At 52.9% G+C, this 456,550-nt stretch overlaps 15 protein-coding genes and 3 long non-coding RNA genes across 46 annotated transcripts; 11 read left to right on the forward strand and 7 right to left on the reverse strand.

Annotated features, from left to right (window-relative positions):
• The first annotated feature begins 60,778 nt into the window (after positions 1–60,778).
• On the forward strand, positions 60,779–85,063 carry CD5 (CD5 molecule). Its single transcript, XM_066254020.1, has 11 exons — positions 60,779–60,895; positions 71,833–71,871; positions 74,810–75,115; positions 75,536–75,598; positions 75,868–76,200; positions 79,278–79,571; positions 80,194–80,319; positions 80,991–81,044; positions 81,954–82,076; positions 82,580–82,671; positions 84,385–85,063. Exons 1-10 carry the CDS (start codon positions 60,844–60,846, stop codon positions 82,666–82,668), a joined length of 1,479 nt encoding a protein of 492 aa, XP_066110117.1. The 5' UTR covers positions 60,779–60,843; the 3' UTR covers positions 82,669–82,671; positions 84,385–85,063.
• Positions 85,064–87,702: 2,639 nt separating this feature from the next.
• On the reverse strand, positions 87,703–113,145 carry VPS37C (VPS37C subunit of ESCRT-I). Of its 7 annotated transcripts, XM_066251641.1 has the most exons (7): positions 112,855–113,145; positions 103,756–103,853; positions 97,444–97,732; positions 94,770–94,868; positions 91,458–91,629; positions 90,631–90,713; positions 87,703–89,969 (listed from the first exon to the last, which is right to left on the reverse strand). In XM_066251641.1, the coding sequence occupies exons 4-7, from the start codon at positions 94,860–94,862 to the stop codon at positions 89,238–89,240; spliced, it is 1,080 nt and encodes a 359-aa protein (XP_066107738.1). In that variant the 5' UTR covers positions 94,863–94,868; positions 97,444–97,732; positions 103,756–103,853; positions 112,855–113,145; the 3' UTR covers positions 87,703–89,237. The 7 variants fall into 7 exon arrangements, with proteins under 7 accessions (XP_066107738.1, XP_066107740.1, XP_066107739.1 ...); XM_066251643.1 differs by lacking the exon at positions 103,756–103,853 and having other exon boundaries at positions 97,444–97,548; XM_066251642.1 differs by lacking the exon at positions 103,756–103,853.
• Positions 113,146–115,550: 2,405 nt separating this feature from the next.
• Positions 115,551–119,259, reverse strand: LOC136320877 (uncharacterized). The gene is made up of 3 exons (XR_010728378.1): positions 119,131–119,259; positions 116,794–116,844; positions 115,551–115,688 (listed from the first exon to the last, which is right to left on the reverse strand). It is a non-coding gene; the product is annotated as an uncharacterized lncRNA (long non-coding RNA).
• A 5,162-nt stretch (positions 119,260–124,421) lies between these two features.
• Positions 124,422–132,687, forward strand: LOC136320878 (pepsin F-like). The gene is made up of 9 exons (XM_066254021.1): positions 124,422–124,474; positions 125,565–125,718; positions 126,540–126,657; positions 127,304–127,422; positions 128,599–128,798; positions 128,993–129,109; positions 130,391–130,535; positions 130,625–130,723; positions 131,920–132,687. The coding sequence occupies exons 1-9, from the start codon at positions 124,422–124,424 to the stop codon at positions 132,064–132,066; spliced, it is 1,152 nt and encodes a 383-aa protein (XP_066110118.1). The 3' UTR covers positions 132,067–132,687.
• A 15,117-nt stretch (positions 132,688–147,804) lies between these two features.
• On the forward strand, positions 147,805–156,029 carry LOC136320879 (pepsin A). Its single transcript, XM_066254022.1, has 9 exons — positions 147,805–147,904; positions 149,024–149,180; positions 149,656–149,773; positions 150,301–150,419; positions 151,591–151,790; positions 153,343–153,459; positions 154,373–154,517; positions 154,610–154,708; positions 155,705–156,029. The coding sequence occupies exons 1-9, from the start codon at positions 147,852–147,854 to the stop codon at positions 155,852–155,854; spliced, it is 1,158 nt and encodes a 385-aa protein (XP_066110119.1). The 5' UTR covers positions 147,805–147,851; the 3' UTR covers positions 155,855–156,029.
• A 6,152-nt stretch (positions 156,030–162,181) lies between these two features.
• On the reverse strand, positions 162,182–189,710 carry VWCE (von Willebrand factor C and EGF domains). 2 transcript variants are annotated; one of them, XM_066251649.1, is made up of 20 exons: positions 189,370–189,710; positions 186,598–186,692; positions 186,389–186,478; positions 185,927–186,055; positions 183,621–183,737; positions 182,004–182,120; positions 180,729–180,857; positions 179,537–179,979; positions 179,368–179,461; positions 178,350–178,432; positions 175,964–176,051; positions 174,498–174,583; positions 173,074–173,191; positions 172,533–172,598; positions 170,799–170,891; positions 168,777–168,859; positions 167,636–167,726; positions 167,470–167,552; positions 167,060–167,150; positions 162,182–163,122 (listed from the first exon to the last, which is right to left on the reverse strand). In XM_066251649.1, exons 1-20 carry the CDS (start codon positions 189,477–189,479, stop codon positions 162,536–162,538), a joined length of 2,793 nt encoding a protein of 930 aa, XP_066107746.1. In that variant the 5' UTR covers positions 189,480–189,710; the 3' UTR covers positions 162,182–162,535. The 2 variants fall into 2 exon arrangements, with proteins under 2 accessions (XP_066107746.1, XP_066107745.1); XM_066251648.1 differs by having other exon boundaries at positions 170,799–170,895; positions 172,513–172,598.
• LOC136318783 (uncharacterized) lies at positions 167,758–169,819 on the forward strand. Of its 3 annotated transcripts, none has more exons than XR_010728123.1 (3): positions 167,758–168,534; positions 168,689–168,878; positions 169,653–169,819. It is a non-coding gene; the product is annotated as an uncharacterized lncRNA (long non-coding RNA). The 3 variants fall into 3 exon arrangements; XR_010728121.1 differs by having other exon boundaries at positions 167,768–168,534; positions 169,656–169,815; XR_010728122.1 differs by having other exon boundaries at positions 167,772–168,534; positions 168,710–168,878; positions 169,656–169,813.
• On the forward strand, positions 189,708–194,688 carry LOC136318784 (uncharacterized). 2 transcript variants are annotated; one of them, XR_010728124.1, is made up of 2 exons: positions 189,708–190,095; positions 191,892–194,688. It is a non-coding gene; the product is annotated as an uncharacterized lncRNA (long non-coding RNA). The 2 variants fall into 2 exon arrangements; XR_010728125.1 differs by having other exon boundaries at positions 189,708–189,992.
• DDB1 (damage specific DNA binding protein 1) lies at positions 194,038–222,870 on the reverse strand. The gene is made up of 27 exons (XM_066251647.1): positions 222,658–222,870; positions 221,336–221,484; positions 220,203–220,319; positions 219,621–219,842; positions 216,582–216,696; positions 215,544–215,641; positions 214,444–214,602; positions 213,773–213,856; positions 212,725–212,841; positions 211,646–211,748; positions 208,258–208,333; positions 208,057–208,165; positions 206,527–206,705; positions 206,272–206,435; positions 206,086–206,193; positions 205,722–205,929; positions 204,879–204,974; positions 204,668–204,779; positions 203,595–203,718; positions 203,069–203,233; positions 202,299–202,393; positions 198,357–198,527; positions 197,945–198,054; positions 197,519–197,688; positions 197,204–197,306; positions 195,343–195,466; positions 194,038–194,805 (listed from the first exon to the last, which is right to left on the reverse strand). The coding sequence occupies exons 1-27, from the start codon at positions 222,716–222,718 to the stop codon at positions 194,722–194,724; spliced, it is 3,423 nt and encodes a 1,140-aa protein (XP_066107744.1). The 5' UTR covers positions 222,719–222,870; the 3' UTR covers positions 194,038–194,721.
• Positions 222,871–222,944: 74 nt separating this feature from the next.
• On the forward strand, positions 222,945–237,558 carry TKFC (triokinase and FMN cyclase). Of its 3 annotated transcripts, none has more exons than XM_066251652.1 (18): positions 222,945–223,044; positions 224,597–224,712; positions 228,410–228,599; positions 229,605–229,715; positions 229,812–229,993; positions 232,480–232,558; positions 232,806–232,895; positions 233,490–233,524; positions 233,601–233,685; positions 233,780–233,869; positions 234,409–234,525; positions 234,850–234,969; positions 235,129–235,266; positions 236,030–236,136; positions 236,235–236,338; positions 236,473–236,506; positions 236,609–236,698; positions 237,009–237,558. In XM_066251652.1, exons 2-18 carry the CDS (start codon positions 224,710–224,712, stop codon positions 237,168–237,170), a joined length of 1,737 nt encoding a protein of 578 aa, XP_066107749.1. In that variant the 5' UTR covers positions 222,945–223,044; positions 224,597–224,709; the 3' UTR covers positions 237,171–237,558. The 3 variants fall into 3 exon arrangements, with proteins under 3 accessions (XP_066107749.1, XP_066107747.1, XP_066107748.1); XM_066251650.1 differs by having other exon boundaries at positions 223,007–223,286; XM_066251651.1 differs by lacking the exon at positions 222,945–223,044 and having other exon boundaries at positions 224,535–224,712.
• Positions 237,559–239,320: 1,762 nt separating this feature from the next.
• Positions 239,321–249,779, reverse strand: CYB561A3 (cytochrome b561 family member A3). Of its 5 annotated transcripts, none has more exons than XM_066251656.1 (9): positions 249,645–249,779; positions 246,461–246,595; positions 246,158–246,313; positions 245,768–245,875; positions 243,801–243,996; positions 242,472–242,680; positions 241,792–241,946; positions 240,781–240,937; positions 239,321–240,166 (listed from the first exon to the last, which is right to left on the reverse strand). In XM_066251656.1, exons 5-9 carry the CDS (start codon positions 243,982–243,984, stop codon positions 240,143–240,145), a joined length of 729 nt encoding a protein of 242 aa, XP_066107753.1. In that variant the 5' UTR covers positions 243,985–243,996; positions 245,768–245,875; positions 246,158–246,313; positions 246,461–246,595; positions 249,645–249,779; the 3' UTR covers positions 239,321–240,142. The 5 variants fall into 5 exon arrangements, with proteins under 5 accessions (XP_066107753.1, XP_066107754.1, XP_066107750.1 ...); XM_066251657.1 differs by having other exon boundaries at positions 246,461–246,518; positions 249,645–249,778; XM_066251653.1 differs by lacking the exon at positions 246,461–246,595.
• Positions 249,780–250,183: 404 nt separating this feature from the next.
• On the forward strand, positions 250,184–255,454 carry TMEM138 (transmembrane protein 138). The gene is made up of 5 exons (XM_066251659.1): positions 250,184–250,319; positions 251,975–252,234; positions 253,235–253,406; positions 254,537–254,612; positions 254,875–255,454. Exons 2-5 carry the CDS (start codon positions 252,107–252,109, stop codon positions 254,985–254,987), a joined length of 489 nt encoding a protein of 162 aa, XP_066107756.1. The 5' UTR covers positions 250,184–250,319; positions 251,975–252,106; the 3' UTR covers positions 254,988–255,454.
• A 6,510-nt stretch (positions 255,455–261,964) lies between these two features.
• On the forward strand, positions 261,965–266,866 carry TMEM216 (transmembrane protein 216). Of its 3 annotated transcripts, none has more exons than XM_066254024.1 (5): positions 261,965–262,021; positions 262,574–262,675; positions 263,213–263,305; positions 265,812–266,013; positions 266,276–266,866. In XM_066254024.1, exons 3-5 carry the CDS (start codon positions 263,260–263,262, stop codon positions 266,289–266,291), a joined length of 264 nt encoding a protein of 87 aa, XP_066110121.1. In that variant the 5' UTR covers positions 261,965–262,021; positions 262,574–262,675; positions 263,213–263,259; the 3' UTR covers positions 266,292–266,866. The 3 variants fall into 3 exon arrangements, with proteins under 3 accessions (XP_066110121.1, XP_066110120.1, XP_066110122.1); XM_066254023.1 differs by having other exon boundaries at positions 261,967–262,007; XM_066254025.1 differs by lacking the exon at positions 261,965–262,021 and adding an exon at positions 262,057–262,179.
• A 3,456-nt stretch (positions 266,867–270,322) lies between these two features.
• CPSF7 (cleavage and polyadenylation specific factor 7) lies at positions 270,323–294,114 on the reverse strand. Of its 3 annotated transcripts, none has more exons than XM_066251660.1 (10): positions 293,990–294,114; positions 293,271–293,379; positions 285,636–285,854; positions 284,703–284,806; positions 284,259–284,431; positions 280,498–280,912; positions 279,890–280,008; positions 277,335–277,503; positions 276,721–276,888; positions 270,323–272,258 (listed from the first exon to the last, which is right to left on the reverse strand). In XM_066251660.1, exons 2-9 carry the CDS (start codon positions 293,322–293,324, stop codon positions 276,726–276,728), a joined length of 1,416 nt encoding a protein of 471 aa, XP_066107757.1. In that variant the 5' UTR covers positions 293,325–293,379; positions 293,990–294,114; the 3' UTR covers positions 270,323–272,258; positions 276,721–276,725. The 3 variants fall into 3 exon arrangements, with proteins under 3 accessions (XP_066107757.1, XP_066107759.1, XP_066107760.1); XM_066251662.1 differs by having other exon boundaries at positions 284,286–284,431; positions 293,990–294,113; XM_066251663.1 differs by having other exon boundaries at positions 293,917–294,064.
• A 13-nt stretch (positions 294,115–294,127) lies between these two features.
• On the forward strand, positions 294,128–307,480 carry SDHAF2 (succinate dehydrogenase complex assembly factor 2). Its single transcript, XM_066251664.1, has 4 exons — positions 294,128–294,259; positions 299,245–299,468; positions 299,544–299,653; positions 306,929–307,480. The coding sequence occupies exons 1-4, from the start codon at positions 294,224–294,226 to the stop codon at positions 307,057–307,059; spliced, it is 501 nt and encodes a 166-aa protein (XP_066107761.1). The 5' UTR covers positions 294,128–294,223; the 3' UTR covers positions 307,060–307,480.
• Positions 307,481–331,054: 23,574 nt separating this feature from the next.
• Positions 331,055–338,906, forward strand: SAXO4 (stabilizer of axonemal microtubules 4). The gene is made up of 14 exons (XM_066254026.1): positions 331,055–331,122; positions 331,590–331,725; positions 332,148–332,265; positions 332,500–332,653; positions 335,094–335,222; positions 335,801–335,864; positions 336,296–336,408; positions 336,810–336,869; positions 336,994–337,080; positions 337,391–337,504; positions 337,588–337,682; positions 337,918–338,082; positions 338,561–338,643; positions 338,824–338,906. The coding sequence occupies exons 2-13, from the start codon at positions 331,617–331,619 to the stop codon at positions 338,628–338,630; spliced, it is 1,278 nt and encodes a 425-aa protein (XP_066110123.1). The 5' UTR covers positions 331,055–331,122; positions 331,590–331,616; the 3' UTR covers positions 338,631–338,643; positions 338,824–338,906.
• A 13,442-nt stretch (positions 338,907–352,348) lies between these two features.
• LRRC10B (leucine rich repeat containing 10B) lies at positions 352,349–355,906 on the forward strand. The gene has a single exon (XM_066251665.1). It carries the CDS (start codon positions 353,886–353,888, stop codon positions 354,762–354,764), a length of 879 nt encoding a protein of 292 aa, XP_066107762.1. The 5' UTR covers positions 352,349–353,885; the 3' UTR covers positions 354,765–355,906.
• Positions 355,907–359,921: 4,015 nt separating this feature from the next.
• On the reverse strand, positions 359,922–422,043 carry SYT7 (synaptotagmin 7). 9 transcript variants are annotated; one of them, XM_066251667.1, is made up of 13 exons: positions 421,241–422,043; positions 397,444–397,547; positions 393,253–393,332; positions 388,619–388,750; positions 387,498–387,722; positions 383,417–383,785; positions 379,797–379,919; positions 374,789–374,924; positions 370,446–370,716; positions 367,213–367,382; positions 366,088–366,202; positions 365,372–365,571; positions 359,922–362,920 (listed from the first exon to the last, which is right to left on the reverse strand). In XM_066251667.1, the coding sequence occupies exons 1-13, from the start codon at positions 421,269–421,271 to the stop codon at positions 362,816–362,818; spliced, it is 2,061 nt and encodes a 686-aa protein (XP_066107764.1). In that variant the 5' UTR covers positions 421,272–422,043; the 3' UTR covers positions 359,922–362,815. The 9 variants fall into 9 exon arrangements, with proteins under 9 accessions (XP_066107764.1, XP_066107765.1, XP_066107766.1 ...); XM_066251668.1 differs by lacking the exon at positions 388,619–388,750 and having other exon boundaries at positions 421,241–421,999; XM_066251669.1 differs by lacking the exon at positions 387,498–387,722 and having other exon boundaries at positions 421,241–421,999.
• Between the last annotated feature and the right edge of the window lie 34,507 nt (positions 422,044–456,550).

Below are 456,550 nucleotides of genomic sequence, written 5' to 3' on the forward strand. Positions count from 1 at the left end.
GCAGTGACCGTGCTCCCCAATCTGCCCGGACCAGCCTGGCACAGTGGGGCTGGGTTCTGACCTAGGCCTCCAAAAGCCTCAGAAGCAGAGTAAGGCAAAGGATGTTATGATCAGAGCTGCCTAGCAAAGGAATTGATCTTGGGCCCAGGAGGAGCTGGAGACGAGACTGGCGGATGTGGAGGGGGCTGTGGATGTGGAGAGGGAAAGGCCGGAGGGCTCAGGCATTCTCCACCAGCTGAGACCCTGGGGTTTCAGCCCAGCTGCAGGGGCCAATGCCCAGCTTTGCCCTCGAGGTCAGGGATGGGGGTCCTCTGAGCCCTCCCGGAGCGGGTGGGGGCGAGAGGCAGAGGAGGCAAGGCTGTGCACCTTGCTCTGCGGGACTGAGCGGGGCCTGTCTGCTGTTCCCCTGTCCCGGGAGGGGAGAGAAGGCTGGCGCTGCGGGGCTGAGCGGGGCCTGTCTGCTGTTCCCCTGTCCCGGGAGGGGAGAGAAGGCTGGCGCTGCGGGGCTGAGCGGGGCCTGTCTGCTGTTCCCCTGTCCCGGGAGGGGAGAGAAGGCTGGCGCTGCGGGGCTGAGCGGGGCCTGTCTGCTGTTCCCCAGTCCCGGGAGGGGAGAGAAGGCTGGCACTATGGGACTGAGCGGGGCCTGTTTGCTGTTCCCCTGTCCCGGGAGGGGAGAGAAGGCTGGCGCTCCCCAGGGCAACCGTCACAGGATGTGGTTGTTGCTGTGCTGGGCCCCCCTCCCCAGGTGGAGGGGGATTCCTAGGGGAGGAGCCAGTGCTGAGGTGGGCGGGGACAGACTTCCAGGGTCGGTGGTGAAAGCCTTTTTTTGTCAGATAGCCTGGGTTCAAATCCCAGCTCTTCCCTGCCTGGCCATGTGGTCTCAGGCAAGTCACTCAACACCTCTGAGCCTTTGATATGAAGTTCATCTGTCCAGTGCACACAGCAGCAGTCGGCACCTCACAGGCGATGGTAAGAGTTGAAGTTTGGGCAATAAATGATCCCTCTGACTGGTAGCTTAATCAATAGCGGCGAGAGATCTCCTTAAAAGGAGGAAAGGGAAAAGAAGACAGCGTCTGTGCCAGAGGAAGTACGAGAGAGTGTCTCGTCCCCCTCGCGTTTGCCAGATAAGGACACTGCGGCCCGGCAGAGGAGAGGACTTGTTTAAGGTCCCTCAGAGAGTCGATTGCCAGGTCACAATTTGGCCTTACCCCAACCCCACCTTCGACGCCCAAGAAGACGGTGACACCCTGTTTTCTCCCAGAGCTCTCCCTCATTTCTCTCCAGAGCCCCTTCTTGTTCCCCACCAGCAGCCTGAGAGAAATGGAGCTTTTCTGAGACAGGTCTCCCTCGCCCCTTCCCGGCCCCTGGGCAGCCTGCAGGCACCAGGGTCACCCATGGCAGGAGACATCCCGAAGGCTGGTGTCCAGAACCTGCCAGGGCCGGTCTGCTGGGCTGGGTGATGGGGCTGCTCCCAGGGAAGGCCTCCCCTCGTGTTCGTGCCGTCGGAGGGAAGTCACGGACAATGAGGGGTGCTTTCAAGAGACCAGGGTTTATAAGGAGCTTCAAGGCTCTGAGAAAGGAAACACGACAATGCTAAATGGAGGTGGCAGCTGGACCCCAAGTTCAGAAACATCCCTACGGGGAGGGGCCGCATCTGAGAATCGAGACACTGCAGTAAGTTTACAGCTGGGCAAGCGCAGTGAGGGAACAATGCCCAGGGGATGTGCGGAGCCCAGCAGAGCTCCTGATCCAGCTGGGGAGAGGCCATCCGGGAAGGCTTCCTGGTGGAGGTGACGCCTGAGTGGGGTCATAAAGGATGAGGAGAAGTTAGCTATGGACGAGGAGGGGGAAGGGCAGTCCAAGTGGATAGAACGGCAGAAGCAAAGACAGAACAAGATGCCGAGTGGCTCATGAGGTCAAAGGTGGTCCAGTCTGAAGGAAAGGCTGGGGACAGTCAATTCTCAAACCATTTCCTAGGTGGGGAAATCGAGGCCCACAGAGGAGAAATGAAATGTCCAACTCACACAGCTAAAAAGCGTCAGGCCCTTTCTGGGTCCAGGCCAGTTAGTGAGTTATAAATGCTCACCCAGCCCTGTGAGGGACTCGCATTATCCCTGTGTTAGGGTCTCGGGAACCGAGGCTCGGGAAGATTCAGAGTTTCCCCAGGGCTGTCAGCTTGACAAGGTGGGCCGGGCCCTGCTGCTTCTCCACACAGCCCCACACTAAAGGTTTACAGGGTCCACACTGACGGCTCCTTCCCGTGCGTACTGATGACTGCCCGCTGGGAACATCACTCATGCTTCAGAACCACCATTGATTGGCCCCCTCCAGACATCTGGGAGAGCTGAGTGACGAGGCCAGGACTCCGGCAGGACTATCCCCCCCCCCCCCGGGGTCCTCAGTTCCTGTCTGCCCACGGGGCTGCAAGGACGGGGCTCTGCGGCCACTCCCAGGGGCTCAGGCTCAAGGCTCCGTGCCCCGGCAGAGCACTGCCCGCTGGTACCCCACCTTTTCCACTGGAAACCTCACCTCTGAGGCACATCTGCCAAGCCACCGCGCGGCTCCCCATCCCTCCTATCACCCCATCTGTGGTTTCCACTTCCGTCCCTCCCTAAGGCCCTCTCCACGGTCCTGGAGACGGGCAGAGGTGGCTGGAGCCCCGTGTGGCTGCTCGGGGGAGACCCCTCTTCGCCGTGGCCCCAGCGCCCCACCCCACCCCGTCCTGGCTTCATGAGGATGGGATGCAGGCTCCAGAACTCGGAGGAACAGGGGAGACCCGTCCAGGAAGGAGGAGTTTAAAGTCGCCTCAGTGGAAAGTTCATCTCCCACCACATCCTTCAGCTGTTTACCAGTTTGACGGGGTTCTGGCATCCTGACATGAAAAGAGGCTTACCCTTCACCAACATCGTCGAGGAAGGACCAAAATAGCAACAGAGGAAGACAAAGAAGAGAGAGAGACAAAGGGAGAGGAGAGAGAGAGCAATGAGACAGGGAGGGAAACGAGCAGAGGCCAAGCCGTGAGTGAGCCACAGGGGGAGAGAGGGGCCGCCTGGTCCCTTCCTCTGGGCGCCTGGGCGCCGGCCTGAGGCCCTTGCATGCGTAGCTCACTGAATCCTCACACCCTCAGGGCAGGAAGGTATCCTTATCTCTGTGGTCTTCCAGGTGAGCAGAGTGGAACCGAGAGAAGTCACAGTCAGGGGACTAGTTCAAAGACACCCAGCTAGGACCCTGGGAGCCAGACACACAGTAGGGCGCCACACAGCAGGCGGGAAGGAGGAAAGGAAGGAACTGAGAAAGTAGGAAGCTGGAGCCAGAAGGGGATGGAGGTCGAGGGGGGAAGGGGAGCCCCCCACCCAAGAAGATCCAGCCCCACCTGGCTGAAAGCAGGTGTCCCTTCCTGACTCCCATCCCCGAGGTGCACTACCCCTGGCCCACCAAGTGCAGAAAGAGGAGAGGGCGTCACCCGAGGGCCATGGGCTCTGCCGGAGATGCATTTCCCTTCTGAGCGACCCTGTTCAGAGCACCCTGCTGCCTGTGGGGTCTCCTGCCTTCCCCGCCACCGCTGAGCCAGGCCCCACTTGCCTCCCACAGCAGGGGTAGAAAATGATCCCCGTCTATGCACTCACAGACACAGCCCCCCGGAGGGCTGAGCCCATACCCCACTCCCCCTCCGGGAGTCTCCATCATTGCACAAATCGGGTTCCTGCTCCCCGCCCAGGGCCTCCACTCTGGGTGTGGCCATCCCTGACCCTGGGCCGCGCTCAGACTCCCTGCCTGACTCTGAGGAGGAGGTGCTAAAGTAACCGGGGTCCAGACGCGACGAGACCCTTTGTCTCATGACCATGGTGGTCATCCCCTTCCCCTGCACCCCACACCTGTGGCCCCTTCTATGCAGTGCCCTGGCCTCCCACTGTTTGCCCGTTTCCTGCCCTCGCTCTCATTCCTCTCACTTTTGTGGGCACCTGAAAAGTGCGTGGGCGCACGCTGCCCGCAGCAGGAGAGAGAGAGTCCCGACACATAGGGCTGTCCCTGCAGGACCACCTGACTCGTGCCCTCTCACCTCCTGGCAAGAACATCTCTTCCTGTGAGAAAGCCTTTCTGGGCTCTAAGGTCAGGACTACCATGGCCTTCTGTCCCCAGGCCGCCACCTGCGGCTAGTGCAGGGCCAGAGGTAGCCGGGTCACCCTGCACCTCCCACTAGGGGAGGCCCCTGGAGCGTGGGGTGACGGTCATTCGGGGGCAGAATAAAGGTGATTTAAACCGGTATTTTCCAAACCTCAGTTTTTGTTTCTTCTGTGGAGCATTTGTTCTCTTGCCTGCTTAATAGTTTTTCTTTCAATGGGTTTACATTTTCAAAAACTTAAATTTATTATAAAAGGAAACTTTAGCTATTTTACAAAATACAGTATCTGCAAGGTGCTTTTCAGAAATGCTAATATCATGAAACACAAAGACTCCAGAACCGTTTCAGGTTAAAGCAACTGAAGAGACACGGCAAAGTGTCATCTGGGGTTTCCTTTCGCTGTGAGGGACACTTGGGCCTGATGGTGACATGGGAATGAGGTCTGTGGATTAGATAACATATTGTGTCTGTGTTAACTCCCTGGTTTTGGTAAGTGTACTGTAGTTATGGGGGGAAAAAATCTTCTTTTAGGAAATGCACACTGAAGTAGTTAAGGGACAATCTATGTTTTTACTTTTCAATTACAGTGTACATTTAGTATTATTCTGTATTAGTTTCAGATGTAAAGGGACAATTTATTTTTAAATAGTTCAGAGAAAATAATCTGCGGATGGGTCTGTAGGTCTGAAGGTAAGGAAGAGTGAGACCGAGAGAGGGGCAAGAGAAAGAGAGAGAGAGGAAGAATAAAGCAGTAAACTGTTAACACTAGAGGAATCTGGATACATAGTATCCAGCAATCCTTTGTATTATTCTTGCAACTTTTCTCTAAGTCTGAAATTGTTTTAAAACACATTTAAAGGAGACTGACTTTATGCTGCTGTTATAACAGATCACTTGCTAAAAATGGAAGGTAATTCTAAATGAAAGGAACGCTGCTCCTCTTTTTGGATCCATTGGTTGTTAAGTCTGAGCCCAAGACCTGCCTGTTCATGGTTGTAGGTGGGACGGACAAGGGTGGGGAGACGTTAAGACGTCCTCACGCCAGCCTGAGATGTCCTTCTCCACGTCATGAGAAAGACTGACCCAGAATGGAAAAGGTGTCCCTTGTTCACTAGGGACGCATGATCCAATGACATGTAGAGCTTTTCCTACAGTTCCAAGCCCAGGGACATTCCTTTCATGACAGTTTAACGGGCACGCTCAGAGCCAGGCCCATTGTGTAGCACTGGCGCTGAGACAGGACAGGGTCCCTGCCCTCAGGAGGGTCACAAGCTGGGCAGGGACAATCATGGGTGGGATGGGAATGGGCGAGTGTCCAGGTAGAGCTCGCTTCTCCTAATTCCAACACTCCTGGGGTCCCTGGAGCCCAGAGGCTCAACCTCGGGGCTACCAGGTGCCCTGGGAGCAGGCACGCGGCAGGGGCAGCTTGGAGCTGGTGAAGACAAGAGAACCGCATCAGTGTGTGGGCAGCGAGATGTAGGACCGTCCCACCCAGGACGACTGGGCAGCCTGAGCCAGCTCAGTCTTCAAGTGTCAGTTCCGACGCCTCCTGGGACCCGTGTCATCCTGCTTCCTGCTCAGCCTCCAAGCGAGGCTTTCTCCCCGTTTTTCTTACGGCACAGTTCATTATTAAAAATCAGCTGTTGGTTCAGGATAGTTGTAGATTTGCAGAACAATTACACAGATAATACAAAGTTCTCCTACACCCCAGACTTGGTTTCCCTGTTGTTAACACCTTAGATTGGCAATAGCAAAGGTATCATGATTAATAAGCTGAAATGGGTACATTATTATCGACTAAAGTCCAGATACTATCCAGATCACTTTAAGTTTTACGTAACATCCTTTTTTTTTTTTTCTCCAGGAGCCCACCTTGAACACCACATGACATGCTGTCACCTTGTTTTCTTACTCTCCTCTTGGCTGTGACGTTTTCTCAGACTTTTCTGGTTTCTGACAGCCATGACAGTTTTGAGCCGTGTTGGTCGTGGCGTTGAGGATGGAGTACCAACATAAATTATTTGGAACTTTTCTGCCTGGGAGAATTGTCTCTTTTCCCCTATTTATTTATTCAACCATTTATCAGTAGCAGTATGGGTTGTGAGTTTTTATGATATTTTGGGTTATTATCCAGTACTAGTGGAGCGTTGGCCGGTGGGAGCGCTTCCCACAGGCTGCTGTGACCATTTCACAGAGCCTGTCATTGTGTGTGTGTGCGTGTGCGCGTGTGCGTGTGTGTGCGTGTGTGTGTGTGTGTGTGTTGAGCACTTCCTGACTTCCTGGAACTACAAGATGCTCCATGCTCAGCTGGTACTGCTCGTAGGAGCCCTGGCTCCTCTCTCGCTGGAGAATAATATGAGGAACGAAGATCTGGGCTCCAGGTGTGCCTGTGGCTACAGGCGTGGGGTTGTTTCTAGACCCCATCAGCTGACAGAGCAGGGAAATGTATGTAGGTGCCTGTGTGTAAATAACCTGTGTACACTACAAATCCATAAATACCTCCACACGTAGCCACCTGTATGTATATGAAGGTAAACTCTAGCCATAGTAACGCCTCTGGCTCTGAGCCAGCAGCACGTGGATCATTCTGGCTTTCTCGTGCTTATTTGTCACCTCCCAAGTCAGCACCGAGAAACCTGGCTCCCACCACCTGTGTACTTAACTCTTCGATTATATATATTATTTTTCCTTCTTATGTTTTTCATCAAGGTTATCCGTTCCTCAAGGGCAGAGCCTGAACTTGTTTCTATTTTTTCTGTCCTTAGCCCCTCCCCCAATCCTGGCAGAATGTCCCTAAGGTAAAACAATACAACTGACATATTATTAGGGAGGGTGGGAGGAGCAGCCCTCAGCTTTGCCCCCTCGGTGCTGACTCTGAATCGCCCACGTTGGCTGGTGAACGAGCGTTAGAACTCCTACTGCTCACCACCCACCTTCCTAGAGGCACTAGCGTGTGCCGTTACTTTGATGCTTTATAAAGCATTGTTCTGTCGAGACGAATGGGGACACAAAGGGGCCAGTTGCAGTGAGGAGAAGAGCAGGTCTCACTAATCTAATACAACTGAAGCCAAATGGAAACCACCTGCTTCCCTGCCCCCCAGCTCAGGGAAGCTGGCAGGAAAAGCTTTGAATTGGTCTGAGGTCCCCCTTGCCACTCTGCGGCACGATGTTTCCCTGTCGCAGGGAAGGGATGGCATGAAGAGGCTGTGCCTGGCTCTAGAGTCAGGTACAGAGGAGGTACAGGTGCCCCCGGAGAAAGAGACTGTCGCTTCTACACGGCATCGGAAGGCCTTTGGTTAATTTCTGTCTGTTTGAGATATAGTCTTGCTAGTTCCTTTGACGTGTGTTTCTATAAATAGGTTATGCCGCAACCTGAACATCTGTGTCCCAAAAAGATTTTTTTTTTTAGTTGTAAATGGTTGTCGCTGTCGTCCCTCATTTCTGCCCCAATTTAAAACAACAGAAAAGCTCCGCCTTGTTCCACCCCTGCTGTCCAGGCCCCAGCAGAGGCCCCAACGAACCCCCACAGGGCAGGCCCAGGTTCTCTGAAGGTCCCAGACACCCCCACCCCGTGTTCTCAGCTTGTTAGTGAACCCTGCACCGCAGGAAGCCCGGCCTTGCCGGAGGGGGCCAGAGGACCTCCTCACTCAGGCACAGAGCCCTGCGTGAGACATGAGTGACACCTCTGGACAAGAAAGTCCCTCTGTAGATGACTTTTTAATTAAGCAAGATGAAAAGGTGAAACAATTAGAAAGCCAGCCTTCGGGGCGCACCGTGGTGGGACATCAAAGAATTACGACAGCAGAGAGAGAGAATTCTCGTGCCCGGGGTTTAGAATGAATGGCTCCCCTCACACCTTCCTGTTGTTTTCGTGACATTTGCACACGAGTATCCTGCCCCAGTTCCAAGCCCCTCCTTCCCGTCCCTGCTCTGGGTCAGGCACTTTACGTAGCCGATTGCATTTCCTCCTAACAGCCTTATTTGTTCATCACTGTTCTCTTCTCTGCCCTATGATGGAAACACAGGAGCTTGGCAAACAGCAGGTGGCCAGGAGCAGACTGGAATTCAAACCCAGAGCGTGGGGTCCAAGGCCTGTGCTCTGCCAGACACCCCGGCCTCCCGTGAGTGGCCCTGGACCAGGGGAAAAACGCCCACGTGAAAACTAAATGCACCCTCGTGTGTCGCATGACAAGGTTATCAGCGCCATCACCGCCGCCGCCCCCTCCCCAGGCTCTTGATCAGTGGGATCTAAACCATCTTCGGTCTGAGAGGCTTCCTCGGGTGGGTGGAGTGGCCACAGACAGGCCTTTGGCAGCACCTATAAAGGCAAAGTGAGGTTGCCCAGGGCACCTTACCCATGGCAAGTCTGGCGCTCCCTTCCGGATACCCTGAGCCAGGGCGCGGTGGGCGGGATCTCAGACAACTTCCCGTCTCTGGTCGCCAGGTTTCCAAACCAGAAAAGGAGGGACATCGTGCGGATTGTTCCACAGCCACACAGGGCCTTCTTCCTGGAGGAGGAGCCAAGCCTCACGACCCCTGCAAAGCCCGGGACCATCTCCTCACTTTGCAGGTGAAAAGTCCCTGCTCGCGAGGGCTGCAGGACCTGGCCCGTGGCCACACTGTCCAGGTCAGAGTGAGACTCGAGTCCGGCCCCTGGGTCGGGTGTTTGGGCTTATCCCTCACACAGATCTCAAGACGGGAGCCTGGAGCCCAAATGTAATCAATGTACTGTGTGCTCTTTAAGGCCATTGCAATGTTTAAAAAAGATTTTTTTTTTTAATGAACAGCCAATATTTGAAAATCTGATTTCATATACAATCCCAGATTTCCAGTTTCTTTGGAGAAATTGGAAATGGTGGCAACCCCAAGCCTGAAACCTCAACAATTAGCTACAATTGACTAGGAGAGACAGCCCTCTAAGATGGCTCAGGGCTGCTTGTCACGAGGCCGGGACCTGTGGACCGTGGGTTGCCACCCCACCCGAGTCCTGCTGGCCTCTCCCTCTGTGAAAGCTGCCTTGGCCATGTTTGACCCGTGGGGAGCAGAGCATGGCTGGTTGCCTGGCAGGGGGATGCCGAGGAGAGGCAGAGGGGGACCCAGAACACCCAGCCTTCCCCTCCTTCTGTTCATTGTGCCTCCTCTGGCCCAGACCCCCGTGCACAACCCACCAGAATGGGGGGGGGCATGTTGTACTGCACCCGTCCGGGGAACCTGGAACATCAGGGCCTGCTAGGTGTGGCCTGTCCCTAGTGTGCCTGTAACTCAGGTGGCGTCCCCACCGCTCCCTGCCAGCTTCTCACGAGAGGGGATAAAAGCATACTTGCTGTGCCAGCCCTGTCACCTAGCTTGGCACCAGGGGTGGGGGAAGCTTAAGCTCAGTGCTGTTTCTAGTCTGTTTTGCGCTTGGTCTACCCTGAGGCATCTACGGGGCCCAGGAAGCTTGTGGGCTTGGAATGAACCAGGATTGGCCTCTGGGGAAGTTAGTGGGTGTTTGTATCTAGACAGATGGATTTGTACAAACCTTCATCTGTTCAGCACAAACACTGAAAAAAAGCACCATGCTGGGAAGAGCCCCTTCACCAGAATCACCACCACTGAGCTCCTGCTGCTTACTGGCACTTCATCTAGTTCAGTTAATGAGTTACCTCTTCAGGGGTCATTTTTAAAGGGGACTATTCCTGGGAGGTATCAGCCATTAACACCTGAGTATGAATTGCTGCCCTGTACTTCCACATTTTTTTTAAGCTGAAAGAGAACTCAGAGACCACTTTGCCCAAGCAGCACAACTCTTTTTTAGATGGGAGAGGTGAAATGATTTCTCCATGGTCAGAAGCACAGCTGGAACCATGGGGTCGAGGGCAGCAGTCGGCCAACTTTATCTGTAAATGGTCAGACGGTAAACATTTTCAGAATTGGCTGGCCACACAGTCTCTGTCAAAACTACTGCACTCTGCCTAGTACTGTGAACGCGGTTGTCGACAAGTACATAACCATTCGGTGAGGCTACGTTCCAATCAGACTATTTATGGATGCTAAAATTTGAATTTCGTAACATTTTTATGTGTCACAAAATAGTCTTCTTTTTGCTTTTTCCCAACCGTTAAGAAAATGTAAAAACCATTCTCAGTTTGTAGGCCATATATTGTAAAATCGAGCCCTGGGCCGGATTTAACCCAAGGACAGAGGTTGGCCTTCCCCAGTTTACTGGAATGGTTTCCAGAAAGTTGCATCGGACGCCCTCACATATTGTCAAGTTGTTTTCTAAAATGTTTCATCAAAAGTCTGATGAAGCAGGATGTGATTCATATTTTAGATTCAATGTCACATTTTAAATACCGACATTTTAAAAAGAAAACGGTTACATCATCCTTTCGAATAAGCCTGGTGGGATGGAACTTTGATATCCACCATCGTCTTTCGTTTTTCTTTTTTCTTCAAAATGTTTTTATTATGATTAAACACACACAACCCAAAACGTGCCATCTGAACCATCTTTAAGTATCGTTCAGTGGTATTAGATGCATTCATAACGTTGTGCAACCATCACCGCCATCCCTCTCCATAACTCTTTTCATCTTGTCAAACTGAAACCATACCCATTTAACAATGACTCCCCATTCCCCTGACCTCCCACTTCTGGAAACCACCATTCTGCTTTCTGTCTCTTCGATTTTGACTACTCTGAGTATCTCATAGAAGTGGAATCACACAGCACTTGTCTTTTTGTGGCTGGTTTATTTCAGCGTAGCGTACTGTCCTGGAGGCTCGTCATGTTGTTACAGGTGTCAGAGTTGCCTCTCTCTTCAAGGTTGGATCATGTTCTTCTATGTGGACTTAACCACATTCTTGTCATCCATTCACCCATCGGTGGGTTGCTTCCACGGTTTAGCTACTGTTAGTGCTGCTGTGGATGTGGGTATTGAAGGGTGACAGAGAATGCCATCCCAAAACATGCCACCTTGGCATATGAATTCCTTTGAGTTGAAGGCACTTCAGAAACAGCAAATACAAGAAAAACACTCTGGCCTTCCTTCTTTTTTCTTACAATCCAGGAGATCCAATTCCCATATGAAAACATTCTCTTTATGCCACAAGGGAAGTATCATTAAGGACCGGAAGTCGAGAGGGAGAGAACTCTGCAAACAGACCTTGTTAACATAGTGCTCATCTTCCTTTTACTGCCCAGATAGGTTGGTTACTTTTCCACCATTGCCTCCCTTTGTTCAGCCTGCTGTAAAAGCACAGAGGTCCCACCATTTTTTACGAGGTCCCACCTCGTAAGCCTTCGGTCCTTACGAGGGCTTCCGTGTCATAGAACACTTATGGAAATATGCGTGCGTTTCTCTTGTTCATCTGCCTCATGTCAGTTCAATCCTCAGGCCCAGCTGAAAACGCAAAGGAAGAGAAGGTAAACATCTGTCTCCCTTACAGTGTACACCCATCGCTTATTTTTAAAATATCCGAGTGAGCCATTCCCTAATAGTTAATAATTTTACAGCATTCCCTCTTCTTCTCGAACTCTTATTCTATTTCCTCTGTATACTAATATCCTGATATACTTTCATGTTTTTAAGTCTTAGAGTAATCATCCTATCATGCTTTGAAACAAAGATGTACAGAAATTAAAATATTAAAATTGGCCCTGGCCAGCTGGCTCAGTGGTAGAGCATTCGACCCGGCATATGGATGTCCAGGGTTCAATTCCAGGTCAGGGTACACAGGAGAGGTGACCATCTGCTTATCCTCCTCTCCTCCTTTTCTCTCTCTCTCTCTCTCTTTCCCTCACACAGCCATGGCTTGATTGATTGAGTGAATCAGCCCCAGGCGCTGAGGATGACTCCATGGAGCCTTCCCCTGAGGTGCTAAAAGTAGCTCATTGGGAGCATAGCCACAGATGGGCAGAGCATCGGCCCCAGACAGGGGTTGCCGGGAGGATCCCCGTCAAAGTGCATACAGGAGTTTGTCTTATCTCCCTTCCTCTCACTTTAAAAAAAAAATTAAAATTTTTCCATTGCCTGTGGTCATAAGGCTCTGATTTTTAAAAATTTCCCCCTAGATTATATTACAATGATTATAATTATTACTAGCAACAAATTAAAATAGCACAGATATTACAATTTTGTTTTGTTTTGTTTTGTTTTTGTATTTTTCTGAAGTTGGAAACGGGGAGGCAGTCAGACAGACTCCCGCATGCGCCCAACCGGGATCCACCTGGTATGCCCACCAGGGGGCGATGCTCTGCCCATCTGGGGCGTCACTCTGCTACAACCAGAGGCATTCTAGTGCCTGAGGCAGAGGCCACAGAGCCATCCTCAGCGCCCAGGCCAACTTTGCTCCAGTGGAGCCTTGGCTGTGGGAGGGGAAGAGAGAGACAGAGAGGAAGGAGGGGGAGGGGTGGAGAAGCAGATGGGCGCTTCTCCTGTGTGCCCTGGCCGGGAATCGAACCCGGGACTCTCGCACACCAGGCCAACGCTCTACCACTGAGCCAACCGGCTAGGGCCGGATATTACAATTTTGATAAATAATTATTAGCCACAAAAAAACTAAATTTTATAGGAAAAGTATCTTTATCTTAATGAGGTATTTTGATCATTACTCCCCCCCCCCCCCCATTTAGTTAAGGCATCTACGGATGGCTCTTATTTCTTGCTAAAACAAGATAGCCAAGGACATCCAGATGGTCCATTTTTATAGCTGTGTGCACTGCCTGGATGGGACTAGAAGGAATTTTTCAGAGTGATGTCACTCAATTCTATCAACTGCGTCCACGTGAGATGCCAAACATCACAAAGCAATCTAGCATCAAATTCCTTCCTAATTTTTAAGATTCTGTCAAAAATAAAAACTAGAGACCATCTGCCCTGCAAAATGAGTAGTTATCTATCCTAGAGTCATTTACTTCCTTGTCACCAGGGTCAACACTTCCAACGGTGCCCTAGTATTTTTTCCAACCAGAGGTGGGTAAGGACTTGATCGCTTTAGTAAAGTGGGTGAAGCGTGATTATGCGGGGGGGGGGGGGGGGCAGAAGGAGGTGGACTGGGGGGCAGGATCATGGACGGAAGAAAAGGGTCTGGAATCGATTCTGAGACTGCTTGAGCTCCTTCCCATCGGAAGACCACCAGCCTAGTGCGAAGAGGAAGAAAGGCAAGTCCTCCGTGTTGAGAATTGCCAAAGCTCTCAGCGTGAACTGCTGGGTCCAACCCCTGCACTAGCCGACCTGACAGAGCTCCACTGTGGCTGCCAGCGGCTCAGCCTCAGGCCACATCCTGGATGACCCAGCCCTTTGAGTTCCTGTCTGGAGAAGGTCAAGGCAGGTAAAAGAATTCCCCATTTCTTCCAGCCAACACCTGCGGAAACCCCTTGACCTCCCTTTCCGTAGAACATTTCTTTTAAAAACTGACCATTGTCAATCCTTTCTCCATTCCTCTGAGAAGCGTATGTATCTCCTGCAACTCAAACGCGTGTCTCTCAAGGACCCGGGAGCTGTCCTTTGAATGTCATCTTCTGGAAGGAGGGGCTCCTCACTCTCTCCATGGGGGGGGGGGGGTAGAGCCTTACCTGGATAAAAGCCAGTTCTCAGACACAGCTGGTCCATCACTGACCAGCTGTCTTACTTCCTTTTTATAATCTTTCACTTCCCTGACGCTGCCCAAGCCCCATCCACTGCCCTCATTCTCTGTTTAAACCACCCCGCCACTCCTATGCAGACAGAAGTTGAGCTCAGTGGTCCCTGAACTACTTCTCCTCCCTGGTACAGTAATTATCACTGAATAAAATCTGTCCACATCACCTTTGGCGCTCACTTTGGTGATCACTGACCGGGTACAAATCCCCTCCCGTGGCAGAACTACGGGTCCTTCCTTTGGACTGCTCACGGCACACACTAACACAACACCACGCACCCACCCAGCCAAGCTAAGACGGCGGGTCCCACCGGTCAGGCAGTGACCGCTGCCCCCAGGCAAGCCCCCTCTTAGGGGAGCCCTGTCCTCCTTGCCTGTTCTGGACAGGGAGAGACCAGACCCTGACATTTGGAACCTGGACAGAACCTTAAACACCCTCAAGGTCACAAAGTGCAAAGGTCACCTTGTACAGTGACAGTGGAAGCCCAGGACCTCAGATGACTTTCCTGAGGCCACGAAGCCAGTCAGAGGCCATGGCTCACATTTATTTCTAACCCTGATGACAGTAAGAGGCCCTGTGTGCCCTGACACATGAATGAATGCTCGCCTGACTGACAGAGGGTGATCCTAGGCCCTCGCTCTGCACACAGCAGCTCACTGTAGCCGACTGGAAAGCCGGCACAGGCCTCAGACACTGTTACTGGCGTGGAAGCCAACACCAAGCTGTATATGGTAAAAATGTAAGTTGACACTTCCTTTCTTTTGAATTGTGGTGGTGTCCCCACCCTTGTGGGGATATAAGGCTGTCTCGCGATAGATTCTGGAAGTCCTGTGACTTAGAACCCTCCATGGGGCCTGGCAGGTCTGGGGGGAAAAGCAGGAACATTTAGTGATAATCCTTCCAGGAGGGGCATGAACTACTTGACCCCAAGGAACCTGGTGGCAGCCTCGAGGTCCAGCCTTCGAGGTCTCTGCAGAGACAAGACCTAATTTGGTTCCCACAGGCCCTGGAGGAATGGTTACAAAAACTAAAGACAGTAGATTATAGAGACCTACCACTCTATTTAAAGCTAAAGAAAAAGAAGAAAGAAAGAAAGAAAGAAAGAAAGAAAGAAAGAAAGAAAGAAAGAAAGAAAGAGGAAATGCAAAAGGCAAACACCTTCATGCACAGTCAGAGATGGCAGCACCGTCAGGAATGGCGGATGGCAGCACCGTCAGGGATGGCAGCACCGTCAGGGATGGCGGCACAGTCAGGGATGGCGGCGCAGGGCAGGCTGCTGGGAAAGGCTTGGACATCTCTGTCGTACAGAGCCGCCTGTGGGCTGGGGGCTGGGTCCGGATACCTGTGATAAAATGGAACACATCCTGAAACGCTAGCAAAAGGAGCTTGGTACATGGGTGATGGCACGCTGATAAGCACACACCCCACAGGGGAGTGGTCCCTGGAGAATGTCGTGGAGCTAGATTTATTGGCTTGGAGAGATGATCTTAGCGTGTTATTCAGTTAAAAAAAATTTTAAATAGCATTTGCAGTGAGATACCATTTATGTTTTGTAACACACACACACACACACACACACACAAACACACACACAGTATCTGAAAAGGCGCACCGTGACCAGCTTCATGGGCTTAGGACCTGTGCATGCCCATCCCCCACCCCCGCCAGCCCCAGACGGGCCTTGGGCTTGTCTGGCTTCATACTTTGCTGCCACCACTTGAATTCTTCACTATGCAGCTAGCCCTGCATAGAACAAACTCACTTCTTTAAAAAAATCAACTTTATAGAGGTATCATTTACAAACAACAGAATGTCATTTTAAGTGGAGCGTTGAATGAGTTTTGACAAATGGACAACCACATAACCACCGCCACAATCAAGATATAGACCCTCTCCACCACCGGGAAAGTTCCCTCACGCCCTGCTCCGTGGGGCCCCTCATCCCAGCCCCAGGCCACCACGGACTGCTTTCTGTCACTATAGCTTCTTCTTGTCTGCTCCAGAATCCTATAAAGATGGCACTGTTGTTTCTGCTTCCTTCCCTCAGGGCCATATTCAGAGATTCATCCTGTGGTCGTGTTATTAGTTGTTGGTCCTTTTGTGTTGTTTTCAACTATGGATATACCACAGTTTGTCCCTTTACCTGTTGGTGGATAGTTGGGTGGTTTCCAGTCTGGGGCTGTTATGAGCGGCGCTGTTCTGAATATTCACGCACTGGATTATACGTGTCTGGATTTTCCGTGCTGGTTTCTCTGGTAAACACCTGAATGTGGAATTACTGCATTGTATGGTGCATGCTTAACTGTATAAGAAGCTGTCAAACCATGTCCCAAAGTGGTTGTATAGTGCTTATTGTCCCACCAGCTAAACTTAGTTTTAAACAACTTGTTAAAGTTTCAAATACTGTGTTCAGTATGCTCTTCCTCATCCTCCAGGGCAACGAGTCCGTTACAGAGTGTCCAAAAAGCCTGAAAACACTTGTGGAATAGCGACTATTTATTGTACTTTTTGCAGATTAACAGCTGGACCCACTGCTTCAAACTTAGAGGTATTTCAAATGAAGAAAACAGATTAGACAACGTAACTAACAGTAGTTTAAAGTAAGTTGATCTTATTTCCTGGGTTTTGGGGACACGTTGATGGGAAAATGCTGAGAGAGGTCACCTAGACTTTTTGGAATATATAATAATGATTGTGGTTTACTCTCTGGTATTTTTTGTAAAAAGTTTAGAAAATATGAACAAGAGTAAAAATACAGTTCAAAATCCTAATCACCAGAACATGTTTTGCTGGGAAGCTGTGTGAGTCTCATGATTTAATTGTACTTTTCATCTTATGTTGACTTCCTAAAATATGTCCTTACATATAAAAGCATTTCTTCCTCATGGTAAAAATGCAAAATATTGGTTGCAACACAGAACTAAGAGGCTGCTCAACTTTCTGAACTTATTCACGTCTGATCAGACCTTTAAATAGACACACATATGGGAACACTGTTTGCTTTTAAACACATATTGTTTAAAAATTCAGTGAGTTTCACATTCTACTTTTTCACCTAGTAATATGTCGTTAAATATTCTTAGGAAACAAAGTTTTTAGTAAATAGATTTACATGCCCTTATGTGTCATAAGGAAAAACGAGATGTCCAATATCTAGAGAAGCTGTTTAGTAACTTTCAGTGTGTGGACCAGATAGAATTTTGTGCAGTTTTCATAAATGATTCTTTTCTATAACCCCCAGCAAACTGTATAGTAAACAAACCTAGCAGTTGCCCATGATACTCTGGATGGTGGGATTGGATGGGAACTTTTTTCTTTCTAGTTTTAAAAAATAGTTTTTCACTATGAATGTGTATTTCTTTGATAACTTTTATAACCTATTTAAATGAGCAATTAACGGTTTTCAAAATTAATACAGCTTATTACAACAAACCTATACCCATTGAAAGAAAAAAAAAGCTAAACTTTACACAAAATGTATAGAAAAAAGTAAAAATAATCTAAATGTTTTACCACCCCGAAAGGGATCACCTCTTAACATTTTATTGTTCAGGAACAGACACACGCATATTTCTCTTCAATCTCATAAACATCCTTCTGCATCAATAAAAGTCCATTTTTAATGGCCTGCATTAAAATATTTCCTCCATACATCTTGTTGTATGGATCTACCATTATTTATTTAACCAATCCCTTATTGATTCACTTAATAATTAACATATCAGTAAGTGAGCAGGACCGGAAGCCAGTCTCCACGCTAGCTGTCATATCTATTGATAATTCACTATCCCTGTCTGAGCCGAGTTTTTCCCGTCGTAGGATGAGGACATAGGGGACATCAGATGGGCACTGAGATGCCTCCAGCTTATCTGTTGAGTGGCAGACAATTTTTCAAGAATACAAAGTGTTTGGTATAATTTAGAATAAATGACACAGCTAAGAATAGCGTTCCTCTCCAAAATAATACTATGAAAGCCTTCAAATAACTACCAGGCTTAAACAGTGCCTATTTCCTAACCAGGAGGGGACTAGAGGTGACTTCCAATGCCATCTGGGGCCATCCACACGTTGGAATGCAGCTCTGCCTTCCGGCAGGTCGCTGGGAGAGGAACAGCCATGCAGGCGCCTGCCTCTCACCCAGGCATCTGGTCCTCCTCTCTGCAGAATGTTCCCACACTACTGCTCTCTTTCCTGCATCCTTTCTTGAGCCTCAGACATGCACACTTTAGTACACCTTGAGTTCATGTCGCTCTGTAAGCAGATTTCTCAATAATCCACCTACAAGCAACAACATGGCTTCTTGCATATGTTCTTAAATCCCAGCTTTAAACAATGTCTGACTCCAGAAACCAGGCTTGGAAAGGTTCGTCCTCTAACAGGGAAGTCCCTGCTACATCAATACGTAACTCCTCTTTCACAGGCATTCATTTGTTTTGCCCCCAGAAAAATTGCTTCCATTGAATTGTGCTGTGGGCCAGACCTTCAGGCACTGAGGAATTTCACAAGAAACAGCTCCCCGACACTTGCTGTTGGTAGCTCCTAGAGGTGATGAGAATGTCTTCGCTTTGGCCACCAGGAAGCTCAACAGCAAACAGACAGGCCTTTCGGGATGCGGCGGCGCTTAGCCAAGCCTCCCACCAAACTCATCTTATTTTCTATCCTATTTTTCTGTCACCCAGATTTTTCTTATTATTATTTTTTATCCTGTTCCCTTTTATGCACTGCTGCCTCATCTCCTGGGTGGAATAAGGGGAATAAATAAATGTTAGAAGTCAGAGACAAAACAACGGACTGGTCCCCTGACTCCCAGCTCCTTCTCCACAGCTGATGACTGACTGGGTCACCTGTGGAGGAGGCATTACCTTGAAGAGGGGATTCGAGTCACCCCTGTCCCTGCCACTTAAAAGTAAAGCATACCACTGGCCCTTCGCACAGCACCTTCAACACATTCTGTTCTTAACTATCCAAACAGACCACAGGGTCTCCTTGCCCACCAGGTAAAGGCGACAGTCAGTACATTAAAATTGCCTGGGAAAGTCCATTTCCTGTGGATTCTAATTCTACCAGGTTCTAAGGTAATCAAGAATAAACAAAAGAAAGAAACAAAAACTCCCACGCTCTTGCAAAGACACACAAAAAAATTCGCCTCAGGTGCAGACCCGCACAGACTGCGTAAACATCATCTTCCTTCGGTCAGGAAGCTTCTGTGCTTGCCATCTGCCCTGCCCCTGCCACCTGGCACGTCCTCCCCTGGGTTAATCCACCAGGGAAGGCCCCAGTGAGCCCCTCCTCTCCCACGAAGACCGCCCGGCCCATCCGAGCCCTAGTGGGCACTCTCTTTCCCCCACTCCAGTTCCACCTGTGGCAAGAATTGCTTCCCATCCCCCATCCCTACCTGTAGACCAGGTGAGCCCTCCATTAGAGCCCAGGGGTGGCCTGTTCTTGAAACATTAGCCTGGTTTCAACTGAGATCACCGGAAGCTACCTGCCTGTAACTTAATTTCAGCCAAAACTGTCATTAAAACCCGGCCTTGGCAAAGGGGGATGGTAAATTCTCCATGCCCTAGTGTCTGTTAGAGAGAAATGCTCCCAAATACCGTGTGTGGGCCCTGGCCAGTTGGCTCAGTGGTAGAGCATCAACCTGGTGTGTGGAAGTCCTGGGTTTGATTCCCAGTCAGGGCACACAGGAGAAGTGCCCATCTGGTTCTTCACCCCCATCTCTCTCTTCCCCTCCTGCAGCCATGGCTCTACTGGAGCAAGTTGGCCCTGGGTGCTGAAGATGGCTCCATGGTCTCACCTCAGGCTCTACAATAGCTCGGTTTCCAAGCAACAGAGCAGTGGCCCAGATTGGCAGAGCATTGCCCCATAAGGGGCTTGCCAGGTGGATCCCGGTTGGGCACATGTGAGAGTCTGTTTCTCTGCCTCCTTGCTACTCACTTAAGAAAAAGAAAAGACTGTGTGTGCCCAGCAACACATGCATTTTGTCATTCCACCCACGTTGACGGCATGTGTACCTCCGACCTTGAGTTAGTCATTTGGCCTCCCTCAGCCTCTAATTTCTTCCCTGGGTTAAGTGGAGCTAATCATGGCGCCCACCTCACACCGAGAGGTGGCTGTTTACTTCCTTTCTGTGTCTTCATCCTGTCCTCTCCCTGGGTTGTGGTGATGCTAAAGTGAGCACGGGAGGCGCTTTGAGCAGGGCCTGCCCACTACACTACTGCTCGCTGCCAGCAGTGACCCAAGTATCATCACCAACACCATCGAGTTCCTGTGACAAGGTGATGAGCTCTGTGGGCGCTTCCAGCTGTGTGCCTGGCATACGGTAACTGCTCAGTAAGTCCTAGCTGTTGACGCTCTGTGGTTATTACTCCTTCTGGGTGTTCAGAGCCTTCCACCTCTGTTTCTCACACACTGTCGCAGCAGCATTCTGTTTTCTTTGTAAAACCAGCCACTGCAGTTTCAGAAAAGGAAAGAGGACCCTTTTCTATTCTTTTTTTATTTTGTAATGAAATGATGATGCTTTGTGATGGAAAAGTATCCCTTTAGGGTGATTTTCTTTGTTTTCCTTTATTAACTGAACTGACTGGTTTTGTTACCTAGGCTGAACCAAGTTTTACAGCAGAATGAATGAGACGCCCCTTGCAGGAGCCCCAATGCAAAGAGGAGCCGCCCACAACCCCTCTGCGCCCCCAGTGCCCTCTGTGCCCTGAGCCTGGCCCCTCTGGTCCTGCCCATGTGTCTCCGCTTCCCAACGTGGCCTCCTAGGTTTGGGCACATGCCCCATCATGTCACAGCCCCGGACTGTCTCGGGCTGCTCTCTTACCTCCTGGTTTATCGTTTGTAATGGCTGCTGAACCTGAGTGGATTTTTGTTCCTGCCTTTAGTCACATCTTAGGTGGCACATTGGTCTACAGTAGACATTTAAATCCACAGATCTTTCCCCTTGAAATTGTGTCCTTCAGATGAGCGTATATAAAACAAGACGTGTAAACACATTCTTCCCAATTTAAATGGAATGCACAGTTGAAAGAGATGAAGGTATTCCACTACAAACCACACCGTAAAAAATTGTTTTGAGTCGAAAACAATGAGCTCTGGTCTCCTCTGTTCTACCTAAAACATGGTCACACATTTATTTCCTTTGGTAAAGATACCATGACTTCTCATTTGTACAGATGTCTCCCTTCCCCACACCAGGAGGAGGATAAGAGGACTCTTATCAATGGAGAAGGCACCAACGTGACCGAGTCTGCAAAACAATCCTTATCTTCGATTAGTTTTCCTAGTGTATTTGTCTTCCCATAATTTACTTCTGCGGCCCTTGAACACTCCCCCCACTTCCTTCGTCTGGTCATCTTTTATTCATTTTCAGATTTTATTGATTGATTTTACAGAGGGAGGGAAGAGAAGTTTCGACACAGTGTTGCTTCACTTTAGTTGTTCACTGACTGCTTGCTGTATGTATGTGCCTTGACCGGGCAAGCCCAGGGTTTCAAACCCGCGACCTCAACGTTCCAGGTTGATGCTCTATCCCCTGCACCACCACAGGCCAAGCTGCTCAGCTACTCTTTCACAGCTTATCATCTTTGGTTAAAAGGGTATATAGGCTCCCAGGTTAATCTCTTCTTTGAATTTTTACTCCTTTGCATGTTCATATAAAATAAACGCTTTCTCCTATTAATCTGTCTTTTATCAGTTTGACTCACAGGCCCCAGACGATAAACCTCTCCCCGAGGCTGGACAGCCCAGCACTCACACATGACAACTTCGACCCCTCGCTGGGCCATACCTAACCCTGGGGTGGCCCGAGGAAGACCCTTGCTCCCACCTGGCCCTGCGTGCTTGGAGCAGACCTTCCAAAGCTGAGAGGACAGCCCAGCCCAGAGTTTGCCTCCTCCTGACCACAGGAAGCTGGCTAGGCAGTGGACCCGCAGCAGGGACTTCTCAGCCGTGGTCTGACTCCTGCACCCCCCATCTTCTCAGCCGTGGTCTGACTCCTGCACCCTGCCTGGAGGGGTTCCGTCCTGGGAGGCAGAGACCTGGGAAGTGGATGTCCCAGGGGCCATGCCGTGAATGACCAGTACTGTCTCCTTGACTCCATCAAAGGAAAACAGGGGCCAGAAACACCATCTTTCTGCCCTGAGTAGCTTGTGTCTGAATCTAGTTTCTCAGCTCCTGGGAGCTTTTGGAATTAACACCAAAGCGCTGCTCAGAGCACTCTCAGCCTTCCTGCCTGTTGGGGGTTGTGGGGCCAGGTCAAGCCCAAGCCACACATCACTGTCCTCCTTACCGCTGCAGGAAATTAGCCCTGTCTCTCGGGACGGGGGGGGGGGGGGGGGGGGGGGGGGGGGGGCACTACTCAATTGAAATTGATTTCCAGGTCGCAGCCACCTCAGGAGCAGGTGGCGGTGACTGCCCACCCACAGGCAGGCCAGAGAGGGAGGAGGGACTTTCAGAATCAAAAGGGTAAACAGCTGCCAGGCTTGCAGCTGAAGCCAGGGCTTTAGGGGACCATGAAGTGGATTTTGAGTTGGGCTGATGGGTTTGAATCCTGCTCTGACACTTCCTTTTTTTTTTTTTTACATTTATTTTATTGATTTTAGAAAGAGAGAGGAAAGGAGAGAGAGAGACAGAGACGACAGGAACATTGATCTGTTCCTGTATGTGCCCTGACTGGGGATCGAACCGGCAACCTCTGTGCTTCAGCATGATGCTCCAGCCAACCAAGCTATCCGGTCAGGGCTCTGACACTTTCTAATGGCTTAACCAGGGAACACACTGCCTCTGTAAGATGCAGACCGTAGCAACTCTTGTAACCGCAGAACCAGTTCAAACTGGCCCTATCTTGTTTCTAACAGGACTGGAATCAAAGTTTAAACTTCGGGCACACCGCTTACAAGTAACACTTGTGAACACCACCTGTAAGTAACACTTGTGAACCCTTAGCTCCTGCCCCACACCGAACCAAAAGACCAGAACTTGAACGCCAGAACCCTTTCAGATGCGACGGGTCCATTGTCCAGGAGAATCCGGTATTGAAACCCCTTACAATCCCACCTCGAACCCTGGATCGGGAGAAGGAGTTGAGCCTTGCTTCCTGTTTCCTTGCCAGTCAGTTTGCAAATAAAGCCTCCTCCCCCCCCCCCCCCCGCAACAGCCGGTGCCATGGTATCAGCTTCTCTGCCCACTGGGCAGCGACCCCCTGATAACAGTCAGCACTCAGTGTTTTCTGCTGTAGAGTGTCACAGTGACAGTATGCAGAGCTGGTGGCAAGACAGAAAATAACCCAAATGTGCATCCACCAGTGGCTGGATGAAGAAAAGTGGTCTATCTGTGCAGTGGAATGCCCCCTGCAGGAAAAGCCCGGACACCGCTGCAACCTGCATGAACCTCAAGGTCATTCCAAGTGACAGAAGCCAGACACAAGAGACCACACAGTGAATGCATCCATTTATATGAAATATCCAGAAAAGGCAAGACGGTGGAGCCAGGAAGCAGATGGCTGGTCGCCTGGAGCTGGCTTAGGAAAGGAGGGGACTTCCAGGGGGCCCGCAGGATCTTTCTGGGGTGATGGCACTGTCACAAAATGGCACTGTGGTGGTTGCACAGCTCTGTCAACTTGCTAAAGATGATTAAATTGTACAAATTTTTAAAAAGTAAATGTTATGATATATAAATAATCCTCCAGAAAAGCTGTTCTTAAAAGGTACCTGGTGAGTATAGTTGTAAGGATCAAATTCAGATACTGTGCACAAAAGGGTTTTGGAAACGGTGACGTGCTGTAGCCATGCCAGTCCTAATTCTTAATGAGGCCACGGCAGAGCTGGGTGTGACCCGCCCACAGACCCGGAATCAGCTCGAGGACTCGCTGGCCGGGCCTACCCTCTGTCACCTCCAGAGTGGAGATAGTGACAGTCCCCGGGCTGGTGGAAAGATGAAATGAGTTAGAGATGCATGTTGCTTGGTCGGCGCCTTGCAAACAGCCATGTGCTCGGTAACCGGCAGTTCTTGTCACCCCGTCCTTGTTCTTATTACTCTAGCAGCTCAGAGCAGGCCCCCCAAAACAGACAGGGCTGGAGACATGTCCCATTCATCACAGGGTCCCTTCTGCTGCTCACAGCCATTTGTCACAGTCCTTTGGGCTTCAGATTAGAGTTGATCATTAGCCCCGAACTTCCTCATGTCCACCGCACCAGACCAGAGCTCTGCCCATGGCGAGGGGTGGGGGGAGCTGCTTCTATCCCCCAAGAGCCCCAGCAGGCAGTCAGCAAGTCAGCAATGTAACAACACTGGCTGGTGCGGGTGTAGCCCTACATTGTCACTCTGCTTCACGGTCCAGGACACCAAGGCTCCAAGGGATGGGACACCTTGTCTTGCGTCTCACAGCTATAAGCAGCAGAGCAGCAAACTTGGTCTCTTCTGCCAAAGCCCAAGTACAAGTGTCCAGAGGACAGAGAATTAAGGGATGGAGTAAGGGGGCTGGGATGAAGCAGGGAGGGACAGTGCTCTGTCTACCCCCTGCCCCCACACACACTGGACTGCAGAAATTATTCACATAATAAGTGAAGCCCTCGTGAATATGCAAATCCCTGGGCCCACCCCCTAGACCAGTGGTTCTCAAAGTGTGTGCCAGGGAGCACTGGTGCGCCCTAGAAGATTTCTAGGTGCGCCCTATGGTATTCCAGAGAAATATGTGCCTGTCAGGAACCGAAAAACCAACAACAGGATTTTTGGAGTTTAGATTTTTGGGGGACAGAGGTGTGGGGAATTGGCTGTAAGCTGTCAGTCAGCCCAAACTCCCACCTCACTTGCCTGATTAGGTTGCAAATGTTCTTAAGCTGTGGTGCTGGATTGTTTACACTACCCCCCATGTTCCCCGGAAAGACTGGAGGCAAGTTTCTTCTATCCTTTGTTTGGTGTAAAGTTAAGATGATATGTATGGTGGGGGTTTTCTGCACTCAACACAATTAAGAGTAAAAAGAGAGGAATTCTTCAATGTATTGACAAGGAAATGAGAGATTGCCTTTCAAATATCTGTCCAAACATTGAAGAAATAGCTAGGACACATCAGGCTCATGTTTCTCATAAACACAAGAATGAAAAAACTTAACACATTTGTGCCGGGACCTGCTGAATTTACTAAATCTTTTTTTTTTTTTTTTTTCAGAAACAGAGAGAGGGAGAGAGTCAGAGAGAGGGATAGACAGGGATAGACAGGGACAGACAGGAATGGAGAGAGATGAGAAGCATCAATCATTAGTTTTTCATTGTGCATTGCAACACCTTAATTGTTCATTGATTGCTTTCTCATATGTGCCTTGACCGTGGGCCTTCAGCAGACCGAGTAAACCCTTGCTTGAGCCAGCAACCTTGGGCTCAAGCTGGTGAATTTTTGCTCAAACCAGATGAGCCCTCGCTCAAGCTGGCGACCTTGGGGTCTCGAACCCGGGTCTTCTGCATCCCAGTCCGACGCTTTATCCACTGCGCCACCACCCAGTCAGGCTGAATTTACTAAATCTTACTAAGAATATATCTATATATGTAAAAAGATAACATTTTTGTCATTTTTTTAACGCTTCTTTTTTACAAATTCTAAAAAGCATAACTCAAAAAGTGTAACATAAAAATGTTTTTTAATGTCAGAATAAACTTAATTTTGTCCTATTTATTTCATTCTTATTTATTTCATTTAATTACCATAAAAGCACACTTGGACTTTATATATATATTTTTTTCTTTAATTAATATAACATATTTCTCAAAAATTTGTATATAGTGAGCCTACAATTATTTGTAGGATTTTAAATGCGCCCCGACTTCAAAAAGTTTGAGAACCACTGCCTAGAGACCAACAGAAATAGAGAAACTCCATTCTAAAAAGTGTACTTAGGACACTCTTAAGAAGTTTGAGAACTACGCAAATAGAGAAAGACCCAGGTGTCTGAGTGGATCATTAATTTGCTGAGTCAGAGGTAATAAAAAATAATAATAAAATGAGAAGCTCTCTCCCCAACCCTCCAGCCTGACGCTGAGGTTTTCAAAGGCGCGCAGCTCCGACTCCACCAGGTGCACCGGGGAGCAGAAGCCTGGCGCCACCCCGCATGGCTCCCTGCGCTGCAGGCACACACCCACCTGTACAAGGAGGAAACTGAGCCCGGAGGGGGCAAGTCACGTGGCTGGCGGCTGACAGCGTTGGACCGCCACCCCGCATGGCTCCCTGCGCTGCAGGCACACACCCACCTGTACAAGGAGGAAACTGAGCCCGGAGGGGGCAAGTCACGTGGCCGGCGGCTGACTGAGTTGGACCGCCACCCCGCATGGCTCCCTGCGCTGCAGACACACACCCACCTGTACAAGGAGGAAACTGAGCCCGGAGGGGGCAAGTCACGTGGCTGGCGGCTGACAGCGTTGGACCGCCAATCTAGAGCCACGGAGCACACGAAGTCCGTCACCGCACTGCGCCTGCAAGCCTTGGTCATTGCAGACCCCAGGTCAGCATCGTGAAGACCCCAGAGATTCTTCTCCTAACCTAGTCAGTGCTCTGCTCCTCACACAGGTGACCAGACGTGGGGCGCAGAGCCAATACCAGCGCAGGCGCCCGACGAGAGTCATTTGTCAGCAGAGGGCTGCCCAGAGGCGCCGGCTGCACCCGCACGGCCCCTGACGGCACACCCAGTGCTCTCTAGCAGCACCCGTTTGCCCACAGTGAGAACAAGCAGCCCCAGGAACAAATGGGTCTGTTCACAATTTGTGGATCGAAGGCTAAGCTCGGAACACAATGAGTCCGCGGTCACCCCAGGACTCCTGACTGAATTCATCTAAGTTGCAGCCTGGATAGAGGGGTGTTTTTAAGCTTCCCAGGAAATTCTCAGCCACAGCTGAGCACCGCTGGGCCCTAAAGGGAGCCAGGCTGGACTTCAGGCTCCTCATAGCTTGGCCACATTCTGGGCACTTTTCCTTGGATTGCCTACAGAACGGCCTCAGACCCGCATGTCCCATGGGCCCCACGGCCCTGGCAAGCTCACCTGCTCTGAGCCTCCTTGCCCTCCGCCCCATCTCTACCCCGACAGACGGAGCAGTTCTTGGGAAAACACATCTTCGCAGATCCCAAAGTGTACCCCAGCTTCCCTGCCACCCTCCCACGCCAGCCACTCAACTCGAAACCCACCTCCTTGCTGAGACAAGTGAGAGTCACGAAGATCGCAGTGGGCCCTCTGAAGGCCCTCCCCCTCCACACTCCACTGAGCTCCCACACGTCCCAGGCCTGTGACTCCAGCAGTGCTGAGCACGTGGGCCAGCACTGGGCTTCACGTCCAAAACCAGGTCCTGCTATTACCCGTCGCCACCGAGCAGTGGTGGCGGCTGCTGTTATCTCAAATGTCTTAGAATGTGACATTCTCCCCAAGGGCCGAGGTTAACCTATCCCAGGAGCTAATTCATCATCGGCCCCAGGATATTAGCGATGTTGGTAGAGGTTGTGTGCTCAGTGGTTTCCATGCACTCTCTGGGTTAACCCTCGGGCCTAGGCCAGCAGCTGGTATTATTCCCTCTATTGTACAGATATGAAGACTGAGGCTCACAGAGGTTAGGTCATTTACGGGGGTAAGCGGCAGGATCTGGAGAGAACCCAGGTCAGACAGACACCAGAGCCGGTGCTCTTCCCAACACTGCTCAGTCTCTCCCAAGGTGTGGTTTGTTTCCCACCAGTTGAGCCATTGCCATCCTCATCACGTTAACCTTGAACCGGACAATCAAGGAGAGAGGGAGGGGGAGGGGAAGAGCCTCTTCCATTAACCCGGGAGAGTGACGCACACTGGCTGGACCGAGAGGACTTGGTGACTCTGCTGGGTACAGAGCCCAGCACACAGACCCCTCCCAGTCATTTTAGCTCTTGCCGACCCACGGTAGGTAGAGTGGAAGTGAGGTCACTCCATAAAGAGTTAGCACCTGTCAGCACATCCACACGGGTTTTTTGGTGCGCCACCTCTTGGGGAAGCAGCACGGTGGCAGTTGAAAGAACGCTAAATTTGGAGTTTTGATGACCTGGATTTGTATTCTGGCCATGCCTCCTAGCGGCGGTGTGAACATGAACCAGCTCTTTAGCCTTTGGGGTCTGTTGTGCACTTGCTGAAAGGGGAAAATAGTGAGGGGATCTAAGATCTTCCTCACAGAGTAGGTGGAAGTTACACACACTTCTTCCAGGGACCAAATCGAAATTTCAACTAACTTATAAAACAATCAGCTTGAATAACCAACTGAAGTCTAGTCTTATAACAAAGGGCATAACAGGGACCCTTGTCCTGCTCACCTCACAGATCGTTGTGGGCGCATTAAAACCCTACCTGTGCCTGACCTGTGGTGGCGCAGTGGATAAAGCGTCGACCTGGAAATGCTGAGGTTGCCGATTCGAAACCCTGGGCTTGCCTGCTCAAGGCACATACGGGAGTTGATGCTTCCAGCTCCTCCCCCCTTCTCTCTCTCTGTCTCTCCTCTCTCTATCTCTCCCTCTCCTCTCTCTAAAAAAAAAGAATAAATAAAAAATTTTAAAAATAAATTAAAAAAAAAAACCCTACCTGTGAGATCTTGTGTCACCATGTATGTACTGTCACTGTCAACCAGCCCTTCACTCTTACTAGTCTCTCTGCCACTGAAGTTAGTTCAACTGAATATCACATTGGACCTTTTATTTTGTGACAAGCACTATCTACTTACGACTTACACAAGTCGACTGCTTCCAGGAAGTATGATTCTTATTTGGAGTATTAAGTACTTTTCATAACAACTACCAACGAGATGAACAAATACGTCAATAGCTGGACCCTATCTACAGATGAAGCCAAGATTCTCACAGTCAGCAGAGCCAGTTCTTCGTTATTCGCGGTGCACAATCAGGGATGGATCCAGGTTTTACTGAGCTAAAGCTCATACCATTTGGGAGGTCCTCTTTAAAAAGGATCGAAGAGCAAACAAACAAAATCAGATAAAGGACGATGCAAGGCTCTGTGCAACTGTGCGGCCCTGAGGTTGGGACCTTCTCCAGCCTCGAGGTCAATCTGCCTGGCGTGTGGGGATGGGAGTAAGGGCGCCAGTGACAGCAACCACATCCCGCCCGCTCTGTCCCAGGACCCGTCTTCACACTGTCCCTTTAATCCTAAGCCACAATGCATAAGTTAAGATGAGGACTTGGGGCTCAGAGAGGTGGAGGACTTTATCCAACCACATTGTCCAGGAGGGACCAAGCCCAGTTGACTCCACTTCTCATATTCTTTCAGCCACATCACGCACCTCTTGAACATGTTATCCAATTGGTAATGATAAATGGAACACAAATTTGGAGCCAGTTTCAGGTCTACCCCATCCACACCCCACCCAACTCCCACCAGAACTCCTGAAAATCACAAACAGGCAGCCAGGACCCCACACAAAAAAAGTCCCGGGTCATAACAGTATTCGAGTAATGGAAAATGAGAAAATGGAAAAAAAAAACCTCCATCATTCCCAGCAAAGACTTGACCGCGCCCTCGCGAAGCTCCCCCTCGTTCCCACTGAGGCAGCTTCCGGCAAGGGCCTGTTTTGTGCAACCAGCGAGAAACAGAACTCGTGCTGATCTGAATGTCTTACCCCCACTCGCTTCTCTTATGATGACAGGCAGCTCAATCGAGTTTCACAGCATCCCCGAAACGTGCCAGAGTGGGCTGGGTGAGACTCTCAGGGCTCAAAGTCTATCATCACATCTTGGTTGTGACCACAGAGGGGTGTGTGTATGTGTTTAACATCAGTTCAAGGGCAGGAGAATTAGTCAGGGCTCAGAGGTTCAGGAACACTACTGTATGGAACCATAACATCACTGTCAGGCCGACAGCTCAGCCACCAACCTCGCTCGGGGCACAGAAAACTCCCAGGTACTTTACCAGACAAGATTAGCAGCGTGTACCCTGCAGGACACAGTCATTTGGCGCTCCAGGTTCTCAACCCATCGTAATAATGCTTTATGCTTTTGAAACCAAAAGATACATCCAGAAAAATCTCGATGACACACGGTGACTCACGCCAACAGCCCCCACCACCACCTTCAAGGGGCTCGTCCCTTTCATTGACACCGGAAGTGAAACTGGGTTGGTCAGTGTCTGTCCATTTCACTTCCTGTTTCCTCTTTCCATCACCAAGGCTGCTGCTGGGAGAGCGAGATGTCATACCAGGTTAGGGCCAGACAAGCCCACCGTGTTGTGCCTCCAGAAGGAGCACATCCCTGACCTCAACTGAAATATCCAACTCATCAGACCTCCAGCCCACCATGCATTCATCCTCTACACTTCATGAGCCTCGACACGGGCCTCGTCTGGCTGGGTGTCATTGGGAGCCGAGTATGGAAAGAAAGACAGAAGATACAGTTCCTCCTTTCGAGGTGGTCACGGTCCAGGGGTGACTGAGAAACCAACAATTAATACAGTGAGATGGGTGCTGGGATGTGGGTGCACATGTGCTGCATGTAGGATCAAGGGAGGGGGACAGTCTGTCCTCAGAGAGTCTGGGAAGGCTTCTCAGAGGAGGTGACATCCAAGAGTAGAAGGTTAGCTAACCCTGGCTTAGCTAACCTTCAATATGCCAAGCAAATTCTAACATTTACGATTCATTAACTCATGTAACCTTCCACATCACTCTTGGGGTAGGTGCTAATATTATTTTCACCTTATGGAGGAGGGATCTGAGTCACCAAGATGTTCTCTCATCTGGCCCAAAGTCACATAGCTAATGTGAGCACAGCATAAGCAAGGACCAGTTGACCTACCAAGACAACATAGGGATCAGGACGTGGGAAGTCGCAACAATGAAAGAACACGGCATTTACAGAGAACTGCCAGCATCTCGCGAGCATAGAGCACAAGCAAAGGTCAGCACAGAAATGCTTTGTAGGCGGCCAACATGGTACTTTTTTGAAAAAAGATAAACCAACACTTGGAAATTGGGAGGTTTTGTATAAAAACTCAGATTTCCCAGGTTGTGCTGAAAATCAGGATCTAGAAACACAGAGCCTATGTCCTTCTATGGCAACAATCAGGGTTGGGGTGGTTCTCTGTAGATGGCGTAGAGCTGCCTCTGCCCACAGTTCACTGCAGGCCCCACCACTCCCTGATGTCTCCCTTGTCTGGTCCAGTTATTTCACTGGTACTACCTGCTTGTTGTGTATGATGAGGAGGGGCCTGAAGAGCTTGGAATAAAGGGTTTTGGGGTCAGGGGACACAATGGTGATGTGACCAGATTTCTGTTGGACAGAGATCCCTGGCAGCTATCTGGAAGAAGAACTGCACAGAACATACACTCGGAGGTAGACACCGGTTAGGAGACCCAGCAATGTCCATGCAGGATCGAATGGGGGATGCTTTTGCAGAAAACCCTTTCTCTGTTTTTACCCTGGGTGCTCAGTATACGTCTCACTTAGAAAGCAGTCTACTTTCATACTTACTGAGGTCCATAGAAAACTGCCCGAATCACGTAGAGAGAGCCCAATGGGCAAATAAGGAGGCTGTTCTTGGGAATTAAGGTTAAGGCCTGGCAGCATTTAATAAGTTGATTCCACTTCAGGGTGAGAGAAAGCCAATTGCAGAGGCCAGGTCCATAGAGTGCTCAAGAGCCTCACTTCACTGCTAAGTCCCCTACACCCTCCTGCCCGCTCTGTTTCAACCTGAGGCAGCAGGTCACCCACCTCTGACAAAGGCCGGGTCAGTGCAGAGAAGGCCATCTCCCACAACGAGAAGAGATGGGGCCAAGGCCCACTGAACCACCAGTGAGATAGACAGGTTACGCCTCCATTTTATATATGCTCGATTCTGGAACAATGTCTGCAGACACGGCAACAGGCAAAGACAGGGGTCAAAGTTAGCAAACAGATTTTCGTTCACATACCAGACCTGACGGTAAGAAATGCTGTTTGTGCTAAGAATGACTCTGAACTGCATCTGAATTCAGCAGGAAAGAATGCCGTGATTGATTAGTGATGTCTGTTATGGGCACGGGAATCGCATGTGTCTCGTATATTTGCTACCAGGGTAGACAAAATATCTAGCCTCTTTCCATCTGGATTCACCCAGATGCTTGACTGTGTGGACCAGCCACAGCGGGTGAAGAGAGAAGATCCAGAGCCTTTTGGAGGAGCCCTTCTCCCCACAAAGATTCCAGTTTTAACATTTGTCGGGAGCCGATCATCAACTGCTGGCTGACAAGGTCACAGCAGGAGAAGACCCACAACTGCTGGCTGACAAGGTCACAGCAGAAGAAGACCCACAACTGCTGGCTGACAAGGTCACAGCAGAAGAAGATTAAAAACTGCTGATTGACAAAATCATAGCAGAGAAGACCAATGGCTGCGGGTTGACGAAGTCATCCAAAGGAGAAACACAACAATACTTCCCCCTTTGACTTTTTGAATTAATCTGGCCTTATATCCCCCCTTTTCTGGATGTGTGCTATTATTTATGGCACAGGGATAATAGTACCGTGCTTTCCCTGTAGATTCTTAGTAATTTCTTTGGAAATGAGACAGAGGGTGTGAGTTCCACAGAAAAGCCTGTAAGCCCCTTGAACTGGGCTCATAGACATAAGAGGCTGGCTATGATATCCCTCGTAAAGAGTTGAGTTTGTAGGAGAATTTCTTCTTATTAATCATGTTAGAAAGAATAGATTGTGACTTGTGAATGAGTAGGAGACAGTGGCTGTGCACAGAGCGCCTTTCGGCCTTCACTTAATTTAACATTTTTCCTCCCTAGCCTTTTCATGTGATAGAGTAAAGAAACATTCCTTTCTTCTTGCTTATTTGATCTGCAGATAGTGGTACACTCTGAGAAGAATAGAGTTAGAACTTAACTAGTGTTTAAATATAATAAATAAGTAATATTTGACTAGACAATAGTATCTTAGGTAAGGTATAGTAGAATGGCCCATTGTGTGGCCTAGGATGAGAGCTCAGTCGGCAAGAAAATGTTTTACTAAGAGAATTGTCTTTTGACTAAAGGCAGTTACTGGGCTTTCTCAGTGAGATGTTCGCATGAGTAAATACTTCCCAAGATTTTTTGATAATGAAAGGAATGTAGGGAAATCCATAGAAGTAATAACAATGTCTTATGTTGCTACTAGGCTATCTTGCAAGTGTACTCTGTATATCTTTGGGTGAAAGCTATTCTTAATGTTATGTCAATTTCTTTATAGGCAAGCCTTTTAGAATCTTGTGAGAAAAAGTAGGACACTGCATAAACTCAAAGCCATTTACCTGAGCAAGCGGTGGTCCATTGTTAGTCCTTAATGATTTCGTCTGCTAATCTCTCTCTGCCCCTTAACTCACAACAGCAGTAAAGTTAGTTAACTATTAGTACTAATACCTTAAAAGCTTTTACCGATGTTGTTATCACTATTCAAGTTATTTTGTACTTTGAATAATTTGCTACCTGGTTTGTAATTTATAGATATAAATTAACTGTTATCCAGAAACATGTAAACATAGTGAAACAGAAGCAATGATTAACACCATGTGATTGTAACTCAGTGTGCGTGTATAAAAAGGGAGCTATACTAGCATTTGGCAGAGATGCCTGGCAGTAAATGCTAACCGGAGAATAAAGAGAAAGAAAAGAATTCGGCTCTCTCACTCGATTTCGCCGACGCCGTCTCTTCCTGTGGGACCCCTGGATCCCCCCTGGGGCTGGACCCCGGCAAACATTCCCACCCAACGCTAACTTCATCGTCCCCATCTCTCGGTTTTCAATTGAAAGCACCCTGTCATCTTTTACGTTTCCACCCAGGAAGCAGCAACCACGCAACAGAAAAAAAGAAATCAAGATCCCATTTGCCTTGAAGGATTCATTTCGATACAACTTCACTCAAGAGCTAGCCGCTTCCTGATTTCACATTTCACCATCAAAGGCGAGGGCCAGGGCAGGGCTGGGGGCGCGGTCCCGTCAGCAGCGTGCCCGGCTGAGCGGTTCTGGGGCGGCAGTTGTGGACCCCAGCAGCCCGTCCCAACACTGTCCCACCGCTTGTCCCACCTTGCAGGCTCCCACAGCCAGCGGGGCAGTCGTGGACGGAAACCCTAAAAGAACCTGAAATGGGACAAAGCCAGGCTGTTTGTACAGATGAGAGAAGCAAAGCCCAGAGGGGGATGTGGCGTGGCTGTGGTCACACAGCAGGACTCCAGCGTCCAGCCTCCTCACTCGGGCTTCCGCACGTCACCTCTGCAGCATATATTGCTACAGAGGACTTAAAGTAGGGATGTCTCCACCCCTTTTCCAGGGTGAAGACTGAGGGGTCCCGCCAGGGGCTCAGGCAACCCCAGAAGCAGAATTGCAACCAGATGTTGGTGGTCTGCCCCGCCCTGAGGGAGGAGAGGACACGCTCTCCAGGGGGTGGGAGGGAGGAACAAGGACTGGGATCCAGGTCCTCCCAGACGTTTTCATGAGCAACTACTTTGTCCTGGGTGGATACTCCTAGTACGACCTAGAGGTGATCCACAAATATAGTGACCACATACTGTGTGGCTCGGATCCAGCCCTGGCTAATGACCATGGAAGGAAGAACAACAATTCATTTATTTATTGGACAGGCAGCAAACCCTGTGCCAGGCTCCTGGGGATTCAATGCCAAGAAAGACAAAGCATCCAGACCTTCACAAAACAAGTACGATATCCATACAATGAGATATGACACAATAAAACAAGCACAAACCACTGGAATGTTCTAGATCAGGCATGGCCAACATGCGGCCTATGGGCCGAATCTGGCCTGCGTAATGAGTTTATGCGGCCTGCGATTAAATTTTAAATATCCTCTGCACAACACATTGTGGAAATGAAATAAGTGGTACTTTTAAATCGTTATACCTAAACTATGATAAGTAACCATTGTACAACAATGAAAGTTAAAATCCCAGCTACTCAGAAGCGGAAGCGTCTTTGATTATTGGAAATAGAGATATTTAAGAAGATAGTGATACGCGGAAAAGAATTCCGTGTGTGACTAATCTCGGGTTAACTTCCAATAATTGGTCGAATGGATTCATGATACCTTTTTATTTTTTTTTAAATTTCATTATAAAGATTTTTTTGTTAATTTGTTGTACTAAATTACTTACATTTATTCATAAACAAATTACATAATTACATAAAACAAATTACATAAAAATTTTGTTTACTTAAATGAATCGTTTTTGTATTTAACATTTATTTTTTTTTGTATTTTTCTGAAGCTGGAAACGGGGAGAGACAGTCAGACAGACTCCCGCATGCGCCCGACTGGGATCCACCCGGTACGCCCACCAGGGGTGACACTCTGCCCACCAGGGGGCGATGCTCTGCCCCTCCGGGGCGTCGCTCTGCCGCGACCAGAGCCACCCTAGCGCCTGGGGCAGAGGCCAAGGAGCCATCCCCAGCGCCCGGGCCATCTTTGCTCCAATGGAGCCTTGGCTGTGGGAGGGGAAGAGAGAGACAGAGAGGAAGGCGGGGGGGGGGGGGGGGTGGAGAAGCAAATGGGCGCTTCTCCTATGTGCCCTGGCCGGGAATCGAACCCGGGTTCCCCGCACGCCAGGCCGACGCTCTACCGCTGAGCCAACGGGCCAGGGCCGTATTTAACATTTTTTAATTTTAATATTTCTTCTGGCCTGTGGAAAAAGTTTTCTTTCTAATCTGGCCTGGGGGCAAAAACTGTTGGCCATGCCTGTTCTAGATCTCAAGGTGGGTAGTGATGCCGTGTGTGTGTGTGTGTGTGTGTGTGTGTGTGTGTGTGTGTGTGTGTGTTTTATAACTCAACAAAAATTATTGTTTTAAGTCATTAGCAGTGTTTACACATCTGTTTCAGTGCTAACCTGCTTGATCAGAGGATAAAGGTCATAGTCAAAGGCCGTTTTGCCTGAGTCTGAATCCTTCTGGGGAAATATTGTACAAGACTGCAGGGATCTGCTAACCCATTTGAATTTCCGGGTCATCGCGGTGGCCAGCTGGCTGGTCAGCCCGGGGGACAGGTCTGCCAGTGGGAATGCCGGAGACACCAGGCTGCTCTCCTGGCCCATGCTGGGAGCCCACAAAGCATCGGCCATTTCACATCCCCGGCTCAAACAGAAGACCAGGGGGCGACTATAACCACCTGCAGCTAGACGGCCCCCCGCTGGGAACAGGCACACGCAAATCTCTGATCAATGACCCACAGGGTCCTGGAGGCACAGGGCACAGAGTGACCTAGTTTCTTTGGCGCGAGCTGGGGCTGGCGTTGATGGGCTCTGAAGCTCTTTCCTCTGCTTAGTGTGAGGTGGAGGGAGCTCAAAATAGCAACCCCCCCTCCCGCAACCCACACAGAAGCGACAGGTGACAGAAAGGCAGGCAGGAGAGGGGGTGGGGCGGGATGGCTGATAGGTGGAGAGAGGTGGACTCTGGGTACAAATGTCTGGCTGTCTTCTCTGAGGCACAACCGAGGGGCAGAGAAAGGCAGGGCAGTGACATCACATGGCCCTGCTGCCACCACCCACTGTTCCTCCCACTTCCACAGTGACAATGCCACTGTGTCCCCAGCCTGGACTTTTCCCATGGCCCCAGACTCATATCTCCCACTGCCGGCTGCCCACTCAGCATCTCCACTGAGATGTTCTATGACATCTCTAGCGTCACATGGTCAAAAGCCAACCCCTGAGAGTCCCCACCTCAAGACAGGGCCCCCTCATCTTTCCAGGTGTTCTGTGCAAGACCAGTGTCACCCAGACTCCTCCACATCCCACATGCAATCCAGCCAAATTTTATGCCGCTGCCACTGTGAGCATGTAGCGAGATTCCAACCCCTTCCGCTTTCTCTGTGGTGACCATCCTGGTCTGAGCCGCCATTACTCCTCAACTCCCAGCTGGTGCCCCTGCTTTCTGGCCCCGCTCCCGCTGGTGCTGCCCAGAGAGCAATCCTGTAAAGAGGCCGGTCACCTCTCCAATCTCACATCCCACATCCTATGACTCTACTCTGCTCACACTGCTTCTAGCTTACTGCCTTCCTGCCTCAGGGCCTTTGCACTGCCTGGTCCCTCTGCCTGGAAAGCTCTTCCCTCAGATATCCAGATGGCTCCCCCTTTGCCTTTGGTGGGCCCTTCCTTGACAGCCCTATTTAAAATTGCCATTTCTCTCTCCCAATTCCTCTGTGCAACTTTCATCACCATCCGATCCACGATACATTTTTATCTCCCTCTGGAGCCACAGCCTCGGGAGCGAAGTGCTTCCCCTCCTTCCTGGCTCCCTCAGTGCCACACTCAGAGCAGGATCACGGGCGTGCACTATGTCTCCAGCAGGTCCTTATGTCCCCTCAGAGGTGGGAACAAGGGACCCCTCGGTTCCCATGACTCTCCCCACTCCTCTCATTCAACCTGTAAGATGCCTCTTGCTTTCCCGGGCCCCGCATGTCCACGCTGCCTTTCACAGTCTGCTGTGACTGTCTCGATATGACCACGTGTGAGCCCGGAGCACTGTTCCAGCATCCCTGTCACACACCGAGGCCGGGAGACCCAGGCTAAGGCCAATGACAACGCGGCAGAGAAGGGAAAAGGACCACCCACACCGAGCCTGGCCCTCTGAGCAGCAAAGGGAGACACAGTGAGGACAGTTGACCCTGCTGGACAGAGGACAGAAAAACCAGCAAGGCTGTAGCCCCAGGGGAAGGCGAATCCGTCAGCAACTAGGAGCCTGGGGCTGGGCAGAGGAAGGCCGAGGGCTTGAGGGGGTGCACATGGGCCTGAGAGGACACCAAGGAGTTGGGGTGATCTCTCCCCAATCTAAATCAGGTCCTAATCCAAACACAGGAAGCAATCAATACCCTGGCGTTGAGGTGAACATCCCTGCGCCCCGTGACCCCACATCTGGAGATTTATTGGAAGGCAATCACTGGGGGAGCAGCCTCGTGACTATAAGGGACGCCCTCGGACCAGGAAGGACTGTTGGGAACCAGGGAAACCAGCCGAGCGTCCATGGTGGGAATGGGGTGAGTAAATCATGACTTCCGTGAACTCAACGACGGGGGAGCCACATGTCCTGACTCAGAACGACAACTCTGAGGTTAAGCATCAATCCATTTTATTTGTTAAAGAGGTGTGTATGTTGCACAGAAAAGCACTAGGAGGACGACACCAGAAACATCCACAGTGCTGGTCTCGAGCTAGTGAGCCTGTAAGTAACTGACTCTCTGTTTCGTTCCTCTCTACATCCTACTAATAATTTTACAGCCAGCACGGATCCATATTCGTAGTAAATAAAGCAGAAGGCTGTATCTATTTTAGAAAAGTGTGTTAAAAGCCCCCAGGGCTGTTTGTGCAGCCAGAGGCCGGCACCGCCCGCCCGTCTAGCCGGCTAAGCTGAGACCCTGGTACACGTGCTGGTTTCTCCTCCTCGTGGTGTCGGCCTCCCAGTGTCACTGAAGGGGGGGGGGGACTCAGAGGAGAACCACTTCCTGCAGAGCAGGCGGTGCTGGCAGCTCTGGGGGAGGGGAGTCGCCCACCCAAAGTGAAAACCAGAGGCTCCTTTAGCAACTACCACTCTGGGGCCCACTCCGATTCACGGGCAGTGGGCCTTCGGTGCGGCCAGGTGGGCCGCAGGCCGACCCAGCCACAGATGAGAGGTGCCCGGCAGCCTTACCAAGCTGCCCCCTGCTTTAGGGAACATGGTCTGAGGCAAGAGTGAGTCCAAGGTCACAGGCAGTGAAACCCCCGCTGGTCACCAGTGCCACCCCCATGACAGAGCCTGGATATGGGACCCCAGCCCTCTCCGAGAAACCCTCTTCCTCGGCAGCCTGGGAAGAGTTTACCAAATCCTTTCCTGCTAGGATACAGGCACTCACTAAGGTGGGGTCGGACTCCGTGAGTCTGACTGCGTTCTGTTCATCCTTGTTTGTAGGGTCCCCAGCTCAGGGCAGGTGCGGGGGCATCAGAGGGGCCGAGGCCAGCAAGCCTGGCGCTGGCAGGGAGACGGGCCGCCTGGTGAATCGAGGTGGCCGCGGGGAGCATGAGCAACGGGCTGTTAGGCCCACACCTCCCTGACCTTCCACCACCACACCGGGGCCAACTCAGTCACTATCCACTGTCACCATTGGCACATGTACCCTGACTGCGGTCACACTCAGCCAAAATTCCCAAAGACACAGAAGAGCCGGCTCTGGTGGCTCAGATCCCCGTGGGGGATGAGACAGCGCCCGCTCAGGCCGCCCTGCTGCAGGCCTAGAGAGAGGGGAGGCTTGCTCAAGTCGGAACCTGATCCGGGAGCAGAAGCCAGGGCCCCCAACCCCCTGGTTAGTGCACCTTAGGGAGTTTTTTAGAAAAAAGTCAGGGCTTCCCAAGAGGCCTGAATCAGCAGGATGTGGTATCAGCCCGCCCCATGGGGGGCAGTCCCTTCTCTCCACCTCCCACTGCTCACTTATCCATTTAATCCGCAGACCCTTGGACAACCCAGCGTGGAGTTGCGACTGCCCCCCACTCAGCAGAGTTGCGCCCTCAAACCCCAGAGGCCCCGAGGGAAATAGGACAAACTACAAGGCACCCACAGAGCCGCCTGGAGTTCTCCTGGTTCCAGCGCACTGTGTGACTTTGGGCAAGTCACTTCTCTTCTCATGATCCTGGTCTACACGATCAAGGGTCCATCCGACCTTAAGGAGCTGTGCGTGTCCAAGCCTGGACACATTCTTACTGTGTCGGAGGAAAACAACGGTCACAACTAGCTGGCTACCAACAAGGAGGGGCCGTTGTCTAGGAATTTAGATACTGGCACCGCTATTCATTTTGTTGACCTGAAATCTCGGGGGAGCCAGTGATCATTTGGGCTGCCTGCAAAGCATTCTCAAAGACGTTGTGGGCCTGGCCAGTGCTGCAGCAACCTCCGTCCACTGAGTTATTTTTGTCTTTCATCTACTTTTGTCCATAAATCTAGAACCCATCCACTGGGGGTCCTGGCTACCATTTCTCACACCTGTGCGTCTCCCCTTAGATGAAGAGCCCCTGGAGGGTCAGGATGTTGTCCTCCACATCTTTGTGGCCTGGAGTCCGGCGTGGTGGTTTAGCCCCGATAGTGACTCTTACTGTTGTTTTCAGTTATAGAGCCTGAAGGGAACTTCATATCTACTCCAACCTCCTCTCTTTACAAAAGGGGAAACTGAGGGCCTAGACCATAAATTTTATTTAATCTAACACCAGACCCTCAATGGGAAAATGCATTATTATATATAATCATGTTGATACTACTTCGAATCAACCCATGCATTCACTGAAACTTAAATCTAATAAGATTTTTCGAGGGGTAGGAGATTTGACAAATTTATTTGAAAATGAGTAAGAATAACTAAGAACAATTTCAGAAAGAAGAATAATGTCCTTCCATATATGAAGAGTATAGCTGAGTCTATGGATTTACAAACATTAAAACTGGGTGGGCCATTTGGGGACTAGAATGATTAATGAAAAAGAAGAGAAAATCTAGAACTCAGATTTATAAGGGAATTCAATAAAGTGATGGTGTTCTAACCAGTGAAGGGAAGTGTGAAGTTTTCAAATAGTGGTGTTAACGGCTCTTCTTTTGGAGAAAATAAAAGCTTTTTTAATAGAACCTTTCAAGATGATTTTAAGTAATTAATGCAAGTCACATCTCACACTTTCTAAGCAGGATATAAACACCAGGAGCCATAAACAGAACAAAAAAAGGTTGGTTAGAGCTCCGTCCCAAAGTGCAGAAAGAAAAAGAAGTTTGACTCCATAAAAACTTTAAACTTACGAATAGCGAAACACACGATAAAAGTAAGTCATCGCAAACAAAATGTCAGGCTAGCACAAAATATTTGCAGCAGGTGTAACAGACAAGAAAACAGGCGATGAATAGAAACAGATCACTAACCAGTGAAGAAACACAAAACGCATGCAAAACATGTAAAGTAAATGTTCAACTTTCCTGATAATTAAAGAAATTAAAATGTTCATACCTATTATTTGGATAAAAGTGAAAACTATCGGTAACATCCCGAATTGAGGAGGTGGGGGGAGGATCAGAAGGTTCCCCCCTTGAGAGTAACCATGCCCTCGATTCAGCTTTCTTAAAAGAACCACTTCGGTATTATCTTTCAAAATTTTACACGCTCACACACACAAAGCAACATTGCAGGGATCTGGAAATCCATCCTGAAGGGTGCTCGCCCCATGCACCTGCAGACATGCTTGCTGCCATCTCCTCTCGTTGCGGCCGGGGAGCGGAGGAATGCTGAAGGAGGGGTGCATAAAAGCAGGTCATGGCATGTTGCTATTTTGGATGACTGTGCAGATGTTAAAGAGACGGACATCAATTTGGGTGCACTGTCATGGAGACTTATTGGGAAGTGGAAAAGAAAAAGAAAACAGCTCTATGGCTGTAAGTACAATATGAGGCCATTTTGTAAGTAAGCAAATAAAATGAAGATCCAGACTGCACTCTTAGTCCTGACTTCATCTGGGGAACGGCCCGGTGGTGAATGGCAGAGAGCAGGGATGTTGGTGTTCTTTGAATATGTTTCTATGACACGTGTGATTTTGCACATTGTATACTGTGTGTGTGTTTGTGTATGTGTGTGTGTGACTAACAACAAAACAGTGTATCCTCACGGCTCCACACAAAGTCATCATTATTTTTTATTTGAGAGATGAGAAAACTGTCCTGGGATATATCATGTGCCAGAGCCCCTCACCTGCGCTGACTGCTGAAGAGAAATTCAGCCCCAGCCTGCCTGACTCTAAGCCAGGAGGACCCTTCCCCACCACAGCCCACCACCCTAATCCCAGAGTTTGACCGAGTGAATTATTAACTTGGCAGATGATGGCCGTGGGAACTAGAAGTGGCAGGTGCACGCGCTGTCTCTCCAAGTACTGTATTCAATAGTTCTGATCATCAAAGTACTGTAGTCAGCTGGGGAGGTATAGACATGTTAAGAGTCAGGGAGGAAAGTCCCAACCACACAGAGACAATTACTATTGTCAGGGCCCAAGACAGGCTGTCTTCCCTAAATATCCCACAATGGCATATTGATTACTTTGAATTAAAGTTACTTGATGATCACCTGGTGTCAAAAGGGCCCCTTGAGCCTCCCTGGGTCTCTCTGAATGCAGGAAATAACTGCCCTGTGTGTAAAAATGTGTCTCCAGGCACCTGGAAGACACTCCCAATGGCTAATGTGAACCCAGAGCCAGAGTTGACCTAATCAACTCTTACTGCCTCTCTTCTTGTTCACATGTACTGCTTTGTTAAAATTACTCATTAACAAATACCCCAAGCCTTGCTTGGATTCTTCTCTAATGAGGAACAACTTTCTTTGTCTTGTCAGTTCCTTACTAATCTATCGTTTCTTTGTGTAAAAAAAATCTAAAAAGGTGTCTAGCTCCACCATTTCCCTAAGCTTCGTTTTATGATCTGAGCATCACATTGTGATTCTCCTGGGAGCACAAATTACATCCGATTTTTCTCCTGTTAATGTAGCATGGTGGCGGTGTTATTCTTTTATCACTAGTCCCGCCGTTAGAACTAAAGGAAAACGAAGAAGGAAAATTCTCCCCCTCCCCGGCACTATTAATACCCTGAAATATTTCTTCCAAGATATTCACTGCATTTTTAAAATACCACATTGTTGGAATGATTTTGTATCTTTCCTTGAAAATGACATTGTATTAAAAAAAAGTCATTTTCTTTATGTTCTTAAAATATTCACAACCATCAAAATTTTAAAAGGTACCCGAGAAGCCACCAATGAACGCACAGCTAGTGGAACAACAAATGGATGCTTCCCTCTCTCTCCCTTCCTCTCTCTGTCTTTCTAAAATCAATCAGTAATAATAATAAATTATAAATAAATAAAAACAACCAATGTTTCCCGTAGTGGTATTTTATCTAGTCTTTCATGTCACCCTGCTTACCCACCTCCAACCCAACGTAACCCTCAGGCACCAAGTGTCCCCACCTGGGAAAAGACGTACTGAGCGCCTGTCCTACGCCAGGCACAGAGAGATGACTAAGACAGGCTGGATGTACCTCACACCACACAGCAAAATTAGTGCCGGTGGATTAAAGGGCAAAGGGGGAAAAAAATCACAGAAACATTCGATTAAAGTCGATGAGAGTATTTATCAAACGCCTGTGAGGGGGAGGACTTTCTAAGCCTCGAGCTGCTGGAGAAACCACAAGAGAAAAGATCACGAGATCTGGCGACCTAACGTTTTGATGCTCAGTAAACAATGTGAGCCAAAAAGTAAAGGTCAAGTTGCAAGCTGGGGAAAATATCTGCAACCAACACAACAAAAAGATTAATTGGGCTCATATATAAAGAGCACAGACAGATCAATACAAAATATCCACAGAGACTGCCATGCATAATCAAGGACAGACCTGGGCTATCCAATAGGTGGCCGCTAAGCCGCTGCCTGTTTACATTTCTATTTGAATTAGTTTATAATTCAAATGGAAACCTTATGTAAATTAAATCAAGATGAAATTTAAATAGAATTAAAAATTCATTTTCCCAGTCACGCTAGCCACATTTCAAGTGCTCAACAGCCACATTTCACTGGTACTATCCTGTTAGACAGTGTAGCTCTAGACCAGGGGTCTCAAACTCGCGGCCTGCGGGCTGCATGAGGCCCGCCGAACAATTTTGTGCGGCCCGCAGACTAATCCAAGAAGTTCAAAATATTTTGGATAAAATTAAGTAAGCCTAGGGGCCTACTTGTATTTTTCATTTCTCTAGCATCCTAGCTAGATATTAGCTTAGTTAACAGCAGTTGTGATGCGAACTACAGTTTCTGGTCGTTTTGTGACACTGAGTAAACTGCATGTACGATTATGCTTGTTGCACTGATTTTTTTTTTTGTTTTCAACTGCAGTGAGAAAAGTGTTGCGTAACAGTTGCCTTTTGTAGACCTAGTGCAGCCCGCCAAACGGCTGTGATCTTGCTCTGCGGCCCACATGCTGAGTTGAGTTTGAGACCCCTGCTCTAGACCATTCTATCATTCCAGAAAGTTTGATTGGAAAGTGCTCAGACAATTCATAAGACATACAGATGACTAACAAACACATTAACCCTTGGAGCAGTACGAATGTTCATGTACATCCTCGTGCCTCCTGACCATCCAGAGTACAATGGATTTATTTTTAAAATGTGTAAGGCAACATTTAAAGAAGGCAAATGTATGTTCTTCTTGTTTCCATAAATTGGTTATCAAACAAACATGATTTTAAGTTAATAAAACTGGAACTGGAACTACTTTCATTTTTTTAAAAAAAACAAAACAACTCACTCCCAGAGTCAGCGAGCATGAAAAAAACTCACTACTCAAAGGGTTAAAAACATCAACTTTGTTAGGAATAATAAAAGGAGTGCAAATTAAACCAAGGTGATAATACTTCATATTTGTCTAATTAGGAATAAAATGGACGCTGCTAACTGAAGAGTAGAGAGGCCCCAAGCATCTGTAAAATAATTTGGCAAGCGTGATTAAGAGCAATGAAAGCCCTTGGCTCAGGAATTCAGTTTCTGGGAATATAGCCTAAAAAAAAAAAAAAAAAAAAAAAAGTACAGAAACAGATTTAACACAAAATGTTATTTATTCCTGAGCTATTTATACATTCAGAAAGAGAACCCAGCCTGAAATCCCATCTGCGGAAGTGATTACACGCTCTACAGACCCTTTCCTCGACGGACTGATAAACCATCAACAAGAACGATGTTTTTCTATGAGGGTCACTTGACTTGGAAAATACCTGTAACATGAGATTATATTTTTTTTAAAAAAAAAATCATTCAAAACTGAACAGTTAGGGTAATATCAACCATAAAAATATGGGGACTATGTCTGCACAAAACGCTGTGAAATGTCAAAAATAAATATCAGGCGTGATGGGATGCCAGATGCCCTTCATGGAGTCCAGTAGTAATTTCTGAATCATTAACAATGGTCATTTGCTGCTTTTCCGTGTAGAACTAGAAAATGTCATAAGATTTCAGAGGAGAGGGGACCTCGTGGTGAAGAGCACAGACAGAGCTGGTGGTGGGGCCAGGGGACTCACCGACCTCAGACAAGCTCACCCCAGTCTCCCAGTCTGTAAAATTAACAACAGCTCCCGCCGCACAAGGTCGTGAGAAAATTCAGCGAGGCGGTGCCTGTGAAGTCTGAGTACGCAGCACACCGTCCACCAGGGCCGCCATATTTATTAACACTGTCTGTGCTTATTTACATTGGTGCGAGACAGGACTAGAACCAGAACCCTCTATAATATGCTCCCAGCTGTAGAAACAAGCTTTTAAAAATGTCCAAAAGATGCTTGACCTGTGATGGCGCAGTGGATAAAGCACCAACCTGGAATGCTCAGGTCTGGGGTTGGAAACCCTGGGCTTGCCTGGTCAAGGCACATAGGACAAGCAACTACTACAAGCCGATGCTTCCCGCTCTTCCCTGCCCTGCCCCCTCTTTGTAAAATCAATAAATAAAATCTTAATAATTAAAAAAAAAGTCCAAAAGGACAAGAAGAAGCTATACCAAACTGCTCGCCTGGGCCATCCCGGGGAGGTGAGTTATGAGATGTTTTCTTCTTTGCTTAAAGAAGCAAGAAAATGCCTTTCTCTTCTTCCAAATTTTCTCCTGTGAGCCAGCAACCTTTACAATAACAAAAGTGCTTTGAAAACAAACTGCAAAGCTGAAGTGAATAAATATGTTGAACCGGCTGTGCTAACGAGGTCAGATCTAACCTGCGCGGCGGAGGCACCCGAAGCCAAGGCCTTCGCGGGGAGGGAAGCTGAGGGGGGACGTGGGGAATGGGACTCTGGGGTTGTTTTCAGCTGTTTTCAACATATTTGATGTGTCTTCCCATCTTGGTACAAAGGGTTGAGAATGGTATTATTTCTTCTAATGAGAATAAAAGGCAGTTAAAAGGAAAGGAAGGCCCGAAAGGGGCCCAGGCCGCTGGGCTGGCTGGTGGGGACAGGGACAGGGACAGGGACAGGGAGGGGACAGGACAGGGACGGGGACAGGGAGGGGACAGGACAGGGACGGGGAAGGCTTCAGCTCCCCTTGTCCACCTCCAAACCCAGGCCCCATGCCGCTGCACACAGACAGGGGACTGTGGCGGGTTGCCTGGGCTGGAAAGTGGTACCTCTCTATTTTCTAAGCTTCTCGGAAAGCCTCTGACTTTTTTCAGCGTCAGAGCACCTAGGAAAGGGGCCTGCACTTCACAGTGCTGATAACAGAGCTATCACATCTCTGTCACGGGTCGTTTATTTTCCTCCGGAGAGCCTGGGAGTGCTGCCCCGCCTTACCCCCACGAGTCCACCCCAACTCTGGGCCTAGCCATCCCAACAGCTCCCAAACCCACAGCTCGGGGGCCACACACCTGGGAGGCGAAAATGAAAGGTTTGGCCCAGGAGGGCCAGGGCACCTACTTTACATTGGTGCAGGACGGGACCAGAACCAGAACCCTCTATCATATGCTCCCAGCTGTAGAAACAAGCTTTTTCTTGTTCCCCAGGGCCTCAGACAAAGCAGAAGAGGGCCCTTTGTCAACCAGAAATAGGGGACTGCTGGGGCTTGGTGTCAGAGCTGCTCAGCCTGCACACTTCTGAGGCGCTGAGTTTAGAATTTTGCTTGAAATGAGTGGGCTGTGGACGGGAGCCCGAGGTGATGCAGAGAACGGTGAAAACAGGAGGAGATAGCACCGTTTCGTGGGGCACAAAAGGGTCCTGGGGCGAGCCCACAGGACCACCGCCTGGTTATCTATCCACGCTGAGCCGTGGCCACACGTGGAGATGAGATCCCAGGCCTGCAGGGTCATGGTAAGCAGTTGATAAATCTCACATGCAGAGAAAAACACCATTAGATGGTAAGGAACTTGCTCCAGCCCCTTGTTCTCGTTGCCATGGCAACAGGGAAGGCTGTGAGCTGGAGGAATGATGGAATGAAAAGACTCAGGACCCAGAATCAGGAGTCCCAAATGCCGTGGTGGGTCTGTGCTGGCCACATGGGGTTCATTCCACCCTGGAGCCCCCCACAGCCAGCACTATGCCAGCGGCTCCTCATTGTGGGCCCCGGGAGCCAATGGAAACGCAAGCGAGCTGTAATATCTGGCAGAGCAATCGATTGCACACGGAGCCCAGCCATACAGACACAAAGCACAGAGCCCGGGCCCCCAAGCAGCGGTTTTCTAAGTGGAGAGAAGGTGCAGTCTATGCAGCAGAGCCTAGCAAGTTAACAAAGCACAAACCCACGCTGCCATGCTGCACGGCCCCAACCTGCACCGCAGGCTGGAGAGCCTTCTGAGGTGCGAGGGAGGCCGGGTCGCCCGGAACAAAGGGCAGGGTCTTCCCCCCAGAAAAATGCACAAATACACAACACATGACCTCAGACAGCTCATGGAGCACTGGGGTGCAAACCTGGGCCCGGACATCGGGCCCCCTGCCACGCCAAGGCTCGGAGCCTTAGATGACTTTCTGGGCCAGGGCAGACCCGCAGGAAGCAGAAACTGGGCTGGAGGTCCTGCAGCTCTCCCCCTCAACATCCGTCCTGGTCGCTGTCATTCTGGCTGCTCCCGGGACATTAAATATTTAACTATCCCAGGCCTGGCACAAATCCTACTATCTAGACTTGACCTGGAACTTCTTAACACAACCTGCGGCCACACCGGCTCTCCCGTCAGCAGAGCCTGGAGTAGAAGGGAGCTCTCAGGATTACAGAATTGGAGACTGTTTGCTTGTCTATCCAACTCTCCTGCCAGAGGGGGAAGTGGTAAGGGAGCTTAGAGGAGAAAAGAAAGCGGAGGGAGACAGGGTAGGCCGTACCCCATGGCAGAGTAGGAGCAGAGGAGGGCTTCCTGGGGGAGGAAGCCTTGGGCCAGGGCCTGGCTGAGGGTGAGAATGGGGGCAGGACAGGCTAAGGCTTCCTTCCTCCCTGACGCTCCTTCCCACGCCCCACCCAGACAGACCTCAGCCCTGGGCGCGCTGCCCCCACACCCAGCCCAGCCTCCCTTTCCGTGCCTGTCTCATCATGGGCCCAGGCAGAGGTGGGTTGAACGGCGGGCACACTGGGCGCGCGCCCTGGGCCCCAGCTTCTGAAGGGCCCCCCAAAACGCCAACTTTACACTTTTTTCTATTGACACCAAGTTTGGTTTTATATGTGCAATTTTAACTAAATTAATACTACATAATATTTTTTCTTTATTTAAAAATATGGTTAACATGTATTTTTATTTTCCCTGTCTCTCTCTTTTTTTATTTAAGGGGCCAGATATTTTCTTCTGCGCCTGGGGCCTCACCCAACCTTAATCCGCCTCTAGGCCTGGGCCAGCCCCACGTGTCCATCAGAACACCCTCACAGGGACACAGAGGCCAGGCAGCCCCCCACAGACACACACCATCTAGACAAGGGGCATCTCTGCCGCCCCTCCCTGGGTGCCGGTGCAGCGGCGGGGGTGGCTTATGTGTCACCGGCCCATTTTCCTTTGTAGCCTGGTGAAACCCTGGCAGAGGGGCCTTGTCACAGAACCAAGGGAACCGCACTTGAATGTCACAGTTTATGTGCTGGTTCCATCTGCTCTGACAGTTGGATGGTGCTTCTCACAGTCACACCTTCCCTTCTGCAGTATGGGGATGGGGTGTGTGTTGGTTGGCCTGCCCCAGCGCCATGTGCATGCCCGTTTGTGCTGCCCTCCTGAGCAGAGTTGGGGCGGGGGGGGTCCGTGCCAGGCGCCCCTCTCAGAGCTCTGTCTGCTTTGCCTCATTGTATCCATCCCAACAATCTAGGGAGGCGGGTATTATCACTGCTCCTGTCCTGCAGAGGTTCCTCAGCTGGTGAGTGGCAGAGCTTTTCAGATAATAGAAAGAGGTTCTAGATGCCCGTTTTAACCCCCCTCCCCACCAGGGAGGCTGTTCTAGAACCCGTCTGCCTGGGGTCCTGTGTGACACATCCCTCAGCCTTCCCACCCCGGCCCCAGCCTGCAAACGGTAGGATGCAGGAGCCCTGGACTCCCACCGGACCTGACCCTTCTGCTGTGTGTCCTGGGGAAGCCCCTATCATCTCTGTGCCTCTATGTCTTGTGTTTAGGCCCTAGAGCCTCAGTGTGGAACAGATCCTGAAAGCAGGCGTTTCCTAGTGGACAAGGCCCAGTGTAGCAAAGAGGGAGGTATCTTTTGGAGCAGAGAGTTGGGAGCCCTGGGTCCCTGTTGGTTTCTTAACTCACCCTGTGATTATGGGCGGGTCACTTCATTTCTCTGAAAAAGGGTAAATGTTATCTGGCTGCCTTCCTCCTGCGGTGGCTGTGAAATTGACTACAACAATGAATGTGAAAGTTCAGCTTACTGTGCAGACAACAGTCAGGGTTACAAACAATCAGGGAGACCACCGCCCTCCCCTGGTGGGAAGGGGGGGCACAGACCCTCTCCCTGTTTTGCAAATGAAATAAAGAGAGGCTCAGAGGAAGGCAGCTTCTCACTTCCAAAGCCAAGGATCAGCTTTGGCTTTAAATTCTTCTCAGAAGGCATGCAAATCCCCAGGCTCCAGGGTCTCCTTGGCCTGGGGAGCCCCTGGATTTACCAGGCAGCTGGAAGGAGGTGCTAAGAGCCAAGGACTTGGTATCAGAAGATCCTTCAGGTCCTGGTTCTGTTTCGTTTTCGCAATGGGGTATAGGAGTCACTTCCTTCCGCCTCAGTTTCCTTGTCTATAGCAGGGGGACAAGGCACCCCTCCCTTCAACTAAGGCTCCTGGGGCAGGGCGCGGGGTGGGGGGAGTGCTTTATAAAAGAGCAAGGCCTCAAAAGAAGCATTACGACCAATCGTCCAAACCACTCACCACCCAGACCACCTCAAGGTCGCTCTGCAATTAGGAAAGCACCCGTCTCTGTAGTTGTGGGTTTGTGTGATTCACACCCCTCCTTGGTTTCTAGCTCTTTAGAGAAAGTCCGGTTTACTCTGTGATGTGCAGGTATCTGTGGGTGGCAGCAGAGCTTCAAGGTTAAAAAATGAGGACTTGGCAAGAACCAGATGCCTATCAGGTCAGAACGGGTACACGACTTGTGGGATCGTCACGCAACCAAGTATTACACAGCAATGAAGAAAGAGAAGCTCTCCCTATGCACAACAAGTGCAAATCTCCCAAGTGTAAGGTTGAGTGAGAAAAAAAAGCCAGACACAAAAAAGTACAACCTGTGTGATACCATTTAGATAAAATGTAAAAATAGGCAATAGCCATCCGTGACGACAGCGGAGTCAGGAGAACACTGGAGCTCTACGTGTGTGATACACGCGCCTCTTTGTGTGTTCCCTGTGTTTAAACACAGTGTTTTTATAACTAAGCATCTGGGTGCCAGTCCCAGCTCCACCATATGCATGTTTGTGATCTCGGGCTAGTTACTCTCTCGGCCTTCATTCTCTCTTCTGCAAAACAGGAATAACAATGGCATCTGCCCCTAATAGTCCCAGATGTCAACTATTGAAACTCAGCCTTCATGATATTTACCTTATCCAAGTACCAGGTATTAATAACTTTCCTTTAAATCAACTCAGCAGTTTTACCTAAATAATCTAAAAATAAAACTTTTTTTTATAGTCTCATAAAACACGTTGTTTGGCATGTTAATTACCTACTTTTCGGTCAGGGGGCTCGGAACAGGCCTCCTTCCCCAAGATGTACTACTTTGGCTTGTGAATTGTTTTGAGACGAAGGTGATCGAGACCCTATGAGCTCACAAGAAATGTCTGTCTCTTCCTTAAAGGATTTAAATTGGGGCCATGCCCATAATAAGCGTTATCACCAGAAATAAGTTTTTATGACCTATCTATAGAGCAAGGCAAACTTCTAATAACTGAACATCTGCTCTTCTTCCTCTTTAAGGGTCAAGGTGCCTACACCCCCTTTTTAGCTCAGAATGCTGTAAATATCTCATTTTAGCTCTCTGTCTCTGAACTGCTCACTTATATGGGGTCTCTGACTCTCACATATATGCGGAGTCTCCATACATACATGTGTAATTAAATCCAGTCATTTTCTCTGGTTAATTTGTTTCATGTCTATTTAATTATTAGACCAGCCATAAGGACCTAGAAGCATAGAAAAAAGTGTCTTTCTCCCTTACACTAGTATATTAAATTAATATAAATTAAAACAAACACATAACCATTAAGATAAAGAAGTTCATCTGTAAGCCACCTCAAATCATTCAGTGATAATGGTATATTCATGTTGGAAGAAAACAAGATAATGAGTTACTCAGAGGGCCTGGTACTGCAAAGGGCCTTAGTAAATGGTCACATTATCACCATCATCATCACAAATCTCATTATCATCATCATCATTGACACCATCAGCACCATCATGATCGTTCTTGTTATCGACATCATCGCCAACCTCACTGCCACCATCCCACCACCATCATCACCACCATCCCACCACCATCACCATTACCACCACCATCACCACCACCATCACCACCATCTCACCACCATCACCACCATCATCCCACCACCATCATCACCACCACCATCCCACTATCATCACCACCATCCCTCCACCACCATCACCACCATCATCCCACCACCATCCCACCATCACCACCATCATCACCACCATCATCACCACCACCACCATCACCACCACCACCATCATCATCACCACCATCATCCCACCACCATCATCACCACCATCCCACCACCATCATCACCACTATCATCACCACCATCACCATCACCACCATCATTACCACCATCCCACCACCACCACCATCATCCCCATCATCACCACCATCACCATCACTACCATCATTACCACCATCCCACCACCATCACCACCACCACCACCATCATCCCACCACCATCCCACCACCATCCCACCACCATCCCACCACCACCATCACCGCCATCATCACCACCATCCCACCACCATCATCACCACCATCATCACCACCATCCCACCATCATCACCACCATCACCACCATCATCCCATCACCATCCCACCATCACCACCACCATCACCACCACCATCATCATCACTACCATCATCACCACCATCCCACCACCATCACCACCATCACCACCATCATCCCACCACTATCCCACCATCACCACCACCACCACCACCACCATCATCCCACCACCATCCCACCACCATCATCACCACCACCACCACCACCATCCCACCACCATCATCACCGCCATCATCACCGCCATCCCACCACCATCATCACCACCATAATCACCACCATCCCACCATCACCACCATCATCCCATCACCATCCCACCATCACCACCACCATCACCATCACCACCACCATCACCATCACCACCATCATTCCACCACTATCATCACCACCATCATCACCACCACCACCACCATCCCACCACCATCATCACCACCATCACCATCACCACCATCATCACCACCATCCCACCACCACCACCACCATCATCCCCATCATCACCACCACCACCATCACCACCACCATCACCACCACCATCACCATCACCACCATCATTCCACCACTATCATCACCACCATCATCACCACCACCACCACCATCATCACCACCATCATCACCACCATCACCTTCACCACATTCACCATCATGGTCATAACTATCACCATTGGTTTATCTCCACATACAGAGCCAACAAATACTTGCTTCTAGATCATCTCATAGAATCAACCAACCTGACCCTGCCCTCAGTAGGGTTTAAAGAATTAAGGTTACGACCTGATCAGTTGGTAGCGCAGTGGATAGAGCATCAAACTGGGATGTAGAGGATCCAGGTTTGAGACCCCGAGGTTGCTAGCTTAAGCACAGGCTCATCTGGTTTGAGCAAAGCTCACCAGCTTGGACCCAAGGTCACTGGCTCGAGCAAGGGGTTACTCGGTCTGCTGTAGCCCCACAGTCAAGGCACATATGAGAAAGCAATCAGTGAACAACTAAGGTGTCACAACAAAAAACTAATGATTGATGCTTCGCATCTCTCTCCGTTCCTGTCTGTCTGTCCCTATCTATCCTTCTCTCTGACTCTCTCTGTGTCTCTGTAAAAAAAAAAGAATTAAGGGCACGGAAGCTATTCAGACACATTGGGGCCTACTGGGAGGCACAGCCAGGCGAGGGCTCCCTGTGGGTACGAATGCGAGGAAGACTCTGGGCCGGCAGCTCCTGCCCTCCACACCAGACCAGAGCTGATGGTTTCCCAGATGTCTGTTGACCTGCTTCTCTGGCCACACAAAGCCCATCCCTCATCTCTCAGAACTTCAGTATCCTTGGTCTGCTGTAGCCCCCAATCAAGGCACATATGAGAAAGCAATCAATGAAGAACTAAGGTGCTGCAACAAAGAATTAATGCTTCTCATCTCTCTCCGTTCCTGTCTGTCTGTCCCTATCCGTCCCTCTCTCTGACTCTCTCCGTCTCTGTCACTAAAACATAAAATAAAATAAAAATAAACAGAGCCAGCGACCTCAGTCTTTAGAACCTCTTTCTTATGCTCCTTCTGGCAGCACATATACTAAAATAAGAACCCCCCATGAAGGCCAAAAAGTCCAGGTCACTAACAAACAGACATTATCTAGGAAAGCTCTGTGCATCAGCAAACCAACAAAGAGGTGCCTTAATTTCTCAAATTTGCCCTCTCGGGTGTGCCTGGGCCCTTCCCTCACTGACTGTCAGGGGTACCTGGCATGACCACTCATAGATTAAGAGAATTTTGACCCTGAAAGTGATCAAAAACCTATTTGGTCTGCTCCTTTTTAAGTTAATTCAGCCAATCAGCGTTCAGATGTACTAGAACTAGGTTGGAGTGACTCCAATAATTCTACTTAAAGAAAACAAAGATATGAAACAAAAGATGTTTGTGCAAAAATACTTATCACAGTTATGTTTAACAGAAAACAAAGAGAGAGAGAGAGAGAAAGAATAAAGAATGTCCTGTAGTAAAAATAAGTTAAACAAACAACAAACATCAGGACGTTTATATATTAGCTATTGTACACCCATTTTTAAAAAACATGTTATATAAGTCTATAGCATGAGAAGACACTCAAGATACAGTTTAAGAGAAAAAGCAAGATATATTGTATTTCCCCATGTATAAGACACACCTTTTTACAAAAATTTGGGGTTTAAAAACTGGGTGCATCTTATACAGTGGTTGTAGATTTTTTTACTTGCATTTCCTGCTTTTTTTGCACTTGTTTTTGTGCTCATTGTTAAAGACAATGATTCGTCATCAGACACGGATGAGGACAAGCTAATGGATGGGAATTTTGACAGTGATGAGGAGCTGTATGAATTTTATGATGAATAAAACTTGAGTTCAATAACTTTATGTAACACATTTTTTTTCAAATTTAGGGGCACCCCAAAATTAAGGTGCGTCTTATACATGGGAACATCTTATGCATGGGGAAATATAGTAAATACACACACACACACACACACACACACAAAGGCAGAGCCAAAGTTTATAGTTGTAAGTATGCAAAACAGAGTTTATTTTTGGATATTATTTGTTAGTTATTGTATTATTTCTATACAAACAACTGTAAACCTTCTTTTTCCCCATCCTGTATAGCTCTACATAGCTTATATATAAGTACATATATATATATCTTTTATATATAAAGCTATATAGCATATATATGCTACTAATTTTGAAACAGAGTGTAATTACATTAGAAACAGAAACAGAGAATGAAAACATATTCCCTACCATGTTCACAGTGGTCATGTTGGACGGCAAGATTGGGAGTGGTTTTATTCTCATTCTACTCGACTGTACCTGCTGATTTTTCTCAGTAAATATGCATTTTATTGTTAAGGGAAATCATATTATAAAAATGGTATATGTCACCTGACCTGTGGTGGCGTGGTGGTTAAAGCATTGACTTGGAATGCTGAGGTTGCCGGTTCAAAACCCTGGGCTTGCCCGGTCAAGGCACATACAATAAGCAATCAATGAAAAACTAAAGTGAAGCAACTATGACTTGATACTTCTTGTTCTCTCCCCTCCTCTCTCTGTAAAATCAATCAATAAATTTTTTTTTTTTAAAAATGGTATATGTCATATGTCATATACAAATAAATGCATAGATCTTTTTTAAAAAAAAAAAAAGAAAGGATTTTCTGCGGGTCCCTTTTACATTGTTTTATCATAAAATCATAATACACTATTTCTTTGGGGAAAATACCTAAATATAGAAGTATATAAAATCAAAACAAAAGCCCAACACAACCTCACTCTACCATCTCTACTAACGTCCATCCCCCACAATTCATTTGTTATCATTATTTTGGAGAATATTCTGCAGAACCTTTCTCTGTGAATGTAGCAACATTTTATCTGACTTTTTAACTCACTCGGGTGTTTAGTTAATGGAAAGAAAATCATGGTATGCAAACTGTCCTCAGGTTTTGTTTGTTTCACTGAGCAGAATGGCCACCTCTTCATGGCAGAACATTGTGACTACCCTCCTTCTTGAAGAGCGGAGTTGGGGTGGAAATGACTTCCTTTCTCACGGTCCCTGGGTGGCCTCAGGACCCTTGCCTATACTGCCTTGCATCTGGGAGTAGAGAACAGCTCTCTACAAGTAACACCATGCATGGGCTTTTTAAAAAAAAATGTGGCTCTTGCCATTTTGTCCTTCAAGAAAAGGCTGTATCAATTTTTTTTTAGCTTCTGGGACATAGTATTTTAAAAATAAGATCTCAAGTCTCAACTCCCAGATTGAGGAACCTCAGGGACATCTGGGGTAGCCCCTGTATTTCATAGATAAACTGAGGCCTGGTAGAGACACTCAACCTTAGGCACAGAGTTGGTGAGGGCCTAAGTCAGGACTGACCTCCACGTTCCCCAACTTCTAGACCCTTCTCACCTCTAGTAACATCGTGATTGCAATAATAGAACCCAGAAGCTTTTGCCCTCAGCCTGAAAAAACTAATCCCACTGTCAAAGTGGCAAACTCCTACTCACCCTTCCGGTCTCAGTCAGGATGTCACCCCTTCCAGGAAGCCTTCCTTGAATTTCCCAGAGGATGGATTAGACACACCTCCTGCAGGCTCCCTCCAATCCAGCCCCTCTCATGCACTGTCCCAGCTGCTTGAAGGGTGGTCTCCCAGTAGACTGGAAGCTTAGGGCCGAGGGGCAGGGGAAAGGAAGTGCTGGTCTGTCTGTGCCATATGCTCTTGTTGAAAGCCTCCCTATAGTTCATTCATTCGTTTGTCCTAGAAATAGCTTTGTGGCAGGTGCTGGGTGCTGGGGAGAATAGGCTTGGTTTGGATAACAAAAGAAAGAAACAAGAAAGAGGAGAGATTCCAACAGCACCAGGGACCTTAGAAATGCTGAGCCCCCAAGACAGCCTCTGCTCTGCCCGTTTTACAGGAGGGATCTGAGGCCCCAAGAGCCTTGGCTACAGGCTGAGGACAGCTAGGTCTGTGGCCCTCTAGGGCCCTGAAAGGGCAGCAGAGGCAGCACGTGGCGAGGAGAAAGAGAGGCTGTGCTGGGAAGGGGTGGCCTGCAGACCAGGAAACCTGGAGGGCCAGCCCAAACCTCACTGTCAATTAGCTGTGTGCCTTGGGGAATTCACCTAACCTCTCTGATCCTCAGTTACTTCATCTGAAAAAAGGGCTTGGTTAACACTTGTCCTACTCTATCTTGTAGGTGGCCTTATTTTCTCAGTCAAAACTTAGGCTCCATGGTTGAAGAAGTCCAATCTTACTTACAGAAGCAACGGAAGAGAAACCGTGAACGCTGAGTCCTTGAGATATGTGATTCACACACACCGCGGGGCCATGGCTGTGGGATGTGTGTTTCCCGAACACCCAGCATGGGAGCCTGCAGCCAGCCGGTGGGGGTGGGAGTGAGAGCACAGGTCAGTTCGTTCAAGGGCAGCTGCGGAGCCTCCATGCACAAACCTCCGGGAGGAGGCTGGGGTGGACCAGGCCTGAGCTGACCAGCCCTCACACTCAAGGGAGTATACTAAGGTTTACAAACCCTTTATGCCATTACCACGGAACCTTCCAGAAACTGCAATACAGGGATCTCTCCCAACCCCCATCTTATAGAGGAAGATAATCAGGCTGAGAAAGGGGAAATGACTTGCCCAAGGTCACGCCCCCACCCTAGTCAGAATGGGAAGCTGGCTCCCCGACCCCCAAACTCTATCTTCCCCACCCTGTAATGACCATCATAACACAGCTATGGTTACAGTTATAACTACTATCAGCCAGGACCGTGCTACACTCTGCACTGGTCACTCTGTCTGTTTTGTCTTCTGACCATCACAGTGTACAGATGAGTTCATGCATCTTGCGTGAGTCATTTACTCAAGATTCCAGCACAGGGACGTAAGGCCAGTGTTTTCTGATAGTACGATCCAGGCTCCCGGGAGCGGCCGGGAGAGGACAGGGAGGACAGGCCCTCCAGGGAGGCCCCTCTCCCGCCCGGGACTCAGGAAAACGGAGCACACTGAGCCACCCTACAGAGCCAGCGTGCCCTGTCCAGTGCCGCCTGCAATGCTCTGACCTCTCGTTCAAGAGAAAAAGTCAACCCTTCCAGGTCCCGGAACAGGGAAATCCCCCCACCCACTTTCCGTGCGTGGCTGGGGGTGAGGGGTAGGGCCCAGAACAAGGGGACTGGCCTCAGGATCATGCGACCCCACATTTTACAGGTAAGTCAGCTGAGGCCCTGAGAGGTCACATGGCAATTTGCGACAGAGATGGGACTCCAATGCAGGTGCCCACCTGGGCCAGCACCCTCCTCCACACCTGCCTGGCCCTCTGCTGCCCATTCAGATCCAGAACCCAGTTCTTACAGCCCTCTTGCCCCCTCCCCAGCCCCCCCACCAGTGATCAGACTGAGCAGGAGCAGAGCTGAGGAAGGGGGGAGGGGGAGTGCTTTCTGAGCTGGGATGGGAGTGCCCTCCCTCAGTGGGGCCCCTAGTCCAGGCTGTCAAGCACAGATTTTCTTTTTTTGTTTTGTTCTTTTTGTTTCTTTTGTTTGTTTTTGTTTTTGTTTTTTTACAGAGACAGAGAGAGAGTCAGAGAGAGGGATAGACAGGGACAGACAGACCAGAAGGGAGAGAGATGAGAAGCATCAATCATTAGTTTTTCGTTGCGACACCTTAGTTGTTCATTGATTGCTTTCTCATATGTGCCCCGACTGCAGGCCTTCAGCAGACTGAGTAACCCCTTGCTCAAGCCAGTGACCTTGTGTCCAAGCTGGTGAGCTTTTTGTTCAAACCAGATGAGCCCTCGCTCAAGCTGGCGGCCTTGAGGTCTTAAACCTGGGTCCTCTACATTCCAGTCCGATGCTCTATCCACTGCGCTACTGCCTGGTCAGGCTCAAGTACAGATTTTCAAGAATTTAGGTCTCTGAGTCATTCAACAAACAAATATTTGCAAGGCGCTTCCCAGCCATGTCAGAGCAGAGGTACCTCCTCTGGCCACCAGGCATCCCCCTGGTCTTTGGGGACCAGCCCATACATTTCTTCATTCATTCATCCAACAAACACTGCATCCCTACTAAGCACCAGTCACACTTCAGGGCCTCCTTGCTCCCCTCCTGTCACCCACTTCGTCCCTCCCAGTCCTAACTCCTCCACCTTTTCCCACTCAATCTTGTGGCCCCTCTGCCCTGGTGAAGAGGGCCAGTCCTGGGGGTGCTAGGGAGTCAAGCAGCCCTGGGCTGTCCCGACAGACGACAAACACAGACAGACACACTCGTGCACACACACTCCAAAGTGGTTACCTGGTGTGGCCAGGGCAGCAGGCAGGCGCCTCTCCCGCAGACGCCCGGGAGGTACTGACTCCCAGCCCTGGGGGCTGCTAACCCCCACCCTGCCCCCACCTTGGGCCTCCACCCCGGCCAGACGGCATGGAAAACCCAGCCCGGGCTCAGCTGACTTCCTCTTGTGTCATGGAAACTGAGGGTGATGAGGACAGGAAACTCCCGCCAGGGATGTAGGGTCTGAGCGGGGACAGTGGGCCTGGGCGCCCAGAGGGGAAAATAGAGGGTAACTAATGGGGGTGGGCTGCCAGGAGGGAGGGGCTCGAGGAGGCAGAGGAGGGAGTCTAGGGCACAGCGGCTGCAAGGGAGGGGGCGGCTTTGGGAGAGTCAGGACCCCTTCCACTGGGATGGGGGCAGACCCCCGCCCCAGAGGCCCGGAAAGCAGCAACCTGGGGCCCTGAGCTGTTCTCAATTTCCCAAGAACGAAGAACTAGAAAAGATTAGAAACCATAGCCTTGCCTGTGATGGTGACTCTGAGATCAAATAGAAAGCCCAGGGGTGTTTTGTTCGTGTTCTTTGCTTTTGGGAAGTGGCGCACGGAGGGTGGTGGCAGGGGTTGTGGAGTGGGAGAAACGTGGGTTCAAGCCTTAGCTTTTACCTCCAGAGGCCAACTGCGATCCTCTCTGAGCCTCAGTTTCCTCATCTGTGAACTGGAAAACTCCACCCACTTCCTACAGTGGTTGGGAAGGTGAAGAGGCCACACCACACCCCCGGCTCACAGAGGTGCTCACTAAAATCCTTCCTCCCTTTCAGACTGAAATTACGTAAACTGGTGTGGTAAACACGGCTGTGAAGGGCCGCTTAGTGCACATCGCTCGTGACAGCTCGTGTGACCAGTAAGAGCTTTCCAAACACCGAGTCTTCAGGAGAGAAATTATACAGAGGGAGGGGTGCTCGGAGTGTAAGCTGGGCGGGGACCATTCACCCTGTGTCCCTGGTGTTTGGCATGGGACAAAGATGTGTTGAGTGGATGAATGAACAAATGGACAAAAATCCTGGGATTTCCAGAGACACAAGAAAGGAAGCGTGGCTGGGAGGGCAGGGGGCGGGGCCAGTGAGGACTGGCTGCAGGCCGAGGTGGTATCACCTCTGAGGATGGGGAAAAGCACCTCCAAAGCCTGTGTGAGGTGTTGGTGTGGCCCCCAATTACAGCTACTATGAGGGTCCTCGCTCACCGACTCCAGGCCTCAGTTCTTTCCTCTGATGAGTTCATTCAAGTGCCTGAAGTCCTCCAGGCCTCCTATAGTGGAGACTGGGGAGTATTCAATGCTGGGGACCTAAGGAGAACCCCCCAACCCAACCTGGCAGGACCTGGAGCTCTTGGGGGGGGGGTAGGGGAAGGGGCAGTTAGAGGACTGGCTCTGACCCTCTGACACTTCACACTCGGCTCTCCTGTCCCCGTGCCTGCCTGGAGTGGCCCAGAATGTGAGCAGTGCCAAGGAGCCTGAGTCGGAGCCTCTGTCTACCCCGTCCAGGATGTGCCCCGGCTCCTGGAGGCTGGGGGCCTTCCCCGTCTACATTCCAGAAATCCGGCCACACTGGCCCTTTCTCACAGGCCAGAGGTTGATCCCAGCCCCTCTGGGAGCCATACAGGCACAGAGATCTCCCACCGACATAGAGATTACACACATGTTGACATGGAGGTCTCACTCATTGACACGGAGATCTCCCACCAACAGAGATCACACACGCAACCGCACACACGGACACAGCCCAGCACGGTGGGAGAGCCTCTCCCTGCCTCCTGAGGAAATACCACCAGTGGGGATCCGCCTCACACCCCCTCCGCACTCCCACCCCGTGAGGGGAGAGCGAGGGCATCCTTTGGGTTCTCATCACGGAGCCGGAGGCAGGAACTGCTGTTGTGCCCCCCACCTCCCACCTCTCCCCACCCTAGCTCAGCTCAGCACCACCGTCTCAGCGGGACCCCCGCCGCGGGGACTAGTCCTGGCCTCTCAGTCCCCTCAGCCTTGCCCTCGGGACCGGGCCACCTCCCTCCCAGGAGCCCTGCCCCAGTGTGGCGTGGTCGGGACACTGCCCCAATCCGGGGCACCATGGGCAGGAAGCTGGCAGAAGCCGGGCCCGCCATTCGAATGGAGGCAGGTGTTTTTACCGGGAGGAAGTTGACAGTTCAACTTCAAACACAGCAAGGACGACGACGCAGGCCTACCCTACAGCTCCCCAGTCCCGACCCTGCCCACGCCCGCCCGCCCCGCCCCTCCTCCCGAGAGGGAGCCGCGGGGGCCAGACAGCCTCACCCACGGCTGCTGAGCTCCCCGAGGCTGAGGCAGGAGGAGGCCGCGCCCATGGAGTCTCAGCCACCGCTGCTGGCCGCCCTGTGCCTGCTGGGGGTCATGGGTGAGTACCCCTTCTGGGGCATCTGCCCGGGTTTTAGGTGTAAGGAAGGAGATGCCAGTCCTTCCTTTGGTCTGACTCTGAGGCCCGCATGTCACCTCTCAGGAGCATCATGCAGGTCGGGGCCACCAGGATCCCCGTCTGAGCCCTCGGCTTCGCTCTTCGCTCTGCTCGTCCCTCCCCCAGCGCCCAAACTCTGCTTCTCTCCTGCCCTGTCGGGGCCTTACTGACCCTTATAGGCAGGATCCATGTTCAGTTAGTCGCTCAACCTAGAAATCAAGCTATCCAGCCCCCTCCGACGCGGGCTTCCCCTTGCGGCTTCCCCGGCCCCGGGAGTGTCCAGCCTCTCCGTGGAGGCCCAGGGACGGAACATCGCTGTCTCCGGGGCAGTTCTGCGGGTGCTCTGGGCAGAGAGGCTGAGACGGGGTGGGGACCGCCTCTGAGAATGCAGCTAAGCCGATGTCAAAGGTCCATACCTTAGTTCTTGGTCCCTCTGGTTCTGTCCCTGGGGCATGGGGTTCCAGCCAGACTGGGAGCTCACCCTAGGTCCAAGAGGAGGGGCTCCAGACCCCATCCCTGTGCCCCACGGGCCACTGTGGAAACCACCTGGGGCCTCCTGTTTGCTGAGGGGAAGGGGGCGATGAGGAAAGCTGGCGGTCCTCCATCCTCAGGGACTTGGGACACTGGCTCAGGACCAGAGCCCTGCTGCTGGGGCCACCACTGACTCTGGCCAGTGGGGAGGATCCTGAGCAGTTAGGGGGTTGGGAGCATGGCCATTCGGGCTGTGGCCTGAGCCGTGGGTTCTAAGCCCAGCCATGTGCACCCAGGATAGGTTCCCGAGCCTCTCCGGGCCTCTGTCACCCCGTTTATAAAATGCAGGGGGTGAATTCGATGAGATCTGACCACTCCTCAAGGGTTAGAAGGTGTGGTGAGGCAGAGAGGAGCCAGACTCCAGATGGGAACGGGTGGGGACAGGAAGGAGCCAGCACCTTCCCAGTCCAGAAGGAAAGGTCGCAGGAGGCATTGCCTGCCGAACCGGGACCCTCAGTCCCTCCTAGAGAAGCTGTGTGACTGTGTGTGTACGTAGGTATCTGTGCGAGAACTGTGTGTGTGTTCTCATTGGCAAGACATGCCTCCAAATGTCGTCTTACTGCCCCCCAAGCATGTGACAATGGGCCCGTGTGCACACATGTTTACACGACCATTCTATTGTAGAACTGCAAGAGGTACAAAATGTCTTCTGTCTCCAGGGGAAAGGTCTAGAAATGGGCCCCTGGCTGCCTTCCAGGACCCTCTTAAGGAGCTGCTGAGACCTCCTTGACCATGGGGTGTCCTAGGGCCCAGCCCTTAAATCCCCACCTACCTTTCACCTGAGGCCTCTGACCCTACTGGAGCAGGGGACAGCCAAGCTCCCATGGAATGGGGGGCTGAGGGTTCCGCTCCACGGCCCTCCCACCTGAGTCCCAGTGTGGGGCGCAGCCCCTAGCAGGACCACGCAGGCCCCTGGTGCAGAGGAGCCCAGAGTCAGGAAGACTCGTAGACAGTGCCTTTACCCCAGCACAACGGGGACCCCCTGGGACCCCGGGAGCACATGGTTCCCGGTGTGTGTGTGTGTGTGTGTGTGTGTGTGTGTGTGTGAGCGCACACGCACACGTGTGCACACGCACTGCTGGATGATAAATGTTCCCGTTGCTCAGTGGGTCACAACTTACAGAATACCTCGAAAGTCATTTTCTTCTATAAGCACCATAAAGCCTATAAAGTAGGCAGGCCCATTGTTCCCATTGCACAGCAATAAAAACTGACTCCACCCCGGTTCGATTCCCAGCCAGGGCACACAGGAGAAGCGCCCATTTGCTTCTCCACCCCTCTGCCGCGCTTTCCTCTCTGTCTCTCTCGTCCCCTCCCGCAGCCAAGGCTCCATTGGAGCAAAGATGGCCCGGGCGCTGGGGATGGCTCTGTGGCCTCTGCCCCAGGCGCTAGAGTGGCTCTGGTCGCAACATGGCGACGCCCAGGATGGGCAGAGCATCGCCCCCTGGTGGGCAGAGCTTCGCCCCTGGTGGGCGTGCCGGGTGGATCCCGGTCGGGCGTATGCGGGAGTCTGTCTGACTGTCTCTCCCTGTTTCCAGCTTCAGAAAAATGGAAAAAAAAAAAAAAAAAAAAAAAACTGACTCCAAAGAGACTAAGTGGGAAGCCCAGAGCACGCCAGCCAGTGAGCCGAAAAGCTGGCCCCAGGCCAGCACGCCTGTTCCCATGGAGGTCCCTCTGGGCCCTTCGCTAAGGGAAAGACCACCAAAGCCATCCCTATGACAAGAAAAATGGCTGCAAGACACAACTGCCACCAGCAGGTTTGCAGCCACCGAGGTCCAGGGACAAACCACACAGGCACCTCTTCAGCCATTCCAGAGGGGTCCTTCGCTATCACAGACCTGAGGGCGGGCGCTGCAGCCTCCTGGCTGGCCTTCTGGGTTGTGCCGGTGACTTAGGGACCTTGGGGCATGAAGATGCCCTTGGCATGGGTGGGGTGACCATGACCGGCATGGGTGGGGTGACTCTGACCGTGGCTTCCCACAGTGGCTCCGTCTGTCGCTGCCTTTAACCCTGACCTGCCTGGGGCTCACCTGCTGCCAGTGGGGCGGGGAGGCTGCCCTGAGCGCTCCGTGGTGGGGTTAGCCCCAGCCACCAGGGCTCCAACAGCCAGCACTGGGGTGTGGAAGGCTATGGACTCGGCAGTTTGAATTCCTGTCTGCCACTTGCCATCTGGGTGACCTTGGCCCTGTCTGGAAGCTTCAGTTTCCTCTTCTGCAATATGGGCATATAATAGTACCTACCTCATACAGGTTTCTAAGGATTCAAGGAATCCATGCTGTAGGGCGTTAGCGAGAATGTCGGCAAACGGTAGAGTGTTTCAGAAGCATTAATAATAATTATCATTATCGTTATTAATATCAGTAGTAGTATTATCAGAGTCGGCAGGAACCAGATGAGGTAAGACTTGGTGGGAAGGGGTCTGGCCTGATGCTGACCTCGTCAACAACCTCGCTGCTCCCCAGCCCTCTCGCACAGGCTATTCATTCATTCATTCACTCACCGACAAATATTTATTGAGCATCTACTATGTGTCCAGCCCCGTGCAAACACTGGGGATACAGCAGTGAATAAGAACAGAAGCCTCTTCCCGCATGGATCGGGCACTGTGTGCCAGGTGACAGAGGAGACCCGCTAAAGAACACAAGTAAAGCACCCAAAATATTTACAAATAGTACGATAAGTGCAACCAGGGAAACAGCAATGGTTCAGATTAGTGACCTAGGTCACTGAGGGGCAGTCCCGGTCCAAAGGGCTGAGTGTCCACAGTAGACGAGGGGGGCAGGGGCCTCAGCTGCGAGCAGGCCGCTCAGCCCACTGTCCTAGGCAGCACAGCTGAGGCCCTTGCTGGTTCTGGGCACAAAGGATCAGGCCCTAGCACACTCATCCCATTTCTCCTCGGCTACTCACAAATGACAAGGACACCTCTCTGACTCTCCGCCTTCTCATCTAGAAAAGGAGGGTAACGACTTTGCCGCCGTGAAAGATAATTGCAGTCATTAAATCTAACTCATTCGTTCACTCCTTCAGAGAGCAAGTATGTATCGAGCACCCACTGTGTGCCAGGCACCGGTCCAGGTGTGGGGATACACCCTGGTGACGGAGGAAAACCCTGCTCTGGCGGACCCGACGTGGTGGTGGGGTGTGCTGGGGAGACAGACAGGAGACAAGCCGGCCAGTGACTGCACGGGTGGGCTGAGAGTCAGAGTGCTGGGGGTAGGGGCTGGGGTGGGGGGGCGTGCTGGGGAGACAGACAGGAGACAAGCCGGCCAGTGACTGCACAGGTGGGCTGAGAGTCAGAGTGCTGGGGGTAGGGGCTGGGGTGGGGGGGCGTGCTGTGCCTGGGAGGATGCAGTAGGTCTCACAGAAGAAAATGTCTGAAAGAATACTGGAAGGGCGGGAGGGAGGGAGGGAGGGAGGGAGGGAGCACGCTGTGGCAGCCCGGGCGGGCTTCTGGCAGAAGGGGTGTCAGCACACAGGCAGAGGGGCCTCCCTGACGACTGGGCCTTTTTCTCTATTGAACTGAGCGGAGGCGAACGTGCTCTTCAGAGAGACAATAACTCACCTGTCCAGCTCCACAAGCCTTTATCTTGACCCCAGGGGGCCAGTTGCTTTGGGAATTCAGGATTTTTCAGATTGCAGAAAATATACTGTGCATGGGCTGTGTGCTCCTAACACGCCCGCCAACCAGGTCTCCAGCAGCGCCTCCTAACAAGATCACTTCTGCAGTGAAGCATGAATTCACACACTCAGAGGGACCCCCTAACAGCTACAAATGCCCTCCAACCAAGGACACAAGAAAGCCTTGGGCTTGAAGTTTGAATTGTAGATGAGGGATTGTGTCCACTTCCGGTATAACTGCTATTATTATGACTGCTATTATCACTGCTGCCATAGGCATCCTTATGTGCCCTGGGGCTGCACTCCAGGCTTCCACAGGCACCAAACGCTGCCTGCTCCCTGGGGCACAGCTGGGACAGATGTGGTGGGAACAGGATAGAAGACTAGCAGCAGCTGACAGAGACATCAAGGGTCTATCGTCTCCCGTTGAGAGTTTCAGAGTGAGCCCTCCCTTTTCTCGGCTTCAGTTTCCCCATCCGTACCACGGGGCAAGAAGGCTCTGGGGTCTACCCATGGTAGACTCCTATGGGGCCATGTCAAGTGCCGGTGGTGGGTTTTCTGCCCTGACTCTACCACCAGCAGGCTGTGTGACTTCAGGCAAGTCACTTAGCCTCTCTGAACCTCAGTTTCCTGATCTTAAAATGGGGGTGAGTCTGGTCCCTTCTACACAGGGCTGCAGATGGAAAGAATGAGCCCCTGTGTGTGACAGAGCTTCGGGACATGAGAAGCGCTGAACAAAAAAGGAAGGCATGTCACCATGACAGTGGAGACACAGGAATGGCATGAAACTCATGCAAATTCGATTAGACACACCAGGCCACCGGGGAGAGAGAGCAAGGAGCCAAATCGTGAAGGCCCGAAGGCCACTCTGCCTGTGGCCGGCTCGCTACATGCTCGTTGGCATCGGCCCTGGGTGAGAGAGATTAGAGGCCCGAGATGCTGTTCCTTCTGCAATTCCAGTCCTCAGGCTCTCCTGACCTGAGCCCAGCATGATTCTCTGCGGGTTTTCCACATGAAAAAAGCTAATCATAAAGCAATCACTTCATCTGGGGCTTGGCCAGAGAAGCAGAGTTGTGGCCCTTGTGACCTTTGTTTCTCTGGTGGAGATGCAGGTTGGATACAACTCCCTGACCAATGTCTGTCCAGGGCAAATGGGCTCTGGCCTTCCAAGGCGGGACCTCATCAGAGCAGGAGGGAAAGGGTGGGTAACCCAGAATGCCACCAACGGCCATCAGAGACACGGAGCTTGCTGTAAATCGATGAGAAGTTCATGGACTAGTAGGGAGAAATCACTGTTTATGGAAAAAATGGACCATCTGACTTCAAACCACACTAAATCAGGCCGCCGGTTTCCCTATCTGGGAAGCTGTGATGACAGCACCCTCATATGACACTGTTGGGGTCTTCCACGATAAACTCTCACCTGCCCTGGGGGTCTGCGTGAAATAAGAGTTCAATCAATATTCACTCTCACTCTTGTCATCATCGGTAATGTACCAGTCCTTCCTGCGATCCCGGTGCCTGCTGGACCCCCCATGTCCCAGCGTGTAGGGACTGTGAGGGCAGGCGTCCAGGGGTCCAAGCAGGACCTCTGAATGAGTCAGAGGCAGGTTGACCTGGGATTTGTACCTCCTGGCTCTCCTGAGCACGGTAAAGGGGGACCCATCCCAAGGGTCTGCAAACATCCACCTGCAATTCCAAACCCAAACAACACTTGCAGATTTCTGGCAAAGGGAGCGCTGCACATCCTGACCTGAATGAATAGGAGGCTATTTATATTCCTGATGTATCCTCCTTAATGTGGAAATTCATGCATTTTACTGCAGAGACCACCCGGTGTGTGAAGCCAGGCTCTCCAGATGCGGGGCACAGGAGGCTGTCTCAGGGACCATGGCCACTCCGAAGGGACAGGCCGCTGCCTGGGGCTGGGGGGACGCGGCTCCGGATGGCCAGAACAACCTATTTTTCAAAAACATCTGGATCTTTTTTGGAATTTATTTTATATAAAGCAAAACCAAACAAAATGCAACCTTTTAAAAAGTCCTCCCCGCCAAGTTTTTAACACTGTGCAGAGCAAGTGAACTCTAACCTAGTCTAATGGGGACTGCAGGATTGGCAAAGTGAGAGTCAGGGGAATGTTGAGGGAGAGAGGGGAAGGGGGGAGAGGAGGACGTATGTATAGGAGACATATGTTTGTGCGTGGGCGTCTGTATACACATATGTGTCTCAGAGCTGTTCTCAGGGATTCCTCTACTCCTCACCAAGACCTCATCGGAGCAGGCGGGTCAACATGATTAAATCCCTACGAATGCAGAAATGAGAAAGGGGGCTCAGAGAGAGTCAGGAGGCCCGTATCTCTGGCTTCCCGACCCTGAGCTTTGCCTGGATGTGATCCGTCTAAACCAGTGGTTCTCAACCTGTGGGTCGCAACCCCGGCGGGGGTCGAACGACCAAAACACAGGGGTCACCTAAAGCCAATTTCAGAGAAGGAAGGGGCCTTTGGAGCCTTCTTGTCCCCAGTGCCAGCTGCTGGGTGTTGCTGTGGATGGCGGGTTAGGAAATGGCATAACGCTCGTGCCTCCTGTCCCTCGTCTCAGAGGTCTCCAGGCTTCCGTCTGCAGGTTCTGCCGCAGCAGAGCCTCGGACCTCAGGCTGCAGGCAGGGGCGGCAGTGTAGGCTGTGGCAGGGAGGGGGTCAGAGAAACCCTGAGCACAGTCTACCAGATTCAGGGAAGGAAGATGTCGGTCTGACCCCTGGGCGATGCAGCTAAAACAAGCAGTGGACAGTCAGAGCCTGAACATCGCCCTGGACAGACTGAAAGACCAGGACACCTCCAAGCCAGGCACGCACCTCAGTGTCCAGCTCTGCCTACGCCCTGCCAGCTGCTCAGATACCTCAGGAACTAAGAGTTCTGGGTCGTCCTTGCCCGAGAGGAAGGGGAAGTTTTGTGGAATCTAGCTTCTTCGTTGTATAGGTGAGAAAACCAAGCTCAGAGAAGTTGAGTGACTTGCCAAGATCACACAGAACTTCCCGGGAAAGTCTTCTCCACGCCATGTTTCACAACATAGACAAGTTCATTCCCTCTCATCAGGTGTGCACAGCAGAAACACGCAGGACCTGGTGCAATACAGGGCCGGCTGCCGTGGCCTTCCCTCCAAAGGAGAGGGAGGCCGCTTGGCCCAGAGGTCAAAAACACAAATTCCGTTCCAGTTGGCCTGGCCCCAGCACTCACCGGCTGCTTGGGCTAGCTCATCGCTCTCAGTTTGCTCATCTATAAAATGGAGAATCGGAACAATAGCACCTACTTCGCAGAGCTGTGGTGAGGTTTGAGAGAGCTCGTGTTCATCTCCGAGAGCCCTGGAGAGTGCCAACTCCAGTGGAAATGAAGGTGCTGGAGGGGCAAGACAGGAAATGCCACTGAACCAGGGACAGCCGGGCATCCAGAGGGAGGCGGAGCCCAAGAACGCAGCGGCGCTTTTTCTCTACAGAGCATTGTCTTTTTTAGAATTTTCCTTGGTTGTCTAGCTTGTGTGGTCTTTCCCAAGCACGCGCTCTGAGCAGGACCCGGGCTGGTCTGTGTGAGATCTGCCAGGAGGGTCTGGCTAAGGGGCTTCAGGGTCTGGGGGCACCAGCATCTCCGTCGGGGTCAGGGTCTGGGTCGTGCCCGTCTCTGCGTCCCCAAACACGGCACTTCGGAGGCACAGCTGGGTAGCAAGAAGTAGAGAGCGTGGGTTTAAGAGGCAGGCTTATGGTTCAAGTCCAGGCCCCGCCAGTTGCTGGCAGTGGCACCCTGGATGGGGCACTTGCCCCTCCTAACATTAATTTTATGACCATACTCAACTCATGTGGTGAGGCCGTGTGGGACATTAACCATGACGTCTGAAATGAATGACCCCTGGGCCCAGTGTACAGCAGGTGCTCAGTAATGGTAGTGCTATTGATAATGAATGTTGACCGAGGTGACTTTGGGAATACAAGGGTCTCAAGTGGGAAAGGGAAGTGTGAGCCCTATGACCTGGCTGTCCAAGTGCCCTGGACAGGGAGTCCTCGCCCAGGAACTCTCCCTCGGCCGACACCGGCCCCTGGCCAGCCCGTCACAGCCAGCGACTCCCGCTGCGAGCACCGAACGCGCCAGGAAGGCACCGGCAAAGTCTTTTATGTAGATCATTTCATCTCCTTGCTACAAAGCTGGTCTCTTTCTTGTTCCCATGCTGGGGATGAGGAAACCGAGACTCAGAGGGGCTAAGAGGAGTGCTCCTCGGGGCCCAGGGGCAGGAAGTGGCAGGGCTGGTTCTCAGCCCCAGAGAAAGGTATCAGGGCCTGCAAACCTGCACGGCACCGAAGGGGGGGTCTTTGTGTCCCCTTTCCCCATACGTGCACTTCAAGCTGCCTCGGTCCTTGTAGCTCGGCCAAGGAAATGATGCCCTAAAGGTGGACAACCCCATTCCTGATGGGGAGCTGGGGCCAGAGGGAGGCAGGAGTGAGAGGTCAGGGGTGAGAGTGAGGGCAAGGCCAAGGCCTCCTGCCTCCTCTCTAGCCTCATGAGCTTGGGCATCTCCACCATGTCTTCCTGAGGCCGCCCTGCCCACTGCAGTAGATGAGATGATTGACAGGCGGTCCACACCTTCTGACCACTGCTCTGTGCCTGACACTCCCCCTACATGAGAAATACCTTCCCCTTCTGAGGGCCATGGCTCCCAGGGCAACCATGAAAGGCGCCTGCCAAGATGGCGGCAACGTCACAGGACCAGACGGCTTTATCACAGGGAGTCTTGGTTAGGACAAGAGGGTGAGCCCGTGAAAGTCTGCCCGTGAAATTCCACCACTGGTTCAGAATACTCAGGCAAGAGCGGGCATTTTAAAAAACACCTATTTTTATTTTCTTAACACTCAGCAACAATTTCTCAAAAACAACTTAAATATAGTCATGTACTTTTTTTCCTTAAGTGAAAAGGGGGGAGGTGGAGAGACAGACTCCCACATGCACCCCAACCTGGGATCCACCCAGCAAGCCCCCTACCAGGAGATGTTCTGCCCATCTGGGGCTGTTGCTCCATTGCTCGGCAACTGAGCTATTTTAGTGCCTGAGGTGAGGCCATAGAGCCATCCTCAGCACCCGGGCCCAACTTGCTCTAATAGAGTCATATCTGTGGGAAATGAAGAGAGAGAGAAGGGAGGGGGCAGGAATGGAGAAACAGATGGTTCTTTCTCCTGTGTGCCCTGACAGGGAATCAAACCTGGGACATCCATACCCCAGACCAGGGGTCTCCAAACTACGGCCCACGGGCCGCATGAGGCCCCCTGAGGCCATTTATCCAGCCCCCATCGCACTTCCTGAAGGGGTACCTCTTTCATTGGTGATCAGTGAGAGGAGCACATTGACCATCTCATTAGCCAAAAGCAGGGCCATAGTTCCCATTGAAATACTGGTCAGTTTGTTGATTTAAATTTACTTGTTCTTTATTTTAAATATTGTATTTGTTCCCATTTTGTTTTATTACTTTAAAATAAGATATGTGTGGTGTACCTAGGGATTTGTTCATAGTTTTTTTTTATAGTCCGGCCCTCCAACGGTCTGAGGGACAGTGAACTGGCCCCCTGTGTAAAAAGTTTGGGGACCCCTGCCCCAGACCAACGCTCTACCACTGAGCCAACCAGCGAGGGCCCAGTCATTTACTATATAAAGGAGGCGCCCTGTCCCAGTGCTGACTCCAGATCCCAATGGAGAAGAAGTCAGTCCAGGAGTCAGACAGCCAAAGCCCCTGTTCCACGAGTGATAATGCTGGGTGGCGAACCCGGAGGGTGGGCTCCGAGAGGACGCATGTGCTACTCCACCCCATCCCCACCCTGACCAAACCTCCAGGTCAACCACAGATCAGCCGGCCACAGGCTGCTCTGCTGGGAGACCCCCACCCCTTTCCCACAGTGGGACTGGGAGAAGGTGGAGCTCCCCAAGGGGCCCGCATCCCTATTGGCTGGGCCCAGGCAGGAGCTGTGCCAGAGGGAAGACCGGTTCCTGACGCGCAGGTTCACTGGGGCTGTGGTCTTGGCTTCCTTGCCAACTGGCTGCGCCATCTTGGGCAAGTCTCTGCCCATCCAAGTCTGGGTTTCAGTGTCCTCCTCTGGAAACCGGAAGCTATGAGAGATAAAATGCTGTCGTCTTGTCCTGCCGTGGGAATAGTAGGGAGTGGCAATCTTGTCTTGGAGTCCCTTGCTGGCTCATTTCCTGGTTCTGTAGACTTATGGAGTTCAAACTTTTTTTTTTTTAATTCAAAGCAACAAACAGGACGTTTTTATTTTGCAACCTAAGGCATAACAGGTGATCCTTATCCTCACAGTGCACAGTGCATTCCAACATCCTCTAGTCTGGTCCATTTCATTTTTTTTTTAAATCAGTGTTTTATATACTGATGGCACTGCCTTCATTGTGGTGGTGATTTCACTGATCTACATGCATCAACATCCATTGAATTGTGCACTAAAGGAAAAATCTCTCTTACTCCTGGTTCATTTAAAAAGTAAAGTTTTTAAAACAAGAAAATAAAAAGTGATGGTTGCAACCCACGAAACTGATGTCGTGACCCGCCCAGGGGTTACAACAGGGAGGACGGAAAGCCGGCCCCCGAAAGTGCCACAGTCGCAGGGCAGGTGGAGAGGCCGCCGTTCAGCCCGTGCGTGAAGGGAGCGGGAGGGACACTTCACTTCCTGACTTTGCTCTCTCCTTCCCACAGTCATTCCCTGCCTCGGAAGGTCCCACTGGGAGGACTCAGGTAAGGAAGAGCCACACGGAGGCCGAGGGGAGCGAGGGAAGTAAGGGGGAGCAGGGCTGTGGTGCTACCAGGCTATAAGGAGTCCTGACAATGAAGAAATCAGCACCTCCGCCACCCCAGCGAGAACGAGACAGCGAGAGCCCCTCTACACACACACACACACACACATACACACACACACTTAACATGCCCACCTGCACATCGATGCCCACGATGGCCATAAAGCACCACACGAATGCTAGTTCTCAGGATAATTATTATTATATCTCACTCACCATGCACAAAAAACATAAAGGCCCATAAATGCAGCTTGCAAAGTCCTGTTTCCTGTCCAGCCCTGCCAGATGTGCCCTGGTCAAAGACGTTCGCAGTTGAGGCAGCAGAGAGAGGGGCTACACCTGATTGCAGCGTGTGTTGAACTGCCCTGCCTTTGAGGTTGAACTTGAATCCTAGAGGCTAGTGCTTCCAAAGAGGGGTCCACAGAATGCACTGGACAAAGGGTGGGCATCATCGCGTCACCTGCTGGAGGTGGACAGTGTACACTGGGCTAGTAAAGGGTCTGAGAAGTCCTGCAGCAAAGAAACCACTCACCAGTTCCCAGATTCACGTCACCACAAATCTCTCTTTTTCACATTTTCTGAGATAATATCATGTTGAATGTATTTGGGGAGAAATGGGGCTGGGGGTATCTCACGAAGCCACCGCAGGAACAGAGGCGGCCACAGGGGCCTTGGCGGGCCCTAGACAAGGTTCTGGAACCCTGAAATGGAATTCTAGCTCCAAGTCCTAGCAAATCACTTGTCCTCTCTGAGCCCCAATTTCTCTACTTGTAAAATGAGGCGAATCTCTTCCCTGGTGAGGATTCAGTGAGTCAGCGTGCTGTGCCAGTATCAGGTGTGAGGACGACCCCCTCGGCCTCTAACTAGCCAAGTGACATGGGCCGGGCCAGCCCTGTGCTCTGGGCCCTGATTGCCCTCATCTGAGGGAAGAAAAAGGCAGTCTAACTAGCAATTCCTGACGAAAGAAACCAAAATCACTTGGAAGATCTTTTCACATTTAAAAAAAAAATCTTCTTGACTAGACAGAACAGTTGCATGGCTCTAACCCTTAAATATATAAAAGATCTACAGTAAAGAGTCTCCTTTTCATCTCTGTCCCCCATCCTAACACCGCAAGTAATAAACACATTTATTCATTTCTTGCATATCTTCCCAGAATCTCTTTAGGCAAAGCAAACATATTCTTTTTTTATTTTTCCCTCCACGGAGCTTTAGCAAATCACACAAGCTGTGTTCCTACAGGGATTCCTCCCAAGAGAAACAGGAACATATGCCCACAGAATGGCAAAGATCAGTGCATGAATGTTCACAGTAGCCAAACCTGGAAACAACCCAAGTGGCGAATGGGTACACAAAGTGTGGCGTACACAACCACACAATGGAGCTTGGCTACCGAAAAGCATGAACTACAGATAGGCACAGCAACGGAAGAAACCTCAAACGCTGTGCAAAACTGAACAACACAAACAAAAATGCTGGGTAATTCCACTTATATGACATTTTAGAGCAGGCAAAACGCATCTTTGGTGACAGAAAGCAGACCAGTGGTTTCCTGGGGCTGGATTCAGGGTCTTTCTGGGTGATGGAAATAGTCTATATTCAAAGAGTGGTGGTGATTACAGATGCGTACACACATTTATCAAATTCCATTGAACAAATACCCTTAAAATGAGTGCATTTCACTGTACATAAATTGTACCTTAATAAAACTGATTTTAAAAGTTAGAGAAAAAAAGCCTGACCAGACAGTGGCACAGTGGATAGAGTGTCGGCCTGGGACACAGAGGACCCAGGTTCAAAACCTCGAGGTCACTGGCTTGAGCACGGGTTTGCCAGCTTGAGCGCAGGGTCACTGGCTTGAGCATGGGATCATAGACATGACCCAGTTCACTGGCTTGAGCCATAAGGTCACTGGCTTAAGCCCAAGGTCTCTGACTTGAGCAAGAGGTCACTGGCTTGGCTGGAGCCCCCTGGTGAAGGCAGATATGAGAAAGCAATCAATGAACAACTAAGGTGCCACAACAAAGAATTGATGTTTCTCATCTTTCTCCCTTCCTGTTTGTCCCTATCTGTCCCTCTCTCTGTCTCTCTCACTAAATAAATAAATAAATAAATAAATAAATAAATAAATAAAGTTAGAGGACCTGGCCAGTCGGCTTAGCAGTACAGCGTCAGCCCAGCATGTGGAAGTTCCGGGTTCGATTCCCGGTCATAGCACACAGAAGCGCCCATCTGCTTCTCCACCCCTCCCCCTCTCCTTCCTCTCTGTCTCTCTCTTCTCCTCACGCAGCCAAGGTTCCACTGGAGCAAAATTGGCCCTGGCACTAAGGACAGCTCCATGGCCTCTGCCTCAGGCACTAGAATGGCTCCTGCCGCAATGGAGCAATGCCCCAGATGGGCAGAGCATCGCCCCCTGGTGGGCATGCCGGGTGGATCCCAGTAGGGCGCATGCGGGAGTCTATCTCACTGCCTCCCCGCTTCTCACTTCAGAAAAATACACAAAATAAAAATATAAAAGTTAGAGGAAATAAAACAGGCACCAGGCCTATCTCAGATCGATGGAGACAGAATTTCCAGGAGCGGGGCGATGTTGCTGCATTGTGGGTGCTGAGGACCCCTCGCCCACTGAGTTCCCCTGGGTTCTGAGCCCCATCCTCTGGGCCCTAGCTTCAGGGGGCCGAGTGAGTCAGGAGAGGCCCAGGCTGAGTTTCTGGGAAGTCCCTGCAGTGCCCCGAAGGAGGAGCTCACAGGAGCGAGGCAGACAGCCCGTGGGGCAGAAGGCAGCCTGGCTGGGTGTGGGAGCCCAGGCAGCGGCTGGGGGGAGAGGGAGTGAGCAGTCCTTCCAGCCTGACCCCCACCCCCACCTCTTTGACCCCTAGGGTTCCAGCTGAGACTAGGAGGCTCCTACTCAAAGTGCCAGGGTCAGCTGGAGGTCTACCTGTCTGGCATGTGGCGCACGGTGGACAGCCAGAGCTGGAGCCAAAGAACTAACAGCCGGGAGGGACTCAGGCAGGCCTCCCAGATCTGCAGGAAGCTGAGCTGCGGGAACGCCTTGATCTTCGATCACATCGCTCACTTCAACAGCCCTCAGAGCCACGCCACCTGCCTCGGCCAAGTGGGGTCCTTCTCCAACTGCAGCTTCACCACGGCCGGCCAGAGGGAGCCTCTGAGCCTGATCTGCCTAGGTGGGTCCTGCTGGCCTGGGCACCAGCCTGAGGAGGCTGCCCAGGGCCTGGCATCTGGGGCCTGAGCACGCAGGTGCAAGAGGGTCCCTGATTTGCAACTGTCCCCGTGTGGCACCTGTCTAATGGGATGGAAAAGGTTGAGGACCTGGTTCTGTCAACTGCTAATTTCATTGTCTCCTCTTAACCTCTGTTTTCCCAACTGTAAAATGGGCCAGTAACACCTACCTCACAGAAGGCTTAGAAACAGTGTGTGGGCATGGGGCTTCCTGCGGCAGGAGGTACTTACATCATGAGTTCCAGGTCTTCTCAACACTGCAGTTGCCCTCAGCCCTCCCCACACCCCCCATTCTTCTCTCTTCCTGGCTCTTTCTCCCTCCTGGGGTTCCTCGCCGCCCCCCTCACAAGAGTGTCTCTCTGCAGAGCCACAGAAGACAACCCCACCTCCCACAAGGCCACCACCCACAACCACTCCAGAACCTACAGGTAAGAGGATTCTGAGGCGCCCTGGGGGGAGGGTGTCCGATGAGCAATTAAGACCACAGGATGCCCAGTTACACGTGAATTTCAGGTAAACATGAAAAGTTTTAGTAGAAGTAGGTCCCATGAAATATTTGGGATGGCAGCACTTCCCAGGGCCATCGGCCAGTCATCCATTTGTCTGTGTGTTGGAGCCAAAGATCCAGGAGCAAGGAGGGCCCCCCCGACGGCCGTTGTCGCTCAGACACACACCCCTCTCCCTTCTCTCCCCCCAGCTCCTCCCCGGCTGCAGCTGGTGTCAGGGCCCCAGGGCCTTCGGTGCGCAGGCGTGGTGGAATTCTACAGGGGCAGCCTGGGTGGCACCATCAGGTACAAAGATGAGGACGGCTTGGAGATCCTGGGGCACCACATCTGTCAGGCCCTCCAGTGTGGCTCCTTCCTGAAGCCCCTGCGGGAAGACGAGGCAACCGGGATCCATGCCCCCGGGGGAAGCAGGCCCTTGCCCATCCGATGGAAGATCCAGAATGCGAGCCGGGACCCCCTGGAGCAGTGCTTCAGGAGGGCCCGGCCCGGGGAGGACGGCCGCCCTCTCGCCCTTGTCTGTGCTGGTGAGTGAGGCCGGGCCGGACCCACAGGGGTCCCTAGCTGGCCAGTCACCACGTGTTCCCAAAAACCTCTGCATGGAGCACAGGGCAAGGGTACTGTGGAGAGCCCGAAGGACGTGCAGGGCCGATGGTTGGCCTCTAAGCGGTAGGCAGGGTGGGGTGCAGAGGCTGCAGTCACACCTGGCACCTTGGGAATCTCTGCAAAGCAACTCGAACAAGCCCACATGCACCGAATGCCACACAGGAAGGTGGGATCAGCATGACTTCCGGGAGGAGGCAAGGTCTCCTCGTGGGTTTTTTTTTTTTTTTTTACTATTTTTATTACTTTATTTATTTATTCATTTTAGAGAGGAGAGGGAGAGACAGAGAGAGAGAGAAGAGAGACAGAGAGAGAGAAGGGAGGGAGGAGCTGGAAGCATCAACTCCCATATGTGCCTTGACCAGGCAAGCCCAGGGTTTCGAACCGGCGACCTCAGCATTTCCAGGTCGACGCTTTATCCACTGTGCCACCACAGGTCAGGCCTCCTCGTGGGTTTTGAGGGAGAGAAGCATGGTGGAGCAAAGCAGAGGAGGCTTCTAAGGATGGGGGTCGCGGTTTGTGTCAAGGACCAGAGCAGGATGGAGCAGCTGGCAGGTCAAGCTTTGCAGGAGGGAAAGTTCATAAATCCCAGAGACAGAAGGGGTAGCAGGGATGGTGAGAGTGGCCCTGGGGACGAACTCCCAGAGAGACACCAAGCAGGCCCCCAGAGGGACACCGAGCAGGCCCCCAGAGGGACACCGAGCAGGCCCCCAGAGAGACAGCGAGCATGCCCCCAGAGAGACACCGAGCAGGCCCCCAGAGAGACACCGAGCAGGGCCCCCAGAGAGACACCGAGCAGGCCCCCAGAGAGACACTGAGCAGGCCCCCAGAGAGACACCGAGCAGGCCCCCAGAGAGACAGCGAGCAGGCCCCCAGAGAGACAGCGAGCAGGCCCCCAGAGAGACACCGAGCAGGCCCCCAGAGAGACAGCGAGCAGGCCCCCAGAGAGACAGCGAGCAGGGCCCCCAGAGAGACACCGAGCAGGCCCCCAGAGAGACAGCGAGCAGGCCCCCAGAGAGACAACGAGCAGGCCCCCAGAGAGACACCGAGCATGCCCCCAGAGAGACACCGAGCAGGCCCCCAGAGAGACACCGAGCAGGCCCCCAGAGAGACAGCGAGCAGGCCCCCAGAGAGACACCGAGCAGGCCCCCAGAGAGACACCGAGCAGGGCCCCCAGAGAGACAGCAAGCAGGCCCCCAGAGAGACAACGAGCAGGCCCCCAGAGAGACAGCGAGCAGGCCCCCAGAGAGACACCGAGCAGGCCCCCAGAGAGACAGCGAGCAGGCCCCCAGAGAGACACTGAGCAGGCCCCCAGAGAGACACCGAGCAGGCCCCCAGAGGGACACCGAGCCCAGAGAGACAGCGAGCAGGCCCCCAGAGAGACAGCGAGCAGGGTCCCAGAGAGACAGCGAGCAGGCCCCCAGAGAGACACCGAGCAGGCCCCCAGAGAGACAGCGAGCAGGCCCCCAGAGAAACACCGAGCAGGCCCCCAGAGAGACAACGAGCAGGCCCCCAGAGAGATAACCCAGCAGGGCCCCAGAGAGACACCGAGCAGGCCCCCAGAGGGCCTCCCGCAGAGGCTGCCCAGCCACAGGCCAGCACCTTGAAGGGACCAGAGATGCTGGTATGATTGAGGGAAGGTGGCCGCAAACCAGGACAATGGAGAAACTGAGGGAAAGAGACTATATGGTTCGATATAAGGAAGAATAAGCCTCGCCTGCCTGGGAGGGAGGGGGCTTCCGCCAGAGGGAGGGTCCCGGTGGAGTCCAGCCTTTAGGAAGCCTTACGTCGCTGGGCCAGGGACGGTGCCAGGGCATTCCTTCCTTTCCACAGCAGCCCTCGAAGCGGGGGCCACTATTATCTCCACTCTCTGAACGAGGGAGGAAGTTGAGGCCCTGAGAGGCTCCAATTCTGGCCCAATGTCATAGAGCACTGGCTGAGATGTCCCCTCAGGCAGGGTCACTCCAGATCCTGTCGTGTAAGCCACGGTGGTCAGGGACCAGCAGTACAGATGTCATCACCGGCGGGGAGGGGCTGGTTAGGAATGCAGATTCTCAGGCCCCACTCCTGACCTACTGAATCAGGGTCTGAGTTTCCGCAGGGCCCAGGGATCTGTGGGCACAGAGCTAGGAAGCTTTGCCCTGGACCACTCCTGCAAGCAGGACAGCCCTCCCCATCGGCTGCCTGGGGTGAATGAGTGAGCGCTGCCTCCTCTAGGCAGAAGCAGCCTCCAAGGGTCTCAGCCTCCTGAGGGGAGAAGGGCTGGCTCTCAGCCTCAACCAGCCCTCCTGCACGCTGCAACCTGCAAACCACAACTAGGGGGCTGGCCTTTGACGTTTGTTCTGAACAGGAGATTTACTAGGGTTTCGAGAGGTGGATGTTGCTATGGAAACTGGCCAAAGCTGGTGAGATCATATCTCCCTCTAAACTGAGCAGTGGGGGCCTCAGTGATGGATCAGGCCCCACCCTGACTAGCAGAAATGTCAGTCTGCCCCTCAGGGCACAGGGACAGGGCAGCAGGATTCCTGGCTGCTGTCCCCCCTCTGAATTGCCAGGACTCAGAGCAGGAGGTGTTTCCCATCCCTGCGCCTCAGTTTTCCTTTGTGTAAAGACCTTCCAGCTCTCATGGAGCAGCAGGAGAATGAGAACGTTTCTAAGAGGAAAGAAAAGCACTTCCCACTGCTCTTCCCTTAGCGCCACCTGGGCGGGGGCCACTCCCTGTTGGCGGGTGCCACCTGCCAGCCTCTTCACTGAGTGCCCATGTCGTGCCGTCTCAGGACAGCTGCTGGCAGCTGACTGGGTGGGGCTGGGGGTGCCTGAAAGGATGCCAGGAGGAGGGAAGGACAGAAAGGAAGGTTGTCCCACATGATGCCTAACGCCCCGCGAGGTGGCCTCCACTCTGGCAACAGCCCAGGGCCCCAGTGGCCAGGTACATAGGCTCAGGATCCAGGGAGTTCCCTCCAAACCTGCCTCCTTATCTCCCATTACTTCCCCACCCCAGATTTCCAGCCCAAGGTGCAGAGCCGCCTGGTGGGGGGCAGCGACGTGTGTGCAGGCTCCGTGGAGGTGCGCCAGGGCAGGCAGTGGGAAACCCTCTGCTACAGCTCCGCGGCCAGGGGCGCAGCGCGGTGGCAGGAGGTGTGCCAGCAGCAGCGGTGCGGCAACGTCACCTCCTACCAGGTGCAGGACGTCAGCGAGAAGACCTCCCGGGGGCTCTCGTGCCCCTGGGAGAGGCTGTCCCAGTGCTACCAGCTCCAGGAGAAAACCAGCCACTGCAAGAGGGTGTTTGTCACGTGTGAGTGGGCCACAGCACAGCCCACAGTGGGGAGGGGCAGTTCTGGGTTTTCCGTCTAGCACCCAGTGAGCACGTTTCTGAAGAATAGGCCCCAGGAGCTGGACTGAGAGCCCCAGACCCCCAGAAGAGGATGGGGAGATGCAAATGGGGGGGAGGGGGCCAGAGACGGTAATGAACGAGAGTCCAAAAGAGGGGACTGACTGGCCATCACTGTCAGGCAGCTAATAAATGACGGAACACCATTCTATCCTCCACTTGGGCAGAAAGAGTAGAGATAGTACAGATGTGCTGCATTAATGGTCACCGAGTAACACATCAGAGAGAGGAGGGCTGGGTGGCGGCTATTGGTATATGATCACATATCAGGGCCGTATATGGTGGCAGAAAGTTAAATAGCTGATTATGAAAGTGACGAGTGATAGCTGATGGTCAGTTGTTAGATGACAAATGGTAGGTGGGTGAATGTGTAGCAGAGAATCCCAGGGATGGTGGAGAGACAACCAGATCACCGCCTCCCATTCTTGCTGGTGAACAAGTGGGAGGAGCCAGCCAGCACCTTCCCCGAGTGGACAGTTCTGTTCCAGACGGGGTGGGGCTGACCCGACTCCTCTGCCTCCCCCAGGCCAGGACCGAAAGCAGGCGGGCCTGGGCGCAGGCACCCTGATGAGCATCATCCTGGCCCTCGTGCTCCTGGCCGTGCTGCTGGTCATGTGTGGCCCTCTCGCTTACAAGAAGCTGGTGAAGAAATGTAGGTACAGGTGCCCTGAACCGCCTCCCTTTCGAGTCTGTGTGGGGAGATGAGGAGGGGTCCCGCCTCTGCTTTGCCAGCCAGCCAGCCCCACCCCTCTCCAGCCCACTGGCCTTTTTCTGCCCCAAATACCAGAACTAGGAAGTCAGGCACATTGTAGTTGCCGAGTCACCCACACATGGGGCCCGGCTGAGACCCACTCCTGGACAAAGGGAAGGTGTGGCCATTCGATGATGACGGGTCATCAGCAGGGCCTCTGACCTCAGGAAACATGTGTCCCAGGCCCAGTGCCACCACCTACCAGCTGTACATGATGGTGACTAAGCCACTTCTCTGAGCCTGTTTCCTCATCTACCAAATGGGCGATTACTCACCTAGGGAATAGAGCAGGTGGTTGTCCCTGTCTTGCAGAACTCGGGAGAACATTATTCAAAACAAGGCCCAGAGGCGGGAAGCGTTGGCTGGGTCCCTACCACTTTCCCAGGTCTTATTCTGGTTCAAAACAGTCATTTCTGCCGGAGAACCAGTCACCCCTAGCACAAGATGGGTGCAGTTTCCTCCCCAGCACTCCCCCCTTTCAGCTGCATCTGTATCTCCTCCCATGCCCCCGCCAGCCCTTTCCCCTGTGCCCACGCATATGCTCACATCAGCCTTTCCTGTCTGTCACCCAGTCCGCCAGAAGAAGCAGCGCCAGTGGATTGGCCCGACGGCAATGAACCAGAACAGTAAGTGTCCCGGAGGCAGGGTCCTCCCCCAGCTCCAGCCAGTGTCCCTCAGAGCAGAAAGGAAGCCATGGAGGCAGGGTTGAGGCCCACTGCTGACCACAGACGGAGCCAGTGACTGCCCGAGCACTCTGATCTGCACCGGGCTTGTCTAAGGTGCGACTGTGCCAACAGGTGTTACGAGGCGGTGCTCAGGAAGGAGGACCCATGAGCAAACAGATTTGGATATCCATGAGTTCGCCAAGGCTGGACACGGGTCTTTATTTCAGCACTTACCAGAACTCTAATGGGCGTTTTTGCATTGTTCATCTCCAGAGCGGGGATGCATGGAGAAGGGCTGTTCAGGCTAGTTTCATCCTACAATGTCCTCATCCTGGAATGACTGTCCAAGGCCAGTTGTAAAACATTGGGATGCTGCCAGCCCCACCCCCACCTGGCCACCGTCCTCTCTCCTGGTGGCCACAGCCAGGGCCACCCTCACGGATGGAACCACAGCCCTCCTCCTGCTGCCCGCTCCACACTCTTCCCCCGCTCTCTTTTGTCAAGAGCCAGATCCTTCAGAAAGGCTCTGTGTGCTCAAGTCTTTTCTTCTAAGTAAAGGCTCTCAGCTCCGAGGGGACAGGGGTACATCTGTCCTATCTCATGTTCCAATTCACTCCTTAAAACTTATAGACCAACTGAAGGGAACCTACCAATCAGCTTGCTGGTCAACCCATAGCTGCCCTAAGTCTGACCCCACTGGTATGAACCTGCTCAAGAAGAAAGGAAAAGAGGAATGTGCTAAAGGAATCCTGGGCACCTCTGCACACACACCCCTTACACAATAGGAACAGGAAATTAAAGTTCTGGGCTCCTGTTGGGAAGGAGGAGGAGCAGCAAGAATAACATTGTCTCCTGCATCTGTCTGCTCAGTGTCTTTCCATCGCGATCACGCAACGACGGTGCGCCGGTCCCAGGTCGAGAACGCCCCAGGCTCGCACGGGGAGAATGAGTACAGCCAGCCGCCCAGGAACTCCCAGGTCTCGGCTTATCCAGGTAGGCGCCCGCAGGCGCTTTGAGCAGAGCCAGCAGTGCCTGAGTGCAGGTCTTGCGACCGGCCAGAGAGAAGGGCAGCCCAGAGAGGGGGGAGCGGAGAGGGGGCCCGAACTGCCTGCTGCCGGTGGTCACAGCAAGGTGTCGAAGGGACACAGCCTTAACAGGCCACTCAATTAGAGAGAAGGTGCTGGGATGCCATTAACTCCAGCACTGCTGTGACCCCACAGACCTGTCTCTCTGCAGGGCTGTGCTGGCCGGACAGTAAATGAGGCAGAACAGAGCCGCCCACTAGCCTGCGGGAGCCCTGTATTGAATGCTTCCCGACTGGCACTAACAGTTACACCCCAGGGAGCCTGGAGTTCAGCATCATTAGTGAACATTCGGCTGACTTGATCAAAGCAGATTCAGGGCTGTCAAGCCACTGCCTCGTAAAGCCTGTCTGATATGCAACAGCCCGCAGGGCTCTGGGATTAGCCTGCTGCAAATGGCCTTTCTTTCCACAGCTCTGGAAGGGGCCCTGCACCGTGTCTCCACCCAGCCCGATAACTCCTCTGACAGTGACTACGACCTGCACGGGGCTCAGAGGCTGTGAAAGGTGAGCACGGCTCTGGCGCCTGGTGATCCCCACTCAGCCCTGGAGATAAGCACCAGCCTCTGGCTCCCACTTCCTGCCCACCCTGCTCATCCCTGAATGAGGGGCTCCAGTGTCCTAACTCACGCAAAGGGAAAGCAGCAGCAAGCATCCAGGACTTAGGGGATGGGAGCTAACTTGGCCATTAGAGCAGAGGACTAACACCACCTCTTAAACTCTATCTCGGGAGCCCTGTAAGAGCCACTAGGAGGCTTCCTGCTGGACTTACACCCCTTCGGGGCAGTTACCCCTCTCCAGGGCAGTTACACTCCTCCAGGGCAGACTTACACCCCTCCAGGGCAGACTTACACCCCTCCAGGGCAGACTTACACTACTCCAGGGCAGACTTACACCCCTCCAGGGCAGTTACCCCTCTCCAGGGCAGACTTACACTCCTCCAGGGCAGACTTACACTCCTCCAGGGCAGACTTAGACCCCTCCAGGGAAGATTTACACCCCTCCAGGGCAGTTACCTCTCTCCAGGGCAGTTACACTCCTCCAGGGCAGACTTAGACCCCTCCAGGGCAGACTTACACCCCTCCAGGGCAGTTACCCCTCTCCAGAGCAGACTTACACTCCTCCAGGGCAGACTTACCCCTCTCCAGGGCAGACTTACACTCCTCCAGGGCAGTTACCCCTCTCCAGGGCAGACTTACACTCCTCCAGGGCAGACTTACACCTCTCCAGGGAAGATTTACACCCCTCCAGGGCAGTTACCTCTCTCCAGGGCAGTTACACTCCTCCAGGGCAGACTTACCCCTCTCCAGGGCAGACTTACACTCCTCCAGGGCAGTTACCTCTCTCCAGGGCAGACCTACACCCCTTCGGGGCAGTTACCCCTCTCCAGGGCAGTTACACCCCTCCAGAGCAGTTACCCCTCTCCAGGGCAGACTTACACCCCTCCAAGGCAGACTTACACCCCTCCAGGGCAGTTACCCCTCTCCAGGGCAGACCTACACCCCTCCAGGGCAGTTACCCCTCTCCAGGGCAGACTTACACCCCTCCAGGACAGTTACCCCTCTCCAGGGCAGACTTACACCCCTCCAGGACAGACCTACACCCCTCCAGGACAGACCTACACCCCTCCAGGGCAGACTTATACCCCTCCAGGGCAATTACCCCTCTCCAGGGCAGACTTACACCCCTCCAGGGCAGACTTACACCCCTCCAGGGCAGTTACCCCTCTCCAGGGCAGACTTACACCCCTCCAGGACAGACCTACACCCCTCCAGGGCAGACTTACACCCCTCCAGGACAGACTTACACCCCTCCAGGGCAGACTTACACCCCTCCAGGGCAGTTACCCCTCTCCAGGGCAGACTTACACCCCTCCAGGGCAGACTTACACCCCTCCAGGGCAGTTACCCCTCTCCAGGGCAGACTTACACCCCTCCAGGGCAGACTTACACCCCTCCAGGGCAGTTACCCCTCTCCAGGGCAGACTTACACCCCTCCAGGGCAGACTTACACCCCTCCAGGGCAGTTACCCCTCTCCAGGGCAGACTTACACCCCTCCAGGGCAGACTTACACCTCTCCAGGAGGAAGGAGAAGCCCTGATCCAGAGGGACAGCCACTGATCCTGACACTGAACTGGGCCTTGGGGCCTGACCCCCACCCCAAAACCACCTCCAGGATGTGGGGCTCCCTCCGCTGACATGCTGCCTTCTCACTTGCAGACCTGGGAACCAGGAGCGAGCATCCTGAGCCAGACTGTCCTGAGAACACCGCTTTTGCTGCTTGGAAACAGGTCCTGATTTCTGCCCCAGCCAGAACATGGACAGGGGGCAGGGGCCTCTCAAACATGTCCCACTGCCCTGCGGCTCGCAGGCTGGCTCCGACATCCCCCGCAGGAGCCCGGCCCAGAGAACCCACAACACAGCTCGCTGACCCCTCAAATGTGGTAGCTGTGCAAGGCCAGAGCCCACAAATAAGCAACGCCCCCAGCAGACACCTGGGGGGCCAGGCCCTGGAAGCCCCCTCCCATCTGTGGGGAGCGGCACCCAAGCAGAATTGGCTCCCTCCTCAGACTCGGACCCCAGTGAGGACTGACAGAAAGCTCACACGGGGGCGGGGGGTGGTAGCTGAGTTCTCTAGTGTAGTTTTAATGTCCTTTGTAAATAACACCTTTTCTACTTTCTGAGAAATAGAGTGCCCGGCCTCCTCAGTCAGGGTCACCCCCAACCCCGTGCCTCTGGACATGTCTGAGGGCAGGGGCACCTGATGCGGGGGGCGTGGCAGCCCCCACGGTCAGAGGACTGCACGCCTGAGAGACAGCTTAGCTGCCAGCTGGGGCATCGGGTGGGTGCCCAGACTCCACATGGCGCCCGACCTAGCGCTGGCCCCAGAACCACCCTTCCATCGGTGGCTCCCCCACAACCCCTCACTTCGATGCCTTTCCTAGAAGAGAGGACCGCTGGCTGTCAGGCTGGAAGGGCCCCAGTGCCTCCCCAAGACCCTGCACGAAGCGGGGACCTCATAAGCCCGGCCGATTTGGGAGTTTGCTTTGTACAGCAGTTCCAAGTCCAAAGCTAGAGGGGTTTCAGCCAATCACAGTTACCCTTCTCACGGGGTCGGAGGTCGGGCTGAACAGTCCTGTGGGTTGAGTAACTCCCTCAACAGAAACAGTCTCCTCTACTGGTCAGAGAGCCCAGACAGCGATTCCTGCAGCCTGGGTTTCTCCCAGGACATCTAAGCAGGAACTGAAGGGTCCAGTGAAGGGAGAGGCCGTGGGCCTCACTAAGCCCCGGTGTCAGAGGGTCCCCGAGACCAGGTCTCGAATCTGGGCCTTTCTCCACCCAACTGGTCACCGTTTCCACCTAGAACAGACATCAACGGTCCCACCCACAGAAGTCACTTTGGGGAAGCTACAGGGGAAGGGGTGCTCTCAGTGACCTGCCAGAAGTCTGGTGAGCACTCCGCCCCTTCAGTTCCCTCCCACCAGGCTCCGCCCTCCCTGCTCAGGGCTCGGGTCCTGCAAGAGCTCAGTGGTCAAGCCCAAGGCACGGATCTGCCCGACTGTGCTGGGAACGCAGGAACAGGGACAGACAGTCACACTCCCTACTTGGTGTGTGTGTGGGGGGGGGGGGCCTCAAAAGGGAGCCGAGAGGCTACTCTTAGGGGGGAGCAGAGGGTGTGAGCAGATGTCCCCTACCAGAGCCTTTCTTCATAAAAGCTCTTTAATCTTTAGTTTGGCCACCACACAGGGGCCTCAAGACAACCATGACCTACTTTAAAAACACCACCTCCCCCCCACAAATAGCTGCATTGAGGCAAGAGTCTCCTTAGAAAACTGTTTACCGAGTGGTGGCAGGTGATGCATTCCAAACACATCTGCTTAAGCCACTGGATGGGAACCATCTCGCCTCAGAGGCTCCTTGGCCAGGGTCCAGGCCGATGTCAGCAAGGCCCCTCCAGGGAGCACCCCGAGGCCGCCTCCCTTAGCTCTAAAGGATGCTGCACCGCCTCTGAAGGGGCCCACAGTCCTGCCTCCCAGAGCAGGGGCCACCCCTCAGCAGGCCAGCCAGAGAGGGCAGCGCTCACCTGTGCCCCCACCCCAGTCCACTCCTCTAAGCTGTGTTACTCACCTGACACTCAGAGGCAGTCCAGAGTGCCACTGGTTCTAGCACATTCTCTTCATGTGAAGTCAAGGAAACTGAGGGCCCGAAAGGGAAGCTCACTTGGACTTCCCAGCAACAAGCCTGGCTTTGAGGTTGTCACGCATCCAGGCCCTGGGAGTAATGGACGGAACGAACCCAACATGAAAGGGCAGTCCAGCAGCCTCTCCCCAGCTCACGCAACCGAGTGTCCTTTCTCACTAGGCTGGGAACCTCCGTGAGGCTTTAAATTTGACATTTAGGGTCCGTCCCCCGAGCAGCCTGCTCTGCATCAAGCCCACCGTGGCCTGGTGGAGGATGCCCAGATTTCACGTGATGGATGCCAGGGGGGAGGAGTCGTGGGGAGTGCGAGCCAGTCTGTGCTGGGTATCTAAGGTGTGGAAGCCCTGGGAGAGGACAAGGTGCAGGGAACATTCTGACTAGAGCCCAGGGGCTCCCAACCATGGGCTCCACTCCCAGCAGTACTGTGGCCTTTGAAACCTAACGACTTCCGGTACCACCGGGGCACGGCAGAGCCACTGAGGCCAGGTCAGACAGAGCTGGGTGTGACCCCCGCCCCGCCCCGCCTCCCTAGGCTGTGCACCCTGCTCACTGAACCACCCACCCTCATTTAAAGTGGGGGGGGGGCATCAAAGGGCCAGTGAGAGGAGCCAACGAGATAAGGCACATTGAGAGTTTCACTCGCTGTGTGCAGCCATTTCCAATACTGGCGACTCTGGGCATCGTCCACAGGCAGCCTGCCTGTGCCACATCACAGGGAAGGAAAAGCAGCTGCTCAATCAGAAACCTGGTCTTCTACTCCCTGGAAGCTGCGCTTCCTGCTGAAAGAAGAAGCCCCTCCCACGCCTAGAACCAGCTGAGCTCAGGGGGAGCTGGGGGGAGGCAGGCTGGCCCACAGCAGGGGACCGCCTGACTCCTGGTCAGTTTAGTGCCCCCTGCCCCTCTCTCCCAGTGTAGAAACTGGATGGGAGACTTGGGTCCCGGCTGAGGTTGCTGGACAGGCTGACAGCAGATGTCAGCCCAGCCCAGCAGGCTGCAGGAATGCACACGCTGCCCAGCCAGCCCCACAGCCTGACACGTCCAAGCTCCCCCGAGGGTGAGGCAAACGTGCAGATCCAGGCGTGGAAATGCCCAAGACGGAAAACCACAGTAGGAGAGGAAAGGGAAACACTGAAGAGCCAGGCCCTGGGGGTGAAGGCGCAGGGGAGGGCAGCGGCTCAGATGAGATGCAGCTAGATAGGGCTTTGTGGACATGAATCCAGGCGGCCTTTGAGCAGAGCACGATCCCGAAGGCAGTGGAAAATCAGTGCCTCCCCCACCCCTCCAAGCCACCGGCCTCCACTTCTCATTCCCACCGGAGCCACAACGCACGCAGCACAGAGCTCCTCAGTTTATTGTGGCAATTACGTCTACAACATACAAGCGGTCGTTCATCCAGTTCTGAGGCACTCGAACCAGTAGTCCATTAGTGATCTCTCTTCATAAATAACTTATGAGAAGCAAGCACAATTGGCAAGGGGCCGCCAGCGGGAATCGGGCATCTCGTCCACACACCCGCTGACGGCATGCAGGCTGGGAGGGCGGGCACCAGGTCGAGTTTCCTCGTCGGCCCCCACGCCACCAGACGGTGGGTGCTTGTGTAGTGGACATTTCAAGGCACATATGACTTCCTAACTGATAGCAGCTCCAGGGTCTGCCCTTGAGCCCTGGTTCACATCTGGAACAACCAAGTTAATGCTTTGTGCATCACACCCCCTTCGGGCTCTTGTCGCTTTACTGAACATGACTAAACCCCGCAATGGGCTGGGGGTGCCCGTGGCTCGTAGTCACAATCCTCGCCCTCTACATTCTGAAGACAAGGGAGACGATGCAAAGAAATGGACTCCGACATAGTGACGGTGTTTCAGAAAGCACCACTTGGGAGGTTACGGTTAGGACATCTTTTGGTGTCTGTCATTGGAGGGGTGGTGAGGGTGAGGGAGTTACCTCGAGGGGGCCTGAGGAAGAGGATGAGGGTCAGGGCTGCTGCAAATGAGATTCAAGGCACTGAAGGAGTGGTTGGGTGGGGTGGGCCTTGGGAAACATCAGCCAGGAGTGAAAAGCCCCAGCGGAGAGCAGGCGGCCGGGAGGCGACCTGGCCCTCCACTCCTAAGTGCGCCCAAAGTGACCATGCTCTCCTGGGCCAGACCTGCTCCCTCCCGTCCAGCCGCAAGGTCCAAGGTGACCACCTGGATTTTCCAACCAGCACAAGCAAGGTCTGGGGTCCGCCTTCACAATCCCGCCTTCTCACTGCATGGGCTCTGCTGCTGTCACTCAAGCAGGCACACAGGACGTGTTCATCTAAACTAGCCCATTGGAGTTCAATTATGGCTTTATGTGACTAAAAAATCATGAAGTATTTTTCCTGTTCCCTCCCTGTGATCCACCCCTGGCCATGGTCAAGGGCATCCGTAAATGGACCAGAGAGACACAAAGAGCTGCATCCCTTGGCGTGGGCACCACATTGAACAGGCTCAATCCCACAGGAGGGCAGCGTGCAGGGGTCAGAGACCAGCCGCCCGCCACTGAGACCACCTTGCACTGCGGTCAGGTGTCAGCAGTGCAGACACAACAGATGGTCACAAACGTGGGGCTCACTTGTACAGACGTCCAGGGAGGTGCTGAGCTCCCAGCCTGGCTAGCACCAGAAGAGGCCAAGGCCAATTCCTGAAAAGAGATGCTCTCTTCCTCTAAGGCCAGTAAGTGCTGTGACCTCCTGGTGCCTTCCCAGGGTTTGCGGGCTCCCAGCCAGGTCCCCCCGAAGTCCATGGAGAATGCCAACGCCACTTCCAATTTAACCTCAAATCTCAGCAGTAGGTGGGTCAAAGGTTGTGGTGCAGGTGGAAGTCGGGACGGGTCGAGGGTCAGGACCCTGTCTAATACCCAGGCCAGGCAGGACCCTTGGGCGGCGGAAACCCATAGGGAGGGGCAGGGCCCGGGGGGTAGGGGGGCTGAGGGGAGCCTGCGGGCTGGGGCTGGCCCGGGAAGCTCGGAAGCTGGGGCTGCGTTGGGTAAAGAGGTTTTCCTCCTGCCGAGAGGTAGGAGGGCTGCTGAGGATAACCAGGACTGGGAGTCTGGCCCCCGGCCAACGGGTACCCGGGGCCAGAGGCACCAGAGGGGGCCACGGAATAGCCAGGCCGGGGCGGCGTGCTCCTCTGTGGGGACCAGAGGTAGCCCGCAGCAGCCCTGGGCCCTGGCTGGGCACACGGGTACGGGGGACCCCCAGGCCCAGTGTAGGAAAAGGAGGGCTGGGACACCACCGGGAAGGGGGCCGGCTGGAGCGCGCCATGGGCAATGGGGCCCGGGGGCAAGCTGGGAGAGGGGCTGTAGGGCAGAGGGTAGGGAGGCATTCCCGGGGGCTGCAGGGGCGGGAACAGCTGCTCTTCGGGCACAGGGGGGGTCGCCTGGGGGACTGGATGAGACGGGGGCGGGGGGCGGGGAGGAGGGGCGTCCCCAGCCGGCTCCTGGGAAGCTCTGGGCTTCCTCACCACATCCTGGAGCTTCTCCACGCGAACCCGGCGCAGATGCGACAGCATCCTCATGGCGGAAAAGTTCTCCAGAAAAGTGTCCAAGGACACCTCGCCCTCCAGGAACTTCTCAGCCATGGCCTGGAAGATATGAGGTTGGTGATGACAACAGAGGCCTGCCAGGAACAAGGCTACCCCATGGTCCCCCAGGTCAAGGATCAGCAGCAGCCGCCTCAGCTGCCGCAGGCACTCCGTGCCTTCTCTCCCCATCACTGCTGACATGCACACACTCCCTTGTGCGTCTGTCTCCTCCACCAGGTCAACTCCTGAAGGACAAGGACTACCTGTCATGGTCCCCACTGTCCCTCGCCCCCGGCAGTGTGATCACGAGGGCAGAGCATCCCAAGGGCTGGAAGGACCTGGCAGCTTCTCCCACCGAGAGCATGGCGGAGTGGAGAGCTGGCCGGCCGGCCCACAGAGACCAGAGATGCCCAGAGGGAAGCAGGAAAGAGAGACCAGGCAGCCCCCGGTGCGAGGAGGGGGCCCGCCTCAGTCCTCCAAGGCTCCCGCTGCTCTGCCCTCCATCCTGGTCTGCCAGCTGCCTGTGACCTTCTCGTCAGTCACCCTTTCTGCTTCAGCCAGAGAGGCTGGGTTCCTGCTCTCGGCATCTAAACGGGCCTCCACTGGGTCATTCATGTTCGCCACCCACTATGTGCCCTTGTCCCGTCCGGTGCTCACTACAGGGGCCCCTGCTCCAGGGCTGACACTATTCAAGGGAGAGGGGCTGTCAATGGCATCTCACCTCAGACTCTTCTTCAACCTTCATGCCTTCGATCTGCAGAAGGTCTAACAAGGTCCCCGGCTGCAGCGCCGAGGAAAACTTCTCTGCAACAGAGGCAGAAAAGTGGGCATCTCACAAGTGCCTCTTGAGTCAGTGCCAGAGGCCAAGGGTTCAGCAAAGACTCCCCGAGTGTCCTCTGTATGTGCTGAGCTGAGCCACCACCCTGGGGCTGCTGCAGGTCCCTGAGGTCACCTTTCTGAGCAGAAAGCAGCTCCACTGAGCCCAGCCCAGACCTTGGCTACCCGGCCTCCCAGCCCCTGCCCTGAGCTGCCTCACAGGGGACTCACTTCACCCGTCTGAGCACTGAGCATCTCTGCTGTCAGACCAGAATAGCCCACCCACTGTCACAGATGGCAGGTCCCAGGACACGGAGAGCCGGGACCAGCTCTGTACAGCGCAGAAGCTGAGCTGGCCGGGCTGACAGTGCCAGTGCAGGGTGCACGCTCTCTGGGTTCAAATCCCAACTCCACCTAGCTAGCCGTATAACCCTGGCCAAGTTCTGGAATCTCTGAGCCTTTTTCTCATCTCCAAAATGAGAGTAACAGCAGGACCTACCCTTTCTGTAGGTCTGTAGGCTGTAGTAAGAAAAACACATGCAAAGCGCTTAGCACAGGGCTGGGACGTGGTGGCCCTCAGTAACCTCAGTAACCGCTGCCCTTTCCTGTCCTGGGGAAGGCACAGGACTTTGTTCCTCCATGCAATTCCAGCAGCTCTCCCCACACCCGGAATGGGACCCTGAGTAACAGAGGAGCCCGCAGCCCTCACTCCCAGGATCCAGGCGCCCCTACCCAGCTTTGCCTTCTGCTCCTGGCAGCGTTCCACAAGCTTCCGGAGCTCCTGGTACTTGTCCGAGAGGTTTGAGCGGTTGATCTCCAGGGGACCCTGGAACTCCAGGTTCCGCTCAGCCAAGCTCCGGTTGGTGGCCAGTGCCATTTCCCGTTCCAGCTGCAAGTCTTGGATCTAAAAGAACAGGACACTTGACCATAAGAATTACCACCACCGCTCACCACAAGGCAGGCTGGTCCAGGGCTTCTGGGACTCACTGCCCACTATGGGAACCATAATACTCAGCCCTCAGCTAGAGTCAGGTGGGCCTGAGTTCAAACCCTGAGCAAGCGCACTGACCAGGCACCTCACCGAATCCTAATCCAACAGTCCACGTGGTGGAGACATGTGGGACACTGATGGTGACAGCTTCCCCAGAGCCACAGGGCGGGCCCAGCAGGGACTGCGCAGACTCCTGGGGGGAAGTCACAGGTTCTTCTAGGAGGGAAGGGTCCAAAAGTCCCCACCACTTATCCATGAGATTCGGTCTGCAGTAGACTAAGACGGCCCAAGCCAGACCACACACCAGACAGGCAGTGAGGCCCAAAGTAAGTTACTCTGAGGGGTAAGAACGCCAGGGACACCGTGACACACTCAGGAGACCTGCCCTGCTTCCTAGGCCACGTGCGTGTCCTGCAGAGAAACTGTACAAATGAGCTAAGAGTGGGGCCCCCAAGAACTAACTACAGGGACTCCCGATGGCTAGCGGACTCCCACCATCAGGTGACCTGAGGCCCTAATTCCCACCTCTGTGCCTAGACGTGACCCTGACTGCACTTCCCCAAGCCAAGCAGTGCTCTGCCCTTCAGCCAGGTCCTCGCCACCCGCTGTGAGGTGGCAGCCACAGAACTGCTTCCCAGACCTGCTCTGACCCAAAGCCTTGTCCACTTACCAAGGAGTTGTTTCTACTGAGAGGGGAGCAGAGTCAGAGCCACCACCCCTGAGACACGGACAATACACCTACAGCCCCACGTGCCCAGGAAGAGGGGACTCAGTGTCCAGTAGAGGGCTCAGGGCACAGCTGGGCAGGACCAGCTTCCCCGCCGTGGTCAGTGCACGATGACCCCAGCCTGACTGGCCTGCCCCTCCCCCACCAGACACAGGAGGCCCGGGACCCCTGGAGGAGGGGCTGCAGGAAGGCCTGCCCCCCCGCAGATCCCCATTCACAGGGCCTCGAACCCTGCGCCCCAGGGCCAGCCTGGAGTCTGCTCCTCGGGCTCCAGACTGGAAAGAGGGGCCGCACAGCTACCTTCCCTCACAGGGCCCAGCTGCCAGGGCCCAGCCACCGTCTCTCAGGTCTGACCGTGACGGCAAGTGGCCCGCGTCTGCGCGGCCTGATCTGCTGCCACAAACACCATCTTGAGGCATCTGGCAAGCACACTGACTCAGGACGCTGACACTGGGGAGTTTCAATTTTGCTTTTATTAGCCACAAAAGCTTTCTTTACTTATGTGACGGACCCAGAAAGGGAGGCTCAAGCTTCTGCTCAGCTGCCCCCCTGGGGCCCCACAGACCTCTGGCCCTCATGTGCATCCACTGCCTGCCTCTTGGGTCTTAACCAGTAAACCTTTGCTCTATCCTTTCCCCCTAAACCTTGTCCTGCTCACTGCTGTCTCCTCTCCCCACAGCCTCCCCAAATCTTCCTCCCTCGGGAGTTCACTATGGAACCTCCCACCAGCCATTTGTAAGAGGTCAATGAGACAGTTCCCGCAGGCGCCCCAAAGAGCTTGCCAACCCCACCTAGACTCCGTTCACTCTTCTGCATGGAGCCAGCTCCCTTTCCTCCCAGTGAAGTCCACATCCTGAACTCAATGAGCTCCAATCTCTCCTCGCAGTTCCACAGCGACTCAAAACCCAGTCTAGGGGCTCTGAAAGCCTAAGAAGCTCGCCTTCTTCGTGTCCCTCAGTTCCCCTCAGAGAATCCATATCAATTAGTCAGGATGGTGGCATGCCACAGAGTTCGAGCCGCCGTCTGCCCAAGAGGCAGTTCCTGCTCACGTGGGCCACGATTCTGCCCTTGACCACTATGCCACCAGCCTGCCCAGCCAGTGTCAGCTACTGATCATTATATAAAGATTCACTTCTACCACACGCACACTTTACAGCAGTCCTTGGAATTCCCATAACATGGTGCTCGTAGCAGATTCAAGAAGCACTTGGTGCTTAATATGTAACCAACAGAGATGGAAGATGCAAAACAAAGACCTGTGCAGTGCCCAGCAAGGGGCCAGCTCAGAGCCAAACCCTGGCAGAGCGCACGGCCCAGTGAACCATCTACAGATCAGCCTTGGACGTGAACCGAGACAAGCGTGCTTCATGTCCTCGCTGAGTGAGGTCCGGGGGCGGGGCGGGCCACAGAGTCCCCGTGCCTCCCCTCGCACAGCGCCTGACACGCTCCCCTGCAGCCTCGGTGGAGATGGCTCGTTCAGGCAGAAGGGCCGTGGGGGGCACAGAAAGGCCAGGAGTGAGGACACCTCTAACAGAGGGAGCTGCTCAGGGGCGGGAGCGGAGAGAAGCAGGATGGGAGGCTCCCTTTTCCTTTTTATTGTGAATTCCGAGTCACATTACACCTGTGCATCAGCAAAAATAATCAAATATCCCAAGTGCCAATCAAATGAGCTCGGCAGACTTGTGTTGTGTCGCTACCTAGTATGAAGGGCAGCAGTGAGCAGACACTTCTAGGGCAGTGGACAGGCAGCAGCCCCTCAGGGGGCTGTGCGGCCACATCCAGGCGCTGCCTCTCCTGCCTCGCAGGGGAGTCCACAGGGTCACAAAGACAGGATGGGGCAGCCCTTTACAAAGTGTACAGCTCTGTACAGACAGAGGGCTCTTTTCATTCCCGAGGACGGGGATTTGGGGCTGACAGGACCAAGTGCCAGTTCTGACCGGAAATGGGATCAGTCAGATGAGCCCACACCCCAGTCTGAGCAGCGCCACCTGGAGAAGTGGGGCCACAGGCCCCTGAGAAAGGCAGCTATAAAACAAGACTGGTGCTTCTAGAAGCTGCCTGCAGACTCGGGTTGCCACAATGGCGCGGAACTCCTCGCTGTGTGGGTTCATGTGAGGGCCCCGGGCTCCCCAGCCCTGTCCCCCTGAACTCTCAGGGCGCCCAGGAACTGGGCCGACTCCTAATGTGCATCTGGCTGGGTCCCAGCCAGGGGGACGGCCACAGAGAAGGGAAATGAACTTGACTCCAACTCCCAACCAGCCAGCGTTCTTCAACGCCTCAGTCCCATCTGCTGGCCTTTCCTGGGCCCCAGGGACAGTGCCTCTACCTCAGGGGCCTCCTGGGCCAGCCGGTCAATGGCCTCCGAGTCGCTCTGCAGCTCCTCCAGCTCCTCCAGGGTCTTGTCTTTCAGGGTCTCCATCTTTCCCTGTGAACACAGAACGGTGCTGGCGTGAGGAGAGCAGCTGCCGGGGAAGAGACCCCGAGCCCGCATGTCTCTTCTCTGTGAGAGACATGGGAGCTTTCTGAGGGTGCTGCACTGCTCAGAGGGGCTCCCGAAGGAGCAGGGGGCCCAGTTAGTGTGCTCCTGCCACCCTGCCCACCCCACCCCCAGGGAGACCAGGGAGCCGCTCCTTCCACCCAACCAGGAGAAACAGGACATGTGACAGCAGCTGGCAGCCGGAGGGAGAACACAGATGGCGTCCCCAGGGGCAGATGGGAGGCAAGAGGGGAGCCAGGCAGCCAGGGACAGAGGGGAGCCCTGACGCCAACATCCACTCCGGCAGGTGTCTATTTCCATCTGAACCAGAAACACACCCGGCCTTCACATGCAGGGGCCTACAGGTTTCAATATCACAAGTTCAAATGCCGCAGCTGGCTATATTTAGGGCACTGACAAGCTCAGGTCCCCTTAAGTGTTGTCTGCAACTGCCATCCTCTTCACATGCCACAAAAACTGACTGCCACATGGGCAGCCTCGGCCTTGTCACAACAGGGGGGAAAAATCACCAAATGGCTTCCAAGGCAATCAGGAGGAAAAGAAATCGACCGACCTGAATAGAATGTCTGCTTTAACTAAAGAGCTCATTTCAGCAGTCCCCTCCCTCTGTCATTCTGCCCAGAGGGACACTGATGGTTTGTATGACGAGGGGTCCCAGCCAGACCCCAGGAACCAAGAAGAGAAAACACAAACACACAAACATAGCAGTACCGGCTTCCTTTCCTGACAGGGCCCTCTGTGTCTATCTGCTGTTATCTTTCCTAGAAAGGCGTTCTGTAGGGTTAATGTTAGTTTTCTCATTACACAGGCCGTTAGGTTTCTAAAGATTCTGACACTACGGGAAATCTGAAGGCCCTGCTGTACCCCCGCACCAGGGCTGGCCTCCAGTGAGTCAGCACCGACCGCTTGGCCAAGGAGATGCTTTGGAATCAAGGCCCAAGGCTAGAGCCAGAGCAACCTTCTCTGGGCCTCAGTTTCCCCAACTGCAATAGAAAGGGAGAGGTATCTCCTGGGTCATGAACGTTGAAAACAGACAAATACTGATAAATACCAACCACACACCCCATTTGGCAGAAAAGTCTTGCTTTGTGAAGAACACAACACCTCTGAAATGCAATAAAACAGGTACACCTGTACACAGCCACCTACTGATAAACAGGTACACCTGTACACGGCCACCTACTGATAAACAGGTACACCTGTACACGGCCACCTACTGACAAACAGGAACACCTGTACAAGGCCACCTACTGACAAACAGGAACACCTGTACAAGGCCACCTACTGACAAACAGGTACACCTGTACAAGGTCACCTACTGATAAACAGGTACACCTGTACACGGCCACCTACTGAAAAACAGGAACACCTGTACAAGGCCACCTACTGAAAAACAGGAACACCTGTACAAGGCCACCTACTGATAAACAGGTACACCTGTACACGGCCACCTACTGATAAACAGGTACACCTGTACAAGGTCACCTACTGATAAACAGGTACACCTGTACAAGGCCACCTACTGACAAACAGGTACACCTGTACACGGCCACCTACTGATAAACAGGTACACCTGTACAAGGCCACCTACTGACAAACAGGTACACCTGTACACGGCCACCTACTGATAAACAGGTACACCTGTACACGGCCACCTACTGACAAACAGCTCCCCAGAGAGGACCAGCACCATGTCCATTATCTACTGAGGGCTGAATGAATGAAGCCCCCTCGCAGAGAAGGAACGCCGGGCTTTGCCGTGCACCTGAGCCCTGGGAGACACTTGCTGGAAACACCTGCAGGGCTCTGTCAGGAAGCCGGGGAGGGCCCAGAAATCCCTCTCCAGGAGGCGCTGATGCAGCCAGTGTGGGGCCAGGATCTGAGAAAGGTGGTAGGTAGCGCCTTATTAGTCGTGTGACCACGGGGGCTACCGGGTACAGCACTGCAGTATGAGTGTCACACGCGCTGATCCTCCTAATCCTGCTCGGCCCTGCAGTCATAAAAGGTCCTCTTCCACGTCATTTCCCTTTCACTACGGGCACAAGCAGTTTAAATGCTTCAGGGATTTCAGATGTGAAACACACCCACTTCACAGACGGGGCCACCCCAGTAGAATGACCTCTCGCAGTCTGCCTGGCACGTCCTGGTGTCCTCGACACCACTGAGAACAGGCCTTCTGTCCGTTCAGCAAGCGCTGAGATGTAACTGGCCACAGGAAGATGCAGGACTTCTCTGTTTCCTCACTTGTTATCCCTCTTAAGTCCACTACGCCCATGTCACAGGTGGTGCACTTAAGGCAGAGTGGCACATAACTCGCCTGGGGTGACAAGGCGGGCACACCTGACCTAGGCGCCCTGCCCCTGACCCGCTGCGCCTTCCAGGAGGCCCTCCTACCTAGCCACCTCCTCCCACCCCGCCCCACAGGGCACCGCTGCAGGGGCTGCTCGGGCTCCCACCCCCACACATGCCAGCCTTTTCCTGTCTAGGGTCTCATTCTCCTTACCTATAAAATGGGCACTCAACCCCTGATGGTCACAGGGCTTTTTTCTTCTGAAATCAAAGCCCTCTGCAAACACTCCCATTAAATTACATCAGTGGCGGCTTCTTTCTGCGGCAACCGGGAGAGGTGTATCTTCGGACGCAGCGCGAGGCAGGCGGCGGAGGCGGCGGAAGCGGAGCAGAGCCCCCGGGGCCTTGCCAGGGCCACAGTGGCGGCAGTTGGGCCCCCGTGCCCTGGCGGCGGTTTTCAACCTTTTTCATCTCATGGCACACATAAACTAATAACTAAAATTCTGCGACACACAAAAATACATACTCTTTGCTGATCCAACAAAAAAAAAATAGGTATAATTTTCATTCGCACCAAACAGCCATTATTGTATTGACTGTTGTCTTTTTAATTTGACAATCTACAGGAAAAGTGGTCAATGCTCCTGACTAGACAGTCAGGTATTGCACATTTTAAAAATTCTTATGGCACACCGAATATGAAAATCGCTGATTCATATAATCATTTCAGTAAGTAAGCAAACACAAGGCTTAATTACCCCAATTTCAGGGATGAAAGGAAGCCGGAAAGAAACAGTGGATGCTTGGTATTTAAATTTCACAAGAACCTTGGCCCACCTGCTCTGTCCCCGAGAGGGGAGTCAGGAGGATTGTGCAAGATGCCCAGATTACAGGTCTGAAAGCCCAGGCCCAGGGCCCTACCAGGCCCCATCCGGGCCCTCTGACAACCTCTCAAACCCCGCAGGCAAATGCCTGTCTTGTGAGCAATGCTGGCCTCGGTACCGGTACCGGTGCCTTTCTTCCAGAAGGCAGAGCCACCAATGGGCTCAGAGCAGCGAACACTTCTCTGGGTCCCTAATCTGGAAAAGGAGACAGGAACACAACAATATTTTGCCCCAGGCCCACAAAGCAGGGGCCCCTGACCCCTGGGCACCTGCTGCTGGTAGTGTTCTGTCTCCCGGTCACCCAATGTGGCAGAAAATCCAAACCAGCACTACTCAAAGCGGCCACAACCACTGGGGATGTCACAACCACTGGGTATGTCACAACGCAGAGAACTGGGGGGGCCATACTAAGCAGTTATCTGGGGACCCAGAGGCCATGGGCTTTTGTGTCTGGAGTGCCTGACAAGCTGAATTAACTCACCCCGCAGCACCCAGGCCTGACCAGTACCCCCCTCCACTTGCCAAGGTGCCCAGGAGGATGCTGGGTACTGGGGGACGGAGACATTTGGAGTCTGCCATTTGGAAGGATGGGACAGAAAGAAAATGAGGTGAGAAGAGACAAAGGGAAGGCAAATGGCTTATTCACCTTTTTATTCCCAGTGACACACAGACAACTCCTAACAATGTCTACAGGCCGGAGGGAGAGAACCCTGGTCAGTTGGTGGGCGAGTCATCAAGGCACGGGGATGTGAGAACAGGGCTCCTCTACTTGTTCTGTCTTCACTCCTTTCTTCATGTTTTTATGGAATAAGCACGCGATGTTTATTCATCACTACCTGCCATGTACTATGTAAGAACCCAAAGAAAGGAAGAAAGGGTAAATGGGGCCGGCGGGGTGTAAGTAATACCTCCTGAGCTCTTCCTGTGCGCCAGACACAGCCTCAGAATACAAACACAGGTGCTAGTTCTCCAGGAACTCATCTGGGCTTTCACACGTGACTGTTACAACAAAGCATGGTGAGAGGGGTGCGTGAGGAGGGGACAGTGCTCTAAGGAGTGGGGAAGGGGACAGCTCTGCGGGGCGGGGGGTGGGGAGCCCCCAAGCCCTCACTCACGCTGGGACAGAAGTCCGAGGGTGGAAGGCAGAGGACAGATGACAGCAGGGCCCTCGCAGAGACACAATGGGTCCGTCTGCAAGGCCAGGAGCAAGAAGGCTGGTGAGGAAGGCAGGTGGCCGCCGTGTTCACAGGAACAGCGAGACAACACCTCTTAGGGGGTGAGACCATCACCTCAAAGAAGTTCAGATGGGGAGCAAGGTGAAAAGGCACTTGGTCCCTCCACCAGCAGGAGGACATGTCACTATTTCCTCGATGACAAGTCCTGAGAAAGAAAAACCTTTCTTTTCTCTTTTTTCCTTTTCCTTTTTTGTTCTGTTTTGTCTCCTCTGCAGCTTTCATCTCCACCAGAGATCACAGAAGTCAAAACCCTGTGCGTACAAGGAGAGGCAGGTGCACCAGAGGCCAAGCCCCTGGTGGGGACATGTCCCTCGGGACAGCGTGGGCTGCAGCCCAGTGTGGGCACCTCCTGTAAGCAGGAAGGCAGGCCCCACTTTGCGAGACCTGCCCGGTCTCCAAGGGAAGCTAGAAATCTAGACCCTTGTACCATCTCTCCATTTTTAAATTTCAGTAGCCAATTCAAAATTGTCAAAAAGCACTTGGTGGACTGTGGTTTCAACCTGAAATCAACATACCCTCCAAGAGAGACAGCTGCCAGGGGGGGGACAGACTTCACAGGAAAGGAGGGAGGACAGAAGGCAGAGGGCACACATTCGCCAAGAGTCCTGGACTCCAGCAGTGCTGCCCTGGGCCTTTGCAATGCAGACACTGCCGAGGGGGACAAAGTCTGTGCCACTGGCCCTGGCGGCCTGCCTCTCTGGTCTCAGCTACCTTCTATGACTTTCTATCTTGGCCGAATCAATCTCACACGCCTTGAACACAGGGAACACGATTAGGAGGCAGATATGAGGAGGCTACACTGCACCCTGGTGGACTGAAGCCAGAGGCAGCATCCTTTCTGGCCTCTGGGGAGCAAAGGGTAGGGTGGGACGGGGCTGCAGAATGTCGAGGAGAGGAGAAGCTGGGAAGGGCTCAACCCAGGACAGCACCCCACATCTGTCCTTAACTGAGAGGGGGCGGGGGGAGCAACGCACTGATGGATCTCCGCCAGGACTGTTCAGCTCAAAAACAAGAGTTCCACTTAGATCGAATCTTTTAAAGAATAAACTGAGAGGGAAATAAAACAGCAAAACGCAGCATTTTCTAAGCACAAGGTGCTTAGAGCGGAGTAAGGCGTGCCAGGCCTAGGGATGCTTGTCGCGTCCCTCCCTCCACACAGCCAGCTCTCCCTACAGAATGCACAGGGAAGAGGCACAGAATCTGGGAACAGATGCCTTGGCTCTGCACTTTGGCTCCACAGCTACTCAGCTGTGTGACCTTGATCAAGTCCCTGAGCCTCAGCTTCCTTCCCTAGAAAACAGGCACTGCGAAGATACTGCCACCTTGGGGGCCTGTGCAGCAGGTGGACAGGGCTTCGCAGGCTCTAGCACGGAACAGACACTAACTACTCTGCCTCCTGGGGGTGATCTGATTATCAGGGCGACTCCTGACACCCCTGGGGCTCAATATGGAGTCAAGCAAAATGACTGCCATTATTCAACCGTGACACGGAACTGTGACTGGGCCAGCGCCACTGTTTTCCCTGGCTCCAGTCCCCTCACCGTTACCAGACAACACTTCCTTGCCAGCTACTTTCAAGCCTGAAATCACACTGCAAGGAGAGTTGGGTTTCTTGTACATTTCCCACATCCACCTAAGGTAGCATAGGAAGTTGTTACCATAGCAACTGGCACAGTTCAATCTCAAAGTATTATACAAAACGGGCCCCATCCCACCCTTCATGTCAAGATCGCTTGCGGTTGCCTAAGAAAACTTATTAATCCTGCTTCTTAACGAGGAAATATTTGTTGACCTGATCTATTTTTCTCTTCACAGAATGATGCCAGCCATGCAGCCAAGTATCAAACTGTTGCGTCACCTGACTTCACAGAGGAGGTGATAACAAATCAAACCATCATGCCAGTCTCACCTGGCCCAAAACACCATCTGATTCACCCGCCCCACAATTTTGAAAAATTGTCATGTAAGCCCCAGAAGGGAGACCTTTCCAATGTTCAGTCTTTCTAAGAAATTTCTGAAGTTGGGGTTGTGGGTTCCTCCCACCCCAATGCTAAACAGTTAACAATGGCGTGAAAGGCAGTAGAAAGAGTTCAGGGCTCCACAGCCCACGGTCCTGGATCTAAATCTCAGTGTGACTTTGTCCTAGCTACTTGATCCTGGGCAAATTATAGAATATTCAGCCTTTCTTATTCTGTTTCTCATTGGTAAAATAGCGCTAATCCCTCCAACACTGTCAGGCTGCTGTACGGATTTAATGAGAATCAAACGAGAGAACCTCTGGAGGTGCTAGAAAAAGCACCAGGCAGGCGCCAGGTAACAATCACACACAGTCACACCTTACGTGTAAAATGCTACCCGACAACCTTGCCAGGCACCCCGCAGGGAGGGCTCTGAAAGGCAGGTCTCAGAGGGAAGCCAGGCTGACTTTCTGACACAGGCTCCAAATAAAGCTGAACAAAGGTCTTCAAATAGAAGTGTGCCCATTCATCTAAGGGGGGATGCACCACCTCTCAGAAAACTGCCACCTACACATAAATATTTATATATAACAACCAACAGAATGCTCAACAGTCCACGGAGTCACTCCATCTGACCCCCTTTCCCAGAGGCTGACACCTGAAGGACAAGCAGGCACTTTCAGGATGCATGTGTGGGCAAGGAGGTTCCAGGCAGCTGGCAGGCAGGGCAGCCGAGCTGGGGTCCTGGAGGGCGGTGGTGAAGCCAGGCTCTCTCACCTACCTCTGGTCCCCTCTTCAAGCCTCCAGTCCACCAGCAAAACAGCAAAGGTGGCAGCAACCAGAGCTGATGATGTGCAGAGCACTTATTATGCACAGAGCACTGTGCCAGGCATTCTGTTCCTAGCAACTGGTGTGATCCTCACAACGGGCCTTTGCCACTGTACGTCCCTCAGCTTTCCTCATCTGACAGAAGAGAAAACTGGGCCAGAGAGAAGTTCCAGAGCCTGACTTTCACCCAAGGCAGCCTGGCTTTGGGGCCCCCGCTCCCCACCACTGTGCTATGCTGCCTCTCAGTCAAGTCCATGTCCATGAAGCACTGAGGAGGGAGCAAGCCTCCCTTCTCCCTTGAGAGGGAGAAACCAGAACACAAAGGAAAGGAGCCGGCAGGGGTAACTGAGTCAGCCAGTTATAAGTTAACTACATCCCATAGTTCTCTCAATGGTTGCTTACAGCGGCTTGCAACACAAAGTAAGAAAAGCAGGATCTGTATGTGGCTACAACCAGTAATCTCAAAACCCCTTCCCCCTTACTGACCCCACCGAAACTCCCCCTCCCCTCTCCTTCAGTCCTGGGAAACTTTAAACAAAGGAATCACGCACCCATTGCTTAGATACTGTACAGATATATAACCTGTACGAAAATCTAATTTGGGGAGCTCGTGCTTTGGTGCTACTGCGTCACATGCTCCGCTGGCTACTAAGAAATCCTCCTTCCTTTATTTATTTTTTTCTTTTTTTTTTTTTTTTTTTTTTTTCCATTTTTCTGAAGCTGGAAACAGGGAGAGACAGTCAGACAGACTCCCGCATGCGCCCGACCGGGATCCACCCGGCACGCCCACCAGGGGCGGTGCTCTGCCCCCCAGGGGGCGATGCTCTGCCCATCCTGGGCGTCGCCATATTGCAACCAGAGCCACTCTAGCGCCTGAGGCAGAGGCCACAGAGCCATGCCCAGCGCCCGGGCCATCTTTGCTCCAATGGAGCCTTGGCTGCGGGAGGGGAAGAGAGAGACAGAGAGGAAAGCGCGGCGGAGGGGTGGAGAAGCAAATGGGCGCTTCTCCTGTGTGCCCTGGCCGGGAATCGAACCCGGGTCCTCCGCACGCTAGGCCGACGCTCTACCGCTGAGCCAACCGGCCAGGGCCTCCTTCCTTTATTAATTAAGTTGTCTGAGTGTCTTATCCTCTGTCGGGGTTGCTCCTACGACACCACAGTGCCCAGCTCTGGGTACAAACTTAATCAGTGGTTGTTATTACCCTTCTCCTTCATCTAGACTTCTAAAGTACAGGGTTTCTTGGTGTTAGAACCCAGATAACCGTTCTCAACAAACACTAGTGTGGCTCCTACTCTACATTCCCAGCCCTCGGGATGAGGCCAAACTCCTGGCCAGGCACACAGGGCCCGGGAGCCCAGGGGGCCCAGTGACCCCGGGAACAGTCCCTCCTTCCCACCTCGGCCCGCAGAGAAGCCCCGTGACTGAAGTCAGAGTCTAGAAAGCAGGCAGCCCTGTGTCCTCAGTCACTAAAGGCTGGGGAATTTGGGAAGGCTATTTCATCTCTCCACGCCTTGGTTTCTTCTATAAAGCAGGGCTTGTAAGGATAAAATGCATTAGCGTCTGGAAACTCAATAAATGGTCGTGAATTTCATCACTGTGGCTGAGCTTTCGCACTCAGTACCTTTGCAACTCAGGCCCCTCCCAAGGGGACGCCGCAGAGAGAGAACTTAATATTCCTCCAGAGACAGCATCCGCCAACGAAGTGCCAGAATCCAGTGGCTGGATGGAACACAAATCAATAGCATTCAGTGTCAGTCAATACGATGACCAAGAAACAGGTTTTTTAATAAGTAGCATGTTCTTAATACTCCTGACGGTAAAGCACAACCCAGCTGCTTGGCGAAGCCTCTTCCTTCTCTGGCCTATAGCTCTGACTTGAAATCAAAACCATCCCAAGCTGACTTCCACTTGTTTCTCCTTTATCCCAACTGTTCAGATGACTTGGCAGGATCTCCATCTGCAGCTGTCAGACCTCCATCCCCACCCACACTCTGTGATCCCCACAGAACAAGCTGAGCTTTCAGGTTCAACCAGCCCTTTAGGAAAGAGCAAGATTAGGGTCAAGGCAAAAGCACGCTCAGGATAAACACCCAGGAGTCTGTATGGAGTCGCTGAAGGTGTATCGATACAAAGTCCCAAGTCCCAAGAGGTGAGACTCACTGTTCTCACTGATATGGGGCCATCCTGGGCTGGTGGTATAAGGTAGGGTAGCTATAGTCCCTTCCCCTGCCGGTGATGTCTGAGCCTGTGAACTTCTGAGTCCACCAGAGGCAGGCTGCTGTGTTCAGCGGAACAGTGTAGCCACAGAAAACCAGCAACCAGGCCAGGCCCTTCATAACTCTCTTGACTCAGGCAGGACTCCACGAAGGCCACTGCCCAACAGACAAAAGGTGGCAAGGCCAGACTCGTCTTCATCCTCATGCAGAATATCTGCCTGAGCCAGCCTCTCCAGAGCCGCCCTCCTGGTTCTAACAGGCCCGCCCTCTTCCACACACCCCAGTAATCGCTAGGGAACAGTCATCCAGAGCTCTCACATCCCTGCTTAAAACCTCCCATAGCTCCCCAGTGCTTTGGTATTCTGTTCAAAAAAATTCTTGTGCTCCTTGGCTTGGCATACAAGGCCCTGTATCAGCTGACCCCAAACCCCTCTTTTTGCTAGATCTCCCTCCACTCCCCCATGGGCTGCTCACCCCACCCCAACTCTTTCTGTTCTACTGACTATTCCCAGAACAAACAACAGGCTTCTAATCACTTGACAAATATTCGGCATCTGTATAATGATCAATACCAGGGACCCTGCCCTCAGGGAGAACTGAGCTCTGCTGTCTTCCTTTTGCTCCTGCTGTTCCCTCCTCCTAGAATTTCTTTCCTATTCCTTTTCCAACTTAAAAATGCCTGCCCATCCTTCAAATGTTAGCCCTTCTGGGAAGCGTTCCTGGCTCCTTCTCCCAAGGAATTCATCCTGTCCTCCACAGTTCTCGGTAAGTACCACTCAGCATTTGTTCTGTAGAAATCAGCCTATTTCTCCAACACGACTGTGAGGTCCCCAGGGCCTAGCCCAGGTCCCCCAGCTCTGCTCTCCAGCACCCAGGTCAGGGCCTAGCCCAGGTCCCCCAGCTCTGCTCTCCAGCACCCAGGTCAGGGCCTAGCCCAGGTCCCCCCAGCTCTGCACTCCAGCACCCAGGTCAGGGCCTAGCCCAGGTCCCCCCAGCTCTGCACTCCAGCACCCAGGTCAGGGCCTAGCCCAGGTCCCCCCAGCTCTGCACTCCAGCACCCAGGTCAGGGCCTAGCACACACAGGGCACTCAGGGACTGCTAACTACAGGGACTCTCCCTTTCAGCAAACAGAACGGGGACCAGATTTACTCTCCTGCCTCAAACAACTAAGAACCAGACAAATAAAGGGAACAACAGTTTTCAGACAATGGACCAGGTAGTACAGGAGGAATTCCTGAGAGGAGGAAACAAATAAGATAAAACCAACAATTGCCCCAACTTACTGCTCCGAGAGCGTGTCCAGGCCCATGGAGGGGGTACCCAGGCAGAGCCCAACAGTGGGGGAGAGACGCTGGGGGCCTGAGTTCACAGGGATGAACAGCAGAAAGGAGAGGGCCACACAGAGAGAGCTCTGGAATCCTGCAGAGGGCCCCCTCCAGTTTCCAGCTGAGTACAGAGAGCACTAATCAGAATGAGAAGTAACAATCATTGGACCTCAAGTTGAGCCAAAAATATTTTGCATCCCCACCAGTCAGAGAGGGGAAACCTCATAGTTCACAGGACATCAGTAAAGCACTGACAAGGATATTACCTGGGTAGCACAAAAGATTCACTCTGGTCTAAAGGCTGTTTAGATCCCAGCTAAGAAAGCTTAAGGGCAAGCCTTTACAGGATCAAACTGTTTCCAAGTAACTCAACAGAGCTGCAAAACAATGCCAAAAAAAGTCACAGAAATACAAAAACATCTAGTCCCTAACAGGGTTAAAATTGCAACATCTGACATCCAATCAAAAATTCTCAGAGAAGCTACAAAAATGACCCATAATGAGGGAAAAAGATCAATCAATAGAAACAGGCTCAGAAATACAGATAACAGAATCAGCAGGCAAGGATGTTAACACGGTTACTACAACCATATTCCATATATTCAAGAAGCTAAAGGAGAGATTAAGCATGTTAAGTAGAAACATGGAAAGCATAAAAAATACCAAAATCAAACTTCTAGATATAGAAACTACAAAGTCTCAGATAGAAAGTATACCAAACGGAAATAACAGCAGGTTAGACACAACAGAAGAAGAGATCAGTGAACCTGAAGAAACAGCAATAGAAACCATCTACAACAAACACACACACAAAAAAATACTAATATACATCTTAATATATGTGTAACTAACTACAGTCACCAAGGAAATAAAGAGAAAAAAGAATAGATAAAACATCTGACTGGCTGAAAATTTTCCAAATTTCATGAAAGCTGAAAACCCACAGATCCAAAAACTTCAATTAACCCAAGCACAAGAAACAGGAAGACAACTACACCAAAGCACAATATAAAACCAGAGTTAAATAAAAAAGCAGCCCTAAGGGAAAAGGACACATTACAAGCAGAACAAAGATAAGAATGATAGGAATTTACTCATATGAAATAATGCAAGCCAGAAGACACTGGAACCACATCTTAAAATGCTGAAAGAAAAATAATCAATCTGGAATGCTATACCTAGAGAAAATACCTTCCAAAAACAAAGATAAAATAAAGACTTTCTCAGACATGTAAAAGGTGAAAAATTGCATCACCAATGGTCTAGCTCTACATGCAATATGAAATAAAGTCCTCAAGTAAGAAGGACTGTGACACAAAATGGAAATCGGGATTTATATGGTAGAATGAAGAGCACCAGAAATGATAAACATGGAAGTAAATATAAAAGATTCTTTTCTTTTTTATCTCTTTACAAAATAACTAACTGTTGAAAACAAAAATAATAGTAATGTATTGTGGGATTTATAACAATAATAGAAATGAAATGTGTGACAATAACAATATAAAGACCAAGAGGGAGCAAATAAAATTGTAAGATTCTTGTACTATCTGTGAAATGGTATATCACTTGATGACAGACTGTGATAAGTTAAAGAAATATATGCCATGAATCTCAAAGCAACCATACACAAAAAAAAGAGTTATAGCTAATAAATTAACAAAGAAAATAAAATGGAATCATAAAAGTTATTCAGTCCCGCCTGACCAGGTGGTGGCGCAGTGGATAGAGCGGCGGACTGGGATGCGGAGGACCCAGGTTCGAGACTCCGAGGTCGCCAGCTTGAGAATGGGCTCATCTGGCTTGAGTAAAAAGCTCACCAGCTTGGACCCAAGGTCGCTGGCTCGAGCAAGGGGTTACTTGATCTGCTGAAGGCCCACGGTCAAGGCTCATATTAGAAAGCAATCAATGAATAACTAAGGTGTCGCAACAAAAAACTAATGATTGATGCTTCTCATCTCTCTCCGTTCCTCTCTGTCCCTCTCTCTGACTCTCTCTCTGTCTCTGTGAAAAAAAAAAAAAAAAGTTATTCAGTCCCCAAGAAGTTAGAAAAAAGGGAAATGGGAAGAAAGAGCATGGAAAAGGTTGAAAAAAAGAGCAAGATGATAGAGTTAAATCCAACTATATTAATAATCATATTTCATCTAAATGGTCTAAACATCCCAACTAAAAGGTAGAGATTATAAAATTGGATTATATAAAATGCAAAACCCACCTACCTGCTGCCTACAAGACACCACTTTAAACACAAAGACACAAACAGTTTAAAAGGATGTAAAGAGATCCTTTACATCCTTTGTAAGGATGTAATCACGATATCATTAATTTTTTAAATTCCTACCCGTTGTTTTAATGGTGGTAAAACATATATAAAACTAACCATTTTAACCACTTTTAAATGTACAGCTCTGTGACATTAAGTACATTCACACTGTTGTACAATCATCACTGTCATCCACCTCCAGAACTTTTTCACCATCTTAAATGAAACTTGTCCCACTAAGCATTAACTCACCATCCCTCACTCTCCCTGGTCTCTGAAAGCCACCATTCTTCTCTCTGTCTCTATTAATTTAACTACTCTGGGTTCCTCTTATGTAAGAGGAACCATGCAATACTTCTACTTTTGTGACTGGCTTATTTCACTTAGCATGATTTCTTCAAGTTTCATTCATGTTGTGGCATCTGTCAAAATTTCCTTCCTTTTTAAAGCTGAACAATATTCTATTGTATGGATGGACCACATTGTTTACCTATCCACCTATCAATAGACACTTGGGTTGCTTCTACCTTTTGGCTATTGTGAATAATGTTGCCATGAACACTCAGGTACAGATATGTTTGCATCTCTGCTCATACCTCTTTTGGGTGCAGACCCAGAAATGGAATGGCTAGATCACATGGCAATTCTGTTTAAATTTTTAGGGACCTGCCACACTGTTCTCCACAGCAGCTGCGTACTTCACATTCCCACCATTCCCACCAGTAATGAGTGTTCCAGTTGCCCCACGTCCTTGGCAACACTTCTCATTTATTTTGATAATAGCCATCCTAAATGGTGTAGAATGGCATCTGTCATTTTGATTTGCATTTCTCTAATGACTAGTGATGTTGCATCTCTTCATGTGCTAGTTGGTCATTTGTATGACTTCTTCAGAGAAATGTCTATTCCAAATCCTTTGCCTATTTTAATCAAGTTGCTTTTTTGTTGTTGAGCTATAGAGGAGTTCTTAAATATTCTGGATATCAATCCACTAATACTAATTTTTTAAAACCTGGGTTGACTATTAATATGTAGATTTCAAAGCAAAAGATCTTACTAGGGATTAAAAGGGTTATTTCAAGATAAAGGTCAATTCATCAAAGGAACAAACTTTATAAAATGTTTGTGTACTAATAGAGATTCAAATCACCTGAAGCAAAAACTGATAAAACTACAAGGAGAAATGGACAAACCCACAATTAACAGTTACGTTTCAATGCCCCTCTTTCAATAACTGATAGAACTAGTAGGAAGAAAAAAAAAAAGTAAGGACATCAAAGACTGGTAACAGCACTACCAACCAACTTGACTTAATACACAGAAAGTTCCACTCAACGGCAGCAGAAAACGGTATCCTTCACAAGTGCTCACAGGACATTTACCCAAATAGACCATATCCTGGGCCATAAAATAAGTCTCAGGAAGTCAAAACAATTCAAATCATACAAAGAACATCCTCTGTTTACAAAGAAATTAAATTAGAAATCAATATTTACTGGACAGAAAAGGAATAAATATTATAATGTTGACTTTGACTCTTTTGCTACTTGTAATCCTGTTGAGGAAGGAGTAGATACATTAGCAGTGGGACTCTAAGTACTTTCATGTCTTCAAAGCTATGCATACCTGACCTGCGTTATCTGTTCACCACATATGGGTGAGTCTCTCCTCTTTCTCCTCTTCTTTCCAGCCCATCCTAAGCCCCAGGGGGCCCATTCAATCGGCCCCAGAAAAATCACGACAAACCTGTTTGGTATTTGCTCAAGTCTCTCGCGTAAACTTGTGACAGGGAAAAAAAACTATGAGTGGGGAAAGAAACGCCATGAAGGAAGCACCTGCTAAGCAAGCCCGCCTCTCCTAAAGCCTCGGAGACTCGCTGTTACAGAGCTCTCTCGGACATGAGGCAACTGTCCGGGAACAAGCCACACTCTTCTGAAAACTCCAGACCCTAAGCAAGAACGAAGAGAAATTCCAAACAACAGAGATCCAGTCAGATTAAATCAAAGACTTCAATAGCCAAATTATGTCAGTCTGGAAAACCCCTAGCAGTACTGGCCAACAGTGTCCGAAGATGAGTCACGGGGCTAGTCACCCCAACGCCCTTTCAATGGTAGATTTAGGTCCAATTAGCCCATTTCACAGCAATAAGGAAAAAGAAAATAAGATTCCCTAGGAAAAATCTCACTTCCAAGCTCAGCAAATCTACAAATTCCTTCAGGTAATGCTTCTCATACTCACCTTAACATAAAAATACCCAGTGCATATGTTAAAAATACAGATTCCAGGGACCCAAACAGACAAAGAAAGGATCTCCAGAAGTATGGCTCTGAATTTTTTTTTAGGTGAGAGGAGGGGAGATAGTGAGGCAGACTCCCCCTTGCACCCCACTCAGATCCATCTGGGGCCAATGCTCCAGTATGGAGCTATTTTTAGTGTCTAAGGCTGATGCGCACCAATGGAGCTATCCTCAGCACCCGTGGCCACACTCAAACCAATCAAGCCACTGGCTGTAGGAGGGGAAGAGGGAGAGAAGGGGGATGGGGGGAAAGAAGCAGATGGTCACTTTTCTTTTTTTTTTTTTTTTTTTCATTTTTCTGAAGCTGGAAACAGGGAGAGACAGTCAGACAGACTCCCACATGCGCCCGACCGGGATCCACCCGGCATGCCCACCAGGGGCGAAGCTCTGCCCACCAGGGGGCGATGCTCTGCCCATCCTGGGCGTCGCCATGTTGCGACCAGAGCCACTCTAGCGCCTGGGGCAGAGGCCACAGAGCCATCCCCAGCGCCCGGGCCATCTTTGCTCCAATGGAGCCTTGGCTGCGGGAGGGGAAGAGAGAGACAGGAAAGCGCGGCGGAGGGGTGGAGAAGCAAATGGGCGCTTCTCCTGTGTGCCCTGGCCGGGAATCGAACCCGGGTCCTCCGCACGCTAGGCCGACGCTCTACCGCTGAGCCAACCGGCCAGGGCGATGGTCACTTTTCTTGTGTACCCTGATCTGGAATGGAACCCTGGATGTCCATACGCCAGGCTGACGCTCTACCCACTGAGCTACCAGCTAGGGCCAGCTCTGGATTTTTAATAAGCACCATAAATTATTCTTAAGGTCCAACCAGGTCACAATAACTTTGAAATGAAACTAACAGGTTAAAAACACCATCTCGGCCACTAACTGGCTATGTGACTCTAGCCAAATCATCTACCATCTTTACGACTCACTTTGATCTATAAAATGGGATCACCACCTACCTTGAAGTGTTCTCAGAGTTCAGTATGTTCATAAAGCCCCTGAACACTACCAGAATCACATGCAAGAAGTCAGAGTTACTGCTACCCAAAAAACAGCCACCAGTAGCTGCCCAGATGAAGAAACGGACAATGAAAATTTTCTACCTAATGGAAATTGCAAAGGCACCAAACCAGATTTCTGAGATAATATACGAAAAATGCTTTTCTGGGTACTATGACTGCCCAGAACAAAGACTCTCACTCACTTCAATGTCCAGTATTTTGCCCCAAGTCCTCTCTCCTACCCAGAACCAAAGTGCAGGCCTGTACAGAGTTGCAGCTTTAGACAACAGCTGAAAAAGGGGTCCCATCCCACATCTCTGTTACCATCATCTCCAGCTCTAGGGCTGAGTCACAGACCTGACAGGTGGCAGCATCTTGGCTGAACCAATAGGAAATGGGCACACAGCCAGTGTAGGGCGTGGAAAAGGTCTCCTCAGCAACAGTATGACTGCGATACTGCTGAAGCAAAGGGAAGTGACTCTGAAGCTTCCAGAGCTAAAGGTGGGCATCACTCAGGTGAGTGAGCACAGACACTGCATGGCTGAGAAAGCACTGACTTCGCTTAGGGGCTCAGGCCCTGGAGTGCAGAGTGAACTCCGCCAGTAACACACAACACAGCACCAGGTCATTTCCCCCATCCCTAGCGTGGGAAATGAGCACCTCACTGGCTGTGGGAGGAAATGAGGAACCAGACACCTGCATGTACAGAGGGTCCCACCTTATGATTTCTCAACATTAGGATGGTGCAAAAGTGATTCGTATAATAAATTACATGAGTTATTCAATAGCTTATTATAAAATAGGCTTTGTGTTAGATGATTGTGTCCAACTGTAGGCTAATGTGAGTGTCTGAGCTCATTTAAGGTAGGCTAGGCTAAGCTATAAGGCTCAGTAGGTTAGGTGTATTAAATACATTTTGAGTTATTTTCAATTTATGATGGGTTTATCAGGATGCAACCCTGTTGTAAACCAAGGACTCTATCTATCTATAGTATAGCTACCTACACATTCACACTTCTCCACTGCCCTCTGTACACAGGAAGAACCAAGCGCATATTGGAGATACACACACCAATGCCCTTTGTACCCAGCAGGTTCAAGAAGGATTGCTCAGTGATGCTGGGAGGTCCAAGACTGAGTCCAGTAAAAAGGATAAGAACAGAGTCTAGAAGTAAGGCCCACCCTGTCACTACCCAGGAGAAAGGGCACAAATCGGGGAGTGAAAGATCATAGCGACCCTGATCCCACTCTGCGACTGGCTCCCCTGAGCCCTCTGCAAGTCAGACCCATCTCTGGGGCCCGTTTCCCATTTGTTCAATGGGCACACCGGCTCTAACGTCACCAGACTTGTGTCCAGCAAAATGTTCAAATATGGGATGGAGTTTGAAGGGTGATGGTGAGTGGGGTCCGGGCTGGGGCGCGACCTGCGGGGGGCAGTAGCCCCGACAACGCCTCGCGCACTCCCCTCCCACTGCGAGGGGCAGGGGAGCCGGACCCCGGCGGCAGTCACGCGGCCCTCGCGCCCAATCACCGGCCTCCACCAGAGTGAGGCGGGAAGAAGGGGGCGCGCCGGTGGCCACTGCAGCGCCACCCCCGTCCCGGACCTCGCCCCTCCCCGGGCACCGCTCACCTGCCGGGGCCGCCGCTGCCGCCGCCGCCGCTGCCACAGCCGCGGTGGGTTAAACCACAGCCCACGCCCACACTTCCGGGGTCCGCGAGGCCCGCCCCCTCCCGCCGGATGTACACCCCTCTAACGTCCGGGTCTGGGAGCAGGGGCCGCACCGCTCTCTCGCTACCGAGTTGGGCGTCCCGCGTGCCTCTGATTCACGACACCGGCCCCTCTCGACCAGACACACTTGCAGCCACGCGGGGCCATGTCCATGGGAAAGCCCACGAGTCCCGCCCGCGCTTCAGAAGCCAACCCCGCCCCCAGAAGGGTCACCGCCCAGGAGGCGGAGACCAGGCCGCCTTGGGCAGTGCGCCTGCGCAGGCCTCCCGCCTCTCTTCAGGCGTGGAGGCTGGTGGGTGTGGTTTTACGGGCTCAGCTTGGGGCGGCTCCTCCAAGCAATCCAAAACTGGAGAAAAAAACCAGTGGGCGCGGGAGATGGGGAGATAGGCTAAGCTTAGACTGGACTGCAGAGCCCCCACGCTAACCAAATGCCTAGTTCCGTAACACGGTGTGGCCCCAAGTATAAGGTGACCAATCGTCCTTTAGGGAGGACAGTCCTTCTTTTGTAAGTTCTGTCCTTCCTCTAAAAGTGTCCTCCTACATGTCCTCCTTTTTGATATTGGAAGACTAATCTGTAAATGTCCATATTCGATCAATGCAGAGTCGATTCACTGCGTGTGATGTGATGTATTTGTATCTAAATGAGTACTTTTTTCTTACAATTATTAAAAATTAATAGGCTAATGTAAGCATAATTACAATATAATAGGTCTACCGGAAAGTTCTGTCCGTGTCTATCACAAGTTTCGACGTGTAAGCACGTTTATTTGGCGCATGTGTGCCTCTCTATTTTTATCACTTAATGTATACATACTGACGTAGCAAATTAACTAAAACAAAGTTGATTCACATTAGTCTTATGTGTGAAGCAATAGTGTACCCACAGCTACTGATAAAGTTCATTTACGCCACTGTAATTTTTACGCATTTCAACAAGGAAGAAATGCTACAGAAACGTAGAAATTTATTGAAAGTGTTTGATAAAGGTACAGTTTCTGACAGGACATGCAGAAGATGGTTTGAAAAATTCAAAACAGGTGATTTTGACCTTTCTGATAAGCCACGTTCTGGGCGACCATCTTTGATCGATGACGATGTTGTTAAGACCATGTTGGAGCAAGATCCTTTTCTGATAACATCAGAGATCGCAGAAAGGCTTGATTCAGCTCAGCAAACCATTTTGGACCATATTCGGAAGATAGGATTGGTGTGGAAATATTCAAGATGGGTGCCACATGAATTAAGTCAGAATAATTTGGATAATCGAGTCGTCATATGCACATCTCTACTTGCTCGGAACAAAATCGAGCCCTTCTTAAACCGGATGATAACTGGGGATGAAAAGTGGATTACCTACGAAAACATCGTAAGGAAAAGGGCACATTGTGACCCCGGAAAACCTAGCCCTTCCACCTCTAAACCAAATTTGACTCTGAATAAGAGAATGTTGTGTATATGGTGGGACATTCAAGGAACAATACATTATGAGCTTTTAAAACCGAATGAAAAGCTCAATTCGGAGAAGTATTGTCAGCAACTGGATAATTTAAAGACAGCAGTCCAAGAAAAGAGGCCGACGATGTTCAATAGGAAGAACATCATACTGCATCATGATAATGCCAGGCCACATGCTGCTTTGGGAACTCGTCAAAAAATTGCAGAACAAGGCTGGGAGATTCTGTTGCATCTACCATATTCCCCGGACTTAACAACCTCCGACTATCACTTGTTTTTGTCCTTACAAAATTTTTTGAAGGGCAAAAAATTCAAAAATGAAGAAAATATCAAACAAGCACTGGTTCAATTTTTCGCATCAAAAAAAACATTTTTCAAAACTGGGATATACAAATTGCCCTCACACTGGCAAGAAATCATTAATAATAATGGCAATTATATTATTTAATAAAGTTTATTGACTGTAAGAAAAATTTGTATTTTGTTTTATTCCAAAAATAGACAGAACTTTCCGGTAGACCATATAAAATATTACAAATGTTTTTAGTATGCATTTATCATATTATAGTGCAGGGGTCAGGAACCTATGGTTTGTGAGCCAGGTGTGGCTCTTTTGATGGCTGCATCTGGCTCGCAGACAAATCTTTAATAAAAAATAATAATATTAAAAATATAAAACATTCTCATGTATTACAATCCATTCATATCCTACCACTCATGTTCATGATTGCGGGTGGCTGGAGCCAATCACAGCTGTCCTCTGGGACAACACCAAATTTTTATTGGATAATGTGTAACATACTCAGGTCGTTGTATGGCTCTCACAGAATTACATTTCAAAATATGTGGCGTTCATGACTCTCTCAGCCAAAAAGGTTCCCAACCCCTGTTATAGTGTGTTATTGTTGCAATGAATAAAATGTTTCTTTTATTTACAATATTGTTTTCTTCTATTTGTTTTTGTCCTTTTCATTGTAAAAAAGTTGGTCACCTTACCCAAGACTGGAGTGACCACAGAACTAAGTGTCCCCTGGCAAGCAAGAGTGCCTGTCAGTTTGAAACTGACTGGCAGACTCCCCAAAACAACTCTGCATGGTTTCCCCAAAAGTAACCCATTTCGTAGGCCCTACCTTACACTTTTAGTCCATTCATGTGGGTAGTGCTTAATAATCGCAGATGTCCTTATACGTCGCCACTTGTCCAGAATCACGAGGCTGAGGACCCGTGATGGCCCTGATGCTTGGGCTCTCATCTCCAGGCGCTTGTACTGGACAACAGGCCTGAAAGTGAATCCCATTCCAGGTTTTACCTCTCAGCAGCATCCAAAATTGAGTTTTGTATTAAGGGGACCCCAGGAGAAAAGCTTTTTAGCCCAAGGAAACTGTTCTACCCAAAATTTAAAAACTTAGATGCTGAATTAAGATCATCATTGCTAGTGACAGAAGCCCAATGCAAACCAGCTTCTGCAAAATGGGAATTACTGGGTCACATAACCATAAATTCCAAGGGTGACAGTCTGTATTCAAGGCCTCATCTTTCTTACCTGGCCCTGTTCTTTGTCTTTTGTGTTACCACCCTTTCCTTTCAACGGTCTCAAGATTTCTATTTCAGATTCTAGAGAGAATAGATCTGATTGGCTAAGATAATTAGATAGAGTTGCCCCTTTCTTGACATCGCATAGGCTGCCAGGTAGACTCATGGAGAAGGATTCTTGGGTCAGGTGATCACTCTTTTCCAATCAGTGACCACCTCTTAAAGCCCAGACTCGATCAGTGAGGAAGACAATCCCAGCTGCTAATCCTTCTGAGACTCATTTGAGGGATGCCATGGTTGGCTTTGCAAACATTTCACTTTGCACATATGTCAGAGTGTTGCCCGTTAACAGCAACTGCAGATTGAAATGTTCCTGAAAGGTAGGGAGGATCTAGGCAGATGACATTAACTTTTTGTCCTAAGCACTTCTGTGCTATATAATTTTTAATTCTGTGCATGTATCACTTTGGGACGAGGGAGCAGTTAGAAAGCACTATTGATCGATTAGCTTGAGTTTACATTCAGCAGTCCTCTCACTCACTGGTACTGTGCTGGGATTTGGGATGTGGAATGTGGATGTGATGGCTGGAACTAGAGTAGTCATATTGAACCATGAGGTGACCATGGGAATGGAGGCCATAACTGGTGGCACAACAAAATAGAGCCTGAGTCCTGGGACCATGGAGCACCATCACTGCTGGATGCCCATCTCTGGGCTTTTACAGGAGAAGGAAATAAACCACTCTGTAAGCCACACTTTAGGTCTTAGACTCCACTTCTGGAATGGTCCTCTTGTATGCCCAAGACAGGGTATGCGTCCACCCCCTGTATGTTCCTCAGACACCCACATACTTTCCTTTCTCAGCATCTACGGCAGCCATTCACTCTCCCGGACAGTAACTTCTGTAAGAACAGACAGAGATTATTTTATACACCATTTCACACAGATGCTAGAAACAATGAAAACAGTAGCTTGTAACTGTGACAGACACAATGATTCCACTGAGGCTGTTGAGGGGGAATGGCAAACTGTTACATACTCTCTGCATCAGCTAGGTCATTGCCAAGATCATCTTTGGTTAGAAGTTGAGGGGGGTGGCAGCTGGCCCTCCCGAATAGATAGCAAATAAAAGGAAAGGAGGGAAGGCAAAAAGTGACAGGAAGTTCGAGTCATCTGAGGCAGGTTGCATTGGCAGCTAGTTTTTCAGCCCCTCCCCCACCTCAGCTCTAGCCCCACCCTCTTTGTCCTGGTCTCCTATCACTTGCTCCTATGTCGCCATATACCCAGCCTCAATTACACCCACTTTTGTTCATATTCAGCATGGCTATGGTACATAGAGAGGCAAACAGACAGACAGAGAGACATTCATTCATTTATTCCACATGTTCACTGAATACTTGGCACTGCTAAGACCTGTGGATAGAAAAATGAACAGATACCATCTTCAACCTCAGGAAAGTCACATGCCTGGTTGGAATTTGAGAGGGAACATGAGGTCTTCCTACCCCAAGATATCTCAGTCCTTCAGACAAATTTGATCAGGAACAAAATATATGAAAGTGGGAAGATTCATTATGCTTCCCCTCTGCCCCTTTCTACAAAGTTTTGTTTGTGTGGTTAGCTCCTCAGCTCTGGACCTTGTGATTCTGGTTCTGGACGAGACGGAGAAGTCATGTAAACAGAAGTGAGGAGGGTGGGTCAGAGAGCAAAGTAACAAGGACAGGATATTCGAGAAGCTGAGATCATGCAGAAGATTTGGTAAGTGGGTGGGTGTTGGCCAAATAAGTTTGTAAATATGATATATATGTTTGCTCGCTTATAGTTTGCATTGGGTGTGGGGGACAGGCTGTAAGCAGGCATGGTTGTTATACCCTAAGGCTTAGTTTTAAGACTAAGATTTTCCCCACACCCTTGACTGTTGCATGATAGGGGGTGGTGCACTCTCATGAGGAATCCCATTATGCCTCAGATAAGTGACTTTGTATCAGAGACTTCCTTATTTGTATATTAGGTTAAAGGTTTTGATTTCTACACTATAAAATGGGACAGAGGAGCCCATGCTGAAGGAGAGCAGAGGAAGGCCACATGGAGGAGAGGAGAAGCAGCCAAAATGGCTGAATGCTGAAGGAGAAGCCAGTTTGTGCAGAGAGAAGGAGATGGGGAACAGAGGTGAATAAGGCTGGTGAGGTACAATCCTTTGATTCGAGGAAACTTGGATAAGTCAGTGACTTTGGGAGCCCTGAATGGCAAGGGAAGTGTTTTCCCACTGTGTGTGTATTTCTTGCCCACTGGGTGCAAGCTAGGATTAGAGCTAATGGCCCACCAGTTCTTGGCTCCATTGTTTTATTACCGTCTATTCGAATCAAATGCAAACCTGCACCAGCCAGGTGGCTGTGATGGTGGCCATGGCTACTGGCTTTACACCATTCCAGCTCTGGACAGCCTACCTCCAGATTTGTTTTAAGGGGAAGGGAAAAAAAATCAAGTTTTATCTTGTTTAAGTTTTGGTTCTTTTAGGCTTTTTGTAAGGCGCACCCAAACTCAAACCTGATGTTACTATGTGTTTGATATGGTACAACTCTATTGTTATTTTTCTGTTAGGGTTAGAAAATAAATTTATATTTTGTGACAGTCTTCCCTTTATTACTTAATTAAGTTTATGCATAACCCACATATATATGTACTCTTGTATAAATACAAAATTGTGATTATAAACATGCTTTCTTAGTATAGTTTTTGGGTTTCTCCCCTTCCCCCTTTTTTTGGCTTGGTTTCCTCACTTACTAATGCCTAGAATATATCTTCTCATATAATCTTATCCAAATCTGTATCGATGGGCCAGGAAAGGCTGAGAGGCAGGGTGAAAAACTTATGGAGATTTCAGGCTGGTCCTCACATTCCCCAAGTCTAGATTCTCCAGCATAAATGACCCCGAGCTCCTTCTTCCCATCACCCTCCTCCCCCCTCTTTCTCTTTCAGTGAAATGGGGTGGGGAGCTTGGAAGCTGAAGGCCCAGACCTTCACTCAGGGTCCAAGTGCTCCTACCCCTTCTGTAGCTCCCCTCTCTCCCCTCTCTCCGTGTCCTGGACTTGCTTTCCCCGCCCTCCTCTCATCTCTCACAACCTCCTCATGTTCCAACCTCACTTTACTTTTCTCCTCCATTCTTTACAGCTGAGCATCTCACTCACCTACTCAAATTTCCTCGTCGTCCACAGGATAATCTCCATGCTCTTGACCATGGCATTCAAACCCGCCCCCGCGCCCTTGGCTCCACTCCACATTATCCTGAGTATCATGAGTGCTCTCCTCCAGGTGCGTCCCATCCTCCTCCTAAACTCATGCTAGACGACACATTTATACTCCCTTGCAATTCAGTGTTTGGCCACATGACTCGTTTCATGGGCCCATGACACATGTCATCATGACTCGTCACTCCTGGCAAATGCTTTGATAAGCAGCTCAGGAGTTGGCAGGTGTCCTTCCCCTGCCGTGGCAACCCACGATGGGGACGTCTCCATCGTCAGCCTCCTGAGCGAAGACGTCTCTGATCAGGGCCCCAGATGACGTTTAATAGACAGACAAGAAAAGCAAGAGAGGCACCTTATTATTTTTAAATTAGGTGCTACTTGTTACTGCCCCTGCTGCCTTCCCAACTTTCCACCCAAAGCAGTATTAGGCATCCCTGTTCCCAGAATGCCTAGAACATGCCTTTGTGACAGTCTGGTCACACCGCTTTCCTAAATTTTGGTCCTGGACTACAGCCATGGCTAGTCCATTCAGAAAACCTGACCCCTCCAGGTGGCTTCAGGTCCCTAAGGGCACAGCTCAGCAATGGACATGGACTAGACTTCAGCCCACATGACCCCCTGGGCCTGGCACCTGTGTTCTGGGAACAGTCTGCAAGCTGCCAGGCTCCCCTCGACAGAGTGAGCATTCTGGGGACTGGCTTAGAGCACCTTCAAGAAATGTTCACTGGAAGAATGAACATTTTTAACAGCTGAGCCTCCTTTCTCAGTTATCCTCTGGATCCTCTCCTCATATCCTGACCACCCCCCCACACACACACACACACACACCCAGCACCAATGAGCAGCAGAGTGGTCAAGAGCATGGAGTTTGCAGTCACACTGACCTGGGTTCAAATCTTGGCTCTGCCACTCAGTAGCCATATGTCCTCAAGGAAATTTCTTAACTCCTCCCAGCCTCAGTTTGCTCATCTGAAAGTTGGGGATACTCTCAACCCCATAGGGCTCCCATGAAAAGCACATGGGAAAAGGCATTCAATGTCTATGGGGCTCCTCAAATGAGTTGGGGTTTGTGTCTGGGAGACCCTAGTGGCCAGGGAAGACCTCACTGAGGAGGGGACAGTGGAGACGACAGCTGACTATGAAGAAGGAGCCAGCCATGCAGAGACCTGGGAGAAGAACACTACAGACAGGCAGAATAGAAATTGCAAAGGCCCAAGGTAACCAAGTTCAGTAACTTGCTACTTTTTCACCTCTAATCTTTCTTCTGCACTTGGACACACCAGGGGCCATGTAGGCCACAAGTCACCCTCATGACTTCATCACACACTTGACTAATGAGTTACCAGCAATGGGTCATCACCTCCTTCCCAGAATAGCAACCTCTGGGGCTGGGCATGGACTGAGGCACGGAGATCAGGGCTATCAGTAGAAAGGGATTTTCCCCTGGGCCTGGGGCTATGTGGATAAGCTGGTTATCAACTGTCCCACCAGGTCCCTGGAGGCACAGTGGACATGATCAGTAATGACTGACCCCCTCAAGGTTTGCTTGGCCTCCTGGGTGAAACCTGCAGCACACTAATAGGGCCAAAAGGAAGTAAATGTTCCTTTTTAATCTTCCCTGTGATCACGGACCCCCAGAGGTGATTGCTCTCTTGGCAGAAGCTGGTTCCTCTATTCCTTCTCAAAAGGTGGCCATGGGACATCAACGGAAGCACCCGACCTCAAGGCCTGGTGGCTGGAACTCACCTTGCCTTTAGTTGTCCACCCTAGCCTTACATTTTTCTCCATTCAGACCATAAAGCAAAGTCCCCATAAAGTGTGGGTGGCTTCATCCCCAGCCAGGGCCTTCGAAGCTACAAGGTCTGTCTTGAACATCAAAGAAGCAACAAATTCCTTGAATCCAGGTTTGTCTGAGCCTCCTGACTCAGCCCAGTATTCCCTGAAAAACAACGGATCTCAATTGCCAAAGGCTGAGCAGAAAATGCTCCTTGCCCTAAATGCGGGCCGATGCCACGCAATCTGTGCAGGTCAGTGTTATAGGAATGAAGAGGGGGAGCCATGGCACCGCCCAGCTGGACACGAGTCAGCTGCTATCTGTATGACTGTGTCCTGCCTCCTGGTGCCTCTTCAGCTGGGGCCGACCCACTGTGCTGGCACCGGGCTTTCCTGTGGCTATGAGACCACAGACCTGGCAGTACAGCAGGGCCAGGCTTGAGAAGGAAGGAGAAAAGACTTCAGCTCTGGCACCTGCAGACTTCTGAGACTTGCCGACGGGAGCTGGCAGCCTCTCCAACATTTTCCTTCTCAGAACTCTCACAGCCTGGGAACCAGAGGCTGGTCCCAGGACTTTGCCAACTTACCTTGCAACCTTTTGGCTAGTTATGCATCTGAGCTCTCAGTTTCCCCTTCTCTAGGAAGAGGACATTGGCCTTGTTCCACACTGAGAGTCAGGGATGACAAGGAAAACAAGTAGCCGAGGCCACATCCACAGGCCGGGGGTGCTCTGATTGCCTGGCGATGTCTGCCTTGGACTCGGCGCGGGGAGTGGCAGACCAGGTGCCACGTGACTGCCGTCCACGACCTGGGGGACCATTGGACCCTGCCCACTAGAACATTCAGCCGTGTGATGCGGTGGGCTAAGATCAGGTAGCTATAAGGCAGAGGCTGCCAGCTGGGAGGGGTGTGGATTCTTCCACAGAGACCCATGCTTGGCTGAGGGACCGCCTTTCCAAAGGAATGGATGCCAATAAGAGGACCCTGGGTACAAGGCATGCTGGGAAGGTAAGATGAATGAGACAGTATTTTAAATGCTTTAAATGACCGGCCCTTTTGTTGTCCAGCTGGAAACGATGCCAACAGTTAGAGAGGCATCAAAAGCCTGCTGGAGGTGGCTGTCCCTCTTTCCCGTGGCTCACGAACAGAGTGTCACTCAATCACCTCCACGTCCATCCGGAGCAGGAAGGATGTGCCCTCTAGCACGGTGCCCCAGAAGACTCAGTGCCGCCGGAGCACCAGCAGGCATCGGTCCTCGCCAGGCCTAATTCCCCAGCCCAGCGCCGCCTGGGTCCTGCACAGGCTGCCCTGCCATCCCTCGGCTCTGAACCCCTCCTCCGTGCCCTTCCAAACACCCCATGGCTTCACTCCTGGGCTCACTGCCACCTGCTACCCAGGCCCTGTCTCTTACCAGGCATGAAAGAAGAGGAAGCCAGGGAGGGAAAACACAGTTTGCTTTTCCTTAAAGTTTCCTCATTCCTTCCACCTCCAGGCCCTCACGTGGCTCCTCAAAATCTCAAGCTGGACGGTCCAGCAGCCCTGGGGGCGGGGCGCTCAGGTCGCAGGAGGGGAGCCGCAGTAATGAGCAGGCCAGGCTCCCGTGACACGCCCCTGGGAGCCTGCCCAGGTAGGTCTGTTTGGTTTGGCCCCTCAGGGTAGCAATAAAGACAGAAATTCCAAAATGTGAGGGTTTTTTTTTAAAACTTATTACAGAAAATTTCAAACATAACAGGAATTTGTTTTCTTAAAACAGTATCACAAATACTTTATTTCATCATGCAGCTTCAAAACTTATGCTGCATGCTTGAAACTTACGACGTAGACTTGAGGCTAGAAGTCCAAAATCAAGGGGCCAGTCACTGTGGTTCTTGGGGACCCTTCTTGCCTTGCAGACGGCTGTCTTCTCGCTGCGTCTTCACCCTGGAGGGGGCAGGAGGCAAGCCCCCTCGTGACCTCATCTCTGCCTAGTCACCTCCCAATGGTCCCGTCTCCAGGTACCGTCCTACTGGCGGTTAGGGCTTCAACATATATGCATTTGAGAGTGGACACAATTTAACCCATAGCAGCGATGAGAATCTTTGTTTTAGCTAGACCCTCATTTAACACTTTCTATCCTTTATTCATTTTTGCTGGAATATTTTAAGGCAGGATTATCATTTTACAAACTATATATAACCACAATGCTATTGGATCAGTGATTTAACGGGTGTGCCACAAGAATTTTTAAAATGTGCAATACCTGACTATTTAGTCAGTGGCACTGACCTCTTTTCCCTTAGATTGTCACATAAAATAAAATAAAAAGAACAACAGCCAACACAATAGCCATTGCTTGTGAATGAATAGAAAATGTACCCTTTTTCAGTCAGATTGGCAAAAAATATACATACATATATATGTATGTATATTTGGTGTGCTGCAGAATTTTAGTAATTAGTTTATCTGTGTCATGAGACAAAAGAGGCTGGAAATTGCTGATCAAGGTAGCACTGAAAATTAGATCTAGACTTGAGATCAAAACTTCTTACTGGAATAGTTCATAGGTAGTCCCATAAGCTTCTTACTGCCTCACTTCAAGAGGCGCATGATTCCTGGTCGCCCCACTTTTACAGATGCTAAGATTGGTCTGTGGGTCCTGATGTTACCAACCTTCTCCATTCATTATGAACTTCCCTTCAACCTTTTGTCTTCAGGTCCCAGCCTCTACTGATGCTCTGTGCCCAGATCCATTGTTTTGTTAGGAGTTGTAAAACAGTGATTTCCTAATGCTGCCATTTCTTCTATTTCTTCTGAATTTAATTGCTGGTATTCTTCAATTTAAAAAAAAAAAAAACTTCCCTTCGTTAACTACTTGTAGCTCTAGCCTAGAATTCTGAAGCAGGTAGGCATAAAAAAAGTACCGTTGATTTATGCCATCTGTCCCAAATCTAAAGCCACTCCTATGTAGTGACCTGCCCCAACATCTCCGCTCTGCTCCTCGATGCTAATCCCCTAGCAATCCCCTCTCTAAGGGCAGACAGCAATGTGCACCTCACAGGGTCGTTACAAAGACTACAGGAGACCAAGAATGTCAAGCATGGGACCTAGCACTTACTTTTATGACATGATTAGCTGTGTTTTAGCTCTAAGACAGCAAACATCTCTCTCTCCACTCTTTGTTAGATGGAGTGGTTTGGTTGTGAGTGTGTGTTTCTCCCCCCCCTCCCCCCCCGCCAAGCCCCAAGGAAAAGATTTACAATAGAGATCTCATATTCTGAAAATTTTTTCAAGTCCCCTCCTCAGGAGCACTGATGGGGATAAAGATCTTTCCGAGAGGTTTGTGTTTCTTATCAGGGCCATCAGCAGCCCTCCGAGGGGACACGGAGGGCAGGTCAGGGCATATATAACCAGCAGCTCTCGCCCATCACTGCATGCTTGAAACTCGCTCGTTCCTGAGGACGTGAGCCCAAGAAGAAAGCATGAAGTGGATTGGGTTCCTCAGCCTGGTGGCCCTCTCAGAATGCTTGGTCACGTAAGTGTGGGGACCGCAGGCAGCATCAGCTCTTTTCTGGGCTCTTTCTCACTGTCCTCTTGGTCTTCCACCATCCAGGGGTAAAGAGGGGAATGCAACCATCCCTTGTCTTAAAGCCCAAGTCTCCATGCATTGATGAGTAGCTTCCCTTGTGCACTGTGGGGCCCAGGACTCTTGGCACAGGCCTGGGGGCTTACACGACTCCCAGTTGCCCGTGGGCTATGTGAATGGTGCTCCCCAGAATTGTTCAGTGCCCGATCTGTGTCGCCATAATTGTGGTTCTGTCTGGGGACAGAATTTCTCTCGAATTTGCTTCTAGGTCTTCTCCCCAGTCTCTCTCCGTTTCCATGTGCACATATCTCTGGGTCTCCATCTCTTTATCTCTCTCTTCTATCTCTCCACCTCTGTGGATGTCTCTGTACCTGCAGAACTCTCTGTGGGGTGTTTTTTTATTGTGGTTCTTTCTTGTTTCTCCACCCTCTGAATTTTCCTAACTTACTCCTCATCTCTCAGCCTTCCCTTCTGCTTGAACCCTGGAGAAAGATCAGGAGGGATACTTCCGGGCCAGTGTCGCCTCCTCAAGAGGTGTGACCGCAGCCCAGTCACAACTCCCTGCACTTCCGATTCCTCCCCTATAAGAGGAGAAAGCGATGCCCACTCTGCCTCTGACAGCTTCTTCGGGAAGGAGACAGCGAGAAGACGATAGCGATGGTGATGGCCATCCTGGTCCGGGTCCTCACGTGTCAGGTGCATTTTACCTGTCACCTCACTGAATTCCCAGAACATTCTGTGTGAGGGGGTATTATCATTCCACTTCTTTACAGATGGGGAAACCGAGGTTCCAAATGGTCATATGGCTTACCCAAGGTTACAGCAGAACCTATATTCAATCAAGCCTAGGTCCGTTGCCATGGTCTTTCCATTTTGTTAGGTGGCCTGCCCTGATAATAAGATGACATTTATAAAAAGATACTTGGAAACTACACAATGTGATTACAAAGCAAGGCGTGGCGGTTACGTGTTTTAACGGGGCAGTGAATTCACGGGGCTGTGAACTGTTGTCTTGTTTGTTTCCCTTTCCCAATGAAAGAATCCCTCTGACGAAGATCAAGTCCATGCGAGAGACTCTCAGGGAGAAAGACCTGCTGAAAGATTACCTGGAGGAGCATCCTTACAGCCAGGCCTACAAGTTTCTGCACGAAGAGCCGGGAGCAACTTCGGTGCCCATGAGGAACTACCTGGACGTGAGTGAGGCAGGGTAGCGCTCCACAGCCCCCCCTAGAGTTCTGGTCAGGCAGTGGGGTTCATCTGGAGGTGGGAGCCAGGATGCTGGGGCCGGGGCTCCTGTGGACAATGGCACAGCTGGGGAACAGGGATCCTGTCCCCAGAGGAGAAGGCATTCCCACTCTTAATGCTTGCTTGGTCTGTGGTGACTGCATCCAGCAATGACCAGGTGGTAGGTAAACATATATTTCCATGCCAATGATACATCATTGTGCCGTGAACCACAGTACTGGTTTGGCAGATTCTGTTCCTTCTGAACCAGACAAACCACTGAGTAATGACAAAGCTAACTGTGAATGGAGTTTGATACCCCGGGCAGAGGAAGTTCAGCCTCCACAGCCCCAGTAATTGAGCCTCCACGGTGTGTGAGGTTATAATACACTAATATTATGGTTATGGTTATTATTATTGATAACAGAGTGCCTCGTCACCTCTGCAAGAAGATCCAAGCAGAGAGTTAATAAATGTCAAATAAAAAATGTGTGATACTGACATTGTATGTTTAAAGTTTGGAGGAAGTGGTCTGGGGTAACCTAGGGGGGCTTTCTGGAAGAGGAAGCACTCGAGTTGGGCCACACGGGTGAAAGGATTTAGAGTGCTGTGTGCGAGCCTGGAGAACTTTTAAAATGAAGGCATCAGCCTGAGCAGTGGCTGTGAGACAGGGGAGTTGGAAAGTGATTTCAGGGGACACGGGGTACCCTGACAGAGGCAGGGACCCTGGGGATCAGGGGTGGCCAGGGCAGCCAGGCCTGACCCATGCCCCCCCCCCTCGCCCCGGCAGCTGTATTATGTTGGCAGCATCCGCATTGGAACGCCCCCTCAAGAGTTCCAGGTCATCTTTGACACAGGCTCAGCGGACCTGTGGGTGCCCTCCATCTACTGCTCCAGTCCTGCCTGCCGTAAGTGCCCCTGAGCCCTGCCTCGGCCCCTGCCCCCGCCCTCTGCCACCCCCAGGTCCTCTGCAGTGCCCCTGAACCCTGCCTCAGCCCTTGCCCCCGCCCTCAGCCACCCCCAGGTCCTCTGCAGTGCCCCTGAGCCCTGCCTCAGCCCCTGCCCCCGCCCTCGGCCACCCCCAGCCCCTCTGCAGTGCCCCTGAGCCCCGCCTCAGCCCCTGCCCCCGCCCTCGGCCACCCCCAGCCCCTCTGCAGTGCCCCTGAGCCCCGCCTCAGCCCCTGCCCCCCCCCTCGGCCACCCCCAGCCCCTCTGCAGTGCCCCTGAGCCCCGCCTCAGCCCCTGCCCCCGCCCTCGGCCACCCCCAGCCCCTCTGCAGTGCCCCTGAGCCCCGCCTCAGCCCCTGCCCCCGCCCTCGGCCACCCCCAGCCCCTCTGCAGTGCCCCTGAGCCCTGCCTCAGCCCCTGCCCCCGCCCTCGGCCACCCCCAGCCCCTCTGCAGTGCCCCTGAGCCCCGCCTCAGCCCCTGCCCCCGCCCTCGGCCACCCCCAGCCCCTCTGCAGTGCCCCTGAGCCCCGCCTCAGCCCCTGCCCCCGCCCTCGGCCACCCCCAGGTCCTCTGCAGGCCGACAGACACGTGCTCTCTGTGTCTGCAGTCAAACACAGCACCTTCGACCCTCGGAGGTCCTCGACCTTCCAGAAAACGAACCAGCCCATTGAGCTCCACTATGGATCTGGGAGCATGACGGGCGTGCTGGGCTACGACACCGTGCAGGTACGGCGGGGGTGCGGGGAGGCAGGGCTGGCTGGGAAGTCAGCAGGAAGCACCCATCTCCCCCAAAGTCTCCCAGTGGCTGGCCACCCACCCTTGGGTGGGTCTGCGTCCCTTGGGGGGATAGTGCCCCTACGGACCAACTCCCAGAATAATCGCTAACCCGGAGCATGGGCGTGGTGCTGAAGAGGGTTAGTGGTGTGGATTTTCCCCCCCGTAGTGAGCTCAAGGCTGATTTTTCTGGGAGCAGGTAGAGGTGAGGAAAACCCCGTTTTATATTCTCAGAAAGTGCCAGGCACTGTGCTGGGCACTTTCACTGTAACAATTTGTTTAATCCTGCTACAACCCCATGTGGTTGGCACTACTGTTACCTCCAGCCTGCAGATGAGGGAGCTGATGTACGGAGAGAGAGCCCTAGGTCCCACACCTGGTAAGCGGCAGAGCTCGGATCTGAGTCAAGACATGCAGGTGTGGGGTATTTTGGGGGAGAGAGCAGAACTGATCTGGGGTCCCTGTGGGCTGCTGAGGGCTCCAGACGGCAGAGCAAGGGAAGCAGGGTCCATGGATGCAGGAGGGCCCTGATACAATGGTTCTGACTTTTGAGGGCCTTCGAGAATCTAACAAAAACTGGGGGCTGCCTCCCCAAAGTGCCTGAGCACATGCACACACACATGCACACACGCGCGCGCACGCGCGCACACACACCAAAACCGGCCGACTTTTCACAAGGACTCTGGTGGCTCTATTGTACAACTGGTTTCTGTCTCCCGGGGAATGTGGAATCCACAGTGATTTGCGATGAATTCCCTTCATTCCTGTCGTCAGATCATGACAACGCCAAAAAAGGAGATGGTCCTGCTCGCTGCTCATTAGGTCCTCAGGTGGCCACCCCTTGGTTCCACTCTGAGTCTCGGTTTCCCCAGCTGTAGAAAGGGGACAAAGCACGCTCCACTAACCAGGTCGGTGTTAGCAGGAGGAGCGGGTGTTGGCTGAGCACCCCCCCCCCCCGGCAGTGCACAGTGCATTCCTACTCCGGCACGTGATGGCCAAAGGCCACCCCGAGGCACAGCCTTGGTTCCTGGGATGCCGGTGGCATCTCTCTACCCACCTCCAGCCCAGCCCCGCCCAGCGCAGCCCTGCTTCCCAAACCTTTACACGACATCACCCCTTCCCCCACAGATCGGGGAACTTGTCGACACAGCCCAGGCGTTTGGCCTGAGCAGGACAGAGTCCAGCAAGTCCTTGGAATATGGGGCTTTTGACGGCATCCTGGGCCTGAGCTACCCCAACATTGCCCTCCGAGGTACCCTCCCTGTCTTCGACAACATGTGGAAACAAGGCCTCATTTCTCAGAACCTTTTTGCCTTCTACTTGAGCAGGTAAGTCTGGGCTGGACAAGCTGCAGGGTGCTTTCGGCTGGATGGAAAATGATGGATGACTCGATCCATGAGTTTCCTGAGCGATGACTTAGTTCAGGGGTCAGCCAACGGCGGTCTGGAGCCACATCTGGCCCACCCCCCACTGGTCCCCCTCACCACGGGCCCTCTCTCTGTTCCCCCCATCCCACCCTCAGCAACGAGAAGAAGGGCAGCGTGGTGATGTTCGGCGGAGTGGACCACTCTTACTACAAGGGAGACCTCAAGTGGGTGCCGGTGACCAAACAGGGCTACTGGCAGATATCTGTGGACAGGTAAGCCCCTCCCTCTGAGGGCCGCACCAGTGCGCGCGGGCACAGATGCACCAGATGCGCCCAGACACGCACACCAACATGGGTTCATCCCTCCTGACTGGAGTGGGCCTGCATCATGGAGCATGATGAGAGGGACAGGCCTGGAGACCGAGCCGTCTGGGAAGAGGCCCATGGGGGTGGGGGGCTGCCCCCACCATGCTGTGGGGGAGCTGCAGTGAAGGGGTGGAGGTCAATGCCACCCATCTGGACAGGGTCATGACAGGGTGACTGACCATCCCCAGGTCCCCAGCACTGAGGGGGTTCCCAGTACACAGGACTGAAGGAAGGCTGGTTGCCCTAGGGAGAACTACCAGCAGTGGAGAGATGTCAGCTTCATTCCGGAGACCTGAAAGCAAGTCATACAAAGGGCTTCCCACCCCATCCCTGTCCTCGACACCAGTGGGGCACCAGAGGGTGTGACAGAGACTCAGGAAGCTGGGGATTCGAGAGCGGCCTGAGAACGGGGCAATCATTGATGGGATTCTGTGTAATACTATCAGACGAAAGTTTACAATGTCCTTTGGAGGCTCACATCCTGCCCCTGGGCTCGCTCAGGCAATGCTTGGCCAGGGACCTCAGTGCCTGGGAAATGGAGCGGGGGCAGGGAGGAGAACAACACTCAACTCCCTTCCCGCCACGCTGAGCATCTGCTTCCCAAGAGAACCTCCATCTTCACTGTGTGGCTTTGACAACCAGTCACACACCAGATGCCTGTTTCCAGCTGACCCTCATTCCTTCACTGAGCATTCACTGAGCAAACATATATTGAGCATCCTCTCTGTGCTGAGCACTCGAGGGAGGCACTGAGGATACGACTTGCTTTCCCCAACTAGTAGGGCAGATATGCCTGAGACAGCAAGTCACACAAATCATAAGTTACCGCTCTGATGCACGCTAGAAGTGAGAAAGGGGTATGCTGAGCGTGACCAAGAGAGGAGCTGACTTAGTCTCAGGGGAAGACTTCCTTAGAAAGTAGCAATTAATCTGGAACCTGGGGGATAGGAGAAATTAGCCAAAGGGGATAAGGGATATTGTAGAAGGGGGACCAGCAAGTACAAAGGCCCTGAGGCACGAAAGAACACTGTGTAGTCGAAAATGAATTCAAAGAAGGTCAGTGTGACCAGAATAAGTGGAAACAGAGTACCTGAGCTGAAAGACTGTTCTGGAGGTAGCCAGGGAGGGGCCGTAGTGGGGGCAGCCTGCACAGTGAGCCTGTGCCTGCTTTGTCCTCCTGTTTCTCAGCATCTCCGTGAATGGGAAGGTCATTGCTTGCGATGGTGGCTGCCAGGCCATTGTCGACACTGGGACCTCATTGCTGATTGGCCCACGTTACTCTGTATTCAACATTCTGAAGACCATCAATGCCTGGACCACCAAAACTGGCGAGGTGAATTGTCATGCCACAGGGTTGCCCCGGGCTCTCTACACATAGACGGATCAGCTGGCCAATATTCTCTCTCTCTCTTTCTCTAACAGCACATGGTCAACTGCAACGCCATGAACACCCTACCTGACATCGTCATCACCATCAATGGCATCAGGTACCCAGTGCCAGCCAGTGCCTACATCCGGCAGGTGAGGGGCCAATCCTGGGGGCTGGTTATCAAATCTAGGACCGGGACTGGTGGAACCCATCGGGCTACGCCGGAAGAGGCCACGCCGTGCCATTGCAGATGCTGCTGATGGGAGGGCACCTCCCATCAAACGAACCTCTTGACAGTTAAGGGCAGTCTAGGGCATCCATCATCCTCAAATAAATACCGAGCAACCACGCCACGCTGGCCGAGTGCTGGGTTCATGGAGGGGGGACATGAATGGCTTCTGCCCGCAAACAGCTTCAGTTCAAGCAGGGCACTGACACGAAAGAACCTGGAAAGGCAGCTGCGGCCATCTCAGAAGTAGGCAGAGGAATCGGGACAGGTGGGGCTGACTGGGGACAGTCCCCCGGTGTGCTTCCACCGTAATCGTGAGCTGTGTTCCCTTCCCATCTCAAAAGTGCCTTAATTCGGATGATAAATCGTATGGTTGCCCAATCCTAAATCGCAAATTCCCCCCGCTGAGCCTCAATTCCCCCCCGCTGTGAAATGGGGTAGCAGCTCCTCCCTTTGCAGGATGGTTAGACATGGACACGAATAAAGGACACACAGTGACCACGCAGCACCTGGCACATGGTTGACGCTTAATAAATGTCAGCTCGCCATGGGAGTTCAGAGGAGGCTGGAATGGATTCAGAGAAGGAAGAGAGGAATTTCACTCATTCTAAGCCCCCAGATGCACGGAAGCACAGGAAGGCCCGTCTGGGCCAAGGCAGGTCTACCCTAGACTCCATGCACACGGCTCCTCAGAGAGCTGTGCCGAGGGGCGTCCGCCTAGACCCGGTGTGATGAGGGCTAAAGACACAGGACGCTCCGGGGAAATCACCCCACCGGCCTGGAGTAGCCGAGGAGGGTGGACATGGGTCCGGGAAGGCTGCCCAGACGCGGCTGAGCTCAATCTTCAAGAATGAGGAGCACGAAAGAGAGAAGGAGAAGCATTCTCTGCAGAGGAAACGGCTGGAGCATGGGTCCAAAAAAAAGAAAGACACAGCAGAGTGGGGGGGAACTATAGGCAGTTTTGGTCCTGGGTAGGCACCGCACTTCTGCCCCTGCAGAAAGAGCCCCGTGGCCCACAGGAAAGCAGGGAAAGAAAGCTGAGAAGCTGCCGGCTCTGGATACTGAAGTGGGCAGCAGGTGAGGTGCAGCCTGACTGCTCTGTGTTTCCTTTTCCTCCAGAGCGACGTGAACATCTGCTACAGCAACTTTGAGGACACTTTGGGCAACATTGATCTCTGGATCCTGGGTGATGTCTTCCTGAGGCTGTACTTCACTGTGTTTGATCGGGCCAACAACAGGGTTGGCTTGGCTCCGGCCGTGGAGTAACTGCTGGCACCGCTCTGGGAAGGAGCCCGGCCCACCCCAAACATCTCAATACAACACGGACCCCCACGGCGTTCCTGCCCAGGGAAGTCGGCCAGAACTGCGTCTGGTGCTCTGCAAAACCCAATTCTCCAGGGAAAATAAAGGTTCTCGCCTTCAATGGTGACTCTCTTGGGGTCTGGGAAGTCAGGCAGGACTCTAAAATCCAGTCTGGACCACAAGTGAGAGGCGCCCAGCTCCAACCGGAAGGATGCAGGAGCCAGAGCAAGTCCAAAGAGCTTGGAGGCTGGACCCGAGCACTCAGACCCCATCAGCTCACTCTTTCTCTCCCCCTCCCCCTCCCCCTTTCCCTTCTCTCATCTGTGACTCTCTTCTTCCGAGCTTTCCTTTGTCCTGTTGGCCTCTCCACGTGGTGAAGCGCCGTGCCCCTGCCTGCCTGGCGCTTTACATCCTTGAGGCATCCAACTGGAAAGGAGAGAGGCTCAGAAAAGAGCAGTCCCTTTGTGCCCGGCCTGTGGTGGCGCAGTGGGTAAAGCAACAACCTAGAACGCTGAAGTCGCCAGCTTGAAACCCTGGGCTTCCCCGGTCAAGGCACATACGAAAAGCCGTCAGTGAACAACAAAAATGAAGCAACTCTAAGGTGATACTTTTTGCTACCCCCACATCCTCTTTCTGTAAAATCAATAAATTAAATCTTTTTTTATTTTTATTAATTTTAATGGGGTGACATCAATAAATCAGGGTACATATATTCAAAGAAAACATGTCCAGGTTATCTCGTCCTTCACTTATGTTGCATACCCATCACCCAAAGTCAGATTGTCCTCCGTCACCTTCTATCTAGTTTTCTTTGTGCCCCTCCCCCTCTCCTTCCCCTCTCCCTCCTTCCCCCCCCCACCCCGTAACCACCATACTCTTGTCCATGTCTCTTAGTCTCGTTTTTATGTCCCACCAATGTATGGAATCATACAGTTCTTGGTTTTTTCTGATTTACTTAGTTCCCTCTGTATAATGTTATCAAGATCCCACCATTTTGTTGCAAATGATCCAATGTCATCATTTCTTATGGCTGAGTAGTATACCCTAGTGTATATGTGCCACATCTTCTTTATCCAGTCTTCTATTTTTTTTTTTACTGTGATTAAAGCCTTTAAGCAAACTCTTGGCCAATACAACAACAATCCATAAAAGATTAGTGTCCTTAACATGTTCACCAAGTCCAAGTTGGCACCAACACCATTCCAGATCCCTGCAAATGTAACCCAACCCAGTTCAGTTCGTTAGGAGCTGTCACAAGGAGCAGGAGTCCAGGAAAAGTCTACATCCAGGAAAAGTCCGCATGGCCCTGGAATTGTTGTCACAATTCTATACTTTGCAGCTCATGTCCAAGTCCCAATGACCGCTGCTTCTACCTGGTAATGATTCAGGTAGACTGGAAAAGCCATCTGCAGCATGTGTGGAGATGGAGCCTCTGTTCTCCTCTGCCTGGAGAGATGAGACCGGGTTGCTTTTCCCTGGAGCTCTGCGACTGTGGCTTGGTAAAGGGAACCTTGGGATATACTAAGCTGAGTGGCAAAGGTAAATTCATAATAGAAGTTGGCAAAAGAGGGAAAGAGAGCTCCAAATTAGGAGTAGGTCCCAGCCTGAAATATGAGTGGAGCATTGAGGTAGGAGGAATAAATTAAATCTTAAAAAAAAAAAAAAAAAGAGCAGTCCCTTTACCACGGCCTTGGTTCTAATCAGCATAAGGGGAGGCACAAGAGAGCTGGAAGCAGAGCTGGTGAAGGGCAAGGAGGGGTGGGGTCAGAACCTACACTTTCAAACCAACAGCACAGATCATGACCTGGGCTTCAGGGAGAACTGCTGTTTTCTAGAACTCTTTATCCAAGTAGGCCTTCCTGGACCCATAAGCCACATCTCTCTCACATCAGAAACCAGCATTTACCCAACCTGCTATCACAATCAGAGCAATCATGAAAACTCCAGTTGATAACCTGTGCCATCCCCTGTCCCCATGACCCCCTACAGGGAGGATAACCTTTCCCCCATTGTACAAGATGAGAACAGTCTCCTCTGATCTTCTGTCTCCAGCACTGGGTGCCAGCCACATAGTAGGCCCTCAGTAAATACAAGTGGACTAAATGAATGGCTGAATTGTCTGTCAGGTGTTCCCTAGAGCACATTGCAGCGGCTGTGACAGGAGACCCCCCTGGTGGCAGCACGGCTCACTGTCATTATCTCAACCATAAAAGGTCAGGGTTACTCCCCTGAAGGAGTCTGAGGCCAGGGCCAGACTGTTCCTGGGGCTATACGTGTACAGCCTGAGCCACCAACATGAGGATCAGTTCTCATCTTCAAAGGAAAACTCTCCCCTGTCCTCCACTCTTATCCTTTCCCAATTGCAGACCAAAGAGATTTCTAGGCTTTGGTAAGAGAAAAAAATGTGTGTGTGAGGCGGGGCGGGGCGGGGGGGGGGGGAGCTCTTGAACAATTCTTGTCACAGTGTAAATTGGTACAATCTTTTTGGAGATAATTTGTCCTCAAATATGTCTGGCCTTGGTCCCAGCAATTTTGCTTCCAATATTTATGGTAAGGCAAAAGTCAGAAATGCCTGCAAACCTGAATGAGCAAGGGTGTCATTCTCAGAGTGTCTTATAAAAGGGAAAACCTGGAACATTCCAATGTCCATTAAACATAGTGTCCACAGCATAGCCAGACCATCACGCAGCCACCTTAAAACCATGTTTTAGAAGAATGTTTAATGTTATGAGGAATCATTTTAACGTGACATTAAGAGGAAAGAACAGAATACAGAACAGCATGACCACAGGTTTGCTAAGCACCTGGAAGACAGGGCAGCATTCTGGCCTGACACACACGTCCCGGAGCTCCTCAGTCTGGGTTCAAATCCCAGCTCTGACACGCACATCCCAGTCACGTGACCATGGATAAATTCATCTCTGGACATCTGCTTTCTTTCTGTCATTTTGAGATAAGAATAGTTCCTCCCTCATTAATCATCAGGGATATGCAAATCAAAATGACAATGAGACATCGCCTCACACCTGTTAGGATGGCTACTATTAAAAAAAAAGTCAACAAGTGTTGGTGAGGATGCAGAACCCTGTACACTGTTAGTGTGAATGTACAATGGTATAGCCATTGTAGAAAACAGGATGGAAGTTCCTCAAAAAAGTTCAAAACAGAATTTGTATAAGACCCAGCAATCCCACTTCTGGATATTTACCCAAAAGAATTAAAATCGGGATCTCAAGGAGCTGTCTGTACCGTCGTGTTCCTTACAGCGTTATTCACAATGACCAAGAAGTGGAAACGACTTCAGTGTCGGTCAGCAGATGAATGGATGAAGAAAATATACAGACAATGGAATATTATTCAGTCATGAAAAAGAAGAAAATCTTGCCATTTGTGACAACAGGGATAGAACTCGAGGGCTTATGCTAAGTGCAATAAGCCGGTCACAGAAAGACAAACACTGAATAATCCCACATACGTGAGGTATCTTAAGTAGTCAAACTCTTAGAAGCAGAGAGTGGAGTGGTGGTTGTCAGGAGTTCAGGGAAGGGGGGAATGAAGAGTTGCTATTCGACAGGTATGATGTTTCAGTTATGCAAGACGGGTGAGTTCTAGAAATCTGTTATACAACATTGTGCCCATAGTCACCAACACTCTCCTGTGCACTCAAAATTTGGTGAAGAGGGCGGATCGCATATTAAATGTTCTTGCCACAATAAAAATTAATTAAGAATAAAAAAATAGTCCCTTCTAGTTGGGGGAAAGGGCAGGGTTTGGAATGGGGGTTGACTGCTAATGAGTATGGCATTTCTTCTTAGGGTATCAAAACCATTCTAAAATTAAATTATGAGATAGCTGTCCAGCTCCGTGAATACACTAAAACATACTAAGCTGTACGGCCTGAAATGATAGAATTTATGACATGTGAAATATATCTCAATCAGACTATACAAGTACTATATATAAAATAATAACAGGGAAAAATAGTCCCCACCTTCTTGGTCTATAATGAAGATTCAATGCATTAATCTATAGAAAACCTTTGGGACGGTGCCTGTCACATAATAGCATGTGTTATTACTAATGTCACACATCCAACAGAAAAAGACGAAATGTATGTAACAGTGGTTATACTCAGGAGGCAGCACTATGGGAAATTTTTCCTCTCATACTTTTTTTTTTCAGTGATGGCTTTTAAGAATAAAGGAAAGCTAAAAATTATTCTCTAAAAGACAGAAGCTTCCCGCGGAGAGAGGACCGCATATGTCTTTGCTGGGGTTGCCTGCTGCAGCAGGTCGACTCCCACGGAAAAAAAGCCTTTTGGAAACAGATGGCAAAGGGCTGACATCTAGTGGTCAAGATGGGTAATACGTTCACACCCACATAGGCTTACCCTGGTGGACCTGCCTGCCCATTGTTCCGTGTACTACTTAAACATCTATTTAGCAACATAAGACCACAGTCACGTCAATTTTCCTACGTTTAAACCTGCTGGTCCCACTTTGAAAAATAGGTATATTTATATAGAGAGATTTAGCTATAAATTATAATATTAGCTATAAATATTTCCCAGGGAATATTTGGAGACTACCCTCATATTAACAGCAGGGAAATTATTCCCTGGAAGAAATATGTTTTTGGCTCCTAAAATGATGAATGTAGCCTGACCGGTGGTGGTACAGTTGATAGAGTGTCGATCTGGGACACTGAGGTCCCAGGTTCAAAACCCTGAGGTCACCAGCTTGAGCACGGGCTCATCTGGCTTGAGCACGGCCCGCAGGCTTGGGCAAGGGATCATCAACATGATTCCATGGTCGCTGGCTTGAGCCCAAAAGTTGCTGGCTTGAAGCCCAAGGTTGCTGGCTTGAGCCCAAGGGCACTGGCTTGACAAGGGGTCGCTGGATCAGCTGGAGCCCCCAGGTCAAGGCACGTATGAGAAAGCAATCAAAGAACAACTAAAAGTGACACACTGCAAGTTCTCATTTCTCTCCCTTTCTGTCTCTCCTTCCCTCTTAAAGAAAAAGGTGATGAATATGAACCATGTCCACTGAGGAAAGAGTGGAGATAGGGAATATAGAAAACAAAGTCACTTTAACCAAGCTACTAAAAGTATTAACATGATCAAGGCTGAGGCATGAGGAAAGATTCTGCTTTCGTTCTCACTAGCCTGGGAACTAGTTAAACTTTGTTGAAGCTTTCAGTCCTGGATCAACGCCTGGATATACACCTGGACATATAACTAACCTTCAGATAGTCCCCTGACTACCCCTTGTAGGACTCAGGTACTCAGACCACCTGACATCACAGCCGGATGAGATCAGAACCCCTGGAATCCATCCTCCAGACTGCCTGCCATCTGACTGATACTCCGTCCCAAACAAAGAATACGGGACTCATCATTCACAGAAATGTACTTTTTTTTTTTTTTACAGAGACAGAGAGTCAGAGAGAGGGATAGACAGGGACAGACAGACAGGAACGAGGAGATGAGAAGCATCGATCATTAGTTTTTCGTTGCGCATTGCGACACCTTAGTTGTTCATTGATTGCTTCCTCATATGTGCCTTGACCGCAGGCCTTCAGCAGACCAAGTAACCCCTTGCTCGAGCCAGCGACCTTGGGTCCAAGTTGGTGAGCTTTTGCTCAAACCAGATGAGCCAGCGCTCAAGCTGGCAACCTCAGGGTCTTGAACCTGGGTCCTCGGCATCCCAGTCTGGCGCTCTATCCACTGTGCCACCGCCTGGTCAGGCGGAATGTATTTTTTGCTATTAAGAACTTTTAACTTTTTCTTCTTTCTTTGGGACACTTCTGGGTTTTTGCCCAGCTGTGTTCCAAGTTTATAAACTCTAAGATCCTTGAAGAAAATCTCACTCACTTATTTCTTGCAAATCCACCAGATTTTTTTTTGAGTTTGTTCAACACCATATACAGAAAAGGGAAGCCCATGTACACCTGAAACTGATATACAATAGTGTTGTATGCAAACTGTAATAGAAAAATAACATTAAAAATAATAGCAATAATAACTGCCTGTCATACAGTGCTATTTTGTAGAAGGATGCAATATATCATAAAAAGAAATTTTTTTTAATTAAAATAACTGGTCAGGGAAAGTACAGCCCAAACGGCAGGCCACAAACACGCCCATTGTTTCCCTTCATCTTTCAGATCTATAGTCTGTCTGATGGTCCCTCTTCAGTGGTCCCTCCATCTGAAATGTCAATCCCTGTCCCCTTCCGTGATTTCCCTTCCCTCCGCACTGTCATTTCACATATTATATAACTTATTTCTTTGTTCTGTGATTATCTGTTTCCTGCCCTGGAGTGTAAACTCAAGACGATAGCGATTTGGTTTGTCTTGTTCTTTGAATGATCGATCCCCAGTGCCTAAATCGGGGATGGAAATAAAGCAGATACTTAATAAGTATTCAGGGGATAAATGAGTGCTATGTGAAATCAATGTTAAGAAAACACCGTGTGATAGGTTCACCGGAAGGACAAGTCTGCAGAAGCAAGCAGTGTGGACATGGCCAGCTGTATCCGTCTATATCCGTTTGCTCAGGCGCTGTAACAAACCCCACAGACGGGGTGGCTTAAACAACAGAAATGTATTTTCTCGCAGTTCTGAAGGCTGGAAATCCGAGATCAAGGTGTCTGTAGGGAATTCCTTCTGAGGCCCCTCTCCTTGGCTTGTAGGTGGCTGTCTTCTTCCAATGTTCTCACATGGTCTTTCCTCTGTGTGTATCTTTGTCCTAATCTCCTTTTCTAATAAGGACACCAGTCAGATTGGATTTGGACCCATCCTGGTGACCTCATTCAATCTCAGTCATCTCTTGAGAGAACCTACCTCCAAATAGAATCACATTCAGAGGTGTGTGGGTTAGGACTTCAATATGTGAATTTGGGATGTACAATTCAGCGCTTAACACTGAGAAGGGCAGGGGTTGTGGCTGGTGTTGCCTGTACACCAGCAGTGTGATCTCAGAGCCTCCAGCCAGGCTCAGAAGCCTCTCTGCTTAGCCAAGCTTCAGAAGCATTCCTGAGAGTCAGCTTGGGTGTTTAGGGCTCAACCATCTGCTCGACATCTACTCTGTGCCCGGTTCCAAGCCCTATAAAAGTGGAAGGGGGAACACACTACTGGGCTGATTTCAACTTCCAACTTAGATATTATTAAAACATCTCATATGCCCCCTCCTCTATGAAGGCCTCCTAGATGTCTCCTGGAAGTGAGCTCTTTTACCTAAACGACCCATAGCACTTGGTCTTTTCCATGTCCCGCTCCAGGCCACGGTGGGTGATGCAAGGCAGGGAGCGGGACAGAGGAAGGTGACAAAGCCTTCTACTGGGATTTGTAGCCTCCCCCTCCCACACCCCACCCGGGCAGAGGCATGGAGACCCTGAAGTTGTTGCTGCTGCAGGTCCTTTGGGCAGGGAAGGCTGGCGTCCCAGCTGCTTCAAAAATGACTTTGTCCATCTGGAGCAGGAGGCCCCAGGACAAGGGTTTTAAATACCCCTCCACCACACCCCAGCTCCCTCCACTGTAACCAAACACAATAGTCACAGGTCGTAAGCCAGGACCCAGGTCCCCAGCAGAAGGCAGAGGGCCTAGGTCAGATCAGATTGGATCGGTAAAGGCAGAGAGGATCAGGTCCAGAGGCTTGCTTTCCAGGGAGTAACGTGGCACGAGAGATACGGAGGACAAAGGAGCTGGGGCCCCGTGGGGCGGCACCATTATCAGAGGGACCTTGACCTTTGGCCCACCATCTCCAGCAGGTTCTTGCTGGGCCCAGGACAGGTTCAGCTCAGGGGGGCCACCATGAGGAGGAGCTTGGGGCTGCAAGGGGCAGAGGGAGCCTTCTGAGAACCCCTTTGTTCCCGCCATGGGACTGCGGGCCAATTCCTTGGTTACCCTCCAGTCCCTGGGAATTTTCCATACCCCAGTTATTATCTCTGCCCTCTGCCAGCCCACTCCCAAGTTTCAAACACTTCCTCATCTGCTTCCAGTCAACCCCTGCTCTGCCCAGTCTGAATTTCTGCTTCCTCCAAGCCCTTCCCTTGCCTTTCACCCAACCCTTTCTGAGGGCGACCAGCCGGGTTGTGGGCGGCTGGGGTTGAGGCTCTAGGCCATGCCTCTCCTTTCTGGGGACGCCCCATGGGCACATTCCTGATCCCAGTAACCACTGCCTCCCCTCTGTTTCCTGTCTGCCCACGAGAGCTTGGACTACACCGCCCAGTGCCCTTCCTGCTCCAGGGCCACAGAGTTGGGGCTATCGGGGTCCAAGATGGTCCTCACTCCCCATGCTCCTGGCCCTTGAGGGCAAGTGGGCTCCTGCTGTCCCTAGAGTTAACTTATTCATTCATTCAATCAATCATTCATTCAATCAATCATTCCCTCATTCACATATTCATTCACTTAATTAACGTGTATGGAAGATCTAATCTACACCAGCTGCCAAATAGCAACCCAGATTCTGCTTACATACCTCCCACGGAGCAGAGCTCACTATCCATAGGTCGTTTTATTCATAATCAACGATTTCATTTGCTGAGGCAGAACTTCTTCCCCTGTCAGGGCCCCAGAGAGGGGCTCTGGGAGGTCTGAAATTGGGTGCGCATTTCTGTGTGTCTTCCTGGGAAGAGGTCCTGAGCTTTCACCGCATTCTAAGAGGCAGTAAACGCTTGCAAGTGTGGGCTCAGGATCCAGACAACCTGCCTTTGAACCCCAGCTCCGGCCCCTGCCTGCAGGGTAACCTCGAACAGTTCCCGAATCTCCTTGCATCCCCCCAGAAAAACGTGAACAAGGGGAGTACCTCCGTCACAGGGTCGTTGAATGAGACAATTCACAGAACCCACGGCCTTTATACGTGGCAGCCATTATGTTCACAGGCCTCTGTGCCTTACTGTCATCGGTGGGCTCTGCTTCCTTGTCCTGGTGACTTGTCCGGGTGGAAGGGGCTCCATTCCACCTGCCCTAAGGAGATGAACTGTCCCCCTTGCCGGCCCTGGGGGGTCTGGAAGCCTAACTAGGAATTCATTTTCCTTGGTAAATAATGAGGAGTTAGAGCCAGAACGAAGGGACTCCCCACTCCTCCACTGTTTTCGTAGTGAAGCATAACAGACATGTAAAAGTATGCTTAAAGCCTATACAATTGAACACATTATCATAATACACACAAATAACCCCACCCAGGTCAAGAAATAGAACATGGCAGCCCTGAAGCCTCCCACATGTCTCCATTCAAGACAGCGTCCCCCCCCCCATGACCCCAGGAATCTCTCAGGCCCTGTAGGACAGGCACAGTCAGCATCATGACACGCTGAGCAGGACGCCAGCTCGGCCTCTCGCTTCTCTGCACTGTGGGCACACTGCTGAACCTCTCTGAGCCTCAGTTTACCGGCTACAAATCTGTAAAATGGTGCCATTTAGTCCTGCCATTTAGTATCTGTCATGAGGAGAGGCCACATGGGTACTTGGCATGGCACATGTATGTGGCCGACACCTGCGGGCAGATTATCATTCATCTGAGTGGGGAAAGCTAGAGGGGAGAAATTTTCTTGGGGTGAGGAGCAGGAGAGCGCTCACCTCTGCACCCCAGACTCCAAAACTGCGAGTAACATAGACACACAGGAGGGAAGGGTTTGAAGAGCACCTGTTTCAGAGGTTTTCCAAATTGCATTCCTGTGAGTCCCAGGGTTCCGTGACAATGTCCTGTGGGGTCATTGTCTCCTCCGGGTCTTGGAAGACCTTTGGGTCTTCCTCCGCTCCGCGCCTGAGAACTTGGTGCTTCTTTTCTATAATGGCATCACATGCAAGTAAGGTTTTGTGCAAAGATAATGTGCTACTAAAAAATTAAATCACTACTGCAAACTTCTGCAAATTGTAATAAATGACAACCTCATTTTTTATTGCACCAGAGACTTGCAGGTACTTCCTAAGAACACCGACAGATGGCCAACATGCACATGAAAAGGCACTCAACATTCTAATTCATCGGGAAACCCACATTGGAACGACAGGGAGTATCTCCTTACACCCACCAGAACGGCTGAGATTGGAATGATTGACACACCAAGTGTGACAAGGATGTGGAGCAACTGGAACTCTCCCTCCCTCAAAAAATGACACCACCCTCTCTGGAAAACTGTTCTGCATTTTCTGCTCATGCCAAACACATGCCGGCCCTATGATCTAGCAATTCCACTCCTGAGTTACCCCCAACAGAAACGCATGCATGCGCTCACCCAGGGGCATGGACTAGAATGTTCAGAGCAACGCTGTGCTTAAGGAGCCCACACTGGAAGCTACTCAAATGCCAATCTACCGGAGATGAAAGGAATCAACAAAATGTCAATTTACACAGAGGGATGACATACAGCAATGAAAACAACCGATTTGTGACACACGCAGCACCAAGGAGACTAGACACAGAAGCGCGCTTGCTATATGGTGTGCCATTTCCCTAAAGTACAAAAACAGACCAAATCAACCTTCGCTGTTCAAAGTTAGAGTAGTGATCATGTTTGACTTGGGCAGTGGGTGTGTAGCCGGAAGGGAGCCTGAGGGAGCTTTGGGAGTCCTTGTAACGTTGTTTCTTAATCTCGTAGTGGTCACATGGCTATGTTCCGTGTGTGAAGATCAATCAAGCTATTCCTTATGACATGTATTTTTCTATGTGCATATTATATTTCAAGAAAAAAATAATTTTTAAATGATGATGCTGACTTATAAGAAATCCCTTGGAAAACACACAAGCACTTCATTCTCCTTTAGAAAGTAATTTGCAAAAAACAGTGTGTATTGTGCTGTATGGTCCCATTTTTTAAGTAAATCTATATGTTCACTTACGGCATTAATGGTAGATAGTTCTGGGCAGTGGGATTAGGTTGTTTAAAATTTTTTATTTACCTGTAAATAATCTGCAATGAACATGCATTATTTGTATCCTTGGGCCAAAAGTGTTGTTACAAATTCGATTTTAAAAACCCATGCCCATTTCTGGAGAAACGCTGCAGGTCTGGGCCTGGGGAGCGGGGACGTGTTCTCTGTGTTTCTGGAAGACTCCGTGCCCGGGGTAAGACCTCGGCAGAAAGAAAGCTCGCAGGGGACCGGCCGTCCCTGCTCCTACCGGACCAGCTCGATAACACTTATCGCACGTAAGCGCTCCATCCTGGTCTCGCCATTCTGGGTTGTTTAGATTGCGTCCCATGGCTTGATTTGATATGTTCACAGAACATTTTCTGAACACCTGCGCCCTTGGCTGGGGCTGCCCTCCGTGAGTGATGCAGTTCCCAGTGCCCCTCAGAGCCGGGTGCCAGGAGGAGCTAATAGCAAAGTAAACGTTGCTGTCTAATCTCTCCGCCAGGCTGGTCTGGCACGGTCAGATTACACGGCTTCCCGGCTGGCAGCCACCGTCAGCCCTGGCTGACGATCAGCCCCCATGGAGAGAGTGCACAGTCCTGGGATTCCACCTTTCCTCCCAGGAGTTCGTCTGGGGACAGGGTAGAACGGCTTCTCTGCGTGGCCCTGGCATGCCAGCTGCAGCCATCACAGAATGTCCGCCTTACACTTTCCAGAGGTCCCCAAACTTTTTACACAGGGGGCCAGTTTACTGTCCCTCAGACCGTTGGAGGGCCGCCACATACAGTGCTCCTCTCACTGACCACCAATGAAAGAGGTGCCCCTTCCGGAAGTGCAGCGGGGGGCTGGATAAATGGCCTCAGGGGGCCGCATGCGGCCGCGGGTCGTAGTTTGGGGACGCCTGCTTTAACCGATGGGCAGAAACCAAGTGGATGTGTGTGGGCCCAGAGGACAAGACTCTCCCAAGACCAGGGCCTTCTGTGACCCCAGTTCTTAGTCCTGTCTGTATCACTTCTTAGTTATGCGACCCTGTGCTGATCACTTAAACCTTCTGAACTGTGTCTGTAGGACTAAATGCAAGAATGATAATTTTTTAAAAAGCTCATGTATCTCAAAGCACTCAGAAAAGTAAGGAGAGCCACGGAAATGCAAGCCTTGTTGTAGCGACAGAGGTCTGCAGATTAGCAGACGGACGATACCCCCGCCCTCCTCCGATCGCTGACATCGTCTGTGTAGAACGCCACCTCGCTGGGCACTGACACGGCCTCAAACGGAGGCAGCCAGGTGGATCTCTGTGGAGTTGTCTGTGTTAATTTTCTATTGCTGGTTACGAACTGACACAAATTTAGCAACTTAACACAACTCACACTGATTATCTCAGTTTCTTTGGGTCGGGAATCCAGGCTCCATCTGGCTGGGTCCACCGCTTCAGAGCCCCTCACAGGCTGCGGGTGGAGGGATGTGGTTTCACCTGAGGCTCACGTGGTTGTGGACTCGTTCCTTGTGGATGGTCAGATGGGGCCTCAGTCACCACTGGCTGTTGGCTGGAGGTTCTGCTCTCCGTTCCTTGCCATGCGAGCCTCTCCATGAGGCAGTGGCTTCATCAGAGCCAGCAAGTGAGACAGTCTGTACAGAGACAGAAGTGACCACCCCCTAGAATATAATCACAAAAGGGACATCCCATCTGCTTTGCCATATCCTATTGGGTAGCAGGCAGTCCCTGCACAGGCTCAAAGGGAGGGGCTACCAGGGGCATGACTCCCCGGAGGCAAGGATGACTGGGGACCATCATGGAGTCTGCCGTACACTCAGAATTGGTGCCACCAAGCATGCCAGCTTCCCCAGGATGTTTAAATCTCTAATGTGGGAAGACATCTATCTTCACCGATCCAAGAGCTTCCCATTACTGTGATCCCGAGACCTGTCTGAGTGGAAAGGAAAGATGCCTCCCCTCTGCCCTCTCTTGAGCCAATGACAAAGTCCTTGAAGGCACGGCCTATGCCTGTCCTGCTCATGGATGCACCGCCAGCCGCTAGAGCATGCCTACCCGGCACAATGCCGGTGCATGATAAAACCGTGCCGAATGAATGTGTGAACGGGCATATAAACAGAGTCCTACAAATGTTGCCTTTTGAGTCTGGCCTCTCTCATCCAGTGTGACGCTCAGAAGATTCGCCCAGGGGGTCATTCGTCCAATGCCTAGCCCTCTCCCATCGTAAGGCTGCGCGTCACGGCCCCTCTTTCCGGGGGCCAGCTGAGGGAAATTAGTGTCGTTTCCAGTGTTTTGGCAATTAGGAAAAACAATTCTGTAAACATTGTACACCGGTCTTTGTGGGGACGTATGCTTTTCATTTCTTTTGAGTAAATACCCAAGAGGCAGATTGCTGGGTCACATGGTAAGTGCCCGTTGACTTCGTGAGAGACGGCAAAACTGCTTCTCCACCGTGGGCTGTGCCCGCTCGCAACGGAGGGGAGCTGCGCCGCTCAGTGTCCTCCTGTGGACTGAGCGTCGACAGGGTCACTGTAGCCACTCCAAGTGCACAGCTCCTTCACACTCAACGTTTCATCCTCGCCACCTCCCTACGAAACTGACCCATTTCACAGAGGAAAACACTGAGTCTCAGAGAGACTGGATCACTGGCGTGGAGTCTCACAGTGATTCAGAGGCTGGGCTGGGGTGCAGAGGCAGGCCCCGGAGCCGGGGCTCCTCCTCAGATTCTTCCACAGCCTCTGGGAAAAGCCAGTCGGTGGAGGAAGGAAGCAGACGTGGGCGTGACAGAGACCTGCTCTCCCGTGCCACCTCAGGCAAGCAGCGTGACTTCTCTGTGCCTCAGTTTCCTCGTCTGTAAGATGTGAGTGGTAACATAACGTACAGGCTGAGCTGAGGGAGTAAGAGCTCATGCATCTGGGCTTCCCTACCTCCCCTCAAGACCAAGGGACCATGTCACCCCGTGTACGTGACCAGAATGGCTGGCACGACGTGGCATTAATTAAAACACTGCAGCACGCCACTCACGGAGGGAGATGAAGGATGAATACAGCACACGCCATGTTCTCCACGGTCCATTCCCAGCCTCTCCGTGCTGACAGCCCCCTGACTCAGCCCACTGCCACCCAACACATTGCCCTCCATTTCAAGGCTGAAAAGTGCACACGAAAGACTCAGTTCTCCTTTCTCTCTTTAAAACAACAAAAAAAAGAAGCTTCATAAATGCATAACGTATACGAAAAGCATAAAGAATACTGACGAACACCCATCTACCCACCACCCAGCGTAAGACACCAATTACCTTTCAAGACCCCGACGAGCCCCCACCCCGGCCTCTCCCTCCCGCCCTCCCTCCCAGTGGTAACCTTGATCCAGGACCAGGCAGCATCTTCAGGTCCATCGGCCTCTCCATGTGAGTGCTGAGAGATCAGCCCAACGGTGAGAGCGCAGCCCAAAGGAGAAAGGCGTGAGCGGGAGGGACAGAGAGAGGAAGCAGGCACCAGACAGTGTGACAGTGGAAAGCGCGGGTCAAGGAGCTATATTTGTGGCATGAAGATGGTTTAACAAGTGGTTTTGAAATACAAGTGTGCATTGTACTAACCGCCACGGGTCCTGAACTTGATCCGCACCGCCCACCCCTCCACATTCACCCAGAGGCACTGGGAGAAATTTGCAGTTTTTATAGAATCAATGTCTCCTGGCGCTGAAAAGACTAAGGGTGGCCCAAGGAATCTGATTTCAGAACAAGAGCGGCAGATAGAGCTCACCACCCACTGGTGACCTCCCTCCCCCACATTTCCCACCCTTATAATTCCCGAATCGAGCTTTTCACTCCATTGTGTCCGCTGAATAAACCCCATCAAGTGGAGAATCCATTGGATTGTTAAGCATCCTCTGTTGGGAAGAGACTTTCTATTAAGAAGAAATGACTTTCTAAGTCACTCACACACTAGTATAAATTTTCCCAGATGGCTTTGCTCCACGGCAGCCAATTCAGCCAGGGTTTTAGCCGATTCATCCTTCATCTCCCTCAGCCATTCTGGTAACTTACACGGGGTGACATGGTCCCTTGGTCTTGAGGGGAGGTAGGGAAGCCCAGGCGCATGAGCTCTTACTCTCTGAATATAGAGAGTCAGACCCAGTGGGATCTCAAAGGTGGAGGCTTCGAGCAACTGAGAGGGAGGGAGAGGAGCAGGAGGAAGAGAGGGAGCTCAGAGAGTGAGGGGCACACCTTCCAAAGACACACCCGGCCTGTGTCAGGGAAGGCAGCAATCTTCCACCTGCTCCATCCCTCCTCGTCCTCCGCATACTCATGGCTTTCCACAACGCAACTGCTGTGAGAAAGGAGACACCAAAACGCCCCGAGCAACAACAGTTCCGTAAGGAAATGTCTTGAGTCCCAAACCTCTGGCTTATGAATGTGCTTTGGGGTCACAGCTACAAGAACATGGCTCACCACTAAGTGGGGAGCTGCTCTCCAAGGACCCCAGCCGCCTGTCCCACTGGGACGGATCAGGGTCCACTGGGCTCCTTGGACCTCTGTTCAATGTTAAGTGCACATTAACCCAATTGTATCAAACTATTCAGCGTATGGAGTTCTAACGCATTTCATTATGTAAGGACTAAGCCTCCGATCTGGTCTGTGGCTTGCTCTCCACACATCCATCCGGACCCACCGTGGGCAGTGGTTACAATGGAAAGCTACACTACTGGAAACTTCTCAGAACAGGGACAGTCTTATCAGGAAAGTGTGTGTTTGGGATTAGAACAATGGGTGGCATTTGAGGGCTGATAAGACCGATTCCTGAGCCCGTGGGGTGTGTGTATATAAGGAGCCGCTCCACCTGCCGCTGTACGCTTTCCGCCCACCTCCCCTTCTCCGGAGACTCGGGACCCAGGAGCAACCATGAAGTGGCTACTGCTGCTCAGCCTGGTGGCGCTCTCGGAGTGCCTCTACAAGTCAGTCTGGGGGACACGCAGCACAGAGAGCCGCTTCCACCTGGCTACTGCCCTCTGCTGCCGTCACACTGCCTTTCTTTCCTCCCGAATTTTTCTTCTTCCCTTAGCTCCTCTCTTGACCACTTCTTGGTTTCTCTCTCTCTCTCTCTCTCTCTCTTTCTCTTTCTCTCTCTCTCTCTCTCTCTCTCTCTCTCTTTCTCCCCCTGTCCTTTCAGGAAGCTAGCACTGCCAATGTAGTTCACTGTTCAGAGGACAGTACCATTCCATTCATTTCAACTGAAGAGTACAGGAGGACAGAGAGCCCAGCTTACCTCTCTCGGGAGTGCTTACTTTTTTTTTTTTTTTTTTTTTTTGTATTTTTCTGGAGTTGGAAACGGGGAGGCAGTCAGACAGACTCCCGCATGCACCTGACCGGGATCCACCCAGCATGCCCACCAGGGGGCGATGCTCTGCCCATCTGGGGCGTTGCTCTGTTGCAACCAGAGCCATTCTAGCGCCTGAGGCAGAGGCCATAGAGCCATCCTCAGCGCCCGGGCCAACTTTGCTCCAATGGAGCCTTGGCTGCGGGAGGGGAAGAGAGAGACAGAGAGGAAGGAGAGGGGGAGGGGTGGAGAAGCAGATGGGCGCCCCTCCTGTGTGCCCTGGCCAGGAATCGAACCTGGGACTCCTGCACGCCAGGCCAATGCTCTACCACTGAGCCAACCGGCCAGGACCAGTGCTTATTTTTTTAAATGAGGATTTCTGGACTCCAAGGAGTGAAGCACTAATGGCGGGATTTTGTTCGAGACCTCGAAACACTCCCAAGCCCAAAGCACTTCGTGTAAGACCAGCTGGGGCCATGCACCTGGGCATGACCAGCTGCCAGTGGTTCGTCCTCTTGAGTCCAGCCTGCATTTGGTCCCAGCTCCATCACCGGGCCAGGCAACTTTGGACAACCACGGAGCCTCTTTGTGTTACTGTATCCCAAATGGGAGCGTCTTCCCTCTTGACCCCCTCCCTTTGTCCTCTCTCGGGCAGCTTCCTTGTCTTTCCAGGCCTTCCCTAGCACCCCCTGAGCAGACCCCTTGCCCAATGACTGCTCCTCTCCCCTAACCATCCCTTTGCCAACGCTGGCCACAGGGTTCCCCTCGTCAGAAAGAAGTCCTTGAGGGAGAACCTTAGCCAGCATGGCCTGCTGGAGGACTTCCTGAAGAAACGCAACTTCAACCTAGCCAGCAAATACTTTAAGGAGGCCGCCACCGGGACGGCCACCGAGCCCCTGGAGAACTACCTGGATGTGAGTGCGTGGGGGGCGGGGTAGAGGCAGCTCCGAGGACTTGGCCGGGAGGAGGGCGGGTCTAGGGGCTTCCGTCTTTCAGTGACTTATCCCCCTGGTCGGCAAGGTCATGAACAAGCATTTAAGTGTTTACTCAGCTGAGTGCTTTAGGGTTCCACGTTGTCCTCCAAGAACATGCATTCTCTAGGATGATAAGACTAAGACAGACTAGTTGAGATTGTGATTAGGTGTTAACGGTGCTTAGAAGAGATCAGCAGAGGGGAACCGGGAGCCATCAGGGAAGGTTTCAAGGAGGTGGGCAGACCAGGTTGGGCCTTGGAGGACGGATGCATAGAACAGGGAGAGAAAGGCAAAGAGAACAGGGAAGGGAAAGGTGGGAGGTGGGCTGAGGAGCCGACCCAGAGACAGTCCTGCGGGGGGGGGGGGGGGAGCAGGGAGCCCCGGGTTTGTGAACGGCGCTGTGTCTGCCCGGCAGATGGAGTACTTCGGCACCATCGGCATAGGAACTCCCCCTCAGGAGTTCACCGTCATCTTTGACACGGGCTCCTCCAACCTGTGGGTGCCCTCGGTCTACTGCTCCAGTCCTGCCTGCTGTGAGTGCCCAGCCCTACCCATCCCGCCCCCCAGCCCCAGCACCAAGTGACGGGGGAGCCCAGAATACCCGGGCTTCAAACAGGTTTCATGTCAAGCCGGCTGGAGCCCCTCAGGCCTTCACTCAGCAGGCATCTGCTGAGCACTTACTCTGCGCCAGGCACTGGGCTCAGGTGCTCCGGGGTCTGCAGAGGGGACTCGTGAGAGGGGACTCATCCCTGAGCCCTGAACTCCAGGAGGCAGGCCAATGGCAGAGAGAGAAGTGGGCAGCCCTGGGCCTGGGGCATCCTTGGGGGAACTGTGGGGTTGGCTGGGGGCCTTCCATCAGTGACATGGTCGCAACTGGTCTAACCAGACAGGAATTAAACATGGAAACACTTGGGCTCCAAAATCCAGGGTAAAGATTACTTTCTCCTCCAAAGCCCACCCCCCAACCCAGAACCCAGGCACTTGCCCCAGGAAGACACCCCCGGACCGTGACTCTCAATCGGCTTTTAGAGGCTGACAATACCACTTCTTGCCCTCACAGCCAACCACCACCGCTTCAACCCTAAGCAGTCCTCCACCTACCAGGCCACCAGCCAGACGGTGTCCATTGCCTATGGCACCGGCAGCATGACAGGCATTCTCGGATATGACACCGTCCAGGTGAGCACCTGCTGGTGGGCCTCCTCTTCCCGTCCAGCACTGGGGCCAGTTTCTAGGGACCTTGGGGGCCACCCAGAACCAGCCCCCCCCCCTGCAAATCAGCTCATTCAAGCAATGTGGGTCTTGGCGATCAAAAAAGTAACCTGAGCCCTGGCCGGTTGGCTCAGTGGTAGAGCATCAGCCTGGCGTGCAGAAGTCCCAGGTTCGATTCCTGGCCAGGGCACACAGGAGAAGCTCCCATCTGCTTCTCCACCCTTCCCCCTCTCCTTCCTCTCTGTCTCTCTCTTCCCCTCCCACAGCGAGGCTCCATTGGAGCAGAGATGGCCTGGGCGCTGGGGATGGCTCCATGGCCTCTGCCCCAGGCGCTAGAGTGGCTCTGGTCGCAACAGAGTGACACCCCAGATGGGCAGAGCATCGCCTCCTAGTGGGCAGAGCATCGCCCCCTGGTGGGCGTGCCGGGTGGATCCTGGTCAGGTGCATGCGGGAGTCTGTCTGACTGTCTCTCCCCGTTTCCAGCTTCAGAAAAATACAAAAAAAAAAAAAAAAAAAATAGTAACCTGACGGGGAGTTGGGAAGGGGGAAGCAGCAGAGATGTCACAGATATTTCCAGATAGGGCCGTAGTGGGTGGGTGGTGCCCGGAGCCGTAAGCCAACCTCAGTCTCACCCAAGCAGAGTGCTATGGGGGGAGAGGGGAGAAGGTAAGAAAAGGCTCGGTTCTCTTTTAGAACCTCCTCCTTCTCCTCCTCCTCCTCCTCCTCCTCCTCCTCCTCCTCCTCCTCCTCCTCCTCCCCCCTCTGCAGCCCCCTCTCCAGTCACAAAAGCTCGGCCAGCTCTCCCTTCTGGGGCGCAGCAGGGGTCAAGGGTTCTGATTTGCCCGGGGTCTGTCTTGCATCCGATCATCAGACACAAGCACACGGTGGCCATCTGTTCCGCAGCAAATTCTCACACCGAGTCACAGACCGCGGCCATCTGGAGATCAGCCGCAATGGCTACCTCCAGCGGATAACAAGTGCTCCTGGGGACGATCGCTCTCCCTCCTGTCCCTCCAGCCTGGTGCCCGGAAGCTGAGTCCTACGCAGAATGAACCGGGACACTCCGGGCCGGGCGCCGGCGCGGCGCAGAGCTCGGTGGACACCAGCTGATCATGAACAACTTGGTCCCCTCTCTCAGGTCGCAGGCATCGCCGACACCAACCAGATCTTTGGACTGAGCGAGACGGAGCCCGGCTCCTTCCTGTACTACGCGCCCTTCGACGGCATCCTCGGTCTGGCCTACCCCAGCATCGCCTCCTCGGGGGCCACGCCCGTCTTCGACAACATGTGGAACCAGGGGCTGCTTTCCCAAGACCTCTTCTCCGTCTACCTGAGCCCGTAAGTTGGGCAGGGAGGTCAAGTTGGGCAGGGAGGTCACCGTCACCTGTTCCAGCAGGGGGCTGTCCAGGGCTGGGCGAGGTGGAGAGGGTCTTAGCGAGCCACGGACTTGAAGGGACAGTATCTAAGGCATGAGGGGTGCATCTTGAGAGAGAGTGGCACCAAATCCCTCTGTGCCCAGCTGTCTTCATTCGGCTTTTCTGACCAGCGTGAGTCTTTGCCACGTTGACTTCCACAGCTCCGATGTCATTAGCCATTTGCTCTCCAGCACTGTCCCCTCATCCCTGGCTCCTCGCCAAAGGTCACCCTTGAAAGTGAATCAGCTTAAAATTGGGGCCAGAATTTCATAGCAAGAAATGAAAAAAAAAAAAAAAGGATTTGGTTGGGACTTGTATCTTGAACAGTGGAACTTCTAAAGGATGAACACAAATTTCTTTTCTTAGTTAAAATCTAGGTTTCAGTTGTGACTATGAGTTAATTCTAAGAATGAATGAAGAGAGAGCCAGGGGCTGGTTTGGGTTGAGTAGAGGTTTATTATGCAGGACTATCTGAAGGTGTCATCACCTTTCCCGAGACACCCACATCCTTCCCTGTCGAAGCAATTTGTCCCAGTCGAATGTTTTCCTTCAGTTGTTCGCTGCTATGCTGTAATCGCACTGTGTTGAGTGCACTGTCGTGCGTTAGCAGCAACGGCGGGGTGGGGCTAGGTGAGTGGGGACCGTCGTACCCGTGGCCAGGTCTTTGGTGAATAATTTCATTGTCAGCATTTGCTTCCCTGTCTCTCCCAGATCTGCAGAGATTTAGACAATGAATAGTCCAGTAACAAGGACCCTGCAACTTAGAACAGAAAGGACCTTTTATTCTTTCTTTTTCCTTCTGGCCACTTCATACTCAGGTTGGCCCTTAAACATACTCTGCCTTTTCAGGTACTTAGGTATTTCATGGAGGGCCATCTTATCTCTCCAACTAGATCAAGGTTTCTCCATCTCCTTGCTGTCAGGGGCCATCCTGTGCATTGTAGGGTGTTCAGCACCCTCCCTGCCCTCTGCCTCCCAGATGCCAGGGAGACCCCACATCCCCCACCCAACCATGACAATGAAAAACAACTCCAGACATTGGCATAGGTCCCCTGGGGGAGAAACAGCCCCTGGGGGAGATTGAGAACTACACTCTCAAGTCTTTAAGAGCAAACCCTGTCAAGTATTCATTTCACATACTTTAGAACCTGGGTTCTAATCTTGGTTCCGCCACTCCCTGGCTGTGTGACCTTGAGCAAGTTGCCTCACCTCTCTGTGTCTCAGTCTGTAAAGTGGAGATAGTAATAGCCGTAGTGGCCAAGGCACGGGCCCTGGTGTAAAGAAGAAAAGAAATGCTGTCTGTCACATACGCCACATGGCTCCTGGCACTGGCTGAGAGACCAATCAAAGTGAATCCACTTAAAATAGAGGCCAAAGGTAGTCCTTAGAGTACACATAGTTTCTGTTCTGTTGAATGAGCGTGTGAAGGAAAGAATGAATTCCTGTCTCCCCCCTCTCCCCGCCCCCATTCATAGCAATGGCCAGAGTGGCAGCGTGGTGATGTTCGGTGGCATAGATTCTTCTTACTACACTGGAAACCTGAACTGGGTGCCTCTTTCTTCTGAGACTTACTGGCAGATCACCGTGGACAGGTGAGATCATTGTGATTAGGCAGCATCCTGGCATGGGCCCCAGATTCCTTTTCTGTATAGACTCATAGTCGACTAAACTTTCCAGAATCCTGCTGGAATAGCCAGCACAGGGGAATGTACCCCAGGAGGGGAAGGGGGAAGCTGGCCAAGCCAAAGAGACCCCGAGAAAGGCACCTCCCTGGAGGAGGAGAGTTGTCTGAGACCCTCAAACACTCTGCGAGAACAAGACGGCCACTTTCCTTCTGGTCACAGAGGCAGGACGATTGACCAGCATCCCCGGGGGAGAGCTGAAGGACCTGGCTGTCCACATAGCCCAGCACTAAGGCGACCTGTGAACTGGCACACACTCCTCTCATTCTAGGAAAAACTGTCACTCTTAGTCTAGAGATAAGGAAAAATGAGAAGTTGTTTCAGGCCATTCCATCCCACATTCCCCACGGAGCCTCAGCCCATCTGTTCTTCCCCTGGCTGGCCTACTGGGGTGACCAATCATCCAGGTTTTCCCAGGAGTGAGCTGTGTCCTGGGACATGAGAATTTTCAGTCCTAAAACCAGGACAGTCCTGGCTAAGCAAGGATGATCTGGTCACCTTGTCTGTCCCAGCCATGCTGAAACTTCAGTTCCTCCAAGTCCCACCCCCTCACCCAGCCCTTCCTCAACATAACTCACCTTTCCAGCTAGACTGTGAACTCCCTGCAGCCAGACGCTGTGTGGCTGTCTTGTCTGGCTCTGCACCTCCATGCCTGGCACAGAGCAGGTGCTCAGGAAACAGTTGTGGAGTGAGCGAACGCCTCAAGGAGTGCGTGCGCGAGAAGCTGGAATTCTATGTAGGGACCCTCTGGAGTCACTTGGTTCCTCCTTGGGGGGTTGCACCCCCGGGGCTAAGGAAACCCTTACTTGAACCTCGCCCTCAGCATCAGCATGAACGGAGAGGCCATCGCTTGCAGCGGGGGCTGCCAGGCCATTGTTGACACGGGCACCTCTCTGCTGTCTGGCCCAACCAACGCCATTGCCAACATCCAGAGCCGCATCGGAGCCACCCAGGACTCAAATGGCCAGGTAAGCCCAGCCCTGACTGCCCTGGTCTAGACCCAGGTGGGAGGTCTGCCATGCAGAACGAACGTAGCCCTGCTAACCCTTGTTCTTTCCAGATGGTGGTCAGCTGCTCAGCCATCAACAACCTGCCCGACATCGTCTTCACCATCAATGGCATCCAGTACCCTCTGGCCCCCAGTGCCTACATCCTGCAGGTAAGGGCACTCTGGGCCTTCCGCCTAGATGTGCTGCATAGACTGTGGCCGCATCGTCCCGCTTGGCACAAGGGAGCGAACACGTCCACAAGCTGCCCCGGACATCTGCTCTGGACAGTATCCAGAGAAAAAGAATACATTAAAAATCAATGTATAAACGAATATCTGGATACACTTCCTCCCCACCACCACCACCAAGAGAAAAAGTCAGGCAAATGATGGCAGCATGAACAGGGTTTCTAGTTGGACACTTGAGTCCAAACCCTGGGTCTCAATTCTGAGTGTGGTTAGATGAGATTGACCGCATCAAAGCCATAAATGGTTGAGCAAATAAAAAGCATTACTTGCATAGGGTCAGGGCTGATATGCTCCTACTGTCTCAATCAAGTAACAAATCTGGAGTCTAATGAACCACAGGAAAACCCTTGACCTCCCACTGTGAAGCCAGGTGGAAGCTTGCTTTGCCCAGCGGGTTGATGCTATTCAAGAAGTACTGATGTCCGGGCCACTTCCCACGTGATTCTGATTATTTAGTAGGGGCAAGGCTTGAGCAGGGGGGTAGGGGTTCAAAACTCCCCAGGTGATTCTAGTGTGCACCCAAGCTTGTGACCCAGTGCCCGGGTGAATAAAAAGGACAAACAGCTGACCTGGTTTGTCACCGAACGGGATCAGGATAATGAGAAAAGGCTGTGTCACCAGGGCTTCCAAAATCCTTCCCAGCAGCTCTCTCCCTAAACCCCTCAGCGCCGGTGCTGATGTCAGGGTTTGTGCATCTGCCAGAAACACTGGATAATGTCTAGTAATCCCTGGAAACCAAGTGCAGCGAGCAGCTTACACAAGCAGACCCCAGGCCAAAAGAGCCAAGTCCCCGGACGTGAGCCAAAAGCTCTTCCGTGCATGTGCCTTGCATCGGACCATGGCCCTTGAGGCTTAGTCTCCAGCACCTTTAGACCTGACTCTGGGTCCCAGCTCTGATTTCACTCTCCTTCTCTCTAGAGCCAGCAGGGCTGTGCCAGCGGCTTCCAGGGCATGAACATCCCCACCGGCTCCGGAGAGCTCTGGATCCTGGGCGACGTCTTCATCCGCCAGTATTTCACCGTGTTCGACAGGGGCAACAACCAGGTCGGCCTGGCTCCCGTGGCCTGAGCCCGAGCCCGAGCCCGTCCACCGCTTCCCGGGAAGCTCTGGCCTCAGCTCCGTGCCCACTCTAGCTGTATATAATTGTCCCATTGGTCTTCCTGTGGGATCGTGGGAGTGGAGCCTTGGCCCTGTTCCCTGTCGTGCCAATAATGTAGAATAAAAACACCACCTCCTGAGAAGTGTTCTGTGGAGTTGGCTTCTCTTCGTTGGTGATTCTCTTCACATCAACAGGATCCGAACACCGGGGCAGGGGAACAGAAATGGGTACGTTCATTTGGACAGCACCGAACAGTGACAGTGGCAGCTCGTACTTCAAATAAAGCCAGGAAAAGAAACGGGCCTTGGCGGGTCCGGCTGGGAGCATCGCATAAAGATGTGGGCGTCAGTGATACCTCAATTAAAAGACAAATAATAATTGGGCACCAGAAATGCCGGGCCGCTGCCTCTTCGTGGAACAGGGCACCTAAGTTCTCGGTCAAGGGAACTGGTTTCTGATTTCTCTCAAAGCCAGTAAGATAATGAGAAAAAGAGAGGGACTAAGGACAGGTGGCAACTGACGGTGACATTTCTAAGTAGGCCGGGCAGGATGGTCTTGTCTGTAAGACACGGGCTGGCGAGGTGACAGCAGCTGACACCCCACGATCTGCCAGGCTGCCTTCTGTGATTAGCGGGTTGACCCAGACTAACGACTGGACCCCTCCACACTCGGGTGCAAGTCACTGAACGGACGCGTCTCCCCATCAGGAAAGAGGATGGTTTTCCTCTTTCCTGCAAAGAGGTTTCAGGAGCAGGAATCGAGCAAGCTCATTAGCAAAGGTGCCCTAGAGATGCAAACGGGAAAGAGAGCGGGGTCTCTCAGAGTGAGTCTGGTAGCGAAATGTTCAATGAGAGCTGAAGTTTCAGAATGAACAGGGAACGTGCTGCATCCCAGGCCCCCTTCAAGGTTCACAAGGCACATACCCCCCATGGGCTCCGAGGGGTCCGCTGCACAGTGATCCATTTCACTTGAACTCAGCTTAGCTTGATCCCAGGCCCTCTTTTTATTTTTTATTTTTTAAATTTTTTTATTGAATTTATTGGGCTGGCATTGGTTACTACAGTTATACAGGCTTCAGGTGCACAGTTCTACAAATACATCATCTGCGTGTTGTATTGTGTGTGTTCACCACCCCAAGTCCCGCCCCCCCATCACCATCTACCTCTCCTGTCCCCCCTCCACCGGCCCACCCCAGTTCCTCTTCTGCTAGGAGACCCGTTACAGTCCTGGGCTCCAACGCACGCACACTGGAAGAGCTCCCACAGCCCCTGCCTCTGCTGACAGCTGGATTCCAGACTGTTTGCTGGAGACACCGGCCTGGGAGCTGGAGCCGGGCCTCCCTGCTGAGGGGGCGTGGCTTGGGGGTGACCAGAGCAGCATCCCTCTGGATAGTCTCATCCCTCTCTCACATCGTCCCACAATTCGTCATTTTCCACTCACACGAATATAAGGCACTGGGCTCTAGGCAGGGACAGCTGAACCATCTTTTTGAAACATAAATTTGACCACACCCCTTCCTTGCTTAAAACCTTTCATCGATGCCTTGCAGTTGCCCTTGGATAAGACAATGCAGCCCTGGTGTGATGTACCTCCCCTGCCTCCCCTCGATCCCTCTTACCCTGAGCTCCCCCCACCCTGGCCTTCCTCCGCCTCCACAGATGCCCAGACCCCATCCCCCCCTCTAGACCTTGGCACACACTGTTCCCTTCGCCTGGGTTGCTGCTCCTGCTGTTTCTCGACCCGCTGACACCTAGCGTCCTGCAGATCCCAGCTTCAATGTCCCTTCCCTGCAAGGCCTTCCCTGAACACCCTCCCACAGAGCCCAGCCCTCCTTTCCTTTTTTAAAATTTATTTTTTTAATTTATTCATTTGAGAGAGGAGAGAGAGGAGAGAGAGTGAGAAGGGCATCAACTCCCATATGTGCCTTGACCAGGCAAGCCCAGGGTTTTGAACCGGCGACCTCAGCGTTTCAGGTCAACGCTCTATCCACTGACCCACTGACCCACTGCGCCACCACAAGTCAGACCAGCCCTCCTCTCCTTTCCGGCACTGGCCACGACCTGTATGTGCATGCCTAGGTAGGGGTGCTTGTTTCGTGTCCGCAGGGCAGGGGCGAGGGGCGTTTAACTGTTGAGGCACCAGAAACAAGAGCCGCACCTGGCACACAGTAGATGCCCGGTAACGATTTGTTGAGGGAGTGGTGAGTTTGAGACGACTTTTTAGAAGGAAACGGTTCGGAGAGGACGAGAGAGGGGATCTGATCTGGCTGAGGCCATACTTAAGACAACAGGTGGGTCTGCTCCCACCCCCCACCCCCGGCTTTCTGTCCCAGTCATATTTGGTCATGGGACCAACAGGCGAACTTCTCAGATTTCTGGGGAGGAATTTCACAAGTGTCCTGCCTCCCTGGCTTCTGGTATTTCTGACATGTCCCAAGCTTCCCCTCTGACCAGGCTGTGTGCTAGGCTCCGGGGACACCGGCAGCTCTTCCCAGAGATCCTCGCTGTTCTGCTCCTGGCCACGTGCTTCCTTCTTCCCCGCCCCGAGCTCCGCCAGGTACAGCTCAGCCTCTCCCTCCTGACCTCGCTTCCGCTCCCTTACCCTGGGATTCCTGGATCCAGACGGAATCTAAAAAGGCTCCCTGGGAAACAGACCCGTTGAACTGGAAAACCCTGTGCTGCCGCATCTGCTCTGACACCTCCCACTTTGCCCCACAGGACAGGATGGACCCGCGTTCCTTCTCTCCAGTCTCAGGGCTCCTCTCCACTCGCCGCTCTCCACTTCCCGAGGGCCTCGGGGGTCTGAGCTCAGCTCCATCCAGCTCTTCCATCCACACTCGTCCAGGAGTGTTACTTTCATCTCACAGGTCTCTGCTCCACTCCCCTGTGGACCCCAAACCCTTGCACACCGCTGGTGGGAGTGCAAACGGATACAGCCCCTGACAAGTGCCATTTGACAACAGCCATCAAAATGAGAAACGCAAATACCTCTCGGCCCAGTAACTTCACCTCTGGGAATTTATCCTTCAAATGCACTTGCACACGTGCGGAAAAAAAAAAGTGATGTTAGGCCTGACCTGTGGTGGCGCAGTGGGATAAAGCGTCAACCTGGAACACTGAGATCGCCGGTTCGAAACCCTGGGCTTGCCTGGTCAAGGCACATATGGGAGTTGATGCTTCCAGCTCCTCCCCCCTTCTCTCTCTCTCTCTGTCTCTCTCTTACTCCTCTCTAAAAAAAATCAATAAATAAAATATTTTTTAAAAAAAGTGATGTTAGTAGAAGGTTATTCTTTGAAGCATCTTTTATAAGAGCAAGATTTGAGATCACCCAAATGTCTCCCCACAGGGAATAACTGAACAGTTTACAGTGTGCGCGCGCAGAGGCGCTGACGCAGCTGTGCAGAGGGGACGGCGAGCACGCTGCCCAGTGGCGGGGAGGGGAAGATCTCGAGAGGAGGCTGCTGGGTGAGCAAAACAACAATAGGTGACGACAGGGCCTACACTATGCTGTATGTGGATTCTAAAGAAAATAAATAAGAATTGCTGACATGCACACAAAGGAACTGAGACGCCCAAGCAAGAAGCAGAGACCTCAGAAAAGGGAAGAGGAGAAACTGACCAGATACGGGGTGGGGGAGACATCTCGCTAAACACAACTTGACCTATTTTTATTTCTAAGGAAAGATCATTTTAAACCCCTGAAGGTTTAGCTGAATTTTAAACTTCCTTGTGGTTTGTCTTCAGGCCCATTCATAACTGCCACAATTGGGCCTGTTAAAAGGGTCTGCTCTGGCCCTGGCCTACTGGCTCAGCAGTAGAGCGTGTGGAAATCCACATGTGGAAGTCCTGGGTTTGATTCACAGTCAGGGCACACACAAGAGGTAACCATATGCTTCTCCTATCCTCAACCTATGGCTCAATTGGTTCAAGAGTGGCCCCAGGCACTGAGGATATCCCAGCTGGTCTAAGTGTGCCAGTCTCAGGTGCTAAAAATAGCTTGATTGAGTCAAGCATCAACCCCAGACAGGGGCTGCTGGGTGGATTCCGGTCAGAAGACATAAAGGAGTCTCACTATCTCCCCTCCTCTCACTTAAAAAAAAAAAAAAGCACTGTGTGCCCAACACCCATCTGGGGTCTTGAAACTGGTCCTCTGGCCTCCTGGAGCCAGCCCTCAGCAGGGGGCCATGCATATGTGGGGTTTATTGTGAAGAGGACATAGTCTTACCAAGTCGGATCCCACTGGGGCTCCCAGGATGACATGACACTGCAAGCCCGTAGGGAAAAGAGGACAGTTCCACCCCCCACCACCACCACCAGGGTCCTTGAGAAGGAACCGTGTTGACCACAGTCTGAGGCACGGAGAGCCTGGGCCCAGCCAGGAAGTCCTCTGCCCCAGGTTCCCACAACTCTTCCCTGGGAGCCTCCTGTGCCTGGCAGCGGGCAGACAGGAGGCAGGCAAGGTCCTTGGGGTAGGGCTGGACATCCCAGGAACAGGGGCGGGCGGGACAAGAGTGGCATCCTTAGGCCCTTGTTGCGGACCATCTTAAGGTATGTGCTACACAGTCTCCCACGTGGTCCTCAGAAGGACTGGGTACCAATTACCTACAGCAGGGACCACTCCTTCATGCATCTTGATTGGTTTTCTTCCCTTCCCCCATCTCACATCCCCTTCCCTCACCTGTTCCTTGGGATCACCTCCCAGCTCAGTGACTCACACCCGAATAACTGGCTCTGGGTCTGCTCTTGGGGGAGCCCAAACTAAGCTCCGGTGGTCACAGCACCCTCCCATCGACTGCAGCCATGCACTGTCGCTCTTAAATTCCCACAGAAAAACCCAACCCAACCCAAGTGCAAGGTGAAGGGAGAAAGCCCAGACCGGGAGCTGGACCACGCCCCTCCTCCTAGCTCAGCTTTCACGATCCGTGCCACCTTAGGACCCTCTCCTAACCTCTCCGGGCCTCTGTGGTTCCAGCTGTAAACTGGGGTGGGGGGGCGAGGAAGGGTCCGGATAGGCATGTTTTTATACTTGGACCAACTTGGGAAGAATGTTTACAGCTGCCTCCTGCCCCCAACCCTTACGTATTTTTTTAACCTCGAGATGAACGTTGTTTATTCTACATCGTCGTTGACTTCTATCGGGCGTTGGGGGCTGACTCGTACTCAAACGTGAATTGCACCCTTTCTCAAATAGTGGGATAGCGATGAGGAAATTGGCACTGACGTTTAGCCACGGCCATGTTGACAGCGGCTTGTTCGAGAAGTTGCAATGTGGAGACAGCAGCTGAGGCAGCCAGGGTCCTACACTAACCTCCATCCTGAAATTAGATCCCCGGTGGCACCCCAGAGCTGGGTGGCTGCACAGGAGTCCCAAGGCCACGAGGGAGGATTATGGTCCCACCACGCAGATGACGGAGCGGAGCCCTGAGGTCCCTCGGTTAACTGCAGCTGAGTAGGATGGGCATCTGGCCAGGGCACCCCAGACCTGGCTCTTTGTGTCTAACTAGGTCGAATGGTCTCTAACTAAGCCCTTTGCAACGGTGCAGTTTACTCTGCAGCCGCCTTGGGACTCACTAGTAGCAAGTTGGTGACAGGGTGACATCATAGTTCTGTCTTCCATTTCCATCTGACTGGCCTCCACTGATGATAGCCCTGTCCTCGTTCCACCTGCCGTGGAAACCGGGCTGCTCTGCCCAGACCCCACCCCCCTTTGAGAACGACAGATTCAGTCCCCCAGCTGCTGGGGACATCGCCGGCTGCCAGCCCTCAGCCATCAGCCCTCATCAGGAATCGCCTTGGCTGACGGGAGCTGTTTTGCCCAAGGTCAGACCACCTCCCTGGGGCAGCCCAGATAGAATTACTGGTCAACAGAGGGGCACAAAGCTGTCCCCTTGCTCTACCTCAGGACAACTCTGAAGCATCTCCCAGCCTCGGAGCTCCCAGAGGGCGCTGGCGGAGGCCTGGACAGGGCAGGCAGCCCGAATTCTCCCTCTCTCCCGCCCCCAGAGGTGTCTGTCGATGACAAGGAACAGCCTGGCAGCCTGGCGGCTACTTCCTCTCGGAGGTTCCCACCCGGGGAACCCACCTGCAGGGCCCTCTCTGCCCTCTTCTCCCTTCTTGCTCCTGAACTCTCCTGGCTCAAAGGCCAGCCGGTGGAGACCCCGGGCGCCAGCCCCAGCTGGGGGCAGGCTCTTCTCCCAGGCTGAGGGTTGAGGTGCGCTGCCAGTTCGCCACCTGTGGGTGTGACGTTTCCCACCTTCCCCAGGGGGGACGTGCATGAGCCGGGCAACCTGCAGGAGACTGAGACAGCCTTTAATCAGGAAGCCCCGGGTGAGGACAGCCACGCTGGTGACACCACCCCAGTGGGGTCCCGGACCCGTGTGACCCTCCTCCGTCAGCGGGAGGAGCGCACGGCCCAGCCTTCCTCAGAAGACCAGAGGCCGGGCCTTCCGGGCGGCACGCTGCCCCTGGTGGAGGCACTTGCTGATTCTCACAGCACACCCTAAACGCTTCTTGGGAACAAGGCAACGTCAGCCCCCAGGGTCTTCCGTCGGGGAAGAAGCCTTGCAGAGCGGACTGCATTGGCCCCAAGTGTCCCTGCATACTTTCTTCTGTCCGGCATCTCCCGGGTGTGGCCCTGGGATGGAGGCCGCCTTACTCGGTGGTCTCCTCTTCGCTTGAGGTCCCCGTGGCAGGCTGCTGGGGGCCAGGGCTGGCGGAAGCCACAGGGGCGACAGAGAGTCTGGAGGTGGTGGGAGAGAGTCTGCGAGGCCCGAGGAGGGTACCAGGGGTCTCTGAGGGGCTAGTGTCTGTCGTGGGAAGGGCTGTAGCGGCCATCGGGACTGTGACAGGCAGAGAAGGTCGCCTAGATGCTGTGTGGGCCCCGGAGGCTGAGGACGACGGCTCTGGAGTAACAGGAGGTGGCCCAGGAGCCCCGGGAGGGGCTGGAGGTAGAGTGGAGGCTCCTGGAGGGACGGAAGACCCCGGCGAGGGCCCCGCAGAGGGTGTGGGCGAGGGCCAGGCTCCCGACAGATGCCTGGGTGTCAGCTGCAGGTCAGACACGTTCGTTCTGAAAAGGAGCTGAAGGAAACGGAGCGCAGGCCTCTGAGGCGAGGCTGCCGGGGGCCCAGGGCACGAGCTGCAGCTGATGGGCTCTTCAGTGTCTCCACGGGGGCTCCGAGGCGCGCTGCTGGACTCCACATCTCCAGGAAGGGCGAGTCCCCGCCTGTCCTCCGGGGAATCTAAAGAGAGGTGGGGGAGAGAAGGGAAGGGCACAGTGGTTCTCCCGACAGCCAAGGCAGCTCTGGGACGAGCTGCACTGGGGACAGATGCCCAAGCTCTGTCCTCTGAAGGTCCTCGAACCCTGGTGAGGATTAGCCGGCACCTGTCTCCAGGGAGACGAGGCCCAGAAAGAACTAGAATGGGCCCTGGCCGGTTGGCTCAGCGGTAGAGCGTCGGCCTGGCATGCGGGGAACCCAGGTTCAATTCCCGGCCAGGGCACATAGGAGAAGCGCCCATTTGCTTCTCCACCCCCCCCCCCTTTCCTCTCTGTCTCTCTCTTCCCCTCCCGCAGCCAAGGCTCCATTGGAGCAAAGATGGCCCGGGCGCTGGGGATGGCTCCTTGGCCTCTGCCCCAGGCGCTAGAGTGGCTCTGGTCGTGGCAGAGTGACACCCTGGAGGGGCAGAGCATCGCCCCCTGGTGGGCAGAGCGTCGCCCCTGGTGGGCGTGCTGGGTGGATCCCGGTCGGGCGCATGCGGGAGTCTGTCTGACTGTCTCTCCCCGTTTCCAGCTTCAGAAAAATACACACACACACACACACACACACACACACAAAAAGAACTAGAATGGAGGGAGGCAGTTCCCCAAGGTGGCTCAGCCAGGCACTGGCTCTGTGACATGGTATGAGGCACAGACCTCCCCTGGGCCCCTGTGTCCCCATCTGTAAGATGGGACATCTCGGCCTGAGCCCAAATAGAAACTACGGACATGGTGACAACCTGGTGTCAGTGTAGGACCACCGATGGGGACAAACGTTCCATGTGCTGCAGGGTGTCAACAGTGCGGAGGCAGTGCGTGTGGAGGCGGAGGGTAGGTGGGGGGTCCCTGCACCTTCCACTCAGTTTGGCTGTGAACCTAAAATGCTCTAAAAAAAATTAAGTCTATTGTAAAGTTGGGTTTTCTTATTCGTCTCAGCCTGGAGCCCAGAATATCATGAGAGGTAGGGGGCAGGGGGCGGGAGTTGGGGGGGGGGGGGTAAAGGAAGGAAGAGACAGGCATAGAGAACATGGAGAGTGAAGAAGCAAAAGAAGAGTGTTGGAGCCTGACCAGCGGTGGCACCGTGGATAGAGCGTCAGCCTGGAACACGGAGGACCCCGGTTCAAGACCCTGAGGCTGCCAGCTTGAGTGCGGGCTCACCAGCTTGAGTGCGGGGTCGCTGTCTTGAGCACGGGGTCACAGACATGACCTCATGGTCACTGGTTTAAGCCCAAGGTCACTGGCTTGAGCAAGGGGTCACTGGCTTGGCTGGAGCTCCCTGGTCAAGGCACGTATGAGAAGCAATCAATGAACAACTAAAGTGCCACAACTACAAATTGATGCTTCTCATCTCTCTCCCTGCCTGTCTGTCCCTGTCTAGCTCTCTCTCGCTAAAAAAAAGAGAGAGACAGAAAGTGTTGGAGAAAGGCATGATCATGGAGGAGACAGAGACTGTCAAACACATTTAAAAACCCTCAAAGGACAGACAGTCCCATAACTCTGCAAATACACCCAAACCCAGCGAACGACACACCTGGGTGGTGCGATCCCTATGGCATGTGAATTAGACCTTGAGACAGCTACTAGCTTTTTGGTTTTTTGGTTTTTTGTTTTGGTTATCAAAAAAAAAACAACAATTCATAATCTATCTCAACGAAAAGAAGTTTATCCTTAAAAGAAGTTCTCGTTAGCAAGCATCCCATGTGAGTGACACGGAGCCAGAGTGCTACGGGACAGGAGCTGGCCCTGCGCCTCACTTCTTGGGGCCGCATCGTCCCCATCTGGCGGCAGGAGCGCAGAGCGGGAAAGGACGGGGGTCAAGGGACCAGAGAGACCCGGCCTCGAGTCCAACACCAGCGACGAGAGCGCAGCTTAGAAACAGGTCCTTAGCTTCTCTGAGCCTCTATTTCCCCATCTGCAAAATGAAGATAACCATAAAGCAGCCGTTCCTGAACACGCACGCCCGGGAGCACTTCAATGAGATAACATAGGTACAATGCTCCGTCCCCTGCCCAGCGCCTCAGCTCCTGATGAGCCTCCAGACGGCAGGGGGGAGAATACCCATCAGCCTGCAGAGGACCTGGTGGTGGTCAAGCCGATGAAGAATCTAGAAAGCTCTCCAGGTCATGGCTCTATGGGCTCAGGATGTCGCCAGCCCCCAGTCCTGACAGCAGCCTCTCACCCACGGCCCTGAGAGCTGCCCTAAATACAGAACATCCTCCTCAACAGCCCAGAGGCGTTGAAGGATATTTTATACACAAGCTCCAGGCCACAAACCAGTGGGAAAATTCAAGGTCTTCCTGAAAGTTTAAAAAAAAAAAACGCAAAAGAGCTACATTTAAGGTACTTTATGGACATGGAAAAATTAATTGGGAAAATTAAATTCCATACATACAGGATAGAGTCGGTAGGCATCTGGGGAACCGGCCACATCAGCAAAAGTCTCCTCTTTCTCCAGGACCCCATCCTGAACGTGCTGCCAAGTTACCAAACCATTCTGACTCCCTAGGGCCCTAGGGCTCCACCCGTTAACCACAGGGCCGAATGCAACTCACAGAATCTGAAAAAATGCTGCCCGAGCCTGGCCGGAGGTGGCGCAGTGGATAAGAGCATCAGCCTGCAAGGCTGAGGGTGCTGGTTCGAAACCCTGGGCTTGCCGGGTCAAGGCTCATACAACAAACAAGCAATAACAACTACAGAGAAGCATCTCTGAGTGGATATTTCCTGCACCCCGCCCCTGTAAAAGTCAATAAATAAAATCTTTAAAAATAAATAAATAGGCCCTGGCCGGTTGGCTCAGTGGTAGAGCGTCGGCCTGGCGTGCAGGGGACCCGGGTTCGATTCCTGGCCAGGGCACATAGGAGAAGCGCCCATTTGCTTCTCCACCCACCCCCTCCTTCCTCTCTGTCTCTCTCTTCCCCTCCCGCAGCCAAGGCTCCATTGGAGCAAAGATGGCCCGGGCGCTGGAGATGGCTCCTTGGCCGCTGCCCCAGGCGGTAGAGTGGCTGTGGTCGCCGCAGAGCGACACCCTGGAGGGGCAGAGCATCGCCCCCTGGTGGGCAGAGCGACGCCCCTGGTGGGCGTGCCGGGTGGATCCCGGTCGGGCGCATACGGGAGTCTGTCTGACTGTCTCTCCCCGTTTCCAGTTTCAGAAAAATAAATAAATAAATAAAAATAATAATGAAAAAGAGTTGTCCGACTGAAGAGCTTTCACCCTAGGTCCAGTATGGATAGAATAAAAAAAGAGAGAAAGAAACCAGCTAGCTAAATTCCAACCAAAAGGCAGAAAGTAAGCAAACAAGAATAATCGAGAGCTTTTTAAATGACCAGCTACGGGCCATGTCGTCTGTGCCCTGTTCACACGCCTGCAAAGTGGTCCACGCGGGTGGACATGGACGACCGGGTAAGACAGGCAGATGAGGGTGATTTTCAGGAGTCAAGACAGCGAAGGAACTAAAAGCATTGACTAAGCTCAACTCCTGGCTCTACTGCCAACCAGCAACGTGACCTTGAACATGTCACTTTAATTCCCCGTGCCTCAGTTTGCCCACCCGGAAAACGGGGATGCTACCGGTACACCTGTCTCCAAGAGCTGCTGAGAAAAGAGAGGGAAGCCAGATGCTCCCTGACACATAATGAGGGCTCACTACGTACTGCTCACAGAAATGAGGGGATACTTTATCGCTTCATAGTCATTTTGAAATATCCCCTCATTTCTGTGAGCAGTATATATATATATATTAGCCATTACTCTTCGGCAAAGTTGACTTGAGTTCCTAAATTCTAATCTTTCAAGGGAAGAAAGTAGAGGAAGAGATTAAGGAAGGAGGTATTGGAGAAGAAAAAGGCACAGTAAACAAACGGAAGAAGAGCGAAATGGAAGAAGACGGTGGAGAGACTCCAGACCCCGGAGGCCCGCTTACCTGGGCAGGAGGAGCAGCAGTCCCCGGGGGGCAGGGCGCGGTCTGAGCAGGCCGGCGGGCAGGCCACCTTCTCACAGCTCACCTCTCCCAACTGGGGAAGCAGAAGGACACACGTCAGGACGCCCAGCGCGGCGCCCCCAAAGGCCTCTGGCACCAGCTGTGGGAGAGGGGCGCAGTGCCCGGCCCTCACCTGGACAACAGGTGAGGCCAAACACAACGGGGTGGCCTTAAGAAAACCGTAAAGAGGGAAGATCTGGTCACACCCAGGGGTGTTCCGGCAGGTAATAAAGTTACAGTGAGGGAGGAGAAAGATGGCCTTACACTGTTTAGGGACGCCGAGTTCCGCGAGGGAACAAAACACAAGAAGCAGCCCCTGGCTGGGCAGCTCCCAGCTCCCATGCCCAGCTCACCTGGCACGTGCACTGGGTACAGGGCTCCTCGTCCAAGGTGAACACCTGGCCGTTGACCACCTTCCTCCCCTCGTAGTTGCAGTCTGTAGGGGCAGAGGAGACGGGGGCCTGTGAGAGCCAAGGTCCGCCCGAAAGCCTCCGATGTGGGGGGGCTGGTCCCACTCACCTCGGCACACTGGACAGCACTCCCCATCAGGGTGGAAGGGGTAGGTGCAGGTGATGGGGCAGTCCACGGGCGAGCAGGCCACTGAGCCCAGCTGCAGGACACAGAAAACACACAAAGCCCTTCACTCTGGAGGGCTGGTGGGACACTCAGGAAAAACAGGTCACACAGCTACTGAGTGTCCATCAGAACCACCAAGGTCGGGGGACAGGTCCATGGTGAGGGCAGGGGAGGGGTCATTCACTTGGTCAGAGTCTGTTCTGTCCTCCTGCTAGAATTCAAGCCACACAAGGCCAAGGACCTGGCCTTGTCCACGGACCTCATCTGTCAACAGGGACCTGTTGAACAAATTCATGAACTGCCCAAGAAAAGTGAGCACCAAAACCCTGGGAGAAAGAAGGACCCAGAAGCCAAAGCGTCCGGAAGAACACGGCTGTGACGGAACAAGGGCACTCGGAGGCCAGAAGTCTTCACCCACAATTCTCTCTTCCTGTCGACCCTGCCCCTGTCCACACTGCGTCTGCCCCCACCACAAAGCAGCTCCATCCGGGTTGCACGTTTTCAGCCCGACAAATGATCAGGGTTTTTTTTCCCCATTTTCCAAACACTGATACTACATACTATCTTGTGGTTTGTGGTAAAAGCGGGTTCCTGGCACTTCAATTCATTCACCCGCTGTGGGATCTTGAGCAAATGACTCTGTCTCTTGGTGACTCGGTTTTCCCGCAGAGCCGATGGAGACCACGGTGGGGGCCAACCTAGGGCCCTCGCGAAGACTAACTGAGTTCACGCACGTCAGGGCGGAGAGCAGGGCTGGCACACGCCGAGGACCCGAGACTGTGCGTAGGGATCATGGGCTGGAGGCCCTCGCGGGAACCCTCAGAGAGAAGCCCTGTCACATGGTAAGGACCAGCCCCCAGATCCTCCCTGGTCGCCAGAAGCAGAGGGCTTCATCAGGGCAGGCTGGAGAAGTTCCCTGACCCTGGGTAAAGATTCACAGTGGGCAGGGTTGGAGGGAGCTGTCACCAGGACCCAGAAGTGACCTTTCTCTTGGAGGTCTCTGGACTTTGCCTCCAGGACTCAGGAGCTGGTGGCAGGCCCTGGGGAGTTTCCGCAGACCGGGGTCAGGTCTGGGCGGCCATACCAGGCAGATGCAGCTCAGACACGGGTCCAGCACTGACGGAAAGGTCTGGTTGTTGTGGAAGATTCTGCCTGTGTAGGTGCAGCCTGCCGGAGAGAGCACGCGGTGAGCGCCCGCGGTGGGGGGTGGGGACACGCGGTGAGCTCCCGCGGTGGGGGGTGGGGGAGAGAGCACGCGGTGAGCTCCCGCGGTGGGGGGTGGGGACACGTGGTGAGCTCCCGCGGTGGGGGGTGGGGGAGAGAGCACGCGGTGAGCTCCCGTGGTGGGGGGTGGGGGGAGAGAGCACGCGGTGAGCTCCCGCGGTGGGGGGTGGGGACACGCGGTGAGCTCCCGCGGTGGGGGTTGGGGACACGGTGGGGGGTGGGGACACGTGGTGAGCTCCCGCGGTGGGGGGTGGGGGAGAGAGCACGCGGTGAGCTCCCGCGGTGGGGGGTGGGGGGAGAGAGCACGCGGTGAGCTCCCGCGGTGGGGGGTGGGGACACGCGGTGAGCTCCCGCGGTGGGGGTTGGGGACACGTGGTGAGCTCCAGCGGTGGGGGGTGGGGGAGAGAGCATGCGGTGAGCTCCCGCGGTAGGGGGTGGGGGGAGAGAGCACGCGGTGAGCTCCCGCGGTGGGGGGTGGGGGAGAGAGCACGCGTGAGCTCCCGCGGTGGGGGGTGGGGAGAGAGCACGCGGTGAGCTCCCGCGGTGGGGGGTGGGGAGAGAGCACTCGGTGAGCCCCCGCGGTGGGGAGTGGGGGAGAGAGCGCGGTGAGCTCCCGCGGTGGGGGGTGGGGGGTGGGAGGTTGGCTGGTGACCAGGCTTTTGCCAGGGTGAAGGTCCCAGGCTTATCTGGGTAGTGAAGGTCAGGCCACCTGACCTGCTGACCTGTGGTGGCACAGCAGGTAAAGCACCGACCTGGAATGCAGAGGTCACCGGCTCAAGGCCCCGAGTTGGCGCAAAGAACATGCGAGAAGCAACTACGAGTTTACAAGTTGATGCTCCCCCCCCACTCCACCACCCTTTTCTTTCTCCCTCTCATTCTAAAATAAATAAATAAAATCTTTAAAAAAAAAAAAAAAAAAAGGTCAGGCTAACTGCATTCTGGGGATCCTGAAGCAACTGCCCCAAGGGTTGGGAAGGGACAGAACATGGGTCCGGACTGGGGGCTGACTTCCGTGCTCGATTCAGCAGACGGGTCAGGGTGTGTTCGCTCCGCGTCCTCCACCGCCAGCCCCCAGGACGGAGCGTGTCACTCCCCACCCCTCACCGGGTGGATCAGGACAGAGGCACTAGGAGACACAACCTGGGTGCCTGGCATCTTCTTTGCTTGTCCCCGCTCAGCCAAGCTCCAAACCCCACCTTCTAGAGCATTCCTCCATACCTCTCCCCCCTCTGCCTGATGATACCCCCAGAGGCCCAATGTCCATGCTGCCACCTTGATAATATTTATCACACAGTCGTAAGTAAAAAGGCAGGTGATGAGATATAGCAGGAGGGTATTTTAAAGAAAACACACATATAGAACAAATCTACTATCTGTTAGAGATATCTGTATTACAGATATGGCAGCTAGAGACACATATAATCACAAAAAGAGACTGGGGGAAAAACTGTGGTATAAAAGTGATAACGGGCCGTTCTTTTTTTATTTTTGCTTTTTGTATGTTCTAAATGTTCTGCAATGAAATGTTATTTTGAACCAAGGGAAAAGGTAAAATTGCTATAAATAGGCATCCCTTTTATTTTCTCTCACTGCCCTCTCACGGTCCCACAGGTGTGATCCCTCTCCCTCTGCCGCCCCGCCGAGGCTGTAAGCGCCCTGCGTCTCCCTATCGGCCTCCAGCGCCCAGACGGGGCCGCCGCGGGCAAGGTCTCTATGCCTCTGAGCCTCAGTTAGCTCATTTGTGAAACAGGGCTGCCCCACGGGGTGGCTGTGAGGATGACCCGGAGGAAATCTGTGGGGTGCTCCACACTGGGGAGCCTGGCCCAGGCTGGGGAGCACGACAGCGGGGAGGGGTGCCATGCGGCGCCCCGCAGAGAATTACCTGCTGAACAGTCTGGGCAGCACTGTCCGGGGATCCGAATTGGGTGAGGGCAGGAGTCCACGCAGTCTGTCCTCCGGCAGCTCACGGAGCCGTCTGCCTGAAGGAAGGAGGGACTTCACCAAGACCCACCTGCGACACTGGTCTCCGGCCCCACGCCCCATTCCCAGTCCCCCCCAAAGAGGACCGGCGACCGCGGAAAAGGCTGTGAGCCTTCTGAAGGCTCCCGTATCCAAAGAGGGGCAGATCGGAGCTGGGATGGGGTCTCCTCGGGTCCTCTCCCTCTCTGGCAGCAGCCGAGGCTACAGTGACCCCCTCCAAACTCTGCTCCTGGCCTTCCCCTGGACCGCCGGTTCACCCCACAAAGACAGTAATAAAATCCTATTTCTACGTTCCACCTGCAATGTCTATTTTAGATGACAAAAGTGCCACAAGTTTTTTTTTTTTATTTTCCCCTTAAGAATCCGAATGTGAACCTGTTGGGTTATTTTCTTTTTTTTTTTTCTTTCTGAAGCTGGAAACCGGGAGAGACAGTCAGACAGACTCCCGCATGTGCCCGACCGGGATCCACCCAGCACGCCCACCAGGGGCGATGCTCTGCCCACCAGGGGGCGATGCTCTGCCCCTCCGGGGCTTCGCTCTGCTGCGACCAGAGCCACTCTAGCGCCTGGGGCAGAGGCCAAGGAGCCATCCCCAGCGCCCGGGCCATCTGTGCTCCAATGGAGCCTTGGCTGCGGGAGGGGAAGAGAGAGACAGAGAGGAAGGGGGGGGGGGTGGAGAAGCAAATGGGCGCTTCTCCTATGTGCCCTGGCCAGGAATCGAACCCGGGTCCCCCGCACGCCAGGCCGACGCTCTACCGCTGAGCCAACCAGCCAGGGCCGGGTTATTTTCTTATAACCCGAGTGCCCCAGACCAGCCACCAAGAGAGAAAGACAGCAGCGGACGTACTTCCCTCCCAACTCCAATTCCCCTGAAACGCTGCCAGGTTTTTCTAAGGGTCTAAGGCTCTTGAACAAATGGTGCATCAAAGGGGTGTGAAGGCTGTGCCTCTCCCATGGCAGCGAAATGCCGATTCCCAGTCAGGAGGTCTTGGGCATGTCCATCAGGCTCTGGGTGACGCCCACACCACCGCTGGTACAGGGACCTCATTTTGAGACAGCTTGAAGGGAGTCTAAACTCTCTTAAAAGTATAGAAAGGAAAGCCAATATGCACGTAAACAATGAGCTCAAACAACTGTGTTTCTTGGGAGGTAGCTGCCTTCGCATTTACGCGAAAGCTTGAGCACCTTCTCCTTATCCGTTTCTGATGAGACGAGGTCACGTGATTCGTGTTAATGATGAAAACACTGCAATTTCACAGAAGAGGCCTGAACCACTGGCTGCCCCGGCTCCCTTGGTTGTCTCTGGCTGGAGGGGACCTGCTATTATTAGGGGTTTACCCTCCACGAGCACAGCATGTCACATACTGCACTCAAGGCAGACTGCGAGCTCTGTGCCCTGACGTCATCGAGGACAGAATACACTGGGTCCCAACCCTTTTGTCAAAACGGAACTTGATGGCACGGAGCCGGTCGGAAGGCAGGCCTGAGGTGACCCAGGTTCTGGAGGGGCACGGATGCCTGGGACCTGGGGACCCGCGTCAGGGTTGAGGGGTCTGCGGGGAGGGGGGGGCGGGGGCACCCGGAAAGCAGCTGAAGGCGCGCAGGTTGTCATTCACCTGGCAGATGCATAACTCACAGGGATCACCAGGTGACCAGATCTGTCCAATCGGAAACTCAACCCCGTTGTCGTCCAGAGAGCAGCCTGGCCGGGGACAGTGAGGGAGAAAGGACACGTGGGCAGGAGCGCCAAGCAGAGTCCTGAGTGCCCGCCGGACCTGCAGCGCCACCCGGCAAGACAGACACCTCTACTCATGCATGCTGGGTAGACAGTCCCCCCAGAAGCTGCCCCAGCTGCCTGCCGGCTCCCTCATGTAGTGAGTTTGCCCTCCAAATGTGCACCTGGTATACACAGGCCGAGTCACACATACGCTCTATACTTACCCATTAACATACGCATTCACAGAGAGACCACACACCAACACGACCAACACGCAGTTACCCAAACACGCACTCACCCGTGCAGATACCACTCACACACACAGACTTACAGACACACACAGACTTACACACTCAGACTCACTCGAACAGTCTCGGGGGTGCGCTCAGCCTCCCTCCGCCAGGGCCTGTGCTGGGTTGTGCCAGGTGCGGCCCTGGGATGCCAGGGTGCCAGCCCTCACCTGTCATGGGCGTGGGCTCCCGACAGGTGAAGCAACACTGTCCAGGGCCCAGCCACCACTCTTCGCGGGGGCAGTCCAGTTCTGGACATGGGGTGAAGGAACATTCCACTTCCCCATTCTGGAAGAAAGCCAAAAGGACATGAGCCAGTGAGGGCAGCTCCCCAGCCCTGGGCCATCAGAGGGCTCAAGAGCAGGTTGGCGGGCTGCCATCCCCCTTTGAAAAGTGACAAAGAAATCTCCAGGAAGCAAGAGGAAGGAAGGACACGTCCTTCCCCGGGGGCCCGGGTAAGGCCGGCAAGTCCTGGGAAGGGGTCGCCGCTGGCTCCTGCCTGCCCTAGTGTGGCCACCAGCCTCTCTTCCCTTCACTTCTGCAAAACAGCTTCTGTTCAGGCTACCGCTCTGGGCTCTCCCTCCGCAGCCAGGGGACTTTCTCACGCACCGATCTGATCACGTCACTCCACCACTTAAAACCTTCGCAGTGCTGCCAAGTCCAAAGCCCTCAGCCGGCTGGCAGAGCCTTTCACGACTGAGTCTGAGGCTGAGGCTGTCACCGCCACCCCCAGACATCGTCCCCTAAGTACTGCCCTTAGCCAACAGGGACTGTCTTCCAGGTGCCAGAGGTTGCTTCCCCACGGACTCCCTGGGGCACAAGGGAGTACACACAAGCTGCTGCCGCCCCTCTGGCCTCTGGGCACAAGTGTGTCTGGGGTGCAATGCACGAGCCGGAGCTCCCGGGGTGCCAGCCTAACCCCAATCTTCACTGGGCTCTCGCCTCTGCCCCTCCTCTTCCCTCGCCCGCCCGTTTCTCCTCAGAGCACTCCCTCGGAAAATCACTTACCCAAGAATCCCGCCCCAGCCCTGCTGTTCGGAACCCAACCCAACGCGGTCCCTGCCTGCAGCCTCATGGCTAGCCTGGCTCATCTGACGTGCACTCTGTGCCCAGCCAGAACGGCCGCACACCGTGCTCTCACTCTTTCTCTCTCTCTCTCTCTCTCTCCCTCTCTCGCGTCCTGCCCCTTCCCAGGCACACATGCCTCAGCTCCTCGCCTGATGAGTGCAAGCCAGCCCTGAGGTCCTGCCTTCTCACCCCGCCCTCCCAGGAGGCTTCCCGTCTGGCAGGGAGCTCTGGTCACCTGTCTGTAGCCCACCTAGACTGCGGGGCCCCTGGCAAAGGGAACTTGACCTATCCTGTGCTGTGCTGTGTCCCCAGCACTCAGTATCACACCACGGGCATGGTAGGTGCTCAAACAGCATCGCTGAACAGTGAACTTCAAGGAACCTGTGGGAGGGTGAGCACAGGTCCCCGAGTCCCTTTGCTGCCTCAGTCTCCCTTTGACTACACGGCAGCTCCTCTTCTGGCCTCGGCATCCTGGTTAAGTGCTGTGCCCGTGCCCTCTCTGTCACCCACCAGTTCAGCCCCCTACCTGGCAGACACAGGTGGTACACTCGTCACCACCCCCGCTGAACACAGCCCCGTCTGCGTACCACCGGCCGTGGAAATAGCACCGCACTGCGGAGAGTAAAGGAAGAGCAGCTCAGGGGGGGCGGAGCAGCTGAAGAGAAAGGGGAAGAAATGGGAGGGGGCCTGGGGAAGCTCACACACTCCACAGCACAGCCCCTGCCCCAGCCCCCGACTCACTCCTTCCCTCCAAGCCCTGACAAAAAAATATGCTGTAACTTAAAAACCGACCAGAGAGTGCATCATGTGTAAAATAGGTACTTAACAAAAGGGAAGCCCAGAATAACTCAAGAGGAAGAGGAAAGGAGAGACAGAAAAAAAGCCTGCCCCAGACAGACACCTAAGACGGCTCCGGGCACCGTACCGTCCAGGGAGGCCGGGAGGACGCAGTGAGGAATTCAGCCGAAGGTCCCCACAGGTGGAAACAGCCTCAAATCCTGCTCAGGCCCAGGTGCTAGTAAGACGGCCCTGGGTTCAAATCCTACCTATACAACCCACTAGGGCAGTGGTCGGCAAACCGCGGCTCACGAGCCACATGCGGCTCTTTGGCCAGCTTAGGAGTACCCTAATTAAGTTAATAACAATGTACCTACCTATATAGTTTAAGTTTAGGAAATTTGGCTCTCAAAAGAAATTTCAATCGTTGTACTGTTGATATTTGGCTCTGTTGACTAATGAGTTTGCCAACCACTGCACTAGGGAATGACTCTGGGCATGACACAAGTTTGCTAAGCCTCAGTTTTCTCATCTGTTCAATGGGGTTGATAATAGTTCCTACCTCCTAGGGACTGTATCACTTATTCAAAAAAAATTTGTTAATGAAAAATAACACTTAAAAGTTAAGAAAGAAATATTTTAAAAGGATGCCAACTATGAAATCAGTAGACTTGAGTTCAAGTTCTACTCCTATACTAACTGGTGTGTCTTTGAGCAGTGACTTGACTTCCCTGAGCTTCAGTTTCCTTATCTATAAAATGGGGCTATGAATAGTACTCCCTCAGAACAGTGCCACACAGATTCAGTGAGATCAAGACCTGGCATGCACCCACTCAGCAACGGCATGGAGCAGGCACAGAACATTAGTGATAGCAATGAGGTCATCCCAGGAAAGAGAACCAAATTTTTAACAAAGGACCAACTCATTAGTGGGGAAGACGAGGTCCCCTCTGCATCTCGGGGCAAAGGGGGCAGGCCAGACTGTGAGCCCAATCTAGTATTCAAAGCACTAAGCACATAGTAGGTGCTCAATTAAAATGGGCACTTTGAAATGATTCCCTTGATCTGAGTGTTTAAGGCAGAAATCACTCTTCTTTCTCTCTCCTCCACTCATCTTGGCCCCCAAAATATACTCAAAAGACACCTACTCCCCAGAACACAGAAAAAAGCAAAACTCCCATGCCCTACCTACCCTCCACCCAAAAAGTCACTTACCTGGAACACAAGTACAGCAGTCTGACTTCGGGGAGGTCTGACAGGGACCCGGAGGACACTCGGGGGAGATGCAGGACACGTTTCCAGCCTGAAGAGGGGAGAGATGGCAGTGGGTGGGGGGAGGGGAGGGGAGAAGACGGCTGCGGTGCCCTCCTGGCCCATCTAGAACCAGCTCATTCCCCACCCATTTCACACCACACCTCAGGTTTCCTGTCCAACATCAAAGCCTCCTAAAGAAAGCCTTCCCAGCCCGACCTGTGGTGGTGCAGTGCTTAAACATCGGCCTGGAACGCTGAGGTCAACGGTTCAAAACCCCGGGCTTGCCTGGTCAAGGCACATATGGGAGTTGATGTTTCCTGCTCCTCCCCCCCTTATCTCTCTCTCTTTCTGTGTGTCTCTTTCTCCTCACTAAAATAAATAAATACATAAACACACAAACAAGTAAATAAATGGAAATTTTAAAAAACAAAAAAAGAAAAATAGAAAGTCTTCCCAGACCTTTAAATACCACTGTGGTGCCTGACCAGGCGGTGGCGCAGTGGATGGAGCGTTGGACTGGGATGCAGAGGACCCAGGTTCGAGACCCCAAGGTCACCAGCTTGAGTGCGGGCTCATCTCGTTTGAGGAAAAGCCCACCAGCTTGGACCCAAGATCGCTGGCTCCAGCAAGGGGTTACTCGGTCTGCTGAAGGCCCGCGGTCAAGGCACATATGAGAAAGCAATCAATGAACAACTAAGGTGTTGCAAGGCGCAATGAAAAACTAATGATTGATGCTTCTCATCTCTCTCTATTCCTGTCTGTCTGTCCCTGTCTATCCCTCTCTCTGACTCACTCTGTCTCTGTAAATAAATTAAAAAAAAAAACAAAACATAAATACCACTGTGGTCACAACAAGGACAGTCTGCAAGGACCCAGTGCCTGGTGTTCATTACGGGGTGGTCAGAAAGGGGGGCTGGGCTGGAGAGCAGAGCAGGCCGCCCTCCTTGTGGAGACAATGTGCCTAGTCGCCCACGCATTCCCTCCGCAGCGCAAGGAACCCTGGCAAAACGCCGGGAGGCGGAGGACAGGGGCTGCGCCCCCAGGGACACCTTCCCCGACATCCCGGTTTTGAACTGACTACATGAGCTCTTCAAACAAATTTGAAATTACGTTTTAAAATCTTAAGAACTTAAGACCAAGAAGCCCCTGGCTTTGGAGTCAGCCAGCCCCGAGTTCCAGGGTCTGTTCCTCCACTAATAAGCCATGTGACTTTGGGCAAAGTATGTCACCTCTCTGAGCCTCAGTCTCCCCATCCATCAGAGGATACTGAGGATTTTGTGAAATGAAATCAAACACAGAAGAGCTTGGCCCCGCCTGTGTGGGGCACCCAGGAAGAGCTCGACAGTGGGTATAGCAGCTGTCCACGTGCTGGCCCCTCATCTCACAGTGCAGCTTCGGTCGTCTCTGCCAGACCAGGGGCTGCTCTTAAAGACGGTCAGAGGCCTGACCTGTGGCGGTGGGGTGCATACAGCGCCAATCCGGAACGCTGAGGCGGAAGGTTCAAAACCCTGGCCTTGCCCGGTCAAGGCACAATATGAGAAGCAACTGCTTCCTGCTCCTCCCTCTGCCTTTCTCTCTTCCTATCCTCTCTCTAAAGTCAATAAATAAAATCTTTGGCAATGTAAATAATAATAATAATAATAATAATAATAAAGATGGTTAGTGAATGGCAGTGCAGGCCGGCGGACTGAGCAGACAGCAAATCCCAGCCCGGCTCCGTCCCAGGCCCAGTCTCCTCATCTGGAGACAAGACACAGTGACGCTGACCCTGCAGAGCTGCCAGGAGGCTCTGGGGAGGAAACAGGCTGAAAAGCACCAAGGCCCGTGTCCGGTACCCACTGGATGCTCATAATCAAATCCGTGTAACCACATCTGGCAGTGTCTGGCACACAGTAGCTGCTTCATAACTATGCTTGAAGGAGTGAATTTGCCTAAAGCAAACTACGCATCACAAGCTGAGTCTAGTAATGAGCCTTCTCTGTCCCAAATGTGGACACCTTTATGGTGCTGGCAAATATTTTGCCTGGAGGAAGAAACAGCCTCCCCGGTGCGAAGTTTCCAAGGGACATCCATTCCCCTCCCCCTGCCCAGACAGATGGACCCTGTTCGCCTGTTGGCTCTCTCCTGCTCGGCAGAAGCCTCCCTGACTCCACAGACCTACAGCTTTCACATTTTCCCCAAGCTTTTAAATTCAACAGGTTCCAACCAAAATCCACAACCTGAGACCTCTCCCTCCATTCAACGAGCTCACCTTGAACATCCAGTCTTTCCCCTTTCCTCTAAACTACTCAAAGGTTAAGAAAACACCCACAAGGTTTCGAGGCTTCGGGGACCTTGTGATGCTCACCAGGCAGACACAGACGGTGCAGTTCTCCGTGGGAGGTGAAAACACGGCCCCTTCGGCTCTTATGATGCCACTATGAAAACAACCTTTGAAAGACAAACAGGAGCGGAGGAGGCATCAGACCTCTTCAAAGCAGATTTGTGGTCCCATTACTTTTTCAGGCATAACGTACTCAGAACCTTCTCTTAGTGGCCAGGATGCCCCAGGAGTGGTAGTTCCAGGTACCCAGAACTGTGTGGTCCTATGACCCCTGGAGAAGTACCAGGAGACACCCACACAGGATGCTCCAGGGGGCTTCCCTGCATGTCTGATAAAACCGAAACTGTGTTGCAAGCATGGCCTTTTATTCTCATAAGGTAAGAAAGGCAGTCAAATAGTCCTGGTTCAACACCTGGCCTGACCATTCAGTTACCTGAGTGGCCTTGGACATGTCACTCAAACTCTCTGGAACTCAGTTGTCTTTACTATAAAATGGAAATGCCACCGTGTGCCCTACAGGGGACTTGAAGGATCCACAACCTCAGATGTACAAGTACCCAGCACTTTACATTTAGGGCACAGTACAAAAGTAGGGGCAAGTAGAAGGCCACGATTATCATTCAGAAAATCAACGGGTGCCTTTTTATTCCAACCCAATAGGAAGACTTTTCCGCTGCTGCACAAAGTGCACCAACCACGGCGATCATCTTATCACCACGGGTTGGCAGACGCTCAGGCCCCTCCCCGGACCCACCAAATGAGAATCTGCTTTCTAACACGGACCCCAGCAGTGCATGTGCACAGCGAGTTCTGAGGGGCTCTGCTGAAGGACTAGTTAAGCTTCGGGGGCTTTATCCTAACAGCAATGGGAAGCCAATGAAAACCTGTAAGCAGGTTGTGGGAGAAAATCGGAAAGGGGGCAGAAGTTACAAAAGATCACTCCTCCAACAACAGGACTGGGGAAGGGAAGGGGGACACCTAGTATGGAGAAGCCCAGTGACTGAAGCTCCGAAGGGATCCCCAGAGATGAAAAGGTCCCCACCTGTACACGACGGACAGCACCCCCCATCTCCAGAGGGAATCGGGTGGGAACAAACAGCTTCACACGTCACCTTTTCACAGGTCACCTCCCCATCCTGGAAGCAGGAGTTCCAATCACCACAAGAGCCCAGCGCCAGACCAGGGCAGCCCCAAGGACCCCTCTCACCTACCTTGCACCAGCACTGGGAACAACCAGGCTCTGTCCAGTGGCTCCCTGACTCATACATGGTTCCCAGGTGCCAACAGACAGAGGGCCCTGCTGCCGACTGTGGGGCTGTGGGACCCCTGGGCAAGGAAGGGGTCACCACCGCCTTCTCCTGTAGTTGTGAGGGAGGCCTGAGGGTCCCCAATGAGGGGACACTAGGTACTGGGGTGGCCACTGGTGCAGACAGCAGCCTCATCGGGGCAGAAGGGGAAGCTGCTGGTAGTGCAGGGGCGGGAGATGGCAGGCAGGTGGTCCTGACTCCGGCTGGGGCCCCCGGGGCCCCAGAAGGAGGGCTGTGTCCCGGGGAAAGGGCAGGCAGGCCGGCCTCGGGAAGCAGCAGTAGCATCTTGGGCGGGTGGTGAAGGGGCTGCAGGATGGCGGATGGGGCCAGCACGGTTTTCGGGAGAGCTGCAAAGGAAGCACAGGGGTGTCCTGAGGGAGTTGAGACTGGGGGGCCTGGACTAGCTCCACCTCCACAGTCACTGAATGTCTCTGGGCCAGTTTCTCCAGCAACATAAGAGGTCTAATACCGCCAGTTCGACTCTAAAGGACTGGGGCTGCGGACACAATCACCCAGGGAGACTGACAGGAAAGTACCAAAAACGCAGGCCAGCATCACACGTGGGCCTGTGTCCCTGCCCCCAACCCACCTGTGGCTTCCCGGGCTGGGAGGCTGAGGCCCGGGAGAGCTCCTTATGGGCTAGAAAGAGCGCCTTCAACTTTTACATAACATTATACACATATTTACAGGCATGCGGGGAAAGTAGGGCGAGTGATCTGACAGAGTGTCCAGAGGGTCTGCCCCTGGGAGCCCAGGTTCCTGGGGCTCCTATGCCACATGCTCCTTACTTTGTTTCTTTTACCATTTGGAAGAAAACAGAAGGGCTAGGGAAACAACGGTGTAAAAAAGGGAGAGAGAACGGATAAAGGGAAGGAGGAAAAGAGAAAGAGAAGTGTAGGAAATAGGATGAATCAAAAACAAAAGTCAGGCTCTTGGAGGGCGGGGCCTGGCGTGAGGGGCGGGGCCTGGCGTGAGGAGGGCGGGGCCTGGCGTGAGGCGGGCAGGGCCTGGTGTGAGGAGGGCGGGGCTTGCCCTGTTGAGAGGGGACCCGGCCTGGGGGCGGGGCGGGAACTGGGAGACTGGGCTGGACGCTCACCTTCACAGGACACCCGGTCAGCTCGCAGCCTGAAGCCAGGTCGGCAAGTGCACAGGAAGCTGCCTACAGTGTTGTGGCAGGAATGGTGACAGACTCGCCTCTCCAGCGGCCTCCGACATTCGTTTACATCTGCAGGAGAGCCTCGCTGCCGACAGGTGCCTTGTTGGGGTTCCAAGCCTTTCTTCCATCATCCCTTAGACCAAAAGGCTGGGGGAGTCTCCTTGCCCCAAGATGTGGGATGTGACTCAGATGTCTGGCAGTGGGGCTGATGTATGCTAGTCCAGTGGTCCCCAACCTTTTTTGGGCCACGGACCGGTTTAATGCCAGAAAATATTTTCACCGACTGGCCTTTAGAGTGGGACGGATAAATGTATCACATGACCGAGACAAGCATCAAGAGTGAGTCTTAGACGGATGTAACAGAGGAAATCTGGTCATTTTTTAAAAATAAAATATCGTTCAGACTTAAATATAAATAAAATGGAAATAATGTAAGTTATTTATTCTTTCTCTGCAGACCGGTACCAAATGGCCCATGGACCGGTACTGGTCCGCGGCCCAGGGGTTGTGCTAGTCCCCTTGGAAGGTTCATACATCTAGCAGGTGTTTAACGGATGCACCAGAGACTCACTACCCCCCAGCGCTATGTAGCAATATGCTGGCTGGAGGGGATGAACCTGCTGGGAACCTCATCTCCAAACCTTCCACCAACCCACCTGTCACCTGTCAATGTTCTAAAAAAAAGACCCTCAAAGGTCACTGTAATGCTCAAGGTAGGCTTCAGGGCAAATACTGAGCTCCACTAATCTTTTTCCAAGCCCATGGGACCCTCACCTTCAACCCATGAGCCAAGCTCAAGCCAAACAGGCCAGTCCCTTTCTGGAAATTTCTGCTAATGAGCTGAGAAAACAGGGCTCTCCTTCTAAACCAGAGGAACTAAGACATAATGCGCTTTATTTACCAAGGGGAGCAAAGGCAGCCAAAAAAATGAGTGAGCAGAGAGGAATCCTTGGGGTGTATCTGGGAGGAGGGGTGGAAGAAGAACATAACAGGATGAAAGGGGCACGTGGCCAGGAAAAGTCCAAGGCAGGGTCTTCCAGGAGGAACCTTGGCAACCCCAGCCACAAGCGGGCTCCGAGCACAGACTCCAGCGCTTAGAGGCTGCAGAGGACCCGGGGGAACAGACTGCGGACCCTTCCCTGTCCCTGGGTTTGCCCCGTCCATCCTCTCGATTGCCAGCCGAAGTGTGAAGACAGCGGGTCTTCCCGACCTTACCTACACAAGAGTGCCGGTTGCCGTGGAGCTGGAAGCCTGTTCTACAGGAACACCTGTAGCTGCCGACGCTGTTTTTACATCTCTGCTGACAGGGGGTCCCGAGGCATTCGTCAGTGTCTGGAAGGGAATGGGCAAGGCTGGAGTTCTTTTCCCCCACGGGGTTTTGGAAAATATGTGGTCCTCTCCTATCTCTCATCACCATCCGCCAAGCACACGGCGCTCTCGGGGCCTCCCCGTTGCCCGTGCGCCCTCGTGTGCTCGGACTGCCTTTCCTCTTTCCTTCTTGTCTGTCTAGAAAACTACTCACACCTCAAAACTCAGCTTCCATAGCATCTCCTCTGCCAGCTGGTATTTGGAATGGCAAGAAACTGGAAATGATCTGCGTGTTCATCAGTAAGAGCAGTTAGTGAACTGCGGGATGTTTGCACGCCAGAGCACCAGGCGGCAATGAGAGGAACTACGCGGGTCTGTTGACCCTGATGCGGAGAGATCTTCAAGACAGATTGCTGACAGGGGCAAAGCAGGTTAGAGGAATGACTGCGTTCAAATTCCAGCTCTAACATGGACTTGGGCATGTAACTTAATATCTTTAGGCCTCAGTGTTCCTCTCAGGAGAATGGAAATCAACAGTAGCAACTTCAAAGGATAATTTTGGGAATGAAATGAGAAAGTGCATCTATAGTGCTCAGCATAGTACCCAGACACAATAGTTCAGGACTGTGAGCTGCTCATCTCTTATTATCGTCTGTGTGTGTGTGTGTGTGTGTGTGTGTGTACATGTGCTGGGGAGAGGCAAGCTGGGCACTCGGCTGATTAATAACCAGGTGTTATGGATGAACTGTGTCCCCCAAATTCATATGCTGAGCCAGAGCCTCCAATGTAGTGGTGTTAGGAGATGGGCTTTTGAGAGGTAACTGGGTTTCGATGAGGTAACTGGAGGATGAGGCCCTCATGGTGGGATCAGTGCCCTTATAAGAGACACCAGAGAGCTTGCTCACTCTCTCTGCCAGGAAGAGGGCTCTCACCAGGGACTGAATGGACCGTCACCTTGATCTTGGACTATCGGCCTCCAGATGCTGAGGACAAATTTCTGCTGTTTAAGCTGTCCAGTCTGCAGTATTTTGTGACAGCAGCCTGAGCTAAGACACCAGGGTTCTTCTCTAGGGAAAGCTGAGTACTGGAATGGAAGAGAGGGCGTGGAGCTAGGGACTTTTAACTCTTTTTACAACTGGTGAAAATTTCAAACACACAGAATAAAATACTTCAGTATCAAAGGGAACTTTTGTCTTAGCTGCTTTAAGAGTGTTTCTTTACCTAACTTCTATAAACAAAAGTCATCTTAAAACAATGAGTAATTATTTTAAAAGTTGCCTCTCATCCTGCTCACTTAGGAGGAGAGATTCCTTCCCCTTCATGGGTCCCCACAGCACCTGTCCCTCATCCCAACCTGTTGTTTTATTTCCCACCAGACTGGGGCAGCTACAGGGCAGGATGCGTTCTTACGGGCCCTGTGTCCCCAGAGTGTGGCCCAATCGGGCCTGCAGGGCCACGCGGTCAGCATCGAAGCCCAGCAGTGGCAGTGGCAGCGTCATCGTTACCCCGCCCTGAGCCACTCACCTTGGCAGCGGTGGCGGTCGGCAGACAGCTGCATGCCCGGCCCACACTCGCACACAAACCCGCCTTCTGTGTTCACGCAGTGGCCCTCACAAGAGGAGCTTAAACATTCATCAATGTCTGGGAAGAGAGAAAACACCCTTGCACAGCCTGCTGGGAACACGGTTGGGGTGCAGGGAAAAAATACCCCACGTGGACCCTGCGCCCACACTGTGGGCCCTCAGTAGGGCGGAACCCCCACCTCCACACCACCACGGGAAGAAAGACCAGGCACCAGGAAAGTCATCAGACTCTAAAGGAAGCCCCAAGAAAGAAGAGGCCAAGGGGGCAGACCAGATGACCGAGAGGATGGCTGAGACAGAACCACTTCCCACCCACAGGACACCCCCAGCAGGGCAGAGGCAATGGGCAGGAAGGCTCAGTAAATCCCCTCAAATGTTTACTGAGCGCCATCTGTGTGTAGCTGGCCTGGAGGGGAGGCGTTGAGGACGCAGATGTGACTAAGACACGGTGCTGACTCCCGGATGGTTCCAGTCTGATAAGGTAGGAGCCACGACACACACCCATGAGAGCCCACACGCGGCCGGGTGATATGTGCCCAGCAAGGGACGCCTGGCCACAGTAGGAGGGTACTTGAGGAGAGACGGGCTCAGAGGACCAGGAGGCTTCAGGAGGAAGGGCCACCAAGTGCAGAGAGCCTGAGGAAGTCCCAGGCAGCACAGGGAGGACCTGGGCCCAGCCTGGCTGAAGCCTGGGCTCCTGCTGGGGCAGAGGCAGGCATGGCTGAAGAACTGGGTTCAGGCTCAGCAGGGGAGCGAGCACCTAGGAATCTGCAAAGCTTCTGCCCAGGACGCGGTGACTAGATACAAGAATCACGTTGGGAGCTTCAGGCCTGAGGGGGGAGGGGGGTTGGGAGACAGGCCTCCCCACCCCGGCTTCCTGGCATCCCTACCTCATCCAAGGACCATGGCAGCTCTGGAGGACCAGCCCCGCCCACTCTGGTCTGCACCTGAGTCTCCCAACTGCTCTCCACTGGACACCTCCATTCTCCTCCCTCTGGGCCCTTCGGGACCATGGCCACCCCTTCTAAGAAGCCCGCTCTGACTGACCCCTTCCCGCAGGGGTCCCTCGTGGCTGTGGACGGTACAGCCCAGCCCTGCACTGCTCTGACATCGTCGTCTGGCTTCTCCCTGGTTCGGTTTGCCTCTGCAACAAGAAGTGTTTGCAGAAAGTACTCCCAGGAAAAATATTCAGGGGAAAAGAAATGATTTCAACCCTCCTGAGAGGGATGGTGCGAGGAGCCTGAGAAGCAGAACTCTTCTGTAAGACACTCCAACCCAACAGATGTCCTGAGAATAATCCGAGATGCCGACAGGAAGCCCTTTCCTGCAGCTTTATTTATAGTGGCGAGACATCGCCGACAAGCTAACTGAGGGCTGACAGAGAACTGGGCACTTGAATACAACAGCCACATATGCAGCTGTTAAAAATGTTGTAAGGACTATTTCGTGCTACCAATATGAAGTTTAGTGAGAAAAATAATGAACAAAAACTATAGATAAAAGTGATCCCAATTTTACCAAACACACAGATATGCATCCTTAACACACGCGCGCGCACAGGTACACACTTACAAACACACATGCACCCAAAGGAAACAGGCAGGAAAAATAACAAAGATATTTATATGACAAATATCTCTGGCTAGGGACTTCCAGAACTCATCGTGGGTTTTTCACCTTCCTACCTATCCTTTACGTTCCAAATGTTCCAAAATGAGTTATCTTTGACTTTTTTTTTTCAGGGAAGAGACATGATTTTTCCAAAGAAGCTTTCACCTCTCTGGAAAGATTGATATGCAAGAAACTGGTCACCGTGGCTGTCTCTGAGGAAGGTAACGGACTTTGCCAGCGGGAAGTTTTCAAAATCACAATCAAGTAATACTCTTACAAAATAATTGTTGAGGTTTGCTTCCTGCATCTCTGAAACGTCACTTTTCCTGTGGGAGCCTCCTGTGGTCAACTCACCTCCAGTCCCACCTTGCACTTCACCAGTTACAGTCCTGTCATGATGTATGTCATTGTCCCCCCCACCCAGTTCAGTTCCTGGCCCACAAGAGTTCTTCTGTAAGTATGTGTGAAATAGAAAGGACATATTCCTTTGTTTGGTACGCCTCCCTGCCCACTCTCAAACTTCAGAGCTCATCCTGGCTCTGCTCTGCTACAGGTCTCTCTGGGGACCAGCCTGGTAGGAAAGGGAGGGGACTTAATTCCTGCCCACCCCTCCCCCACTGCTCCCAGGCCTCTCACCAGAACATCTGATGCCAACAGCAGTCTCTGTCATTGAGAAGCCCACAGGGCATACTCGGGCCACCTCCTGACAGCCACCATGGTTACAGGTAAGGTCACAGCCGTATTCCCCACAGGGTCCGTGGGCTTCTGAAACAAGTACCGCACACATGAGCATGCGCCATGCTGCGCTTCCGGCCGCCCCCACCGTACCAGGGCTCCTCCTGAATTCTGTGGGGAAGATGCCTTCGGAAGCAAACAGGTCTGAGTTTAAATCCAACTCTGTTACTTACTAGCCAGGTCACCCTGAGTGAGCCACTAACTTCTGTGCCTCACTATTCTCATCTATAAAATGGGAACGAGAATGCCTGCCTAATAGGGTTGTTAGAAGATAATATGGTAGGATTCAAGTACCCAGTGTCTGGCACAGAATTTCAGTGTTAACCCAGTTCTTTCCATGAGCCATTGCCCGCCCCCAGTTACCTGGGCAGGTGGCCCCTTGCTCTCCGTCCTGGCAGGAGCAGACGTTGGGAGCGATGCAGATGCCGTTCCCGCAGCCAAAGGAGCAGAGGGCTGAGAGGAGAAACACCAGTGAGGGAGCGGAGGGCTGGGCCCCAATCTGCCCATCAGGCCAGCCTAGGGAACGAGCACCCTGCTCGGGAGGATGTTCGGGCTCAGGGTCAGGAACTTACGGAGAGTGCAGTGTCCACTGCCCATGGAGGGCACCCAGCCAGGGCAGCAGCCACTCCCGAACCCTGAGAGGCAGACGTGGGGACCTAGCCGGCGTCTGTAAGAGAGGAGAGAACACTTTTTATGTTCTGATGTGACTACAGAGGAGTGAAGCCTCCCGAGCCAGTCAGTAAGTCAGTCAACAAACAGTTCTCGAGACCCTCAGGAGAGGCAATGGGAAGTTTCCAGAGAAAAATGCCCCTGAGAGCTTGTCCTGGAGGCAGGAGAAATACAGATACCAGTATCTTACAGATACCTGTCACATGAACACAAAGCAAAGAGTGGCTAGGAGAGAGGAGCATCAGAGCTGAGAAGGAAGAACTGCAATGGATGAAGAGCCCCAGGGATGGCTACCTCAGGGCCTTTGCACCTGTAGTTCCCTCTCTCAAGAAGGTTCTTCCTTGGATACTCACCTGGATTATTCCCTCCGTTTCCTCAGGTCTCTCTGCTCATGTCACCTTCTCAGAGAGAACCATCTTGTCCACCCTCACCTTGCTTTATTCTTCTTCATAAAACTCACTCCCTGGGCCTGACCAGGCGGTGGCGCAGTGGATAGAGCATTGGACTGGGATGCAGAGGATCTAGGTTCGAGACTCTGAGGTCGCCAGATTGAGCGCGGGCTTATCTGGTTTGAGCAAAAAGCCCACCAGCTTGAACCCAAGGTTGCTGGCTCCAGCAAGGGGTTACTCAGTCTGCTGAAGGCCCGTGGTCAAGGCATATATGAGGAAGCAATCAATGAACAACTAAGGTGTTGCAACACACAATGAAAAACTAATGATTGATGCTTCTCATCTCTCTTGTTCCTGTCTGTCTGTTCCTGTCTATCCCTCTCTCTCTCTGGAAAAAAAAAAAAAAAAAAACCTCACTCCCTGGGACATTGCATTACTTATTCATTTGTTGATTTGTTCATTGTCTGTCTCCCCTACCATTCCCTGAGGACAAGGGCTTCAGCTTTTTGTTCACCTCCACACCAAGAACAGTGCCTAGCACACAGTAGGTGTTCAATAAATGGCTGTTGAGGGCAAGGTTAAGAAGGGAAGCCAGCAGAAAAGAAAAGGGGGGAGACAGCTCCAGAGGGGCTGGGCAGATGTCAATCCCCAGGCGACACCTCTAGGGTAGGGGTGGGGTGCCAGCAAGCTGCTCAAGGGCGTGCAGGGGGCCCAGTGTGCCCCACGCTGGCTGAGGCACAGCGGCACAGCCACAAACAAGCTGGCCCCCCACCCACCTTCAGGGACACTGGGCAGACAAGGAACCAGGTGATAACACCGTACTGTGACAAGTGCCACAGTGGGACTGGCTATAGAGCCCCGAGTAGAGTGAGGAGAGGTTCTCGGGAAGGCTGAGGTGGGGAAGGGGTGCAGGGCGCCAGGGAAGGCGTAGCAGAGGGAGTAGGCGGGGCTCCAGGGGGACCAGGCAGGAGCACAGGTCTGGAGGGTGGAGCCGGCACAACAGAGAGGGCCAAGAAACCCCTCCCGCCTGGGCGCTGTCCTTTGGAGGCTGATGGGAACAGTCTGCTGATCAGGCACAGCCTGAGGACATGGACGGACAAGCCAGACCCACCCGCTCTTGGGGGAGAATAATGTGACAAGTAGTCTGTGCCAAATGTGACAAGTGGTCTGAAAGAGAAGCTCGGGGCACCAGGCTGTACAGAAACGTCTGCAGAAAACGGTCTCTGGAGCCCCAAAGAGCCTGTGTGCTTCCTGAAGTCTTCACAGAAAAAGAGGGCCCTGAGGTGTGCGGGGGATGACAGTGATGTCTCATCCACTGCCCTGGCTGGAGTGATTATGTCAGCAGCCTAGGAAGGAGGAGCCAGCAGCTCCTGCTCCTCAGACCCGGCTCTGAAAGGGACAAGGGTGTCAGCAAGGTAGCAGATCTTAGATTGCCCAGGAGCCTCCTAGGGCGGGCCGTGGCGGGGAGACAGGTGGCAGGAATACTCTGAGACGCGCAGAGCCTGCCGGATCTGAGCAAGAACTGCCGGTGGTGTCGGAACGTACAAGTTCGGTGGGGCTGTCCCCTACGCGCCACCTCCCCCCCCCCCACACACACACTCACACCGAGGCAGTGGCCGAGGGCCAGGCCACCCGCTGACACCGTGTTCCCTCGCTCAGCGCATCACGCACACACCCTTTCTGCCCGCGGCAATCCGGCTTCCGCCAGGAGACGCGAGGGGTTAGGCGGCATCCGTGGGTAAAAAGCCAAGGGACAAACACCCCACCCCCGCCCGCGCACACACACAGGCGGAAACCGAAACATAACCCGGAGAGACCCTGCCGGTTCCAAGGTCCACGGCGTGCGCAGAGCCTGCACACTGGGAAAGCCTCCCTGGGGCGGCCGGTGCCGCAGGGAACCAGGCCCTGCCAAGGCAGAGGCACGATCTCAAGTGAAGCCAGCCAATGTGGGGACCAGGTGGCACGTGCCAGGCTCCCCTCGCCCCAGGTCCGCGCTGCCAGGCAGACTCAGATGGGCTCATCTAGCGCCCAGATCTCCATTCCCCCGTCCACGTTACAGCCAGGACAGCCCCAAACAGGGGCACAGGAGATGCACCCGCCCCGAGGCACAAGCTGCAGTCTCTTTGTCCAGCTCCCCTGGGCTGCGCCCGCGCGCAGACAGAACCCCAGTGGGGAGCCCCATTCGCGGCTGCCGGCGGCTCTGGCTCTGGGCGCCCCTCCGCGCCTCCCCTCTCCACACTGAGAGCGCCTCCGCGGCCGGGCAGGGCAAGGGCGCGGGGCGCTTACCTCTCGGGCGCGAAATGCCCAGCCGGCTTTCTCCCGGTGTAGCCGCGGGCTGGGGCCCCCCGCAGCAGAAGGGAGACGCAGGCGGCCCGGAGAAACAGTCCGGCCCACATGACCGGCGGCGGTGCGTCCCCCCGGCTCAGCCGGGCTCAGGCACCGCGCGCGCGCGGGGGAGGGGGCTACCGGCCCTTGCCCCTCCTCCTGGCGCCGCGGGGAGCGAACCAGTGAGCCCCGAGCTGGCACGCGGAGCCGAGCAGGGGGGCTGGGGACGCCGAGAGGAGGGGCCGGGGGCCGCGAGGGGACGCTGCGCACAGCTTGGGGGCGGGTGGTCTCTGGCACCTCAGAGCGTCACACACAAAAGGCAGCGCCTCCCGCCGGACCGTGGCCTCCTGGCGAGGCGCAGAGCCTCGGGCTGGGTCAAAGATCAGGGACCCCTGGGGGCGGGATTTAGCCCTTGGCCCACACCCCCTGCCCGGGTTTGGGAGTCGGCTTCCCGAGACCGGCTGTGGGCGTCAGACTGAGGCCCGGGGAGGGAAGACACTTCGGGAACAAGGCTGGCGCTGGAGGCTGCGAGTCCCAGGCATTGCTGGTCTCAGTGGAGCCCAAGATGTTTGTGTCGTCAGAAGGTGGGAAGCGTGAATCCCTGTGCCCAAAACTCTGGGTCCTTCCACTGCTGCGCAGTCCTAAACCGGCCCCCAGACTGCCCGCAAGTCTACACCCTGACCTTGGGTGAGTAGGTCAGTGGGTCCACTTGCTGGGAACTAGCCAGTCTTGAACCCAAGGGCTCCTCTTTTCCCTCTTCTGCAGCTGCCCAGGCCAGTCAGAGTGGTAGGCAGGGGAGTGGAGAGCAGGTGGTGGATGGTCAGAGTCATCCAGCAGGGAGAAAGCTGAAAGAATGACTAGAAAGCTGAAACTCTACCTCCGCGCTCTGTGCGGGAATCTCCCTAGCCACCAGGACCCAATTAGTCCAACGACTTAAACATTTCCAGGGATAAAGAACTCACTACCTGTCAAAAGGGAGAGCAATACAGTTTCAAATAACTACCTTTGTTAGGAAGTGTTTTTTCTTCCCACCTAAGTAACCTGTTCCTTTGGTCCTGCCTCTACAGTTGCCAGCCCACTGTCTACCTCAGCCTGTCACTGAAGTCCTTAATTTAACATTGGTGGACACAAGTGAACTTGGTGTTTCAACAGTAGCCTGAATTTTTGTATTCTTCCTTTTCAGATACCACTTTTATTAACAGTCTAATATTAGTTGGCTTTTGGGGTAACCCCATGATACTGTTAGTTCATATCACAGAGTTTACAGAAAAGGAAAACCTCTGGTGTTTTTGTTGTCATATTTTTCTGTTGTTTATTAAACATAAGCTGCTGAGCTGATCTCCCTACCTGAACCTGTGTGGTCACATTTTTGCAGATGTTCATATTTAGGCTGGTTATCTCACTTTATTAGTTTTGATCTATCTTCTAAGCTAAGCACAAAGTCTCAATAAGTAGGATGCGAAAATGTTCTGTCTCCTCAGTTAAATGCAATTTCCATATTTACGTCCATTCTGAGTCCTAAGGACCCTCAGAACCCTAGGGCATTCTTCCTTTGTGCCGCTAACATCCAAAGGTGCACTTTCTCCCCCTACTGCTCACACTGCATTTTCATACTGCATTCTTCCCCATTATGCACAAAGTGCTTCAAAGGGCACCTTCAGCCACCACTTAGTCACAAATCTAGCTCTGAATTATTCAAGAATAGGGATAAACATAAAGACCTTCTCTCACTTAGGCGACACAATCTACCACAGCACTGCCCTTATCAGCCCTACCTAGACTACCACGCAGTGTCAAATAGGTGCTCCATCCTGGCCCCAGAAGCTACCCACAAATTCTCACATTTAACAGGACCAACGTTTCCTTTTACACACCTCTCATACCTCGTGCCAGCTCCTCCCACTGCAGCACACCTGAGCTCCACGGCTTCCCATAGCCCCAGCCCTGCTTCCCAACCCTTAACCTGGCAGGGTCTGCCAGTAATGGCCAGTGAATATCTGAGATGCAACTGTTGCACTTAAAGAAAGTCCTCATTCACCGTCAGGAGAGGTTCGGGGTATTTAATATGTAGATTCTTATTGGCACACTTCAAAAGCGACAAGTTTCTAAACAGCCCCTGGCAGCTCTCCTTTTCCCAGCTTCTCTGACCCTATGGCATTCACCTTGCTCCTCTTATCAACAGTTACTTCTTTTGTTTGCTTTTCTTCTTTCTTGTCCTTTGGTTTGTTTGACCTGAGACTCAAAGTTTGGACCCTGAGTCTCTAACTCAATACTGGTCATCTTCAAGGACTAGTTTGGGCATATCCCTTTGTTCTTTAGTGTTTCCTCCCCACTTCTGTGGCTTGTGGCTTCTGAGTAACAAAAGGGACCCTCCATCAAGGGTGGAGGACCCAAATTGTTGGCTGCAGAGAGAAAGCCTCTCTGGCTTCTGACCTTTCTAAACGGTCATGTGATGAGTCAGTGTTTCTGTTATCCCCCCAAAGGTCGTTCCTGCAAAGGCCTGGAGTGGAGCTAGCTCTTCAGCGCCTCCATGGGAAGGAGCCATTCCAGCTGGCTGCAGCAAGGCTCCACAGGCAACCTTTCACCCTTGCAGTGGTGACTAATGGTTTTTAAGGGGGGTGTGAAAGTGTGGCAAGCAGAAGGTCAAGTTCCCAAAAGATTGCTGGAAATCATTCCTGAATGAATCTACCCTAGATTAAGGAAACAAAAACTGTGAGGACTCTGCAGCTTCCCAAGTCAAGACTGAGGCCACTGATGATAACCTCTCCTCGATGTGGCAGGTCTCCTTGGCTCCGGATCAGGCCGCGAAAAGGCACCAGAACATGTCACACTACACTGTCTTCCTGACCCTGGCACCTTAGTCCATCCTCTCATCTAAGATTTGACTTTTTCATCACAACCTGGAGACCGCTGCTCACCTGCCTCATTGTCCCAGTAGAGCCCAAGCTCTGTGTCCATCAGGCATCCCTGACTCGACTTCCCCGTGCAGTGGGACACTCCTGCTTATCAGCAGGGCTGGCAGCCTCTTTGAGACTACTTGTGAGGAGGCTATGAGGATGCTACTGATCAGTGCCGAGACTAACTGCCACCGGAGGAAAGACACGACCGACACACAAATTAGTTGCAAGAATCACACAGGCAATTTTATTACTCACAAATCCTTTTGGCATGCCTGGGTACAGCTTAAGGGGGCCCCATTGGCGTGCTCCTCTCGGCTGTCTTTGGTCAGAGCTCAGAGCAGCGTGGAGACAGTCCATGCTCACGTTGGAGTCTGGGCGACTAGCGCAACAGGAGGCCCCTCAGCTTTAGTACCTTTTCTGGCCAATGCCTTCTAACAGGTGTCAATCTACAGGATTATCACCTCAAACCACCTTTTTGGAAGTTCCTAGCAAGGAGCCCTTTTGTTAATCTACTGAAATGTTACATTATACCACTTTTAAAATGTTCCTAGGAAAGCTTCTTTTTATGTTAACTTACAGTTATGACATCAAGCCACTTATCTGTGTATAACTTCACAGACACACCAACTGGGCCCTGCTCAAAAGTCAGTCTGTTTATCACATCTGCACATACTATAGTAATTCCTATCCAGATGGCATAACTTTATTTAATTTCCTTCATTTTAGTATTATATATATCTTAATTACTTTTCTATATCTTCCATATTTTTTATATTTCTATATATTTAATTACTATAACATTATATTACTCCAACACTCATTAAATCTGGTCTCCAGCAAGGGACAGGCCTTATCAATTCAAACCATAACTTGAAGAATTCAAATCAGTGTTGAGTTGCAAATTCAAACTGGTTTTTGAGAGCTCATTCTCTTCTCTGTTCAGATCTTTATTCCCGACCCTCAGCAAGGCCAGGAGAATATGGGCAAAGAACAGTACTGAAACACAGGGCTGCCTCCAGTGGAGGAAACTCACCCAGAAGACCCTTAAAGCAGAGATGCTTCCTTGCCCTTTCCCTTTTAAGTGAGAATCTCTCAAAACCCCAGTTTGAACTTGAAACAACTTTCCTGACACTGTATCAAGGGATGATCTTAAAGGAGCTGGCCAATATGCCTAGATCAACCTGTCTCCGCTGTTGGGACAGAGCAGCCTTTATTCCCACTGGGTCACTGGTGGAAATGTAGGCCTAGACACTCTGACCCACTGAGCTAAAGATAGGCTCTGTTTGCGGACAGAAAGAGGAACCCCCAATGTGCCCTCCTCTTGTACTTTAAAACCAAAGGCACCAAAGGTTTATTTGATTAACAGCGGAAACATAAAACTAGAATGCAAAGGGCATGTGAAGGCAGGAAGTTGGGAGGCCCATGAAAAGCTAGACCCGACTTGCCGGAGGCCAGGGAGCAGTGCCTGGGGGCTGATAGGTGGGAGACTGCATCTGGCTGTGCAGTGGTCAGCAAAGGCAGCCCAAGCAAAGCCCAGGCTCAGCAGGTTACTAACAGAGGTCAATGGGAATCAATGGTGACCACGTGAGCTTGAGAGGGCTTGTTCCAGAGGCAATGACAAGTGACTGCAGAGCTGCTCAGTGCAGGAAATGAGAGCAGGACATTGGGCACAGCAGTGCCCGACGCTGGAGTGCTGTGCAGCAGGAAAAAAAGCAGAAACAAATGGCTCTTTCTTTTAGATTCTACTTTATTTGGTAAAACTCAGAAACTAACCACCAGCTCACATCCACCCACCTCCTTCTCTGTGAAGAAGGCAGTTCCCCAGAGACAAAAAGGCTGTGGCTTGGGGGTCATCTACCATCTGTAGGTTTTATACTCGGGCAGCATGGCCTGGTGGTCAGGTCTCCAGACCCAAAGCTCTCAGAGATAACAGAAGAAAGTAAAAGGAAGCCCTCACTTCAAAGAGAAGCTCTCACTTCAAAGACAAGGAACCCTTCCCACCCTTCTTCCCTTTTCCCCATAGCCTCCCCACACCCCAAACTAAACAAAAAGATAGCACAGCACTGTGCACGAGTGTGAGACACACACACAGAGTTTCCTTCCAGCCAAGGGCTGCAAAACCCCTCCCTGGAAGGACCACTGCACACCAGTCCGGGTCTGGTGGCCCAGGTGATGGCTGGGCCCTTGAGACTGGCAAAAATCCAGGGAGATTATTTCACCTTGGCCCCTCCCAGGTGTCCAATGAACTGACTTTAGCTCTAAGAAACCCCCACTTCCACACAGGCAACTGTGGCTTCTGGGGCAGCTGGCGTAGGGAAAGGGTTCCCGTGGCCGAGAAGACAGTGGTGAGGGAGGGGAGGCAGGAGGGTAAAGCCTCCCGGGAGGGTCGGGAAAAGGGGGTCCCTGCCCTTGGCTAATGGATCCGCGTCAGCTCCTCCACAACCTTGATCAGGTCATCCGCGGTGGCCTCTCGCTTCATTCCGCTGCCGTCATCGTACTGCAGCAAGGAAAGGAGGGAGGCGGTGAGGGCCAAGCGGGGCTCCCTCCCCCGGGAAAGGGGTGCCCCGGCAGGGAGGGTGTTCTCATCAGAAGCGCACAGCTCTCTGGGGCGGGTCAGCACGGTGTACTAATCGCGAAACTGGCTCAGAGGCTGCCCCCTGGAGTACGTTTCTCTTCCATCTCCAGTGAGCAACACCCCCAACTCAAGCACCAAGGAAATTTCTCTGCCCTGTGGAATTATGGCCCTGCCTCCTTCCCGTGGGTCTGCCAGAGATCCCAGACATGCCCTGATCTGCCCTCGCTGCCGAAATACACAGGTCACGGGGGTAAGGTTCGCTAGTATAGCACTGGTGCCTGGTGGGTACCCACAGCCACGGCTGCACCTCCTCTTCCTCAGATTGCACCTTCCCAGGCAGCAGGAGACCATAAAAGGGGCACTGGGCTCCAGGAAGCAAGGAGGGGAGGCACCCGGAGTTCTGAGGATCGCCTGGTATGCCTGACCCTGCAATAACTGGGTTACTGGCACAGGGCTTACCTGAAGGTTTGCCACAACCTCCTGCATCTTGGGCCGGCTGATATCCAAGAAACTCTCAATCAAGTCTCCATCAATGAAGCCGGTAGCCGGTTCTGTCTTTCGCTCAGTATGAAAGGATCTCCAAGTGAACAGCGAGTTAAGGAATGTGCAGCTATTTAGAAATACCCTTACTCTAGCCATCCTCACCTCTGCTCAAGACCATCAGAAGCACTCAGGATGAGAAAAGGAACATCTCATTGCTTTTTGGACAGTTTTAGGACTGAAAGACACGTAAAATTATTATCTGCTCCAATGGTTCTCAACGGGGTGATTTTTAAAATAATGTTTAAAAAAATACAGATGAGATTTTGGTGTAGAGCCTGGAGGTGCGTGGATAGTCACAGGTGCTCCAGGTGAAGAGACTAAATGCACACACTTGGGAAGAACCACTCTTCCAAGTCTGGCCTCAGTCTTCACACAAAGATACACTGAGGCTCAGTGAGGCCAGAGGCATGCCAAACCGCGCCTCTGCTTAGCAAAACCACATCAGCCCCTCTCCTCCCTCCTGGCCACAGCTAGGCCATGCTGCCTTGTAACAGCATGACCAGTGGGACAGACTCCCGACCGCAGAGCCCCTCCCACCTCCTGCCTGGGGAGGGCCCTTTAAATCTCCCATAAAAAACCAACTTACAATACTATTTGACTCCTGGGTGTCCCTGGAGGGCGGGGGTGGGAGGTACAGGCCGATCCCTGGGCTTCTAGAGTATTCTGCTTCATTACTGTTTCTAGCTTCTGCTAGCCTCTCTAGCGAGGCTCCTCAGACACTACTGTCCCCCCCAAAAATCGCTGAAGTAATGTTCCTATGTTGTCATCTAAACCAGTTGTCCCCAACCTTTTTTGGGCCATGGACCGGTTTAATGTCAGAAAATATTTTCACAGACCGGCCTTTAGGGTGGGACGGATAAATGTATCACGTGACTGAGACAAGCATCAAGAGTGAGTCTTAGGCCCTGGCTGGTTGGCTCAGCGGTAGAGCGTCGGCCTGGCGTGTAGAAGTCCCGGGTTCGATTCCCGGCCAGGGCACACAGGAGAGATGCCCATCTGCTTCCCCACCCCTCCCCCTCTCCTTCCTCTCTGTCTCTCTCTTCCCCTCCTGCAGCCAAGACTCCATTGGAGCAAAGATGGCCCGGGCACTGGGAATGGCTCCTTGGCCTCTGCCCCAGGCGCTAGAATGGCTCTGGTCGTGACAGAGCAACGCCCTGGATGGGCAGAGCATCACCCCCTGGTGGGCGTGCCGGGTGGATCCCGGTGGGGCGCATGCGGGAGTCTCTCTGACTGCCTCCCCATTTCCAGCTTCAGAAAAATACCAAAAAAAAAAAAAAAAAAATACAAAAAGAGTGAGTCTTAGACAGATGTAACAGAGGGAATCTGGTCATTTTTTAAAAATAAAACATCGTTCAGACTTAAATATAAATAAAACGGAAATAACGTAAGTTATTTATTCTTTCTCTGCGGACCAGTGCCAAATGGCCCACGGACCGGTACCGGTCCGCGGCCCAGGGGTTGGGGAGGGACCACTGATCTAAACTGACTAATATGCAATGCCAGGAAGGCCAGAGGCAGACACATTTCAAAACAATGTACATTTCCAAGATGAATCAGTTAAAGCTGAGTCTAAGTAGGTGGAAAATCATACTATTCTCTCCATTATCATGTCTGCACATTTTTCCATAACTTAGAGAAAAAGGAGAAAGTCTGTTCCCACAGGAACTTGGTGAAGAGGTTTCTTAGCCAGCAGCTGCCAGCAGCAGCGTGGGCTCCCACAGCCCTCTGCCCGTGCCAGGACGTGCCGCCCGCAGGGGGACACCTCTGGGAAGGATATAAGGAGTGCTCGATCTTGCCCACACTTTTGATGACTTTATTGAGTCGATTCTGCATGTCCAAGAGGAGGTTGTACCAGCTCTCCGACAGCGAGGTCACCAGCCCTGAAGAGCAGAGGGAGCAGCGGGCTGCACAGAGCTCTGGAGTCCAAGTCCAGCGAGCCCTTCCCACCAGGGCAGCCCAGGAAAGCAGCAGGGGCGGGGCCCAAGTGCTGCGGCCCCTCTGCAAACGCCCGCTCCATGCTCTTCCCTCAGAGCGAGGCGGGGGCTCACGGAGGAGGCGGTGTGGGTGTGTGTCTGGCTGGGGTGACCCTTACCAATCATGCCATTGACTGTGCCGAAGAGCACTGAGCCCTGCGTGGGGGTGGAAGTCTCGCCCAGATTCTGCATAACCAGAGAGCCGTGGCAGAAGACGTTGACGAACTCTCCCAGGTGGAAGAGACCAACCTCCTGAAGGTGCTGCCGCTCCTCATCAGTGGTGGCAGCACTGAAAGGCAGTGTGACGAATTCACTACCCGAACCCCCTGCCCCGACAGGGACCACGTGCAGTGCCCCAGGTGCCGGCTGCCCTGGCGATCCCACACAGCGCACAGCAGAGGCACTGGTCTGATTCTCTCAGGAAGAAACGAACCTCTGTGAAGAGGAGCACTGAGCCGAGAGAGGACCCAGTGTCCTCACCCACCACAGACCCAGGGTGGGGGGGCTCCAGCCGCTCCCCACCATTTCCACAGCTGCTCACTCACCTATCTTTCTGACACACAAACAGGTTAAAGGCATTTTCAGCCCCCAGGAAATTGTCATCATCTAAGATTTCCACAGCACTCATCCAGTTGGGGTTAAAGTCCCGAGCAATCTTAAAAACAAACAAGGTGCACATGAGAAAATACAATCAGCAGTGAGCACAGACCCCAGCCTGGGGCCTGTCCCCTCTCAGCCAGAACCCAGGGCCTGCCCGCAGGAGGCCCAGCCTCTGGCCAAGCAGCCCACCCAGAAATAGAGCCTGCTCAGAGCTCAGGATGCTGGGCTGTAAATACTGAGCCAATGCGGGGTGGATGCTCCAGGGATACCGCTCTGTCCCCGCTGGGCGTGCCTGCCCCAGCCCACCACAGAAACCCCGGCAGGCCACGGCCGGAGTGAGAACCGCCCCCCGACTACCTCCTCGAAGTTGCCCTCCATGGGCTTGTAGGCGAGCAGCAGCACGGAGCGCATGAGGTCCCCCACCAGGATGAAGTCGCCCTTGGTCTTCAGGTAGAGCGCCATGATGTTGTTGTAGTGGTTGCACTCAGTGCGCAGCTCCTTCTCGGTCGTCCACTCATACAGCCGCACCTGCGAAGGCCGTGGCGTCTCTCACCCTGAGGGGCCCGGACCCCCTCAGCGACTGCCTTGCCCTGTCCTCAACCTCCTTCCACAGCACCAGTTAACAAGGGCACGTGGCTGTGAAACGGTCTGATGAGGTAGCTGCATGAACACTTTAGTATTTGCATTTATGAACTACGCACGAAAACAGAGTGAGCACAGCAAACTAAGCAGTATTCCCTCACAGAAAACAGTGAGTGTCAAGACAAACACTGAGTCCACAGTAACACAAGTCCTACTATGGATACGACACAAGATGGCTTCTTGTGACAGACCTGCAAAAGAGCTCTAGAAAGAGAAGATCCATCTCCAATTTCTTGATCGGGAAGGAACAAGGTTGCCTCCCAAAAAACCGCCTGTTCCAGAGCACTCTCAAACTTGTTCACTGCTGGAACCTTTGATGTGAGCCCAGTGAGGGGAGAAAATGAGCAGCAGTCCAACAGAAACACTGTCACAGAACAAGGGACTCTAAAGCCCTGGAGTTCGTGGCTACCCTTCCGCCCACTTCTCCACCTTCTCCACGGCGATGTTTCTTCAGTTCAGATCTCCAAAAAAGAATAAAGATGCTTCACAATTGGCAGAAAAATGAACAGTTCTTTCGCAAAACGCAGCCTGAGGAAGAACCACTCGACTCCCTAGAGGAGCCTGCCCTGGCAGACCCTTCAAGGCCCCGTGGCCCCACCATGGCCTCTACACTAAAGAAACTCCGGGGCACAGTATATTAAGCCATGATTCCTGGAGGTGTGTCCAAAGAACCCTAGCTCCACAGGTGTGCCCTCCAAGAGTCATTCGTCATTACCATGGCCACCACACCTCCACCGGCAGGGTCAAGGGGGCCCAGCCTTACTGGGCCTCCACACCTCCAACAGTGGAGTGAAGACAGGGCAAGCTCTCACACTCCTGGCAACACACCCACCGCTCGCTCTCCACACTGTCAGCCTCCTTACTTGTAACAGACAGAGTCAAGACCAAGGTCAGACACCACCAAGCACCCAAGACTCCCACTCGTAACCCATGGGTTCCAGGCCTCATCTGTCCAATATGGTCACCAGTAGCCACACTTGGCTACAAAACACCTGAACTGTGGCTGGCCCAAACTGTGGTGTGCTGGAAGTACAAAACACACACTGGGTTCTGAAGTCGTAGTACGAAAAAAAGTAAAATATCTCACTACTAACTTTTACAGTGATTACACGTAAAATAACATTTTAGATCTACTGAGTTAAATAAAATGCATTACTAAAATTAATTTCACCTGCTTCTTTTTACTTCTATTCCGGTGGCTATTAGTTTAAAATTACACGTGTGGCTTCTATGACATTTCTATGAGACGGCAATGGAGTAAACAGCTCCTAATCTGACCTCCCATCCGACCCCTCCCATCTTTATCATTACCCACTAGAACAGTGTTTCTCAACAGCCGAGCCACAGACCAGTCTGCAGACGGTCCGCCAGCAATTCCCCGCTGGTCTGATGTCATACGAAGATTATAGACACAATGATCTTAGTCAAATTCGCTTATGCTCAGGGTGATTTCTGCCTTAGCAGTCCCCAAAACAATTCTATTTTCATGGGTCCCCAAGTGTAAAAAGGTTGAAAATCATTGCTCTAGAACACACTGTCACTAGTCACGGCCGACCTGTTCTCTGGCTGGCCCCTTGTTACTCTAACTGAAATGTATATCTTTTCTTAGGGCCCTGTGGCCCTCTCACCCTTAGCCATTTTCCCTCCCTGTCCCTTGTACTGGGTCTGAAGGACGGCCTTGGCAGCACGTCCTCACCTGCCCTTCTGGACTTCTGTCCCACCTCTCCCCTCAGGGTGTCAGTTCTGTCCTCTGGACTTCTGTCCCACCTCTCCCCTCAGGGAGTCAGTTCTGTCCTCTGGACTTCTGTCCCACCTCTCCCCTCAGGGAGTCAGTTCTGTCCTCTGGACTTCTGTCCCACCTCTCCCCTCAGGGAGTCAGTTCTGAAGCTCATACCAGTAGCCCACTCCCACGGCCACTCCCTGACACAGTCACCTCCACCCACTTCATTACTTGCTCCCACACAACATCCCTGTAATTCTCAGGGACATAAGGAAGATCCTTCCAATACTGACCTCTAACCTTGTCCAATACCCCCTTCCCCATATACCATGTAAATGGTTGCCCTCAGAGCCTGTCATTAAAAATAAGCCCAGAACCCGTGCTGTCTCCCCTTTCCCAGATCCCCAGAGGCCATCACTGCCATGCTACCCCTACAGATGCTCAACTCCTGGGCCCCCCCTGGAACACACTCACCAACAAAACCTGACTGATGGAGTTCGACTCCTCAACTACTGCTGAGGGAAAGCAGCCAGCCAGGATGACTGGTCCAGTTCTCAGTCGTGCATTTTCCTCGTCCACTACTCTTCGGGTGCAGAGACAACGAGCTCACACCTCCTCCCCTCTCAGCCTCTAACACCCCCTTCTTCATCGCTCCTCGTGGCTCCGCACACAAGATGGGCTCTCCCACAGGAGCCCAGCGCCTCCACCCCGAGGCCCACGCTGTGCCGGGCTCCACACCGCCCCGCCCTCTCACCCACTCAAAAACACGGCACCAGTAATTCTTCTCTCACGGACCATTCCCACCAGGAGAGAGACGTGCAGCAGCGTTTTCTAACCTGAAAAATTAAGTCTCTTGTCCTGATGTTCCCTGTACTTACCTTATTCCTCTCTTTAGTATCCAACTCCTCAAAAAGGGTTTTAATATTAGCTGTCCTCTCCCTCGTCCCAGCTGAACCCTCTTCAATGTTTTCTTCCTTCCCCACTATTCAACCAAAAGAGCTCTGGTGCAGGGTCACCACCAACTTTTCTGTTGCCAGTGGCCAATGCTACCCCTTCTGTGATCTGACCGACTGGCAGCACGCCGTTTACCGGCTCCCTCCTGACTGCAGGGGTCTCATCCGGACCTTTGGCTTGAATGCTGTTATCTCCAGCCTACCTCTTGCCTGGAGCCAATGCCTCCCTCAGCCCACTACCTACCTAACATCTTCACTACAGTGACTACTGAAACTTAGCACGTCCAAAACCAACCCTCTGGTGTCGCCACTGTGACGTTAGACGTTAGACGTATATATTTGATCTTTGCACCAGTTCCCGAGACTTTCTAAGTGATAAGAGTGATAGAAACACCTCACACAGAGCTCCCAAATCCCTTGGAATTTCCTGGGTGTTAAGAGTCTTTTGTTCTAATAAGGTCACTCTTGGTGACTCCTGCATAGTTCCAGGTTGGGGTGGTCACCAAAAAGACCAAAGCTGCGATTGGAAGCTTGCAATTTTCAGCCCCACCCAAACAAGAGGTTGGAAACTGAGTTAATAACCCAGCATGCCTACATGGTGAGGTCTCTATAAAAATCTCTAAACTACAGGGTTCAAAGAGCTCTCAGGTTGGTAAACACATGCACGTACTAGGAGGGTGGCACACCCCAATACCATGAGGACAGGAGTCCTGCACTCAGGATCCTTCTGGAACAGGACCATAGCTCTTATCCATCTCAATCCCCACAAGCACTTAAGATCTGATCCTCATGGGGGTTACATAACCAAGTCTGACATTTTGTGCAATCTGAGCCTCCCAGATTCCCAGCTCCATCCTCCATCCCCACTACTTCGTTATCCTTCAATTAGACACACACAGCCCCAGGAAACACACAGAAGACATGCTCAGCGGTTAATGGTGTACAACCTAACATATGACAGGTACCAGGGGGTATGGGCCTCACCGTGCTATTGATGCTGGCTAACAGCTTCCCGTTAAATTCCACCATAGAGTACACAGCCCCCTTCACTTCCTTTTCAGCCACGGTCTGTAGTTTTCCTGGAGAGGATAAAAGACACTCTTTAAGTCTCCTTTATGAGCTCATACTTTAACCAAAAGAAACCTCTCACTGGTGCTCTGGCTCTCACTCCTACCTCAAAACCACTCACCTGAAAGCAGGAAATACAGTCAGTGTACACTGAGGTTAACTACCACTGGAAGTATGAGCCCCAAGGTAACGTGCAGTAATTCTAGACACTGTCCAAGATCTGCCCACCCTCAAACTCCAGGTCTGTCTAAGATGGAGACCAATTCCATCTCAGCCATCTGATCCAAGATTTCTGGACTGAAATCCAGTCTTTAGGACCATACTGGGGGAGATGAGCAGAGATATAGAAATAAACACAAAAGTTTTGAAACTGGAAAGAAGTCCTAAATGGCTGAGCAACCAAGTGGAAAACAAATCCAGGAATCATCACTCTTACTCTAGCCACTCGATTCTCTTAGCCGTCATTCACCTCTCCCCAGTTTCCTGCCTTTCAACGAGTAGAAAAGGAACAGGGGCCATAGATTGTACATGCCTCTGCTCTCTCAATAGCTTGAGAGAACAGAATGTCTCACGTCACAGCAGTAACATGGGTTCTATTGCTGCTTAACTGAAGCTCTGAAACCTAAAATAGTCTGACTTTCTCAGAATTTCAGATCTCTCAAAAGCTGGAGACTGCGCCCACTTACCATCTGAATACTGAAACACCACAATACGACCCTGCTTGGGCTCCGCCTCTTCCGGGTACACCATGGCTGTGCCCACGATGAAGTACGTGTTGGGATCTTTGCCCAGTTTGCAGGAGACCAGGCTGAGGGCATACTCGTTCTGCAGAAACTGGTGGGCATGAAGCACTAGAAGCAGAGTGGAGAGGACGACTGGCTGATGACCCCCGGGCACATGTAACTGGCACTTGAGACAGCTCGCTCCACACAAAGCACAGGTGCTGACTGTGCACCCGCCTCCCGCTGCTCCTGTCCCTGCAGACACTCCCTCACCACCCATTCTGACCTGAGACCCCCTGCTTCCCACTGCTCCTGTCCCCGCAGACGCTCCCTCACTGCCCATTCTGACCTGAGGAGATCCCACCCTTCCCTTCTTCTCTGCTAACGATGCTCTATCTCACTGTCTACCAAACCATGTAATACATCAGAACCCAGAAGAGCCCAGTCCAGGGAGAGCACAGGTACAGAATGACAGAGAGCTCAGCCGCACCTTCGAAGGTGTGCTGGTCAATGATAAGGAGGTTGTGCACCTCCACCTCTTCTCCGAAGGAGGTCTCATGAGGGGCGGTGCTGCTGGAGAACAGCTTGCTGGAGCTGACGCTGCTCGACAGGGCCTGGGAACAGAAGGCACACGCATCACCCTCGCGAAAGCGGACTGGCGCTGGAAAGAGCCGGGCGGTGAACAGACAGGACCGGGGATGGAGACTGAGTCTGAATGAGAAAAACTCTGAAAGCTGGCGGCTCGAGTGCAGCCTGAAGAGCCGAGGTTTTCAGAGGATACAAGAATAAGAATAAGGATCTAAATCCGTGTGGAATTGACACAGCACTGTAACAAAAACCTAAGGGTCATTAAACATCATTAAAACATTGACTCCACGTCAATCATGCAAAGCTAGGGAGGAAGTACCTAAGAAAGTGACAGACTCCACCTCTCTCAATGTAACAGCAGGAAGCACTTCAAATAAAAAGAAAACTAGAAAGACCTCCTACTCTGATTAGAGAAGTCCCATCACAGATGTCTGGGAGCAAAAAGGCAGAGAACACATGGAGTAAATAAGGGCATCAGCCAACATCCCACTGTGTGCAACTCTAGACTGCCCCATTCCTATCATTTGCAGATGAGAAAATTGAAGTTAAACTTGCCCAAGGTCACACAGCTAGCAATAAACCTTGAAGCCAGTTCTGTAAGACTCTGAAGCCCATGCTCTGAACTATTACACTACGCTGTCCCCAATTATGCACACCCTACCAAGTACCCAAACTGGTGAAAGAAAAGGAATTCTTCATCCTGCAAAGCCACAAGCAGCAAAATCATTGTCATGTGCAGCCCAAAGTTAGCCCACCAATGAGCGGGCCAAATCCAGCTCCTGCCTGATTTCATAAGGAAGTTTTATTGGAACCCAGCTGTGTCCACCTGGTATTCATGGCTGCTCTCCTAATGGCAGAGTTGAGTAGGTGACGGAGACCACTTGGTCTGCAAAGCCAAAAATATTTACTACCTGACCCTTTACAAACAAGTTTGCCCCTGCGCTAATGCCATCTTTCTTTGTCCACTGCCCTCACCTGAGTGCTGGCACTGGGCCTCAGAGCAGTTGTGCCCCCACTCGTGTCCTGGACTTCAATACGGCTGGAGAGGACCCCAAAACACTGGGACACTTCCTGATAGCAGATCTTCCTGCAGGAGAAGTACAGAACAACACTGCCTCTCAGAAGTCTGGAGTCTCTCCACCAACCCCCAGATCCCCACCCCACGCAGCTCCCCGACCCGCCTGACCTGGGGGACTCGTAGAGGGGAACCGTGCGAATGTGCAGCTTCTGGATCTCATCGATGGTGCCAATGGTGAGGGTGCTGTTGTTGGCCAGTGCCAGGCTGGAAAGAAGGGTCTGGGTTTAGAGTGAGTAGACCCAAAGAAGGAAACAATTCCAGGAGCTAACTCCATAAGGGGAACAAAAGGAAGGCAGAATTACACCAGCTTACTCCAGGGAGCAGTCCCAACTTTGACCTTTAGGCTAAAAACCCTCTGAGGAGACTTCAAAATTCAGAGGCCTGGTCTAACCCTTAGATTTTATTTCATTGGTCTGGGTAGGTCTAGGCTAAGATTCAACAACTTTCAATTCAATGCTAATGTGCAGCATTTGAACCTGAAACAGATTTTCAATCACAATTTTCAAATTATCTAGAATCAGTGGGAGGGCTTTTCAGTCCGATTGCTCCTGCCCAGAACCTAACATTTCTAGCGAGTTCCCAGGCAGTGCTGGGACTGCTGAACTGGCCACCCTCTGAGAACTCCTGCTCTAGGGGGATACATAACGACCTCAAAATCAGGAGTTTTGGTCATTTGAATCACCTGCAAGGTTTTCTGAAAATACAGATTCTAGGGCCCAACCTCAGATCTGCTGAATCACAATCTGAAAAAGATGCAAAAAAAAATCTGTACTTTAAAAACCGTTTGCTGGGTATTTCTGTGGGAAGCCATAGAGAACCTCTGCTCTTCCCTTCCCGTCTCAGCTTTTTGCTGACTGTGACATTGGGAAAAGGCTGGAAGGAAGGAAACTGAGGAAAATATCACGATGCCCCCAATCCACGGTTCCTGCTGAGAAAGAGAAAGAGGCTCACCTGTCAGGATAGCCATCTGAGTTGAGGGGACACATGTAGTTCACCTCCTTGAGGTTGACATTGGAGAAGACCAGTTTGTGGTTGCTGCTGTAGATGACAGTGGGCCGGTCAGAGCAAGCAAACACGTTGGTGGTAGAAAGAGAACGGAAGGTCCTCAACACTGTGGGCTGGGTGCCCAGAGTCACCTTCTTACGGTCACTCAACAGGCCTACAGAAAGAACAGCATCAGAAGAAAGAAAGAAAGAAATCAGGACAAACAGCTGGATTGTGAAGTTCAAAAGAAGCACCTTCAGGCCAAAACCTCTGCTATTCCAATCCTCCTCATTTTTCAAAGAGCCCCTCACTCGAAAAGTGCTATTCTCACCTGTCTCAATGTTGAGCCCAAAGTAGAAAAGTGCCCCATCTCCCAAGGCACAAAGGAGGTAGTGGCTACTCTCAAACGTGGTCATCAGGATGGAACGAGGAATGATCTCTGTGGAAAAGGGGTACACTAAGTTCTTGTTCCACATACTGACTCTGACCCCAGCCCAAGTCCTCAGAAGAGCCATACCTCCACCCAGCATCTCTTTGTGCAGTAGCGCAAAAGACGGCAGCTTCAAGATCCGGGCTGAGATGTCTGTCCAGAGGCCAATGGCACAAAGAGGGGACAGCCCATTGCTGTCCCCTAAGGGGGTAATGTCCAAGCAGGCCACTTCGTGTTCCATCTCTGTGTGGCTTAACAAAGAGGAATATAGGACAGGAAGTAAGCCAAGGATGAAAGAAGTCCCAGAGACAGGGGAGGGGAAAAGTGCAGATAAGCACACACCTGATCTGTCGAAGCTCCTGAGGGTGGATCTGCAGGTAGTAGAGGGCCCTTCCCACAGCTACTACTACCTGGCTGCTGTTGCAGGAGGCCACGCTGATGTTCTTGCCTTGAGGCTCCTTCCATTCACTAACTAGAGCTTTGGGTTCCTGAGAGACCAACCTCACGGATGCAGAAGTGATCTTAAGAAAGAAAAGCAATATCTCTGGGCACCTGCAAGGATCTATAGAGGAGTGGGAAAGTGTAATGGCTGCCCTAGGAGAGTCCTAAGAATAAGCCACATAAGTCTTCTTCTGCCATATAATATACTTTTCCAAAATCCTGCATTAATTAATTACAATGTTATCTTTATGTAAGACAATAAAGATTTAGAGTTGGAAAGAACTAGCACTTTTAGAATAATCTTGTTATTTTCATTTTGTAGATACCTATAAAATTCAGAACTTACCATGAACATAATGCTGATATAGTACATTCCAATGGTCAATACTCTTACCATCTTGTGGGCAACCCATCAGTCAAGACCAAAGTCTTAATGACACATTTTGACCCTTTTCAAAAACGAACATACAGGCCCTGGCCGGTTGGCTCAGTGGTAGAGCGTTGGCCTGGCGTGCAGGAGTCCCGGATTCGATTCCCGGCCAGGGCACACAGGAGAAGCGCCCACCTGCTTCTCCACCCCTCCCCCTCTCCTTCCTCTCTGTCTCTCTCTTCCCCTCCCGCAGCCAAGGCTTCATTGGAACAAAGTTGGCCCGGGTGCTGAGGATGGCTCTGTGGCCTCTGCCTCAGGCACTAGAATGGCTCTGGTTGCAACAGAGCAACGCCCCAAATTGGCAGAGCATCGCCCCTTGGTGGGTGTGCCGGGTGGATCCCGGTCGGATGCATGCGGGAGTCTGTCTGACTGCCTCCCCGTTTCTGGCTTGGGAAAAATATAACAACAAAAAAACGAACACTCAGCATTCATAGGCATAAAAATGGAAAGAAGAGAAGACTTCTAAGCCAGACAGACCTGAAGCTTACTACATATTAATTTCATGACCTTGGGTAAGGGAATAAATTCTCAAGCTCAGTCATCTACAAGATAACTGGAATGCCCATCTTAGCTGAGTGAGAAGGAAGTATTATGCTCCTGGCATACAGCAGGCACTTAAAAGTTATTATCATTTGTCTCTATTGCTCCTGTCAATACAGCCATAAACAGTAGAAATGTGTTTACAGTAGCTAGCAAAAGTGCATTCTTTAAGAAAGTAATACTAATGCCTAACCTGTGGTGGCACAGTGGATAAAGCATCAACCTGGAATGCCAAGGTCACTGGTTCGAAACCCAGTCAAGGCACATACAACAAGCAAGAAGCAAGCAATGAATAATGAAAGTGAAGCAACTATGAGTTGATACTTTTCACTCTCATCATGCCCCCCATCTGTAAAATCAATAAATAAAATCTTTAAAAAAAGAAAAAATTCCATGATCCTCTGTACTGCACTCTATGTCAAATTCAAGGACGTGAGGCCTGCCCTCTTCTCAGCTCTTACCTGGATAAGTTGTTGATGAGCCACATTGCCACAGAAAAAAGTCTGCTGATCATCCACAAAACCCATCAGTTCGGTTTCTTCCACCTCCTCTCCATTTAACATGAGAACTCTGCAGCAGAAGAAGGCCTAGGTCAGCCAGACCAGCTTCCCCCCATGCAACCTTCACATGAACACCTGGATCTGGCACCAGACTCATCTTACCTTGTCTGGCCCACAAAAGAGAGGACCAAAGTGTCATCGGTCTCCCGGTTAGGATCAGACCTCAGTGGCCATAGGCCTGGAACAAAGATCAAGGATTAAGACACAGCACAGACCAACACATCTAAGGAAGGGCCAGCCTGACCCCAGAGGAAGAGCAGGGAATCTGAGTCAGTCCTGAGTTGGAATACACACTGTGTTGCCTCCTGGCATTAAGACTCTGACAAAAACCTGACCAGGCAGTGGCGCAGTGGATAGAGCATCGGACTGGGATGCCGAGGACCCAGGTTCAAGACCCGAGGTCACCAGCTTGAGTGTGGGCTCATCTGGCTTGAGCAAAAAGCTCACCAGCTTGGACCCAAAGTCGCTGGCTCGAGCAAGGGGTCACTCAGTCTGCTGAAGGTCCGTGGTCAAGGCACATATGAGAAAGCAATCAATGAACTAAGGTGTCACAATGAAAAACTGATGATTGATGCTTCTCATCTCTCCCCGTTTCTGTCTCTGTCTGTCCCTGTCTACCTCTCACTTTGATTCTGTCCCTGTAAAAACAAAAACAAAAACAAAAAAAGACTCTGACAAAGTCAGATACTCTAAAAACTGTCTTCGGCCTATTATTTTAGTCTTTCATTTGATTTCAGGTAATACATTTCCATGACTCAAAGTAAATTTTATTTTTTAAATGCATTAAGACAGAAGTCTTATCCTGTACCTCTGCTTCTAACCTGTCAAATAGTCATCAAGAATAGTTTCTAGTTTATTCTACTAATTTATTTTTTATTTTAATTGTATTTATTGGGGTAACATTGTTTAGTAATGCAATTTTTAAAAAATTTTCCCACTGACTTGAGGAAGGAGAGGAGGAGAGGGGAAGAGAGGGAGAGAGGGAGAGAGGGAGAGAGGGAAAGGGGAGGGGGAGAGGGGGAGGAGGAGGGAGAGGGAAGCATTATTTCTTTGTTCCACTTAGTTGTTCCATTTGGTTGTGCACTCACTGGTTGCTTCTCGTATGTGCCCTGACCCAGGATAGAACCTGCAACCTAGGCGCACCAGGACGACACTCTATCCATGGAGCCACTCGGTCAGGGCCTCAATTTATTTTTTTTAATTTAAGGAAATAGGTTAACACTATATTATAAACAAATAAAAATATAAACTATCCTATTACACATGGTTCTGCACTTGTTCTCTCATCTATCATATGCGTGAGTTCTTATCAGAACAGAAGAGTTCCTTGTTTTGACATCTGCACAATTTTTAATAGTGTGGCTGTACCAGTTTATATTAGTGAGTCCACTGCTAGACACTTTTTCAGTGGATTTTGCTATAACATACAATGTCACAGGAAGGAATCTTACGTTTATGTCACTTTCTATATATGAAGGTCAGTGGGGTAAGATGCCCACAACTGGGACTGCCGGACAAATCACTAAATACAGCTGTAGTTTGGCTAGGTATGGCCAATGAGCATGTTGTCAAACATTTGGACTTTGATTGTCACGTAAAGAACAATACCACTATTTTGTTTTGATTCGCATTTCTCTTAATACAAAGTGATGCTTGTTACTTATCCATTCATGTCCTTTGCCAAATTGGGAATAGGAAATTTAATGATCTTTCTAGAAATATTTTTATAAATTGGGGAGACTAGGCCTTTGGCTAGAAGATTACATGTCTTTAACTATAGTAGTTTGCTGATTCTTCTAACTTTACAGTGGTTTGATTTTGCCATGGCAAGTTTTTATTTATTTATTTATTTTTAACTTTTTATGAGTTTATTTGAGTCAAACTGTCAACAATTGCTGAGAAGCAAAGTCTCGATGGATTGAGAAAATGTTCCCATGTTTTATTTTTATGTTGTTGAATTCATCAATCTTCCTTTTTGGCTTCTGTATTTTTGAGTCATAATTTAAAAGACGTTCTTCACTCCAAAATTAGAAAGGAATTCACCAACTTTCTTTTAGCTTTTGTATGGCTTCATTTTCCACATTAAGTCTTTGCTCCATTTAGATTCTAGCAACACATACATTGTGTAGTATGGGTCCCACCTTACCTTTTCCCAAATGACTGGCATCCCAATACCATTTATTAAAAATAGTCCCCTTCATCCCACTGAACTGAGACCCACTCACTAGCGTACACTGAACTCCCACTTATTATTGTGTTCCTTCTGGACTGCCGAGTCTGTGCATCAGTGCACCAAAGCCACACTTTTAGTTACTAGGGTTAATAGTATGTTTTACTATCTGGCAAGGCTAGTCCTGTCTCACTGCTCTTAAGTTTTCCTGGCTTTCTTGTTTCTTCCTTTTTCATTTGGACTTTGACTTGTCTAGGTCAAAGAAAAAAACCTATGAATACTTCTATTAAATATATTATATATAAAAAGTCAGAGAAAATAGCTTTATAGAAATTTGTAAGACCTTGATATGTCTTTTTCATTTGCACAATCTATCCTTTTAATCCTTCAAGAGTATTTTCAAGTTTTCTGTGTATAGATTTTGCACACTTCTTAATAAAGCTATTCCTTTGTATTTTATCTTTTTACTGCTATTGCAAATTGCCTCTTCCCTTCTATTATACGTTCTAATTGTGTTTTTAGATGAAAGTTACTGATTTCAGTACATTCTATATCCTGCCACCTTAATGAATTCGTATTGTCTAGTTTCTCATTTGGTTGTCTCAGGTTTTATCATTATATGCTCTCTTCCTTTCTAATTCATAAATCTCTACTTCTTTTCTGTTGCCCTCCTCCTTTTCTTTTATATTCTGAATCACTTTATTTTAGATGTGCCTTCTGAATACAACTTTAAACTGGGTTTTATGATTCAATCTGATACTCTTTTTCTTGTAACAGGTGGGTGAGTTCAGCCCGTTTATGTTTACCAATATGGTACCATGTACCTGACATGAGATATAGAAACTCATCCATATCAGTTCCATCACATTATTTTAGGTTATGTTTACAGTTTATATGCTGTAAAGTCTTTCATTATGTAGTCTTCCTTTGATCTTTTTGATTGTTAGTTCTAGAATTGAATTAATTGTTTGTCCTAGAAGTTACTTACACCTTTCTATATATTCTTAGCCTCCACATTCCTTAGGGATTTTATCAGTTCTCCATATACAACATTAAATTCAACTTGTAATCTTTTCCTCCTCATTACTCTATTTCATTGTCTGACTTGGTCAGTAGTAGTTTTTTTAAGTTAAGTTGTGTACTTTCAAGGATGTTTAAACTTCCTTCACTTCACTGTTATCATGATTTCCTTTATTCTTTATCTGCTCTGCTTCCCTCTAGCTCCCACCCAAGTGCCTTCACGACATGTACCAAGGCCAAATGCCCAAAGCCAAGGTCATTCAAATGAAGATCTGCACCCTGTATCTGCCAAAAGGCTACCTTTGATGCCTGGTAGGTCGATGCTGGCATGCTCGTGGATCCCGATTCCATTCCGGATGATCCGCAAGGAACCTTCCTTAAAAGCCCCAGAGCAAGTGACCAGCTGCAAGGAGAGAAAAGGTTTCTAAATAACCCCTCCAGAGCCTGGAGCCACCATACTGATGCCCAGAGAGTAAACCAGCTATTCCTAAACCCAAGGGCCCTTATTGTGGAACTAGGTTTGAGGCTGCAGACTTAGCAGAGGCCGATCTCCAAAGTCTCCCAAATATATCAAGAAGACAGATGCCCTAATCCAGGGGTCTCAAACTCGCGGCCCGCCGAACAATTTTGTGCGGCCCGCAGACTAATCCACAAAGTTCAAAATATTTTGGATAAAATTAAGTAAGCCTAGGGGCCTACTTGTATTTTTCATTTCTCTAGCATCCTAGCTAGATATTAGCTTAGTTAACAGCAGTTGTGATGCGAACTACAGTTTCTGGTCGTTTTGTGACACTGAGTAAACTGCATGTACGATTGTGCTTGTTGTACTGATTTTTTTTTGTTTTCAACTGCAGTGAGAAAAGTGTTGCGTAACAGTTGCCTTTTGTAGACCTAGTGCGGCCCGCCGAACCGCTGTGATCTTGCTCTGCGGCCCACATGCTGAGTTGAGTTTGAGACCCCTGCTAATCCAAAAAGCAAAAAGGTCTTACTATTTCTCCTAGCAAGCTTGCTTCCACAAATGGAACTCAATTTACTAGAAAGATCACAGGACCTGGAGACAGACACACCTCCATTTAGCAGTTATGTGATCTTAAACTTTTACTTAACTTTTCTCAGCCCGAAGTTTCTTCACTTCTGAAATGACCAAGAATCCCTATCCATACGGTGCTTGTGCAAAAATAGATAATGTGTGTATTAAAGTGCCTGGCAGACCACGATAGGCACTCAATAAATGGTAGTTATCTTTCTACTATTGGGATTAGTGTGTGAGGTTCTTAAAGCTATCTTCAGTGTACACTCCCCATTCCAGATAGGCGAGCCTAGGAGGATACAGTCTGAGAGGGCACACCAACTATCCATTTCCAGGATGACCCTCTTACCTGTCCCTGCCCCTGCCTCTCCAGGTCCACCACACACATGTCCACAATGGGTCCTAAATTGGTAAAGGTTTCCATGGCCACGACATAGGAGCCTTGTTCGTTGCTGTCAACATTGAGCTAGGAAAAAGAACAATGTTAGTCCTGCAATGTTCCTAACAGACCCACCCCAAAAGAGATGGTCTTTACTCCAAAGACACTCACAATCTTACTAGATCTGCCCTCCCTATGCTCCTCTGGCGGTTTCTGAAAGGGGACTGCTGACTAAGAAACATGGCTGTCTTACAGGCAACCCATTGACCAGCAAGGGACTTCTAATGAAGCAGTTTGGAAAATGTAAGATGTCTGCATGCATTTCTCTGCCGAGAAGGTCCAAAATTTTCATACTCTAGAGGGGCTCCAGCACATCAGACAATGACCTTTTGAAGGTGGGAGCCGAGTCTTGCTCACCATTGGCCACAGCATCCAGCGCCCTGCCTACCACATTTGCAGAATAAACTTTTAGGACAAAGAGCTAGTCAGGGTAGTACATTAAATCAACCAAGTAGAAAGCTGAATACTAGGGATATGGATGAAATGAAGAAATCTTGAGAGGCACTAAACACAGGAGAAACCCGGTAAAGCAGCAGTGAAAAGCTAGAAAGAAAATGTCTTCTCTGGCCCTGACCGGTTGGCTCAGCGGTAGAGCGTTGGCCTGGCGTGCGGGGGACCCAGGTTCGATTCCCAGCCAGGGCACACAGGAGAAGCGCCCATTTGCTTCTCCACCCCTCCCCCTCTCCTTCCTCTCTGTCTCTCTCTTCCCCTCCCGCAGCCAAGGCTCCATTGGACCAAAGATGGCCCGGGCGCTGGGGATGGCTCCTTGGCCTCTGACCCAGGCGCTAGAGTGGCTCTGGTCGCGGCAGAGCGACGCCCCGGAGGGGCAGAGCATTGCCCCCTGGTGGGCGTGCTGGGTGGATCCCGGTCGGGCACATGTGGGAGTCTGTCTGTCTCTCCCCGTTTCCAGCTTCAGAAAAATACAAAAAAAAAAAAAAAAAAGAAAATGTCTTCTCACCTTCACAAGCTGGGAGTCACCAAGGCGAGACCCGACAAACACAACACCATTGTCGAGGTATGTCAAGCATTCGGCAATAGAGGTCTAGGAGAAAGGCAACAGCATGAAAGGCATCAGAATAAAGTCCTTGTGGGATCCAGACCCCGTTCTAGCCGCCTCTCAGACCTGTGCTAAGAAAATGCACAACTGCAGCTATGGTGCCTGAAACAGTTCTCCACTTCACATCCCAGGTCGCACTAAAAAACGTTTCTGAACTTCTGAGGTTTGTGACTGTCCCTTTATCACATCTGCACAGTCAGAAAAATCTACACTTTACCCTGAAGGTGCCTACTCCAAATGATCACTTTAATCCCAACAACTCAGTCTCTCAGAAAAATTAGAAACCTCTGAAATTCACTGCATAAATTCTTAAACTTTCTGGGAATCTCCTCCCAGAACTGAATAACAGCATAAATTAATCTAATTATTTTTGTTTCCTTCTTTTTATGCTTGAGGCTTTTATGCTTATGGCTGCCTGTGAGATTCTCCAACATCCAACTCATTTGAAAACAAACTTCCACGTAGGACTGATCATTTGCTGCTGGGTGATATAACTCCAGTTCTTGTGTGGAACCACACACATGGGTCACTAGGCCCCTTGAAGAATGTAGCAGAGTAGGAACAAGCCCTACCTCTCCGAGGAGTTCCACACGGAGATCCTTGAGGGTGACAGTGCCGTCCATCTGTTCTTCCTTCTCCAAAAGAAGCATGAAGAGCCGTCCCTCCATGTCTCCCAGCAGGTAACGGGAACCATTGGGGTCCACACGATTGTGACACACAATGGTGCTTTGCTGTCCAAAGGGAGGAACCGGTCATTACAGATTAAGCATCTTCCACAACTACAGAGTAAACCACTCCCTTTGCCAAACCCAGCCACAGTATGAGCATGAAATCCACTCAGCTAACACGACATATGTGACTGAAAAGGAGGACGTGGACCTGGCCAACTGGCTCAGTGGATGGAGCATCAGCCCACTGTGCAGACGTCCCAGGTTCAATCCCGGCACACAGGAGAAGCCACCATCTACTTCTCCCTTTCTCCCTCTCCCTCTTCTCACTCTTCCCCTCTCGCAGCCAGTGGCTCCACTGGTTTGAGTGTGGCCCTAGGCGCTGAGGATAGCTCAGTTGATTTGAACATGGACCTCAGACAGAGTTGCCAGGTGGATCAGGGCACATGTGGCAGTCTGTCTCACTATCTTCCTTCACTCCAAAAAAAAGGGACATTCTTATTTTGAAGACCATTTTCTGTGGAGTTCAATAAAATGTTTATACACATATTACTCTACTGGAAAATAGGAATGTAAAGAATAGAAAGCAGCTGTAATTATTCACTGGACTATAAATGCTACCATAGATTTTATTTATCCTCAAAGCTTAATTTCTATGACTAATTTTTAAGGTCTATATAATTTGTCACTGTAGTGCTTTATATGATGTGAGCCCTGAAAATATTCAATAGAATTTGCAAAAACTTTCCATTCTTACACTTGCCCCAGTCAATGGAAAGGGTAAACCTATTTTATTATTTCTTTCTTAGCAAGCAAGCAAGCTCTTTTTAAGCAAAACCAGGCCAATATCTTTTTGTATTCCTAATGACCAATATAATATCTTATATACTTTGTGAACAGTGCAACAGACTTCTGTGACTCTCCTTTTGACAAATGGGGAAAGAGAGAGGAGCAGGGAAAGAACTATAGAAAAAGGGGGGGAAAGGTAAAGAAAAGCTGCTCACCTTGATAATAGGAGGCGCAATCGCTAGGTACTTGTCACCATTGTGATAGGTGATTGATTCCTGCCCGATGATGATGGCTCCTCCGAAAGGCTCTGGGACTGTGGGAAAAAGGGCAGCATTAGAGCTCCGCACTGTGGACCTGCCAGACCCTGAGACAGCATGGGCACTAATCCAAACTTTGAGATAGTCATTATTTCTAAAGACAGCTAAGCCCATGGACACAACAGCCTTTTTCTTAGCTTCCTGTCCTAGAGACTTCAGGCTGGCAGTATCTAATCCTGGTGATAGTGAGTCGCCACGCTTCGTGTCTCTGAGCTCCAGGGTAGTCTTCTCGCCATCCTCCCACATGCATTCTTCCCACTTTTCTCCCCCGCACTCAGATCCTTCCTGACTAAATGCATTTACTTTTCTCCTTGTTCCCAGCTTAATTTCCCCCCTTATTTATTATTAGGGTCACCACTTAGAAAAGCCAATTAGCACTTAAGAATTTTAAAATCTCTCTACTAGCTGAGACTCAACATGGTGCTGGGGCAAAAGTACAGCTATGTGCAAACAGGCCTGGAATGTAGCCCAGGCCTTGTCCAGGAGATACAGGCATGGACAAGTCCCTCAGGCCCTGTTTCCTCATCTATAAAATACAAGAGTCAGGTCAGATAACCTCTATTTGTCCCTTTCAGTTTTTTAAACATTATGCTCAACAATAAAATAACGAGACTAATTTCCATATGCCACTCTGCAAATCAATTTGTTTTATAATTAATCCCAAATAGAGAAAAACTATACTTTGGTGGGAGGGAGAGTAAAAACAAGACAATCTCGAAGACAGAAATGAAAAGCAAGGGAAGCACACTTAGAAGAGGCACCGAGAGCAGCGCAGGGCACAAGAGAGAGCAGCCCAGGGCGCAGCGGAGAGCAGCGCACAGCGCAGATGCTCACAGCAGCTGAGCAGCGAAAGGAAGGGGAGAGCAGGTGAGGAAGGAGCACTAGGGAACTGGCCCAGACCTGGGGCGGAGGCAAATTCCTAAATCCCCGACCAACCTGCAATCACCATGGAAGCTTCAGCTTCTACGTTTTCCTGTTTCCAAGGGCCCTTATTGAACTCCTTCTCCCGGAGAGACACCTCGTAGGTTTTTACGTGCCGCCCCTGAGGGTCCTAGGTGGGAAAGGTAGAGTGATTAGCCTTTAGGGCAGGAGAGGGGCCCTGAAAGGAACAAGTGACCACCACCAAGCATCTGACAATCCCGCCATATCAGCCTTCCTATCCTGTGACTGTGTCTGTGACTGTCTGGGTAGACTGTCACTGAGGCCTACTTTTACCAAAAGTTCAACCAACCAACAGAAGTTTAAGAATTAGAAAAAAATTAAACTGTCATGCTGTACTAAGCAATGTAAATACGGGGGGGGGGGGGGGGTCCTCGGGTTATGACACAGTTCCATTCCAATAATAGTGACGTAACCCAAATTTTGACATGTCAAAACACACCCTAAAACACAGTTGTAAAATCATAATCTAGATTCTAGAACATAAAAACACAACTAAGCCAAAAATGGCATAGGTAAGTGTGCTGGGGGATGCCAACTCCCTCACTGATACACCATGTTACGGCATGTTCTTCCACCACACACAACCAGCCTAGTTCACTCACGTAGTAAGTACAACACTAATGGCGTAAGCCGAAACACTTCCATCTCAATTTTTTTTAAGTGTTTATGGGAGCGAGCATTTTAAATAACACCGTATGTTGAGACTGTTGTAACCCAAGGAACCCCTGTATGTAGATTTCTGGCCCTAGCCGGTTTGCTCAGTGGATACAGCATCAGCCGGGCATGTGGACGTCTCGGGTTCAATTTCTGGTCAGGGCACACACGAGAAGTGAGCATCTCCTTCTCTTTCCCTCCCTCTTCTCTTTCTCTTCCCCTCTCACAACCAGTGGCTCGAATGATTCGAGCACCAGGCATGGTCACTGAGGCTATCTCGGGTGGTCTGAGCGTTGGCCGTGGGCACTGAGGATAGCTCGGCTGATTTCAGCATCAGCCCCAGAAAGGGGTTGCTGGGCGGATCCTGGTCCGGGCGCACGTGGAAATCTGTCTCACTATCTGCCCTCCTCTCACTTAAAAAAAAATGTAGATTTGCGTGTGTGATATGGAACTCACACAACAACTAAAGAAATAAACACACTGAGAGGCTAAATACATCTCAATTTTTTAAAAGTTGATGATAAAGCCTTAAAAGCACTCCGATGAGGTGCTGTTGGGGAGGAGACCCCACTGCTGCTCTCAGGTCAGTCAGCACCTGCACTCCTGCCGCTGCCAGCAAGCTCGTCCCCCTTTCTTCCCAAGTCGTGACTCACTCTGTCCTGGGGCTGGTCGTCATCTCTGTGAGATAAGGGCAGCACTGGGGAAAAGGCTACATTCGGCCAGGGGAGGATGGCCTCAGCAAAGGCCAGACCAGGGTCTAAGAAGTTATGACAGGAATTCAACGATGTTTTTCAGGGCAGGGACCACACCTTAATCACTGTCACAGTTCCTGAAACACTTCGCATAACCACCTTTCACATGGTATTGACTGGTCATATGAAACTGACACAAAAACAGGAAATAAATAAATAGTTGATGAAAAGATTTCCCCATCAATGATTGAAGAGGACTCAACTTCACAAAAAGTTCAACCAGGGGTTTGGATTTGGGCCTCCTGAGAAACACACAGAAATGGAAAGATCATTCACACTGGTTGCCGAGGCTGGGAACAGGCAAAGTCAGAATAACCAACATCAATGTTTTAATGACCTGATATTTAACAAAAGTGAAGGGACAGAAATTCTAAGTTTTTATTTCAACTTGATAATTAATGCACTGTAAAAAAGATCAGTATTTCCAAAATAGTTTCAACCTTATTCAACTGAAACTAATTCCAATCAGCCTCAGAATTATAACACTTCTAGTGATACTAAGCAATCTAAACATAGTTATACCTTGGTGTATTGCCAATACTTAACACAGCTATCAGTGTTTTCACGCCCACACAGTACATGGCTTGGACTGGATCCTTCCATCATTTATTCAATGACATGCTAGTGAAATGACCTCAGGCTGTATGGCCCTTTGTTAAAAGACTAAGATTTTACCAAGAAGAGGCATGTTAGTCTGGTGGCTCTGCCACTCTTTCCACCCTCCCCAACAGATCTGGCCAGAGAACAGCTGCCCACGATCAGCTCTGCTAAAGTTTTAGGCACAGACTAAAATAGAAGTCAAGAGCCAGCAAGTCACCAGGAAGTGAGTGCTGAATAAAATGCCAACCTCTTCTTAGAAAACATATATAAAGCATCACTGGGATTTTTCCTCTTCGCTTAAAGGCAACTTTCAGATCATTTCTCTACAGATAAATTTTAGTAATCCTCTAGCATAACAATAAGAGATTAAGACCAAGTAAAAACTGGGTCACCCTATAAAATCCCCAGGGCCCATACCAAGCGCATAATCTCAGGATTAAAACCTGCTACCAGCTTCAGAGGCTTCCTGCCTCCACAATAAGCACCACTGCACTCAAGACACAACCAAAACCTGACCCATATTAGTTATATTGTTCAAAATAGTTCAGGACAAATACATTAAACACGTCCGCCTACCCTACTATAAAATCCAGGCGCTTCAAGTAGCAAAAATGAACTCCTACTATGCCAAACCACACAACTTCTCCATCTCTCCTCCCAATCCAGTACCTCAATGGTCCCCAACCCCCGGGGCGCAGACTGGTACCAGCCCGTGGGCCATTTGGTACCGGTCCACAGAGAAAGAATAAATAACTTACATTATTTCCATTTTACTTACATTTAAGTCTGAACGATGTTTTATTTTTTAAAATGACCAGATTCCCTATGTTACATCCGTCTAAGGCTCACTCTTGACGCTTACCTCGTAAGTTCGACAATTATATTTAAAAATACCACAGTCTTTACGCCGGTTGCTTAATTTTATTTTGTGCATTTATCTGTCCCACCCTAAAGGCTGGTCCATGAAAATATTTTCTGACATTAAACCGGTCCATGGCCCAAAAAAGGCTGGGGACCACTGCAGTACCTGGTAGACAAAACAGATGGTAGGTGCTTGGCAACCATATAAGAACTTGACATCAATGACATGCAACTCCTCCAGGCGGATGTTAAAGGCCTTGAGCTCCTTGTTGTCCCGGTCTAGTGGAATAACCTTGAAAAGGCCATCATAGAGTCGCAGGCCAATCATCCGGCACTCGGGGTCAATGATGCCGATAATGCCAGTCTCTGAGGGGCGGCCAATTCGGTCCTGAAAAGTAAAACTGGAGTTAGGAAAGAACCTCAACACCTAGAGCGACATAAGACACTAGGCCCCACTTTCCCAGGATGCTTTTAGGAGTGGTAGTGGCATCTACATGACATGCCAGGAAGCCCAAATGTCAGTGCATGTCTTTCTGTAAAACACTGACCTCAATGAATTATTTACCCTGTCCCTTGGACTCTGAGTAAAATGCAGAAGTCCTTTCTTCATAAAAGCTCAAACACTAAGTGTTTTCTCCTTGTTTTTCTGATCATACAGAGAGAAGTGCCCCCAGCACTTCAATTTTCTTCATTAAATCATCACAGCCCTGCCTGGAAACCTGTCATCAGCCTGAAGCAGACACCTCACCTGGACATTGCCATGGGCTCGTGTTATGATATCGATGCTCTCACCACTCTGCTTATACTCCAGGATGCAGGCATTGTACTTCGCTGTCAGGATGAACAGTAGATCCTTGCTCTCCCCCTGGAAACCAACATTATGCTATCAAACGAGGTTCTGCTTAAAACAGGAATTCCTGTCCAGCCTTTTAAGCATCATTCTTTAAGTATGATAAGTTCTTTAAGAACTTTTTTCTCCCTGAAGAGAAAAATTCAGTAAGTATAAATATATAACAGATATAAGTGTGCACACACTCTAAGGGCTTGTGCAAAAGGCCAGAACTGAAGCTGGTGAACATCCAGTCCTCACTTTCTTATAATTCCCCATCTCTGCTCTATACAATGTCTTCATCGATTTCCATTTGAAGCTAATCTCAATCATTCCATTCAAATTCTAAAAGATGAATGTAATGACTTCTCTAATCTCCAAGTTTTTGGAGAAAGAGGGAAAAAAAGTAAATGACAATAAAGCTAAAATAGATATACGAAGTCTTACTTATCATGAACACAAAGCCCCAAAATATATTTTGTTCAAAGGTGTTAAAATTAAAGTTTTGAACCCATTGCTTTCTTGTCAGATTCAGTTAAAATATAATGAATCAATGTGGTGCCCATTGAATGAAAACATGAATTATAATAATGATAATGTGACAATAATTAAATAACAATAAATGCTATGCACTAGGTCCTGTTTCATTAGATCATTTCATCTTCACCAATAACCCAAGGGATTGGATACTGTTATCCCTATTTTGCAGATAGGGAAATAAGGTTCTGAAAAGTTAAATAACAAAGTAAGAATAAGGAACGAAGCCAGGACTGCCCTAATCTAGAGTCAATGCTCTGAATCGCCATGATGACCCACAGTATGGTGACTCACATTTCAAACTGCTTTATTTTCCCCTTCTTAAACATGTTATCTTGATCAATTTCCCCCCAGTCAATCTCTCTCATTTCTAGGAATCTTGTTCAAGAAGAATATAAGTTAAAGCCTGCCATTCAAAAGGAGTAGTTTCTCTCCTAAGCCTTACTCCATCCATCCCAAACAATATAAAACAATGTAAAACATCTTTGTTGCTGGGCCCAACCCAAAGCACTTACCTTGGGTCTGAAGAGCTCCATGACAGCGATCTTCCCATACATGCCCACCTCTTTAACGGGCCGGAGCCCCTCAGCTGTGACCACATAGATTTCTAATCTCGTGTTCTTGGCAATCAGCAGGTTCAAGTCTTCAGCTGAAGTGAAGTGCCCTGAAAGAACAGATCCTCTAACTTTTGAAGCCAGTGCAGACTCTAAATCACCCGGAATTCTCACGTAATTCATATATTTCTCCAGCTCCCTCCATTCACTCCCTTCTCACCAAATCCAGCCCCTCAGAGAGTCTCACTTCACATTCACGAAAGCTACTTCACTAATCAGACTAAGAACACGGGACGGAGTTTAAGAGCACCATATCCTTCAACTGACAATGACTGTGAAAACCCTTTAGACGGCTCTGCGCCCTCAAGTTTTCCTTTTCCTTTGCCAGGGGCACACCTATCCCCTAACTAAGGGATGCTGGAGAAACTGTTCATTCCTGTTCAGTCCTTATCTAAATGCTCACCAAGTCTCTACCAAACAGACTGAGTCAAATGAAGAAAATTCTCAGAGCTTTATACTAACACTGTTTTTGCCTACACCTCTTGCCCTGCCAATAGTCTACGAACATTACCTTCATCCACATCTTCCCCACTTCCAAACTCTCTGACAACTGCTTTGTTTCAGAATCCTAAGTATTTATAAGAACACACCAAGTTTGAGGTCATCATAATTTTGCTGAAAACCTGGTTCAAGCTGATTATTCCCAGATTCTGAACTTCGGCGTCCTTAATCCTTGCACAGACAAGGTAAACCCAGCCCACTGGGACGGGCCACCTAACCCCCGTTACCAGCAGCTCCGTCGCGTAAACAACAGCCCCAGGCAAAGAGGGCTCCAGTCCAGCTCCCGGAGCCTGAGGGCGTTCCTCACATCCCCCACCCCACTCCACTCCACCCGGGCTCTCCCACAAGAAAATTCTGACCCCAAAATCGCCATCACCACCGCCCCTTCCCCCGACCACACAAGGCCGATCTCGGGGCTCAAGCAACGCTGCACAAGCAACTCACACACACTTTGCTCTGTCCCCACTAGGCCAGTCCCTGTCCTCGAGGCCCAGTGACCTCCCAGGACGAAAGGGGACCCCCGAACGCAGCTCTTAAGCCCCCAAAAGTGTATGTGGAGAGGGCTTCTTTAAAGTCGTGGACTAGGAGAGGTTCCTCAGCCGCGGGCCCCTTCCGTTGCCCGGGCCCGGACCCGCCAGGCCGCCCCAAAGGCCGCGGCCCTCCCTAGGCCTCGGTGCCCCCCAGACCCCTCCCTCGCCGGTCTCCGGCCCTGGCAGCCTCACCGGTCACGCAGCCGTTCACGGCGGTGGGCTTCTGTGCCGTTACCACGTAGTTGTACGACATGTCGGGGCCTGGAGCGGCCTGCAGAAACTCGAGCGCAACGATAGAGAGACGGACTCCAGCGAAGAGGTAGGGGGCCCACAACCCGCGCGGCGAACTCCACAGCCGCTTGCCTCCGCCCCGCAGACACGTTGCAGGCCAGAGCGGCCGGCGCGCGGGGCATCACGGGACGGCCTCACCTGGCCTCTCGGAGGACTCACGGCGCTCCAGGCGACCAACCAAAGGAGGCCCCGCCCCCGAAGCCCCGCCCCTTCGTTTACCGCCAGATCTCGGAGTACCCGGATGAGGGGTTCCGTTGTGGGTCCTTGTGAAGCGGCGGCGTCGACCGGGTTGGTGATGGGGGAGTGAGTGTTTGGGAAAGTTGCGCTGACGCCCCCGACGCCCTCAGAGCTGACCCGCCGACCTCAACTCCAGTCCGCGCCCCTTACCCTGTCGCAGACCCCGTCCTGTCCCGCTCCATTGCTCCAAAGCTCTCGGGGCTGTTCATTCTCTTGGAACCGGAAGAACTGGAGCGGTCTAGAAAGGGACCGGAGGTGTCAGCAAGTTGTGAACCTCCCAGACTAGAACCAAGGTCCGTTCCTCTCTCCCCTCTGCCCTCCCAGTTCCTCCAAACCCAGCCAGTACCCTCACTTGACCCCAGAAATGGCCTATCACCCCACCTCAGCTGGGGACAGGGGGAACACCGGAAGGCTCACCTCTCCCCTTTGAATTTTTGTTTTATTCTTCAGACTTTGAAGGACCCACCGGGCCACTTGCCCAGCATTATTAGTGCCCCTACTGCTGTACAAATTTTAACCTCAAAAACAAAACCCAGAATTTCCCCAGTGAGAACCTTAATGACCCAGGAAGGCAGTCCGCCAGCTAGTCCATTAGCTCTGCAACTTCCAGGCCCTGCCACATCCCACAGACTCGGTGAGGAAGAGGAGGGGAACCACGTGCTTTGGAGCACCTGCAGAATGCCACAGAGGATACAACCCCCATTTTACAGATGAGGAAGCTGAGGCTCCACAGAGTTGGTTTACCTAAGATCCCCCAGTTAATCAGAGGCAGAGCAGGTGCAGAACCAGGTGTGGGATCTTTCTGTTCAGACTCATACAGTGAGCCTGAGACCCTGAATGACCCCCAAACACCTCTGAACCAAGATGAACTGAGGGGAGCTGAGAGGTCCTTGTGGTTTGCGTGTGGTTGCCCACATCAGAGACTCTGCCTGACTTGGGAAGCATCGAATTATCAGTAGACCCGGAGTGACCCCCAGACACCTCTGAAACAGGATGAACTGAGGGGAGTCGCAATGCCCTTGTGGTTTGTTTACATGTGGTTTCCCACATCAGAGACTCTGCCTGGCTTTGGAAGCATTGAATTATCAGTAGAAAGAACACAGGCTTTGTAGAAAGACTAGACGTGGATTTTAAGTACTGCCTCTTACAGTTATGGCCCTGAACAAGTCACTAGAGCTCTCTGAGTCGGTTTCCCAGAAGTAAAACTTGCTCACAGGCTTAGTTGTCTCCCTCTTGGTTTGGTACCAACACCAATAAGAGCCAGTGCGTGAAGATCTCTGTAAACATATACAGCGCCCGTGATATTGATGTAAGAGATGAAGTTACTCTGTGCGTCACTTTGCCCCTTAGAGATGAGGTGGGTACTGCTCTGGAGAATAAAGGCAGCCCTGTGCCCAACGTGGATAGATCTGTCTTCTGGCAGCCTAATGCGGGCGTGAACCTTGGTCGGCCCCACACTCTTCTCCATCCCCAGCCCACGTTCTGGAATTTAGACTCGGATCAAAGTCTGGGGCAGCTCCCTAATTACGAGTGCCCTGGAAACATGATTGTGCCAGTAGGCTGCAGGTGCCTCAGCAGCACATATTCTTACCCTGTCCTGCAGGTGCTGCTGCCACCTCATTGTGCTCAGACCCAGCTGGCACCCACCGGATCACCCGTCTTTTGGCAGCTCAGTACAGTGTGAACTCAGCTAGCTTGCTTCGGAGCCTCCCCACTATGGTGAGTCTTATGACGGTCAGGGCTTGGGATGGACACTGGGCTTGGAGAAGTGGGGGCCAGCCCTAGGCATGCTTGAGTTCTGTATACTCAGACCAAGAGGTGCTGTTGCCTCCTAAGGTTAAGAGAGGTTAAGAGAGGGTCCCTCTTAGGGCCTGGTCCCTGCTTCCCTTCATTTCTCAGCTAGTCCCAACCAGGCCTGGGGTTGCAGCCTCTGAGTCCCTCTGGGGTCCTTCTGCCCCATCTGGTTTATGTCTTTAGATTAGAACAGGAACAGTTACTGTGTAATGGACACTGTACCAGCCACAGAAGGAGCCATGAAGAAGGGCCTGGTGCCCGTTCCTGGGAATGTGTGGGCTGGTCCCGTGGGTGGGATCTACACTTCAGGAAGCTCAGCATTGCCACGCATTGCTCCATGCTCACACTAGAACTGATGGGAACCATAGCAGGCCTTGGACAGACCAAGGTTCATATTTCAGCCTGCCACTGACCAGCTGTTTGAGCTTTTACAGAAGACTTGACCTCTCTGAGCCTCTTTCCCCTGCAATATGAAGCAGATTAAGGCGTGAGGTGTTTATCAAACCTGAGTGCTGGGGCCTTGTGCAGTGCCTAATCAACTTCCTTCCTGTTCTACCCGCTCATGCCACTGGGAAGCAGGAATGGCACTGGTCCCAAGCCCTCCTCAATGACTGGCATGAGAATGGTTGCAAATCCCAGGCAGGACAGGCTGTCTGTCATTGATGGCGAGGGGTCACCTTCGGGAGGGGGGTAGCACTGGAGGCTTTGGAGCTGAGAGCAATCTCACCTTCATGGTATATCCAGTGCCCAGCAGGCTCTGAGAGCTACAAGCCGGGCCCCTCCCAGCCTCCCTGCAGCTCCTGGGAAAGCAGCATGATAAGGGCAAATGGAACCAGTTTGGGAGCCAGGCACACCTGGACACTTACTGCCTGTGTGACCTTGAGCAAAGTCATTTATTTATTTATTTATTTATTTTCATTTTTCTGAAGCTGGAAACAGGGAGAGACAGTCAGACAGACTCCCGCATGCGCCCAACCGGGATCGACCCGGCACGCCCACCAGGGGCGAAGCTCTGCCCACCAGGGGGCGATGCTCTGCCCATCCTGGGCGTCGCCATGTTGCGACCAGAGCCACTCCAGCGCCTGAGGCAGAGGCCACAGAGCCATCCCCAGTGCCCGGGCCATCTTTTTTGCTCCAGTGGAGCCTTGGCTGCGGGAGGGGAAGAGAGAGACAGAGAGGAAAGCGCGGCGGAGCGGTGGAGAGGCAAATGGGCGCCTCTCCTGTGTGCCCTGGCCGGGAATCGAACCGGGGTCCTCCGCACACTAGGCCGATGCTCTACCGCTGAGCCAACCAGCCAGGGCCAAGCAAAGTCATTTAACAGCAACTCAGTTTCCTCACCAACCTAGTCTTTTCCCCATAGGGTTGGTGGGAAGATTAAATGAGACATGCTCAAAAGCACTTAGACGCAGTCTGACTCTAAGTCACTGCTTGTGAAAGGAGCTGATCATGCTTTTCTGCTCTCCCTCCTGACCCAGATTTGTCTCCTTGTCCTGAAGCAGGCAGCCTGGCTCTGGCCCTTGCCAGACCTAGAAAAGGTCAAAGTTTACACAAAAGATCCCGATGCCCACAGCCTGAGCAAGGAACCTCTGAAAGTGCACCTTATCAGGACCTGGCGCAGCTGCAGGTCACCCCCAGGCCACCAGGTGGCACGGGGAGCCCAGCTCCCTGGGGCTCTTTGGGGGGGGGAGGGGCAGTCACTCCGGGACAAAGGTAGGAGCTCCATAGTGTCTGCAAACCTCCTTCAGTTAGCACCAACTTTTTGAAAAAAGGAAGTAGCTCCCTTTTATTTCAATTTTTACTACATGCCAGGCATACACTATTAAATCCCCATTTTTTCCCAGAAGGTCCTGAGGCTCAGAACAGTGAGGTGTCCTGCCTGAGTTCTCACAGTGCAGGGAGGCAGACGTGGGATTTGAGCCCGGGGGCCCATGCCTGCAGAACTCAAGTTCTTAACTGCTCTAGCCCCAGGCCACCGGCCTCTTCCGTACCTCCTGGGTCAGCTCAGCTGTAGCTCTCAGACCAGCCTGCCCATGACCCTCCCATCTGAGGCTCTGGCTGGCCAGTTCCCTCTGTCTGCTGGTGAGGCCCTGCCCACCTCTCCCTGATGGTCACTGGTAGCTCAAGTCGTCTGACCTCGCTTCCTGGCCTGGCCAGTATACTGCAGTCTAGCCACCTCCAGACCCTGGAGTATGCTCTCCCTCTGCCTGGGGTGTCCTCCCTTTGCCCTGCATACCCCTCACTCCCTACCTAACTCCTATTCTTTTTTTTTTTTTTTTTTTTGACAGAGTCAGCGGAAGGACAGAGAGGGACAGAGACAGGAAGGGAGAAAGATGAGAAGCATCAATTCTTCCTTGCAGTACCTTAGTTGTTCATTGATTGCTTTCTCATTGATGTGCCTTGACTGGGGGGCTGCAGCAGAGTGAGTGACCCCTTGCTCAAGCCAGTGACCTTGGGCTCAAGCTGGCAACCTCGGGGTCTCAAACCTAGGTCCTCCACATCCCAGTCCAATGCTCTATCCACTGCGCCACCGCCTGCTCAGGCTCCTACTTATTCTTTTTTTTTTTTTTTTTTTTTTTATATTTCTGAAGCTGGAAACAGGGAGAGACAGTCAGACAGACTCCCGCATGCGCCCGACCGGGATCCACCCGGCACGCCCACCATGGGGCGACGCTCTGCCCACCAGGGGGCGATGCTCTGCCCATCCTGGGCGTCGCCATGTTGCGACCAGAGCCACTCTAGCGCCTGGGGCGGAGGCCACAGAGCCATCCCCAGCGCCCGGGCCATCTTTGCTCCAATGGAGCCTTGGCTGCGGGAGGGGAAGAGAGAGACAGAGAGGAAGGCGCGGTGGAGGGGTGGAGAAGCAAATGGGCGCTTCTCCTGTGTGCCCTGGCCGGGAATCGAACCCGGGTCCTCCGCACGCTAGGCCGACGCTCTACCGCTGAGCCAACCGGCCAGGGCCCCTACTTATTCTTTACAAAGACTTTCAGGATCCCTTAAGGAGGCTGGGTCCTCTCCTCTGTGCCCTGTGGCACGTGTGCATTTTTCATGTGTAGCACTTCCCACAGCCTGTGGAAACAATCTCCGTGTTTTCCAGCAAGGGCAGGACCAGCATTCTGTTCATTCTTTACACACAGTGCCTAGTCCTGGGCCTGGCACACCCAGAGGTTCGGGTGGTATTTTTGCCCTCAGCGAAGGCCCGGTTGGAACAACAAATGAATGCGGGGCCTGTTTGGCCCCTCTCCCTGGCACTGAAGCTTCAGCCTAGGGCTTCTCCCCCTTTGACAGAAAAAGGCTGTTGGGTCCCAATTGTATTAAATTATTTTATACTCGGGTCTCCAGTTCACCATTTTCTCTGTATTGAAGACATCTTCAGAATAAATATAAGCCATAGTCCAAAACATTTCATAAATTAGGCAAAGGATAAAAAGATAAAAATTGAGAAGAGAACTCACAGAAATAGCCACCTGATAAAATGACAATTCTGCCTGTCGCTGGAGTTCCTGCTCCGGTGCTGTTCCCGGTAGTTCTTGAGTGGGGTGGTCTTGGCCATGTCACATGGCACTGTGACTGAGGAGGCTGGGAGCCAGGCCGCACTAGAAAACTCCTTGCTCCTCTCCCACAGACCTCCAAGAAGCTGCTGAACTCGGTGGCAAGCTGTGCTGATGATGCCCTTGCTGGCCTGGTGGCCTGCAACCCCAGCCTGCAGCTCCTGCAGGGCCACCGTGTGGCCCTCCGCTCTGACCTGGACAGCCTCAGGGGCCGAGTGGCGCTGCTGTCGGGTGGGGGCTCCGGCCATGAGCCTGCCCACGCTGGTGAGCACCCTGGGCCAGAGGTGGGAAGTGGGTCGCTGAGCAGAGAGGTGGGGCTCCAGGGAGATTGTCGGTGCTTCTAGGAGATTCAGATCCCAGCTCAGAGTCAGGAACCGATCCTGGTTCCCGCTCTTCCACTCCTTGGGCTGTGATTTGGGGCCAGTTATTGCCTCTCTCTGGGCCTCAGTCTCTATAGCTTATAAAAGTAAGAGGTTGGGCCAAATGATCTCAGCACTGGCCTTTCCAGCTCCGAGCCAGTGATTCTGTGAATCCTCCTGGCCTTCCAGCTGACCTTCACTTCCTCCGTGAAGCCCTCTTGACTCCTCCAGCATAGAGCAACATCCCTCTTCTGAATTCCCGCCCTGCGTTTTCACATACTGCACTAAGTGTCCTGGACCGTTTCCTGTTCAGTGCCAGGTGTGTGAGCTCTCCTTGAGAGCTCCTGGCGGTACAGATCCTCTCTCCCTTCCCTGTTTGCTTCACAAAATCCATTCAGCCGTTCAGCAAACATTGATGAGCACCCACTGTGTGCCTGGGGTAGTCTGGGCACTAGGGATGCGACAGTGAACCCCACAAACAAGGCACCTGTCATGGAGCTTCTGCTGGGGAGACAGGCAGCAACAAGGTAAACACGTAAGGGAAAGAGATCATTCCAGAGTGTGTAAGTGAGGCCATGAAGATGAGCGAGCGAGGAAGGCACAGCGAGCCGTGGGCCGGGGTAGGTAACCGCCAATGTTGGGAGGTCAGGGAAGGCCTGCCAGGGGGTGACTCTGACTCGGGGTGAGATCGGTGGGAAGCCGCCTGTGTGCTCTTCTAGCAGCAGGTGCATGGGGGCCACCAGACCGTGAAGCTCAGAGCAGGGAAGGCTGCCAGGGGGTGACTGACTCGGGGTGAGATCGGTGGGAAGCCGCCTGTGTGCTCTTCTAGCAGCAGGGGGCCACCAGACCATGAGGCTCAGAGCAGGGAAGGCACAGCCCCCCCCAGCGTCCTTTCCCCACCCGTCTCCAGGTTTCATAGGGAAGGGGATGCTCACGGGGGTCATCGCGGGAGCTGTGTTCACCTCTCCGGCAGTGGGCAGCATCCTGGCAGCCATCAGGGCAGTGGCCCAGGTGGGCACAGGTAAACCTGGCAGGCAGGAGGGGCTGCTTCCGGGAGGGCACGCTGGGTTTGGGGTGAGGGCGAGCACTGATGGGGCCCTGCTGGCTGCTCCTGCAGCGGGGACCCTTCTCATTGTGAAGAACTACACTGGCGATCGACTCAACTTTGGCCTGGCCCGGGAGCAGGCCCGGGCTGAGGGCATCCCGGTGGAGATGGTGGTCATTGGGGATGACAGCGCCTTTACCGTCCTGAAGAAGGCAGGCAGGCGGGGGCTCTGCGGCACAGTGCTCATACACAAGGTGAGGTGCCCTGCCCAGGACTTGGGCTGGCCAGCCCCTCCCAGCCTGCTGTCACCTGGCTGCCCCTGATACCTGATCCTCTCCAGCCCCCTGACCCCATAGGAAGCCATTCCTTCCCCAGTGCTCCCTGATCGAGAAAGGCCCCATGTCCCCTCCCCTACCTAAGCCCAGCATGTAGGCATTCTCCCAGGCCCTTCCCTTCATTCCCCACCCCCAACCATTGCCCTGGCCTGGCGATCCTGTTCCCGAATGCCTCTGCAGCACACGCTCCTCAGGTCCCTGCCCTTCCTGTCCCCGCCTTGGTTCAGTGCTCAGCTGCTGATGCCCAGGTGGCTGCAGCAGCGTCCTCACTGGGCTCCCCTGTCTGCTTCCTGCCTACCCTTCCAGTCCATTCCCATACTACCCCAGACGTGTCTTTTAAAAACGTGTGTTTTATTAGGCTGCTCACCAGCTGAAAGCCGTCTAGGGTTCCTAGGGTCGGCCAAGGCTCTTTAGTCTGACACCCACCATACCCTCGCCCTTCCTCCCTGAACTTCCCAAGTTCATCTCCCTCCTCTCTACCAACCTCCTATGCTCCATTAGTACCAGTGCCCTGTTCCACCAGGCTGGGGCTCACCTCTGGGGCTTTCCTGAAGCTCTGTCTATGGCCTTGAAAGTCCTTTCTCCATCTAACTAGCCTTGGTCTAATTCCTACTATTCCGTTGAGGTCCAGCTCTGATGTCTGGGAGGCGTTTCCTCCCACTACACCGAGCTGCTTAGAAGCCCCTCCTCAGTGCTCCCATCACATGTATTGTTACCAGATGGGCCGGCAGGAGCAGGTCTGCCTTGGGCCTGCCCTGGTGTGTGGGTCCTTGACTTTGTGTAGGAAAGCTTTCACAACACGAGTCCAGGTGATTTTGAGAGTTTGTTTATTAAAGCTGGAGACGGTGCAATGAAGGAAGGGCTTAGGACAGAAGGAGAACAGGAGAGGGCCTCGGTGGGGCTGCTTGGCTCTCTGGGAAGTTAAAGAAAAAGGGGGCCTTGGAGACAGGATTTGGGGGGTCAGTCTGGGACAAGCAGCTCCCTGGTTGCAACTCGCGTGGGGACCCTTAGAGTAAAAGAGGAGAGTATGGGTGTGCCTGGAACGAGCATGCCCCTGGGCTTTTTGTCCTAAGACTTTTTCTTTAGCCAGTGAGAATCTTAGGGGGGGGGTCTCAGGAGAGGGTCTTAACAGAATATTCACTAGCTTTTCATGTGTGCCCTTGAGAATGTTTGTTTATTAATGTATGTGTAAAGAGGTGTCAGGGTTATTTTCTGGTTTTATATTTTTAAAGACTGTGATTAAAGAGGGACCAGGACCGAGGCCAGTCTGCCCTGGGGTGTCCTGGAATGTGTAAGCTATTTGCTCCCAAGTGTCCTTGGTTAGGGAAGATAAAACCTTGTGATTCATTAGCTGGCTGTAAACTGCTCAAATTGTTTGGCCTTTTTTTTTTTTTACATAGGCAGAGATAGGGACAGACAGACAGGAACGGAGAAAGAGATGAGAAGCATCAATCATTAGTTTTTCGTTGCGTATTGCGACTTCTTAGTTGTTTATTGATTGCTTTCTCATATGTGCCTTGACTGCGGGCCTTCAGCAGACCGAGCAACCCCTTCCTGGAGCCAGCGACCTTGGGTCCAAGCTGGTGAGCTTTTTGCTCAAGCTAGATGAGCCCGTGTTCAAGCTGGTGACCTCAGGGTCTCGAACCTGGGTCCTTCCACATCCCAGTCCGATGCTGTATCCACTGCGCCACCACCTGGTCAGGCTGTTTGGCCTTTTAAAATTATTTTGTCTCAGTTTCCCTTATTCTACTTGTCAAGGAGTTTCCCTAGCATCTTGCGACCCTGCCTCACTGTCGTTTACCATCTCACACTGAATGTGCAATTTGTGTGTGTCTGCTTCCCCAGCCCCTCCCCAGACTGAGAGTTCCTTCAAGGAAGGGGCTGTGACTTAGTCACTTCTTCTTCTTCTTCTTTCATTTCAGCACATACTAGCTGCTTGGCAAAGAGTGGGTGGGTGGGTGGGTGGATAGATGAATGAGTGGATAGATGGCAGGACGGGTGGATGGGTGGATGAATGGATGGATGAATGGAACAGTAGGTGGTAAGTGGTTGGGGCGGGTAAAGAGAGCCACATTATATATGCCCTGGAGAAAAAGCTTGAGACAGGGGACCAGGAAACCGGCTGTCAGCTAGCTGTAACTTTAGACAGTCGCCTCCCCTCTCGGTGCTAGTTTCTCCATTTGTTAAGTTCCCTCTGGCTCCAGCAGACTGGGGTTCTTAGGGATTCCTGGCAGGTCCACTGTGAATGCAGAGATCCACTGTTCTGCTCTAAACACAATGGGCCGGGTTGATGTGGTAGTACTCAGAGTCCCCTGGCCAACTAGAAACTCAGCCCCAACCTGTCTTCAACCCCGGAGTGCTCCAGTGACTCCTTCCCTGGGGGGCTTATTTCTGTGTGGGTCCAGGTGGCGGGTGCCCTGGCTGAGGCAGGTGTGGGGCTGGAGGAGATCGCAAAGCGGGTGAGCGTGGTCGCCAGTGCCATGGGTGAGTGCCAGCCCGGGCGGGGAGAGGAGGCTGACCTTGGGACTAGAAGCAGGTTCCCAGTGGCTGCCGGCTGTTCCCCTGGGCTGAGGGAAGGTCTCCCTGGGGGAGCTGCCGGGGACTAGTAGCCTAGGGTCCCAGAGCTAGGTTTCTCTTTGGTCTGAGATGAGGAGCTTCCCTGGCTAATGCCTGCTACCCTGATTGATGCCAATAGCAGAGCAGTCATTCGGTCACACCTCATTTCTCATAGGGACCCTGGGAGTGAGCTTGTCCCCCTGCAGCGTCCCTGGTTCCAGACCCACCTTTGAACTTGCAGCTGATGAGTTAGAGCTGGGCCTGGGTAAGCTTGTGGCCACCCCTGACCCAGCCATGCCTGCTCCCAGGCTTCTGCCCATGTCTTATACCCCAGAAACTGTCTGCCTGGTCCTTTCAGCTTACCTGGAGATGTCATCTAGGTGGTCTTGCTGTTTTTTAAGTGGGCACTTGAGGCTCTTCTGGCCCAACCTGCCCGATTTCTACCATCCACACCCAGGGCTCCAGCCACGAGAGGCTCTGTGCACGGCCCACCTCCCTGCATTGCCCACACCATTCCCAGGCCTCTGCCAAGATGCAGCCCTTCTTTCAGGAGCCACTCAGAGCCCCGAGCTCTTCCTCTCCTGTGCTTCCCAAGTGATAGCCAAGTCTCATGTTTCTGTGCTGTGACCGCTTCTAGTTAAAGCGATGTAACTCAGTAAAAGTTAAGTTTCTGGCGATCTCCTCCAGCAAGCCACAGCTCCCGGAGGGCAGAAACAGTGTGTTTTTCATTCTTCTGCCCATTTCTGCCCTCACCCCGACGTCCCCAGCACCTAGCCTAGCACTGAGTAAATCCTGATCAAAACACGATGAGCAAATCCCCGGGTCTGAGCACACCAGCAGTGAGTCCCTCTGCCCACAGGGATCCACGGGGAAGCTGGTATACGCCGGATGAAGGTAGGGGGACTCCCTGGGCCGGGCTGGTCTAAGGCCGAGGCCCTGGACACAGCTCACTCCTGGATCCCTCTGGCAGATGGCAACCGCTGACGAGATCGTGACAGTCATGCTCGACCACATGACCAACTGCTCCAACGTGTCCCATGTGCCTGTGCAGGCTGGTGAGGGGTTGCTATGCCTTTTGTCTCCCAGCCCTTCCTCCCCACTGGGTGCGGGGGCCCAAAGAGTCTCAGCCGGTGTCATATCTGCCCACAGGCTCCACAGTGGTGCTAGTTGTCAACAACCTGGGTGGCCTGTCATATCTGGAACTGGGCATCATCGCCAATGCTGCAGTCCGCTCTCTGGGTGAGCCCACCCTGGAAGGGGCCCTCCCAACCCCCAGAACTCTTCCCTCCAGCCCTTTGAGGGTGGACGTAAGAAAGGTGGCTGAGGGAGGGTCGTGTGATGGCCCAGAGCTCGGGCTGTGCAGCCAGATGAGCCTGCGTTAGACCGTGACTTTGCCACCTAATTGCTGCCAGCACTGAGCCTGTTCCTTGTCGGTAGAGAGGGGATAAAAATAATAAATATCTGCCTCATAGCGTCAATGAAACTAAACACACATAACGTACTTAGCACAGTGTCCAGCACCTGCAAGAGCTCAGTCAGTGAGACCTGTCATTACCTGCCTGCCCCTATTGAAGGGACATTGCCAGGGAACGTAGTCATTAAGTGCATTATGGAGGAATGCCCTGAGCAGATCTGGCCCTCTCCCTACTGACCTCAGGGCCACAGCCTCCAAAGTCCTTGTTTTTCTCTTACTCTGTTTCTTTATCTGATGCAGGGGGAGAGAGGAAGTAATGCTCTTTCTGCCTTCCCCCTCTGATGTCCGTGCTCTGTTACTGCAGAGGGCCGCGGGGTCAAGATCGCCCGTGCCCTGGTGGGCACCTTCATGTCGGCCCTGGAGATGTCTGGCCTTTCTCTCACCCTTCTGTCAGTGGATGATCCCCTCCTGAAACTGCTAGGTGAGCCCTGGAACCTGGGGTCATCCAAGCCAGGGCTCCCTGTAGGTGGAAGGAGCCAAGGGGACGTGGGGAGCCCGTGACAAACAGGCCCCCGTGTAGAGGCCCTTTCTGGATCCTCCAGCCTTCTCCAGCTGGCGTGTGATTGGAGGAGCTGGTATAGGAACTCCCCCAGCGCCGGCGCCCTCACGCCCCCCTTCCCTGTGTACAGTGGGACTCAGTACTTTCTTACTGAAATGGGAGCTGGGCCACCAGCTAGGTAATTCAGGCCCACTTGATCGCTAGCCAGACAACCCATGTCTAAGAGAGTCACCCTCCTGTCACTAGATGCTGAGACCACCGCATCAGCCTGGCCCAACGTGCCCAAGGTCTTTGTGACTGGGCAGAAGCGGACCCGGGAAGCACCCAGAATGCCCCTAGAGGCTCCTGATTCCACTGATGAAGGAGGTACCAAGCCCTGCTGTTGAGTCAGGTGGCCCTGGGCATTGGTCTGAGCCCTGAGGGATGCAGGGGGTGCAGGGGCCTTGATACCCTTACTTCCCACACCGTCAAGTTCAGTTGTAAGAAGGGCCAGGCTCACTGCTCCCCACTGTACTTCCCCTCTAGGCGTAGCCTCCAAGCGGATGGTGCTTGTGCTAGAGCGGGTGTGCACTACCCTCCTGGGCCTGGAGGAACATCTGAACGCCCTGGACCGCGCTGCCGGCGATGGGGACTGTGGCACCACCCACAGCCGCGCTGCCAGAGGTTGGTGCCAGGGTCCCTCTGGCGTCAGGAGAGGGGATGGTGGCACACTGATTCTGAGACTTGGGCATTTCATAAACCAGAACAATTTCAGAAACATTTGGATTGCTGGCGTAGGTTGCCAGCTCTCTTTTGCCAAGCGGTCATTCACAAAAACCTAGCACCCCCGCCCCCTATTTTATAGGGAAAAGACCTAACGCTACAGATGGGGATGTTATTATGGAGCAAAATGTAATCTTACAGCAAATGATAACTTTAGATTCAGAGGGAACTCATTCTATAGTTCTTTTTCTTGGCTTTCCAAGACTAGTGAACAGCCCTTAATTGTCCAGCATCATTTGGTCAAGAAGAATGTATTTAGTGCCTATAACGGGCCAGGCGACTCTGCGTACAGTAGTGAGCAGAGCAGATATAATAAAAACCGCTGCCCCTGCGGCCTGTGTTCTGGCAGGGACGGGAACAAGAAACAGTCTGTGAGCCACCAAGGGTGGGAGTTCCCGAGGAGGGAAGTGCAGCAGGGAAGCAAGGCAGGGAACGTCAGGTGAGGGTGTTCAACCGGCCCCCTGCTGGTGACTGCGAGGGCCCTGTCAGTCACCGGTCGCCACCCCTCTGCAGACTGCACCCTGGGTACAGAAGGGAGCTCTGGAATCTCTTCCTGTGGGTTCCCTCAGCCCGTTTCTGGGCCTGTTGCTGCCGCCTGGCAGTGGGACTGGGCATTAGCCTGGAGGGAGGGCCTCTGAATTCCTGGCCATCCCTCTGCCTGCAGCAATCCAGGGGTGGCTGAAGGAGGGTCCACCCCCTGCCAGCCCAGCCCAGCTTCTCTCCAAACTGTCCTTCCTGCTACTGGAGAAGATGGGAGGTTCATCTGGGGCAGTGAGTGCCGGCGGTCCCGGGGCAGAGGGCTGACAGAGGGTCCCGGGTTGGCTGAGGTCCAGGCCAGACCTGAACGCTCAAATTCTGGTCCTTTCTAGCTGTATGGCCTGTTCCTGACGGCCGCGGCCCAGCCACTCAGGGCCGGCACTGACCTCCCAGCCTGGTCTGCCGCCATGGACGCCGGCCTGGAGGCCATGCAGAAGTGAGCCAGAGCCCTCTGCCTTAGACCAGGGGAGGGCTGGGGAGGTGGCTGATGGCACCTGTCCCCAGCCAGGCCCTGCTCCCACCCCCAGAGTGAGTCCCTCCAGTGAACCTTATTTGTTCTCTTCCCCTCAGGTATGGAAAGGCTGCCCCAGGGGACAGGACTATGGTGTGTATGGGCCCAGCCCTCCGCCCGTAGGGTTACAGAGGCCCTGAAGGCCCCCCTCAGTGGCAGGGTGAGCTCAGCTCCCCTCTCCCTCGCCCTGTCCAGGTGGATTCCCTGTGGGCAGCAGCACAGGAGCTCCACGCCTGGAAGAGCCCGCGGGCTGATACGTGCCAGATCCTGACCAAAGCAGTCAAGGTGAGTGAAGCTGGGCCCAGCCGCCCAGGCTTGGAGCAAGCTAACACCCTTCCTAGACCAGCTTCCTTCTCTGAAAAGGAGTCCCTGTCTCACGGAGTGTTGTGAGGCTAAAGGAGAAATAGAGCCTCAACACGGTATCTGGGACATAGCAGGCCCTCCGTAAATGGGGTCCCTTGCCCTGCTAGAGACAGGTGGGAGGTGACGGAGTAGAGGGTGCTGGCAGAGATGGGACAGGAAGGGCCAGGGTTGATGGCAGGAAGGAGACCTGGTGGCTTGTCCTCAAACCTGCTCCTCCCCCCACTCCTCTCAGAGTGCAGAAGCTGCAGCCCAGGCCACCAGGAGCATGGACGCTGGAGCTGGAAGAGCCAGTTATATAAGCTCTGCGCGGCTGGAGCAGCCAGACCCCGGGGCGGTGGCTGCCGCGGCCATTCTCCGCTCCATCCTGGAGGCCTTGCAAAACCAGGGTGTGTGAGTGCCTCCCTGGGCCTCAGGGCCTCTCACTGCCTGCAGAGGCGGCCACTGTCACTTCCTTCTGCCTTCCCGCTGTCCTCCTCCCTCGAGTCCCAGGCCCGTCCTCTAAGGTCAGCAGGGAATCCCCTCCCAGCCTCAGAACTGCTCCAGTGTGGAAACTTCAGGCCCTGAGTGTGTCGCCTGCCTGCTCAACACTGTCCTCTCCCTCCTTAGGAAGGGTGGGCTCCTGGGGTCAACCTATTCTGCCCCAGTCACCTCTGGGCTTCAGCACGTGGCATTTTCCCTGTCACTTGCATTGCTGACTTGGTTTTCAGGGTCTCTGGGAGAGACCTTCGGCACCTGAACCTGAGGCAGTGTGGGAAAACCAGCTAATAAATCATACTGAAGCACCAGGGCTTCTGCTTCCTGAGGGACCTTTCCCCAAGTACGTGAACAAGCGGCCCCACTGCTGCCCCGGGGACTGAGACTCAGCCCCTGGTTGAGATGATCATGACCCACCTCCTACCACCTGAGACCCAGGCCAGGCCTGCACACCTGGGCTGATTCCACTGCGATCCTCAATCCTGTCCTCCTCGCGATACGCACACCACACCCGATGGAGTGCTGTTGGCAGCACTAAGCTAACAGTGCACTGATTCTCCAGGAATCAGATGGGCACTAGGACACCAAGAGGAAAAGAAACCACCATGAGGCTCAGTGGTAGGACAGAAACTGCCCAGGCCAGCCGCTAGGTCTCTCTAGAGCGGTCACTGATGGCCCTGCCAGGTCTGGTGTGTGGTGGACACACCCGACTCATACTCGGTGCAGGGGAGCCGTTCCAGGGACTGGTGGGGACTCACATGGACACGGTGTTGGATCCTGGTTCTGCTTCAAACCAGCTACATAAACTCAGGCCTATTATAAAATTTAGCCTCTTAGAATCTGGAAAGTCAGCGTGGCACCCATCTCATGGGGATATGGAAAAGGATTCAAATGAACTGATCGTGAAGCCCCCAGCAGAGTCCAAGGGCTCACTCATTGGGAGTTAGGGACTGTTATCACTGGTGTCTGCAAGCAAGTCCGTCCAGGTCATCTGCTCCAGCAGGGGCCTCTGTAGCTGGTCACACTGGGAGAGAGCTTCCCTCATCACTTGCTTTGCCCCAAATTGGCTACAGGCTCCCTCAATCCCTGGGCTTCTCTGCCGAGTCCCCTGTCCATCAGACACCATGGGTCCTGACCACAAGGCCCAGTTATCAGTGGGTAGAGACACAAACACCCAGCAGCTGGGAAGGAAACTGGCATCTGACACCTGGCCTGTGGATCCCAATCCTGCCATTTCCTGGTTGGGTGACCTCAGGCAAGCCATGTATCCTTGTGTTCCAGATTATATCATAAAACAGGAAACATTTCCTTCCTGAGATAAAAAAAAGTGCTCAAAGGCTATTCATTATTAGGGACACCCATACATTTCAGGAATAGCATGTGACACCAGGAAGACATCATGTGAATCTTTGGTGCCTTCTGTCTTGTCCCTCTTAAAGTCTCGGGGTCAGAACTGTCTTGAGACTTTATACCTTGCCTACAGCTTATTTAACCACAACCTCATATCAACAGAAAAGGCTTTTAAAAAAACATATTTAATGAAAATCAGGCTTCATAGATGGGTGAAATGCCAACCCACATGGTAAGGGGTAGTGGTCACGTGACCAAGGTACCTGGCAGTCATCCCAATGGCTTTTGCTTAAAGTGGCTTTCAGCCACTAGAGAGGGTCAGTCGTAGTCCTGCTGGCATCTGGCCATGTGGGGTTGGGGTGGCCTGAGAGCACACTCTGGACCCAGCAGGGCCCATCTGGAGAAGACAGGAAAAGCGACAGCGCCTGCACATAGGAAAGGAGCCAGACTCCTCTCTCCCCAGACCCGTGTCTCTACAGAGAAAGCCCTAAGCCTGTACTCTGGCATGACACACAACACGGCTTGGCCATGCAAACGGCCATTGTGGGGGACAGGTGAGGCACTCTGATGCTCAGCAAAAACACCTGTGAAGGTAGCCGTGGCTCCTAGGCTCTGCAGGGTACAAAGCACAACTTTGGCATGTGGCATGCTGGGCAGAGTGTGAAAATTAACTGGGCGAGGGCCCTGCCAAGAGAGCAAGGTTGCACCTGCCCAGAGATGCTGCGGAAGCCCTAACTTGGCCAAAGAAAGTAAAGGCAGTGAGACACCCCTGCCACTCATCCCTGCTGGGACGGCTGGGGACAGATTACCAGGCTCACTGGGCTGCCTGAGAGTGACAGGCATGTAAGTCACAGGGATAAACTGGGATCCAGGCCGCAGATGTAGCAGCTACTAGATGAGGGGAAGCCACACGGTCACAATGGATGCAGACATGAGACAGAGACGGGACAACAGCAAAGAGCAGTCAGGGCCTCAGCGCTTCTCTGCAGAAGCTGCTCTTCCCTTCTCCCTGACCCTCCCGTCACCTCCCAAAGTTCCCACCCAGCCTCAAGTCCAGGTGGGCTCTTAGTTAACAGCAGCGGGAGCCCGCCCCATGGTGGTGCCTAAATGAAATACCTGCATTCTAGGGGAAGGCTGACGCACATGTCACCTCCCTCAGTTTGCACATTACAGATCGCACTTGGGTCCAGCTCATTGGAGCTGTTGGGATTTCCTACCACATCCTGAGGGATTTAAAGGGGAAATCCACTTGATTTCAGCTGGGGGGCAGGAGTGGTGAGAGTAACCAGGGCAAGAAGGTCTTGTGTAAATGGAGGATCTCAGAAGTCAATGCCAAGAAGGGGTGCAGAAGCCAAAGCCGCCACGAAAAGCACTGGGCAGCAAGGTGGTGGAGAGAGCAGGCCCAACCTGGAGCAAGGAGAGGCCTGGGCGCATAGCCCAGAGCAGGGCTGTTGACAAACCCAGGCGGGAGCCCCAGCTACAGCAGAGCTTCTGAGGGAGTCCAGGCCACACCTCCTACTGCTCTTGGGAACCCTCCCCGCTTCACTCCACTCCATTCAACAGGGGCTGCAAAGACAGGCAAGTACACCAGGGTTAATGGCATAAGGTCAAAATGGCCATTGCCCTGCAGGTATCACACCGGGTCTGAGCTGTTCACACAGACCCCCAACCTGCAGGGTAGTCCCCGCCCTAGTCACCCATCTTTCAGGGAAGCCCCAAAGTCCCTCAGCCTGATACACCCCCATCTCATCCCATCCCTCAGATGCTGAGAGGCCAGTACCTGCTAAATAAGTTCCCATACCCTTAGACTAGCCCCCAAACTGGAAAAGTAGAAATTATGACACCCCTCCACCATGTCCAAGGCCTTCCTTGGGGAAGATAAGGCCACACTTCCCCTCATGAAACCATAAGAACTTAGGGAAGGGAGTAACCGCCGTCATCTCCCAGTGGACAGGCCCCTGGAGCCCCGGAGCCTGAGCAGCGGCATCTGCTATGATGGCCGAGAGGTGCTGGCCTGACACCGGTGCTCCCCATCAACTAACCTCCCCCCACCTTCCAGCTACTTAGTGTCCCGCCATCTCACTGGGCTAGTCTTCCTCTAAGGCCCAATCCTTTCCTGGTGACCTCTCGCTAGACCCAGCCCTACCCCAACCTGCGCATTTTCGACGAGGACTCCACACCTGTCTCTCAGTCGTGATCCCCACCTCCGGGCGTTTCCAGGATGAAGTCTGAAGGATATAGAGCACCAGCAGCCCGAAGACCACCACCAGCATCCCAGTGCTGTTGGCAAAGAGAGCCTCACCAGGCAGGCTGGAGTATGGGTTGGTGACATTTTTCCTGAAGATGACAAAACAGTGGGCCCTTGAGAGACTTCCCACCTGTTTTTGTCCAGTAGAAGAGTCAGTGCCACTAACTGAAGGTGAGAAAGCTTCCCAGGAACTGGGACCCAGAATGCAGATATACTTTCTAAGTCTGGCCACTACAAACATCTGCAGAATGCTTTTTTTTTTCCTTAAGTGAGAAGCAAGAGGCAGAGAGATAGACTTCTGCATGTGCCCCAAACAGGATCCACCCAGCAACCCCTTATGGGGTGATGCTCTGCCTATCTGGAGCCATTGCTCTGTTGCTTGACAACCAACCTATTTTAGCGCCTGAGGCAAGGCCATGAAGCCATCCTCTGCACCCGGGGCCAACCTGCTCCAACTGAGCCATGGCTGAGGGAGAGGAAAAGAGAGAGAGAAGGGAGAGGGGGAGAAGTGGAGAAATAGGTGGTCACTTCTCCTGTGTGCCCTGACCGGGAATCAAACCCAGGACATCCAAATGCCGGGCCAACACTCTACTGCTGAGCCAACCAGCCCGGGCCTGCGGAATGCTTTGTACCTATGAGGGAACTCTGTGCCTCGGGTCCCTCGCTTATAAGTAGTAATGCAACAGTATTTATGTAGGGCAATTATATGATTAAATTTGAGGTGCTTAGAACAGTTTGGCACACAGTAGGTGCTAAGTAAATCTGATGCTAGACAAATACCTACTGACCAACTCACCAATCTCAACCTAAAGAAAGACCATTACCTTCCAGATCAAGAATGAGCCCAAGCCCAAAGGCCTCCCTCCTATGTGATCCTAGGACGCATCTTTTGAAGACCCTATTCTTTCCCCTCCACCATGAGTTGGGGCCCCATCCCACTCACAAACTGAAGAAAAGCTTCTCATTAACACCGGAAATGACAGACGCAATGGTCAGAGAGAGGATGGAGGTTCCAAAGAAGACGTGGACAGGTTTAAGGAGACTGCGCAGCCGCACGGACGCCCAGGGCAGCAGAAACACAGCAAAGCCCAGGAACCACTGTGGACATGGGAAGAAGTACCTGACTCACCTGTGTGTGGTCGTCCCATCCCACTCCCACGAGCACCTCCTACCGGCCAGTGAACCATCCGGCTTCTTGCCCAACTCAAACCTCCCACCGGGAATTACCCCAGCACCATGGAGCTTCCTTAGTGTGGTCTGTTTCTCTTACATAAACAAGAACCTTTATGAAATGCTTAGCTACAACCCCACTCTCCCACAAACACAGCCATCCTCGTTTGTCTCTGCTTCCTTCTAGTCCCAGCTCATAAAACCCCCTTGCTCAGAGTGCTCTGGAATGACAGATGGGGAGTGTGACAGGGAGGAGCAGGAACAGGATGAGTGTGGGAACCACCCATCTTCCATGGCTCTTGAAACTGCCCATTCTCCAGGACGCGCCCTGCAAAGGCCGTCTCCAGGCAATAAGCAGAGGGAAGATTTGGTGCTGATGCAAGTGAAGCCCCAAGCCGAGCCCATGGCTGCCATCCGGCAGTGGAAACCCAAAGGAGAGTGGTGAGCACCTACCTGGCAGGCAAAGAGGAAGACAGTGGTGATGCCCAACCAGCTGTGCAGGGAGTAGAGGTTGGCGATCTGTGCCTGGTTGTGATATTTAAAGACAGCCACCAGCCCCAGCACGGTCAGGATGAAGGCCATCAGTTGCAGGGATGCGTGGGCGATTTTCCAGGGCCACTTGGGCCCCACCCACGACTGGGGCAGGCGGTACACCAGGGACGCTGCAGGAGAGAGTAGCCCAGGGCTCGGCCTTCTCCCCTCGTGCTCACCACACGGCGGGGGAATTACCCGGCATGGTCCCACACCGCCGCCCAACAAGGGGAGAGAGAAATGCTAAGACACTGATATCAACTCCTCAGCATCTTCTATCCTTGTATCATTTCTGGGACACCAGCCAGCATGAAGGGGGGAGAGAAGGGACAGTGATTACGAGGGAGGAGCACGTTTCCTGCCCTCCTGTCATTACGATAACAAAGGTGGCTTCTATGGAGTTTTGCAAGTTCAGAAGTAATGTTACTCATTATTTCATCTATCTAAATACTCACAGTAAGCTTAGTTATCAAGAACACAAGCTATAGGATTAGATAACCTAGGTCCAAATCCTGGCTCTGCCTCTTAGCTATTTGGCATCTTCTTTCAAAATCTCAGTTTCCTCATCTGTAGAAAGGGGTAACAATAGAGCGCACCTCACCAGCTTCCTATAAGAACAAAATGGGATGATGTATTTGCAGTACACGGGGTAAGTGCTATTATCAATGTCACTATCACTCTCATTTTAAAAGTGGGGGAAAGGAGCCTTTCCGGGACCCCAAGGCCCAGTTCTGAATGCATGGGGCAAAGGTGGGTCCAGCAGGAGTACGCAGGTCTCTTATGTAAGGATTGACTATGCCATGCTTCAACCTGCTGCTCCTAGAGCAGGGATGGCAAACTCTAGCTCACAGGCCAACTGTAGCCTGCTGCCTCTTTCTGTAAATAAAGTTTTATTGGAACATAGCCATGCGTGTGTTTACGTATTGCCTGTGGCTACTCTCACAATACAATAGCAGAGCTAAGTAGTTGCAACGGATCCTGTGGCCTGCAAAGCCTCAAATATTTACTACCTGGCCCTTTATAGAAAACGCTTGACAGCCCCTCCCCTAGCATATTGTGAAGCTGCCCTTCTCAGATGCCTCCATTCTCAGTACTTCTTCCTCCAGATGACACCTGGGCCCAAAGACAGACCGACCAACCCAACCTCCATAGCTCTGAACCCAACATGACAAAGGCCGGCCCTGGAGAGGGACTGCTCCGCTCCGTCCAGGCCTAGGCCACGGCTCGTCTCCCATGCTGACCGATACTCACCAGCGCTGTAGAACACCACCATGCCAGCAACCATGAGCACCGGGTGACAGTTGAACGTGAGTATGCTGCCGTCCCAGGCAAAGCCACCGTGCCATCTCGACATCCAGTAGATAGTAAAGAGGATGCACATGGAGCCCAGGAATGACAGCGCCAGGGAAGCCAGGTAGAACCATCCCACCGCCATTGTGGTCAAGCACTGCTAGAAGAGGCAGCGGTCACATGTCCCTGCTGGCTCAGGCGCCCCCACGCACCCCACACACCAGCCAAAGACCTTGCTCTTGGTTCGAAGGGTGGGCAGTCTTTGTTTCAGTTCCCCTGCCATCAGCTGGCACCCCCCCACGAGGCCTTGAGGGCTGCGTGGGCCTGATCTCTGGGGAGGGGCAGTGACTGAGGTCCCACCCCACCGCCTGGCAGCAGACAGCATACCCAGCCAGGCCTGGAGCCGGCCCTGGGAGAGGCATCTCCTGATGGGACTGGATGGGATTAGCCTCCCCTCACAGGACCAGAAGGTAAAGAATTACCTCCTCACAGAAAAGAAGGGACAGGAATCAAAATCCTGGCTAGGACACACAAATGGCCAGGCCCTCCTTCCAACACCAGGAGGCAAAAACACAATCACAGGGAGCAGACACAGCACTGTAAGGCCAGCTGGGAGGAAGTGCTCTGGGCTCTCACTTCTGTAGGAAAGCTCTTCCCCAGCCGAGCCTGTGGGGCAGTCCTCCCAATGGGGCATATAAGACCAGGCCTTGCCTCCAGAGTCCCACCCACTACACCTGCAACTGGGTGATGGCCCCCAGCTAGTCCCCAGCCCTGAGACTTCTGCTTTCTTGCCTTCTGGGGAAAATCCAGACGAGAAAAGAGGAACCAAGAACTTACGGTCTAGAAAGCAAGAACTTACAGAAAGCCCTCGCTCACCACTGCGCTAGGTTTTTGGAACTAGAACTTGAAATGATGTATAATGAAACCAGTTTTACCCCAGGCTAATTGATATAAATAGGAGTTAGTTCCTGTGCAGCTCATGAATGTTAAAATGATGTTATTCAAGGACCTGCCGAATTCTGAGATTTCCACATGGACCTGATCGACTCAGAAACCAACTCTGCTTTCAGGCATGGACAATGCCCGGCCCCTGAGCAGCAGCTCTTAATATCCAGGCAAGTGGCTTTGGTTGGAGAGCTTAGTTGGTAAGAGTGTTGTCCCGATATGCTAAGGTTGTGGGTTCAATCCCCAATTGGGGCACATACAAAAATCAACCAAAGAATGTATAAATAAGTGGAACAACAAATCGATGTTTCTCTCTCTTCCTTCTTCCTCTGTCTCTGAAATCAATCAATCAATAAATAATTATTTTGCCTGACCAGGCAGTGGCACAGTGGATAGAGAATCGAAATGGGATGCGAAGGACCCAGGTTCAAGACCCCGAGGTCGCCAGCTTGAGCGCGGGCTCATCTAGTTTGAGCAAAGCTCACCAGCTTGGACCCAAGCCAGCTTGCTGGCTCGAGCAAGGGGTTACTCGGTCTGCTGTAGCCCCACGGTCAAGGCACATATGAGAGAGCAATCAATGCACAACTAAGGTGTTGCAATGAAAAACTGATGATTGATGCTTCTCATCTCTCTCCATTCCTGTCTGTCTATCCCCCTCTCTCTCTGTCTCTGTAAAAAAAAGAAAAATATATACATATAAATAAATATATATATATATATTTTTTAAAGGCCAGGCAAGTGGGCATGAGGGGTTACAGGCCAGTGTGCAAGGCACAGGCGGCCCCTGCTCTCAGCCGGGCATGTGTACGGGGCACAGGTTCAGTTCTCAAGGCAATCACACTACCCCATGGTCCCACAGAGAGAAGGTGACACTGTGGCTTCCTGCAGTCAAGGTCCCTCAATCTCAGCGAGCTAACAGAGAGAGGAGGAGGCCCCTAAAATAGCCAAGAACTCCCAAAGACATAAAACACTTGATTCCTTACCTTTAGACCTAGTGGCAGGCTGACGGAGTGGTGGCCTGGCCTCTAATTCTTACGGAGTGAGGCACCTTGAACAGATCGCTTAAGCTTTGTGGGACTCAGTCTTCTCAACTGGAAGAAAGGCGTGGCAACAAGAACATGATTCAGTGAAAGCAGCTATGGGCAGACACAACACAGGAACCTTACCCACAGGATGCTATTGACTCATCTCTTAACAAAGTTGTGAAGAGTTATCATCCCACTTATAGTGAGGAGACTGAGGCTCAGAAAGATTATGTAGTATAAGACCCAGAAAGCAGGCAGGGAGTTTCAAATCTTTATCAGTTTGGCTTCAGGGCCCATGTTTTTTTCCCTGCCCAAAGGTCAAGTGAGAAAATGTATGTAAGGCCTCACCTGTGGTGGCGCAGTGGATAAAGCGTCGACCTGGAAATGCTGAGGTCGCCGGTTCGAAACCCTGGGCTTGCCTGGTCAAGGCACGTATGGGAGTTGATGCTTCCTGTTCCTCCCCCCTTCTCTCTCTGTCTCTCTCTTCTCCCTCTCTCTCTCTTTCTAAAATGAATAAAAAACATTAAATAAAAAAAAGAAAATGTATGTAAGGACATTGTCAAAGTAATATATTATACTTTTCTTAGTATTGTCACAGGATTTTATCCTAACTACTAACAAAAACCTAAAGCTCATGGCCCCCGTGCTTACCCAGGCTCTCAGTGGCCCTGACTCTATGCCAGGCTAGCTCTCTGTGCCAGGTGTCCACCTAACCAGAAACAGACAGTGAATTCTCATGCCGTGATCCAAATTGGCAATAATCTCTGATACAGGATGATCTGAGGTCTGTGGGGGGAAAGCAAGGTTCCATGAGGCTGGAAGAAGAAAAATCATTCCTAGCTTTGTGACTCAACTACTGAACTCAGAGCTGTCCTCTTAGTTCCTGCAAGAGCACAGAGTTTCAGGTCACCAGACGGCCAGTTGCCTCCAACCAAAGCCCCCGCCCCCCAGTGAAGTGTTGTCAGCATGAAGGACTTCTTGGTCAGTAGGCTTCATCCATCAAACAGTATCTGCTTTCAGCACTTTTTCCCCTCATTAAAGGAAAAAAGAAACTATAGTCCAAAAGGGACTGGATCCACTCTCCTGGAAGAGGTTCTGGATCACTGTTCTGGGACAGACTTGGAATAGGCAATGGGGACTTTCCTGGCAGAGGGCTGAAAGATACTACTCACTGTATACAGATGAGCCCTCTCACTGCCTGAACCGCAAAAGCAGAGAAAAAGGAAGAATGCAATGAAATTTGAAGTCCAGCCTGACCAGGTGACAGCTTAGTGGATAGATCATCAACCTGGGATGCTGAGGAGCTATGTTCAAAAGCCAGAGGTCACAGCTTGAGTGCTAGCTCATCCGGCTTGAGTGCAGGCTCATCAGCTTGAGTGTGGAATCACCGGCTTGAGGGTGGGATCATAGATGTGACCCCTGGTCGCTGGCTTGAGCCCAAAGGTCGCCTGCTTGAAGCCCAACGTCACTGGCTTGAGCAAGGGATCACTGGCTTGGCTGGAGCCCCTTGGTCAAGGCATTGTGTAAGAAGCAATCAACGAACAAGTCATGTCACAACAAGTTGATGCTTCTTATTTCTCTCCCTTCCTGTCTTTCTCTCTCACTCAAAGAATAAAAGAAAAAAAGAACAGTGAAGTCCAAATGTTAAGAATATCCTCTTCTTGCCCTGGCTGGATGGCTCAGTGGTAGAGCGTCGGCCTGGTGTGCAGAAGTCCTGGGTTCGATTCCCGGCCAGGGCACACAGGAGAAGTGCCCATCTGCTTCTCCACCCCTCCCCCTCCTTCCTCTCTGTCTCTCTCTTCCTCTCCAGCAGCCAAGGCTCCATTGGAGCAAAGTTGGCCCGGGCGCTGGGGGTGGCTCTATGGCTTCTACCTCAGGTGCTGAAATGGCTCTGGTTGAAACAGAGCATCGCCCCCTTGTGGGCGTGCCAGGTGGATCCCAGTTGGGCGCATGCGGAAGTCTGTCTGACTGCCTCCCCGTTTCCAACTTCAGAAAATTACAAAACAAACAAACAAACAAACAAAAAAGAATATCCTCTTCTTTACTCTAGAGAGCAGGTTATGCTGATTTTAGGATGTGCTCACCACGGTATGTTCTTCTATTCTACCCTCACTTTGTGAGGCCCATTTTAAAACGGAAGACTGCAAATTCTTTTGTGAAGGACCAGACGGTAAATATTTCAGTCTTTGCAGGCCATCTAGTCTCTGCCACAACTATGTCATCAACTCTGCTGATGTAGTGCAAGAGCAGTCAGAGACAATACCTTTACAAATGAACATAGCTGTGTTCCAAAACACTTTATTTATGGACAATGAAATTTTAGTTTCATATCATTTTCACATGTCATAAAATATACCCTTTTCATTTCTTTCCAACCATTTAAAAATGTGAAAACCATTCAAGAGAGCCAGATTTGGCCTGTGGCTGAAGTTCGTCAACCCCGATCTAAGAAGTCCCCTCTTCAAATACCCTCCTCAATCACCTTGGCTGAAAGGAGTCTCCTACGCTGCACAAAACCAGATCAGGTCCTGAGACAGGAAACGGGGCCACACAAAACCAGATCAGGCCCTGAGACAGGAAACGGGGCCACCCAGACCTCAGAAACATTGTGGCTTTGGTTCCAGACCATCGCAAGGAAGCCAGTCATAACCTTTTTGTTGGTAGAGGGTCTTGCCTACCTTTGTAAAAAACGCAACAGCTGCAAAGCGCCAACAAAGCAAGTACAGCAAAGGGAGAGATGCCCATATTTCCCATTCAGCCCTTAGACTTAGGAAAGGGCTCTATCTCAAATCCTCTGTTACTTTTATAAGTTAGAACTACAAACAGACGAAAGAACAAAGTCGTTTCATTGCCTCCCCTTCCCAGAGGAGTGAATGGTGGGGACTGGAGAAATCCAGACTCTCAAGCCCCACACTCAGAAACACTGGGCTCAGCGAGCTCTCCTTGGAGCACACCCACGCCCCTCCTTTTCTCTGCAGGTACTTCTCTCTAAACTTTAAGGGTCCCTTTTTCTCTGACTTTTCAGTGAGCTAAAAGTAGCCCCAACTTGGCCTCTGTCACTGTGACTTTTACTTCTCAGTGAGTCCACGCAGTCCCTCTTAAAATAAATGTATGCTTAAAAAAAAAAAAAAAAAAAAAAAAAAAAAAGCCCTGGCCGGACTGCTCAGTTGGTTGGAGCATTATCTGGAAGCACAGAGGTTGCTTGTTTGATCCTGGATCAGGGCACAAATAAGAACAGATGTTCCTGTCTCTCTCCTGCTCTCTCCCTTCTTCTCTAAAATCAATAAAATAAACATTAAAAAACAAAACTGGGCTCAAAGAAGGAATGTGACTCGGCCAAGGTGGGTTGCACAGCTGGTACAGGCATCCCCGTCCACTCCCCTCAGCTCCAAGGACTCCTCACTGAAGGCAGCTAGCTCAACAGTCAGGGCTTAGGAGTGAGGGGCCCTTAATTCCAGCCAGGAGGCAGCTAAGCAAAGCCTTCCTTAGCACCACAATGACTACAGACCCGCCCTTGGACTATGCTCTGGTCTGGCTCAGGTGTCCCAGAACCACTACCGGAATGCCGGACCGAACCCTGACTCCTTTGCTGGGACCAAGGAGAGCCCAGCTAACCTTGGGTGAAAATTCAGGCGAGGGGCTCCACCTGCTGACAGCTACTTCTGAAGAGATTTCGTGCCTTTACAACCACCACTGATGGAAGGAAGGGCACGGAGAACGGTGTCCATTTCCTAAAAGAGGAAACTGAGGCCAAGCGAGGGGTCGAGACAGTGCGAAGCGAGGTAGCAGCGGAGGCAGCACTCGAACCCAGTTCCCAGCCCGGGCTCTTTCTCACCCCCGAACCACCGTGGGACGCAGCGGGGTTTGGGGTATCCAAGACCCGCTCTGCCACCAGCGCCCGCTGCCGCCGATCCCGAGGGTCCTAGGGGAATGGAGTCACACACTCCCCGAGAGGTCACCACGAACTAGGACCGCCGCCCTAGAATGAACAGACCGGGACCACTTCGCCTTTTTATAGGCTCGCAGCACTTCCGGGAGCGCGCGCGCGGCCGCCCGGGAAATGAAGTTCGGCGTTGCCCGCTCCCAGCGCGCCACGCAGCTGATTCCAACTCCACTTTCTCCGTGGGTGTTTTTTCCCCAAGCTCCGGGGCCCCAGGGGCCATTAACACGGTCCCGGGTCTGCCTTGTCCCGCACTCCCCGTTTTGTGGAGCGTCAAGGTTCCGGCCGACGCGAAGCCTCTCATCAGGGGGCTGACCCTCATCAAGGCCACACGCGGAACGGGCGGGACGCCTTGGTCAGCGGCTGGAAGAGCCCGGAGAGGGGTGGGCCCCGGAAAGCGGAGTCCGAACTTGGCGTCGCGGCCGTCCATAGAGCCGGGAGAGAGAGCCGAGGACAAGCGGGTAGCACCGCGCAGACGGAGACCTTCTCCTCCATCTACTTCCGGAATTTACAATCGGTTTCCGGAAGCCAGGATGGTGTCCCCATGACAACCGACGTTGGGGCTGTGAGGTGAGGTGCTTGATGATTAGTAGATCAAGTGTCCAGAAGTCGGAATTTTTGTTGTTATTGTGTCGGTTTTGGCTTTTTCCCAAGGCAGCCCCATTTTAAAGTGGGTTTGGGAAGGTGAGGGAAAGGGTCCTAGGGACAAAGGGGACGCGGCAGCGAGCGGTGGATCAACTGTGAAGACCGCTTCATTACCTTGTGAATCACCGCAGCCTAACCCCGGGGAGATGCTCGCCCTTCCCGTAGAGATTGCGATGGGCCGTTCTACATAACGGATCCGCGCAACAGTCCTGTGGTAGCCTTTGAAGTAGTGGCTGTCATTGTAGAACTCCTATATTCCTTTGAACTCAAATGCAGGTAGAAAGAGCTCTGAGTTGAAAAGGTTTCTAGCATGGAGAAAGGTTAGAGGGTAAGGGCATCACACCTAGTTGTGTATCCTGGCTCTGCTCACCTGCGACCCGGGAATGACTTGAACTCTGAGCCTGTGCCCTTGCCTGTAGGATGGGGATAATTCTTTCCCACCTTGCAGAGCAGTTGTGGGGGTTAGAGGGAATTACCTTGGTTGACAAGATTATCAGGGTACTGTTACGGACGTGATAACTATCAATATTTGATATCTGAGAAAACTCGGCCCAGAGAAACCACATGCGTCCATCCACCCAGGTGGGACTTCACCAGGTGAGGTGGGCAAGGTTCCTTAGACTCCCAGAGCTTCTGTGTAAACTGCGGATTATACGTATAGTAACAGCTACTGCTCAAGACGGGTATAGGATTAAGTAAAGTAATATGAAGAGTTTGTACATTGTAAACATTTTACAGATGTGAATCACTACCACCGCAAAGCATTTTGAAATTTGTTTGTAAATTTAATCCAGATGGAGGTGTCACAGGGTACCCCCATAGCACCTCTGGGTCTTGTAATATTTGGAAATAAAGGCTCCAGCTTCCTTTGCCTGGTGGCCACTGTGTTGTTGCCATAACCTGGCACACACAGTTTTGCAGGAGAGCACTATTTCCTCTTGGCTTTTTCTGCCTACACCACTTCCCACTTCTCCTGTGCCCACCCCCCCCCATTACATATCAGCCTATCAGTAACGTAAGAGACAGCTTTGTGCAATAGTTAGGAGCACACAGACTCTGGACCCAGACTGCCTGGATCCAAAGCCCAGCTCTACCATTTACTAGCAATGTGACTTTGAAAAAATTGTTTCATCTCTTTGGACCTCAGTAGTCCCATCTGTAAAATGGGGAGAGAATAGTGTATCTGCTACCTCATGGGGTGATTGTAAGATTTAAATAATATTAGTGCTTACACTAGTCCCCGGCACACTGTAAGTGATATATAAAGGTTTGCTGCTGCAGTATTTGTATTAGAATTGGTATTATTGCATGACCAGATAGGCACTCATTGTAGTACTCCTACATTCCTTTGAACTCAAATGCAGGTAGAAAGAGCTCTGAGTTTAAAAGGTTTCTAGCATGGAGAAAGGTTTGAGGGTAAGGGTCCTGAGAAGGGGTGACTAGTTGGGACTTTTTGCTGTTGTTGGCTTTGTTCACTGATGTATTCGAAGCACCTAGAGTGGTGCCTGGCACATAACAGGTCCTCAGTAAGTATTGTATTCATGAATTTTTAACCCCCCCCCTTTTCTGTGCCTCAACAGGCTCATGGAGTAAAAGAAACAGCTCTGATTCTGAGGAACTAGACACTTCTTCCCTGCGCTGGGGAGAGTCAGGAGCTGTCTTCTGGGGAACTGTGGAATGTGCCCTTGGGGGCCCAAGACAGCAGAAGAAAGATGCTCCAGACTGGAAACTACAGCCTGGTGCTGTCCCTGCAGTTCCTGCTGCTGTCCTATGACCTCTTTGTCAATTCCTTCTCAGAGCTGCTCCGAATGGCTCCTGTCATCCAGCTGGTGCTCTTCATGTGAGTTCAGTGGGCGGGGAGGGACAGCTAACCCCAGCAGCTTGAAGACCTTGACGATCATGACTTGGCATTTTAAAGTCATTAACAGAAAAATATTAGGGAAAAAAGATTTCATGTTGTCCTGGGGTACACAGACATGTCACAGGCCCTGTTTTTGTGTACTTCTGAGAAGGGGTGGCATACGGGGAGCAGACTGCTGGCCTTACCATTTCCTTTTCCACATCTGTAAGAGTACCACCTTACATTACCATGAAAGAGGATTGCAAAATGGCAGGTTAAAAGGGTAGGTCTATTAATAATACATATCAGTCTCATAAAATGGAAGTTCTTGGCATTTTCCTTCACAATAATATATAGAGACTCCATAAGGCAAGTTCTAGACAGAAAACCACTGCCTTAGACATGGTCTTCCTTCCTTCAACAAGTATTCATCGGCCTGCCAGTGTTCTAGTTGCAGTGTGAAATCTGACCAGTTCCTGCTCTCATGGGGTTTCCATTCTAGTGGAGAGAGATAATGAATACCTTAAAAACAAACCAAAAAAAAAGGTAATTTCAAATAGTAGTAAGTATCATACAAGAGATATAAAGTAAGCTGAGATGGAGAGGGAAGGGCTGTTTTAGGTAGGAGCTGAAGCGAAGTCCTTCTGAAGGGGGGCATTGCTGTCTCAGTAGATTAAAATGTCTGATAGGACCGGGTTGAGTGACAGACAGGGCTGGCATTTTCTGGCCACGGGAGGAAACTAGCTTCCCTTCATAAGTGCCTAGGAGGTTTGTTCAGAGTGCTAGAGCGGGAGAGCCTTGTCTGTGGACTGCAACTCAACCGATGGGGCCAGCGGGTAGTTTAAGCTTCATGTCATTTGGGGCCCAAAGCTCATGCTCCCTCTGTGGGGGTTTCAGAGGACTCTGTCACAAGGAAGGACAGACCTCATAGTGCTCCTTAGGAGTGAGGGCCAGCTCTTGGGTCCTCAGTTTGGCTGAACTTGGTTTTGTATGTCTCCAGCATCCAGGATATTACAGTGCTCTTCAACATCATCATCGTCTTCCTCATGTTCTTCAACACCTTCGTCTTCCAGGCGGGCCTGGTCAACCTCCTGTTCCACAAGTTCAAAGGGACCATCACCCTGACGGCTGTGTACTTCGCCCTCAGCATCTCCCTCCACGTCTGGGTCATGGTAAGGGTGGGGCTGCGAATCTGACCCTTTCAGGGGCTAGGAACAGCTCTTCTCTGGGGACCCGGAATCCGTCTTCTGTATCGCACAGAGTCCTTGATAAGGTGAAATGAGTGTGGTCTGGCTGCAGCTAGGTATGTGAGTTTCCTAAGGCACTTTTGCCCAGCCTTATGTGTTGAAGAACAGCCCTATCTAAGAGTCAAGGGACACTTCTAGAACATTCAGTTCACCTTTACCCCACACAGAGCTACCAGGGCTAACCCAGGAGGTAGAGTGTTTCATCACTAGGCATTTGGATGGGTGTTTGTTGATGCAGGGTACTCAGAGGACTCCATGTTCCCAGGGAAGTAGCCAGGCGAGACTGCTGCTTGCCCTCCGCTGCTCCTGTCCTGACATTGGGAGAACCAATTCCACGACGCCTCCCTCGGGTGCTGAGATAGGCCTCAGAGCAGATCCAGTTTCCATGGTTTCAGATTTCTTTTGCTTCACACATTCCTCCATCTCTTTGGGTACCTCATGTGTTTCCTAAGTACTCAGCTTGATGGAACGCATTAAATCCTAAGGGTTGTCTAGTCATGTCTGTGCTAAAGCCACCGTCTCAGACCGAACCTTCCGTTCGGTTGTCCCTGTGATTCCATGGAGGACGGGAGAGCCCTCAGGAAAGCAGCAGGGCAGCGCCGAGGTCTCCAGGTGCTTCCGAGAGAAGCTTGTCTCCTCTCTCCGGTTCCCGGAGCCGAAGCAGGGCCTGGCTCTGTGCTCGAAGGCCAGTAATCCGATTAGACCTGAGCGTGCAGTCATTATCTGACAGGAGCTGAGGCTGAGGTTTCCCAGGCGGGACAGTGACCATGCAGAACTGACATAATCTGTATCATTTCTCCTTGGCCAAGGCCATGGCGTGAAAGGCAATAAATAGCTTAATTCAAACTTCCTCCCTCGGCATCAAAAGGATATTTGCTTTACACCAAAACGGGAGCTTCAGGCACCTTTAAGAAGCACGAGCTGGGGCTGTGGAAAGCAAGCAGGATGAGATTAGCCTGATAGTAAACCAGCTGGCATCTCTGCAGCCAAACCAGTTGGAGATGTTAGGGCCTCACCTGGCCATTAACCTTCCTGTCTGCTCATGTCTCCTTCAGAACTTGCGCTGGAAAGAACCTAACCGCTTTGTCTGGACAGACGGACTCCAAACGCTGTTTGTATTCCAGAGGCTAGGTAAGGACCAGAACAACCTCAGGCCTCCCTGCGGGCCCACCCACGGCTCTGGCGGCGAGGGCTTCATCCTGGCTCGCTGGCCCATCCCAGCCAGCATGGGCATGGGACGGGTGGCCCAGCCACCCCAGGAACAGAGTGGTTCCTGCCCTCTGCTTTCCGGGGAGTTCCGGGGAAATCGAGGCAGGCCCTCAGCCTTCTGGGCTGTGCTCCTACCCGAAACACATCGGAGCACCACTGAGGCTGCTTCTCTGATTGTCCACAGCGGCAGTGTTGTACTGTTACTTCTACAAGCGGACAGCTGTGCGGCTGGGCGACCCCCGCTTCTACCAGGACTCGGTATGGCTGCGCAAGGAGTTCATGCAGGTCCGAAGGTGACTGGTCACACTGGTGGATGCCTTTCCTTCCTGACACGAGCCACAGTGGCAGCTCTGCAGGGGCGCAGTTCTGTGCAGAGAGCCCTGGGCTCCAGAAAGAACTGGACCTTCCTAGGACACACTCAGGCCTGTTGTGTTCAGCAGCCAAGAAGAAAGATTTTCCCTCTTGCAAGTTAGAGCGTTCCCTGATACCGACTCCAGAACACACGCAGTCCCTTCCTGGCCTGCTGTCTCGGTTCTGCCGCCCCTCCTCTCTGCCCCCTCTTCCTCACAGGGACTCTGTGGCTTCATCTGTCGGGAGCTTCCCACTGAGCCTGCGCTCTTCACAACACAAAGGACCAAACGACGCAAACAGGGACGTTTCTGTGCTCCTGACTGATCGTTCCTTGGATCAGATTTAGATTTTATACCCAAGGCACTCATTTTTAAATTTTATAAATAGGAAATAAATACAATTTTTTCCATGAATGGTAAAGTCTGTCTGTCTAGCTATATTTCTTTGTGGTTGGGAGGCATGCGAAGTCCTAGTCTCGATGCATTGGGCTAATGGAGCCCCAGAGCAAATACAGGTAATAAAATTGACTGAGTCCCATTATGAGTACAAGATATTTTTGCAGAAATTCAAGATGTAACCTGATGCCCCATCCCCACCCCCAGAGTCCCAGACTTCTGTGTTTTAGTCAGAGCCCTCAACTGCCCTCAGAAGAGTAAAAATGTTCCTTAGCCTGTTTCTGCAAAAGACATTTTTTATTTTATTTTATTTTATTTATTTCTTAAATTTACTTTCTACTTTCTGAAGCTGGAAACGGGGAGAGACAGTCAGACAGACTCCCGCATGCACCCGACTGGGATCCCACCAGCATGCCCACCAGGGGCGACACTCTGCCCACCAGGGGCGACGCTCTGCCCCTCCGGGGTGATGCTCTGCGGCGACCAGAGCCACTCCAGCGCCTGGGGCAGAGGCCACAGAGCCATCCCCAGCGCCCGGGCCATCTTTGCTCCAATGGAGCCTTGGCTGTGGGAGGGGAAGAGAGAGACAGAGAGGAAGGGGGGGAGTGGAGAAGCAAATTGGCGCTTCTCCTATGTGCCCTGGCCGGGAATCGAACCCGGGTCCCCCGCACGCCAGGCCGACGCTCTACCGCTGAGCCAACCGGCCAGGGCCAAAAGACATTTTTTAAATTCATGTGCCCAGAGCATCAGTTTTCTATTGCCAGAATAATGTGTGACATTATTCTGGTAGTGTGACCACTACCAGATTTCAGTAGCCTGTAACAATAAACAGTTCCATGGCTCTTGAATCTTGGGGTTCAGGTGATCTGGCTGGATTTGGGCGATTTCTGCTGGGCGTATTCATGTGTCTGTGGTCAGCTGTGGGTCAGTCAGGCAGCTGTGACGGTTTTGGAATCCTTTGATCTTGACTAACCGAGGCTGATTTCAGCTGGAATAATGGCTACCCAGCTCAGGTTCACATGACATCCATGACTAGCCTGGTCTGTTCATGTGACAGGCTGGGGAGCAGGACAAGCCCTTGTGTGCGGTTCTCTTTGAAGCCTCTGTTTGTATTGTGTTTCTTAGACTCCCACTGGTCAAAGCAGGTCTTGTGACTGTGCCCAGTGTCGGTGGGAAAGGGAAGCACTGAAAAGTTTCCTGGCAAAAAGCATAGATGGACACAGGAAGGGCCATTCATTCATTGTCAGCCTACCTCACAGAAAGTTGCTCTATGAAGCTTGTTATTCATAGACACGTGAGCACAACGGTTGGCAAACGTTTGCTCGGAAAGGCCAGATAGTAAATATTGCAGGTATTGAAGGCCATATGGTCTGCTGTAACTCCTAGACATTATAGCATGAAAACAGCCATAGATCATATGCAAATGAATGAACACAGCTGTGTTCCAATAAGATTACTTTAGGACACTGAAGTTCGAATGTCATGTGTCATAAAATAATTTTGATTTTTAAAATAATGATGTAAAAAGGTCAATCTGTTATTGGCTTGAGGATACAAAGCTATGCTAATTCCAGCTCATGGACAAAAACAGGCTAGATAGACTTGCCCCTGGCCATAAATATGCAGACCCCTGATTCATAAGCTGAGAATAAAGTTCAAGGGAAAGAGAGACAATAGGTAATTAATCTGCTGTGCTGTCAAGATTATAACATGCTTAAAGAAAGAACAGGTACAGGCCTGACCTGTGGTGGCGCAGTGGATCAAGTGTTGACCTGGAACGCTGAGGTCGCCAGTTCGAAACCCTGGGCTTGCGTGGTCAAGGCTCATATGGGAGTTGATGCTTCCTGCTCCTCTCCCCCTTCTCTCTCTCTCTCTCTCTCTTCTTTAAAATGAATAAATAAATAAAAGTAATTTTAAAAAAGAACAGGTACAGCCTGACCAGGTGGTGGCGCAGTGGATAGAGCGTCAGACTGGGATGCGGAAGACCCAAGTTTGAGACCCTGAGGTCGCCAGCTTGAGCACGAGCTCATCTGGGTTGAGCAAAAAAAGCTCACCAGCTCGGACCTAAGGTCCCTGAGCAAGGGGTCACTCAGTCTGCTGAAGGCTCACGGTCAAGGCACATATAGAAAGCAATCAATGAACAACTAAGGTGTCGCAACGAGAAACTGATGATTGATGCTTCTCATCTCTCTCCGTTTCTGTCTGTCTGTCCCTATCTATCCCTCTCTCTGACTCTCTCTCTGACCCTGTACAAAAAAAAAGAAAAAAAAAAAAGAACAGGTACAATGTTCAAATAACAAATCTAACAAAACCACCATCTATATCTACTATCCCTTCATCTGTTAAAACAAAACCCCCCACAAATTAATAGCCCTGTTTTGAATCTTTTCACAAAGGCTCTTCAGGAGTATTATCCTCCCCTTTGCTCATGAATATCCCTGAGAGGCAGGTTTCTGTGCCTCCAAGTAAATCAGGGCTAGCTTGTTCTCTGCTGTTTTACAGCTGGTGCGTACAACCAGATGCCTGTCTCCTCACTATATCTGCGGCACTTTGTGGCCCTGCGTCTCGGAGATATGTGTGTATATATGTTTATTTTCCTTAATAGTTAATACATTCACATTGTGCCCTGGCCAGAAAGCTCGGTTGGTTAGAGCATCATCCTGAAGCATAGAGGTTGCCGGTTCGATCCCTGGTCATGGCACATACAGGAACAGATCAATGTTCTATCTCTCTCTTTCTCCTTTCTGCTCTTGCTGAACTCAATAAATAAAAAAAATTTTAAATCATTAAAGAAAGAAAGAAAGAAAAAGAAGGTGAAATATAAATACCATCTTTTAAAAAGGCTTCAGAGAATTGCTAAAGTAAAGCAGATTGGAGGGCCTAAAATTCTAAAGTAGGGACAACCAAAACAAGGTGAGCAGACAATTTGCAACAGATTTTACCCCTGGGAGCATCTGCTGATTCTGCGCTTGCACAAGAGGCTAAGCATGCAAGCATTGCCCAGACAGAGGGCTGCAGCTGGAACACAGAGAAGCCAGCTGAGCTTAATGCTGTCACGCTGCTGGAGGGACAACGTTGGGCAACAGAGGAGCCTTAAACACAGAACACAATTTCTCCTCAGGATGGTTAACAAATTCTGAAGCTGCAAGGACAGAGACTATAAAAAGCTAAGCCTCGGCCCTGGCCGGTTGGCTCAGCTCTAGAGCGTCAGCCCGGTGTGTGGAAGTCCTGGGTTTGATTCCCGGCCAGGGCACACAGGAGACAAGCTCATCTGCTTCTCCACTCTTTCCTCTCTCCTTCTTCTCTCTCTCTTCCCCTACTGCAGCCAAGGCTCCATTGGAGCAAAGTTGGCCCAGGCACTGAAAATGGCTCCATGGCCTTCGCCTCAAGCGCTAGAATGCCTCCGTCCGCAATGGAGCGACACTCCAGATGGGCAGAGCATCATCACTCCCTGGTGGACATGCCGGGTGGATCCCAGTCGGGCGCATGCGGGAGTCTGTCTGACTGCCTCCCTGCTTCTAACTTATGAGGGGGGGAAAGCTTAGCCTCAAACCTCTGAAAAGCAGAACAGAATTGTAGGCAGGTTTACGTGCTGATGATTAGAATTCAGGACCTGCCAGTGGGGGCCGGAGGGAGGACGAGACTGGTGAACACACAGGGCTTTCAGCTGAAAGCTCAGAAGGGTTCAGGAACAAAATGAGACTGGTTGACTGAGGTTTTTCAAAATCACAGTGCAGCCTCAAACCATGTGGTCCCCGAGTGGATTAAGGTGGTCAGCCCACAATCTGTCTACCTAGCAGAGGAAAGAGTGGAAGAAAAACATCTAGAGACACTATAATTATTTTATACACAATTTCTGGATCTAATAAAAATCACCAAGTCAAGAGATGGGACCATATTATTTAAACCCAGAATAAAAGTGGAAAATAGAAACAGGTAATTCAAATATTGGAGAAAGCAGACAAGGAGTTTAAAGTATGATTGATATGCTCAAGAAATAAAGAGAACTATGGAGGAAATCGATAAAATATTTAAAATACACTTATGGAGGCCCTGGCCATTGGTTAGAGAGTTGTCCCACTATGCCAAGGTTGTGGGTTCGATTGCTGGTCAGTTCTTTTGGCTGAAAGGAAAATGATAACAGATGGAAATTCAGATCCTCAGAAATAAATGGAACCCAAGAAATAGTGTCTGGGCTAATGTAAAGACTAGAACTTTTCTTTTTTCCTATTAATTTTTTCATAATACATATGAATGTAGAATAGATTTTTTTTTCAAGTTTACAGATTATTGACCAAGATATACCATATACTGGGCCATAAAATAATTTTCAATAAATTTAAAATAATTAAAATGAAAAGGATAAAAAAATAAAAATATAATAAAATGAAAAGGATAAAGAGTGTATTCCTTGACAATGGAACTGTGCTAGAAATTGGTTAACAATAGATAGCTAGGTGTGTCAGTCTGGGTACAACTAGGAGACATAAACCATACAGCAATTTAAACATGGCACGTTTAATAGAAAGAATTGTTAAAATAATTAGAGGAACTATAAAATGTGAAGAGAACTCTAAAAGGGTACTTCAAGGCTGAGAGTACCTGAGGAAGGACAAACTTGATTAGGGTCCCCCACCCACAAGGCTGGGGTTCAGACCTCACTGCAGCTAACTGCGTGGTGGATAAGCTTGCGGGTTTTCCCAGGCCCGACAGCTGCCAGGCGAGAAATACCCCTCAGGATGCAGGCACATTGAGACGGGAGGGCAGGTGTGTAGGAAGAGTAGGGACGCCACCTGCAGGCACCAGGTCCACAGCACACATTGGGAGGATAAACAGCCCTCCTCGGCACTGGTGAGCCAAGGCTGGTGGGCAGGTGCACCAAAAGAGTTGGAGCTCCGTGTTCACGGGGACTGGACTGTGTGATGCCCACACAGGGCTGGAGGGTCGTGTCATGGGAATTGGCCGTCTGTGGAGAAGAGCCAAGGTTGTTGAGCTGAGGGCGGGAGTTGGGGCACTGTTGTGGGTGCAGTGTCCATGTCTGGAGGGCTTTGGGAAGCACTGCCCAAGGCACAAGTAAACAAGGCTGAGGGGCAGAGTTAGGGACTTGCGCTGACACGGGAGCAAGGCCTGGAGCATGCAGGATCTTTGACAGGACCCACAGCAAAACGGTCAACGGGCCTTAACCAGTTCTGCGAGGCTGCCGAGGGAGTGCCTGGTCTTGGTGTGCTGCTGGAGCGGAGCACCAGCTGATGTCCCCCGGTGTCCTCATGCATTTGCACTGCTAATAGGTCACGGTGCAGGAACGGGAAAAGCAAACCAGAGCTCAGTGGAGCTGGAGCTGGGAAGACAAGCCTTTCCTTCCTTCACTGTCCCTCCAGTGCCCTCTTCTGACAAAGCTTGCTATGACGCTTGCTTAAGAGAGACATGCTGAATAAAGCGTCGACCTGGACTGCTGAGGTCGCCGGTTCGAAACCCTGGGCTTGCCCGGTCAAGGCACATACGGGAGTTGATGCTTCCTGCTCCTCCCCCCTTCTCTCTCTTTCTCTCTCTTTCCTCTAAAATGAATAAATAAATAAAATAATTTAAACCTATAAATAAAAAAAATTAAAAAAAAAAAAAGAGAGACATGCTGAGTCCAGTCCATTACTGCGAACAGGTACTGAAGGGTCAGTGTGGAGCTAAGAGGCAAAAAAAAAAAATAGATGCGTCCATCTTTTTGCCTACTCAAGTAGCTTCCATATGCACCGTTCTACATGTTTGAACTTCCCAAGTAATTATATTCCTACTAACAAGATACGAGTGGTCCTCAGGTTACAACACAGTTCTGTTCCCACAACACTGGCCTTCACTGCTCCAGAGCCAGTTTACAGACTACCTCTGGGAAACGGCTCTCAATTCCCACGTGGAGTACTTTGCCCTCTCAATTCCCCGAGCATGTTTGCTATGGGTCACGTGTTAATCATGTTTCATCTTCATGTCTTCTCATTTGTGCTCCTTGAGAATGTCTAGTTCTGATTCATTTTGGTGCCTTCTAATTACCTGACACACAAATACGACGCACAAAACCGCTAATTCCCCTAAAAGATATCCTACTATTCAAATGACCTGTAACCCCAACCTGCATTTGAAAAGCACCATCGCACACATTGTTTCTCATTGTCAGACCGTTGTCAGAAAAGAGAATCGTGGGGCTAGGGCCTATGTGCCAATCCTGTGGTCACATTTGCCACATCGGCCGCTTCGGCCAACGCATTGTAACCGGGGGGTGGGGAGCCCGAGAGCCGCCCCTGCCCCGGGGTCTAGCGGACGATGACTCGTGGACGACCACAGTTCTCCCAAAGCCTCAGTGAACCGAGATCCCAAGCGAAAGCTGTATGAGGATGGCGCTCTTCCCCGCACACGTTCAGACAACACCGAGACATCCAGTTCGTTAACCATAGAGTACCGCGGGCGGGCAGAGGGGCCAGAAGTCAGGGCCGCTCCGTCCCCGTTTCCGGCAGCATCTCACTGCTCCGGGAGCGGCTGTAGCAGCGTACGCAGTTTCCATGGGGACTGAAGATGGCGCCGCGAGGTGAGGTTCCGGAGGTGTGTGAGTCGCTTCCTGATGCCCTTAGTCCCCTTCTCCCTTCTCTCCCAGAGCTCGACCCAACTCCTCCATTCTCGGGTGTTACGGACATCGCTCCTCACCTGTCCAAAGGGGAGTTTCGAAGCCCCACCCACCCTTAGTGCCTGAAGGTCTCGAGGTGAGGGTCTTCAAATACCCACATCCTTTGCTGGGCCTTTTCAGGGCCGGCTCAGTGACGAATTTGCTTGCTGTGTGACCTCGAAGAAGTCAGTGCTGGTCTCTGCGCCCCAATTTCTCCTCCCACATAGTGACGGGGTTAGGTCTTAGAGGGGCCTCGACTTTCACCCCGAAGCCGAAAGAGTCGAGTTTGAGAGGAAAGAACGGGAATGAATTGAAGCGCCCTCCCCATCCTATATTCGCACACCCAGCCGTTATTATTAGCCACCAGAAGTGCCCCAAATGGCCGTTCCCACTGGCTGCGACCTCAAGTTTTCTCCAAGTTAGACACAGACCACCCAAAGAGATTGAGCTGCCCTCCCGCCCATCCCTCTTCTCTGTGCCCATCTTTCCAGGTAAACGGTTGTCCTCCACCCCCCTGGAAATCCTGTTCTTTCTGAATGGGTGGTATTATGCTACCTATTTCCTGCTGGAGCTCTTCATATTTCTGTATAAAGGTAAGGTGTGGGGCTTGACTACCCTTGTCCGCAAATCCCTTCCCCACTTCAGCCCACTTTTCTGTAGCTCCTCTTCACTGGAAAGTGGTGAATGGCTTCCTGTGGAGTGATTCAGTAGGACGCCTCTCAGCAAGAATTGCTTGAGTTTGGGAAATGTGGGCTGCTCCATTCTGACTCTCTCCTGCACACTTCTCTTTGTGAACTTCTCTTTGAGCCCATTGGTGACTCTCAGGACCTGTGGGTCAGGTACATCAGCAGCCTGTGTACCCAGGTTCACCTGATTATGTTGGAGAGTGGAGTCCTCCAGACAGGCTTTTGGAGTTGCGAGTAAAACCCCATAATAATGAGCCCACCCCTAAGAGTCATAGTCACACTGAGTTAACACATTCTGCAGCAGGTTAACAGATCCTGCCTACCTCTCACTAACTGGCTCATGGAAAGCTGATAAGACTCTTGCCCTCTTTATTCCCAAGTGTGTGGGAGTTCTTATGGATGCTGTCATCTGTTGTTTGCCAACTCTGGCTTTTGTATTGGCAGGTCTCCTGCTACCGTACCCAACAGCCAATCTGGTACTCGATGTGGTGATGCTCCTCCTTTACCTTGGAATTGAAGTGATTCGACTGTTTTTTGGTGAGTGTTGTCCAGAGAATATTTCCATTCCTTATGAGATGAGCTGGTATCTGTAACTTGATTAACAAAAAGTACATAACCTTGGCTTACAATACGAGATCAGATCTGGTGGCATATCCCATTACTACTTTCTGAAGTTTCAAACTGCTATATATTTTGGGTCAATTTACCTGTCTGTTGCTCTGTAGAGCTAGATGTGGGCAGTAGTATGGGATATTGGGCCCTGGCCAGTTGGCTCAGTGGTAGAGCATCGGCCTGGTGTGCAGGGGACCCGGGTTTGATTCCCGGCCAGGGCACATAGGAGAAGCGCCCATTTGCTTCTCCACCCCTCCCCCTCCTTCCTCTCTGTCTCTCTCTTCCCCTCCCGCAGCCAAGGCTCCATTGGAGCAAAGATGGCCCGGGCGCTGGGGATGGCTCCTTGGCCTCTGCCCCAGGTGCTAGAGTGGCTCTGGTCGAGGCAGAGCAACGCCCAGGAGGGGCAGAGCACCGCCCCCTGGTGGGCAGAGCATCGCCCCTGGTGGGCGTGCCGGGTGGATCCCGGTCGGGCGCATGCGGGAGTCTGTCTGACTGTCTCTCCCCATTTCCAGCTTCAGAAAAATACAAAAAAAAAAAAAAAAAGATATTGGATGATTCCTTCCGAGTTGCCTACCGCCTGTGGAAGTGCTTGGTTCCTCTCACTGATTTGCTTGGGAGAATCAGCTCAGCTGTACTCCATGTCCAGGACAATATGTGCCTGCACAGATCAGCTCCAGGTTCCCTTCCACTTCTCTGAACAACACTTTCTTTAGGACAGGCTTTATATCCTCAGAAATACAGAGCAAATTTCTTACAAGTAAGAATATCTCATCTTTGAAAGTGTTAAATCACAAACTGGGAAAAAAATACTTGCAATACATATAACAAACGGTAAAGCAGGCTCACATAAATTACTAAGGAAAAGACAACCTAATTTTAAAAATTGGCAGTTCACATAAGAATAATTACAGAGAACCAATAAACATGACAGAATGCCCAAACTCACTAATAAAAAAGTAAGTTGAAACAACAAGAGAACATTTTTGCCCGTCAGATTGAAAATACTCCCAATAGTATGAGAGGAGGTGTGAGGAACAGGTCTCTAGCCTCACACTCTTGTGGGTATTTATATTCTCAGACTCTTTGGGAATATAAATTCGTATGTTCTTTTTGCTAATCGTTTTACCATGTAAAATTGGTATTCTTAGATCTACAACTGGTTGAAAAAACCCACTTCCACAGGTATGTAGAGATGTCTACGTGAGAATGTTTGTTGCTACATATTTTGTAACGTCAAAACTAGAGACACCTCAACATCTATTGATACAGGGTTAAATTATGGTGTTAGTTCAATGAAATCATTCATAACCATTAAAAAAGAATTAGGGCCCTGGCCAGTTGGCTCAGTGGTAGAGCGTCGGCCTGGTGTGCAGGAGTCCCGGGTTCGATTCCCGGCCAGGGCACACAGGAGAAGCGCCCATCTGCTTCTCCACCCCTCCCCTCTCCTTCCTCTCTGTCTCTCTCTTCCCCTCCTGCAACCAGGGCTCCATTGGAGCAAGGTTGGCCCCGGGCGCCGAGGATGGCTCTGTGGCCTCTGCCTCAGGCACTAGAATGGCTCTGGATGCAACAGAGCAACACCCCAGATGGGCAGAGCATCGCCCCCTGGTGGGCATGCCGGGTGGATCCCAGTCGGGCGCATGCGGGAGTCTATCTGACTGCCTCCCCGTTTCCAACTTCAGAAAAATATAAAAAAAAAAAAAAAAAAAAAAAAAAAAGGGTAGACTGACCTGTGGTGACGCAGTGGATAAAGCATCTACCTGGAACACTGAGGTTGCCAGTTTGAAACCCTGGGCTTGCCTGGTCAAGGCACATATGGGAGTTGGTATTTTTTGCTCCTCCCCTCTTTCTCTCTCTCTGTCTCTCTCTCTAAAATGAATTTTAAAAAATAAAAAAAGAATAAGGTAGTTAAGTGTGGAGAGATGTCTAACATATTAAATGGGGAAAAGTTGCAAAACAGTATTAGAGTATGATCCCATTTTTATAATAATAAATAGTAATATCTAAGTATACAAACTCACAAATCGGAAACAGTATACATCTAATAATAGCTTTCTCCAGAGAGTAAGCATGGGTCTTTCAGTTTCTATATTTTCTCTATATTAGTTGAAAAGCTTTCAATGATAATATTGTTTATATAATTAAAAAAAAAAATTGTCGCCCCCCCCCCCCCCCCCCCCCCCCCCAGTCAAGATCCCAGCCTCCCTTGAATGGGAGCAGATAGGAAGCGGGACCTCTGGAGTGAATGGCTCTAATCCTGAACTTCTCCAGAGCCTGTCATTTTTAGCACAGTGGCACCCCACTTAGAAATCTGCACATCCCCGCTCAGGTTCATTTTCTCTGCCTTGTCCGTCCATCACATCCCACCCACCTTTCCTCTGAGGCCAGGGTGAGCAGGCCACTTGGAGGTGACTCTGTGATCTGTGTCTGACAGGTACAAAGGGCAACCTCTGCCAACGAAAGCTGCCACTTGCTATCAGTGTGGCTTTGACTTTCCCCTCTGCCGTGCTGGCCTCCTATTACCTGCTGCTGCAGACCTACGTGCTCCGTCTGGAAGCCATCATGAACAGCATCTTGCTCTTCTTCTGTGGCTCTGAGCTGCTGCTTGAGGTGCTCACCCTGGCCACTTTCTCCAGGTACTGCAGCTGAGGGACCGTGTGCCTCCCTCTTCTTTCAGGAGGGATCCCTTGTTCTTCGGAAGTCTGGGGGTCTGGTAGACTGTTAAGGGGGAGAGGGGTGTCTGTGGGACCGCCTTTCCCATTTGGGGTAGACAGTTACCCACCCAGGAAAGATATTCTTGTTCTTTGGGGCCAGGAGGCTTGAGATATAGAATAGTTCAGGCCAGTCGCTCTTGTTCACTGGTCTTTTAACATTTTCTTTCTTTCTTTCTGCCACCAGTATGGACAAGATTTGAAGTACAAAACTTGCAGCCAGCAGCCCTTGGGCTGAGAGCACACATCCTTCTGGTCCTTTAGCCACACCAGTGAGAAATGGTGGGTCAGGTGGGCCTGGGGAAAGTTGCAGCTTTTCCTCAGCACAGACATTTGGGCAGCAAACCGAGCATAAGGCCCCTGGGCACCACGTTCTAAACGGGACCATCAGCCTACGCTCCAGTATAGTGAGGGGTGTGGCTGTCCCCCCATCCCGGGCCATTTTCAGAACCAATTTCCTGCTGACCTCAAGTTCTCCTCTATGATCATTGTGGCCAGAGCACCTTGTGTGAATTGTAGGCTCCTCGGGCTTCCAGCAGGACCTGAACCACACTCACTGGACCGTGTAGCTGCTGGGCCACACCCGACACATCCAAACACAGAGAGCCTCAGGATGGTGTGCTCCAAGTGATGCAAAAGCCTCTTACCTTCTTCTTCAGAGACTGAGCACCAGAACTTTTTTGGTAGCTCATAGTGTTATTTTCCTATTCATATCATGAAACAAACATTATTTTATAATAAATATATATTTTCTGTTGTGCAGCTTTTTCCTTATGGCACCTGTCCCTAGAAATTCACACAGAGGCTGTGCTTAGTGATCCAGTGCGGACCCAAAGACCGCGATGAGGTGTGCCGTTGATGGTCTTCCCCGGCTCCAGCTCGAATTAATTCCTGAAGGCACTGCCAGCTTCGGTCTTCAGGTTGTCACCCTGCAGGACTGCTTATATCCCTGATCTCTGCCCCACAGCTAGCGTCCTGTCTCATTCCTCTTACCGATAACTGTCAGCTCCTTCCTAGACGGAGGCATGAGTAATTGGAAGAAGCATATTCTAAATAAGTATTTTTTTGTTACTTATTTTAAAATTTTGAATAACATGAAAGGAACACATACTTTTTTTTAAGCTGGAGAAATACTGCCCTAGGTGAGTATATCATTCCCTTCTCTAAGGAATCATCTTTAAAACTTCCTCATCTTGCTTGGTAGGGGACGTTTTTATTCCTTAAGCCCCAAGAAGCCACCAGGAGCCACGACAGAATCCACTATTTTAGGAAACCTTGAGTCAAGGGCCCTTCTGTCAGATGAATCCTAGAGTATCTGCACTTGCGCAAAGTAAAAAGTAATTGGCTTTTAAGCTTAAGTTTTTACCTTTATTTCCTCTGTGCAGGCTCATTCTCATCCTGGGATGTTCTCCACTGTCCAGTGCACTGGTACTTTTTCTTGTTTTCTGATCCTCTGTGCCCTTGCCTCTCAACTGCCTCTGGGGTCTGTCCAAAAACCGTAGTACACAGACTAACAGGAATATCGTGATATTTCCGTCACAAACCCCACTAGTGCTGATTGTCGGTTGCTTCTTGCACTGCTTCTTTAGCCCTGCTTTGAGGAAGCTGCTGGCATTAAACTGGAGAACAACCCATTCTCCATGGCCTTCCTGTTTATTTAGAGGTTCAGTGGTTAAGGTCATCCTCCCAGAAACACAGATAAATGAATGGAAGTCTCAGTTGGAAGTTTAGATGGCTTATAATTTCAAGGGACTTTAGAGATAAAAAATTTTTTATGTTTATTTTGTTGATTTTAGAGAGAGGGAGGAGAGAGGAATATCGATCTGTGCGTGCACGTGCTCTGCCCAGTGGAAGAACCAGCAGCCTCCGTGCTTTGGGATAGTGCTCTAACCAACCGAGCTATCTGGCCAGGGCTAGAGTTCCATTTTAACCTACTCTGCCACTTTGCAGGCTTAGAGGTGAGGAAGTAACATAGCCAAGCATCATACAACTGGTTACTAACAGCTGGAACTAGAAACCTCGTCTTAGTTTCAGTGTGGATTAAGTACATTTCATTTCTCAACAGGTACACTTGAGGATGAGACTGAATAGTTCAAAATAGGATTAGAACAAGAAGTCCCCTCATTTACCTCACGATTGTCTGGAAGTTTAGTGCATTGTTGTTGCCCATGGATAGCTCCATAATGTTCATTCTTCCTGATACTTGTTGGAGCCACCTGTGTGAATGCAGTTAGTCACACCAGGATAGAACACCATATGACAGAAACTGAGGCAGCAGAGGACAAGAATCAGTGCCACTAGTCTTTCCAGGTTAAGGTGGTCAAAGGCTGGACTTGCGGGGTGCCATGGGAAGCCACTTCGTCGCCCATGCAGACCTGCCAGTCTGCACCAGCATTCTGGCAGTGGAGAGGACTGAGAATGGAGCAGGCCCTGTCTCGGGAGCTGGCAGACGCATGCTTGGATATTCACACTCAAGGCCAGAATTGTCAAGTGACCGCATGGCCATCTCTAGGGGCTGAGGTCCGACCCCGTTCAGGAAGCACTTAGAACAGATTCAAGTTTCTGGCTCTATGGCAGCAACTTGTAGGAGACTAATGTTCATCAGTGCCTGGCAGACTGTATTTAATCCACACGATCCTAAGGCAGAAGGAAATCGAGTCAGATGTTAACTTATGTCCAAAGGCATTCAGCTTAAGTAGTAAGAATTAGGATTTGAACCTGGAGAGGTATCCCAAAGGTACTTCCTAGATGACATTGAAGATCTCTAAACTAGCAGTCTTCACACCTGAGTTTACATAAAAGTCATCTGGGGCTTACGTAGATTTCTAGACTTCGTGTAGAAGGTGGTGCAGCACAGTAACAGGCCACTGTTAGGAAGCACGGCAAACCGAGACACAGGTGACATAAGATCTTGAGTAGTTTAAATTCTGAGGCACTCCCAACTATTTTTTTCCCTTCAAGTTTCACTCTCTGGGGGGTGTTTTCAACTGCCAGCACGCCAAAAACGTCATGCTGTTCCTGAGTTAACCACCCTGATGCTGTATGAAGATTACAGACCCAATGACTTAGACACTATAATCTTCATACATTAGGGTGGTTAACTGTTCCACGGATGGACATGAAATTTTTGGTAGGACATCACTGGTCTGCAGACTGGTGGTTGAAAAACACTGCTCTAGCTCATTTCCCTTGTTTTGTTTTTTTGACAGAGGGACAAATAGGGACAGACAGGAGAGAGAGAAGCATCAGTTCTTCATTGTGGCACCTTAGTTATCCATCGATCGCTTTCCCATATGTGCCTTTATGGCGGGGGGAGGGGGCTACAGTAGAGCAAGTGACCCTTTGCTCAAGCCAGCGACCTTGGGTTCAGGCCAGCAACCATGGGGTCATGTCCATGATCCCATGCTCAAGCCGCCAGCCTCAGGGTTTTGAGCCTGGCTGGGTCCTCCGAGTCCCAGTTTGATGCTCTATCCACTGTGCCACCACCTGGTCAGGCAATTCCCCTTATTTTTAAGAAAGGTCACTTGTTTTTATAGATTTTGCCTTTACTGGTCCCAATGCACAGGATATATCTGGTCTCTGGTTCACCTTATCATATAACTGTCTTGTTCACCTGGCTTTTTAAAAAGCCAGCCTTCTGGGATCCCAGGATCACTTCTGATCTGCACTTCCTCAGTTCAGTTTACACATGTTCATTTATCTCTGGTTCTTAAAACACATCCTGTGTGGAAGGCAGAACAGCTCTTTTCCATTTTACAGACGAAGAAGAGACCAAGGCTCCGTTGCTCGTGCAGGGTCAGATCAATAGCTGGAAGTAGGCACTAGCAATCTTACCTTCCTACTCCTAATAGAGGTGTCTTCCCTTTCTGAACTTGACATCTTGTCGGGACTGTACAGGCAGGACATTTATTCTGAGAGTCAGTCTTGGTGAAAGGACGACTTGGAATTTTTCTCTAACCAGACTGCTTAGGTAGCTAAGGATTCAAGCTCAGCCTCAAGGGGCACTTCCGCAGGTGAGCACGAGAGGCCTCCTCGGGGTACCACTGGCAACCACAAACTACACACGACTCCAGCTCAGCGTCAGGTTTTGCTGCCATCCTGCAGCCTGTCAGCCCATGCCCCACACACCTCAACAAATCTATTCAATGCAGAATCCATGACACAGCTCACACCCCATTTATTATTTAAAAATACTTTGTTACAAAAGGAAAAAAATACAATGCAGTATAAAAGATTGACAGTGTCATCAAGTTTATTACACAATTTTCAACCTATCAGAAAGACAAACAAATCACCGACAACAGGGGGACAGGGCCTTGGCCTTTTGAGGGTTGGGGTTTTTTTTTCTTTCCTTTTGCTATCAGGAAATAAAACTAAAAATTGTGTCATTGAGTAAAAACAAAACAAAGTGGGGAGAAAAAAATTCTCCGGGTAAACGGCTTTTCTGGTATTCTCTATATATTTTTCTTTACACTGTCACCTTACTTGGTTTTTCCTACATTTTAAAAAGACACCCGGAGCTGCTCTTGAGGATAAGCGCATCACTTAACACTTGGCCAGTTGGGCGGGGTGCCATGTTCTGAAGTGGAGGAGGGAAGGGGATTTGGGACAGGGGAGAAAGGAGCTACACACCTGTAGCCTCTGTCCCAAGGGAATGTGCCTCTCCAACCCTGGGGGACTCCCTCAGTGACTGAGGGCTATCTCAGAAACGTGCAGGGACAAGGAAGGGTTCAGTCCAATTCAGTCTCTCCCCTTCGAGCCAGATAGGTCCCCAATGACCCTGTATCTCACATGCCACGTCTCTTCTCGTGTCGATGTCATGTGCCCTGTAGATGCATACACAAATAGCATCCACTGCCCCACGGGCACTGCAGGACCTGTTGCTGCTGCTTCCCTCAGCAACAAGAACACCACAATTTAGATGTTACAGGAAAAGCAATTCCATATGCCTGTGTGAAAAATGGCCCCTAGAGCGGTGGTCCTTAGAATGCTGAGCGCATTCAAGTCAGGCTCCACTTCTTCCCTGCTCCTTATCAGAGGCAGGAAGTACCTCCAGGCAGAGCAAGGACAGCTATTAAGTCAAGAGTCAAAAGGTGGAAAGACGTCAAATTTGTGACCTTTACCTGTCTCCGAGTGCCCGTTATCCCACAATAAGTAAAACTAGTACCTGGGGAACGCAAGCCCGTGCTTACATCAAACCTGAAAACAGAAAAGCCTATGGGAGTAGGTTGTATCCTGCCACACTTGCGCCTCCCCCACTCCTGGTACTTCACAAGGGTTCTTCAGTGCTGAGGTCCGATGTCCCCACCCTCCCAATGGCAGTACCTTCCTCTAAAACAAGGAAGCAGCACTCTTGGGGGAAGGGCTCCACTGTGACATGGCAAAGCCCTGGGGGAAGGGAACACCTAGTAGAGCTGTTTATTCCAAGCTGCAACCAAGCAGAAGCAGCAGAGGGTAGCGACTGGCTCTGCAGGGCTCCCCAACAGAAAGCAGCCTCGTAGGCCGCCTCTGCTTAGGGCGGGCGAGTCCACTGAGGCTGGGCAGCCGGAGCTGTGAGGACTCAGCCCTCTGGGAGGTCAGGGAAACAAACCGTCAATATGTAAGAGGGAAAAGCAAGAATAAAAGAAGCTTTTCTTAAGGAAATTTCTGTCCTCATGGTCCCTCCTCAAAGGGCTGGGAAGGTGAAGGAGTTAAAGTGGTATGTTAGCAAGGGTCTGGACCCTCGTGGCCCCATCAGATTGAGTGCCGAGGACAGGGCCCTGGGCATATTTGGCACACCCAGTCACTCTCCTAGATCCCACACGAAGGGTTCAGTTTCTTTGAGAAGGAAGACTTCCCATCAACCTCACCACTGAACTGCTCCTGGAGAATCAGAAACTCTTGTTTCCTTGAACAAAGCACCATTCTCTATGGAGACCAGGGGCCTGGACATCTTTTCTTCCTGTCAGCCTTCCCTCCCAAGCACACCGAGTCTTTAGGCTCTCTCCCTGGCAAACGGGGGTGGGGCTGGGAGGGCTGCAGGCACTCTCCAGTCCTGTAGGCAGAGGGTGTCCCTGGGTGTCTGGAGGGCAGGGGTCTGGAGGGAGGGGGGGGTGGGGCCTTCGTCCTTTAGTCCTGGTCAAGGTGAGGAGATGCAAGTCCATTAAACACACGTGCTTCCAACCAGACCCCTGCAACAAGAACATCAGAAGAGAGCACGAATTAAGGTTACTTTCTGACTCACACGGACTGAAATGAATTACATGGCATTCTCTAAAGTTACAACATATGAGGTAGGGGATACAGACGGAATACAAGCCTGGGAAAGTAAAAGCAAGCAAGCAGGACTGCCTGGGAGTATCTGGCACTGTGAGAAGTGAGGGACTGGCTGGAGAAGCTACAGAAGAGAGAAAAGCAGTGACAGCTTACTTTAAGTTTGGGGGTGGGGGGCTGGTTGATTGTCTCAGTGGACAGAGCATCAGCCCAGTGTACAGACATCCCGGGTTTGACCACTGGTCAGGGCACACACAAGAAGCGACCATCTGCTCCTCTATTCCCCTCCCTTTCCCCTTCTCTATTCCCCTCTCAAAGCCAGTGTCTCGACTGGTTTGAGCATCAACCCTGGGCGCTGAGTACAGTTTGGCTGATCTGAGCATCAGCCCCAGATGGGGGTTGCCTGGTGGATCCCAGCTGGGGTACATGTGGGGAATTTGTCCATCTCCCCTCCTTTCACTTGGAAAAAACCCAACATTGTGGGGAAAACAGACCATGAAATGAGGTATCAAAGCAGCTGGACTAAAAGACTTGGGCTAGAAAAATATGGAAACTACAACATTTCAAGAAAAGTTGTTAGAACACACTAAGTTTAAATAGTAGTTCAGATAATCTATTTTGAGCAGGTCATAGCTTACCTTGAGGGAAGGGGAAACAATCTGGAAATGGGAGGTGTGATGGTGAGAAAACACATGTGTACATAACCAAATCCATTAACCCGCAAACACCCAAGAGGCCCTGGCGAGGAGGACGTACGTACACAGTAAACTCCTAAATATTTTTCTTTTCCTTCTTTTTTTTAACTTAGAAATTAAATTTAAAGGGGTGACATTGATCAATAAGAATACAAAGGTTTCAGGTGAACATCTCTATAGCATCTGAACTGTTGATTGTGCTGTGTTCATCACTCAAACTAAACTTTTTCTTCTTTTAAAGAGGCCCTCATTAAAACACAATTCAAACATGAGTACATGTGTGTGCAAGTCACATACACGCACATAAAGTCAGAGATGTTCTAAGTTGTACTAAAACTCAGTAAACTTTTTAAGTCTTTCCCCAGATGACAACTGTGGGTGAGGGACCAAGAGCACACTATCTCCAAGCAGCAGTGGTCTGGCCAGGCCAGACAGGAAAGTAGGGCACGGAAGTAAAAGAAAAGAACCAGTAGTTACCATCCAAGAAACTTAAAAAGCAGTTAAGAACTTTTATTGAATAGCAAGACATTGTTAAGCCATTTGTCACTCTTTCCCTAACTTAAGGTCCCTAGCCCACTCAGCCCTTGTTCCGATGTTGCAATACTGACCTGCGGGGAACGGCTGGGCCAGCCTGGCCACATGAAACAGAATTACTAGCTAAACGGAAAACGAGGGATTAAATAGACTTAGGATTTCTAAGAACACCCAAACTGGCAACAAAGCCCACACCACATGCTCACCTTTTATGTATGCACGGCTGTACATTTAAGGAGCTACCCAAGAAAACCAACACCCACAAACCATGTGATCCTTCTCCACTCTGAAGTGCCACTGTTCCGGCACAGCAGCCTCAGAATCAGTGGTGGCCTCTACCTTCCGGCTCCTCTAAACACCCATGGGGGTAGGCTTCATCTCAGTTTCTATATGTAAAACGAATGCCCTCAATGCTGTCTCATGGCAGCCTCAGAATCAGTGGTGGCCTCTACCTTCTGGCTCCTCTAAACACCCATGGGGGTAGGCTTCATCTCAGTTTCTATATGGAAAACGGATGCCCTCAATGCTGTCTCGGTTCCACACCATTTGGGTTTCTGAATCTTTGCATTGGATCACAACTGAGCAGAAAGCTGTTTTCATTGGACCAGGAAGATAGGAATGAGGTGCAAATGACTGTATTTCAAGTAGGAGAAGGTCCTAAAACAATGAGACAATAGCTGAGAACTAGAAAAAGTCAAAGCAACTGATTATTTAAGAATATCCTTAAAAAAGAAAAAAACTATCCTCTGGCCCTTGCCAGTTGGCTCAGTGGATTGCATGTTGACCCAGCATATGGATGTCCTGGGTTCGATTCCCAGTCAGCACACACATGAGAAGTGACCATCTGCTTCTTTCCCCCATCCTTTCCCCCTTCTTTCTCTCTTCCCCTCGAAGCCAGTGGCTCAACTGGTTCCAACATAAGCCCTGGATGCTGAGGATAGCTCGGCTGATTCGAGCATCAGGCCCAGAAGGGGGTTGCTGGGTGGATCCTGGTTGGGGCACACGTGAGAGTCTATCTCCATTCCGCTCATTAAAACAAACAAACAAAAAAGAATATCCTCAAACTCCAAAGCATATACACATATACCCTGAAAGAGATGTACTTTAGGAACTGTCCCTACGTGAGAAGATGCAGAGGAAAACTAGTGCATCAAGAGAAAAAAAACATAGCATCCAATTCTTAAAAGAGTATGGACTCCATTTTGGTGATGATGTTTGAATGCAGACAGAAGCCAAATAAGCCCTGCTGTGGGCCAATCAGACCTGAGGCCACAGAGGTGGTGCCTATCCTGAGGGAAGATGGGTGCTGATCTGCTGCTGCCGCCCAATGCAACACACCCGTGCTCTCAGAGAACACTGTCCATGCAATACAAGTACTGTTACTGTCCAACTAAAAGGTATGTACATAGAGCCTGCAACATTGAGATAAACGAGGCCCATGCACCCTCTCCCCAACATGAAATCTCCTAAGTCACAACTTGGTAACTGCAGATGGAATTAAAATTTGCTAGGATAAGAATATGAGAAATTAACACTTTTAGGGTGTCTGATTCAGTTCTCTTGGACTAAATTATTATTTGGATAGAATAATCAACATAAGAAAAATTGGAGAATTGGAAAATCTGCCTCAGAGTTCATTTTCCTCATCTTGTCATAGGCCTGCACCAGCCAAATGGCAAAGTTTTCTGGAAACTAGTGGGTTACAGGAATTTTCCAGTTATCCAAAATGAATCATCCTCATAATGGGAGAAACGGTTCCATTTACAGGCAGAATAAATGAAGCAAAAGGACAGCTAACATCTCAGGCTTTTAGGAGCAAAGCCACCAGGAATAGTGACACGCGGTTCAGGTTCGTTAACTACTCAAGTGAAGGTGGGTCGCAAAGACTGTAATTTGAGCATTTCCTTTCCCTTCTTCATCCAGTCATCCATCTACCCATCCAAAGACACCAAACAACTCTTCTTCCTCCTCATTCTCCTTCTCAATTACCATGAGACCCACCACGCAGGAATATAACAAGGGCATTTTCATAATGCACTTGATGGAAAACCACACAAATGAGAAGAGATCCCAAAGTCACCTGGATCATGCAGTAGCCTTCAGGAACCACAAAGAGTCTGTCCCCGCCAGACTCCAGGCTACTTTTAAAGATCTCCTCTTACTTGCTTACATACTAGAAACAATCTCTGCCGGGAGCCTTCTTTCGGCTAGGATTGCCGAGCTGGGAAGGAAAACCGAGCAGAAGCCCCGGATCGAGCCCAGCCTAACTCTTCAATTACCTGACAACATGCCCCACCAACTCACCGGCTTTTGTTTTGCTTATAAACACACACACACACACACACACACACACACACACACACTTGCTTCAATAAGTTTTCTTTCTAAAACAAATACATCCTTCCACTGACGTATCCTCTACAGCTTCTAAAGCAATTAAAAATATTTTTTCCAGATCAGCTTCCTTCTGACTAAAGTATCCTGATTTTCAAAATATTTTTAAGAGATGAATTCTTACAATCACTAATGGTGCATCATGAAAACAAACAAGTAAGCAATGGTCTTACTCTCCTGTATTGGTAAATTTCCCTGATTTTTTCCTTGAAAGGTGGGTGAGGTTAATGTAGAACAATGCTGACAACATAGCTATCGCTTACTGAGGACTTACTATGACAGGTACTACCTAGGGATGATGTCACCGAATCCTCAGCAATCTAATGAATCAGCTGGGGTTTTTTGTTTGTTAATTTTTTATTGACTTTAATTTACTGTGTTTACATAGTAAATCAGCTGCTTTTATTACCTTCCTTTATAAAGTGAGGAACTGTGGAACAGAGAGTAATACGGCCGGCCGCAGGGGTGGGATTCACACCCTGGTACTGCCCGCAGACACTGTGCCCTAGCCATTATGCCTGCTGTCTCAGATGCCGGGGCAAGGCAGCCAAGAAACCAACAAAAATAGCATCATCTCAGGTCCATCTCAGGGTGAGACTCCTGACAATCAGGAAATCTGCCCTCTTGAATTTTCAGTTACCTACATAAATCAATCCACTCCCCTTATTCGCTCTAAAAAGAGAGAGAGAATCTTCACTATCAGTGACTTTTCTTTCATGAAAAGATCATCCGCCAGCCAGGAAGGGCCTCGTCCCACCTTTCTCAGTGGTGCCGGTCCCGCTCTCTATCCCGGTGTCTCTCGTGCTCTCGGTTCCTTTCTTGGAAGTAATCATCGTGCCGATCTTCATTGTGAAGCAGGTCCCGGTGCCTCCTGCTGCTCTCCCGGGACCGGCTAGGTGACCTCTCTCGGGACCGATGTCTTTTCCTATAGAAAGAGCCTTCAGCCTCGCTCAGAGGATCTATGTCATTCCCTCCCAAGTGTTGTGTTTTCGTGTCTCCTAGTATTTGTCTAGACCAGCCTTCTACTGCTCTATTACAGACCCACTGCCTCTGGATGTTAGCTTTTTGAGGATTAGTCGTTTTTGGGAAAACAGTAACAGAACTGGGATTCCAATTCAAGCATGCATGGCTCTAAAACCCATGTTCTTAGCCACATGTCTGTCTTTTTTCCTGAATAAGCCAGCCTACTGCCCCACCCAACACAGATTAGACATTACAACATGTATTACTGTCAATATCAGGTTAATTTCTTCCCCTTGAAGGCATTCAGCCAGGTCCCTCCCGGAGACCTGGGCTCCCTTCCTCCCCCTGCCGATCCTAGGAGGAGCACTGCTCAGGGCTGGAAGGCCGCGGAAGCAATCCTCAACTCACCTAGACGAGCTCCCACTGGCACCCACACTGTAAGACTTGGCTTCAATGCCATGAAGACAGTCCTTAAGAGAGGAGATGAGGACTCGGCAACGCTCATCGTTGGCGACCCGGGACTGTTTGATAACAGCAATGGCTGTGAGCAGCGTCTCAATCGCGTCGCTGTAATCCCCTGATGGGATGGATGGGAAAGGCCAAGGATGAGCAGAGGCAGTAACTGGACCAAAAGGATAACTCAGGAGGACACAAACCGAGGGTAACTAGCTGTCCCACAGAACCACAGTGAAACAGTCAAGGCAGAAGTGACAAGTATAAAACTGGATGGCACCTCTATTCCAATGGTCTGGAATCACAGATGTTCTAAGATATTGTTAGTGGAGGTATAAACTGGTGTGTCACTGTCTGAGGGCTGTTCAACAGCATCCATTAAAATAAACAATGTGCATCCTGGCCGGGTAACTCAATTGGTTAGAGCATCATCCCAATACGCCAAGGTTGCGGGTTCGATCCCTGGTCAGGTCACATACAAGAATCAACCAATGAATGAATGCATCGATAAGTGGAACAACAAATCAATGTTTCTCTTTCTCTCTCCCTTCCTCTCTCTCTAAATATCAATAAATAAATTAAAAAAGAAAAAAGAAATTAAATAGTGCATTTACTTTTGACCCAGGAATTTAAAAAATTTTCTACTTCTATTCACAACTACTTAAGTTTAACCATGTTTGTTTCAGCAATGTTTGTTGTATTAAAGAATTGGAAACAATCTTAAATTCTTCCAGTAGAGTCTGGCTATATAATTATAGAACAGTGGTTCTACAGAACACTACATGGTTGTAAAGCACAAGGTTAAGCTGTATGTAAACAAGGGAATCTATGTAAAGCACTTGGCACAGTGCGAGGCACACAGCAAGGACTCAATAAATGGTAGGTATTATTTACACATGATATATGTCTAGAACATATTAGTTCAAAAAGTTACAAAATATTATTTCATTATTGTAAAAACAATCAAAATTATATGTTTCTATATACACAGAAAAAAAAACCTGGAGGAGACACATGAAATTGTAAAAGGTGGATTTGTAAGTGGTCCTTGAGTAGAGAACTTTATTAACACTGCATAATTTTGACTATATTATTTTAAATCTATAATCAGGTGTGTGCATACATATATGTAAAATATATCTAAAACATGCATGCAGCATATACACATGTATACATATACATATGTATATTTAAAATTTTCATTTATTTTACCATGCTGCCATCAAGAATTAGCCCCTTCATTCTCCAGCTCTGAGCAATACCCAGCAGGGATAGTGGTCGCAGGGTGGGTACTTACACAAAGCTTTTCCAAGCTAAGTTAGGAGCATTAAGGGAAAGCATGAAACCAGACAAGGGTTCAGTGATTGTGGACTGGCAGCTTCCACTGTCCAGGCAATAAGAATAAAACAGAAACTGTGGAGGAGTTCAGGACACCAGCTCTGCCAGGGGAGGAAATTTTTTGCCTATTTTCTAAGCATCCAATAAATATTTGTTGTTTGAATGACTAGAATGAGAACAACAAAAATGGAGGGCAACAGAGATTGGGTCTTTGATCATTTCGGTGTGAAGAAATTGGTGAAAAGCAATGATTATTTTCATTATAGTCTTCTGTATATTTGGCTTGCTTCAATGAGCACAGATTACTTTTTAATTTAAAAAGGTTTATTCAGATGCCAATGAAGAGTTTCTGGATGAAAAAAAAAAGAATATATACACTTCCAGTCTGTAACCTACTCTGTGGGTCCATATTTTGCAGCCAACCTGAGAAATTTCAGAAAACTCAGGGTAATATTTAGGGTTAACTTGGAGATCTGACAGTTTACATTTACATTCATGTGGGAAACTCACAGGAAGTAAGTGAATATGATTAATGTCATCAAGTGAAACTTGGACCAGAACTCTGAAACTTCCTATACCTTCTTCTCTTAGAAGCTGAAGATTCTGTGCCTGGGGCTCTCAGTCATGACTTCTGATTCTGCCTACTTAAAACTAACAGCAGGGCAAAGTCAGCTATAAAAGCATCGACTGCCATATTATGACACTCAACAGACTCGCCTCTTTCTAGGGTAGGCTACATGGAGGCCACCAGCTCTCTCTAGACACCCCGATGGAATCAGATTCCATATCAAACCATGATCTCCTAACAACCCAGTGTCTACACTGGGCACTGGATTCACCCCATAAGACACTAGATCCACTGAGGTCAAGATCTCCATGTGGCAGGAATTTTATTCTAGAACAAACACCACAACGAAATGATTTTATTTATATACTAGGGATTAGATTGGTTTTCATGGGGCAGGTCTAGACATGAGCCACTAGAGTCCCAAAAGCCAAAACATTAGGTTACATATTGCTTTTCAATACTTGCCACTCTTGAGGATCTAACTGTGCTCCAACTTTATCTTGTTGAATTTCTTGACAACGGAAATGGCAAAGCATGGAAAAATGAAAAACCAATGGAAAGACTAAAGGCCAAGAGAAGGCAGCAAAGGTTAAGGGTGAGGTACCTGCACTGGCTCCAGATACCGCTTTGGAAATGGCACTGCTGGAAATTGCTCTGTTTCGCTTCATGATCTCTTCAAATTCTGCTTCACTCACCGTAGAGGGCGGAGGGCCCGAATCTCGGCTGCACAGAAATAATACCACTCCTGACCGCCACGCTCCTCATTATCTTTACTATGTGCTACACCATGTTACTTAATTATGTTCTCCTGTATTTCTTAAATGGTTCTCCGCCTGTTCAAACCTTCTGTGTGTTCATGTTCTCTTCAAGTACAGGATTTATGTCATATGCTTTTGTAATTTTGACATGACCCAACAACAGCGCTAGACATTCACAGTCTCCCTGACAGCACTAATGGTACTCATTTTATTCAAGCCCCTTAAAAAGAGATATGAAAGACCTGGTTTGGGTCAAGAAGTTAAGTTGCAAACGAAACACTAAATGAAATCATTATCTAACAGATAAGTATTTCCCAAGACTCAACACTATGACAACAGTTTCCACAAGGGAAAACACAAGAATTCAGCGCTCAGTTTCTTCCTCCAGGAAAATATGCTTCCCCGTCTACCCTACTACACTGGCTCAGAGCGAAATAAACAAGGTAGTCCTTACCTGCCATGGTGGTTATAGGGGGCTGAGGCCTTCATGTATGTATCTGGTGGAGGCCCCACTGTAGCATTTGGTGGGGGGAAGAAGGCTGGATTGAGGTGAAGGGCAGGTGGAATGGCCCCAGGGGGTGGTACAGCCAGATGAGGAGGTAATCGAGGAGGAGGGGGCATAAGATGCTGGTAGTGGATGCCAGGAGGAGGAGGAGGGACCCCAAAGCTTGAGGAGAGAGGTGGGGGGGGTGGAATTGGAGGTGGGGGCAGGCCCATCAGGGGAAGGGCTGAAGGAGGGCGGTTGAAGTAGGGTAGCACGCTGGGGGGCTTATCCACTCGGGAAGATGAGGGTACAAGGTTCTCGGAGGGTGTGGCCCGTCCATCAGCAGAATCACTGGACTCTCGGGAGTGAGCCCGTGGAGGTATTCCTAGGAAGCAAAAAAAACAACTGTTACTACCCAGGTTTTAGGCACACCCACTGGAGCAGTTCATCCTTCAGCAAGTCATCTGGTACCACACTGAGGACGTTAACAGGCAGCTAAAAAGGAAGGTAAAATCATCTACTGTCTTTCCTTTGGCCTGAGAGAAAAAGGTCAGGGGCAACTTAGTTAAGACATAAACCCAGAAAGCAATACTACCTTAAATTCTATATGTCAAAGAATGTTCTTTATCCAGAACTCTCAGTGAATCACTTTACTAGTCCTTAGATTTGTTTTATATTTTTAAGTGCAGAAGGATCCCAATAACCCATGAGAAAATGACAGTGTTGAAGTATGTATGTAACTCTTCAGTTGGATTCAATCGGATTTGAAATCCCATGTCCCCTGATAAAAGAGCCGAGGGCTTCTCTCCTAAGACTGGAACTAGGTGACCTTCTCTATCCTGCTGTACACCTGGAATGTTCTCTTTGCTGAGGCACTGTGACTAGGGAATCTGGGAGGAGAGAGGGAAGGGCCTGGGATGTATGACAGCTCCTCCACCCATATATAAACCCATGATGGAAAAGAGGCACATAACAGAGTAGAAAGATTAGAGATTGAGAGGAAAAAAAAGAAAGTGGAAGATAAGTCAAGAGATGTGCCCACACAATGAGCAGATGGCACACAGCTGACAGCAGGGACTCCCGGCAAAAACTTGGTACAAAACATGCCTCAAATCAGGGAACTCCCACTACATTTCAATGGCCCAAATGTTCTCAACAGGGCAGCATACCAGAACACCATCACAGCACACTAGTATGGTCTTGCACACAACAGGGGCTCAAAACAAGTTTGTATACAGCCAGAAACATGACTCGAACACTGTCAGCCACTGGGTTAAATTTGTTCCCTCTCCCCAGTAGTCTACTCTAAACATGATTAACGTGGAATCCAACAGAAGGAAACGATCACATGGCCTTGGGAGTCTTGGAAGTATATTGCTTACAAAAATTAGGGGATATTTCAAAATGAAGCAATAAAATATCGCCTAATTTTTGTGAGCAGTGTAGAATGATGCTGCCTGAACAGGCAGGCCGTGGTGCAGTAGATAGCATGTAAGCCTGGGATGCTGAGGACTCAGGTTCGAAACCCTAAGGTCACCAGTTTGAGCCCTCCAGTCAAGGCACCTATGAGAGTAATCAATGAACTAAGGCACCACATCTATGAGTTGATGCTTCTCATTTCCCTTCCTGTCTGTCTGTCCCTCTCTTGCTTGCTTAAAAAAAAAAAAAAAAAAAAAAAAAAAAGATGCCATTAGCAAACAAGTGTGGAGAGAAAGAGTGCTCCTTAAACTAAAACTTGTTAGTAAACCCCAACTCCTGATTAAAGCATAAGGTAGAAGTATCACCCTGGTAACCACTATGGTTTCTATACTGAAGTGTATCACCAATGCTATCACAGCACTGTCTCACTTTTCACATCTCAAACACTTGACAATTTGCTTCTTCTCCAAGTTCTCTCAAACGGAAGAAAGTGGAATTAGTGAGTGTTATCCTTTTTTTAATTGCTTTTATTCTTTTTCTTTTTTTTTAGATTTTATTTATTCATTTTAGAGAGAGGAGACAGAGAGAGAGAGAGAAGGGGGGAGGAGCAGAAAGCATCAACTCTTATATGTGCCTTGACCAGGCAAGCCTGGGGTTTCGAACCGGTGACCTCAGCGTTCCAGGTCAACACTTTACCTACTGTGCCACCACAGGTCAGGCAGTGAGTGTTATCTTTGAAAGTTAGCCTCCTTGTCTACGGCCATACCGCCCTGAACGCGCCCGATCTCGTCTGAAAGTTAGCCTCCTTCCCAGCTGTTATTTTGTCAGCAAAGTTCTGTTTTGTATCTATGGATACAAAACCCAAGAAAAACAACCATTTTTTAAGCAAATGAAGTCCACTGCTATACTTTATGAATTAACAGAGGTCAAGTCCATCAACAGGACATAGCAGAAAAACACCACTCCGTCACCACCACCAATTCAGTAAGGAAAGGCAACACCAAGAGAAAACAGCCAAGTGCAGGTAAGGACGTTACCCATGATGCAGCTGTGAAATTATGTATCTTAAGAAAGTCTAAAGAAGGCTGAATTATAGGAAGACTCTAAAACAGAGAACTTGAAAATTTAAGCTGCAAGGAAGAAAAGTGTGTGCTTTCTAACGCAGAGCCACAGGAGCTCACACCACATCCATCTAGGCTCTTATAGTTATAAGAACAAATGCTCGTATATAAGAGCAAAGTGGCCATATTTCTACCTTCAATCAATCAACAGTTTCCCAGCAGAACACCCAATCAATACAAGGCACTATTTTGAGAGGACCTTTGCCAATCCCCCAAACTTCCTGCTACAGTAAAAGTAAAGGCAGTTGGCGGTTTCAGGCAGGGCCGTGTAGGGTGGCTGCACATTGTGAGACCAGGACAATCCCAGGTCTGGTCCTCAGGTTTCACAGGTTCAGAAACTCCATTTCAACAGTTCACCTATGGGAGATTAAACCCTAGATACTGACTACCACTAACCAAACTCACAACAGTCTGAGTCATAAACCAGAATGCCAATTTATTAATTTACAGTGAGGACTATAACTGCCAAGAAGACTGGAATACTTGTGTTGGCTGGTCAGTACACTCTCTTCCCAGTAGAAAAGCCTAGCTAGGAAACCAAATCAGTTACAGAAAGAAGTAAGGTGCACTTAAGGGACACCAGTGTTGAGCTAAGGTAGTAGGATGCAGCTTTCTTTAATAATGGAAAGTACCTAGTTGCCAAGCAGACTAAAATACTCAGTTACTGAAAAGGCATCCCTGGATAATGATGGAGAAATATTGTTGAATTGTCATTCTCCAGCACTTCTTTTGGTTAACTCCGTACAGGGCACCCTTCAAATCTAGGTTTAGGACACTATTACAGCCATCTTTATATGCTTACTTACATTTTAAAGTGGCTCCTCAATGTATAGACAAGTACTCCTACAATTAAGTCTATTCACTATACACCGATTTTTAAAAATAGAAACACACAATGTACAAGGGACAGGAACTTTAAACATCACCTTTCCAGTTCAGATGAGGAAATAAGCCCAAGAGAAAAGTGACTTGGCCAAGGTCATGTGACTTCGTGGCAGACTCAAACTATAACCTGAACCTATCCGACTCCCAGCAGTGTTCTTGTACTCAAGCCTTGTTTGGGCCAACCTACTGATCATGCCACCACCCACAACCACTACCACCCTGAAATTCCTCCACGCTGTAGGCTGAGCCTACACCACAGAAAACAAATCCAGACTTCCCCCCTTCATACAGATGGTCTCCACGTACCCCCTCTTGGGACTCGGACGCACTCACGTTTCCGAGCCTGTGCCTCAAATTGTGACAGGTTCTGCCTGTTGGCTGGCCTCACGTCTACTTTTTCTCCATTAAGAACTTTTCCTGGCAAGAGTTCCAACAATTTGTGGACAGAGTTTTCAGAGGCTACCACCACCTCAGCATACCTTGAGAAAGAAAAATTAAAAACGAGGAAAAAAGTGAGTGAGATCTACTACACAGAGAGGAACAAAGAAGTTCTCTTTCACTTTTGGTGAAACTGGTAAAGCAAAAGATATCTTCCTATTATTAAACACATGCACACACGTGCGCACACCCATGTTCACACACACAAAACAAAATTGTGTCAATCTATAATCTCCCTACTTCAAAATAAAGTGCAGACCGGTTATCTCAACGGTTACAAACTAAAAGGGGCTTCTCCAATCCAGACCTCACCCTTTGGACTGGCCATTTGCTCGATTCTCTGCAAATTTCAGCTCCACCACATCATAGACTCCGATGGAGCGGATAACCTGGATCAGCTGCTGGTCTGTGGTCCACTGGGGCCGGCAGGATGGAAAAGGAAGACATGTCAGGAGCTACCCCGCCCCTCCAACCCAGAATGTCCCAAACCCTTCCCCCGAACCTAGGATTCTAGTCCCAGCCGTGACCTCCCATAGGAAACCCACAAGCCCATCAATGTGTCACTTAGTGCAGGCTTTTCTTACTGTCCTCAGCCACACAGAACTCCAAAACCACCCACCTCTCCATAATCCCCATCTTTAGAGACTAAGAATATTAAAACCTATTGTAACTTTGACAGCCATTTGGGCTGGCTGGTCATCAGTTCAAACACTGATTATTAGCAGCTTTTAATTACAGATATGACAGTTCCCATTGTCGGGAACTTTCCCCTCAGTATATACACTTCCTATTTTAGAAAACACCCCCCTACCAGCCCCAAAACATGTCACACAATAACTTGCAGAACAACAATCACCACCTACCCCAAGTGTACTAGAGCTATCAAGGTCTTTGATCCCTGTCACCCATCATTATCACAGGACCATCTAATGACCACCAAGAGTTCAAGGTATTCACTCTGAAATCTCATCCCACAGATGACCCTGCTAGACATAAAGCCCCAGGGTCAGGGGTGGTAACAAGATGGCAGAAAAAGCAACTACCCACTCAATCATTGCTTTCTTCGGCACCAGAACGTCCTCAGGATAGTTCTCTTTCAGAGATCAATCCAACCTGATCCCAGGAAAAAGAAATCCAACCCCATCAGAGCACAAAACAGTGCAACATCGGTTTTTGAAAATGCCATCACCTCCCAGTGCTCTCCCTCCAGCCCTCCCATAAGCCTTTTTGGTTACCCATGCTCACCCAGGAGAAGCTGCCCACATAAACGGCAGCTCGCCTATTACGCAGGCCACTGTAGGTGTACAGAATTGCAGGGGTCTTGTTATTGGGCTTGGGAGATGGCTCCTGGCGAACAGGAGGAGGTGGCTCAGTGCTGCTGCTTCTGTCATCTGAGGGCTGTGAGGTGGCTGTCAACACGTCATCATACAGGTCAATCTGATCTGTATTGTTGAACTCTGGGTCCTAAGAGATGAGGCGTCGGCAAAGGTGGGTTTGCAAACCTTTCATGTGTTCATTCTATTTCATTCTAGTTTTCTTAGAATCCATAGCCAGGTACTTTATAAAACGTACTAAACTTCCATGTCCTACTCTAGGAAACTAGGTAAGGAAAACTTCCTCATTTAAAACTATTTCCCTTAATCATGTCCATGTAGGTTTTTCTCCCAAGACCCTGTTACTAGTCTGCAACGTTTCTAGCTCCAGTCACCTGTGAGAATTAAAGGCACGTGATGATAAAATTACAATGTAAACTAAGAACGCATAGAGATGCATTTATTACTGTTATCAATGAGGTTAGCTTCTAAAGACCACATCTCAGATACACTAATGAACACTTCATTTCTATCTTATGCATTTTCAAAATCAAGAGTTACATAAAACTATTCTATTTAATAAGAAAAAGTATATTTATTCAGAAATAGAAAGCAGGGGAAAGGCATGTTAAAATGAGAAACAAAATGCAAAAAAAGGGAGATGTAGGTTTAAATTATTTGATTTACACAAATGATTTAGGGAAGCTAAAACTCATAGTACACAATCCCATTTTTCCAATATCCATCAAAGAAACATTTTAACAAATAAAAGGGAAGGTAATAATTCTGGGGGATTTTCCCTTACTAAGTTCTCAAGTGACATGGAGATCCAATATTATCACAACCCAAATAAGAGACAGCTATGAGCAATACCAGAGAAGTTTACTGATAAACAATGAAAAGTTCTCTACAATACAAGGGTCAGGAAACAGGAGACGTTCCCTTATCATAAACTATGTCACAGTGAGCGCTCACAATATAAATGTTTATTCTGGAAAATATTCAAAAGATAACTTTTGCCTGTGATATAATAGTGCATGGACTGAATATTTGTGCCCCCCCCCCCGCATATGTTGAAACTCTACTCCACAATGTGATGGTATCAGGAGGTGGGGCCTTTGGGAGGTAATTAGGATTAAATGAGGTCTTGAGGGTGAAGCTCTCATATATGAGATTAGTGCCCTTACAAGAGTTAAGTGAGACTGCTTGGTCTCCTCTGCTCTCCGTCACATGAGAACATAAGAAACTGCCAGTCTACAACCCAGAAGAGGGCCCTCACCAGACCCCAAACCTGATTTTGACCTTCTAAACTCCAGAACTACGAGAAATAAATATCCGAAGTTCAAAAGCCACCCTACTTAGTTTTGTTACAGAAGCCCGAGCTCACTAATGCTATGTACCAAAAATCCTGAAACCACAAGAACTACTATCGAGGGACCTTCATGTTTCAGATTTTGCAATGTCATTAGCTCAAGTCTTTTTCTCAGCTGAAACTCTTAACATTCAGACAATGCTAAAGATAAGATGGTGCCAATATAACAGAGACAGGGAGAAGTCAAAGTGTTTTAGGGGCACCACAGCTCATTCATGTCATTGTTGGCTTTTTAAAAGAGGAATAAAGGAAAGACCTACATTAGATAACTTGTCGAGTGCCCTGAAGAGTCATTTCCACCTCTAAAGAACTTAGGACAGGAAGCTCCAATGACCTTCTCCCCTTCAATACCATCACAAGCACTGCTCATTCCAAAGTGAAACTAGAGAGGAGAGACTCACTACAAAATTCATTCATAGACCTACATCCCATCACAAACTTTTGGAAACAATCTTTTAGTTTCTCAGCTTACCTGAAGTATAACGGAAGAACATGCATACAAACATATTACTGGATTGTTTTGCTAGTAAAGGGGAAAGGATTCTACTTCTTAAGGCCCTGGTCGGCAAACTGCAGCTGGCAATCCACATGTGGCTCTTTGGACCCTTGAGTGTGGCTCTTCCACAAAATACCACGTATGAGCGCTACCTCAATAAGCAATGTATCTACCTATACAGTTTAAGTTTAAAAATTTGGCCCCCAAAAGAAATTTCAATTGTTGTACTGTTGATATTTGGCTCTGCTGACTAATGAGTTTGCCGACCACTATTCTAAGGCATAGAAGTAATTCCAAAGGTCATGACTATTCTAAGAAACCCCACAAGGGAGGAGTTTAAAACTTGTAAAAATGTCAGAAAGAGAACGGCAAAAAGAGAAATTTTTTAGGGGCAGCTTAAAAACAAGACTAGTGGTAGCACAGTGGATCGAGTTGACCTGATATGCTGATGTCCCAGGTTCAAAACCCCAAGGTCACCAGTACGGGATCATCGACATGATTCCATGGTCACTGGCTTGAACAAGAGGTCACTGGTTTCCATCAAGACATGCATGAGGCCCTGGCTGGTTGGCTCAGCGGTAGAGCGTCGGCCTGGCGTGCGGGGGACCCAGGTTCGATTCCCAGCCAGGGCACATAGGAGAAGCGCCCATTTGCTTCTCCACCCCCGCCCCCCCTCCTTCCTCTCTGTCTCTCTCTTCCCCTCCCGCAGCCAAGGCCCCATTGGAGCAAAAGATGGCCCGGGCGCTGGGGATGGCTCCTTGGCCTCTGCCCCAGGCGCTAGAGTGGCTCTGGTCGCGGCAGAGCGACGCCCCCGGAGGGGCAGAGCATCGCCCCCTGGTGGGCAGAGCCTCGCCCCTGGTGGGCGTGTCGGGTGGATCCCGGTCGGGCGCATGCGGGAGTCTGTCTGACTGTCTCTCCCCGTTTCCAGCTTCAGAAAAATACAAAAAATAAAAATTAAAAAAAAAAAAAAAAAAAAAAGACATGCATGAGAAGCAATAAATGAATCATGAAGGCAAATAAGCAATGGAAGACTGTTCTAGGTAGGCAAACCTATAAAGATCTTGCATAAAAATGGGTGAGTGTGTAAAGAACAGAGGCTAACAGTGCAGGGTGGATAATAAATTAAATATGGTGTAAACAAAGCTAGGATTAACTTGACAAGCAGGTTGTGTGTAAAATATTTCATAGCCCTTATGTTTCAAACGAATGCAACTCTAGATAAGTCACTTATTTATTCACATACCAGCTATGGTGATTTACCCTTGAGGTTCAAGGTAGAGAAAGCGCTTGGTCCTCTCCAATGATCTAATCTTGGAGAGCACTACTTCACACCAGGTTGCTTTTTTAATTTTTTTAAATCAAGGATTTTGACATGGAACTTAAAGGGAATACGGAAAAACATCACCTTGGCTAGTCAGTGAAATCAAACTGGGATTCCTTTCATGCAGTATCTGTGATTCAGAGATGTGTGTCTCATAAAAATTACCACTGATGGCCCTGGCTGGCTAGCTTGGTTGGTTAGAGCGTCATCTGGAAACACCAAGCTTGTGGGTTCAATCCCCGGTCAGGACACAAGTGGGAAGTGAACAATGAATGCACAATTAAGTGGAACAACAAATGAATGCCCTACCCCTCTGTCTCTCTCCCTAAAATCAGTCAATAAAAAGAAAATTATCACTGATAATTGGATACCAAATTAACATGCAGACTTGGACAGCTGAGGGAGCAAATGCATCACCAGGAAGCCCCCACAGCATAAGCCTACGCAAACCATTTACTCTTTCAAGTACCTTAGAATGATAGACTCAATCCTGGAAGACCCTACTGTATGGATTACCTAAGAAACACAGAAGAATTCAGTGCAAAATGGTCACAAGATTCAAACGGTGTCTGGGAGATACAGAGCCTCTGTTCAAAGCAGCTGATGGGAACTGCTCTAATGCACAGGGCAGGCCTATTGAGGATTGTGTTGAGGTAAAATTTTATTGAAGAAACAAAGTATCAATTTGTGTTCAGATTTAAACCAGCTAATACCAATTCATTTTATTTCTTCCTTTGGTAAGACAAAAAGCAGGTAAGGGCCTGAAGTTTTTCTGATTACCAAATAAACTGATGATTTATGCAGTGATGGATTAGGTTAAGGCAAAACCTAATTCTACAAATTAAGTGAATAAAAATTTTACTTAAAGGAAAAACAAAAAAAAAGAAAAAATCAAAACAAAACAAAAAATATTTTACTTAAAAAGTATGTATTTTATACTCAATGACTATCTCACAAAGAAGTTTGTGTTTCACAGCATAGAACTGTGACTGTGTCATGAAGTTTCTTGGTTAACAAGAGAACTTGGAGAATTTTGAATTTATATAACAATTCCTCACCTGCATGCTTACCTCCAGGCCTCTTTCCCTGATATCTGAGGGGGAAAATTCTAGGATTTATTTTTCTCAAGACAACATAGTTGATAATGTTTCTTTTAATTATAAACAAAGCTAAAACTTTTGGTTTTATAATTACCATCTGCACAGTTCTCAGTCCACAGCCTCCTCCGGTCACTGAGAATTGCCCTCAACCACCAGAACATCTCTTCTGAGCACATGAATGCTTTTTCCCCCCTTTACCTCACCAGGCCCATCACAGTGCCTAGCAAACAGAAGTAACTCAATCAACACTTGTTGATGGAAGAGAACTGGGCAGACCGTGCAAAGTGCCTACCTATCTTGCACAAGGAACAGAGGCAAAACACTCAGGAGAGAGGCAACCACCTCTCAGTTGCTGTTACGGAGTTCTCCCCTGGCCAAGAGAGCAGCTGTGAGTCTCAAACTCCCTATGTAACGGAGTAAAGTAGCTCTAAAGGCCTTTACAGCACATGTAAGAGACCAGAGAGTCAGCCCCATAGGGTCCCATCTAGGAAATGCAGTTTTCCCTGGGGAGCAAAGTACACGTGACGGAATTTTTGTGCATGGGTCAGTTTGGGGTGAATCAATAACATTCTTAAAACATTCTAAAGCACTGTCTTGAGTGCCTTCAGTCTAAGCCTGCTTCTAACAATCCTAGCCAAACAAAGCTTTTATCATAGCTTTAGCAGCCTCCAAATTCCACTAAAACCAGCCTTACCAAAAATTAACTCACTGATGAGGGGGCAAAAAGTACTTCTCCCCCAACCTTTTTTTTTTTTTTTTGTGGGAGAGACAGCGAGAGTCAGAGAGAGGGACAGATAGGAACAGACAGACAGGAAGGGAGAGAGATGAGAAACATCAATTCTTTGTTGTAATTCCTTAGTTGTTCATTGATTGATTTCTCATATGTGCCTTGACCGGGGGGCTACAGCAGACCAAGTGACCCCTTGCTCGAGCCAGCGACCTTGGGCTCAAGCTGGCGACCTCGGGGTCTTGAACCTGGGTTCTCCACATCCCAGTCTGACTCTTTATCCACTGCGCCACTGCCTGGTCAGGCCCAAATTTCTACAAGACATTCAAAATCTATTCTTTCTTCAACTCGCTAAGCATCAAATATTGCCTGTTTGGTATAAATTTTTACTCGATCCCACACCCCATCTTTGACCTATTTCAGATCCATTTAAAAATCCTTTTTAACAAGAGACCAGAGGATTCAAATTGTTGAAGCCAATGACTTCTACTCTGACAAAGCAGTGACCTCTGGACAAGGCCTGTGTCTTGTCCATGACCTACAACTTATACTGCTTAAGAAATAATAAAATCTCACCTGACCTATAGTGGCGCAGTGGATAGAACGTTGACCTGAAACACTGAGGTCACTGGTTTAAAACCCCAGGCTTGCCCAGTAAGGGCACATACGAGAAGCAACCAATAAACAACTAAAGTGAAGCAACTATGATCTCACTCCCTCTGTCTCTAAAATCAATAAGTAAAATCTTAAAAAATAATGAAATAAAAAATAATAATAATGAAATCTCACTGTTAGACCAAAATGTGGCTAGACCAATAGTAGTCAAGGCCCCTGTTTTGCCCATTTTCCAAAGAAGTGCTTGTATCCACCTATAGAAGAGAGCCAACTCCACCAAGGGAGTCTTGTTGCTATCTTGTAGCTAAAAAACTAACAAACCATAGCTTGCTGAAAAGTAGTAAAAGTCTGATTCAAGGTAACATGAAAATCTCCAGAAATAAATGGTTTTTAACTAATATATTAAACCTTTCTTCTTATCCATAAATGTTTGACTTGTTTGAAATTAAAAAAAAGAAACTTTTGGCCCTGGCCGGTGGCTAAGTGGATAGAGCTTCGGCCCATATGAACATCTGAGATTCAATCCCCAGTCAAGGCACACAGGAGAAGGGACCATCTGCTTCTCTCCCTCTTTCTCTCCCACAGCCAGTGGCTTCATTGGTTCAAGCGTGTCCCTGGGCACTGAAGACAGTTAGGTTGGTCCAAGCATCAGGTGCTAAAAATAGCTTGGTACTCTCGCATCAGGCCTAGACAGGGTGCTGGTGGATCTTAGGGTGCATGCAGGAGAGGTCTCACTACCCCCCCATTCTCACTTAAAAATTTTTTTTTCATGTATTTAAGTCAATCAACAGTCACATATAGATGCATCTAGTTAACCTGTGAAGCTGTATAATGGGTACAAGGTCATTACACTATTCTAATTTTGTGTTTTAAAAGCTCCATGTTAAAAAGGCATAGTGCATTAAAGTTTTTTTTTAATGTAAACTTATGTCAAGTGGAAGAAACAGCATGTATTTCAACCTCTTCTGTTGCCTCATATTAATCAGAGTTCAAGCAGTGTACCTCCCTTCTCTGGTTTGTTTTATCCTTTCTCCAAGTCCTAATATACATCCATTAAAAGATGCCAACGGGAAAAACCCACTTACTCAAGTAGAATGGTGCTGAAAACAATCCAGGCAAGATATTATTAAGTTTTAAAGAAACTTTGGAACATTCTTGAGATACGACCCCAAGAGCTCAGAAACAAACTGTATATGAGATTCTGTTTCAAGGGAAATCCTTGTATAACGGTCCTTGACATAACAGAAAGTGAAAGGCACCAGCAAATCCAACTTAGGGCACACAGGTAGGTCTACGCTTGCTTTTTAACTGGTTTGTCCAAAACTTTTATCTCTCCCGTCATCCCCCAATTAGATTCATCTATAAAATGTATTACACGAAAATGCCTATGGACTTAAGACTGGAGTCAAGCTAATTATAGAAGATGTGAAACAATCAGAACGGCACTAAAGTTAAGTGTTAGAGTATCTTTTTACTGTGCCTTCGCAGTGCCTTATGGGCGAGGGGACTGACAACATTTTCCAGCTGCAGTTTGAAAGAATCAGGAAGAAACCGGTATTAACATTGTTCTCATAAATATTACAGCAAACATAATTCGGACTTATAAGTGGTTAGTCTTTGAAAGGACGGGCATCCAACTTTTGGCTTCCTGGGGCAGTTACATTCCACAGGTTGATTAACCGTTCCATAAACCTGATTTTTATTTGCTCTTAAATCAAAGCCTTTAAAATTAAGCGTGGAGGCTTGTATTAACATAAAGCAGAATGGTCAGAAGTCTTGAACGTCTATGCTAGAGGAACAATTTTAGACAAGACAGAGGCGTGTTCAGGCCTAGCAAATCCTCAAGGACTGGCATAACTTGGAACCACCTCAAGTATGCTGGAAGTGATTCCTCAGCTGATCCAGGAAAATCCCAGTGCTCTCCATGACCCCTCACCTGATTGAACTCCTCGTCGGCGTATATATCAATCAAGTCCACTCCTTCTGACATGGCTCCGGAGGGCAGATCGCGAGCCCGAAAAACGGACAAAGTAAGAAAGATGCCACTGCGATATCCAGAAAGAGGCAAGGGTTAGATGGCATGTGGGTCCCGGGTCGGAAGGAGGGTAATGGTTGCCAACCTTCCATCTCCAAAGACGCAGCCTGCCGGCAGCCCAGGTTCAGCCCCACCCGCTCCGCCCCGCCCCCGGCCTCGCGCCGCCCCTCGCTCTCCCAGGCCGCTCAGGCTCGCGGGGCTCGCTACCCATCACCCTCGGGCCGGAGCCGAGCTGCGCCGCGGCTGGCTGTGGCGCGGCGGCGAAGTCCAGGCCTCTGCGCCGAGGGGCCCTCGGACGGCGCTGCGAACGCCCGAGGCAAAACCCGCAGCCCCAGCATGGCCCACCTGTCTAGGCCCCAAGGCGACCCAGCCAGAGTCCCCGCGGGTCGCGGAGCTCCAGCCGCCCCCACCCAGCCCCAGTCCTTGCCCCCAGCTAGGCCCGCCCCGCTCCCTCCCCGCAGACCCGGCCCAGTGCCCTCGGCCCCCTCCCACAAAGGCCCGCGCCTCCCTCCGTCCGCCGACTCGGGCTGCCCTTAACTCAACCGACCCCCTCCCAGCCTCAGCGCAGGCCCCGAGCCCTCTTCCGGCCCAGCCGGCCCCCGGCCGCGCGCCCCCGTTACCGGGAATATGGCGGCGGAGGCGGCGAGTCCGGACTAGGCCCGAAGCGCGCGAACCGCTCTCGGCCCCCAGATCCCGCCTTCCCCCCCCTATTCAGCCACGGGCGTCATACGCACAGCCACTTCCGCCATACGCAGGGAAGTGTTTTCCGGCTCAGGACGCATCTTCCGTAAGGTCGGCATCCGGAAGTTCCCGGAAGTGGCTGGGCCGCAGGTTTCCGGTACAGGTCGGGAAAAATGGCGGTGGCTGTCATGTTCCCGGCTCTGACGCGGGTGAGGAGACTGAAAGGTCTAGGGTCCTAGGCGGACCACAGTGGAAACTGAGTCTCGTCTTCCTCTGCAGTCTTGGAGACCGCGAGGAGCATCCAAAAAGCCTGATAGTCCAGGGCAAGGGCAGACCGAAGGAGAGGTCGATCTTGCAAAATTTGGATATTCAAGTCGCTTCCCCCTTTCCTGTGTGCATGTCTTGTAGTATAGTTGAACAGTTAGTCTTCCTGCGAGACCCAGTTCAGATTTCAGCTATTGCCTCTGGGAGTTGGCCCGACCGCCCCTGGGAGCCCCAAATCTCCGTTCTTAAGTCTTTCTGTTCCAAGGTCTTCTCTAATATATCATTTCACATCGCATCATAAGGTCTTCTTTTTCATTGTAGATGTTTATCACTATGTACTTCTCTCTTAGTACTACTTTTTGCTTTCATCTAATAATGTTTTGTATGCTGTGTCTTTAGTCTCATGATAATTTCCAATTTCCCTTTTGATTTCTTTGACTCATTTGCATCATTGGTTAAGTGTGTTATTTAATTTAGCATATTTGTAAATTTTCCAATTTTCCTTTTGCTATTAATTTCTAGTTTCACCCCATTATGGTCAGAAAATATCTCATATAATTTCAGTATTCTTAGACTTGTTTTGTAACTTAACATGTGATCTGTCCTGGAGAAAGTTCTCAGCGTGCTGGAGAAGAATATTTAGTCTTGCTGCTGCTATTGGGTGGAATGTTCTGCGTATGTCTGTCTGATTAATTGGGAATGAAGTCTTGTTCTAATCCTCTATGTTTCATTATTGTTCTTCTGTCTGGAGGTTCTGTTCATTATTGGAAGTTATGAAATGAAATCTATTATCGTGTTGCTATTTCTCTCTTCAATGCTGTCAATGTTTGCTTCATATATTGAGTGCTCTGATGTTGATTGCATATATATTTATAATTTTTCTATCTTTCTGGTGAATTGACCTTTTTTATCATTATGTAGTGTACTTTGTCTTATGACAGTTTTTGACTTAAAGTCTATTTTGTCTGGTATGAGTAGGGGCTTTCTGCTGTTTTTGGTTACCATTTTCATCCTTTTACTTTCAGCCTATGTATATCCTTAGGTCTAAAGCAAGTCTTTTGAAACAGAGTATAGTTGGATCTCTTTTTTCTTTTTTTAATCCATTCAGCCACTCTGTGTATTTTGGTTGGGGACTTACATTTATATTTAAAATAATTACTGGTAGAGAAAGATTTACCGTTGCCATTTTGTTCATTGTTTTCTGTTTGTCTTGTAGCTTCTGTGTCTCTCTTTTCCTCTAGTCATCTTTTGTGTTTCATTGCTTTATTTTTTTTTTATAGAACCATACTTTGATTCCTTTCTAATTTTTTATTGTGTATCTGCTATAGGTATTTCCTTTGTGGTTATTGTGGGACTTACACAAAAATATTATAATTTATTCTAAACTGGTAACAATTTAACTTTAATCTCATACAAAATTCTATTCTTCTATTTCTTCCTACTTCATTTTATTGATGTCACAGTTCCATACGTTATATTGTGTGTTTATAAACATACTCTTAAGAAATGTTTTTGCCTTTTAACTTCTATGCCAGAATTAAAAGTGATTTATGTACCACTGTTACAGTATTGAAGTATTCTGTATTTGTTATACATTTACTTTTGCTGGTGAGCTTTATACTTTCATACGCTTTTGTTTTGCTGTCCACTGTGCTTTAGATCCTTTGGCCTTCTTGAATTTGTTTTTTTTTTTTTTTGCATTTTTCTGAAGCTGGAAACAGGGAGAGACAGTCAGACAGACTCCCGCATGCGCCCCACCGGGATCCACCCGGCACGCCCACCAGGGGGCGACGCTCTGCCCACCAGGGGGCGACGCTCTGCCCATCCTGGGCGTCGCCATGTTGCGACCAGAGCCACTCTAGCGCCTGGGGCAGAGGCCACAGAGCCATCCCCAGCGCCCGGGCCATCTTTGCTCCAATGGAGCCTTGGCTGCGGGAGGGGAAGAGAGAGACAGAGAGGAAGGCGCGGCGGAGGGGTGGAGAAGCAAATGGGTGCTTCTCCTATGTGCCCTGGCCGGGAATCGAACTCGGGTCCTCCGCACGCTAGGCCGACGCTCTACCGCTGAGCCAACCGGCCAGGGCCATCCTTCTTGAATTTGAATGTTCATTTCCCTTCCCGAATTTGCGAAGTTGTAGCCATTATTACTTCAAATGAGCTTTCTGTTCCTTCTTCTTTTCTTCTCTGGGATTCCATGATGTGTGTAGTGTTTTGCTTGTTGATGTCCCATGAGTCTCTTAAGTGTACTTTTCTTTCTTCTTTATTTTTCTTCCTTTGGGTAAGTTAAAATAACCTATATTAGAGTTCTTTCTTTCTTTTAAAAGATTTTACTTATTGAATTTGTAGAGGCAGGGGTAATAGAAAGTATTGACTTCACTTTAGTTGTTCATTGGTTGCTTGTTGTATGTGCCTTGATCAGGCAAGCCAGGGTTTTGAACCAGCGACCTCAGCATCCCAGGTCAATGCTCTATCCACTGTTCCACCTCAGGCCAGGCTACTGTTTTTTTCTTGTGATTGATGAGTCTGCTGTTTAACCCCTATAGTGAATTTTTCAATTCATTTATTGTAGCCTTCAGTTCTAAAAGTTCTTTTTGGTTCTTTTAAGTGTTTCTCTTTGTTGATACTCTCTTTTTGTACAACACTCAAGCCATTGTTTTGAGGTCATTGAACATTTTGATGACAGTTATTTTGGATTCTTTGTCATGTAATTCACATTCCTGTTTCTTTAGGGTTGATTTCTCAAGATTTGGTTTGTTTGTTTGTTTGTTTTTGATTGGACCATGTTTCCTTGTTTTATCTCATCCTGTGCACCTTTGTGTTGGGATTCATGCCTTTGAAAGAATAGCCATCTCTCATAGTCATTTTAGACTGACTGTACAAGGAAAGACTTCACCAACCAGCCCTACTGGAGATTCTGGTGGGGGTGGGGGTGGCTCTCAAGTCTTTAGTGTAGATAGATTCTCTCTGGGTTTGTGCATTCCCACCAGGGGGATTTGCTGGCTTTTTTTCAGGAGCTCATAATCTCTTCCTCCCTCTGGTGTCTGGCTACGGTACTGCAGGTTCTCTGGAGCTACCACAAGCTTCCTAGTTCTCTTGGTCTCAGTAGCCCCTAGGCTTCTAGAGTATCGCAGATTCTACTAAAACTGCAAGGTGGCCAAGACAAAAACCAGTTTCTTGAGCAGCTCCTTGGAAGGCAGGAATTTTGGATGCATGCTCCACTTTTCTTTCCCTCTCAGGGGAGAAGCTGCCAAGCTGTGTTGTCCTCTGTCTACTGTACCATGGGTCCTCTGGAGCATGGTCAAGCCATCCAGCTCTCTTCTGTTTTCAGAGTCCCCCCAGGCGGCTAGAGTATGCTGGGTCCTGTCAGTGCTCTGAGACGGTGAGACAGAAACCATTCTCCTGACACCTCCCCAGACAGCTGGAACTTTAGGCGGACATTCCAACTCTTACCTCCCCAGGGAGAAGCCAGGAGTTGGAGGTGTTCTGTGCTGAGCCAGGGATAGGGACCATGGTGAATGGCTGTGCTAGAATGCCTTTGTTCTCAGCAGCACCCAACCTGGCAGCCTTTCCTGTCAGCACTGACATTCAGAGAGGACAGAAACTGGCCGGTTGGGCAGCCCCCTGAGAAGTCTGCATGTCAGACACGTGTTTCAGGCTTCTCCTCCTCCAGGGAGAAACCGGGAGCTGAGAATCTTCTTCGGTTGCACTGGACTGAGCCAGGGGGAGGGACTGTGATGAATGATGATCATGAATTTTCCTTCCAGCTTTGACGCAGCTGCCTTTGTGCTTGCCTGGGGTTTAGGACCCTTTAACTGGTTTCTGGATTTCTCATAAAGGTGACTGGCCTGTGTGTTGTGGAGTTGGAAGTCTGCAGGCGAAGGAGAGTGTGGGGCTTCCTGTTCTGCTGACATGCTAACGTTACCTTCGCATCGCATCTTGATAGTTTTTGCCCTTCTCTAGATTGAGGGCCCTCAAAGGATTAGGGTCCATGCCATCACTGTCTGCTCAGATTTTAACACAGTCCGGTGACTACAGTATAAACCATACCAACCATACCATAAGGGAATGCAAAGGAAAGAGGAAATATTTCTGCTGAAGAATTTCCGGAAGGACAGTGGTTAAGAACCTGTTTGCAATTAGAGCTAGTTTTCAATTCCAACTACAGTTACTACAGACATGGGCAAAAGTAGGTTTACAGCTGTTCTATGGAAAGAGACATCAGGTTATGATTGTTACAATAGCTTTATTTATTTATATAGTGACGGAGACAAAGAGAGGCAGAGGGACAGACAGATAGGGGCAGACAGACAGGAAGGGAGAGAGATGAGAAGCATCAGTTCTTCATTACAGCACCTTAGTTATCCATTGATCACTTTCCTATATGTACCTTTATGGGGGGGCTACAGCAAAGCGAGTGACCCCTTGCTTAAGCCAGTGACCCTGGGCTCGAGCCATTGACCTTAGGCTTCAAGCCAGCAACCTTTGGGCTCATGCCAGTGACCATAGGGTCATGTCTATGATCCCACACTCAAGCCAGCGACCTTGCCCTCAAGCTAGTGAGCCCTCACTCAAGCCGGATGAGTCCATGCTCAAGCCAGCGACCTCGGGGTTTTGATTCTGGGTCCTCCACATCCCAGTCTGATTCTCTATCCACTGCGCCACCACCTGGTCAGGCGTACAATAGCTTTATTAACTCAAAGGAATGTTACAATGCAACTGGAAGCCTCCTTTGCCCACCCCTGTATTTAGGTGGCCTTGGTAAGTTTTTTTTAACCTCTCAAGCCTCATCTTCTTAAGCTGTAAAGTGGGATCCATATCAGAATAACTTCTTAAGGACTAAATGAGAGCAAATGCATTTAGCACCAAGTAAGTATTGAATGGATGACAGTGGTGTTATTTGATGTTGTTAAAAAATGTGGTTTATTTGTTTCAGATGCTTGCTCTGTCAAGGCACCACCTAGTGTCTCCTTTGCTCAGCATGACATCATTCAGCCGTTTCTACAGAGGTGACAGCCCGACAGATTCTCAGAAAGATATGATTGAAATCCCTCTGCCTCCATGGGAGGAGCGAACTGACGAATCCATAGAAACCAAAAGAGCCCGCCTGCTGTACGAGAGCAGGAAAAGGGGGATGTTGGAAAACTGCATTCTGCTCAGGTAGGGAGACGGTCTCAGCGTCACTTCTCCTTGACTGGAAATGGCCCTGTAACTTCTTTCTTTCTCACTTTTTAGCCTCTTTGCTAAAGAATATCTGCACCGCATGACAGAGCGTCAGCTGAACCTGTATGACCGCCTGATTAACGAGCCCAGTAACGACTGGGATATTTACTACTGGGCTACAGGTACTGGGCATGAGAAGCAGCAGCATGGGACAAACAGGGTGACTGGGGCTGATCTGAGTCTGGAATGGTGTCCAAGGCAATTTTCTTTTACTCATGCAGATAGACGCTCAAACACTTCTCAAATGTTTGCAAAATGTACAAAAATTTGTTTGATTAGTTAGGATTCTTTGTTTGCAGACAATAGAAACCTCTCCTGTGTAACTTAAGCAAAAAGGAAATGTAGAGACGTTGGACAGGGGTCAGAGGAAGGTTGGAGAAAAAGGAGGCTGAGAATGGAGTAGATTCAGACGGCTCGATAACTGCGCAGCAAGAGTTCCTCAGTAGCCTCAGTCCGGCCCGGCCTTTGTGAGGAGCAGGATGTCACTGGGTAGAGTTAGGGTTAGTAATGGCTGTGAGTCCGAGGGGTCCGCCCTGGCTGGGTGGCTCGGTTGGTTAGAGCATCGTCCCAATATGCAAAGGTTGCCAGTTCGCTCCCCAGTCAGGGAACATACAAAACAGATCGATATTTCTCTCTCTCTCTCTGTCTCTTTTTCTTTTTTCTCTCTCTTCCTCTCGCTCCCTTTCCCTTCCCCTCCCTCTTCCCCCCCTAAAATCAATAAATAAAAATTTTAAAAGTCCAAAACAATAATGGCTTAAGCAACACCGAGCTCTGTTTTCCTTTCTCATAACAGAAATTCAGGGCAGTCACATAGAGGGTTTTTCTTTTTTAATGTGGACACATTTGTTTGACTTCCTTAAAACCCCACCTCCCCCGGGCCAACATAGTGGGGTTCTTCTTTTTTTAATTTTTTTTATTTATTCATTTTAGAGAGGAGAAGGAGAGACAGAGAGAGAGAGAGAGAGAGAGAGAGAGGAGAGACAGAGAAGGGGGGAGGAGCTGGAAGCATCAACTCTCATGTGTGCCTTGACCAGGCAAGCCCAGGGTTTCGAACCGGCGACCTCAGCATTTCCAGGTCGATGCTTTTATCCACTGCGCCACCACAGGTCAGGCCATAGCGGGGTTCTGAAAGGTCACCAAGTCGAGTCCTCTTGATTTGCTACTCCTTCACCCTCAGCGCATGTCGTCTACCTTCCGATCCCAGACGGCTGCGGAGGCTGTCTGTCATGCCCGTATTTCCCCAGGAAAAAGTTCCGCGTTCTTCATAGAGCCTTCTCAGGCAATTAGACACTGTACTTCCACTTATTTTCCATTGGCCACAATGTAGTCACATGTCCGGACTTTGCCGTAAAGAAGAAATAATACAGTCTATTCCATGTGTCCAACTAAATTGGGATTGTATTATGAAGGAAAAATGAGAGAGGGGTATAGGGGACATCTCACCCATTTCTCTCACACTCTGGGGCTTCTCTTTTTGTGTTTCCACTCAGTACGCACCATAAAACAAGCCATTCTGTAGGTTCCGAGATAAAATGTGATAACGGATTGTGCCTTTGGTTCTGTGTCAGAGAAGTTGCCTGATGTGAAGTCATAAAGCTTTTCTCTCTTCTACGAATTTTATAGTTTTATTTTTATTTATGTTTTATTTTTTCCTTTCTTGATTTCAGAGAGAGAGAAACATTGATTTCTTGTTCCACTTATTTATGCATTCCTTGGTTGATTCTTATACGTGCCCTGACCAGGCGCACAACTTCGGCATATCTGGAAGACACTCTAACAAACTGAGCTATCCAGCCAGGCCTTCACGTCTTCTATATTCTGACAGGTTTTCTCTGTACTTGTTCTGTCAACAAGAGCAGGTGTTGATATCTCCATCTATAATTGTAGATTTTTTATTACTCCTTTCAGTTCTCTCAGTTTTTTGCTTCCTATGTTTTGAAGCTTTGTTATTATATGAAGAAATATTAGGACTGTTATAGCTTCTTGGTGAATTGAGTCCTTTAGCATTTATAATGTCTGTCTTTATTGCTGATAATATTCCTTGATCCAAAGTGTCTGATTATAATTTAGACACTCCAGCATTCTTTTGATTAGTGTTTGCAAGATGTGTGTTTTTGCACCTGTATAGCTTTCTACTGCTACATAATTAATGACCACAAACTGAGTGACTTTATACACCTGTTTGTTAGCCCATTGCTCTAGATCAGACAGAAGCTGTGCCCACATCTCACAGTCTGAAATCAGAGTCGGCCGTTTTTCATTCCTGCCTGGAAACTAACTTCAGGCTGTCAGAATGAGTTGTAGGACTGAGATCCCGCTTGCCATATTAGCTGTTGATCTCTTTCAGCCCCGATGAAGCCCCTCTCAGATCTTTGCCCTATGGCCCCGGCCATCTCAGCAGGAGAGATCCTTCCTCACGTGGAGTCCTTCTCACGCTTCAGATGTGTCTGATTCCCCCTGTGTGTCTCCTGCTGCAGAAAGCTCTGCTTCTGTGGAGCTTATGTGATGAGATCAAAATCACCTGGATGATTTCCCTGTGCTCGGCCGCCTGTGCTGTAGTAACATATCCTGATCGTGGGAGGGAATACCATCGTGTCTGCAGTCCTGGGGATTACACAAGGCGTGTATGCCTGGGGAGTGGAAACACTGGGCCCACCTGGCCGTCTGCCTGCCACACCGTTCTTTTGCTTGAAATTGAGCTTCTTGTAGACAGCATATGTAGTCTTTATTTTTTGTCCAATCTTATGGTTTCTACCTTTTCCTTGGTGTGTTTTAGCCACTTACATATAGTTATCAATGTGATTTTATTAAAATCTGCCATCTTTTTGTTTCCTATTTCTTCCATCTATCCTTTGTTTCTTTTCCTCCCTGTTTCCATGGGGTTTTTTAATTGAGTATTTTAAACTTCATTTTACTCCACTGGTAATTTATTATTTATACCTCTCTTTATAATTTTTTTAGTGATTGCCCTAGGGTTTGCAGTATGCATCTTTAATCACAGCCTACCTTCAAGTAATATTATACTGCTTCATATATAATGTAAGAACGTCACAATAGCACACTCCGTTTCTTCCCGTCTTTTGTGCTATTGTCATAATTTCTGTTTTTACTTATGCTGTGAGCCTACACTACCTTTGTATTGTTTTACCTTAGAGTTATCTTTAGAGCAATTTAAAATAAGGAAAAGAATACTTTATGAATTATAACATATATAGCATATATAAATACACAGGTAACATAATATATAACATTGTGATGTATAAAGTACATTATATTTTATATTTAACTTCATTTTGTCTTATGAGACCTTCATTTCTTTATGTAGATCCATTTTTTTTTATCTGGTATCATATTCCTGAAGAATTTCCTTTAATATTTCCTGTAGTTCAGGTCTGCTGTTAGAAATTCTCTCAGCTTTTGTCTCTTTTTTATTTTATTTTTTTACAGAGACAGAGAGTCAGAGAGAGGGATAGATAGGGACAGACAGACAGCAATGGAGAAAGATGAGAAGCATCAATCATTAGTTTTTTGTTGCGACACCCATTGATTGCTTTCTCATATGTGCCTTGACCGCGGGCCTTCAGCAGACCGAGTAACCCCTTGCTGGAGCCAGCGACCTTGGGTCCTCGCTGGTGAGCTTTGCTCAAACCAGATGAGCCCGCGCTCAAGCTGGCGACCTCAGGGTCTCAAACCTGGGTCCTCGGCATCCCAGTCCGACGCTCTATCCACTGCGCCACCGCCTAGTCAGGCAGCTTTTGTCATTTTTGAAGGATATTTTCTCTGGGTATGGAATTACAGGTTCACAGTCTTTCTTTCAGCACCGGATACTCAGGGGCACTTTTGTTCCTTTGCTAGGCTGTTAGTACAGAGAATTGAGTCAGTCTGGTTAGGAACTGAGCTGGATTTGGGTTTGTTGCTTTGGTTACCTGCACTGTACCACCAGCTTCACAACCCTCAGGTGCTACCATGTGCAGTTTTGTGGCTTGCCTAGTTTCTGAGAAGAGGTCGCCATATCTTTGTTCCTTTCTATGCACTGCATCTTTTCATTCTGAATGTTTTCACCAGTTTATGTTTGGTGTCTGGCGTTCTGAATATGATGTGTCTGGCGTTCTGAATATGATGTGTCTGGACGCTTGGTTTTGGTACTTGCTCTGCTTAGGGTTCTCTGGGCGTGTTGGGTCCAGTGACACTTAGGTTACACTGTCATTTCATAGCGTTTGCATTCTGTTTTGTGTTTTTTATTCTTTTTTCTTTATAAATCAGTTTTGGTAATTTGTGTTGGATAATATCTATTGCCTTATCTTCAGTTCCCTAATTTTTTCCTTGACTTTAGGTCTTATAGTAGAACTGTTGAGGTCATTCTGCTTCTTTGCTTATTTTTGTTTTTAGCATTTCCATTGGACTTTTACAGTTTCTAACTCTCTGCTAGAATTCCTCACCTGTTCATATATTTTGTTTTATTCTTCTACTCAGGTCTTTAGCATATTAGTCAGTTACTTTAAATTTCCTAATAGCCTAACACCTGGGTCATCCCTTAGTCTGTTTCTGTTGATTGCTTTACCTCATCATGGTGTATGTGTGTGTGTGTCATAATTTTTGATTGAATGTTAGGCATATGAGGAAGACAGTAAAGACAGAGGTGAGTAGTATTTATGCCTAGAAACTGGCATGCTTCTGTTGGGCTGCTGGGTGGCGGTCAGGTCAGTGCAGTTAGGAGTAGGCGCGCTTTGTTTCTGTTACTGCTTTCCTTCCCTTCAGCGCCCCAGCCTCTGAGGTTACCATGTGCTTAGGGAGGGGCCGAGTTTCCCAAGTTGTTTCTCCATGTTCCTGTTTTACCCTCAGCTTTTGGCCTTCCTGTATTTCTGTGCCCGGAAGGGAATCTCTCTCCCTGCTTTTACCATCTCCCAGTTGTAGATTCTTGTTGTTTTTTACTTGGTGCGTGTCAGTTTGGGGAGGGGAGGTTGGGAGAGCATTCTCCGTGATCCTGGGCCAGCGTCAGTCCCTGCGGCCCTGGGTCTCAGAGGTGGGCCTTCTCAGTGACCTTGCCCACCCCACAGGGGAGAGGATAGATTTTTCTTCTACCAGCTCAAATGGGTCCTCAGATGTGCCCTGTAAGATACATGATTTGCTGTCCCACTTGCAGTCACTGGTGGCTTTTGTTCTGAGGAAGGAAAGGGCTGGACTGGGCTTTATACTTTGCAGTGTTTTCTACTCCCCTCCTCCTGGCCTGACTGCTGACAGCGCTTTCTGCAGCCTCCTGTTCTGAACCGTGTCTTTGTCAGGAACATATTCAGTGAAAGTTTGTTGAGAAGAACCTGTAGGTGGGTGTGAACTCACCTGTCTGTGGCTATTCCATACTTGGCTTTTCATTAAAAATTTTATTCATTAAAAATTTTAGCCGAGCCTGACCAGGTGGAGGCGCAGTGGATTGAATGTCAGCCTGGGACGCTGAGGACCCAGGTTTGAAACCCTGAGGTTGCAGCTTCAGCATGGGCACACCAGCTTGAGCACGGGGTCACTGGCTTGAGTGTGTGGTCACCGACTTGAGCGTGGGATCATAGACATGACCCCATGGTCGCTGGCTTGAGCCCAAAGGTCGCTGCCTTAAAGCCCAAGGTTGCTGGCTTGAGCAAGGGATCACTGGCTCAGCTGGTCAAGGCACATATGAGAAAGCAATCAATGAACAACCAAAGTGTCACAACTACCAGTTGATGCTTCTCATCTCTCTCCCTTCCTGTCAGTCCCCCCTAACCTCCCTTGCAAAAAAAAAAAAAAAAAAAAATGTAGCTGAATCTTTTTCTCTGCCTGTGTCCTGCCCAGTGTCTCTTCCTGTGCTCTGTCTCTCTCAGGTGAGCAAGTGCTCATGTCGTTTCTCCTTGGAGTCCTTAGATTTTATTCTACGTGGTTGCCCTGTGACCTCAGCTCTCTGATGACTTCAAGAACACTCATGATGTTTGTAGTGTATCTGGCTTTTTGTTGTTGGAATGAGAAGTGTTCTTTCCCACTTCCAGCATCCTCTGAAGCTGGAAACCGGGAGAGACAGTCAGACACACTCCCGCATGCGCCCGACTGGGATCCACCCGGCACACCACTATGGGGCGATGCTCTGCCCACCAGGGGGCGATGCTCTGCCCCTCCAGGGGTTCGCTCTGCCGAGACCGTAGCCACTCTAGCGCCTGGGGCAGAGGCCAAGGATCCATCCCCAGCGCCCGGGCCATCTTTGCTCCAATGGAGCCTTGGCTGCGGGAGGGGAAGAGAGAGACAGAGAGGAAGGGGGGGGGGTGGAGAAGCAAATGGGCGCTTCTCCTATGTGCCCTGGCCGGAATCGAACCCGGATACCCCCGCACGCCAGGCCGACGCTCTACCGCTGAGCCAACTGGCCAGAGCCGGAGGAAGCTGAATCTTGATCTTATTTTGATCATTACAAAGAAACAGGTGCCTGGTGCCTGGTCCGCTGGACGCTAGGCCCCATGCTGAGTGAAGGGGAAGTCAGACTTGGTATTGAGGAATTCCCCTCCTGGCCCTCCATTTAGTCTTGACAGGCGGGTAGTTCCAGAATAGGTTTCCTAGCGGGAGGTCTCAGGGAGGAGAGAAGGCCAGAGGCAGCAGCACGCTGCCAGACCCCGCCCCGCCCAAGGCGAGCAGCACGCTGCCGACCCCGCCCCGCCCGAGGCAAGCAGCCGCTGCTGACCCCGCCCCGCCCAAGGCGAGCAGCACGCTGCCGGACCCCGCCCCGCTGCCGGACCCCGCCCCGCCGGAGGCGAGCAGTACGCTGCCGACCCCGCCCCGCCCCGCCCGAGGCTGGCGTTCTCCCGGCTGTGCTCTCGGTCCTTTGTCCGTCCAGATCTGCTTCCTTAGGGTCATGTCGCTGTTGTGGACTCTAATAGCCTTCCAATAAATTCCTTTTTGCTGAAGTTTACTTGCGTTACTAATTTCTGTCACTTAGAACCAAGGACTTTTGCCCCAGGAAATTTATAGACTAGAAGGGGAAACATAATGCCTAGAAAAGAACTGAAATCCTAAATGCAGAGCAGGATAGTACAGCCGAGGTGGGACAGGCCAGAGGTCAGTGCACTTGTTTGTAAAAGACCGGACAGGACATTTCAGTCTTGTGGCCATATGTTCTCCGCTGCACTCCGCTGCTGTGGCACACAGGCAACCGTGCCCGATCTGAGCCAGCGGAGCAGCTGTCCCAGTAAAACTAGTTCCAGACACGGCTGCCATTGTTTGCCCGCTCCGGGTTTCAGGTAGAGGCTGCTGTGTGTATTTAGAGGAAGAATAGACACAGTCTGTGTCTGCCGAGGCTCTGGCCAAGGCCAGAGTTTCCAGTTTCAAGAGCCTTTTGCCTAAATATTGACTGATTGACATAATTCTTTCTGTCCATTCTTCCTTTGCAGAAGCAAAACCAGCCCCGGAGATATTTGAAAACGAAGTCATGGCACTGCTGAGGGAATTTGCTAAGAACAAAAACAAAGAGCAGAGACTGCGTGCTCCAGATCTCGAATACCTCTTCGAAAAGCCGCGTTGAGCTGCGCACACTTCCTGCCGTAGGGGCTCAGTCCACGGACCCTCGCTGCTTGTGACGGGTACTGGCTTGGGCGCCCTGCCTTCCCTTCGCGCTCAGCTCACCCGGCCCGTCCAGCCTGCCCCACGTGACGGGCCCACGTCTCTCCCAGGACATGGAAGTGCTCCGTGTCTCATTCTAACACCTTTTTCCGCTCTAGGCCTCAGAAGGGGTTTAGAAGTGTGAGGGCTTCCTCTAGCCACCCAGATATGTGTGAAATCATCTTTAAGATTAAGTCACCTACAAATAACAGTGCTGAATTTACTTCCACTAGTTTCTTTCTGAAATCAAGAATTTAAAAAGGAAGCAGATTTTCTGTTATTTCATAAATGTGTATCCATTTTCCCTATAGAAAAAGTGATTAAAGAAAAATTGCAAACATTAATCATTTTTGTTATTACTCCTTCCACTTAAAAATTTTACATGCCCAATAACTGCTTTGAAAATTGGCTAATTAATTTAAAACATCTTTTAAAAGAAAAGAAAGAAAAAGCGGTTTGTCAGCGTTGCGGCCCCGCTGGTCTGGTCCCTGGCTGGCCTCTGCCACAGGAGGGCGCTGTGGGAAAGCTAATGTGGCCGCTGGCGCTTCAGCGGGAGGCGTGCTGGGCGCAGAGAGGCAGCCAACTGCTCCTGCTGCTGCACGGACAGCTTCCCCGGGCAGCCGGGGCTTTGTTCAAGTGCCAGTCTCCCTTCCCAACCCAGGAAGGTTCTTCCTGCCCTTGCCGAGGGAAGCTGACCCAGGAGCCCTGACCCGACTCTTGCAAAGACACAGCTGGCAGGATGAGGGTGCACGCAGGAGTGAGGTGTGCGATGCTGCTTAACAGCCCACTTCCTCATCACGTTTTCTCCAAAATGTTCGCTCTGTAAACTGATGGTAACGGGATGTTAAAGAGTGTTTTGAAAAAGAAAATCATAGTGCCCAACCCTCACACAATTACTTAATTTTGTCTAGTCCCATATAATCCTCAGACATGATTATGGAGTTTACAAGGTCACAATCGTAGGTTTCATTTCCATGTAACAGTTTAGCAACTTTTTTTTATATTTCTACAGTGTCCACAGTTATTTTCGTTGGTAAAAGAACACAAAACTATGTAGACTGAATTAGTTTAAAGTGTTTGGCTCCAGGGAAGACTTCGAGGTTGCAAGGGGCGGCCTCCCTGGAGGGCGGTCCCCTCAGAGCTGCGGTCCGGTCAGAAGGGCCAGCACCAGACTGGGCCAGCACCGCCCGAAGGTGAGGCCTTAGGAAGGCAGGCCGGACTGACCGGAGGCGGTTGACTGGCCATCAGAGCTGTGCGTGCGGGGAAGTCCACGTTTCGGGCGCTGTTGAGCCACGAGGGTCCTGTCCGCCCCTCGGTGCCCTGGCTAAGGGGAAAGAGGGGAGACCTGGCCTGGACTGACCCGGCCCTCAAAGCGCCACAGCGCCCCCGCAGACCAGTGGGGCTGTGCCTATTTTGTAGATGAGAAAGGGGCCTCGGAGAGTAATCTGTCCAAGGTCAAGCAGCTGTTCCGTCAAAAAGCCAGACTCTCATTTAGTTCGGTCTGCCTCCAAAGCTCGTGAACTTTCTACTAGAACACACTACCTCCCTGCTGGAAACTCAGTAAAAACCTACGCTTTTAAAAATGATGGCAAAGAAACTCCACGGTTCTCAGGCGTGTCCTGTGTGTCACACAGGGCAGGAAGCTGCCAGACGCTTACCCTCGTTGGCCCTTAGTCACCCAGGCTAGCTCTCGTCAAGCGAGGAAGCAGTGCAGGCCCTGGTTACAGGTTCAGGTCCTGACTGCACTGCTTGCTGCATAAATGAATTGGCTTGAGCCTCAGTAATGGGGACAGCGACACTCTTTATCTTAAGCAGTGGTGAAGGTCAGATGAGAAAGGGATGAAGCATGTGCAGCTCTTGCATGAACCCCAACACACGTTAGGCTCTCAGGACTTAGCAAGTGTCAGCGTTGGATCACAGCCTCAGCCCAAGACGTAAAACCTGTCTCCTAACCCAGTGGTCCCCAACCTTTCTTGGGCCACGGATCGGTTTAATGTCAGAAAATATTTTCACGGACCGGCCTTTAGGGTGGGACGGATAAATGTATCACGTGACCGAGACAAGCGTCAAGCGTGAGTCTTAGATGGATGTAACAGAGGGAATCCAGTCATTTTTAAAAAATAAAACTTCTGCCTGACCAGGCAGTGGCGCAGTGGATAGAGCGTCGGACTGGGATGCGGAGGACCCAGGTTTGAGACCCCGAGGTCGCCAGCTTGAGCACGGTCTCATCTGGTTTGAACAAAGCTTGGACCAGGGTCGCTGGCTTGAGCAAGGGATTACTCGGTCTGCTGAAGGCCCGCGGTCAAGGCACATATGAGAAAGCAATCAATGAGCAACTAAGGTGTCGCAACGAAAAACTGATGATTGATACTTCTCATCTCTCTTCGTTCCTGTCTGTCCCTGTCTATCCCTCTTTCTGATTCTCTCTCTGTCTCTGGAAAAAGTAAATAAATAAATAAAACCATTCAGACTTAAATATAAATAAAATGGAAATAGTGTAAGTTATTTATTCTTTCTCTGCAGACCGGTACCAAATGGCCCATGGACTGGTACCGGTCCGCGGCCCAGGGATTGGGGACCACTGTCCTAACCAATAGCCTGGCGTGTCAGGAAGGTCACCAGAGCCACACGCGGGGCAGGCTCATCTGCAGCTAGAAAGCTGAGCCTATTAACCATGGGGTGTCTGCCCAGCCAGTGAAGACCAGAGAGAAAACAGACCCTGGCAACGAGACGTCTGATGGAAAAATCTGCAGCACTCACCTCAGCAGGGAGTGGGAGGGAGACTTAGAAGGCAGAAAGAGCCAAGGCACGAGGGGAAGATGGATGTCACCTGGGGCACGCATGGCAGCCTCTGGCCATTGTCTTGGGCCTCCCTTGATGTACGGTGGGGAGCAGGCTAAGCAGGCAGCGTTTATAGAGAGAGCGGTATCTGGACTGTAAGAAGTGCATGTGAACTGGGCAGCGACTGGCCCATCTAGCTTGGGCACTTATGCAATAAACTCCGGTAGCCAAGCACGCCGTCGGCGTTTTGATCCCACGCGGTTTGATCTTCCTTATTCTGATTTTGTCTTATTTCACATACTGTTCAGCCGCTGCCACTTTCACCTGGGAATGCCATGCTTCTAAAGGAGTTGTTTTCTTCCGCGGCTGCTGGCTTGTGTCATCTATGAAAGTGAAGGATCTTGCTAACTCCAGCTGCTCAGTGTCAGACCCAGGGGTGCTATGTAAACAGTTTTTCCCTTTATTGGGCATTAAGTAAAACTAGGCCGGCCACAGTGCATTAAAATTTTTTTTTTTTTTAATAAACATATATCAAGGGCCAGCAGCCCCCCAAGGGTCCGTGGCGAACAGAAGCTAGATTCTTTCCTCTCAGTTTGACGCATTGCTGCTCGCTGACCTCATTCAAAGCCTGCGCCGGGCCGATGAGCGTCTGGCCCTGCCCTGACCCATCAACCGCGGTCTCCCGAGTCCTGTCTCCAGGCTCCCACGTGACGCATCAAACTGGGTCAGCAACGGCTGTTCTCTTCCCAACATTTTCTCACTGAATCATTTTAAGTCTTCAAAATCCATAAGCCAAACACCTTTTGCCCAAGTTCGGCGCCTTTGGCGGAGCGCATCTGTTGCAGGTCATGTGGAGGCACCTCTTGCTGGCTTTGGGCATTATCTGGAGGTCATCTGGTCTGTCTCCTCAGCCCCAGCCAGGGCGGCACTGGCACAAACCTGGCTCCTATTTTAAATATCATCAGGGAAAGAGATTCCTCTGGGAGAGGTGAGAGCCTCACATTTATCCTTCAACTCATCTGCTGCTCCTGTGGCTAGACAGGAAGATTCCATGATACGGAGGCTCCGGCAGCCTTAAATGGCAAGTAAGCCTGGCAGGCTGTGAGCTGACAGCCCCCTTTATTACTATAGCCTGTCGTGTCTGGGGACGGTGGGCCTGCCATCCTGCAGCTGTCAGGGTGACGATGCTGATCAGCTGCTAGTTAAGCCACCTTGTGACACCTCAATTTCCTACTGAACCCCCTGAGCGGTGTTAGACTCTGCCCCAGCCAGGGAGAATGGCATTGGTGGGGGACAAGATGCCTCAGGCAAGGACTGCTCTTCGACTCTAAGAAACCAAGGTCTGTTAGCAGTCAGACATTTCGGAGAGATGGTAGGAAAGGTGGAGGATCCAAGACAACATCAGGCTTCAGAGGAGAAGGCACGCAGAGACATCTGGGAACCTGGGTCCACGAGAGGAGAGTGTAAGTCTTTGGCTGGGTCCCAGCTCTTGCCTGAACCCAGACACTGCTGCCAAGGAGAAGAATGTTCTTTCCAAAGGGCGATGGAAACACATTTTACAGGACCACACATCACAGCATGTCGTTTTAAAAAGCAAATGATAATCTGACCTGTGGTGGTGCAGTGGATAAAGCATCAACCTGGAATGCTGAGGTCTCCAGTTCAAAACCCTGGGCTTAGCCTGGTCAAGGCACATATGAGAGTTGATGCTTCCTGCTCCTCCCTCCTTCTTTCTGTCTCTCTCTCCTCTATCTCTAAAAATGAATAAATAAAATATAAAAAATTTTTTTAAAGCAAATGATAACATTAAGATGTACATTTTATTTCCCTCCAGGCTGGGTAGCTCTGTTGGTTAGAATGTCATCTGATTCGCCGAAGTTGCAGTTCTGTCCTGGGCAGGACACACACACGGATCAACCAATGAACGTACACGTGGAACAACAAATCAATGTTTCTCTCACTCTCTCTCTCTTTCTCCCTTCCTTCTTCCCTCTAAAAGATGTACATTGTCTTTCCCAGTGGATTTCAGTGTAATTAGGATGTAATGAAATGTTCACATTTGGTGTTGCCCTGGTTCACATGTTGGAGGGAAATGGACCAGAACAGTTAAGGACTGCTGCTTGGGAATCAGACCCAAGTTAGCGTCCTGGCTTTACCATTTGTAGCTGGGTGACCCTGGGCCAGCTCTTTAAGCTCGCCACACTTCTGCATCTCACCTGCAAAAAAAACAAGAAAAAGCCCCTCACCTCGTGTGGGCATGAGGACTAGATGAAGTCGTGCATGCAGAGTGCTTAGCACAGACCTGACGCCCTATCAACACGCCGTAGTACTAACAGCCACGGCATTGTTCTCCGTACTAACAGCCACGGCATTGTTCTCCGTACTAACAGCCACGGCATTGCTCTCCGTACTAACAGCCATGACATTGCTCTCCGATGGTGTGCCCGTTGCTAAGAGCTTTACACGGATTTCGTCACTCACTGCCTGCAGCAGTAACACGAGACACAGGTACAGCGATGTTCACCTTCTACAGATGAGGAAAGCCAGGCTTGATGAGAGTAAGCTTGCTCCAAGTCGCAGGTGGGAAGTGGTGGAACGAGACCTGGAAGCCAGGCAGCGGGCCCCCAGCGCCTGTGTGCTTAGGCACCGTGTGCTCCACTGCCTCAAAACCCAAAGCCATCGTCACTGCTGCGCCGCGGGGGTCCTCACCCTGGGTCTTTCCTTGGTCTGTGGAGCTCTGAGGTGCCGAGAACTCTGCAGAGACCCTCTTTCGGTTCCCTCTAGGACCCCCGGGACCGTGACTCTCACAGAGACGACACCACAACCTCAGCAGCTCCACCTGAACCACCTGAGTCCTCCAAGCAGGACAAGAGACGGCTTTCCAGGTGACGGTTGGAGTTCAGGGAGATTTCCTTTGGATTTGGAGGCCAGGAGGCGAAGGGCAGGGCCCTGTCTTCCCATCAGTGTTTGTCCTTTCCTTCCGGGTTGCACGCTGGTTCTGAGAGCTGGGTGTAGCTAGTTGGGAAGGCCACGTGACCTCCAGCACAGGGTCCCACGGTGACTTGCACAGACAGCCTCCGTTGCACCTGCCGGGCCCCAGCGCTGTTTCCGACCAGCCAGTGCCAATTCCGCCTAAGGCCAGAGGCTCTGACGCCAGGCCCCATGTGACTTGGACCCTCACTTCCCTCCTGCTCCAACCCCCTCGCCAGGGTCGCCCAGAGGGGAGGAGGTTTTAGTAGATGCTGCAGTGGCTACTGTGTTTCTGGCACAGGTAGAAACAGGCAGCCGGTTTGGTCCACATAGGAAAAGTGGTGCTCAGCAGTCTAATCTGAAAGACACGACTGAGGGAAAGCCCCCGATGTCTAAATTCAGGATCGATCCTGAAGAACTGACATGTAGCCTTTTCCAACTTTATAAGAGCTTTAATAGAAGAAATAGCAGCTGCTTTCTCCTGGTGGTGGTGGACTAGAAAAAAAATCCACACCCCTCCCAAAATGAGGTCCCTTTTTTACAGGGGGTTAATAGCAAAACCATACGGTCGGTAGGTAGCCACATAGCCCAGCAGAAAGAACAATGCATTTTGAAGTTAAAAGAGAACATCAGGTGGTTGTTACTCTCTATATATTCATTAGCCTTCCTCCTGGGACATGATGTGTGTGCTTGGATGGCAGATTGTGAGCAGCCAGCCCGGCGTGAGGTTGCAGAGAGTCACAGAGGGCACTCACTGGCAGCGTCGTATTTCCCAGACGCCTCTGCAGCGGGAGCCGTATTGCATCTCTACAGTGAGTTCCCCAACAGATACTCTGTGATGGCCTTCACTAGATGCTGGGGGTCAGAGAAGAATGCGTCTTGTCTGTCCTGAGGAATTCACTGTTTATTCTCTCACTCTTGATTCCACTGATTTGCCAGCAGAGGTTGTCTGCACTAGCATTAGGCGGTGGGTCCAGTGCCAGACCCAGAAGACACAGAGATGAATGGGATCTAGCCCAGGCCCCGGAGAACCTCTGAAGAAGGGACAGTGAACAGAAGAGAAGTGAGGATTGGTCCATGTGTCTCAGGCCCCGACCTGAGTACAGGCCACGCATGGACATCCAGCCTTGGATGGCTCCTCTATCCCCACGGTAAGGCAAGGGGGCTCTGACATACCTACTTTTTTGTGTGTGTGATTCAGTAAAAGGAGGGGAGGCAGAGATAGACTCTTGCATGCGCCCTGACCGGATCCACCCAGCAAGTTCACTAGGAAGAGATGCTCTGCTCATCGGGGGCATTGCTCCATTGCTCAGCAACTGGGCCCTTCCTAGCTCCTGAGGCAGAGGTTCCTGGGACCAACTCACTCCAATCGAGGCATGGCTGCAGGAGGGGAAAAGAGAGAGAGAAGTAAGAGGGGGTATGGAGAAGCAGACAGGCTATTCTCCTGTGTGCCCTGATCGGGAACCAAACACAAGACATCCACACTCCAGATTGCTCAACAGGCTAGGCACACCTACTTTGTGTGTGTGTGTGTGTGTGTGTGTGTGTGTGTGACAGAGACAGAGAGAGAGACATAGAGGGGGACAGATAGGTACAGATAGACAGTAAGGGAGAGAGATAAGAAGCATCAATTCTTTGTTGTGGCACCTCAGTTATTCATTGGTTGCTTTCTCATATGTGCCTTGACGGGGAGGGGGACACTATAGCAGAGCGAGTGACCCTTTGCTCAAGCCAGTGACCTTGGGCTTCAAGCCAGCGACCTTTGGGCTCAGGCAAGCGACCTTGGGTTTCAAGCCAGTGACGTTTTGGGCTCAAGCCAGAGACCATGGGATCATGTCTATGATCCCATACTCAAGCCAGCAACCTCACACTCAAGCCAGCAACCTCGGGGTTTTGAACCTGGGTCCTCTGCATCCCAGTTTGATGCTCTATCCACTGCGCCACCGCCTGGTCAGGCCACACCACACCTACTTTTAATGTCGTGGAAATAACTTACCTTGCTCTGAATTCATACTCACCAACCAATTTTATAATTGTCTGGTAGATTCTTAGCCCATTGTCATGCAATTTTGCAGGTCCTCCCCTGTGACTCTAGAGTCAGCCAAGGGCCCTGCTTGGCCAATGGGATGCCTGTAATCACAGAGCAAGCAGAGCCTGGAAACGCGTTGGCACAGGTGGGCTTGCCCTAGCCCTTGTATTCTGAAAACCTGCCCAGGTGAGCTCGCAGGAGGGATGAGAGACATGTTCAAGTCATCCCTGTCACCTCAGCCAAAGTCAGCCGATAAGAAAGTGGGCCCAGGCAAGACAAGAAGAATTACGCAGCCAAGCCCAGTCCAAATGGCAAATCACTGACCTTTAAGCTAAATAAGTGTTTATTATTTTAAACCACCAAGATTTGGGATGATTTGGTAGGCAGCATTACTGTAGCAGTCGGTAACTGATAAAGATGGTAATTAGGCTTCCCAAATAGATTTGCTAATAGAGAAAAAAAAATTGCTGGTCAGCATGAGTGAGTATCCTATCCCCTGAAGAAGTGAACCTCTCATTTTAATATTTTTCAAAACGTGCCTGCTTAGGACATCAGACTGGTGAACTGGGCATGTTAGTCTCATATGAACACATATGAGACACATATAATTCCTCTTCCACTGTGTGGAACAGCGGCAGCGACGCTGACATTTACTGAGGGCTTCTTCCAGACCACACGCCGGGCTAACATTGGACAGGCATCGACCTGCTCAGTTGGCGGCAGCTCTGTGAAACAGGGCGTACTGTTGTTACCTTCATGTTGCCAATGAGGAAACAGGCTCGGAGGAATCGAGTTACTCTCCCGTGGTGACGCTGACTGAACGCTGGAGTGGAAGTGAACAAAGAAACTGAAAGGACCCTCAAAAAAGTAAGAGATCTGTGTTAAGCACTAGCAAAGGGTATGGCAAAGCTATTGCCTGCTCGAAGCGGGAAGGTGCCCCACGTGCTGTCCAAGCTGGCAGCCCACGGGAAGAGGCAGGAAAGCCGGCAAGCAGTCATCTCTGTTGGCTGCTGTCATCTGCAGCTGGTGAGGACTCACCAAGAAGGCATGCGCTTGGGAGATAATTACCCGGTGTTTGGGGAGCAGTGAATGGAAACAGGATGCAGAAATCCCAGGCCTCCCAGGGTTGAAAATCCTGCTGCACCCTAAGTAGAAAAAGATGAGATATAAAAAGGGCCCAGTAAAACTCTCCTCTTGGATAAAGTGACTCAGGACAGGATCAGATTGGAGGCGTGTTCTCCCTCTGCTTTACGGTTCCAAAAGGCTTCGGGATAGTCGTGGAGGAGAAAGGTGAGGTGTGGAGGCAAACCAGCAAAACAAGTTAGGCTCCGGAACCTGTCCAGGGTGAGTGTAGCTGCAGGCACACAAAACTGACTAGAAACAGACAGGTTAGAAGCCAAGTCTGTGAAGAATTGTATTGCCAAGGGAACCAGGAAGAGGAGGGGTATTTCCCCCACAAATAAAGGTCCTGGACTGTTTTCAGCTGTGAAACCACCTGCGGATCTCCAACCACCCACGAGCAGTAGAGAGAGAGAGGTCTGCCTCCAAGGGCCACGCCCATTTCGAGGTAGCCAAGGAGGGTGACGGCCAAGGAGGAAGCTCTGTAGAGAAGGACCAGGGCCAAGGTGAAGAGCAGGTGGCATGGGAGGGTCTACCTGGGGCGGAGCAGAGTCAGGGAAGGAGGCGGCTCGGAGTTTTGTCCCCAGTCCTCGGCCTATGGCGCAGGGTGAGGGGGCAGCTTCCCTGTCTTTTCATGGGTCCCCTGACGGGGAAGAGCCTCACTGGAGGGTCCAGATGCAGGGACTGGACGGGACTTCAGGGGGCTGTTCCTGGAGGAGAGAGCGAGCGTGTGCCACGTGTGAGAAGAATAACTTGCTGCTTTGGCAAACTGGAGGGCGGATTGTGGCGGAGACGATGGCAGGCGCCCACCGCACCGTCTCTTCTTCCTGAGCACAGAGGAGAGCAGCATCCTCCCAGCCTCCCTCATAGTAAGGCTGGCGCTCTGTGAAGGAGACCGGCCAACAGAATGTGCGTGCAGGTCAGGGAAGCGCTTTCAGGCCTGGCCCCGAGAAACATCCTGAGTGATCCCCAGCCCACTGTTACTGGGCTGCAGATGGTCAGAGGGCTGCCTGCCTACACAGAGGAGGGCCACCTAGACTCTTTCAGATTGTGTGAATGAGACATAAACCTTTACTGTACCAAGTCCAGGGGATTTCAGGCTTGACCCGTTTCCTCATCGGTCTCTGTGCGCCAACCTCCACAACACTCTTCAACCTCTCACCCGCTCCATGACTCCTCCTGCCACAGGGCCTTTGCACATGTGGTTTTCTCTGCCCAGGATGTTCTTTCCTCCCTTTCCCTCTTCACCCCACCCTCCTCTCGTTCAGATCTCAACTCAGGGGCCACTTCCTTGAGAATTCTTTTCTAATCTCTCAATTTAAAACCTGTCTGGTGCCTGACCTGTGGTGGCGCAGTGGATAAAGTATCAACCTGGAAATGCTGAGGTTGCCGGTTCGAAACCCTGGGCTTGCCTGGTCAAGGCACATATGGGAGTTGATGCTTCCAGCTCCTCCCCCCTGACTCTCTCTCCTCTCTCTCTCTCTCCCTCTCTCTCCTCTATAAAATAAATAAATAAAATTTAAAAAAAAAACAAAAACAAAAAAAAACCTGTCTGGTGATTCTTTGATTAAATCCCGTCTCCTCACTGGACTTTAAGTTCCACCAGGATGAGGAATCGATTTTTGTTCACCTTTATATTTCTAATGCCTGGCACATTGCTTGGCACTCAGAAGGTGTTTCTAATTATTTAAAAGGTGAGTAAAAATAAAAACTGATGTGTCAGTCTGATTACAGATCGTGAAGTAAACCTTCCCAACAGTGAGAGCTGTGGGTTTGCAGGAGTCAGAGACCTCTTGAGTCTCCTGCTCTGATGAGATTTCCCCCACCCCCGTCTCGTTCCAAAGGTTCAGTGTGCTCGAAGGATTGATCCCCAGCTTTCCAGGTGGCTGGATGCCCTCGGACTGGAGCGAAGGGTTTTAATTAATTAGATATGTCTCTCTCACCATGGAGAGTTCTCGGTTCTCTGCCCAGGCCTCTGGAAGGCCTGGCATGTTAAAAGAAGCAAAGTCCCAACTCCAGGCGTCCTTCAGGAAATGGACACTGCACCCAAAGTCCCTGGAGCCCAGGGCACGAGGGTCCACCCACCCCCGCCGAAGGGGGCATCGCATTTTCCCCAGGAGGATGTGCTGGAGAAGCAGAAATAGCTGAGAGTCGTGTCTGTGTGGGCGCTCAGTACCGGCTCCCTCTCGGCTTTCTCCTCCCCACTCAGCCTGGTGGGCTGTCTTAGAATCCCGCCCCAGCGGGTGCATGCCACTCCTTGCCCCAGCGTGTCCTTCCCACAGGTGTCCCAGATAGCAATGTCCTCTGCCCTTGTCATGTGCAAGGAGGAGGGTGATAGGTGGCCTCCCAAGCTGTTCTTTCCCTGGTCTGTCCCATGTGTACTCAGCAAGCCTCCCTCCAGAGGAGGTTGCATTACCCCGTTTCTACATGAGGAAACCAAAACCCCGAGAGGCTTGGCCACGCGCGCAGCTGGGAAGCAGCAAGACAGGCTCCTGGCCAGGCTCCTCTGGGACCCGTGTGCTCCAACTCCCCTGGCCAGGCTCCTCTGGGACCCGTGTGCTCCAACTCCCCTGTCCAGGCTCCTCTGGGGCCCGTGTGCTCCAACTCCCCTGTCCAGGCTCCTCTGGGGCCCGTGTGCTCCAACTCCCCTGCCCAGGCTCCTCTGGGACCCGTGTGCTCCAACTCCCCTGCCCAGGCTCCTCTGGGACCCGTGTGCTCCAACTCCCCTGGCCAGGCTCCTCTGGGGCCCGTGTGCTCCAACTCCCCTGCCCAGGCTCCTCTGGGACCCGTGTGCTCCAACTCCCCTGTCCAGGCTCCTCTGGGGCCCGTGTGCTCCAACTCCCCTGGCCAGGCTCCTCTGGGGCCCGTGTGCTCCTACTCCCCCTTGTCCCCGGCTGATCCCCTTCACTCCTCGCCACTCTGCGCTCCAACTCTGCTAATGCTTACTGTCTTTCTTAAACTGAGTCCCTATTAATTCTATTTATTTATTTATTTATTTATTTATTTATTTATTTATTTATTTTACAGAGTCAGAGAGGGATAGATGGGGACAGACAGGAACGGAGAGATGAGAAGCATCAATCATCAGTTTTTCCTTGCGATACCTTAGTTGTTTATTGATTGCTTTCTCATATGTGCTTTGACCGTGGGGCTACAGCAGACCGCGTAACCCCTTGCTCGAGCCAGCGACCTTGGGTCCAAGCTGGAGAGCTTTTGCTCAAACCAGACGAGCCCGCACTCAAGCTGGCGACCTCGGGGTCTCGAACCTGGGTCATCCGCATCCTAGTCCGACGCTCTATCCACTGCGCCACTGCCTGGTCAGGCTGAGTCCCTATTCATTTTAAAAGGAAATTGTTCATCATAACTGTAAATGGAAAAAAATGTGTCAATTGCTGTCACTTGCCAAAATTAAAAAGGTAACAATGTTGAAAGATTTTTACAGTGACTACCCATATATCTAGCACTGAGTTTCTGCTGATAACTTTTTATTTTATTTTTATTTTTTACAGAGACAGAGAGTGAGTCAGAGAGAGATAGACAGGGACAGACAGACAGAAACAGAGAGAGATGAGAAGCATCAATCATTAGTTTTTCATTGCCCGTTGCAACACCTTAGTTGTTCATTGATTGCTTTCTCATATGTGCCTTGACCATGGGCAGGCCTTCAGCAGACCGAGTAGCCCCCCGCTGGAGCCAGCAACCTTGGGTTCAAGCTGGTGGGCTTTTTTGCTCGAACCAGATGAGCCCGCGCTCAAACTGGCAACCTCGGAGTCTCGAACCTGGGTCCTCCGCATCCCAGTCCAACGCTCTATCCACTGCGCCACCGCCTGGTCAGGCTCTGCTGTTAACTTTTAACTCTGACTTGCTCCACTGCACATCTGTCTGTCTTCCATCTCTCTCTCCAGCTATTGAACCATCTACTTTTTGATGCATTTCAGAGAAAATTACAGGCATCTAAACGCTTCTTCTAAATATTTCAGAATGCAGATTATGAACTAGACTTTCACATTTATTTACACTTTTTGTCTTTCGCTGTAAAATGTACATACAATGACATGCACAAATCTTGCGTGTACACTTGCTGAGTTTTGACCCAAACAGTACACTTCTGACAACCAACTCCTATTAAGATACAGAAATTACCATCACCCTAGAAAGTTCCCTCACGCACCATCCCAGTCGATCCCAAGAGCACACCTCCCCACACCCCCAGGGGACGCAATCTTTGATTTTGTTTTTCCACCATAGAATAGTTTGATCTGTTCTAGAATTTCATGTAGACCAGGGGTAGTCAACCTTTTTATACCTACCGCCCACTATTGTATCTCTGTTAGTAGTAAAATTTTCTAACCGCCTACTAGTTCCACAGTAATGGTGATTTATAAAGTAGGGAAGTAACTTTACTTTATAAAATTTATAAAGCAGAGTTACAGCAAGTTAAAGCATAATAATAATAATTACCAGGTACTTTAGGTCGGATTTCCACTAAGTTTGGCAGAATAAATCTTTCTAAAACAACTTACTATAGTTAAATCTATCTTTTTATTTATACTTTGGTTGCTCCGCTACCGCCCACCATGAAAGCTGGAACGCCCACTAGGGGGCGGTAGGGACCAGGTTGACTACCACTGATGTCGACGGACTCATTCAATATGGACTGTTTTGTGTGTGCCTACTTTCACTCAGCAAAATATTTTTGAGACTCGTCCGCGTCATTGCACACGTCAGCATTTGTCTCCATCTATTGTTTATTCCGTCGTCTGACTCTACCACGCTTAGTCTATCCATTCTCCCATTGGTGGACACCAGAGCTTATTTTTTGGTATCTAGAAATGGAATTTCTGGGTCATAGGTAGATATATGTCTAGTTTAAAATCAGCTGCCAGCAGTTTTTCCAAAGGAGATGTACCATTGTACACTCCCACCAACAGTGTCCGACAGAGCCACTGCTCCTTGGCCGTTTCAGCAGTTCACGTTGTCAGCCCTTCAAATTTCAGGCAATCTGGTGGGTAGGTACTGGTGCCTTGTTGTGGTTTTATTTTATTTTATTTTTTAAGATTTTATTTATTCATTTTAGAGAGGAGAGAGAGACAGAAAGGGAGGACAGGCAGGAAACATGAACTCCCATATGTGCCTTGACCAGGGAAACCAGGGTTTTGAACCGGCGACCTCGGAGTTCCAGGTCGATGCTTTATCCACTGCGCCACCACAAGGTCGGGCGCCTCATTGTGGTTTTAATTTGCATTTCCCTGATGGTTGATGATGTTGAATTCTTTTTCACATGTTTATTGGCTTAAGGAAGATTAAGTTCAAATAAAAGTAGTCCAATTGAATTACAAAAAGAATTCATATTTAAAAGTAAGTTCCTCACCGAGAAAAAAATGGAACTGGTTAGGACTAGTCTGTCATAAGAAGATATTTGGATTAATGTCATTTATATCTAAGATGAAGATGAAGTTCTCCATCAAAAAGCAATCCTCTCTTTTTTTTTTTTTTTTTACTCTGTGATATTTACCAGCATTAAGAGTGCCAGCAGCCATCTGCATGTAGGAGGAGAGCACAGAGGGCTGTAGCTGCCTTCTCTGATACAATTGTTTATCAGTTTGTCACATAAGAAATGGTGGTCAGCATGCAGGAGGGAACGTTTGCTGTGGCGGTGGGTGTGCAAATTCAGTGCTTGAAAACGCACACCAGCGATTCCTTCCACCTGCACTGTCCCTGGACCAGGTGGCAGGAGGTTCACGTGGTCCTGCGGTCAACATCCTGGCCAATGTCCGAAGACAGTCAAGACCACGCTTCTTTTAGCTTTATCCTGAGACTAATAATAGTGAGATGAGTTTATGGCACGCCTCTAAAGGAGCTCATTTATTTCTCATAAGGAAACGTAGAGGCCCCTTGATCCTTCCCACTCTAACTGGGAAACTAGGGTGCAGAAATATTGTGCCGCTTGCCCGGGGTCACTGTGCTGGTGAGTCGGCGGAGGTGGGACAGGAAGCCAGGCAGCCTGGCTCCCCGCCAGCCCTCCCGGCCCCTCGGTACTAAGGCATTCTCGTAAGAACTGTACTGTTGCCATTACTAAGTAATTGTAGTGTATAAATTGGGGGAAACCTGCTCGTCTCCATCCCTCCTAAAACATCACCGGGGAGTGTGTCCCACACTGCGCTTTGGGGCCTGCTGCCTGTGTCCTCCCGCTCACCTCTTCTCAGGACACCGTGAGAGCCTGAGAGCCGCAGCAGCTCAGCACTGGGCCGTCCTCCCCACCCCCGGCCCTCCCCCCCACCACCCCGCCACACGCACCCTGGGCCCTGTTACCTGCCTTGCATCTGGTTGTGGTAACAGAGAAGATCCCTCCTAATAAAATGGACCATGAAAATGAAACCCTCTGATTCAGCTCGAGAATGAGCTTCTCAGATGTTTCTCCCAACTGTCAGAGAGCTTTCAGCAGCGAGGTGACTTCGGAAGACACGGTGGAAGGGAAAAGGTGATCGGGTGGCAAAGGCCAGGAGGTGAGACTCGCGGGGCCTGCTCGGGGCCTGCTCAGGGAGGCTGGCAATGGTTCTGTGGGTGAGGCCGGAACACAGGGGACCTGGCGAGAAAGTGCTCACCAGGGATGAGGCTCGGAAGGGAGGGTGGCGGATTTCCGTTGACGCTAAAACTTTTGCACTTAATTCTGAAATAAAATAATATGATTTTTTTTTATAATTATGTTTTAAAATGATAATGATTGAAAGTTAGGACGGGCTAGGTTGTGCTGTGGTAACAACCAGCCCCACCCAGCTCTTTGTGGATCCAAATAGCACAAGTTTATTTCTTCCTCACACTGGGGGCACAGGCTCTGCCCTCCATGACATCCACCAATAGCCACTTGGGCAGTTTCCATGTCTTGGCTCTCGGAAATAACGCCACAATGAACACGAGAGCTCAGCCGTGTTTTCCAGCTGGTGTGTGCCCTTGGGAAATGCACACAGAACGGAGTTGCTGGAGCACGTGGTAGTTCCAGTTTTCATTTTGTTGAGGAACCTTTTCACTGCTGCCAATCGTGCACAAGGGTTCCCTTTTCTCCGCAGCCCTGTCACACTCATCTCTTGTCTTTTTGGTGACAGACATGCTGACAGGTGAGAGGTGATATAGCTCACTGTGGTTTTGATTGGCATTTCCTTGACGATTGGTGATGTTGAGCACCTTTTCGTGTACCTGTTGGCCATTTGTATATATTCCTTGGCAAAATGTCTCTTAGTGTCCCTTGCCCATTTTTAACCTGGGTTGTATGCCTTTTTGTTAGTGAGTTGCACGAGTCCCTTATATGTTTTGGCTCTTAACCCCTTTTCTGATGTGATTTTCAAATATGTCCTCCCATTCCATCGGTTCCCCTTTCACTCTGTGGATGGTTTCCTTTGCTGGGCTTCCAGAAGCTTTTTTGTTTGATGTGGCCCTACTATTTTTATTGGCTTTTGTTGCGTGTGCTTTTCATGCCATATTCACAGACTCATTGCCAAGATCAATGTCAAGGAGCTCTTCTTCCCAATGTGTTCTTTCAGGAACTTCACCAATTTAGGTCTATAAGCTTTTAACCCACTCGTCCAGCGCTAAGCTGTTTAAAGACCAGGTCATGGTTTCCTTGGCATTACTATTCTCTCAAAATTTCAGTAGCTTTCTCATCTGTCTGCTTCCCATACCACAAAATGCAATGGTTAATTTTAGTTGTCAACCTGACTGGTCCACAGGGTACTCAGCTATTTGACCAATCGTGATTCTGAGTGTTTCTGTAAGGGTGTTTTTGGACGAGATTAACATTTAAATCCATAGACTGAATAAAGCAGATTGCCCTGCCCAGAGTGGATGGGCTTTGTCCAATCAGTTGAGGGCCTGAAAGACTGATTCTTCATGAACAGGACAGAAGTGTTTCTGCTTGTCTGACTCAGAACTGGGATGTTGGCTCATTTTCTGCCTCTGGATTCAGGTGGAAACACTGGCTTTTCCAGGGTCTCAAGCCTCTTTAGCCTCAGATGGGAACTATACCATCGGCCCCCTGGTTCTCAGGCTTTCGGTTGCAGATGGGAAGTAAATCACCAGCTCTCCTGGGTCTCCAGCTTACTGACTCACCCTACAGATACTGGGAGTTGCCCACCTCCACAATCACATGAGCCAACTTCTTTATAATAAATCTATTTCTATTTCTTTCTATATATACATTGTATTGTTCTGTTTCTCTAGAGAACCCTGACTAATAGATGCACAGAATCACACCTAAAGCTCTTTCCCAAGAAGTCCTCAGATCTATAGTCCTTCGCTTAGGCTGCAGTAACAAACAAAATCTCAGACCTCAGGGGCTTGTAGCCGCATGGTTATTCTCTCCATCACATCCCATCTGCGGAGGGAAGTGCAACTCTCCAGGGCAGCTGGGCTCCATGTGGTGACTCAGTGATCCAGGCTGCTTCCATCTTTTAGTTCTTCTGTGCCAGTATGGGGTCCCCACCCACAGAGGGTGGGGAACTCACAGCTACTCCTACCCATCTCATACTGGGAGTGGCACCCTTCAATTCTTCACACAGTGCATTGGCCAGAACTGGCCACATGGCCCTTATCTGATTGCAAAGGAGGCTGGGAAATGTAAAATAATCATAAACATTTACTGAGTGATTTTTCTCTGCCAGGCTTGTGGTAAGCTCTTAAGTATTATTGTTTTCTTCTTTCTGAATCCTCAGCCTAACTGCATGAGCTATACTGTGACCTTGTTGTACAGCTAAGGAAACGGGGTTCGAGAAGTTAAAGAAGTCCAAGCACGCTACCTCGCGAGGGCTGCATGCTCGAACCCAGGCCTCTGCGCGCCCAGAACCCACCCTCTTGACCCCTGACCTGGGTTTCATGCTCATTGCTGCCAAAATGATCTCCATCCCATTGGAGAACTGGGATTGAGTTCTTATTTTCCATTTCATCTCATTTCATCTTCCCCAGAAGTCATGAATTTTTAAACCTTGTTCAAGATCCACCAGTTCCCCCAGAGGAGACGGTAAAAGAACAGAACAGGCAGAAACAGAACGGCCATCAAAGACGCACAATAGAGTCCTTCCAGGAAACGTCCGCCGAGGGGGGAAATGAACTGGAAGAAACTATGCTCGTGTGGTGGGAGGCGGGGAGAGAGCGCTCAGACCCTTTGTCCGGGGAGTCATTTTCTTTCAGGAGCAACAGACAGAGAGAGGGAGTCAGCAGTTAGACGCGGGCCATTTCAGTTCCTGGCGGTGCTGCTAGTGCCGTGAGCAGAATCAGGGGTGCTGTCACAGGTGGGGGCTCTCGGAGCCCAGCCCCCCGCAGCCCGCCTGCCTCAGAAAGGCAGCGGTCCCTCCTGCAGGCCCCAGTCACACTGCGCAGAAGCTGGAAACGGGCAGAATTTGCAGTCATCTGAAGTCGTCTGCCTGTCTGCGGGCTCTCTCCCTGGACACAGTCTACGTCCATAATAATCACATCACTGTCACTTGTCACTGCCTGTTGCGCAGGTACCGCGCCGCACACCTTAGTATGGTCCTCATTTCATTGTCACAACAGCCCAGGAGCAGGCCTGGGGATGCTGTCTTTGACGGAGCCAGGACTGGAATGCGGGTTGGCGAGGTCTCCAGCTCTCCTACCCTCTCTGACCCAGTAGCCTCTGGATCCACTTCCCACGACCTGGGTACCTGGCCGCCCCTGAGGCCGCCGAAGCCCCGCTACCTAAGGCCTGCCCGACAAGTGGGAATCCAGCCCACCATATCCCCCAACGCCGTGGACAAAAGGGTCTCATGGGCTTGGCACTGCCCCAGTCACCTTCCTGCCATGAGCTTCTGTATGCCATGTCCCAGCTTCAAACTGCTCTGCCTCACAGGGTGGCTCAGGGCGGTGGGGATGCAGGTGCCCATGCCGTGGGGGCACCTGGCCGGGGGAGGTCTGTCAGGTGGCCTTCGAAGACTCTGTGCTCAGAAACCACATCCCCTCTGCAGGAGGGAGGTGGTGAGCTCTGTTCCGTGGTCCCTGTGGCCTCTGTGGACATGCATGTGGGTCTGGGCTGGAGAGACCGCCAGTGCGGGTCCCGGGGCCCAGAGGACCAGACCACGCTAACCTGTGACAAGGCACAGGGGAAGGACTTTGAAAGAGGGTGGGCTGGGTCTGCTGCCTCGTGGATGAGGCGGGGACAGCCATCATTTCAATATCTGTTTGAAGAAAAAGTTCCAAGGCCTGAGGCCAAACAACACATCTCAAACTAAAATAATAATAATAATAATTATAATTAGCCAAACCTTCCATTCAGGACCAGACTCTTCTTTTCACAGGCAGCAGGACCAGAGAGGGTGGATTAAAAAAGGGAAGTCACACAGCACTATTTGTGCCAGAGCCAAATGTCAAACCCAAGTTTTAGAATAGTCTCAGAAAGGAGCAGGGATTTGACTTGGGTTCACCTGAGACATGACCACCCTTGCCTGTCCTCTCCAGGCTAAAGGGGGCTCAGCTCAGGCCTTACCTGGCAGGAACACCTGGTCTCATCCCTCCTCCCCAGCACCCCTTGTCTCAGGGCCCAGAAAACATTACCATCTCTGCCTGTTTCAGCCTCCAAAACAGAAACTTCAAAACTATAATATGAACCAGCAATTCCATTTCCGGCTACATACCCCAAAGACTGGAAAGCAGGGACTCAAGAGATGCTTGTGCACCTGTGTTCATGGCAGGATTACTCACCATAGCCTAGAGGCGGATATCACCCAAGTGTCCATCTGGGGATGGATGGATAAACAACGTGGTATATGCACAGAGTGGAATGTTATTCAGCCTTAAAAAAGAAGGAGATTCTGACACCTGCTACAATGTGAATGAACCTTGAGGCCGTTATGCAAAGTGAATTAACCCCACTCAAAAGAACAGATATTATATGATTCCTCTTATATGAGTAGAACAGTCACATTCATGGAGACGGAAAGTCGCGTGGTGGTTGCCAGGGGCCGAGGGTGAGGGGAGAAGGGCAGTCTGTGTTTTGTGGGCACAGAATTTGAACTTGGGGAGGTGAAAGAGTTCTGAGGTGGATGGCGATGATGGTTGTGCAATATTATGATTGTATCAATGCCACAGAACTGTGGGACACTTTCAAATGGCTATAATGGTAAATTTTATGCTATGTATCTTTACCACAAGTTTTTAAAAAGTACAGCTGGAACCAAGTCCTCTCTCCCCATCACTTCAAGCCTCCTGCTCCGGGAGGACTCAGTTCCCTCAGCAGCGTCCCGGCATCCTTCTTCCCGCTCTTTAATCATCTTGGCCAATTTGGATGATTTTAGACCTTTGTTCCGTGGATCTTTGCCCGGCGGCGCCCAGCATAGACCAAGGAGCTGGGTGCAGGAGAGAGTGTACGGGAGGATGAGTTTTGTTTTTTTTTTTCTTTTTCATTTTTCTGAAGCTGGAAACGGGGAGAGACAGTCAGACAGACTCCCGCATGCGCCCGACCGGGATCCACCCGGCACGCCCACCAGGGGCGACGCTCTGCCCACCAGGGGCGATGCTCTGCCCATCCTGGGTGTCGCCATGTTGCGACCAGAGCCACTCTAGCGCCTGGGGCAGAGGCCACAGAGCCATCCCCAGCGCCCGGGCCATCTTTGCTCCAATGGAGCCTCGGCTGCGGGAGGGGAAGAGAGAGACAGAGAGGAAAGCGCGGCGGAGGGGTGGAGAAGCAAATGGGCGCTTCTCCTGTGTGCCCTGTCCGGGAATCGAACCCGGGTCCTCCGCACGCTAGGCCGACGCTCTACCGCTGAGCCAACCGGCCAGGGCCGGGAGGATGAGTTTTTAAAAAGGATGAAAGAAAGACCTGTCATTGAAGGTCAGATTTTGAAAATAACCTGAAGAGCCTTTAGCTCAACCCACAAGGCAATATCAAAGTCGTAACCAGTGTGACCTCTTGGAGCCAGCTTGTTTGGATTCACACAATAACCCTTCCCCTAGTTCGTTAGCTGGAGAAGTTACACAGCCTTTCCGTGTCTCAGTTTCTTCATCTATAAAATGAAGGTGCTTAAACTGCCCACCGCATAGGAACACACCGTACCATGGTGAGGGTTAAATGTGTTCACAGGTGGGAAGTTTGGAACAGTGCCTGGCACCTCATGAAGCCTGAGTAAGAGCTTGCTATGATTGTGACCCAGATTCAAGCAGATTCAAACTTCTGTTTCCTAGATGGAGACCTCACTGCCCCAACCCCCAGCCTGCTCCCGTTAGAAAGTTAGATGTGGTTGGAAGATTTCCCCTCCTTTAACCTGTCTCTTCCGGATAAGAGCCCTGGCACTGCCCCCTGAGGCCAGCCATGAAGACACGTGTCACCCGCAGCAACATGCTTCTTCGCCCGAGTTGACCCTCCTTTGGGGGCCCGATGCTCACGTAGCCCGGAACACAGTGCAGATGTCTGTCCCTGTCCAGGACTGAGCAGTCACAGGGTGGTGTATAGTGGCCTCGGATGCCTGCCAGGGCCTGTCCCCACTGGTCCCAGCTAAGGAGTTCCATGGGCCAACGCCCCCAATTGTCCTCCTGCTGGTTTCTGAGGCTCCATCTTCTGGGCTTCAGAGGGGAGTCAACTGCTGGTGTCAGGGCCAGCCTCTGTTTCTCCGTAGCCCTGCCTTCTCAATTTTCCTGCTCAGGACTGGGCAAGTCTAGAAAAAAGAAAGAGGTCATCCATCTAGCCAGGAAGGTCTGCCCTTTTGGAATCAAGTGATGTTGAGCCCACGGCTACAGTCTCAGCACTTTACAGAGAATTTGCCAGCACACCCAGCAGGCTTGATGCAATTCCTGAGTCCAAGCTGGCTCCACCCCAGCCTGTGTCTGAAGCAAGCTAGTCACTTAAAAGTTCCCTCCTAGTGTAGCTCCAGAAGTCCCCCAGCCTTTGAAGGCAGCGCCTGCTGCATCTTCTGCAGTTCCAAGTTACAGCCGCTAGGTGCCGCTACACAGCAAAGAAACCGCCACAGGCTGCCAAGGAAGCCCGCAACTGGTGGCCTTGAGGGGAGTTCAGACTGGGGAGGCCTCCGCCTCTGGAATTCCTGCCCAAGTCTTATAGTTATTAAGTGGCAGAGCCAGGGCTCATGCAGCTGGCTTTGGAGTCTGAGCCTTGCTTGTGACCACTTCTCTGCAGACACTTTGAGGAGAGCCTCTCCTTCCCTTCGCCCTGAGGGAGCCCCTGCCCCGGGCACCCTACCTTGTGCTTCATGGGTGGAGCTCATATAAGCCTCTGCCATCAGACCGGGACCTCCTCGCTGGAGGGCAGGGCTGTGTGCATTCCCTTCTGACCTTGCAGCTCCCGGCCCCTAAACAGCATTATACCGCTGGCGGGTAAGCGCCTGCCACCCCCCCATCCCTGGGCCCTGGACCCCTCAGAGTTCAGGGCCTCTCTGTGGGGGTCAGGTGCAGTAGACACAGGCTTGCTCCCTGGCAGGCCCCGTCACCTTAGAGGGTGCCAGAGCCAGACTATCCTCCCCACCCCCTTCATTCACACCTCACTCTCCCTTAAGGATGGGGTGCTCAGGCCAAGTATGGGAACTGAAAGCAAATTTCCATGAAACTTACACTCTGATTGTTGAACTCAGCCATTGCTAAAAATTCATTCTATAAACCTAGAATTGAGTCAATTATATTAAAAATGAAGGTAACCAGTACTGCGAAGTCATTACCTCCTTGTGATGTTACTCATTTTCTGTTACTCGTAAGTGAGGTTGAGGCGACTCTGCTCTCTGGTAGCTGTACGGTGGAAATACCGGATTGCGGCGGGCGGGCTAACGAGCGCGTCCGCCCAGCTCCCTGGTCAGTGATATTGCCTGGGTGGCTTGAAAGCTGTCGTGATGGGAAACTGGCAAACGTCACAGATCAGGACTCTCCTGCCCTCCCCCACCTCCCCAGAGAGCCAACTGTTTAACATTTACAGGCCATTAACGTAGGAGCAGGAACTTCAGGCTTGGCTCACTCCCGATATAGTCCGCCCTCTGCCCTCCGCCAACTGTGAGGCCCTGGGCGGTTTGTCCTTGGCCCTCACCTTTTCCCGTCAGCAAAATAAGGCTGAGAAGAGCAGCTTGAGAAACTGAGCCTTGCCTGACCTGTGGTGGCTCAGTGGCCAGTTTGAAACCCCAGGCACATATATAAGAGGAGTTGATGCATATCAACTCCGAGTTGATGCTTCCTATTCCTCCCCTCTCCCCTTTCTCTCTCTCTTTCTCTCTCTCTCGTCTAAAATCAATAAATAACACCTTTAAAAAATAAAGTAAAACTCAGCATCAATTACCTGTCAGGGGCTGAGTCCCTGTTCTCACCAAATCTGCCAACAGTCTGGCCAGTGGCGGCCCTGGGTGAAGATGAGGAAATGGGGGCGTTGCGAGAAGAAAACCTCATCAAAGGCTATGGGTCCGGTTTGAACCACACTCCCAACTGCTGTGGTTTATTGGGCCTGTCAACACAGAACCCGGCTCACAGGGCTGTTTGGGGAGGATGAGAGGAGGCAGTGTGTGCAGAGGAGCTTGGCACAGATTCGGCTCTAGGAGAACACAACAAACATTGACCGAGAGGCTCAGAGTGGGGTCTGGACCCACCCACGTCTGAATTATCAGCTCTATTTTCTGATTGCAAGCTCTCTGGCCACTTAGTGTGTCTAAACCTCATTTCCCCTGTGTGGCAAGAGGGATAATAATAGTTACCTGGAAGAGCCACTGAGAGCCCTGGAGATAAAGGATGTAAAGTGTCTGTTGAGAAGTGGATACTCAATAAATGAAAGTGATTGTTTGGGATTATCTTTTATTTCGTGTCATTCAGACAATAGCTCTCTGCCCAGCCCTGGTGTGGAAGGCTGGTGATGGGAGCCAGAGCCCTGGAGGCCAGATCTTGCTTGGGCAGCTCCTAGCACCCCCTGCTGGCCGGGTCAGCCCCTCAGTGGGCTCTGGCCCTAGAAGGGCTTCAGAGGCTGGGACGCCGTTGCTAGGCTCCGGTTGCTAGGCAACGCACTGTTTCTTCTAGCCTGGCCAACGCCCTGAGGGCCGTAGCTGCTCTGGAGTAGCTCCGGCCTCCTGCAGCCTCTCTCGCAGACCTCAGAGCCACTGCGGAGGGCAGGTGAGGGTGGGACCAGTTGCAGTTGGGCCCCAGAGGTGGTTGGGAGTAGAGCCATGTTCTGTTGGGAGGTAGGCAAGGCCCAAGGAGCGGAGGGAGAGATAAGGAGTCTGACTCTGGGAGTGAGGGTGTGGCTAAAGAAGCTCAGAATTCCTGACTGGCCATCAGTCCCCAGAGGTGGCCTGCGGGGTTAGGACGGGGAGAGGGGGGCAAGGAGTCAGGTACCCTGGGCCTGAGTCCTGGTTCTACCCTATTATGAGCCAATCCTCCGTCGTTTAGAAGTTCAGTTTCCAAGCTATAAAATGGGGAGTTCATAATAAGGTGTGGAAAGGCGAGCTGAGACAAGCTTACGAGAGATAAGTGTTGACGATGACCAGTCCGGCCTTCAGTTTGAGGGGTGGGTGTTGGGGGAGAGGGCCGGCCCAGGGCCTGGGGCCGCTGCCCTGTCCAGGCTCTCTCTTCCTTCCTAGGCCTCCTGGGGCCTGCCCCACAGCACCATGATGGGGAAGCTCCCCCTGGGGGGGGTCTCCCCTTATGTGAAGATAAGTTCGGGGGGCTGTACGGACCCCCTGAAATTCTACGCTACCACCTACTGCACAGCCTACGGTGAGGTCATCTCTGTGCGGGAGTCACCCCCAGGACACAGGCAGGACTGGGGGGGGGGGCGTTCCTGCTGGGAGAGAAGGGGCCTTTCTGGCCTGTCACACACTCAGGGCGACCCCAGCATACTGAACTGATCGGTCCCCTGAGCCGCTGGATGATGGTGGCCACACCCATACTGTCGGGCCAGCCCCGCCCTGTCGTCCCTGTGAGTCTGTCCTGTGATTCTGTCACACTGACCTTGTCCCCATCTGATGGACTATTCTCGCTGCCAGAGTCCCAAAGGGCCGGACATTCAAGGCTCTAGCACACGTGTTCCTGCCCCTGGCTCTGGGCCCCTTGGGGGAAGGGGTGCTGGCCTTGCCTCTGCCCTCTGCTCTCCCACTCTGCTGACCTTGGGCCCTGCCTCCTTGCTTCCCCTCTGGCAGGTCGGGAGGAGTTCAAGCCCCGCCTAGGCACTCATAAAGGCACCGGCTACATATCAAATTACCGGCCTGTGGTCTCCTCCCAAGCCAGCCTCAATGTCCTGAATCATCCAGCCATGGGGTACGGTCTGTATACCCGCTTCTCAACCTCTGCCCTGCAGGGCCATAGTGCTCATGGACATCCATGCATGAGGACCCTGAGCCTTGCCCGCCTAGGTCTGGGGCCCTGGGGGGCTCAGGACATAGGCCTAGCCTGGAGCCCAAAGGGCTTTTGAGGCCTCTGTGGGAGGTTTGAGGGAGGCTGAGAGATAAGCATTACAAGCCCTGGTGGTCACCACTCCACTCCTGCCTTCAGGGAACAAGGCCGGGACAATTTCCAGACGGTGACAAGTCAGAATTACTGCCCCCTGGAGGTGCCTGATGGCAAATACCCACTGCCCTGTAACTTGTACCAGACCAACTCTGGCTACTCACTGGAGAAGGCCAACTTGGCACCCTCCACCAATGAGGTCAGTGCTGGGCCAGGGCCAGGGCCAGGGCCAGGAGAGAGGGGAACGCTAAGCTGGGGTGGAGGAAGAGCTGGGATGGGAAGAGTGGGGATTCCTCCAGCAGAGTGGGACTGCCCTAGCAAGAAGCGGTCAAGGCTGAGACACCTGGGGATGAAGGAGCCACAGTGTGGGCTTGGGGAGCCACTCACCTTTATCACCTTTTCCTTCATCCCCGTCCCCATCATCACCACCTTTCCTACCATCCCCACCATCACCCCATCCAGGTCTGTCCCAGGGCCCATCTCCAGTCCTATTTCCCAGCCCCAGGGTCTCCACCCCAGGATCTCCACCCCAGGGTCTCCACCCCAGGCTCTCCACCCCAGGGTCTCCACCCCAGGATCTCCACCCCAGGCTCTCCACCCCAGGGTCTCCACCCCAGGATCTCCACCCCAGGGTCTCCACCCCAGGGTCTCCACCCCAGGATCTCCACCCCAGGGTCTCCACCCCAGGGTCTCCACCCCAGGATCTCCACCCCAGGGTCTCCACCCCAGGGTCTCCACCCCAGGACCTCCACCCCAGGGTCTCCACCCCAGGACCTCCACCCCAGGGTCTCCACCCCAGGACCTCCACCCCAGGACCTCCACCCCAGGACCTCCACCCCAGGCTCTCCACCCCAGGGTCTCCACCCCAGGCTCTCCACCCCAGGGTCTCCACCCCAGGCTCTCCACCCCAGGGTCTCCACCCCAGGGTCTCCACCCCAGGACCTCCACCCCAGGCTCTCCACCCCAGGGTCTCCACCCCAGGGTCTCCACCCCAGGACCTCCACCCCGGACCTCCACCCCAGGGTCTCCACCCCAGGACCTCCACCCCAGGGTCTCCACCCCAGGACCTCCACCCCAGGACCTCCACCCCAGGGTCTCCACCCCAGGACCTCCACCCCAGGGTCTCCACCCCAGGCTCTCCACCCCAGGGTCTCCACCCCAGGACCTCCACCCCAGGCTCTCCACCCCAGGGTCTCCACCCCAGGACCTCCACCCCAGGACCTCCACCCCAGGGTCTCCACCCCAGGGTCTCCACCCCAGGACCTCCACCCCAGGGTCTCCACCCCAGGACCTCCACCCCAGGGTCTCCACCCCAGGACCTCCACCCCAGGACCTCCACCCCAGGACCTCCACCCCAGGCTCTCCACCCCAGGGTCTCCACCCCAGGACCTCCACCCCAGGACCTCCACCCCAGGGTCTCCACCCCAGGACCTCCACCCCAGGACCTCCACCCCAGGCTCTCCACCCCAGGGTCTCCACCCCAGGGTCTCCACCCCAGGACCTCCACCCCAGGGTCTCCACCCCAGGACCTCCACCCCAGGACCTCCACCCCAGGGTCTCCACCCCAGGCTCTCCACCCCAGGGTCTCCACCCCAGGACCTCCACCCCAGGCTCTCCACCCCAGGGTCTCCACCCCAGGACCTCCACCCCAGGACCTCCACCCCAGGGTCTCCACCCCAGGCTCTCCACCCCAGGACCTCCACCCCAGGGTCTCCACCCCAGGACCTCCACCCCAGGACCTCCACCCCAGGGTCTCCACCCCAGGACCTCCACCCCAGGACCTCCACCCCAGGGTCTCCACCCCAGGACCTCCACCCCAGGACCTGCACCCCGGGACCTCCACCCCAGGGTCTCCACCCCAGGACCTCCACCCCAGGACCTCCACCCCAGGACCTGCACCCCGGGACCTCCACCATCCCACCCACATCTCCAAGCCCACATCACCGTTCTCACCATTGTTGTCACATTTGCTTTTGTCATTATCATCCCCATTTGTCTGTCTGCCCATCATTCTTATCATCACCATCACCAGCAGATATTCATTCATTCATTCATTTATTCATTCATTCATTCATTCATTCATTCATTCATTCATTGAAACAATGTTCTGAGCATCTCTTCCATATTTGAAGGTGATAAATACCAGGGAAAAAACTACAACAGGGAAGAGGCAGGAGGTGAAGCAGAAGTGAAGGGGTTGGAACTGCAAATCAGGAGGGTCAGGAAAGGTTGCTATGGAGACATTAGACAAAGACTTGGGGAAGGTTAGTGTTCTCCTCAAATGCAACAGTGTGAGGGAGGAGTGTTTCAGGTCAAGCAGACAGCAAGTGCAAAGGCCCTGAGGTGTGATGCGGAGGGGGAGGTTGTCTGATATGAGGAGGTACAGCAAAGAGGCAGGTACTAGAAAGCAGTGGGGAGCTGGGGGGCCTTGAGAATGGCTATCAGGACTTGGGATTCTACTCTGAGAGTTCTATGAATACTGCAGGGCTCTGAGCACAGGAGGGAGAGGACCTGACCTCACTGGAAAGGGACCCCTTAGCTCTGTGCAGATACTCTGTAAGGGTCAAGCGCAGACTCAGAGTCAGGAAGTGATTGTCATTCCCTCACCAGGTGGGTAATTGGTCGCTTCCTCCTCCCAGGTCAGGAAGGTCCATTTTGACACCCAGGACTACGGGCCCCAGGCCATCACAGGGCTGGAGCCCAAGCACATGCCCCTGCTCCACCAGCAGCAGAACAAGGGCTCACTGGAGTGGGAGAATGCCCGCCATGTGAGTGGGCGGGCCCCAAGACAGGCCTGGACTGGACAGAGGGGCTGACCTGACCCACCTCTTTCTCCTTCTTCTGCTCTGACTCACCCAAGAAGCCAACTAAGTGTGGGTTCAGGGCACCTAGAAAAACTGGAGGGAGCGAAGGGTTTGCTATTTCTAAGGCAGCATCAAAGTGGTCCTATGGATACCTTAGGATTTAACCCTGGCTCCCTTCGTCCTTCTCCCCTGTCCAGACACCTTGAGTCTGGGCACTGAACTGTGAAGCGAGCGCCCCTTTTTTTCATCACTCTTTCTTCTCTCAGTGGAGACTCCGGGCCCCCCTGTCACTGCCAGGAGTCCAGTGCGGGATACGCCTTCGTTTCCATTGTCACAGGGGACCCGAGGACTTCTGGCACTGGGATGCCTGGTCAGGGAGGAGTCTGTGTCAGGGATGTCACCAGGGGTGTCACACTGGCCCTCACCTCTCAGACCGTATCACACAGGTCTGCTCAGGGCACAGATTTGAGAGTGGCTACCGCCACTGGCCACCTTCCAGGCCCCAGCCTGTGTCCTCCACTGCTCCACCCTCTGTGTTCCAGGGCCCACGCTTCATGACTTCTGAGTATAATTCCAAGTATCTCAAGGAGCCTTCAAACCAGACAGGTGGGCAGTTGTCTGAGCTCACACGTCCCTACCCCTGACTCCAGCAGAGACCCCTGGGGGACCGTAGCCAGCACAGCACTAACACTGGTGGAAAAAAGGAGGACATACCGGCAGCGTGGGGGAACCATCTCCCGGGGGTTAACCTGAGTGCCTTAGGCCTACCAAACCCCAAGGGACAGCTCCCTCACCCTGCGGAGCTGATGGAGCCTGGCCACAGTGACCCAATGGCCGACAGGCCTTGCCCTCCCTCCTGCTCCTCACTCCTTCTCTGCTCCGGATTCTGGATTCCTTCTGGTGCCCACGGTCCTGGGGGTTCAAGACTCCGGGTCCTTGGAGCCCGCTCCTGCCCCACCCGCTGGGATTCTGAGCCTCTGGGGGCCCCGTGAGGAGGGGCAGGTGGCTGGGGAGCCCAGCGTGGCTGTCTTTTACAGATCTCTTGCAGAAGAACTCAATTGGTGCCAAGGAGGAGACTGGCTTCACTGAGGAATCCACCAAGAACCCCATAGTCTCCCAGCCGCCCTCCCAGGCTCTCCCTGCGGACCCAGTAAGTCAGGCTGGGCCCCTCTAGAATCCCAGGGAGATTGAAACCATCCAGGCTGGTAATTCCTAGTTTAAAAAAAAAAAAGTAGAGCTGCAGAACCTTTTGTTCAAACAAAGATAAAAGAGCTTGGGTGAAACCTACTTCTTTGGCCCAATATACCCATTTTATTGATGAGAAGACTAAGGTCTCAAGGAGAAGTCATGGAGCTGAGGTCACTCAGTATTCAGACAAGAGCTCTGCCTACTGGTGCCCGCTCAATGCCATGGCCTCCTCCCAGTTCCCCCCAATCTCTTCCCGCTCCTTGACCACCCGGTGACACCGTTTGTGCTGAGCCCCCTCTGTGCTCAGGACAAGGGAGCAGCTACCTATGTTGGGCTGACACTCCTCTGTCGGCCTCTTTCCAGGTCCCACTTCCCGGCCAGAGTGTCACCAAGTCAGACTTTCTCCCCGTGGGTCGCCTTCATGTAAGCGGGGCCAGGGGAGGGATGCCTGTCCTCGCAGCTAGGTGCTCTGTGGGACAGTTGGGACGTGGGCTGGAAGGTGCAGCAGGGCCCACACTCCGTGCCAGCGGCCGCTTTGCCGCCTTAGGGCGCTGCGCCCCTGCCCCAGCTGGCCAGAGGCTCCGAGCGGGAGACGAGCTACAGCCGAGTGAATGGGAGGATTCTCGGCTCTGGAGTAAGTGGCCTCGGGGCCCCATCAGAGGAGGGTCACTCCAGAGGGAAAGGGACAGAAGTTTCTTGGACCTAGGGTAGTCCAGAAGGATGGGAGGAGAATCAGGACATTTGGCCCCGTGGAGGATAAAGGCCGGGGGGCTGGAAAGGGAGGGCGCTTTAGAAAGATTGAATTTGGCGTGGCTGGAGGGGAAGGTCGCAGTCACAGGTCCCGGGCGGGTTGTGGCTACAGGTGCCTCTGCCTGACCTCCCTCCATCCGTGCTACCTCAGCCTGGTCACCCAGCTACCCTTCTTGCGGTTCTGTCGCCTGCAGGTGGCCCCTCCTGGCCCAGAACTCAGCAGCACGAGCCACTGGCAATTCCAGCACCCCCAGCGGGTACAGCAGACGAATGTCAGCCTCCTCGGCCGGGAGAGCCTGGGGAACAAGGTGAGGCCTGGGCGACCCACCGCCACCCCCACCATCTCCCCTCCTGATCTGACAGGTCCCCCCTCTCTATCACGCTTTTGCAGGAGCCCACAGGGTACAGCCTTAACAACACTAGCTACGTACAGCGCCCCTCGGACCCCGACAGGGATCATCGCTACCTGACCACCTACAACCAAGGGTGAGCCCCTTCCCTGCCCAGAGCTGGGGCTGAGAAGCTGGCACTAGAGAGGGAGACCGGAACAAGTAATGAGCTCACAGCCTATGAGGGAAACCGACACGGAGGCCGCCTGTGCTCTGTTGGAGCCAACACGCCTGGGGGGAAGGGCAGGGAGGTGGGGGAAGGGCAGGGAGGCCGCAGAGGCCCCCCCCACTGCCCGCCTACGACCCCGCCCACGACCCCTCCCGTGCGGCAGGTACTTCGAGAACATCCCCAAGGGTCTAGACCGGGAAGGCTGGACTCAAGGTGGAATCCAGCCCCAGAAGCCTGGAGGCTACGCCCTCAACCAGCCAGTCACCCGCATGGAGGCCCCCTCCAACCCCACGGAGAACCCGAGGCTCCTGCACCCCTACGCGGGAAGGTAGCTGCCCTCCTTCCCACCGTCCCTCCCTCCCTCCTGCTCCACTTCACTGTCCTCCGCTGGTTCCGGGCCTTTCCCCAGCCCCTCCTCCCTTGCTCTGTCTGTCTGTCTGTCCTTCTGAGATGCCCATTTCCTCTCTCTGGCTGGTTCACTGCTTCTCCTGCCCACACGTGTCCCCCCTCTCCCCAGTGGCCCAGAAGCCAGTTCCACACCTGCCCCCAGCCAGGCTGCGTGGGGGCGGGAGGCAGGGCACACAAAGCTGAAGGGACTGTGGTTGTGCCTCACTGTGATGCCTTTCTGCTCAACTCAGTCCCTCAAAAATTACATTTATACCGATGGCGGCCGAGTTGGCGGGCAAAGAATGTCTGTGGCTTGGCTGCTCTGTCGGCATGCTGGCCCCTCGGGGTCAGGCAGGCGGAAGAAAAGGCCCCGCTCACTGCCCCAGCCCTCCCTCGTCTTGTCCCCTTCCTCCCTGCAGAGGCGTGGTCTCAGCGGACCCCTTCTACGGCTCCATACCTCACAGCAGCCGCTTCCACGGGCCCTACTGAGCCCGAGGCCTGGGTAAGGCCTGGGGACTCCACCTGCAGCTGCTCACCGTTTGGGGGTAGCTATTGAGGGCCAGCCTCGCCCCCAAGCCCTGAGTCAAGGGAGCCCTGCTTGGGGACCCCAACCCCAGAGTGGGCGGTGGGCGAGTGCACAGAACCACCCAGAGCCCTCAGGCTTCGTGTCCCTTCCCCACAGGTCTGCCAACCCAAGGGGACAAGAGCCGGCTACTGTCCCTATTCCCACCCCAGTGTCTCTGAGTCTCCCCAGTTACTTTCCTAATGAAATAAAGAGCAGCGATGCAGAGCAGTGCGACCGTCGCTGTCGGGGGAGCTGGGAAAGGAAAGGTGAAGATGGGGTGGGGTGCAGGGGTGGAGGGGTGAGGGCCAGCTGTGGAGACAGGGAGGTCCGCTTGGACTCACTGTGACACTATGGACAAGGCCCTTGGTTCTCCAGGCTCAGTTTCCTTCCCTGTCAAGGGGGTCTCTTATGCACTGTGCTACATGCTCTGTCAAGCATGGGAGGGAGGAAGCCCCAGGGAGAGGGCCAGGGAGGAGGGGAGGCAGCGGTGTGTGGGGGTGGTTGAGAGGCCTCAGATGCCTGGTCTATAAAATGAGGATGGAGTTCTGGACAGGACTTCTGGGCCTTTCTGGGTCCCGCACTGGGTGGTTTAAAGGAGAGGGGAGGCCCTGGCTGGTGGCTCAGTTGGTTAGAGCATCATCCAGAAACGCCAAGGCCGTGGGTGCAATACCCAGTCAGGACATATACCAAAACCAACCAATGACTGCATGACTGATTGGAACAACAAATGCATGCTTCTCTTTTTCTCTGTCTCTGCTAATATCAATCAATAAACTTTTTTAAAAATGGAGAGGGGAGGATGACGCAAGAGGAGTCCCAGAGATCTCTCTCCGGAGACAGAGGGAGGAGAGTCCATAATAGACGGACACCTGGACACCAGCACAGGGAGGAACGGGCACTGGCGGAAAGGGCTGGGGCCTTCGGGCGGCCCTTTGTGAGACCTGGGACAAGGCAGCCGTAGGCGGTCGCTTGACACCAGGCCTTCAGCCTGCAAGGCAGAACCTGGGCTGCCGCTGGCGCCTGTCACCTCTCCAGGAGCTCTGTGCAGCGTACAGCTCTACAAATGTGTGCCATGGCCCTGCTGCCACCAGCTTCCTGTTTCATCAGTGAGGAAGCTGGACCCAGAGCGGGTGCATGAGCTGCTCAAGGTCACCAGGGACAGAAAGGCGACAGCAGCCCGTGGTTGAGGATGTCCCCTGCACCTTGCAGCCCAGCCCAGCACGCAGAGGGTGACTCGGTGGTCCACCAGTTGCTCCTGCACTGCCCTGCAGTGGGTGTGGGAACCAGCCTACGGCCCCGGGCCTGGATGTCCCCTGCACCTTGCAGCCCAGCCCAGCACGCAGAGGGTGACTCGGTGGTGCACCAGCTGCTGCTGCACTGCCCTGCAGTGGGTGTGGGAACCAGCGCTACGGCTCAGGCCTGGATGTGCCCTGCACCTTGCAGCCCAGCCCAGCCCAGCCCAGCACGCAGAGGGTGACTCAGTGGTGCGCCAGCTGCTCCTGCACTGCCCTGCAGTGGGTGTGGGAGCCAGCTGCTGCTGCACTGCCCTGCAGTGGGTGTGGGAGCCAGCTGCTGCTGCACTGCCCTGCAGTGGGTGTGGGAGCCAGCGCTACGGCCCCGGGCCTGGATGTCCCCAGCACTCTGGAGAGGGGCAGGCTGGGGGCTGTCTCTGGCCTGGCTGGGGCTCCATGTGGAATGTGGGCGGCTCCAGTTGGCTCCGGCACTGGAGGAGGGGAGGCGGGGGACACAGAGTCTCTCAGCTACAAAGCCAGCCAGTCTCAGGACTCAGGGACAGCCCCACACACTGTGGTTGGGACCACCTGCTGGTCCATAGTCCTCACTCAACAGTAGGATGAGTCACCAAATGAGAGATTTGTCACCTGGGCTGGACCCCAACCTAGGCCTGGCCACAGTGAGCTGGGAAGAGGTGGAGGTCAGCCAACCTTGCCCACGCACAGTCACACGCACACACCACCAAAGCACACACAAACACAAGAGGCACACAGACCCTTGAAGACACGCACATACAAACACGTGTGGATACAAAAATCCAGCAGGCAAGTACATGAAGACTCACTAACAACCACACATGAAAACATATGGAAACACAAATGCACACAAACACAGTTCTTCATATAAACACCCAAGATGCTTCTGCATGCAGAGACACACACACACACACACATACACACACACACACGCAGACCTAGAGACACATCAACACACAGACAGACACAGACACAGAAGAGCGATGGAGGGACAGAGACTCATAGGCTTGGCCGCCCCCCACTTCTCCATTCCCGCCCCCCCCCCCCCCCCCGGGTCAGCATGTGCTTGTAGCTCAGGTTTCCTGCTTAGCCTCCCTCTCTCCAGCTCTGTGGGAGATAAGGTATCAGGGACACTGGAGCCGATTACACCTTCCCTCTGTCGCTCCCCCCCCCCCCATCGTCCTGTACTCAGTTTCCAGGCCACGTGAGCTGGGGCTTCGGACTCCACCCAGGATCGGGTGCTGAGCGCCCCCTGCGATCCCTCAGCCCTTGCCTTCCCCCCTGTAGCCTCTCTTCAGGCAGCTCATTCCGGCCTCCCTGCTAGGGTCCTGGGCCCCAGCCCAAGGGGCTGTGTGAAGACAGGGTGGCCTGGGGGTGGGATGGCAGGAAGGGGATCTAGGAGGGGCCAACGGCAAGCCTGGGTCATTCTGGAGCCTCCACTTGGGGCAGGGCCTGGGTTTCCCACCTCCCAGATGAGGAGACAGCCGAGGAGAGGTGGAGCCACTCACCCAGGTCACAGCCAGTGAGGACAGTGGTGGGGGCCTGCTGGTGAGGGGTGGACGGGGAGCCCGGAGTAGTAGTGCCTAGTGGGAGCTGGAGCGGACCCCAAGTCTCACCTGGCTTCCTAGCCTTTGCCCACCCACTGAGTTACTCAGGGCAGGCCCCTGGCGGCAGACCTTGAATGAAATGGGCAGAGTGGTCAGTCTGGGGCCCTGAGGGAGGCAAGACTGTGGGCAAGGACGCAGAGGAGGGAAGCCTGAGGCTTGGCCAGAGGAAGGGGCAGCAGGCGAGTGTGGCTGAGAAGGGGGCAGCCCTGGGGGAAGGGGGCTGGCCAGGTTTCAGAGGCCTTGTCAGCCGTGCTAAGGAGCCTCTCTCTGTCCCTGTCCTCGATGATGGGACTCGGCAGGGCACCGGCCATGTCTGTCTGGTTCACAGCTCAAATTCAACGCCCAGGACAGCGCCTGGCCCTTGTGTAGGTGCTCAGTAATTGTTAGATGAATGAATGAATGAATGAACTTTGCCTGCCAGCAGGGCCACCAAACGTGGGCCCTGCTTCTGGGTGTCACTTGCCCTCGCCCCAGGGTGGCAGCCACCCAAGCACCCTGCACCTGTGCACCCCCCCCACACACCTGGAAGCCATGGCTGTGGCCCCTCAGAACGGCTCTGATTTGCCCACCAGGCTGCTCCTTTTCTCTCTGTGAGTGCCTCTTTGTTCTCTGCTCACGCTGTGCCCAGCTTCTGGCCAATCCCAACTAAGCTCCCATGTGGTGGCCTGAGGGCCTCACATTCCAAGCTTGACCCCCACTTGGCCCCAAAGCCAATGTTGGGCCAGTGCCCGGCAGTCCTCTGTGTCTGTGTCACTGGGCAGGAGGGGTGAACCGTTCCTATCCTGTGACTACTCAGGTTACTGAAACTTTCGAAGAGACCGGCCTTTGCCGTGTCCCTCCCTCTCTGTGCTGTCAGGTGAGTGTGGGCGCTGACAATGTGGCTTCATTTTGGGGGTGCCTGTCCCTCTGTCCCTCTGAGACTTGAGTCTCGGGTCTGGCCCAGACCAGCATCAGCCCGGCACCCTTCCCTTGCCTGGGCCCCAGCTGCCAGGCCTGAGATCTGCAGTCAGATATCCTGGGTTCAAATCCCAGCTCTTCCCACTGGAGACGGCTCCCTGCCACTAGCCATGGAGGCCGCCGGCCCGTGCTGAGCCGAAGCCAATAGCAGTACCCACCTCGTGCGCTAAGCGAGATGGCATGTGAAGTGCTCAGCTCACAAACGGTGGCTGCCTTTGTGTTGGAACAGAGGACACAGAGGCCTCAGTAGGAGTGGGGGCTTGAGCAAGGCCACACTGCAGTCAGTCACGGGGCCTGGCCTTTGTCTCCTCCTGCTCGGCCCTGGACAGGGCCCCTGGGGACCCTTCTCTGGAAGCACGCTCTCTCTGGTTCTGAGGAGCATGGGGTGACCCCCCTGCACAGCCTGACCGGCATGGCCTCACCCGGAGACCCACGCTCCCTGCCTGAGGCCAACCTCCTGCAGGGCCCTTTGGAAGCTGCCTGCCCCTCCCTCACCTGCAAACCAGGGTTTATGGTTCAGGCAATCACTCCTTCCAGCGCCAATTGTAGCTGCTGCCAAAAGCTCCTTGCCCCTCCCCACGGATATTCTAGAAACTGTTCTGAGGTGTACAATGACGACGATTAACCTTTATTAAGCCCCCACAGCCTGCTGGGTGCCAGGAATTTTCCGTGGGCCTTCATCTTTTCAACAAGAACACAGAGGGACCTCCCTCTGGGGGAAGTTTGGGGACACAGCTGGGTGCTGTGTTGACGGCATGGCTGTGGGGGTGTGGAGCCCCAAGGGCTGATGGGACAGCAGGATGGGCACAGACAGTGGGTGCCACACGATCGGGCCCCACTTCTGACGTGCACGGACATGTGTGAGGCTGCTGCTCGTCATGGTGCAGGGCAGCTGATGTTGACAAGGTACCATCTGGCCTGGGTCACATGGTGACATGCAGAGCCACCAGCTCACGGACTTGACATCTAGCCAGCTGGGAAAAGGCATCTATCTGCCCATGGGAACTGGAGGCCAGGGGGTGGCGGGAAGCCCTAAGTGGGGAGGCTGCAGGAGGGTGGGGATGCTACACGCAGACAGATGGAGGGCCTGGAACTTGGAATCCGATCGCCAGTTTCCTCTCTGACCATCTGGAGGGCCACCCATTCCCATAGAAATGTTCCCCAAACAGCCAGATAGGCAAGAACAGCAGAGGCATCAGACCTGGGAACGCCCCAGCCATGACCTCTGTTGAAGGTCAGAGGAGGGTCTGTCGGGGTCTCCCAGGAGTGCCGATACTTTTGCTTCTCAGAATGTTGCTTGGCTCTGCCAAGAAAGCCCTTTGAGTCGTACAACCGTCCTGGCAGGAACCTTGTGAGAACCAGGTCAAGCCGAGCCAGAGAGATGGAGCAACCTCCCCGAGCCACCCAGTTCAGCGCCCACACGTGGGCTTCTCTGCTCCGAGCACAGGCCTCTCCCACCACAGAACCAGACCGGGGCCTCGGGTGGGCAGACGTGGGGCCTGCAGCTTCCCGGGAGAGCCAGGCATCGCATCTGCAGCCGGTGATAAGCATGCAGGTTCGTTTTCGTATGAGTGTGGGTGTGAGTCTGTGTGTGTGCATCTTCAGAGGGCCCCGGTAAAGAGACGGGCCAGGAGGGCATTTGTCTCGCTCACCTATCCTTAGAGAGAGGTTGGATGAGATGCTGAAGGAACTGTACTCGGGAAAGACCTCATGAGATCTGGAACCAAACAGCTTCGCTACGGGCCCAATGACAAGGTGTGGTCCCCCTGGCCGCTTCAGGTCCCTATGGTAAGAACACTGCAGCAGGTGGGCTCTGGCACCGGGGGCAGAAGGCTGGCGTTGGAGAACATGGGCGAACTTATGAGCACATACAAGGCAGCTGGCAGTGTGTGGATTCCTGGGTATGACAGTGAAGGCCCTGGGGACATGGAACAGAGGTCCCTCTCCTGTGATCACGTGACTCCTGAGTGATCACCAGCTGAAGTCCTGCCACGTGGGCAGTCAGAGCTCTTTGCAAGCTACGGAAACCACCTCTGGCTACTTCGAGCAGAAGGTGACTTTGTTAAAAGGATTCTGGCGATCATAAAACCTTCAGGTGGACCTAAGAACAAAGCTTAGAGGCTACGCAGCCAGGAACCAGGGTCAAAATTGCCCTGTGGGCTTGGGCCCATGGAGACAGCGTGCCTCTCGCATTGGTAGGCCCGGCTCACTGCTCCTCCAGTCACTGTAACACCTGTCCCCGAGAAGGGGTCCTGCCTGGTCTCTTCTGCTCTGCATTTCTCATGTTCAATACAAAATCAGGGCTCGGTGCACCCAGGTCACATGCCTGCATCCAACTCGCAGAGAAAGCTGCAGAGGGGAGGCCAGCAATTTCAGCTTCCACAGGATAAGCGGGTTCTGTTTCGTTAGGCAGCTGGAATTCTTTAACATAGGAGAATGCTGAGTGGCCCCGAGAATTCAATGTCCCTCACATGCGGGTGACTATTAGGAAGGAAGCGAGCCCACACGGAAAGCCTCCTGCAAGCCAGTCCTCACAGAGCTGGTCGGGATGTGCCAGCCTTTAGTGAGACATGGGAAAGGGTGCCCTTCAAGTGCCCTAGCGGTGTACCATCTACAAGGTCCCTAATGTGAACGGGGCCCCCTGGACGTGGTTCCATTGTGCACCACTCCCCCTGCTAAGCGATGTGCTCCGCAGGCGTGGACCTCACAGGCACACAGGCGCTCAGAAATGTCCCTCGGTCTCTCTGTAACTGAAAGACATCCATCTGGTCGTTTCCAGTTCAGCTCAGTCCCCTTTGAAATGAACTTTGTCCATTTGGGACTCAAATTCAATCAGGCCAGGAATTCTACCCCTTCTCTCTCTCATTATCTTCTCCTGGGAGTGTGTATATGCTCATGGGGCTTGCTGTTGAAGGAGAGGCATCCATCCACGTTCACTCCCTCCGAGCATGTGATCTCTGAGGGCTTTCACCATCCACACCTGTCTTTTCTGCACCTGCCTGGAAACAGCCATGGCACTCTGACCTCTGGATGCTGCCTTACCTGTACCACTCACGCAGCCCCTCCAGGTCCGCCAGCCTGCCCTCAGCCGCACCTCTGCACACACCCCCTCCAGGATGTGTAGAGGCGGAATGCTGGTGGCCAAGGCCAGGACAGTTCACATTGGATTTGGACACACGGCAGAGGAACTGCAGAGCTGGAAAGCGCTCCACCATTCCTGATTATTAGATTCTTGCGATGGGAGGTGAGCACACAGGCAGGGGAAAACCCACTTCCTGTGGCAGCAGCTGGCCTCTCACAGTGGCGGGCAAGCAATCTGCCCAGTGGGAAAGAAAGTACTCGTAGCCTTATATAGGCTAACACAAGTGTCTTTCTGCCACGTGCTCACGCATTAATCACGCAAAGTTCAAGCGAGCAAGCCTAACACAGCTGTTTGCCCAACAAGAGGATTCAGGGGAAGGGCTAGCTCACCTCCCTTTTGACTCTGCTGAGGATTCTCTAGAACAGGGGTCCCCAAACTTTTTACACAGGGGGCCAGTTCACTGTCCCTCAGACCGTTGGAGGGCCGGACTATAAAAAAAACTATAAACAAATCCCTATGCACACTGCACATATCTTATTTTAAAGTAAAAAACAAAACGGGAACAAATATAATATTTAAAATAAAGAACAATAAATTTAAATCAACAAACTGACCAGTATTTCAATGGGAACTATGCTCCTCTCACTGACCACCAATGAAAAAGGTGCCCCTTCCGGAAGTGCAGTGGGGGCCCGATAAATGGCCTAAGGGGGTCGCATGTGGCCCGCGGGCTGTAGTTTGGGGACCCCTGCTCTAGAAAGTTAGGGAAGGGAAGCTTTTGGGAGGCCTGTTGCATACTCAGGCCACCCCTCATAAGAAATGCAGGTCTCTTCTCCACTGGTGTCCCCCAAATATGCCTGGGACATTCTCATGCCACACTCGGGCTCAACCCAGAGCAGGCAGGGCTGGGGGCTCCTTCCTTTGCTCAGCCCAGAGCAGGCAGGGCTGGGGGCTCCTTCTTTTGCTCAGCCCAGAGCAGGCAGGGCTGGGGGCTCCTTCCTTTGCTCAGCCCAGAGCAGGCAGGGCTGGGGGTTCCTTCCTTTGCTCAGCCCAGAGCAGGCAGGGTTGGGGGCATCCTTCCTTTGCTCAGCCCAGAGCAGGCAGGGCTGGGGACTCCTTCCTTTGCTCAGCCCAGAGCAGGCAGGGCTGGGGGTTCCTTCCTTTGCTCAGCCCAGAGCAGGCAGGGCTGGGGGCTCCTTCCTTTGCTCAGCCCAGAGCAGGCAGGGCTGGGGACTCCTTCCTTTGCTCAGCCCAGAGCAGGCAGGGCTGGGGGCTCCTTCCTTTGCTCAGCCCAGAGCAGGCAGGGCTGGGGGCTCCTTCCTTTGCTCAGCCCAGAGCAGGCAGGGCTGGGGGCTCCTTCCTTTGCTCAGCCCAGAGCAGGCAGGGCTGGGGGCATCCTTCCTTTGCTCAGCCCAGAGCAGGAGGGCTGGGGACTCCTTCCTTTGCTCAGCCCAGAGCAGGCAGGGCTGGGGGCTCCTTCCTTTGCTCAGCCCAGAGCAGGCAGGGCTGGGGGCATCCTGTTGAGGGACGCTGCTCTGCCTGTTCTCTCCCACCTGCTGGAGGAGCCCTTATTTCCTTCTGGGTAGGATCGCTGCTTCCTTGATGAGGCATGCTTCCCCACTCCAGGGCTTAGAGCACCGGCTCCCTGTTATGCAAGCTCAAAGCCAAGCCTTTGGACCTACAAAAACATTTTCTCTCTCAAAACTCAGCTCTTGCAAGGTTATAGTCTCAGCTCTGGGTTTCAAAGCCTCTTTTGCAACTCAAAGCCAATGATTCGATGTTTGTTTTGAGTTTCCCTTGGAGAGCCGGAATATAAGCACAATGGAGGGGAATGCATACCAGGACATTATCTACAGTGGAGCATCAGTTAATATCTCAGAATGAGAATACCCAGCTCCCTGTTATCTCAGGGATGCTTCCCGATAACCCAATAACCCTTGGAGGAGAGAGTGGTTGCGTCCACTCCAGGGCCAGGGCGAGGGCGAGGTGAGGGAGCAAAGGCACTTCCCCAGCCACCAAATTTAAAGTGCCAAAGCCCGAGTAATCTTGATTTTTAAAAAGTTAATGCAATCATTTTTTTAAAAATTCAAAATTAGTGCAAAACATCCATGATGAACAAAATATTAAAAAATTTAAATACAGACAGGATTAGTACTAACTGATCTTTCCTTTTGCAGCGGGCTCCAATATGGTTCATCACAGAGCTGGTACTGGCCCATCTTAATTGCATTAAGTGATTATTTATCTTGATTACTGGTTTTGGTTTGGTTTTTTTGGTGTTTTTTTTTTTTTTTTTTTTTTTTTGTCACTCCCTTAAATTTTATATCTGGGGCAAGTGCCTTGCTCAGCTAACCCTAGTCCCAGTTCAGACTCATTCCTTAGATGTGAGAATTGAGGTTCAGAGATTGTGAGTAGTTCAAGTGGAACAGATGGCCCCAGGGAGCCTGTGGGACAGAGGCTCCCTGTTCGCTCATTCAACACGTATTTGTTAAGTAGGTATAATGCAGCAGGCATGGGTTTGAGGACTACGGAACATCATCGGATAAGGTCCCTACACTCACGGAGCTTGTGTCTTAGTACAGAGGAAACCAACTTCAAATAATTTGAAGTTACTTATTTAACTGGAATTAGAATAAGTACTTTGAAGGGAAAATGTGGGAGTTTAAAAATGTATAACATGGGAGCTTGACATGCTCTGGAAGGATTCTCTGAGAGGGGAGGTTTCAGCTGAAACCTTCAGGGATAAGCACTGTGAGCCAAATAGAGTGGGAAGAAGAGGAAACAGCATGTGCAAAGATCCTGGGGTGGAAAGAAGCTGGTGCATTTGAGAGACTGAGAAGATATGTGAGTCAGTCCAGGCTGATTCTGTAATAAATGACCCTTAAGTCTAAATGGCTAATATTTCTCATTTGCTTCACAGTCTAATATGGATCAGATAACTCATCTTCACATGATGACTCGGGGATCCAGTTCCTTTCCACTTTTTTTTAAAATTTATTAACTTTAGCAAGAGAGGAAGAGACACACACACACACACACACAGAAACATAGATCTGTTCCTGTATGTGCCCTGACTGGGGATTGAACTGACAACCTCTGCACTTTGGGATGATGCTCCAACCAACTGAGCTATCTGGCCAGGGCTCCTTTCCACTTTCAACGATACAGAAAATAAAAGCATGGAAGATTTTATATGAATCAGTGTCACCCCAATAAAATGCAATTTAAAAAGAGTGGGAGATTGTGTATGGGTGTGGCCTATTACTGCTGCCCACATCTGTGGGCCCAGTGCTCACTCCAGGGTCCTGCCCCATCAGCCTGTGGAGCGCTCAGGAAGAAAGGGGGAAACAGAAGTTCGTGTCGCTTGGCTTCCCCTACCATTGGGGGGGGGGGTCGATGCCGGACAAGTCCTTGGCAGTCATGGCCAGGAGCCAGGTCTGTAGTCTTTGAACAGAAGATCCAACTTGAACTTGGCCGCAGGTCTAGGAAGGTATTAACGTAAGGGCAGCTGGCAGTTGTGACGACTGTGATCTCATCCAGCAGAAAGGAGCCCTCACGTGGGAACCCACTCCGTTAGGATGGTCAGGTTCTGGTCCACTAGGATGGTCAGGCATGGAGGCCTGTGTCCGGCACCAAGTCAGCTTCACTCCCCTGGCCTCTGCTGCTCCGGTTCTTGTGCTCCTGGGAGGGACGGGAGGCCTCTCTGCTTTCAGCTGACCAGCCAGGCCGCTCTCCAGAGCTCTGGTTTCGGGGAATGTGATCCCTGGGGTGTATCTAGGCTCCAGTTTCTAGGGGGTCTGGGGAGCCGGGTGGCAGTGGCTGAGCCAGCTTCATGGGTTTGGCTATACAATGAAGGACTCTGGGCCAATGGTGACATTGCCTGAAATTTGCTAATGGGCAAACCCTGAGCCCAGATCACAGCCCCAGGCTGACCCTGCACTTGAGGGCCTCTTGGTCTGCCTTCTTGGTCTGTTTTGGGGTTCCTAAGCCTTGCCCTGTAGGTTCTAGAATACCTCCACGTGGGCAAACCTCTGAGCCTTGGGGCCCTGGGTCAAAATCTCCAAGAAGAGCAGTTCTGGCAATCTAGCTGTTTGCAGGATGGGGGCAAGCATTTGGGCCTCCTGGCTGGTTCCTCTCGTTTTCCCAGCTGAGAGGGGCAGTAAGCTAGAGTACAATCCAGGCTTTGCAATAATACAAATTGGGTTTGAGTCCTGGCCTTGCCCTTACCAGCTGCGTGAACTTGATCAAGCTACTGACTTTCTTTGGATCTGTCTTCTCATCTGTGAAGCAGGGGAATTTAGTACCCACCTGGCAAAACTGTGGTGAAAGGTAAACGAGATAAACTGAAGGTGGTCAGGAAATGATAGGCAGCATTAGTTATTGTGTGGACGAGCGCCCAGATGAGAGGCAGACGAGTTATACACCCCCCCCCACACACACACACACTGGCTGCCAGGCTCCCTTGCTTCCTGGCTCCTTGCTGCTCCGGGGCGCCCCGCACTCTCCCGCCCACCCGGGGTCTCAGCATGCATGGCTTGCTTCCTCTCCTCTCTTCCATCTTTGCTTAAATGCCATCCTGTCAATGAGGACTCCTGGACCGCTCCATTTCATGTAGGTCCTCAGTCCTCCTCTCTCTCCCTTGCTGTATTTCCTCCATGGCCTGATCATCACCTGGCACACTGTGAACTGCCTTTTGCTGAGGACCTCCACTCACAAGAATATAAGTCCCACAAAGGCAGGGTTTGGGTTTTTTTGTTGTTGCCTTTTGGTCTGCTAATATGTTTGCCCACCTGGAGGTATTCTAGAACCTACAGGGCAAGGCTTAGGAACCCCAAAACAGACCAAGCTAACATGTTCACATAATCTACAGTGCCTAGGCATATGAGTAGAAACATAATGTTTGTGAATAAAAACCTGAATGAAGGCAAAGACTGGAGTTCGGGGGGTGGGGGAGGCGTGCAGGTAAGAGGAGTGGGCCACGGCCTGACGAACACTGTCACTTTCATTTTTGCCAAATGAGGGAGTTAAAGTAGGTCCCAAGAGACCGTGAATCCAAGGGAACTGTGTATATCACTGGGTGAGTTCCTGCCTGCCCGGGTTTTTCTGGGATGAGGGTGCCCAGCTTCCTGCAGACATCTGGCAGAGCCTGGGATCTCCCAGGGGAGCTAAGCACCCTCCCTGCTCTGACATTTCATGATTGGCTCTAACAAACAGGTCCTTGCTTTCGAAGGACCTGTGATGCTTAACATTCCAGGATCTTATTCGTCTCAGCAGCCACAGGGGTCCTGGCCCCAAAGAGGAGAGAGGGACCCAAAGGGGGCGTTGGCAGGGTCAGCGTGGTGAGGGAGGGGCCTGTGAGGACGCGGGAGGGAAGACAAAGGAGACTTCTATATCATGCATGCTGTCTTCTTCCTTTTATGTAAAAGCAATTGAGTTTAAAGCAAGTATGACACAATGTGTGCAGTCGTCAATGCTGGGTATCAGGTACAGGAGTGTTTATCGCAGAAAGCTTTGTCTTTTTCTGCATGTCAAAAATTTCTTTAAAAAATATAGATTTGGAGGGGGGCAGGACAGTTATAGCTTCTGATTAGGAATGGAGAGGCTGTTTCTGGGACCGGAGGAACCGGGACCTCGGGCGTTTTCCCAGCGTGTGTGTGGGCAGAAGGGAAGGCTGCAGTCTGGGCCCGTCCTCTCCTCCTCGCCCCCCTCTCCCAGGTCTCAGTTTCCTGCCTTCCCGGGGAGCGGGGAAAAGCTGAGAGGCCCCGTGCTGGGGGTGAAGCTAATTCATTAGTGACGCCTCAACAAGGACTGGGCGCCCGCAGTGCCAGCGTGATTCATCAACATGATTGCCCGCTGCCAGCCTGCGTGGGCCCAGAACGCCAGCGCATTTTACCTGTACCCACTGAGAAGGACCTGGTGGGAGGTAAAGGTACAGCGTCTCCCGAGAGCAAGAAGAGACCTGAAGAAAGGAGAGGGCTGGTCCCCTGTGCCCTTGAGCCCAGGAAGCTCTGCCAGGCTGGTGCTGGAGTCGCAAGGGCGCATGTGACTCCTGCCAGTGCAGGCAGAGCCCAGGAGGACCGCCTGCTGCTGGAGCGCCAGCTCCCAGCATGTGGCGAGGAGGGCGGGCGGGGCCTCCTCCTCCACAGCGACTGTTCCCCTGGGGAAACTGCCTGAGGGGCGGCAGGGGATGGGGGTGGGGCAAGTACTCATCCTTATCCATCCGCCTGCTCGGGTTTTCCTCAGCTTTCGGGTCTTTGTGGTATCACTTCTTCCAGGAAGTTTTCCCGAATGTGTAGAAGGGAGAGCATTGGGTTGGGGATTGGGTGAGGTCTGGAAGGAGCTGGAGCCCCTCGGGCCAGGGCTCAGATCCTTCAATACGCCACGGTCTGGTGTCTGGGCTCCACGTCTCTCTGCCTGGGTCCCCCACCTCCTCTGCAGTGCTGTCCGTGTCTCGTCAGTCTCTATCCTAAGACACGGGGGTACATGGCTGGTTTCTGGATCAGAGTAATACCTGCCTCTGTGCCCCCCCCCCCAATCTCAGGACATCCCTTTGACCGCTTACAACTGCTATTGTTCCTTTGTCCCACACATCTATATGGTGTCTCTGAGCAAAAGAGGCACACAGTGAATAATTTCATTTATATGAAATTCAAGAACAGGCAAAACTGATCCATGATGACAGAGGTCAGGATCATAGTTGCCCCTGGAAGGGGGGAACTGACCGAAAGAGGCAGGAGGGAACTATGAGTGCTGGAAATACTACGTGGATGTTCACATTTGCCAAAACTCAAACTGTCTACTTACACTGTCTATGCATTTCGCTGTATGTAAAGTTTGCTTTCGTTTTTTTAAAAGTTTAAAAAATTTCATTGTATAACTGCAACGTGTCAGACCCTGCGCCAGCAGGGGAGACAAAATTGCCTGCCCTGTGGAGCTGGTAGGACAGGGAGTGTGGTTCTTAGCCTGACCTTGCATTGGCCAGTGCTCTCTGCTGGTGGGCGTGATCTTAGGCAAGTCACTCAGCTCAAGTTAAACTTCTCAGAGCTTCATTTCTTCACCGTTAAAATTGAGATACCGAGGGTACCTACCCCATAGGCACCTACCTCGCAAGGATTCAACCCAATGCTCTCCGGATAGGGTGGGGCACAAGGTAGGCTCACAATAAATGGGAGCGAGTCTTTCTGCCAGGAGTTTTGACTGGAGGGCTCTGAATGGGAGGGGGGCAGGCAGGGGCACACAGCTGGGCTGTTTGTGGGAGCATGCGCAACAGGAAGAGTCAAGGACTGAAAGTCGTCATCGTTGGTGGCGCTCAAAGGCGCTTAAGTGTCTCAGTTCCTCTGTCCACTGCAACCACACACAGGCCTACTTTGAGCATAGTTGGAAGGACAAGGCAGATTAGTGTGTGAGTGCGCTAACGAGGAACCGGTCGGGCAATGAGGGTGTCCCGGGCGGGGAGGGGGAGGAGCCAGGCTCTGAGTCCCCGAGAGTCTTTCGATGTGACCCACCCTGAAAACGGCCAGACAGTAACACTGCGCCGAATTACTATCCTGAAGTGACCCTGGGGGGGGGGGGGGCACTAGTCGCGTGCCGCTGGACACAAGTGGCTGGCGGTGGCCGCAACCCTCAGTCTCTCCTTGAGAACCCTGTGTCCAGAGTCCTGGGTCACGCGCCGGCGTTGCGGTCTTCAGTCCCTTCTTGGACTCGCCGATCTGGGTGCACACGACCGCATACCAAACGGCTCGTAGTGACTGGAGGTGTGGTGGACAGCTCGGACGTCGGATCTGTGTTGGCATAACACCAAGCTTACGAAGCGCGGACCTTGGGTTCTCTAGGCGGGAGCTGGCTTCTGGCGGGACCAATTGGCCGGTGCGGGGCGGGCCCCGGCTTTGGGACCCCCTAGCCTGGCAGCACTGTGGCCCCGCCCCACTCCGCCCTTCCTCCGCCTCATTGGCAGCCGCGTCGGGGGTTGCCAGGGCGACGGGTCGCTTAGCTGCGAGTCAGTGCGAACCGAAGCCAGTCGGCCCGCGTAGGGAGCCTGGGAGGCCAGAGGGCTAGCGGCGGAGCGCAGCGGCGGGCGGCGGAGCTCCAAGCGGGCGCCTCCTCTCGGCCCCGCACGGCCCCCCTCCCGGCGCAGGGGCAGGCCGGGGCGGGGGGCCTCGGACCCGAGGCGGTCTCGGCCCCGTCGGGGAGACAAGGGGGTGGCCAGGGCGGAGCGATGCCGGGCAGCGGCGGCGGCGGCAGCGGCCCCGGTCGGGGCCCGTGACCATGGGCATCGCGGAGTCTACGCTGGACGAGCTGCCGTCGGACGCGGAGGAGCAGTTGCGCCACGGCGAGCAGCAACTAGAGCTGAGCGGGAGGCGGCTGCGGCGCCTTCCCAGCGCCGTGTGCGCGCTGAGCCGCCTGGAGAAGCTGTACGTGAGCGGCACCGGTCTGCGCGAGCTGCCGGAGGAGATCGAGGAGCTGCGTGAGCTGCGGATTCTGGCGCTGGACTTCAACAAACTCGAACGCCTGCCCGACGGCCTGTGTCGCCTGCCGCGTCTTACGCGCCTCTACCTGGGTGGCAACCGGCTGGTGGCGCTGCCCAACGACTTCGCGCAGCTGCAGAGCCTGCGCTGCCTCTGGATCGAGGGCAACTTCCTGCGGCGCTTCCCGCGACCGCTGCTGCGCCTGGTGGCGCTGCAGTCGCTGCAGATGGGCGACAACCGGCTGCGCGCGCTGCCCGCCGAACTGCCGCGCATGACGGGCCTGCGCGGCCTCTGGCTCTACGGTAACCGGTTCGAGGTGTTCCCGTCCGCGCTGTTGCGCATGGGCCGCCTGCACATTCTCGACATGGACCGCAACCGCCTGGGCGGCTTCCCCGACCTGCACCCGCTGCGCGCCCTGCGTGTCTTCTCCTACGACCACAACCCGGTCACTGGGCCCCCGCGCGTCGCCGACACCGTCTTCCTCGTAGGCGAGGGCGCTATAGAGCGCATGGCCGAGCGCGACGAGCCCATTCCCCGGCCGCCCCCCAGGCGCCCAGTACGGGCCTTTGAGGATGAGGAGGAAGAAGACCTGCTCATAGGGGGCGGTGCCCCCCGGGCTCTGGGACCCCCCGGGGGCAGCCTCCACGTCCTGGAAGCCTCTCCAGGACTGGGCACCTGAGCCTGTGTTCTGGGTGATGGACTTTGGCCACTCTGGGAGGAGGGGCTCTGGGAAAGTCCGAGGGAGTGGTGGGCAGAGGAGGGGCCACTTTGGGGGAGTTGCTGGGAACAGGCAGGCCTGGGGCCATCTTCAGTCCTTACTGGGTAGTAAGAAGACTGCCTTCTGACTGGTTGCTGGGCAGTCGTCAGACCAAGTTATATGGGCTCCATCCAGTCCACTGTATCTCTGCCCTGTCCCTGGTAGCATCACTGACAGACCACACAGTACAGGTGCCAGCTTCCTCCTGGAACCCGGGTCACCACTGTCTGTGGAATCATCACCTTGGTTGAGTCTGAATGCCCAGGGTGCCCACCTGGGTACCTCCCTCCTCCTGGAGTTTGGACCTCCTAGGCCCACCGTTTCTGGTGCATGAGCCACTGCCTCTGGACAGCCACATGCCTCTGAGGCAAGACTGCTCGTGGAGGAGGGCCTGGCCCAGGGGCAGGGGCTTGGAGGGGCCAGTGCCCAGGACAGAAGTGGGAAACTGGGGTCGGGGCCCTAACACCACAGCTGCCCTTGCCTTTCCACTGGGGCTCATTGTACATCCCTCCCCAGAACCCCAAAAATTCATGTGGGGAAGGGGGGGACTCAGGAGGCAGCGTCTCCACCTCTGCCTTTATCCAGGTCTCTTCTCCCAGCTTGTGCCTGGAATCCTGCTGGGAAACAAGCTCCGCCTCCCTCCCCCCTGCCTGAACCTTCCAGCTGTCAGTTTTGAGAAGAAGCCACTGTGCCTCCAGGCCTCCTGCACTGAAGAGTGGCTCTCTGCTCGGGGAGGCTGCCTGGAGCCTCTCCCACTGCCCGCACTCTCCATTCCCTTAAATGGGCACAGTTGGGGTGGCTGGCAGGGTGTGGGGCATGGGACGAGCACTGTGTGCCTCCACTCCGTCACCAGGGACAGCCTCAAGTGGGTGAGGAGGGGTGCCTCACTCTGCCATTCCCAGGGCCAGATCTTTCCCACTCAAGCAATAATGGTAGGAAGGGGCCAAGGCCAGGGACACTCAGGGACACTGTCAGGGGCAGGAGCCCCACATGGTAATGTTTTCTTTAGGAAGAAAAAAAACAACACTGGCTGTAAACATAAATTACATTTCTTGGAGAAAGAATGTGTGTTTCCCTGATGCCTGTTTATTTATAAGCCCTGGGAGCACTGAGTCCCATTGCTGTGGGGACCCTGGGCTCCCTCTGGCACTGGCCTCTGTCCATGTGCCCCAGATCTGCATCAGACCGGTCCGGCCAACTTGTCTTTCCTGGGGAACAAGGAGGCTGGTCTCAGCCTGCTGTATCTTACTGTCTGCCTCCAGCCCCCGCTGCACCCTCTCCCTGTTCTCCAGAGCAGTACTCAGGTTCCTGACTCTTAACATGTTTCTGAATCTCCCTCAAGCTGGGCCGACCTTTCTCTCTTCCAGAGGACGTCCCCTCCTCTGTGACTCTATTCTTTCCTTTCCATCTCCCTTTCTCTGTTTTCCTCTGTCTCTCCCCCTTAGTTTCTTTTCATTCAGTTATGGCATTACTTTCTCCCTTCATTGTTCGGGAGGAAAAAGTATTAAGGATTTAAAGAAAGGAAGAAAATTGTAAACCTCAAGTCTAGAGACCCATTTCCCATGAGATGCTGCTAGGTCACCATCACTATGGCAACAGGGCTGATGTCATACAAGGCCCAAAGGTCAGGCCTGGCCCAGCAGCTCTGCGGGCCACGGGGCTGGGCCCAGGTTAGGAGGAGGCTGGGAATGCTCTGGAGCAGTCAGCTTGCAAGTGAGAGGGAAGGCTTCGAATGGACAGAGCTTGTGGGTGGGGGAGTCGGGGCTGCCTCCTCCTCCAGGGGGCAGAGGGGTCTGGGGCTGCTGCAGACTGCCCCTCCCAGAGCTCCTCCGGTGCCCACGCTCACTGCTGTGGCTGTCAGGGCCGGTGGCCTTCCTGGGGTCTGGGAACCTAGAGGAAGGAACTGAGATGTCACATCGCACAGGGTCGGTAGGAGTGACAGTTGACCAGAATGTCCTCTGACCCCGTGACTCATGTCATGGCATGGGGGAAATATTCCTGGTTCTGGGTTCCAGTTGTAGCTCTATTGACGGAGTGACCTTGAATAAGTCATGACACCCTTCCCCCGGGCCTCAGGTTTTCCATCTGCACACAAGGAGTTGAGTTTATTTAGATATGATGCTGCAACCCAGTGTTTGTCTACCTTTCCTTCAGGCAAATCTTAGAGGGGAAGAGGGGGAGCCACGCTCACCCTGGAATAGCTGTTGGCACTGGAAGCCCAGGTGTTCGTGCTCTCTGGTCAGTTTCCCTGCAACTCTCTCTGCCCCCCCCCCCCAGCGTTCCGGGATGGGGCAGGGCCCTGTGACGAGACCCCTGGGCCATCCTGAGGCCAGGTCCCCGGCTTTGCTACTTGATTGCTCTCCATCAGGAGCCAGTTTTTACAGGGAAATTAGAGAATTTGCTTAAAGTGGTTGTGGACGCCTGGCTAGACAGTGCTACTAGGGTCTGTCGTCTTGCAGAAATGGGGCAGACCAGGGTGAGAAGGGGGCTGTTGCCAAGGACAGGTGGGCATTACGGCTCCCCTTGGTGATAAAGAGAGCACTGTATGAAGAGTCCTAGCACCCCTCCCCCACAACCAACTGCCTGTGACTCCCTCAGGGGAGCAGGGAGAAGGGGAAAGGATTTGGAGGGCCACAAGTCATTGTGCAAGTTGTGCGGAGGCAGCCAGCGCTGAGTGGGCCGTGGGGGGCTTGAGCAGGAGGGGCTTGGAGTTGTGTTTATGCTAGACACACAGGGCAGAGGCCAGGGGAAGCGGCATCGGAGCAGGAAGGCAGGCAGTAGGTACTGGGAGGACCAGAGCCGAGGCTGCAGCAGGGCAAGAAGCAGGCCCAGGGAGGAGTGATTTGCCCATACATGGGTGTTGGGCCTCTTAAACCAGCGCCCAGTGCACGCGGAGGAGGCCCCTCTGTCCCTGGCTGGCTGGCAGGTCTGGGTGTGGAATGAGTGGTAGTTGTTAGTAACCTGCTCCTCCTCCCTCCTGGAGCCTCCTGCAGCCAGACCTCCTGGGGGGCAGAACAGCAGAGATGCGGGAAGGGTTGGACCTTGTCTGGGTTGGACCTTGTCTAGCTTTATTACTGCCGTGCCCCTCTCCCTATCCACCCTCAGGGCCTTGGGAGCTGGGGCCCCTGCCCAGAAGGAGCCCCTGCCTCCAGTGCCACCACATGGGCCGTCCCAAAGCTTCCTTAAGACAGCTGAGCACTCTCGTTCTGAGGATGGATGTTTATTAGCACAGCCAGGTGGGCCGCGTGGAACATGTATTCAGACAGGGACCCCTGCCGAGGGGGCTCACAGTCTAAAGGAGATGCAGTACATACACACAGACACAAACACAGGAAGTGGGGCGTCATCAAAGGGTACAGGTGGTCAGGGGAGCCATGGGCTGGGGCATTCAGCCGTCCGAGCCTTGTCCTTCTGGGTGTTTTTTTTGGGGGGGGAGAAAGGAGAGCAGAACATGGCCCAGGATGGTCTTCCAGCAAGCGGCAGATCCCAGGCAGGACGTCTGGAGAAAGAGAACCCCAGAGAGCAGTGGTTCCAGGCGCAGGGGAGAGGGGGCGAACCTCAGTGGGATGATGGAGGCAGAGAGAGAACTGACGAAGGAGAATGAGGCAACAAGTCCAGGAGAAGGTCCCAAGCCCACGGCAAGAGGCTGTCACCTCTGCTGGGCCAAGCTGTCCCTGCTTTCAGGCCGTTTCCCAGAGCCACTTTCCCAGAGAAAGCTGGATCGTAGATTCTTGAAAGGGACCCACTTGAGGCTACTTACCTGGCCCTCGGGCTCCCTCCAATCTCTGGGTCAGAGATCAGAAGACAAAAGAGATAACTACCTTTAACTGGAAATCTTACACCAGGTTGTTGAGAAACAGAAGGGGCAGGAAGGGAGAGGGTGGGCAGCTCCAGGTGGCAGTACTTTGTGTTGCGTGAGGAGGAAGCTGCCAGCCAGATGCTGGGAGCAGGAGGCATGATGGCCCCCTCACTCTGGAGCGTGGCAGGAGCCAGCAGGTGGACACATGACAACAGAGGGTACTCATTCTTTCTGAAGTACCCTGAGAGCTGCCAGGCCGCGGCTTCCCCCGGCGGCGTGTGGGACGGGGAGGGAACAGGGCTGGATGCTTATTGCTGCACTGTGGTTTGAGACGGGAGGAAGGGAATAGATTACCCAGGGCTACAGCCTGTTTTGAGACGGAGAGATTTTTCTAACCTTAAAGGGTTAAACCCAGAACAGGTGCAGAGAAGTCACAGGTCCAGCCGATAGTGCTGGAGGTCCTCAGGGACCAGGAAGGAGAAACTGACCTGAAACCACAGTGGCCAACAAGAGACTTCGGATGGGGGTGCAGAGGGGAGCGTCCCCCTTTGGCTTGTCTGACTTGCCTTGGAGGGAGGTGAGGGTCCACTGGGAACTGAGGGAGGGGGGAATGTTGGACTGGGTGAGCTACAGGAGTACCCTCAGACCCCGTCTACTCCCAACAAGCCTTCAGGTCTGATCCCTGCTTTCTGGGCAGCTGGTGGGTTTAGAGTCTAGAGCTGAGGATGGAGTGGAAGGGCCTCATCCCCAGTGAAGACATGTCTCCAAGGTGACAAGCTGAGGGGAGACTCGGCCCCAGGCTCCCCATCACCCTCACCCCACTGCCTCTTCCCCTGGGAGGTGAGGGAGGGCTGGGCCCCATGGAGGAAACAGCCAAGGCCCCACTTTTCCATGATCCTTTATTAATCAGAACGGGCCTCGCCACAAAAAGCAGGGCCCACTCCCACAAAAATATGATTTGCAAAGAGGAAATCTTGCTGGCTTAGAGGGTATGTGTAGTGGAAAGTTTTTTGTATGGTTCTTTTTTTCCTTTTTCTCTTCAGTTTTTCTCATGTCTCTTCGCTGCAATTTTTTTTTTTTGTGACAGTAGGTTTTTGTTTTGTTTTTATAAAACACTTGCGCTCAAGGACTCAAACACAATACAAACAACGGCCACCGACCCCCATCCCCGGGGCCCCAGCCGGGTTGGCTTTTTTTGTAGCTGTATCCCTGGTGTCTGGCACCGGCGGGCAGGCGCGGGGTCCTGGGGTGCTGGGATTTGTACAGCAGTTCCCTGGGGAGATGGTCACAAGAAAGGGTACCTGAACAAGATGACGACTAAGTCTAGGGCACCCACAAGACAGCAGATGATGCTCATGAGGGGCCTGGGACACAGTGAAGAGACAGATGGGCCCAGGCCGGCCTTGGCTATCCCTTGGAGGCTCTGTGGGGGGGAGAGGCAGGTGGGCCTTGCTTTCAGGTTACAATAACAATACTTTGCTCACGGGTAGCACCTTCAGAATTCTCCTGCCTTGACCCCCTGCCCTCCCAGGTCAGCTGACGGCGGCCTCACAACCTCCCCTATGAGGTAGGTGAAGTATTATTACCATCATTTTACAGATGAAGAAACTGAGGCCCCGGGAGTGTGGGTGATTTGCCCAAGGTCTTGGGATGGCGTCAGGGCTCTGGTGCCCACCTCCACCCTCGTTTCCCCATTCCCTGTTCGCCTACAGGCCCAGATCACCTGCGCCCTCCAATGTGCCTGGGTGGGGTCAGACTGGGTACAGACCTCATGGAGATAGATGCTCTCTGCATATGATTGGCTAAGAACCCCGTGGGCGGGGCTCGAAAAATGGGCTGCAGTTGCCGGCTTCACTCCTTGCAAACTGGTGCAATACCCCGAGGGCTTTGCAGTAGTGGGGGCCTGGGGCGGGGCTCGCTCACTCGCTGGCCTCCCACTGAGTGGAGGGGTACGGGATCCCCTCCATCTCTCGAGACAGCGCAGTCTCTTCGTTTCCCTACAGCCTCGGAGTCCCTGCCCTTCTGTCCCCACAGGGGGGTGGTCCCCAGCCGGCTTGATTAGGACGGTGCAGTTGGGGGAAGACTCCCATTTTAAGCAAAGTTACAATAGAGAAAACTGGATTTACAAGGAATGGGGGTGACTATTTGCTGCACATTAGCACTTCTCACTCTACAAAATGATTCACCTACTTAGTATGATATCCTCCAGATCCAAGGGGGCGTGTGGGGGCGGGAGTGTGAGATTCAATGTCAGAAAATTTTGATACGGGCAAATATGTGACCCGTCTACTGCATAGGGCAGAATGCTCAGCTCAAGGGGAAGCCTACTGAAGGTGAATGGTTCCCAAATGCCCATGCTTTTGCCATGCTCTGCAAATGGAGACTTCGTCCAGAGTGTCCTTTCCTGGGGTGTCAGCCCCATCTGGGGTAGAACTGTGGTCCGAGACCGCGGTCACCGACTGCGGTTTCCGGGCGCCATCTGGCGGTGTGTACTGGCAATGTCAGGTCCAGGCTCGCGGACCCCTGGACTCGAGGCTGTCACCAAGCTGTCTTGTATCAAATACCAAAGACCCGCATGGGGGTGAGCAGGCTTAAGCAGGGATCATCCTGAAATCTGCTGTCTCCAAGGGGAAGCCAGTGAGGCGGACAAACGACCACTTCTTTGTGTGGGGCAACCTCAGAACTCACAAAATCCTGGAGTTCTCCCTGCTTCCTTGACCTGAACTGAGAGGGGCAGAGGAGTTGCTCTGAAGGACCGGGAGCAGTGGGGAAGGTGAGAAGACATTCCTGGAGCAGGTTAGGTGATGCTGATGCAGGATCCGAGATCAAGACAGGAATGAAATGAAAATGAAAGGGAAGGTCTGAAGCATGGAGGCTGAAAGGGGAGGGAGGACGTGTGTGGGGGGGAGTGTCTGCACAGACAGGGGGAGATGAGGGAGGTGAAGGACGCTGGGATGAGGGAGGTGAAGGACGCTGGGGTGAGGGAGGTGAAGGACGCTGGGATGAGGGAGGTGAAGGACGCTGGGATGAGGGAGGTGAAGGACGCTGGGGTGAGGGAGGTGAAGGAAGCTGGGGTGAGGGAGGTGAAGGAAGCTGGGAATCATGTGGAATATTGCCATCGGGGTTGGGATATGAGATCTGGGACGAATAAGGGTGTCCCTGGATGAGGCTGTCAGGGGAGAAAGCTAGTGGGTGCTTGGGACCCTGAGAAGGAAGGGAGTAGTTGGGTCCTGGTGGAATGTGATACACACAGTAGGTGCCTAAAGGGCGTGAAACAATGTTCAAGAGATAAAATCACTGGGGAAGGAGCTACTGGAGAATGAGGGGGGGGGGGAGACAGGAGGGGGAACAGCGGGAGGCAGCCCAGTTCTCAGCCCAGCTCACATCTACCCCTCTCCCCCCACCCTCCACTCACCCTCTACCTCCTCTCCTCTCCTGTCCCCTGGCTCAGTGACCTGCCCTCTCCGGGGCCTCCAGCCCAGCCTCACTCCACGAAGCCCTGTGCTCTCTGCACAGTCTTCGGCACTGCTGGCCCCAGGGGGACAGGGAGTGAGCCCCCCACTGCATACACACACACGCGCGCGCACACACACACATACACACAAACACGGTGGACACAACACAAGTACACAGGGCTGCGGCTCCAGGACCCCAGAGGGGGCTATATACTATCCTTGGCATTCAGGGCCCAGCTGGCACCTGAAACCACCCTGGGTCTGGCCTCTCCTGGCCAGGCCGGGGCCAAACGCCTCGACCTCCCCTCTCCTGGGCCCAGACCAGGGGCTGGGGAGGGGGCAGCTTCTCTCCACTCCAGGCACTGCCTTAAAGAAAATGGGGGACCTTGCCCACCTGGCGGGCCTCTGGAGGGGTCTGCCTGTCTGCCCATCTGGCTCTCATGGCCTCCCCCACTTCTTTAGTATCAGCAAGTCAGGAAGGAAAGGGGCAAAGCAGGAAGATGGCTCCCAGAGCCCCCCCTCCAGAGCTGGACTGGTGGAGGACGGGGCTGGTGTTTCCTAGAAACGGGGCCCGAGTGATTTCTGGGTCCCTTCTCTGGCCAAGCTGTCAGGGTCCTCCCCTCACCCCTGGCAGGGGGCCAGGCCGGGCGTTGTGCATAAAGTGGTGAGGGCATGATGGGGACCCGGTCCCTTGACCCCCGGGGCCGCCTTTGGCCTGCTCAGGCCTTCAGCTGGTGCCACTGGGCCACAGGCTGCCGGGGGCGGGCAATCATGTCTTTCCAGTGTTTCACCTCCCCAGGCCCGCTCTTCCAGGACAGGTAGATCTAAGGAGAGAGGGAAGAGGGCAGCGTTAGCGGCAAACGGAGGCACTGTCCTCTGTCCCCACGAGGGGGGAACACTCCATCTCCACTTAGGATCGTGGGGACCAAGGGGCCCCCTCAGGCAGTGACAACCGACCTTACAGAGGCCCCTCCTCCCTTCCCCTGCCAGCCTGACCTATTTTCCTTTGTGAGCCTGGGCAGGCCTGGCCCTTCTGAACTAGACTCCAGACCTGTTCTGCAGTGGGGGGGGATTGAAGATGGGGGTGGGGATGTTGGCTTCCATACTCTTCCCTGTCCTACATGTTGGGCACTATCTCTCCTTAATTATGACCACTCCCATCTCCTGGGCACTTACTACACATCAGGCACTGAGCTAGGGGCTTTCCACACACAGGTCATCAAATCATCCAATCCTGCCCTGGGAGACAGGTATAGTATCCCCATTTTACAGATGAGAAACTCGGTGCAGAGTTGAGAGACTCGCCGGAATTTATAAGTGGTACAGAGGGATTTAAACCAGGTCTGTGTTCTGCACGCCCAGCCCGATCCTGCCGGCCTGGGCAAGGGGTTCACGGCCTCGTGGGGCTGCTCACACATGCTCCCTCGCCTGCTGGTGGGTGGCCGGCTAAGAGCACAGGGCTACCTAAGCTACCCAGGCTGAAGCCAGAACAAATTCCGTCTGCCTCACTCAGTCAACAGAACACAAGACTGTTCCACAAGCAGCTCTAACTGGCATCTGGGGAACTCCAGACTCCAAAGGGCTGTTTCAGAAAAGCTTAGAAGCAGGTACAGTTACTTGGCCCTTGGCCCGAGCAGGTCAAAGAGGCCCCAGCCTCGCTCGGAACACACAGTCCTGCTGTGGTGTGGGTGACGCAGTCCTGGGGAACTGTCTCCCCTGTGACCACAGGTGACCGACCGTGCCCCCTGGGCCTTGCTGGACGGCAGGCAAGGCCAGCACCCCGCCCTGCAGCAGCCACTTCCCCCGCCCCCGCCAACGGCTACGTTCCCCACCCCCCTCCACCTAGGCCCCCTTCCTTGTGGGGGCCCTTTCTTGTTTCCCCCACAGGGTAATGCCCCAGGAGACCCCCTGTCTCTGCTGGCTTGCTCCTGGCACCTACCCTTCCTCTCTGCCTGCCTGGGTCAAACCTCCATGTCTGAATGAACACACATGCCCTTAGTAGGGGCGTCTCAAAAATAACTTTTCTCTTAATAGTAGCTAATATGCACGTTCTAAGTTCTGTGCTAAGCATCTCATCTGTGTTACTGAACCCTCCCAGCGCACTGAGGTTGGGGCTGTCTTACTCATTTTAAGGGGGGGAAATGGGGCTCAGAAAGGTTATAACGGCCTGACCAGGTGGTGGCGCAGTGGATAGAGCATTGAACTGGGATGCGGAGGACCCAGGTTTGAGACCCCGAGGTCTCTAGGTTGAGTGCGGGCTCATCTGGTTTAAGCAAAAAAAAAAAAAAAAAAAAAAAAAAAAAAAGCTCACCAGCTTGAGCCCAAGGTCACTGGCTCAAGCAAGGGGTTACTCGGTTTGCTGTAGCCCCACGGTCAAGGCACATATGAGAAAGCAATCAATGAATAACTAAGGTGTTGCAACGAAAAACTGATGATTGATGTTTCTCATCTCTCTCTGTTCCTATCTGTCTGTCCCTATCTATCCTTCTCTCTGACTCTCTCTCTGTCTCTGTAAAAAAAAAAAAGAAAAAAGAAAAAAAGAAAAAAAAAAAGAAAGGTTATGACTATTAAGGGTTAGGGCTGGGACCTGGACGCGGCAGTCTAACTTCCAAGCCCATAGTCTTTTCATAAAAATCATAAGGAGACACAGGAACAGATGTTTCAGAGTAGAAAAATGGACGGGTATATGTCATAGAAGCAAAATCTGGAAAAACTCAAGGCTAGGCATGGCTCTCTCGGCTAATAAATGATGTTTTACAAGAACATGTACATATGTCAGGCCATTTTTACCCCACCCTGTGAAGTGCTGTAGGGTCAGCATTAGTAGCTCCATTTTACAAACGAGAGAGCTGAAGCTCAGAGACCTGCCCAAGGTCACACAGCCGTTTAGCGGGACATGAGGTAGGAAGTGAAACCAGGTTATTGGAATCTGACTGCCCCACACAGCTCGCCCTTTGCAGATGGGACCCTGGACGACCCTGCTATGCAGTCCTTACGCTGAACGTCTTTTGGGGGACCCTGGGCAAGTCTTCCTCCCACTTTCTTTCCCCCCCTCTCTTTCCAGCAGTCTGTCCTCAGCTGAATGACCCGCAGGCTGACACTTTGGGAGAATCCCGTCCAATCCCCTCATTTTCGAAGATCCAGAGAAGGGAAGGGGCGGAGCCTCTCTCTCCCGCTGTCCAGCCCTGTGCCTGCCCACTGCCCCTCTTGCTTCGTGGACGGACAGACCCTTGCCAGGCGCCCGCTGGTGGCCGCTCCACCCGCCTCACCCCTACCTTGCCAATGACGTCGTTGCGGCTGAGCTTGTCCTTGTCCATGACAGTGATGATGATGGTCGTCTCCCTCAGCTTCTCCGTGGGGATATCGAAGGCAAAGGACTCGTTGAAGATGGGGTTCAGGTTCCTCTTCATCGTCACCGTCTTCTTCTTCTCCACCCTCTTGTCCTTGTACATCAGCCACACCTTCACGTAGGGGTCTGGGGACGAGATGCGGAAGAGTCAGCGGGGCAGGGGGCGGCTTTCCAGGACGCCCTTCTCCCCCGGGGTGGGGGGAGGCTGGCGCAGGTGAGGCTGTGTGCTTTCTGCAGAGGGTCAGGGAAGCCCCAGGCAGGAGGGGGATCAGCAGATGGGGGAGCTGGAAGGGACTTTCACCACCACTATTGCCCTCCCTGAACACGAGTGAGGAAACCGAGTCCCGCAGAGGCCGGGTCTCTCCCGAGGTCACAGACAGCAGTGCTGGAGCTGGGGCCAGAAGAAGGGCCTCCCTAATACAGTGTCCCCTTCTTCATGATTCTGGGAAGGACAGGGTCTAAGAGGCCAGCCCAGGCACTGCCCCACAGGGGCCGCCCGCAGCTCTAGCGTTGAGGAGCTGAGACTGGGGGTGGGGTGTGGGAGTCAGGGGTGATGTGAATAGCACTGTCCACACCCAGCATGACCCCTATGTTCCCAGAACCTCCGCGGCCCATCTGCCCTCCCTCAAGAAGCCCCCAAACCTGATGTGCCCCCGATGTCCATGGCTTTGAGGTTGCGGGCTTTGATGATGTTGACAATGATGGAGTTGGCAGAGGGGTTGTAGCAGAGAGACAAGAGTAGCTCCCCTCGGCTCCCCTAGGAGGGACAAGGAGAGGGGTGAGGCTGGGGCGCTACTCCCCTGGGAGGGGTAAGGGAAGGGGCGAGGCTGGGCGCGGCTCCCCTGGGAGGGGCGAGGGGAGGGGCGAGGCCGGGGCGCGGCTCCCCTGGGAGGGGCGAGGCAGGGGCGCGGCTCCCCTGGGAGGGGCGAGGGGAGGGGCGAGGCCGGGGCGCGGCTCCCCTGGGAGGGGCGAGGGGAGGGGCGAGGCTGGGGCGCGGCTCCCCTGGGAGGGGCGAGGGGAGGGGCGAGGCTGGGCACGGCTCCCCTGGGAGGGGCGAGGGGAGGGGCGAGGCCGGGGCGCGGCTCCCCTGGGAGGGGCGAGGGGAGGGGCGAGGCCGGGGCGCGGCTCCCCTGGGAGGGGCGAGGGGAGGGGCGAGGCCGGGGCGCGGCTCCCCTGGGAGGGGCGAGGGGAGGGGCGAGGCTGGGCACGGCTCCCCTGGGAGGGGCGAGGCCGGGGCGCGGCTCCCCTGGGAGGGGCGAGGGGAGGGGCGAGGCCGGGGCGCGGCTCCCCTGGGAGGGGCGAGGGGAGGGGCGAGGCTGGGGCGCGGCTCCCCTGGGAGGGGTGAGGGGAGGGGCGAGGCTGGGGTGCGGCCCCCCTGGGAGGGGCGAGGCAGGGGCGCGGCTCCCCTGGGAGGGGCGAGGGGAGGGGCGAGGCTGGGGCGCGGCTCCCCTCAAAGGGAGAGTGAGAGAGAGGGCTGTGGGGACCAGGGGGAGGAAATGGTGATTGGGCTCCCTGGCCGGCCTCCTGGCCCCTAGCCCTCTCCACCCTGACCTGTCTACCATACAGGTCACGCTTGGTCTCCCCCCCTGGCAGGTCTGTGTGCTGGCCCCATGTCGCCCCTCCCTGAACACAACACCAGAATTTTTTTTATCACAGCTCAGCTGAGCGCCCCTGTGCCCACGTCCCATCGAAGCCCAGCTGCACCCGCTCCCCACAGCTCTCCTGACCCAACAGCCCCCAGCCAGGGGCCCGCAACTGCGGCCTTACACTCCCATCGCTGCATGGCTTCAGATCCTTCCAGAAGGTCTGCATCTGGGTCAGGTCCACCTTGTTGAGAGGGATGGACACCTCCCCAATGGGGTCGTTGCGGCTGAAGCGGTCATAGTCCAGGACCTGGAGGTAGAGGACCCTCTGCACCACTTTCTCGTAGGGGAAACCTGGGGACAGAGAGCACAGGGGAAGAGTGGGACAGATGGGCCACACGGGGCCTGGGCAGGAAGGCCGGTGAGGAGCAGAGATGGTCTTGTCACTTCTTGCTGCCACCCCACCTAGGTACAGCAGGCCACAACCCCATTCAGACCTTCCTGACAACATAGCAAGAACTGTCATTGTTTCATTTGTTTCCAGCGACAATTCTCCGAGGTGGATGGCTTCTTGTCCCTTTTACAGATGAGGAGACTGAGGTTCAGGTGGCTTAAATCACTTGCCCCGAGTCCTGCAGCTAATACAGAGCAGACCTGGGGCCATTCATTCATTTACTCATTCATGCTGTATCCGTCTTGGTGACCAGGCTGTGGTCCTCCTGCTCTGCGGGCAGCCCTGCCACTGTCGGTCACCCTGAGGCAAGTCTGGGCAAGCGGCCCCGCCTGAGATGGTGGCAGCTGCCACAAAGGAAGACCAAGAGGACCCGGCAGAGGGAAATGCCAGAGGCACAGAAGGCGGAGAGGATGCTTGTCCTAGGACTCTGCATATACCCCGTGCCTGCTTCCAGTGCACCAGCCCATCCTTCCACCCTTCCTCCACCCACAGCTGTCCCTCTCCACCGTGCCCTCCCTCAGCCGCCCCACCGGCGCCCTGTGCCTAGACAGTCACAAGAGTCTCCACGCCGCCCTCCCCATTCGCTCCCTTTCTCCACAGTCCACTCTCACCACAGCGGCCAGAGCAGGCTTTAAAAATAGCAATCACATCATAATACTCTCGCTCAAAGCCTTTCAGTGGCTCCCAGTGCACTTAGAATAAAAGTCGTGCGCCCTGTCTTGGCTTCAAATCCTTCCACAGCTTGGCCCGCTGTCCTCTCCCTGCTGGTGTCGTGACCACTCTTCACTCAATGACCGGCCCGGCCCTTCCTGCCAAGGCAGCCCGAGCAGGCCCCACCCACCACGCTGCCCCTCCGAGTCTCCACCTTCTCTCCTGACCTCCCAGATGGGGTCATCTCTCCGGTCCTACACTCAGCACTTTCCTCTCGCAGCCCGGATCACAGGCTGTGACAGAGATCTATCTGTCTGTCTCTCTCACCAGGAAGGCTAAGATTTCCAGGAAGGCATTTCCATCCTCAATCACCGGATCCTGGCGCCTAACACAGTTTCTGGCACGTAGTAGGCACTCGATAAATATTTGTTAAGTGAATCAATAACTGAACAAGTGAACAAGCGCCGGTGAGATGGCCCAATGGGGCTGCCAGGGCAGAGGCAGGGCGGAGGCCGGAGGGAACTGGGGGGCGGGGAGCTCGGATGGACGGGATGGACAGGTACCAGGAAGCCAGGGGAAGGTCTGAAGCTGCCGTCACTGGACCGTGGAGGCTTAGTCCGAGGAGGGGCGGACCTGGGAGATGTAGGGGGCTCAGAGCAGCGGGGAGGACTGAGGGGATCGGATCCCGAGCCAGGGTGTGAGCAGGAAGGAGAGAGGACACACACCTTAGCCTGACTCATGGAGAAGATGAAGATCCCAGGAGGATTCTAGAGCCTTCAGCCAGAGAGGCTAGAAGCACAGAGAAGCCTGGGACAGGAACAGGTGCACTAGGAGATGAAATCCTATGTTCCTTGAACCTCCAGCCTCTGAATTCCTCTGGAGCCTCTCATATTGAGGGGGGCTAAATCTGTTTTGGTTCATTTTGGAGTACCCCATGGACCTTGCCCAGGTGACCCTTGGCATCTATTTAGGTGAAATGCATGACAAGTGTTCTGGAAATGCTGTAGGTTCCAAGAAGTCCTTACACCTGACCTCCAACATCAGAGGAAGCAGTCTTCTATTTGGCAAACTCCTATTCATCCATCACAACCCATCTCGAATGGCCCTTCTTCTCGGAAATGTTCTTCAACACCACCAAGGGGAGCTCATACCAGGTTCCTGCAGCATCTGTCATGCAGTGCATGGCTTAATTATTTTCACATCTATGCCCTCTATAACAGAAGTGTCTTGAGGGTCATAATTCTGTACTGCACCCCTGGTGCCCAGGAAAGTGCCTAGTTCTTCACTAATGCTAGAGGGCCGGTGGATTGAGGCTCTGCCTATAACCCTTGGCCCCCTAACTGGCTCCACACACTTCCAGGCAGCTGAGCCTCTTGCTGGTTGTACCATTTCTAAACCGACCCTCATGCTGACCAGGTGAGGAAGAGGGTCCAGAAATAGACACACCCATTAGCTCATCCTCGATTTACTTATGGGTGAGCTGGCTGCCACTTTGCGGAAGTGGTGGGGTGCCAGATGGCTGGGACACAGATGGGAGAGAGTCCCTAGGGAGCACACGGCAGGTTCTGGGCAGCCAGGCCACCGGGGTGTGTTCTCACTGGTCGAAGAGGCTGTGGGGAAAGGGTTATGGCTTCTCTAAGTCAGGTCCGGGCACCCAAAGGACCTGGCACTGAAATCACTCTCTAATCACACACCAGCTTCCTGGTTACCTTGCGTCCTCAGAGACAAGAGATAAAGAGGGCCTGTAGGACAGAGGAAGGACATCTGCCCTGCCAGGGGCATGGCTCCGAGCCACAGTTCCTGTGCGTCCAGGGGCACTGTTGTAAGTGCTTTTACTCTCTGCTGGGTTACTGATTTCAAACCAAGGCACAGAGAGGCTCAGGAGCCTGCCTCAGGCCCACAGCTAGCAGGTGGGAGAGCTGGGATTCAAACTCAGGAAGCCTGGCCACTACACGCGGTCACTCCAGATGCTCCACCTCTGGGTCCAGTGGGCACCTCCCTGCCTCCTGCCCTCCTCAGGGTGAGTTTTGCGTTGGGGCTGAAGGCCCAGTGGCGGCCCCGCTTCCCTCCTCGGCCTCTGGCCATGATGCGGGCCCTACTCGGCGCTGTAGCCTAATCCCAGCTAGACACAAACTGCAGCAGGTTAGCTGGGTAAGACGCGTGCTGTGTGGGCGCATGCACGTGCACTTGTGTGTGAATGTGTGAGTGCGTGTCTGAGCGTGCCTGTGGTCACATGTGTACAAGCAGGCGCGTGGCTGGGTGGGGTGACTGTGGAGGGGACAGAGGCTCTGGGCGGGCGGCACCGGCCTCACCTTCAAAGAGGAAGGTCTCGTTCCAGTGGGGGTTCAGGTTCTTCCTCTTCACCTTGGTCTCCAGCTTGTGCTTCTTGTCCGGCAGCAGGTAGATCTTGACAAAGGGGTCGCTGGTGCCGCTGAAGTCCTTGGCCGGCAGCTCCTGAGCCTTCATGATCTTCACAGTGAGCGTGGACTCCTGGAAGTTGTAGCCGACACTGAACTGGATCCGGCCCAGGTTCTCTCGGCTGCAGCCCTCGTGGGCCTCGTCCTCCTCGGAGCCTGGGGAGAGCTGGGGGCGGGGCAGAGGCCAGTGGGGTTGGGGGTCGGCCAGGGTTCCGCTTCCCCAAAGCCCCCCTGCAGCCCGGCGAGGTTACAGGTCGCTCTGTGCCTGCGGCCAGTCCCGCGTCGGAGAGCTGCGCCCTCCCTCTGGTCACCAGGTGGAGCTGGTGGGGCCGCCCCACCTTCAACACCCAGGTGAGAATGACCAGACAGAGGCCCAGAGCCTGGGGCAGTCACACAGGAAGGGAGGGAGAGCAGAGCCGGGACAGCCTGCCTCCTGGACTCCAGGGCCGTGTGCACCCCACCCCCGCCTCCCCTGGACGCCCCGGGTCTGCTGCTCTCTCTGCTCCCCCACCAGCTGCCCTCGCCTCCCCTGGTCACCGCTGTGCTGGCTCGCCCTGGTCCTGGGCTCCCTCCTCCAGCCTCCCAGCCTCCCACAGCCCCGTGGAGAATTTCTGTGTACTTTGTGAAACACATCAACATAAAAACCTGGGCTTCCCATCAGACAAGGGAGATTATTCACATCTCAAAAGAGCACACCGTGATTTTCCTTTGGAAAGTGACTTTCTGGAGTTCTGAGGATGATGTGATTTACAAAATGAGAGAGGCGAGTTTTCAGGAGCAACGACTATTTGTGTGAGACAAGGACACTAAAAACACAGATCCCAGGCCCGGGGCCCTGGGAGCCTGAGGTGATGGGCTTGGGAGGACCTGGAGGCTGGGCAGCAGAGGTTCCAAAGGGGTCTCAGACGACGGTACTACACACCGGGCTGAGGACCACTGGAAGGGAGGACTACCCCTGCCCGGTTCAGTCCCCATCTCTAGGGGTGGCACGTGGGCCGACCCAGCAACTGACAGAGGCGTGGAGGGCGGCCTGGGTGTCCCGTGCCCAGGCTGACGCTGAAACGGGAAGTACTTGGGGGAGGGTCTTCCAGCCAAGTCTTCCCAGCTGTGGCTGTTTATTGGGAATATATGGGTTGGTTTCAGACTATTGCCCACTCCTAGCCACCTAGGTCCCACCCTCATGCCCCACCCCCAAACACAGGGGGTCCCTGTGGCTCAAGCATCCCCGTACTAAAAGCTCCTCAGGTGACTGGATGAGAGCCAGGGCTGGGCTCGGGATACCACGTTTAAGATGAAACTGCTGGTCCCTGTTTTCTCTCCCTACTTCTCCCATAGGAGCCCTCTCTGTGGCCCTCTGTCCTCCGGGAGAAGTGGCCCCAAGCTCTGAAATACTAAGTACACTAGGCGATAAGAACACGTATAGGGTGCACCTACCATGGCAGAAGACTCTTACATCACCTTCTTACCGATTCCTGACAACAGCGGGCAAGGCAGTTATCACCACTCTAGTGGAGGAGACTGGCCCAGAGAGGTTAAGTCACACGCCCAAGATTGCACAGCAATACGAACCCTCTCTGTCTTGAAAGCCCGCTCTTTCCACCACAGCAGGCCCACATCCCAAGCAATGTTGAGATTTCCCCCCAGGCCAGCGAGGACTCATCTGCCCAGGCGAGAAGCACCCAAGTCACATGAATACAGTAATCGCCAGGCGCATGGCCCTGCCCTATGCAGGGTGCTTGGCCCTCATTCTCCTGCAACGTCCCGAGGAGGCAGGCACGGCTGTGTTCCCGTTTGGTCTGAGGCACAGATGAATTAGTAACTTGCATCAGGTCACCTGTGACTAGGTGGTGAGTGGAAGCTCAAACCCAGGTGAGTGCCACCGTGAGCACCCCTCCCCGTGGCCCTCACTTTCACACTCAGGTCCGTGTCTGGGCCTCACCAGCCACACCCTTATCCTGCCTGCAGCCAGACGGGGGGCGGAGCTGCCTCCCCTGCTTCTCCTCACAGTGGACCGGGCTCCCTCCAGTCCCTGCCCACCTGCTGCATCCACACAGCCTTGCAAGCTCCACCCCAGGTCCCCTGAGTGTGGCTTCTCTACCCAGATCCAGTTTTCCCCTGGTGCTCCTTCCCTCTCCCTTTGAACCTGTTTCTGCATCTGCAGAATGGGACTGTGAGACCAAGCCTGCAGGGTTCCTGGGGAGGTTAAACGGGTTTAGGGCCCTTCCACAGTCCTGCTCTGCAATCTGGCCCCTGCCACTGCTGCCCTGGGGCCTGCAAAGACCTCTTGCCCCTTCCTGTTTCTCCAAAAGTTGAAGTGGAGTCCCTGGTAATGAGTCCAGGTGGCCCCAGCCCCACCTGAGGTCCCTCTGGTCATTTGGCTCTTGACTCCTAAATAAGGTGGTCGTGTGTGTGTGTGTGTGTGTGTGTGTGTGTGTAGCAAGTGGCCTTCACCATGGAAGCAAGCCTGCTTTTGTGCCTGCTCCCAGCCTTTCAGAACCACAGCCTTGAGCCCTAATTAACCAGCTGGGACAGCTCCAGGAGTTGTTTCTATAGTAACTGGGCTGGCCACCCCCACCACACCCCCGGTGGTGGTGGTGGGGTGATGCTGCTTGAGCCCCTGCTCAAACTGAAGCATCAGAAAGCGTCTGGGCAGTACCAGGGCGGGTGACTCCGGTGGGGGTGTGGCCCTGCCTCCTCTCTGGTCCTTCCTCTGGCCAGCTATGGGTGTCTCCCTCCCTCCCCTGACCCCAGCTTCTGACAGTCTGGGGCCCCAGGATCAAACAGTGGCTTACTTCTCCCCTGCTCATCCTCATCCTCACTGTTGATACTAATGACCTGCCTTTGGCCCTGGGCTGGGCAATTAGAGCCTGCCCACCCTGCTCCGAGGGTCTGCTGAGCCTGTGCGGGGCACTGAGGCCTGCACTTCCTCCCTCTGCCTGCTGCTGTCTGCCCTCCCTGGGAGCAGCAGGGGCCAGAAAACGGACCGGGAAAGGGCTGTCCCTTCTGGGAACCTGGCTACTGGGAAGCTGGAACCAATTAAGAGACTGTACAGGGAGACAGGACGGATGGTGGCGATGGCCTGTCCAGAGATGATGGCCGGGCCATCTACATGGGTGGGGGAGGACAGGCGTGGGGGTGGTGGGGGGCCACCGGGCGGGGCAAAGGGAAAGGTGGTGAGGCCCAAGGGAGGCCAGATCAGGAACAGGGAAAATCTGACGCTCTAATCCGCATTTTAACCAGATCCCCAGGCTGGGCTAGAGTGGGGCAGTGGGGATGAATGGTTAGAGCCAACCCAAACCCTCAGTGGCCGAGGGCAGAGCCTAGAGGACTCAGGGAAGGTGGCACTGGAATTCTGAATTGAATGATGTCAGCCCTGGCGAGGGCCTGAGAGCCCAAGCACCTTCCTTCTCTCCACAGGAGGGAGGGAGGAGGGGACCTAGTCCAGGGAGGGAAGCACTGTGTCCCAGGTCATGTCCAGTAGGAACACAGCTGGCAGTGGGCTCCCATCCTCATACCCTCCGGAAACCTTCCTGGGGCTTCTGAGCTGCCAAAGCTTGTACTGGCTCCTGCCAGGCCACCTCTGTTCTTTGGGAAGCGTAGGTGGGGCAAATGGCTGTGACTTGCCAACGCTGCCACCAGGGGGTGCTATGTGAAGCCACAGCCTCTGCCTTGGTGAAAAATTCCGCAGAACCACAGGGCTGGGGTCCTGGTGGGGTGGGGGGTGGACAGGAGTACCCTGGCACAGCAGTCCCCTCATAGGGATCAGGACCAGGGCTCTCCTGTTCTCTTTGGACCTCAGCTGGCCCCCCAGCAGTGGGAGTTGGGGACGGTCTCTGGGATGCAGACCTGCTCCACAGGGGGTGGTGGATGGGGACTCTGCCTCAGACCTCTACTCAGTGGGATGCCACCCAGAGAAAGGGGAGACACCTTCGGTCGCAAGTCCTCTGTCCACTAGCCTTTCCTTCTAGGACCATAACAATATCTCCCACGAATGGGTTTCCTTAGGCCCCTATTCAAACCGGAGAGACTGGAGGAGGACAGGCACTCTTATTCTCGCTTGACAAATGAGGAAACTGAGGCACAAGAGCCTGTTTTGATGAGAGAGCTCATCACTGTGCTGGTTTCCCTGCCTGAGTGGACGAATCCACACTGTCACCAATTTCCACATGTGCCCTCCCCCCTCCCCGGGTCACCTAGCCCAGCTCCTGCGTGCGCACTGGGCCTCCCGTCCGTCTCACCATAAGCATCTCGCTGGTGAGGGAGTTGACGAGGTCCGAGACGGAGGAGCGTGGCTCTGTCCGACGGTCCGACTCATCGTGAGGCGTCTGGCTGGGCACCGGAGCCGTGTTCACCACCTTCCCTCCTGTAGGCAACCTGGGGGCAGCGGGGTCCAAATGAGCATGGTCGAAGGTGGGTGGGGCTGGGCGGGGCGCCGTGCGCCTGGGCGGGGCACCGTGCACCTGGGCGGCATCAGGACCTTTTCTGAAACCTCCCGCAGGCCAGTAGCAACCATGAGCTCGTTCACGGGGAGGTCTGGTTCTCTTCCCCGCACCGCTCCAGTGTGGATCTGCCTTGACTGCCTCTGTGGGTGCTGGGGTTTTTTTTGGGGGGGGGAATACTCCCACTCTACCTGTTCCCCAGAAAACTTCCCCCTCTCCGGTCACTGCCTGCATGGTGGTCTCTGAGCATGCCTCCCTCCTCAGAGGCCCCCGCACCCCGGTCGCCCTAGCTTGGGAGGGGAGGCTCCCCGGTGGCGTGTCCAGGTCGTCTCTCCGCATCATTACCCTCTGCAAACACACCCAGAGTGCTCAATCTCCCGGCCGCCCCACCTGCGTTTGTTCGGGCTCAGAGAGAACACAGGTGCCCTTCAGACATGAGGCTGACTAGGTGAGGTCAGGACCAATGTCCACACAGCTCTGTCCATAGAACTTTCTATGATGACAGAAGTGTTCTATATCTGCACTGTCTATGTGTGGCTACTGAGCATTTGACACGTGGCCAGTGTGGCTGAGAACTTAAATCTTAATTTTGTTTGACTTAAACTCATTTAAATAGCCACCTATTGGATAGGGCAAGTTGTCACCCCTTAGGTCTCCAGTCCCCGCCCTTCCCCCACTCTGAGGACTGCACTTTTGAGAAGGCTCCCCCAGCGTCAGAGATAGATGGGGTACCACCAAGAAGCCCCGACCTGACCGTTCCACAAGAGGCCCTGTCTGCGCCCCAACTCCATGCTGTTTCCAAGGAGCCAGGCTCTCTGGCCCAGCAGCTCAGTGGAGAGCCCAGGCTCCGTCTAGCTGGAGCTCTGGACGGGGACTGAGCCTGTCCGGGGACCAGGCTGGAACATCCCATGAGGAGGCGGTAGGGGCAGGCAGCATGGAGGAGACGGGGAGACTGGCAGCATGGGGCTCGGGACAGGCTGCAACAGAACCGCTGAGAGAGCACCAGAGCCAGACGTGGAGACCACACAGGCTGGACACAAGCCATGGCCCTCGGTATGGACCAGCCACCAGCACACAACTGGCCACGACAGGCACAGACGACATGCGTGGAATATGCCAGGTCTTGGAGGGGAGACACCAGGATCCAACAGCAGGGTGTGCGCACGCACACACACACACTCTCTCTCTCTCACACACACACACACACACACACACTCTCTCTCTCTCTCTCTCTCTCTCACACACACACACACACACACTCTCTCTCTCTCTCTCTCTCTCACACACACACACACACACACACACACACACACACACACACGTGCACATAAGCCCAACAGACACCCAGGGAAATGGGGAGAGAAGAGCACAGGCGACAGGCAGGTTGACCAGAGCAGCAAGATGACACACATACAGGGATGTACACACTCTGGTCCCGAGAGGAAACACATTTGGGGAGACCCAGGCATGCCAAGGTGTGCTGGTGAATTGGGACGAACTGAAACAGAAAAAAGCAGGGAGCAGGCTCAGGGACAGACACCTGAGAATCAGACACACGACACACCTGCCATGAGAACTCGGCCTTGCCCAGACAGCATAAAACTACCCCCACCCCACCTGGGGACACAAGGGCGCCCCTCCCAGAGGCGCGGCCACAGCAGAGCACGCACGCACACGGACACAGATGCACGGGCGCGCACACGAACACACGCGCGGACACGTGCTCACGCAGGCAAGCACAGGGAGGAAGAGGAGACTGAAATAGCTGGAGAGGTAAAGTCAGGTTAAAAATAGAGGGGGAGAGGAGGAGAGAGCAGAGATTGACGGCTGAAGGTATGAGAAAGTCAGAGTTATTTTGGCCACACCACAGCATCAGCACAGCTGCAAAGCAGCCTGGGAAAAGATGGTCAGTGCCACGGAAGCTACTGGAGGTTAAAGAACAGAGAGAGACAGACAAGTGCAGGGAGAGGCAGAGGGAGAGGCGGAGGGGCCCGGCACCGGCCCAGGGGCATCCCTGTGAGGAGCAGATGGGAGGAAGGAGAGGGGGGAAGAGAGAGAGAGGCCAAGAAAGGTTAGTTGGAGACGAGTGAAGGCTGCAGGATGCACAAGGGGACAAAGAGGAGCGAGGCGAGGAGCGAGGCGGCCAAGAGGAGAGGCCGAGAGGAGGCGGGGACACACACCGTGACAGCAGAAACATGGTGGCTTTGGGGCAAGGAGAGCGATGGGGTTGGCCAGGTCCTGGCCCTGTCCCGTGCCCCACGCAGGTGCGGGCGGGGCCATGGTGGAAACCATTTGGATCCCAAGAAGCAGTGGTGAAAGGGGTGGCCGAGAGCATGAGTAGGGTATGGGTGCAGGGCAGATGGGGAAGGCGAGATGCAGGGCCTGGGAGCCAGGGGCAGCCTCGGCCTCCCCACCCCTCCCTCCCTCCCGGCTCGAGAGCACTCTGAAGTTCTTGAGCGCGTTGTGCTGAGGCCCAGGGGCTGGGGGTCCTGGATCAGGGGCTTCCCAGCCACCAAGAATCCCAGTAGGGGCAGCGACCACCCCTATGTGTCTCGGGACTTGGAGTGGCCACTCCTCTTCCCAGGATCCTCTTGTCTTCCAGGAGCCTGGCACTAACAAACTCTGGGGGCTGCGTGTCCTCCCCAACCACAGCCGAGTTCCTACTGTTACCCCTGGAGACATCTGGCCAAGGGGTCAGCTGGGTGGAAAATGGGGCACCAGGTCTGGAGGCAGACACTAAAGAAGAAGGGACAGATGACCTAAGCCTACCATGCCAAGGTCCAAGGAGCCAGGAGCCCAGAGGGTCGTGGAGCCCTAAGGGGCGTGGTGCCCAGGGCGGGGTGCCAGTGCCAAGCTTGGGGGGGGAGAATGCTGGGAAGGAAGTGCTAGGCTCTGGACACCCTTGTAAACACCCCAGAGACCATGAGCGATGAGTGTGCAGGATGGGGTGGGTGTGAGCGGGTGGGAATGGCGAGGGTTCACTTGGAAATTCTGGCCGGGTTGCGGCGAGGGCCCGTGGCCTCCACCTCCCCACCCGGCTTTCCCAGGAGGGCAGGGGTGGGCTGATGTGATGATCAGAAGGAAGGGGTGTATGAAAATATGGAGTGAGACCTGAGCGGCAAAGAGGTAAAAATAGGCTGTTGGTGAAAATGGAGCCAGCCAATCCCCACATGAGCGATGTGAAATCTCGTTTCCAGCCTGCCTCCGCCCCCTACGCTTCCCACCTCACCAGGTAAGGGGCGCGGGTACTGAGCGGGCTTCCCGAGGTCTCTGGCCCCGCACCTGCAGCCCCTGACCTTCGGCTTGGCCCGTAGCCCCAGCCAGGAAGCCGGGACGCCCACCCGTAGCACCAGGTGAGTTGGAGGGGGCAGGCTCTGTTCCTCCTGCACCCGTGGACTTGGGCTCAGGGTGTGACATCATCTGTGTCACCAAGGGGAAGAACTGGCCCTGCGTCCCCTCCCACTCTGGGGGGACTTCCAGCTTTGCCCGCTTGGACTGGAATACCGGAGGGGCCTGGTCTCCAGAAGCCTCCGGAGGGGCAGGCAGGTCAGCTGTCGAGCGTGGCCGTCCTTTCCTAACCCACCGGCCCTTGGCAGCAGCTTGGGACAGTCCCTTCCTGTGCCGAAGGGCCTCTTAATGAGCAAGCATCAGGGTCCCTGACCAGCTGACAGGATCTGACAAATGCCCCAGCCCGAGGGATTGTTTGTTCATTAGGAGCTTAGCATGTCCGAGCTGGAAGGGATGCTGTCCAATCCCTCATTTGACAGACAAGGAAACAGAGGCCCAGGAGGGGTGTGCCATGCCCAAGGTTGAAGCACAGCTAGGTGGCAGCCTGGCTGCCGGACACGTGCTCTCCTGTAGTGTTGGGCTTTGGTCTGATCAGAAGTCAGACCTGACCCAAGTGATAAGCCCTCCTCCCATGAGTACAGGTCTGAGGCCGTCCCAGCCTAAGGCCAGGTGAGAGGAGGCGGCCAGACCTGGCACAGGGTCACCCCGCCTTTGTGATGCTGCCAGAGCCCTGGGAACCCCGTCCTCTTCCCCAGGAGAGTGCTCCACGTCCTCCCGGACACGGGGCATCAGGAGACGCTTCCCTGAGATCCTGATGGCTGAGGTTGTGGGCAGTTCCGTGCCCCGCCCTCTGTTCAGCCCGTGCTATGGCCACACGGGCTACTCCCTGAGGGCCGGCAGCAGGGCTCCCAGGGACAGGTCACTCTCGGTCCCTCACCCTGTTCCCTCCACTTGGTACCTCTGGCTCAGGGGCTGCCTTTCTGGTTCTTTCTGGTCACCAGGCCTCTCCCTTGCCCCAGACCCTCCCCACCAGCGGAGTAGCCAGTCCCACCTCTGCAGTGGAGCATCACCCCAGCAGGACCTCCAGGCCAGAGGGGGGTTGAGGTGGCAGGGATGAGGGAGAACGGGCTGGCGCCCCTTCCCTAACATCCCTCCCACCACCAACCACCGGAGAAACCGGGATTTCTGGGTCGGGGCAGAGATGAAAGATGAGGGGGCAGCAGGGAGAGCCAAGCAGGAGGATGGGGCAGAAAGGCTGGCTTGCTCCGGGCGAGGGCAGGCATGCCCGGGCAGCAGGCTTGATCCAGAATGGTCCCAGGACGGCCGCACTGGCCTCAGACCCGAGGGACACCACCAGGGTGGCCACGTGGGAGGGCACCGACTGGGGAGGGGGCAGTCCTCCCGCTCCAGCGTCCTCTGAAGGCACCGCCGCCCGTCCAGCAGCCTGGCTGGTTGAGGCGGGCAGCCTCTCCACGCCTCCTCCTCTGCCGCCGTCGCGGGCCCTCGCCTGAGCTCGTACCTCTTGTCCCCCTGAGCGTTCTGGTTCTGCTGGGTTCCTGGGTTTTGCAGGTCAGGGATATTGGCAAAGTCATCCTGTTCCGAAAGCCCTAAGACCAAGGATAGCACCACCATCCGGCCTTCCCTGCCCGGGGTGGGCGGCCCACCAGCCGGGGGAGAGGAGGAGGCCCCGTGGGGGGGCGGGGCAGGGCGGGGGAGGAGACAGAGACAGAGACAGAGACAAAAAGAGAAGAAACAAGCGTAAGAAACTGGCCCTGCAGGAGAGAAACCACACTTAGCACTGTCAACAGTTGTCGAGTAGGGTGCAGGCAGGGGGAGGCAGGGGCGGGCAGTGGGGGGAGGTGACCACGGTCTGAGACTCAGCTCGCCAGGGGGCCAGAGCAAGATTCTCTGAAGAAGGGGGGGCAGAGGCCTACTGCGACGGCGTGTGACTGGGGCTTCCCGAGGGGACACTGGACGAAGGCCAAGGGAAGTGGAGCCCTGAACATGGCAGACTTCCAGAGGCTAATTCACCTCCAACTGAACCAAGGCCCGGCGCTAGGGCTGACCCTTTGGGCCCCTAGGAGGGGAGGGAGGAGCGCTGCTGCCCTCTTGCTTCAGGACTGTGAGGGCAGATTGGCTCCAGCTGGGAGGCTCTTAGAGAGTTTGAGGTCGGTGGGCACTGTATCCTGTGCTGATGGAAGTCCCTTGTTAGGACAGGTCTTGGTCATGGTCAGCGAGGCGTGCTTGATGCCAGGAGGGGTCTTAGGAGAGAGGTCTTCCTCTCCTGGGTCCCCAGACACATAGCCCATCAGAGAGAAATAGAAGCCCCTTCTGGACATGGTATATCGGCCATTGTGGACCTTCTCCTGTGGGCCCTTCCTGGAGATCCAGGGAGTGCCAGCCAAGGCCATTCCCTGGAGAGGCCGTCCAGAAGGCACCGAAAAGCAAAGACGGAGCTTGAGAAAGTGCAGGAACTTGGCAAGCCCAGAGAGGTCCAGGCAGGGCTCGTGGGAGCCTCTGTCTGCAGGGACGAGTCTGGAGAACGCTGGACGGTCCGGGCAGAGCCCCGTGAGCAGACAGGGAGGAAGCAAGAACCTCTTGGGGCTGACACGTGGGCAGCAGCCTGGAGCCCGACGTCAGGGTGGAGCTCCCCTGGTCTGGCGCATTCTCAGAGGACCACTGAGCTCCTGCGGGGCCGCCCGCCATTTCCAGGGAGGAAGTGGCCCGCGGAGTGTGCAGGCGTCTTCTGGGTGCTCTGTGGAGCTCACGCAGTGCTGGGCGTCTCATCCACCAAGGGAGGGGGTTCTCCGATGGGGCAGGCATGAACGCAGCTCAGGAAGCTCTCATGGAAAGATGATTAGCCGGCAGAATGTTCCGGAGGAGGGCGGGATCCTGGGTCAGGAAGTCCACCCCTTCCACCGCCACCCGGGAGAAACAGCTGGCTCTGGCTGGGCCCCAGCAAGGGCACTCCAGCAGGTGAGAAACGGCCCCCGGAGGGAGGGTGGGGCACAGAGTCCGAAAATGGGAGCTGGCTACGTGGTCACACGGCCTTCTCTGTCTCCGTGTCTCTGACCTGGACGTGACCACTCCAGACTGACACTCACGCCTTGCGGACACACCCTCATTTCCTTTGTTCCCGGCCCACTGGTACTGTTTTAGAATTGGTAACATTCCGTTTGGCTGCTTGGGAGCTGGTTGAGCTGGGGGAAGGCGAACCCAGTGAAAACAACATGTTTTTCCCTGGCTAATGCATTTTTCAGATATTCCCTTTGCTCGTTAACAACAAAACGGCTCCTCTGCACAAATCCTCGATCTGCCATTCTCTCTGGACTGCAGGCCAGGCCGCAAGGGCGAGAATGGGGGGCTTGAGGGGGGAGTTGGGGGGCGAGCTGGTAGTGTTGGGCAGTCTCACCCATTCAGCAGGAGGAAGGCCTCCCTCTGTGGGAGGGGGTGGGATCTTGGGGAGCTGGCCCTCTCTAGCCCTCTCATCCTGACCACTTACCTTGCCCACCAGCGTTTGGGCCAGTGAAGGGCCTCAGAAACTGTAAGGCAGGGGCAGGGGTCGGCAAACTACAGCTGGTGGCCTGTTTGTACAGCTCACAAACCAGGAATGGTTTGTACATTTTAAAATGTGATCAAGACTACATGTGTCCGGCAGAAACGAAAATATATACAACCCATTCTTTACAGAACTGGCGCCCCCTGCTGGGAGGGGCTAGCTGCTGGGGCGTGGCTGGTTTCAGTTCTGTTCAAGCCATAAAAACACAATTCCCTTGAGTCTTCGAATCCATGCCAGTGTCACAGCGTGTCTCAACACAGACCGCAACCTGCAAACCAGCAGGCTGGGCTGGGCCTCTTGTCTCACGCAGGTGTTCAGCGGGATTCCCAAGGGTCCTTAGGTGGGAGAGAGCCCCAGCGGGCGCACGGCCCAGAGCGGCCGGGCGGAGTCACAGGAAGCACGTCCACCACCGGGCTGGGGCCACAGGCCGCTTGCACACATGCGGGCAGCTGACATGGCGGAGCCTCTTCTGGTGGGTGCCTCTGCCAGGAACAGCACTTCTGTCTGCCCTGGAAGTCTGGGGTCTGGCCGGAGGGGCAGAATGCCCTGAGGGACCTGCTTGCCTTCAGAATCCCCACTTCTTGCCTATGAGCTGGGTGGGGCCTTGAGCTTGGCCTTCCCCTTCCTCCTCCCTTTCTCTTCTCCCAGGCCTGTTGTGCTTGTCTCCTGCTCATGAAAAGTGCTCCCAGGAAAGACCTGGGAGGTGAATAATCCCCAGAGCCCAGAAGGAAGGTCATGTTAGGCCCAGGAAGGTGGTGATAGCAGGGGTGGAAGCCCAGATCTGCCCTAGGCTCTGAGAGTGAGCACAGGTGCCCAGAGGGGTGCTGGGAGAGGGTGCCCTGAGTGGGTGGGGTGGGGGGTGGGCATGTGGCTGGGGGAACTGCTAAGGTTAGATACCAATGATAGTAGGTTGTTACTTTTCAGAGCTGGACACTGGAAAGAAGGCTCTGATTTGGAAAGAACGTTCTCTAAAGCTTTGGGAGGAACATCCGGAGTCTGTCCTCAGGGGGTGGGTCATTACAGGAGGCTAGAGAAGGTGGAGAGGCAGAGGACAGAGCCCACCGCAGGGACCAGGGACTGGGAAGTGAGGGGGAGGGAGGAGGTGCTGGACAGGAAGGGAAGCCGAGTGGAGTTACAGGGAAGAAGTAAACTGGAGGGGAGGAGGCAGCGCCTGGGAGATGGAGGGGAAGGAGACCACTTTGGGAGGAGGGGAGGAAAGAGGTCCCAGGAGGAGAGGGTGAGTGAGGCTGGCAGGGAGGCCCTGAGCAGCTGGGGACTAGCCCAGGAGAGGAGACAGAGCTGGGGACCTCAGTAGCTTCTCTAGTGTCTCCACTGACTTTTAGGGGGAAGCTTCTCTGAGCCCCGAGACACCAGGGTCCTAAGAGGGGTGGCTCAGCTATGACTCTTCCACAGGGGGCTTCAGGCGTGAGCAGCGAGCCCCAGGAGCCTGGAGAGGGGGTGGCTGGGTCTGCTCGGCACCCTGCCCTGGAGATGGAGGGCCAGCAGTTCCCAAGGAGATGTGGGGGGAAGCGGCTGGGTCAGGGACGTGGGGGGCAGCTGGCTCGGGGGGGGGGACTTACAGGAAGGATTTCATGTCCAAGCCTCGGTTTCGAATCTGCCCCACCACGTGGTCCCAGCTGCCCGGGTTGGAGCGGCTGCGGCCAGCGGCCGCCCGGTACTTGGAGCCGGCCGAGGTGCCCTGCCGAGCCTGGCCCCTGCCATAGGCCCGGGGGTTGGGGCCGGCCCCCGAGGCCGCGTGGGCCTGCAGCTGGCCCAGGCTCTGGCTGGTGGTGGGCTGGCTGGGCTGCCGGCCCCGCTGGTGCTGGCTCAGTGGCTGCTGCAGGCTCTGCTGCCGCATCAGAGTGCGGGGTCGCTGGCATTTCGGCTCTCCCGTGGAGCTGGGGATAGACTCAAGGGTAGTGGCCGTGGACAGGGTGGAGTCCTCGAAACTTGGGGTGGGTGGAGGGGAGGAGAGAAAGGAGAAGCAGGTGAAGGGCTCACAGTAGAGAAGAAAGAAGCCTAGAGCCAGGACTGGGAGGCCCAAGTGCAGGGCGCATTCTGCCGGACCTCGCCAGGCCTCCATCACGGTTGTCGCCGCTGCTGTCTGTCTGTCGCTGCCACCGCCTTGCCCAGGAGGCCGTGAAGGCCCCACCCACCCTGAGGCCCCTGGGTCGGCCCCGCCCAGCCTGCCCTCCGGCCTTGGCTCAGTTTAGTGCTCAGATACCTCCTGTCTGAGCAGACCTCTGGGCTGGTCTGAGGAGGCCACGGAAGCTTCGGAGGCTGCCGCGTGGTGAAGGCGGGTCCCCAAGGCCCTGTGGCTGCCTGTCCTGTCAGAATGTCAGAATGGGAGGGGGTGGGGAGAGCTGCTGCCGCCCCCTCCCACAGTCTCGCTGGGGGACTCCTGGAAAGTCTGCCTCTGAGTTCTGAGGCCTCCTGGCCGTTGGAGACCTGAGGAAATCCAGGCCAGCGCAGAGCTGGCCTAGGAACGCGCGGCGAGCCAGGGAAGGTGGCGGTTCTCCTGCTGATCTCAGAGGCCGGAGTGTCCTCAGGCCCCCATGGCCGGGGCTGCCTAAGGATTCAGGCTCTGGCACAAATCTTCACCCTCCTTCCCGGATGACTGTTTCTGTGGCTAAGTGTCCCCCTTGAATATCTTGGCGACTGGCTCCTACTCAGAGGTGGGAAAACCCAGGAAAGGGGCAGGTGAGGTGGGAGCCCCAGGAACCCACTTGACTGGCCATTTTGCCATAATTCTGGTGGAAAACAGGATGACTATCTTAGTCGCTATGCATTTGAAAGAGGGTGCCTCACAGCCCACCAGCCTCTCAGAAAATTGCTGGGGGTGGGGTGGGCAGGGGGCAGGGATAGACAGGAGACAGGACATGGCTGATCAGAGGCAGTATGAGGTCAGAGACCCAGGTTTAAACCCCATCTCTGCCGCTTCCTAACTTTGGGACTTTGGGAAAGTGAGTCCACCTCTCAGTTCTTCATCTGTAAAATGGGAGTGAAATCCAAGCTGCCCCTGTCACAGGACCTAATGAGATCGGACACAGGGATGTGTGGTACAGGCAACGACAGTAACAGCTGCCCATGTCTCCGGAGACGGAGGTAGGAAGGAGCCAGAGCCTCCCCTGGGCCACCTGCCTGCTTCGTACCCTGGCTAGAGTGCAGCACGTCCAACAGGCAGGGCCGGAGCCTCAGAGGCCCCAATCTCTTCCTCTGTCCCTTCCCTCTGGATCCCAACCCAGCAGTGTTGGGAAGAAGTTGGCAAGATATGGGCCCTTAGGCCACTTGTTTTTGTAAATAAAATTTTACTGGAACACCGCCACTGCCGTGAATTGATAGGCACCCCTCATTTTACTGCGCTTGGCTTGATTGCGCGTCACATCTACTGTGCTTTTTGCAAATGGATGGTTTGCGACAACCTTGGGTTGAGCAAGTCTATCAGTGCCATTTTTAGCAACAAAGTATTTTTTAATGAAGGTATGTACATTTTCTTTTGACATACTGCTATTGCACGCTTAATAGACTATGGTATAGCAGGAATGTAACTTTTATACGCACTGGGACACCAGAATGTTCGTACGGCCCGCTCGATTGCGACACTTGCTTTATTGCGGTGGTCTAGGATGGGCCTTGAGCTATCTCCAAGGGGTGCCTGTGCCTCCTCTCTACGGCTGCTTGAGGGCTACAACGGCAGGGCTGAGCTGTTGAAAGACAGACTCTTGTGACTCGCAAAGCCTAACTACTTCCTTTCTGGCCCTTTACAGAGAAAGCTGGCCAGCTCCTGGTCGAGGGACACAGGGCAGCCACGGACCCTGGCACTGCCTGAGGGAGGGGGCCCCAGGCCCTTGGAGCCGCTTTCACCACTGCAATCAGACCTCAGCTCTGCTCCTGCCCTGAGCCTACCCCGGGAAGCAAAGGACAACAGTTAGGCTGCCCCTGTGGGCTGAGAGAGAGCGAGAGAGAGAAAGAGGGAAAGTTAGAGAATAGTAAAGAGAGAAAGAAAAAGAAAGAAAGAAACAGAAAGAAAGAAAGAAAAAGAGAAAAGAGCAAAACGTGACTTCGGCTGGGGTGTTGGGGGCGCAGCAGCCTGGCCTGGCTCAGGCCTGGGGTCGGGGCTGGCAGCAGGGGCAGGCCCAGGCCTGGCCGGCCAGGCAGGCCTACGGTTCCCTGGGGGCAGGCAGAGGCGGCCGGGAGGACGGCACCTGGTGGCCGCCTCCTCCTCCTCGCTGACCTCATTTTGGTTTCCTATCATATCCAAAATTAGTCCAATTTACAACCTCTCTCTCAGTCACAGGAAACTAAAATTGGTTCCCCCAGGCCTGGAGCCAGCGGATGGCACGGGGGCCTCAGCCAGCCTGGAGGCTGTGGCCGGAGCGGCCTGAGAGGGTGAGCGCTGGGCCTGGCTCTCCAGAGGGGTGTGTGGCTTCCCTCCGGACTCTCCTGGGCACCGATGTCAGCAGGGGAAACTGGCCTGTGTTCCCTCGGCCAAAAAAGCAAACGAGACCTCGGGATAGTGGGCCTCAGCGGTCCCAATGGCAGGCAGGAGTCACCGGCCTTGTGAAAAGAACCAGGAGGACCCCGAATTGAGAAAACAGGATAGCCCAGCCGCTGAGGAGTCCGGGCCGACTGGCCTGCTAAGCAAGACTACTCCGTTAGCTGGGAACAAAGCAGTTCTAACAGCTGAAATTAGAACCTATGTCCCAATGGGCGAGAAGGATCCTAGTTCAAAGGATTTGGCCTTGGGGGAAACAAAATTCTAAAAGCCAAGATGAGAACAAGGCTACCCATGGTGGGAGAAAGGGGAATATACCATCTGCTGAGAGTAGGGGCCAGCCCCACATCTATCGCCCAAAAGAGGGGCTGATGGTCTGACAGGCTCAGACAGCTATTAAAAGGGACGTGGCAACTCTGTCTGACGTGCAGACTACCTTGACAGAAGAGAAGCTAGCTGGGGCTCTGCAACCCAACCTCCGAGAACACACAACCCCAAGAGCTGGCAGCCTGCGGACCAAGAGTAGGGCAGCCAGTGGGGATGGCCGAGATGAGGACGAACCAATAACGGGGACAGCCCGGCTGCTCGTGGCGGGCCGGCAGAACACATGGTGTTATGGGGCGAGCCGGACTGAGACGAGCCAATGGAGTCACCAGATGGTCGAAAATGGCATGGCTCAACCTCTGGGTCTAGAGCCATCTGCTGGCTGTAAGAGGGAAGGCCCGGTGGCAGATGAGTGGCATAAAAACACAGGCTGAGAGTGGGCCAGCCCCCCAGGGATGGGATGGCCCAATGGCTGAACAGCCGCAGGCCTGCTGCCCACGGAGGGGAGACCTGGCGGCTGGAATGGGGCGGCGGTCAAAGAGGATGGGATGGCCCAAGGGCTGAAATGAGGTTGCCCCGGGGGCAGAAAATGAAATGACTTGGTCACTGGGCAAAGGAAGAGACTGATGGGGCAGCCGCCAGAGGCGGAGATGCGACACTGGATGGCTGTTCGTTGTGCTGGATGGCGAGGACGATGGGAGTCTCATGGAGGAATGGAGTGAGCCAGGGGCCAAGGACGGCACCTCTGGGGGCAGCAGCGGGCATGCCAGGGGTCCCGCTGTCCACCCTGGTGGGGGCAGGCCGGAGCTCACAGCTCTGGTGGCCACGGGGCCATCACTCACTTGGACAAGTTGAGCTTCCCTGCGGCCAGGTGGCTCTGCACCATCCGCCAGCGGCCTCTCCCCGCCTTGCCACCGCCGCCCGGCTCGCTGGGGGCAGCACCGCCGCTTCTCAAGGCGTCCTCTCCGGGTGGCGGCACCGGTGCCGGCTTCTCCCCCAGCCGGCCTTCCCGCTCCACCGCCAGCCCCGCTGCTGCGGCCACTCTGGCGCCCGACAGGAGGGTGCCACTGGAGGCACACAGGAGGCGGCCAGGCCGAGGGGCGCCGGGGGTGGCGGTGGGGGAGAGAGGGCAGGCCGCACATGGGGGTGGGGGGGAGAGGAGGAAAAACAATCACAGAGAAAAGGAAGAAAGAGACAGTGAGAGAGGAGGAGGAGAGAGACAGACGGACAAGAGACAGACAGAGAGAGAGAGAGAGAGAGACATCAGCACTGCAAATGGGTTAACAGCAGAGCCTGCGGAGAGGAGAGAGGGAGACCGGCGGGCTGGGGGTTGGAGAACAACGCACCACGACAATGGAGGGGGGCCCCTCCCCGCCGCCTGGGCAGGGGCGGCGGGGGTGGGGGGAGGGCAGCCGCCTCCAACTCTATCCCACAGGACAACGAAGGGTTAACGACGGAGGAAGAGCGGGCTGTCCAGGCCAGGAGGCCCCCAGGCAGGGAGAGAGAGAAAGCCATGTTAGTCAGTTCATCACGACCACCATCACCGCCATCACCGCCACCACCTCCGCAACCGACCACCGACCACCACCACCGAGCAGCCAGGGCAGCAGCACACAGCGGGGAGGAAAGCTGAGCCACACCGAGAAGGAGGGACCAAAACGGGCAACCCCATCCTGACTGCACAGAGGGGGCGGGGCCGCCAGGACCGGCTGGGGGCCGGTGTGGCTGCGGAGCGGGCTCTCCTGCGCGGCTGGCCCTGGGGGTGGGGACAGGAGAGGGGCAGGCAGGCGAGAGGGGGGCAGGAGGGGTTGCTCGTCTCCATGGTCAGCCTGCCCATGGGGTGCAGGGTAAGGAGTGGGGGAGGGGAGCAGGAGGAGGAGAAGTGAGGGACCGGATGGGGAGGAGGGCGTGCGCGGATACTCAATACTGGGTACATATGATGAAACCAGGTAAAGTCACTCACTTGAGGGACAGTCGTGGGTCGCCATAAGGGGCGTAGGGTGAAATGTTTAGAATAAACTCCTTGGGAGGGTAGGAGCTCCATTTCTGCTGCACTGTGCTCTCATTGTTATTCCAAAAGTCTCTGTCTAGATCGCTGGAGGGGCAGAGAGAGAGGGGAGAAAACAGGGAAATACAAGAAGAAACAAGAACCACCAGTCCTGCGGGGCAGAGGGGCCAGTCTGGGCACACAGAGGGCAGGGTGGGCGGGGCTCGGCTCCTGCGGGAGGAAGAGAGGCAGGCGGGCTCCCAGCCGGTGCCCCTTGCACACACACACACACACACACACACACACGCGCGCGCGACACACACACACACCCTTGAGGGCGGGAAAAGCTGTGCAGAGAGGAAGTGAGCTTCAGGAGGGTGACTGGAGCTTCGCACCCTGGGAAACTGGTGGGAGAGAGAAAGATGGTGAGAGGAGGAGAGAGGGGAGGAGGCTGGGGAGAAGGCCCCGTGGGATGCAGTGGGGGATGGGAGGAGGATAGGGTGCTGGCTTCTGGCTCGAAAGTGCTGAAAGGCAGATCAGACCCTGCTGTCTACTTCCTGGGCCCCATCTCTTCTGGCCTCAGTTTCCCTGCCTGTCAAACCAGAGCTTGGCTGTAACTCCTTAGTCATAAGCTACCCCAGGGTGGAGTGGAGGCCCCAATTCTGGCACCAGACCTGCTCCCTGCATTCACCCACGCCCACTGAGCCGCCCCGGGGGCAGGCCGCCCAGCCCCCTGCCCCCCTTTCTGTTTCCTCCGCCTTGCCCTGAGGTCTCAGCCTCCTCTGCTCTCTCCCTCCTGGGAAAGGGCTGAGATGCAGCTTTCACACGAGACGGGTGGGATCTCAGCTGACCTGAAGACCCTCTCTGCTCATTGCAAATGTGGTGGTTGGGTTACTCCCCAGAACTGGGAAGCGTCTCCAGGCCTCTGACCTTGCTGAGGGAGGAGCAGGGCCCTTCAGGTCCTCGGTGCTGGGGCGTGGGTGAGAGAACCTGCCTTTCTCCGAGGGGATGACGGGCAGACTCAGCCTTGGGCCCTTGGCATACACCCGGTCAGGCAGCCCCACCCTGTGCCTCTGCCCCTTCCCAAGGCGGAGCTGCTTGGCCTGGATGGGAGCCTCCGCCCCAGCCTCCCCACTCCCTCCTGTTCCGCGGCATATCCCGTGGGAGCAGACACGCTGGAAGCACAGAGAATTTGGGGACTTCCACGGGAGGCAGGCGGCAGAAGCCTCAGCTACCGGAAGGCATGGCCTGGAAACCCCAGGAGCCAATGACAAGTGTGACCTTGGCCTTGGCTCTCAACCTCAGACTCAAAAACAGAAGACAGAAAGACAGAGAGAAGCTGAGCTGCCACCACGGGACCCCTGGGGTCTCCCTGGTGTGGACACAGCATCCACAGTGCACCCTGGAAACGTCTCACAGGGACCCTGTGATCAGGGTTCAAAGACAAAGCCCCGAGCAGCTCACAGGGAGTGGGGGCCCATAGTGGGTGAGGCAGGGCAGGCCCTCAGCAGCGGGGGGCCCCTCCTGGGCAGAAGACCCAATTCTTACTAGAGATGCCCTTTGCTCCCCCTTCTGGAGTTGACAGAGAGATGGAGCAGTTGGAAGTTCTCCCTCCCCTTAACCCCTTCAGGTCTCCAACCCTCGGTCCCGGTCCCGGAGGAGACCCGCCCAGGGGGCCCGCGTTCTCGCCGCTGTGCCCCAGGAGCTCCACGGTCCCTCCGGTTATCGCTGTAGTCCCGAGGGAGGGTCTTCACATCAGTCTGTGAAACACTGGCTCCTCCAACATAGGACTGCTCAGAGCCTTTAAGGTGCCAATGAATATACTGTGCTGTGTTTCCCAAACTGGACACTCTGTGGTCATGGAACGCTTGATTTGTGGAATAACTATTAGTAATTTATGAGGCACAAGTGTTCTCAGGAACACAGTTTGGGAAGCACTGCTAAAGAAAGCACCTTCACAGAATGTTGACGAGCTGATCCCTTCAAAGAGGGTCCTAGCCCTGGAGCGGTTGTGCCATGGGTAAGCCCGGCTTCATGCGCTCCCCTGGCTCTGGGCCGCTGGGAAAGGGGTGCCATGGGTAAGCCCGGCTTCATGCGCTCCCCTGGCTCTGGGCCGCTGGGGAAGGGGTGCCATGGGTAAGCCCGGCTTCACGCGCTCCCCTGGCTCTGGGCCGCTGGGGAAGAGGCGCCATGGGTAAGCCCGGCTTCATGCGCTCCCCTGGCTCTGGGCCGCTGGGAAAGAGGCGCCATGGGTAAGCCCGGCTTCATGCCGTCCCCTGGCTCTGGGCCCCTGGGGAAGAGGCGCCATGGGTAAGCCCGGCTTCATGCCGTCCCCTGGCTCTGGGCCCCTGGGGAAGAGGCGCCATGGGTAAGCCCGGCTTCATGCCGTCCCCTGGCTCTGGGCCCCTGGGGAAGAGGCGCCATGGGTAAGCCCGGCTTCATGCCGTCCCCTGGCTCTGGGCCCCTGGGGAAGAGGCGCCATGGGTAAGCCCGGCTTCATGCCGTCCCCTGGCTCTGGGCCCCTGGGGAAGAGGCGCCATGGGTAAGCCCGGCTTCATGCCGTCCCCTGGCTCTGGGCCCCTGGGGAAGAGGCGCCATGGGTAAGCCCGGCTTCATGCCGTCCCCTGGCTCTGGGCCCCTGGGGAAGAGGCGCCATGGGTAAGCCCGGCTTCATGCCGTCCCCTGGCTCTGGACCCCTGGGGAAGAGGCGCCATGGGTAAGCCCGGCTTCATGCCGTCCCCTGGCTCTGGGCCGCTGGGGAAGAGGCGCCATGGGTAAGCCCCGCTTCATGCCGTCCCCTGGCTCTGGGCCGCTGGGGAAGGGGTGCCATGGGTAAGCCCGGCTTCATGCCGTCCCCTGGCTCTGGGCCGCTGGGGAAGGGGTGCCATGGGTAAGCCCCGCTTCATGCCGTCCCCTGGCTCTGGGCCGCTGGGGAAGGGGCGCCATGGGTAAGCCCCGCTTCATGCCGTCCCCTGGCTCTGGGCCGCTGGGGAAGGGGCGCCATGGGTAAGCCCGGCTTCATGCCGTCCCCTGGCTCTGGGCCCCTGGGGAAGAGGCCAAGGCCTAGGAACCTGGGGGCGTGCAGGAAGGAACGGTGGCCTCCTTCCCCTGGGGCAGAGGGTCTGACAGCTCAGCAGGGGGAGGCTTGGGCTGCAGAGAGGTGGGGGACAGCCCACTGTTACCCTTACTTGTCTTTGAGAGCCCTCACAATGTTGACCCAGCCCGCAGGGCCTGCTACCCACCCTGCTACCCACCCCGCTGCCCCCCCAGCCCCTTGTGGAAAATCCCCTCTCCTCTCGTGGACTCTTTCCCGGGCTTGGTCCTGCCACACACTCTCCTGTCCAGGACGGTTATGGTCACCTGGCAGAGGCAGGCCCCTTGGCCCAGGCCGTGGCTGCAAACGCAGGGGCCTGGCCTGAAGGTGGCACAGGTGCCGAGCTGGCCCGGGCTCCTCTCATGTGGTCCCTCTGCCTTCAGAAAGCCAGGAGCCCGGCTCTGCCGCAGCCCCTGAGACCTGTCGGCTCTGGCTTTGAAGACTAGAGAGTGTGCAAGCGAACGTGGCTTCAAAGGCTTCCTGAGGCCTCCTCTAGAGCCTCCTCCCCACCCCCAGCCGTGGCCTGGCCCACCCCTCCACTAACCCACCCCCCGCAGACACACACCCCGCAGCTCTGGGAAGGTCCCAAACAGGGTCAGAGCAAGAGATGAAAAGAGAGGAGGGGGTAAGGAGGGGCAGAGAGGGAAGCCCTCAGGATCGGGGAGAGGAAGAAGGGAAGGAGGAGAAGGAGGAGGGAAGGAGGAGGAGAGAACGGGAGAAAGACTGACAAGGGAGGGCAGAGGAGCCTAGGCAGTGGGAAAGGGGCAGGAGACAAGGGTGGGGGCAGGACAGGCTGGGGGCGGCTCGGCCCTTAGCTGGCGGGCTAAGGTGGAGGGGCCCTCCGCCCTACAGCCGCACAGCCTCCCAGTGAAGGGCTGAGCTCAGCAGAGGAAGGAGCCAGGGCTACTGGCCAGAGGACACGGAGCCCCCTAGAGAGAGCCCCTCATTCCCACTGCCCCTGAGCAGGCAGGGCAGGGGGCTTCTCGTGCTGTCTTCCAGGGACCCTCAGCAGTGGGCTGGCCCAGCCGGCCCACAGGGAAAGGCAGACCTGCCTACTCAAAAGGCCTCTTAGAGCAAAATGGGGAAACCCAGACAAGTCGGAGGTAGCAAGGCATCAGGTGGGGCTGGGAGTGATGGGAGGAGGGCATCTCCCCGTTACTAGCTTCCTCTGAGCAGCCCCCACGGGGCTGCACCCCTCTGGGTCACCCGGAGAACACGGCTGGGGGGTGGGCAAGGAGTGTGTTATGTGAGGGTGGGATGGAGGAACCAGAAACCGGGGCTGAGGGAGGAGGCACACAGTGGCCCCGGAACATTGGGAGGGTCGGGGGGGTACAGGCGGAGAAGGGGGAGCCCTAGAGCCACCCTGAGGTGCAGGGGGTGTGCGGGGTGAAGGGAGAACGGCACGAGGTTGTGAGGGGGAACAGTGTGTGTGTGGCCAAGTCCGTGGAGGGGCAGGGGCTCCCCCCGCCTGGGCGGCCTGCGCACCCCCAGCCCAAACTCCCCGGCTGGCACCTACTTGATGGCCTTCTTCTCACTGCGCCCACGCCCTGAGTCTGGCGTGCCCACCGTCTCCAGGGAGTTCTTGTAGCGTTTGCCCTATGGAGAGAGCACCACGTTACTCCGGGGACCCAGGGCTGCACCCTCCCTGCCTCCCCCAAACGGGCTCCCCCTGGAGAAGGGGGATAAGCGGAGCTCAGCCTTGGCAACAAGGCCAGGGGCCAAGGTGTGAGGGTGTCACCAACTGTGGGGTGCCTGCTGCATAGCTACTTGCTCTTTTGTCTGCAGAGCCTGGGCCCTAAGACCTGCCCCACCCCCGGGACCTGTACCCCATCCCTGACCCCAGGACTGGGGCCTCTCCTGTCCTTCTGTTTCCTGAGGCTCTGGCCAGGATCCCAGAATCATATCTCCCTCTGCCACAGACAGATGGCTCTCAGGCGCCTGGCCACGTCACACTGGCCACGTCACACTGGCCACGTCACTGCCCCCAGATGGTGGGGGTGGCGTCCTGCAGGGCAAGGTTGGCAGCAGCCAGTGCCGGGAGCCACGGGGGCAGGGAGAGGACCTGTGCCCAGTCTTGCCCAGGCTGAGTCCCTCACTGTCCGGGGGCTCCCTGGGGTCCCCATGCCCTGGCCTGAGGCAGGGCAGGGCCGAGCCCTGTCCTTAGTAAGAAGGCAGCCTCCAGAAGAGGGGTGCCCACTGACTCTGCAGCGGGGGACAGCCCCCAGAGTGTCTCACGCCCGCGTGAGTCAGGGGAGGAGAGGGCCAGGGCAGAGTGGGGTGGGCACGCCAGCTCCCTGGCTAGCAGAAAGGCCATGGTGGCGGCAGCCGCTGGGCCTGCTGCCCGGAAGGTGAGCACCATTCACCTTCTTGGTTTGGGTTTCTAAATTTAGCTCAAGCAGAGCCCGGCACCATTAACATTCCTGGCTGCCACCGAGCGTCCTCAGTGCACCCACGGGCCACAGGCCTGGGCTAGGCCCAGGGCTGATGTGGGTGGCAGTGGGGTGGGGGTTGTGCAGGGGCTGAGGCTGCCCCCACAGACCCTTCCCCCACTGGGCACTGGCCCGCCCCTGCCCAGCGAGGGCGCGCACGTGCACGCGCGCACACACACACACATTTCCCCAACACCCAGTCATATGCACCAATATCACAGCCACAACAGTCAATTATTCCATTTTCCCTAAAGCAAAATAAAAGCCGCACAGCCGTGTTCCCTGGCACTCCTGCCAGCTACAGCCCCTTTCTGGGCATAGGGCCACCTGTTTAGGGATAGTGGCAGCAGAGCTCTCTGGAAGGGTGTGTGTGAGGTCAGGGTTGGGCCCTCATTCCACCTTCAGTGCCTCTCTGTCTCAGGGGCACCAGGATCCTGGTCCCAGCAGTGCCCCACATTCTCCATGTCACTCTGGTCAAGTCCCTGGCCCTCTTTGGCCTCTTCTTCCTCCTTCCTGAAAAGGTGTGGTGTCACGGGGTGAGCCCCATGCTTCAAGCCTCTTATTACAGATACTATTATGTCTCTCCTTATTTACTTTGACTCCCGCCCCTGAGAGCATCACCCCGATGGCCCCTAGTACTTGGTGTGGAACCTGGTACCCAGCAGTTCTCAAAACCATCAGTTGGAAGTGCCCTTCTCACCCGCCCTGAGGTCCAAGCCCCAGGCTGTTGCCTCTGAGCCAGAACTTTAAGAATTAAAAAAAAAAAAAAAAAAAGCTGCTGGATCCTACGGGTCCACAAAAGCTGCCCTTTCTCAGCTCTATCTCTGATCCTCCCATCATTACCCAGAAGTTTAAATCCCAAACAATTCCTAGTTCCAGCTGGGATAATCAGAGCTGAGAGCCGCTTCATGGTGGCCAAGGACCCCTCTGGGGTGACCCTCAGGCAGGAGCCTCGCTCCATTCTCTAGCACTTCAGGCAGTGTGGGGCCCCTCACCTCCTCTCCTCTTTCTTCCCAGTCTTGGCAGGGAAGCTGCCCCGTAAACACCACCATCTGAGGCTGCTTAGCTGTCTTTCCCGGAGGCCGGGCATGGATGGGTGGGCTAGTCCCCAGTTCACCCAGGGCTGCCCCTCCCCTTCCACAGCTCAGAGAACCTTCCTCTCACGCTGCAACTCTCACTGCAGCAACGCTGGGGTGCTGTGAGGGACAGGGATCCGGAAAGGGTTTGATTTGGAGGACAGGAACCCCAGGCAGGGCCCAGGAGACATCAGGTGGCTACGAAGGAGCCTGTGCCACCAGCCTGCTCCTCAGGGCGGGGGTTGGCTGGCGGATCTGGAAAAAGCCAGCAAAAGATTAAGGAAGTTATTAATGTTTGGAAATGGGATCTGGGCTCTCAGGGTATCACGTCACTGCTGCTGAGGGGACAGGAGGTCAAGGAGAGCCCAGCAACAGCAGGGGGGCATTTTAAAGCCCCTTCCATGAAGCACAGAGACAGCCTGGGCAAAAGCTCCCTGGCTTCTGCAACCCGGGGGCAGAGGAGGGGTGATGGCAGGGTGGAGGGCTCGGGCAGCCCAGAGGAGCAAGTAAAAAAGGACAGACTGGTCTGGACCCCTGGGAAATTTCCTCAGGCTGGGGGTAGGGGCCGAGGCCTGGGAAGGTTCTGCATCTCTCAGCTGCCCACCTGCTACAAAAGCTGTTATCTTTGAACTCCTGTCCCCAGGTGAGCAGGGTGAGGGTGAAGCATGCGCGTGCGCGCGCGCGCGCGCACACACACACACACACACACACTGCAGCACTTACCAGGGGAAGCTGGGACAGTGGGGCAGATGTATGCATCGGCGCACTCAGGGATCTGATGAGATTGTCCACATCTCACCATGCAGAATGAACAGACACACACACTGCACCAATCCCCTCAAAGTCAACACACTCAGCACAAAGGCCCCCCACTGAAGGTCACCAGCAGTACCTGCTCATACATCTTCACTTGCCTTCCTATACAGACAGAGAGACATTCCAGTGCCGGCAGACGGCCTAACGGGCCCAACAAGACACAGGGCTGCAGTGCGTGCTCCGCCACTCCCACAGCCTCTGAGAACACCCGTGCATACATGGGCACATGGCCAGACCCCACCCTCACCTCCCCTGAAATTCTGAGACAGACGCAGCCACGGGAGATCCAGGAACAATGCAGGGCAGCCAGCCTGGCTCCACCTGCCCGCACAGAGCAGCCTGGTCCCGCAACCACTCACACACACTTGCACGTGGGGCAGGGCTGGCCTTCTCCATGGCTGCTCCTCACAGGAAGGAGCTGCCTGAAGCTGTTTATCTCAGCATGGAGAGTCACATTCCCAATTTCTGACTGGGCCTTTCCTGAAGGAAGCACGCTGGGTCCTCCCAAGGACATTGCCCCTCTCTTTCCTAGCAGTGGGCGAAGCCCCCGCCCACAGAGCGCCCATGGCCACAGCCTCCCCTTTGTTTTTAAGGCCCCTCTGTGGCTGGGCAGGGAGAGAATGGAGTTCCCAGCGACCCTTCTAGGCCCCATGGGATGCCTCCCCGCCCACCGCCCGAGGGTATCCCCCTGCAGTCCCCTTAAGTTGCCACCGCACTTTTGGGCTGGGGCGGCAGGATAGGGAATGAGTGAGGGTCTCGCGGGGCAGCCTCTCTCCCGGAGCCGCGGGCTGCGGGACGGCGGCTCAGACCAGCGCCCCTCCCCGGCGCCCTGGGTGATGAATGTCCCTCCTGACGGTCTCGTTACTTATTGATGGTCTAATCCTGCTCGTTATTTCTCCAGCCCTCGTTAAAAATGAAAAGAAGCCGTTTGTGCTTGTACAAACCTGGAGAACCAGGATGAATGTGCGGGCGCTGGGGGTGGGGCGGGGCGGGCGCGGCCGCCTCATTGGCCAGGATACCCGGCTTGGCCACGCCCATCCCTGGGGGAGGGCAGCGGGTGGAGGGGAGGGGTCTTCAATTCTCAGTCAGCGCGTGTGTGCCTGCGGCTCTTTCTGTGGGAGGTGGGGCGTGTGTGCGAGGAGTGGGGCGCATAAGAAGGCCCGTGAGACCCACGTCTACCCACGAATGTCCCTAGGTGTGTGGCTCCAGGTGTACACACAGACATACTGAGCCAACCCCCAGGCAAACGCAGTGCGTGTATGTGATGTGAATTTCTACGCAAGTGTGCCTGCCTACGTGGGCAGGTGGATCAGCTGCACGCGCCCTTGAGAGCGTTCACGAGCCTGTAATTGTGAGGGGCGGGGGGGGGGCCCTCAGGAGCCTCACCAGTTTGCGCTGACACCAGTGGCAGAGGCCGCAGAGGATGACAGTGAAGCTAAGGCTGACGGTGATGATAGCGGAGACCAGCAGGACATCGCGGGTGGGCGCCCCTGGGGAGGACACGCACAGGTCAGACCCTCATTGGCCAGCCACTCTCCCTCAGCCCAGAGCCCCCAGAACAACCTTGCCCTTCCACCTGGCCCCCACACTAGGAGCTTTCAGTCCCAAATTTTACCCACAGCTCTGCCTGACAGCCTGACCCTGGGAAGCCTCTTCCCCTCACTGTGCCTCAGCTTTCTCATCTGTAAAATGGGGGAATTGTGTCGGTTGACATCCCTCCTGGTCTGTCCCTGCACACGCCCTGTGTGAGCCCATGGGAACTGTACCGTCACCACCAAACTCGACATTCTTAAAGGGAGAAGCCAGAGTGCCCCTGGCCCAGCCTTCGCAGGCCTTCAAACCCCTCTAAAGCAGCCACTGCCTCTACGAGGCCCTCCTGCTCAGCATTCTTTTCCCTACTCCCATACTCAGAGCCATAACTCCAGCCACATTTGCCCAAAGGATTATTATTAGCTCTGCAATCCCTCTGAGGAAAATCCCTGTGAGCACTAACAGACCCTCTTTGATCTCTGGCTAAGACTCAACAGCCACATGTAGAGTCAAAAAGGAAATCTCTGGAACCCTCTGATCAGCCCCCACCCCCTTTAGCCAGCTTTTCTTGAGCTGGAAGCCCACCCAGCTGGCTTCTGCACACCCTGCGGTCCCAGCCCTTAGTCCCTGAGCATGTTGGGTGCAATCTAAATGCTCACAGTGCCCACCCAGCAGCTTCCATTCCAAGAGCTCAGGGGTCCCATACTTCAGGAAAGGAAATCTTCATGGACTTGCTCAGGGAGGAAAATTCTAGGTTCCTGTGCAAATCCTGCCTCTTGCTCACTGTGTGACTCTGGACGAGTCACATAACCACTCAGTTTTCTTTCCTGCAGTGTGGATTAAACCTCCTCCCTGCCTTCTCACAGGTGATTGCAAACATGAGCCCAAACCAAACACAAGGAAGGCAAAACTCGATCAGAGATGATCATGTGGGGGAGGCAGGCGAGTGGGAACAGCATAGATCACACGTGCTCTGTAAACATGTGTGCACGGGATGCAGCCTGAAGTCAAGGAGACGCTGTTTATTTGCAAAGGAGCCTGCGTAGGCTTTTCGGTGCCAGTGATGATGGTAATTAAGAGTTGACGATGGCTGTCTGGTCCAGGTTCCTGTGGTTTTCGCTTCTGGGCTCCAGTCTCTGTCGCTGTGCTGCTAGCCTCAAGAGGAGGGCCCAAAGGTCATCCTCAGCGCTCAGGGCCCTCGGGGCTCCCTCCCGTCACTGCTCTGGTGCCCTGGACACCTGCTTCTCCACCTGCTCTCCCTAGAATACTGCTTGGGCCCCCCCTCATTTCCCAATTTCCTGAGCCTCCCAGCTATGGGAAAAGGCCACTCACCTGTCCCCCATCTATCTATATGCTGGGTTAACTAAACTTTGTCTTGTCCTGAGCCCACAGCCTCGGCACCCAGGAAGCCCCTGTCAACCTCAGGATCCATAGCACCTGGGAGCTTGGACCTGAACAACCTGCAGACACCAAAGAAGTGGCCCTGCCTTTCCCTCTCGCTAGTGGAGGGGCACATTTGCCAAATTTCTCAGGCTAAATGGGAGGCTTCCATCTTTAACCTCTGGGGCGGGGGAACAAGCGGGAGAATGACAGCCCGAATTCCACAGGGTAGTTAGCCACTAGGGGCCCAAGACTCAGGGCTGTGGCAAGGAGATGGGCAAGTGCGCCTATCGGGAAGGGGGCCTACATTTCCCCCCTCTCTGCAGGAACTGCCCCTGCCCACTGGAAGGCTCTGCAGGGGCCAGGTGTGGGTTGGGAAAGCTGGTGACCCCACACCTTCCTTTGTTGAACTCCCTTTTCAATAAAGTAAATTCTGTTATTGGGCTGAGCGTTCTTCAACCACTATCGATTGAGAATCTGCCATGAGACACTGGGGACAGGTAAGAATCTAACTAATTATTTCGTAGCATGCCGGGTGCCTCAGAACCAGCAAACGGCAGGACACCAGCCTGGGGCTCCAGGCTCCAAAATACCCGAGGAGACCCAAGTGTGAGTGTATCCTCTGTCTCTTTAAAAAAAAAATTAACATATATTCTTATAAATGTATTTTTCCTTTCTTAAGTCATTTTTTTTTATTTTTCAATTATGGTTGACATACAATATTATATTAGTTCCAGATGTACAACCCAGTAATTAGACATTATATAACTTACGAGACTTAAATTTATTTTTCAATTATAATTGACAACCCTCTGCCTCTTAATAGCTATGTGGCGTTGGACAAGTATCTTATCCACTGTGTCTCCATTTTCTCCTGTATAAAGTGAAGATAAAATAGCATACAATCCGTGGGTTGTTGTTAGCACTCAATAGATGGGTACGAATACTAGGGCTGTCGGTGTTAGTTTTGTCTCGGGTGTAAACAGAGGGCTCTGGGAGCACAGGTGAGGAAGTGCTTGCTGGACCGGGAGCTCTCTGTGAAGGCTTACCTGAGGTGGTGTTAGGTGTGGTCTGGGGGGGGGGGAGGAGAGGGCAGGACAGTCTGGGCAGAGGGAACAGCAAGAGCAAACGGAAGGAGGCATGTTGTCCGAGGAGTTGGACTAGGGTACGGGTAGGGAAGTGTGGAGACCAGGCTGGAAATGAGAGTGGGGCCCAATGGGAAAAGGGCCTGTCTTTCAGGCCCTTGTTGTGTCCTATCGGCCATAGGAGCCGTGGAATGTCTGTGAGCAGGGGAGGGGCAGGGTCAGAGGGGGTGTGAGCAACCGCATGATCTGATAGGCTGCACTCTGGATGGGTTCCCCTACACACACACACACACACACACACACACACACACACCTCCTGGCCATGGGACAGTTCTCCAAGGGGTCACCTCCCTGGAGTTCCCTACTCTCTTTGACAAACAAGGTCCTTTTTAAAAGCTGCTCCTCAAGCTCCTCTGTAAGCAGAAGAGACCCTCAGGACAGAGCCTGCCAATCCCAGAAGCCAGTGAGCACCCTCTGAATGGTCTCCAGAAAACTCCCATTTAGGCAATTAGCATTCTGTGGCATGCAGAATGAGCACCGCGCTGGGAGTCTAGGAGAACTAGCAGAGGCCCTACTCTGGCCACTGTCAGTGCTGTGGCCTTGGGCAAAGCACTCAACCTTTCGGAGGTCAGTGCCTTCATCTGTGCAAGAGCTGACCCTTCCTCGCTCTGATGACAAGCGGGTGTTCTAGGTGTTCCACGTGAGGTAACAAAGTTCTCACAACAACTGAAGAAAGCATGACGATTATCCTCAATTTACAAATGGGGAAACTGAGGCACAGAGGGGTCAAGCACCTTGACTGATGTCATTCAGATAGTAGGTGGTAGAGCCAGGGTTGGAACCCAGGCAGCCTGGCTCAGAGTCTATGCTCTTTGCTTTGTGGGCTTTGGGGAACACCTAGGGTCTCCAGAAATTTCTCAAGGGATTTAGAGGTGGGTGCTGAGTAGATGAGGCTGTGGTCCCACAAATCCTCTTCAGCCAAAGCAGCATCGTTTCCGTTTCACACCTTGAACTTTTGCAGACAATTGAGAAAAGGAACGTGTTGCTAAGGAACACTGAGCGCCCACCCTTGGGGTCAGTGATCCCAGGGTCCCCTGCAGTATGGGTGGCTGCCATCATCTGTCAGGCAGCCGGCCCTCCCCCCGGGCCCCCCAGCATCTCCTGGACAGCCCTTGAAGCTAGGGTGAAACAAACGCTTGCCTTTGCCAATTGCGTCGATGCTGTGAATAAAAGTGACACGATGTCCTTAGCCAACACATGATGTTGCCATCAAGGGGAACAAGCATGTTCTCACCTGCCAGCCACAGTGAAACCATTCCCAGAGCACAGAGTCACTGAGTCTTGGGCTGGAAGAGACCTCGGAAGTCAGGGGGTCAGGCCCCATCAACGCACAACCCCCCAGGTGGCCCTGTTGGTGACAGGAAGCTGCTTCTGCAGGAGACGGGCCCTCCATGAGTGGGCATTGTTAGGGAGGGCTGCTGTGCCTTGTGCTGAGCAAAGTCTGTCTCCCTAGAACTCCCCCTCGTGGGCCTGAGTTTGCCCTCCAGAGCTGCTGGAAACAAGTTGGCTCCCTCTGCCACATGACAGGCCTTCAAATCCTTGCCGACAGCTCTCATGTCCCCTCCTAGTCTTCTCCAGGCAAAGCCGCCCATGCCCTTCTAAACCCTTCCTCCGATGACATACATGGTTTCAAGTCCCCTTAGCGTCAGCATATTAACATTTGGGGAAATAAAATATTACAGCCCTAGTCAGCCTTTTGACAGAGCTGAGTGCCACGACCTATCCTTGGGCAGAGGAGACATCCTGGGTCCCAGAGGGCGAGACACAGACAAGGGCAGACAGATGACATCGGGAGACCTGGGAGGCAGGGTGAGCCAGGAGCGAGGAGAGCCAGGGCCCCTGGGTCTAATCCCAGGGGTGTCCTGGGAGGGAGGTGTGAACGCAGGCACATCACTGCCCCTGCGCCCAGGCCCGTGGTGGCTATGTCAGCTGATTAGAGCTCAGGATTAGTAACAATCTGACAGTCGTGGAGGCATTGCAGGTCCCCTGGACAGACCCTGTGCTCCTGACCACTCCACTCCCCAGAGAGCTCTCAGAGTAAAGCCTTTGTGCCCCAAAAGGCAGCCCACGTCCGAGGGTGGACAAGATGTTCACGCACAGTCTTCCCCTCTACTATGTCTGCTCTGTGGGGGCAGGGCTTGCTCTCCTGGTCACCGCTGTGCCGGCACCAAGGACAGAGCCAAGTGTATAGAGGGTCCTTAACACATGCTTGTTGAAAGGATAGTGAGGAGGAATCTCAGGCCTCCAGGATAAAGATAATAATAGAGGCTACCATTTATTGAGCACCTACTATATACCTGACTACAGGGTCCATGAAAGCAGGGCTATATCTGCTTTGCTTATTCCAGGATCATCTGTGACAGGCTGTACATAGGAGGCACTCAGTAAATATTTATTGAATGTTCAACGCTTGTGTTTGTTATCTCAGTTGTCACCCAACCAAGTTGGGAGAGATTGTAGCGATAGATTTTAAGGACCTCTCTTACACACACACACACACACACACACACACACACACCACACATACCAGGACCTCTTCCTCTCTTCCCTCATGCCCATCTTTGCCTGACAATTCCTGAATTTTCTAGATCCAGAGGAAAAGCACCTCCTTCAGGAAGCCTTCCATAATCTCCCCAATAGAAATTAACTTCTGCCTCTGAGTACCCCTTACACTATGCCTGCCCTTCTCTCAGGGTGCAGTGATCAAGCGCCAGGGCTCTGGAGCCAGATTCTCTGGGCTCAAATTCTGGCTCTCATTCTTCCAAGCCATGCGGCAAAATCTCTGCATGCCTTGGTTTCCCTATCCGTGAATAATAATAGTGCAGGCCTCACAGGACTGCTGTGAGGTTTGAATGAGTTAGCCCACAAATGTGCTTAGCACAGCGCCTAGCCCAGAATAGGCAATAGGTGCTAGCGATGATGGCATCCCCCCATCTCACTAGGTATGAGGTACCTGGGGCAGAGTTGGTGCTCAATGAGTGTTGAATGAAATACTGAACTAGATACACATCTAGCTTTCCGCACAGCACAGCAGAGGCCAGGGGTAACGTCTTACTCAATTCTGTGCACCTCCGCCTCCCCCAAACCCACCCAGTCCCTGCTTCATGACCCAGCCCAGGGCTTGACCGAGAGCAAGCAAGCATCAGAGAAAGCCGATGGCAAGGAGTGGGGAGGGCTGAGGCACGGGGGTTGGGGGTGGGGGTGACAGCTGGAGGCCGGGCTGGGCTTCAGGTAGGAACTGAAGGAACTGAAGGCCTGACCCTGTCCCTTGCCAGGGATCTGCCCCCACTCTCAATTTCTTCTCATCTCCTCAGCACGTCATGATTTATGGATGAACAGAATCAAACAGGGCTGCTGGCTACTGAGATGCCCCGGGGAGCTGCTGGAGGGGGAGGGACTTCTGAGAGCCAGCTCACCAGCTCCCGGGGGGGATGGGAGGGGAGCCAGAGGGGCACAGGTGCACATGCGCAGGCCACAGACACCTATGGCGCTCTCTCTCTCTCTCTCTCTCTCTCTCACACACACACACACACACACACACACACGTGTGCATGCACCATGGAGGCTCACCCTTGGCACAGACACCCATGCCCACACTCACACACATACACATGCATGGACACCCATGCATGCACACATACACACATGAGTCATGGAGACTCACTCTTTGCACAAACACCCGTGCTCACATTCACACATGTCCGGCCACCCATAGGCATGGCTATAAGCAGATGCCCGGCCCACTCTGCCATCCACGGGCTCTAGGTACGCATGTACTTCCTCTAGCCTGGAATTTTCTCCCTATGCCCACTATTTGTCCACTCAAATGCTGTCTGTCCTTCTGAGGCAGAGCCGTGGGGGCAGATGGCCTGGATTCAAGTCCCCCCCCCCATTTTTATATGATAATTACCCCTGACTTCCCCTGCTGGATAAAGTAACAGTTCACATTAATTGAGCACATGCCTTTTGTGCCAAGAAGTTTGTAAGCACCATCTTATATGACCTCCACAACCTTGTGTCATTATTATTCACAGAGGAAGGAACAGGCAGAGAGAACTAAGGCAACTCGAGCCTGTCCTTTACCACAGTTACAGTGCTTCCTCTGAGCTGAAGGATGTGCCAACATTCTGTAAGACGCTACACTGCACAGCCTAGCCACACCCAATTCTTCTCCTTCCTCCGAGAAGGCCAACATCTTTTACACCCGAAGCTTTGCATATGCTGTTCCCTCTGCCTGGAATGTCCTTCTACTGTCTACCCTCCAGATCTCTAGACAAAGATGGTTTCCATTCCCTCCCACATTTCTTTCTGCTTCCCCTGTAACTACGGCAATTCTTCCTTGAATTAGTTCTTTCGATGTCTTTCCCCCACTGGGAGCACCTAGAGGGCTGAGACCCCAGGTCACTCATCTCTGTAGCCCAAGGTCTGATATACAGGAGAGGCTAGATAAGTAAGCACTGAGCAAATGCATGAAATTATTCAAGGCCCCAGGTAAGCCCACCTCTTCCAGGAAGCCCTCCCCGATGACATGCGCTCAAAGCAGTCTCTTCCCCTCCAGAAGTGAATGAACTGACCTTCTGTCCACCCTCCTCTTTTCTTGGGGGTAGTCCTGTTCCCCAAGCAGGGCCAATGGGAGAAGACCCAGTATCCCCATTGCTTGGGGTTTCCTATAGCCCACAGCCCAGGATACAACATGGCAAAGCTGCTGGACATGCACACAGGCTCTTTTCCCCAGAGTTAACTGGCTCTCATACTTTCAGATGGTGACATGAAAGCTCCCCAGATCTAGCCCTTCCAAAGTTGTCCCATCATCCCACACCCTCTAGACTGCTCTCCCTTTGGGGCACACCCAGACCCCAGGCCCTCGCTCACCTTCCCAGGTGCCTTTAGTCATAGTAACTAATGTACACTTAACACTGAATCATGTTTACAGTCCTCCACACCCTTCTGAAGGCAAATACTCTTATGCTCACTTTACAAAGAAGCATACTGAGGCTCAGAAGGGTTCAAGATTTGTCCAAGAGCACACAGCAGAAGAGAGACAAAGCCAGGATTGAACTCGGAGTCTGTAAGACCTCAAACCCTGCAGCTCTCACTGTGTTCCACCCCCTGGGAGCTAAGCCTTGAAACAAGGTGCTCCGAGGATAGCAGGACAAAACGAAAAAAACTGATGAACCCTAAATAAAGAGCAGCAGGAGAAAGGGCTTCCACTTCCCCAAGAATTTTACCAGAGAGCCACTCCCCAGTTACCCCAAGCATTTCAGAGACCCCACACACACCTTTCCCGGGGCTCTTTCCTCCCTCCACCGGCCCAGCCCTCGGCCTCCGCAAAGCGCTCTCAGTGGACAAAGGCTCAGTCTACCTAAAGGTCTCAGAAGAGGCTGGGGGTTAAGCACCTGCAGCTGGACAGCGTGGGAGCAGAAGAGGAGGGTGGGGTACCTGAGGACTGGCCCAGGGCCCTGTCTCTGCTGTGCTGACTGGGGGGGGGGGGGGCAACTACTATTTCAGAGAGAAAGCCAAGCGACGTTGGAGGTTGGCTTTATCTACCCGCGCTACCTATGCCAGCGCGGCCCCAGGCTGATCCCGCCTCCTCCCACCTGGTCTGCACCAGGAAGTATTATTGCCCAGCAGCGCCCCGCCCATCCTCTGGCGGCTGCAGGACCATGGGTCAGGCGGAAAGCCGTGGAAGCCGGAGGCGCAGGTTTCCAGAGAAAGCACCCTTGGTGAGCTCGCTGAGCAGCTGAATCGGAGTGCGGAGCGAGGGCACTGGCAGGTGCAGAGCCTGGCAGCCCCGGGGCTTTTGGGCGTGGGGAGGGGGGGCATTTTTGGTGTGTATCATACCTCCCTACCTCCTACCAACCCAACACATACAGACACACACACACACACACACACACACACACACGGGCGCGGCCAGAAAAAGGCAGAGTTGGGAGGCCCTGGCCGGTTGGCTCAGTGGTAGAGCATCGGCCTGGCGTGCGGAAGTCCTGGGCTCGATTCCCGGCCAGGGCACACAGGAGAAGCGCCCATTTGCTTCTCCACCCCACCCCCTCCTTCCTCTCTGTCTCTCTCTTCCCCTCCTGCAGCCGAGGCTCCATTGGAGCAAAAAGTTGGCCCAGGCACTGGGGATGGCTCCTTGGCCTCTGCCCCAGGCGCTGGAGTGGCTCTGGTCGCAACAGAGCGACGAGTGGATCCCGGTCGGGCGCATGTGGGAGTCTGTCTGACTGCCTCCCCGTTTCCAGCTTCAGAAAAATACAAAGAAAAAGAAAAAGAAAAAAAAAAGCAGAGTTGGGAGATAGCAACAGAAAACCAATGGGCTAAACTCTGAACCCCGGACAGCCAGGCAAAGCACCAGGCCTTTGTCACGATGAATTTTCTGCCCTCTCTCCATATTAAAGCTCCCCGCTCCAGGCCACCCACCTTGGGAATGGGGGCAGCTCATTTCTTGCTACAGGAAAGAAGAAAATGAGATGGGCGATAGAAGAAAAAGAAGAGAAAGAGAGCCAGGAGCTGGTTTCCTAGGAAAGCTGAGCCTCGGCCCTACCCCCAGCCCTCCCGACGGTCTCTCTGAGTGTCCTTCAGAGAGCAGCAGAGGCGCCCACAGCCCCTGCGGCCTCAGCCGGGGTGGGAACAGGGCTGGCAAAAGAGGAGGCCCGAGAGGAGTTGTTTTGGAAAGTTCTAAGTAGCTGAAAATAGGGGCTTAGCACGAGCAAGCCTCCTCAACCTTGACTGTAATAAAAACAGATAATGCGTGCGCGAGCTGGGGAGAGGGCCAGCAGGGGCCGCAGGGCCAGCTGGATGCAGACAGTTTAGAATTCAGAGGAGATGCCAAGTGAGTAAACAGCGAATGAAGGATTATCTGGATGGGCCAGGAGCTGTTCCAGCAAGAAATTGGACAGGGACACGTCAGGATCCACAAGCACTCTGACTCCTCATCAGAGAGCAAGGCCTGGCAAGCGACGAGGGCCTCTTCTACCCCCTTTCCTCCCTCTGCTCTTTCTCTTCCAGCCGAGAGCACGGCCTTGGTAATAATGGCTCACATTTGTTCAGTGTGGAACAGTTTACAAAGTGCTCCCAAGTTTACCGAGGGCTTCACACTCATTGTTACATTTAATGGAGGCGATGGGGGTATCATCTCCCTGGTGACCTCCTCCCTTCTGCACAGCCACTCCCCACCTTCCACAGTTCCTGGCTTCGGGAAGCCTGAGCACCTGACTTCCCTCCAAAGAGGAGGAGAGGGAGACAGGCTCTCTGCAGACCCCAGAAAGTTTCTTAAGTCTGGAAGTCATCGGGGTCAAAGCCACTCAGGATGAACAGGGCCAGCTGCGGTGCCAGCTCTGAGCAGGGAGCCGAGGCTGAAGCGTGTCCAGCTAGAAGTTAGACTGGAACCTGCAATCTTCCCACTGACTCCTATCCCAAAGCTGATGATCTGTCTGGGCACTCATGAAAATGATCACATCCATCAGAGCATAAGGACCCCAGGAAAGGAGGAGCTCAGATGAAGGGCCCCTCCATCAGGAGTGTGGAGCGGGGGCAGGATCAGGGACGTGTGATGATTAAATGCAGGCCTTGACCACTAGTTACTTTTATGAATAATACATTGTTGTGCCTTGGCCTAAATCAGCATCTTATTGTTATTAATAATACACGGCTGCAAAGAATCTGGGGTGGGAATGGTGAGCAATATTTTATTCAGGGATCTCAGAGCACTTAAGAGCTCCTTATGCTTGATGACTCAATGTTACCTCTCCAAGTCACAGGTCGGGTCACCTGTCTTGCCCTGACACCCTCCCACCTGAGGCTCGGAGTCATGAAAGCCATAGGGACTAGGAATCCCCTGTCTTGAGATTCAGATTCTTGACCTGGGGTTTTGACGGGGGCGGAGCACACTTCATATTTGTCAGCTCGAGAGCTCTTAGGGATGCAACATAGCGCGAAGCTGCTCCCAGAGGTGTTTAGGAGGGAGGGGGATAACTAGTGGAAATTTGGTTGTGGGAGTAACGGATGGAAAGAGAACCCTGGGAATCTGAGTCCAGTTCTGCCATCCACTGTGATACTATGGCTGTGTGACCTTAGGCAACTAATTCAGTTCTCTGGTCCTAAATCACCTTGTTAGAATATAAGGGTGTCTGAGATTCCCTATCAGAGGTGCCATTCTACCATATTCAGGGTATTATTTGCATCACAAATATTAGGACAGAGGCACGGAGCACGAGCCCGAACTCTGTCCATGGTGTTGAAAGCGGTGTCAACCATCTGCCGCTGTCCTTGGTGCTGAAACAGGACTCAGTCCTGGGACTGAGCCCTCCGTCAGCCCACTCTTTGCATTGCCCCTGGGCGGGATCCAACCAACCGGAATAAGGACTGCAGCATAGCGGTCCCACCTTCTGCTGTCAATTTCTCCCTGGTCATCCTTAAGCTGAAACTCTACCAGCGACCAACTGACCTTAAAAGCTCCCTTTCCCCCTTGAGGTCCCCACTCAGCAGTTTACTCCCCGCCATTGTAAATGCCATATCCCATTCCCTCAAGGGGGCCTGCCACACTGCCTCCTGGAGGCTGGCGTTGGTACTGTGCTTAGAGAGGGCGCACAGAAGGTCCCCAGTGGGGGCGCTGGGAGAATGGGGAGGGAGTAGCAGGCTGGCCGGTTCCCACTGCCCCCTCACCCCTTTGGGGCCAATCTGGTGCTTTGAACTTGCAGTGCTGCCCAACACCCGTGCTCCAGGTTGTCTGACTGTGTTCCAGTGGTTTTGCCCAGTTCACAGCAAAGATTCAATCCAGATGGCCAACCCGGGCAGGTGAAACTTCTTGCTCCCTCCTCCAAAGGTGAGTGGGGTACACCCGTTTAAACAGATACAAGCTCACCTCCTACTGCAGGGTCAGTCCTACCAAGATGAACACAAAGACCTGTAATATCTCTTCCACGGGATAGAGGCTCCTTACCTCACATCCACCCAAATAAGAAACTTGTCCCATGCCCCCACCTAGGGAAAAGTGGGGGTCAGAGAAGGCCACAGCTACAACCCACTCCCATCCCCCACCCCAAAGATAGGGGCTCTTTGGGAAGCAGATCTGTTTGTTGTTTGTAGGAATTGATTGATATTAGCGTCACTGGGTGTAAAAATTCTCCTCCTTAAAAAAAAAAGCAAAACAAATAAAACCACCTGAAAGATAACACTCAAAATCACAGCTTCTCTGGATCTAGGCAGGGAGTAAAGATAATAGCCTTTAATTACATAGATACTATAGCCAACGTCATTTATTGAGTACTTACTATCGGATAAGCAAGCACTTAGCCTTTCAGTTAGCCTTCCCACCCCCCAGGAGGAAATATGATCGGCATCCTACAGATGATGAAAGTGGGGTTCAGAGAGGGAAGGGGACCACTCCGGGTGGTGCAGTGGGTTAAGTGCTGAGACTCGCACGGGAAACAACATCTGTCTGCCTTTAATCTGGCAGCGTGGCTGGGTCCACCTGCCCTGGAAGCCTGGCTGCCCCTTCGGTGTCCCCGAGACCGCCTCCTCACCACCTCCACATCCTAGCTGAGAGCCCGTGGAGGAAGACAGCAAGACCTCTAACTCCCGCAGCACTTTACAGCCTGCAAAGTGCTTTTATAGCCACTGTCCAAGTCAACCCCCATGGTACTGAGGACCTCGTCTGATTTTATAGGAGAGAAAACCAAGGCTTAAAGGAGTAAGCGGTTTTGCCCCATCACACAGCGAGTAGTGAATCTAGAACTCAGAGGAAGATGGTGGGACTCCCAGCCCAGTGATACCTGCCCTCCTTCCGAAGGTTAGAGTCCTGGGAGCAAGCCAGGGAGGGGTCCTATGGTTCTTCGTCTCCTGAGGGGCTTCTTGAGGCCCTGGCTTGGGCTACTTCCCTTCTCCTGCTCCCTAGGGGCCACCAGTGGGCTCAGCTCTAACTTGAAGTCTTGATTTCTCATTCTAAATGAAATTTTTTTCTAGCCAATTACTTCCTGCTAATTAGGAGGCAACGCTGCCTGTCCCTGGGCCCTGAGCTGACCCTGTTTTTTGGGTTTTTGTTTTTTTTTTACTCACATGGCTCAGGGGTTGTTGAGGTACAGGGTAGCAGCACCAGCCATAGAAACGGCCTGGATTGGCCCCATCAGCTGAAGGAGGCCAGAAAACTTTTGAGGCTGGGTAGGGGAGGGCTGGTGGAGGAGTAAGGAGCAACAAGGGACTGGCAGAAGGGAGGTGAGATGCTGGAGAGGGAGGGATTCTGAAGTGAGAGAACCAGGGGACAAGAAGCTGGAAGGAGCCTAGACGGGCCACGCTGAGTCAGGGGGGGACCTGGGCTCCGAAGCAGCAGGGGAAGCCAGGAAGATCCAGAGAATGGGAGCACGCATCATGTCGTAGGAAGGAAAGAGGAGGAACCTCAGGAAGCAGAGAGACGGAGGAGGGGGAATCTCCCCTCTGCAGAGGGAGAGAGAGAAAGAAAGCTCCCTGGAAGATGGTCAAGATGACAGAAGTCGGGGAGGCAGAGAGGGGGAGATACTGGGAGAAGTATCCAGGAAGGGGAAGGAGGGAAGGACAGGAAGAGAGGAGGAATTGCTGGAGCAAAGCCTTGAGGAGAAGGGGAGGAGAGCAGAGGAGGACGGCTGGAGTGGAAGCTCCCAGAGCCTCAAGAAGGGCTCTCTCTACGTCACTGTCCTTGAGCCTGCCCCAATGTCAGTGCCCAGCCAGTCAGGCCTGGACACCCTCCTACGCACCCACAGGTACAGGCGGGCGTGATGGCAGGCCACCAGCCAGCTCAGGCCTCAGACGCCCCAGTCACCCAGGGAAGCCAGACCTCCTCTCTCCTTGCCAAATGGCCACCCTCCAGTGGGCTGAGCCAGGGACCCTCCCGGGTCACACAGCAACATGACTAGGATGCTCTGGGACTATGTGATACTGCCTTTCCCACTTTATAAAGGGAGGATCAAGGCCCACAGAGGAAGTGATGCTTGTCCAAGGTCATGTAGCAAGTGAGTGGTGAGAGCTCAGTCCCAGTGGTGGGTCCTATTCCCTCCTGGGCAAAGCCAGGAACAGAAAACAAAGACAGGTCTTGGTTACCAGCAAGGCAGTCCCTAATCAGTTTAAGCCCTGCAGAGTATGGGGTAGCAGGTGGAAAGGGGTCAGGGTATCCAGGGGCTGGAGTAGAAGCACAGGAAGTCACCATTTACAGAGCATTGGGTGGGATGGTTCCACTTTGGTTATAATTGCAGCTGACCTTATTGAGTACTTACCAGCCACTTACAATATTACCTGCAGGTTCTCATTTAACCCCCGTAATAGCTCCATAAAGTATGTATTACTGTTATTCCATTAGAGGGAAGACACTGAGACTCAGGAGGGTTGAGTAATTGGCCAAGTCCACAGGCTAACCAGTGCCATGTTTCTAACTCGGACAGCTGGCTGCGGGCCTGAAGACCCCTAAGTTCCTAAGACCCCAGGCCAGCACTGACAGAAGCTAGGCCCCAGATGCCAGTGGGGTTACAATCCTGTGTCGTGGGAGCTTCTTGTGGCTGAATGGGTCCAGTTTTGAACAAACCCTGTCTTAAGGCACTGAAGTCTGAGTTCTAGTCCTGGCTCGGCCCACTAACTTCCTGTGTGACTTTGGGCAGGTCATTTGCCCTCTCTGAACCTGGTGCTCCCAGCTATATCATCAAAGGAGAAGATCAGATAATAAGAGCTAGTCTACATATGGCGGTAACTCTGTGACAGGCCTGGTTGTAGGCAGTTTACATACATTAGCTCATCAAATCCTCCCATCTGCCCACTGAAGTAGGTGCTATTATTGTCTCAATTTTACAGACGGGGAAATGCATCAATGGAAGGTAAATTAACTCACCCAGCGTCACAAAGCTCAGCGACGCATGGCGAGTCTGGGGTTGGATCCCCGTTACCTCTCCTCCAGAGCCCTGCTCCGCTGTCACTCCACACTACTCGCCTAATGACTCTCTCCGCCCTTGCTTGGTGCCCCAGAGAGCTGTGTCTGTGTCCCTCTGCACAGGCCCACGTGCCAACATGTTTCCACATGAGAAGCACACACCATCACGTGTCTATATGACATGACACGTGTTTGCTTCCGCACCTGCTCCCATGCTTCCACGCGACTGCTGTCTGGCATAGCCACTCTCGATCACACACTGCCACAAGCATTCTAGCACCAAGAACAGGTCAACCCCAGCAGGTCCCCATGCACGCGCACACACACGTCCACATCCCCCTCTCTGGGCACTGGCTGACTCGCAGGGGGCCACGCCATGCCTCAGCACACAGCCACATGGCAGTGACGTGGGCTACCACACCCCTTCTCCTCTGCCCCCTCTGGCGCCCAGGTGACTCACACGTCACAGCTCACACCTGCCGGCACCTCTGTCCACGCTGCCTTCCTCACACCTCTCCCCTAACAATAGCGGGCACCTTCTCCAGGAAGGAGTCAGTCACATGCCCAGCACTCACAGCCTGAAGATGCCGGCCGACCTGGGGGGGGTGGAGAGGGGGAAAGAGGCACTTCCTGGAGGTCCTGGGGCCCTGGGGTCCACAGCGCCTGTCTGATGCCGAGCCCTCCTCTAGGTCTGAGCGCCCGAGCTGAGTTCTCAAGACCCTAGAGATAGCCCCCTTCATCATGGCCAGATGTGGGACTGTACAGGGGGCCTGGGGGGGGTGGAGAGGGAGGAAGAGGCACTGCCTGGAGGTCCTGGGGCCCTGGGGTCCACAGCTCCTGTCTGATGCCGAGCCCTCCTCTAGGTCTGAGCGCCCGAGCTGAGTTCTCAGGACCCCAGCGATAGCCCCCCTTCATCATTGCCAGATGTGGGACTGTCCAGGGGGCCTGGGGACCTCTGCCCATCCCTCCTGAGCAGGACTATGGTGCTGCAAGGGTTTCTTTGGCCAAGTTATCGTTGCACCCCTGCCCCCCATCCCTGGTCCTGCTCTCTCCTCCCCCTGCCCAAGCATCTTGGAGTTCTGGGTATTTTTAGGCCTCAGCTGACAGGCTGTGAAATCGCTCCCTTCGCACCTCCCCAGCCAGGCGGGGGCTGGAGAGGAGGAATGGGGTTGGGGGGGGGCACACAGCCAATTCATCAAGCTTCTCCAGGGCTGGCAGGTGCCAAGCAGGGAGTGAGGGGTGCCTCCCTGAGTGCAGGGTCCTTCCACAGGGCTGTAGAGAGAGGAGACAGGGCGGGACGGAGGCTCTCCCCCACTCCAGGGACTGGAAAACAATGGTTTCAGGGGACATCTTGAGCACTGACGGAGGCGCTGGGGACACCCTCTGAGCCCAGCTCTGCAGCCACTACCAGTTTCCAGCACTTCCTTCCAAGCGATGGGCTGAGAGACAGCCTGGCTTGGATCCTAGTGGGGTAAGAGAGGTGCCAGGCAGTGTGGGCCAGTGGTTACAATGGAGGCTGACCTGAAATCTCATCCCTGTTCTCCTGAGTGACCTAGTGAGACACTCCACCTCTTTAGGCCTCAGTTTCCTCGTCTGCACAACAATGATAATGACACCTCTCTGACAGGACTGCTGTGAAGATGCAATGGAGTGATGTGTGTGAGGAACGCTGTGGGCTGAAGACCACCAGGCCCGGCTGGGACGTTCTCCCTTGCCACTGCTGTGACCTGCACACCCTCCTGACCTCTCCTTCCCTAGGCTGCTTTCCTTCCTGTGAAGGGGCCTGTCGTTCTTCCTGGCGTCAGGCTCTCCGGCGCTCACCTGAGCCTGTCCCCCACAGGAACAGATCCTCAGCTCAGGTGGGGAGGTGACGTAGGCCATTCCCACCTCCCTGCTTCCTGCTGCAGGGCGTACATACGCACTATACGTGCGCACGCTGTGAGGCACTTACCCAGGGACGGCCCCTAGGGAAGTGAGAAGACACACCCAGGCCCTGCTGGGAATGGGCCCCTGTGCCAGGGGCCAAGGGCACAGAATGAGGACGGCCACCTAGTTGCTGTGGAAACAGATTGGCTCTGGTGGGGCCCTGGAACTCAGGCCTGGCAGGGCAGTGTGAGTGGTGTAGGCTGGGGCGGGGATGAAGGTCCAATCCTCAGGAGCATCAGCTGTGTCCCTGGGTCCTGGGCCTGCCCACCTCGGCTCCACATCCCTCCTGAGAAGGCTTTCTCTGATGCCCCCGCTCTCTAGGGAAGCGCCTGTGGGTATCCATTCATGGCCACCTGTACCAGGCTGCTGCCTGGTCGCCCATTATCCACCGCGAGCTTCCAAAGGGCAGGGCCTCAGTCCAGCTAGATGCTGCGGACCTCCCCCTGTGGGCGTCCTGGACTCAGCCCTGTGCAGGTGAGAGGCGGTCCACCCTGTCACCGCATTAAAGTTCACAGAGAGCTGCTTGAATCACGGCTCTCCATTGCTCTATTTTAAAAAAATCCAATTTTTCTATTTCAGAATGCCAAGACTTTCCTAACCTGGCCCATCCTACCTTCCCCAAGCCCCAACTCCTACAAGTACCCCCAAAGGCCCCCCTTCCAGCCCCATTCAAACACTCCTTGCTGCCTCAGCTGGCCAAGACGTGTCACAGCTCCAGGCCGCTGTGTGTGCCGTCCCCGCCACCCTGAACGCCTCGCTCCTGCTTGCTCACGTGGCATACTCTTACTCTGCCTTCAAGAACCAAGGCCGTGGACCCAAAGCTCACCCTTAGGTCGGGCAGTGTGGCTGGAATCTCAAATCGACTTTTGACTGCGAGTCCCCCCTCCGGCTGCTCTGATGGTAAGTGACTGACACTGGCTAAGTGAAGCCCTCCCCTGCTCCTCCTCCAGCAGGGCTGAAGCCAGGCTTGTCCTCCTCGGAGCTTCTGGAACCCCCATCCCACACGTCAATCGCCTGGGTCAGGATAATGCTAACAGTTGCTGTCGGCTGCGTGTTGTTATGTGCTGGGCTCTCTGCTAAAGATGTTTCCTGCCTTATCTTCCCTCATTCTCCAACCCTATGGAGGTAAGAACCATCATCATACCCATTTAACAGAGGAAGAAACTGAGGCCAGAGTGGCAGAGTAACTTGCTTCAGGGACACAGCAGCGAGTATCTCTGCCAGGACTTAAACAAACAGCTGTTTGACCCCAGAGACCTAGCTTAAGTAAGCCAACCCCTGCCGCACCGATGTAAGTGCTTACTTAGCACATACTGAGCGCTCCACAAATCAGAACTTGCTATTATTCCTGTGCTCTTGTTATCATCAGGAGAGGAAATGGGTATGCATGTAACCTGAGAGGGTTCACGTGGGCTGCCCCTGTACAAAGCACGAAGTCCCCATCCCTGGAGAAAGGCATAAGGGCTCAGAGGAGCCCTTGAGCTGCCATGGGGGTCAGGATGGTACAGAGGTGTGCAGGGAGCCCCACTGTCTGGACCCGGTGGACCCGGAGACCCCAAGGGGATGAGCAAATGCTCCAAGGGGCCTCAGTGGGCCCAGGCTGGGCAAAGTGGGAGAGGGTCCTGTGTGCCAGCTGGAGCTGGCCCTGCTCTCTGGCCCTGCTGACACCACCCTCTGGTAATGAGACGGATCCAATTTGTACCCAGGGCCCCGCCGGGAGCAGCTGCCGTGGCAGGGTTTGAAGTAATTTAATTGGACATATTAGCCACACAGCTCTCTCCTCCGCTGCCCTCGTGCAGGGCCTCACGCAGGCGCCCCTCACGGCCTCCCACGGCTCGTGCCCCCCACCCTGTCTGGGGGCAGGGTGAGTCCTCGACCTACTGGCACCAACCTCTTGGCACCCCTCCTTTTTCATTCCCGGGGCTTCTGGGGCTCCAGAACCGGAGGGCTGCCTGGGCTCTGCAGGCCCCTAGCTCTCTCTCCCCTTTCCCTGCTGCTACAGGAGACCCTGGGCTGCAGCTCGGACCCCTCCCTCCTGTCTCTGACAGGCAGATGGGCCGCTTCTCTCCCAGCCAGGCTGAGAGCCCCCAGCTCCCCGTGGGCCCCAGAGGGCAGGAACGGAGCAGGGCCCCGGAGAGGGGGGCAGTCTCCCTCCCAGAGCTCTGAGGGCGGGGTGCGCGCGCGCGCGCACACACACACACACACACACGCACACGCACACGTGCACATGCACGCTCACTGACTGACTCACACACTGTCGTGGAAATGCCCATATCCGTACACACCAGAGCTTCAACACCCGTGTCCACACTCCCGCGTGCCCACAGCCAGGTGAGGCCCTGTTCCCAGCAAATGGAGGCCTCGGAAGCAGCCAAGCTGGCAGGTGGGAGGGTGTGGCAGGGGACAGGCAGGGCCCCTGGGAGGGACAGGGACCCAGGGCCAGGAGGCGCTCCCCTCCCCGGTGCTTCCGACAGAGCTCCCTGCACACCTCGGCACCTCACTACGAACCCACTCATTAGCTGCTGTTTGCAGCAGGGACGGCACTCAGAGGAGCACAGTACCACAGTGGCCGTCCGCTGCCACCCACGCCACACCGCAGGCAGGTACATCCACCACACCGTGCTTCTCCCCGCAGGCCCCGCCTCCCCTGCCCCCGCTTTGGGGCCCCACTAGTGTCAACCATGACACTAGTGGGCTCCGAGCCCCGCCCAGCAGGGGAGACACCTTCCCAAGTGGCCCTACCGGGTAGAAGCTGCAGAGCCCCCAGAGAAGGCCCAACATGCCGGCCCACATTCCGACCAGCTGGGTCCAGAATCCCAGGCGCCAGCTCTGGGCGCCATCCAGCCCCTTCCACAGGTCCTATGCCGTCTGCCAACTCCATTCCAACCCCTGGGGACTTCTGCTGGGTGAGACCGAACCCTGTCTTCCAGACACAAGCTGGACAGGGCCCAGACGGCTGCCCCCGCTGCCTGGAAGGTCAGAGATGTCCATGTCCATGGAACCGACCCAGTCCGCCTGGCACCATTGGCTGGGGTTCCCTGGCAAGGCGGGCAGGCACCCGGGCTTGGCCTGGCACAGGGTGGCTCTGGCACCAAGCCAGACCGGTGACTGCCCCGATAGAGAGCTGACCTCACCAGCTGTATGTGCCACCTGCAGGGCACTGCCCATGGAGCAGGGGTGCCGGTGCCCACCTGGGAGGCCTTGATGCCCTTGAGCAGCCTGCGCGGTGGAGCCCTCTTCCAGCCAACAGTCTCCGGGAGGCCCCTCACCACGCTCCTCCCTGCTGTTCCGGCCTCACTCCCCTGGGGGAAGCAGTTACTGAAAATGGTCCATCAGATTCAATAAGGATTCAAAGTCCCTGAGAGAATAGGGGATGGGCAGGGAGTGGGGGCGGAGGGAAGGGAGGGGAGCCACCCACTCCTCCTCTGCTTTTCCCTGAAGACCTCCTGCAACGGTAAGGCTCCAGGGGGTGAGGGAGACGGCCCTCCTCGGGCGCTCTGTTGCCTTCCATGCCCCCTGACTTCCAGCTGTCCCTCGCCTGTCACCTGCTGGCCTGTGTGTTCCCACCTTGATCAAGCCTGTTCCAGCCCCTCCTACCCAGCTAAGGTGGGCTTCAAGGCTGTCTTCCTCCCCTCCATCCCACAGTCCTTTAGCACTGAGCCTATTGGTCAAGCTGTCCCCACGAGGCCACTGAACAGCATGAACCAAGGCCAAGGGGGTCCTGTCTCCACGGGAAACTCTATAGCTTGGGAGCACTGACTCCCCTGACCCAAGTCCCACGGAAGTCATCCCTTCCTGCCTGCATTTCACACCTGCTCAGCCGCAGGTGCCCCTCTAGGTCACGGCCTGTTGGAAGACCCTTTGATCTTCAGTCCTAGGCTCTGACCCGAGGCCGGATACAGGGCAGGGAGGTCTGGGAGTGTGCAGAGGGCACAGGTAAGGGGTGGGGGGTGTATGGGTAGATGAAGGTGGGGGAGAACTTGTCAGTGAAATGGTTACACAGAGTCAGGTGTCCTTGGACCGTCCCACACTGCAGCCCTGGTCCCCGAGCCTCCAGCCCTCACAGCATACCGCTGACCTGTTCTTTCAGCCATACTCCTAATTCTTGCTCCACACATCACCCAAATAGCCACTGCCCTCAGCGTGCCCAGAAGGTGCCCATTGGCCCGGGCAATCTCATGGATTCTTCTGCCTTGAGAGAGGAGGCCCGTACAGTGTGCCCTCCACACTCCCTAAGAATGACCTGCAGGCAGAGCTGCTGTAGGGGGCAGAGCCCACTAACAGGTGGAACAGATGAGACTGCAAGTACTGCTTCCCCCAGGGGCAAGCTTGCGGAGGGCCGGGCAGGCCAGGCCAGGCCACCCTCAGGACCTCACCTCTCTGCTCGCACTGCTGTACAGGTTCAGATTTTCCCTCTCTGGCCCTGATCACTCGCTCACTACAAGGTCACCTCTCCCTCCCTCCCTTCCCACTGCCATCCTGCCTGCCCACTGCAACGCTGACCCCTGCAGGCCTGCTGAGGCCCTGCCTGGCCTGGGGACAGGCATCTGAGGGGCCCAGGAAGGCCTGGCCAGGTCAGCCTGGGGGTGGGCAGAAGAAAACTGAGAACACGGAGAGGGCCACATGTCTAGGGGAGGTGGCAGAGGTGAGTTTGCAGGCATAGCTGGGGAAGGCCAGGCAGAGTTTAGAGCAGAAGCTGATGGGAGTCTTCGTTCTTTACTGGGTTCTGGCTTTTTCCCATAGTCCCTTGCTTCAGCCTTGATAGATCTGGGAGAGAACTGCCTGGGTGGGAAGGGAACTGTGCCTGTCCTGTCAAGTAAGGATCTTAGCAGTAGGCTGAGCCCTATGGGCACATGCTGAGTGAGTGGGCTGAGGAAGGGGGTACCACAGAAATCCTCTGGAACCAGCTTGGGAGATGGGAGAACAGGAAATTAAAAAAATCTTAAAGGACTGGGCCGCAGGTGTTCCTGGGAGTAGGTTGAAAGGATTGGGATATAAAAGGTTCTGGCCCCTGGGAGACCAGAGACTAGCTTGAATCACACAGGAATTAATTTGCATGCCTCACTCCCACCTGGTGCCAAGCACAGGAAAGATGGGGACACAGAAGTGGGGGACACATAGCCCTGGCTGGAGGAGCAGAGTCTTGGGGGCCTGAGAAAGCTGGGAGGAAGTCTAGCTTGGAACTGTAGGCTTTATAGGAGGTAGGCAGAGATGCCAGGGGCACAGAGGCTAGAGTGAGGTCTCTGGTCCCTCAGAGATCCCCAGGGGACTAGGAGAAAAGCAGACCCTGCTATCTCCAACCCAATACTGATCCCACCCAGCCCAGTGCCCACATCAGAGAGAAGTAGAGTGCAGGCTGGTCTGCTTCCCAGAGCTGGCCCTGCCATGGCACTGGTGGGTCCGGCAGCTGCAGTGGGAGTGGGCAAGGCCGGCGTCCACACCAGAGAGGGAGGCCCATTGGTGGGGGGGGGCGACTCGAGGGGCTGCCAGCGCTGGGTCCTAGGCCCTTTGTATAGAAGATGCCAAACATGTAAAGTTGGACTCCATGGAGAGGCCAGAGGTGCTTGAAGGTGGGGTGATGTCATGGTGCCCAGGCCTGGGAGGAAAGAGAAGGGTTGGAGAGGAGAAGGCACAGCTCCAGGCCACTAACATAACAGGAGAGCGGGTGAGCAGGGGAAGGAAAGTGTCCTCACTGCATCTCCCCTTCCATTCTCACATCCCAGAGCTGGTCTCTGAACTAAGCTATTGGCTTCTGAGAGGGTGATCCAACCAGGAGAATGCCTCTGCCCTTGGTCCAGGTGCTGGAAGCTGGCTGCCTCTTGGGGGAAGATGCCAGGGTAAGTAACCTGGGTCCAGATAGATGAAGGGAGGAATCTTCAAAGTCAATGTCCCTTCAGCCATAACCTAGAGGACATTCACAGATGGGCACGAGGTTCCAGAAAGGGAGACTGAGTCTCTTTCACTGTTATACCTGAGCACCGAGTGAGCAATGGCTGGCCCAGTGAATCTCCCTCAGTTAGAGTCAGCTGCAATGACTAGATGGTGGTGAGCAGACTCTTCAGGAGGCAAGGACAGGCTCAGGCCGCCCCAGAGGGAAGAGCAAAGTGGAGCCCGGACAAACGCAGAAAAGCAGGCGTCCACTGGACAGCCCTCAAAAGCCTTGGGGTCCTAGGTCCCTTCTGTGGAGGGTCATCCTAGAGCTGGTCCCTCCCCCAGACCTCCACCCTCAGGATACCGGAGTCAGGAAGCCCAGGGACTCTCTTCTGGGTGCAAGTCCTCAGGCTGGGGGGTTGGTGCTTTAAGCATCAGAGAGAAACCCAGGAACTGAGACCCTGCTGCCAGAACTGGCAGAGTGGGAGCGCTGGCCTGGGGCGGGCACCCCCGGAGGGAGCTGAGACCAGCCTGGGCAAGAACTGCAGGGGACCTGCCTACAGGTGGGCACTGCACAAGGAGGCATCCAGAGCCCGAGGAAATGGCAGAACCAACTGCCCAGGAAAGGAAGACAGGTTCTGGGCTTGGCTGCCAGGACGCCAGGCTTCCAGGATGCCGAGCAGACGTGGGCTCCAGGCCACTCCCCGGGCTCCAGCTCGGGAGAAATGCAGAGGAGCAGGCCCCTCCCCCTCCGTCTCCGACAAGACTGGAGTGAGTTTGGGGTTCTCGGCTTCCCCCCTCCCCAAGCCCGGGAGAACATTCCCCTGGCACCCCCATGCTCATGGATGTCGGCTCTCCTTCCCTCGGGTCCTCCTGCCTCCCTCCTCACCGCTCTGCGGCTCCCCATCAGCCCCATCCCCTGCTGCTGCACCAGATTCCCACCTGCCCCCTGGCACCCTCTCAATTCACAGTTGGCACTGCCGATGTCACTTCGCTCCCCAGTGCCTGCAACCTTGGTCAAAGCTTCCCGGGATCCCTGTCCTGGGGTCCCCCAACGTTGGCATCTCCCCTTTCATGACACTGGTGCTGGGGACCCGGGCATGCCTGAGGGCACCGGCCGGCTCCTGCGGGGGCAGCGGCTCTTCGCTCCGCCACACACGTTGTCCTTGGGCAGCTGGGGCCGGGGGGTGGTGGCGGTGGGAGGAGGTCCTTGTGGGGATACTGCGAAGCCGGCGCCGGGCACTCAGCCCGGCGGTGCTCAGACTACGGGGGTCCGGGGTCCGATCCGCGGTCGCTCCAGCCCGCGCCCCCGGGCTGCGATGACCCCGGGGGTAAGTCTCCGCGGCTCTGGCGGCCCAGGGACGGGGCTCCGAGACGGCGCCCCGCGCTGCCGCCGTCCTGCCCACCGGCGTAGGGCGCCCAGCCCGCGCGGGGCCGCGCTTACCTGGGCTGGCTGCCTCCGGGTCCCGGTACATGGTCCCCTCGTCGCCGGCTCCCTCCGGGCTCCTCAGAGCCGCCCGTAGCCGCGCGCTGCTCCGCCGCCGCCGCAGGGCATGGGGCCCGGCGACCCCCGGGGGCGGGTCCGAGGGCGGGGGCCGCGCGGGCTGCACCGAGCCGCGGAGCCGGGGAGCGGGGGCCGCCCGCCAGCCCTCCCGCCCGCCCTCCGAGCACGCTGCCGCCGCCGAGCCGCCGCCGAGCCGCGCCGAGCCTCCTCCCTCCGGCCTGCGCGCCGCGTGTGCGCGCCGGAGCGTGTGTGTGTGTGTGTGTACGAGGCCGTGCGTTTGTGTGTGTGTATACGAGGCCGTGCGTGCGTGTGTGTGTGTGTGTGTGTGTGCGCGCGTGTGTGTGTGAGAGCGCGTGTGTGAGCGCGCCTGGGGCACCGCCGGCGCCGCCCGCCCGCTGCTGCCCGCTGCCGGCCGCGCGCCGCACTGCAGCCCGCGCCCGCCGCCGCCCGGAGCCGCCCCGAGGGCACCGCCGCCGCCCCGCGTCCCGCCTGCCTGCAGCCCCCGTGGGGAGGGCACGGCGCACTCCGGCTGCGTTCTTCGAGCCTGCGGGTCCCGTCGCACTGCGCGGCCCACTCGGCCGGTGCGTTCCTGATAGCAGCGGCTTCGAATCCGGCAGGGCCGCGGAGCCCGCCACCTCCTCCGAGGTGTTTTTTGACTCCGCTTCAAAAGGCGTGGAAATCCTGTCCAGGTTTTCCACTTGGTGACGGCTCGAGGGCGTCAGCTCGGGCCTCCAAACCGCGACGGTCCGAGGGAGACGGGCTGGTGTGTGCAAAAACGAGGAGTGGAATTTTTGCCAGGCTGAGCCTGGATCCTCTACTCTGGCCACCTCTCAAGCTTGCACACATATGGAACCGAAAAGTCTAGGATCGCCCTAGACTAGACCTAGTGACTCGCCACTTAACCCAGTCTAAGGCTTAGAAGAAGAAAACAAACCTTACAGCCTGTGCTCATCTACCCGCCCCGCCCTTATTTTCCTTGACATTGCTTCCGTGTGTAGGAAGGAAATCTCTCCTTGCCCTTACAAACCTGGGACTCTCTCGGTCCTCTCTGCCCCCCTGTCAGCTCAGCTCAGTCCCAATCAGATGAACCCTGGTTCTTCTTTCTCTGCAGAACTGGAACTGTTTGATTCTGTGGCAGAGAAGAGAAGGGCCCTTTCCCTTAGCATTTGAGGGGCCCTAACCAAACCTATCGGTGGTTTCAGGTACAGAGACCTCCCTGCGCACACCTACACACCTGATTAACGACACCACCACCACCCCACGCAAGGCACACAAACACACCTCCCACACCAGCAGCTAGACGCTGAGGCGGCACACAGCCTGCCCCCACCCTGAATTGGAGGGGGTCAGCAGGAAGGTGTGATCCCAGGTCTGCTACAGCATCCGCCCTTCCCTCCACTGTGAAAGCAGTTCACAGATGAGCCAAGCTTTCCAGAGTCAAGGCTTCCTCCTCCCACCCTGAGAAATCCACTGAACTGATTTTATACTGCACAGCTCACACCCAGCCACACCTCCACCTTCCCACAGCGCAGCGGGCAGCCAGCACCCACGGGGACAAACCTCAGCTCCAGTCTCCCCCAACACACACACACACACACACACACACACACACGCACCATTCCCTTGAATGCACATGGGGCCTATTGCACACAGACACACACGTGCACACACACCTCCGCCCACAGCTTTTCCGGTTGAGAAACGGATAAGAAAATCCCCCCAAGCAAACCTTCATGAAGATTGTTCCGGTGGAGAACAGATTTCCTTGGATTGAATGTTCTAATTAAAAATGGAAGGAAAAGAGGCATTTGTAGGTTCTAGCCCACAATTCCTCAGTGGCCATAAATCTCAGCCCTCATCCCCTGGTCAAGGGCTATTACGTTTCATATACCCACATACAGCCAAGAATCCAGGAGCTATCCACACATCCTTTTTTGGCAAACCACAGAAAGCCAAGCCAACGACTGGGACCTCAGGGTCTCCAACTTAGCTTGTTCCCACTCCCTCCCACAGCTGCCTCTCTCATTGTCCTAGTAAAGAGCCAATAGTGTACCTTTTCCTCGCCCCCCAATCCTCCCTCCCCTCACCCTCCCGAGACTCCCCTCATCAACAGGCACCACACAGAAATGTTCTCTGTTCAGGAATCTCCCCACCCATCATCCTGAGAGTCCAGAGGAGGATAGCAGAATTCATCACTGCATCTCAACAGATCCTTTATAAGCATCTAGATTCACAGAGTTTTTCAGTGGTGGTGGGGGAATGGATCTGAGAGATGACCTAGGCCACCCCTCAGGTGACAGATGGTGAAGATAAGGCCTCTAGAGGGGAAGGAATTGACCCAGGGAGCTAAAGGCCCCAGAGTAAAGACCCAGGGAATTGATGAGAGAGCTAGGAATAGAACCTTTGGTCCTGACTCCCAGTCTTTTGCCAATATCACTGTGAGACTCACAAGAAGACCTATGGCTGCTCCCATCCAAGAGCATCCAGCCTGTCCCTGGCAGAAATGAAAATCCCAATCTCATTCACTGCCAGCACTCATCAGACAACCGTTGTTCTAGAATATCAGAACTGGAGCATCCGTCAAACATATCAGTTAAACCCCAAGAGATTCTGTTCTGGAAACTGAGGCTCTGGGGCATTGAAAACCTTTTTATTTCCTGCCTGAATCACTGATGCAGTAAAAGCTTTGAAGACACCCTTTCTCTGGGCCTCAGTCACTTTGTCTAGAGGATGCAGAGTCATTGGAAAGAGGAAAGAATACAGATTAGTGTAGTTCTGTCATGCATAGCTGTGTGACTCTGGGCAGATTACTTGACACCTCTGGGCCTCTGTGTTCTCATCCATACAATGGAGATAATAATAGCACCTAATCCCTTCTACTATTATAAAGACTAAACGAGATGATATAAATAAAGCACTTAAAATGCTACATGGAGAATTGAACTTATTGACAGATATTGAATGCCTTTATAGTTAGTTGTTTATCCTTAAGAGAGACACCACATATTCTCATTTCCATGTTTTGACTGTCAAGGAAGTTCTTCCAGATGTCTAACCTCAAACCATTCTGCTGCATTTGAAGGCTACTCTCTCCTTCCGGAGAATCAGTGAGAACCAAGCCAACTGTGAGTTCCTATCTTCTGAGCATTCGTGGAGTATGGAGCACAGGAAGGACATGAAGTCTGGGATTGAGCAGATCCTCTGAGAAAGGAGATCAGAGGGTGTGAATTACCCATGTCCTGCCCTCAGGTCCCATCCCTCGCAGGTGAGGGCCTGGGCCTTTGGTGTTCTGCCTCTCCCGCCCCAGAGAAGCCTTCTCCTTCTGTGAAGCTGCTGGCCCCTGTGTCCTCGGTTCCATGACGTGTCAGGAAATGCTGGCAGCACCTAATTCCCCCAGGGCTGCCACTGCTTCCTGTGGACCCTCGGGCCTGTTTCCAATTTGGTGCTATCATAGAGGCGCAGGTGTCCTGGGTCAGCTTCGGAAGGGACTCGAAGTAGGGAAGGACGTTCTGTCCCTCAGGAGCAGATGCCAGGTGCGCACTCTTCCCAACAGGGCCCCTGAGGCTGCCTGGCTTTGTTGCTAGGCCACGGCTGAGAGGCAGACTCCTGGGTTCCCTTCCGGCTTCTGCCGGGCATGGTCTCTAATGCTGCTGTCCTGCAAGGCTCCTGTCCCCCCAGCCCACCCCCTTGGCTGTGGCTGAATTATTAATAAAAGTGCTGAGAAAGCTGTTTGTGCAGTTCACGTGACAGAACAAACGCACTTCTTTCCTTGCCACCATTCATGAGGCGAGAGATGCAGGCTGAGCACTCGCCTGATCCAGGAGGGACAGCAGAAGACAGCTGTGAAGGGCCCGCTGTTGTGCTAGAGTGGGAGTGAGGACGGCTCTGCCACCCTGTCCCTGCATTGCCCCACCCCAGTTTCCCTTCCCTCTTCCGCTGAGGGCAAGAGTCTGGAGAAGGTAAAAGCATAAAATTCACAGAAGTCGCCTCCCCAGGAAGGACGCAACAGCCAACTCCTAGAAGCAGCTGCTGCCACCTCTGTGCCCACCTCATCACAATGGAAACTGAATCAATGCCTGCTGATCAATCACCTCTTCTCTGCAGAAGACCCAGTAACCACTGAATCTCGAGGCCCACCCAGGGCCCACACAGGTCACACTTCTGCCCAGCTGCGCTTTGAAGAACTGATACTACAGATGCAGGTCTGGCCCACAGTGTCCTGGCAAGAATCCTAGGCTCGAACTCTGGTCCTGCCCCTGCCACTAGCTAGCTATCTGGCCTCGACTGTTTACTGATGTCTCTGGGCCTCAGTTTTCTCATCCATAAAATAGGACTAAGTCGTTGCACCACATCAGTATGTGGTGAAAACACTGGAGAGATGGCTAGGCAAAGGCTGTGTCCTTCCTGACTCCAAGGGGATAACCCCAGGCATGAAGGACCTTGTCCCAGGCTGACCTTCCATAGGCCTGGGTCCCTGTTCCTCATCCTCAGGTCATGTTGCAGGGCCAGAAACATTCTCTTACCAGAAATGCCTTCCCCAATCTTAGCCATGCCCTAATTTCTCTGTGTAACCTCCTCCCCTCCTAGACTCAAGCCCCGAGTCTCTCTCTGTGCTCATCCTGGCACTCCCCATAGATGAAAGCTGGTCTCCCTTCTGGCCAGCCGCTGCTTGGGACAGTTCCAGCCTCAGTCAGAATCTAGGCTTTAGACCCCTGTTTTGAAACACCCCTCCCTGTTCTTGTGCAACTCTGGGACCCTGAGGCTGACGGAGAGCCGGCGGACTAGAGAGGTGTTCTTATCAGGACGCACGGTGGAAGCACTTCGGCTTGTCCATTTACAAGCCGAATGACCTGGGATAAATCACTCAATCCTTCTGAGCCTCAGTTTACCAGTCTATACCATAAGAATGTTGGTGTTTAATCTTGATTTGGCCTTGGAATCCTTTGGGAATCTAATGAACCCCATGGACCTCTCCTTTCTAGAAAAATGCACGCCCATATATAAATAGATGTGATATTTCCCATAATTGGGTGGCGGAGTCTTATAGGCTTCAGATAAAAATCCCTGTCCTAGAGGCCTATGTGGTCACTTCCAGCTCTGACTGAGCCCAGTGCTCTGCCCTATGCACCCTCCACACAGGTGATTCTCGGGTCGGGTCGTGGTGGGGGTAGGCTTGTGGTCTATCCCCCACATTTCTGCTTCCATAGCCCCTTCCCCCAGCGATCCCTGTGTGTGGAGTGCTCAGACCAGCGGTTCAATCCGCTTGGAGCCTATGAACAGGCTTCACCCGCCTTTCAAGGTATTTAAAGGTTCTTTGACCAAATGAGCTTTTTGATCCGCTGCTGATGGGAACCAAGCAGAGGTTTTTTTCGCCAACAGCCCCTCTCCCCCCATATATTAGTGACTAAGAGCTCTTTTGATATTGCAGAAACCTTCTGTGGATTGTTCAAAGCCTTGGCCCTTGTGGCCACATTCCGCGGAGACCCACGCCGGTCAGCTCCAGCTGCCACTGCCCACCTCCAGTGGTGGCCTAGTTAATGGGCCCTCCTAGTGCTAGAAGGCTCTGCCTGCCGCTGCAGGACGCCAGACCTGAGCCCAGCTGGCAGAGGGCTGCTTCAGTCCAGCCCCTCTCCTGCCAGGAAGCCCCTGCCAGGTCCAGGTAGGATGGGCTCTGAGTTAAGTGCACTCTGGACTCTGGCACAACACCCCCCTTCTTCTTACCCAACTGAGGGTGCACAGATGGGCATGAGGCCCGCAGGACCCGTTAACCTCTTTCCAGCGTCCAGTAAATGAGACCCCTTAGCCTGAGGCTGAGAAGAGGAAACAGGCTTCGGAAACGCCTGCCTGGTACAGGCGTCGGTGACTGAGGGACAGAAGCCAGAACACATTTACTCAAGTGGCGAAGACCCACTCTGCAAGCCCCCAACACAGCCGGGACCACTCCTCCTCCAGGGCCCCAGCAGGGGTGTCCTTGTGTAGGGGTGGCTGGGGGGAGAGTAGGATAGGGGATGAAGCATTGGGCTCAGGACCACCACCGCCCGGCGACGGACACCCCCAGCGCTGCCCTGCTTCTTGCCAAGTTGGCCGACCCACCCAGAGCACGCAGAGGTCCCGGCGGGGTGGGGGCCTGGGCGGGGATGCGCGTGCGCGGAGGGGGCGCTCCGGAGCCCGAGCTGGAGTGAGCCGGGGCATTACTGTGTGCAGAAGGTGGATTCGTCCACGGCCACGCTCGCTGCAGAAAAGGAAGTACCAGTGCCTCCAGCGGAGGGGGGTTGACACGCCCCGAAGGAGCCCCAGCCCTGCGCCCAAGGCCCCCATCCCTGCGACCCAGCTGGAGTTGAATGGAGTTGAAGACAGCAGTGGGGGTGGGGGCCCCACTTCTCAGCTGGTGTAGGCTTATCACCGCTGAGAGAGCTGTGACTGCCCCAGTTCCACGATGCCTGGCTCTGTGCTTCGGGGGATAACAGGCGGGGCCCCGGCATTCCGGGAGATGGGCGAGTTTAGGTCCCCTTCCTCATTAAGGGCTCTGGCGCTGCTGGGCTCATTGACCCAGCCAGACGGAGCACCAGAATCCAGTCCCGGCCCTGTAATAACCATAATAGCAGCAGCCACCATTTATTGAGCTCTGAGGGCTTGCTAGGCCCAAGTGCCAAGTGCATAACACCCATTATCCCACTTAACAGTCACAGCAGCCGGATGAAGAAGTCCAGTTGTGATTCCCTCTGGAGGCAGACAAGGCTGAGGATCAGAGGGCGTGGCTTACCCGAGGTCACACAACCAGAAGGGGTGAGGAGAGGGGCAGCTGGGAGTCCCACCCCAGCTCTGTGACCAGGTCTAGAGCCCAAGCACTTAACCACTGGGCTTCGCTGCCTTTCCACTTAGAACTTTCCTGAAGATGGGCAGGCTCTGGCCAGGGCCAGCTCTTCATCCCTGCCCCTGCCCTGCCCACCGCCCCCCACCCTGTTTAGCCCAACTCATGGAGGCTGCAGGGGAAGTAGAGGTGGGGGCAGCACTGGAAAGAGGGAGAAGATTGGGGACCACCCCCCCTTTGCTCTTGGATCACCTCTCTTTGTGTTACCTCTCCCCTCAATTGTGGGCATTCCTCAGGGCTCTGTGCTTAGCTGTTACCTTCCTTCTCACCCCACACTCCCTCCTGCATGCTCATCCACTCCCACGGCTTTAGCTTCCGCTTTAGCCCAACTCCTAGCTCTGCCTCTGGGACCCTGCCCTCCCTCCCAAGCTGGCATCTGCCTTCTCGCTGCAGCCTCTCCACCCTGGTGGAGTGAATCCATTACCTTCCTTGGGAAGCAGCCCCTTCCTGGGGTCTCGCCATGCCCCTTCAGGCCTCATCATTCTGCCAAGCTCCAGATCAGTTCCCGAGCCTCCCACTGCTGTCCCTCCACATCAGATCAGTTTCCGGGCCCTTCAGACCTGTCCTCGGGGAGCCTCTCACACCCTCAGCTCAAACTTGGCCGCTGCCTCTCTAAGTCAGACACCCGCAGCTTTCTCGCGCTCCGCCTCAGCAGCGGATCCTGAATGGTTGCCTGCTCCTCCATTCTGGTCTGGTGCCCTCTTTCACTGTGATTGTCTAATAATCTGATCAAGCTGCTCCCAGCAACACGCCCCCCGGGCCTTCGGTGGCTCCCCACGGCCTGTGGAATGAGAGGTAAGAAACTACGCCTGACATGGAGTCCTCACCAGTATAATGCCCTGTGCTCCGTGTCTTGTCCAATGACCTTCCTTTCCAGGGGTCCCCAAACTTTTTACACAGAGGGCCAGTTCACTGTCCCTCAGACCGTTGGAGGGCCGCCACATACAGTGCTCCTCCCACTGACCACCAATGAAAGAAGTGGCCCTTCCGGAAGTGCGGTGGGGGGCCGGATAAATGGCCTCAGGGGGCTGCATGGGGGACGCCTGCTTTAGCCTAAGGCTCTTCCTGAGTTTCTGCTGTGTTTCTAGCCTTCAAAGCCCACCTCAAATGCCACTTCCTCCAGGGAGCTGCCCCGGATCCTCCCAGGTGAGTTTGAACTCTCTCTGAGCCCACGGTACTTCCTCCGCACTGCTCTGACGGGACTGTCTAGGTCAGTGGTACCTGTGTGCCTTTCCCGTCCTGCCCCTGCCCTGCCCACCGCCCCCCACCCATGCAATGGGTCAGGAGCTCTTCAAAGTTAAGGACTGCCTGTTACTATCCATCCTCATCTTCCTTTGTTCACTTTTTTCTTTTTTCTTCTTTCACTCATTTTTTAATTGCTCCACCCAACAGACACGCTCCTATGTGCTCGGTGCGGCATGTACAGGACTCCTGGTCGAGGCTTCTCCTCTGGGTAACTGGCACACAGTGGGACAAGTGTCCGGGTAACTGGCACACAGTGGGACAAGTGTCCGGGTAACTGGCACACAGTGGGACAAGCGCACAAATGGAGGGGTGCTCAGGGCACATTCACGGGGAAGTCCGGCCTGGGGCGAGCCTTTCTCAGTTCCCTGAACGCCGGACCCTGGCCTTGGCACTGGGACGGAAGGTAAGGTCGAGCAAGACGAAGCCTTGCCCTTCAGGAGGATTGTGGGTCCATAGAAACAGTCTCTGTGTGTGGGTGTGAACAAAGTGCCCTAAAACCGTAGAAGACAGAACAATGACTTCGGCCCTGGAAAAATCCAGTAGCTTCCCAAATGCCGAGACTTTGCACCAAGAGGGAACCGCTTTAAGTCTTGCTGAAATAAATGGGATGGGAGAAGAAATGGCACATAACAGAGACCAAAGGAGAAGAGGAAGAGAGGGGAGGACAATGGCAGAGCATTGTCACCACATTTGCACAAAGTGGCCCTGCTGCTCATCCCAGAGTGAGTGTCTTATGGGCAAATGACCTCATGAGATGCAGGCCTCTGATCTCTCAGAAAGAAAGTATCTATATATTTGTGTGTGTGTGTGTGTGTGTGTGTGTGATATTATTAGTCATCGGACAAGTAAATCCTTTCCAGAAACCTCAATTTTCCCTTGGGAAAATCAAGCATACCCTCTGATAACTCAATTTCCTCCCTAGGCCTCAGTTTCCCCATCTGCAACATGAAGATGCGGGAGCGCCTGTCTCTGACTCTTCCAGGGAAACGCTCTGTTGGACCCTCTGTTCTCTCCTGCCCTCCACACCCTCGGCTGAGCTCAGGAGTCCTCATCATGTCACAACGGCCACTCCCTGTCCTGTTTGTCTTTCTGGCCAAACAAGGCCATGCAGAAAGTGAGGCATGTGTGGATTTTCAACCGGAAGTCTCCTTGTAAATTTTGGGGCCCAGGCTTCAGGCCTGTATTCTGAAAAATCCCCCGGTGGGCCCCTCCCTTCCATCCCAGTTCCAAGACCTGGGTTCTCCGGGGGAAGCTCCACTTTTCTCCAGGTCACCGTGGGCTTCTCCCTTTATGGCCAGAAGTGTTGGGGCACAAGATACCCCCAGGAGAAGGGGATGAAGGCTGCAATGCGGGAAGAGGAAAGCTCCTACCATAACCCTCCTCACCCCCTCTGGTGTGGGCTCCCGCCCATTCCCTGCATCTGGCTAGTGTGCTGCCCCTCCCACCCCCCCTCCCTGTCAGTCAGACACATCTTGGCATGTTCCCGCCCACCCTTTTTTCCTTGCCTGCACATTGAATTGGTGACAAGGCTTGACTGCCACCCCCCCCCCCCCGCCATGCTCCTGGTTCTCTCTCCAATCCTTCTCACCCCCCCACCCCCACCCATTGCCCTAGCCTAGGTCCTCTCATTTCTCATTGGCTCTCTCTGTATCCCCTCCTCTGGCTCCAAGTGGCTCTCCTTCCTGCCACTGTCCTATGGGCACCAAAGCACAAGTGTTACCATGTTGCTTTTCAGTTCAAAGCCCTCCCATGGGCCCCCATTGCTTTGGGGGAGAGGCTTGCTCCTTGTCTGACAGGCAGAACCCTTCCTGACCTAACTTAGAGGGGCAGAGTCATCTTTGAAAGGGTTCTTAGGGTGAGAAAACTGCCTGAAGGACAGTGTGGGCGGCATATTTCAGAGAGGGAACAGCGAGTGCAAAAGTGGGGAGATTGACCTGGCTTGGGCGCCCAGGGGGTCTCAGACACACCAACTATGTGCCAGACACTCTTCTCATGTTGGAAGTACAGCAGTGATCAGAACAAAGACCCTTGCCCTCTGGGAGCTGGCATCTGGCAGGAGAGACGGGCAATCAGCAATAGCAAAATAAGTAAATGTCATTGTATGTTGAAAGGTGATGAATATTGTGGAAAAATAAAGGGTAGGGAGAAACAAGGGTTTTCTGGAATGCTGGGGATGGATTGCAACATAAAGACAGGGAGGTCAAGGTTGGCCTCAGAGAAGGTGACGTCTGAGCAGAGACTTGAGGGAGGGGTTCAGCACTGTGGCTCTCTGGGTTAACAGTGGGCCAGAGATAGGGAACAGCCAGAGCAAAGGCCCTGAGGTGGAACTGTTGTGTCAGGAAAGCTGGAGGAACAGCAAGGAGGCTTGTGGGCTGGAGCAGAGTGGGGGAGGCAGGGAGGCATCGCAGAGAAAGTCAGGAGAGGAAGCGGGGAGGGGATTATGGGTCACTGTAAGAGGTTCGGGAGATGGGAAGTTTCTAGAGTGCTTTGGCTGTACTGAGGGAGCCGGGGCTGTTAGGAGGCTGTTGCAATAATCTAGGCCAGAAATGAGGTGGTTCAGAGCAGGGTAGATATAGCGGAGGTGGTGGGGAGTGATTGGATTTTGCATCTATTCTGAAGGCAGAACCAACAGGATTTCCTGATGGATTGGATGTGGGTTGTGAGAGAAAGGGAGGAGGTGACCTCACCTCCAAGCTCTCAGTCTGAGCAATGGAAGACTAGGACTGCCATTGACCGGAATGGGAAGTTGGGGTTAGAGCAACATTTCTCAATCTTTTTTTCATTATCGCCTACCCCAAAACCCCCAAGGACACTTTCTAGAATTTTTTTCTTCAATTAACACCCCCCCCCAATTTTAATAGTGCAGTTATAATGTATATATGCTTATATACTTTGGCTCTTCAGAGAGTCACAGACCATGGCAATATCTAAGAATTTTTGTCCCCTCCAAGAACTAATTTTCACCTGCTTGGGAGAGGTGATGCTCCTGTGGAGAAGGCACGTGTTAGAGCAAGTTGTACACGGGAGGGCAGGCGCTCGGGTTCATGCAAGACCGAGTGGAGCAGTCTGTTCCAGGGAGGAGGTGTGGAGGAGACACTTGGACTTCTGGGTTCCAGGCTGGAGGGATGGGTCTGGGAGTCAATGGCGCTCATGTGGCGCTTAAAGCCATGAGACCTGTGAGATGACCACGGCAGTGAGTACAGACAGAGGCCAGGCTCAGTGACTGGGCTTGGGGTACCCCACAATGAGGGGCTTATGAGGAGAGCAAGAATCAGCTGTGGAGACTCAGAAGGAACGTCCAGAGAGGTTGGAGAAAACCAAGTGAGCACAACAGCTGGCCGGGAAGCCAAGTGGAAAGTGTGCTTCGGGGGAAGGGAGCGCCAGACTGTGTCAAATGCTGCAAGACGGAGAACTGAGCCATAGGAGATGTTGTTGACAGGGGCACTTTTGATGGGGCGAGGGTGGGGGGGGACAGCCGATTGGAATGGGTTTGAGAGGAACAGGAAGAGAGGAAGGGAAGGTGGTGGACTGACTACTCCCAGGAGCTTCTCTGCAGAGGGGAGCAGGGGAGAGATGGAGGGTAGCTGGCAGGGAAAGTGGGATCCAGGCAGCTTTGTGTTAGATGGGAGGAAGAACTGGGAGTCTGTTCCCTGATGGGAAGATGGGGATGATCTGGTGGAGAGGGTGAAAGAGAGGGTGCAGGAGGGACAGAGTGTGGGGGACGGGCATGCTGGACCCAGGCCCTCGAGCAGCGCGGAGAGCTGAGCTCCTGGGCCCAGTGCGGGTGGCAGCGTGGGCGACATGTCTCGTAGGACTGGGGAGGAAGAACGTGTGGGTGAGGGTGGCTGTGCCCACACGAATCTGGAGAGTCTAGATTGTCTTCGGGAAGTGGGAAACAAGGTCAGCAGCTGAGAGTCGGGTTGGGGGAGGCTGGGACAGGGCGAGAGGCACGGTGGTGAGAAGTCGTCCCGGGAGCAACGGGGGGGCAGCTATGAAAGGGTCTGCTGCAGCAAGCCTCTGCCCCCTGCTGGCCCAGGCCAGCTGCCCACCCACCCCACGCTCCACGAGGAGAGGTCTCATCCTGTCCTCAGCATTCTAGTTACCAACAGGGGCTGTGCAGGCAGGCGGCCAATGTTTGAATTCTTTTCCACGAGTCGCTTATTGTGTAACCTTGGGCAAGATTTCTTTTAATGTCCCCACGCCTCAGCTTTCTCACTTGTGAAATAGGGGCAATGGCAGCAGAGAGCCCTCTGTGCTGTGCTATTTTGGACCTGTTGCCTGGCGTGGAGGAGGGCTTGGTAAGTAAGTGGAGGGGAGGCGGGAGCAGGGGGGGGGAGTTTGCTCTCGGCCCCTGCGGCCCAGGAGAGGGGGGCAGCAGGCTGGCGTCAGATCTCTGCACCCCGCCACTGCCCAGAAAAACTCTGTGGCTCACCCCCAGTGCTCAGCTCTCACCATGGAGCTGGGGGCCCTGGCAGACCCAACTCTCAGTGTCAGCTGGGGACGGAGCCGGCACGCAGCCCAGCACAGTCGCTAACTCAGCCCACAGCCAGGGCCCCCGGCCACCCCTCACCCACCCCTCACCCACCAGCAGAGCCCACCAGCGCAGGCCAGGACACAAGGGCTGGAGTTGGCACCTCCCCCTCAGGCCCCAACCTAGACTTCCTCCCCAGCCTGGCCCTTCCTGTGTTTCCTCCCTGGGCCCTGGAAGCCGTTTCCTCCACGGGGTCAGGGCAGGATGTTATTTTCTCTCTCCAGAACTCAGAGCTTTCTGGACTTGCTGACTTCTCGGTTTGGGCCACTGAGATCCCCTAGAAAATCACCCACTGGCTAGCCCCTCCCCGGAAGCTGTGAGGAGGGGGCTATGCCAAGGGGGTGTCCCTTGTGTGTGTGTATATCTGTGTAGGGAGTGAACAGGAGGGTTCATGGGGGCAATGTGGCCTTGCCCTTCTCCAGTGGGCTGGCAACACACCATGGAAAGACTGTGGGATGGGAGCTGGCGCCGTGGGAGCGGCTCACCGCCTGGCAGTGGGGCCGGCTTGGCCGCGCCCATCTGGGTACTCGCTCCCGGAACCGTCCTCATTCAACCGCCCCACCGCAACCTGGAGGTAGCAATCAAGCCTCCCTCACAAGGGGCCTGCGAGGAGCGAGAGCTAACGGCCAGAATGGGCTCCATGGTCCGTGATGAGATCCACAGTGTTTCCCGGCATTCCCAGATGCCTGGCAGGAGGCGCGAGGAGCAGCTGCTGAATGCCAGGTAGCGGGAAGACCGGAGCCGAGGTGGGGCCAGTGAAGTGCGCAGCAAGCTCAGCCCCTCGATGACCCAGCCGGCACCCGCTGTGAGCTTGGTTCTCAGGCCTGGCAGGGGCTGGCACCGATGCCTGGCCGCCCTGATCACTCGTGTGTCCTGCCAGCCGGCAGCCAAATGGATCCTGGGTTTCCAGGACCCTGGCAGAGACCAGCTGCTGCGCCATTCCCGCCCCGTGTGTCCACCCTGCCTCTCCCCTCCCCAGTCTGGGCACCCCCCAGGGAAAGGGTCAGTGCCCGTGTGTCCACCCTGCCTCTCCCCTCCCCAGTCTGGGCGCCCCCCAGGGAAAGGGTCAGTGCCCGTGTGTCCACCCTGCCTCTCCCCTCCCCAGACTGGGCGCCCCCCAGGGAAAGGGTCAGTGCCCGTGTGTCCACCCTGCCTCTCCCCTCCCCAGTCTGGGCGCCCCCCAGGGAAAGGGTCAGTGCCCGTGTGTCCACCCTGCCTCTCCCCTCCCCAGTCTGGGCGCCCCCCAGGGAAAGGGTCAGTGCCCGGGTTTCCAGGAGCCTGGCAGAGACCAGCTGCCGCGCCATTCCCGCCCCGTGTGTCCACCCTGCCTCTCCCCTCCCCAGTCTGGGCACCCCCCAGGGAAAGGGTCAGTGCCCGTGTGTCCACCCTGCCTCTCCCCTCCCCAGTCTGGGCGCCCCCCAGGGAAAGGGTCAGTGCCCGGGTTTCCAGGAGCCTGGCAGAGACCAGCTGCCGTGCCATTCCCGCCCCGTGTGTCCACCCTGCCTCTCCCCTCCCCAGTCTGGGTGCCCCCCAGGGAAAGGGTCAGTGCCCGCAGGCAGGGCCATGGCTCAGGCTCCAGGAGCCGTTCTCAGAGCCGGGGTGACTTCAGTCATCACTTAGGATTCCCTCCATGGACTGTGGGCAGAAGCCAAGCTGGAAGGACAGGAGACTTGTCTAAGGAGACACAGCAGTTCTTTCTAGGCTAGTGGCCGCCTCCCTCTGCAACAGCCGGACTCCTCCGCTTCCCTTCAGGGGACTCCGGAATTGAAGAACTTACTCCTTTATTTGTCCACTAGTGATGTTGAGCCAAAAGTATCTTGGCAGAGTGGTGATAACTCCTCCCTTTCATTGAGGGCCTGCTGTGTGTCAGGCAGCGTTCTGGGTTTTAGGAATACGGTGGTGAGTGAGGCCAAGTCTACCGCCTAACCCTGTGGGACTCACGTTATTGCAGTAAATCCTTATCACACCCTATGTGGTCAGTATTGTGATCCCCACTTTATAGATGGAGTAACAGGTTCAGAGCCACTAGGGAGTGAAATGAGGCTCCCTAGCCAGTGACTGGCAGAGCAAGGATTGGAGCCCAGGCCTGTCAGACGCCATCCACAGCCTGACCTCTTAACCACGGATACACTGGGAAGAGCCTGGACTGGCAGTTGGAAGACGGGCATTAGCCACTCACTGGACTCTGGGCTTTGGGACAGTCTTTCCCTCTCTGGGCCTCTGTTCTGTCACCCACAGATGATCCCAAAGGTTCCTGCCAGCATTTCTCTAATTCTGTAATGTCAAAAGGACTGGAAGTCTGGCTTCCTGGAAGATGGGGCAGAAATCCCTCTTCTCCTTGCCACTGCACCCTGGTTGGAGGGACAGGAATCTAACCCGCCCTGGCACAAAACTTTGCAGCACATGGGAGGAACAGAAGCCAGGGACAGGCTTAGACCCTGACCCTGTAATAGCCCAGCCTGGCTTTGCCACCGTCTTCAAGGTGGTTCTACTTTCTATCCCAGCTGCAAGTCCCAGCTCTGGGACTGGACTCAGAAGACCCAAGTTCTAGTCCTGCCTCTGCCGCCTCTAACTTGCTGTGTTACCGTGGGGAAGCCCAGGCCCCTCTCTGGGCCACAGTTTTCACAGTTACTGGATAAGACCATTTCTGATGTCCCCCCCTGACTCTGCCAATCTGGTTCTGTAAGTTTGTTGAGCCTTTCATGAGAGCCCAGCCCTTTCCGGGAGTTAAGCCAGGCTCAGCTTGTCGGCTGGTCGTGGGCCGCATGCCCCTCGCCCCCATCCCATTCTCTCCTACCCCCACCCCACACTCTCCCTATAAGCCAGGAAGGGAACACCGGCCTGTCTCAAGCTGGCCCAGAGGCGTCCCTTCACCTTCTGTCCCCTATTGCATTCCCACCCTAGCTCCAAGTCTCCAGCCCTGCCCTGAGGGGTGTCTTCTCCACCCCCTCCCATTAGTCCAGGGCTAGGGAAGACAGTGGGCAGGCAGCCAGAAGATCATGCAGGTAGGGCCAGGTGGAAGCGGGAAGGCCACAGAGACCACGCTTAGCAGGAAGCATTTCTCATTGTGGGCACGTCTACCAACCAGGTTGTGGGAGGATCATTTGTGTGTTTCTTTTCTTTTTTTATCTTCCATTCAAAGTGGCTGGGAGGAGGGCAGTCCAGGAAGACTCCTGAGATGAGAGACGGGTCCACAGCCTGGGCTCAGACTGGCGGGCACTGGCATCCAGGGTCTCCTCCAATCCCACTGGCTGGGCAGGGGAAGGCCTGGCCTGCTCTCCTCTCCTCTAGGTCTCCCGTAATATTAACTACAATACATGGACCAGAGTGCTCCAACCCATTTAACAGGTGAGGCAACTGAGGCTCTGAGTGGAGAATTGACTGGCAAATGAGGGGGCATGGGGCAAGTGGCCAGTCTCCTGGGGGTTCTCTGGCCTTTTCATGAAGGGATAGGGGTTTGGGAAGATGGCCCAATGGAAGGGAATGATTTCTACTATTATTAGAAGCATGGAAAGAGCAGGCAATAGGGAGAAGCAAAGAGACCAGCCAAACTACTGAGATTTCCCAGAATACACTGTGCTTCCCCTATACTCCAGACCTCCACCTAGGCTGTTCCCTCTTCCTGGAATGCTTTCCTCCACCTGGTTAACTCCTATGGATCCTTCAAGTCTTAGTTTAGATGTTGCCTCCTCCAGGAAGCTTTCCCTGGTTTTCCCAGAGTCAAATATCCCTGATGTGTGCTCCCACTGCTTCCTGGGCTTCCCTCACCAGGGTTCTAATCACCTGCTATGTTGTTGTGTTTCTCCCCATCAGACTAGTAGCTCTTTGAGGGTAAGGCTGTGCCTTATTAGCTCCTAATGTCTGTCTCCTACTACCCAGTGTAGAGAAGGGTGCACAGTTTGCCCTAAGGGCTGTTTGTTGAATGACTGAATGGCCAAATGGACATCTATAGAGATCAACTATGTCCCGGGCCTGTGCAGGGGGTCCAATGGTTAATAAGACCCAGCCCCAGCCCCAGCCCGATGGAGCACCCACATGCACAGTGGCCCACGACACTGTCCAGAGTGAGCCTGGACAAGGTGTGATGGGAGCTCAGGGAAGGAGGAGGTAGCTTTGGAGAGAAGATCCTAGGAAGTTCTGCAAGAGGTAAGGGTCTGAATGACAAATACTATAGGTTGGGTCATGGGGTGGGGTGAGGGGGCAGCTGGCTTAGTGACCCAAGAATAGGATACTTTGTCGTAAGTCTGGGACTGTACCTGGGAGTGGACTGGTGAAGGGGGCACTGGTCAGGGAAGCCAGGTCACATTATCACCATTTCCAAGTGAGAACAGGAAGGGCAAGCGTCTTGCTCCAGGTAACATAGCGGGCAGGAGCTCCCAGCCAGGGCTCTGCGCCATCCACTGCACTGCTCCCCCACCATCGACTGCCGGCAAACAAGCTGCCCCAGGCCCTGAGGGTGCAGCACAGAGGGAGGTAGCAGTAGAAGCTGATCAAACAGCATGTAGGAGGCAGCCACAGATTTCAGTGCCAAGTAACCTGTGTCTAATGCTCACTTCGCAGAGCGTAAGCCTCTGGAATGTCAGCACCCGCGGTCTGAGCCTGCAGCAGCAAGGCCGCTGGTGCCCAAGAGCGAGTCGCTCGGAGTTCCGAGAGCGCCACACCGGGGGCCGTGGGTTAAGTGGGAGAGTTTTCAGGCACCAGACCATCCTGGTGGCCCCAGCTGGCTGCTCCTGGGCGTGAGGAAGCATCTTCTTTGGTCCTGAAGAGGCTATTCAGCATGGAGACAGAGCTGCCCACTTACAGATGGGGAGACCCAGAGGCTGGTCCCGGAAACCGACCGCAGAGTGACTTCAGAGCCTAGTTTTACCCATGAGTCTCCTCTGCTGCTGTGTGACCTGGGGCCCCTGTGCCCCTCCCCACCAGTGCTGTGGCTGCGAGGCCCCACATGGCCCACATTGGGGCCAGTCTCACCTCTGAGCCTGCAAGGCCTTGGGACTTACCTCTGCCCCATCTCCCTGTGTGACCTCAGACCAATCCTCAGCTCTCCTGGGCCTCAGTTTCCCCATCTGTCAAGATCCCTCCTTCTACACTATCTCACAAGGGATGAATGAAGCAACACCCCACACCTTCCCTTACCCTGCTCCTCCTTTCCTGCTCTCCAGGGTGTAGGTGTCTGTCACGAAGTAGGTGCTCAATACATTTCTGATGGCTTTTAAACTCTCAGTAGGTATCCCACCTCTCCTCTGCAGGTCATTTACTGAGTAAGTCCCCCAGGTTCCAATGGGGCCCCTCCTGCGAGGGGCTGCATCGCAGCCCTCTGTGCACGTGTTGATATGCAAATCCGGAGCCCCGTTTCTAGTCCACCTTCTCCTTTCCATAGTGGGAGCGTGGGAGCCAGCCGTGTCTTCTTTTAGATCCCCCGGCACTGCTAGGACGAGTGCCAGGCCTTGGTGGTACAGCCAGTGCTTCGTCGAGTTGTTTACAGTCTGCCCCTGACTCACCACCATAGCCCGGAGAAGGCTCTGCCCAGGCTGGGCCCAGGCGCAGGGAAGCAAGGGAGACCATGGTCTTAAAAGCCCCTTGGGCTCCTGAAACAAGTGGGGGAGTAGAAAGGCCTTCCAGAATAGCCCTGGCCCAGGGGAGCTGGCACAAGGGTTTGAGGGGCCAAGGATGGGCCAGGCTGGGTCAGACTTGAGACCTGTTCTGGCCAACCATTTTCAAGGCCTTGCTCTGGGTGCCCTGGGATGGGAGCTGGGGGCGCTGAGGTGAATCAGCCCAGGTCTTGACCTTCAGGAGTTCGTAGGGCGATAAAGAAGGTGACGGGTATTATGGGCTCTAATGAAGGCAGCCCCAGGAGACGTGGTGATGCAGCTGAGGCTTCAGAGAGGAGTGGCTTTCCTGGCAAGAGAAACAGCACATGCCCAGACACACAGGCCGTGCTCAGACACAGGTGAGTGGTTGGATGCGGGCCCCGCCCCCTGCGCTGTGACCTCGGCCACGCCCTCCCCTCCCTGGGGTGTTTCATCTGTGGTGTTGCTTGGGTAGGCAGTTAGGGGCCGTCCTACAAGTTTTCCTTGGGCTTCTGTAGCCTACGGTGATCCCGTGATCCCGGCAGGGCAGGGATCTGGTGACAGTAGGTCCTGGTGGCTGGCAGACAGGACAAACAGGGCTGTCTGTTTAGGCAAGGAGGGGAGCCGGGAGTAGGACACTGCCAGCCAATTAGACTGTCTCTCCAGGCCTAGTGTTTGCTGATGGAACAAGGGAGTCAGGTGTGTCAACAGTAGGGAATGAGGTGGCCCTGAACTGCACACACATGGGCTGTCCCCAGAGCATGTCATCGAGAGCAGCATGCAGGGCGTGGCTGGTGGGAGCCCGTGGAGCCTGGTATGCACTCCACCCGCTAACGGAGGTGCTCAGAGAGGGCAGCCCAGGCTGGGTCTCCAGTCCTCTTCTTTAGGCTCTGCCTCAGCCCGAGGAAGGGGCCAGCGGGGCACGGCATCCCCTTCTCGGAGGGCAGACAGCCCCTGGCCCAGCTCCCGACGTCTCCTCACCGTTCCCCCGGGGAGGTCCTGCCTTATGGATTTGAGTCTTGACCCTGCCACCAGCTTCGTGGGTGACCCCGGTCAGCCCCTTCCCTCTCTCCCGACTTCAGTTTTACTCTGAAAGTGAGAGGCAGGGAAGGAAGCACACTTTCAGTTTCCCAGAGGAACCCCCATCTTCTCTTCGGCCTGGTGAGTCCTTCACGTGCCACAAACAGCTGCCAAGCGCCCACTCCGCGCCTGGTGGGTATCAAGTCAAATGCGACAGCCAGGCTTCCTATTCCCAAAGAGTTTCCTCTTTGAAAGGGGAGCCCCTCACCCCAGAGCCTGCACTGGGGCCACGTGAGGTCCGTGGCTCTATGAGACGCCTCCAGAGGGGTCCAGCCCCAGCACTAGCTTGTGCTAGCCAGGCGACATTATGTAACACTTTATGCCTCATGTCCCTCGTCTGTGGACTGGATGGGAGAACCACCCATCTGGGAGACGCCCTGTCATAAAACCTTCACAGTGTGCGTGGTGGGTGCTCTATATGTCTAAGTTGCTATTCTTATTACTGAGGATCCTGAGGGCTCCTCCCAGTTTTAGGAAGGGGTGACCACAGAGAAAACAAGTCCCCTGATGCAGGCAGTGGTAGGAGCGAGGGGATGAGGACCCCAAAAATTGGAGGGCAGGCTGGGCTGGGTAGAGCTAAAAGCTGCTAGGGGGGCAGTGCCTCTGCCCCCCATCCCACTCCATCAAACCCCTTTCTGCACCCCAAAGAAGTCAGCAGTTAATTGTCCTCTAATGGACCCCGACACGCACAGGAGACCCAGGCTTCCAGGGTGGAAAAATTCCTTCCTGCATGAGGTCTGGTTGGCGGAGAAGCGCGGAAGGAGCCAGACGGCCACTCCATCATGCAAATGGAGACACGGAGGCTCAAGTGTCAAGAAAATGAGTCGTCTAATGTCCATCAGGGGACTTCAGGGCTCCTGAGTCCCCAGTCACATTTGTGAAGAGCAGAGTGACGTTCAGAGCGCCCTAACACCAGGCTAGGTGTACCTTAGCCCCACCCTGCTCTTCCAAGGGGCCCAAACCCCCTGGGTGCACCCTCTGCAGAGCCTGACTCCCCAGGGGAAGCAGATGGTGCCAGGCCTGCTGAGAACTGGTTGTCCCGGAGCCCAGCTGCTGCACAGATGTGTGTGTGTGTGTGTGGGGGGGCATAAGGTGGAACCCGTGGCGGTTCAGGCCTGAGTCACCCGTCAGCCCGAGAGTGGTAATGAGCAGATTAGAGTTATTACAGCTGAATGACTCGGAGCTTACTTGCTCACCCAAGCAACCGCCAGCGAAGGGCTGGTCGCACGCGGCTGCCGCGGCTGCACTCCCTGCAGTGCCTCTGTGGCCTTTACACACCTCATTAGAGCCCCCTGGGCGCGCCTGCTGGCCCCTGCCCAGACATCACCCCATTCCTGGGCTTGGCAAGGGGACACTGGAGCCTGACTTGGAGCCTGGATAAGTGGGCACAGTGATCCCTGCCCAGGGAAACTGATACGAAGTCCCCCCATCTGCCAGGAACTGGGGCAAGGACAGGGTGTGGTAGGGATCCAGCCACCAGGGCCAGTCCTTGCCTGTCTAGTCTCCTGCCAGGGGTCTGAAAACAGTGGGGGCTCCCCAAGTGTGGGTCAGGGACACCTGGGTCTGTGGTGAAGGCAGCTCCCCTTTTCCCAAGACTGGACTTCATGTCTTCCCATCTGCTTCCCCTCCAAGAGCAGGAACACGAAACCAACATGTCAGGTTGCTTGGGGCCGAGTCCCAGGGTGACAGTACCAATAACAGCAGATAGCTGGGACTTGGTACTTAGGACGTTCTGACAGGCGCCACTCTGAGTGTCAGACCTGCCTTTGCTCTCTTTGTTTCACGTCATCCCCAGTTTATGGATGAGACTTCAGCCCAGACGGGCCCAGTAACTGGCCCCCCGTCACACAGCTGGTAAGCAATACAGCTGGGTTTCAGTCTAAGCATTCTTATTCCAGAAGACTCTCCTTCTCCTCCCCGTTCCGCGGGTCGCTGCACCTGCCCCAGGGCCTCTCTGCCTTAGTTCGCGCCCACCCCTCATCTCTGAGAATCAGCTCCAGACGGACACCTCTCATCACACTTGTGCCCTCGTCAGCAACCTCCCAGGTGCCCCAGTGCCCACTGGGGAGGCTTCTATCCCGGTACTCGGGCCCCATCCCTCCTGACCAGCCTTCCCGCCCCCTCTGTTCCCCGTGCTCGCCCCCCCTACTGCCAAGTCTCGGCTGGAATCTCCCCTCCCGTCCCCTCACTGAGCGGCCCCACCTCATGCTCTTGTACAGGCTGCGCCATCTCTCTGGAGTGCTTACCCCCTCAAGTTCTACCCGACCCCAATGCCACCTGGCCTGGGAGCTGACCCACGACAAGCACCTATGGCAGGAAGAAGCAGGGGCTGGGGGCAGGGGCAGAAAAGAGACCGGGGACTTCAGAGCGAGTCACCTGCGCTCTGAACCGGTGTCTGCAAAATGGGAATGTTCATCCGAGCTTCTCGTGAGGCTTAGAGGTGGCGTATGTGAAGGTCCTGGCTCACCGGAGGCGAGACAGGGTGTCAGGAGACCCCTTCTCCATTTGCGAAGTCCAGGAAAGACCCTCTGGTGTAGGCAACAGAGGACAAGCTGTCACCTGAGGCCTTTATCCTCAGGGAGCCACCTCTCCTTACTACCTCTCTGCCCTGGTCCCACCACTAGCAACAGGGCCAGGAAGAAGGTTCTGTACACCGGGCCGCCTCAGTGACCAGTCCTGGCCGAGAGCCCTCCCCCATCTCCGGGAGCCCAGCACCAAGCAGCCCTCGTGCTGGGAGGGGGTGGGCGGCGCCCTCCCTCCTCCACGTCTCCGCTGCCTCCCAGAGGATCCAGGGAGACCGTCTCCTGGCAGCGGAGCTCTGGCAGCCCGCCCCGCTGGGTGTCTGTGACGCTGCCTGCCGTGCCCAGGGGCCCCAGGTGCTCTGTCTGGCATTGGGGCTGACTAGACCCTGGGAGTGGCCAGGGAGGCTCGGAGACAGGCCAGCTCGAGGGGACAGGTGCCAGCATGGCTCGCCCCCCACGAACTGTGGGCAGGTGGGACAGTGGTCCTGGCTATTCTGAGCCTATTCCATCGTGAGGGACAGCACTTGGCACAGGAACCTTCCCTGGGGTGGGTGGGTGGGGGTTCTGAACACTTCCCCGGGGCCAGGCGGGGTGGGGGGGTTCTGAACACTTCCCCGGGGCGGGGCGGGGGGGGGGGGGTTCTGAACACTTCCCCGGGGCGGGGCGGGGGGGGGTTCTGAACACTTCCCCGGGGCCAGGCGGGGTGGGGGGGTTCTGAACACTTCCCCAGGGCGGGGCGGGGGGGGGATTCTGAACACTTCCCCGGGGGCCGGGCGGGGGCAGAGGGGGGTTCTGAACACTTCCCCGGGGCGGGGCGGGGGGCGGGGGGGTTCTGAACACTTCCCCAGGCGGGGGGGGGATTCTGAACACTTCCCCAGGGCGGGGCGGGGGGGGATTCTGAACACTTCCCCGGGGGCCGGGCGGGGCAGAGGGGGGTTCTGAACACTTCCCCAGGCGGGGGGGGATTCTGAACACTTCCCCGGGGCCAGGCGGGGTGGGGGGGTTCTGAACACTTCCCCGGGGGCCGGGCGGGGGCAGAGGGGGGTTCTGAACACTTCCCCGGGGCGGGGCGGGGGGCGGGGGGGTTCTGAACACTTCCCCAGGCGGGGGGGGATTCTGAACACTTCCCCGGGGCCAGGCGGGGTGGGGGGGTTCTGAACACTTCCCCAGGGCAGGGCGGGGGGGGGATTCTGAACACTTCCCCGGGGGCCGGGCGGGGCAGAGGGGGGTTCTGAACACTTCCCCGGGGCGGGGCGGGGGGCGGGGGGGTTTCTGAACACTTCCCTGGGGCGGGGGCGGGGTCTGAACACTTCCGGTGTCAGAGGGCCAGAATTCCCAGGGCAGGGGGTGATATTTGACAGTGGTTGTTGGGAGGATGTAGAGTGTTCTATCCTCCTCACACAAGGAGCAGTGCTGACATCAACCCCAGGACCCCCTGTATCTATTCATACCCACCTGCTCCCCATCAGTTTGCCTGCTTTGAGCCAGAACCAGTGGTTGTGGGCAGAACGTGACAAGGGCAGACCTGCCTCAAAGACATCACCAGCTGGGGGACATGGTTGGGTGGGTGTCAACGCAGCCCCTCAGTTCCAACCATTCCCTGCCTTTGACATGGGCTCAAGGTCCCAAGCCTGGCCCATCCAGTTCCTGGGGGACCCTTCTCACTGCCCAAACGCAAGCCCCACTGCTGAGGTTTCCTCATCACCATTCTCACCCCTGGAAACACGGAGGCAAAGCACATCTGAAGCTTGATCCCGGCCAGCAGGGTCTAATAAAAAAAAAAGGATATTTAAAAAATAATTTATATCTGTATTTTGAATGGACAATGCATTCACATTATTCAAAATTCAAAAAGGACACACAGTGAAAGTTGCTCTGCCACTCCGCCCTGGCCACCCAGGTCCCCTCTCCAGAGAACGGTTACTGGAGATATTCTACACACAGACCATCGCCTTCATACCTGCTCTCATTTGTTGTGTTTGAAAATGCATATACATCCTGCTCTACGCCTGGCCTTCTTCCCTTAAAAATATATCTTGGCCTAGCGTGCAGAGGACCCGGGTTCGATTCCCGGCCAGGGCACACAGGAGAAGCGCCCATTTGCTTCTCCACCCCTCCGCTGCGCCTTCCTCTCTGTCTCTCTCTTCCCCTCCCGCAGCCAAGGCTCCATTGGAGCAAGGACGGCCCGGGCGCTGGGGATGGCTCTGTGGCCTCTGCCTCAGGCGCTAGAGTGGCTCTGGTCGCAACATGGCGACGCCCAGGATGGGCAGAGCATCGCCCCCTGGGGGGCAGAGCACCGCCCCTGGTGGGCGTGCCAGGTGGATCCCGGTGGGGCGCATGCGGGAATCTGTCTGACTGTCTCTCCCTGTTTCCAGCTTCAGAAAAATGCAAAAAAAAACCCAAAAAAACAAAAAAAAAAGAAAAAATAAAAAAAAGAAAAAAAATAATAAAAATATATCTTGGTTATTTTTTTATTTTTATTTTTTTTCATTTTTCTGAAGCTGGAAACAGGGAGAGACAGTCAGACAGACTCCCGCATGCGCCCGACCGGGATCCACCCGGCACGCCCACCAGGGGCGGTGCTCTGCCCCCCAGGGGGCGATGCTCTGCCCATCCTGGGCGTCGCCATATTGCGACCAGAGCCACTCTAGCGCCTGAGGCAGAGGCCACAGAGCCATGCCCAGCGCCCGGGCCATCTCTGCTCCAATGGAGCCTTGGCTGCGGGAGGGGAAGAGAGAGACAGAGAGGAAAGCGCGGTGGAGGGGTGGAGAAGCAAATGGGCGCTTCTCCTGTGTGCCCTGGCCGGGAATCGAACCCGGGTCCTCCGCACGCTAGGCCGACGCTCTACCGCTGAGCCAACCGGCCAGGGCCATGGTTATTGTTCTACGTCGGTTGAAAAACATTTCCTCATTCTTACTTTAGGGCCAGCTATTACTTGATTGTATGGAGGGGCCACCAATTCTTTAACTGATCCCTTATCGAAGCACATTTAGCTTGTTCCTAGTCTTTGGTAATTACATTAAATGTTGCAGTTAATAGACTTGTATATATGCCTCCTCAAATGTGTGCTCGCAAACCTGCAGGGACATTCCCGCGGTGGGCTGGCTGGGCTGGCCGTGTCTGTGGGCAGCTGTGAAGGGGCGGAGAGGGTCAAACTCCCCCCCTCCCCCATGGCACCCTGCTACACCCCCACCAGCCATGCCTGCGTTGGCCTGTTCTCCCATAGTTCTGCCAGATCAGGGTTTTAGCACACTCTGTGCACTTTGGGCCCTGGCCGGTTGGCTTAGTGGCAGAGCGTTGGCCTGGCATGCGGGAGTCCCGGGTTCGATTCCCGGCTGGGGCACACAGGAGGGGCACCCATCTGCTTCTCCACCCCTCCCCCTCTCCTTCCTCTCTGTCTCTCTCTTCCCCTCCCGTAGCCGGGGCTCCATTGGAGCAAAGTTGGCCCGGGCGCTGAGGATGGCTCTGTGGCGTCTGCCTCAGGTGCTAGAATGGCTCTGGATGCAACAGAGCAACACCCCAGATGAGCAGAGCATTGCCCCCTGGTGGGCGTGCCGGGTGGATTCTGTCGGGCGCATGAGGGAGTCTGTCTGATTGCCTCCCCGTTTCCAACTTCAGAAAAATAAAAAAAATTTAAAAAAAACCCAACTCTGTGCACTTTGCCAGTTGTGTTTGAATGCCGGTGTGTCAGTGTGGTTAGAAATGTTTAAACAGCAATGACACTGGTGGCTGTCTACTGACAAAAGGCACCCTGCTAAGCACTTGCTATATGTGACATTGTGCTCATTTCTCACAAAGAGCCATTGGAAGTAGACAGCAGCTGTCCCACTTTATATGGGAGAAAACTGAGGCCCAATAGCGTTAGGTGCTTTTCTAAGGTCCCACAGCCTTGAAGAGGCGGAGTGGAGATTGGAACCAGGATGGTCTGCCTGGTGCCTGTGCTCCTTATTTATTCCGGGCTGTGCGAGATCCCCAGGCCTGGGACCACCCCCTCCCTACCCGCCATAATCTCATTCCAGCTTTGGCCCGGTCAGGAGTGTTGCTTCCCAGGGTGGGTGAGAGATGAAGACTTGGTCCCCTATGGCCCTTCCTGGGGGCGGGGCCTCCCTGGGAAAGACTCCCAGAGCCCCAGCTCTGCCTCCCCACCACCGAGGGCAGAGGCTCAGTAGGAGGTGGGCTTTGCTGGTCCTAAGCTCCCTGGGTTGCATCACTGGAGGACAGAGCCAACCGGCTCCCTTGTCGCTCGCGAGGGTTTGGGGGTTCATTTCCTGCAGCGGTTTCCACAGGCTGCTCCCCCAGGCCTCGCCCTCTCCGGGGCCCTCCCCCTTGCCCTCCCCAGGCAACCCACAGCCCCAGGGGCCTGTCCGCACTCAGTGCCCGGTCCCTCAGTCCTGGCCCTCTGCCCTCTGAGGTCATGCCCCCAGATTTCTCCATCACAACCAACAACCAACAGTCGAGCATGTCCAGATTCCCACTTGGCGTCCTCCTCACTGCATGGCCCTGGGCCTATCTGCCTCCCCTGAGGCCTTGCTGCGCCCATGGCCTCCTACAAACTGTAAAGTGCCTTCCAGACCTGCCAGCTCTACCAGGGATGGCGTCTATCCCAAGAGAGGCTGAGGAGCCCCCAGCTGCTGGGAGGCGCTGTTCCCCCATTCCATCCACCTGGGGACTGTGAGGTCTTTTTTCCCCTGCTCTCCTCCCCCCAGGCCCCCGTGGCCCAACAACAACTCTGAACTCTGATCCCAGCCTGTCCAGCACGGGTGGGGCAGTAGCTTCTGTCAACAGCAGCAGAAACTAGTTACGCGAATGTCAATAGGATTAAAGGCTCTGATGGTCCAGTAGCCCAGTGAAAATGAGTAAGTTTGCAAATGAAGATTGAGCTCTGGGAGAAGCGTTCTGCTCTGGAAGCTTCTGAGGAGGCTGTGGACAGAGTCCCCAGGGACTCAGAATGGCAGCTTTGTCACTCAGGCAAGGATGAGCTGTATCAAGCACCCACGGGGTGTCAAGTTCTTCCCTGGTTGTGGGGGGCAGGTGGGAGCTGGAAGAGCAAAGAGAGAAGGAGGTCGACTCAGCCGTGGGGTTTCCAGATGCACGAAGGAGGGGACATGGAACCAACTTAGAAAGATCCTTGACCCCACGTCCTGGGGCCACAGATGAGTCTGAGGCCCCAAGAGGCTAGGTGAAGGTCTCAAGGTCACTCAGCAAGCCAGGCGAAGGTCTGGCCCTGAGCCCAGGGTCCTGGCCCAGTCCTCGCTGCCCAGTGCCTTGTTCTGCACAGTTAAATGGGACACTTGCACTCACACGCACACAAATACTCTCGGTGCCTGGTGCAAGATGCGGAGGACATCTTTCCAGGTCTGCTAGGCTCAGCAATTTGCAGGAAGGGGGCCAGGAATGGCGGGGGCTGAGAGGAGATTAGAGCGCTGCTTCCCGCGATGCAGGTAATGATGCAGACACGGGTCTGAGTCCCAGCTCCATCATTCTCAGGGTGGTTAGGAGGTTTAACGCAAAGCCCCTGGCTCATAGCAGGGCTCCGGGGCTCTGCATGGGATGATCGGCAAAGTCTCATTGATGGACTTGGCCCGGGAAAGCATCTGGATGAAGCCAGATAAATAGAAAGGGGCCCGGTTGGTGCCCAGTTGTTTTTCCCATGACTGGCCCCCTGGATGTCTCAGCCACAGAGCCAAGACGGCTGACATTGGAAATCCCAGGTTGACAGCTGGGTGCCAGCAGGGCAGGCCCCAGCCAAGCTGAGGCCCCTCCCCCACGCACACCCCAGGGCCCTTCCTGGGGAAGTGCCTGCAGAGTGGGAAGTCCCAGAGCTCCCTAGTTCTGAACAGAGCCCAGGACTTGTGCTGTGCCCACACTGCCCAGGCTGCTGGCTGGCACACAGGCAGGCAGGCAGGCAGGCAGGCTGGCTGGCCAGCGGGCACTGGGAGTGTAAATTCCACATTTGCATCGTGGATGTTCCTGGTCCCAAGGGCTGCTGACCTTTACAGCTGCTATCTAGGTCCTTCTTCCCCTTCCAGGGCGCCGAGCTCAGCCAGGCTGGGGCTGGCCATCGGAGGCCATGCGGAGCCTTGTAAAACAGCAGGCAGGGCAAGGACCAGGGTGCAGGGGGTCAGTGGGCAGGGGGCCGGGGAGGCGGTCCCTGCAGAGACCAGTTTGCCCTCCCCTCCTCTCTCAGGCAGGGGGAGCCCACTGCCCCTGACTCAGCATCAGGCCCTCAGCCGGGCTCTCCTCCACCTCCCACTTGGAGTCACTGCCTGACGCACAGGCAGCCTGGGCCCCAGATTAGCAGTGACCCTGAAAATCAGTGGCCCCGGCTGCCTGGGACATCCCCCTGGGGATTGCCTCATCTGTGCCGATGGCAGCAATGCTGAGCACACTGTCAGCTTCTCTGGGCTCAGCAGTCAGGCCTGCCCCTCGGAGGGGCAGAAAGCCCTCCCCAACCCATCTGTACCCTCTGCTGGCCCCGGAAGACTCTTGTCACTGGTGGCTTGGCCAGTCAACCAGCTTGGCAAATTCCCGAAGACGCATCTAAACTAAAACCCACTTACAGGCCCTCCAGGAGGGCAGGCTCTGCCTGGGTCCCCAACACGCAGAGATGGGGCCACTGACTCTTGCCCTTGGGGGCTCACAGTCAGAATATCCCCCTTATTCCTTTTTATTGGCCACCCCACAGATTCCTCTGGGGCCAGGCGCTGGGGATGCTGATGAGTACTTTGGGTTGAACTTGTCCACTCAGGGGTTGTGCTGAAGTCTAGCCCCCCAATAGCTCAGAATATGACCTTATTTGGAAATGAAGTCATTGCAGAGGTAATCGGGTTAAGGTGAGGTCACACTGAAGGTAGGTACCCCCACCCATCCAGTATGACATCTTCTTACAAGAAGAGGGAGGATGGCCATGTGAAGGCACAGACACGAGCAGAGAGCCCCATGTGACTACAGAGGCAGGCGTGGGGAGGCAGCGGTGAGTCCAGGGACACCCAGGCTTGCCGGACACTGCCGAGCCTCAAAGGGACAAGCGGGGGGGTCTTCCCCCACAAGTGTCGGAGGCAGCAGGGCCCTGCGGACGCCTTGATTTTAGACTGTGAGACGGTTCATTTCTGTTGTTGCGAGGTAACCATGTGGTCCTCTGTTCCAGCAGTCCTAGGGAAGCAAGACAATGAGTGACAGGGTCCTAGGTTCCGGGAGTTACTGTGCAGCCGGGGGGCTGGGGAGAGGAGGGTGAGACCACAAGTATGAATAATCACAAGATGCCACACTCAGGTCATATAGTAGCGGACCTTTGCTGAGTGTTTGCTACCTGCCTGCCAGTGTTATAAGACTTTTTATGTAACTCTTTCAACCCCTACACCGAACTGTGAAGTAGGTGTCCATATGCTAGCCATCAGGAAACTGGGTCAGAAAGGTTGAGTGACTTGCCCGAGGTCACACCTGGTATGTGGCAGGGAGAGGATTTGAACTCTTGCAGGGTGTGGCTCTGGATCCCACACACTTCACCACTACTCCGTGACCCTGTGCAAGAAGCTGACAGGAAAATAAGGATGAGTACGTGGGGAGGGACCATTTAGAAAGAGAAAACAAATGAAGAACAAATGAGACCATGTTGCCCGCCTTTTGCTCAGACCTTTAAGGGCTCTGGGTTTTTCAGGTCCAGGCTCCTCGCTCACTTTTGCCGCTACAGGACTCCACTACGTCATGGCTGAGAGCACGGGCTCTTGAATCCTGGACTCTTGAATCCCAGAAGCTTGGATCCCGGAGCTCGGATCCCGGCTCTGCCAATTGCCAGCAGCGTGACCTGTAAAATGGAACTGGGCACAGGACCCCACGGTTACTGGAGGGTTTCATGAAATAGGGAGTGAACAGTGCCTGCTCACAGCATAAACGGCCCCACCCTGGGCCCCCCGCTGCCCCGCCCTGGAAGTCACCGCAGGACGGACCCTGGCATGCGGGCAGGTCCTCATACATACTTTGCTCATGTTGTCACCTTGCCTGGAATGCCTTTGCCTCTCTGCTTTGCTTCCAAGATCTCTAACCTTTCGTCAAGATCCAGTCTGAAATGTTCCCTGTCCCGCCCTCTACTCCCCCCCTGCTGCACTGGGTTAGATGTCCCCCACAAAGACCTCCCAGGGACATCTCCCAGGGACCTGGAGACCCATCAACAAGAGAAGTCCTGCTCGCTAGCTCACTCTGTCCATGGGCAGGGGCCTAGCCTCAGTTTACCCTGACGGTGCTGCGGCACCTGGCACCCTTGCTCGGCCTCAGTCCCACTGTCTTCCCTCACTTGCCCATCTGCCTACCAGTTGGGCCCCCATCACCCTCCCTGACTGGCTGCCCTGCCACCCCCTGTCCATCACGGGCAGCCTCAGCAGGGGGTGGAAGAGAGGCTCTGCCCCGCTCTCCCGCTGACAGGCAGATTATATGCCTGTCTCTCCCAGAAGAGAGTGGGTGACAAGGGTCATGAGCTGCCTGCCAGCTAGCCACCTGAGGAGCTGGCTCTGCCCGTGGGGGATGACAGCAGGGAAGGCCTTCCTCACCTCCCACCATGGCCGATGTCTCCCCTCCTTCTGAAGATTTCTGGGTGCTGGAACCTTGGGGGTCCCCAACTCCTGAGTTATCTAAAAGAGTCTTATCAATCAAGAGGTCATATCATGTTGGAGTGGCAGGAGAAAGAATTCTGCCTGTGGCTCCAGAAAGCTCAGGTCCCAGTCTACCCCTGCTTTTTGTTGTCTGAAATCCCCCTTTTTTTGAGCAAATCCCTTCCTCTCTCTAAACCCAATGCCTTCTTAGAATAACAGGAAGGGTGAACTCCATGCCTTCTCCACAGTGTGACTGGCTATCCTGCTGACTGCCCACCCACTACCCACCCCCGGCTGACCACACTGCAGCTGTGTACGGGGTTGCCTTGCCGTTCATCCCCGTGGGTGGGTCAGGGGCAAGTCGGAGCTAACAATGCTCCCCAGTTCCCCAGCGTCCCCCCTCCCCGAGTCTGTGGCTGACCAATGAACCATGAACAGAAGAAGTTGACTATGTGAGGTTTCAGGAGATATTTAGATAATTAATGAATAAAAAAAAGGAGCAGACTGGGATGTTAGGGCACCCTTTGATTCCAACGTCCCTTTTTCTCGCCAGGAACCTAAACACCATGCCTGGAGGTGTAGCAGCTGTGGCGGCATCATAAGGTGGAAAGCCAACATCTAAAGAGGGTGCAAGACGTCAGGAGGCCAGGGCACCAGCCCTGGGCAGCTGGCCTCTAGCTTCCTTATTCGGGGAGAAGGGGAGGCCCTGAAATGTTTCAGCCACAGATTTCAGGTTTCCTTTGGCTGGTGACGAATGCACTCTCGCCGATGCAGATCAGACTCTGTGGATGTCTCCATTGCTCTGGGCCACTGTAAGGTACTAGGAGCCCGTGCTCAGCAGCACCATTACGTTCGTACCTGTTGGTTGACTGACTGCATGACTGAGTGAATAGTAAGGATCATGTTTACATAAGTTCATGACAATAAGAATTGTCATATTATGATTATGGCCTCATGTAATGAGGACATGCTGTCCCCTCTAGATGAAGCTTTATCTCACTTCATCCTCACAGCAACACTATGAAGTAGAACCCTAACTCTCCCCATCGTATGGACGAGGCTCAGGTCACACAGCTGGGAGGTGGTGAGGCTGGAGTTTGGCCCAGGCTGTGGGCTCCAATGTTCACCTCTGTGCCCCCGACCTCACAGCCTCAGGTCAAGGAAACCAGCTTGATCATTTTGTCTTTGACCAGAGAACAGTATGGGTGTTGCTGGACAGGGTGGTCCCTGCACTTCCTGAATCTCAGCTGTCATGTGCAACAGTTCTGAACTTGGGGAGCTGAGGGCCGGAAGTCAAGGAAAGGTGAAAGCGGGGACCTGGGAGGGAGGGCTCAGAGGCTTGTGGTGGACCAGGCTACAAGGAATGTGTCCCCAGGGCCTCTGGCCTCAGCTTTCCCGATCATGGGGAGGGGGACCACACAGTGCCACCTGCCCGGCCCCAACTACTTCCCAGACTCCTCTGGGGGGGCCCCACTTGTTCCTCAGAGCTATTACCAGAGAGGAGAAGGCTGTGGAAGAAGCTGGGTCCAGCTCTCTCCTGGCCCCTTACATAGTGGAGTCCCCTGCACGGTCGGCTTGGCCCAGGCCCTGTTCTGGGATGGAGCTATGAGCAAGGTGACAGTTCCCTGCCCATCATCCTTGAGGGAAACCAGAAAGACAAGGGAGGTCACAGGAGGAGGAGAGCCAAGGAAAGACAAGAGCCAACGCTAGGGAGTGTTCCAGAAAGTGGGACCCTCAAAGGCAGAGGCCTGACTGGCTTGACAGGGAGAGTGGGAGGCAGAGGAGAGAGAGAAGGCCAGAGTCACTGAAGGCCCGAAGCCCATCCCTGGGGCCCGGGGGGCTCTGCAGCCTTACACAGAGGTGTAGGGGGTGGGGGTGGGCAGGGTAGGGGTGGGTAGTGGCCGCCTGGACTCGGAATGTTCAGGCCAGAGGGAGCAGGCATGGGGCTCAATTTGGAGCCTCCCTCACAACTCTCTCTGCTTAAACATCTGAGTCTGAGCCCACAGCCTCAAAAAGCTGCGCAAGGTGAGCACCTGGCCCATGAGTGAGAACTAACCCAGCGCAGGTCTGTGGGGCCCAGGGCAGGTCTGTGGGGCCCAGGGCAGGTCTGCGGGGGGGCCCCTTTTCCTGCTTTTCTCCAGTACTAACTCTGGCCTCCAGTGGTTCCTGTTAATTAATGCGACACCCACCCACGGTGTCGCCATCACCGTGGCGGCTGACGGGGCGTTTGTCTTGTGATGTGTAAACAATTCACATCGCTCTTAAATTTGGGTATACATAAATTCAGACACAACACGTGCACGTGTGATACTCATGCTTTGCACGACCCACTGAAAGGGCTCTGAACACTAAAATTGCTAACAGTGTTATTTTGTCAACAATGTTTAGTAACATTTCATTTACAGTCCCCCAAAATTAATGAAAATTCACATTTGATTTCAAACGTCTTATGAATTACAATTTGTATCCTGCCTCTTAATTTCAATACTTTTGAACATGTTAGAAAGACATCTTTTTGAAAATAATTTTTTTTTTAATTTAGAGGTTACATTGAATGAGGTGACACGGGTCCGTAGGAACACGTAGGTTTCAGCTGGACGCCGCCAGAGCGCATCAATACTCATTGCGTTGTGTGCCCATCACTCAAAGTCACACCACCGAAAATACTTTAAAAAATTTAAATTTACTATCACTTATCTTTTTGATGAAAACTAAATTACTCTTGTTATTAGAACCCAAATTAGTAAATTTGGTGAAATGAGAGCATGAACATTTTTATGAAATAAAACTATAATAATTTATGAGTTAACTATATCTTTATTTTGTCACTTGTCCAAACACAACCAGTCCATCAACAGAATACCCATATATGCCAGCCTTCAAGCATATCAAAACCATAGCTTTGGCCCTGGCTGGTTGGCTCAGTGGTGGAGCGTCGGCCTGGCGTGCGGGGGACCCGGGTTCGGTTCCCGGCCGGGGCACATAGGGGGGGCGCCCGTTTGCTTCTCCACCCCAGACTCCCTCCTTCCTCTCTGTCTCTCTCTTCCCCTCCCGCAGCCAGGGCTCCACTGGAGCCCGGATGGCCCGGGCGCTGGGGATGGCTCGGGCGCTGGGGATGGCTCCTTGGCCTCTGCCCCAGGCGCTGGAGTGGCTCTGGTCGTGGCGGAGCGTCGCCCCCTGGTGGGCAGAGCATCGCCCCTGGTGGGCGTGCCAGGTGGATCCCGGTCGGGCGCATGCAGGAGTCTGTCTGACTGTCTCTCCCCGTTTCCAGCTTCAGAAAACAAAAACAAAAACAAAACCATAGCTTTATACATACTTTTCAATTTTGCCACTAGGGAGGGATGTTTGTCAAGGTAAGAGAAGGAAACATATTTTATTTAACAGCTTGTTTGCTTGATTTTTAAAAACATTTAGGTATATGGTATGTAGCTCTCCGCTTGTGCTCCTGAGGATATTAGAGGCAGATCTGTTTATAACAATTGTATTGATATAGAATTCACATACCATACATTTCACCCTTTTAAAGTATAAAATTCAGTGGTGTTTAGTATATTTATAAAGTTGGATATTTACCACCACTACTTAATTCCAGAACACTCACATCACCCCCCAAAGAAAGCTTGCTGTCACTTCTCATCCTCCCTGGGTCCCCAGCACCTAGAAATCACCAATCTGCTTTTTGTTTCTGTGAGTTTGTCTGTTCTGGATACTTCTTATAAATGGAACCATATAGTATGTAGCCTTTTGCATCTGGTGACTCTTTCATTTAGTACAGTGTCTTCAAAGGTTCATTCATGTTGTAGCATATGGGATGCCACATCACCCTTTCATCGTTTTTAAGGCTGACTAAGATACATTGTACAGAGAGACTACATCTTGTTTATCGATTCCTCGGCTGGTGGGCATTTGGATTGCTTTTACTTTGGGGCTCTTATGGTCGGGGCTGCTATGAACATTCAGGTATAATTTTTTTGTACACATGTTTTCAGTTCTTTTGGGCATATACTTAAGAGTGGATTTGCTGGGCCATATGGTAACTCCATGTTTAACTTTTTTTTTTTTTTTTCTGTATTTTTCTGAAGCCGGAAACGGGGAGAGACAGTCAGACAGACTCCCGCATGTGCCCGACCAGGATCCACCCGGCACGCCCACCAGGGGGAGACGCTCTGCCCACCAGGGGGCGACGCTCTGCCCACCAGGGGGCGACGCTCTGCCCCTCCGGGGCGTCACTCTGTTGCGACCAGAGCCACTCTAGTGCCTGGGGCAGAGGCCAAGGAGCCATCCCCAGCGTCCAGGCCATCTTTGCTCCAATGGAGCCTTGGCTGCGGGAGGGGAAGAGAGAGACAGAGAAGAAGAAGAGGGGGAGGGGTGGAGAAGCAGATGGGCGCTTCTCCTGTGTGCCCTGGCCGGGAATCGAACCCAGGACTTCTGCACGCCAGGCCGACGCTCTACCACTGAGCAAACCAGCCAGGGCCATGTTTAACATTTTGAAGAACTGTCAAAGTGGCTGTACCAGCAATACACAAGGGTTCTGATTTCTTCACCCGCTTGTCAGCACTGTGGTTCTAGCCACCCTAGTGGGTCGCTGGAGCCAGCGACCTTGGGTCCAAGCTGGTGAGCTTTTTGCTCAAACCAGATGAGCCCGCGCTCAAGCTGGCGACTTTGGGGTCTTGAACCTGGGTCCTCCTCATCCCAGTCCGACGTTCTATCCACTGCGCTACTGCCTGGTCAGGCCGCCCACTTTTAAATTAGGGAATTCAGATCTGATTTTAATACTTATAGGGATACAGCAACAATCATTATGACCCCCAGACAGAAAGCTCATGCTTGCTTCGACACCAGTCTG

The sequence above is a fragment of the Saccopteryx bilineata genome, chromosome 1 (assembly GCF_036850765.1).
Source record: "Saccopteryx bilineata isolate mSacBil1 chromosome 1, mSacBil1_pri_phased_curated, whole genome shotgun sequence".
Taxonomy (NCBI): domain Eukaryota; kingdom Metazoa; phylum Chordata; class Mammalia; order Chiroptera; family Emballonuridae; genus Saccopteryx; species Saccopteryx bilineata.

Excerpts from the sequence above, each read along its gene's own strand:
- TKFC (XM_066251652.1), top strand. Across the intron at positions 228,600-229,604 it reads CCATGAGCCTGCCCACGCTG|GTTTCATAGGGAAGGGGATG; the intron begins GTGAGCACCCTG and ends ACCCGTCTCCAG. Across the intron at positions 232,559-232,805 it reads CGTGGTCGCCAGTGCCATGG|GGACCCTGGGAGTGAGCTTG; the intron begins GTGAGTGCCAGC and ends CATTTCTCATAG.
- CYB561A3 (XM_066251653.1), bottom strand. The coding sequence starts at position 243,984 with ATGGCGGTGGGATGGTTCTACCTGGCTTCCCTGGCGCTGTCATTCCTG. Across the intron at positions 242,681-243,800 it reads GGTGGTGTTCTACAGCGCTG|CGTCCCTGGTGTACCGCCTG; the intron begins GTGAGTATCGGT and ends TCTCTCCTGCAG. Across the intron at positions 240,938-241,791 it reads GAGAAGCTTTTCTTCAGTTT|GAAAAATGTCACCAACCCAT; the intron begins GTGAGTGGGATG and ends TGTCATCTTCAG.
- SYT7 (XM_066251667.1), bottom strand. The coding sequence starts at position 421,271 with ATGTACCGGGACCCGGAGGCAGCCAGCCCAG. Across the intron at positions 393,333-397,443 it reads ACTGGTGTCAGCGCAAACTG|GGCAAACGCTACAAGAACTC; the intron begins GTGAGGCTCCTG and ends CTCTCTCCATAG. Across the intron at positions 387,723-388,618 it reads GACCCACGACTGTCCCTCAA|TGGCACCCTCCTGTCGGGCG; the intron begins GTGAGTGACTTT and ends GTGTGCCTCCAG.
- DDB1 (XM_066251647.1), bottom strand. The coding sequence starts at position 222,718 with ATGTCGTACAACTACGTGGTAACGGCACAGAAGCCCACCGCCGTGAAC. Across the intron at positions 219,843-220,202 it reads GAGCCCATGGCAATGTCCAG|GACCGAATTGGCCGCCCCTC; the intron begins GTGAGGTGTCTG and ends TTTACTTTTCAG. Across the intron at positions 213,857-214,443 it reads GTGTGGAACTCCTCGGAGAG|ACCTCTATTGCCGAATGCTT; the intron begins GTAGGGCTTGTT and ends CCTTTCTCCTAG.
- LOC136320878 (XM_066254021.1), top strand. The coding sequence starts at position 124,422 with ATGAAGTGGATTGGGTTCCTCAGCCTGGTGGCCCTCTCAGAATGCTTG. Across the intron at positions 125,719-126,539 it reads CCATGAGGAACTACCTGGAC|CTGTATTATGTTGGCAGCAT; the intron begins GTGAGTGAGGCA and ends TCGCCCCGGCAG. Across the intron at positions 126,658-127,303 it reads CTGCTCCAGTCCTGCCTGCC|TCAAACACAGCACCTTCGAC; the intron begins GTAAGTGCCCCT and ends CTGTGTCTGCAG.
- VPS37C (XM_066251645.1), bottom strand. The coding sequence starts at position 94,862 with ATGGAGACCCTGAAAGACAAGACCCTGGAGGAGCTGGAGGAGCTGCAG. Across the intron at positions 90,714-91,457 it reads GGAGCAGAAGGCAAAGCTGG|AGAAGTTTTCCTCGGCGCTG; the intron begins GTAGGGGCGCCT and ends CCTCTGTTGCAG. Across the intron at positions 89,970-90,630 it reads AGGTTGAAGAAGAGTCTGAG|GCCATGGCTGAGAAGTTCCT; the intron begins GTGAGATGCCAT and ends CATATCTTCCAG.
- LRRC10B (XM_066251665.1), top strand. The coding sequence starts at position 353,886 with ATGGGCATCGCGGAGTCTACGCTGGACGAGCTGCCGTCGGACGCGGAG.
- SAXO4 (XM_066254026.1), top strand. The coding sequence starts at position 331,617 with ATGATGGGGAAGCTCCCCCTGGGGGGGGTCTCCCCTTATGTGAAGATA. Across the intron at positions 336,409-336,809 it reads AGGCTCTCCCTGCGGACCCA|GTCCCACTTCCCGGCCAGAG; the intron begins GTAAGTCAGGCT and ends GCCTCTTTCCAG. Across the intron at positions 337,505-337,587 it reads GGGAGAGCCTGGGGAACAAG|GAGCCCACAGGGTACAGCCT; the intron begins GTGAGGCCTGGG and ends ACGCTTTTGCAG.
- CPSF7 (XM_066251660.1), bottom strand. The coding sequence starts at position 293,324 with ATGTCAGAAGGAGTGGACTTGATTGATATATACGCCGACGAGGAGTTC. Across the intron at positions 285,855-293,270 it reads CCGACGAGGAGTTCAATCAG|GACCCAGAGTTCAACAATAC; the intron begins GTGAGGGGTCAT and ends CTCATCTCTTAG. Across the intron at positions 284,432-284,702 it reads GCAAATGGCCAGTCCAAAGG|GTATGCTGAGGTGGTGGTAG; the intron begins GTGAGGTCTGGA and ends TTCTTTCTCAAG.
- TMEM138 (XM_066251659.1), top strand. The coding sequence starts at position 252,107 with ATGCTCCAGACTGGAAACTACAGCCTGGTGCTGTCCCTGCAGTTCCTG. Across the intron at positions 252,235-253,234 it reads ATCCAGCTGGTGCTCTTCAT|CATCCAGGATATTACAGTGC; the intron begins GTGAGTTCAGTG and ends GTATGTCTCCAG. Across the intron at positions 254,613-254,874 it reads GTTTGTATTCCAGAGGCTAG|CGGCAGTGTTGTACTGTTAC; the intron begins GTAAGGACCAGA and ends GATTGTCCACAG.
- CD5 (XM_066254020.1), top strand. The coding sequence starts at position 60,844 with ATGGAGTCTCAGCCACCGCTGCTGGCCGCCCTGTGCCTGCTGGGGGTC. Across the intron at positions 76,201-79,277 it reads TCTCGCCCTTGTCTGTGCTG|ATTTCCAGCCCAAGGTGCAG; the intron begins GTGAGTGAGGCC and ends TCCCCACCCCAG. Across the intron at positions 81,045-81,953 it reads GACGGCAATGAACCAGAACA|TGTCTTTCCATCGCGATCAC; the intron begins GTAAGTGTCCCG and ends CTGTCTGCTCAG.
- LOC136320879 (XM_066254022.1), top strand. The coding sequence starts at position 147,852 with ATGAAGTGGCTACTGCTGCTCAGCCTGGTGGCGCTCTCGGAGTGCCTC. Across the intron at positions 149,181-149,655 it reads CCCTGGAGAACTACCTGGAT|ATGGAGTACTTCGGCACCAT; the intron begins GTGAGTGCGTGG and ends TCTGCCCGGCAG. Across the intron at positions 154,518-154,609 it reads CCCAGGACTCAAATGGCCAG|ATGGTGGTCAGCTGCTCAGC; the intron begins GTAAGCCCAGCC and ends TGTTCTTTCCAG.
- VWCE (XM_066251648.1), bottom strand. The coding sequence starts at position 189,479 with ATGTGGGCCGGACTGTTTCTCCGGGCCGCCTGCGTCTCCCTTCTGCTG. Across the intron at positions 183,738-185,926 it reads TGTTGGCATCAGATGTTCTG|ACATTGATGAATGTTTAAGC; the intron begins GTGAGAGGCCTG and ends CTCTCTTCCCAG. Across the intron at positions 172,599-173,073 it reads GGAGCCCACGCCCATGACAG|GCTGCTCTCTGGACGACAAC; the intron begins GTGAGGGCTGGC and ends GTCCCCGGCCAG.
- SDHAF2 (XM_066251664.1), top strand. The coding sequence starts at position 294,224 with ATGGCGGTGGCTGTCATGTTCCCGGCTCTGACGCGG. Across the intron at positions 299,469-299,543 it reads GAAAACTGCATTCTGCTCAG|CCTCTTTGCTAAAGAATATC; the intron begins GTAGGGAGACGG and ends CTCACTTTTTAG. Across the intron at positions 299,654-306,928 it reads TATTTACTACTGGGCTACAG|AAGCAAAACCAGCCCCGGAG; the intron begins GTACTGGGCATG and ends CTTCCTTTGCAG.
- TMEM216 (XM_066254023.1), top strand. Across the intron at positions 262,676-263,212 it reads CTTCATATTTCTGTATAAAG|GTCTCCTGCTACCGTACCCA; the intron begins GTAAGGTGTGGG and ends TTGTATTGGCAG. Across the intron at positions 263,306-265,811 it reads AGTGATTCGACTGTTTTTTG|GTACAAAGGGCAACCTCTGC; the intron begins GTGAGTGTTGTC and ends TGTGTCTGACAG.